The sequence below is a fragment of the Rhopilema esculentum genome, chromosome 13 (assembly GCF_057945365.1).
Source record: "Rhopilema esculentum isolate cy_ngs chromosome 13, ASM5794536v1, whole genome shotgun sequence".
NCBI classification, from domain to species: domain Eukaryota; kingdom Metazoa; phylum Cnidaria; class Scyphozoa; order Rhizostomeae; family Rhizostomatidae; genus Rhopilema; species Rhopilema esculentum.
Window position 1 is genome coordinate 2,744,015 of NC_142827.1, and position 450,986 is coordinate 3,195,000.

Sequence of the window (450,986 nt, forward strand, 5' to 3'; positions counted from 1 at the left end):
ACTGTAGCAGGCTGCTCAACTCTTCCCATTTATCTAAACTTAATTGTTAGTCCTTTATAACAGATAAATGGAGGGTTGAATGATCTAGAGATTGATAAGCCTAAATACACAGGAGGCATAAGATTAGCCCTGTTTATGTCAGATAAAATATTTAGCACTTTATTTTGCTTAAATATTGGCTAAAAATTGATAAATGTTAATGTAAAGTTGCTGGTTATATCATTAGCCATGTCATGTTGAATTTCTGTCAGAATTGTAGAAAATTTCTTCCTAAAGAACTCAGTTCTGAGTTCTTTTCTTTCTTACAAATAGTCCCTCTTTATTCAAAGACATCAAATTTTTCAAGCTTAAAAAACAACCAAGGAGTGTCTCTTTAATTTGCTTTTGATGAGATGTTAAAACAATGTATGTACATGCTTTCTTGTTTTCTATTCTTCCAAGCAATTTTTTACAGTTATTGGGAAGTTTTACTCGTGTTTTCTCTCATTTAGTCTACGGTACCATAATTTCAATCCTGAATACATTCATGACAGACTTAAACATCTTGGGAATTCTTTTGAACTTAGAATTCTTCTTGTTCTTGTTGATGTGGTAAGATATAATTTATATATACTTAGCATAGTGTTTATTAATTTTTGTATTAATTTTTTTGAAATTTATAAGCTATTTCTATTTACCAATTTGTTTCAAATTTGCTAATTTTTTCATTAACAATTTTTCTTGCAAATTTTAAAGGATGCTTTTAGTCATAGATAATAATTGATTTTTGTTAAAATGTCTAGCTTATAATTTATACAATTGACTAACTAATTTCATTGATAAGCATGTGTTAACTTAATGAATGAGAATTTTTTTTCACAAATTAATTACTCTGTTTTTGAATAAATTACCTGGCTGATTAGATTATTTTTTCTTTTCAGAAAGACCCACACTCTTCACTGAAAGAACTTTCAAAAATCTGTATACTTGCCAATTGTACCCTGATTTTATCTTGGAGGTGGGAAACATTTTAGTGAATATTTTTATTTTGTTTTTAAGTGGCCATGACATCAGTATAAATTCTGTCTTCTTTGTTAGTTGGTTGCTAATTATTACTTGAAACATCTTTCTCCTTTCAAGTGATTTTTTTTGGTTTATTTTCAAGTAATGAAGAAGCTGGCAGATACCTTGAGACATACAAAGTGTTTGAGAACAAACCAGCAGATGTTTTACAAGAACGGGTAGATGGTGATTATCAGTCAAAGGTATTGTAGTTTGTATATATTTTACAATGCCAAAAGCGTCTCAATAGTTTTTAAGGTTAAAAGTTATTAAATGTCAGCTTTTCAATATATTCTAAACTTCATGATGCTAGTGACACTTGCAACATTAGAAGAAAGTCATGATGCTCAAATGTTTTTACAACACCATTTCTTCTCCCCGTCCGATTGTTTCCTGTGTTACTTTGCAATCGTAGATGGGTATTCAGTGTACGCAGGTTTGTATTTAGGTAGGTTTTTATCATCGAAACTTATATAAGGTAGGTTTCTAGTAACCTTGTGAAAAATGCTTTAAAATCTTTTTGTTTCTTTGTAGATGATTGACTGTTTAACTTCAGTGAAGTCAGTCAATAAAACTGATGCAGTGACACTGATGGCAAACTTTGGGGTAATTCATGACATATATTATCAAACAATTACTAAACATCTATAACTTTTCCATAAGTATACTTTATTTTCAGCCAACACTTGATTTGCTTGATAGTTTAAGCTATGAAACAAAAACACATGGAATAATTTGTCTGTTTTATTCAAAGCCAATTTGCCCTTGTGTTTTGGCCTGCCTGGCCTCAAGTTTAGTGCTAGGCCCACCCAGTGAAGTTAGCCCTTTAGTATAACCAGTATGTTGCACTTAATTCAATAAAAGCTAGAAAGGACTTTACTCAGTTAAACTTCTAATTTGACAGTATTGTCAGTGGCTTAGATAAAGGGGGTTCAGAGGGGGTTTAGAGGGGGCAAAAGAACCCCCTGTAAAGCTATGTGGAAAATCTAACATGGTTATCAAAGTGTTAAGCCTTTTGAGTGGAAAGATTTAAAGCTGAAAAAATATAAGAATATCTGAATATATCAAAATATATCTTCTATTTCAATTATGTAATATCGTTATGTTATGTTCAAATTCGTGAAAAAATGTAAATGATTATTAGATTTTTGTCAGAACAGTTATCTGGTGATCGCATTAAGCGTGAAACTCAGAGTAGCAACTTAGATCCTTCCTGTTCTATACACCAAGTATACAACTCTGCCTATAATAGTAATTGTAATGACAGACCGGTTAACAGTCATTTTCATTAAAATAATTTATATGTAGATTTAATTAAAAACTTTTCGGTATATATCCCAGCTACTCTGATTGTTGTAGGCTCCTGTTTTATCATAGACACTAAAAAGCAGAACTTCTTTAAGTGTGTAAATGTAAACACTATGGTTAGAAGAGAAGCGATATTAAGAAGTAGAAGTTATAATGTTTGAGAATGGTATTTCTTTTCATTCTAGTCGTTACAGGGTATTGTTAACGCATCTAAAGAAGAAATATCCCTATGCCCGGGTTTTGGACCACAAAAGGTAAGCCAATGATCATTTCCCCATCTGCATATTTTATCATTACTTTGTTGTGCAGAACATGTTCTATACACAAAATTGTGCACAGGTTTGCCTTTATTTCATTGAGCATTGTAAGCAGACTGATTCGCCCCTTCCAATCCGTATTAGTGCAGTATTTCTAGACTTATTTGCTTTTCACACTTTTATATGTAGTATCTCTACCTATCAGAATCAATCTGCTGCTTTAATGGGAAAGAAGGATAGGCTCTTCATGTTTGCTTACAATTTCTTGTTTGCTTAAAATTACGTGTTTGCTTAAAATTAAAATTAAAAAGTTCCTTATAAAATTAATAAAACGTGTATATGTAGAGACGTAAGATATAAGAAGAGAGTTAAGAAGCAGTTAAAAAAACGTTAAAATGAACCAAGCCAAACAGTGGCGGAAATTATGGGAATTTGGGGGGGGGGGCTCGGGCTTATTTCGTCGGAAAATTCGGGCTTCTGTCGGATAATTGACAACCGTTTAACGTGTCGAAATTACTCCAAGAAATCGTTCTGAAAAGGAATTTTAAGCTAATCTAAGGGGCGTAATTGCCAAATTTTCTGCTCGCTTCGCTCGCAGGTGATCTGGGATTTCCTTTTTTGCCCCATAACCTCTCTCTATAACCTCTCTATAACCTGTGCCTTTTGCAAAATTTGAACATAGCATAGCTGATAAAATATTAGCCGGTACTAAATAATCAAACAAACAATATATGACCAAAATCAAAACTGCTTGTAAATTGTATACTTAATTTCAATTCCATAAAGATTAGCCGAAATTTCCATTGGATTCTTCCGAATAAAAGTTATTTTAAACGTATTTCCTACTGACGAAAACAAGATAAAATGCCTAAAATGAACCTACGACTTATCAAAAGTGTAATCGGTCGACCTCTTGTATCATCAATTGTCTTAGATGAGATATCGATCTTGATATTAAAAAGCACAAAATGGATTGTTTTTTTTGCTACTTAATTATGGTGTGGTCAGGAAAGATTTCTAAAGGGTCCCGTCAAAAATCACCTATTTTTATCAAATGTGCAGTTTCTTTAAAAATAGACATGATCCAAGATGTTATCTTTTCGGAAAATTGTAGGCCTGCCCCCCCCCCCCCAATGAAGGCCTGAATTTCCGCCACTGAAGCCAATGACCACATCTCAGCCAGTTTAGAACAAATGAAACTGATTTCGCACATGGACTGAATTTCAGAATCCAAAATAATTTATTTAATGACGTTATCTCCTTAAATGTAACTAAAGTAATATGAATTCTACAGTATATAATCGGAGTTATTATCATTACCGTATGTGACGGCTAATTTCTGCCCTAGTACGTTTATTAAAAGCAATTTTTCTTTGTTTTCAGGCCGAAAGATTGAACAAAGTTTTCCACGAGCCGTTCATCAAGAGTAATAACAGACTGAAGAAAACGGGAAAAGCCACTGAAAAAGGTTTTGAATTATCTCTAATTCTTTTGGTGGTGCATAAAGCAAGCCGTTCATAAATCACTACCGTAAATCTTTGAATTGCCCCCCTTCGAAAAAGCCCCTCCCCCTCGAATAAACCCCCACCCTAGAACTACACATTGTCAATAAGCCCCCCCTCGAATAAGCCCCCACTGCTGCTGTAAATTCTCGAAATGACCCCTTCATTTGATGATTTTTGCCATCTGAAGTTGCCTATGGCGTTTTATTGAATTACCACAAGAAATTCATACTTTTGGTAGTAATTTATTAAATGCTCATAGAGGAATTCCTACTATAATAAAGGAGGTCTTTTAGTAATGTCTTCTTAATGTGTACAATAATTTTATTTAAGCCCCCCTTCGTATAAGCTCTCCCTCGAATAAGCCCCCATCCAAAGATATCAAAAATAAATAAGCCCCCCAGGGGGCTAATTCGAGGATTTACGGTACTTGAGCTCGTACTCACTTGAGGTTTTCTCTGTGCAACTAATGCATTTGAGAATAAACTAACAATGTTGGTGGCAGCCTTTGATTTTCGATTTCACCATCGCCGATCCGGGTTGTAGCAAGCGAGGGGGTGTAGGGGGTGAGTCGACGCAAATTCTCCATGGGTTTGTCGGTAAATCTTCAGATGGAATAAAGTATCCTTGGTTTGTCGGTAAATTAATCTATCAGTTGGTGAAATAGCATCTAAACTTCTCTTCATCTATTTCTTCATCGGTAAATTTGCTACTCTTACCTTCCACCAGAGATAATGCCTCCACCCCCTCCCCCCGTAGTCTTGAAGGTCATGCTCATGCTACGCCATTGACTGTACGGTTGGCTACTGTTACTTTACTTCACTGTTTCCATTTCTGTAGGTTGAAGGATGGGCGCTTATTCAAGGATGGGTGCTTATTCGAGGGGGCCGCTCATTCAATAACTTCACCTCTAGGGTGGGCGCTTATTCGAGGGTGGCTCTTATTTGAGGGGGGCGCTTGTTCGAGGCATTACGGTACTTTACCCCCAAAAAGGTCGATTTCCTTTCATGGTTGAATCATAGTTACTTTTCTTGTCTTAAGATAAGGTCCTCCCAGTGAACTAGTTAAATCCTCAGTATCTGATTTCTCAAGTATTACTTCATTTGCGTGCGCGCTGCTATGGAGTTCGTGTTTCATAAAAGTTGAACTAGATTGGCAAAGATGTTTGGCGACCGTCAAGCATTTTTTATGACATGATCACGTGTTTGATCAATGTTGCCTATCTTGGCATAATTTACATTGAGAGGGACTTAATTCCATGCATAATTTATCTAAGGTTTGTTGAAGTTCTATGATTTAATTAAATAACTTAATTTCTTTGCCTGTTTGAAATCAACAAGCCAACTTCTGACCTCCTACCCATTCCCTCCTTGAAAATGAGGATTTTGTGGCTTTTTTACTTCTAGTCTTTTTTCTATACTTAAATTGAGATCCTTGATGAAAATGTTTTTATCAGCAGAAAAAACCAGTGAGTGACACTGAAGATAAAGAAACTCCTGCAGATGTCAGTTTAGTCTTCCTGATATGATAGGATGTACTGCGAAACCCAATATTCTGTCGGAATTGACGTTCAACTTGAGAGTGTATGCCTGGCCTATTTCCATAGAAGGATCATTACGGAGCGAAAGAACGGATTCAAGAAAAAACAATCAATGTTTTAGCATCGATTACGGTGGAGCTTCGTTAACGGAAATTTCATAGGCCCTATTTTCAGGATCAACAAATACTATGTTCAGAGCATGGAGTTTTACAAGAGAGATTTTTGGCTGGCAGAATTAACTGAAGCAGAAGTCCAATGCAAGCTTGGCTGGAGTTGACGTCTCCTAAAAGCTCTCCATTTCTGTAAATATCACATCGAAACTAGGACCTTAATTGAATATATTGTAAAAAGAGTATAGAAACATTCAAATGTCTCATTTTTACGCAAGAAGTGGTATGAATTCATGCATCGATGTATAATTGTTTATAATTTTTAGAAGTTAGAAGTAAAGAACAGAAGTTGTGAGTATTTTTAGAATGGCGTCATTCATGCTTCAAAGAAATTATGAGAAAGTTGAAGTTATTTGAAATTGAATCAGCAGAAGCTTTAATTTTCACATTAAGATGGTTTGAATTCTAGGATGACGGGATTACGGTTTGAAAAATTATGTAAAATCCGTATTGATTAGGTTTTATGTGAAGGATCGAATTAAATGGATCGGAATATGGAACGTTCGATCGAAGGAGGTCTCTTGATAAGTAGGGTTGTACAGAGCAGGGCTGCGAGAGGAGAGGAGAGGAGAGGTATGGGCCTTTTTTTCGTCCCGGAACAAGGAAAGACTGCATCTTTTAATCTGTATGGCTAAATGCAAAGGCCAGCTTTCATTTTGCCTGGGCCTATGAATATTTTTGTGTTATTACTGAACATAAGCACTTCCAAAAACTAAAAAGACGTACTTCTGTGACTGTTAAGAAAATAATACACATTGGATTTTTGTCCCTTGGATTTTTATTTTGCCAAAACCTGATGAGATGCAAAATAGAAGGGGTCGATGAGAAAGGATCGTGGGTATTAATTCGAGTGATTTGAAAAGCAGTCTCAAAACTGAAAAAAGAACACTAGCAGCGTTGATGATGATTAAATTGGTGCATTCCTGATCGTTTAGTTTTGAAAACCGATGGAATAGAGGTAAACATGAAACCCAAACCAGATACAATTAAAAGCAGGATCGGGTGGGAACTAAATTCAAAACGGTGTGACCTTATTTGAAAGAGGTTTTTGTAAACAAAGAACACTAGCGATGGCAATATGACGTCATAAATGCCTTCGAAACTTATCTCTGAGGAAATGTTAGAAAACACACAAATTTCGCAACATTATTTAGGACAGAAAAGGCAGGTAGAGGTTCTAAGGTTTCTTCTTGACAGTCAGACAGGTGAATGACAACTGTATAAAGAGAATTGAAGTTTGTCAATAGTTAATGAAGATGATATTGGTCAAAGCTGTATTGAGAAGTCATTATCAATCAAGTATCTGGTGTTTTTCTGTCAACGGAAGCGCTCATATTGCGAATCATGACGGTGTATCTTGGCATGCAGTGCAGTGCATCAGAATTTAGCACGTTTTCTCGGCAACAGTAACACCAGTCTGGCTGCTCGCTAGGAATGTAGTTTAACTCAGAAGAAAAACAAGCTACGTTTAAGTGCCTGGGCTATGTTTGGAATTTGAGACTTGGAGGCAAAAGTGTGATGATCGAATTTATATGTATACAAATATATTTGCCTAAGGACCTAGGCCAATTGTCGTACGCAATTTGAGAACTGTAGCAATTGTCAATTTTCGGCCTACCGCAAATTAAAGTCATAGCATATGGATAAAAGATCACTACGAAACAAAGAGGAGTAGCTTGTCAGGTTGTGATAAACTGGAAGTGCTCCAGATGATAAAATATCATGCGAGGAAATTTTCAGTACGTCTGCATGTTTCTGGTCAGGGATGAAAATCATGAACTTAAAGTTCCTTTGAAGCGATTGTCGCTCCGTTTGGAGCTCTCGAACGCCGTTTGAACAGTACTTTACACGATCACTTTGGCTTGATTTCCAGACATGTCTGCTTCGGGGAATCGCGCCAAACCACCAAATAGGCAATTTCATCCCAAGACGATGGCTGGGCCTAACGTCAGGGTTCTCAGACTAAATCTTCTCGGTCTTTGGGCAAAGGTAAGGACTTATGACTCCTTATTGACAACAGTTATATTATAAATGTTCATTTAGAGTTCTTACCACCCAGGAATTTTTTCCACAATCTAGCAAGACCTTGCGGAGGAAACACGCAGTGGCATGAGTTCCCTGCTTCCTGGTGCACAAAAGCACAGGCGCAGCGGGGCGATCGTCTTTCCCTCGCTCAGCTTGGTGATTGAGATTTTCTTTTCTTATTTTATTGTTTCTACGTTTAAATACCTCTTCTTATTTTCAGATCCTGATTTTATATTAATTAACCGCCCTCTTTTTTATAAGAACCAGTAAATTGAATTTCTGGCTGGCTGTTTTTAATTTTGTAGAAAACCTGAGACTAGATTGTTCTTAATTTGTTTTCAAATTATTAGGGTGTAATGAAAGAAATTGCTAATTTTTGCCTACTATTTGCCGACAAGTTTGAAAATTCACCAAAATGCCACCCAAATTTTTAAGAATTGAGCTGAGACATCCTACGTTCAAAATTAAATTTTACAGTAGCTCAGCCTCAGCTTGTTCTTAATTTGTTCTGAACTTTTGACCAATTTTGATAGCGCTCGAGTTCTTTTAAAAGTATTTTTATAAGAAACAAGAGTGTATCCCGGGCTGGAAAACTTGCATAAGCTCGCAGCTAGACTTCTTGTGCTCGCACCTCGCACCTCTAGTGACCCAAAATATCAAAAAATTCATAACCATATTATAGTGATGTTGCTCGCAGCTCGAATTCTTCCGCTCGCAGGTCTCAGCTCGCAACTGATAATGTGCCGTTGGTCGCATTGACGCGTCTGCAAAATCATACATGTTTTCCAACCTGGAGTGTATCGATGAAGAGTAGCTTGCCAACAGTTTGCTAGTTTTGACCCAAACAGTGGCATATTCGTCGTCTTTTGCAACAATTTGGTACAGCCCTTCAATGCCATTTGAATCGCGGTGTTCGCTTATCGGCTTTTAGTATTCCAAGTTTCGATATGTCTGAAATTGAAAGATATTTGGAGGTAATTTCGATTTGCCATCGATCGAAACATTTCGATATTTTTTCTTTCACATCACAGTCTACAGTTACGCTCGAAAGACGCCTAAACTTTACAATAAACCACTGAGACAGGGCCTAGGTATTAACCCCCTTTCTGCCCCCCTCCCCACTTTAGAATCGGTGACGCGGGTCCTGCACTGGGAAGAGTGTATTAAGGATAAAAATGTTTCTTTTCAAGCACGTCCCGTATTCTAATTCCTCCAGGTTCGAAGATTTCATCTTGGAAGTGATGGCATCTAACCTTTTGTATGACCCCCATCAATAACTTTTAGGTGATTAAGGGGTACCAAATGGTGACCATATTGATATACTAATAAATATTCTACTTAGAGCCGAGCACTGAAGTACCTAAAGCAGAGATTAGTGTGCGAGACCAGGCAACACGCTGTCATTGGGCTAGCAGAGGTTATAGCCCCTCCACTTTCTTACGATAATAGGTTAGAAAGCTTTTTTGAAAGCTTACTCTAACTATACTTTATCGCAACATTGGATAGTATACTCTTAAGAAGTAGCAGTTGTTCTTGACTGGGAACCCTTTTGTTCATTTTCTAGGTGTTTTTCTTGATGTTTCATTATCCCCAAGCTAATTTTTTCTGTTTTTATAGCTATTGAAAACTTCTCTGAATTAAATGTTCAGTACAAATCAGCAAGTATTATCTAAAAGGGTTGTTTTCCGGCGTTCTAGAGGGCGTGGCCTAAAATTTCTTCGATCATACCCTTTTCAGCCCTCCCACATTTAGACTGGTGCGCGGTCCCTGTGCGAGACATCAATCAAAAATGCTGTGTGCTTGTCTGCTTTTGTTGTCTTGCAGGGTGGATGGGAATCGACAGGGTGCAGAATAGCCTATAGGAATGCACAAGAACTTCACGAAGGGCCACTAATCTCACTAAAACCAAATAGTCCGTTATCCAAAACTGTTTTAGGAATCCTTTTATAATCCAAATCAAATCAGAAAAGCGTCGATAATCTGGATCATCCGCAGAAAATTCCAAATAATCCAAAATCGAAAGAATTTTAAACGGGGCCTATCTATCGAGTTTCGTAGGAGATTAACTAGGCCTCATAGCCCCAAGGCTTACAATGTGGTGTTAGCTGAGTGGAGTAACAAGGAAACTTCGTATATGCATTTTGATACATTTAGCACAGTGTCATATCTTATATTTAGAGATGTGCTGTCCAAGAGACCCCAAAGCTATCCAAGTTAAGTTTCCTTCAGCCAAATCGAAATAGGAGCCAAGAATCGATCTTAAATGTCAGAAAGAAACCCTTTTGCTGGTATGTGTGCGGTATGCTACAGAGGATAACAAGTTGTTTTCAAGAATAGCATTGCGTTAATCGGGTGCAACCTTTTTGACGTAGGATCACTGCCCTTGAGAATGCTTGAAAGATCCAAACCACCACAATAGGATGTAAGAACAAAGCAAATACCATTGTTGACATATCGAGGATATGATTAAATTGCGGCCTACTTGCCCTTCCTCAGAGAAACCAACCCTGTTGAATAGAGGAGGCAAAGAATGCAGAAACACGCATGCGCCTTTCCATCTCTCTATTTCACGGGTCTACGTTTGTATCTGTCACAAGTCATGGTTTTCGGGGCGTTCTCAGTATAAATTGTTTTGCTGGAGAACAGCCGTCACAAGAGAAAGTGTCTTTAGAATTTATTATTAATAAGGATTATTGTTCTGCTCCAGAGTGTTAAAAAGTTATGGCCTTGGGGACAGGAATTTTTACGTAGATCAAGGAACAATGCATTTTTGAAAGCCAGAGCTATTTAAGAAGGATTAGAAGGAGTTTTGATCATTTGTGCAAAAACAGAACTTATTTAAGTTCAAAATCCTTCTCATTTCCCTTAAGCCGGCTGTGCGCAACGAGTTTTGCCTGTCAACTTTCACAATTAAGAAATTTAGTCGTGTTTTCAGTTATTGTTTATTTTACAAACTTGAAGAAATAGATTATTCTAATAGAATGCAAATGCTTTCAGAATGTGACAGCTATTTTGGGGCAAATTGAAACGAAATGACGACTGTCTCAAGTTCACAAAGCACAAATAAATTGCATACTTCTGAAGATATAAATTCTAGTTTTCAATGGGATTTTAGTCCTCCTTCAAAAGCATGACATTTGACATGAAACTTTAAAACCTCCTCCAGACACCTTCATTTCGTGAGGCGGCGACAATATAGAGTTGCAAGACAGGTACTACTAAGGCCAACCATTGCATCTAAGTGAGAACATCTCGTTTATCTTTGAGAAGCGATAAATGTAGAAGACACATGTGGCAAAGATAGTGGGATGCATAAGCATCAGTGACGTTTATTTCTCTTGGCCTTATTATATCGTAGCCATAACGCCGTTTTATGCTGGTAGGTTGCAAGACAACTTTAGGAAAGATCATGACTCAGTGACTGAGAAAATGAGGAATCGTCACATAATGCTGTTATTTGGAAGGCGATAATTGGACTCCAGCTTGGAGTGAACATTATTCTATAGTAAGATGTCTGAGCGTGGCTCGTGCAAAGTTTTTGCTCCGAATATATTTAATCCAACCAAATGTCAAAACTGCTACAAGCCGAAAGAGGGCCACCCCTCTGGGCCCCCGCAACAATCCAGCGGGAAAATAAAGAGAGGAATATCGTTTCCAGCTAATCGAGACCAAGTAAGCCATTAGCTGTTCTGTGCATTTATATAAACTTTGATTATGGTATTTGTAGCTCTGGAAATTACCACGCCAAAAGTTCACCATACAATCCGGAGTCGGATTGTTAGGCCACTTTTAAGGATGTTATGTAAAACGGTTTGAAGTGTCCCAGTACAAAAGTTTGATCTTGTGAGCCGATTACAAATTGAAAAACAAAAGTCATGCTGAGCAATTATAGCACTATTTATACCATAGGATGCTGCATGCAACGGTTTTTTCGTTGGATTGTTGTTATTAACGGTAAACAGCTGTCCGTGCAAAACTCGAAGATCTCCTTCCTTTGATTTCCCATCTTTAGTATTCAGATTTCTAGCTTCGTAGATTTACTTCCGTCATGAAGAATATGGCCAAATGATCAAGCTGACTGAGCGCAGCTAGATACTGGGCGATTTATTTTTAAAAACACTGACTGCCTTTTTGAGACTGATGTTGCCCTAATTTAAATTGGAAGACAGCAACCGATGAAAAAAACTCAACCAGTTGCCAAATCAATTACGTTACAAAGCACAATAACTCCATTCTGCCTAAAAGTCTTAAATGCAGCTCTTAACGAGTTATGAGTAGTCTAATAAGGTATCAAGCTGGTGTGAAAATTAGTTTTTCAGCCAGTTGTCTGGTGGCTGTTTATTTGTATAGTTTATTTGTTTGTTTACTGGCATACTTCATTTTAGACTGAAGGTGTAAACAACTGTTTAGGTAAACGAAAAGACAAAAGGCAGAATGTTTTCCCAACCACTTTATTGTTTTTAGAATATTAAGGACCTTGCCAGCATATGCATATGTGCTATAAGGACTGCAGCCCCCCTAATCTGGCAAAGTTGATCACATTTCAGGCTCCATTTAGGCAGTTCCAAGCCCTCCTAAATGTTTAGCATCTGCTACACCTATAGTTCCAAGATATTGTTAAAATTCTTTAAAAATGGGAGTTCTGGAAAAGCACTCCCAGTTCCTTCAACCTTGAAATATACTGTTTAATATGTGTTAAATGTGCTTAAAAGATGTTCAATGAACTTTTGTAATAATACATTTTGGATTATGTATGATTGTGAAATGATGGTGTAGGGGCTTATTATGTTACTTTGAATAAAAATGATCTAGAGAATCATGTTCATTCTGTTTCACAGAAATTTGGAAAGAGTGATCCATCTGATTCAAATTGGTATTTCATTGTTTCTGGGAACAATTCTCAAAGCAGATATTTAGAATATGATCATTACTGCTTCTGTAATTACTGCTGGTGTCGCTATAATTTATGTCAATTTACAGGAATATGAATTAAAATGATGGTTTACATGTCTATCTTATATAATGATCAATGTCATACAGGCAGATCTTTTCCTGCTTTGGCGCTCAATAAAGCTTTATGCTTAATGCAGCCATTGGGCAACTGTTTATGAAGAGAAATCTGATGTTTGTAAAGAAAGGCTTTAAGCTGTAATTTCCATTGTAAGAGTCCAAGAGTCTATCTAACAACTAAGGAAATTTAGTTATTGAGTTTAGTAAATTAGAAATTTAGTTTTAAAAATGAAATGAACTGAAGTGAACTGAACTGAACTGAACTATTGTCAAAGATTGATTGCACCCCATTTTCTATAAATTTTATATTTCTATCAGTAAATTATGTAATGCATACTTTCAAAATCATTTTGTAATATTGCTTTTTTTGTAATATTATTAGAATATTAAGTAAATTTTTTGTTTTAAAAATTTTTCCTGCTGCATCTATTTTTGCCAGTTATGAGGTTTTAACCTTTTTATATCAGTTCATCAAAATCAACAAAAATTATAAAGTAATGTTATAAAATTTTGTTTCCTTTTTGTCCAAATTTCAAATATCAAATTTCAAGCTTAAAAATATGCATCCTTTGATTGAAGGCACTTCATTTTGTGTAAAAGAGAGAATCTGCAAAAACAAGAGCAAACAATTAGTAACTTTTTATATCCATAGCAAAATGAGCAGAGCCTCCTAAGCCAATACCTCACATCAAAGAAAGATCCTATTTTACTTATTTTACAAAATTCATTGAGAACAGGAAAATGGGCTTTAGGCCACTGGATGTTATAATTATTAATTATGTATGTATAGTGTGTTAGACAGCTTGTGGTCTGAAGACTAATGCAACTTTGTTGTTCAGTCTCTGTCTGGACACCATCATTATAAAGTTCTGGTCATATAAATTTGTATAATCTAAAGGATTAATTGTTATTTGATTTTAGTTTTCACTCTAAGAATTGACATAAACTGTTTCATATTGTCATAGAGTTACAATATCATCAATAGAAATTCTTTGTTAGTTCATTTACACTGCTAAGCAAAGTTACTAGTTGAACATTTGTTTTTGTCTACAAATTGTCTGCACTTGCATTTATGTCAAATTATTTCTTGAGTCAAACGAGTATAGTTCAGAAACACATAGAGCAATTCTTGGCACATCAGTAATATTTGTTTTTGTTTTTCTCCTGCAGAATACAACCACCATCAAGACTGTACTCAAAGAGGGTTCCTTATCTGTTGGAACATTGAATCCTGGCGGAAACACAGTTCAGGTATAATTCTTTGAAGTAAAAAGTTTAACCAGCAAATAATCAGATTGACCTGGGCTTTCTTTTAGTGTGGTGCTGCATACCAAGGAAGGTCCTCTTCAAGAAATTCCACAAACTATAATCAGATTGGTTGTAGCGACATAATGTTCTGATGAATGCTACTATTCCTTTTTTAAATTTTATAAAATAGGGAATTCCAGAATCAAACAGAGACTGAAACTCTTACAATTTTTTTTATACAACAAGTCATTAAAGTAAAGTTATCAACTGTTTATCTGTGCAACAGTTTGAGTGGGCATTTGATAGACTGAAACAAATACACTCAGTTATAGTAAAATATATAACATAACACAAATTTATACTCCTAGGCTTCCATTCCCAAAACTACTTGAGCTGGGGGAGGCTGTAGCATTTAGGATAATTGTGAAAACTAAGATAAAATATTACTAATTTCTCTAGAGCCCCCTCACCTCAAATTGCCTTGCAAATGTTTACTGAAATAACTTGTTCGGAAAAAGAATCTGACAATTCAACCAATCTTGCATTTTTCAAGTAATGTTACAGAGCTCAAAAAGCACCACAATGACTTGATGAGAATTGTGATTTTTGCAATTATGTCAAAAAATTTTATCATTAATTAGGGGCTACTAAAGCAATGGCTTAACAGAAAAAAGGAACAGAAAATGAGAGACAACAGAGCTTGCACTTATTTAAAACAAATATATAATTGACTTTGCAAGCAACTTTACCAGCATAAGATAACTAGGATCAACATACACTAAAACTTTGCAACTACAGTATCAATTTTGAAGTTGTGGCTCATGAAAGAAACCCAGGATTGATCCTTGACATTTCTAAATACTACAATGTATTCTTCATTCCTTATCAAATTGATTTTTCGCATCGGGTCATAAATCTGTCAATGAAAAGCATAAGTTGTTTTGAGAGATTACAAAATAAGGCAAGTTTCTGCATAGCTAGTCAGTTATACAGGTAGAGTTACTAAGCTCAAAGCACCACTTGAGCTTTAGCCCCACCCCCTTATATTTTCCAAAATGTACTTAAAGCCATCCAAAGATTGCCTTGGTCTTCTAGCATGTTTACCCCCCACAGAACGTTTAAGCCTCCTCAATCTGTAATATACTCCACAGCCTCATACAACTTATGACTCTAACAATGGCTGAGTGGTAGGACCCTTCCCTTTGGGTGAAATGATATAAGTCTAAAACTACAGGGCCTTGGCTATCTCACCTACTTTCACCTTCTCAGCAACAATGATCTGAAATTTTGAGCAATTTGCTTTAAGATTTTTAATGGGAGTCGCTGTATGCTTATTCAAGAATTCACTAGGTTTTCCAAGCCAGATGCTATGCAACTAACTACGACCCTTTTATTTTTGGTAGAAATAATGTAAACGATACGGAGAGAAAGTGCGGGAGGCAAAGTTTTAGTAGCAGATTTACTTTGAGTAGCCTTTTGATGTCACAGGATAGTGCAATTGCGTGAAGCTTAAATAGCTTTGATAAAATCCGAACAGTTTGACTGTGACAGAACCTGCAGCCTTTCGAATCGTCTCCAGTGTCACGCTAGGCAAGCCATTCAAAAATTTCAAGAGGAGAAACAGATGTTTCAATGAAGGATTATATTTTGATATAGAATTTTAGCAATCGGTTGATTCATTTTGCCCAGTTAAGACGAATGCTGTCGCAATGTTAATAGAGCATTATACAAGTACAGTACAGTGAAATCACCTCATATTACGACTATTGTACTTTTGTAGGAGCAGGAAAGTGTTCTTAATAGCAGGAGTTGGCAGTGGCGGCGCCAAGGGGTGGTATGGGGGGTAATTACCCCCCACTTGTCTACATATGGTCTACATATTTCTTCTAAAAATGGATTAAAAAACGCTGGGTGGGGGTAGATCAAATTTCCTAAGGAAAATTAACTTCGTACAAATCATGGAAACGAGGCAAAAGGGGCGTGGTCCCACTGGCCGCGCCCATTACCCTCCCACTCTGTAATAGCTGGCGCCGCCACTGGGAGTTGGCAATACCGAGGGTACTTGATACACGGAGGTCCCATACTTCTCGTTGGTAATAGCGAGAAGCTCAAATTAAGCGGGGCTCCTAATAGCGGGATTTCACTGTATTTGAATTTTTTTTTGTTTTTGATCAATACGCGTGGCTGCATGTTAGGTAGGGTGTTTAGGCCTCGTTTTGACCAGGTTCTACTCCTTTTCATTATGACAAATATGGCCGTCTGATAATTGAAATAGCTAGCCTAAAGGTATATACATTCTTCTCTATCTTCATTTTATACAGTTTCATAAGTTGTTGGTCACTATGTTCTTTTATTTTACGTTAATACCTTAAAATCGTAGTACCAATGGTGTTGTTTAGGGCAGACCTAAAAACTGTGATTGGCAAGTATCGGGGGAAGCTGCAAGACCAATAACCAATAAAAAAGAGAATTAGCTCATCCCTTTTGGCTCATTGTCAAATCCCCGCATTTGTTTCTGATCCATGCAAGCTCGCCGATATCTTTTTCTTTATTTTGTGTTAAGATAGTGATTGTTAAATTGCCCGAACTAGAACATTTATCTTCGCAAAATCTTTTTTGTCAGTGGACTCATGGGCGTGTCATCGCCTTACCTTTATATTGGATTAGTCGACCACGCGAAGAAATTTCGTGGATGCGGTTTAGAAATCCTTTTCCAGGTAGAAAGAATTCCATTTTCTGCGAAAAGCGGTCAGCGTATGTCGAAAATTTGCCAGCATGTTTTGATCCCTTTCAGGTCGATAGGTCTCAGTCCGCCGCAAATCATCTCGTTCGGGCGAATCTCATATATATATATATATATATATATATATATATATATGCATTGTAGATTGACGCGCCCTCGGATTGTCCTGGAACTGAGTTGCAATTGCTTTGGCAGTTTTTCCAGTACTGCACAGTACGTTGTCTATGGGGCACAGGTTTTGCATAAATAGGGAATGGTTTGCATATATTAGCAACATTTAGCCTTACAACTCTGGTCCCTGGCTTAAGGAACACACGATTGCTGATAGTCTCTTAACGGGTGCTGAAGTATCAATTGCCGCTTTTATTTGTTCTATGTTCAGTTATGTGTTATTTGAAAAAAATTCTAGAAGCATTCTGAGAAGAATTCTAGTGTGTGAATTTCCCCATCAATTTGGATACTGAAGTATCAGTTCTTAAGAATATACACGTTAGATAATATTGGGCGGTGACAAGCTTAAGATAACTGCGAAATTTGTATTATGGAGATTTTGTCAGCCGAATTATGACCTCGAATATCTATCTGTCCCTTTAAGACCGGCTTAAGAAAGATTATTTTTTAACATGACCTGATTTGTTTCTATCGACATCTTGTGCAGTTTTTGCCAGCATCTGTAAGATTTTCATGTCGTTAATCGAAGATCAGCCATCTAACTGTGCCCAGCGTATGACGTAATCATGTTGCTGTCAATATAATCACATGCAAGTGTCTGGAAGACTTGACGATTGTTTTTAAATTTTGTGAATGAATTTAATAGTTTCTTAAGAGCAGAAAACAGTATTTTCAAAAACATTTTTACATACTTTTGATTCCCTTCAACTTATGAAACCCGAAGTAAACAATCAAGCAAGCGTTCTCCAGAAGAGAAAACATCCTCCCTTTTAATGTTTAATCGTTTTTTCATTTTATCAATGCTGATAATGATTTAGCGAAAATGATTCCTTAAAATGATTTAGCGAAAAAGTTCCTTATTCGTAGACCTCAAATCATCAAATTGTAGTACCCAAAGTTCCTGAATAGTTCCTTAGTTTTTTTTGACTACAAAAAAAAGCCTTAACACTTAATAGAGAGGGGGGCAACTACTCAATGATGCACTTGACACACGAATAGCAAACAATCTATGCGAGTATTGGCTGAAAATGAGTGGAACCAGCTTTTTAGTTCTTGATGCTTGCAGTTGTAAAATATTTTACAAAATCGAGAAGTTCCTTAGTGATTTCGTTTTTAGTAGTATAAGTTCTTTAAATATTTCGACCTTCTACATGTAGGTTCCTTATAAAGTGGTTCTTTATAAAAAAAGCGTGTAGTAAAAGATTCAAATTTGGTTGTAACGGGTCTTGTACAGAGTCCAGAAAAATGGTCAACCTTCCTCCAGGCAAGAAAATCTTACTATAAAACCTTCCTCGTCTTTAATTGGTTTTTGGGCGTGGTCAGGAAATAATTGGTACTCAACTAGTCTCTTTGTTCTCAACCATAGATATTTTTGAGACAGATCAATTAATAACAAAAGGGTGTTTAAAGAGGTTTATAGATTTTATTTTGATCTTTTTGAATTTCTCTCTGACTGTATTTTTAAAACCAAAAGGCAATAGGATTTTTTCAACTGCTTTAAGTTTTTACACTTTTGGTCACCTTCCCAACTTTTTCGAGATTCTACAACCTTCCTCCGGCCAGTGGCCGTGGGGCCGTGACGTTTTCCTGACCCTGGTCTTGTGTTGGTTTAAAGAATCATCTAGGAGTCCTCTGAAATTAAAATAAATTAGAAACAGTACAAGGCTAAAGTGTAGTACAGCATAAAAAGAAGCACTTCAAATTTGGAGGCCGGTTCGTTTACTAGGCAAAGAAAATATGACCACAAGCGATGGTAAGAATATAAACAGGTCAGGTCACCTAAGCTCATGTTGCAATCAGCTCAAATTTACTTTAAATTCGCAATATTTTTATGGTATTGGACACCTTGCATTCAAAGCGAAATTTGCAGAACTTCAGCTTCCATGTTAGGGGCGTCACTCCCCCTTGAGTATATCTGCAATTTGAATTTAAGTGGATTTAAGTTTTTAGTCCGTCTTGGGTAAATTATGCACCCACATCAATAACAGTTGGTTTTATGGCGGGTGAAGTCATATCTTCTGCTTTGCCAATTGTTCCTGATACAGAAAAGCAAACCCAACTGTATCAATATTTATGTTTACGCTAATGCCATAACATGGGAAAATAAGCAACAAGTGTTTTTGACACGAAATATTGAGCCAGCGGTTCATAGAGTGAATGGTATGGTGGATGTTGTACCAATTAAAGGACACTTTAACTTTGTGTCAAAAGGTGCTACTCGGAAATCCTATCTTTTCTAATGATATGCTTTCAGTTGGTTAGTTACCTGAAATCAGTGGATCTTGCACACAATCAAAGTTTGGGGTTCAGAAAGGTTTTGGAGAGGCCGGGTTGGATATTCAAGTTAAAAGATAAAGCTTTCCAACCTCCCCCATCACACCATTAACAAGCCAAATCATTGACAGGGGGCATGAACCCCTTCCCATAGTGTCGTATGTTTGTAGCGTATGGATGCATTGGCACTTATGAGCAATGTTGACTCTTAATTTTCCCACGTAGATATTTTTCAACATAATGATCGCACCAGCAGCTACAAAACCAGAAATCAAGCACGTATATGCCATTTTATGTATGCAGAGTGTAGTCATCTAGATTAGAGAATGGAAAACTAACTTGCCGTCGCCTACCCAAGCTTTTTTATCCCCGGTTGTAAACCCAGATGTCTCTTTATCATCTTCTTTCAATTCATATACTAGTTAAAGACTTTCAGTTGGTCTTTGGCTCTACCATTAAAGCAAACAGCTTTCTTTTGAATCCAAATTCAATTTGTCATTGTTTATTCAAACAAACCCAGATATTTAGGATCACAATTACAAATAAGTGTTATGCTAACAGTCTTATTATTATAAAAATACTTTGTATGTACATAAATAAAAAGAGAGATAGCAATGCTTCGTCGGCGCATGACTATATTAAACCTGTTCTTAATAGAAAGTCTACGGTTTTGTCTCTGAATAACATTTCTAATTAGATAAAGCTCATCATTTCCGGCAGTGCCCTACCATACCACACAAATTGGTCAAATTAGAGTTGCCGTCCTTTCTCTATGTATCCACCAGTGACCTATGAGTGTGGGAATCAACTTTGTTTGCGGTTAGGAAAGGATAAGATTTGTTGCTTCCCTCCTGATCAGTCGCTAGCGATTCCTCATATTTAAATAAGATTGACCTCGTAATAAAGTTAAAAAAAATTTTCTGGAAGATTACTCCTGAAAGTGTTGAATGGATTATTCTATTATTTATCGTTCAAAGACCTTGGAATAAAGTGCATCAAAGTCTTGCTTTGGTCTGATTTTCCTCGAATTTAAATGTTTAACCAAGTTTTGAAGAGATCAAAGATGTCTGAACACACGAGATGATTTATCTTATTTTAGTCCCTAAATACCGCCCTCTTGTTAAAATTATTGAATATATACACTTATGCCTGTTTTTATGTTTTAGTAGTCTTCTTAGGTTCTCTGGTTAATGTATTTTCTGTCCTTTTTTGCAGACATGGGTGAAAAGATGGTATGTGTTGTATTCGTCTGGTGAATTAGAAGAGTTTCCTATTGAAGATGGAGAGGTATTTTGATATTCCAAATAATTAGCATAATTTGCATATCAAAAATATTCTCTGCAAGTGTTCCTGATAAATTCATTAAACATACATCATGTTAAACAGTGGGCCATAAATCGCTTCAGGCTTATGAGTGTGTTACACCCAATTCTGGACCCAGTCCTCGTTGCCACTTCGGCTACGCTGAAACATCGCCTGTGCAATTTATGGTTCTGTGGACATGCGTCGTTGCATATTCCATGAGCTCGTCCTTCTGTTCTGTAGCAGGGGGTTTTATAAAGACATTGATTGCAGGATACAATAATCGTGATTATTAGACGGGTGTCTGCACACCTGTATTTGCCATTGTAAATCAATCTACTGGAATAAAGGAATAAAACACAGCGCTCATTTCAGACATTACTAATAATGTATTTTTTAGCATCAATCTAGTCACATTTTTGAAAACTTTGTAGCAAATCCAGCCTTTTTGCACTTGTTGCCAGTTCTTGAAAATATTCTATCAGTTGAAACGCATTCTGATATTGTTGCTGTTTTAAGTAACAACTGCCTCTTATGGAATTTAGGTTGATCACGTTCCAATTTCTGCTTTTAATGTTGACAGACCACGAGGCCACCCAGTTCCCTCTAATTATAAAATGTTTTTGTTACCTGAAATTAAAGTTTGTGTTTTGATCTTCGATGTTTGAAGTAGAGCTTTGAAAGGATTATTGGAAAACTGTCCTTTTGCCGCGCAGTTTTAGAATTTAAATGCTATTACTTGATTAGAGCGAAGTGCGTCAGAAATATGAAAAAGTACATCGAAATAAGCTCCCTGTAAATGGTTTAATATAAGCTGAAAAGATTTATTGATAAAATCATGGTCAAAAACGAATTCTTGCTACCCTTAATCCCTTTCTGCCACTAACATCGGAATGTCTTATTTTCTTAGGTGATGCGAAACAAGTCCATCGGTGTCATCGTACTACAGGATTTCATTCGTATGCTTGATGGCCACAGTGAAATCGGCGAGGAGAATTCTGTTGGATTGAAGTCTCTTAAAGATGGGATTTACCTAAAAGCTGCGAACAAAGTCGATTTTGAAAACTGGTGGAAAGAGCTATCAACATTTGTACCCTCACCAATGAAGCGAGCCCAGAGTGAGTTAAGGCTGACTGCCATTTTGAATTTTTGTTTAGTTCTTAAAGGATTTGTCAGCCAGAGGCCAACTTATATATAGGGCCTTTTTGATTCAATCTCAGTGCTTATGTGAACTAAATGATTTGGCCTAGAAACGCCTTTATTGAAGAAATGACCCAGATAGAAACAGTTAGAGACAGCTAGACCCAGATAGAAAGGTATTTGACATGGGGAATTGACAATTAAAATGCATGAAATTTTAAGACCCGTTTTCTTCAAGCCAAGTTGTCAATCCATTGTTTTGAATGTCAATTAAATGTTAAATCTAAATGTCAGTAGGCCTCTACTTCTTAAAATTTACTTTCCGTGTAGCCAGTCGAAACTTCATTGTAAATGTTTTATCGGATTATTTGTACGTGCTGACTTTCGAGATTATTTAACCAAGGTCGTGAATGCAGAATATCAGAGCCATAGTAGCCCTGCTAATGAAAAGACCAACAGCCACACAAAAAAGTGAGCCCGGCCACACAAAAAAGTGAGCCCGGCCACACAAAAAAGTGAGCCCGGCCACACAAAAAAGTGAGCCCGGCCACACAAAAAAGTGAGCCCGGTCACACAAAAAAGTGAGCCCGGTCACACAAAAAAGTGAGCCCGGTCACACAAAAAAGTGAGCCCGGCCACACAAAAAAGTGAGCCCGGCCACACAAAAAAGTGAGCCCGGCCACTGACTCCCTAAGACATGCGTTGTTTTCATATTGACTCATGTCTACATATATTGCCCGTCACTCTAGCAGGCCTAGTCAAATGAAATCAAGCGACGCGCTGACATATAAATTTTTGTATTTATCATTTCTTTTTGGATAGCATGATTGGACTGTAGTTCTAGATGAAAGGGGAAAGAGAAGGGTACTAGTTTCGAAAGCCCCCACCCCTGTCAGTGATTGATACATCTTATTCTTTCTCATTTCTTTTCCCCGGGTATCTATAAGGGCTCTTGTCAGAGATATCTTCCTAATTCCAACCTCGTAGCCTTCGAGAAAAACCTAAAAGCGAGGAAAACCTTCCAAAAATTGACACTATGCCCCACACACAGCACCGCCTTTTTTAAGAGAGTTCCGTCAAGAGCGGAACTGTTTTGATAGATCAACCTCCCCACTAATACCAATGCGATGCTCTTTTCTTAATTTCGTTTTTTTATTTGCCTTTGTTTTATGTCTTAGTATCTTGTTACTGTATAAAACAGATTTCCAGAACTTGAAGAAAAGACCCGGAAATTGCGCAAAATTTTCTTTTAAAGACGTCTTGCCACAATTAGATTATCTCTACCCGTAACATGCAATATTTAATTAAAACGTGACTATTTTACTCAAATTGGGTTCATACGTCACCCTATTGAGTTCCACCGGCTTCCACATCTATTCGGATTAACATCATCTTTGACTCGGAAACGGGATATATTTGTCCTTTTTTCTAGCGATTATTTCATTATTTGTGATTCCTTCCGCTCCTTTAATAAGGAAAAATTTGTTATCACCTTGTACTGTTTAGCTGAAATCTAATTTTTTTAGAAAAGAAAAAATTTAAAAACGAAAGGACGGAAACAAATGCTTTTGAAACACGCGATTCGTGTAGTTTTTTAATAGTTCGTACTTTGATGAAAACATGTTATACTACGCTATTTTTTATAAGAAACTGACTATAAGAAACGAGTACTGGATGGTCAGAAAAAATTAAGAAACCTGAGTACTCGAAGCAAAAAAATTAAGAAATTATTAAATCGTGAAAAAACTGAGAACAACGAAATTTTGTAAAATCCAAGAACATGATTGCCCTATTGGCCTAGAACTCAAGACACAAGGGATACAAATATACTTCCCACATCTAAATACAGCATCAGAACAGAAGCGAATCTCTTGACGTGATAAAAAAGGTCACAAACATTTCATAACATCATTCATGACATCATAATTAAGAAACTCTTAAGAAGCAATAAGTATTGAAATTTCCAGAACATTAAGAAACTGAAGTATTCAACATCTACTGTTGTTTCTTACTAAAAAAATGAGACTTTGATGTTTGGGACTTTGATTAAGGACTCTTTTTACTAAAATGAATAGATTGATTGTTGTCATTCATTGTGGCAGGATTATTCGTGAAAATAAATGGATTTATTATTTTATTTTTCAAACAATTTACAAACATCACCGTGGTATTTTGAGAATGAAATTTTGAGTTCTGGAAGGCAAGAAACGATGCAGAAACCCGTAGAGTTTGTTGTTATTTATTACTGCTGAGAATAAGGACATTGTCAATAAGAATCGTTTCTCAGGTTAGAAATTTTATAAGAAGTGTTTTCCTGTGTATTTGTTTGAGGTTTATGAATCAATTGAATAACTGTTTCTAAGATTTAATGTTAGGTGAAGTGTATACCACTGGAAGACTAGGTCTGCGTCACAGCATTTTGGTCACTGTACACGGGATTTTTTAAAGGAATTGCCTATAATGAAAGTGGAACTCGAGTAGGCAAACTAAAGACATTGCTAGTACTGGAGCATTGCTAGGCATTGCTAGTACTGAGCATTGCTAGGCATAGCTAGTACTGGAGCATTGCTAGGCATTGCTAGAGATTTGAAGCATTCAAAACCGCAGAAACTAATTTGATTAAATCTGACAAGCTTTCTTACTCTTAATTTTTTAATTAAAAGATGAAGATTCTTAAAATTATTATTTTATATGTATGAACAACGCAAACAGCATTAATCGTAAATTGTTTTCAATTATTCATTTTTATTTGGTCTTCAGACTTTTTTACGGCTCTTTATTAACTCGTTCAAATTTTTATTTCAAAGAATAATTAAAAAGTTAAGGGGTTTGTAAGGAATTTTAAGTAATCAAATTTTGCCGTTAGTTAAGCCGAATTTTCAATACTGAGCCTCAGCCGAAAGTTGCTTATAGAAGTGTGTGTTTGACTGTTAAATTTTGTGTGCCTTGGTGTGGTTCTCTGAAGGCTCAATGTAGCAAATCTAGATAATCATAGTGAGCAGAACCAATATATTTATAAGGTATTTCCTTTTTTTAATGTGACCCTGACCAACCATTGTATTCTGTTTAAGTATTGTCAGCATTATTATTATGCCATTCTTTTCTGGACAATCAACTAACCATTTTACAATATGAATTTCAGGCGCCGGTGCAGCCAATAAGCCTCAACTGACAGGCACTAAACCATGGCTAAACAAGACGCTCTCAAGCCCCCTTAGTTCATCAGGAATAAAACCTGTAACTGCAAAATCACCATTATCAGCTACAACGGCTGATGCAGACAATACTCAGGTGAGTGGGTATTTACCAAATGCAAGTATTTTAGCCATATTCGTAGAACGGCAGTAGCTTCTAGCTTAGTTTGTATAGGCTGATAGCATTTCAAGTTAATAGCAACTAGTTTTCAAGTTTATTACATAACATTGAAGGATTTGAGTAAAGCCCGGGAGGGGGGGGGGGGTTACTCCCGCATGATGTAAGAAATCTCAAAAAGTGATAATAAACTCCAGTGAAATCGCGAATGAGTTCCGGAAGAAATTCTAAAGAATCTAACGAGAATTTCAAAATTCTAAAAAACTCAAAATAAGAAAATGATTAGTTGTTGTGGAGAAAAGAAGCCATGAAAAAGCCTTTTTGGAAGTTCTTTAGTAATGAGTCCTTAAGCTAAACAGTATCCACGTCAATGACAGCTGTTCGTAATTCTACCGCATTTGATAGGCCGGACTGTTTTGGTTGTCTTCTTCGGAAAACTTCTGTTTGTCGTGATTTTTGCAAATCTGTCTATGTTGTTAATTAAAGTTTTCTTGCCTAGCCACATGTTTTAGGTAATGAAAGCTAAAGATCGTTCTTGTGCAAGTCTGTGATTTCGTTGTTGAAGCCACATTGGGTGATTGGATGAAAAAAAAACTTTCTAGAGTTTGTCGAGAACAAGATTTTATACCAATGAAACGTTATATGAAAGACTTTAGTCTGCCTACATTTTGATTTAAACATTGAACAATTTTCGAACTCAGACCAAACGATCTTCAGTTCTGTTATTTGTAACTGGGTTCTTCAAAAAATTAATTTGAACTTGAAAATTTGCAATCGAAGGTTTGTTGTTGGTTAAATGGTATATTCGGTTTCTTTTTAGGTTGATGGATTAAACTCAAAAATCAGCAAACTGCAGCTGGAAGTGAATAAGATTCCAAAACTAGAAGAAGAAAGAAGAAAACTTGAGCTGGAAGTGAACTACTGGAAGGAATACGTCACAAATGCGAATTCAATGAAAAGGTCGGGAAGCAAAATGGACACCGAGAAAGCTCTCAACGAAGCACGAATACAGGTTATCGACTTGCAAGACAAGATGAACGAGTTTGAGAAGGAAAAACGCACTTTATCACTAAAAGTTAACGAACAAGAGAAAAAACTTCGCGAACAAACTACAAAGTTGGAAGAAGCAAATAATATGATTAATAAGTACATTGTTAATATTAGTGATCTGAAAATGCAACTCGTCCAAAGAAAAGATAGCAGAGGCGATAATAGAGACAAGACAGATGGTCCACCGGCCACGGATGTGAAGCCTTTAAGCTCCATTCCTGAGGAAAGGGGACTTGGTGCCTTGAGTCCGACAAGTGATACCTCTTCAGAAAGGGGGGAAACTAGTGACTTAGAAAACAAGTTTATTAATTTAAGGGAGAAAATGAAACGTATTGAGAAAGAACTGTTTTTCAAGTCAAAGGAGTTGGAAAAGGCGAACGAGAGTAGATCAAAAGTTGCCAAATATACAAGGACATTGTTACAAGAGTTAGAAGCTAAACTGAACGATACGCAACGAAAAATGTTGGAAGCTAGCGAAAGATTGAGCGATACTACAATGGAATTGGAGATGGAGCGAGAAAGGCGGCGTAGACTCGAATCGGAAATTGAGCAACAAAGCCTTAGTAGACACAGTAGCGTATCGTCTTCGTTAAGCGAGCAGAATAGCATTGATATTCCTGGCGAAACGGTGCCGCAGAACGACACTGAAGTAAGCAATCGTTATGTTGATTATTATCGATCCCGGTTTCGAGAGGCAGAGGGTACGCTTTTAGAGAAGGACAAAAAACTTAGTGAATCTCAAACCAAGTTTAGGGAACTCGAAGCTAAATATAGAAATGTCTTAAAACAATGTCGTTCGCTCGATGATATTCAAGTCAAACTTTCTGACGCTACCCACAAGTTGAGTGATAGACAATTGAAAATTCACGAACTGACTCGAGAGGTCGAAAAGTTACGTGGTTACGAGCGCGGTTACGATCGGAAGTCGAAAGAGCTGCAATTATCGACAGATAAAGTAAAGGATTTGGAAGAACAATTGAGCGATCTACGAAAGAGATTTACTGTGCAAGAAAAAGAATTAGAAGGGTTTAAAATAAGAGAAGTTGTAATGAAAGAGAGGCTAACAGCCTTTGAGGAAGAGAGCTCTGATGAGGAGGAGGAAGACGATGACGCTGGTGAGGATGATGCCGAGGCTAGACTTGAGAGGAGCATCGAGGCTAAAGCGAGAGTAGAAAAGACGATCGATCTCGAAGGTCAGGTGAGGTTATTAAGCAACGAAAATACTGAATTGACAGAGACATTGTACAACCTTGAGAGCAAGCTGAAGGCGTATGAAGAAGAGAATGCAGGGAGACCTGTTTTGGACGCCGGGGAAAAGCAAGGGGCTGAGACCCAGGAGTTGGAAAATAACGAACTTCGGGAGCGTGTAAAAGAGCTCGAAGCGAAGTTGATAAAAGAAGAAGATGGTTATTATTCGGCTATATCCGAAATGAAAGAAAAACATAAGAGTGAATTGAATACAATAAGAAGTAACACCAGGCAAGACATGACACAGTTTGCTAAGTTAAAAGAGGAGCACGAGCTTCTGAAAAACGAAATCAACACGAAAATGCTTGTCGAATCGAAAGATAGCGAGGAAAAAAGTAAACTGATCGAAAATGTCACGGAGTTAAAACAGCAGGTTGAGGATACAGGAAAGAGGCTCTCAGAGCAGGAAAGTAGACTCGTGTCTGGAGAAGAAAGGATTAGAAATTTAGAAGCAGAAAATAGAGACTTGATTTCGGAAATTGGAAATAAAAACATTCTTGTTGTCGAATTAACTGAGAAAACTAAGGACACTGAATCTGCACTCGTTTCAAAGAGTGATACAGCAGAACAGTTGCAAAAGTTACACCTTGAAAAGGATGACTTGTTAAAAAGCCTTGAAAAGGATAATGCAAAATTACGTGAAGATTTCGCTGCTATGGAAAATGCCATGTTGTTTGCGTCAGGAAAGAAGTACGAGGCTGAAGCACAGGGACGAGATGGCGAGATCAAGGAAGAGGGCTCGGAAATGCTGGATACAGGTATCGGATTGAGGGTAGAGTTGAATAACTTGAGGGACATGTTAATGAAATCACAAAGCTTAAAAATGGAGTACAAAAACCAACTTGAAGAGGCTGCAAGGAAATATCTGGAGAGTGAGCAAAGAGTTATAGAGCTAGCTGAAAACCTGGACTCGCGATCAGGTATTATCACCAAAGCTTTTTTGTTATAGACTCTTTGGTGTTTAGAACAGGACGGTGCTAAATCGCTACAGTTGCCTGATGATGCAAAAAGCATGCATCTCAGAATGGCGTCCTAGAGCCGCCCTGTTCTACGCAGCCAATCGTATACCTCTGCCTATACAATTGGTTTTTATTTGACTTGTCAACGTGGTTTCTTTAGAGGAATATTTCCTTAATCAAGGAGCATTGTAAATTTATTGAAAATGTTCACTTTTGTTGGTTACAGGGCCCGCGCCACGGGGGGTGAGGACAGGGGGCCATAGCATCGCCACTTTTTCGCTAAAATAGAAAATTAAAAGCAACCATTTAGATAAACCATTAGATAACATTAACAACAAATACATTGAATCAAAGTCCACAGGAAAAACAGCGTCAGCAAAATGTTTTTGGCAATTGGGGCTAAGGGGGGGGGGGGAGTGTGGTGGCGTAGTAAGAGGAAACTTTCTTTAGATTGCTGGCTCCTTCAGTTTAGGATCAGCTGGGCGGACCCTGCGTTACATGTATCAGTTAGGAATGATTTGTCTTTTTCATAATCAGCAATAACCAGATTGTGCAAAACTCTATAATGACGACATGTTTCGGATAATTGGCAGAGCCCGGTCGTCCTTCCATCTAGCAGTTTTGGAGTCAATCTACATAAAAACGAAAAAGCCGCCATTGTGTAGACAAAAGGAGTTCGTTTTCTCTCTTGGACTCCATTGGTAATTTTTCTTTAGGCTCGCGGCACTGATTGGTCAACTATACCGGTCTTGTGCTTGCGTTTTTCTGATTGGCCTATTTCGATCCACAACTGGGTATATATTTTTCCATCGTGTTTTTTCGGAACCTATTCTGACGTTTTATGCTCTGAGGAGTGTCAGACGAAAAAGCTTTAAGTATGTTGTAAAATGTTTGCTTTTTTCAAAGCCATTTTCAAATTCTGTACCGCAAAAAAATTGTTCAGAATACGATGTCAAAACACTTTTTTGGTATTTGCCTTTTAGTATTGTATCCAATATCGAGCAAAACTTGTGGTAGGTTTGTGAGTTGGTAATTATTTGATAGACAATACAACCGGATGCTCCCCAAATTATTGTTGACGTTGATTTGTTTGCACAACAGCAAATCACATTTATATTTCTTTATTATAAATATCAGCCTGAAATGCAAGGGTGCCTTGCCGAAAGTGTTTCGCTTAGAATTTCAGTAAACCGCAGAGCCATTTTAATGTATTGCCCTTTCATTTGAAACTTCAAAGATTTTATTTTCCTCTTGCTTTGGCATTTTTACGGCAGTTTGATAGACAAATTTCCAATCGATGCCTCTTGCAGACAACCAAAATCAGAGAATCTAATTTTAAGCCAGAGTCCAGAGGCCACATACAGCCCAACTTGATATCAAATGGTCAAAAGCAGTCAAATGATAGCGTAATTAACTTTTTTTCATGCAAAAGTACTGGTACCCCAGAAAATCACCTATCCTTTATGAACATCTAAAGATTTGCAAACAACTTTTTGTTGGTACAAAAATTAAAAATGGCTTTGAAAAATGCAAACTCCTTACACTTTTCGTCTGACACTTCAGCTTTTAAATTCTGTCAGAGAAAAATCCGAGGAAAAATCTTAGCTTTTTTCAAAGACATTTTTAAACTAAAGAATTATTGAGAGAAGCATAAACTGTTAGCTACAGTTTTCATTATTACCTGCGTGTATTATAACCCATCACAGTTTTTTCGCAAAGGAATTTCAATTAAATTCAAAGGTATTTAAAGGTGATAACTTTAAAAATCATTGTTTTGCACTTTTAGAATAGTTAACTTCTCAAGATCTAGCAGTAATTTCAACTCTCTTTTCCATATGTATGTATGTAATGATTCTCAAAACCTAAATAAGCTCTCCATACCTTGAAATACTCGTCCTCACCGTTTGCATCGCGTCTTCCGCCCCTCGCGAACAATTTAGAAATAGCGGTTTATTGGAAACTTTAATTTCATGTCTTTCAGGCATTTGTTTACATTCAGTTTCGTCCTATGGCCCGCATTGAATGCAAAACTAGGCCGGTTTTGGTTCGCTGGCTTTTTGATCTAGACTTTCTTGAATTTCTTAATAAACCTCAAAAGAAATCGTCAAATTATTGAGTTTTTTATTGCTGTAGGATTCTTGTACCATGATCTTTGATTTTGCTAAAAAGTCTTTATTGAATCACCTCCTTGCGTAGTTTAACTTCCTGCAAATTATCCTTCTTCTGCGGCGTTCACCGTTTTTCACTGGGTTTATTTTGGATCATAATAGGGAGTATTTTAGCATATTATTTTTTGAAGAAAAAAAGGAGGAGTATATCTCGCGGCTCAGCAACTTACGTGCTTTTACAAGCAAATATGCATTTTTCTTCAGGGTTAGAGAAAGGCCTAAAAGAGGAAGTGATGGCGATTCAAATAAAAATGGAAGCCATGCGAAAACAGCTGATCGAGTCACAAGATCTCCTACAATCGAAATCGATCGAACTTGAAAAGGAGCGAAGCAACATTTCACATCTGGTAGACGTGACAAGTGCATACATCAAGGAATTAGAGAATTCTTTGTCGGAGAGTCGTGAAAAGAACATGGAGCTTCAGAGTATAGTCGAAGAATCAAAGAACAACAACGGGCGAAGAATGCCCCCTGAAGGAATCGCAGAAAAGGACCGGTACGATAGTTTGTCAGATCAGTCGGATATTGAAGTTTCGACGAAGGAGAAGCAAATCGAACTCGAAAGAGACCGTTTACTTTCGGAAAATCAACACTTGAACGCAAGGATCTTAGAACTTGAATCAGAGATATCGTGTCTTAACAGGAAATTCGAAGACGAAACACGCGAAATAAAAGAATTTGATGCCAAGCAGCTACAGTTAGCCTACACAGAAAAAGGTTTTGACGAGAAAGATAGTTGTCCTTATGATCTGAGTCAAGAAGACCAAGCTCTCCCTGAGAGGTAAAATTTCGTTTTTGCATCTGTTCATTTCTTTCTCTTTTAAATGTCTTCTTTTGCGTGTACTTATTGCTTTCTAGGTTCTCCCCCTATTGTTTCATTGTTTCTGCCACAGCAAATTGGACTTTGCGATATAGTCACATATGAAAAGTTTTTCCAAAAAAGAATTTTCCTTTCGTTCCTATATAGAAACCTGAAATTGGAATTGCTCTACGATCACCCAATGCGTGTTTGCAATATCCTTGTTTTATTAAGCAAAATTTTACGTTGAGACTTGGTAAAGTGAACACGATAGGTTATCACAAATTTGACAAAACCTATTGCAAAATTTAAGATCGTTCTTTCAGAGTTGATCAATCAAGTGAAATTAGGAAAGTGAGTGATTTCGAGTGATTTTGAGTGATTCCGGGGTGATATTGAGTCGGCGACTGTTTCGGCTTGTATAAGCTTACTTTTGCCAAAAAACTTTTGGTACCACAAAATTTGAAAATAGCACAAAATTTTCTGCTTACCTTTGGACATTATCCTATGTTAATACTCTGACGAGCGTCGGACGAAAAGTACTTTAGTATGACGTGTTCCCGCCTTTCCGTGCTTACTTTTTCCCGCTCAAAGAGAAGTCCGGTTTTATCCCAAGCATTTTGGCTACTCAGTTAAAATATATTCTTCTGTGTGACTTAATACGGGGATAGCTCTTGTGTACAAGTTAATTTTTATTCGTATTGCCTATTTTTACAATTCTTTCTTAAGGATAAATAAATCTGTTTGACTTAAAAAGATTCATGATTGCTTGGCTTTTCTATCTATACGGTGGTACAAATAATCAGTCAAGGTGCTTATGACTGGAAATCATGCTGGCTTGAAATGTGATATATTTTCAAATGGAAGCAGCACAGTTTGCTTGCGATGATGGCCTTTGGAAATTCATTATCGTTTACAATAATGCTACTTGTATAGCGCTGTTTAGGCCCACAGTACAGTTTTTGTAGCCCTTGGGCGAAAGCTCTGAACGAGGTCCCTATTGAAGGTAACTAAGAAATGAGGAGTCTGGAACATACCACCCCCTTAGTTTGGCTAAAAATATTTCGCAGGATAGCGAGATAAATGATATTGTTCTAACTTTCATGCAGTCAAGCACGAGTAGTTTTCTGCCATTTTAGCCACATTCGCATTGCTTTTTTGCGAATACACCGCATTGTTGTTCAGTAGGCTCTCTCCAATTCATGTTTTTCGAGTTTTTTATATCTAGCAAGATTGCTGAGTTGTGAGAGTTTTTGGAGGTGGTCGCCTCCACCCCAGAAAGTCCAAATGTTAATTTAGTATTTGTTTACAGAAGTGATTCAATTTATCTGTTTTTTGTTTTGTTTTTGGAAAGCCCCCATCTAAGGTGGGTGGCCTGCACCTAGCTCCGCCTTTGGCGAATCACATGTAATCGCAGGGCCTTCGACGAAGTTGTCATGTCATGTTTCTCTCAGTTTTTGCCGTTTCACCAAGTTATTGTCAGTTCCTTCGAGAACCTCAACAGTTATGTGCTCGATGTTTTGATTGGTTTATTTCGATTCACAGTGGCGGATTTGAGGGGGGCAGCTAGGGGCAGTTGCCCCTCCCTCACCAAGTTGAAGTCTGGCGCCCCTTTTGTGCGCCCCTTTTGAAGAATAGAAGTCAGTTGACAAGGTTTTTTGAGACCTATCGGTTATTTTACTTCAAGGATAACCTCAAAGTTAACTTGTTTATTCCGAAAATCGATCATGTTTTGCTAGAAAAGTCATGCATTGGAAGACAACAAAGGCTATCCATAAAGTTGTGTTCTTTAATAACCGCCTTCATTCAAACATTGTTCAATTTCTTGCACTTAAAAGCTGTCCAATCTTCATGTCATAATCAAACCAAATAGAACCATAGAGCAAAAATATGATAGAATATTTGTCTATTGCGCCTAGGATCTTTGTTTCTCAGTCGATGTTGTAGATATTCTAGACCAGGGGTGTAGAGGGGCTGAGCCCCCCTTGTTAATGCATGAAATTGGCAAATTCCTACTTTTGCTTTTTTTTTGCAACATTTTATGCAAGAGCCCCCTTATTATTTTGATAACACTACACCACTGTTCTAGACCCATTGTCAAGGCGCATCTCTGCAATATCATAGCTGCAAAACTTTTTCTAACGCCCACCATAGTGACCACCTTCATCAAACCCTGAACGACCAATCTTAACTTTTGCAATAATACCGTACTATTGATTTTTGGGGTCTCCAATTGAAAATTAACCCAAAAGCACCATATTTCTGGGCCCTCAAAATTCGATTTCCCGGTAAGGAAAAAGCATTCAAGCCACTTTTGCAGAGTGCACTAGCAGAGATGGAGCCGCTATGGCGAAGAAGCGAACGTTTAGCTGGAAAATTTGTCTATTAAGAGAGCAATTTTCTTAAGAGCCCTTCAGTCATGCTCAGACTATATATCATTGTGTTGGCATAATTGTTGTGAATATTTCCTTAAAAAGTGAATAGAGAGCTTTCTGTCAGTAGTTGGGGTCGAAAAATTGTTGTTTTATATACAGAGTACTCGTGTCACCAATTTTTAACCGCAGGCCCGTCGGAATGTAAAGGTCTTACGCTGTATTGCGCAGACTTATGCGAGAGGATTTCATGTGAGAAACGAAGAAATGAGATCTTGTTCTTTGCTTACATTCTTGTTATCGTGCTAATCAGAAAGCCCCTATTTACAAAATCTCATGATATTTATACTACCGGCATACAATAGATTAATTAATGATTGACATAAAACTAAACGAGGTACAAATGAAACCGAGGTTATACAATATAAGAAATATCCTGTTACAGGAACCGGGGGGGGGGGCTGGAGCCCCTCCAATAATTGTCAAACTGTTGTATGTTTCCTTTATAACAGTGTACTGAATGAGAAGGAAAACAATGGGCAGCCCCACCAATATGAATTTCGTTCCGACGGCACTGAAGCGCCCCCACTACCAACTGTCCCTCCTTCAAATTTTCTCTTGAAGTTTTCGATCAACGTTCTGACGTTTTATACTCTGAAGTGTGTCAGATGAAAAGCTTTAGCATATCATGAAATGTTTGCTTTGTCAAGGCATTTTTAAGTCCTGCACCGCCAAAAACTGATTACAACTTGAAACACTCTTGGCTTACGATGCCCGGAGGCAAGGCGGAGGAGCCTCTCAAGTTGGCGCCCCGTTGTTTACATTCGGCAAGAAAAACTTCGTTAAACTCAGCGTGACTGTCCAATTTTAGCTGTTATTTTGATGCCAATATGCCAGTCAACACCCAGTAGTTAGGTGCTGTCTGGTCAATGTTTTGATTTCACAATTCGATTACTGTTAGGCCAGTGTTAATCTACCGCTCAACCTTTGTCCTGTTTAATATATTGTCAGGGCATTTGTATGTATTATTTGATGGAGAGAAGGATGTATGGCAAGATTGTTCCCGCAAAACTTCATATTACAGCTTTATCTTCTTTCGTAATTATGTATGCCTTTGGGAAGAGGTTTTTTGGCTGAAAGTATCACACGTTGTTCTTCTTTAACTAACTTCGTACAAACTGCTGATGTCGAAAGAAGATATTGACTTTAATTGACGGGAAGATCTTGATCTTCAGTTCCTTTTTGCCAATAAACATTACGAGAAAAGAGAGTCGTCTTTACAACTATTGCCTGTTACGATATAATAATGCTGCGACAGGGGAAGAGAATCGCAAGTGACTCCTCTTCGGAGCTTGATTTCATTTTTGCCAGGAGAAAGTATGGTTGTTGGACGCGAGAAACCCAAAGGTGAAGGACGTGGCATTTTACTTGCCAGTGAATTTCATTCATTTCTATTGTAAACGCTATAAATACAATTCGAATAAGCATTCTCAATCGTTCCAAAATTCGGCGCTAATGCAGTTTCGCACCTCTTGGACATTGATCCTTACCCAAACCCTATCCTTATGCATGGAACCACACGCTGAGAGGTGCGAAACTGCAATAGCCCCCAATATTGTCCTATGGCGGAAGTTCCACGCCATTTGACCGACTGCGATACATTGTACCCTGAAGCACAGTTTTCGTTCACACGCACACACACAAGTTTCAGGGAGTTTTACTTTCCTTTGACCAGATCTTGAAAATGTTTGATTCTACAAGCAATTGTAGATTTTTCAAGCGGTTATTTCTGTAGTAATTTGTAACGTTTTTGTATTTTCATCGTGCGTGTTCGACAACGTTATCCACTTGACTTTGCCTAACCTTGCTTTGATCGTGAAGTGAGTTGTGCTTTTTAAAAGAGTTATGAAAGATGCGATCTACTAAGGGATGAAAAACTGAGAAGGTGGAACCGTGACTCGTTATCGATGCAGAACGTGCAATGTGTGTTTTTCGAACAGCACCTTCCTTATCTGACTGTCACGCATCTTCTTGCCTCAAACGTTTAATTTAGTCCCCTATCTGTTTAAGCCCTCGTCTCCAATACGCCCCTTCTACTTTCCAAGCAAAACTTGAATTAAATACCCTCTTTATTACGCCCCCGCCGTTCAGTGTAAAACCTCCATCCAATTCGATCTCAGAAAACGTTGAAGCTGAAAAAGTTAATTAGTTTGATAAAGGTAAAGTTCTATCTTGGTTTGATTTAGCCAAAATTTACTGAAACCGAATTCCAACAGAGGATTTGCAAAAGCGAAGATCTCAGTCCAAATAAAGATCACAACAGAATTTTCTATGATCTCCAATATTTGCTTGTGAGTTGTACTTTATTGTTAATGAATCCCCCATTTATGCAAGCAAACCCTCTTTTTCAATTAAAGTTATATTTCAGCAAGGACGCGGGTAATCCCTGAAAGTCGCTGTTTAAATACACTAGTTTCTTAACCATTGAACATAGTAACCAATGATGTGATTTTGTTATAGGCCGGCTGGCGTTGGACGAAACAGGGAAAGCCAAAGTTCTGAAGACAGAGATAAAGAACAGGTTGATAGAGTGCAAGAACTCCAGACTGAACTTGAACAGGCAAGGGAAAGACACGATGAAGAGATAAAAATGAAGGAAGAGTCCCATGCCAAACTGATTGAAGAGCTTCGAGATGATATGGAGAAATCTTTAGCAGTGAGTAATTTTATTGTTATAGGAATAAACTGCGTCATACAAATTTTTGACATATTTGTCAGTTGTGGAACGTAATGCAACAATTAAACAATTGATAACAAGGCCTCCACAACAGAGGCACAAAAACAGTCTCTTCTCTGGAACTACCACATTTTTCAAAGAAACAGTTCTAAAAGCTTTGATGATCAAAATACCCCCAATTTCTATTGCTTGGCAAGCACTTTTTGGTTAAACACACCTTGTTCTCTGGCTCATAACAATTTAATAGGTCCTGGTTGATTTTCAAGGACCACTTTTGAATATATATACAGTTCGAATACTGATTTCCAACACTACCGGTCATTTCTTCCATAAATTTGCAAACATTGGTTTGCATTGCTTAAAAACACGTAGGTTCGTGTACTGGCTTGCTGGAATTCTCAATAGAAGCTATATTTCCGCTTAATATTTTCCTGGATTAGGAATTGAGACAGCAACAGATCACCTATTTCCCCTCAAAACAGTACGAAGAGTATTCGACGATCCGCTTTTCTGTGCTGCGAACCAGTGTGATAGGGAGTTTCAATTTGAAAATATGGAAATCTATTGCCGTAAAGGCCGGGTTACACGATCACTTTTTACCATCACTTTTTTCGATATTGGACCAACATGCTGAAAAGTGATCGTGTAACATACTGAAATTGTCCATTTTCGCTGCAGAATTTAATGCGCTTATCTGCTGTTAATCCTTAATCATTGGAAATTTTACTCTGAACGAAAGCAGAGTAAAATCGAGTTCATCACTTTTTTTCAAAGGGGCCGACAAATTCTTACGTCACATGATGTTTTGATGAGAAGGGAACGGCCTAGAGTTTCGAGAAAAGAAGAAAAATACGCGAATTGTGCTCAGAAACAAAATTATTAGGAGAAATCGAAAATGAATAATGATTTGGAGTAAATCGAGGAGCAGCCAATTACAGAAAAATAAATGCAGTTTAATAAAGTACACTCATTTTTTATAAGAAACCATCCTCGACTGGGAGTACCCCAGTTCCTTAAGGTTCACAAAATATGATGATCTTATGTCTCCATATAGCTAAACATTTTATAAAGGATTTGACCGTGATTACTGACTGAGGGTGACGAGTTTCTGATGATGAAAACATACCTGACCGTTGAACAGAGCCTTTAGACTCGGTGTCTTGAGGCTATATCGTTGCAGACGCCGCAACTAAGGATGCTTTCAAATTACCCCACCCTAAAAACAGTCTTCGATCCATGTTCCCACGTTTCATACTCTGAAGAGTGGCAGGCGAAAAGCTGTTGTAACATGTTTCAAAATGTTTGCTCTTTTCAAACAATTTTAAAGCTCTGTACCGCGCGAAAATTGTTTAACAAAATACATTTAGATTCTAGAGACAACTCAATGCAATCCTTGTTGCGATTCTTACACGAAGTATTTTCGCGAACACTTAATTAACAAAATATCAGTGAATCACCGCTCTGGTTATACTTTCTGTCCTTTTTTTCTCTTTGGTTGATTTATCTAGGCTTTGATGATGTGCTCCAGGAGCAGCCACTACAGATAATTTCGATACAGATAGCTTACAAAATATGACTGTTTTTGTTATTGTTGATACAGCCAAAGTTACATTTTTGTAAGGAAATTTATTTCTGAAGTTGAATATAAGCAGTTTCAGAATATATTCAGAAACTAAATCAATGCGCTTTCAAAGTTATCAGTGGTACATAGATTTCATGTACGTGTGTTTGTTTAGAACTTTTATTTCGTTATTTTGCATAGGATACTATCAAAGCAATCAACAGCTCGATGAACGGTCAAAATACGAATGGTCTGGACGAAAGGATTCTCGAATTGGAGAGAGAAAAAGAAGAATTGAGAGTTCGGTACGAAAACGAACTAGAAGCTGAAAAGGTAAGTGGATTTTACATCCCATTTTTGCCATGTTTATGGTTTGATATTTTTCTTCTCAGGTTATTACTTACTAAAATTGTGTATATACTTAATTTCAATACTGTATTCATCTGATTGTAAACTGTCTTGGTTGGTACGCAACCTTCAGACCCCCAAAAATCAGTATGGAGTTTTCTGGTTTGAAAGATTAAGATTAAGTCTCTTTGAAATCCTTTAATGGTCAGGAATGTGTCAAATTTTCAAGTAGTAGCTAAAGGCCGTACTTTTCCGAATTAAACCATCTAAATCACCCAGAAAAAGCTCTTACTTTCGAAGATGCATAGGTACAATAACAATGCTATAGCACAAATAAAACAGAGTTGTTTTCTGTCTGTTTTTTGTGTGGTATGACGTGAATCAGTGTGCATTGTTTTCTTTATGTCTATAGGAAGCGCATCAAGCCGAGATGGAGGAGACAATCCGGGATATGCTTACTGTCACCGAAGTGTTCAAATCAGGAAAGTACAATGAAAAGGAAGACCAAGAGGTCAGTATCTGATTCGGAGAAACTGCATGTATTCGAACTATTGCGTCCCCCGTCTTTGTAATAAAAACCTTGTGCGATGGCCTATAGTGTGCATGCATGTCCACATGACTACGTGGACGGGGGATTGCCCAGTCACTCAAAAGTTTTCAGCTGTTTGTATCCATAGCAATTTTGTTCTGAAATTTATCTTTATTACTACACTAGAATGACTATGCTACTCAAATAGCTGTGTTGTTAAGAGGAATGGTACAACAAACATTGCTTAATTGGTCATGAAATGACATTCCCCTGAGTTGACTTCAAGAGCATATTTTTGTATATGTTAGTTGGTATTTCCTTGGTTCATTGTAGGATGGACATGGACATACCAGCCAGAGAAGCAGTCGAAGAAGTTCGGTTGTATCAACTGACGGCCTGGAAGAAGAGAGAAGAGAATTTGAGAAGAAGATGGCCCAGAAGGAGAAAGAATACGAAAAAGCGGTGGAGAGCGTGAAGAAAGATATGTTGACGGTAATCGAAGCAATGCAGCACGGCGGTGCATCTGCTGCGATTTTGGAGTTAACCAACAGGAACCAAAACATTCAGAAGGAGTTAGATGCTGGCCTAGCAGAATTCGAAATCGAGCGAGAGGATTTGAAGATGAAAATCGAGAGGCTGGAATCGAATAATTTCTTTGGCTTAAGGAGGAATGAAGAAATGGGGACGAAAATATTTCAGATGCAAACGGAATTAGAAGAGATGGAAAGAAAGCATAGACTAGAGCTTGAAGTGTATAAGGATAAAGAAAATTCGGATGCGATATTGGAGCTCGTGAAGGTCAATGAAGATTTAGAAAAGAAAATAAAAGTCTTGGAGGTTGAATTACATGACATTACAGAGAAACATCTAGAAGAAATGGAGCTTCTTACTATGAAAGTTCAGGAAGAAAAGAGAGTGGCGATCTGTGAAATGACTGACACTGTTTTGAGTCTCGAAGGGGTTATTGACGAAATGAAAGATAGACATGACATTGATATCAAAGAGTTTGAAGAACGAAGTCGAGAGGAAAAACTTGATGCTGTAGAAGAGATTCAAAAAAGAATTGAAGAACTCGAGATATTGCTGTCGCAAACTTCTGATGAATATGAAGAAAGAATTGGTTCAATCACGGAGGAACATGATAGGGAGATGCAGGAACTGAGAGAAGAGCTGGAAGCAAAGGTAGAATATTATAAGACTATTGGTGGAGAAAGACAGAACGTAGGGAAGACTAATGGGCATGGCGGAGATAGTGAACTTGAAGAGAGATGCAAGGAGTTGGAGATGCAATATAGTGAGGCTGAGAAGGCCTGGCAGTTAAAAGTGAAGGAGATGAATGTTGAATTCGTGAAGGAAACAGAAGCAAAACAGCAGGATTTTAACAATCAGATCAACGAAATTCGGAGTGAGTATGAAGAAAAACTGAAATCTTGTATCAAAGAGAGTGCTAGGCGACACAGTGTCAGCAGTCGGAAAACAGAGTCACAAAAGAACAAGGAGTTGTCATCAAGAGTTGTGGAACTAGAATTAGCGCTTGAGGAGCAGCAAAAACAATACCTAGCGGAAACTGAAGACTATAAGCAGATAGTGAACAATTTCCAAGCTCTTGTTTCAGAATTACGGTCAGGGCAACCAGAGACTGTGGTAGAGAGCAGTGAGAAGGAAGTAGGATCAGAAACAGCTTCAATTTCGCAAGACGAATCAAAGATGGCTAGGGTACAAGCATTGGAAAATCAGATTCAAGGGTATGAGAAGCGAATTGACTATTATAGAAAAAAAGCAGAGAGAGACGAAGAGGATGAGAATTCCCGAGTCAGTGAACTTCAAGAGGAGGTCCATGGGCTGCGGGAGGAGATGAAAGAACTCACTGAGAGGCATGGATCCGAGTCTGCAAAAGTGCCAGGTATGTTGGTCTGTCTGTTTATTTGTCTATTTTTCGGCAATTGATTTGGCAATGTTGTGAACTTGTCTGCACTTAGGATCTTTGTAGACATGCCTGTAAAATGGTAGGGCTCGTTTTGCGGGCAGTTTTTTACCAAAAGAAAATTTTTGAATTTAGAGAAAAATGACCCATCATTTCTCTCCATTATTAACAATTTCTCAGGACAGTGTCTCAAGAAGGTGAAATTCTTAGGGCACATTGGAAATGGCTGCAGATTAGCATGTACCTGCACATAGAAGTCCTTGCCATCTGTGCCAAAACAGCATTCTCAAAAAATCTACTAATTTAGTGGCTCCCTGTAGAATAAATTTTTTTGAAATGCTGATTCAGATCTACGAGCTCCCATGTCTGATATTGCGATAATAACTAAACAAAATTGTTTGTTTTCTCTCTCTTCAGAAACTGAAACGAAACCGGTGCTGCGAAGGCGCTCCGAAACCTCGGATGCTGCAGAGAGAGTCGCCAGTGCTCGACAACAAAGGCAGAAGAGATGGTCGGATCTTCATTTGACTGACATGGTGTTCACGAACGATGGCGTGGAGCCCAAAAAGTCAACTAGAGAGAGAGAACCGTGGAAAAGATGGTCAGATCTACAGCTCAGGCAAGATCCAAAGTTGTTGTCCCAAATCAAGGTCAGCTTATATTTCTGTCTTATTTAAACTGTATGACGTAACATGTGGTCTCGGCAAGTACTTTGCAACTCATCCTTAAAAGTACCATGGTGTTTAACTGTTATGAGATTTGGCTGAATTTTCGTTGTATATGAACCTCGTTGTCTATAAAGACAATTTTTTGTATTTGTATTTGTTTCTACCTAGCTTTCGAGGTAGGTTTACGACACTGAGAAGCCTTGTGATAGGTGAAGGGGTTTAAGAAAACGGGTAAAGAAATAGGTATTCCATCCCTTTCGTGTGTTGGCCCGGAACAATTGTCTGTACGTATGAATTATATACTAGGATCACCTTTATCGTTAGTAGCTAAGTTTATATCTCTTCATTAATATTAATGTTTCTATTTGTCCAGCAGAAAGATGATGGGACAAAATCTGGATCGGTCGCCAATCGCAAAAAGTTGTGGGAAAACCCAGGCAGCGGTGAATCGAGAAAGCCCCAGCGCCCCCTGTCAAGTATCCGTCCTTAAGGTTAGTTTTTGTACCCCCTTTAGCTCACCGACATTAAAAAGAACTCTTATTATCTTATTCTGGCTAAAGAATCCTATTGATAGATCTTTCAGTCAGAGGGAAGCCAGTCCAAACGATCTAACATATTGTTTATGCACGATTTCAGGACACCTGGTATGTGTTTTTAATGTTTGGCAATCCTTGATCAAGATGGAACATTTGGCCTAACTTTTAATTGCTCTCCACTTGTTGGTTGGAATGTTAGTCGTTTGCACATATGCCTGACATTGCTGGATAATATCTTTTATGCTTACCTTGAGCTGCATGGCTCTGATGCCTCGCGGGCACAAATGTTGGTCTAAATCTCAGGTAAAGTGTCCGGTCATTCGCTCGCTAAATGTCACAAATCACCGAAAATGTCACACCAAAATTCAGGCTACATGTTAAGCTACACGTTGGATCGTTTGCATCGACCCTAAAACGAACATTATTGGTAATTTTTTGCTTAAATTCACCCTTCGATGAACTTTTTATGGAACAATTATGTGACTGGATTCTCTAATATTGGTCTTGGTATTCCAAATGAGTTTAAATTGCATTGATTAATTTTCTGTCCGCAGGAAGTCACCTTTGGTTCGACAAGGCGGTGTAGAAGATGCGAAATTGTCCAGTATCTGGATTTGGTTCCTTGGATTAGATGCGTTGAGGTGTCTTTTGTTTTTGGCAAAAAAGATAAACAGTCTCGTAGACTGAAGTGCAATGTATTTAGAAGGAGCTTGCCGTCTAACGGGCGGGCTGCTGTATGTTCTTTAAACGCTCGTGTTTAGTCATTCTGCCTAGAGAAAGCCTTGAGTTATCCTTCTGTGATCCTAAATACACTGAAAATTTAATTTGATATATCAAGATTGCATCTTTGCTTTATAGACTTTTAGACGCTCTCATTCGTTTGCTAACGTAGTGTTTTAAGACAATCATCTTTTCGAAGATATTTCACTGCCCTTAATTGCACCGCCCCCGGCAAAGCTCAATTCATCTTACAAGTTTCAGTACGATTTAAGGTTGTATCTAGTTTTCGTGGCATTATAACTTGTAAAATGAACATTTATACGATGATTCTCTAAGGCCTGTAGACCAGTTTTGTTGCCACACAGCAAGAATATACATAATCATTATCTGGATTTCCAACATCTAATCTAACAACTATTGAAATCTGTGTTTTAACCTAGAATATCCTATAAATGTTTGGAGTTAAGCAATCATTCTTAGTCACAGTTTCAGTGCAGTTGTCCATATTGTGTTTTTTGCCTTAGATCCCAAATCTTGCTTATTTAGTTGAGTTTTCATTCAACTAGGGAACCCAGGTTCCTTTTAATTTCCCGTAATGGATGCGTCACAATATTGACGCGGTGCTCCATTTCTGGATTCCCACATCCTTAAATTTTCAACCTTCAGTGCATCCAAACGTAAATCGGTTATATATTTATAGATACAAGTGCTTAACTTCCTGTATCACAAGGGAGAAACAGTATGCTATGCCCTCTATGGTACGAGCACCGAGATGCGTGTTACAACAACGTTGTTTTTATCTTCCGAACGTTCTTTTTTCCGCCATATAAACTCGAGAAAAAAGCAATCTTTATACCCAGTATTTAATAGAATGTTGTTAAGAAATATTTGCGAGCGATAAAGTTGTATCGTATCTTTTATTCCTGAAAGTTTTTCTTATAAGGATGGTGTTTGTTTCATAACAGCGAATTGAGTTAATTTATGTATTAGAAATTCCTTGCCATTTTTATCCGCAAATTATTGTGAGAATCTAGGATTATACGTCATTGGAAATATATGTTTGTTCTTGGTGTTGCTCTCTTTTGTTTTTACCACCATTGCTAGTTTCAAGGCTATGGTGTTAAGACATTGTTGTCAACTTAGCTATGTACCCCACAATTTTCTAGAGTTGGAACTGGAAAATGGAACAGATACAATGGAAATGTGTAATTTTTCACTGTTTTGATAAAAAATTGCTCACATTGGAAGGTTTAATTTATTCGACCATGCATCTTGTAAACTGCTTTATTTCAAGAAAAAAAACACTTAAGCTCAAAAGACTAGGAAAGCAGCTTTTTATTCCGTGATAGCTTGAAAATATTTTAGTTAGAAAACAACACTTGTTGCAGTTACATCGGCGTAATGCTATTCCGTGATGATAAACATGGTCAATTTAAAAGTTCCTTGCAATGTTGAGAAAATGTAAATGAATACCCATTTTTTAATCAACACATGTAAAGAGTGTGAGTGCTACAGAATTTCCAAACACAAGATTCGAGCGTCTATAGAAAAGTGAATGCGAGAGTAAAAAAATCTTGTGATTCCACCTTCTCCATGGGGCACATCTTGGTACCAGTTCTTTAGATGGGGCACGTGTTGGACCAGACAAGGAGGATTCCTTTTCCCTGTTTTCTTTTTTAAGGAGGATTCCTTTTCCCTGTTTTCTTATTTAAGGAGAATTCCTTTTTCCCTGTTTTCTTATTTAAATCTTGAGTTTATGTTCTCGCACGGTCTAAAACAGGCCCGTAGTAAAGGGGTGGACTGGGGGTGGCACTGTTAACCCTGGAGCAAGAGAATACCAACTGTCTGCCACCCCGAGAATTTTGTCTCTAAATTTTTAATGGGGCTTTTTCGTCGTTTTCATTGGATTGCCAAGGCAACTTCAGTAAAGCTATTACTGACGGAAGGAAAATTGCTTATTACTGGGGTCTCTTAAGATGAAGTATTTTAGATGGTGTCTAGCGCTCAATAAAACTTTCGCTGCTATGCAAAAACTTGAAAAAGAATTTTCTGAAACATCTGCCTGCAGCAGGTCTGGCGAGCTTGCCACCCGTACGCCCAAGGCCTGGCTACGGGTAAAATGATGCTTAGTGACTTGTCTAAAAAGATACCTTTACAGTTTGGCAGCAACAACCGGAACATCAACAACAACAGCTTGGTGCCTACGGGCGAAAACGTAGTGGACAGCGCGGGTACCTGTGGAGATGTTGAGGAGTTTGTAAAGAAAACAAGGACGCACTTTAGATTAAACAGTTAAAAAGGTTGGTAAGAAAACCCAACTTCATATTTGCCTGATATTCTCTATTTTATCTCGCCTTAGCTTAAGGTAATTTTTCCCCAAGACATTTTACCCGCTAGGACCCTACATCTGGAACGAACATGTAACAATGAATTTGCCATAATTTAGAGACACCTTCTCATAACACTAGAGAAAAATTTATTAAGTGGTCCTTTTCAATGTTTTCTTTATTCAGATCAACAGAGGCAGTGTTTCATCATGGCAGACCAATCTGTTTTCTTGCTCGCAATACTTTCAATCCTAGTAGCCACTTTTCTTGGAAGCTGCTTTGGCAAAGACGTTGCACCAGGCATATCCGATCGTAAGTTGCATTATTTGCACATTTTATATATATTGCGGCAAAAAGAAAAAACTAACTTGTTTTCACTGCTGATTACTTATAATCAAAGAAAAACACTTGTAACACAAACAATATGCTTCTCTCTACCTCTCACCATGATATAGCCAGGCAAAAAAAGTTCTAAATTAAATGCAAAAGTTTTCATATTTAGCCAAGATATATACAATTTTTTAAAAACATGTATCAAATTTTTAAATGAAGTTATGAAAATATATGCTATGATCAACTTTGTTTGTGTGTATGGAACATGCCAGTTGTAAGTTGCAATGCTGGGTTCCATGCTTAAAGGCATTGAGTCATGATAAAATGGATTGGGTATACCTAAGTGCCAAAATCCGCTGAGTCATGATTTTCATGACTGCGATGCTATTGGTTGACCTGGATCTGGTCACATGAACTCACCTCGTACTGATTGACAAAACAATTTTCATCAATAGCAAGTTGTCAACAACAGATGCAAATATCACATGAAACAGCAGCGATCACGCCAAAACCAAATGACCACCTATAGAGAAGGCCTATTTACCATGACTCAATGCCTTTAAAGTGACAGTTGTAAGTTGCAATGCTAGGTTCCACTTTTTCGGGCAAATGGGATCTGGGCACTCCTCTTGTGCACATTAGCTAGCGATGGCCCTGACTCTTTATTGTGTTTTTAATGACTGAAATATATAATTTTAAAGACATAATTGTGGATGGGCTCTGGGCCTTGCTTTTGTCCTTGCCTTGCTAGAAAATGACCTAATTTGACATTTTTTCCTTCAAGCACGGTCAGTTTTTGAGAACTAAAAAGTATGCCTTTTAAGGTTAGACGTAAAAAGGTTTTTTGAAGTGCCTAGAAGTATATCATCCATTTTAAGACATTGGGTATTTTTCTTTCTCAATAATACATTTACTCTTTTTTACATGTTATGTAGGTACTTATTTTAAGTCTTGACATGAAAACTAACCACTGACCTTTTCCCTGCTATACTTTTGAGAAACAATATCTTCATTTTAGACCTATACTGTGAAGGTTGCGTGGCAACAGTAACAGGTAAATATGATAATTCAAGAAACCTCATCCTTATTTCATCCAATCTTGAAAAACTGAATTCCTATATAATTCTGTCATTTATGTTATTTATACAAAAATAAGTGACTTTTCATGTTATTATTTTGTGTGATAATATTGCTTTGTATGTCATATATTGATCTAAAATTCTATAGGTTTTGTTTTTGGTAGGGTTAAAAAGCATTTATATACTATAGTTGAGAAACTTATGAAGATGACTGTTAATTGCTCTGCTATATAGTAATGAATGCATGCAGAACTTTGCATGCTTTGGTGTATAGAACAGGATGGTTTCAAAGTTGCATCTCTGATAAACAGTGAAGTCTTTCTGGTCATATCTGTTAAAATGTGTAAATTTAGTCAATTTATAATTTGCATCTTTAAGACCTTTTATAGCTTGCTGCCTTTATAAAGCATCAGGATTATCTGTAGCTACAGATTTAAATTGATTCCAAAACAGACCTATATTATTTGCTGCTAAAGAGTTTGCTACTTTAGTTAATGAAAACCCAGCTTTTAATGTTTATATCTCAAGGCATTTACAATGTCAAACACAGACAAAAATTTGACAGTTTATTTCATTTTAAACACAGAATTAGCCAAGATGACAAGCAAGAAGTCTTCAGACCCTAGAGATCTTATCATCACTGAAGCACTTGAGAATATATGCAAGCCTTATAACTTTGTGAACTATGATTTCTCACCCCCAAAGACAGTGAAAGCCTGCCAGCTACTTCTAGGTATGTGTATGTTTCAGGTCTTTTTGTAAAGAAACACCCTCAATTATCTTGCAAAGTCTTTGAGAATATATGTCAATACAGATAGAGTATACTATAAAAAGTCAAAGATTGAGCAGTTACCATTTTTTCGTCAGCTTACTCCTTTGCCTTTGATTTTGCAGATCTCTGTTTGCCTAGCACATTTCCTTGAATTTTGGTCTTTGAACTTTATGTTGTGTCTCCTGTATGAGAGATGCATCTCTGCAAATTTCATTTCTGTAAAAGGTTCATTCAGTTGACTTTGAAAAGGTCACCCCATTGTCAAAAAGGCCTAGTGTATTATAAATATTTGGTTATTGAAGGCATGGATGTGAAATTTGATTTAATAATGTAAACAATCCTTTAAATGTTTGTCTGACTGCTTCACCATAATTTTGAATGTGTTCTACTTAACTCTCTTCCCCTTTCTCAAATCACAATTTGCTGAAGTTAGGGTTATTTGATAAGAAAACTATATAACAAATGTATTTAGTCAGTGTATCCTCATAGCATATGAAAGGAAAAACGTTTTTGAGCTATCTTTGACAATGCTATTGATTTTACTAATTAGAATTTGTTTGATTTGCCAGAGAGACACGAAGAAGAAATAGAAACTGCACTTGCAAAGAAATCAAAGGATTTAGAAAAAGAAATATGCTTTGGTATCAGCAAAGCATGTGTGAATGTAGACAGGTCAAAGAAACCTTCAAACCATGGAGATGTTGATTTGACTATGAATGGAAAAGATGGCAAAGTGGAGAAAGTTTTTGATGTTGATCCCAAAACTGGTAAAGCAACAAAATCAAAAGAGGGTTCTGGTAAAGAACCAGAAACATTGTCAAAAAAGGATAGAAAAAGTAAAAAGGTGAAAAAAGAAGGAAAACTTAAAAATGACAAAAAGAATGATGCAGATGCTCTTGATTACTTTCAGCTTGATATGAATGATCCAAACTCTGTGAATAAAGTTATGGCACAGATTAAGCAGGCAACTCAGGAGCACACTAATAAGTTTTATATGGAACAAGAGCTGAAAGAGATGGAAAAAGAAGAAAAAGAAGAGCAACAGAGTAAAGATGAATTATGAGACAAAGAAATGATTTTTTAGATTGAAAGTAGTTTTTACCCTTTTTGAAAAGTTAACATTTTTCACCTAAAGCAAATAGCTCTGTATTACAGGTATTGGGGAAAATATATAATTTTTTCATCCATGCTTTTTTGTTTAAAAAAAAGTCAGTTTCACTCGTCTCAATAACAATTTTTTGCATTTAGTCAATTTTGACTTCTGATTCATAGTACATTTTAGTAAAGCATTGAAGGTGGGAATAGAAGCTTTCCTTAATTTTCCCTTATTTTGAGGAATTATTAGATCATATTTTTTGCCCTCAAGCAGGGATGATGGGCCCAACCCTGAACACAAATACTATTATTTTAAGGTACAATCTTTTCATTTAGCTTAGATTTGTCTTTTTTGAATAATTCAAATTGGTCTACATTGCCATTGTTTAATATAATCTTACTTCAAAATATATTCAAAGGTCACCCTTTCAAATTTCAAGATAAATTATGCTATAAATCTTTAGTTCTAATTCACTTCAGAGTATTACAATTAAAGTAAATTTTGAAATGTTTGGAAGTATTGATCATACTGACACAACTCAGAAAAGTCAGTAGGGCAAGTGGCAACAATCTTTTATATTTGCAATTATGCTGCATAGTGTTATATAAATAGGAAATAATACTTTGTTTTGGATTTATTGAAATTATTAATTCACTGCTTGTGTCCATAAATTTTTGAGTGATTCTAGAAAAATGAATTTTTGCATAAAATATATATTATCTTAGATTTTCATTGAAAGGATTTTATTAGTAAAAACAATTATAGTTGTCACAAGCTAGAATTTAATCCTCTAAACTAACTGTTTTTAAATTAGTACACTAATAGTTTTTAATGTTCTATTTGTATTCTATTAAACTTGAAAAACAATATTTTGACAAGTTTCTGCATGGCCGTATCAGCAAAGCCCTGAATTTTTCCATCATACACAACTTTCTCCATAAATGCTGCTCACAAACCTATTCAAATTGTACTAAAAATGTAGTATTCCCACAAGATATGCCACTTAAAGACCTATGCCATTACATAGGGTAACTAACCACAAATCTAGCAGGCCTTTTGGCATTTCAGCCAACGTCTGGAGGTATTGAGGCAAGGTAAAAAGGGGTGGCATAATTAGCAAAAGATGTAAGTGGAATTTCAGAATAACAAACTCGGTGCCTTTCATGACAGGGAAATTCAAATAATCTACCATGTCATGTTTCTCTAATTTGGCCCGAGTCTCACATATGCTAGAATGGTGAAAATATAAAGGATAGACCAGTGGCGGAAATTAATTTTTCAGGTGGAGGAATCCCCAAAAAAACAAGCAGTTTGCGGACAAATTACATAGTTTACTGGCAAAAGTGTGTTTTAACCGATAATTTAACACAACTTAGGGGGACGCTTGCCACCTCCCCCACCCCCGCAAGTTTCTTAATTACGCATCCAAATTTTGGCACTTAAAGCTTCTTAGTTGGTTTTTTTACATTCGAGACCTATAATTGCCTTTTGGAAGCTGAGCACATTTTGAATAATAGAAACGCCGATCGTCACGAAAAAACATGCAGATCAAAATCCAAAGTATGCTTTGTTTTCCAAAGGAAGTTCAACAAAAAGAAAATTTATAAAAACTATAGGCAAAAGGGTTAGTTGCAACAGTCCTTAGTAAAATCATCTCTACACCACAAACATCATTAAAATTTCTATAGTAGTCGAAGCTGTCTCTAAAAAGGATAGAACTCGGTACTCGTTATATTTTTTAAAAATGGAAATTTGATAGTTTCTTAATACTTTTGAGCATAATAGTAAAGATTCTTAAATTTTTTAACATTAACAGTTTTTTAAGACCTTAAAATACAAATTCAAGTTTTTCAGGGGCGTTGATTTCAAAATTCATGCCTTTTACAGTCCATCTAACTGCATTGCTAAGGGCGTAACCCAAAAAAGGTTTTTGCAGCCTTCGACGGTGGGGCCCCATGACAGTCCCAGCCCTGGGGCCCGGCCCGTCTCTCGACGGCCCTGGTTGCACTTTTGCATACTTTTTCTGCGTCATAGAAATATCTTCCTTCCGAGCAGTCTTTTTATCATACTGATGAAAAAATGACGGAGTTTCAATTTATAGATACAGAAAGGTTAGTGGCTTTAGATAAACATATATTTTATAACTAAAGTATTCAAAGTCAGCAACCATTGGTGTAGTGTGGCATTAAAGACTAAAGTTATCTTTCAATAACCAAGGCCCCCTAAACTTCAGGCACCCCTAACAAAAGTTTTTTCTATTTTTATTTTGCTTTGAAGCACGTACTTTGGATGCGATAAACGATTCCAAGAGGCCCCTAGGCCTAGACTGTGTGATATGTTAATCTAAATAAATTGAAAGTAATTTGATTACCATTTTTTGTTTAGTTTGTCGTTTTACTAATTCTTATAACTGGAGGCTCCGAACTGAAATACTCTTAAGTGCTCCCGCTGCCTCCGTTACGCCACTGTTGGTGTGGAAATAGTGGTGTAAACAGAGAAGTAAAATTTTTGAAATCATTAGCCTTGAGGACTTTCTTTTGTTGAAGGAATGTAAGTTCAGTGTGGTTTTAAAGGTATCATCGAAAAATAACAAAAGAAGATGGTATACATCAATACGTTGTGTCATGAAGTTACTTCGTTCAAATTTTGGAAACAGGCAGGGTCAAAGGCTAGTTAAATTGAACAAAATAAATCCCTGTTGAGAATGCCTGTTTACCCCCGCCCTTTGCTCACGAAAACAACTGGCTGATCACCTCGCACTACTGTCATCAGAGGTGGCGTCACGGTAAGGACTGGAGAAGGCAATTTCTAATTTGTATAAATCCGAGGAGAAAATCTGATGGAGGGGGGGGGGGGTAAGGGTGACGAAATTCGCTCATATTTGGTAATCGTTTCTCCACCTACTCTTTTGAAAAGTTTTTATGATCTTTCCAATAATTTTCCTCGATTCAAAGTTTTACAATTTAAGAAGCGTTATTGTAAAGGAGTTGACCGGTGGTCCCTTGTATTGTCTTGCGCTAAAATGTGCGTTTTTATCTTTAAAACGGGCGTGGTCGCATTTCCTGCTAGATCCCAGTCCTGTTTATTTTTCTGGAGCTGGTGCCACCATTGATTGACATCCAAAATGGGGGATCCTTGAAAAGGACACATGTTTGATAATAGATGATTCGCTTAGATGGTGAATAATGCACATGTACTAAACAACCGACACGCGTGGTTCGCCACCTTTCTCTCGGCCGCTGCATTGATCGATTCACTCTGACCATTCATTTTATCATATTTATACACAGAAACCCTATCAGCTACTAACAGGGGCGGATCCAGACAAAAATTTGACATTCTCAAAATCCATTATGACCGACCGACCACGCCCGTTTCCCGGAAACGCCCAAGAAATTGTTTTCTGTCTTTTATGGATGCAATGATTAAAATTATTGAAATTTTAAGAGGAGAAATAGAAACAAACAATAAGAAGTGGCAGACACCCAGGGGGGATGAAGGGAGGTAGTTGTTCCCCAACATTTTGGGAAGACAGAGGTCTTTTATTCTAAAAAGAATGGACAAATGTGATGTCATCTTATCAAAAAAATAGGCTTGCCCCCTCATATTATTGCCCAAAAAACAACAATGATGCAACATTAAAGAATTACTTAATAAGCATAGCAACACTAGTAATTGAAAATTGGGTAATGCAGGGAAAAATAACACAAAGACCAAGACAAAATGTGTGTGGCAAATTGTGCTTGGTTTTCTAATGGTTTAACATGTGGAATTTTATAGAAAGAAGTGTAGTTTTGTGGACATCCAAATGATTGATAAAAATTTAAGGGCACAAGACTCATCATAGAAGAGAATTATTAACAAAAGTTGACCAATGAAAGTACTAAAAATGCAGGCACTTTCAGAGTATACAAGCCATAGAAACTTGGACAAAGAAATGGGCAAAAACCTTTTCTAGCAACAAAAGTAGACTGCTAAGGCTAGTCAACTTCTTTCTGGATGCTAACTCTCTTAAACGCATCATATCTTTTGGCATATGATAATTGCACTGCTTTAGAGTAAAATATTTCTGCATCAAAGTCAAAGTCTGTATATCTGTTTCAGATTTGTTGTTCATCATTTGGAAATACATGGAAGAAAAATTACTTTGGGATGACTGTCTATTTAGTAGATCCATCAAATTTAAATTTGAATCTTCTGAGACCTGACACTTTATACTAAACTTCCCTTTACTTAGCTTTCAGATGCACTTTCTTTTGTCAAAGAAAATGAATATAATTTTTTGCCTTCATAATATTTCCTTCCACAGGAATGTTAACCAAAATTAGCTTTTTATCCAAACCATAATTCCATCAAAACTTAGTCTGGTAATAGGCTTGCTAAAATAAGCAAACAAATGCATTTCTCATCTTTTTTCTTGTTGAAAGACTACTCCACTACTCCAACTCCTGCCATACTAGATTACATCATACCAAATACTGCATTTTAACATGCATTAAAAACAGATTCTATCTGCCTTTACTGTGTGTACTAACTTAATGTAAAACATACTTTATTGGACAGCATTTCCAGTTCCTAGTACCACCTTGTTCAAATAAATATATCTCAAGATTTTGACTTCTGTGTTGCATTCTCAATAAACCTTGTTCGTTATTGGCTTGGTATCAATAAAACAGAAAAGGAGATGCATCTCCAAAACAAGAGTGCAGTGTATGACAATAGGCCCATGTAGCTCATATGATTAACCACATAAAATTTCCAAAGATGCAACATGTCAAATGGTTTCAAAATAGAACACAACAGCCCACCATAGCATAAAACTTTTCACCAAAGGCTGTGACAACAAATCCTATTCTGCTTGGTAACAATATCAGTAACAAGACTGTAAGAAAGTAATGACTTCTCTAACTGTTAAAATCTCTCTTAACTTTTTTACAGCTAGTTCTTTAAATTAAATTACAGCAAAAGTGAAAATCAACTTGCAAATAAATAACATGTTATTTAAAACAAATTAAATAGCTATTCAAACAAACTAAAATGTATCCATAAACATTATATTACAAAGATAGGCAACCATTTAATCATTGAATGAATATTCTAGTTCTAGTTAAATTCAAAACAGTGCAATTTTTGTTAATTCTACATTCAAATCACATTACACAAAAACAGAAAGACAATGGTAGGGTATCAGTGTTAAATTAAGTATTTTACCAGCATCCAGAGGGGCCAGTCTGCAAATAAAACAAACTTTTTGCAGAATTTACCACCTGAGTCTCTAGGCCCAGTAGCAGCAGCACAAAATGAACCCCTATATAAAATTTATCAGCAGTACCTCAAAGTCTGACCCTCTCTCGTTCAACAAGGTTCAGCCATCAAAATGAAAGAATTATTTTGCCACAATAAATGTCGAAGGTTGTGTGTTACGATCTGGTTCTGGCGCCTAGGCCCTCCCGGCAGACTTGTAAGTAACCATTCCCTAGTCAGCGAAAAAAAATACTCCTCGATGGTATCCAAAGCACAATCGGTCAATAACTGTTTCAATTCTTCCAATACATCCATACTTGCAATGGGTTCTTGTGAAATTATTCTCTAATCAAGCACAAACACATATCATTACCAAGCACTGCCACTGCCACAGCCACTGTAGTCTGGAGTGGAGTGTGGATTCTTGATCACGTGAAGTTGGTGTTCCCTGTCAAATTTGGCTACTTTGTGGACCAGCCCACTAACTTCTCAAGATTCTCAAACTGCGACGTAGGCAAGACCTCATAAAATATATGTTAAACATATGCCAGATATACCCTATTAAAAGTGAATGGGTTTAATACGTCATTCTGGCGAATTTTCCTCTCGTTAAAATCTTTCAGGTCGACCTCTTCTAAGGGACAAAAATGAATTGAAATTCTCTGCGTGCGCATGCAGAAACTGCGTGCAACTTTCTAAAAATGCGAAGGAACTTCTCAAAATGCATGGCAACAGTCGATAAACTTTCTAAAAATCATGCCTAGATACAGGACACGGCACAGCCTCTTACTACTCTCCTGGGTACTAGGTTCAATGAAGGAGAATTTGGTTTTTCATCGGAGAAGATATAAAAATGTTTCGCAAAGGCAAAACGGAGTAAAATGTAGCAAATACGGCGATTGTGTAGAAATAAATACCTAAAATACATAATAAAAAGATGTATGCTTATCTTGAATCTTAAATCTGAGCTCATTCATTACTTTTAGCATTTTATTTAGAATAATCAAACTGGGAAAATCTGACATTCTAAATTGAGAATGTTGAGAATGTCTCGATCCGCCCCTGGCTACTAAGTTAAAAAAGAAAATGTAAAGATTAATTAACATATAATGCTGGTCTTCCTAGGGATCGTGCTTCGGGAAAGAATGCTAATTTTGCAGGAATTCCTTTAATTTCGTTTTGAACGTGGTAATCATTCTTATTCTTATCAACAGATAGGAAAAATGTCTGCCGCTGGTCATAGTATCGCGGGCTTATGTGCACATTTACAGGTTCTTCAATACCTAACACGTGCCCAGTAAAATCTGGGAGGCGAAGATGAAACTGTCAGTGCCAGTAAACAGGAATAAAATAATACTCTGTGAACAATGTTAATGAAATTTACAAGGTGAGACGTAAATAGTTCCAGAATTATATCCACTAGCCATAACATTTTTGTCATACACAGTGCAAAACTAAATTGTGCGAAGATAGCGCAGCGTTCCAAGGCAAATGCAAACACAGTTGATTAAGAACTGAAACTACGATGAAATCTCAAAATCGGCACTTTGCAATGCTTAGATATTCAAATTAAGGCAATGTGAATTGGTCACGATGACAATGCTTGTATGCTTGTAAGTGGGAAAATATTCCCTTCAAGGCTACAAGTGATCTTTTACGGGGTCTGAAAAATTAAATTGTGCGAAGTTAGCACGGCGTTCTACAGCACTTTTAAACTCAACTGATTAGGAGCTGAAACTACGATGATATCTCAAAATCGGCACTTTGCAATGCTTAGATATTTAGATTAAGGCAATGTGAATTGGTCACGATGACAATGCGTGTATGCTTGTAAGTGGGAAAATATTCCCTTCAAGGCTACAAGTGATCTTTTACGGGGTCTGAAAAATTAAATTGTGCGAAGTTAGCACGGCGTTCTACAGCACTTTTAAACTCAACTGATTAGGAGCTGAAACTACGATGATATCTCAAAATCGGCTCTTTGCAATGCTTAGATATTCAAATTAAGGCAATGTGAATTGGTCACGATGACAATGCTTGTATGCTTGTAAGTGGGAAAATATTCCCTTCAAGGCTACAAGTGATCTTTTACGAGGATTGGAAAATTAAATTGTGCGAAGTTAGCACGGCGTTCTACAGCACTTTTAAACTCAACTGATTAGGAGCTGAAACTACGATGATATCTCAAAATCGGCACTTTTCAATGCTTAGATATTTAGATTAAGGCAATGTGAATTGGTCACGATGACAATGCGTGTATGCTTGTAAGTGGGAAAATATTCCCTTCAAGGCTACAAGTGATCTTTTACGGGGTCTGAAAAATTAAATTGTGCGAAGTTAGCACGGCGTTCTACAGCACTTTTAAACTCAACTGATTAGGAGCTGAAACTACGATGATATCTCAAAATCGGCTCTTTGCAATGCTTAGATATTCAAATTAAGGCAATGTGAATTGGTCACGATGACAATGCTTGTATGCTTGTAAGTGGGAAAATATTCCCTTCAAGGCTACAAGTGATCTTTTACGAGGATTGGAAAATTAAATTGTGCGAAGTTAGCACGGCGTTCTACAGCACTTTTAAACTCAACTGATTAGGAGCTGAAACTACGATGATATCTCAAAATCGGCACTTTGCAATGCTTAGATATTTAAATTAAGGCAATGTGAATTGGTCACGATGACAATGCGTGTATGCTTGTAAGTGGGAAAATATTCCCTTCAAGGCTACAAGTGATCTTTTACGGGGTCTGAAAAATTAAATTGTGCGAAGTTAGCACGGCGTTCTACAGCACTTTTAAACTCAACTGATTAGGAGCTGAAACTACGATGATATCTCAAAATCGGCACTTTGCAATGCTTAGATATTTAAATTAAGGCAATGTGAATTGGTCACGATGACAATGCTTGAATGCTTGTAAGTGGGAAAATATTCCCTTCAAGGCTACAAGTGATCTTTTACGGGGTCTGAAAAATTAAATTGTGCGAAGTTAGCACGGCGTTCTACAGCACTTTTAAACTCAACTGATTAGGAGCTGAAACTACGATGATATCTCAAAATCGGCTCTTTGCAATGCTTAGATATTTAAATTAAGGCAATGTGAATTGGTCACGATGACAATGCGTGTATGCTTGTGAGTGGGAAAATATTCCCTTCAAGGCTACAATTGATCTTTTACGGGGTCTGACAAATTAAATTGTGCGAAGTTAGCACGGCGTTCTACAGCACTTTTAAACTCATCGTGACCAATTCACATTGCCTTAATTTAAATATCTAAGCATTGCAAAGAGCCGATTTTGAGATATCATCGTAGTTTCAGCTCCTAATCAGTTGAGTTTAAAAGTGCTGTAGAACGCCGTGCTAACTTCGCACAATTTAATTTTTCAGCCCCCGTAAAAGATCAATTGTAGCCTTGAAGGGAATATTTTCCCACTTACAAGCATACAAGCATTGTCATCGTGACCAATTCACATTGCCTCAATTTAAATCAAGGCAATTTTAACTTTGAGGTAATCCTGGAAGTAATTTTATCGATAGGTCTCATAAAAATTGTCACCTGATTCTCATTCTTTAAAAGGGAAGGACGATTTCCAAAAAGGGCGGCAGACCTGCCCCTAGTTTCCCTCCTTCAATCCACCACTAGGTATAGTTTATTTGAATGATTATTATTTTATTATTGCAGGGACGCTTAACTTTGCAGATGGAAACCCCCTTGTTGCTTTAAATGTACGAAACCTTTAATGTGCCATTATCAATTTTACTGACTTTTATGAAAAATTGGCAACAGTTGAAAAACAGTCTTCTCCAATCAAATTCCCCCATTTTTTACAAGCTCTCGGTTGAGCTCGCGCTTTCAGTTTATCATTCATAATCCATGTGCAAAAAAACAAACGGAAGCGCTAAAGTGCATGGTCAGGCTGAATCAGGATTTGATGAAATAATTTTATCGTGTTTGTAAATTGCTGAAAGCTTAATGGTTGATATAAAAATATGTTGGACCCGAAAGATTTCAATGCAGACAAAGGAATGATGAAATTTTTTGAACTGGGAAAAGACTGGACAAAATGTGGCATTTGAATTAACGCTTTTGTTTTGTGAGTTTTGAGCTACATATATATTCAAGCTAGTGTCTTTTAGGAACTGTCTAAATGTTTGATGTTTTTAAATTAGCTGATAACAAGCAACGCGAGGAAACGTACGAACTTTTCGTTGCCTTAAACTATTAACAATTATCTAAAAATTATCTCGTTTGTTGTACTCTTCTACACTTCTTTTTCCTTTTTCCTTTGCTCAAAAGTAAACATAATAAAAATGTTCATGGTATCATTGTTGCGTATAGACGATTTCATAAGGGCGGCAACATTTCATTATGGCGGATTTTGCGATAAACAAAGTCCCTGCGCCAGTTTCTCTCGGTGCCCTGTGGTTACTTTGCGCATGGCAAGTACATTTTTCCTATCTGTTATTCTTATCTGTAATGAAATTTCCTTCCACGTCTGTGCACCACAATAGAAAAAACTTCTTTTGGAGAATTCTAGGTTTTGCCTTGGGATGTCTAGGTGAAGGAAATTTCTTGTTGAATAGCTAGATATTTGGGCCCTACTCTGGGCCCAAGTGCCCTACTCTCACCGACCGGGTAGAGGCTTCGAAAATGGATCATATGATAATGGTTAGATTACTGTCTTAAAATTTTTGCCATCCTATCAAGTCGCTCTTTACGTAATAAACTTTTCATTTCATTTGAAATATTGTCTGGCTGCTAGATCGAGCTTGTGACTAAAGTTGATTGAAAAAAGTGTGACGTGTTTGGTTAGGATACTGTCACTCAATGGTATCAAGTCGCTCCTTTTTCGGATGTGCTCAAATTAAATTGAAACAAATTAGCAAAAATTAGCAAAAAGCTGTTGGGTTTTTCTTCTTCGGATTTTTTGGGAAATATTTTGCAGGTTCAACCTAGCTTTTGGCATTCTTCCTTCTGCACCTGGCACAAAGATGGAAACATCATTTTATGGTAAACAATGATGTCAGTCGGTTCCATTCTCTTTTTGAAAGTCGTTACTACCCATGATGCCTTTGTTCGGGAATGCCATGTTCATAGCCTTTCCGAAGACACTGCAAAACTGTCAAGTTAGCAGTCGATACAACTTCAATTCCTCGTAGCTTCGAAGATTAAAAACACAGAAAGAATAACATCATGGCAGATAAAATTGATATGTCCTTAGATGATATCATCAAGAAAAACAAAGGTTCGCGTGGTCGTGGACGTGGAAGGGGACAGAGACGAGGAGGCAACAGAGGTGGAGGTGGCGGTGCCGGCGGTAGTGGAGGGCCTATGAGACGTGGCAGAAGTTCAGGCGGTAGAGGTCGAGGAACCCCCTACTCTCGAGTAAGTTAATAGATTTAAAACTAGGAAGGTATTTTTAAGTATTATATTAATCTTTTCAAAAGTTTTGAATTCACTGTTTCACGAAAGTCGCACCAGGAACGCTAGTCAAGCTTGGCCTTAGAGGAGGCCTAGTTTCAAGTCAGCCACAAAAACATTTGGTGTTGTTTAAGATTTGTTCTTATGTGCTTGATTTGCCTTATTCTTGTTTATTTCGTGATTTTAATAAGAGCTTCACTCTTCCTTTCACAGCCAAGAAATATGCCTGACAGATGGGAGCATGATATGTTTGAAAGTGGTGGTGGACAGGCAAAAAGAACTTCTTTTGGTAGTGGTGGACTTTCAACTGGCAGCAAGCTGCATATTTCAAATTTAGATTTTGGTGTAACAGAATCAGACATTCAGGTATTTTTTCATTATAATGATTAATTTTTCAGATTTATTCAAGTAATTTTATCTCAGTAAGAAAGCCATCATCAATCCAGCTTTCCCCTAACTTGTTCCTCAAATCCAATTTGCACAGTTTTTGATTTGAGAACAGTTTGTTCAATTTGTTATTTTGCTACCTGGTTTGTTTCTCTTCAAGCATCAGCAACAGGTTTCAAGCTTGGAGAAGTTTTAACAAATAAAATAGATATCTTCAATATACTGTTCATTTATCATTTTTTAATGGTTCAGCTTATGTTATGTACGAATCCATCCATCCAGTTGTTGGCAAATGGTTCCTACCTATATTTATACTAAGAAAATTGTTTTCTAGGAATTGTTTCAAGAGTTTGGAACCATAAAATCAGCAACATTGAATTATGATTCAGCTGGAAAATCACATGGTACAGCCGACATAGTCTATGTCAGGCGTGAAGATGCGCAAAAAGCATTTAAAACATACAATGGAGTTCCACTGGATGGTGTGTAAAGTTTTGTAACTACCCAAATATACATACATAAATGCTTTGGTGTATAGATCAGGACGGTTCTAAGTTGCTACTCCAAGTTTCATCATCAGGAACAGCTACCTGATAATTACATAGAACAAAAAACTTGGTGTAGCAACTGAGAACTATACTGTGCTATACATCAAGTACCCTCATTTTTTTAAAAGAAAGGTTGATGTCAAGTACTACACTTATGTCATGGATAATGTTATGAAATGTTTGTGACCTATTTTATCACGCCAAGAGATTTGCTTCTGTTCTAATGCTGTGTTTAGATGTGGGAAGTATATTTTCATCCCTTCTGTCTCAGGTTCTAATCCAACAGGGCAATCATGTTTTGAATTTTACAAAATTTTGTTATTCTCAGTTTTATCATGATTTGATAGTTCCTTAAATTTTTTGCTTCGAGTATATACCAAAGTTTCTTAATTTTTTCTGACCATCCAGTACTTTTTTCTGAAAGCAAATTTCTTATAATTAAAATAAGTGTAGCTTAAATATTAAGTAGACAAGTTTGATAGATTAACAGTTTTTGTTTCTTTGACTTTGCTTATATTGAATCTTTTTGTCTCATTTGTATGTTTGTTTAACAGTTTCGTTTCAGTAAAGGTTTATGCAACATAAAATTTATGCAACAAAACTGTTTTAATATGTTTATATATATGTATATTTATATATATTTTTGTTTCTAGTTGTTTCACTTGTTATTTGATTTTGCATTAAAGAAGTATATTTCATATTGTTATTGTATGTTGTTTTGATTCAGGACGACCAATGAAGATTGAGATGATAACAACAGCCTTGTCTGGTGCCAGTGCAGCCTCAAATAACCAAGGAAGGTAAATAAGTAATATCTTGCCATGAAAGAGCAAGACACAATATTAATCTTATTTTTGTACCAAACTTTTATTTGGTTTCAAAAGAGCTGCCTTGCAAACCAGTTCTGACAAGGATGAATTAGCCAAATTTGACAATTTGTGTCAGAAGGTATTCATTTGGTGGACTCCATTAGCTGCAGAACAGTGCTTGGAAAACCTTTTATTGGGTGTGAGGAATTTCACGCATGCTGCTTTTGGAAAACCGTTGTGACCTGTGTAACAACATGGTTTGGAAACGGCAGCAGTGAAGGTTTTTGTGTGAAATTATTCTTTTATCACCTTGATAGAGAGAACAGGGGTAAGGTGAATAAAGTTTTACATTGCTTTTACACAACCTCATGTTGTTTTGTTATGTTTATGTTGGATGAAAATGACAGCAAACAGTTGTTATAACTGTCTGTTTTTATTTTTATTTGACCATCACCAGCTCGTTTTGGATTTTGTTTTTTGTTGATTTAACAATGTCGGCTTTTTGTGCTCAGTAAAATTGGGGGATCAGGTTGCTTATTTCATTTGGTAACAGCTCCTTTATGTTCCTTTCGTCAAAAAGTGCTAAGGGTGATACATGTTGACAGTGTAAAATGGTTTGGCATAGTCTGAAAGATCTCTCATATGAGATAGATACATAGATAAATAATGGTCTGGAAGTTTGTTGCTAAAGGATGCTTTCAGTGCATGCAGATAAAACTCAGCCAGCTGTTTAAGAAGACTGCTCAGATTTTTGGCATTTGTCCTTCTGATTTATCAAGCTACAGAGAAAGAAGCGGATATCAAAGAGACAGAAGAGGTGGCAGCAGAGGTTTTGGTGGAGGCAGAGGATTCGGTAATCGTGGTGGCAATAGAGGTAGAGGAGGAAGAGGCAGTGGACGTGGTGGTAACAGGAGAGGACGTGGCGGTAAGCCAATTTCAAAAGATGATCTTGATGCAGAACTCGATGCATACAAAGTTAAGGTAGTTTTTCTCCTTACATGTTTCTTGTTTTTGCTGTGTCAGCAGGCTTTTCATAAATTTGAGAAATTGCCACCAAGAAATAAATTTTAACTTTCAACAATAAGTTAGACAAATTTCTTGTTAAAATTTGGAATTTCTATCTTGTTTAAAATAACTTTTTCTTAGCAAGAAAGCACCTGCATAATGACTAATGCGTAAATGCATACTACTGTAGACTAAATACCCCTAGGAGGTCCCCTTTGCAAAAAGGACAGTCAGTGTTGGTAATAGGCCTTTATCAGTCAAAGCATTCTTTGTTAATATTTATGACAATAAATTTTTTTAATAATAATAACTGATGTCCTTTCTTAATGCCACTTTTTGCACTCTATTGTATTTTATTTTTCAATTTAGCTTGCATTTGTTTTATGTAATTATATTTTGCGGCATTGAGTTATGTTAAGAGGAGGGGGCATTGAGGCATTGACTCAAATGTGCTGAGTCATGATTCTTGTTCTGCAAGGCTATTGGTTGGCCTGACACTGATCCCATGTAGTTGCCTCCTACTTGTTTCCAAACAGCTTCTGAAGTTGTCATCAATGAATGCCAATATCACATGAAACTACAGTGGCCGCACAAAACAAATGTCCCCCTACAGAGAAAGTCTTTTAACCATAACTGGATGCCTTAACTTTGGTCACCATAAATGTATTGTTACTTTTCAAGACACATTTAGGTATGTTTTTGATTGAAATATGTTTTTAATTTTTGGGTTTATTTTGGTAGGTTGAAGATGATGACATTGATATGGATTAAAGGACTGGTATTCAGTTGGTTTGAAAATGATGTTCAAAACTGATATATATTCAAAACATGGGCAAGGAGCCCAAGCAGGAACTATAATGTTTGCCACTGCAGTCTACAAGGCAGAATGAGTACAGCACATGCATTGAGTGAAACAGATGTGATGTTTACCAAAGGGACATTATTGATTTTATCTGTTTGTAGTTTTTACTTTAGGAGGAAGTATCATTCAGTTTCTAATTTAGATTGGGATTCACTCTTGGGGAAATTATTTGCTTAGCTTGCTTTGTTGAAAGGCTGCTTTTCTGTATAGGCACAGTTGTTGATCAAAACAATACCATCCTTCAGATTTCTCCTTGTTGAAATCTGATTTACCAATTGTCATGTGGAAGATTTTAGTTTAAATGCACACATAGCCCAACATTTCTATTTTGCAAAGCTTAAGTTAGCAAGCTTGGCAAGATAAAGGAAGGCACTGCTTGTGGGATTTGCTATTGACATGTATGATATCACTCATTCAAATTCCTGCCATATATGTAGTATTATTGTAAGCATTTGTTAAATTTAAACTGCTTTCATTAGCCAGTTATGTTTTGAAATTAGTATGTATGCTTTTCATTTTATGTATAAAGAAGTAATTGACCATTGACTACTTTTTCGTGTCTCCTGCTATACTTTTGGAGTTACAGGTTTACCTAGAAAAAACATCCATTACAAAATCATACAAGCTACTTGATATATTTTCTGTTTAGATTTTGAACCAAGGTACCTTTGTCTTCGATAGCTAGTGATCCGATTATTAGTCCACATTTTTTGAAACAAAGAAGTAGTGTGTCTCTATTGTAAAAAGTCCAAATTTATAGCATTTCTTCTAAAAAGATGGTAATTCAATAAGTTTTTTCATCAGTCTGTTGTCTAAAGAATTAGTTGCTAACTAGCATTGTCCATTCCTTCCCTTCTAAATTCAATTCTTGTTGCTTCAACCATATGCTCTCCCTCCCTGTTTAAACATTAAAAAACATCACAAGCATTGTTGCACTAGCCTGAATTCCAGACCCCAACTCTCAGGTTGCGTTGCACTGAACAAAATGGAATTATTCGAACACGTTAAAAATTACCTAAAATTTACCAAACCAGCAGGGGATTCTTTTGACTAATGTTTCATGAAATGTTGCATATTTATAGAATCTTGATATATTATTCCATTAGAGTATTATTTCAACAAAATAAGCATTTTATCTTACAAAAGGTACAATTTATTGATATTGGATTTGATACATGCAGTTCATAGAAAATCAATCATTGAGCTGAATCGTTCAGAACTACTCTGCTGCCTACTCTGCTATCAATAAAACGTAAACATTGCCAAAATGAGGGTTCCCTTTTGAACAATAACACCTCCCTCCCGTGTGCATGGTCTTTCAGGGGTTTACTTACGAGAAAATGACGGGGATGTGCCTGCCAGAAAAAGTTGCCAGAAAACTCCATCTTTGTGAGTGAGAGACACCATCGAAGTATCCACTTTTCTCCATGCTTAAAAACAAAAGTCCTGGTTTTTCACGACAGAATGGTATAATAAAAATTAAGAGACTAGAATCCTGAACAGGTTGAATTTAAAATCGATAAATTTTGGAGAAATCCAAACGTCTGAACAGCAGAGTCGATAGAACGATAGAAAGTGGGTGTGGCTTGGGTGTGTCATTGGAGCTTTTATTGTTTTTCGTGGACCTTCCTCCGGTCAGTGACCATGCAATAGTAATGTTTTCCTAACTCTGACCCTCACCTGGAATAAAATTTTGAAATCATGATAATTTAAGGAAGTTTTTTTTCGATGCCGAAAAAGAGAGATAAGCAATCCTGTCCCGGAATTTTCAGCCAAAACGCAACCCTGTTGGCAGGCGCTTCCCCGATAGCCCGCGATCTGTCCCGTGTTGATGACGGAGATGGCGAGAAGAAAAGGTGCAAAGATGACAAAGAATTGGACATTTCAAATGATCTTGAGTAGAGAGATGACGATATTTTAATAAAACTTCGATCAAATTGACCTTGCAAAATTTTTTTACTTTTGTGACATGCGATCTGGAAAAATATTTAAAAACTAATTAGTTCCATCTTTGAATGGGCGTCCACTCCCCTCCCCCCCCTCAAAAAAGTGTCTGAAAATGGCGTTACCTTGAAACTGCTCCTGTGAGCTGAGCATTAATAGAAGGGTTTATAAGATTAAAAAAGGTAGCGACGCGAGACTTTCCTTAAGAAATTTCATAGGTAGGGATTCAAGACCTACAAACTACAGAAATAAGTTTATTAGCATATGGGCAAATCCGGGTGCTCATGATGCTACACGCTAGCGCAAAATTTAACAGTTGAAAATTATAATTTTAAGTGGACTTTAGCGGGGAGCCCCGGCACGTTGTTATAAATTAATTACCAAACTTTTTTCTACTCTGCAAAAGTTTTTTAATTAGAAGGGACCCTTCCTGAATTGAGCACAACATTAAAATCGGAATCTTTCGGATAGCAAAGTTTCTGCAAAAAACTTTGGATAAAAAACTTTCGGACAAACTTTCTAGAATTTTTTATAAACATTTTACATGGTACCAAAATATATGCCATGTCAACTGTAGTCTTCCGTTAATCAATCATAGATAAATTAATTACATAGGTGTAATAAAGAAGCTGGAGAAATGATAGTCTTGCACGCCATGCGTGAAAAGGATGCGAACTTAGAAGCTTGTAGTAGCTACAAAAGGTTAATAACGTAGAAAACGTTTCACAATCCAATTTTGGAAGGCATTCAAGAAACAAAAAACCAGCAAAAACAGAAGGATATTTGGGTAACGATATCTAAATCAATTGTTATATAGGAAATATATGAATCAGGACCACAAGAAACCGCATGCATGCAATGCAAATGATATGCATCAATGCATCAAATGTGTTTTCGTGTGAATTTCTTTTTTCTAAGAATTTAAAACTTTCGAACAAAGACTGTCGGACAAACTGAGACCTAGGACAAATTAAGTTTTGGACGAATTTTTCTCCGAAATTTTAATCGTCCGAAACTTTTTGGGTTTAGTTTGATGCAAAATAGAATTCCCATACAATTTGGATTTCTGATTGTGGTACTTTCTTCCCTGGGACTGTTCAACTGCAACTCTTGTTTACCGTATTGTAAGACTACAGGTCATTTTTTTATCAGACGATAAGGACAAATCAGAACACAAACATAATAGAATACTTAAACATTTACATTAAAAAGGTTTACAATAAGCTACAGTGTATTATCTCGTTATCAGTATCTATCTGTTAATTTTCGCTAAGTTCGTCGTCATCCCTGATCTGTTCACGAGCTTGTGCTCGACCTGCTAAATCGTCGTCTCCTAGAAACTGAAGCCGACCTTGATCGTTGTCTTCCAACTCTTCTAACTGGGGATCTCGACCTTGAACTCTCTGTCGACACTGAGCCTCGCCTGCGACGGAAGTTGCCGCGTACTGGTGATCTTGAGCGTCTTCTTACTGGACTTCGTGACCGTCTTGGTGACCGTCGTCGGGCTCCGGGGCTAGGCGATCTTCGTCTTGGTGGCGTGCGAGACCGCCTGTTGAAGTTTCGTTGTGGCTGGCGAGGTCTAGGCGGAGACCGTCTACGATTTCTTGGGTTAAACCGGCCTGGGCTGGGTCGTCGGCGATCCTTCATTGGAAGGATCAGCTTTGTTTGCACTTCTTGTCCGTCAATCCAACCCCCGTCCATGTGTTTTACAGCCTTCTCAGCTTCCATTGGACCCTCATACTCTATGTACGCATAGTTACGAAGAACTAAATTGTTCCGATTTACAGGCATTTCCACATGGCGCACTTTGCCGTAAATAGAGAATATCTCCGTAATATGATCTTTATTTACGTTTCGCGTCAGGTTTCCGACATGGATTTTTGTAGCCACAGGGCTGGGACTGCGTTTTCGACGTCTTGGAGACGCAGATGCTGACTTTCCACGCTCCTTTGACCTTGATCTGCGTCTAGGAGGCGATTCAGAACTCGAATGATCGGAGGCTGAAACAAGCCTTTTCCTGGCTGGGGACTTGGCCTTTGCCGATTCATCGCTACCGCTATCAGGTGATGGTTTTCTGGCTTCCCTTTGATAGCTCTTAGGCAAGTCCTTACGTATTTCAGTGCTTTCTACAACCCTATCTTTATTCACTTTTTCCTCCAATACTGCCCGCTCCACCTTAATTTCCTTTTTCTCTGGTTCAGTCTCCTGTTTTACAGGGGGCGGTGAAGCCATTACAATGTCCTTTTGTTTATGGGAAACATGGGGTGATGCCTCCCTTTCAACAACTTTGCTCTTTGAATCCGGAACACTGTCAGCTTTTTCTCTTGACCGTCGCTGCGCAGCATCTTTCACTCTCTTTCCCTTTGAAATTTGCTTTTTACTTTTTCTGCCTGCAGAGGAAAAGATATACGCTCATCACAGCTTTTTTCACCATCAGCCTTGCGTTAAGTCTGATTTTTCTTACAATCAAAATGGGAACAAAAACCCTTGCCTACACAAAAACATTACTGCAGAACAGCAGTCCACTTGGTTAACTACATGCCTCTGAGGGGTTGAATTTAAATGGTTTGAGCTTACTGGGAATATTAATTAGCAGGAAATTGGTTTTGGGAAGAGAGGCTGGATTTATGTTACAACTTAAACTTTTTTGAGTTATTTTTTACTGAAGCAGAAGGTAAAAGTTACCCGACTGTGGAAAGTTTCTTGTTGCAATAGTTCAGTTGATAATGATGAAATTATATAGAATATGTTGGGATTTTTTCAAGACAGGGGGAGGAGGTTGTGATTGGAAAATCTTTTCAGAAATGACAATGATTTCTTAGAGTAAAACCCAAAATTTGCTTTCTATTTAACTTTGAAATAACCCAAAACACTGCTACAAAATGCAAGAAAAGTGTAACTTATATAGATATCACATGAAGCAAAAGGGGTTTGCTGCCAATTTCAGAGTGGATTCCATTGTGACAAAACCTTGCCTTTGGAAAGGAAGTTTGACAAGTATTTTGTCTATTGTATCAAGGTGTCCACCATTTTGTGAGGGGAGGGGTGTCCTTTGATGGTATTGAAAATACATGGTTTATCGAGGAGGCATGCAATGTTTTAGGCAGACAGAATTCCAGCATTTGTACTGACCAGTGAAAGTAGGCTTGCAATATACACTGATAAGAAAACCAGTGCCTGACTTTTCAACAGAAATGTAAGAAAAATTCTGGCTGGACAAATTCTATGCTGGCAGCCCTTGCTTAAGCTATGGATGAACAATTTTTTGCTGAATGAGCAATTTACTGTCAATATTTTTGAGTCAATGGTGACTTAGTCTTAGTCTTGAGTCAAATAGTCTAAACGGTTTAATAAATACACAGAGAAATTTTAACAAAAATTCAAATATATTGGGTGTAGGCTTGATCAAAAGCAAAACACTGAATTCTTGCTTCAAATTTTATTTAAGGTCATTAAAGTGAAAGGAAGCTATAACTTACAAATGAAAGCAGTAGTGGTAATATTGGACCCCTATTTATATTGTTTTTATTGATAAACATTTCAGAGAGACATTTTCAGATACCTATAAAATTAGAACCCCCTTTAATACTGCCAGTTTTGTTTCTCTTTCAAAAGAGTTGGTAGTCTCTCATTCAGAAGAACAGCAGCCAAATAAAAAGCACCCCATCTATTTCATTGGATCTTTTATACACAGAAATTTGAAAAGACATATAAATTACGCAAGATATATTTGAAAAATGTTGATGCTACAAAATAGAACAATATCTAAATTTTAGCTGTTCTTTTAGGAAGAAGTAAAGGGCAAACAAGATTGAATTGAAAACTGACTTTATTTGGGGTCAGGTTTTTAACAGGCTGTTCATCATAGATCAATTTTTCATCCTTGTTCAAAATGAGTTTTGAATAATTAAGGTTCTTATATAGTGCCAAATTTAAAATGCAAATCTTTTAATCATATAAGAAATTGCCACTAAAAGTCTTCAAAATGAGAAAAGCACATACAGTAGAGTCCCGTTATAACGTACTCGATTATTACGTACTTTCGGATATAATGTACTAGTGTGCTTGGTCCCGGCAAAAGGTGTGCTTGGTTTTAATCAATTTTTACTTACCCTTGTTACAACGTACTTAGGATATAAGATACTTAATACGCTGGTCCCTTAAAGTTCGTTATAACCGGATTATACTGTATTAATTCTAAGATAACTGCATGGAATATCTTACCTTTTCCCCCATCTGAGGAAGATGCACTACTTGAGCTACTTTCTGAGTCAGTGCTTCCTGAACTAGAGTCAGATGAATCTGATGAGTAGCTGGAAGAGCTTGCCGATGAGCTGTAGCTGCTTGACCCTGAACTGTCACTAGAACTTGAATGAATTAATAATAATGAAATAAGATACGGATGAAGCAAGTAATATGAAAGTAAAATTTTACTTTATATATATATAGAGAATCTTCATTTTACAAGTATAGAGTGGGAAGGGAAGGGAAGGGAAGGGAAGGGAAGGGAAGGGAAGGGAAGGGCAAAAATTATTTTCTAGTTATTAAGAGCAGCCACTGAGGAGACTTTTTAGGTTCAAGGCTCATCATTGACAGAATCGAGTTTATGTTTTTTGTTGAGTATCCATTAATATGAATCAAAGATATCATATGGATTGCTTTTTTATGAACATTAAAGTTTACCAGTTGATTGTATAATCCTTGATATCAAATGGCCAGAGCTGGAGACACTTTCAAATATAGAACAGGAGGGTTTTAAGTTGCATTACTGCGTATCAAGCTTGATGAGATCATAGGGTTGTTAAACTACTTTCTCTGCAGCTGCTATTACATTTAGTTATGTCTCTGGATGCAATGTCATTTCCAATTACTTCTAGGTGAACTAAGAGGCAATTATGGATACATTAAATAAATAATAAGCAGTTAGACCATTAGATAATATGAACCACTTTTAAATATTTACCTCTCAGAAGATGGACTTGCTTTTCTTCTTTGCTTCCTGTCTTTGTCTCTGACCTTATCGCTAGATCCTTTACTTCTTCTTTTTGGGCTTGGAGAATCCCTTGAAACTTTTCTGTTTCTGTCCTTTTTTCTTTGGACCTTCTCTCGCCCTCTTGTGTCCTTTTCCCTTGCCCTATCACAATTTAAATGATTCACTTAAATGCCTTATACCAACTCTAAAACAGTGGCGGACACTTAGGGGGCCACAGGCGCAACTGCCCTCAATACTTTAAAGGACAATGGTCTTTTGTTCTAAAACAACGGGAAATGTGACATCATCTTATTAAAACAATAGGCTTGCTCCCCAATATTTGACCAAGTGTCTGCCCCTGCTCGAAAATGATTTTCAAATATAGCCTTACCAGGCATGTTACTTAATTATATAAATTGAATGATTTTTCTGTATATATCCTAACACAGATTGGGAGCAACTTTAAAACTCCAAAATCTCTAATGAGAAGTTTGCAGAAAGTGCAGAAGTTATTCATTACAAGATGATATCTTATTGTAACCACCTTCATGCCTACTTCTTGCAGGTTTTTCAACAACATTTTCTGATTAATACCATCTTCCAAATCTTTAGCCATGCTAAGTTTTAAGTTTGCTTTCACAATTTTGTCAACTGTTGCAGAATTGAAACAGTCACAAGCACTGACATAAGATCTTTTATATTTTCCTGTATTTTAGAACATATCATAGAGTAATGATTCTTGTTTATTTTTCAAACGTCTTGAGGGTCAAAATTCAAATTTACAATTCAGTGTGCAGCTGGCAAATTTTGTTACCTGCACACAAGACTGCAGAATATGGCAAGCGCACACCCAAAATAGTTTTCTAAAATGTCCTTGCACATGAAAATAATGCAGTATATATATATACCAAATAACATGGAACAAATTAATGCGATCAGAGATTAAGCAAACAGTGAGATTGGTCAAGTACCACCTGACTGAAGAGTATGTTGATGACTCCAATATTAGGTTTAAAATGAGACGGTTTAAAATGATGACGAAGAAGTTGAATTTCAGGCAGAAACAATTGATAATGATAATATATACCATAAATCCTCAAATGAGCCCTTGGGGGCTTTTTTGCAAAAAAAGAATTTTTGGGTGGGGGCTTATTCGACAGGGGGGGGAGCTTATTTCAAAGTTTAGTATTTTCCTCAAACAACATAATTTTCTCAATGCAATAAATTGAAAAATTACAAAAAGGCCATTGTCCTGTGGGAGCTTTCTTGAAATAAGATATCATTCGTAATCATGCTTTCCTTGAATAAGCCCCATGGGGGCTTATTTGAGTGTAAGGGCTTATTCGAGCGTTGGGGCTTATTCCAGGATTTATGGTATAGAAAAGTTATTCAAATGTTCCTTATATAAAAGTACCTTAATTTTCTCTGTACCTTGATTAAAACTAGGACAGTGTCCTTGTTACCTAAGTTTTATCCGATCATGCCATTTTGGATGCTTTCTGTTATCCTCATTTTTCCATATATAAGAACATACTTAAGATATATATAATCGAAAATTTGGCTATTTTCAGGAGTTTTGAAACGTTGCATAAAAATTGAAGTGAAATAAAATTAACAGACGTTTACTTATTGCTAGACATTTAATAACAGCTGATAAATTTAAGCAGACATGAATGTGCCACATTATTTTTGTGTAATAAGTTATATGATCTTTACTAAAAATTTCTAAATGTGAGTAATTTCAGGCATGCAGTGAGATATTTTCAAAATAAACTTGTCTGAGCTAGATGCAAAGTTTCCAGCTTGTACACTTAATATTTTTTTTGGAAACTGCCTTACTCTGCAGCTTGGTCTGGTCTGGGCAAAAGGAATATGAAAAACTCTTTGTCTTGATAACTTGAAATATGTAAAATGGGAGTCCTGAGATCCCCTTTCTTTTTTTCTTACTGTATTATCGGCTCCTTACCCAACAACACTGCTATGAGGACTAGAAAGAGCCTTAAACCTGTCTTTCTGAGCAATGGAAAGACATTGAAATGTGCTGTTGGAGGTCTGTGGTGATAATAGAAGCAAAACGAAGCATATTTCAAAGTAACTAAATTTTACGCCCATTAGTTTGAGAGTATATCCTTTTGTTACCTTATACGAAAAATATATGTCAACTTAAAGAAAGTTAGGTAAAAGAAAACGAGAGGACATGCCCTAAAATGGGAAGCGAAACGAATGAGGATCCCTGCCAAAACGGGAGAGTTAGAATCCCCGCGCAAAGATACAAACGGGTTGGTAGGACTGTATTTGGAAGCAAAATAAAATTTTGAAAATTAGAAGACTTATCATTAAAAAGCAATTTCATCATATGGTGACACGATTGATACGATAGCCAAAGATTCTGTACTTACATTCTGCACCTCAACAGTCGTAAACTTAGGCCTATCCTTGCAACAACATAACTGTTGTTGTTGTTGCTGCTATTTGTTGCTGATGCGGTCACAGTGTGGTGCGGTGCTTCAAAAAGTTGTGACCTCTTCAAAAATTTATTTTAGAATTTCTAAATCTTGAATCATAGTCTGAAAGGGCAGCAAAAATCAGCAAGGAATTTTAAAGATTAGACAAAATTATGAAAAAAAACCCAATTGACAATGATTTAAAAGAAAAAGCCTTGCTCATTTGGCCATATCTCAGCCATCATTTCTAACGCGCAATTCACCAGATATTTTTCGCTATTCGTATTTATTATTATTTGTCGAGTTGAAATACTTAATAATTTCATTAGCCATTTTAAAACACAAACTTTCAACAAATTTTTGTTCTGATAACAGACAGCACTGGGGTTGATTCCGTTTTACCCCAATTTTTCGGAACTTTTGATTTTTTGGTTTCTTGGTAACCCGTAGAAAAATAATTGTCGTATGAAAGAAGAGCCATCGGGTTTCACAACCGTATCCTTAACTCACCTATTGCATGAAACAGTTTATGATTTGATAATAATAACGTGGTTCTGATAGGTCGTTCCTTACAGGGGGTTGCCAAAGGTGGGGTAAACTTCGAAGGTATATAAATAACAATAAAAATTAACCCATATCACTCCATTCCTGCCTAAGGTTGTCTGTGTATTCTCAAATGGCTCAAGGTTTTGAACCAGTTGGTCACGCTGTATTGTTGCTAACATACACCTTAGAAAGGCCATATTTGTTTGGAAAATCTATAACCCCCCCCCCCTCCATTAATTTTCTTTAGCTTAGCCTTTGATTCCTGTTCTAAAATTCATGTATCATTATCGTTGCTTTTCCTCTAGCCGGAGATTAGGCTTGGACGGACTGCTCCACCCCCGTCTCCTCCACCCCGAGAGTCTGATCTTTATATTTACATTACATTTACATTTTAATTTAATTAGGCACGGTAGCCCCGTCAGTCCATGAGAACTGCTTTTCAGGGGGCCGTGGCAAAAACTTTAAAAAGTAAGAAGATAGATACTACGAAATAGGAATGGTCGTTCATAGTTATTTTTTGATTAAGGTGCCTGTTTTGCGTCAGGTTCAAGTTGGTTCCAAAGCTAAGGTCCACGAAAAGAAATAGCTCTCTGCCCATTGTTTGTTTTTCGAAAGATCGGTATCGGTATTTCTCAGTTTTCTAACATTTCGAGTCGAATTTTTTTCGAACAGGTTGGAAAGGCCATTTAACTGCTTGTACCTTGTTGTAGCTGTTCCGCTTCTAATAATCATTATTAAAAGCGGAACAGCAATGTCACCTTTAGTTGGCCAACCCAAACTGCGAATCAGTGGCATAGCAGGCGCATCAATTAGCTGCCCGATTCTGCAGCTTTTAAAGATCTCAGGCTACTTTTCCTCAAATAAGCATTTCATTCTTTATAAGGACCATAGCCAGACAGGTCCTTTTATAATATCAAAAAAGTTTCAATATCCTTTACTAATCACACCTAGATGCTATTGTCATCTTCTTTTAATAAACAATTCCTCCCAGCCGAGTTCCCTTCAAAGTACTACTAAAACAAAGTCTCGTAGAGGAAAAGACAAGGACTTTGTGCCATGAGGGCAATGGGGCAGCGGCCCTGGGGGAATTTAGCAATTTCTTTATTTTACCATTGTTTTGTCCTATTCTTGGTACTTGCCCCCGTTGCCGTCTTTGAGTGCATGCCTCCCTGAGAAAATATCAAACACTACTTTAAGTTAGTATCAATTAAGTTGCCAAGTGAAAGTCTGAAATATTTAAACGATTTAGCGACAAAAGCAACATGGGAATGCAAACGTGCGGATTTTGATTTTTTCTTTACAAAACGTGAACTTCATTGGCCCTACCCTGTCTGAAACATTTCTAATTGCGTCACAGACCAAAACTGGAGAGGATAACGTTTCCTGCTACAATTCCTCTTTGCGGATAAAACGTCAACAGTACAATGCCTGCCAAAAGTCTTGGAACACTTGCTATAATTTAAGTTGTGCACGAGCTGCAACATCCTCTCCCCCCTTGTACAATGTTGTGCCACGGAAATATGAAAAATCCTACATGTACAAGTGATACATTTTTACATAGCTATGGTTTTCAGCTAGCGAATCAAAATTGTATAAGGGGAAAGGGGGGCAACACCCTCCTTATTGACATGGAAATAGAAGGGGACTCGCGAATTCACAGCAATCTCAGGGTGTTCCGAGGACTTTTGGCAGGCATTGTAGGTCAGTGCGACACAGAGCCTAGTTATTCTGTGACCAAAAAACTTGTTCTTTCATGCAAATGACAAAATTGATTCCATCGTGACTGTTGGTAATGAGCTTGGAAAAACATTTGTGAAACGTTTGGTTGCAAGAATCAAATAAAATTTCAAGAAAATGATAACTAATGCGTTCTTTTGAGTCTTCAAGAAACATCGATTTTTCAAGAAGAGCAGACAAATCGTTTGTGCGGATGATAATGTTACGGGCTTAGAAAAAATCAGTTTTGGAGTCTGTCTACATAGGCACGAAAAACCGCTATTGTGTAGACAAAAGGAGTTCATTGGTAACATTCTTTATAGACAAGCGGCACTGATTGGGGAACCTTAACAGTCATGTGCTCGCGTTTCTGACTGGCCTATTTCGATCCACAACTGGGTATATATCTTTCCTAGCGTAGGGTTTTCGATTTATGTTCTGACGTTTTAAACTCTGAAGAGTGCCAGACGAAAAGTACTCAAATATTTGCTTTTTTTAAATCCATTTTTAGGTTTTGTACCACCAAAAGATTGTTAGAACAAAATCAATGGAGCATGAGCATAATTCTTATTCAAACCAGTTTCGAATCTATATTTGGAGATTACAATGTTTTTTTAATAAAAAGTCAGCTAAATTCAAACAGAATGATTAGAGTAAAAGTTGCTAATTCTATGCTTCTGTATCAAGGCTGCTTTTTCCTCTTTTCGGCTTCTTGTCAAGCTTCTACATTTCTTAAATCAAAGGTAATGGACGGCGCCGAGACGAAAATATATAACGCCACGATTTCCTGTATTTTTCATACTCTTTACGGTTGTAATCCTGTACATCTTTGATACAAGAGATTGGGCCTGTTCCAAAATATCCTTTCTTGTTTACAATATCGCGACAGTAGTCCTTGTAGCATCTGTAACAAAAACAGGGAAATCTCTTCTTTTTCACTTCCATGCGAACATGCAATTTGTAGTAGAGTTTGTTGTAATCCAGCCTGATTGAACGGGTATCGTATCCTGTGTTATAACGCACCCTAGTCGCTTGATTGTCACGTGGTTTGGTACAGTCCCATCTTAAAATGCCATTTATGCTCAATTGGGCCTTAACAAGCCTGAAGAACCCCAATGCTTTGACATCACCTTTGGTTACCGAGTTTATTTTCACAACGCCTTCTCTTTCGTTAACATGTATCGGAATTACCATTGGTCCAAACCCCCATTTCAAGTACCACGGGGCTTTGGGCAACTTAAAGCCAATCTTAATGGTCCATGGGTTCTTGCAGAAACCGAACTTTAATCCAAGAGGCTTGCCACCAACTCTAAGCTTAGGATGGTTGCAGAATCCGGGAGATTCGTAGCATCGCGAATCCACCTTCTTGGTTGGTAGACAGCTGAGAAGGTTTAGATTTTTGTCGAGGACAGCCAGGACTTCGTTAACATGAGTTGGTACGGAGCCATACTGACTAGAAACCCTTGCTTTCACTCGCGCAAGGTAGCTGCTATCAAGAAATTCTGCAGAACTATGATCCAAACTGCATAAAATGAAAGCGACAAGCACAGTGCCAAAAGTGAGCCTCATGTTCGAATCGCTTCGTCCTCGTACTTTCAGCCCTAGCTCAGACTGTGTATTGCTTAGATATTTTTCTATTTATCTCTAAACCAAAAGCTTCCTACTTCCTATTTTGAAAATAATTCGAAATTCGACTTCGCGGTGATCCATATCAACCGCGTCATGTTGGCTTTGATCCATCGTCTTTACCTCAATTTTGTTAATAATCCTTAGTCCCACTGGCTAGACGCATGCAAGAACTGTTACTTTTCTGCAACTAAAATCTATTTGCTTTGGTCAAAGTGAATTTCCTAAGTTCCTGGACTCTCGACTCTGCTTCTGACAATTTTACCCCTCCTATTTTTAGATCCAGCTGCTCAAACTTTTTTTCAGAAAATTTCATACTTGCGTTGAAAAAGGAAAAAGCTGGTCTCGTTGACGTAGATAAACTTTTTATGAAATTTTGTGTAGCCAAAATACAGGTACAAATGGAAGTCGGACGATCAAACTTTCGGACAAAAAGTCGTCCGAAACTTATTTTTGTCTGAAAGGGTTGGTTCGAATTCTAAGAAAAAAGAGAACTCATTGAATAAAATTTTAATAGATATATTTTACGCAAAATATTATTGGGCATCTATGAAAATCAAATATGATCTGTGTTTTCCAGGACGATTTTCTTGTGATTCAAATAAATGTTTTCCTTTAAGATTTCGTTGCCCCAGATCTACACTAGGTGCCTGAGCCTCAGAGAGTGAATGAATGAAAAACGAGGAAAGGAATTGCGCAGTAGAATGGCAGATTTGCAATTCATTTCCCCATTCTTCATCAATTGACTCTCTGAGGATCTGGCACCAAGGGTACTATAGTACAAGGAATTCGCCGTTATCAACACCTGTTATAAACAATCATGTGGCTACAACATAGCGTCTTTTATCCTTTGTTATTAATCACTAATGAGTAGGAAAATGCTTTGTTTCGTTAATTACAGATTAATCCTTTACACTTTTTTTTAAAAAAAGTTTGTTTAGAAATATAATTGTGTGTCAGTTTAACCTTGTAATCATGGAGTGTGCATCATAAAGTACTTGAAGTTGATCTAGCATTTATATATGTCTTCTAACCTACATATGGGGTAAAACATTGCCCTATAATAACCAAGGTTTACAGCAGTTCTCCTACTGTGTTTTTGCAGACCTTTCGATTCTTGAATCCTTTTTAAAACATGATTGAAAACTTTCTGGTAGTTATTCCAAGCTACTAAGTTTGCATCGTTTTTCCATGGGGTGTGCTAGTTTCCACTTAGTTTTTCAATTGAACTCAAAGATAGCTTCTTGTAAGAAAGGTATGATTGGTTTACGTACGTTGACAGTTAATAAAAGCATATATTTTGGCATCATGGAAAAAATGTATATTCAAAATTCTCGAAAATGCGGCCGAAAGTTTTTCGTCCGAAGTTTTTTGCCAAAACTTTCCGTCGAAAACTTTCGATTTTAGTATATTAGGTAGACGGTCCAGAATCCTCTGGAGCATCATGTTGGTACATAATTTTGGAACACCTTCCCAAAGCTCAATTTGTGTGTTTGCCCCTGCTTGAGAAACAGAGCCAAAAGGGATTTATTTGTTAATACTCTTGTCGAAACTGTCTCATTTCTCACAGTGTTGCAAACCAGTGGTGTCGCCAGCTCGAAAAAACTGAGGTGGACAAAAACAAATTTTCTCGCCCACCCTCTCTAGACTCGTGGAAAATCCTCTTTTAGCATTTTTTATCTATTTTGAAATTTTTGGACAAGCAACTTGCTCAAGCAGCATGATGGCTTTTTTGACAGTGCGAAAATCGAAATCAAACTGATCAGCCCAGGCCCCCTCCCAAAGGTTATTCAACGGATTGCAAGAAATTAGAAAATCGACTTCGGGGAGAACTGGGGTGGATATGTCTGTCCCAGTCCACCCCGTGGCGACGCCACTGTTGCCAGCTGTTGGTTGTTTGGAGCTGCCATGTTGCACCAACATGTTTGGCCTTCATTGAGACTTCGTTGTTGATCACCACTATATTTAGACTAGCCACATAGCTACCTACAGCAAATCAGGCTTAACCGACCAATGTATGATAAGGACCGACCATTTAAAATTAAAATATTTTATTTCTTTTTGCTGATTAGTCATTACCAGATTGTGACTTCACCGTCTACGTCGCATATAACCTGTCTTTACTAATTCATCTATATCTGTTAAAAAAAATCATCTATGTCATAATTTTATGCCCTCATTCTAAAAACAGCCGGTATGAGATGCTATGAAAGAAAAAATGGATGTAAGGCTACCTTGTTTTGATAAGTTTCTCGTAGGTCACATGTCCTTCGACACATCTTAAGTTCAATAAATGCCACCCAAAAACTTTTAAGCAGGTTTGATAGCTCAAAATTGTAGGGGTTGTACCACTCGTACTTGTACGTCTTTTGCTACTCTGAACATGGCCCAACTACCATTTTACCTGCCAATTTTCTTAAAATTGAGTATGAAATCTGAAGAAAATTCTTTATCGAGCAAAGTAATCACAGTGAGTTTTGGGGTAAAACAATCTATCCTTACCATAATAAGCCCTAGATTTTATAACTTTTGTTTCATAATGTTTGGTATGCCCGTGCAAGCGCAGTATTATAGCTTGGCTGGTTTATAGAACTTTATTTGCACTCTTATTTGACCATCGGTCATGTCAGTTGTCAAAAATGTTGTCAAAAATGTCAAAAAACTCCAATTTTACTTCTGCTATTTTCACTGTAAAAGTGGAACATCCTCTTTTTCTGCACCCTCAGCAATATAATTAGCAATTAACTTTTGTTGAAATTTGAACCCATTTTTACTGTTGTTTTTCATTCAATCTTTGCATTTCTGCTGACAGAAACATTAACAGAAAAAGACAAAAATTAACCGTAACGATGACGTAATGCTCTGAAATTGAGGAGGGAAGTGTTGGGCTTGAAATTCCAAATCTTTTAAGCCAAATATCAGTAGACAAAAAAAATGAATTATGAAAATATGATTCATAAAGATAAAAGCGTAAAAAATTAAGTCAACATTATGTCGTATAACATGCTACAAGGCTGTTTTCCTTTTTTCGCTATTTAGTTCTGTAACGTGATTTATGGAATATGGGCACAGCGAAACGGAAAGCGACGGGAGCATTTTCGGTGACGCAGTCTTTCCTCTATTCTCCTTTGCTGCTTTCGATGGTAATCTTGTGCATCTTTGATACAAGAGGTTGGGCCTGTTCCAAAATGTCCTTTCTTGTTCACAATATCGCGACAGTAGTCCTTGTAGCATCTGTAACAAAAACAGGGAAATCTCTTCTTTTTCACTTCCATGCGAACATGCAATTTGTAGTAGAGTTTGTTGTAATCCACACCGGGTATGCCATCAACGTATCCTGAGTTGTAACGCACTCTAGTCGCTTGATTGTTACGTGGTTTGGTACAGTCCCATCTTAAAATGCCATTTATGCTTATTTGGGCCTTAACAAGCCTGAAGAACCCCAATGCTTTGACATCTCCTTTGGTTACCGAGTTTATTTTCACAACGCCTTCTCTTTCGTTAACGTGTATCGGAATTACCATTGGTCCAAACCCCCATTTCAAGTACCACGGGGCTTTGGGCAACTTAAAGCCAATCTTAATGGTCCACGGGTTCTTGCAGAAACCGAACTTTAATCCAAGAGGCTTGCCACCAACTCTGAGCTTAGGATGGTTGCAGAATCCGGGAGATTCGTAGCATCGCGAATCCACCTTTTTGGTTGGTAGACAGCTGAGAAGGTTTAGACTTTTGTCGAGGACAGCCAGGACTTCGATAACATGAGTTGGTACGGAGCCATACTGACTAGAAACCCTTGCTTTCACTTGCGCAAGGTAGCTGCTATCAAGAATGTCTGCCGAATTACGATCCAAAATGCATAAAACGAAAGCGACAAACGCAGTGCCAAAAGTGTGCCACATCTTCGAATTAATTCTATGTGTACCACTTTCTTCTGCTCTCTAACCAACTGTAAAACGACTGCAGGTTTTTTAATTTATATTTCTAAGTCATTCTTGATATTGCTAATCTGTTCAAATGTCACCATCCTGGAATAGAAAAACAACCGTCATTCTGGTTTGTAATCCATCCTCCTTACGTCATATGGAATCAAATTTCTCCCTCGTCTCGAGGAGCTAACTGTTGCACTTGCGTCATTAAGATTGCACTGTAACATGCGATGTTTTGATAGGATTTTCAACAAATTGTTTCTAATTTCAAGGCACTAATAAATTTGCATTGGGATAATTGTGTACGTATTCAACGTGAATGTTAATTTTTTCTAATGGCTGCGTGGAGATACATCGCTTTTTTTTCAACCAAATAACATGAAGGGTAGGGAGTGATAGAGTGTGCTTGGGGTGGCTAAGCCGGCTTTGATTGACAATAATTTTACAGATTAACTTCAACGATCAAAATGGAGAATCTTTCTCTCGGCTATAATTATTTTCTGCCCACTTCATAAAATGTTTCATACGGTCTGTTACGAAATTGGGTGGCATGGCTAACCACTGTATGGGGTTCATATAATGATTGAGTCGCTGGTTGATCTTGTGAAACCTAGTGTTGAATCGCCCATTAACGTTCAAAAGAAAATTGCTCACACAAAGGAAGCTATAGCCATAATAAGGTTTTTTTCATATTGCAAAGAAAGGAATTCACCCATGCTAACCTACAAAGAGAAGCACCACAAAGTTTCTGTGGAGGATAAGCCCCCTATGACAACTTCAAGATCAGCACAATGCACAACCAAGACGCATGGTTTCCGTATAACTACACTCACTTTTTTTATAAGAAACAAAGGTCGATGTTGAGTACTCCAGTTTCTTGATGTTCTGGAAATTTCAATACTCACTGTTTCTTAAGAGTTTCTTAATTATGATTTCATGAATGTTGTTATGAAATGTTCGTGGCCTTTTTTTCATGTCAAGAGATTCGCTTCCGTTCTGACGCTGTAGTTGGACGTGGAAAGTATATTTTTATCCCTTGTGTTTTAATTTCTAGGCCTTCAGGGCAATCTTGTTCTTGGATTTTACAAAATTTCGTTATTCTCAAATAGTTTCTTAATTTTTTTGCTTCGAGTACTGAAGTTTCTTGATTTTTTCTGACTGTCCAGTACTCGTTTCTCATAGCCAGTTTCTTATAAAAAATGAGCGTAGTTATACGAAAACCATGCGTCTTGGTTGTGCATTGTGCTGATCTTGAAGTTGTCCTAGGGGGCGTATCCTCCACAGAAACTTTGTGGTGCTTCTCTTTGTAGGTGAGCAAAGAGCAATTGATTGAAAATAGTATTAAGAAAGTAGTAGTATCAATAGTATTACTTGAAAATAAATTAACAACCAGTTTAACGAGTGGTCAGCAGGAGAGGGGGCCCGGGGTCAACCGCCCCTGTTGCCTTTTGATGGGAGGAGCACGGGGGCTAATGTGCCCTCTTCATAGAAGCTTTTGACGTCAGCCTTTTGTAAAAAATTAAAGAGTTTCATATGAAATCCTGACATTAGTGCCTTAGTTATGACGACATTTTTCAAAACTTTCTAAGAAATTTCTTATACCAAAATTTAACCGATTTTTAAGATACCTACAAAAGACTCCAGCAAAATGACAGTTACGAAAGAGTTGTTGATATCTGGGAATTATTTGTCAAATGCTCTTCTACTCAAGCCTGCCCCAGGGACCGCGCAACAGTTTAAAAGTGGAGGAGCTGAAATTGGTATGCTCGAAAATTATTTCAAGGAAACGCTCTCTAGAACACCGGAAATGCCCCGTTTAGAAAATACTTACTTATTCCTACTCCATTCTGTGAACAGTCTGGTTCATAGAAGATATCAATAACAATAAAAATACACGTTTTCTTTATAACAAAGTATTTAATAAGAAAGTTGTGCTCGGTTCAGGGCTTGATCTTTGAAACCTAAGAAAGTTGAAAAATCTAATGATAAATCTTTGTGTGACTTGCTTCTGTTTGGAGACTCTCATTATAATGTCATTGTTAATCGAATAATTCTTGAAGCAACAATATTGTTTATCAAAAATTCGAAAAGATTTTCAGGTTGAATTCAATCGCAAAGCAGCAGCAGCATTTTTCTTTTATTTTCCTTTTTTCCTTGTATTGTTTGTACCGGGCGTCTTGTATGGAACCACTTCCTTGCTCCACTAATAGCTTTGTCTAGATTAACAACAATAATGTGGACGGGGGGATGTGTTCCTTCTAAGACACCCGGTTAAGTTGTTGTTTGAACATGACATGACATGACATGAGAGCTCGATGACGTCATGTCTTTTCCGGCTACGGCAGACACACAATATTTATATGTAGTTAATTTTGAGTTGTTTTTATTTGTGATATAAAAAAGAAAAAAAAGTTAAAAAATTTAGATATTCAATGTTTCAAAGGAAGTTGTGGTGTAAAATGAAACATTTCAACAACACAGTAATTGGCAGAACAGGAAATTCATAATATGCGAAGAAGTGTCTTTATAGAAATTGTCTCCCTTCAGAAAGTTTCACTAAATAGAAAATAAACCACATGGATATGATATATTTTTGGTCATTTAGTTATTCAGTGAGATTTCTGAGATAAGACGTTGAGGGTTTTTGAGAAATATAGCATATTTATAGCATTATATCTTCTGTCACAATTTTCTTAAGTATAGTTAGGCCATTTTGTTAGATACCCCTTAGCCCATTCATTGTTAGGATTTTCTCTATGTTCCTTTTTGCATACCATTAGCTGTGGCATACCTCTCGTTCGCACGTCATATGTCTCGCGTCATAGCATTGTCTCATGTTGGCGACGCCCCTTTCCATTGTTTATGTTGCAGGTGCGGGATTTTCCCAGCATTGCTTAGGCCTAGTCATAGGTCACTCATTCTCGTCCCTATGTTGTTGCTTTACCATTTGCGTAGTTTTATATCATCTTTGCATACTTTTGATTTAGATGTGTTTACGTTGCATGGCATCATTTAACCTAGCCCTTCCTTTTCTTGTTATCGGTTAGTTACCATAATTATCGTGTATTGCTAATTTTAGATTCCATTCGTACATATATACAAGTTGTAGCTTAAGTAGAGTCAGTTGGATGGAGACAAGAGAAGCTATTTGAACGAAACTCTGTCACTCGTCGTAAGGCTTTAGGTTAGGTTAGGGCCTAGTATGCTTCGTATGTTTTATTTGTATTAAAGTGTCTGAGTTATAAACACAGCCTTTTTTTTGGTGTTTTACTCTCTGGGTTTGTGACACTTCTCCATCACTGCGCATACTTAGTAACGGAAAACTTTCCAATTTTACGCTAAGAAAGTGTTAAGAAAGGTTTAGTGCAGAAGTTAGGAAATAGCTAAGACAGTCTGAGGGCTGGGCTGAAAGAAACTTTCTTTTAAAAAAAGCATGTAGATGAAGTTAGCTTGAGGGTAACAAAGCTAGCCAAGTTAGAAAATATATCATATCATTAAATAAGATAAAACACCTAGAAAATGAACTAAAAAGGTTTCCAGTCAAGAAGAACTGCTACCATATAGGAGTAAACTATCCAAAGTTGCATTAAAGCAAGATGTAAAACTTTCAAAAAATTTCTAGCCTATCTTGCAAAAAGTAGGGGGGAGGGCTGTAGCCCCTGCTAGCGCAATGGCTGCGCTGTGCCTGGCCTGCCCCCTTGCCTCTTGGTCGTTCCGAGCTCGGAGTTCATTACTCAGCTGTTATTTGATATGATATCAATACATTATTGTGGGATTGTTTAGGAAATATGTATCGTGATGTTTTGTTGTATATAGTTGGAACATGTTTGTCTCTTTCTGTATTTCACATTCTCAACAGTAGAGTTAGAAAACCTAAAAACATTTCCTTGAGTTTGTGGTGTTTTAAACTTTTGTTAGAATGACCCCTTATAAAACCTTATCAAAGTGTTACTTCTTATGAAACATACACGAGACGAACTCTTTCGTGTGATGCGAATTTTTCTCTGCAAATGCGCGGCAGCAGCGACTAGACAATTATCTGGGGATTTGTAGCAAATAATTCGTTTTGAAAGAAGTAGAAACTATTCCTTCTTTTTTTGCTGCAAAACTTTGCGAATTGTAGAATAACCAATCAGAACAGCATTTGAAATCAGCTGACTTTGGTTTTGGTTCCTGATGGCCTACGTCATTCGGCATTATTTTTCTCAAACACTCTAACCCACACGACGTCAATGAAATTGGTTTGGTAATTATCCATTTCCTGTTCCACGCACACAATCCATGTAATTGGAATCATAGCAGGCTTTTTTTCAAAAATTTGAATTTTGTAGAAATTATCTAGTGTACCAACACCAGCACTATCTGCTGGTTCAGAGATTTAATGTTAAAGTGCCAAGAGAACACTAAAGGGAACACACCAGTTGTATCCAATCCTTCTTCATTGTACACCTCGGTACTGATTATCTATCTCTCTATCGCCTTTTACAGTCGCTTCTTACCTTACAATCGGACGTTTTATATACTTTTAATCTACACGAACTAAATATGTCTACCAATCAGCATTTAGAAAAACAGGATACAAATTTTACGTCAAAGATTTTTTATGAATATCTTTAAAATGCATTTACGGATTAATAAATGTCGTTAACAGACCCATTGCTAACAATGGGCCTTTGCGAGCGTGGCGACGATCCAAACAATAAAAATGCATTATGGGATGCTTGCGTAGCGCAATGGCTCATTGTTAGCAATGAGTCTTTAAGCTGTTTGTTTAGACCGATGAATAGCTTGAGTCAGCCCATGATTAGCCTGAGTCAGCCCAACACTTCGTTAGCCAAGTCTATTACGGATACCTACACAAACATTAATTACGCAAGCAACTCTATGAATTAACAAGAAGAAAAAACAAATCCCTACACGAAAAGCATGTGCTGCAGTGCTATATTAAATGTGCTGACATGAATGGAACATCCCAAAAAAATTCAAATTGACTTTAAATTTTCAGGTTTTCTAATAACAGGCTTCTTCGAACGGTCGCCATATTCTGTTTTATCATTTGCAATGAATTCGCGAAAAAATTTCTGTCATTGTAAATTGACCTTCGAATTTAAGAAAAAAGTTCGCAGCCAACAAAATCGTAGCGAACAAATTCGACTCGTGGAAATCAAGCTTTATGACTAAATTCTCCATCTCAGCTGCATTCGTCAAAAGTTTAGCTGCCCCCCCCCCCATAAGGCGCATCCATTCAGTCCTTTTTTTCTGTTTCTACTTTGTTTCCAGACTTTTTGGCTTCCTTTTGGAAAACTATCAGGTTTCAGAGCAGTTAGCTGAAAAAGTGCTGCTGACTCTGCTAACTAAAGTTGAATAAAAATTTACTAATTATATCTTAATGCAGAATTGAAATGCGAGATTTTCTGTCATACCGTTTTGTTAGAATTTACTGAAAGGAGATCACGTAGTTGCAGATCAGATGCTGATGTTTAAAATGTATTTAAGACTCGCAGAATGAATTATCCTGAAATAAAGTTTTATTCTACCTGTTGTATAGGATAGAAAATTTCAAGTGCTTTTGGTACAATCACATTGTCTTATTCTCTGTTTGAGGACATAAATAATTAAGAATGAAATTTGTAAGGACACTCAATTTCTATGTTAAAGGAAGAAAATCTTTTCCCTAGCCTAAAGTACAGAGACCTCCATCAAAACTTGTTTTAATTCAAGGATCAAAAGAGGAACCTGTAGTTTGTTAGAATTATTTAGCTTTTTGCCTTACAAACGACTCAAAAATGAATATTATGTATTGCGTATTCTATCTTGGGTGAAAGGTGTTGGTTTGCATGTTTACTAATATCGGTTTCGGTGACCATTTGAGTGTATTCTTGTCATCTGCAAATCCACTTATCTACGAATTAAACTTGAAATATGGTTCGATTTAAGTTTTAGTAAATTGTCCGACTTACAACCCACAAATAATGTAATTTTAGGCCTAACGTTTATTGGCGTTTACTGTACCGCTATGTTTGCGAGGTGTGACGCAATATTGTTGTTGTGAAGGAGCCACGCAGTAAACAGGAAGGTCCGCGTCTAGGCCATAACAAACGTGAGGAAGAGAAACTAAATTGGACGTACACTGGACGTCGAGAGAATTGCTTATATTTATGGTGCCTGGTGAACTATTCTGAAATAATCCAGACTACTTTTTTTTTGAAAAGCAGCTCGTGGTAATGGTAAAAGTTTAAAGGCGCTATGAAATAATGAATAAAGTACAAGACAAGAGTTTAGATTTCCTGACCACGAAACTAATGACTAGCGATATGAGGGAAATGTTCAGCCCTTCTATAAATAATATCTTCAATCTCATTGGTGAAACAATGTAAAGATGTCCATATGGAGCGAAACAATAAAAAAGGCGCAGGTGATAGGCAAAAGCCACCGTGGAAGAGATCAGGCCTTTCTATGGAATTCAAATCAAAAACTCTGGCCGCTTCCTTTACGAAATCAAGCGACGAAGATCTTGGTTACGAATTTGAAAGCTCACTCGAAGATGCAGTTGAAAGTCAGGCGGCTGTTTTGCAGTCGGAAAACAAAGATAGCAGTGCGGAGAATCTCGATGGTTTAGATGGCAAGAAGAACATGGACTGCTTGAAAAACACTTTGAAGGCTGGTGCGAAAGTCCCCGAAATATCATCGAAGACCAACTGGATGAAGGACAAAGTTAGTAATTTTTGGGGACGGAAAGGCAAGCAAGAGGAGGCAGAAAAGTCAGAAATTAAGAAAGCAGATGACGAAACAAAGCTTGTGGAAGACGATGCTGGAATGCACTTAGAAAATGATGCAAAATTGAATAGCGGTAAATCAAATGCTGAAGAGGTTGGTACTTGTTCTTCTAACATCAAAGAAATGCAAATAGTCGATGCACCAACTGTGGAAATAAAAGATGGGGGCAAGGATAAAAAGCAACCAAGAGCATCAGGCTGGATAAGAGACCAGGTATCCAGTTTGATATCAAAAGGGAAAACTTATGCAAGTAGTTCTGTAACCGCTGATGCATCTGCTAATGTAGATGATTCTGGAAGCAAGCCTCTAGAAAGGCAGAGTCCTAAGCCAAAAACTGGGTCATTATCACAGAATATTAGTGAGCACTATACTTTGAAACAGAAAACAGAAGGAGATGAAAATGTTGAGGAAGAATGCAGTGGCCAGGGTGCTGTAACTTTTGGATTTGAACCTAATGATGGTAATGTTAATGAAACATCTGATGTGGAAAAGGAAAAATTTGTTGACATTCATGAAAGCATAAATAAAAGTATTACTAGACAGATGATTGTTGCTTTTAGTAAAGATGAGTGTCAAAGTGCTCTGCCATCAGAAGACAGGCCAGCATCTCCACAAATGATACCCCAAAACACAAGTGGTTCAGCAAAAAAGAATTCAGCAAAGTCAAAATTAAAAGGATTTTTGACCCCAAGGCCTATAACAACAGACCTTACACATATCCCAATCTCTCAACACATCAAAGACGAAAAACATGGAAATAACAGTGCAGCCCAAACTCAGACCAAACGAAAGTTTAAATTTGCCAGCAAACTATCTTTTTCAGAGCTTCTGCATTCCCAGGAGCATGGTGCACAAGGGCCACGACAGAATGACCTGCAAAATGCAGATAGTCTTTCAACATCACCAGTGCTGAGCAGGTTTGAAAGCCCAGTATCAGATGATGATGATGAGGAGAATACTCAATTTTCTCTTCCAGAAAATGGTAGCCCAACCCACTCTACCAATAAGCAGCATGCTGGACTCTCTTTCTTCTGGTTATGGAGTCTTGCTGTCATTTTATATGCATTTTACATCATCCCATTGAACACATTCATAAGTGGTTTTGTTTTTGGGTCACTAATAATGTATCTTGTTGGTTGTCTGGTTATTTGGTTGTTTTGCCCATCAGGAAAGTCATTTGAGCAATACAAACAAGAGCTTAAGAAATATCTGAGAGAGCAAGACATTTCTTCTTCAGAAAAGAAGCCAATTCGAACTGTGGATCCTGATAATTTAAGAAAACCAAGGGATATCAAGGTAACATTTTCTTCCATATTTATTCATTTTCAATCTTCAAATTTCTTTATTTCCATAAATGAATTTTTACTCTCTGTTAGCATCTTATGACCTTAAAAAAATGATGAGAGATGGAAACACTTTCCGAAAATGAAATACCTTCAATTTCATTTTTAAGTTTTTTCAGTTAGAAGCCTATATTCAAAACTTGCAAGTTTTATAGACTTTTTGCAGCATTAAAATTTCTATATTAAATATACTAGCTTGTGTGTCGCACATTATAATGTGACAATATAATTTGAAATTAAGGTACAATTGTACATATGAGGAAAATAAGAGCAAATTTAAAAAATGATGTTTGTGGTCTGTTATCAATTCATTTGATAAAAGGCTAAGCTATACACATCATTTTAAAATTAGCTTTTTTTCCTTCTAGAAGTTACCTTAATTTCAAGTTATAATGAAAAGTTTTATGTTATGTTTTTTAGTTTTAGTTTGGTAGTTATTATCAAGTGTTCAAGTTTTTGCAAATATAACATTTTATGTCTTTTTGTTACTCTTTCCATTCATTAAGGACAGCTATGTATGGGAGAAAATATATTTTGCTGGTTAAGATATAAAAAGCTGAATAAATGCAGACTATTGAGCAGGTAAACAAGAAAGTGATGAATATAAACAAAATGAAATATATTAAAAACAGGATGTCTCCTTAATGAAAGCTTAAAGAAAACTAAGGTAGACGCAAATTTTTCTGAAAAGATTTTAATTCATTTGTTAATTACTTTTTTGTAATAATGATGACTTTTAATTAGATCATAAAATGTTCACACAAGCAAATATGCCACCAATTTAACAAACAAATCACCAGGTAGACAAACAAAATGTAAAAAAACATGTTTACAGACTCTTGCTTATGCTGCCACCTGCAACAAGGCAATTTATATGTCTGTGTAAACTCCACTGTTTTCCTGTGATGTGTTTTCGCGTTGTTGTGAATTCAAGAAATGAAATTAAACAAACCAAAGTGAAAGCTCTTTAGCTGTTTTTACTTCTGAGAGCATGAAGTGTACTGTCTGTAGGGAAAGGCATTAGAATTTCAGAGCTAATCTTTGCTGTCATCGATACTTTTTCAAAGCAAATTGGTTTTATTCACATCAGTCAGTCGTTGGTAGTCAGTAGTAACAAAGTAACGCCAAGATTTTACTTTATTTTTTCCTATCAGCATCTATATTCTTGTCAGTAGCATAGGGGGGGGGGGAAGAAGAATATTCTGAAATGTATTTTAAACTAATTTCAAGGGCATAGTCTTAAAATGCTCGAGTCACTCGCAGGAGACCCTCCTCTATGCTCGAGTAACTCGCAGGAGACCCTCCTCTATGCTCGAGTAACTCGCAGAAGATCCTCCTCTATATCTCTACAGAATGTTCAACACTTTCCCTTCGTTTTGGGATTTGTATAGAAGTCCTTCACATCCTTGAGACATTCCTGATAAAATAGAAACTATAATGCTAAAGCAATCCAATCCTTAAAAAACTGGATACTGAAATGCTTCTCGTGGATTTTGCTCCAAGGAGAACGGACTTGGTTTAAAACTTTTGAATACTGTTTTCTTTTTTTTAGATATTTGATAACAACTTTGGAAAATCACCTGTTACACGTAGTTCTTCCTCGCCTTACACAATTCAGGATATCGTTAGTGGAATGGTGAAGGAAATAGACAGTTGTAGAATATGGTCAGCCACAAAACGCCACATATGACATTGTTTAAAGGGAAATTGCCACGTAAAAATGCCATAGCTTTTCCAAACGCATTTCTAAGATGGGTGTTTTCCCAAATTCTAAGGGTCTGGTCAGCAAACATTTTCTCTTTTTTGCCCCATCGGTCTTCAAACCCTGGCTACGCCACTGCTTTTTATCATCTTCACCTTAAAGTTGAAAACCAAATTTTAAAAATGGGCGTTCCCACCATTTACCGGTGACCTGAAGGGTATGGCACCAAAGTTAGTGTCTAACACCTCCCAATCGTTGTTGCTTAAATCCGCCCCTGTATGTAAATGTGTATTTTTGGCCTCCTTTTTCCTTTTTAAGAGTCAAAATGTTTTAAAAACTGGAAGGCAACCAATTTTAGGCAAGTTGTTTCGACCTGTATATGGAAAAAGCAGGTGCTTGTTGCGCTGCATAGGAAAGAACCTTGTCAAAACATATGATAAATTCGCCAAACCGTATGTCTCCTTACAAAGCTCATAGCACTTTGTTATGAAACGTGGCAACCAGCTTTCCCAACTTAATAAGGCTTACCCACAATGTAAGGGAATCATGACATCTGGTCCTGATTATTCCTCAAAGTCATTGTTCTATCTAGCTTTTCAAGCAAATAAAATTGAATTTAGGGGTTCAAAAGGCTAGCAACCTGCAAACAGAACGTTTCTCTCCTTAGCTACAACTCTAGATTAATAAACCACAAGAAAATACATAGGGAAAATTTAGTTATCCTTTGGTGTGCAGAACACGACAGTTATAAATTTGTGCTGTCATTTTTTATGGACAGACAATTTAGCAGAACTGCATGTTAGATAATCCATATCAAACGGTCAAGATTGGCTCGAGCTTGTAATAAGTCATTACTGAAGGACAAGCTTTTTCCTGCCTTCTGTAGAACATTGATTTATGAAAGATGAAGATGTTGGTTTGCTTTTGGTTTTACTGTACTTAATCGTTGTAATAGATTACTGCAGGAGGATGCAAAATAAAAGACTCTCTTTATACTTTCGACTCAACTGTAACAGAACACATAAACAACTTACTTATAATTCAATTCAATCCAATAAGTGGCATGTCAGTACAGTAAATAAGTACATTATAACAATCGTCATTAGTAACATGGCAGGTAGCTTTGTGCAACAGACATGGTTACTTTCATCTTCAGTATAATTTTTATCACAATTGAGCTGCTTGGGAGTGGTTTTTAAGTCCTCCATTGCCGTGGAAATCTTCCCGTTAAATCCCAATCGTCATTTCAAATTCTGGTAGTGGCCAGTTAGTGCAATTTTTTCCTGTATAAGTTGAGATTTTCAGGTTTCAGGTGAAATTATATTGCTGTTTTTCTCAATTCTTAGGGATGGGTTCATTTTTTGCTGGACTACGACCCTCGAGTTTTCACCCTGGACATAACGAAAGACGTCTTTGCAGTTTTGAAAGGCGAGACTTTGTTTATCTTATTTTGCAAGCCGCAGGTCGAAAACAAACCAGTGACACCACAGAAGCTGAAGAAAGTTAAGCGCGGATTACGCACGCGCCGAAACAAAAAGCAAGAACTTGTGGAAAATCAACAGCCCGCGTTTGTGTTCGAAAAGGAGCACAAGATCTCGTTATCTAAGTGTCAGTTATCGTTGCAACCGCTAGATTTGCCAATGAGGCGGATCTGGAATCGAAAATATCCTATTAGAATCGATATTCCGCCCGGTGCAATGCACGTTAGAGACATCGACATTCCGTTCGAGGAGCTCACTTCAAATTTCGAAGAGTATTTTGATTGCTCTGCTGATGATTGGACAACAAGTACAACCGACGAACAGTTTCACGTATTCCCTAATACCGCGCGCGAGAAAGAGGATTGGTATTACCGTATGCAGCTATGCAATAAACCATTAAAACATCAAATAACGCTAAGCGACGTGAAGAAAGGGAACCTATCTAGTCGCCCGGCAGATTCTTATCCGCATTATATGGTAGAATGTATCCGCGAGAGTGAAAAGATTACAACACGTGTCGTAAACGGGAAAAGATTAGAGCCGCATTCTGCATGGCTGAATGTACTTTTAGGACGCGCATTTTGGGATGTATGGCACGAGCCATACTGGAAGCGGAAAGTCTGGGTCAAAATTCAAAGTCGTCTGAATAAACTGAACACGCCTCCGATCATAAAGGAAATATACGTGAAAGATTTGCACCTAGGCCATACGCTGCCTGTGATTCACAAAGGATCGCTGCCCGAGTTAGACGAGTACGGAGTGTGGACTGACCTACAGGTTACTTACCAAGGGGAGTTCACGCTAACCCTTGAGACACAGTTGAATGTTGATTATTACGTCGCTTTGCTTACCAAGATTGTGAAGCAACAAACCCAGGCTCAGGAAAGCGCGCATGCGGATGTTAAAATGAAGGTTACGCGCGAAAAGAATAGTGGGGAACTGACAGACAACGGTGTTGTTACTGAAGGGGATAGTACAGATTTCGACGGGGATTCAGTTTTGCAAGAGCAGCTACCAGAGATGATTTTAGAGGCAATTGATAATGTAGAAGTAGACGAAGTGGATCTTGGTGCGGCGCTTGCAGATGACCCGATGATTTCGGATCCAAGGACAAAAGCATTCTTAGAAAGCAAAACAGGAAAACGGGTCGCAGGCATTGTTGGTTGGCTGGCCAGATCAAAAATCGCGAAGAGGGTAGCTGAAACTGACTTTGCTAAAAAGGCTTACGAGAAAGCGTACGAGAAGTTCAGGAAAATGCCTATTATTCTAAAAGTTACTGTGCAGAGCCTGAAGGGGACACTGGCTGTTAATATTTCACCGCCACCCACAAATAGGTTATGGTGAGTAATTTTTTGCTAAGTATGGTAATGCAGTTCCATGCACCTAAAGTTATACTTTCAGAGAGGTCGGGGGCATGTGGGATCTCGAGGTACACGAGTAGAGTAGGAAGGAGCACTGGTAGGAGGGGGCACCGGTAGGAGGGGGCACCGGTAGGAGGGGCAATGATAGGAAAAGTGAAACTGCTTAGAAAAGGGGCATTTTCCGGCAGGTTGAAGGTGCATGGCCCTGGTACCCCAGGTTCCAAGGTCCCTGCCATAGTGTTGCGGATTTTACTTTCCAATGTCACTTTGTGAATCTTCAAAATATGTTTATATGTGGCGGGTTACTACAGAAAAAATTTCTTGTTAAACATGAAACAATTTGTGTATATTTGACAGTTCCTTTCAAAGAGAGGTGACATTGAACCCAAAGTCTTAATTTTTTCATTAATTTGAAGATATCGAATTTCTATTCCGCCCTAAACATTGTTCGTCTGTTTAAGTTTTTTTAGAATGAAAATACCAGAAGGTTTGCAAAACTAGCAAGAAGCGGTTTTGAACTATACTCAAAAAATCTCTTTCTTGAATGGACACGGGAACGAAACTGAAAATATCATTAGTTTAATAGAAGGGAAAGGAGGCGATTGTTTTTCAAGAAAAGGGACAGAATTTATGTGTAATCATCGTTTGATTTTGTTTGAATGTTCACAGTGGATAACGGATATTTTATTGCCAGGTTTCTGCCAACAGTGGCAATGTAAAGTTGCTTGAACGCGCCAGCAGGTAACAAATGCCGACTGAGTATAGCAAGGAAATAGAAATTGAGGGCCCTTACAGCCCGCGCTTTCCATTGCAGTAAGTTTGCAAGCAAAGGTAACGGGTAAGCTAAGATACACTGGCCATGCAATTCGAGACAAAAACTTTGCATTCGAAATATGTAAAAAAAACATATGATTAAGTATGTTAGATAGGTGGCCGGTCCCCAATAGTAGCGGCCTTAATTGTGGATCCGCGAAATTTGCAGCCTCAATTGTGCGTATTCTCATGCCCTTTAATTTCCTTTATTACTACCAGCTAAAAGTTTCCGTTGAAAATTTGCCTCCCAATTTAGTTCGAAATTAAACCACAGGAAATTAGAGCGACGAGTAGTCGAATCTTGAGCTTGAAATTTAATTTGTTCTAAATAATATAATCCTTTTGCTAAATATTTTTTGCTTTCTTTTAGATTTTGGCATGAATTTTTAAATATTTTTTTAAAACAGCCTTTATTTGATTAAGAAAGATGTAGATTCTCTGCAGGTGCGATTGCTTGCCTTACAGTTTGATCGTTTAAGTAAAAATTTATTTTACTAAAGGTATCCGCTGCATGATAAAAGAAATAACCTTGATTTGGCTGAAATTGTACAACACAAATTGTACAACTTTTCCCTTTTTGACAATGAACTAGAGCTAGAAATAGCGTTAGGGAAGACACTTGGTGTGCCAAGAATAGCAAGTTTCTTCCTCAGTACCCCGAAAATTCATTGTGGCTACCTGTAATGTTTTGAATAAATTAACATATTATGACGTAACGGTACTTAGAGTTAGTTGCAGAGCACGAGGCCATGGAGTCAAACGTATTAGATGTGCGCACATGATTAGGCCCTTTTTAACAACATAACACTACCAAGGACCCACGTACTGCTGGATAGTCAGTAAGCGTGTGTCCCAGTCGGGGGGTCGAACCTGGTTCAGAATCGCATTTTACGGCACTATTGTCAAGCCCTTTTACACTGTACCACTTTCCCCTTCTTTAACCTGATAATCTAAACTGCAATATTCAGCCGATCAACTCTCGAATCAGGAAAAAACGTCTCATCCCGCTTTTTTGTATTTTAAAAAAATATAAACACAGAACATCCTTATTCCATTTGTTATTGTTTATTATTTTCGAGTGTCGTGTACAAAAAAATCGAGAAAGTGTTACTAAGAACTGATTATTTCTGTTGTATTGTTTTGTTTTAAATTCTATTTTAACTTAAAGATTTAAGAAACTAGCATCCTATGTTTATACCTTCTGTTTCCAATTCAAAGGGACTGCTACACATCCACTCCTTGTATGATTATTTTGAAAATTCTCCATCATCCCCGTTTTTTCTTGACTTTTTGCCTCCGTTTATCAAAATTTAGTTCATTTTCCACCCACCTCATTTATCCTGAACCCCCTGTTCTGTTTCAGACCCTTCTGGTCTATTCCAAACTTAAGAACAGTATCTGTGCAGCCAAGTAATTTTTTGAGAACAATTTTGGTTGGATATCATGGTATGTGATGTGATTAGGTAATGCTTTGTTTTCTAGGTTTGGTTTCCGTGGCACCCCGGCTGTTCTACTTACTGCCCATCCAAAATTGGGAGACCGTCATGTGCGTTTAACATATTTAACAGACTGGATTGAGAGAAAGCTTAAAGATGAATTCAAGGTTTGTGTTTACAGTATCATATACTTTGCCTTGTCAACGAATTGGTTCAATAAATGTGCCATTCTTTCGCCAACATATATCAGCCAAGGCTCTATTGTTTCATGTAAAACGCTCTTTTGTGCAGATTTTCGTTTCAAAAATATATTGCACAGGTACAAGGATGCAAGGAATGCAAAAGATTAAATGCAATCAACAAGACTTTTGCTCGTACAAAATAGTGCGTAAACAGGCGCGCAACCAGAAATTTCAGAGGGCAGGGGTCCAAGACACAAAAAGGGCACTAATTAAATTTCATTAAAGGTCCACCGGGGCATTTGTTTAGGTACGGCGAAAATATGAACAGTTAGTAAATCTGTAAATATTGTACGCCAGACAAGGGAAACTGATCAATAGAGAAAAGTTGTGGTGTTCGGTTTATTTTGTGGTGAGGTGTGATTTATTTTTTCTTTTTAATTTTAACTATGCATATGACTTCTTTCTGTCTGCCGTACAGTGCCGCCGAGAAGTTTAGGAGGTCGGAGGGAGGGGGGAAATGGAAAAAACAATGCCTCTTGCGAGCGAAGCGAGCAAAAATTTTGCCACCACACCCTTGCAAATAGCTTAAATTCACTAATTCGTTTAAGATGTTTTACTTTTTAATTGTAATTTTGTTACTTTTAATAAATTCCATTTAAAAACGGAATTCATTGCTTTGTGAGGCTCCCTAGACCTCGAGGCCCTAGGGCAGTTTGCCCCTTTGTCCCCCTCTCGGCGACCCTGCTGTCATCTCCTTTTCCCAGCGCCAGCTCACTTTTGAATAGCAGCCCATCATCTTCCATATCCGAAGACATTTTGCTCTTTGAAATATTATTATTGAATTCTTTGCTTCGCACTACAGTGGGAGTAGGTTGAACAGTTCCACGAGCCTTGCCTTCAGCTGGTTTCTGTCTCCAAGTCTTGCTTTCAGCTGATTTGTAATACTGACAAGGAACGGAACAGCTGAACATCAACTTTTTGTGCCATCTTTACTGCTTTCTAATACCAGTCCGCGAATATTTCTCTGCATTCGCTCGTTTCATGCAAAGGTCTTCTATGACCCTGTCAACTATGTGACAGGCTTGAAAAATGTCTTGGTCGACCCAACAAGCTCTTACAAGCTCTTACCAGAGGTCGTTCAAAATCTTGTGCCGTTCAAAATCTTGTGCCTTTATTTTGGTTTTTGAGTCCCAGAACCATTCTTCTTCAAAGCCAGTGCGTGACGCATCATAAAACACGCTGTAGAGTTGGGGCTTGAAGATAGACTCTATTACTGCAATATGATGACGTTCGACCCAACAAGTACGTGAAAAATTGACTAAATAATTTATCTGTATTCCTGCGAGGTCCATTACATCTCCGTAGTGTGTCATTTACTGTATGACCAACCATTTTAGCGTAATAATCAAAATATTCAAGCAATTTTCCAAGAAAAAGGGCACTTTTCCCCTTTTAAACAATCTTTTGGTGGTACAAAACTTGTAAATAGCTTTGAAAAAAGCAAACATTTAGTAAACTAAAGCTTTTCGTCTGACACTCTTCAGAGTTTAAAACGTCAGAACATAGATCGAAAACTCTACGCTAAGAAATATATATACCCAGTTGTGGATCGAAATAGGCCAATCAGAAACACGAGCACATGACTGTAAAGGTTGACCAATCAGTGCCGCTTGCCTATTAGAATGTTACCAATGGAGTCCTAAGGTGAAAACGAACTCCTTTTGTCTACACAGTAGCGGTTTTTTCGTGCTTATGTAGATAGATTCTAAAACTGCTAGGTGGAACGACGATCGGGCTTTACCAATAATCCGAAACATGTCGCCATTATAGTTTTTTGCACAAACTGGGTTTTCTAGCAAATGCTGCCCGATAGCAGAATCGCAGGTCTTATTAGTAATTTTGGATTTGCAAGACCGAGGTGGCTGTTCTCTTTGGGGATGTGTTTTGTTTCTAATATTAGATGGAACGTGTTGTTTTATCCTATCCTCCAATCTTTGGGTGGTGCGTCCTACGTAGCCAGAATCACACTGGCACGTGAATTCATACACAACAGAACTTTTTTTTGTGGCAGGAACGCAGTCCTTTTGAATGGACGGAAGGGCCTTTTTTGTACTGTAAACAACACGTGGGTTAACCGCGAAGAAACAATTTGTTATGGCCTGTTTTATTTGGCTTTCAAAACGTAGGGAGCTGTTACCGATCCAGGGTAGTTTTAGATAGACCGGGCACTTTTGAGGACCAAATTTTACGTCAGCCGAGAAATTTCCTATCTTCTCCTTAATGTAAACTGAAATAACATGTTCTGGATAGCCGTTCTCCAGAAAAATCTTAGTTAGTTTTTCAAGTTCCGAGTCGAGTTTAGACTTGGAACAAATCATCAGTGCCCTATGTGTGAGCGTTTTGATGAGGCTGATTTTTCTTTGTTTTGGGCAAAACGAACTCCATCGAGTGTATAACCCCGAAAATGTGGGTTTACGGTATACACTGGTGAGAAATCCAGTGTCAGATTTTTCAACCAAAACATCAAGAAATGGCAAGGAGTTATTTTCTTCCTTTTCAAATGTAAAATGTAGGGCTGTGTGAAGACCATTAAGGCGTTTTAGGAAAATATCACACTCAGCCTCTGTTTTGAAAATAGTATATGTGTCATCCACATACCGAAAATAGACACCTGGCTTTTGGTCGCAGTCAAACAAACGCTCTTTTCCCCTTTTGAGAAAAAGGGCAGGGGTCTGGACCCCTAGGACCCCCCCCGTAGTTGCGCGCCTGGTAAAAGTCCCTATTATAAATCAAGTGTGACTGAATTTTGGAATTTGTCTATATGCTAGAATATTGTAGAAGAAAAAACTGTTTTTGTCATTGAACTTTACAAAAATGTTTCGAAATAAAAAACCCACCATTACTTCGCTATGTTTTTTCGATCAGTTCACATCTTTGTCATGACTTAGAGCAGCAATTAACTTAGTACAAGTTATGAAGGAAAATAGATTCATTTTCTGCTGGAATATTTTACCCGGATTTTTTTGTCATTTTTGGTCCTTAATTAGTATCATACACTGAAATGGGGGTAAGAGTGACAAATATTATGCACAAAAACATTTTCTTGTGCTTTCTTAGTGAAATTAGCCTTTGCATTTTATACAGATAGTTTTGAATCATAATGGTTTGTTGGTAGTAAAGACAAGCTGTATTGTCGTCTTATACTCTTCAGAGCATATACAACAATTTTAAGCTAGGAAGGATGTATACCAAGTTGTTGATCGAAATAAACCAATAGAAATCATGATGTGCCGTGCTCGTGTTTTCTGATTGGCTGATTTCGATCTATCATTGGGTATATAGACTTCCTAGCTTAGAATATTCCATCCTTATTATTACAAAAACATTTGTATGTTATAACTTTATATATTTATGTTTAGATGCATAGATCAGCATAAGATGTATGTAAATACTTTTACTGATGTCTATTTAATGTTTCTTTGTAACGAATAAATGTATTTGTGTTTACAGAAATTATTTGTGTTGCCAAGCATGCAGGACATTTCAGTAAAACTGATGTATTCACGCCTAGAAGAGCTTTACCCTGAAAGACCTTTATCATAAAGGTATTTAAACTGTGTTTTATAATTCCTAACTGGATGTTTTAAACATTGAATGCAATCTGCAAGTTTTCTGCAGAGCAGTATATCTATCTGTACTCCAAATATATAGTGGTTAGACTCCTTGCAAAGACAGCGTGTCTAATATGTACGTTTTGCAATTCGAATGATTGTTTAAAAGTTCGAGGTTTGACATGAACCCGAAAGTTGCTAGGTTTTCATAAATATACGTCATCAGCCTTCTTTCATAAGATAATTTTTAATCGGAGCTTTTTTTCGTTTAGCAAAGGTACACATAGCCTTTTCGAAGAAAAATTAGCTGTGGGGCAAGCCTTTGCTTACATAAGGGTAGGAAAATATCATATTGTTGAAAACTACGGAAATTTTATTGGAGCTGAAAGGGCAATCGCCCCTTGCAGCTAGATGGGAGTATATCAAGAATCATTACTGTAAAATAATAAGGCATTTTGAAAGCTTTAATCAGATGATATTATACTGTTATATGTTTTTTTTATTTTGATTTTTGACTTGAGTTTTTTTGATTAACATTTTGTTGTTAGCAAATGCTGTATGAATTGTTAATATTAAATTTTAATGTTTTGCGTCTTGTGAATATTACATTAATAGCTAAATTATGCAAATGTGTACCAATTACATCTATATTTTGTTACTTGTAACCTTAGGTTGCAGCTTGAACTATCATCCTCTTCGTGAAATTCCAAACCACATAAGGAAGATTCTAAATAAACACAAAAATATACATAGGTTCTTTCTAAATATCTTAGGACACTTGTATCTGGTTTCCTTTTTTCTGATTGTCCCAGGGAAATATTTTTGTGTCATTATTTGACCCGAAAATGAATTTTTTTTAGATATATTGAAAATCCTTGATTTGTTCAAGATTTCTTGCTCTAGAAAAATAAAGAGCAAAAGGCCACTCAAAGATTAGCTAAGAACACAGAGTTAAAGCAACTTTTCTCAGCTTTCTTGCCCCTTCCATCAATCGTTTAGAAAAGTTTATCTGAGAGGCGCAGATACTCAAACATTACGTGTCCCTTTCCCTGTCTGTTGTGTTTTTTTAAAAAGACGTGTTAGTTTAGCTCCATTTAAAGCTGCAATTGATAGCTTAAATATTCGCCTGCTGGTGGGCGGCTCCCAGTCAAGACCTAGCAACACCCCCAATCTAAAGATCTGGAGCAAGGAAAAGGGGCATTGAAAGAGATGGCGGCGGGGGTATTATGTAAATAGGTGCAAATCGCTTCACAAAATGGGGGACATGAAACGTTTTCTTTCAAATTTGTTTTTTTGTACTTTCATCCACAAAGTACCATTTTAGTTTAATAATGACGCACTAGAAAGAAATATCAGCCAAATATAGCACCATCTTTGGTGAAACAAAAGACTTATATTTTATAATAATTTGAGAATAACTCCGATACATTTAATGATTTAATGGTGACATTTTTGGTTTCAATGAACCTTAAACGTTATTTAAATGTTGATTTTCAGACGTGAATCTTACACAAAGATGTTTTCATGTTTGCATTCTTTTCAAAATGTTATATATAATTATAGTTTATACGTTGATTACCCAAACTAGAATTGATAATTTTCGTTGCAGTGTAAAATTGTTAGATGCCCTAATTAAATTATCAATATATTTTAGCAACTAATTTGCTTATCATGTGAAGGAAATGCCATAAATCTTTTTTACTGAACTAATTCTTCATGACACCACGACCAAGTTTAGGCAAAGTGACGTCATTCTCAGACCACAAGGGTAGACAGGGACTGAGGAGGGGATGGTGCATAGATCTTTCCCTTAGCAAATGAGGAAATGTTTGTTTTCCTTTCATCCCTAAAAAACCAAAGTTTTCTCAACTTAATTAACAAAACCCCTTAATGTGTACTCCTTTGGTAATGTTAATCGTGATACATGAATTCAATGTTTTCTGCATTATCCCATTTCTCATGTTTCAATGTTTTGCCATTCTTTAGTGTCGGAAAAGGAGGTTAAGAACCTCTTACATTAGTTGATTTCTTGTCGGTTCTTGATCTAACCTTAATCTCAAAATAGCCATGGAGGCCCAATATAAAGTTTTGTGATATCTCTCTTAAAGAAGCATGGTTTATGAAATGCTTTTTGCCATACTCACTCTCCTTTCTCTAAAGAGAGTCTACGGTGCAAGGCCCCGGCATTTCAAGGCTGCAGTTTGTTTTATCTGTAAGGAATTGTTTGCTAAGGCCAGGAAATGTCTTTATGCTATCTGTCCAGTTTATGCAAAGAAAAACTTCAGTTGTCGGCTCAGAAAATTGTTCATGGTTTTGGAGGGTAGAAAAAACATGTCTATTTATACCCTGGATACCAGGTTATAAGGGAGTCTCTCCTTTCCTTTCCTTTCTTTCTCTTTCTCTTTCGCAATTCCTTTGCCCTCATCTTCCTTTCTTCGACTCTCTGAGGCTCTAATCTTGAAACTTCGAAAGGATAAATAATAGAATCACCGGGGTGTCTATGTATTGAATAAACTACCTTTTGAAAGAATCTTCAAGAGTGTTTCCTCTTTAAAATTCCAAATCACCTAGTAGTGATTTTCTCCCTAAACAGCTTAGGCCATCTCAGACTCTACCTATCCTGTATAACTTGTTCGATGTGACCACACTGGATGTTGTCTTGTGAGCGAATACTGAAAGCTAGGCTACAATCTTGAGAACAGTTGTATCTTGAAACTACTGCAAAAAGTTGTATATTAACACACATACGTAAAAGGAATAACTCTAATTTGAGAAATATACCTGTCGAAGTCAAGCCGAATGGATTTGTGATCGTCTTTTAAATGCTTGCTTGCTGTACGATGCTCTATGATGTTATGGTTATTTCTAAAGACAACGAGGTGATTTCTTTCGCTTTATCTCGCGTTCGTCAAGCTATTTATCTCACATTTATGTCTCACATTTATCTCACAGTCCTCGAGAAGTCAACTCTTTGCGAATCACTTTTTTGGTAATTCATTGGTAAAGCCCTACAGCGTTTACGATCTATTTGTTAATGTTTGCAGTGGGGTGTCTTAATGTTTTTCACAGTTTGATTGACCAGTTGCGACGTGCAACCAGAATCCAGTCCACACACCAGGATAACATCAATGAATGTAGATTGTTATTTTTTACAGCACATTATGTGGTAGACCTAACACTTCTTACCCATTGGAATCACGGAGTTACGGGCTTTCTACTAACACAATGCAGCACCTCTTTGCTCTGCCTTTGGTAGCCCCCTTGCCACTTCTAATAAGTGCAACGTGCGTCAACTGTGTATTTACACCAGATTTTTTATCATTGTGCAACAAGAGGAGAGTCGAAGTACAACTTGGGAATGCACCATTCTTTTGCAGATGAAACAAGTGTGAAAAAATACCAGACCAGAATGTTCAATAAATCCGTAGGCTAAATAAAGAAATACGTGTTTTCTAACAGACCAGAACATAACACTCCTATTTTGCCAACTACTGATTAAGCCAGCGCGTGTCTACAGTATAATGTCCCAAAACTGTTATTCATATTTTTTTTAAGATTTAGAGAAGCCCTTACCACCGTGTTCCAGGCGAAGCGACCAAGTAGCGCCAAATTTTTGCTTGGCAGTGAAAGTTTTTTTGAGCGCCAGGCACAATCTTACGTGACTAATAAGAGATCCCAACAAACAATTTTCCTTCCTCCAGCATTAGCTTGGCCCAAATTTTCATGGCAATACAATACAAACAGCGAAAAACCCCATTAAAATAACGTAGAGACAAAATTCTTGGGGTGGCAATCAGCCGGTACTCTCTTGCTCCAGGGGGTGGCATTGCCACGCCTTAGCTACGGGCCTGACATCCAGATAGGAAGGAAGGAATAATGGTCAAAAGAAAGAAAGCACCACCAGGTAACAAGAAGGCACGGTAACTTTATGCCGAGGATCGACGTTCTAAATTTTGGATAATTCAAGGCTCAAGTGTTCTTAATGTTACCCTTATTTCGAAACTGTGTTTTCTACAACTATCAATTCTTCCTAAGATTATTAAACAACAATTTTGCATTACTATCCTAGTAGCACAGTTGATTAGCCGATAAAATATGTTCTGTTTTGCTAACATCAAGTAACTTTTCAAACACACATTGTTATTTCTTCTTCTAACTTTTCATGTTCATGTCGTAAGGTTTCAGTGTTCTTATTAAGTGTGTTTTTTTAAGAATGAATATATCCCCATACCATACACCCATCTTGAACAGTGAAAACTTCTAGATTTTTGCGAATATAAACGATGTTACCTGCTCATGACCTTGCTGCTAAATTAAAATAAAATTAATGTATTGTGGTGTTATTGTAGCATTGGCATAACGAATAGAGTTGAATTCACTTTAAAAAGTAAAGGAACCCCATTAATTTTACCCAAAGGGAACCTTGGTGAAATATGTGTTTAAGTTCCTATGCGTCTACCACACTAATTACCAGGGGCAGTAGGTTAGTCAATAAAGGTTGCTGTTATCATATTTGCCACTGTTATTGCCAGAATGCGTTCAACAGAACTCTTGGATTTTGATTGCTAAATGAGATTGCAGCAGTGGGCCATAGCTTTTAAAAGTCGCCAAGATCCCCACTATATTGCATTATAAAAAAGGTTGGCCTTGCAAAGAAATGGCTTGTAGGAAAAATGTGATCCAGATTCTCAAAATCGAAGTTTTTAAGACATTTCTTCGCCAGAATCTCCTTTTTGCATTGTAATGTCAATTGTGTTGTCTTTACGGTGTTGCATCTTTGGCACATCGAAAGCCAAGATTAGAAGCGCTGCTGTCTGGTGAATTATTGCTTCTTGCTGCGCATCTGTAGCGATAGCAGTAATCCTGTTTGAGAAAAAAAACCAAGGGTTAGCAACAAGTGATTGAAAGTAAAGGTTTGTTTTCTGAACCATTTTGTCCACCATTTTACCCCCAGGGATGACCATATATGAAATCATTTATTTAACCTCTGTGGATAGCATCGCCTCCATTTTCTTGGTTTTCCACGCTCAGCCCCCGTGCACAGGACGAAAGAGGCGCGAAAATAGTTGAAAATAGTTTTGGCTGGTTTTGGCTGGTTTTGGCTGGTTTTGGCTGGTTTTGGCTGGCTTTGGCTGGTTATGGGTTGTTTTGGCTCGCTATAGGTTGTTTTGGCTCGCTATGGGTTGTTTTGGCTCGTTATGGGTTGTTTTGGCTCGTTTTGGGTTGTTTTGGCTCGTTTTGGGTGATTCCATAGTTTAGTAAACGAATCGTAAGAGTGTTGTATGTAGCGAGATCAGATTATGAAGTGTCTTTTCACGCTGCATTCTTCAAAATAGATGTATAACAACTTCCTTGCTGAAGTTATATTTTTATTGTAATATAAAAATATGATTAAAACGTAGATTTACCTCATGGCACATAAATGATCCTCCCTTCTTTACTTTGTCTTTTCCAGATTCTGGCCCACTCTAAATGAAAAAAGATATTGTTGATATGCACTTCTGATATGTTTGTTAAGCTGGGATGTTAGTATCAAGAAGGCTTTATCAGACCAGCAATTTTATGAGAAAAATACACAAACTTACAGGGTTTTTCGTCTGCGAGACATCATGTCTTATTTGCCACCAATCAGAAACCCATTCCCAAACATTGCCTGCCATATTATACAGTCCATATCCATTTGGCTTATAGGAACTGACAGGAGCAGTACCTAGGTATCCATCTTCAAGAGTATTCTTGTCTGGAAATTTGCCTTGCCATATATTAAGTCTATGCTCATCACGAGGCAGTAATTTGTTTCCCCAGGGATAGAGTCTAAAGGAAGTATAACAATAATAAATTATGCATCATCAAATCAAAATTAAATGTTGATTTACTTCTATTTGTGGTTCAAAAACAATTTGAGGTTAGAAAAGTTACCACACTGAATTGTTATTCTTATCAATGTTATGCACTTAGGTGAAAAACAAGTCTCTGGAAAGAGAGGTCAAGCTTTCCAGTCTCAGTCGTTTTTCAACATTTTGAAAAAACGTCACAAGATCTGGGAATTTAAATGCTCAAGCTTTTCTTTACATGGTAATTAGATTATGAAATAAAACAACAAGCAAAGGATAAATATTAATGTCAAAGTCTTTTGGACACTGGGTTTATTTTGATATTTGTTTATGCCTTGTTTTATTCTCCTATTCAAAATAAACAATCAAAATCATTTAATAAACACACACCTTTCCTTCTTTCCTCCTCTGGCAGCAACTTCCCATTCAGCTTCAGTTGGCAACCTGGCACCTTTCCATTTACAAAATTCTACAGCATCATTCCAAGAAACATGGACAACAGGGTGATCCAGTCTAAGGAGGTTTGATCAAATTTTATTAAGCATAATTCATTTACACCTACTGGTGTACAAAATGATCCAATAGATATATTTGGGATTAAAAATACATTATAGAGTGCAAAGTTAGCTTTAGAAATATACATTATTTGCATCCTGAGTTAAGTTGTAAGTATACCGACCTTGAGATGGAATGACTCTCAATATGTAAACTGAATTTAACACATGCAATAGAAATCAGGAAATAGCAATTTATTTTGTTAGCTTTATCATTTATCTTTTAGAGAGGGCTGTGTACCTTTTAGAGAGGGTTGTGCTAGTGTGCTGTTTTCTGTTTAATGTCCTTGATCAATCAGTTAGCTTGACACATTTCCTTATATAAACACAAATTCTACTGAAATAGTTTATCATAATATATTCAGACCTTTCATTTATATCAGTTGCTGGCCCTTCTGGATGTCTCCATGAGGTTTTTTCTACAGGCAGCCACCAGGGTGCTCTGTAAACCTGAAAATTGTGAACAATAAAGAAAGGTGGAATGCAAAAAATAAAACCGTATTTCTGGATAATAAAAATGCATAATAAAGCAAAAAATAAAACTGTATTTCTTGATATTCTTTCTGATAGAGATAAGGAACCATTACTTTAAGAATGTATAGTTAAGTTCATTGTTTATGGCTAAAATGGTGACTTAAAGCATGGTTATAGTCACACCAAAAGTTGTTTGAAAACTGTGACATCAAGCAGAGTGTGACTGTAAACATTGGTATAATTTAATAGCTTTGCAAATTTGGGTCTAAATTATATGTGACTGTTAACGTATTTTTGACTTTAAGCTGTTTGACTGTAGGCAGAATTGAATGTTATCACCATCACTGTGCATATTCAAAGATTAGTGCTGTTAATATAAATAAAAGATATATTCATTGAAAGTGGACTAGACACTTTTCATGATGCATAGTTGAGGGGATATTTCTGTAGTAAAATATCTGATGTAACAAGTGAGCAATTGCTACAAAAATGAATTTAGAAGCAATATTGTACCAAGTACCTTTCTAACTTACAGCTCGTGAGATGTTGGTTTTAGTTTCATCACTTAAAAGAAATTCTGGGACAAAAGATTGACCAAACCTCTCTGCCTAAAAACCAAGAACGGATTCTTAACATTTGCTGTTGCAATGAACCAACAAGAAAAGCAGCTATAAAAAAAACTAATAAGTAGTAAGCACATTCACATTTTGGAAACAATCTAGAGGCCAAACCGGAGAATCTTTCTTTCATGGACAAGATCTTGTCACACTTTCAAAATTTACCTGTACATTGCCAGTAAAAGTATTCAAAATAATGAATTGCAATGGACTTTATCTACAGCAAACCTTTAAAGGGAATAAACCATGAAAATATAATAATAAATGGAAAATTCCTATGTAACTAAGACATGTGTTGGGCAAGGGGATTGTATTTCATCCAAAAATAACTCAGCATATTGAAACCTTTTCAATTTTTGATTGGTTTGGGCAGACCTGGCCGTTTGAGGCAGACAATCGCTCGCGCATGCCTATTCATAGCTTGCCTCAATGTCAGTTTGCACATTAACTGCCTGTCTTGGTCTTCCTTTCATTTCTCGACACCTCTTGAAGTAAAACTTAAATATTGATAGGAACTTGATCCCTTATGTTTTGACTTGGAAATAACGTTTAATCTCTCAGGAAGTCATCTACTCCTGTAAACTCATTAACTACTTAACAAGTCATGCGAAAAACAAATGAAGCATTTTTAAATGCCAAATGGACAAGAAAATCCTTTGAATGGTTTTATTTCAACCAGAATGCTATTTCGAAGGCCAATTGAATATTCCTAAAACATGAAACCCAAATCATTTCAACATAGCGAGTAACCAGAAAGGGTTGACTGTTGAGCTAAGAACTTTCAAAAATACGACAACGGGGCTGTTCTTGGAAGAAAAATTGAGGAGATGGATGGAAAGAAGATGGTGATGTTTGTTTGGTGCAAACTTTGCGCTAAATGTAAAGCTTCTATTTTCTTTAAAGAGCTTTGCAAAGGCAGTGCAAAGGCAGCTGTTGAAGCCTACATCAATGGAACAAATTTTGAATGTTGTTGATTTGCGATTATATGAAGCTAACGTTTTTTTCAGGAGAATCGCCATCTTGTTTGGTAAACTCAGCTGTAAAGAATGTTGTTTATTCATATACTTTTATTGACAATTTTCAAGAGACTAAACATTGCCCGCTTGACTTTACCAAGGAAAGCAATGTACTGTGCGCCTGCTAAAATGCTCACGGCCAGGCCTGTTTGGGTGCTTTAGATTGAAACACATGTTGAAAATAAAGAAATATTTAATATATATTTGTAATGCCATATGCTTTAACATTGGGCAATAGAACCTTTACAAACATAATATGCTGGGATAGAAATTATACAGGGTGTCCACCACAGATCTGTGGTGTCAGAGGGCCATGATTCTGTAATGGGGCATTATGTGGTGTGTTGGAAACATGCAAACTTTTCAGACTGGAAACTTTGCTAGTTGCCTGCAATAAATTGCCTGTGAACACCAATTTCCTATCCCCACTTTTGTATTTTGGAGTTGTAAAACACCTCAGATTTGACAACAGATGAGGAAACCTAACTGTCCTTCATAACCACTACCCATAAACATAGGAAAAATAACATTTCAAGATGGTCATGCTCATTATGTTGAATTTTGGGTAAGATCAAATGACTTGATTAAATTTTCTTTTAAAGCAGTAGTTGTTTACTGGTCCTATGCAACAAATTTTTGAACGCGCTTGATCCTAAGTGCATAGTTTGCAAGGCAAACTTTTGATTCTTTACTATGTATGTAAACTAGGAACACTGATTTCATTCACCTCTGTACTATAGTTTGCTTCTGTTACAAACTTTAAAAACTCTTTGTTGCTAACTTCATACTCGTTTATATAAAAATCAGCCAAAAATATTTCTCTAGCAGGACCCTCTCCATCCTGTGGAATAAATGGTTTATCTGTTCCAATGACGAAATCTCCACCTTTCACCAGAACAAATCTATTCAAAGTCTTAAAATCACTCCCAAAAGCATCAGGAGTATGCAATTTATCTTTAATCTCACAACTGCTATCCTTGTATTTTGCATTTTTCTTGCAACGATGATCAAACTGATCAGTGTCTTTTTCTTGATCGATTCGTCGAGTCTTTGGCCTAGATGGTGAACAGCATCCTGTCTTCAGGGAGCCTTCAGCTGCTATGTAATATAACTCAAAAATAGCTAATAGCAGCAATCCCTGCTGGATGTAATTTCTAGCCTTCATCCTCACCACATTTTTTGAAAAATAAATTTCTAAAACAATGAAAACCTGCAAAAATAAAAATAATGTTTTGACTTGGCCACGAGCCTCCTTTTGAGAGATTGTCCCTGAGTGAGAGGTGAGAGTTCAATTCTATTCATCGACATTGACTGTTCGAAGTAAACATGGCGGGAAAATTGCTGACAATTTGAAAGGTAACTCGATAAGAAGGTTTAAAGTTGTTACAGGTATAGAAAATTCATTATTGTTGGATTATTGGGCATTATGTAGATAGAATTTTAATAATTGTCGTAACTAAAAATGATATTTTGTATTGGATGTTGTATAGGACACCGAGAAGAAGAAGAGCAATTATCCAGCTAAATGCCCTAAACTGTTTACATTAAATTAATGTATAATCAATAAATAAGGCATAATCAATAAATAATCATAGCATGTTATTCAAATAATCTTTTTAATATTCCTGGTACCATTTATTTAAATTCATAGTTATTTTGAATTGATAGCGTTTTGTTTCTTTTGGTCCTAAAAAACAAGCCCTAAAGAATGCAAGAAAGATTAAGTGAAATAGAAGATAAAACAACAAAGTAACTCTGCTTAATAATAGGTCGCTCATTCTTATATGTAAAAATTTATTTCGGCGTCTAGGTAGTTTCCTCTTCTCATAGGCTGACGTAGAGTACTTTTATTAATTTTTATAAAATATATGTTAAGAATTAGAAAATGATCTGAACTGAACTGAGAAAAAAGGATATAATGAGTTTTTAAGGGTTTGTGCAAAGATGAAAGCATTTCTTTGCAACACACAAAATCTTATAGATCAACCACAATATCCCATGTCAGAAATGTATAACACTGAAAATCCAATCTATCTAGTGAAGTAAGCAAGCAGCATTATTTGTTTAAGAGTCTCTTTGTTTGACACATCTTGAGAATTATGGATTTTTTTGAGACTGATTCACAATTTTGTATATCAATTGTCAATTTCATTTTAGGAGCTACCATAGAAACATCATGTCATCATTACAAAGCAATCCATGGGCATCTGGTGCAAGTTATGTCTCAGTTGGTGGTCTTCAAAAAGCACTTAAGATTGCTCAGTCCCCAGGGTATCATGGCCTGCTGTTGGATACTGGAAGGTCTACTGGAAGGGTTGCCACTTCTTCCATTGAACAGATCCAACACCTGAAGGAAATTGCAAAGCTGGATGAAAAAGTGAATGAGGTATGGGAATAGAGCTATTCAATAAAATGATCGAATTTTCTTTATTTAATGTGTTGAGGTACCATACCATACAGACCTTCCTGGGAGTTAATTAGCATAAGTGTGGCATTTTGCACCCCTAAGCTTTTTTAGGCGTGTGATGGAGTGCTATTGGTGTTTTGTCTTATTTCTATAAATGTTTAATTACATAGTATATGGAGCCTTCAAAAAACCCCATTCTTAAGTCATTTCTTCAGTTTTCACACAACCTTAGCAATAAAATCTCTGGTGGCAAAATGATAAAGGAAAGGAAAGGATATTGCCAGAGATCTTTACTAAATTTGATGCTGAAAGTATTTTAGATGCAGTTACTGACAATCCCTCTTGTCACCAACCATGGTGGCAGTCTTCATGAAACCCTTGAAAAAGTTAAAATTTTGACCCCAACTTTCAATCGTGTCTCTTCAGAAGGTATATGAAAACAGTTTTGAAAACGGTACGATTTGAAAATGGCGCGATTCAAAAATGGCACAATTTGAAAATGGCGCGATTCAAAAATGGCACGATTTGAAAACGGCACAAAACGTTCAGTGCAAACGCTTGAAACAGAACAATTCTATTGTAAATTTCCCTCTCTTTGAATCCAAAGCACTATCTTTTTGTCTCCAAGTGTAATAATAATAATATGGTAATTATAATAATACCTTTTTTACTGTTAGTTTGACAATAGTGTGAACACTAATAAACACTAACATGAAGCAATTTAAGAGATTGCATTATGGATGTTATTGACTTTAAGCGTTACATGTGCATTGATTTTCGAAATAACAATCTTTTATAAGAACTTTTAATTGACTTCCATTTTTGGATGATTTTATTTCATTTGCAAGAGAATTCCAAATCTTTGGACCCAAAAACCCTTGAAAATTTCATGCCTTTGTCACAATCTGCCATTTTCCAAATGTTTCCGCTTTCATATGAAAACAATACAACATTGAATAATTTGTGGAAGAACCGGACAACCTCATCGGACAAATATGTCATATTGCACCAAGCCCTTCTGAGGAGGGTTGTTTAGCATTGCGTAGCTTCGTTTATTTTTAACCCAGCTGGCAGTAGCAACTGGTTCTGAAATCAGTGGCGTAAAAGAATAGTGTACAGAAAGCAAGCTTTCCAGCAAGGGGCCATTGGCAAAGGCTTTCAAAAAAACAGCAGCTCCTTAGAATGACGGATGCCTGACATTCTGATTTTTTGCACACACAACTTGCTTCAATTTTTTTCACATATTGATTATTGTTGTGGACTTAAATTTTATAGCCTTAAAATGTCATTGTTGCCCAATTTCAGGAATATGGCAAGCTCTTTTGTGACCCTTTTACTTTTCTTGCTGAAGACGCCAAATTTGGTTAGAAGAAATACAGCACAAATCTTGTCTAAACTGGAAGCCTTTTATTTGAAAATTCAACCTAATTTGCCATTCGAAAAAGGTATTTTAGAAACATGTGCATGCTAACACAGGTCTATGATAAAAAATTTGTTCTGTCCTGACTACTACTAGCCCTGATGCTATGGTCATTTGGTCTGTGTTTAATTGCGCGTGCGAGTGCGATCGCACACCTTTCCTGGGAAGGCCTGCCATACCATACCATGCCATACCAGGCCTGGCCGTTTGTATTTTTATAGGTGAGCTGTGAATTGCTCCCTTCATTTGCTGAGGCAAGCTAAATCAGTAACACATAGAATGTACTTTAAAGACAATCAACAGATGACTTAATAAGCCCCTTAATAGTATCTGTCGGTTGCCTTTAAATAGGAAGTATCTGTGGTTATCTGAATAGGAAAAGGGCAAATGAATGGGGAAATTTTAGGGGAGCGATTCTCCCTTCATGTTCTGTTTTTGGAGAGCAATTCATAGCTCGCCTCTGGTTGCGAGGGGAGCATGGAGGCGAGGGCGAGCTATCCCTCGCCTCAAACCGCCAGGCCTGCCATACCATGCCATATCATATCATACCATACTATATCGTTTCATGCCATCTTGTTCTGTACCATACCAAACAACACTGTAAATGTATTATTCCAAGTGTTTTGTATCATCTATAATTATATTCTATTAATATAAATATTATATTACAGCAGGTATTTCCAAATTGGCAAGGCCTTTTTTTATTCTTAAAAGGCAAAACATTACCAGGAAACAGAAAAGTAGAGAAAAATTCTGAAATATTTAAGAAGTTTTGCAGTGAGGTTTTCAGATTGACCTTGGAAATTTTGCAGTTTAAATTAACGGTATTAAATTTCTTGTAGCAATTTTTGGATATTATAACTGATTGCTTCTTTATTCTTTTATGTAGCTTCAACTTGATATACAGCACAAAGTTGCACTGCAAAATACGGCTGATCTGACAGATCCCAGCTCTTTAGGTAAATTGTATATTTTACAAAGATGCCTAGTTTAAGGCCCCTTTCTCTCAGTTTCTCTGATATTACCTTTGCTGATATCATTACAAATTTGATATCATCAATTATCAAATTTGATATCATCAATTTTCAAATATGTTAGTTTATTAAGCTATAATTTATAGCTTGTCATTTATTGTTTGTGGTCTTCCTTATTTGACACACAAGAAACAAGAGGATATTTTGTTTTAGACCAATCAGCAGGTTTGTTACAAAAACCAACCACATGCCTTCATTTCAAACTTGATTTTTAAATGTTTCACCAAATTACGGAAGTTTGTTTACAAAAGCCAATCACCAAATTACAGTTGTTGTGGAGCAAAACCTACCCCCATACTTTTGCCCCGGAAAAAATTGACATTATTTTACAAAGAAGATTTTTCTAATTTTGTTTCTGAGTAATTTTCTGGTAGAAATATCAGAGCCCTAAGCAAAGATGTTAACACAAGACCATTTTTAGAAATTATGCTTTCCTTACTCAAAAGTTTTATGTTATTTATTTCTCATGAGGAAACCTTACATATTTATCTCCTATGAGAAGATCATTTATGCATAAAGGCTTTTAGCTTTAACAGCATTTGTATTGTTTTCCACATTTTGCAGGTTTTTATTGAGCAAGCCACTGTCATCAAATACAACTAGATATAACTTTATTTCATAGATTCAATGTTGAAAATGCTAGAAGAACTTTGCAACCATTTACAAGCCATTATGGACAAGAAGCAGGTCTTGATTGGACGATTGCAAGAAGCACATGAAGATCATCTGACTGTCGATGCAAACTATCATGGGTAAGTCACTCTTAATAAGAGTTAAATTGCTGTGTTTTATGAAAGAAATGCTCTCTTCAAGGGTCAACTCCTTCATTGGAATATTACAGGTTTGTGTAAGTCATTTTGTGGTTATTATATCTCACAAAGCTCTCTTATCACAGGAAAGTAAAATCTTTATCAAGGGTTGCCATCCCCTCTCTATTTTACATATGGTGAAAACTCAATTTATGGTATGTCAGACTCGTATACTGCCTACTTTCATCCCATAACTTTAATGATTTTGAAATTTAAGGCGATTTTCAGGACCTCAGTGTATCATATTATTTCAGAAATATGCTGTCACAATTTATCACACAACTGCGAGGCTTGAGTTTCTTCCTTTGTTGGAGTTTGCTTCTGCTAGGTTTGACTGTATGAGAAATTCTGAAAAAGCCACCAGTCCGGTTTTCATTTTTTTTATTTTATTATTTAAAGTTAGTACAATCTCTAGCTATACTCAAGCTAATTAAAACCAACTAATTTAGTAAGTTTGTATAAGGACACTGTGAAGCTATGCTTATCGAGCAGTGTCCTGGTCCTTCCTCTCAATTTGGCCACACCTCGTGATTCCAACGCTTGGAATTACAGAGAATTGGTGACTCCCCTCACTCTGAGTGAAAGTTTCGTCAAGTCAGGGGCTCGTGCCACATACCCTTAGATCTTTAGTCAGCAACCCAAACCATTGAGCCACCCTCAGACATCAATCCGTTGATTGGAGGCATCTGTTATTGGTTGATCGCCTTTTTAAAGTGTCAGTTGTGTAATTAGAAAATAGTATCATTTAAGTCAAATAAGAGACAAGACTCAAATGGGAGGGGAAAACTGTTTTTCCTGGTTCTACTATTATTGAGCCTGTGACTCGAGTCACCCCCTTCGTCTTCGGTATAACTGGGACCTGGGCAGGTCACAGGGCGTTATTATCGTAACTCTAGCCAGTTGCGCGTTTTTATGCGTTTAGTTAATGGGCATGTGGTATACAAGCTGGTTATTTATAGCAGTATGGTAGAGATTTGCATTGGCTTAGGCAACATCTCCAAATGATATGTGCGCGTCTTTAAGACTGTACTAAATCGCAGTTTCGACACTATCAGCTTTCAATTGGCTGTCATATGTTTAGAAATCACGTTTACCCAAATTCACCAAAGTTGGTTTACAGACATTTATGCAAATTCACCAAAGTCGGATTAAAAAATCCTCATAATTTTTTCTCATCATAAAAGGATACTAGGTTAATTTGTAAAAAGCCTTAAAGCTGGGAGCTTGCCGGGATGAAAACATTCCAACAACCAATAGGAAGAATATATTCCATGACATGCGAGCCTTCTAGCAAACATATCCTTTAAACACTTCACAGACTGGTAAACTGAGCTCCAGTATATTGTTTAAATGCAATTTTTTTCGATTTGGAGAACAAAAATATCCCATTTCAAACACATAATCTTTTATTTGTCAGGGGAGCAATACTTACAACCGAGCATATTTTCTTCTGCTAGATTATGGATTTTGTTGTCAATGTACCAAAGTACATATAATTTTACCTAAAAGTTCTAAAAGGAGCCCATGAGCTCGATAAAATCCTGTCAATACTTTAAAAAATTTAACAACTGTTTAATTATATTATCAGTCAGTTTTTGCCCATAGACAGACAGCTACAATGCCTGCCAAATGTCTTGGTACACTAGGTCTCAGTTTTCAAGGGCAAATTCAGCCATCCCCCTTCCCCCTCTTTGAACAATGTTGGTTTACTACTAAGCAACGTTGGGGATTGGGAAAAGCGTTTTTCCTGCGACTTGTTTACCGATATTTCATAAATTATCAACATTAGGGAAATGGGAAAATGCCTGGCTCATTCGATTTGTCGGAAGTGAACGGGGGGTTTTTCACCGTGGACAGTTGTCACTGGGCTTGTTACATAGAAGTGTAATAAACGCCTCCTTTTCTCACACAAAATTAGAAATAAAAGCCTCCTTGTAATCAAGCTTTCCTTTAATACACGCCCCATACACTGAGCTTTAGGATTTTGCTTGCTTCCCATAGCAATGGACCTCTGATTTTGACTGTTACTGTTTACTAAGCATCGATTATTTTGTTATTTTGCTTCACTATTAAAGATGTTGGTTGATCTACGATTATAAGTCAAACAACTAGCAAGTTGTGTTTGACGTTCATTTCGAACCAAAAAAACCTGATAATATAGAGATCATACTAATTAGAAACTTCACAAAAAAAGTCACGATTTCAACGAGAAAACAAATATCATTTCATGATAATATGAACACCAGTTGCCCATCTAATAGATAGTTACCTTGAATGACATATCAAATTTTCAATTTTCAAAGAACTCCTCCAATAACTAAATTCCTCCATGCAGAAAACGCCGCATCGAATTTTTCAACAATAAAAAACAATTTTCTTCTTTTCTTCTTGATTAATTTTCTTCTTTAATTTAATGCAAAAATGTAAACAACCTGCACACAGCTTCAAAGATTGTGAATATTAAGCGAACAAGAGTTCAATCAATGGGATATTTTGAATTAAAGTAGCTCTGTTGTATTGCATACATTACGGCTGAGAAAGTCATACTTTGAGGCTAAAGCTAATCTTTAGCAAGGCATTCCATATTACTTTACTTGATTTCAGATTCAAATAAATAGTTTTGGGCCTGTTTGTTTCAAGTGACTAGTTTAATTCCTTGATTTCTGCGTGGGAAAGTTCATTGTACTGGAAATTCTGGCGCGTTGGAGACGCGGGTAGAAGAAAATCTGACTGGGACTGGAACAAGGTTTCCCCGCGCACTGTAAGGAATTCAGACGGGTTATATACATAAAAATATCTTATCTCCATCAGAATTAACATCGCAAAACATTCTCCATATATATACAGTGTCTTGAGTGAGGTATCAGTTAGTATCAGTTAGCCTGAGACCAGCAATGTAGAGAAATCCAAAAATGTCCTTTCTAGATTCATTCTGTATCTCTCTCAGGCTAACTGATACTGCTATTAATATAATTTAAACATGCGATCTATCTGTCAGTCAAACAGTCCGATGTCATGGCTCTGTTAATATACAGTCTGATTCATACTAAAAATAGACAGAGTCACTCTTGTAGAGCAGTTTTTTCATTTTTGAATTAAAATTTGAGTTTTTTTTTATAAAGTCAAATCTTTATCTTTCTCGTAGGAAACAGCGGGCTGTTTTTTTCTTAAATTCAATTACGTAGGCTGCTTCTTCTTTAGCTTGCTGATTGTTAATAAATCCTGCGGCGCTGTTTTTAATCTTCTGGTCAGTTTTAAAATCATGATTGCAAGTTTTTGCTGCTTAAAACAAATATGCAGTGTTTTAAGCCAGTATCTGATTGTCACAAATTAAACAAACACCTGCTGTGAGATCAACAATACTAGATTAAAAATGCTATTTTCATCTTCTCAGTCAATCTTTTGGAGCAATATTTGTCTTCTTGAATGATCATACAGTATTCTAAGCGAATGCATGATGCTCTTTTGTTTGTTTAAGGCCCGAGGAGATCATTTTGCTATAGTTTTAGTATCATTTTAATGTTGGTAAAATCATCATTTTGGGGAATTCAAACTGTAGAGCTAATCATGTAAATTCTTATCGTGTACGGCCTACTACAAGTTGAATCCGGTAGAATTAACACACAAACCTTCATAATCAAGAATCAACTAAATTGATGCTAGATGACGTCACTAGTGTCCAGTAACCATTAGAAATCATGTACGTACTTTTTAAGTTGAGAAAGCTGATTTCAGTTCAAAAGACGTCTGTTTGAAGCTTCAATTGGGCAGCTGGAATCCGATTCCTGGAATCAGGGCTGGATGTCTCATTGGCTCATCACCCTTAGTTTTGAGGAACTGCTCGAAAATCCTTTTTTATAGGTTTGGCTAGAATGATTCTCTTCGACGATTAGGCACCCATTTTTTGTTTGATGGTAATGTTTAATGGTGACTTGTCAGGTGTTCTCTTTTGCAAAACAATTATGAAAATTGGTGCCAATCCTGGACTGAAATTTCCTATAAAACTCAGTATATACAAATGTATTACTAGAAGGTTTAAACTTGGCATCTATTCGAGTGTCAATGAGTACAGATTAGTTGCGAGTCGCTTTATTTTTCAAAATTACTAGTGAAAGTTGCTTAACAGCAATCGACGGACGGATGCTTAAGTGGCTTTAGCGATCTATCAATCAACAATTGGCTAATCAATAAATGTTATATCATCATGCTGCTTATTGATTGGCCAATAATTGATTGCCAGGTGGCTGTAGCCATCTGCCTATCGCCTGTAATACCAAATTGCATCCAGGCGGGTCCTTAACCGCAACAGATACATTGATTTAAAAGGACATTTTAAATCCGTATTCATTTGCAGTAGCTATCTGTGCATGACTTGCTTAGCAACCCTTGCTCTTTCTGATTCTTATTCCTGTCATGGCAACAAATCAGGGCCTCCATGCATTCCAGTCACGTTTTGAATGTTTATTTTCTGTTCATATGCCAATTGGAATACCGATTTTGTTTATAAATCTTACAAGACAACTTGCTTGTGTCCCAATACAGAATTTAATATGTTCCTGGTGACTTTATTGGTGGTGAATTGGTCTAGAAACAATTATTGGCAAAGGTAAAATTTGAATCGAAAGTTTTTGATCGGTCCGTTAGATGTTTATTTGTCTAGCTATGCAATCGACCTGCAGGTGTATTTATTCCTGGGTGAACTTTGCAATAATATGATTAAGTCAGGTTTGTTCGTCAGCAACGGAAGACATGCTTGTGGATTTCCTTAGCAGCTTGGTTTCGCTTTGTTTCTTTTCACGGCAAGTTTGTATTAGCATTTCTTGGTCTTTACAGTTTTGCTGCCACAAATAAGATGCAAGTTAACAGTTTTAAGATGTCACGTCACCATCATTGGTAGAGTGAAATTTGTGACGTTTCTTTCTTCCATTTCAACTTGGACAGACTCTCAGGGTGTGAAGCCCTTGAAGATTCACCGTTCAATGCAACTTTTGTGTCAAACATTAATATGCAACTGCAAAGAATGATGCTCTCCAGAAAGCACTGACAGAGAAGAAAATTAAAATTCGGTTCTTCTTACTAAGCAGAATCCTTTGTCAGAACATATTATTTTCATTGCTTCGAGCTAGCACAGTGAAGAAATTTCATGGATGGAATGCTTTCTTCATTTTTAGATATTGCGAGTGAGAAAATATGATTTCTGTTCCTTGTAGCTTTCGTCTGCTGTTATCCATGCCTGTCAATTTTTTATTCGAGCTTTAAATGGCAAATTAGAAATCACAGATCCTGACTTCGTTTCGTCACTATTTAGAAATCAACATACGATTGGTTGGGGGATTTCCTAGTATGAATGTTTAGATACTGCGTAAAACATACCGTTATGATGGCCCGTCATTTCTGCTTCATGCTCTTTCTTTGAACACTTTTCTAAGACAATATTTTTTGTATGTAACTATTGCGTACATTGATTTATTGGAAATTAAAGTTCAATATTTGATGCAAACAACATTGATGGTTCTTGAAAGTCCAATTAGAAAGGCCAATAGCCTTTCTGGAAAAGCATTTGTAGCAATCTAATATTTGAACCGTATTGCAAATAGTGTCGAACCGATAAGAGCATTTGGAACAAGGCGATTGCTAGAAACTGGAGAAGAATTCAGGACGTTATTGGTCATAAAGGATGAGCAACTCAAGTACAAGTAAAATTTACTATTGTCCATCATTATGGCCACTGGATATGCCGTCGCCCCATTTGATCACTTGGTCATTTTTTATCGCCCTTTTGTCACCAATCACCATCGTCTCGAACGCAGCATTAATTTACGGATTGTACAAAATGGAGCAGCTAAACACGATCACAAACAAATTCATTCTCGTGATGAATATATCAGATCTTGGAACTGGAATATTTGTCCTGCCATCCATAGCTGCAATGGCAGCTTTAAAGGACAAGTACCGAAACTGTGTGTTTGAACTGGTTCTTCATTATGGCGCCTTTCTTCTCGCTTATTTCTCCTTTTTCATGTTGATGTGCGTATCTATGGATCGTTATCTTCACGTGACGAAGCTCAAAAAGTACAATAAGTTCATGAACGAATTTCGCATGAAGGTGATCGTTGTGTTTAGCTTCGTAACATCGGCAATAATTGCCTACATATCGATCGCGTTTCCTTCTTTCCCGCTGCAAGTCGCGTTGAATTTATCCGATCTCTTTGGTGTTCTGTTTATGTTCATATTGTATTCGATGGTGTTTCGCAGAATTGCCATTCATGCGGAGAAAATTAAGAAAATGCTGAGAGATGCCGGAGAAGATTCGGGTAACCGAGAAACAAGACGAGAAATCTCGGCAACGAAAACGATTCGTTTTGTCCTGGGTGCTTTGTTGGTTCTGTATCTACCGTACAACATTTGCTCCGCAATCTGGACGTATTACAAATACCAGGAGAAGAGGAATCCCCCATTAATCATGAATGTCCTAGAATATTGGGCTTATGTTATCGTGTTTAGTAATGCAGCAATAAATGCTATCCTATTCGGATATGGTAACAGCGTTGTGAGGAGATTCTTAATTGGACGCATTAGCAGGAGTCAAGTTGCTCCCAGTAGCGTCGTGAGTGACGTCACAAGACCTTCTGAAATTGCAAGCAAGGTATAGTACACCCCTGTCTTAGTGCCCCAGGATATTCTGCCCCGGCGACAAAATGACTGTCCCCGGTTTAGATCGCCTCAATCAAATTCCTCGGTCACAGATTTTGCAAAGCCCGGTACCTAAAGTGTTTCAAAAGTTCCCCGCAATCCAACTTATAGCTAATTATTTGACTGTAAGTCTGCAGAGAATTTTCCTTTAGATTGTCAGACGCAATGAACAAAGAGAAAGAAAGAACAAACGCATATTGGAGTAACTTATTTGTCACACGCGTTTGTTTTCAGCACTTTTTTCTATTCTGGCACCTTATCTTAAACAGAATTTTCTACAGAAGTCAATGATTTCAAGATTTCTTGTTATTACTATTTTAAAAATCAAGACCCTCCTTTGGTAAATTTGGACCATGTATCTAATTTCCCTACAGAAGAATCGTTGACTGAAATTCACAATGAGCTCTAGACCTTTTTTACATGCAAAAAAGAAATCCAAAGATGAGAAGAGGAGTAATTGACTATTAGTTTGCTGGTTACCTGGCTTTAGAGGTAACGCGAAAGCATTCTATTTCCAAGACTACGGAAAAATTGTATCAAGTGTTCCTAGCATTCCTAGACTTGGCGTTAAAAAGACAAGAAATTTATTGTTTCGAATCTCTCGAATTGGTTTAACCTCAGCTATCAAATCTATTTATCAAAATTTCTGTTTTTTCAAAATGAATAGAAAGGTTGATAAAGGGTCAGAAAACAAAGATTTTGGTTCGATGGATGAGGAGACGGCTCTACTGCTGAAAGTGGTGCTTGAAAATAGAGTAAGCAAAATCCAAAGAACATCTTATTTAGAAAAAAATAAAACAAAATATGAAGGCAGATACAATAGCCTTCGATCACTGTAAAAGACCAATAATTTTCTCCCTTCTGAAGTTTAATAATTGCCGCCAAAATTTCGTTATTGGAGTAGGCACACAAATCTGCGCATCTTTGATCCATTCGGATCCGATCCCGTGTAAACGCAAATATTTTCAGATCCGATCCCGATTAAACACCTCCTCAAAATGAGTTCGGATCCAAATGGATCCGATACTGTTTGGATCCGATCCCGTGTAAACAGTGCCAAAGAGTAACTTATATCTTTTTAATGTCAAAATCAGGTATAGTGAGTTTGAAGATACCCTTAATGTTAATAAGTCTTTCAGGCTCCCTTGGATTTTTCATCTTGAGGATTTCGTTTCCCCGTATCTTTTATGTTTTGACATATAATGTTGACATTGATCAGTGTAAATATCAGTATAAAAAGATTTTAGTGTTCCTCGAAGCGAAAAATCGGAAGTGTGGCTCCATAACTTGTGGCCTTTTCGGTATTTAACCATTACACCTCTCCTGTACGAATTTCAAAAAAGTTTGTCAATGTTTCCTTTGCTTCAGTTTAGAAATAATTATATTCATATGGCACAATAATGAATATCTAGTTTTTTAGAAATACCATGTGTCCAAACGTACTTGTAGTTTGGTAATCGTCAGGCAAAATAAGTGATAAGTTAATAAGTAAATAATATGCTGAAAGTATTGGTAGATGTGTCTATAAAGTATTAATATCATCATATAGTCTTCATGATATAAGCGATATTTTGATTTGTTATATCTCGAGACCATTGTGTTTAGCTATTTCTTGAACTAGACATATGATCTTTGAAACATAACTACGACATTTTACTGTTTACCGGCCATTCATAGAAGGACTGATGTCATGTAGGCTGAGCTGTACGCGCTTTTGTGCATAGGACAAGACCGTTGTTAGTTGCAACTCTAGGTATCTCGCTTATTGACATTATTTTGATAAATATGAGCACTGTGGTCAAAAAGAACAATATAAACACTATCAGATTAGTAGAAATATAATGTGTGCAAATACGCTTATAGATGGATAATCATGAAGCAAAAATATATTTTTAATTGATAACAATTATCCTAAAATATGTAACAATTATATGTGTACGTATCCAAGTAAAGTCCTAGCATAATGATCTAAACTGGAAATTACAAACGTTGTTTTTCTGCATTTTTTGGTCTGTTAATCACTGACTTGGTGTGGTGCTAAGAAATATTGTCTATGGTACATATATCTAAAAATTGAAAAAGACTACTGCTTGTCATATAGTGTTTGATGACAGACCTGTATTCCGGGTTTCCCGACCGATAATGTGTTCTGTAGACAAGGTGTTTGTACAGATTAGGCGATCACCTGTACCATGTAGGTATGCCCACTTTGAAAAGCAGCAGAAGAGAAAATATAGATATAGCAACATGGTGCTTTGTTTGGGGTTTGAAGAAAGTAGATGCTTCAGGAGCATAATGGAAGTTGTTTCAGAGGTTTCCTATAATAATTTATTAATAGGGGACGGAACAGGTGTATAGCAGTGTCAAAACCTGGTCATAGTTAGTTTACAGTGTCCGTTACGTAACTTTGATTGCTCTGGGACCAACAAGCTTAGCCTACAATGAGCTTAGTTAAATCACAGAACAGATAGATCTTTATTCTATGTTTACATAAAGTTAAGGCAGTGAAGTATACCGCTCTCATTCCAGCGTACTTTTGATAGAAAGTCGCCGTGAAGATGTCGAGGCTTTCAGTTTTCGAAGGGCTTCAATTTCTGAAGTACTTGAGCAAGTTGATAATCTCAATATCAAGAAAGCCTCACATATTAGCAGCATTCCAGCTGAGAAAATTAAACATAATGTTGACCTAGATGTCTCCCACCTGCTATTTCTTACCAATAAATGTGTGAAAGAAAATTGTTTTTCCGATGAACTAAAAGACGGTGATGTTAGAGCGCTTTTCAAGAAGATCGAGTTATTCAACAAAAGAACTGTAGTCAAATAACAATACTACCTTCAGTCTATAAAGTTTTTGAGAGTCTTTTGACAAATCAAATGCTACCTTTTGTTAAGAAGATTCACAAGTCTAGCCTTTGCGCCTGTCGTCAGGGTGCAAGTGCTGAGAATGGTTTGTCTAGATTTGATATGAGAGACAATCGTGGAAACTTGTAAGAGAACGTTAAAGAATAGAGGTTTTGTCAGGGTTGTCCTTGTGGACTTGTCCAACGCTTGAAACTGTCTCAACAATGAACTCTTTCTTTCCAAATTTTACGCATACGGCTTTAGCAAAAATGTCTTACAATTAGTTATCTAGCGGGTAGAAAGCAGCCAGTCCAAATCAATTGACCGCTTATTCAGCCCTTGGAAAGAAATGAAATTAGATGTCGCCCAAGGTTCAATCTTAGGGCCTCTTCTTTTTAGCATACCTTTCAATGATATATTCCGTAACTTTCTGTAATTTTTAACTCGCGATTTCATATCAAATCTGCTAAAGAAGGAGACAAAAGAGCATAAAACTTTCATCGGCTCTTTCATGAACTTTTTTATCAAATAAGCTGATAACTTTGAGATTCTTCTGATTTCCATTTTCTCTCAACCCGTGTTTTGCATTTAAAAGAAAACTACAACGTTCCTTCACGATACCTCGATCCAGCCAAAAAACTGTTCACAAACTGGGCTTTGTTTAATTTTTGCTTTGTTAGCGGTTCTATAATACGTGAGATTTGGTGGGTGTCAATCCAAATTTGGCATAGACTTCAAAAAACTGATGCCGCTTTTTGTTGATAGCTTTCCAGCAGTTTAAGTGAATGACGTCAAATCCCATGGTTTTGTTGTTGCTAGGTCGAAGACGTTCCTTCTGAAAATGTTGTATGAATATGCAGCACTGGTTTGGCCACGCCCACACCCAGCAATGTCCAAGAATGCCTACAAGACGACAAAGAGTGTTGGGATTTGTTGGAATAGATGTGTCATTGGCTAACCTTCCACTTTATTTTTTTATATATTCGGTATGAAAACTTACAATAACGAATCGCTTAAAACAGTACGTACGAACTACTAAACTACGTAACAAGGACGGAACCCAGGAGGAGCAATATAACATGACTGCCCCCTGGGATATGACATGTATCTAAATATAACCGATAATAAAACTGTAACACTATATATACGTATACTAGATTATGATAATACATACATAGTAAAATAAAAGATATACATATACGGTAAATACTTAAGCCCGTTTCACATTGGACGAGGTCTATACCTAATATAATGTAATTGAATCAGAAGATTGGTATAAAGTCAAGGTGGATAGTCATAAGCACTATAATAAACCTAGTGTCAAATGCGAAATGGAAGAAAGAAGAAGTAGGCATACGAAACTCTATGAAAAGGGACTTGGTGGCATGGTAACAGTGACATTATTCGAATCTACCAGTTGTGTGAATGTATTGGAGAGTCAACTCGATTATAGTACTGTTGAGGTCATTTGGGAAGTTTTTATCATCATATAACAAAAGTTGTATCAAAACCTCATTTGAAAGATCGGTATATCCTAATGATTGTAAAAATTCAAAGACTCTAGCGAGAAGATTTCGACGTTCAATTTCAAAGGCCGGGCAGAGCAACAAGAGAGCCTTCTTTAATTCAAATTTTCTGGAAAAGCAGGCGAAATTCTGTTCGGGAATACACGACTTCTGAAGAATTTGCCAATCAAGAATCTTCTCACAATACTGTTACCATATGCGAAAAGGATAGCGTTTATTGTTGCATTGCTTACAATGATAATGTAGGCACAATATTCTAGAACATTCATGATTAATGGGGGATTCCTCTTCTCCTGGTATTTGTAATACGTCCAAATTGCGGAGCTAATGTTGTACGGTAGATAGAGAACCAACAAAGCACCCAGGACAAAACGAATCGTTTTCGTTGCCGAGATTTCTCGTCTTGTTTCTCGGTTACTTAAATCTTCTTTGGCATCTCTGAACATTTTCTTGATCCTCTCGGCATGGACAGCAATTTTGCGGAACACCATTGAATACAGGATGAACACAAATAGAACGCAAGTAAGATTGGATAAATTCAACACGACTTGCAGCGGGAAAGAAGGGAACGCGATCGATATGTAGGCGATTATTGCCGATGTGATGAAGCTAAAGACAACGATCACCTTCATGCGAAATTCGTTCATGAACTTATTGTACTTTTTGAGTTTCGTCACGTGAAGATACCGATCCATAGATACGCACATCAACATGAAAAAGGAGAAATATGCGAGAAGAAAGACGCCATATTGAATAACCTGTTCAAAAGCACAGTTGCGGTACTTGTCTTTTAAAGTTATCATTGCAGTCATGGATGGCGTGATGAATATTCCAATGCCAAGATCTGAAATATTCATCAGCAGAATGAATTTGTTTGTGATCGTGTTAAGCTGCTCCATTTTGTACAGTCCGTAAATTAGTGCTGCATTTGAGATGATGATGATTGGTGACAAAAGGGCAGTAAAAAACGAAAAAGCGATCAAATGAGGCCATGGCATGTCCAGTGGCCATATTGACGGGCAATAGTAAATTTCTTCTGGATGTGAGTGATTCATCATTGCCAAGTTCTCTTATGCTCATCGTTTTGTAGGGTCAAACGCGTTGTGTCAGTTTTTCATCAAACGCGTTGTGTAATAACCACTTTGTTTCGAAATGTATCCGGAAGGGAGATTGACAATGCCGTTTTAGAGAGTACTGCCTGCAAATAAGTTGATAGTCTGTGTAAAGTATAAGGCGGTACTTAACATATGCTTGTGAAGAATATCATAGCGATAAATTGATGATGCGTATGTTTTCCCATAACAAGTTGTGTACGGGCCTTGTGAATTCATGAATAATTTTGAGCAAGTGAAGAATTAGGGAATGATTTTGAAGCGTTTATGGACAGGTGAAGCTATATAACGCAATCCTGATACTAGAATTCTGTTTATTTATTTATTTAAGCTTTTTATCGATGAAACGTTTATAATTCTGAGCCTATATTCAGTATAATATATGACGTTTAGTTTAAACAGCTGCTCGTGGTATCCGGAAGGAAATGTTCTAGTTTTCTTTCAAATGCAAGTGCGCAACGAACGAAACTTGATATCAAACGTTTACTTCTCTTTAGCTGCTTTTTAGCAGATTATATTTGTTTTGGCGAAAAAAGGTCCCTTCAAAGACCATGCAAAGCAAATTTATTTCTACAATTCTTGAATCGGGCTATATACTCTAACAGACCATTACAAAACTGTAATAGAAAACAGTTGAATCGAAACGTTTTAAACGCCGGGTGCTTCAGACGTTTATATTTTTTTTTCGGTAGGAGCGTCAGAAATTTTTAGCGTCCTAATCTTATGCACTTTAGACAAATCAGCAGACATTCAGCATATCGTGAGACATGAGACACTTATCGTGAGAGCCTTCTAATAAGTGAGCCGAAATTGTATCCTGTAAATGTCACTCTCGTATTAAAAGTATATTATAATTTTTCCGTAGCCTCAGTATTCTTAAGAAATCTTCGCTTTGAGCCTGGATCAAGGGAACATAGTTGAAGAAATTTCATGTCGTTAACGAGGAGAGAGTCGAGCCAAACAATTAATCAAGTATCACAATGTTCTTAACAAACATGCATCTTAAACAGCAATTATCAGCACACGCAATTGATATAGAGTCGTCCGAAATTACATAAAAAACGTTCCAAATCCTTGTCCAAAATTAGTTCCTCCGAAATTACTGGCTATTAATACCTTCTTCATCGCCAACCCAGCTACAACATTGTGGAGTAAATCAAATAATCATTTTCAGGGCTGATTCACGTTGCTAAATCTATGCTTTTTCTTCTGATGTTTTTCAAACAAACAGTCTCTTCAGTCTTCTTTCTATCGACGCTCTATCGCTGATCTCTCCTTTTTTATTGAATTTATCAAGATGTTGTTGCTCTCAGGAAACGGGAGACATGATCCGGGGTCCTCTGAGACATGTTACGAATAGCAGACATTCTTTCAGTTTTCACCCTTTCTAAGTCTCTTTGCCAAACTCACGGACTCTGTCTCACGCTCCTCCTTTCTCCCTTCTCCTGTCAACTTGCTCTCCTTTTCCTGCTACACAGACTCTCACATGCTGTCTCTATTCAAAACTAAAATCAACAGCTTGATCTTCCCTCCCCTGTTTCTAATCCCTCCCTACCTATTTCCCTTGCTAGGGTTTACTATAGGCTCCTGTGCCTTTCCATAACATTGCATTCAAACTAACAGCACCATTGTATAGCTTGGTTAGTGGGTATTGTACATGGTGGAGGTATTCACACTATCTGCATCAACCCTTTATGTTTAGAGCGTATTACTATTATCTGTAAAACTGTGCCAAGAAGAGTATAATAATAATTGCATCAAGCATTAAACTCAGAGTTGCAACTTAAACATCTTCCATATTAAACACCAAAGCTTGTACAACAACGCCTATACGGCATCGAACACTATATGACAGACTGACAAGTAGTCTTTTACAATTTTTAGAGATATGTACCATAGACGATATTTCTTAGCACAACATTAAGTCAGTTATAAAGAGACCGAAGAATGCAGAAAAACAACGTTTGTAATTTCCAGTCTAGATGATTATGCTAGGACTTTACTTGGATACGTACACATATAAGTGTTATATATTTTAGAATAATTGTTATCAATTAAAAATATATTTTTGCTTCATGATTATCAATCTATAAGCGTATTGCACACATTATATTTCTACAAATCTGACAGTGTTCATATTGTTCATTTTGACCACAGTGCTCATATTTATCAAAATGATGTCAATAAGCGAGATACCTGGAGTTGCAACTAACAACAATCTTGTTCTATGCACAAAAGCGCGTACAGCTCGGCCTACATGACATCAGTCCTTCTATGACTGGCCAGTAAACAGTAATTTTCATAAATGTCGCAGTTATGTTTTAAAGACGATATGTCCAGTTCAAGAAATAGCTAAACACAATGGTCTCGAGACATAACAAATGAAAATATCGTCGCTTATATATTAAAGACCATATGTTTATATTAAGACCTTACTGACATATCTACAAATACTATTGTAGTAACGGTTGTCTATAAACAATATATTTTTGCCTTATAGTTACCCATCTACATTTGAAGAACTGAGATTTCTATAGAACTAGATTTTCACCATTAAAGGTTACAATAGAATATGATTCTTGCTAAACTGAAACGAAATGAACATTATCACACTTTTGCAAAATGTGGACAGGATAAAAGAACTGGTTAAATTTCGAAATGCCCATGAATTATGTATCCACATTCCTAACTTTGCGCTTTGAGAGACATGCCAATCTCTTTATTAAAAACATATATAATTGATGTTCAATGTTTTGTCTAAACATTTGTTGTGACTTTATATGCTGGAGACGGGAAAAAGATTTCTTCAAATTGAAAATGCGAAAATTGAACAATTATTGAAGGGGGCCTAAAGAGTTGTCAACATTAAGGTTATCTAAAAACACATTTATTGACATTATTGTAAGATAATACTAAGGCTACAATCAGTGAACATTCTTCATGATAAGATTATTATCTTAGGTTTGTCTACATACAACCTAGGTTCTTTACAAAACCTTCTAAAACTGCATGAGCAACACAACAGCCTCAATCTACCAATTTGCTTGCAATTTTAGAAGGTCTTGTGACTCTATTCACGGCGCTGCTTGGAACAACTTGGCTCCTGGTAATCCGTGCAATCAAGAATCTTCTCACAACGCTGTTGCCATATGCGAATAGAATAGCATTTATTGCAGCATTAAAAAACACAATTATATAAGACCAATATTCTAGTGCGTTTATGGTTAATGGGGGATTTCTGTACTCCTGGAATTTGTAATACGTCCAGCTTGCGGAGGAAATGTTGTACGGTAGATACAGTACCAACAAAGCACCCAGGACAAAACGAATTGTTTTCGTTGCCGAGATTTCTCGTCTTGTTTCTCGGTTACCCGAATCTTCTCCGGCATCTCTCAGCAATTTCTTAATTTTCTCCGCATGAGTGGCAATTCTGCGAAACACCATCGAATACAAGATGAACATAAACAGAACACCAAACAGATCGGATAAATTCAACACAACTTGCAGTGGGAAAGAAGGAAACGCGATCGATATGTAGGCGATTATTGCCGCTATTACGAAGCTAAACACAACGATCACCTTCATGCGAAATTCGTTCATGAACACAGTGTAGTTTTTGAGTTTCGTCACGTGAAGATAACGATCCAAAGAAACGCATATCAACATGAAAAAGGAGAAATATGCGAGAAGAAAGGCGCAACATTGAAGAACCAGTTCAAAGGCACAGTTGCGATACGTGTCTTTCAATGCTGCCATTGCAGCAAGGGATGGTAGGATGAATATACCAGTTCCAAGATCTGATATACTCATCACGAGAATGAATTTGTTTGTGATCGTGTTTAACTGCTCCATTTTGTACAGTCCGTAAATTAGAGCTGTGTTCGAAACGATGATGATTGGTGACAAAAGGGCGATGAAAAACGACCAAGCGATCAATTGAGGCCATGGCATGTCTAATGGCCATATTGACCGGCAATAGTGAGTGATTCATTACTGGTTATTTTTTTCTGAGTTTTTTAAATTGAAACGCCAAATGTTACGAAGAACAATACCTTTCAGTGTCAGTTTTTCGCTCAACTGTTCTGTGTTGTTCTTTTAAGTCGCTACTAATCATTTCGAGCAAAGCAAAGTCGCTACTGATCATTTCGAGAATCCACCAGAAAATGAAGCACCACTACCATGTAGAGCAGAAGGCGGCAAGTTAATCCGCTAGCAGATGTTAATGAACATCTGCTAGCGGATTAACTTCCAATCTGAATTTTGCTTATGGTTATGTTTCTCCATTCAGCATTGCTGTTGTTTTTAAATTAGGTGAATTTATCTGTTGGCAATTCTAATGAACTGAGGATCAACAGCAAACTTTGCTTATTAGTGGTGTTAACCAAAAGGATGCGAAATACCTTTTTGCTCGTCGCTAGAATGACAAACGAAATGTAGTTGTAAATAGAAGAGGCCCGGTTGTGATTTAATTAAAAGCAACTGTGCATTGTACATCAAAAGACAAATTTTAACTTCAAGTGAATGGTTAGGATTGGTACTGCGATTCATTGAACTATGCAAGGATAACTTCAAAACTTTTTGCACAATCGATTTTATTGTTGGTGACTATTGTGATTAAGACACAAAAAGTGGTAGGAAAAAGGAAAGGATTCATTTTTTTTAAATTTAGAGTTTTTGTTCCTAATCGCTGTTTTCAACTACTAATCGTCCGCTCTATTCAAATATTACCCGTCAGGCATTGCTTCAATATTACCCACTGTCCATTTCGGTACCTGCTTCTAGACTATCTGAAAGTGCAGCACAACATAATGGAATACGCATTGCCAATACAGCGCCACTCGACGTATATTTCTATATTGATTTTATAGAAGAATGTCATATTATGCATTTGTCAACCTTTTGCGTTGATAAGTGGACCTTTATGAATTCCGTCATGTGTGTCTGCTCGAGGAGAGCGTTTTATTTTTACTCGAAAATTTTATTTTCTCCGCGTTATTTTTGGTGGAAATATTACTTGTATCTGCCACAGAGTAAAGTGATCTATTTTCGGTCTTTCTTAGTTTCTTTTTTGTTATATTTGTTCTAAAGATTTCAGAAACTTAGCGTTCTGGTGCTTTATGGTTAACTAATCCTAAATAAATTTAATATAATATAATTCTAAGGCGAAGATTTTTACAGAGCCTCCTTCTAGAGTGAAGAATTCTTGAAGCCTCGTTCCCTTCCCGGCATTCACTGTATTCTTTTGTTACATTCTTTTTTCTGCCTGTCATCAATTCTTATTATTTATTTTGTTCGGCTTCATGAAACAACCTCCAAACCCTATTTTCTACGTGCTCTTTATAATCATTTTCATATGGTATATCCCCACCACCCTTAGAATCGTCATTTTCCCTTCCATACATCACATTGTTTTTCCACCGATCCTTTGGTTATTTTCTCTGAGATCTCCGCTTTTTACCTTAAACAAACTGCAATTATTGAAACAAAAATGGATTAGGGGTACTTTTGACTATGTGGGCCGCTTCCTTAAAAAGTTGTGTACGGATCGTGCAAGTTAATGAAAAATTTCAAACAAGTGAAGAATTATAGAATAATTTTGAAGCGTTGATTGGACCGGTGAGCGTTTTATCAAAATCAAATATTTCATATAACAGTAAACTATGATTGGCTATTTCAAGAGAATTTTCTATTGGGGAAAGCTGGAGGCTTTAGGATACATTTGATATCCGATTTGGCTCAGTGCGCACTATGCATTTCAAAGAAAGCTAGGAGTTTTCTTCCTGATACCACAGTCAGCTGTTCAAACTTAATGTTACAGATTTATACTGAACATAGATACAGAAATGAATAGATTCTTATCCATAAAAAGCTTGAATAGATAAACAAACAAGATTCTACCTCCAAGAGGGCATATTTGATTTGTTTAAATAGCTCACCGCTCTAATGAAGCTTTTCACTATTTCTTCACTTGTTCAGACAAGGTCCGTACGCAACTTGTTACGGAAAAACCTATGTATCCTCAATCTATCGAGTTGACATTTTATCGCCAGGAGATGTTCATTACCGCCTTATACTTTACAGGGTGTTAGTATCTTATTTCTAGGTAGTACTATCTATAACGGTATTCTCTATATGCTCTGTCTGGTGCATTTCGACAAAAAGTGCTTATTACACAACAGAAGAGGACAGTCGGCCGACAAAACTGGTACAACGCGTTTAACTCTACAGAACGCAAGACATTAGAGATTTTCGCGATGATAAATCACTCACATCTAGAAGAACCTTACTATTGCCCGTCAATATGGCCGTTAGACATGCCGTCGCCCCATTTGATCACTTGGTCATTTTTTATCGCCCTTTTGTCACCAATCACCATCGTCTCGAACGCAGCATTAATTTACGGATTGTACAAAATGGAGCAGCTAAACACGATCACAAACAAATTCATTCTCGTGATGAATATATCAGATCTTGGAACTGGAATATTTGTCCTGCCATCCATAGCTGCAATGGCAGCTTTAAAGGACAAGTACCGAAACTGTGTGTTTGAACTGGTTCTTCATTATGGCGCCTTTCTTCTCGCTTATTTCTCCTTTTTCATGTTGATGTGCGTATCTATGGATCGTTATCTTCACGTGACGAAGCTCAAAAAGTACAATAAGTTTATGAACGAATTTCGCATGAAGGTGATCGTTGTGTTTAGCTTCGTAACATCGGCAATAATCGCCTACATATCGATCGCATTTCCTTCTTTCCCGCTGCAAGTCGCGTTGAATTTATCCGATCTTTTTGGTGTTCTGTTTATGTTCATATTGTATTCGATGGTGTTTCGCAGAATTGCCACTCATGCGGAAAAAATTAAGCGAATGCTGAGTGATGCCGGAGAAGATTCGGATAACCGAGAAACAAGACGAGAAATCTCGGCAACGAAAACGATTCGTTTTGTCCTGGGTGCTTTGTTGGTTCTGTATTTACCGTACAACATTTGCTCCGCAATCTGGGCGTATTACAAATACCAGGAGAAGCGGAATCCCCCATTAATCATGAATATCCTAGAATATTGGGCTTATGTTATCGTGTTTAGTAATGCAGCAATAAATGCTATCCTATTCGGATATGGTAACAGCGTTGTGAGGAGATTCTTAATTGGACGCATTAGCAGGAGTCAAGTTGCTCCCAGCAGCGTCGTGAGTGACGTCACAAGACCTTCTGAAATCGCAAGCAAGGTATAGTACACCCCTGTCTGAGTGCCCCAGGATATTCTGCCCCGGCGACAAAATAATTGTCCCCGGTTTAAATCGCCACGATCAAATTCCTCGGTCACAAGTTTTGCAAAGCCCGGTACCTAAAGTGTTTCAAAGGTTCCCCGCAATCCAACCTATAGCAAATTACTTGACTGTAAGTGTGCAGAGAATTTTCCTTTAGATTGTCAGACGCAATGAACAAAGAGAAAGAAAGAACAAACACAAATTGGAGGAACTTATTAGTCACACACGTTTGTTTTCAGCACTTTTTTCTATTCTGGCACCTTATCTTGAACAGAATTTTCTACAGAAGTCAATGATTTCAAGATTTCTTGTTATTACTATTTTAAAAATCAAGACCCTCCTTTGGTAAATATGAACCATGTATCTAATTTCCCTACAGAAGAATCGTTGACTGAAATTCACAATGAGCTCTAGACCTTTTTTACAAGCAAAAAAGAAATCCAAAGATGGGAAGAGGAGCAATTGACTATTAGTTTGCTGGTTACCTGGCTTTAGAAGTAACGCGAAAGCATTCTATTTCCAGGACTACGGAAAAATTCTATCAAGTGTTCCTAGCATTCCTAGACTTGGCGTTAAAAAGACAAGAAATTTATTGTTTCGAATCTCTCGAATTTGTTTAACCTCAGCTATCAAATCTATTTATCAAAGTTTCTGTTTTTTCAAAATGAATAGAGAGGTTGATAAAGGGTCAGAAAACAAAGATTTTGGTTCGATTGATGAGGAGACGGCTCTACTGCTGAAAGTGGTGCTTGAAAATAGAGTAAGCAAAATCCAAAGAACATCTTATTTAGAAAAAAATAAAACAAAATATGAAGGCAGATACAATAGCCTTCGATCACTGTAAAAGACCAATAATTTTCTCCCTTCTGAAGTTTAATAATTGCCGCCAAAATTTCGTTATTGGAGTAGGCACACAAATCTGCGCATCTTTGATCCATTCGGATCTGATCCCGTGTAAACGCAAATATTTCCAGATCCGATCCCGATTAAACACCTCCTCAAAATGAGTTCGGATCCAAATGGATCCGATACTGTTTGGATCCGATCCCGTGTAAACAGTGCCAAAGAGTAACTTATATCTTTTTAATGTCAAAATCAGGTATAGTGAGTTTGAAGATACCCTTAATGTTAATAAGTCTTTCAGGCTCCCTTGGATTTTTCATCTTGAGGATTTCGTTTCCCCGTATCTTTTATGTTTTGACATATAATGTTGACATTGATCAGTGTAAATATCAGTATAAAAAGATTTTCGTGTTCCTCGAAGCGAAAAATCGGGAGTGTGGCTCCATAACTTGTGGCCTTTTCGGTATTTAACCACTACACCTCTCCTGTACGATTTTCGAAAAAGTTTGTCAATGTTTTCTTTGCTTCAGTTTAGAAAGAATTATGTTCATATTGCACAATAATGAATGGGGATGGCTGTAGCCCCCTGTTCCCCTCTGGCGCCACCACTGCAATGTTCCCTTCTCGTCAGTTTAGAAAGAATCATATTTAGTGATGATATTGCACAATGATGAAAATCTAGTGTTTTAGAAATGCCCGGTGTCCAAACATACTTGTAGTTTGGTAATCGTCAGGAAAATAAGTGATAAGTTAATAAGTAAATAATATGCTGAAAGTATTGGTAGATGTGTCTATAAAGTATTAATATCATAATCTAGTCTTCATGATATAAGCGATATTTTGATTTGTTATATCTCGAGACCATCGTGTTTAGCTATTTCTTGAACTAGACATATGATCTTTGAAACATAACTGTGACATTTTACAAAAATTACTGTTTACCGGGCAGTCAAAGAGTGACTGATGTCATGTAGGCCGAGCTGTACGCGCTTTTGTGCATAGAACAAGACCGTTGTTAGTTGCAACTCTAGGTATCTCGCTTATTGACATTATTTTGATAAATATGAGCACTGTGGTCAAAATGAACAATATGAACACTATCAGATTTGTAGAAATATAATGTGTGCAAATACGCTTATAGATGGATAATCATAAGGCAAAAATATATTTTTAATTGATAACAATTATTCTAAAATATGTAACACATATGTGTACGTATCCAAGTAAAGTCCTAGCATAATCATCTAGACTGGAAATTAAAAACGTTGTTTTTCTTCATTTTGTGGTCTGTTAATCACTGACTTGGTGTGGTGCTAAGAAATATTGTCTATGGTACATATATCTAAAAATTGAAGAAGACTACTGCTTGTCATATAGTGTTTGATGACAGACCTGTATTCCGGGTTTCCCGACCGATAATGTGTTTTGCAGACAAGGTGTTTGTACAGATAAAGCGATCACCTGTACCATGTAGGTATACCCACTTTGAAAAGCAGCAGAAGAGAAAATATAGATATAGCAATATGGTGCTTTGTTTGGGGTTTGAAGAAAGTAGATGCTTAAAGAGCATAATGGAAGTTGTTTCAGAGGTTTCCTATAATAATTTATTAATGGGGGACGGAACAGACGTATAGCAGTGTCAAAACTTGATCATAGTTAGTTTACAGTGTCCGTTACGTAACTTTGATTGCTCTGGGACCAACAAGCTTAGCCTACAATGAGCTTAGTTAAATCACAGAACAGAGAGATCTTTATTCTATGTTTACATAAAGTTAAGGCAGTGAAGTATACCGCTCTCATTCCAGCGTACTTTTGATAGAAAGTCGCCGTGAAGATGTCAAGGCTTTCAGTTTCCGAAGGGCTTCAATTTCTGAAGTTCTTGAGCAAGTTGATAATCTCAATATTAAGAAAGCCTCACATATTAGCAGCATTCCAGCTGAGAAAATTAAACATAATGTTGACCTAGTCGTCTCTCACCTGCTATTTCTTATCAATAAAAGTGTAAAAAAAAATTATTTTTCCGATGAACTGAAAGACAACGATGTTAGAGCGCTTTTCAAGAAGATCGAGTTATTCAACAAAAGAACTATAGTCAAATAACAGTATTACCTTCAGTCTATAAAGGTTTTGAGAGTTTTTGAGACAAATCAAATGCTACCTTTTGTTAAGAAGATTCACAAGTCTAGCCTTTGCGCATGTCGTCAGGGTTCTAGTGCTGAGAATGGTTTATCTAGATTTGATATGAGAGACAATCGTGGAGACTTGTAAGAGAACGTTCAAGAATAGAGGTTTTCTCAGGGTAGTCCTTGTGGACTTGTCCAAGGCTTGAAACTGTCTCAACAATGAACTCTTGCTTTCCAAATTTAACGCATACGGCTTTAGCAAAAATGTCTTACAATTGGTGTACCGTTATCTAGCGGGTAGAAAGCAGCGAGTCAAAATCAATTGGCCGCTCATTCAGCCCTTGGAAAGAAATGAAATTAGATGTCGCACAAGGATCAATCTTAGGGCCTTTCCTTTTTAGCATAGCTATCAATGATATTTTCCGTTTGTTGAAGCAAGCTGAAATTTATAATATGGAAACGATGCAGTAATTTTTTTATTCTCATCAAGAGTTGCGGGAGCGGGAATTTGTTTAAAGCTAGAAAATGAAATCTTTTTTCATAGAATGTCATCAAATATGCAATCAAAGATAAATGTCATCAGAGCTTTTGAAATGTCACAGTTGAGCTTCTAACCACTTTTGCAATACGAAGGAGCAAAGTTTATTCAAGGATTTATTTTGTTTTTTGTATGACTTTTTTTTAATGTTTCTTAAAACTATCAATTCCCAATTACAGAATTGTATGAATAAATCTATATTTACAGTCGTTCAGCCGAATTTTTTACTCACGATTTCATATCAAATCTAAAGAAGGAGACAAAAGAGCATAAAACTTTCATCGGCTCTTTCAAGAACTTTTTTATCAAATAAGCTGATAACTTTGAGATTCTTCTGATTTCCATTTTCTCTCAACCCGTGTTTCGCATTTAAAAGAAAACTACAACGTTCCTTCACGATACCGCTGAAAACGTACGTTTTTTTAAAAATGATAAAAATAATGATACAAACTGTCGTCAATTTCGTATCGCGCACTTCTGAATTCTCGGCCAAATCTGTATATGTGCCAACCAAGTGCTAGTGAAAATGAATGATAGAATGTGCTGCTTTCTAATTTAAAGAAGATGATGTCGTTTTTCCGAGACTCTCTTTTCAGATTGAATTCTTGACGACACTCCAAATTTTGCCCACTCTCTGATTGTCCAGAATGGTAAGATTTGAATTGCTTTTTTCAAAGCCATTTTCAAGTTCTATACAGCCAAAAAACTGTTCACAAACTGGGCTTTGTTTAATTTGCTTTGTTAGCGGTTCTATAATACGTGAGATTTGGTGGGTGTCAATCCAAATTTGGCATAGACTTCAAAAAACTGATGCCGCTTTTTGTTGATAGCTTTCCAGCAGTTTAAGTGAATGACGTCAAATCCCATGGTTTTGTTGTTGCTAGGTCGAAGACGTTCCTTCTGAAAATGTTGTATGAATATGCAGCACTGGTTTGGCCACGCCCACACCCAGCAATGTCCAAGAATGCCTACAAGACGACAAAGAGTGTTGGGATTTGTTGGAATAGATGTGTCATTGGCTAACCTTCCACTTTATTTTTTTATATATTCGGTATGAAAACTTACAATAACGAATCGCTTAAAACAGTACGTACGAACTACTAAACTACGTAACAAGGACGGAACCCAGGAGGAGCAATATAACATGACTGCCCCCTGGGATATGACATGTATCTAAATATAACCGATAATAAAACTGTAACACTATATATACGTATACTAGATTATGATAATACATACATAGTAAAATAAAAGATATACATATACGGTAAATACTTAAGCCCGTTTCACATTGGACGAGGTCTATACCTAATATAATGTAATTGAATCAGAAGATTGGTATGGAGTCAAGGTGGATAGTCATAAGCACTATAATAAACCTAGTGTCAAATGCGAAATGGAAGAAAGAAGAAGTAGGCATACGAAACTCTATGAAAAGGGACTTGGTGGCATGGTAACAGTGACCTTATTCGAATCTACCAGTTGTGTGAATGTATTGGAGAGTCAACTCGATTATAGTACTGTTGAGGTCATTTGGGAAGTTTTTATCATCATATAACAAAAGTTGTATCAAAACCTCATTTGAAAGATCGGTATATCCTAATGATTGTAAAAATTCAAAGACTCTAGCGACAAGATTTCGACGTTCAATTTCAAAGGCCGGGCAGAGCAACAAGAGAGCCTTCTTTAATTCAAATTTTCTGGAAAAGCAGGTGAAATTCTGTTCGGGAATACACGACTTCTGAAGAATTTGCCAATCAAGAATCTTCTCACAATACTGTTACCATATGCGAAAAGGATAGCGTTTATTGTTGCATTGCTTAAAATGATAATGTAGGCCCAATATTCTAGGACATTCATGATTAATGGGGGATTCCTCTTCTCCTGGTATTTGTAATACGTCCAAATTGCGGAGCTAATGTTGTACGGTAGATACAGAACCAACAAAGCACCTAAGACAAAACGAATCGTTTTCGTTGCCGAGATTTCTCGCCTTATTGCTCGGTTACCCGAATCTTCTCTGGCATCTCTGAACATTTTCTTGATCCTCTCGGCATGAACAGCAATTTTGCGGAACACCATTGAATACAGGATGAACACAAATAGAACGCAAGTAAGATTGGATAAATTCAACACGACTTGCAGTGGGAAAGAAGGAATCGCGATCGACATGTAGGCGATTATTGCCGATGTGATGAAGCTAAACACAACGATCACCTTCATGCGAAACTCATTCATGAACGCATTATACTTTTTGAGCTTCATCACGTGAAGGTAACGATCCATAGATACGCACATCAACATGAAAAAGGAGAAATATGCGAGAAGAAAGACGCCATATTGAATAACCTGTTCAAAAGCACAGTTGCGGTACTTGTCTTTTAAAGTTATCATTGCAGTCATGGATGGCGTGATAAATATTCCAATGCAAAGATCTGAAATATTCATCAGGAGAATGAATTTGTTGGTGATCGTGTTAAGCTGCTCCATTTTGTACAGTCCGTAAATTAGTGCTGAATTTGAGATGATGATGATTGGTGACAAAAGGGCGGTAAAAAACGAAAAAGCGATCAAATGAGGCCATGGCATGTCCAGTGGCCATATTGACGGGCAATAGTAAATTTCTTCTGGATGTGAGTGATTCATCATTGCCAAGTTCTCTTATGCTCATCGTTTTGTAGGGTTAAACGCGTTGTGTCAGTTTTTCATCAATTATCCTTTTTTGTTGTGTAATAACCACTTTGTTTCGAAATGTATCCGGAAGGGAGATTGACAATGCCGTTTTAGAGAGTTCTGCCTGCAAATAAGTTGTTAGTTTGTGTAAAGTATAAGGCGGTACTTAACATATGCTTGTGAAAAATACCATAGCGATAAATTGATGATGCGTATGTTTTCCCATAACAATTTGTGTACGGACCTTGTGAATTCATGAATAATTTTGAGCAAGTGAAGAATTAGGGAATGATTTTGAAGCGTTTATGGACAGGTGAAGCTATATAACGCAATCAAATATGTCATCCTGATACTAGAATTTTGTTTATTTATTTATTTATTCAAGCTTTCTATCGATGAAACGTTTATAATTCTGAGCCTATATTCAGTATAATATATGACGTTTAGTTTAAACAGCTGCTCGTGGTATCCGGAAGGAAATGTTCTAGTTTTCTTTCAAATGCAAGTGCGCACTGAACGAAACTTGATATCAAACGTTTACTTCTCTTTAGCTGCTTTTTAGCAGATTATATTTGTTTTGGCGAAAAAAGGTCCCTTCAAAGAACATGCAAAGCAAATTTATTTCTACAATTCTTGAATCGGGCTATATACTCTAACAGACCATTACAAAACTGTAATAGAAAACAGTTGAATCGAAACGTTTTAAACGTCGGGTGCTTCGGACGTTCATATTTTTTTTCGGTGGGAGCGTCAGAAATTCTTAGCGTCCTAATCTTATGCACTTTAGACAAATCAGCAGACATTTAGCATATTATGAGACATGAGACACTTATCGTGAGAGCCATCTAATAAGTGAGCCGAAATTGTATCCTGTAAATGTCCCTCTCTTATTAAAAGAATATTATAATTTTTCCACAGCCTCGATATTCTTAAGAAATCTTCGCTTTGAGCCTGGATCAAGGGAACATAGTTGAAGAAATTTCATGTCGTTAACGAGGAGAGAGTCGAGCCAAAAAATTAATCAAGTATCACAATGTTCTTAACAAACATGCATCTTAAACAGCAATTATCAGCACACGCAATTGATATAGAGTCGTCCGAAATTACATAAAAAACATTCCAAATCCTTGTCCAAAATTCATTCCTCCGAAATTACTGGCTATTAATACCTTTTTCATCGCCAACCCAGCTACAACATTGTGGAGTAAATAAAATAATCATTTTCAGGGCTGATTCACGTTGCTAAAACTATGTTTTTTTTTCTGATGTTTTTCAAACTGATGTTCTTCTGATGTCTCTTCAGCCTTCTTTCTATCGACGCTCTATCGCTGATCCTCCTTTTTTATTGAATTTATCAAGATGTTGTTGCTCTCAGGAAACGGGAGACATGATCCGGGGTCCTCTGAGACATGTTACGAATAGCAGACATTCTTTCAGTTTTCACCCTTTCTAAGTCTCTTTGCCAAACTCACGGACTCTGTCTCACGCTCCTCCTTTCTCCCTTCTCCTGTCAGCTTGCTCTCCTTTTCCTGCTACACAGACTCTCACATGCTGTCTCTATTCAAAACTGAAATCAACAGCTTTATCTTCCCTCCCCTGTTTCTAATCCCTCCCTACCTATTTCCTTTGTTAGGGTTTACTATAGGCTCCTGTGCCTTTCCATAACATTGCATTCAAACTAACAGCACCATTGTATAGCTTGGTTAGTGGGTATTGTACATGGTGGAGGTATTCACACTATCTGCATCAACCCTTTATGTTTAGAGCGTATTACTATTATCTGTAAAACTGTGCCAAGAACAGTATAATAATAATTGCATCAAGCATTAAACTCAGAGTTGCAACTTAAACATCTTCCATTTTAAACACCAAAGCTTGTACAACAACGCCTATACGGCATCGAACACTATATGACAGACTGACAAGTAGTCTTTTTCAATTTTTAGAGATATGTACCATAGACGATATTTCTTACCACAACATTAAGTCAGTTATAAAGAGACCGAAGAATGCAGAAAAACAACGTTTGTAATTTCCAGTCTAGATGATTATGCTAGGACTTTACTTGGATACGTACACATATAAGTGTTATATATTTTAGAATAATTGTTATCAATTAAAAATATATTTTTGCTTCATGATTATCCATCTATAAGCGTTTTTGCACACATTATATTTCTACAAATCTGACAGTGTTCATATTGTTCATTTTGACCACAGTGCTCATATTTATCAAAATGGTGTCAATAAGCGAGATACTTGGAGTTGCAACTAACAACAGTCCTGTACTTTTCACAAAAGCGCGTACAGCTCGGCCTACATGACATCAGTCCTTCTATGACTGGCCGGTAAACAGTAATTTTCATAAATGTCGCAGTTATGTTTTAAAGACGATATATCCAGTTCAAGAAATAGCTAAACACAATGGTCTCGAGATATAACAAATGAAAATATAATCGCTTATATCTTGAATACTATATGATTATATTAGGACTTTACTGACATATCTAAAAATACTATTATAATAATGGTTGCCTATAAACAATATACTTTTGCCTTATAGTTACCCACCTACATTTGAAGAACTGAGATTTCTATAGAACTAGATTTTCACCATTAAAGGTTACAATAGAATATGATTCTTTCTAAACTGAAACGAAATGAACATTATCACACTTTTTCAAAATGTGGACAGGATAAAAGAACTGGTTAAATTTCGAAATGCCCATGAATTATGGATCCACATTTCTAACTTTGCGCTTTGAGAGACATGCCAATCTCTTTATTAAAAACATATATAATTGATGTTCAATGTTTTATCTAAACATTTGTTGTGATATTATATGCTGGACAGGGGAGAAAGATTTCTTCAAATTGAAAAAGCGAGAATTGAACGATTATTGAAGGGGACCTAAAGAGTTGTCAACATTAAGGTTATCTAAAAACAAATTTGTTGACATTATTGTAAGATAATACTAAGGCTACAATAAGTAAACATTCTTCATGATAAGATTATTTTCTTAGGTTTGTCTACATACAACCTAGGTTCTTTATAAAACCTTCTAAAACTGCATGAGCAACACACCAGCCTAAATCTACCAGCATCCTTTTATGTCTTCAACTATACCTTGCTTGCAATTTTAAAAGGTCTTGTGACTCTATTCACGGCGCTGCTTGGAACAACTTGGCTCCTGGTAATCCGTGCAATCAAGAATCTTCTGCATGAGCAAGACACCAGCCTCAATCTACCAACATCCTTTTATGTCTTCAACTATACCTTGCTTGCAATTTTAATAGGTCCTGTGACTCTATTCACGGCGCTGCTTGGAACAACTTGGCTCCTGGTAATCCGTGCAATCAAAAATCTTCTCACAACACCGTTGCCATATGCGAATAGAATAGCATTTATTGCAGCATTAAAAAATACAATTATATAAGACCAATATTCTAGTACGTTTATGGTTAATGGGGGATTTCTGTACTCCTGGAATTTGTAATACGTCCAGATTGCGGAGGAAATGTTGTACGGTAGATACAGTACCAACAAAGCACCCAGGACAAAACGAATCGTTTTCGTTGCCGAGATTTCTCGTCTTGTTTCTCGGTTACCCGAATCTTCTCCGGCATCTCTCAGCAATTTCTTAATTTTCTCCGCATGAGTGGCAATTCTGCGAAACACCATCGAATACAAGATGAACATAAACAGAACACCAAACAGATTGGATAAATTCAACACGACTTGCAGTGGGAAAGAAGGAAACGCGATCGATATGTAGGCGATTACAGCCGACGTTACGAAGCTAAACACAACGATCACCTTCATGCGAAATTCGTTCATGAACGCAGTGTAGTTTTTGAGTTTCGTCACGTGAAGATAACGATCCAAAGAAACGCATATCAACATGAAAAAGGAGAAATATGCAAGATGACAGGCGCAACATTGAAGAACCAGTTCAAAGGCACAGTTGCGATACGTGTCTTTCAATGCTGCCATTGCAGCAAGGGATGGTAGGATGAGTATACCAGTTCCAAGATCTGATATACTCATCACGAGAATGAATTTGTTTGTGATCGTGTTTAACTGCTCCATTTTGTACAGTCCGTAAATTAGAGCTGTGTTCGAAACGATGATGATTGGTGACAAAAGGGCGGTAAAAAACGACCAAGCGATCAAATGAGGCCATGGCATGTCTAATGGCCATATTGACGGGCAATAGTAAGTTTCTTCTGGATGTGAGTGATTCATTACTGGTTATTTTTTTCTGAGTTTTTTAAATTGAAACGCCAAATGTTACGAAGAACAATACCTTTCAGTGTCAGTTTTTCGCTCAACTGTTCTGTGTTGTTCTTTGAAGTCGCTACTAATCATTTCGAGGCAAAGCAAAGTCGCTACTGATCATTTCGAGAATCCACCAGAAAATGAAGCACCACTACCATGTAGAGCAGAAGGCGGCAAGTTAATCCGCTAGCAGATGTTAATGAACATCTGCTAGCGGATTAACTTCCAATCTGAATTTTGCTTATGGTTATGTTTCTCCATTCAGCATTGCTGTTGTTTTTAAATTAGGTGAATTTATCTGTTGGCAATTCTAATGAACTGAGGATCAACAGCAAACTTTGCTTATTAGTGGTGTTAACCAAAAGGATGCGAAATACCTTTTTGCTCGTCGCTAGAATGACAAACGAAATGTAGTTGTAAATAGAAGAGGCCCGGTTGTGTTTTAATTAAAAGCAACTGTGGATTGAACATCAAAAGACAAATTTTAACTTCAAGTGAATGGTTAGGATTGGTACTGCGATTCATTGAACTATGCAAGGATAACTTCAAAACTTTTTGCACAATCGATTTTATTGTTGGTGACTATTGTGATTAAGACACAAAAAGTGGTAGGAAAAAGGAAAGGATTCATTTTTTTTAAATTTAGAGTTTTTGTTCCTAATCGCTGTTTTCAACTACTAATCGTCCGCTCTATTCAAATATTACCCGTCAGGCATTGCTTCAATATTACCCACTGTCCATTTCGGTACCTGCTTCTAGACTATCTGAAAGTGCAGCACAACATATTGGAATACGCATTGCCAATACAGCGCCACTCGACGTATATTTCTGTATTGATTTTAAAGAAGAATGTCATATTATGCATTTGTCAACCTTTTGCGTTGATAAGTGGACCTTTATGAATTCCGTCATGTGTGTCTGCTCGAGGAGAGCGTTTTATTTTTACTCGAAAATTTTATTTTCTCCGCGTTATTTTTGGTGGAAATATTACTTGTATCTGCCACAGAGTATAGTGATACATTTTCGGTCTTTCTTAGTTTCTTTTTTGTTATATTTGTCCTAAAGATTTCAGAAACTTAGCGTTCTGGTGCTTTATGGTTAACTAATCCTTAATAAATTTCTAAGGCGAAGATTTTTACAGAGCCTCCTTCTAGAGTGAAGAATTCTTGAAGCCTCGTTCCCTTCCCGGCATTCTCTGTATTCTTTTGTTACATTCTTTTTTTCTGCCTGTCATCAATTCTTATTATTTATTTTGTTCGGCTTCATGAAACAACCTCCAAACCCTATTTTCTACGTGCTCTTTATAATCATTTTCATGTTGTATATCCCCACCACCCTTAGAATCGTCATTTTCCCTTCCATACATCACATTGTTTTTCCACCGATCCTTTGGTTATTTTCTCTGAGATCTCCGCTTTTTACCTTAAACAAACTGCAATTATTGAAACAAAAATGGATTAGGGGTACTTTTGACTATGTGGGCCGCTTCCTTAAAAAGTTGTGTACGGATCATGCAAGTTAATGAAAAATTTCGAACAAGTGAAGAATTATAGAATAATTTTGAAGCGTTGATTGGACCGGTGAGCGTTTTATCAAAATCAAATATTTCATATAACAGTAAACTATGATTGGCTATTTCAAGAGAATTTTCTATTGGGGAAAGCTGGAGGCTTTAGGATACATTTGATATCCGATTTGGCTCAGTGCGCACTATGCATTTCAAAGAAAGCTAGGAGTTTTCTTCCCTGATACCACAGGCAGCTGTTCAAACTAAATGTTACAGATTTATACTGAACATAGATTCAGAAATGAATAGATTCTTATCCATAAAAAGCCTGAATAGATAAACAAACAAGATTCTACCTCCAAGAGGGCATATTTGATTTGTTTAAATAGCTCACCGCTCTAATGAAGCTTTTCACTATTTCTTCACTTGTTCAGACAAGGTCCGTACGCAACTTGTTACGGAAAAACCTACGCATCCTCAATCTATCGAGTTGACATTTTATCGCCAGGAGATGTTTATTACCGCCTTAAATATTATAGGGTGCTAGTATCTTATTTTCAGGTAGTACTATCTATAACGGTATCCTCTATATCTGTCTGGTGCATTTCGACAGAAAGTGCTTATTACACAACAGAAGAGGACAGTCGGCCGAAAAACTGGCACAACGCGTTTAACTCTACAGAAAGCAAGACATTAGAGATTTTCGCGATGATAAATCATTCACATCCAGAAGAAATCTACTATTGCCCATCAATATGGCCATTAGACATGCCGTCGCCCCATTTGATCACTTGGTCATTTTTTACCGCCCTTTTGTCACCAATCACCATCGTCTCGAACGCAGCACTAATTTACGGACTTTACAAAATGGAGCAGCTAAACACGATCACAAACAAATTCATTCTCGTGATGAATATATCAGATCTTGGAACTGGAATATTTGTCCTGCCAACCATAGCTGTAATGGCAGCTTTAAAGGACAAGTACCGAAACTGTGCCTTTGAACTGGTTCTTCATTATGGCGCCTTTCTTCTCGCTTATTTCTCCTTTTTCATGTTGATGTGCGTATCTATGGATCGTTATCTTCACGTGACGAAGCTCAAAAAGTACAATAAGTTCATGAACGAATTTCGCATGAAGGTGATCGTTGTGTTTAGCTTCGTAACATCGGCAATAATTGCCTACATATCGATCGCGTTTCCTTCTTTCCCGCTGCAAGTCGCGTTGAATTTATCCGATCTTTTTGGAGTTCTGTTTATGTTCATATTGTATTCGATGGTGTTTCGCAGAATTGCCACTCATGCTGAGAAAATTAAGAGAATGCTGAGTGATGCCGGAGAAGATTCGGGTAACCGAGAAACAAGACGAGAAATCTCGGCAACGAAAACGATTCGTTTTGTCCTGGGTGCTTTGTTGGTTCTGTATCTACCGTACAACATTTGCTCCGCAATTTGGGCGTATTACAAATACCAGGAGAAGAGGAATCCCCCATTAATCATGAATGTCCTAGAGTATTGGGCTTATGTTATCGTGTTTAGTAATGCAGCAATAAATGCTATCCTATTCGGATATGGTAACAGCGTTGTGAGGAGATTCTTAATTGGACGCATTAGCAGGAGTCAAGTTGCTCCCAGCAGCGTCATGAGTGACGTCACAAAACCTCCTTAAATCGCAAGCAAGGTATAGTACACACCTGTCTGAGTGCCCCAGGATATTCTGCCCCGGCGACAAAATAATTGTCCCCGATTTAGGTCGCCACGATCAAATTCCTCGGTCACAAGTTTTGCAAAGCCCGGTACCTAAAGTGTTTCAAAGGTTCCCCGCAATCCAACCTATAGCAAATTATTTGACTGTAAGTGTGCAGAGAATTTTCCTTTAGATTGTCAGACGCAATGAACAAAGAGAAAGAAAGAACAAACACAAATTGGAGGAACTTATTTGTCACATGCGTTTGTTTTCAGCAGTTTTTTCTATTCTGGCACCTTATCTTGAACAGAATTTTCTACAGAAGGCAATGATTTCAAGATTTCTTGTTATTACTATTTTAAAAATCAAGACCCTCCTTTGGTAAATATAAACCATGTATCTAATTTCCCTACAGAAGAATCGTTGACTGAAATTGACAATGAGCTCCAGATCTTTTTTACATGCAAAAAAGAAATCCAAAGATGAGAAGAGGAGCAATTGACTATTAGTTTGCTGGTTACCTGGCTTTAGAGGTAACGCGAAAGCATTCTATTTCCAGGACTACGGAAAAATTGTATCAAGTTTTTTTAACTGCTGCACAATGCAAAAGTAAAGGAATTTTCAGTACGATTATGAGAATTTCTTCAGTAAAAATTGCTTGAAACAGTGGATTTTCCAGCGAACGAGAATCATCAAAATTTCAAAATTTCTTTTCTTCGTCGGCAATCATGGTGCCGCCTTGGGTAACTACATCAAGTGCTTGTCCCGATATTACATATCAGATCTACGGGGTTGGTAGGTCCGTTAGTCGGTTATCATTTTATTGGCTTGTCAAAGTTTCTATCTTTACGAAAAAGTGACAAGTGCGAGTTGGACATTTGGTAGGCTGCCCGCCCCGTACTTTGGCACGCATCGTCGTAATGTTTTTATCTTTGCTTTGCAAAAAATTAAGAAACTCTATTTTTTCAAACTTATCTATAAAACTTGTGAAATATAAAAGTACTGCTAAGGCGAATCTTTTCGTATAGCTGTACTCAAGCGTATCAAAGATTTTCACTTTGCCGAAGTTTGACATCAAAATGCGCAAACTTTGAAAACGATACATAAAAATGTTGTGCTAAAAGTGTTCTAGGTACCTTATTGTGTATTTTTTTCATATCTTACACGAAGGTTTTTCAAAATTGCAATATCCGAGATCCTGTCTGAATTCCGCATCTCTTAATAACAATTAAGCATGGTATAGCAAATTGCGAAACTTCTATTGAGGATTGGAGAAAGAGCTAGGCCTTTTGCAGACTAAACTAAACTAAATTTCGCAGTAAATAGCTCGCAAGGGGTGAATGCAAGTTCCTATCTTTTGTCCATGCACTTTTTTAGATGAAAAGTCCAGAAAAATTTGTGTGCTACTTTTTGAAATTTTCTATTCGCTGTTTGCCAATGTTTGAATAGTCGTGAATTGTATAATGTGCAGTCAGTGTCAATGGCAATATGCAGTCGCCCAGCTAAAGGAAGTTTTGATGCAGGCAAATTGCACATGCCATGTTTATGTTGTTTTATGTTCCCATTTGAAATGATACTGTCCTGTGACTTCGGGTCAAATTTAGAGCTCTCCGGTTTAAAATGTGACCACGGTCTTCGCCGCCAAAAAATGAAAGCCACCCCCGGAAAAATCTGACCTTGCTGGGGGCTCTTAGACAGGGGTGTTATTATTGAAGGCATTCAAGGAAGGGTTGACGTCAGTGGCTTTGAAGCTACTTTCTTGTCCATGCAATCTTAATGATTTTTTTGAGAATAATACTCAAACTGTATAAAAGTTTATTTCCACCTAAAGAAGCGTTAATGGCATCCGGTTTGAAGAGCTCTTTTTGCCCGATCAGTCGTAGCTATACGGTTTAATATTTCCTGTCTTGGATCAGATTTTTTCTTTAAACCGTTAAGGACAATAATTATTGAATGGAGAATGAAAGACAGACAACAAATTCTTGATCCAAATTGATTGCTGACCTTTGCTTCTTAATTTTTTTTCATGCTTCGTGAAAAACTGTCTAGTTATAATCGACTTCCATTGAAATATTTGCAAGTTACTTTAATAGATAACCGTAACTTAATTGTATTTAAACAAACCTAAGATTATTTTTTCTTAACACGATTTATGATTATCGATTGAAGCCTAAGGGCCTGTTTACACGGGATCGGATCCAAACCAAACGGATCCGTATCCAAAGTGTTACGGATGGGCTTTGCGTTTACACGGGACCTGGGGAATCCGATCCCATTTGGATCTGCTATCCATACCCATTTTGGATCGCTTTTGAAGAGGCCCGTTTGGTCCAGATTCAATAGCCTTCGATCTTTGTAAAAATCAAAAATTTTCTGCCTTCTGAGGTTTAATAATTGCCGCCAAAATGTCGTTATTGGAATAAGCACACAAATCTGCTCATCATTGATCCATTCGGATCCGATCCCGTATAAACGCAATATATTCGGATCCGATCCCTTGTAAACAGGGCCTAAGAGTAGCACATGTCTTTTTAATGGCAAAATCAGGTACAGTGAGTTTGAAGATACCCTTATGTTAATAAATCTTTCAGGCTCCCTTGGATTTTCATCATGAGGATTTTGTTTCTCCGTATCTTTTATGTTTTGACATGTAATGTTGACATAGCAGCTCTTAAGGCCGATTTCCACTAGGCGAATTTTTTCGCGCGAATCGAATTTTTGCCAATGTGAGCATGCGTGGTGTAATGTTCTCAGATTTCGCAGCAAAAAAATTCGATTCGCAGAAAGTAGATAACGGTCCTACTCTTTCTCTACGAAAATTTTTTCGATTCACGCGAAAGAATTCGCCTAGTGGAAATCGGCCTTCCGAGAGGGGATATTATTTTTTGTTGGGGACTCGCTTTTTTGACAAAATGTCCTTAAAAGAAAAAAGACACATCAAGAAAGTTTTTTTGTAGATCTTTTTCCGTGATCTTTCAACATTTTAAACGCTCTAAATTTTTCTGGGTAAGAAAAAAGACGTCATTTAATCATTAAACAGAATAGGGACCAATTTTACTTAAGTAGGTTAAGTATTTGACGATGCTTACAGATACTCGTGTCACAATAATCAAGAACAGGAAAGTTACTACCTGAGGCGGCACCATGGTTGCCGCAGAAGGTGAGGAGATTTTCGAATTTTGATGATTTCAACTCGCTGGAAAATGTCTCATTGGAACAATTTTTCTACCTTTACAATACAACCTTACTCTTAGAATTAATATCCACAAGCGCAACGCTATTCTCATTATTCGCGCACCCAAACCGGAACATTGTAATGTGGACTTGGTTCTCACTGGCTTCGGTTTGCCATTTAACATTTAAAATATTAACGTGCCAATGAGTGACGAGGATCAAATCGAAATTTAAATAAAAACAATCAAATATACCATCGACTATTATTGATTTTTATTTAATGCCACCGTCGTTTCCCAAAGTGTGGGTTACTAGATCTCCAAGTGGGGATGGCTGTAGCCCCCTGCCCCCCTCTGGTGCCACCCCACTGCAATGTTCCCTTCTCGTCAGTTTAGAAAGTATCATATTTCGTGATGATATTGCACAATGATGAAAATCTAGTTTTTTAGAAATGCCAGGTGTCCAAACGTACTTGTAGTTTGGTAATCGTCAGACAAAATAGGTGGTAAGTAAATAAGTAAATAATATTCTAAAAGTATTGGTTGTAATGTCGATAAATTATTAATATCATCATCTAGTCTTTAAGATATAAGCGATATTTTGATTTGTCATATCTCGAGACCATTGTGTTTAGCTCTTTCTTCAACTAGATATATGATCTTTGAAACATAACTGTGACATTTTACAAAATTTACTGTTTACCGGCCAGTCATAAAGTGACTGATATATCATGTAGGCCGAGCTGTACGCGCTTTTGTGCATAGGACAAGATTGTTGTTAGTTGCAACTCCAGGTATCTCGCTTATTGACATCATTTTGATAAATATGAGCACTGTGGTCAAAATGAACAATATGAACACTATCAGATTTGTAGAAATATAATGTGTGCAAATACGCTTATAGATGGATAATCATGAAGCAAACATATATTTTTAATTGATAACAATTATTCTAAAATATGTAACAATCACATGTGTACGTATCCAAGTAAAGTCCGAGCATAATCATCTAGACTGGAAATTACAAAGGTTGTTTTTCTGCATTTTTCGGTCTGTTTATCACTGACTTTGGGGTTTGAAGAAAGTAGATGCTTAAAGAGCATAATGGAAGTTGTTTCAGACGTTTCCTATAACAATTTATTAATGAGAGACGGAACAGGTGTATACCAGTGTCAAAACGTGGTCATAGTAAGTTTACAGTGTCCTTTACGTAGCTTTGATTGCTCTGGGACCAACAAGCTTAGCCCACATTAGGCTTAGTTAAATCACAGAACAGATTTCTTTATTCTATGGTTAAACTTTTGTTAATGACAAATGCTACCTTTTGTTGAGGAGTTTCTCTTGTCTAGCCTTTGCGCCTGTCGTCAGGATTCTAGTGTTGAGAATGGTTTGCCTAGATTTGATATGAGAGACAATCGTGGAAAATTGTAAGAGAAAGTTAAAGAATAGAGGTTTTCTCAGGCTAGTTCTTGTGGACTTGTCCAACGCTTGAAACTGTCTCAACAATGAACTCTTGCTTTCCAGTTTTAACGCATACTGCTTTAGCAAAAATGTCTTACTAATGGTGTACAGTTATCTAGCGGGTAGAAAGCAGCGAGTCAAAATCAATTGACCGCTCATTCAGCCTTTTGGTAAGAAATGAAATTAGATGTCGCCCAAGGATCAATCTTAGGGCCTCTCCTTTTTAGCATACCTATCAATGATATTTTCCGTTTGTTGATGCAAGCTGAAATTTATAATATGGAAACGATGCAGCAATTTTTTTATTCACATCAAGAGTTGCGGGAGCGGGAATTTGTTTAAAGCTAGAAAATGAAATTCTTTTTTACATAGAATGTCATCAAACATGCAATCAAAGATAATTGTCATCAGAGCTTTTGAAATGTCATAGTTGAGCTACTAGCCACTTTTACAATACGAAGGAGCACAATTTATTCAAGGATTTATTTTGTTTTTTGTATGACTTTTTTGTAATGTTTCTTAAAACTATAAATTCCCAATTACAGAATTGTATGAATTAATCTATTTACAGTCGTTCAGCGGAATTTTTTACTCACGATTTTCTATCAAATCTGTTAAAGAAGGAGACAAAAGAGCATAAAACTTTCATCGGGTCTTCTAAGAACTTTTTTATCAAAAAAGCTGATAGCTCTAAGATTCTTCTGATTTCCATTTTCTCTCAACCCGTGTTTCGCATTTAAAAGAAAACTACAACGTTCCTTCACGATACCGCGGAAAACGGACACTCCAAAGTTTGCCCACTCTCTGATTGTCCAGAATGGTAATATCTGAATCGACTTAAAGGCTCTTGTGCAACCGGCATGCTTTGCGACTACACTATCAAAAACAGCCTAATGTCGTACTGCATGAAAATTCAAAAACACAATCAATTTCTAAAGACAGCTGCCGCTAAGCATGCCGGTTGCGCAAGAGCCTTTAAGGAAAGCCAACAAATGACCAAATATTGTAAAATGAAACCACTAATGAAAGTCATATCTGTGCAATGGCCACCTCAGTGTTACGGTCACCTCTTTTGCAACATTCACCTCTGTGCAACAGTCACTTCTGTTACTACGGTCACCCGTGTGCAACGGTCACTTGTGTGCAACGGTCACCTCTGTGCAACGGTCACCTCTGTGCAACGGTCACCTCTGTGCAACGGTCACCTCAGTGTTACGGTCACCTCTGTGCAGCAGTCACCTCTGTGCAACGGTCACCTGTGTGCAACGGTCACCTGTGTGCAACGGTCACCTCTGTGCAACTATCACCTCAGTGTTACGGTCACCTCTGTGCAGCAGTCACCTCTGTGCAAAAGTCACCTCTGTGCAACGGTCACCTCTTTTGTAACGGTCACCTTTGTGCAACGGTCACCACTGTGCAACGGTCACCTGTGTGCAATGGTCACATGTGTGCAACAGTCACCTCTGTGCAACGGTCACCTCAGTGTTACGGTCACCTCTGTGCAGCAGTCACCTCTGTGCAACAGTCACCTCTGTGCAACGGTCACCTCTTTTGCAACGGTCACCTCTGTGCAACGGTCACCACTGTGCAACGGTCACCTGTGTGCAACGGTCACATGTGTGCAACAGTCACCACTGTGCAACAGTTGTCTCTGTGACGGTCACCTCCATATCTGCGGCCAGTGGAGAAAGTCCCTGCATAATTTTGTGCTTTGAGAGAAACTTGACAATCTTTTTATCAAAAGTTAATCAGACTGGTTTTAAATGTTTGGAATCACCAGTTGTGCCTTTATACGCTGATCAAGTCAACAATACATGTCAAACAATAAGAGAGACGGGAAAGCAATATATTTATCGAAGAAGGTGTGAAAGAATTATCAACATTTGGACTATCTAAAAATGCACAATGCAAACTTTTCGGCTTTATGTTAGATGTTATATAGGATACAATCAGTAATGTTAAGTCTATATAAAATTTAGTAAAGGCTAGCCGCTAAAGTAACTCGTGGAGATTTCCATTTTGCAGATGGAAGTCGATTGCAACTAGACAGTTTTTCATGAATGATGCGAAAAAATTAAGAAGCATGGGTCAGCAATCAACTTGCATCAAGAATCTGTTTTCTGTTGTCCATTGTTCCTTCAATATCTATTTGTCCCTAAAAGTTTTAAAGAGAAAACCTGGTTCAAGACGGACAAGATTGAAGGGGAAATTCAATTTAAGGCTGTTTGAGTATTGTTGTAATAAAAAAGTGTTCACACTGCATGGACAAGAGACTAGCTTTAAAGCCAGTGACATCAACCTCTCCTTGAATACCTTCAACTAGACCTCGTGTTTTTTGACGTCTCTCACGGGCTGCTTGGAGCAACTTGACTTCTGGTAATGCGTTCAATCAAGAATCTTCTCAGAACGCTGTTACCATATGCGAAAAGGAGAGCGTTTATTGCTGCATTACATAACAAGATGACATAAGACCAATATTCTAGAAGGTTAATGATTAATGGAGGATTCCTCTTCTCCTGATATTTGTAAAACGTCCAGATTGCGGAGCATATGTTGTACGGTAGACACAGAACCAACAAGGCGCCCAGGACATAACGAATCGTTTTCGTTGCCGAGATTTCTCTCCTTGTTCCTCGACTGCTGGCATCTTCTTCGGCATCTCTCAGCATTTTCTTCATTCGCTCAGCATTAGTTGCAATTCTGCGAAGCACTATCGAATACAGGATGAACACAAATAGAATGCCAATAAGATTGGATAAATTCGAGGCAATTTGCAGTGAGAAAGAAGGAAACGCCATCGATATGTAGGCAATTACTGCCGACATTACGAAGTTAAACACAACGATCACCTTCATGCGAAATTCGTTCATGAATGCATTGTACTTTTTGAGCTTCGTCACATGAAGATAACGATCCATAGATACGCATATCAACATGAAAAATGAGAAATAAGCCAGAAGAAAGGTGCTATATTGAAGAACCAGTTCAAAGACACAGTTGCGGTACTTGACTTTCAAAGCTGCCATTACAGCTATGGATGGCAGGATGAATATTCCAGTTCCAAGGTCTGATATATTTAAAACAAGAATTAGCTTGTTTGTGATCGTGTTAAGCTGCCTCATTTTGTACAGTCCGTAAATTAGAGCTGCGTTCGAGATGATGGTGATTGGTGACAAAAGGGCGGTAAAAAATGACACAGTGATCAAATGAGGCCATGGCATGTCCAGTGGCCATAATGACGGACAATAGTAAGTTTCTTTTGAGGATGAATGGTTCATTACTGCTTTTTTCTTGAATAGCTGAGTTCTTTAAAGTCAAACGTCAAAATTTGATAACAGCAATACCTGGCAGTGTCAGCTTTTCGCGCAGCTGTGCAGTGTTGTTCTATCAAAAGCACTATCTTTCGCAGCGTACATGGCAAAGCAAAGTCGCTACTAATCATTTCGATGCAAAGCAAAGTCGCTACTAATCATTTCGAGAATGGCACCACTACCATGTAGAACATAAGATGTTAATGAACATCTGCTAGGAGATTAACTTCGAATCTGAATTTGGCAGATTGTTATGTTTTTCAATGCAGCATTACTGTTGTTATTCAAATTAAGTGAATTTAGCCGTTGGCAATTCGAATGAACTGAGGATCAACAGCAAACTTTGCTTATTAATTGTGCTAACCAAAAGGATGCGAAATGCCTTTTTGCTTGTCGCTGATATGACAAACGAAATGTAATTGTAAATAGAAGAGGACCGGTTGTGTTTTAATTAAAAGCAACTGTGGATTGAACATCAAAAGACAAACTTTAATTTCACGTGAATGATTAATATTGGTACTGCGATTCTTTGAACTATGCAAGGATAACTTCAAAACTTTGTGCACAATCGACTTTATTGTTGGTGACTATTGTGATTTAGATTCTGAAGCCAATAGAAGAATAAGACACAAAAAGTAGTATGAAAAAGGAAAGGATTCATTTTTTTTAAATTAAGAGTTTTTGTTCCTCATTGCTGTTTTCAACTACTAATCGTCCGCTCTATTCAACTATTACCCGTCAGGCATTGCTTCAATATTACCCACTGTCCATTTCAGGACCTGCTTTTGAACGATCTGAAATTGCAACATGACATTATGGAATACGTAATGTCAATTATGTAGCACTTCATTGGATGATTATATTGTGATTTTATAGAAGAATTTAACTTAGTTCATAAGCGACTTTATTTATGAAAAACGTTGTAACGTCATCAAAAATCTACTTTAGGATTAAGAATTCTGACTCCATAGCCTGAAAGAAAACCATGAAATACCTCTAAATATGCAAAGTCTATTGCATTTGCATCTGATTCGGCATACTTGGAGGTATTTTGTGGATCTTTCAGGATGACGGTTCAGTGTTTTAAAATTCTATAAATACACTTTTGTGACGTCATCACTCTAACATTCTATTTATTTCTTTTCTAATAAAGAGGTTTTCGCAACAGATTCAACTCTTGTTATCAATCTTCTGCAATAAAATGAAGGAACAAGATAAAACTTTTTCGAAATGAGGGTTGGATGGAGGTAGGATTTCAATGCTGAAAAGGTTACGAGTTAAATAGCAAAACTTAAGGTTTTGTGTTTTGAGATAGAAACGACGATACTTTACTAAGTGTTATTCATACTGGTGTTAAATGTTTGTGATCATGAGTTATACCCTTTTCAGCTGGTACCTTTTTACGCTGATCAATTTCAACAATACATGTCCATAAGTGAAACATGAAACATAAATGAGACTTTGTCGAAAATTGATATCTTAAAGTTGAAAAATCAAAGCTTGATCAATTACTAAGGAAAGCGTAAAAGTAATATCAACATTTTGGCTATGAATAAATTCATAATGAGAATTACTTAGGCTTCCATCGGTAATCACGTATCATTGGAGGCGAATTATTATCTTAGGTTTACGTACAAACAGTATTCTCTCCAATTAACGAACACTCTAAACGGCGGACATCTGTAATTAGCGGTCAAATTTTTTTCTCCGATCGTTTTTAGGTCAAATTCTCATGAAAAACCTTCTTAAAAACGGACACTGAATAAGCGGACACTCTAAAAAACAGAATATATTTTTTGCACAAAATTGTGAAATTTGTTTTTTTCATTCTAATTAGCGGACAGTACAAAAAAGGTTAGGAGCCAGCGGACAAAAAACTAAGGCGAATGAATATTTGTTCAAATACTTATTTCAAACACTTTAACACTGGACAATCTAGTTGGCTTTTTACAGTTTCGAGCTTCATTACAGCCCAGTTTACTTACTTTTCTTGTCTATGAAAGTGGTGAATTACTCGAATCTCCAGATCATAGCCACCTCCACAGTTCAACCTCTTTCCAATAACTTCAGCTGTAATGTAAGTGTTTTGGCACTTTCAAGAATAATAAACATATTTTTGAAATGTTTTGTGGCACGTGTCCAACAATGCTTTCTTTTCGCAAAGAATCAGTTCTAATGATTGCTATTGCATTTTCATCCACCCCATTAGTTGACCGATGCCTGCATTGTAACATTTCCGCCACCAACGGATTCTTGATTTTCATATAGGCATCTGATAAACCCTTTAAATACAAAACTTGGGTCTTTTTTCAAATTTGGGACTTACATTGCAAAACATTCGAAAAGGCGGACACTTCCAATTAGCAGACACCTTGCTTTGCCCCGACGGTGTACGCTAATCGAAGAGAATACTGAATATACAGGCATACAATTTTCTACATACAACTAAGGTAATCGTATTGAGTAACTGCTAAAGTAACTTGGGAGGTTTTTCGCTTGTGTAGATGGAAGCTCATTGGAAGGAAACAATTTTTCTTTACGTATGCGATAACGATTATGAGGCAAACATCAGAAATCGACATGAATAAAGATTCCATTGTCCCTTTCCTTTTTCTTTGTTGTCCGTTGTCCGAGAAAATCTTGTTCAAAACATTTGAAATTGCATTGTTCTGTGACATTTAATCAGCAAACAGACCTCTTTCAACCGGATACCAAGTAAAGGTCTCATTGCTGCTTTTTGGGAAAATTAAATTTATCCAGTTTGAATATTGCTCTTACCAAACGTTAATGGCACTGCATAGCCAAGAAACCAGCCTAGAATGACTGACGTCAACCCCTCGTTAAATGCCTTCAACTATCCTTGCATGCAGTTTTGGAAGGTTTTGTGACGTCACTCATGACGCTGCTTGGATCAACTTTATTTCTGGTTATGCGTCCAATTAAAAATCTTCTCACAACGCTGTTGCCATATGCGAATAGGATAGCATTTATTGCAGCATTGCTTAAGAGGATAATGTAGGCCCAATATTCTAGTACGTTAATGATTAATGGGGGATTCTTCTTCAAGTTGTATTTGTAATACGTCCAAATTGCAGAGCAAATATTGTACGGTAGATAAAGAACTAGCAAAGCACCTAAGACAAAGCGAATCGTTTTTGTTGCCGAGATTTCTCGTCTTGATTCTCGGTTACCAGAATTTTCTCCGGCCTCTCTCAGCATTTTCTTGACTTTCTCAGCATTGAATGCAATTCTGCGAAACACCATCGAATACAAGATGAACACAAACAGAACATAAAACAAATTGCATAAATTCAACGTGATTTGCAGCAGGAAGGAAGGAATCGCGATCGATAGATAAGCATTTAATGCTGATGTTAAGAAGCTAAACACAACGATCACCTTCATGCGAAACTCATTCATGAACGCATTATACTTTTTGAGCTTCATCACGTGAAGGTAACGATCCATAGATACGCACATCAACATGAAAAAGGAGAAATATGCGAGAAGAAAGACGCCATATTGAATAACCTGTTCAAAAGCACAGTTGCGGTACTTGTCTTTTAAAGTAATCATTGCAGTCATGGATGGCGTGATGAATATTCCAATGCAAAGATCTGAAATATTCATCAGGAGAATGAATTTGTTTGTGATCGTATTAAGCTGCCTCATTTTGTACAGTCCGTAAATTAGTGCTGCGTTTGAGACGATGGTGATTGGTGACAAAAGGGCGGTAAAAAACGACCAAGCGATCAAATGGGGCGACGGCATGTCTAATGGCCATAATGACGGGCAATAGTAAGGTTCTTCTGGACATGAATGATTCATTACTACTAATTGAAGTTCTTTAAAGTTAAACGCCGAATATTACGAATAGCAATACCTTGCAGTGTCAATTTTTCGCGCAGCTGAGCTGTGTTGTTCCAAGATAAGCACTATCTTTCAAAATGTTCCTGCCAAAGCGGAGTCGCTGCTCATTAAACGGAATATCCACCAGTAAAAGAAGAACCACTGCCATGTAGAGCATAGAGCGCTAATCAAACATCTGCTGGCGGAATAGCTTTGAATCTAATGTTGATGATGGTTATATCAGTGATGAAATGCAGCATGACATTGTTATTCCAATCAGGTGAATTTATCCCTTTGCAATACGAATTATAAGTGAGGATTCAATAGCAAAACTTTGCTAAATAATTGTGTCAACCAAAAGGATGGGAAATACTTTTTTCTTGTCACTTTAAAGGAAAAAACAAATTTCAATTTTAAGTAAAAGTACCGACTTAGTTTTAATTAAAAGCAAGTCTCGATTGAACATTAAAAGGCAAATTTTAACTCGAAAGTGAATGATTAATATTTGAACTGCGAATCAATTAACTATGCAAAGCTAACTTTTTCACTTATTTTACAATGGATGTATTTGTGAAAACCGTTGTGACGTCATATTGCGAAATCTATTTTTAGAATTAAGAATTCTGACTTGATAGCCTGAAAAAAATTCCATGAAATACCTCTAAATATGCAAAGTCTCTTGCATCTGTTGTCGTCTTGCAAAATTTTCTGAGATTCAATTAGTGAAAGACATGGGATTTGCTAATGGTACCTCTGTTTTCTCTTGGTTGATAGATGTTAGAATCAGTGCCAAATTACAGTGATTTGACGGGGAAAGATCCTGTGCTTATGTGGCAATATCTCATCGGAATCGCGATGAATTCAACTGATTTTGCATATTTGGTGGTATTTCGTGTTTCCTTCAGGATAACGGGTCCGAAATCTAAAGTTCTAAAATAGACTTTTGTGACGTCATCATTCCGCCATTCTCTTTCTTTTCGACTGAAATGGTTTGGTGCTTAATCGCTGTATGCAACTTTAGTTATCGATCTTTCTGCAATAAAATGAAGGAACAAGATAAAACTGTTGTGAAACAAGGACAGGATGGAGGTAGCGTTTAAATGCCAAAAAAGCAACGCGTTAGGTAGCAAAACTCAAGATTTTGTGTTGAAAAATAGACACGACTATACTTTATTAAGAGTTAATCAGAATGGTGTTAAATGTTTGTGATCATGAGCAGTGGCGTAGCGTCCGGGTATTCAAGGTATTCAGTGAATACCCTGAGATTTCTCAGAAAAAATATTAATACGACGTATAATTGTAATAACTAAAAAATGTTTTGGGGCTATTGATTCTGATTGAATTCGTTACCTTCGATATTCTACATTTTGTACAAGTACAAAATATCACGAAATTCATGGAAACAATAACGCTGCGAAGCATAGAGAAGCTGGGAGATCTTTGAAGCTAATTTTGAAGATTGAGCTACTTCATGTTGTATGGAGATCGGTCATGAATACGCAGTGAATACCCTAGACGGTACTTTAACCAATCAAAATGCTCCTTTCCATGAATAATATTTGCCATTAATCAGCTAAAACAATGGTTCTGTACGCTGAGAAATATGCAGCGTACAGCCTCAAAGTTGGTTCAAAATAGTCTCGTTATGAGATCGATATAAACAGTTAATGGACGTCGGAGCGGTTGGAGTGATGGAGCTGCACCGAAAACAGTAAACATGACTTAATTAAAAAACTATTGCAATGTCCGTATTACTGTTTCATAATCATTCTCTCATTTGACCACAGCAAAGTGGAAAGGAAAGGTAGGCTGCTACATAATGGGATGTTTCTGTTTGTATTATGTGATAGAATTAAAGTAAATGCAGATAGGCCTGGATAATATCCTTATAGTTGCCTGGTGTATTCAGTTATCTTGTTGGCCTATTTTATTTGCATTATTCGAGCGCATTCATTTGCATTATTGTGCAGTCTCATCTCATTACCTTCGATTCTTTCAAATATTAACTTGTATTGAAAATGCCATAAAGAAAAAGTCTATACTGCATACCACAAAATCATTTATAACTCATGTAATGCCCTATGTGAATAATTTTGAAGCTTTCGAAAGCCCTTTTGTATTAAGGTATTAAGAGTAGGTGTTTACAGTTACTTCCTCTTTACATACTTCCTCAGTGCAAATGTTAGAGGATTCAACAACAACTATAGGGACATATTTCGACCAGTAAAATTTTACTGGCTTTCAATGATATGTTTTGATTTGAATTACTTTTGATGAAATGGTTAGTGGTAATTTGATGCAATGAATGAGTTCGAAGAGTATATTTGAAGGGTCCTTTAGCAAAGTATCGTTTTTATCATAGCAATGCCCTGACAGTGCAGTACTTGCCAACCGAACCAAAAAGAAAATAGATAAAATGTCGATAGCTAGTCCTTTTAATCTTCCTTTTATCCCCCTATTTTCATCAAGCCCCATCGAGCCACACCCTGCCCCACCCTTTTGTTAAATAGAGAATACCCAGTTGAAAAAGTCACGCTACGCCACTGATCATGAGTTGTGCCTTTTTACGCTGATCAATGTCAACAAGACATGTCAAAAACATAAATGAGACTTTATCGGAAATTGATACGGTATTATCTCCAATTAACGGACACTCTAAAAGGCGGACATCTCTTATTAGCGGGCAAATTTTTCCCCGATCGTTCCAATTAGCGGACAGTATAAAAAAGGTAGGAGCCAGCAAGCAAAAAACTAAGACGAATGAATTTTTGTTCAAATATTTATTTCAAACACTTTGACACTTGACAATCTGGTTAGCTTTTTACAGCTTCGAGCTTCATTACAGCCCAGTTTACTAACTTTTCTTGTCCATGAAAGTGGTAAATTACTGGAATCTCCAGACCATAGCCACCTCCACGATTCAACTTCTTTCCAATAACTTAACTTTATTTCATTTAACCTAGCCAATAACTTAACCAATAACTTTATTTTTTTTCATTTTTGAACAATTTTAGTTTGTAGTAGGTTGAATTAGCTTTAATTTTGCAGCTATTTTTATATGCCTACTTTAAATAAATAGATAATAATAATAATAATAATATTAATAATTTCAGCTGTAATGTAAGTGTTTGGTTCTACCCGATAGCCACTAATTACCCAGATTACGCCCAGAGGTGGCGCTAGAAATTTTAAGACAAGGGGGCTAAACTGACTAAAATGGGCAGTTTTTGTATGTTATTTTGTCAAATTTGCTCCGACAGTAACCTAAAATTTCCACCGATGGGAGGCTAGATGCTTCCTTGCCGTCATTATGCTCACCATCAAACATGTTTAGCGCCCCATCTCCCTCCAATTTTTCTATTTCGCTTTTTTTATGTTTGGAAATGGTTCATCTGAGAATTCCCTAGTTTAAGTTTTTGTTGTTGAATTAAATGAGCCTTTCTAAATTTTGTGGTTTCATATCAGCTATTTCTACGGGCAAGACGACTTCTAAACAACCGCATTTATTCGGAGACCTGTCCAATTTTGCATCTACGACTTGACCGCTGACTGTTCCCCGATGCTTCGAAAATACTCAACAAATTCTGACATGACTTGAGCTATATTCCCCACAACATCTGGGAAATGTTAATCCATCCTGTCAAACATCTATGCCTTTCAATACGGATTTATATTCAGGCCTCTAAGTTTCCTTTTCAATGAACTTGCTTGATTCATCCTCGTCGTCGGCGCGCCTAGAAACCGCTAACTAACTACTACGCGTCACGTACCATGTACATCGCGTCACCTACCAACCTGGCTGTAGATGTTTCGGCGTATAGTTCCTCTGCACGTCATGCAGCCGATGGGCGCGACCCTTATTGTCAGTGACCGTTGTTAGCCCCAGCATTTTCACTGGTACTATTATGATATTTCCACTGGTTCAAGAAAGGATACTCTGGTTCAAGAAAGGATGATTTGTTTAATTTGCTTTGCTAGCGGTTCTAAAATGCGTGAAATTTGGTGGGTGTGCATATAAATTTGGCACAGACTTGAAGAAACTGATGCCGTTTTTCGACGACCAGCAGCTTAAGTAAATGAAGTCAAGGCCAAAGGTTTTGTTGGTAAATCGTCTAGTAATGTCTAAAAATGTAATTTCTCCAGGACGACAAACAGTGCTGGGATTTGTTGGAATAGATGTTGCATTGGCTAACCTTCCACTTTATTTTCCTCTTCCTCAATTCCGATCTGCTATGGAAAAGCAGGTGATGTTCTGTTCGGGACAACACGACTTCTGAAGAATTTGCCAATCAAGAATCTTCTCACAATGCTGTTACCATATGCAAAAAGGATAGCGTTTATTGTTGCATTACTTAGCAGGAAAACGTAGGTCCAATATTCTATCACATTCATGATTAATGGGGGATTCCTCTTCTCCTGGTATTTGTAATACGTCCAAATTGCGGAGCTAATGTTGTACGGTAGATACAGAACCAACAAAGCACCTAAGACAAAACGGATTGTTCTCGTTGCCGAGATTTCATGTCCTGCTTCTCGGTAACCATGATTTTCTCCGGCATCTTTCAGCATTTTCTTAATTCTCTCAACATTAATTGCAATTTTGCGAAGCATTTTCGAATACCAGATGAACACAAATAGAATGAAAGTAATATTGGATAAATTCAGCGCAATTTGCAGAGGGAAAGATGGAAACGCCATTGATATGTAGGCGATTACAGCCGACGTTACGAAGCTAAACACAACGATCACCTTCATGCGAAATTCATTCATAAACTTATTGTACTTTTTGAGCTTTGTCACGTGAAGATGACGATCCAAACTTACGCAAATCAACATGAAAAAGGAGAAATAAACAAGAAGAAAGGCCCCATAATGAAAAACCAGTTCAAACACACAGTTGCGGTACTTGTCTTTTAAAGTTATCATTGCAGTAATGGATGGCATGATGAATATTCCAATGCCAAGATCTGATATATTCATCAGGAGAATGAATTTGTTTGTGATCGTGTTAAGCTGCTCCATTTTGTACAGTCCATAAATTAGAGCTGTGTTCGAGATGATGGTGATTGGTGACAGCAGGGCGGTAAAAAACGACCAAGCGATCAAATGAGGCCATGGCATGTCCAGTGGCCATATTGACGGGCAGTAGTAATTTTCTTCTGAAGATGAGTGGTTCATCTTTACGTAGTTCTCTTTTGTCCTGCGTTCTGCAGAGCTAAATACGTTGCGCCGGTTTTTTTCGCTTAACTGCTCTGTGGTGTCGTGTTATAAGCGCTTTCTTTAGAAATGCATCATACAGAGCATTTTCGTTGTAGATAAGATGCTTGTGCCATTTCAAAGTCGGCCATGAACATCTGCTAGTGAGAAAATATCAACTCGATAAAATTATGATGTGTTTGTCTTTTTTTAATGAAATGTGTACGGACCTTTTAACTTTAAGAATAATTTCGAACAGGTGAGGAATTAGAGAATCATTTCGAAACATTCATTGGATAGGTGAGCTTTTTAACGGAATCAAATGTGCAATTTTGACAGTAGAAACCTGTTTTTTTATTTATTCAAGATTTTTATGGATAAGAACCTATTCATTTCTTTATCTATGTTCAGTATAAATCTATATCATTCAGTGTAAACAGCTGCCTGTTGTATTGTGAAGAAAGTTTTAGTTTCTTTTGAAATGCAAAGCGCTCACTGAGCAAAATTTGATAACAAATGTATTCTAAAACGTTTGTACTCTAACAGACCATTACAAATCTGACATGCAAAACAGTTGCATCGAAAAGTTTTTAGCCTGCGCGCAGCCTCAGACACTTCGAGATAGAAGTGTCTGAGGCTGCGCGTAGGCTAAAAGTTTTAGATGGTAGAAGTGTCTGAAATTAATGCTGTCAAAATATTTTTTTTCTTTAGAAGAATCACACAAACATTTGGCATATAAAGTATTTTAAGAGCCAGTTGATTCAGTATCAGATCATTCTTTTAGCAATCACAGAACTCTGCCATACTTTCATCGTGGTGAACATTTGATGACAATTACTAATTACATGCCTGCCATAAAGGTACTTGATGCCGTATAGGTGTATAAATGTGTATGATATTTGGTGCATAAAACAGAACGGTTTTCCTTTCTTCTTATTGTAGTTGGAGAAGCAACTAAGAACCATCTTGTATATACAGCAATCAGCGTGAAATCAAAGTCTCTATCTTTATTCTGCTCATTTATCATTCAGCTCTGTTTCTTCCACTTTGTACTATTCTTGAAATAATGTTGATTGTTGGAAAAACCTTTTTAATGACGGTCCTAGTCCCCTTTGAGAAAATGGAAATTCCAGAAGTGGACCGTTTCGAATAATTGTGACTTTTCATGGTAAATCAAGCGAAGTATAGACTTAAGTAAGCCTATATTTTCATTATTGCCATCCAAACTACAACATTGTCTAGGAAACCATATAAAAGTTTTACTGTCCAGCCGCTTCACATTCCTAAGTCTATGCTTTCTCTTCTGATGTTTTTCAAACAGTCTCTTCAGCCTCGTTCCTATGAACGCCCTGTCGCTGATCTCTCAATTTTTTATAGATTTTACCACGGACGTTGCTCTCTGGTCCCCTGAGAAATATATGCAATACCAGACATTTTCCCAGTGCTCACCCTTTTTAAGTCTCTTGCCAAACTCATGTATTCTGTCCCACAACTCTTCCTTCCTCCCTTGATCTGTAAACTTTGGAACGCTCAACCCTCTTCCTGCTCCCAAGACTTTTACAACCTGTCTTTGCTCATAAATAAAATCAACAACCTTTATGATTCCGTCCTATCTTCCAAATCCCTCTCTCTATTTGCCTTGTTAGCTATAGGCTCCTGTACCTTTCCCTAACATTACCAACTAAAACAAACAGGAGCATTTGATAGCGTAGTATCGTGCATGGTACAGGTAATCAGGTAATCAGTTGCACGAGCATCGCATAAAGAAGAAACTCGAAATTGCAACTTAAAAATCTTCTACAGTCATGTGCTCATGTTTCTGATTGGCCTATTTCGAGCCACAACTGGGTATATATATTTCCTAGCGTAGAGTTTTCGGTCTATGTTCTGATGTTTTAAACTCTGAAGAGTGTCAGACGAAAAGCTTTAGTTTACTAAATGTTTGCTTTTTTCAAAGCCATTTAAAAATCTTCTGTTTAATACACCAACGCGTGTACAACTCTGCCTATGCGACATCAAACACTATACTACAATCTGACAAGCAGTAGTCTTTATTAATTTTTAGAAATATGTACCATAGACGATATTTCTTTCCACAACACTATGTCAGTGATAAACAGACCGAAAAATGCAGAATAAACAGACTTTACATGCATGTAGCTGTTACATACATTAGAATATTCGTTACCCATAAAAATATATTTTTGCCTTATAATTACCCATCTATAAGCATTTTTGCAGACTTGAAATTTCTACAAAACTAAATTTTTACCACAGTGCATATATTTCCACCAAAAATAGATCTTTCAGCAAAGGAAAATGATACAACTGTTTCGAAAATAAGACGGGAGAAAAATAGTAGTTAAATACGGATAACATAGGACTTTGTGCCTGTTAGATAACATAGGACTTTGTGCCATGAGAGTGACGTGATGGTGTTTTTATTAAGAGTTAGTCAGACTAGCATGAAATGTATGTAATCACCAGTTGTGCCTCCAAAAGCTGATCAATGTTAACATTGCATGTCAATATCATGGGAAAACAGCCGGGAAAATAATTCAGAAAACAGCCGGGAAAATAAAATCTTCAAGCTGAAAAATTGAAAATTGATCATTTTTTGAAGAAAGGTTAAAATAATTATCAACATTTATGTAATCTTTAGATTTAAAACGAGTATTACTTTGGCTACAATCGGTAATCTTAGGTTTTCGTACATATATACAGGTCTACAATTTTCCACATACAATTAAAGGTACTCGTGTTAAGTAACTGCTAAAGTAACTTGGAAGGTTTTCTGCTGGTGTAGATGAAAGATCATTGGAAGGATACAATTTTTGTTCGTATGCGAAAACGATTAAGTGGCTAAGTTTCGCAATGGACATGAATAAAGATTCAATTGTCCCTAGTTACCTGGATGGTCCCTAGTTATCTGAATTCTTTTCCAGGGCAAATGTCAATAAACTGTATGGCTAGTTTGCTCTGTCAGAGTTATTCTGCCAATCCTGCCTATCAATTTTATCTGGTAGCTTTCTTTGTGATAGATGTATCAGAACCTGCTCTATAAACTTCACAAATACTTTTGAAAATCTACATCCCTTTGAAACATCAACATCACTTTAGAAAATTCCAGCTGTTATTAAACTTTTCTGATGTCTCTAAACATATACTATTGTATTTGGAGCATGGAAGAACATTGCCCCCAAATATCCCTTTTGTTGCAAGAGCAAGATAGGTACCCCCCCCCTTTTGCCCGCCCCTTTTGGCTGTCAAGGAATGGCAGTACTAGCCGAAATTTGTGAGCTACCAAAATGTGTCTTAAATATGGTTTACAGTTATCTAGCGTGTAGAAAGCAACGGGTTAAAATCAATTGCTCATAAAGCTCGCGGAAAGAAGTGAAATCAGGTGTCACCCAAGGGTCAGTCAGCGATAAAAAAATGAGAATTCTAAAAAAAGTTTGAGAGAATCTATTTTAAAGCTAGAAAATGATACTGTTGAACAAAGAAAAAGGGTTGCACAAACCTGCATAGAATTGAACGCGGAGAAATGCCATCTCCTTGTATTTGGCAAGAAGGATACTGAAATCTCAATAAAGATCGAAAAAAATTGTCGGGAGCTGTATCTGACCAATAAGTAAATTTTTAACACCATGTAAATATGGTGTAAACGGAAGCGTAATACAAGCTACGTGCTCTTGCAAGGGTCTCAATTTATATTCCCGAAGAAAAAACAAAGAATGTCATGGGAGCTATTGAAATGTTAAAGTTTAGCTACTGTCCGTTAATATAGATGTTTCATGATCGACGAGTTAGCACAAAGATTTACTCCATTCATGAATAAGCACTACGAACAGCGGCTGTTTAGGAAATGTTAGGACACCGTAGTCTTATATGTCTCTCCTTGCAGCACTTGAACTTTTTACCACTAACATCTTTTTGAGATATATTCAGTCCAAGATGGCCCTTAATCTAATTTTACAATCTTGTTATACAACATAACATAACTACGCTTAATTATGTTTATTTGCAGCGTTTAAACAGCAATATAACAGAACATAACATTAAGTTTTACAGATACATATCATAGACGATCATTCTTAGCACAACACTATGACACTGCCAAACGAATGCAAAAAATTGCAATATATCAACCTTTGTTTCTTCACGTCTACATGAATTTGTGATGTATTCTGTGCTGAAGCTGATTGGAGTGAAATAAAGTTTCTTGACGTTATCAACACTCGAAAAAATTAAAAGGCAAGGATCAGCAATCGACAAAAATTTAGAATCTGTTGTCCGTTTCCTTTTCTTCGTTGTTGCTATTATTTTTCCATCCCCTTGTAAGGAGAAAATCCTGTCAACGACTGAAAAATTGAACCATTTTTTTGTAGCTACCATTGATCAGCCAGTAAAACCTCTCTATGCCTTATGCAGCGTAGGAGCCTTCACACTGCTTTTGTGAAAAGTTCATATGTGCACCGATTGATTATTGCTCTCACCAAAAATTATTTACATTACATGGACAAGACACTAGTCTAGAGCAGATGACGTCAACCTCTCCTTGAATGGCTTTAACTAGACCTTGCTTGCAATTTTAGAGGTCTTTGTGACGTCGCTCACTGCGCTCTTTGGAGCAATTTGATTTCTGGAAACGCGTCCAATCAAAAATCTTCTCACAACGCTGTTGCCATAAGCGAATAGGATAGCATTTACTGAAGCATTAAAAAACACAATTATATAAGACCAATATTCTAGTGCGTTTATGGTTAATGGGGGATTCCTCTTCTCCTGGAATTTGTAATGCGTCCAGATTGCGGAAGAAATGTTATACGGTAGATTCAGAAGCAACAAGGCGCCCAGGACAAAACGAATCATTTTTGTTGCCGAGATTCCTCTCCTTGTTCCTCGACTGCCCAAAACTTCTTCGGCATCTCTCAGCATGTTTTTAACTCTCTCAGCATTAATTGAAATTCTTCGAAACACCACCGAATACAAGATGAACATAAACAGAACACCAAAAAGATCAGACATATTCAACACGACTTGCAGCGGGAAAGAAGGAAACGCGATCGATATGTAGGCGATTATTGCCGATGTTACGAAGCTAAACACAACGATCACCTTCATGCGAGACTCGTTCATGAACACATTATACTTTTTGAGCTTCGTCACATGAAGATAACGATCCATAGATACGCACATCAACATGAAAAAGGAGAAATATGCGAGAAGACAGGCGCAATATTGAAGAACCTGTTCAAATGTACAGTTGCGATACTTGTCTTTCAAAGCTACCATTGCAGCAATGGATGGCATGATGAATATTCCAATGCAAAGATCTGAAATATTCATCACGAGAATGAATTTGTTTGTGATCGTGTTTAGCTGCTCCATTTTGTGCAGTCCGTAAATTAGTGCCGCGTTCGAGACGATGATGATTGGTGACAAAAGGGCGGTAAAAAAGGACCAAGTGATCAATTGGGGCCACGGCATGTCTAATGGCCATAATGACGGGCAAAAGTATGGTTTTCCTGGGCAAGAGCGGTTCATCTTTTCTTGTTTTTTTTAAGTCATGCGCCATTAATTCTGAATGCCAAATTTTACGAATGGCAATTTTCTTGTAGCGTCACTGTGTTCGCTTCATGTCGCTTTTGTGTCCGTAAAAGAGCAGTTTGTTTCTAAATGTGCGCTGCTCTGAAAATTCTCGCTAAAGATCATACGGAAAATCCACCTGAAAAGTTAACGATGATAAAACAAACACTAAGTTTTTTGTAAATAAAGCAGAGGCGTTGATGGAATGGTTCAAATCTAGTTAGAAGAAAGTGTGTATTGAGCATTAAAAGACTATCGTCAACTTTAATAGAATTGATTGATATTAATCCCTCTAGTTAACAAACTGTACAAGATAAACATTTAATCTTAACGAAAAATCGACTTTGTGTTTGAAGTTTTTTTAGATTATGGCACGAATACAAAACAGAGAAACAAAAATGTTGCCAATACTGTACCACTTCAAGGGGATAATTTCATTCAGTTCATCCAAAAGATATTTGTCATCTGGACCCTTTGCCTGTTATAAATTTCAAAAGACTATCATGCTTGTTTTCCGGAGGAGAGTGCGATTCTAATGCATGGGATTTTTCTTAAATAATTCCCAAGGCAAGGAAATTCACCTCCTCTCGAGTACGTTCTGTCTTGAACGATCCCCGAGCTTGCTTCTTCAGTCAGGTATACCTTCTTTTTCCCTTTCAAGTACCTGTCTACTAAAAGCCGCATTGTAGCCTGGCTGTTGCAAATTGTTGGTATCTCAGTTCAATTTGCTAATCCATTTTTAGACTGAACGTTACTTATTTTTCTTTTGACAGAGAATTTGTCGAATGTTTTCCGCTGATGGCCAAGCAACTATCAATTTTATCACAGAAGATCGAAAGCATCATTTGGACGAATAGGTTTTCCCTCAAAGAAAGTCATTTGGTATGTTTCTTGTTGTTTTTTTAATTAAAAATCGTTATATAATGGATATTTACAATCAATATGTGCTCTTAGTTCCACATTCGATTGGCAGGAGAAAAAGGTTTATGGGACAAGCAACAACTTAGATTGCTTCTTTAATGAGGTTGTTACAGGATATGCCAGTCCCATCCACTGTTTTCACACGGAGTAGGGTTGTTCTGAGCTGACATCATGTTGGTTTTTCTGCTAAGTTACTTTGCTGTTACTTTTCAGTACTGATGGGGCATGTGATCTGGCATTAGGCGTGATCCTAAGTTAGGACTCCCAATTCACTTTGAAGACGCTATTCACAGCTTGGTCATCAGATCTAGAATAAGCAACTTTTCTACTGTGTTTACACTTCATGATGGTCAGAGGGCTCTTCAACAAATATTTTTCAAGTAGGCTATTTGTTGCAGATAAATTATGATATGATCCAAATCCATTTTGTAATTAGCCTGAATTGCCTTGATCTATGAAATGTGACAGCTGCAGAAACCGAATGTTTATCCATCATGTTAAGGCCTAGCTTCCATCCCAGTCCAGTAATGTCGTAGCATTTTTGGACAGGGGCCCAGGCTAGCTAAGGCCCTTAGTCCCTTAGTTTGCACTTAGGTATTTAGTTGTATAGCATTTTTTAGGGGGGTGGGGGTTGTAGATTAATCTTACTAATTGCTATCAGTTACATGTTTGCTTTGCAATAAATGCTTCCTATTGATAGTAGTCTGCTAAATGCATCTATTGAGTGATGGTTCCAAAGAGAGAAATTTGGAAGGGATTTGTGAAAACAATTAAAAAATATAAATTAATAAATATGTACTGGGTAGGACTGGGTTAAATTTTGCCTCAAATAAGGAAATTTTTTTTAAGTAGATGAAATGTTAAGGATGCAATGATGTGTCGGTCTCAAAATTTTGTGGTGGTTGTTCCAAAGAGATTGGGGATATTTGGAAGGCATCTGTTAAAACAGGAAATTTTTTTATTGATAAATATGGACTGGGTAGGACTTATTATTAATACCTACATCACTGGGTAGGTATTAACAAATATGTACTGGGTAAGTATGTACTCAAAATTTTCAAAACTCCTCGCCTCCCTTCTAGAATATTTGGGGTTTTAAGTACATCTAGTACCGTGCTTCCGAAATCATCCACAGCTTGTTTCACTGTTGCCTGCAAATGCCAGCTGATTTACTGTCATTGCCAGCAAATTTTACTTGATATAACTACAGGATTTCTTGCCCCAGTTACTAGTCTTATTTTTCTGGTTTTCAAACACTGGTGTTTCATCTAGGACACAACGTGACAAAATATCAGACTTTTGATTAACAGCTTTAAAGTGTCATTCAGCAGAAAGTAAAATTCTACATTCAGTAAAAAATTCAATAAATTTCAAGATAATTATTTTCACGTAGAGCATTCACCTACGTTCTTTGTTAAATTTTGTCGCTCTGCTGCACGAGTTTGGTTGGTAAAGATGTATTTGAATCGGAATGGTCCCTCAAAGACTACTTCTGTCTCTTCTGCTTGTTATATCTTATGGTAAAATACGTAGCGTTTTCTTTTGATGCGTTGTAGTATTATTGGAACGTGTTTCAGGCGTCTTTAGGCTTGTATAGCTCCAGTGCTTGTGGATCTCACGTTCTCTATGTTACCTGCTGTTTCTAGAAGTATACCAGTCTGTATGATGGTAGAACAGTGAAACTGCTGGCCCCCTTTAGGCCCTATTTCGAAATAAAGAAATTTGCATCCGATCATTTTTTCGACGTTTTGAGGCACATTGAGGACGGCATTGAGTCCAAAGGAAGGCCGATACATAACTAGAAAAGGGTATATAGTGTTGGATGATTTTACCGTTGTGCTTGGACCTTTCTTAATTTGCTGACAAAGCGTAACTATACCACCAGTGATTTTACCCAAATTCCATTTCCTAGAGACCTTTTATCCGAAAGATAGAAGAAAGTTTTTGAGGAAGGCAAATAAGGAAAAGTTTCTTTCGAAGGAAGGTTGCGACAATTTCTGAACTCTGTTTTTAGGTCGCCTTCAGAAGCAACATTGATGTTTTGAGATTTTGACTCAGCATTCATTAACACTTGTTCTCGCTCTAGACCCGTCTGTGACACTGAATTCCTTGAACTGTATTCTTTGAACGCCATAATTGGTGATGATCTTGGTCATACCCAATCTTTTCTAAGTAAATGCAACCATTTCTTCTGAAAAGTCTTTTTTAGCCATCTCTTGTTTTCGAGCAGCAGATTTTCTTAAGGGTAATCAATCCCCATTTTCAGAACACAACTATCAGGACGTTGTCGTCGAGGTTGGCTGAATTACAGAGTTTCTATCAGGCCCTGGAGGAAAGTAGAAAACTGATGCAGTCAAGAATTCGGCAGCAAGAAAAAGAAAACGAAACAGGCCTGAGAATGAAGTATCCCTAAGAAGAAATCTACCTCATTTTTTAACATTAACGGTTCCATTCATTTTTTCATTCATTTTAGGAAAAGTTTTCTCTTTGAAAAGAGGAAGTGATTAGTCCTATGCATAGGAAGTATGTTGTTGCATGGCACTTCTATTCCGTTCTAGTTTCATCTTTTTATCGCGTTCCATCCTTTGAGTTCTGATTGCCTCTGCTAACAAGCGTAAAGCGTGTTCAAACGCACTGTAATACCTTCAAACTCACATCATTTTATAGACAAATATCGCCAAGATGTATTTGATCTGGACTATTTCCCTCGGATGTAGGATAGGTGATAATAAAATATGCTAATATTAACAATCTACATCCCTATTTTCCTTATTTCTTCCACAAAATATTTGGCATTTTCAAATTGATTTAGGTTGCTCCTTGATGTTGAACAATTTTTTTTTCTTATCTTCATTTCTCCTTTAAAATTAACTTCATATGACATTAACAAGGCGTCGCGTAAACATGAAGTCGCTTTCTTGCCTATTATCGCATCAGAATGTTCGTCTGCGATAAGTGGGAGAACGCTTCATACCCCTATTGGCTTGATCTGCTGCTACCTTTGGTGACAATCCACTTTCTTTGATAATTTTTTTAGTCATTTTTGAAGACAACGGACAAATAACAACGGCACCAAAATCATTGTCATCATTAAAATCTTCTATAAATCTTTAAATCATTCTATAAATTATTACCATGGCCAATAGAACAAGTAAATAGCACACAATATTTTAAAACAACCCAAAACAACAACGAATGGTCCCAAACAAATGACAAATACTTTCAAAACAAAAATATTGACAACAAGTTAACAATCTTTTGGTGGTAGAAAGTTTAAAATGGTTTTGAAGAAAGTATACATTTTGAAACAAACTAGGACTCGATTGGTGATATTTTCAATAGGCAAGCGACACTGATAGCTGCTGCGTTCGAGGTAACGATGAATGGTGACAAAAGAGCGGTAGAAAAGGACACAATGATCAAATGAGGCCAGACATGCAAAGCAAAAGCACCTTGGGATCATATTGGACTCCAAATTGTCCTTTTCTAGTCACATCAGAGCTGCCATCTCAAAAACCAGGCACGGAATTGGAATTTGGAGGTTTCTTTCCTAATATCTACCACAACATACCCTCAACGAAATGTACAAATTGTATGTTCGACCATTTCTAGATTATGGCGACGTCATATGTTACATCCCACATGATATTTGCAAATTTAGCCATGATGTTGTATTACGTAATCTAATGGAAAAACTTGAAGCTATCCAATTCTCCGCTGCACTAGCATTAACGGGGGCCTGGAAGGGTACGTCCCGTGAAAAGTTGTATGACAAACTTGGTTGGGAATCATTGAGCTTTAGACGATGGAGCAGACGCCTCATCCTTTTTTAAAAAAAGTAAACGATCGGACTTCAGATTACACAAGATGCCACATTTCTCATCTACAAGAGACCAGCTATGATCTTTGCAGACGCGCTACAATTGGGCAAATACGTGCAAGGACGCTAGGTTTCAAATCAAGCTTCTACCCAAACTGCTTGTTTTTTTTCATCCGAATAAAAGTTACAAGGACATACGAAGGTTACAAGACGATGCCGCAGGGAGCATGGAAATATATATAGCAACCCTGTGACCATAACATTTAATATAACACCTCAACACTAATTTATATATCTAAATATTAAAGATTACACAATACAAATAACAATTACATAAAGTAGCAAAAAACAGGTAAAACACAAGTGAGGAGGTTTTTAACAACAACTTATCGAAATCACTCTGAGGCACGAATGAAGAGATCTCAAAATCATTCGTTTACAATGTTCAAGAAACAAACTTGTCAAGCGTTTGATTAGCTCGAGTAGTACGTGGATTATAGCCTTGACAGACGAGAACAGCCCAGCAAATACCTGAAGGATGTGAGTGTTTGGATAAAAAGAAAAATGTGCTATGATCTGGACAACCATAGTGAGTGGCAAGACGAGAATGGAGATCAAAACCACAGTGTAGCGAAATATGTACAACTTAAAGACTGACAGAAGCATGAGTAATTTTGAGATAGACAGAAAATTCGGTAAGGGTCTGACTTTAATGGATAAACGGAACGATGATATTGCTGCTGGCCAATGATTCGTATTAACCGGCATCACGGAATATTAAAGCAAACTGCTTATTGGAAGGAGAAAGGCTCGACCCTGAAATCAGACTATCCAGCTCTGTGAATATTTTCAAGAAAAAGCAACTGTCAATTATCCGCCCAACCCCAAAACCGTTTTTATGACCACCCCCAAAGAAACTATCGTATTTATGGCCCAAAAGGCTTACCCATCCTAACACAGCTACGGGTTGGACTACACAGCTAAATTTTCATAAATTCAAACATAATTTTAGGGATACTTTGATTCCTTTATGCTAAACAAATGATGGTGTTGAGGACACGGAGCACTACTTTCTGCTCTGCCATACTTATAATGTAAATAGACATGATCTTTTCAAGAGTGTCCATGCTATATTGTTGCTTCATGGTTTGTTAAATCTTTCAAATAATAAAGAAACATAAAGAGTTACTAAAAGTCATCCTTTATGGCCATGAACAGTTACCATTTGATCTAAATGCAAAAATCCTCACGGCAACATTGAAGTATATCCATGCCTCCATACGGTTTGAATAATGCAGGAACAAAATTTTTTAAATATCCTCGCGATTTATTTGATATTGTGATTTACGTATATTTTATAGTACTAGGAGGTAGCCATGATATATTGCTCCTTCTGGCCGTTCTTCTAACTTAATAAAGTAGTTTCCGCTCTGTATAGTTTTAGGTAATTTTGTTTGTAACTTTTTATATCGAATAAAAAGATGAGGCCATGGCATGTCTAGTGGCTATCATGACGAGCAATATTAATTTTCTTCTGTTGAGGAGTTGTTCATCATTGCGTATATCCCTTAAGTCCTGCGTTCTGTAGAGTTAAATGTGTTGTGCCAGTCTTTTCACTCAGCTGTGTTGTGTTGCTCTGCAATAACCGCTGTCTTTCGAAATGTACCAGGTAGAGCATTTCTGTTATAAATATTACGAGGAGAGAAAAAAAGTCATTACCATGTAAAGTAAATGTTGGCAATGAACACATTCCAGTTGAATAACATGAAATCGGAAAATCGACGATGTTTTTTTGTTTTAATATAATATTAATGTTAATGTTATATAAATTAGAGCTGGTCCTTTTTCAATGGGAAGGTAGTTTTGATTTAACAGCGTAATTACCTGATTAAATGTGCCAATAAAAGGAAGCGAAATGCCATGTTCGTATTGCTTTTAAAAGAAAACCAAATTTTATTGTAAAGATAGAACAAGGGTAGATGGATTGATTCAGTTTTTATTCAAAAAATGTTTTGATTGAACATGAATAAGCAAACTTTAGCTTCAGGATTATTGATTGATAAAGGTTCCACGAATAAATGAACTATGCAAGATAGACGTTTAACCTTACCAGACAACCGTTGTGATTTTCATGTCAATAGAAGACAAAAACACAAAAAGTAGTAGGAAAAAGGAAGAAGGGATTCAATCGCTTTTTTCTAATGAAAAGCTCTTGTTCTTAAAGGCAGTCCCCCCCGTGATTAGCTTATTCTAACTTGAAAGCCTCGTCCTGAAAGGGAGTCATCCTCTGCCATTTTAGAAGATGAGTAAATTAAATATGACCAGAGTTGATTTCACGAGAGGCTTTTCATCTTTAACTAATTCGCCTGAGATTGCTTATATTTCTTAGTCCTTATGGTATCTTGTGCCACGCTTCCTCGCGTTTTCTTTTATCTGCTCTACTAGTTTATGGACAATGCGGGGAGTCTTTCGGCCTCCTGTGAATTTGATTTGTATAACCAGGGTAAGATGTGTGTTTCGTGGCGCTTCATTCCCTTGGTTAATCTAGGGGGAATCAATGTTTTGGCATAGCGAGTTCCTCGTTTTGCTCGGTGAAGCCACAATACAAATAGGCTGTTTTATTCTATACGTCACATCTCAATGAGAGCTAGCTATCAGATGAGTCTAATGGTGTTCCTCTACTGATTAAGCAGGTATGTTTTTGAGCTATTTTAGATAATGTTTGGGTTTCTGGCAATTTCACCTGGTACTGGTACGAATTGGTAGCGTTGAAGGCTCGCTCGTAGAAAATTTGTTGTCACCTAGTGCTCTAGCTTTCTCAGTAGACTTCCTCGCTCATGATGCAATTGAAGCTAATTCTTCCTTTAGTTTTACAATCTTTTCACCATCAAAATTTCTTGGGTGGAAATTATTTAAGGCCTTGTTAGCAAAACTGTTTTTATATCGCCAACACCGATAGAGAAGGTTTAATTCCTTGAGTTTTCATGACTCGGACCGTGTTTTTTTGCCCTTTAGTAGCCGTTATTCTATCAATTGTTTCTCGCTAAAATGTAAACAGCAGCAATGTAAACAACTTTTGTTTATTGGTGTTGTTCATGCTTGGAAATTCAAATTTTTTCAACCAAAACAAAGTTTTAAATTAACAGTAAATTCAAGTTATAGCATCTTTGATAGATTTTAGGGTTGGTTTTGTCGGCAATAATTGTCCGTTCTGTGCTATTCACTCGTTGCCTTGTTGCAACCAGATAAAGTCGTTAGCCATTTTCCGCTTTCTACTAGTCTTTTATCAAGGAATGGTGATGAATCATTTATGATATTAGTTGTAGATTTAAGCCAGGTAAATGACGACTTAAGCTCTTAATTAAACAAAGATGCTAGATAAGTTTTCCAAGCAAAAACCGCTATTGTGTTGACAGAAGGAGTTCGTTTTCACATTGGGACTCCCTTGTTGACATCCTCAATAGGCAGGCGAAACTGATTGGGCGGCCTTAACAGTCACGTGCTTGCGTTTCTGATTGGCTTATTTCGATCCACAACTGAGAATATGTATTTCCTAGCGTAGAGTTGTCGATTTATGTGCTGGCGTTTTATACTTTGAAGAGTGTCAGACAAAAAGCTTTAATATACTCAAATGTTTGCTTTTTTGAAAGCCATTTTTAAGTATGAGCAAATTTGTTGCTCACGTTGAGCAATTTTAAAGGAATGTTTTGCTCATGTTTAACAGCATGTGTGAATATGCTGCTTAGGTTGAAGTCTAGGAGTAAACATCCGGGAAAAACGTTGCATACAAAGTCTCTCAATTTGCCGGAACTGTTACCAAACCCAAAATTTTTTATTAAACAGAGTCTTTTTAATCTTATTCAATCTGTTTTTAATCTATAGGATAGAATAAGGGACAAATGAGCCTTAATTAATCATTCCTAAAACAAGTTGAGTATCAAAATTTCATATAGTTACTTTATCTCAGAAAATCATTACATTACACTAGTGGTAATAAGCACTTTTACAGGATGTCGTTCTGTTAATGATTAGCAAAGAATGATAAGCCCCTCAACGGGACAAGTATCTAAACCAAAATGGCCCGATTTTTCCCCAAATGATTCTTTTCTCCAAGACCACTTTTAAGATTCCAAGACAACTTCTAGTTGATTCCAATACCACTCTAAACTAGACACTAAAGGGAATTAGCTACCAAGTAAATCTTAGCTGAAATAGCTTAAGACCACAAAACTGGAACAAATAACTACATTTTTGGCGAATTTGCGCCAACAAATAAACCGGGATGGGCTTTAGGCAGCTTCTAATCTAAAATGATTTCGGACGAAATTTTTGTTGTGGGATTGTGCAAATGCTATAAGTGAGATGTTGTCAAACAAATTAATTATATTCCTGTGAATCAGTTGAATTTTGTTTTTAATGAATTGCTGTAGATAAGGAGCATGTTTGCAATATGCAGGTAGAAAGCTTGTTGTTCTATCGAATAAATAGGGATGCGAGGAGAAAAAATTCTAAATCATCATACAAATTAATTTAGCTTGCCTACTGGGTATTGTACACGATACAGGGAATGACAGTATCTGTACCAGCATGTTAACTTCAGAACGTATTAAACTCATTTTCTTCATGACAAACAAAGGTCGATGTTGAGTACTCCAGTTTCTAAATGTGCTGGAAATTTGAATACTCATTGTTCCTTAAGAGTTTCTTAATCATGATTTTCTGAAATCTATATTGGGGGTTCTGAAATCTATATTAGTTAATGTTAGCAACTATTACAGAAGATTGGGGACTTTGAATCTATTTTTAATTTTTCCAAAGACAGAACCAAGACAGTAACAAGAAGTAACTATCTAATCCAACTAAAGCAAAGCTACATCAATCCCCTTAATGTCTTTAAAAGAAATATAATCGTCCGAGTTGTCTTTGTCGTAGTATACCGGAAACTCTTGCAATTCTCTGTTGTACCATGATATTGTCCCAACAAAGAAACCATTTTCAAAAAAACTTTCAATTTTCTGCCAAGAAGCCCACGAGTGTAGTCACGGCCAGCTTCACAATCGACCTTTTCTGTCTCGTTGTCAAGTTACACGTTTTGTGTCCCATTGTTCAAGTTCTTTGTGATTTCTTCGTTCTTGACGCTGGTACCTCTGCTGGTTCGGCCATTGGCAGAGGAGGTGTAAACAAAATAATTTTAAAGGCCTTGTGGATTTATTTTATCGTTAGCTGATCCATCAACCGTTATGAAACATACGGTTTTCTCGAAGCATCTGTACCTACTTTTGTCACAATCTCTAGCAGAAAACTTTTCTGTCGCATTTCCAACCCAGTGCGGAAACAATATTCGTCTCTTTTTGCATCAAGAGAATCTTCAGAGTTGCCTAACGACAAATCTAGATTATCTTCCCGTCAACGGATTCGCTTCGATTCTGATGCTGTATTCATGTGGGAAGTATATTTTTATGACTTGTGTCTTAAGTTTGAGGCTAACTTGGCAATAATACTTTTGGATTTTACAAAAGTTTGTTGTTCTCAGTTTTATCACAATTTAAGAGCCTCATAATTTCTTTGCTTCGAGTACTGAGGTTTTTTATTCTTTTCTGACTGTCCAGTACTTGTTTGTTATAGCCAGTTTTTTTTATAAAAAATGAGTTTATCTGTACACCATTGCCTAGAACCGTTGCACGAGCATTGCATAAAGCTTGAAACTCAAAGTCTTTACTAATCTTTAGATATATGTACCATAGACGATATTTTCTAGCACAACACTATGAAAGTGATAAATTGACAAAAAATGCAATTAATTGACGTTTCTGTCTCAATGATAATATTAGGACATTAATTGCATATCCTGGGTAATGACATTAAACTACATCCTGTGGTAAGGCTATGGTTCGGGAGCTCCAGATTTTTGGGGATAATGGAGTTACCTCTTAATTACCACTACTCTCAGGTCCACCCTGACCCGGGGTGGTAGCACCTGCAAAGGTCCCAGATATGGATCCAATATCGTTCCTGGGGTATGAACTTAAACTACATCCGTGCGCCACCGACAGAGCAGGGTGGAGATGCTTTAGCAGAGATTTGGTCTTGCTAAATAAATGATGAAGTATCGTGCACCATGACTGCTGGCAGAAATATGGTACAACCAGATGAATGGCGGCAATCAAACTCTAGTTAGTTGAGAACTGCAATCTGTAGAAAGCAACGGCAAACTACTACAGTATCCTGCCAAGAAAATGTTATGAAAATGCCAGTCTCAAGTAAAATAGCTAGAGTGCCTGAAGATGTGCCCCTCAGGTCGGATGGCACTCAACTTGCTACTGAGGAAGGGTGCAGCTCTGGATTGAGTAATTCTAGCAATAATGAAGCTGTTGTACTAAACCCATTAGGGCGTATGATAGCTGACACTGCAGAGGATGAAAAACCTCAGCAGTTCCACAACAACAAAAACCACACAATTGCGACCTGGAATGTTAGAACGATGAATCAGGGAAAGTTGGAAGTTGTAACAAATGAAATGGACAGAATAAACTTAGACATACTCGGAATAAGTGAAATGAAATGGACAGGGTGTGGGGATATTAGAAAAGGTGATCACACAGTGTACTACTCAGGACACCAACAATACAAGAAAAATGGAGTTGCCATTATTGTCAATAAAAATATAAGCAAATCAGTGCTAGGATATAACATGGTTAATGACAGAATAATTGCATTAAGACTTCAAGGACATCCTTTCAACACCAGCATAATACAAATATATGCACCAACCACAGATGCCGATGCTGATGTAATAGAACAGTTTTACACAGAGCTACAGGAAGTGCTAGATAATATACCAAAGAAAGATATGTGGTTTTTAATTGGAGACTGGAATGCAAAAGTGGGAAATATTGAAGAAAAAGGAGTCAGTGGAAGATTTGGACTAGGGGAGCAAAATGCTGCAGGAGAACGATTAATAGAATTCTGCATTGAAAACGAATTGTTCATAGCCAACACTATGTTTTTCCAACACATACACACAATGGAAACAATACACACAATGCTTGTACAACAGGGATGCAGACATATCCAATGATTTCACAGAAGAAGAATTTACAGAAGAACCGGAACCAACTCTAGCAGAAATAGAACATGCCATTAAAGAACTTGCGTGTAATAAAGCTCCAGGTATTGACAACATCCCCATTGAACTGGTAAAAAATACTGGCAAAGAAACACTCAACATCATATGCAAGCTGTGTCAGCTAATCTGGAAAACCACTGAATGGCCAGTAGATTGGAAAAGATCTGTCTTCTTGTCGCTGCCAAAGAAAGGCGATATTAGAGAATGTTCAAATAATCGAACAATATCCTTAATTGTTCACATGAGCAGAATACTTCTGAAAATAATCCAGAAAAGACTAACACCCTATATTGACAGAGAAATATCAATTGAGCAAGCTGGATTTATTAAAGGAAGGGGAACTAGAGACCAAATTGCAAACATCAGATGGATATTGGAAAAGGTACGCGAAGTAAAGAAAGAAATATATTTTTGTTTTATTGATTACAGCCAAGCATTTGACTGTGTGGACCATAACACTATGTGGTTTGTGATGAGAAAGATGAGAATTCCAGAACATCTAATAATCTTGATTAAGAATCTTTACCATAAACAAGAAGCGCATGTACGAACAATGTATGGGCCAACAGATTGGTTTGAAATCAGCAAAGGAGTGAGACAAGGCTGTATTCTATCTCCATACCTATTTAATATATATGGTGAAATTATTATGAGAAATGCAGGACTATATGAAAACAACATCGGAATAAAAGTAAATGGTAGACTCATTAATAACTTAAGGTATGCAGATGACACGACCCTGATTGCCGAAACCAAAGAAGATCTGGAAGAACTTATCAGAAATGTTAAGAAAGCAAGCAAGGAAAAAGGGCTACTACTAAATTTAAAAAAAACAAAAGTAATGACGACGGCAGAAATTACCAACTTTGAAGTAGATGGGGAATCCATCGAGGTAGTACAGGAATTCAATGTTCTTGGCTGTACATTAACCAGAACCTCTGATCACACAAAAGAAATTAGAAGGAGGCTAATGCTGGGTAGGAAGGCTATGACCAATTTGACAACGATAATGAAAGACAAAAACATCACACTAAATACCAAGATAAGAATAATCGAAGCATTAGTATTCCCTGTTGTTACATATGGAAGTGAGACATGAGTAATAAGAAAAGCAGAAATGAAAAAGATTGAAGCCTTTGAACTTTGGGTATGGAGAAGACTCCTAAGGGTGCCGTGGACATCTAGAAGAACGAATGAATGGGTACTAGGCCAAATAAAAACAGAAAGATCATTATTCAACACCATCAGAAAGAGGCAATTAACCTATTATGGCAACATAAATAGAGCAGACAACAGTTTAGAAAAACTCATAATACAAGGAAAAATTGAAGGGAAAAGAGGAAGAGGAAGACCTGCAACAAAGTGGTTTGACAACATTAAGACGATGACAACAAGAAATGTTTATCAGCTCAACAAAGACACTAAAAATAGAGCTGAATGGAGACGTCAGGTTCATAATATCACCAGGGGTCGAACGACCTGAAGGACAACTACTACTAATTGCATATCTACCCATATAGTTGTTACCTAAATAAGAATAAATGTTATCAATAAACAATATAATTTTGTCTTTTCATTACCCTATCAGCGTAATTGGACAACTGAAATTTCTACAAAACTAAATTTTCACCACAATGCATATATTTCCACAAAAAATAGATATTTTTACAAAAAAACAAAGGAAAATGATAAAACTATTTCAAAATGAGTGCGGAATAAAGATAGTGGTTAAATACGGAAAAGGCCACGAGTTAGGTAGGAAAGTTTAATAGTTTGTGCTTTTAGAGTGACGTTGTCGTGTTTTTATTACGAGTTAGTCGGACTGAGGCTTAATGTTTGTAATCACCGGCCGTGCTTTTATACACTGAATAATGTCAACATTACATGTCAATAACATGGGAAAACAGCCGGGAAAATTATATCTTAAAGCTGACTAAATTGAAAATTGATCAATTATTGAAGAAAGCTTAAAACGATTATTAACATTTAGATTATCCAGAAGTTCACACTAAATATTTTATGACGTTATGTTAAATATTACTTAGGTTACAATCGATGAAAGGTGAGTCAAGTTGCTAAAATTACTTGTAAAGATTTGTAGATTGAAGCTGATTGCAACCAGACAATTTTCCTTGACGTATGCGAAATCAATTGAGAGGCAAAGATCACCAATCTATTGACTGGAATAAAGATTCTGTTGTCCTTTTTCTCTTGTTCTTTTCATAATCCTCGGTTGTCAGATGCCAGTAGTTCACCACGGTTTTAAAGAGGAGGGCAGTAGTTCAGCAACTTTTGTTTAGCAAAGAAGACCTAATTTAAACCGGGCCCCAGGTAACGGTCTCATTGCTGCTTTTGGGGGCAATTCGAATTTATCCATTTTGAACATTGCTCTCACAAATTTTATTGACAGTGCATGGGCAAGACACCAGCCTAAAACCACCGACCTCCTTTTATGCCTTCAGCTAGAACTTGTTTGCAATTTTAGAAGCCTTTGTGAGGTTGCTTACTGCGCTCGTTGGAGCAACTTGACTCCTGGTAAAGCGTCCAATTGTAAATCTTCTCACAACGCTGTTACCATATGCAAATAGGATAGCGTTTATTGAAGCATTACATAAAATAATAATACAAGACCAATATTCTAGTACGTTTATGGTTGACGGGGGATTCCTTTTCTCCTGGAATTTGTAATACGACCAGATCACGGAGCAAATGTTGTATGGTAAAAACAGAGCCAGCAAGGCGCCCAGGACAAAACGAATCGTTTTTGTAGCCGAGAACTCTCCCCTTGTTCCTCGACTACCCGAATCTTCTCCGGCATCTCTGAGCATTTTCTTCATTCTCTCAGCATTAGTTGCAATTCTGCGAAGCACTATCGAATACAGGATGAACACAAATAGAATGCAAATAAGATTGACTAAATTCGAGGCAATTTGAAGCGGGAAGGAAGGGATCGCGATAGATAGGTAGGCCGATATTGCTGATGTTGCGAAGCTAAACACAACGATCACCTTCATACGAAACTCGTTCATGAACAAATTGTACTTTTTGAGTTTTGTCATGTGAAGATAACGATCCATAGAAACAAACATCAACATGAAAAAGGAGAAATAAGCAAAAAGAACTGTGCTATATTGAAGAACGAGTTCAAACACACAGCTGCGGTACTTGTCTTTCAAAGATGCCATTACAGCTATGGATGGCAAGATGAATATTCCAGTTCCAAGACCTGATATATTTAAAACAATAATTAGCTTGTTTGTGATCGTGTTAAGCTGCTTCATTTTGTACAATCCGTAAATTAGAGCTGCGTTCGAAAAAATGGTGATAGGCGACAAAAGGGCGATAAAAAACGACCCTGTGATCAAATGGGGCCTAGGCATATCCAGTGGCCAAAATGACGGACAATAGTAAATTTCTTCTGATGATGACTGGTTCATTACTTGTTATTTCTTCAAGCTCCGTGTTCTTTAGAAACAAAAGCCAAATATGGCGAATAGCAATACCTGGCAGTGTCAGTTTTTTTGCTCAACTGCGCTGTGTTGTTGTACGATGAGCACTATCTTTCGAAATGTACCTGGCAAAAGAATGTCGCTACAAATCATCGAGAATCCACCAAAAAATTAAGAACCACTACCGTGTAGAGCATTAAGCGGTAATTAACATCTGGTAGCGGATTAACTTCAAATCTAAATTTTGCTGATGGTTATGTTTTAATAGAACATCACTATTGTCATTAAAATTAGATGAATTTATCCATTGGCAATGTGAATGTAGTCTGGATTCAACAGCAAACTTTGCTTATTAATGATGTCAACCAAAATGATGCGAAATACATTTTTTCTCGTCGCTGATATAACAAAAAGAAGTTTTATTGTTAAGTAAAGGAGAACTGGTTCTTTTTTAATTAAAAGCAAATGTCGGTTGAACATCAAAAGACAAACTTTTACTTCAAGTTAATGATTAATATTGGTATTGTGAATCATCGAACTATGTAAGGATAACTTCAAAACTTGATGCACACTCGACTTTATTAATGAAGATAACAATGATTTCGATTCTCAATACAATAGAAGAAAAAGACACAATTGGTTACAGGGAAAAGGATGAAGGGATTCAATTGCATTCTTCTCTAGTCAAGAGTTCTTGTTCTTTATCGCTATATTCAACTATCATCCGTCAGGCATTGCTTCAAAATTACTCACCGTCTATTTCAGTAACTCCTTTTAGCCTATATGAATATGCCGCATGACAATTTGAAATGCGAAATGCCAATAATATACCACTTTATTAGATCGAAGAATTCAAATTAGTGCAAAATCGACTTTACTTATGAAAAACATTTTGAAGTCATCAAAAATCTACTTTAGGATTAAGAATTCTGACTCCATAGCCTAAAAGAACACCATGAAATACCTCTAAATATAGAAAATCTAATGTATCTGTACAAAATTTCTTGAGATATGGTCAGTGAAAGATTTGATTGATTTGATTGAGTGATTGATTGATTGATTGATTGGTTGATTGATTGATTGATTGATTGATTGATTGGTTGATTGATTGATTGATTGATTGATTGATTGATTGATTGAGAGAAGGTTGATTTGACAGGGAAAGATCCTGTGAATTTGTGGCAATTTCTCAGAAGATTCACAGCAGATTTAGCTAATTTTGTGTACTTAGAATTATTTCATGTTTCTTTCAGAGTAAGATGCCAAAATTCTAAAATTCTAAAACTAGACTTCTGTGACGTCATCACTCCGCCATTCTAATTCTTCCTTTTCAAATGAAGAGGTTTTTGCAACAGATTCAACTTTAGTTATTAATCTTCTTCAAAAAATGAATGAACAAGATAAATCTATTTCGAAACGAGGACAGGATGGAGGTAGCAGTTAAGTTCTGAAAAGGTAAAGAGAAAATAGCAAAACTTAAGATTTGTGTTTTAATATATAAACGACGATACTTTACTAAGTGTTATTCGGAATGGTGCTAAATGTTTGTAATCACGAGTTGTACCTTTTTACGCTGGTGCCTTTTTACGCTGATCAATGTCAGCAGTACGTGTTCAAAACATATGTGAGACTTTATCGAAAATTGATATCTTCAAGCTGAAAAATCGAAAATTCATCTTTTTTAACTTGTGCAAGTGTACTGGATTGAGCGAAGTAAAATTGTTCCGCAACACAAAGAATAGGATTGTTTGGAGAGCCATGATCGCCAACGTCCGGATCGGATTAAGTACCCACAGGAGAAAAAGACTGAAGAAAGCGTAAAACAATTATCAATAACCATGTTATCTAGAAATTTACAATGTGTACATTAATCCCAAAAAAGTTGGGATGGTAAACTTTTTGAACAAACAAATAAACGGCCCTAAAATTTTACCGCCCAAAAATATTCCAGCCAATAAACAATATTAAATCTTCGATAAATATATTTCCCTAAGACTTAGATATGATTATAGTGAAGATTCTTTAAAAAGAGGATGCGAGACTGCAAAACCAACATAGTTAGGGTTGAAATGAAAATAGCCAGAAAGGGAAGAATATTTTTTTTGTTAGCTATCACTTAAACATGCAAGATAGGTGAAGTTTGCTGTCATCAAATTCGAATATAGCAGGATTTTCTTCGTCATTTAACTTGCTTGATTCATCCTTGCCGTCAGTATACGTACCATCAAACATGTTTAGCGCCCCATCTTCCTCCAATTTTTCTATTTCGCTTTTTTCTATGTTCGGAAATGGTTCATCTGAGAATTTCCTAGTTTAACTGTTTGGACTTTTATAGTTTTTGTTGTTGAGATAGATGCGCCGTTCTAAATTTTGTGGTTTCATATCAGCTATTTCTACGGTCAAGACGACTTCTAAACAACCGTTAAAAATCTGAGACCTGTCCAATTTTGCATCTACCTCTTGACCGTTGACTGTTCCCCGATGCTCCAAAAACACTCAACAAAATCTGACATGACTTGAGCTATATTCCCCACGACATCTGGGAAATGTTAATTCATCCTGTCAAACATCTATGCCTTTCAATACGGATTTATATTCAGGCCTCTAAGTTTCCTTTTCAATGAACTTGCTTGATTCATTCTCGTCGTCGGCGAGCCTAGAAACCGCTAACTAAGTACAACGCGTCACGTACCAGGCGCATTGCGTCAACTACCAACCCGGCAGCAGATGTTTCAGCGACCCTCATCGTCAGTGACCAGTTGTTAGCCCCAGTATTTCTACTAATACTGTTTTGATATTTCCACTGGTTCAAGGACGGGCCCTCTGGTTCAAGAAACCGGAATTTAAAATGGCTTTGAAAAAAACAAACATTTTACGTCATATTAGCTAAAAGCTTTTTTGTCTGACACTCCTCAGAGCCATCTTACCCAGTTGTGGATCGAAACAGGCCAATCGAAAAAAACGCAAGCACAATACAGGTATTTGCTTTGGTAGCGGTTCTAAAATGCGTGAGATCTGATTGTTGTGAATCAAAATTTGGCATAGACTTTGAATAACTGATGCCCCTTTTTGTTAAACTGATAACTTTCCAGAAGCTTATGTGAATGACGTCCCGTGGCTCATCCAACAATGTCCAAGAATGCCTACAGGACGACAAACAGTGTTGGGATTTGTTGGAATAGATGTTGCATTGGCCAACCTTCCACTTTATTTGCGCCTTCTTTAATTCAAATTTGCTGGAAAAGCAGGTGTTTTGTTCAAAGTTTTGTTCGGGACAACACGACTTCTGAAGAATTTGCCGATCAAGAATCTTCTCACAACGCTGTTACCATATGCGAATAGGATAGCGTTTATTGTCGCATTACTAAACAGGAAAATGGAGGCCCAAGATTCTAGTACGTTCATGATTAATGGGGGATTCCTCTTCAACTGGTATTTGTAATACGTCCAAATTGCAGAGCAAATATTGTACGGTAGATAAAGAACTAGCAAAGCACCTAAGACAAAGCGAATCGTTTTTGTTGCCGAGATTTCTCGTCTTGTTTCTCGGTTACCCGAATCTTCTCCGGCATCTCTAAGCATTCTCTTGATTTTCTCAGCATTCAATGCAATTCTGCGAAGCACTGTCGAATACAAGATAAACATAAACAGAACATAAAACAAATTGCATAAATTCAACATGATTTGCAGCGGGAAGGAAGGAATCGCGATCGATAGATAAGCATTTATTGCTGATGTTAAGAAGCTAAACACAACGATAACCTTCATACGAAACTCGTTCATGAACGCATTGTACTTTTTGAGCTTCATCACGTGAAGGTAACGATCCACAGAAATACACACCAACATGAATATGGAGAAATATACGAGAAAAAAGATGCCATATTGAATAACCTGTTCAAAAGTACAGTTGCGGTACTTGTCTTTTAAAGTAATCATTGCAGTAATTGATGGCATGATGAATATTCCAATGCCAAGATCTGAAATATTCATCAGGAGAATGAATTTGTTTGTGATCGTGTTAAGCTGCTTCATTTTGTACAGTCCGTAAATTAGAGCTGTGTTCGAGATGATGGTGATTGGTGACAAAAGGGCGATGAAAAATGACCCTGCCATCAATTGAGGCGATGGCATGTCCAATGGCATTAATGACGGGCAGAAGTAATTTTCTTCTGTAGATGAGTTGTTCATCATTGGGTATCTCTTTTACGTCCTTCGTTCTGTAGAGCTAAACGCGTTGTGCCAGTCTTTCGCTAAACTGTGCCGTGTTGCTGTGTAATAAGCACCATCTTTCGGAATGCACCATACAGAGTATTTTCGTTGTAGATAAAATGTATGAACCGTTTCAAAGTCGGTCATGAACATATGCTAGTGAGAAGACATCAGCTCAATAATTTGATGATTTGTATGTCTTTCTTTTATGAAATACACCTTACGTGTACGAATCTTTTAAATAATGAATAATTTCGAGCAAGCGAGGAATTAGATAATCATTTCGACACGTTCATTGAACAGGTGAGCTTTTTAACAAAATCAAATAAGCACTCTTGACAGTAGAATCCTGTTTATTTATTTATTTAAGCTTTTTATGGATAAGAAACCATTTATTTCTGAATCTATGTTCAGCATAAATTTTTAGCATTTTGCTTAAACAGCTGCTCGTGGTATCCGTAAGGAAAGTTCTTTTTTTAAATGAAAAGTGCGCACTAAGCAAAATTTAATACTGTCATAAAGTGAACCTTCATTATTATTATTATTATGAGTAATATGCTGAACCTTGCTTTGGTTGCCCTGTGCAACAATTGTTTTGTTATGCTTTGTTATATGAATAAGGGTGTTATGGAATTTTAAGGGAGTTGTGTTTTGGGATTCGAATATGAAAGTAAACGAAGTGTCTTCTATATGAATTGGCCTACGGAATTAAGAGAATATAACATTGGCGACGAGGATAAAACCATAATAACATAGCATATGTTATGAAGGATGGCTTTCAGTCTAAATCTACACCCACTTCCTGAATTTGATCCAGATATTGAAGTTGGTGCTAGTCTTTCTACGAGATGGCGACAATGGCTTCGTGATTTCGACACATATATTCTTGCCAGTGGTATAAGAGATCTTGGACGCAAACGAGCCATTTTACTTCATCAAGCAGGTTCCCGAGTTCGCGAAATTTTCAGCCAGATTCCTGATACAGGCGCTGCCGCTGATTATAAACTGGCTCGTGATAAACTCACTGCATATTTCGAGCCTCAAACAAACCGTCGGTATGAAGTGTACAAGTTTCGCCAAACTCGCCAGGAACAAGGGGAGACCTTAGATCATTTTCACACACGGCTCCGACATCTTTCTGTCAATTGTACCTTTACGGATACCGACTTCGAAATCGAGGAACAAATAATTGTTGGAGGCATTTCTAACAAAATTAGAAGAAAAGCGTTACGTGACCCAGACTATTCGCTAAAAGATATGTTACTTGATGGCAGAAGGGATGAAATGAGCGAATTCCAAGCGAAGGAAATTGAGTCAAAAGAAGACATGCAACAATACACTCATCGGTTTACGGCTTCAAACAAGGCAGGTAAACAAAAATTGACTGTACCCCCGAAATGTGGAAGCTGTGGTGGTGCACGACACCCAAAGGATCAATGCCCAGCGTATGGCAAAACATGCCATAAATGTGCAAAATCGAATCATTTTGCAGCTGTATGTCGGAGTGCAGCTCAGGACAAGAGACCGAAATCCGGTAGGCCAAACAAACCTCAACGTTTCTCAGTCAAGCCATTGAATTATTCGACACAGTCTAGCGACGATGAATACGTTTACACAATACAACAGAAATCCACAGGGTGTCCTACAACAACAATTTCTATTGCGGGAAAGCCAATATCAATAATGATTGATACCGGCGCCTCCATCAACGTGTTGGACAACACAGCCTTTCAACAATTAGAGGGAATTGAATTACGTCCAACCAAGGTCAAGGCATTTGCCTTCAGTTCAAAACAGCCCGTCTGTTTCAAAGGAAAATTTGAAGCTCTTGTCGAAACAAAGCAAAAATATTGTGTCTCAACATTCTACGTTGTGAGCAGCAAAGATTCAGGATGTCTGCTATCCATGGCTACCGCACAGGAGTTAGGACTTATCAGCTTGAATCTAAGTGCAATTAAGCCCGTTGATGTAACAGATGAGAAACTTTCAACTTTGCTGGATAAATATCGTGATGTATTCAAAGGTTTAGGAAAACTCAGAGACACTGAAGTGCAGCTCAACATTAATCAAGAGGTTATACCAAAGGCTCAACCCCCAAGGAGAATCCCATTTCACATTCGTCAGAAAGTACAGGACGCTGTGAAGGAGCTTCAAAGACAGGATATCATAGAGCCAGTACCTGAAAATCAGCCAACACCATGGGTCTCACCCATCGTTGCTGTTCCGAAGAAAGATGGTTCAGTGCGAATTTGTGTGGACATGAGGATGGCTAACCAAGCCATAGACAGGGTTAGATATCCTATACCCACAGTGAATGATATAAGCCTAGAGCTTAATGGTTCGAAGTACTTCACAAAGCTGGACCTTTCACAAGCGTATCACCAACTACCTCTTGCAGAGGAATCGAGGTATATCACAACATTTTCCACACATTGCGGTTTATATCGTTACAAAAGATTAGCATATGGAATTAATGCTAGCGCTGAAATCTTCCAACACTCGCTTCAGCAAAATCTTCAGGGCATCAAGGGTGTGCAGAACATAGCAGATGACATAATTATTTTCGGTGTCAACAAGGAAGAGCATGACATCGCCCTTGAGAAATGTTTGCGACGTCTACAAGAAAAGGGATTCACGTTAAATGCGAACAAATGCAAATTCTTGCAACCCACATTAGACTTCTTTGGACAGATATTCTCCGAAAAAGGGACTCGCCCAGATCCAAAAAGAATTCAGGATTTGCAAAACGCTTCAATTCCCAAAAATGCAAGTGAAGTGAGAAGTTTGTTGGGAATGGCTAATTATAGCTCCAAATACATCCCAAATTATTCAACAATTACAGCTCCATTGAGAGATCTTATCAAGAAGAACTCGATCTTTTCGTGGAAAAAGGAACATCACAATGCGTTTGAACAGGTAAAACGAGCGCTTACCTCTTCACCAGTTATGGGATACTTTGATATAAACAAATTTACTAGTCTGACAGTTGATGCCAGTCCTGTAGGCATTTCAGCCATCTTATCGCAAAGCTCAAAAGAAAAAAAGGACCATCAAGTAATTGCATATGCTAGTAGGTCCTTAACAGATGTGGAAAGTCGTTATTCCCAGACGGAAAAGGAAGCTTTGAGCATAGTATGGGGCATTGAACATTTCCATTTGTTTTTATATGGTCAACCTTTCACACTTGTCACAGACCATAAGCCTCTAGAGATCATATACGGATCGCCAAGCTCTAAGACATCAGCCAGGATAGAAAGATGGGTTTTACGCTTGCAGCCATATCAGTTTACAATTAAATATAAACCTGGCAAAGAGAACGCTGCGGACTACCTATCTCGCCATCCATCTGCTAAAACATCAAAAGAAACAGAGTTCACTGAGGAATACATAAAGTTCGTAACTTCTAATGCAGTTCCTAAGACAATGAGTCTGCATGAGATTGGTAAAGAAACCAATAGCGACAAAGAACTCCAGAAACTTCGCGCCGCTATTCGCTCAGGTGCGTGGGAATCGGTCGATTTGTCATATCGAGCAATCAAAGAAGAACTTTCGATCGGTGCTCAGAATATTATTCTTAGAGGCTCAAGAATAGTCATTCCTCTATCTTTACGCCAAAAGGCAATTGACATCGCGCATGAAAGTCATCAGGGACTGTCCAAAACAAAAGCTATGATCAGAGAGAAAGTGTGGTTCCCAAAAATAGATGACTTAGTTAAAGCAACGATTGATTCTTGCCTTGCTTGTCAAGCAACAGGTAAAGAAAACAGACCAGAGCCATTGCAATTGAGTGAATTACCAACAAAACCATGGGAGAAACTACACATAGACTATTATGGACCACTGCCAACAGGTGACTATCTGGTAGTCATTATTGATCGTTACTCGCGTTTCCCAGAAGTAGAAGTTGTTTCCTCTACAAAAGCTTCAACACTTATACCTAAACTAGATCGTATCTTTGCTGTGCATGGAATTCCCGACAAGATACAGACGGATAATGGCCCTCCTTTCAATGGAGATGAATTCAAGCGTTATTTACACATATTGGGAATAAAACATGACCGAAGTACTCCAAAATGGCCACAAGCAAACGGAGAGGTCGAACGTTTCAACCAGCCGCTAGGCAAAGTTATTCAAGCAGCGATCGTGGAAGGAAAACCGTGGAAGCAAGAATTACAAAGGTTTCTTCTACAATATCGCACAACACCGCACTCTACTACGAAAGTTCCACCGTGCGAACTTTTGTTCAACAGACAAATTCGTGGAAAGTTCCCAATACTGAAACGGAAAAGTATTATAAACAAGCACAAGATCGCTCGAGAAAATGAAGAGAAGTCACAGAAATATCAGAAGATGTATATTGACAAGAAGAGACACGCGAAAGAAAGTGATATAGCAATAGGAGATACGGTACTCGTGAAACAACAGTATAAGAACAAGTTCTCATCAAGATTTGATAAAGCCCCATACAAAGTTATCCAACGTAAAGGGACGATGATTACCGCAGAGAACAAAACAAGACGTATCACAAGAAATGTGTCACATTTCAAGAAATTCCCTGCTAGAGTAGATCAGCATGAAGAGTTCGACAGTGATATAGAACAAGAGTTGAACAAAGAAGGAAATCAAGCAGAACGCGAACACAGACTTGGAAATAACGCACGCCGTCAATCAACAAGAGTAAGGAGTCAACCGGTGAGATATGGTGATCCGATACCATCAAGATTTATTCGCTGATTTTTAAAAAGGGGAAGTGATGTCATAAAGTGAACCTTCATTATTATTATTATTATGAGTAATATGCTGAACCTTGCTTTGGTTGCCCTGTGCAACAATTGTTTTGTTATGCTTTGTTATATGAATAAGGGTGTTATGGAATTTTAAGGGAGTTGTGTTTTGGGATTCGAATATGAAAGTAAACGAAGTGTCTTCTATATGAATTGGCCTACGGAATTAAGAGAATATAACAAATACCAAATGTATTCTTGAAATAATGTTGATGCAATCGTGGGATGTTTGGAAGAACTTTTTTAATTACGGTCTTAGTCCCCTTGAGAAAACAGAAATTTCTGAAGTGAACCGCTTCGGACAATTGTGACTTGTTATTTCAAATCGAGTGAAGTACAGACGTAAGTTAATACCTTAATGATTGCAGACAAAACATCAACATTGTCCAGTAAACTATATAAAAGATTCACTATCCAGCCGAACAAACAGTCTCTTCATCCTCTTTTCTATCGACGTTCTGTTGCTGTTCTCTTTTTTTTTATAGACTTTACCACGGATGTATGCAATGCGATGCATTTTGACAGTGCTTACCCTTTCCATGTCCCATTGCCAAACTCACAATCTATATCCCACAACTCATCGTTCTTCCTACATCCCTTTACAGCTTGGCTAGTGGCTATTAAATATGGAGTTGGTAATGACATTTCCTGTACCAGCATGTTACATATGGAACGTATCACCTGTACATCTTTGCCTAGAACAGTTGCATGATCATCACATCAAGCATTAAACTCGGAATTGCAACTGAAGCATCTTCTGTTCTATACACCAAAGCGTGTACAACAATTTTAACAGATATGTGTCATTGACGATATTTCTTAGCACAACACCAAGTCAATGATAAACAGACCGATAAATGCAGAAAAACAACGTTTGTAATTTCCAGTCCAGATGATTATGCTAGGACTTTACTTGGATACGTAAACATGTGATTGTTACATATGTTAGAATAATTGTTACGAATAAGCAATTTATTTTTGCCTTATGATTATCATCTATAAGCATATTTGCACACATTATATTTCTACTAATCTGATAGTGTTCATATCGTTCTTTTTGACCACAGTGTTCATATTTATCAAAATGATGTCAATAAGCGAGATACCTAGAGTTGCAACTAACAACAATCTTGTTCTATGCACAAAAGCGCGTACAGCTCGGCCTACATGACATCAGTCACTCTTTGACTGGCCGGTAAACAGTAATTTTTGTAAAATGTCACAGTTATGTTTTAAAGACGATATATCCAGTTCAAGAAATAGCTAAACACAATGGTCTCGAGATATAACAAATGAAAACATCACCGCTTGTATCTTGAAGACTATATGATTATATTAAGACTTTATTGATATATCTACAAATACTATTAAAATAACGGTTGTCTATAAACAATATACTTTTGCCTTATAGTTACCCATCTACATTTGAAGAACTGAGATTTCTATAGAACTAGATTTTCACCATTAAAGGTTACAATAGAATATGATTCTTTCTAAACTGAAACGAAATGAACATTATCACACTTTTTCAAAATGTGGACAGGATAAAGAACTGGTTAAATTTCGAAATGCCCATGAATTATGGATCCACATTCCTAACTTTGCGCTTTGAGAGACATGCCAATCTCTTTATTAAAAACATATATAATTGATGTTCAATGTTTTGTCTAAACATTTGTTGTGACTTTATATGCTGGAGACGGGAAAAAGATTTCTTCAAACTGAAAATGCGAAAATTGAATGATTATTGAAGGGGGCCTAAAGAGTTGTGAACATTAAGGTTATCTAAAAACACATTTATTGACATTATTGTAAGATAATACTAAGGCTACAATCAGTAAACATTCTTTATGATAATATTATTATCTTAGGTTTGTCTACATACAACCTAGGTTCTTTATAAAACCTTCTAAAACTGCATGAGCAACACACCAGCCTCAATCTACCAACATCCTTTTATGTCTTCAACTATACCTTGCTTGCAATTTTAGAAGGTCTTGTGACTCTATTCACGGCGCTGCTTGGAACAACTTGGCTCTTGGTAATCCGTGCAATCAAGAATCTTCTGCATGCGCAAGACACCAGCCTCAATCTACCAACATCCTTTTATGCTTTCAACTATACCTTGCTTTCAATTTTAGAAGGTCTTGTGACTCTATTCACGACGCTGCTTGGAACAACTTGGCTCTTGGTAATCCGTGCAATCAAGAATCTTCTGCATGAGCAACACACCAGCCTCAATCTACCAACATCCTTTTATGTCTTCAACTATACCTTGCTTGCAATTTTAGAAGGTCTTGTGACTCTATTCACGACGCTGCTTGGAACAACTTGGCTCTTGGTAATCCGTGCAATCAAGAATCTTCTGCATGAGCAAGACACCAGCCTCAATCTACCAACATCCTTTTATGTCTTCAACTATACCTTGCTTGCAATTTTAAAAGGTCTTGTGACTCTATTCACGGCGCTGCTTGGAACAACTTGGCTCTTGGTAATCCGTGCAATCAAGAATCTTCTCACAACGCTGTTGCCATATGCGAATAGAATAGCATTTATTGCAGCATTAAAATACACAATTATATAAGACCAATATTCTAGTGCGTTTATGGTTAATGGGGGATTCCTCTTCTCCTGGAATTTGTAATACGTCCAGATTGCGGAGCAAATGTTGTACGGTAGATATAGAACCAACAAAGCACCCAGGACAAAACGAATCGTTTTCGTTGCCGAGATTTCTCGTCCTGATTCTCGGTTACCCGAATCTTCTCCGGCATCTCTCAGCAATTTCTTAATTTTCTCCGCATGAGTGGCAATTCTGCGAAACACCATCGAATACAAGATGAACATAAACAGAACACCAAACAGATTGGATAAATTCAACACGACTTGCAGTGGGAAAGAAGGAAACGCGATCGATATGTAGGCGATTACAGCCGACGTTACGAAGCTAAACACAACGATCACCTTCATGCGAAATTCGTTCATGAACACAGTGTAGTTTTTGAGTTTCGTCACGTGAAGATAACGATCCAAAGAAACGCATATCAACATGAAAAAGGAGAAATATGCAAGATGACAGGCGCAACATTGAAGAACCAGTTCAAAGGCACAGTTGCGATACGTGTCTTTCAATGCTGCCATTGCAGCAAGGGATGGTAGGATGAATATACCAGTTCCAAGATCTGATATACTCATCACGAGAATGAATTTGTTTGTGATCGTGTTTAACTGCTCCATTTTGTACAGTCCGTAAATTAGAGCTGTGTTCGAAACGATGATGATTGGTGACAAAAGGGCGGTAAAAAACGACCAAGCGATCAAATGAGGCCATGGCATATCTAATGGCCATATTGACGGGCAATAGTAAGTTTCTTCTGGATGTGAGTGATTCATTACTGGTTATTTTTTTCTGAGTTTTTTAAATTGAAACGCCAAATGTTACGAAGAACAATACCTTTCAGTGTCAGTTTTTCGCTCAACTGTTCTGTGTTGTTCTTTGAAGTCGCTACTAATCATTTCGAGGCAAAGCAAAGTCGCTACTGATCATTTCGAGAATCCACCAGAAAATGAAGCACCACTACCATGTAGAGCAGAAGGCGGCAAGTTAATCCGCTAGCAGATGTTAATGAACATCTGCTAGCGGATTAACTTCCAATCTGAATTTTGCTTATGGTTATGTTTCTCCATTCAGCATTGCTGTTGTTTTTAAATTAGGTGAATTTATCTGTTGGCAATTCTAATGAACTGAGGATCAACAGCAAACTTTGCTTATTAGTGGTGTTAACCAAAAGGATGCGAAATACCTTTTTGCTCGTCGCTAGAATGACAAACGAAATGTAGTTGTAAATAGAAGAGGCCCGGTTGTGTTTTAATTAAAAGCAACTGTGGATTGAACATCAAAAGACAAATTTTAACTTCAAGTGAATGGTTAGGATTGGTACTGCGATTCATTGAACTATGCAAGGATAACTTCAAAACTTTTTGCACAATCGATTTTATTGTTGGTGACTATTGTGATTAAGACACAAAAAGTGGTAGGAAAAAGGAAAGGATTCATTTTTTTTAAATTTAGAGTTTTTGTTCCTAATCGCTGTTTTCAACTACTAATCGTCCGCTCTATTCAAATATTACCCGTCAGGCATTGCTTCAATATTACCCACTGTCCATTTCGGTACCTGCTTCTAGACTATCTGAAAGTGCAGCACAACATATTGGAATACGCATTGCCAATACAGCGCCACTCGACGTATATTTCTATATTGATTTTATAGAAGAATGTCATATTATGCATTTGTCAACCTTTTGCGTTGATAAGTGGACCTTTATGAATTCCGTCATGTGTGTCTGCTCGAGGAGAGCGTTTTATTTTTACTCGAAAATTTTATTTTCTCCGCGTTATTTTTGGTGGAAATATTACTTGTATCTGCCACAGAGTATAGTGATACATTTTCGGTCTTTCTTAGTTTCTTTTTTGTTATATTTGTTCTAAAGATTTCAGAAACTTAGCGTTCTGGTGCTTTATGGTTAACTAATCCTAAATAAATTTCTAAGGCGAAGATTTTTACAGAGCCTCCTTCTAGAGTGAAGAATTCTTGAAGCCTCGTTCCCTTCCCGGCATTCACTGTATTCTTTTGTTACATTCTTTTTTCTGCCTGTCATCAATTCTTATTATTTATTTTGTTCGGCTTCATGAAACAACCTCCAAACCCTATTTTCTACGTGCTCTTTATAATCATTTTCATGTTGTATATCCCCACCACCCTTAGAATCGTCATTTCCCCTTCCATACATCACATTGTTTTTCCACCGATCCTTTGGTTATTTTCTCTGAGATCTCCGCTTTTTACCTTAAACAAACTGCAATTATTGAAACAAAAATGGATTAGGGGTACTTTTGACTATGTGGGCCGCTTCCTTAAAAAGTTGTGTACGGATCATGCAAGTTAATGAAAAATTTCAAACAAGTGAAGAATTATAGAATAATTTTGAAGCGTTGATTGGACCGGTGAGCGTTTTATCAAAATCAAATATTTCATATAACAGTAAACTATGATTGGCTATTTCAAGAGAATTTTCTATTGGGGAAAGCTGGAGGCTTTAGGATACATTTGATATCCGATTTGGCTCAGTGCGCACTATGCATTTCAAAGAAAGCTAGGAGTTTTCTTCCCTGATACCACAGGCAGCTATTCAAACTAAATGTTACAGATTTATACTGAACATAGATTCAGAAATGAATAGATTCTTATCCATAAAAAGCTTGAATAGATAAACAAACAAGATTCTACCTCCAAGAGGGCATATTTGATTTGTTTAAATAGCTCACCGCTCTAATGAAGCTTTTCACTATTTCTTCACTTGTTCAGACAAGGTCCGTACGCAACTTGTTACGGAAAAACCTACGCATCCTCAATCTATCGAGTTGACATTTTATCGCCAGGAGATGTTTATTACCGCCTTGTATATTATAGGGAGCTAGTATCTTATTTTCAGGTAGTGCTATCTATAACGGTATCCTCTGTATCTGTCTGGTGCATTTCGACAGAAAGTGCTTATTACAAAACAACACAGGACAGTTGGCCGAAAAACTGGCACAACGCGTTTAACTCTACAGAACGCAAGACATTAGAGATTTTCGCGATGATAAATCACTCACATCCAGAAGAAATCTACTATTGCCCGTCAATATGGCCGTTAGACATGCCGTCGCCCCATTTGATCACTTGGTCATTTTTTACCGCCCTTTTGTCGCCAATCACCATCGTCTCGAACGCAGCACTAATTTATGGACTGTACAAAATGGAGCAGCTAAACACGATCACAAACAAATTCATTCTCGTGATGAATTTATCAGATCTTGGAACTGGAATATTTGTTCTGCCATCCATAGCTGCAATGGCAGCTTTAAAGGACAAGTACCGAAACTGTGTGTTTGAACTGGTTCTTCATTATGGCGCCTTTCTTCTCGCTTATTTCTCCTTTTTCATGTTGATGTGCGTATCTATGGATCGTTATCTTCACGTGACGAAGCTCAAAAAGTACAATAAGTTCATGAACGAATTTTGCATGAAGGTGATCGTTTTGTTTAGCTTCGTAACCTCGGCAATAATCGCTTACATATCGATCGCGTTTCCTTCTTTCCCGCTGCAAGTCGCGTTGAATTTATCCGATCTTTTTGGTGTTCTGTTTATGTTCATATTGTATTCGATGGTGTTTCGCAGAATTGCCACTCATGCGGAGAAAATTAAGAGAATGCTGAGTGATGCCGGAGAAGATTCGGGTAACCGAGAAACAAGACGAGAAATCTCGGCAACGAAAACGATTCGTTTTGTCCTGGGTGCTTTGTTGGTTCTGTATCTACCGTACAACATTTGCTCCGCAATCTGGGCGTATTACAAATACCAGGAGAAGAGGAATCCCCCATTAATCATGAATGTCCTAGAATATTGGGCTTATGTTATCGTGTTTAGTAATGCAGCAATAAATGCTATCCTATTCGGATATGGTAACAGCGTTGTGAGGAGATTCTTAATTGGACGCATTAGCAGGAGTCAAGTTGCTCCTAGCAGCGTTGTGAGTGACGTCACAAGACCTTCTGAAATTGCAAGCAAGGTATAGTACACCCCTGTCTTAGTGCCCCAGCATATATTGCCCCGGGGACAAAATGACTGTCCCCGGTTTAGATCGCCTCAATCAAATTCCTCGGTCACAGGTTTTGCAAAGCCCGGTACCTAAAGTGTTTCAAAAGTTCCCCGCAATCCAACCTATAGCAAATTATTAGACTGTAGATGTGCAGAGAATTTTCCTTTAGATTTTCAGATTTTCAGACGCAATGAACAAAAAGAATGAAAGAACAAACGCATATTGGAGGAACTTATTAGTCACATGCGTTTGTTTTCAGCACTTTTTTCTATTCTGGCACCTTATCTTAAACAGAATTTTCTACAGAAGTAAATGATTTCAAGATTTCTTGTTATTACTATTTTAAAAATCAAGACCCTCCTTTGGTAAATTTAAACCATGTATCTAATTTCCCTACAGAAGAATCGTTGACTGAAATTCACAATGACCTCTAGACCTTTTTTACATGCAAAAAAGAAATCCCAAGGTGAGAAGAGGAGCAATTGACTATTAGTTTGCTGGTTACCTGGCTTTAGAGGTAACGCGAAAGCATCCTACTTCCAAGACTACGGAAAATTTGTATCAAATTTTTTCAACTGCTGCACAATGCAAAAGTAAAGGAATTTTCAGTACGATTATGAGAATTGCTTTAGTGAAAATTTCCTAAGACAATGCATTTTCTAGCAAACGAGAATCATCAAATTTTCAAAATTTCCTTTCCTTCGGCGGCAATCATGGTGCCGCCTTGGGTAACTACATCAAGTGCTTGTCCCGATATTACATATCAGATCTTTGGGGTTGCTAGGTCCGTTAGTCGGTTATCATTTTATTGGCTTGTCAAAGTTTCTATCTTTACGAAAAAGTGACAAGTGCGAGTTGGACATTTGGTAGGCTGCCCGCCCTGTATATTGGCACGCATCGCCGTAATGTTTTTATCTTTGCTTTGCAAAAAATTAAGGAAACTCTATTTTTTCAAACTTATCTATAAAACTTGTGAAATATAAAAGTACTGCTACGGCGAATCTTTTTGTATAGCTGCACTCAAGCGTACCAAAGATTTTCACTTTGCCGGAGTTTGACCCGAAAATGCGCAAAGTTTAAATACGATACATCAAAATGTTGTGCTAAAAGTGTTCTAGATACCTTATTGTGTTTTTTTCATATCTTACACGAAGGTTTTTCAAAATTGCAAAAACCGAGATCCTGTCTGAATTCCGCGTCTCTTAATAACAATTAAGCATGGTATAGCAAATTGCGAAACTTCTATTGAGGATTGAAGAAAGAGCTAGAGCTTTTGCAGACTAAACTAAACTAAATTTCGCAGTAAATAGCGCGCAAGGGGTGAATGCAAGTTCCTCTCTTTTGTCCATCCACTTTTTTAGATGAAAGGTCCAGAAAAATTTGTATTCTATTTTTTGAAACTTTCTATTTGCTGTTTGCCAATGTTTGAATAGTCGTGAATTGTATAATGTGCAGTCAGTGTCAATGCCAATATGCAGTCGCCCAGCTAAAGGAAGTTTTGATGCAGGCAAATTGCACATGCCACGTTTATGTTGTTTTATGTTCCCATTTGAAATGATACTGTTCTGTGATCTCGGTTCAAATTTAGATCTTTCCGGTTTAAACGGTTTTCCCCGCCTTATAGTGATCGCTACCTCCGGAAAAATCTGACCTTACTGGGGGCTCTTAGACGGGGGTGTTATTATTGAAGGCATTCAAGGAAGGGTTGACGTCAGTGGCTTTGAAGCTATTTTCTTGTGCATGCAATGTTAATGATTTTTATTGATAATAATACTCAAACTGTTTAAAAGTTTCTTTCCACCAAAAGAAGCGTTAATGCTGCTAACTGGCATCCGGTTTGAAGAGCTCTTTTTGGCCGATCAGTCGTAGCTATACGGTTTAATATTTCCTGTCTTGGACCAGATTTTGTCTTTAAACCGTTAAGGACAAATAATTATTGAATGGAGAATGATAGACAGACAACAAATTCTTGATCCAAATTGATTGCTGACCTATGCTTCTTAAATTTTTTTCATACTTTCATGCGTCTAATTATAATTGACTTCCATGGAAATTTTTGCAAGTTAATTTAACAGACAACCGTAACTTAATTGTATTTAGACAAACCTAAGATTATTTTTTCTTAACACGATTTATGACTACCGATTGAAGCCTAAGGGCCTGTTTACACGAGATCGGATCCAATCCAAACGGATCCGTATCCAAAGTGTTACGGATGGGCTTTGCGTTTACACGGGACCTGGGGAATCCGATCCCATTTGGATCTGCTATCCATACCCATTTTGGATCGCTTTTGAAGATGTTCCCGTTTGGTCCAGATACAGCAGCCTTCGATCTCTGTAAAAATCAATAATTTTCTCCCTTCTGAGGCTTAATGATTGCCGCCAAAATGTAATTATTGGAATAAGCACATATTCCCATTATTGGAATAAGCAATATATTCGGATCCGATCCCTTGTAAACAGGGCCTAAGAGTAGCACATGTCTTTTTAATGGCAAAATCAGGTATAGTGAGTTTGAAGATACCCTTAATGTTAAGACTCCCTTGGATTTTTCATCTTGAGGATTTCGTTTCCCCGTATCTTTTATGCTTGGACATGTAATGTTAACATAGCAGCTCTTTAAGGCCGATTTCCACTAGGCGAATTCTTTCGCGCGAATCGAATTTTTGCCAATATGAGCATGCGTGGTGTAATGTTCTCAGATTTCGCAGCGAAAAAATTCGATTCGCAGAAAGTAGATAACGGTCCTACTCTATCGCTACGAAAATTTTTTCGATTCGTGCGAAAGAGTTCGCCTAGTGGAAATCGGCCTTCCGAGCGGGGATATTATTTTTTGTGGGAGACTTGCTTTTTTGACAAAATGTCCCTAAAAGAAAAAAGACACATCAAGAAAGTTTTTTTTTAGATCTTTTTCCGTGATCTTTCAATATTCTAAACGCTCTAAATTTTTCTGGGTAAGAAAAAAGACGTCATTTAATCATTAAACAGAATAGGGACCAATTTTACTTAAGTAGGTTAAGTCTTTGATGATGCTTGCAGATGCTCGTGTCACAATAAACAAGTACAGGAAAGTTACTACCTGAGGCGGCACCATGGTTGCCGCAGAAGGTGAGGAGATTTTCGAATTTTGATGATTTCAACTCGCTGGAAAATGTCTCATTGGAGCAATTTTTCTACCTTTACAATACAACCTTACTCTTAGAATTAATATCCACAAGCAGAACGCTATTCTCATTATTCGCGCAGCCAACCCCGAAACATTGTAATGTGGACTTGGTTCTCACTGGCTTCGGTTTGCCATTTAACATTTAAATTTTTAACGTGCCAATGAGTGACAAGGATCAAATCGAAATTGGAATAAAAACAATCAAATATACCATGGACTATCATTGATGTTTATTTAATGCCACCGACGTTTCCCAAAGTGCGGGTTACTAGATCTCCAAGAGGGATGGCTGTAGCCCCCTGCCCCCCTCTTGCGCCACCACTGCAACGATCCTTTCTCGTCAGTTTAGAAAGAATCATATTTCGTGATGATATTGCACAATGATGAAAATCTAGTTTTTTAGAAATGCCATGTGTCCAAACGTACTTGTAGTTTGGTAATCGTCAGGCAAAATAAGTGATAAGTTAATAAGTAAATAATATGCTAAAAGTATTGGTAGATATGTCTAGTCTTCAAGATATAGGCGACGATATTTTGATTTGTTATATCTGTTATATTTTGTTATATTTTGATTGGAGACCATCGTGTTTAGCTGTTTCTTCAACTAGACATATGGTCTTTGAAACATAACTGTGACATTTTACAAAAATTACTGTTTACCGGCCAGTAATAGAGTGACTGATGTCATGTAGGCCGAGCTGTACGCGCTTTTGTGCATAGAACAAGATTGTTGTTAGTTGCAACTCCAGGTATCTCGCTTATTGACATCATTTTGATAAATATGAGCACTGTGGTCAAAATGAACAATATGAACACTATCAGATTTGTAGAAATATAATATGTGCAAATACGCTTATAGATGATAATCATAAGGCAAAAATATATATTATTTATTGATAACAATCATTCTAAAATATGTAACACTTATATGTGTACGTATCCAAGTAAAGTCCTAGCATAATCATCTAGACTGAAAATTACAAACGTTGTTTTTCTGCATTTTTCGGTCTGTTTATCACTGACTTTGGGGTTTGAAAAAAGTAGATGCTTAAAGAGCATAATGGAAGTTGTTTCAGACGTTTCCTATAACAATTTATTAATGAGAGACGGAACAGGTGTATAGCAGTGTCAAAACTTGGTCATAGTAAATTTACAGTGTCCGTTACGTAGCTTTGATTGCTCTGGGACCAACAAACTTAGCCCACATTAGGCTTAGTTAAATCACAGAACAGAGGTCTTTATTCTATGGTTAAACTTTTGTTAATGACAAATGCTACCTTTTGTTAAGGAGTTTCTCTGGCCTAGCCTTTGCGCCTGTCGTCAGGGTTATAGAGTTGAGAATGGTTTGTCTAGATTTGATATGAGAGACAATCGTTGAAACTTGTAAGTGAACATTAAAGAATAGAGGTTTTCTCAGGCTAGTTCTTGTGGACTTGTCCAACGCTTGAAACTGTCTCAACAATGAACTCTTGCTTTCCAAATTTAACGCATACGGCTTTATCAAAAATGTCTTACAATTGGTGTACCGTTATCTAGCGGGTAGAAAGCAGCGAGTCAAAATCAATTGACCGCTCATTCAGCCTTTTGGAAAGAAATGAAATTAGATGTCGCCCAAGGATCAATCTTAGGGCCTCCCCTTTTTAGCATACCTATCAATGATATTTTCCGTTTGTTGAAGCAAGCTGAAATTTATAATATGGAAACGATGCAGCAATTTTTTTATTCTCATCAAGAGTTGCGGGAGCGGGAATTTGTTTAAAGCTAGAAATTAAATCTTTGTTCATAGAATGTCATCAAATATGCAATCAAAGATAAATGTCATCACCACCGCGAGCTTTTAAAATGTCACAGTTGAGCTTCTAACCACTTTTGCAATACAAAGGAGCAAAGTTTATTCAAGGATTAATTTTGTTTTTTGTATGACTTTTTTGTAATGTTTCTTAAAACTATTAATTCCCAATTACAGAATTGTATGAATAAAACTATATTTACGGTCGTTCAGCCGAATTTTTTACTCACGATTTCATATCAAATCTAAAGAAGGAGACAAAAGAGCATAAAACTTTCATCGGCTCTTCCAAGAACTTTTTTATCAAATAAGCTGATAACTTTAAGATTCTTCTGATTTCCATTTTCTCTCAACCCGTGTTTCGCATTTAAAAGAAAACTACAACGTTCCTTCACGATACCGCGGAAAACGGACACTCCAAATTTTGCCCACTCTCTGATTGTCCAGAATGGTAATATCTGAATCGACTGAAAGGCTCTGGTGCAACCGACAGGCTTTGCGACTATACTTTCAAAAGCAGCCTAATGTCGTACTGCATGAAAATTCAAAAACACAATCAATTTCTAAAGACAGCTGCCGCTAAGCATGCCGGTTGCGCAAGAGCCTTTAAGGAAAGCCAACAAATGACCAAATATTGTAAAATGAAACCACTAATAAAAGTCATATCTGTGCAATGGCCACCTCAGTGTTACAGTCACCTCTTTTGCAACAGTCACTTCTGTTACTACGGTCACCCGTGTGCAACGGTCACCTGTGTGCAACGGTCACCTCTGTGCAACGGTCACCCGTGTGCAACGGTCACCTGTGTGCAACGGTCACTTGTGTGCAACGGTCACCTGTGTGCAACGGTCACCTGTGTGCAACGGTCACCTGTGTGCAACGGTCACCTCTGTGCAACGGTCACCTCAGTGTTACGGTCACCTCTGTGCAGCAGTCACCTCTGTGCAACAGTCACCTCTGTGCAACGGTCACCTCTTTTCCAACGGTCACCTCTGTGCAACGGTCACCACTGTGCAACGGTCACCTGTGTGCAACGGTCACATGTGTGCAACGGTCACCTCTGTGCAACGGTCACCTCCATATCTGCGGCCAGTGGAGAAAGTCGCTGCATAATTTTGTGCTTTGAGAGAAACTTGACAATCTTTTTATCAAAAGTTAATCAGACTGGTTTTAAATGTTTGGAATCACCAGTTGTGCCTTTATACGCTGATCAAGTCAACATTACACGTCAAAAAAATAAGAGAGACGGGAAAGCAATATCTTTATCGAAGAAAGTGTGAAAGGATTATCAACATTAGGATTATCTAAAAATGCACAATGCAAACTTTTCGGCTTTATGTTAGATGTTTCTTAGGCTACATTAAGTAATGTTAAGTCATTATCAGATAAATTACTATCTAAATTTTGTCTACATAAAATTTAGTAAAGGCTATCCGCTAAAGTAACTCGTGGAGATTTCCATTTTGCAGACGGAAGTCGATTGCAACTAGACAGTTTTTCATGAATGATGTGAAAAAATTAAGAAGCATGGGTCAGCAATCAACTTGCATCAAGAATCTGTTTTCTGTTGTCCATTGTTACTTCAATATCTATTTGTCCCTAAAAGTTTTAAAGAGAAAACCTGGTTCAAGACGGACAAGATTGAAGGGGAAATTCACTTTTATGCTGTTTGAGTATTGTTGTAATAAAAAAGTGTTCACACTGCATGGACAAGAGACTAGCTTTAAAACCAATGACATCAACCTCTCCTTGAATACCTTCAACTAGACCTCGTGTTTTTTGACGTCACTCACGGGCTGCTTGGAGCAACTTGACTTCTGGTAATGCGTTCAATCAAGAATCTTCTCAGAACGCTGTTACCATATGCGAAAAGGAGAGTGTTTATTGCTGCATTACATAACAAGATGACATAAGACCAATATTCTAGAAGGTTAATGATTAATGGAGGATTCCTCTTCTCCTGATATTTGTAAAACGTCCAGATTGCGGAGCATATGTTGTACGGTAGACAAAGAACCAACAAGGCGCCTAGGACATAACGAATCGTTTTCGTTGCCGAGATTTCTCTCCTTGTTCCTCGAATGCCCAAATCTTCTTCGGCATCTCTCAGCATTTTCCTCATTCGCTCAGCATTAGTTGCAATTCTGTGAAGCACTATCGAATACAAATAGAACACAAATATAATGCAAATAAGATTGGATAAATTCGAGGCAATTTGCAATGGGAAAGAAGGAAACGCCATCGATATGTAGGCGATTACTGCCGACATTACGAAGTTAAACACAACGATCACCTTCATGCGAAATTCGTTCATGAATGCATTGTACTTTTTGAGCTTCGTCACATGAAGATAACGATCCATAGATACGCACATCAACATGAAAAATGAGAAATAAGCCAGAAGAAAGGTGCTATATTGAAGAACCAGTTCAAAGGCACAGTTGCGGTACTTGTCTTTCAAAGCTGCCATTACAGCTATGGATGGCAGGATGAATATTCCAGTTCCAAGGTCTGATATGTTTAAAACAAGAATTAGCTTGTTTGTGATCGTGTTAAGCTGCCTCATTTTGTACAGTCCGTAAATTAGTGCTGCGTTCGAGATGATGGTGATTGGTGACAAAAGGGCGGTAAAAAATGACACAGTGATCAAATGAGGCCATGGCATGTCCAGTGGCCATAATGACGGACAATAGTAAGTTTCTTTTGAGGATGAATGGTTCATTACTGCTTTTTTCTTGAATAGCTGAGTTCTTTAAAGTCAAACGTCAAAATTTGATAACAGCAATACCTGGCAGTGTCAGCTTTTCGCGCAGCTGTGCAGTGTTGTTCTATCAAAAGCACTATCTTTTGCAGCGTACATGGCAAAGCAAAGTCGCTACTAATCATTTCGAGGCAAAGCAAAGTCGCTACTAATCATTTCGAGGCAAAGCAAAGTCGCTACTAATCATTTCGAGAATGGCACCACTACCATGTAGAACATAAGATGTTAATGAACATCTGCTAGCGGATTAACTTCCAATCTGAATTTTGCTGATGGTTATGTTTCTCCATTCAGCATTGCTGTTGTTTTTAAATTAGGTGAATTTATCTGTTGGCAATTCGAATGAACTGAGGATCAACAGCAAACTTTGCTTATTAATGGTGCTAACCAAAAGGATGCGAAATGCCTTTTTGCTTGTCGCTGATATGACAAACGAAATGTAATTGTAAATAGAAGAGGACCGGTTGTGTTTTAATTAAAAGCAACTGTGGATTGAACATCAAAAGACAAACTTTAATTTCACGTGAATGATTAATATTGGTACTGCGATTCATTGAACTATGCAAGGATAACTTCAAAACTTTGTGCACAATCGACTTTATTGTTGGTGACTATTGTGATTTAGATTCTGAAGCCAAAAGAAGAATAAGACACAAAAAGTAATAGGAAAAAGGAAAGGATTCATTTTTTCAAATTAAGTTTTTGTCCCTTATCGCTGCTATTAACTGTTAACCGTCCGCTCTATTCAACTATTACCCGTCAGGCATTGCTTCAATATTACCCACTGTCCATTTCAGGACCTGCTTTGAACGGTCTGAAATTGCAACATGACATTATGGAATACGTAATGTCAATTATGTAGCACTTCATTGGATGATTATATGGTGATTTTATAGAAGAATTTAACTTAGTGCACAAGCGACTTTATTTATGAAAAACGTTGTAACGTCATCAAAAATCTACTTTAGGATTAAGAATTCTGATTCCATAGCCTGAAAGAGCACCATGAAATACCTCTAAATATGAAAAATCTATTGCATTTGCATCTGATTCGGCATACTTGGAGGTATTTTGTGGATCTTTCAGGATAACGGTTCAGTGTTTTAAAATTCTATAAATACACTTTTGTGACGTCATCACTCTAACATTCTATTTATTTCTTTTCTAATAAAGAGGTTTTCGCAACAGATTCAACTGTTGTTATCAATCTTCTGCAATAAAATGAAGGAACAAGATAAAACTTTTTCGAAATGAGGGTTGGATGGAGGTAGGATTTTAATGCTGAAAAGGTTACGAGTTAAATAGCAAAACTTAAGGTTTTGTGTTTTGAGATAGAAACGACGATACTTTACTAAGTGTTATTCATACTGGTGTTAAATGTTTGTTATCATGAGTTATACACTTTTCAGCTGGTACCTTTTTACGCTGATCAATTTCAACAATATATGTCCATAAGTGAAACATGAAACATAAATGAGACTTTGTCGAAAATTGATATCTTAAAGTTGAAAAATCAAAGCTTGATCAATTACTAAGGAAAGCGTAAAAGTAATATCAACATTTTGGCTATGAATAAATTCATAATGAGAATTACTTAGGATTCCATCGGTAATCACGTATCATTGGAGGCCACTTATTATCTTAGTTTTACGTACAAACAGTATTCTCTCCAATTAACGAACACTCTAAACGGCGGACATCTGTAATTAGCGGTCAAATTTTTTTCTCCGATCGTTTTTGGGTCAAATTCTCATGAAAAACCTTCTTAAAAACGGACACTGAATAAGCGGACACTCTAAAAAACAGAATATATTTTTTGCACAAAATTGTGAAATTTGTTTTTTTCATTCCAATTAGCAGACAGTACAAAAAAGGTTAGTAACCAGCGAACAAAAAACTAAGACGAATGAATATTTGTTCAAATATTTATTTCAAACACTTTGACACTGGACAATCTAGTTGGCTTTTTACAGTTTCGAGCTTCATTACAGCCCAGTTTACTTACTTTTCTTGTCTATGAAAGTGGTGAATTACTCGAATCTCCAGATCATAGCCACCTCCACAATTCGACCTCTATCCAATAACTTCAGCTATAATATAAGTGTTTTGGCACTTTCAAGAATAATATACATATTTTTGAAATGTTTTGTGGCACGTGTCCAACAATGCTTTCTTTTCGCAAAGAATCAGTTCTAAAGATTGCTATTGCATTTTCGTCCACCCCATTAGTTGACCGATGCCTGCATTGTAACATTTCCGCCACCAACGGACTCTTGATATTCATATAGGCATCTGATAAACCCTTTAAATACAAAACTTGGGTTCATTTTCAAATTTGGGACTTACATTGCAAAACATTCGAAAAGGCGGACACTTCCAATTAGCAGACACCTTGCTTTGCCCCGACGGTGTACGCTAATCGAAGAGAATACTGAATATACAGGCATACAATTTTCTACATACAACTAAGGTAATCGTATTGAGTAACTGCTAAAGTAACTTGGGAGGTTTTTCGCTGGTGTAGATGGAAGCTCATTGGAAGGAAACAATTTTTCTTTACGTATGCGATAACGATTATGAGGCAAACATCAGAAATCGACATGAATAAAGATTCCATTGTCCCTTTCCTTTTTCTTTGTTGTCCGTTGTCCGAGAAAATCTTGTTCAAAACATTAGAAATTGCATTTTTCTGTGACATTTAATCAGCAAACAGACCTCTTTCGACCGGATACCAAGTAAAGGTCTCATTGCTGCTTTTTGGGAAAATTAAATTTATCCAGTTTGAATATTGCTCTTACCAAACGTTAATGGCACTGCATAGAGAAGAAACCAACCTAGAATGACTGACGTCAACCCCTCCTTAAATGCCTTCAACTATCCTTGCATGCTGTTTTGGAAGGTTTTGTGACGTCACTCATGACGCTGCTTGGATCAACTTGATTTCTGGTTATGCGTCCAATTAAAAATCTTCTCACAACGCTGTTGCCATATGCGAATAGGATAGCATTTATTGCAGCATTGCTTAAGAGGATAATGTAGGCCCAAGATTCTAGTACGTTAATGATTAATGGGGGATTCCTCTTCAAGTTGTATTTGTAATACGTCCAAATTGCAGAGCAAATATTGTACGGTAGATAAAGAACTAGCAAAGCACCTAAGACAAAGCGAATCGTTTTTGTTGCCGAGATTTCTCGTCTTGCTTCTCGGTTACCAGAATTTTCTCCGGCCTCTCTCAGCATTTTCTTGATTTTCTCAGCATTCAATGCAATTCTGCGAAACACCATCAAATACAAGATGAACACAAACAGAACATAAAACAAATTGCATAAATTCAACGTGATTTGCAGCGGGAAGGAAGGAATCGCGATCGATAGATAAGCATTTAATGCTGATGTTAAGAAGCTAAACACAACGATCACCTTCATGCGAAACTCATTCATGAACGCATTATACTTTTTGAGCTTCATCACGTGAAGGTAACGATCCATAGATACGCACATCAACATGAAAAAGGAGAAATAGGCGAGAAGATAGACGCCATATTGAATAACCTGTTCAAAAGCACAGTTGCGGTACTTGTCTTTTAAAATTATCATTGCAGCAATGGATGGAATGATGAATATTCCAATGCCAAGATCTGAAATATTCATCAGGAGAATGAATTTGTTTGTGATTGTGTTAAGCTGCCTCATTTTGTACAGGCCGTAAATTAGTGCTGCATTTGAGACGATGGTGATTGGTGACAGAAGAGCGGCAAAAAACGACCAAGTGATCAAATGGGGCGACGGCATGTCTAATGGCCATAATGACGGGCAATAGTAAGGTTCTGCTGGACATGAATGATTCATTACTACTAATTGAAGTTCTTTAAAGTTAAACGCCAAATATTACGAATAGCAATACCTTGCAGTGTCAGTTTTTCACACAGCTGAGCTGTGTTGTTCCAAGATAAGCACTATCTTTCAAAATGTTCCTGACAAAGCAGAGTCGCTGCTCATTAAACGGAAAATCCACCAGTAAAAGAAGACCCACTGCCATGTAGAGCATAGAGCGCTAATCAAACATCTGCTGGCGGAATAGCTTTGAATCTAATGTTGATGATGGTTATATCAGTGATGAAATGCAGCATGACATTGTTATTCCAATCAGGTGAATTTATCCCTTAGCAATACGAATTATTAGTGAGGATTCAATAGCAAATCTTTGCTAATTAATTGTGTCAACCAAAACGATGGGAAATACTTTTTTCTTGTCACTTTAAAGGGAAAAACAAATTTCAATGTTAAATAAAAGCACCGACTTAGTTTTAATTAAAAGCAAGTCCTGATTGAACATTAAAAGGCGAATTTTAACTTAAAAATGAATGATTAATATTTGAACTGCGAATCAATTAACTATGCAAAGTTAACTTTTTCACTTATTTGACAATGGATGTATTTGTAAAAACTGTTGTGACGTCATCAAAAATCTATTTTCAGAATTAAGAATTCTGACTTCATAGCCTGTAAAAAAATTTCATGAAATACCTCTAAATATGTAGTCATAGTTAAAATCAGTGCCAAATTACAGTGATTTGACGGGGAAAGATCCTGTGCTTATGTGGCAATATCTCATCGGAATCGCAATGAATTCAACTGATTTTGCATATTTGGAGGTATGTCGTGTTTCTTTCAGGATAACGGGTCCGAAATCTAAAGTTCTGAAATAGACTTTTGTGACGTCATCATTCCGCCATTCTCTTTCTTTTCGACTGAAATGGTTTGGTGCTTAATCGCTGTATTCAACTTTAGTTATCGATCTTTCTGCAATAAAATGAAGGAACAAGATAAAACTGTTGTGAAACAAGGACAGGATGGAGGTAGCGTTTAAATACCAAAAAAGCAACGCGTTAGGTAGCAAAACTCAAGATTTTGTGTTGGAAAATAGACACGACTATACTTTATTAAGAGTTAATCAGAATGGTGTTAAATGTTTGCGATCATGAGTTGTGCCTTTTTACGCTGATCAATGTCAACAATACATATCAAAAACATAAGTGAGACTTTGGGAATTGATACGGTATTATCTCCAATTAACGGATACTCTAAAAGGCGGACATCTCTTATAAGCGGGCAAATTTTTCCCCGATCGTTCCAATTAGCGGACAGTATAAAAAAGGTAGGAGCCAGCAAGCAAAAAAATAAGACGAATGAATTTTTGTTCAAATATTTATTTCAAACACTTTGACACTTGACAATCTGGTTAGCTTTTTACAGCTTCGAGCTTCATTACAGCCCAGTTTACTAACTTTTCTTGTCCATGAAAGTGGTAAATTACTGCAATCTCCAGACCATAGCCACCTCCACGATTCAACTTCTTTCCAATAACTTAACTTTATTTCACTTAACCTAACCAATAACTTAACCAATAACCTTATTTTTTTTCATTTTTCAACAATTTTAGTTTTTAGTAGGTTGAATTAGCTTTAATTTTGCAGCTATTTTTATATGCCTACTTTAAATAAATAGATAATAATAATAATAATAATAATAATAGTAATAATTTCAGCTGTAATGTAAGTGTTTGGTTCTACCCGATAGCCACTAATTACCCAGATTACGCCCAGAGGTGGCGCCAGAAATCTTCAGACAAGGGGGCTAAACTGACTAAAATGAGCAGTTTTTGTATGTTATTTTGTCAAATTTGCTCCGACAGTAACCTAAAATTTCCACCGATGGGAGGCTAGATGCTTCCTTGCCGTCATTATGCTCACCATCAAACATGTTTAGCGCCCCATCTTCCTCCAAGTTTTCTATTTCGCTTTTTTTATGTTTGGAAATGGTTCATCTGAGAATTCCCTAGTTTAAGTTTTTGTTGTTGAATTAAATGAGCCTTTCTAAATTTTGTGGTTTCATATCAGCTATTTCTACGGGCAAGACGACTTCTAAACAACCGCATTAATTCGGAGACCTGTCCAATTTTGCATCTACAACTTGACCGCTGACTGTTGCCCGATGCTCCAAAAATACTCAACAAATTCTGACATGACTTGAGCTATATTCCCCACAACATCTGGGAAATGTTAATCCATCCTGTCAAATATCTATGCCTTTCAATACGGATTTATATTCAGGCCTCTAAGTTTCCTTTTCAATGAACTTGCTTGATTCATCCTCGTCGTCGGCGCGCCTAGAAACCGCTAACTAACTACTACGCGTCACGTACCATGTACATCGCGTCACCTACCAACCCGGCTGTAGATGTTTCGGCGTATAGTTCCTCTGCACGTCATGCAGCTGATGGGCGCGACCCTTATTGTCAGTGACCGTTGTTAGCCCCAGCATTTTCACTGGTACTGTTATGATATTTCCACTGGTTCAAGAAAGAATACTCTGGTTCAAGAAAAGATGTTTTGTTTAATTTGCTTTGCTAGCGGTTCTAAAATGCGTGAGATTTGGTGGGTGTGCATCTAGATTTGGCACAGACTTGAAGAAACTGATGCCGTTTTTCGACGACCAGCAGCTTAAGTAAATGAAGTCAAGGCCAAAGGTTTTGTTGGTCAATCGTCCAGTAATGTCTAAAATTGCCTCCAGGACGACAAACAGTGCTGGGATTTGTTGGAATAGATGTTGCATTGGCTAATCTTCCACTTTATTTACGTCTTCCTCAATTCCGATCTGCTATGGAAAAGCAGGTGATGTTCTGTTCGGGACAACACGACTTCTGAGGAATTTGCCAATCAAGAATCTTCTCACAAGGCTGTTACCATATGCAAAAAGGATAGCGTTTATTGTTGCATTACTTAGCAGGAAAACGTAGGTCCAATATTCTATCACATTCATGATTAATGAGGGATTCCTCTTCTCCTGGTATTTGTAATACGTCCAAATTGCAGAGCTAAAGTTGTACGGTAGATACAGAACCAACAAAGCACCTAAGACAAAACGGATTGTTCTCGTTGCCGAGATTTCATGTCCTGCTTCTCGGTAACCATGATTTTCTCCGGCATCTTTCAGCATTTTCTTAATTCTCTCAACATTAATTGCAATTTTGCGAAGCATTTTCGAATACCAGATGAACACAAATAGAATGAAAGTAAGATTGGATAAATTCAGCGCAAATTGCAGAGGGAAAGATGGAAACGCCATTGATATGTAGGCGATTACAGCCGACGTTACGAAGCTAAACACAACGATCACCTTCATGCGAAATTCGTTCATAAACTTATTGTACTTTTTGAGCTTCGTCACGTGAAGATGACGATCCAAACTTACGCAAATCAACATGAAAAAGGAGAAATAAACAAGATGAAAGGCCCCATATTGAATAACCTGTTCAAAAATACAGTTGCGGTACTTGTCTTTTAAAGTTATCATTGCAGTAATGGATGGCATGATGAATATTCCAATGCCAAGATCTGAAATATTCATTAGGAGAATGAATTTGTTTGTGATCGTGTTAAGCTGCTCCATTTTGTACAGTCCGTAAATTAGTGCTGCGTTCGAAACAATGATGATTGGTGACAAAAGGGCGGTAAAAAAGGACCAAGCGATCTAATAAGTCCATGGCATATCTAATGGCCATATTGACGGGCAATAGTAATTTTCTTCTGAAGATGAGTGGTTCATCTTTACGTAGTTCTCTTTTACCCTGCGTTCTGTAGAGCCAAACACGTTGCGCCGGTTTTTTTCGCTTAACTGCTCTGTGGTGTCGTGTTATAAGCGCTTTCTTTAGAAATGCATCATACAGAGCATTTTCGTTGTTAATAAGATGCTTGTGCCATTTCAAAGTCGGCCATGAACATCTGCTAGTGAGAAAATATCAACTCGATAAATTGATGATGTGTTTGTCTTCTTTTAATGAAATGTGTACGGACCTTTTAACTTTAAGAATAATTTCGAACGGGTGAGGAATTAGAGAATCATTTCGAAACATTCATTGGACAGGTGAGATTTTTTAACGGAATCAAATGTGCAATTTTGACAGTAGAATCCTGTTTTTTTATTTATTCAAGATTTTTATGGATAAGAACCTATTTATTTCTTTATCTATGTTCAGTTTAAATCTATATCATTCAGTGTAAACAGCTGCCTGTTGTATTGTGAAGAAAGTTTCAGTTTCTTTTGAAACGCAAAGCGCTCACTGAGCAAAATTTGTACTCTAACAGACCATTACAAAACTGACATGCAAAACAGTTGCATCGAAACGTTTTAGACGGTAGAAGCGTCTGAAATTATTGCTGTCAAAATATGTTTTGTCTTTAGAAGAATCACACAAACATTTGGCATATAAAGTAGTTTAAGAGCTAGTTGATTCAGTATCAGATCATTCTTTTAGCAATCACAGAACTCTGCCATACGTTCATCGTAGTGAACATTTGATGACAATTACTAATCACCGTCCTGCCATAAAGGTATTTGATGCCGTAAAGGTGTATAAATGTGTATGATATTTGGTGCATAAAACAGAACGGTTTTCCTTTCTTCTCATTGTAGTTGGAGAAGCAACTAAAAAACAATTTGTATATACAGCAATCAGCGTGAAGTCAAAGTCTCTATCTTTACTCTGCTCATTTATCATTCAGCTCTATTTCTTCCACTTTTACAATTCTTGAATTAATGTTGATTGTTGGATAAACTTTTTTAATGACGGTCCTAGTCCCCTTTGAGAAAATAGAAATTCCAGAAGTGGACCGTTTCGAATAATTGTTACTTTTCATGGTAAATCAAGCGAAGTATAGACTTAAGTAAGCTTATATTTTCATTATTGCCATCCAAACTACAACATTGTCTAGGAAACCATATAAAAGTTTTACTGTCCAGCCGCTTCACATTCCTAAGTCTATGCTTTCTCTTCTGATGTTTTTCAAACAGTCTCTTCAGCCTCGTTCCTATGAAAGCCCTGTCGCTGATCTCTCAATTTTTATAGATTTTACCACGGACGTTGCTCTCTGGTCCCCTGAGAAATGTATGCAATACCAGACATTTTCCCAGTGCTCGCCCTTTTTAAGTCTCTTGCCAAACTCATGTATTCTGTCCCACAACTCTTCCTTCCTCCCTTGATCTTGTAAACTTTGGAACGCTCAACCCTCTTCCTGCTCCCAAGACTTTTACAACCCGTCTTTGCTCAAAAATAAAATCAACAACCTTTATGGTTCCGTCCTATCTTCCAAATCCCTCTCTCTATTTGCCTTGTTAGCTATAGGCTCCTGTACCTTTCCCTAACATTACCAACTAAAACAAACAGCAGCATTTGATAGCGTAGTATCGTGCATGGTACAGGTAATCAGTTGCACGAGCATCGCATAAAGAAGAAACTCGAAATTGCAACTTAAAAATCTTCTACAGTCATGTGCTCATGTTTCTGATTGGCCTATTTCGATCCACAAATGGGTATATATATTTCCTAGCGTAGAGTTTTCGGTCTATGTTCTGATGTTTTAAACTCTGAAGAGTGTCAGACGAAAAGCTTTAGTTTACTAAATGTTTGCTTTTTTCAAAGCCATTTAAAAATCTTCTGTTCAATACACCGACGCGTGTACAACTCTGCCTATGCGACATCAAACACTATAATATAATCCGACAAGCAGTAGTCTTTATTAATTTTTAGAAATATGTACAATAGACGATATTTCTTACCACAACATTATGTCAGTGACAAACAGACAGAAAAATGCAGAATATCAACGTTTGTGTCTAGATTATAATGCTAAGACTTTATATGCATATAGCTGTTACATACATTAAAATATTCGTTAGCCATAAAAATATATTTTTGCCTTATAATTACCCATCTATAAGCATTTTTGCAGACTTGAAATTTCTACAAAACTAAATTTTTACCACAGTGCATATATTTCCACCAAAAATAGATCTTTCAGCAAAGGAAAATGATGTTTCGAAAATAAGACGGGAGAAAAATAGTAGTTAAATACGGATAACATAGGACTTTGTGCCTGTTAGATAACATAGGACTTTGTGCCATGAAAGTGACGTGAAGGTGTTTTTATTAAGAGTTAGTCAGACTAGCATGAAATGTATGTAATCACCAGTTGTGCCTCCAAAAGCTGATCAATGTTAACATTACATGTCAATATCATGGGAAAACAGCCGGGAAAATAATTCAGAAAACAGCCGGGAAAATAAAATCTTCAAGCTGAAAAATTGAAAATTGATCATTTTTTGAAGAAAGCGTAAAAGAATTATCAACATTTATGTAATCTTTAAATTTAAAACGAGTATTACTTAGGCTACAATCGGTAATCTTAGGTTTTCATACATATATACAGGTCTACAATTTTCTACATACAATTAAAGGTACTCGTGTTAAGTAACTGCTAAAGTAACTTGGAAGGTTTTCTGCTGGTGTAGATGAAAGATCATTGGAAGGATACAATTTTTGTTCGTATGCGAAAACGATTAAGAGGCTAAGTTTCGCAATGGACATGAATAAAGATTCAATTGTCCCTAGTTACCTGGATGGTCCCTAGTTATCTGAATTCTTTTCCAGGGCAAATGTCAATAAACTGTATGGCTAGTTTGCTCTGTCAGAGTTATCCTGCCAATCCTGCCTAGCAATTTTATTTGGTAGCTTTCTTTGTGATACATGTATCAGAACCTGCTCTATAAACTTCACAAATACTTTTGAAAATCTACATCCCTTTGAAACATCAACATCACTTTAGAAAATTCCAGCTGTTATTAAACTTTTCTGATGTCTCTAAACATATACTATCGTATTTGGAGCATGGAAGAACATTGCCCCCAAATATCCCTTTTGTTGCAAGAGCAAGATAGGTACCCCCCCCCTTTTGCCCGCCCCTTTTGGCTGTCAAGGAATGGCAATACTAGCCGAAATTCGTGAGCTACCAAAAATAAATCGTTTTAAAAAACAACTTTAGACGTATGTAAGAGCTAAACTCTAAAACATTGCTACCTTTTGTTAAGAAGTTTTTTCTTGCCTAGCCTTTCGCCTATCGACAGGGTTACAATGCTCAGAATGCTTTTTCAGATTTGATTTGATCATATTTTATAGAAAGAATATGATATGACAGATAATTACGGAGACTTGTAAGAAAACTTTAGATAATGGAGGTTTTGTCGGACGAGTCCTTATGGACTTGTGTAAGGACTTACCGCGTCCATGAACTTTTGCTTGGAAAATTAAACGCATACAGATTTAGCAAAAATGTCTTAAATATGGTTTACAGTTATCTAGCGCGTAGAAAGCAACGGGTTAAAATCAATTGCTCATTAAGCTCGCGGAAAGAGGTGAAATCAGGTGTCACCCAAGGGTCAGTCATAGGGCCTCCTCTTTTTGTTAATTTACCAATGATATTTTCCTTTTGATGTATGAGACTGAAATTTGTAAATATGTAGACGATATAAAAATGAGAATTCTAATAAAAGTTTGAGAGAATCTATTTTAAAGCTAGAAAATGATACTGTTGAACAAAGAAATAGGCTTGCACAAACCTGCATAGAATTGAACGCGGAGAAATGCCATCTCCTTGTATTTGGCAAGAAGGATACTGAAATCTCAATAAAGATCGAAAAAAATTGTCGGGAGCTGTAACTGACCAATAAGTAAATTTTTAACAACATGTAAATATGGTGTAAACGGAAGCGTAATATAAGCGACGTGCTCTTGCAAGGGTCTCAATTTATATTCCCGAAGAAAAAACCATGAATGTCATGGGAGCTATTGAAATGTTAAAGTTTAGCTACTGTCCGTTAATATAGATGTTTCATGATCGACGAGTTAGCACAAAGATTTACTCCATTCATGAATAAGCACTACGAACAGCGGCTGTTTAGTAAATGTTAGGACACCGTAGTCTTATATGTCTCTACTTGCAGCACTTGAACATTTTACTACTAACATTTTTTTGAGATATATTCAGTCCAAGATGGCCCTTAATTTAATTTTACAATCTTGTTATACAATATAACGTAATTACGCTTTAATATGTTTATTTGCAGCGTTAAAACAGCAATGTAACAGAACATAAAATTAAGTTTTACAGATTCATATCATAGACGATGATTTTTAGCACTATACTATGACACTGCGAAACGAATGCAAAAAATTGCAAAATATCAACCTTTGTTTCTTTCAGTCTACATGAATTTGTGATGTATTCTGTGCTGAAGCTGATTGGAGTGAAATAAAGTTTCTTGACGTTATCAACACTCGAAATAATTAAAAGGCAAGGATCAGCAATCGACAAAAATTTAGAATCTGTTGTCCGTTTCCTTTTCTTCGTTGTTGCTATTATTTTTCCATCACCGTGTAAGGAGAAAATCCTGTCAACGACTGAAAAATTGAACCATTTTTTATAGCTACCATTGATCAGCCAGTAAAACCTCTCTATGCCTTATGCAGCGTAGGAGCCTTCACACTGCTTTTGTGAAAAGTTCATATGTGCACCGATTGATTATTGCTCTCACCAAAAATAATTACATTGCATGGACAAGACACTAGTCTAGAGCAGATGACGTCAACCTCTCCTTGAATGGCTTCAACTAGACCTTGCTCGCAATTTTAGAGGTCTTTGTGACGTCGCTTACTGCGCTCTTTGGATCAATTTGACTTCTGAAAGTGCATCCAATTAAAAATCTTCTCACAACGCTGTTGCCATAAGCGAATAGGATAGCATTTACTGAAGCATTAAAAAACACAATTATATAAGACCAATATTCTAGTGCGTTTATGGTTGATGGGGGATTCCTCTTCTCCTGGAATTTGTAATACGTCCAGATTGCGGAGAAAATGTTGTACGGTAGATACAGAACCAACAAGGCGCCCAGGACAAAACGAATGGTTTTCGTTGCCGAGATTTCTCGTCTCGTTTCTCGGTTACCCGAATTTTCTCCGGCATCTCTCAGCATTTTCTTAATTTTCTCCGCATGAGTGGCAATTCTGCGAAACACCATCGAATACAATATGAACATAAACAGAATACCAAACAGATCGGATAAATTCAACGCGACTTGCAGTGGGAAAGAAGGGAACGCGATCGATATGTAGGCGATTGTTGCCGATGTTACGAAGCTAAACACAACGATCACCTTCATGCGGAATTCGTTCATGAACTTATTGTACTTTTTGAGCTTCGTCACGTGAAGATACCGATCCATAGATACGCACATAAACATGAAAAAGGAGAAATATGCGAGAAGAAAGGCGCAATATTGAATAACCAGTTCAACAACACAGTTGCGGTACATGCCTTTCAAAGCTGCCTTTGCAGCAATGGATGGCAGGATGAATATTCCAAATCCAAGATCTGATATATTCATCACGAGAATGAATTTGTTTGTGATCGTGTTTAGCTGCTCCATTTTGTACAGTCCGTAAATTAATGCTGCGTTCGAGACGATGGTGATTGGTGACAAAAAGGCGGTAAAAAACGACACAGTGATCAAATGGGGCCTAGGCATGTCTAATGGCCATATTGACGGGCAATAGTAAGTTTCTTCTTGGTGTGAGTGATTCATTACTGGTTATTTCTTTCTGAGTTTTTTAAATTCAAACGCCAAATATTACGAAGAACAATACCTTTCAGTGTCAGTTTTTCGCTCAACTGTTCTGTGTTGTTCTTTGATGAGCACTATTTTTCGAAATGTATATGGCAAAGCGAAGTCGCTACTTATCATTTCGAGGCAAAGCAAAGTCGCTACTTATCATTTCGAGAATTCACCAGAAAATGAGGCACCACTACCATGTAGAGCATAAGATGGTAATGAACATCTGCTAGGAGATTAATTTCCAATCTGAATTTTGCTTATGGCTATATTTTTCGATGCAACTGTTGTTATTCAAATTAAGTGAATTTATCCGTTGGCAATTCGAGTGAATTTAGGATCAACAGCAAACTTTGCTTATTAATGGTGTCAACCAAAAGGATGCGAAATACCTTTTTGCTTGTCGCTGATATGACAAACGAAATGAAATTGTAAATAGAAGAGGCCCGGATTGTGTTTTAATTAAAAGCAACTGTGGATTGAACATCAAAAGACAAACTTTAACTTCAAGTGAATGGCTAGGATTGGTACTGCGATTCATTGAACTATGCAAGGATAACTTCAAAACTTTGTGCACAATCGACTTTGTTCTTGAAGACTTTTGTGATTTAGATTCTAAAGCCAATAGAAGACTAAGACACAAAAAGTAGTAGGAAAAAGGAAAGGATTCATTTATTCAAATTAAGTTTTTGTCCCTTATCGCTGTTTTCAACTATTAACCGTCCGCTCTATTCAACTATTACCCGTCAGGCATTGCTTCAAAATTACCCACTGTCCATTTCAGTACCTGCTTCTAGACTTTCTGAAAGTGCAGCACAACATATTGGAATACGCAATGCCAATACAGCGCCACTCGACGTATATTTCTATATTGATTTTATAGAAGAATGTCATATTATTCATTTGTCAACCTTTTGCGTTGATAAGTGTATCTTTATGAGTTCTGCTATGTGTGTCTGCTCGAGGAGAGCGTTTTATATTTACTCGAAAATTTTATTTTCTCCGCGTTATTTTTTGTGGAAATATTACTTGTGTATGCTACAGAGTATAGTGATGCATTTTCGGTCTTTCTTAGTTTCTTTTTTGTTATATTTGTTCTAAAGATTTCAGAAACTTAGCGTTCTGGTGCTTTATGGTTAACTAATCCTAAATAAATCTCTAAGGCGAAGATTTTTACAGAGCCTCCTTCTAGAGTGAAGAATTCTTGAAGCCTCGTTCCCTTCCCGGCATTCACTGTATTCTTTTGTTACATTCTTTTTTTCTGCCTGTCATCAATTCTTATTATTTATTTTGTTCGGCTTCATGAAACAACCTCCAAACCCTATTTTCTACGTGCTCTTTATAATCATTTTCATATGGTATATCCCCACCACCCTTAGAATCGTCATTTCCCCTTCCATACATCACATTGTTTTTCCACCGATCCTTTGGTTATTTTCTCTGAGATCTCCGCTTTTTACCTTAAACAAACTGCAATTATTGAAACAAAAATGGATTAGGGGTACTTTTGACTATGTGGGCCGCTTCCTTAAAAAGTTGTGTACGGATCATGCAAGTTAATGAAAAATTTCGAACAAGTGAAGAATTATAGAATAATTTTGAAGCGTTGATTGGACCGGTGAGCGTTTTATCAAAATCAAATATTTCATATAACAGTAAACTATGATTGGCTATTTCAAGAGAATTTTCTATTGGGGAAAGCTGGAGGCTTTAGGATACATTTGATATCCGATTTGGCTCAGTGCGCACTATGCATTTCAAAGAAAGCTAGGAGTTTTCTTCCCTGATACCACAGGCAGCTGTTCAAACTAAATGTTGCAGATTTATACTGAACATAGATTCAGAAGTGAATAGATTCTTATCCATAAAAAGCTTGAATAGATAAACAAACTGGCCATTATGGCCATTAGACATGCCGTCGCCCCATTTGATCACTTGGTCGTTTTTCATCGCCCTTTTGTCACCAATCACCATCGTCTCAAACGCAGCATTAATTTACGGACTTTACAAAATGGAGCAGCTAAACACGATCACAAACAAATTCATTCTCGTGATGAATATATCAGATCTTGGAACTGGAATATTTGTCCTGCCATCCATAGCTGTAATGGCAGCTTTAAAGGACAAGTACCGAAACTGTGCCTTTGAACTGGTTCTTCATTATGGCGCCTTTCTTCTCGCTTATTTCTCCTTTTTCATGTTGATGTGCGTATCTATGGATCGTTATCTTCACGTGACGAAGCTCAAAAAGTACAATAAGTTCATGAACGAATTTTGCATGAAGGTGATCGTTGTGTTTAGCTTCGTAACATCGGCAATAATTGCCTACATATCGATCGCGTTTCCTTCTTTCCCGCTGCAAGTCGCGTTGAATTTATCCGATCTGTTTGGTGTTCTGTTTATGTTCATATTGTATTCGATGGTGTTTCGCAGAATTGCCACTCATGCTGAGAAAATAAAGAGAATGCTGAGTGATGCCGGAGAAGATTCGGGTAACCGAGAAACAAGACGAGAAATCTCGGCAACGAAAACGATTCGTTTTGTCCTGGGTGCTTTGTTGGTTCTGTATCTACCGTACAATATTTGCTCCGCAATTTGGGCGTATTACAAATACCAGGAGAAGAGGAATCCCCCATTAATCATGAATGTCCTAGAGTATTGGGCTTATGTTATCGTGTTTAGTAATGCAGCAATAAATGCTATCCTATTCGGATATGGTAACAGCGTTGTGAGGAGATTCTTAATTGGACGCATTAGCCGGAGTCAAGTTGCTCCCAGCAGCGTCCTGAGTGACGTCACAAGACCTTCTGAAATTGCAAGCAAGGTATAGTACACCCCTGTCTGAATGCCCTAGCATATTCTGCCCCGGCGACAAAATAACTATCCCCGGTTTAGATCGCCACGATCAAATTCCTCGGTCACAAGTTTTGCAAAGCCCGGTACCTAAAGTGTTTCAAAGGTTCCCCGCAATCCAACCTATAGCAAATTATTTGACTGTAAGTCTGTATAGAATTTTCCTTTAGATTGTCAGACGCTATGAACAAAGAGAAAGAAAGAGCAAACGCACATTGGAGGAACTTATTTGTCACACGCGTTTGTTTTAAACACTTTTTTCTATTCTGGCACCTTATCTTGAACAGAATTTTCTACAGAAGTAAATGATTTCAAGATTTCTTGTTATTACTTTTTTAAAAATCAAGACCCTCCTTTGGTAAATTTAAACCATGTATCTAATTTCCCTACAGAAGAATCGTTGACTGAAATTCACAATGAGCTCTAGACCTTTTTTACATGCAAAAAAGAAATCCAAAGGTGAGAAGAGGAGCAATTGACTATTAGTTTGCTGGTTACCTGGCTTTAGAGGTAACGCGAAAGCATTCTATTTCCAGGACTACGGAAAAATTGTATCAAGTTTTTTTAACTGCTGCACAATGCAAAAGTAAAGGAATTTTCAGTACGATTATGAGAATTTCTTTAGTAAAAATTGCTTGAGACAGTGGATTTTCCAGCGAACGAGAATTATCAAAATTTCAAAATTTCTTTCCTTCGGCGGCAATCATGGTGCCGCCTTGGGTAACTACATCAAGTGCTTGTCCGATATTACATATCAGATCTTTGGGGTTGGTAGAACCGTTAGTCGGTTATCATTTTATTGGCTTGTCAAAGTTTCTATCCTTACGAAAAAAGTGGTATGTATTGGCTTTGCGTTCACACAGGACTTGGCGGATCCGTTAGGGAACGCTTTTGAAGATCGTTCCGTTTGGATCCGTTCCCAGAAATGTCTCGTGTAAATGTGTTCCAAGCGGATCTGTACCCAAAGTGTTACAGATGGGCCTTGCGTTTACACGGGACCTGGTGAATCTGATCCGATTTGGATCTGCTATCCATACCCATTTTGGATCGCTTTTGAAGATGGTCCCGTTTGGTCCAGATACAACAGCCTTCGATCTCTGTAAAAATCAATAATTTTCTCCTTTCTGAGGCTTAATAATTGCCGCCAAAATGTCATTATTGGAATAAGCACATAAATATGCGCATCTTTGATCCATTCGGATCCCATCCCGTATAAACGCAATATATTCGGATCCGATTCCTTGTAAACAGGGCCTAAGAGTAGCACATGTCTTTTTAATGGCAAAATCAGGTACAGTGAGTTTGAAGATACCCTTAATGTTAATAAGTCTTTCAGACTCCCTTGGATTTTTCATCTTGAGGGTTTCGTTTCCCCGTATTTGTTATGCTTTGACATGTAATGTTAACATAGCAGCGCTTTATTGCCGATTTCCACTAGGCGAATTCTTTCGCGCGAATCGAATTTTTGCCAATATGAGCATGCGTGGTGTAATGTTCTCAGATTTCGCAGCGAAAAAATTCGATTCGCAGAAAGTAGATAACGGTCCTACTCTATCGCTACGAAAAATTTTTCGATTCGCGCGAAAGAATTCGCCTAGTGGAAATCGGCCTTCCGAGCGGGGATATTATTTTTTGTGGGGGACTCGCTTTTTTGACAAAATGTCCCTAAAAGAAAAAAGACACATCAAGAAAGTTTTTTGTAGATCAAGAACAGGAAAGTTGCTACCTAAGGCGGCACCATGGTTGCCGCAGAAGGTGAGGAGATTTTCGAATTTTGATGATTTCAACTCGCTGGAAAATGTCTCATTGGAGCAATTTTTCTACCTTTACAATACAACCTTACTCTTAGAATTAATATCCACAAGCAGAACGCTTTTCTCATTATTCGCGCACCCAACCCCGAAACATTGTAATGTGGACTTGGTTCTCACTGGCTTCGGTTTGCCATTTAACATTTAAAATATTAACGTGCTAATGAGTGACGAGGATCAAATCGAAATTTAAATAAAAACAATCAAATATACCATCGACTATTATTGATTTTTATTTAATGCCACCGACGTTTCCCAAAGTGTGGGTTACTAGATCTCCAAGTGGGGATGGCTGTAGCCCCCTGCCCCCCTCAGGCGCCACCACTGCAATGTTCCCTTCTCGTCAGTTTAGAAAGAATCATATTTAGTGATGATATTGCACAATGATGAAAATCTAGTGTTTTAGAAATGCCAGTTTTCCAAACGTACTTGTAGTCAGGCAAAATTTATTTCGGTATTTAACCACTACACCTCTCCTGTACGAATTTCGAAAAAGTTTGTCAATGTTTCCTTTGCTTCAGTTTAGAAAGAATTATATTCATATTGCACAATAATGAATATCTAGTTTTTTAGAAATGCCAGGTGTCCAAACATACTTGTAGTTTGGTAATCGTCAGGCAAAATAAGTGATAAGTTAATAAGTAAATAATATTCTAAAAGTATTGGTAGATATGACGATAAAGTGTAAATATCATCATCTAGTCTTCAAGATATAGGCGACGACATTTTGATTTGTTATATATCGAGGCCATTGTGTTCAGCTATTTCTTCAACTAGACATATGATCTTTGAAACATAACTGTGACATTTTACAAAAATTACTGTTTACCGGCCAGTCATAGAAGGACTGATGTCATGTAGGCTGAGCTGTACGCGCTTTTGTGCATAGGCCAAGATTGTTGTTAGTTGCAACTCCAGGTATCTCGCTTATTGACATTATTTTGATAAATATGAGCACTGTGGTCAAAATGAACAATATGAACACTGTCAGATTTGTAGAAATATAATGTGTGCAAATACGCTTATAGATGGATAATCATGAAGCAAAAATATATTTTTAATTGATAACAATTATTCTAAAATATATAACACTTATATGTGTACGTATCCAAGTAAAGTCCTAGCATAATCATCTAGACTGGAAATTACAAACGTTGTTTTTCTGCATTTTTCGGTCTGTTTATCACTGACTTTGGGGTTTGAAGAAAGTAGATGCTTAAAGAGCATAATGGAAGTTGTTTCAGACGTTTCCTATAACAATTTATTGATGAGAGACGGAACAGGCGTATAGCAGTGTCAAAACGCGGTCATAGTAAGTTTACAGTGTCCGTTACGTAGCTTTGATTGCTCTGGGACCAACAAGCTTAGCCCATATTAGGTTTAGTTAAATCACAGAACAGAGATCTATATTCTATGGTTAAACTTTTGTTAATGACAAATGCTACCTTTTGTTAAGGAGTTTCTTTGGCCTAGCCTTTGCGCCTGTCATCAGGGTTCTAGTGTTGAGAATGGTTTGTCTAGACTTGATATGAGAGATAATCGTGAAGACTTGTAAGACAACGTTAAAGAATAGAGGTTTTCTCAGGCTAGTTCTTGTGCACTTGTCCAACGCTTGAAACTGTCTCAACAAGGAACTCTTGCTTTCCAAATTTACGGCTTTATCAAAAATGTCTTACAATTGGTGTACCGTTATCTAGCGGGTAGAAAGCAGCGAGTCAAAATCAATTGACCGCTCATTCAGCCTTTTGGAAAGAAATGAAATTAGATGTCGCCCAAGCATCAATCTTAGGGCCTCTCCTTTTTAGCATACCTTTCAATGATATTTTCCGTTTGTTGAAGCAAGCTGAAATTTATAATATGGAAACGATGCAGTAATTTTTTTATTCTCATCAAGAGTTGCGGGAGCGGGAATTTGTTTAAAGCTAGAAAATGAAATCTTTTTTTCTTAGAATGTCATCAAATATGCAATCAAAGATAAATGTCATCAGAGCTTTTGAAATGTCACAGTTGAGCTACTAACCACTTTTGCAATACGAAGGAGCAAAGTTTATTCAAGGATTTATTTGTTTCTTATATGTTTCTTAAAACTATTAATTCCCAATTACAGAATTGTATGAATAAAACTATATTTACGGTCGTTCAGCCGAATTTTTTACTCACGATTTCATATCAAATCTAAAGAAGGAGACAAAAGAGCATAAAACTTTTATCGGCTCTTTCAAGAACTTTTTTTTCAAATAGGCTGAAAGCTTTAAGATTCTTCCGATTTCCATTTCCTCTCAACCCGTGTTTCGCATTTAAAAGAAAACTACAACGTTCCTTCACGATACCGCGGAAAACGGACACTCCAAATTTTGCCCACTCTCTGATTGTCCAGAATGGTAATATCTGAATCGACTTTAAGGCTCTGGTGCAACCGGCATGCTTTGCAACTACACTATCAAAATCAGCCTAATGTCGTACTGCATGAAAATTAAAAAACACAATCAATTTCTAAAGACAGCTGCCGCTAAGCATGCCGGTTGCGCAAGAGCCTTTAAGGAAAGCCAACAAATGACCAAATATTGTTAAATGAAACCACTAATAAAAGTCATATCTGTGCAATGGCCACCTCAGTGTTACGGTCACCTCTTTTGCAACATTCACCTCTGTGCAACAGTCACTTCTGTTACTACGGTCACCCGTGTGCAACGGTCACCTGTGTGCAACGGCCACCTGTGTGCAACGGTCACCTCTGTGCAACGGTCACCTCAGTGTTACGGTCACCTCTGTGCAGCAGTCACCTCTGTGCAACAGTCACTTCTGTTACTACGGTCACCCGTGTGCAACGGTCACCTGTGTGCAACGGTCACCTGTGTGCAACGGTCACCTCTTTTGCAACGGTCACCTCTGTTCAACGGTCACCACCGTGCAACAGTCACCTGTGTGCAAAGGTCACATGTGTGCAACGGTCACCACTGTGCAACGGTCACCTGTGTGCAACGGTCACCTGTGTGCAACGGTCACCTGTGTGCAACGGTCAACTGTGTGCAACGGTCACCTCTGTGGAACGGTCACCTCTGTGCAACGGTCACCTCAGTGTTATGGTCACCTCTGTGCAGCAGTCACCTTTGTGCAACATTCACCTCTGTGCAACAGTCACTTCTGTTACTACGGTCACCCGTGTGCAGCAGTCACCTCTGTGCAACAGTCACCTCTGTGCAACGGTCACCCGTGTGCAACGGTCACCTGTGTGCAACGGTCACCTGTGTGCAACGGTCACCTCTGTGCAACGGTCACCTCTGTGCAACGGTCACCTCAGTGTTACGGTCACCTCTGTGCAACAGTCACCTCTGTGCAACGGTCACCTCTTTTGCAACGGTCACCTCTGTGCAACAGTCACCTCTGTGCAACGGTCACCTCTTTTGCAACGGTCACCTCTGTGCAACGGTCACCACTGTGCAACAGTCACCTGTGTGCAACGGTCACATGTGTGCAACAGTCACCTCTGTGCAACAGTCACCTCTGTGCAACGGTCACCCGTGGGCAACGGTCACCTGTGTGCAACGGTCACCTGTGTGCAACGGTCACCTCTGTGCAACGGTCACCTCTGTGCAACGGTCACCTCAGTGTTACGGTCACCTCTGTGCAACAGTCACCTCTGTGCAACGGTCACCTCTTTTGCAACGGTCACCTCTGTGCAACGGTCACGTCAGTGTTACGGTCACCTCAGTGTTACGGTCACCTCTGTGCAGCAGTCACCTCTGTGCAACAGTCACCTCTGTGCAACGGTCACCTTTTTTGCAACGGTCACCTCTTTTGCAACGGTCACCTCTTTTGCAACGGTCACCTGTGTGCAACGGTCACATGTGTGCAACAGTCACCACTGTGCAACAGTTGTCTCTGTGACGGTCACCTCCATATCTGCGGCCAGTGGAGAAAGTCGCTGCATAATTTTGTGCTTTGAGAGAAACTTGACAATCTTTTTATCAAAAGTTCATCAGACTGGTTTTAAATGTTTGGAATCACCAGTTGTGCCTTTATACGCTGATCAAGTCAACAATACATGTCAAACAGTACGAGGGACGGGAAAGCAATATCTTTATCGAAGAAGGTGTGAAAAATTATCAACATTTGGACCATCTAAAAATGCACAATGCAAACTTTTCGGCTTTATGTTAGATGTTATATAGGCTACAATCAGTAATGTTAAGTCTATATAAATTTTAGTAAAGGCTATCCGCTAAAAAACTCGTGGAGATTTCCATTTTGCAGATGGAAGTCGATTGCAACTAGACAGTTTTTCATGAATGATGTGAAAAAATTAAGAAGCATGGGTCAGCAATCAACTTGCATCAAGAATCTGTTTTCTGTTGTCCATTGTTCCTTCAATATCTATTTTTCCCTAAAAGTTTAAAGAGAAAACCTGGTTCAAGACGGACAAGATTGAAATTCACTTTTATGCTGTTTGAGTATTGTTGTAATAAAAAAATGTTCACACTGCATGGACAAGAGACTAGCTTTAAAACCAGTGACATCAACCTCTCCTTGAATACCTTCAACTAGACCTCGTGTTTTTTGACGTCACTCACGGGCTGCTTGGAGCAACTTGACTTCTGGTAATGCGTTCAATCAAGAATCTTCTCACAACACCGTTGCCATATGCGAATAGGATAGCATTTATTGCAGCATTGCTTAAGAGGATAATGTAGGCCCAAGATTCTAGTACGTTCATGATTAATGGGGGATTCCTCTTCAAGTTGTATTTGTAATACGTCCAAATTGCAGAGCAAATATTGTACGGTAGATAAAGAACTAGCAAAGCACCTAAGACAAAGCGAATCGTTTTTGTTGCCGAGATTTCTCGTCTTGCTTCTCGGTTACCAGAATTTTCTCCGGCCTCTCTCAGCATTTTCTTGATTTTCTCAGCATTCAATGCAATTCTGCGAAACACCATCGAATACAAGATGAACACAAACAGAACATAAAACAAATTGCATAAATTCAACGTGATTTGCAGCGGGAAGGAAGGAATCACGATCGATAGATAAGCATTTAATGCTGATGTTAAGAAGCTAAACACAACGATCACCTTCATGCGAAACTCATTCATGAACGCATTATACTTTTTGAGCTTCATCACGTGAAGGTAACGATCCATAGATACGCACATCAACATGAAAAAGGAGAAATAACCGAGAAAAAAGGCGCAATATTGAATAACCAGTTCAACGATACAGTTGCGTTACATGCCTCTCAAAGCAACATTAGCAGCAATGGATGGCATGATGAATATTCCAATGCCAAGATCTGATATATTCATCAGGAGAATGAATTTGTTTGTCATCGTGTTAAGCTGCTCCATTTTGTACAGTCCATAAATTAGTGCTGCGTTTGAGACGATGATGATTGGTGACAAAACGGCGGTAAAAAATGACCCAGTGATCAAATAGGGCCACGGCATGTCTAATGGCCATATTGACGGGCAATAGTAAGTTTCTTTTGGATGTGAGTGATTCATTACTGGTTATTTCTTTCTGAGTTTTTGAAATTGAAACGCCAAATATTACGAAGAACAATTCCTTTCAGTGTCGTCTTTTCGCACTATTTTTTGAACTGTACATGGCAAAGCAAAGTCGCTACTTATCATTTCGAGAATCCACCAGAAAATGAGGCACCACTACCATGTAGAGCATAAGATGGTAATGAACATCTGCTAGGAGATTAATTTCGAATCTGAATTTTGCAGATTGTTATGTTTTTCAATGCAGCATTACTGTTGTTATTCAAATTAGGTGAATTTATCCGTTGGCAATTCGAATGAAGTGAGGATCAACAGCAAACTTTGCTTATTAATGGTGTCAACCAAAAGGATGCGAAATACCTTTTTATCGTTCCTCGTAGAACAAATTGAAGTTCAAGTGTAAATAGAGGAGGAATTTTTCCAGATGAGAAGCAACTGCTGATTGATCATAGAAAGAAAAACTTTAACTTCAAATGAATGAATTCTGCGAATCAGTGAACTATGCTAGGATAACTTCAAAACTTTGTGTACAATCGACTTTGTTGTTGAAGACTATTGTGATTTAGATTCTGAAGCCAATAGAAGACTAAGACACAAAAAGTAATAGGAAAAAGGAAAGGATTCATTTTTTCAAATTAAGTTTTTGTCCCTTATCGCTGCTATTAACTATTAACCGTCCACTCTATTCAACTATTACCCGTCAGGCATTGCTTCAAAATTACCCACTGTCCATTTCAGTACCTGCTTCTAGACTATCTGAAAGTGCAGCACAACATATTGGAATACGCATTGCCAATACAGCGCCACTCGACGTATATTTCTATATTGATTTTATAGAGAATGTCATATTATGCATTTGTCAACCTTTTGCGTTGATAAGTGTATCTTTATGAGTTCTGCTATGTGTGTCTGCTCGAGGAGAGCGTTTTATATTTACTCGAAAATTTTATTTTCTCCGCGTTATTTTTTGTGGAAATATTACTTGTGTATGCTACAGAGTATAGTGATGCATTTTCGGTCTTTCTTAGTTTCTTTTTTGTTATATTTGTTCTAAAGATTTCAGAAACTTAGCGTTCTGGTGCTTTATGGTTAACTAATCCTAAATAAATCTCTAAGGCGAAGATTTTTACAGAGCCTCCTTCTAGAGTGAAGAATTCTTGAAGCCTCGTTCCCTTCCCGGCATTCACTGTATTCTTTTGTTACATTCTTTTTTTCTGCCTGTCATCAATTCTTATTATTTATTTTGTTCGGCTTCATGAAACAACCTCCAAACCCTATTTTCTACGTGCTCTTTATAATCATTTTCATATGGTATATCCCCACCACCCTTAGAATCGTCATTTTCCCTTCCATACATCACATTGTTTTTCCACCGATCCTTTGGTTATTTTCTCTAAGATCTCCGCCTTTTACCTTAAACAAACTGCAATTATTGAAACAAAAATGGATTAGGGGTACTTTTGACTATGTGGGCCGCTTCCTTAAAAAGTTGTGTACGGATCATGCAAGTTAATGAAAAATTTCAAACAAGTGAAGAATTATAGAATAATTTTGAAGCGTTGATTGGACCGGTGAGCGTTTTATCAAAATCAAATATTTCATATAACAGTAAACTATGATTGGCTATTTCAAGAGAATTTTCTATTGGGGAAAGCTGGAGGCTTTAGGATACATTTGATATCCGATTTGGCTCAGTGCGCACTATGCATTTCAAAGAAAGCTAGGACTTTTCTTCCCTGATACCACAGGCAGCTGTTCAAACTAAATGTTACAGATTTATACTGAACATAGATTCAGAAATGAATAGATTCTTATCCATAAAAAGCTTGAATAGATAAACAAACAAGATTCTACCTTCAAGAGGGCATATTTGATTTGTTTAAATAGCTCACCGCTCTAATGAAGCTTTTCACTATTTCTTCACTTGTTCAGACAAGGTCCGTACGCAACTTGTCACGGAAAAACCTACGCATCCTCAACTATCGAGTTGACATTTTATCGCCAGGAGATGTTTATTACCGCCTTATATATTATAGGGTGCTAGTATCTTATTTCCAGGTAGTATTATCTATAACGGTATCCTCTATATGCTCTGTCTGGTGCATTTCGACAGAAAGTGCTTATTACACAACAGAAGAGGACAGTCGGCCGAAAAACTGGCACAACGCGTTTAACTCTACAGAACGCAAGACATTAGAGATTTTCGCGATGATAAATCACTCACATCCAGAAGAAATCTACTATTGCCCGTCAATATGGCCATTAGACATGCCGTTGCCCCATTTGATCACTTGGTCATTTTTTACCGCCCTTTTGTCACCAATTACCATCGTCTCGAACGCAGCACTAATTTACGGACTTTACAAAATGGAGCAGCTAAACACGACCACAAACAAATTCATTCTCGTGATGAATATATCGGATCTTGGAACTGGAATATTTGTCCTGCCATCCATAGCTGTAATGGCAGCTTTAAAGGACAAGTACCGAAACTGTGCCTTTGAACTGGTTCTTCATTATGGCGCCTTTCTTCTCGCTTATTTCTCCTTTTTCATGTTGATGTGCGTATCTATGGATCGTTATCTTCACGTGACGAAGCTCAAAAAGTACAATAAGTTCATGAACGAATTTCGCATGAAGGTGATCGTTGTGTTTAGCTTCGTAACATCGGCAATAGTCGCCTACATATCGATCGCGTTTCCTTCTTTCCCGCTGCAAGTCGCGTTGAATTTATCCGATCTTTTTGGAGTTCTGTTTATGTTCATATTGTATTCGATGGTGTTTCACAGAATTGCCACTCATGCTGAGAAAATTAAGAGAATGCTGAGTGATGCCGGAGAAGATTCGGGTAACCGAGAAACAAGACGAGAAATCTCGGCAACGAAAACGATTCGTTTTGTCCTGGGTGCTTTGTTGGTTCTGTATTTACCGTACAACATTTGCTCCGCAATCTGGGCGTATTACAAATACCAGGAGAAGCGGAATCCCCCATTAATCATGAATGTCCTAGAGTATTGGGCTTATGTTATCGTGTTTAGTAATGCAGCAATAAATGCTATCCTATTCGGATATGGTAACAGCGTTGTGAGGAGATTCTTAATTGGACTCATTAGCAGGAGTCAAGTTGCTCCCAGCATCGTCGTGAGTGACGTCACAAAACCTCCTGAAATTGCAAGCAAGGTATAGTACACCCCTGTCTGAGTGCCCCAGGATATTCTGCCCCGGCGACAAAATAATTGTCCCCGGTATAGATCGCCAGGATCAAATTCCTCGGTCACAAATTTTGCAAACCCCGGTACCTAAAGTGTTTCAAAGGCTCCCCGCAATCCAAACTATAGCAAATTATTTGACTGTAAGTGTGCAGAGAATTTTCCTTTAGATTGTCAGACGCAATGAACAAAGAGAAAGAAAGAACAAACACAAATTGGAGGAACTTATTTGTCACACACGTTTGTTTTCAGCACTTTTTTCTATTCTGGCACCTTATCTTGAACAGAATTTTCTACTGTTTTTACTTTTCTATAGTTATTACTTTGTTTTCTACAGTGTTTTTATCTGCTGAACAATCTGTTCGCAAAAGTAAAGGATATTTCAGTACGATTATGAGAATTGCTTTAGTTAAAATTGCTTAAGACAGTGCATTTTCCAGCGAACGAGAATTATCAAAATTTCAAAATTTCCTTTCCTTCGGCGGCAATCATGGTGCCGCCTCGGGTAACTACATCAAGTGCTTGTCCCGATATTCCATATCAGATCTTTTGGGTTACTAGAACCGTTAATCGGTTATCATTTTATTGGAAAAGTTTCCATCCTTACGAAAAAGTGACAAGTGCGAGTTGGACATTTGGTAGGCTGCCCGCCCTGTATATTGGCACGCATCGCCGTAATGTTTTTATCTTTGCTTTGCAAAAAATTAAGAAAACTCTATTTTTTCAAACTTATCCATAAAACTTTTGAAATATAAAAGTACTGCTACGGCGAATCTTTTTGTATAGCTGTACTCAAGCGTACCAAAGATTTTCACTTTGCCGGAGTTTGACCCGAAAATGTGCAAAGTTCGAAAACGACACATCAAAATGTTGTGCTAAAAGTGTTCTAGGTACCTTACTGTGTATTTTTTTCATATCTTACACGGAGGTTTTTCAAAATTGCAAAAACCGAGATCCTGTCTGAATTCCGCATCTCTTAATAACAATTAAGCATGGTATAGCAAATTGCGAAACTTCTATTGAGGATTGGAGAAAGAGCTAGGGATTTTGCAGACTAAACTAAACTAAATTTCGCAGTAAATAGCTCGCAAGGGGTGAATGCAAGTTCCTGTCTTTTGTCCATGCACTTTTTTAGATGAAAGATCCAGAAAAACTTGTGTGCTATTTTTTGAAACTTTCTATTTGCTATTTGCCAATGTTTGAATAGTCGTGAATTGTATAATGTGCAGTCAGTGTCAATGCCAATATGCAGTCGCCCAGCTAAAGGAAGTTTTGATGCAGGCAAATTGCACATGCCACGTTTATGTTGTTTTATGTTCCCATTTGAAATGATACTGTCCTGTGACCTCGGTTCAAATTTAGATCTTTCCGGTTTAAAATGTGACCACGGTTTTCCCCGCCAAGAAGTGAACGCCACCCCCAGAAAAATCTGACCTTACTGGGGGCTCTTAGACGGGGGTGTTATTATTGAAGGCATTCAAGGAAGGGTTGACGTCAGTGGCTTTGAAGCTATTTTCTTGTCCATGCAATGTTAATGATTTTTATTGAGAATAATACTCAAACTGTTTAAAAGTTTATTTCCACCAAAAGAAGCGTTGATGCTGCTATCTGGCATCCGGTTTGAAGAGCTCTTTTTGGCCGATCAGTCGTAGCTATACGGTTTAATATTTCCTGTCTTGGAGCAGATTTTGTCTTTAAACCGTTAAGGACAAATAATTATTGAATGGAGAATGAAAAACAGACAACAAGTTCTTGATCCAAATTGATTGCTGACTCATGCTTCTTAAATTTTTTTCATGCTTCATGAAAAACTGTCTAGTTATAATCGACTTCCATGGAAATTTTTGCAAGTTACTTTAACAGATAACCGTAACTTAATTGTATTTAGACAAACCTAAGATTATTTTTTCTTAACACGATTTATGATTACCGATTGAAGCCCAAGGGCCTGTTTACACGTGATCGGATCATGTAGGCCGAGCTGTACGCGCTTTTGTGCATAGAACAAGATTGTTGTTAGTTGCAACTCCAGGTATCTCGCTTATTGACATCATTTTGATAAATATGAGCACTGTGGTCAAAATGAACAATATAAACACTATCAGATTTGTAGAAATATAATGTGTGCAAATACGCTTATAGATGGATAATCATGAAGCAAAAATATATTTTTAATTGATAACAATTATTCTAAAATATATAACAATTATATGTGTACGTATCCAAGTAAAGTCCTAGCATAATCATCTAGACTGGAAATTACAAACGTTGTTTTTCTGCATTTTTCGGTCTGTTTATCACTGACTTTGGGGTTTGAAGAAAGTAGATGCTTAAAGAGCATAATGGAAGTTGTTTCAGACGTTTCCTATAACAATTTATTAATGAGAGACGGAACAGGCGTATAGCAGTGTCAAAACGTGGTCATAGTAAGTTTACAGTGTCCGTTACGTAGCTTTGATTGCTCTGGGACCAACAAGCTTAGCCCATATTAGGCTTAGTTAAATCACAGAACAGAGATCTATATTCTATGATTAAACTTTTGTTAATGACAAATGCTACCTTTTGTTAAGGAGTTTCTCTGGCCTAGCCTTTGCGCCTGTCGTCAGGGTTATAGAGTTGAGAATGGTTTGTCTAGATTTGATATGAGAGACAATCGTGAAGACTTGTAAGAGAACGTTAAAGAATAAAGGTTTTCTCAGGCTAGTTCTTGTGGACTTGTCCAACGCTTGAAACTGTCTCAACAATGAACTCTTGCTTTCCAAATTTTACCCATACGGCTTTAGCAAAAATTTCTTACATATGGTGTACCGTTATCTAGCGGGTAGAAAGCAGCGACTCCAAATCAAAAGGCTCATTCAGCCTTTTGGTAAGAAATGAGATTAGCTGTCGCCCAAGGTTCAATCTTAGGGCCTCTTCTTTTTAGCATACCTTTCGATGATATATTCCGTAACTTTCCGTAATTTTTAACTCGCGATTTCATATCAAATCTGCTAAAGAAGGAGACAAAAGAGCAACAAACTATCATCGGCTCTTTCAATAAATTTTATATCAAATAAGCTGATAACTTTAAGATTCTTCTGATTTCCATTTCCTCTCAACCCGTGTTTCGCATTTAAAAGAAAACTACAACGTTCCTTTACGATACCGCGGAAAACGGACACTCCAAATTTTGCTCACTCTCTGATTGTCCAGAATGGTAATATCTGAATCGACTTAAAGGCTCTGGTGCAACCGACATGCTTTGCGACTATACTTTCAAAAGCAGCCTAATGTCGTACTGCATGAAAATTCAAAAACACAATCAATTTCTAAAGACAGCTGCCGCTAAGCATGCCGGTTGCGCAAGGGCCTTTAAGGAAAGCCAACAAATCACCAAATATTGTAAAATGAAACCACTAATAAATATCATATTTGTGCAATGGCCACCTCAGTGTTACGGTCACCTCTTTTGCAACATTCACCTCTGTGCAACAGTCACTTCTGTTACTACGGTCACCTGTGTGCAACGGTCACCTGTGTGCAACGGTCACCTCTGTGCAACGGTCACCTCAGTGTTACGGTCACCTCTGTGCAGCAGTCACCTCTGTGCAACAGTCACCTGTGTGCAACGGTCACCTCCATATCTGCGGCCAGTGGAGAAAGTCCCTGCATAATTTTGTGCTTTGAGAGAAACTTGACAATCTTTTTATCAAAAGTTAATCAGACTGGTTTTAAATGTTTGGAATCACCAGTTGTGCCTTTATACGCTGATCAAGTCAACATTACATGTCAAAAAAATAAGAGAGACGGGAAAGCAATATCTTTATCGAAGAAAGTGTGAAAGGATTATCAACATTAGGATTATCTAAAAATGCACAATGCAAACTTTTCGGCTTTATGTTAGATGTTTCTTAGGCTACATTAAGTAATGTTAAGTCATTATCAGATAAATTACTATCTAAATTTTGTCTACATAAAATTTAGTAAAGGCTATCCGCTAAAGTAACTCGTGGAGATTTCCATTTTGCAGACGGAAGTCGATTGCAACTAGACAGTTTTTCATGAATGATGTGAAAAAATTAAGAAGCATGGGTCAGCAATCAACTTGCATCAAGAATCTGTTTTCTGTTGTCCATTGTTCCTTCAATATCTATTTGTCCCTAAAAGTTTTAAAGAGAAAGTCTGGTTCAAGACGGACAAGATTGAAGGGGAAATTCACTTTTATGCTGTTTGAGTATTGTTGTAATAAAAAAATGTTCACACTGCATGGACAAGAGACTAGCTTTAAAACCAGTGACATCAACCTCTCCTTGAATACCTTCAACTAGACCTCGTGTTTTTTGACGTCACTCACGGGCTGCTTGGAGCAACTTGACTTCTGGTAATGCGTTCAATCAAGAATCTTCTCACAACACCGTTGCCATATGCGAATAGGATAGCATTTATTGCAGCATTGCTTAAGAGGATAATGTAGGCCCAAGATTCTAGTACGTTCATGATTAATGGGGGATTCCTCTTCAAGTTGTATTTGTAATACGTCCAAATTGCAGAGCAAATATTGTACGGTAGATAAAGAACTAGCAAAGCACCTAAGACAAAGCGAATCGTTTTTGTTGCCGAGATTTCTCGTCTTGCTTCTCGGTTACCAGAATTTTCTCCGGCCTCTCTCAGCATTTTCTTGATTTTCTCAGCATTCAATGCAATTCTGCGAAACACCATCGAATACAAGATGAACACAAACAGAACATAAAACAAATTGCATAAATTCAACGTGATTTGCAGCGGGAAGGAAGGAATCACGATCGATAGATAAGCATTTAATGCTGATGTTAAGAAGCTAAACACAACGATCACCTTCATGCGAAACTCATTCATGAACGCATTATACTTTTTGAGCTTCATCACGTGAAGGTAACGATCCATAGATACGCACATCAACATGAAAAAGGAGAAATAACCGAGAAAAAAGGCGCAATATTGAATAACCAGTTCAACGATACAGTTGCGTTACATGCCTCTCAAAGCAACATTAGCAGCAATGGATGGCATGATGAATATTCCAATGCCAAGATCTGAAATATTCATCAGGAGAATGAATTTGTTTGTGATCGTGTTAAGCTGCCTCATTTTGTACAGTCCGTAAATTAGTGCTGCGTTTGAGACGATGGTGATTGGTGACAAAAGAGCGGCAAAAAACGACCAAGTGATCAAATGGGGCGACGGCATATCCAGTGGCCATAATGATGGACAATAGTTAGGTTCTTCTGGACATTAATGATTCATTACTACTAATTAAAGTTCTTTAAAGTTAAACGCCAAATATTACGAATAGCAATACCTTGCAGTGTCAGTTTTTCACACAGCTGAGCCGTGTTGTTCCAAGATAAGCACTATGTTTGAAAATGTTCCTGCCAAAGCAGAGTTGCTGCTCATTAAACCGAAAATCCACCAGTAAAAGAAGACCCACTGCCATGTAGAGCATAGAGCGCTAATCAAACATCTGCTGGCGGAATAGCTTTGAATCTAATGTCGATGATGGTTATATCAGTGATGAAATGCAGCATGACATTGTTATTCCAATCAGGTGAATTTATCCCTTAGCAATACGAATTATAAGTGAGGATTCAATAGCAAAACTTTGCTAAATAATTGTGTCAACCAAAAGGATGGGAAATACTTTTTTCTTGTCACTTTAAAGGGAAAAACAAATTTTCAATGTTAAATAAAAGCACCGACTTAGTTTTAATTAAAAGCAAGTCCTGATTATTAGGCGAATTTTAAAAGGCAAATTTTAACTTGAAATTGATTAATGATTAATATTTGAAATGCAAATCAATTAACTATGCAAAGCTAACTTTTTCACTTATTTGACAATGGATGTATTTGTGAAAACTGTTGTGACGTCATCAAAAATCTATTTTCAGAATTAAGAATTCTGACTTCATAGCCTGTAAAAAAATTTCATGAAATACCTCTAAATATGTAGTCATAGTTAAAATCAGTGCCAAATTACAGTGATTTGACGGGGAAAGATCCTGTGCTTATGTGGCAATATCTCATCGGAATCGCAATTAATTCAACTGATTTTGCATATTTGGAGGTATGTCGTGTTTCTTTCAGGATAACGGGTCCGAAATCTAAAGTTCTGAAATAGACTTTTGTGACGTCATCATTCCGCCATTCTCTTTCTTTTCGACTGAAATGGTTTGGTGCTTAATCGCTGTATTCAACTTTAGTTATCGATCTTTCTGCAATAAAATGAAGGAACAAGATAAAACTGTTGTCAAACAAGGACAGGATGGAGGTAGCGTTTAAATGCCAAAAAAGCAACGCGTTAGGTAGCAAAACTCAAGATTTTGTGTTGGAAAATAGACACGACTATACTTTATTAAGAGTTAATCAGAATGGTGTTAAATGTTTGCGATCATGAGTTGTGCCTTTTTACGCTGATCAATGTCAACAATACATATCAAAAACATAAGTGAGACTTTGGGAATTGATACGGTATTATCTCCAATTAACGGACACTCTAAAAGGCGGACATCTCTTATTAGCGGGCAAATTTTTCCCCGATCGTTCCAATTAGCGGACAGTATAAAAAAAGTAGGAGCCAGCAAGCAAAAAACTAAGACGAATGAATTTTTGTTCAAATATTTATTTCAAACACTTTGACACTTGACAATCTGGTTAGCTTTTTACAGCTTCGAGCTTCATTACAGCCCAGTTTACTAACTTTTCTTGTCCATGAAAGTGGTAAATTACTGCAATCTCCAGACCATAGCCACCTCCACGATTCAACTTCTTTCCAATAACTTAACTTTATTTCACTTAACCTAACCAATAACTTAACCAATAACTTTATTTTTTTTCATTTTTCAACAATTTTAGTTTTTAGTAGGTTGAATTAGCTTTAATTTTGCAGCTATTTTTATATGCCTACTTTAAATAAATAGATAATAATAATAATAATAATAATAATAGTAATAATTTCAGCTGTAATGTAAGTGTTTGGTTCTACCCGATAGCCACTAATTACCCAGATTACGCCCAGAGGTGGCGCCAGAAATCTTCAGACAAGGGGGCTAAACTGACTAAAATGAGCAGTTTTTGTATGTTATTTTGTCAAATTTGCTCCGACAGTAACCTAAAATTTCCACCGATGGGAGGCTAGATGCTTCCTTGCCGTCATTATGCTCACCATCAAACATGTTTAGCGCCCCATCTTCCTCCAAGTTTTCTATTTCGCTTTTTTTATGTTTGGAAATGGTTCATCTGAGAATTCCCTAGTTTAAGTTTTTGTTGTTGAATTAAATGAGCCTTTCTAAATTTTGTGGTTTCATATCAGCTATTTCTACGGGCAAGACGACTTCTAAACAACCGCATTAATTCGGAGACCTGTCCAATTTTGCATCTACAACTTGACCGCTGACTGTTGCCCGATGCTCCAAAAATACTCAACAAATTCTGACATGACTTGAGCTATATTCCCCACAACATCTGGGAAATGTTAATCCATCCTGTCAAATATCTATGCCTTTCAATACGGATTTATATTCAGGCCTCTAAGTTTCCTTTTCAATGAACTTGCTTGATTCATCCTCGTCGTCGGCGCGCCTAGAAACCGCTAAATAACTACTACGCGTCACGTACCATGTACATCGCGTCACCTACCAACCCGGCTGTAGATGTTTCGGCGTATAGTTCCTCTGCACGTCATGCAGCTGATGGGCGCGACTCTTATTGTCAGTGACCGTTGTTAGCCCCAGCATTTTCACTGGTACTGTTATGATATTTCCACTGGTTCAAGAAAGAATACTCTGGTTCAAGAAAAGATGCTTTGTTTAATTTGCTTTGCTAGCGGTTCTAAAATGCGCGAGATTTGGTGGGTGTGCATCTAGATTTGGCACAGACTTGAAGAAACTGATGCCGTTTTTCGACGACCAGCAGCTTAAGTAAATGAAGTCAAGGCCAAAGGTTTTGTTGGTCAATCGTCCAGTAATGTCTAAAATTGCCTCCAGGACGACAAACAGTGCTGGGATTTGTTGGAATAGATGTTGCATTGGCTAATCTTCCACTTTATTTACGTCTTCCTCAATTCCGATCTGCTATGGAAAAGCAGGTGATGTTCTGTTCAGGACAACACGACTTCGAAAGAATTTGCCAATCAAGAATCTTCTCACAAGGCTGTTACCATATGCAAAAAGGATAGCGTTTATTGCTGCATTACTTAGCAGGAAAACGTAGGTCCAATATTCTATCACATTCATGATTAATGAGGGATTCCTCTTCTCCTGGTATTTGTAATACGTCCAAATTGCAGAGCTAAAGTTGTACGGTAGATACAGAACCAACAAAGCACCTAAGACCAAACGGATTGTTTTCGTTGCCGAGATTTCATGTCCTGCTTCTCGGTAACCATGATTTTCTCCGGCATCTTTCAGCATTTTCTTAATTCTCTCAACATTAATTGCAATTTTGCGAAGCATTTTCGAATACCAGATGAACACAAATAGAATGAAAGTAAGATTGGATAAATTCAGCGCAATTTGCAGAGGGAAAGATGGAAACGCCATTGATATGTAGGCGATTACAGCCGACGTTACGAAGCTAAACACAACGATCACCTTCATGCGAAATTCGTTCATAAACTTATTGTACTTTTTGAGCTTTGTCACGTGAAGATGACGATCCAAACTTACGCAAATCAACATGAAAAAGGAGAAATAAACAAGAAGAAAGGCCCCATAATGAAAAACCAGTTCAAACACACAGTTGTGGTACTTGTCTTTTGAAATTATCATTGCAGTAATGGATGGCATGATGAATATTCCAATGCCAAGATCTGATATATTCATCAGGAGAATGAATTTGTTTGTGATCGTGTTAAGCTGCTCCATTTTGTACAGTCCATAAATTAGAGCTGTGTTCGAGATGATGGTGATTGGTGACAGCAGGGCGGTAAAAAACGACCAAGCGATCAAATGAGGCCATGGCATGTCCAGTGGCCATATTGACGGGCAATAGTAATTTTCTTCTGAAGATGAGTGGTTCATCTTTACGTAGTTCTCTTTTGTCCTGCGTTCTGCAGAGCTAAACACGTTGCGCCGGTTTTTTTCGCTTAACTGCTCTGTAATGTCGTGTTATAAGCGCTTTCTTTAGAAATGCATCATACAGAGCATTCTCGTTGTTAATAAGATGCTTGTGCCATTTCAATGTCTGCCATGAACATCTGCTAGTGAGAAAATATCAACTCGATAAAATGATGATGGTTTGTCTTTTTTTAATGAAATGTGTACGGACCTTTTAACTTTAAGAATAATTTCGAACAGGTGAGGAATTAGAGAATCATTTCGAAACATTCATTGGATAGGTGAGCTTTTTAACGGAATCAAATGTGCAATTTTGACAGTAGAAACCTGTTTTTTTATTTATTCAAGATTTTTATGGATAAGAACCTATTCATTTCTTTATCTATGTTCAGTTTAAATCTATATCATTCAGTGTAAACAGCTGCCTGTTGTATTGTGAAGAAAGTTTTAGTTTCTTTTGAAATGCAAAGCGCTCACTGAGCAAAATTTGATAACAAATGTATTCTAAAACGTTTGTACTCTAACAGACCATTACAAATCTGACATGCAAAACAGTTGCATCGAAAAGTTTTTAGCCTGCGCGCAGCCTCAGACACTTCAAGATAGAAGTGTCTGAGGCTGCGCGCAGGCTAAAAGTTTTAGACGGTAGAAGTGTCTGAAATTAATGCTGTCAAAATATTTTTTGTCTTTAGAAGAATCACACAAACATTTGGCATATAAAGTATTTTAAGAGCCAGTTGATTCAGTATCAGATCATTCTTTTAGCAATCACAGAACTCTGCCATACTTTCATCGTGGTGAACATTTGATGACAATTACTAATTACATGCCTGCCATAAAGGTACTTGATGCCGTATAGGTGTATAAATGTGTATGATATTTGGTGCATAAAACAGAACGGTTTTCCTTTCTTCTTATTGTAGTTGGAGAAGCAACTAAGAACCATCTTGTATATACAGCAATCAGCGTGAAATCAAAGTCTCTATCTTTATTCTGCTCATTTATCATTCAGCTCTATTTCTTCCACTTTGTACTATTTTTGAAATAATGTTGATTGTTGGAAAAACTTTTTTAATGACGGTCCTAGTCCCCTTTGAGAAAATGGAAATTCCTGAAGTGGACCGTTTCGAATAATTGTGACTTTTCATGGTGAATCAAGCGAAGTATAGACTTAAGTTAGCTTATATTTTCATTATTGCCATCCAAACTACAACATTGTCTAGGAAACCATATAAAAGTTTTACTGTCCAGCCGCTTCACATTCCTAAGTCTATGCTTTCTATTCTGATGTTTTTCAAACAGTCTCTTCAGCCTCGTTCCTATGAACGCCCTGTCGCTGATCTCTCTATTTTTTATAGATTTTACCACGGACGTTGCTCTCTGGTCCCCTGAGAAATGTATGCAATACCAGACATTTTCCCAGTGCTCACCCTTTTTAAGTCTCTTGCCAAACTCATGTATTCTGTCCCACAACTCTTCCTTCCTCCCTTGATCTTGTAAACTTTGGAACGCTCAACCCTCTTCCTGCTCCCAAGACTTTTACAACCTGTCTTTGCTCATAAATAAAATCAACAACCTTTATGATTCCGTCCTATCTTCCAAATCCCTCTCTCTATTTGCCTTGTTAGCTATAGGCTCCTGTACCTTTCCCTAACATTACCAACTAAAACAAACAGCAGCATTTGATAGCGTAGTATCGTGCATGGTACAGGTAATCAGGTAATCAGTTGCACGAGCATCGCATAAAGAAGAAACTCGAAATTGCAACTTAAAAATCTTCTACAGTCATGTGCTCATGTTTCTGATTGGCCTATTTCGATCCACAACTGGGTATATATATTTCCTAGCGTAGAGTTTTCGGTCTATGTTCTGATGTTTTAAACTCTGAAGAGTGTCAGACGAAAAGCTTTAGTTTACTAAATGTTTGCTTTTTTCAAAGCCATTTAAAAATCTTCTGTTCAATACACCAACGCGTGTACAACTCTGCCCATGCGACATCAAACACTATAATATAATCCGACAAGCAGTAGTCTTTATTAATTTTTAGAAATATGTACCATAGACGATATTTCTTACCACAACATTATTTCAGTGACAAACAGACCGAAAAATGCAGAATATCAACGTTTGTGTCAAGATTATAATGCTAAGACTTTATATGCATATAGCTGTTACATACATTAAAATATTCGTTACCCATAAAAATATATTTTTGCCTTATAATTACCCATCTATAAGAATTTTTGCACACTTGAAATTTCTACAAAACTAAATTTTCACCACAGTGCATATATTTCCACCAAAAAAAGATCTTTCAGCAAAGGAAAATGATACAACTGTTTCGAAAATAAAACGGAAGAAAAATAGTAGTTAAACACGGATAACATAGGACTTTGTGCCTGTTAGATAACATAGGACTTTGTGCCATGAGAGTGACGTGAAGGTGTTTTTATTAAGAGTTAGTCAGATTAGCATGAAATGTATGTAATCACCAGTTGTGCCTCCAAAAGCTGATCAATGTCAACATTACATGTCAATATCATGGGAAAACAGCCGGGAAAATAAAATCTTCAAGCTGAAAAATTGAAAATTGATCATTTTTTGAAGAAAGCGTAAAAAAATTATCAACATTTATGTAATCTTTAAATTTAAAACGAGTATTACTTAGGCTACAATCGGTAATCTTAGGTTTTCATACATATATACAGGTCTACAATTTTCTACATACAATAAAGGTACTCGTGTTAAGTAACTGCTAAAGTAACTTGGAAGGTTTATACATAAACATAAACATATACTATCGTATTTGGAGCATGGAAGAACATTGCCCCCAAATATCCCTTTTGTTGCAAGAGCAAGATAGGTACCCCCCCCCCCCCTTTTGCCCGCCCCTTTTGGCTGTCAAGGAATGGCAATACTAGCCGAAATTCGTGAGCTACCAAAAATAAATCGTTTTAAAAAACAACTTTAGACGTATGTAAGAGCTAAACTCTAAAACATTGCTACCTTTTGTTAAGAAGTTTTTTCTTGCCTAGCCTTTCGCCTATCGACAGGGTTACAATGCTCAGAATGCTTTTTCAGATTTGATTTGATCATATTTTATAGAAAGAATATGATATGACAGATAATTACGGAGACTTGTAAGAAAACTTTAGATAATGGAGGTTTTGTCGGACGAGTCCTTATGGACTTGTGTAAGGACTTACCGCGTCCATGAACTCTTGCTTGGAAAATTAAACGCATACAGATTTAGCAAAAATGTCTTAAATATGGTTTACAGTTATCTAGCGTGTAGAAAGCAACGGGTTAAAATCAATTGCTCATTAAGCCCGCGGAAAGAAGTGAAATCTGGTGTCACCCAAGGGTCAGTCATAGGGCCTCTTCTTTTTGTTAATTTACCAATGATATTTTCCTTTTGATGTATGAGACTGAAATTTGTAAATATGTAGACGATATAAAAATGAGAATTCTAATAAAAGTTTGAGAGAATCTATTTTAAAGCTAGAAAATGATACTGTTGAACAAAGAAATAGGTTTGCACAAACCTGCATAGAATTGAACGCGGAGAAATGCCATCTCCTTGTATTTGGCAAAAAGGATACTGAAATCTCAAAAAAGATCGAAAAAAATTGTCGGGAGCTATAACTGACCAATAAGTAAATGTTTAACAACATGTGAATATGGTGAACACGGAAGCGTGATACAAGCTACGTGCTCTTGCAAAGGTCTCAATTTATATTCCCGAAGAAAAAACCATGAATGTCATGGGAGCTATTGAAATGTTAAAGTTTAGCTACTGTCCGTTAATATAGATGTTTCATGATCGACGAGTTAGCACAAAGATTTACTCAATTCATGAATAAGCACTACGAACAGCGGCTGTTTAGGAAATGTTAGGACACAGTAGTCTTATATGTCTCTCCTTGCAGCACTTGAACTTTTTACCACTAACATTTTTTTGAGATATATTCAGTCCAAGATGGCCCTTGATCTAATTTTACAATCTTGTTATACAACATAACATAACTACGCATAATTATGTTTATTTGCAGCGTTTAAACAGCAATATAACAGAACATAACATTAAGTTTTACAGATACATATCATAGACGATCATTCTTAGCACAACACTATGACACTGCCAAACGAATGCAAAAAATTGCAAAATATCAACCTTTGTTTCTTTCAGTCTACATGAATTTGTGATGTATTCTGTGCTGAAGCTGATTGGAGTGAAATAAAGTTTCTTGACGTTATCAACACTCGAAAAAATTAAAAGGCAAGAATCAGCAATCGACAAAAATTTAGAATCTGTTGTCCGTTTCCTTTTCTTCGTTGTTGCTATTATTTTTCCATCCCCTTGTAAGGAGAAAATCCTGTCAACGATTGAAAAATTGAACCATTTTTTATAGCTACCATTGATCAGCCAGTAAAACCTCTCTATGCCTTATGCAGCGTAGGAGCCTTCACACTGCTTTTGTGAAAAGTTCATATGTGCACCGATTGATTATTGCTCTCACCAAAAAATAATTACATTGCATGGACAAGACACTAGTCTAGAGCAGATGACGTCAACCTCTCCTTGAATGGCTTTAACTAGACCTTGCTTGCAATTTTAGAGGTCTTTGTGACGTCGCTCACTGCGCTCCTTGGAGCAATTTGATTTCTGGAAACGCGTCCAATTAAAAATCTTCTCACAACGCTGTTGCCATAAGCGAATAGGATAGCATTTACTGAAGCATTAAAAAACACAATTATATAAGACCAATATTCTAGTGCGTTTATGGTTAATGGGGGATTCCTCTTCTCCTGGAATTTGTAATGCGTCCAGATTGCGGAAGAAATGTTGTACGGTAGATTCAGAAGCAACAAGGCGCCCAGGACAAAACGAATCATTTTTGTTGCCGAGATTCCTCTCCTTGTTCCTCGACTGCCCAAATCTTCTTCGGCATCTCTCAGCATGTTTTTATCTCTCTCAGCATTAATTGAAATTCTTCGAAACACCACCGAATACAAGATGAACATAAACAGAACACCAAAAAGATCAGACATATTCAACACGACTTGCAGCGGGAAAGAAGGGAAAGTGATCGATATGTAGACGATTATTGCCGATGTTACGAAGCTAAACACAACGATCACCTTCATGCGAGACTCGTTCATGAACACATTGTACTTTTTGAGCTTCATAACGTGAAGATAACGATCCATAGATACGCACATCAACATGAAAAAGGAGAAATATGCGAGAAGACAGGCGCAATATTGAAGAACCTGTTCAAATGCACAGTTGCGATACTTGTCTTTCAAAGCTACCATTGCAGCAATGGATGGCATGAAGAATATACCAATGCAAAGATCTGATATATTCATCAGGAGAATAAATTTGTTTGTGATCGTGTTTAGCTGCTCCATTTTGTGCAGTCCGTAAATTAGTGCCGCGTTCGAGACGATGATGATTGGTGACAAAAGGGCGGTAAAAAAGGACCAAGTGATCAATTGGGGCCACGGCACGTCTAATGGCCATAATGACGGGCAAAAGTATGGTTTTCCTGGGCACGAGCGGTTCATCTTTTCTTTTTTTTTAAGTCATGCGCCATTAATTCTGAATGCCAAATTCTACGAATGGCAATTTCCTTGTAGCGTCATTGTGTTCGCTTCATGTCGCTTTTGTGTCCGTAAAAGAGCAGTTTGTTTCTAAATGTGCGCTGCTCTGAAAATTCTCGCTAAAGATCATACGGAAAATCCACCTGAAAAGTTAAAGCCAGTACCACGAAGAGCATAAGACGGTAATGATTATCATGTAACGGAATATCCTTAAGTTGATGATGGTTATTTCAAACTTTTTTTGAATTTATACGTTTGCAATAGGAAGAATCTCGTGTGGATTAAACAGTACACTATGCTAATTAACGGCGACGACAAAAGGAAACGAAATACTGTTTTCTTAACGATGATAAAACAAACACTAAGTTTTTTGTAAATAAAGCAGAGGCGTTGATGGAATGGTTCAAATCTAGTTAGAAGAAAGTGTGTATTGAGCATTAAAAGACTATCGTCAACTTTAATAGAATTGATTGATATTAATCCCTCTAGTTAACAAACTGTACAAGATAAACATTTAATCTTAACGAAAAATCGACTTTGTGTTTGAAGTTTTTTTAGATTATGGCACGAATACAAAACAGAGAAACAAAAATGTTGCCAATACTGTACCACTTCAAGGGATAATTTCATTCAGTTCATCCAAAAGATATTTGTCATCTGGACCCTTTGCCTGTTATAAATTTCAAAAGACTATCATGCTTGTTTTCCGGAGGAGAGTGCGATTCTAATGCATGGGATTTTTCTTAAATAATTCCCAAGGCAAGGAAATTCACCTCCTTTCGAGTACGTTCTGTCTTGAACGATCCCCGAGCTTGCTTCTTCAGTCAGGTATACCTTCTTTTTCCCTTTCAAGTACCTGTCTACTAAAAGCCGCATTGTAGCCTGACTGTTGCAAATTGTTGGTATCTCAGTTCAATTTGCTAATCCATTTTTAGACTGAACGTTACTTATTTTTCTTTTGACAGAGAATTTGTCGAATGTTTTCCGCTGATGGCCAAGCAACTATCAATTTTATCACAGAAGATCGAAAGCATCATTTGGACGAATAGATTTTCCCTCAAAGAAAGTCATTTGGTATGTTTCTTGTTGTTTTTTTAATTAAAAATCGTTGTATAATGGATATTTACAATCAATATGTGCTCTTAGTTCCACATTCGATTGGCAGGAGAAAAAGGTTTATGGGACAAGCAACAACTTAGATTGCTTCTTTAATGAGGTTGTTACAGGATATGCCAGTCCCATCCACTGTTTTCACACGGAGTAGGGTTGTTCTGAGCTGTCATCATGTTGGTTTTTCTGCTAAGTTACTTTGCTGTTACTTTTCAGTACTTATGGATCATGTGATCTGGCATTAGGCGTGATCCTAAGTTAGGACTTCCAATTCACTTTGAAGACGCTATTCACAGCTTGGTCATCAGATCTAGAATAAGCAACTTTTCTACTGTGTTTACACTTCATGATGGTCAGAGGGCTCTCCAAGAAATATTTTTCAAGTAGGCTATTTGTTGCAGATAAATTATGATATGATCCAAATCCATTTTGTAATTAGCCTGAATTGCCTTGATCTATGAAATGTGATAGCTGCAGAAACCGAATATTTATCCATCATGTTAAGGCCTAGCTTCCATCCCAGTCCAGTCATGTCGTAGCATTTGTGGACAAGGGCACAGGCTAGCTAAGGCCCTTAGTCCCTTAGTTTGCACTTAGGTATTTAGTTGTATAGCATTTTTTAGGGGGGTGGGGGTTGTAGATTAATCTTACTAATTGCTATCAGTTACATGTTTGCTTTGCAATAAATGCTTCCTATTGATAGTAGTCTGCTAAATGCATCTATTGAGTGATGGTTCCAAAGAGAGAAATTTGGAAGGGATTTGTGAAAACAATTAAAAAATATAAATTAATAAATATGTACTGGGTAGGTCTGTTTTAAATTTTGCCTCAAATAAGGAAATTTTTTTAAGTAGATGAAATGTTAAGGATGCAATGATGTGTCGGTCTCAAAATTTTGTGGTGGTTGTTCCAAAGAGATTGGGGATATTTGGAAGGCATCTGTTAAAACAGGAAATTTTTTTATTAATAAATATGGACTGGGTAGGACTCATTATTAATACCTACATCACTGGGTAGGTATTAATAAATATGTATTGGGTAAGTATGTACTCAAAATTTTCAAAACTCCTCGCCTCCCTTCTAGAATATTTGGGGTTTTAAGTACATCTAGTACCGTGCTTCCGAAATCATCCACAGCTTGTTTCACTGTTGCCTGCGAATGCCAGCTGATTTACTGTCATTGCCAGCAAATTTTACTTGATATAACTACAGGATTTCTTGCCCCAGTTACTAGTCTTATTTTTCTGGTTTTCAAACACTGGTGTTTCATCTAGGACACAACGTGACAAAATATCAGACTTTTGATTAAAAGCTTTAAAGTGTCATTCAGCAGAAAGTAAAATTCTACATTCAGTAAAAAATTCAATACATTTCAAGTTAATTATTTTCACGTAGAGCATTCACCTACGTTCTTTGTTAAATTTTGTCGCTCTGCTGCACGAGTTTGGTTGGTAAAGATGTATTTGAATCGGAGTGGTCCCTCAAAGATTACTTCTGTCTCTTCTGCTTGTTATATCTTATGGTAAAATACGTGCTATTTCTTTTGATGCGTTGTAGTTTTATTGGAACGTGTTTCAGGCGTCTTTAGGCTTGTATAGCTCCAGTGCTTGTGGACCTCACGTTCTCTATGTTACCTGCTGTTTCTAGAAGTATACCAGTCTGTACGATGGTAGAAACTGCTGGCCCCCTTTAGGCCCTATTTCGAAACAGAGAAGTTTGCATCTGATCATTTTTTCGACGTTTTGAGGCACATTCAGGACGGCATTGAGTCCAAAGGAAGGCCGATACATAACTAGAAAAGGGTATATAGTGTTGGATGATTTTACCGTTGTGCTTGGACCTTTCTTAATTTGCTGACAAAGCGTAACTATACCACCAGTGATTTTACCCAAATTCCATTTCCTAGAGACCTTTTATCCGAAAGATAGAAGAAAGTTTTTGAGGAAGGCAAATAAGGAAAAGTTTCTTTCGAAGGAAGGTTGCGACAATTTCTGAACTCTGTTTTTAGGTCGCCTTCAGAAGCAACATTAATGTTTTGAGATTTTCACTCAGCATTCATTAACTCTTGTTCTCGCTCTAGACCCGTCTGTGACACTGAATTCTTTGAACTGTATTCTTTGAACGCCATAATTGGTGATGATCTTGGTCATACCCAATCTTTTTTAAGTAAATGCAACCATTTTTTCTGAAAAGTCTTTCTTAGCAATCTCTTGCTTTCGGGCAGCAGATTTTCTCATGGGTAATTAAATCCCATTTTCAGAACACAACAATCAGGACGTTGTCGTCGAGGTTGGCTGAATTACAGAGTTTCTATCAGGCCCTGGAGGAAAGTAGAAAACTGATGCAGTCAAGAATTCGGCAGCAAGAAAAAGAAAACGAAAAAGGCCTGAGAATGAAGTATCCCTAAGAAGAAATCTACCTCATTTTTTAACATTAACGGTTCCATTCATTTTTTCATTCATTTTAGGAAAAGTTTTCTCTTTGAAAAGAGGAAGTGATTAGTCCTATGCATAGGAAGTATGTTGTTGCATGGCACTTCTATTCCGTTCTAGTTTCATCTTTTTATCGCGTTCCATCCTTTGAGTTCTGATTGCCTCTGCTAACAAGCGTAAAGCGTGTTCAAACGCACTGTAATACCTTCAAACTCACATCATTTTATAGACAAATATCGCCAAGATGTATTTGATCTGGACTATTTCCCTCGGATGTAGGATAGGTGATAATAAAATATGCTAATATTAACAATCTACATCCCTCTTTTCCTCATTTTCTTCCACATAATATTTGGCATTTTTGAATGGATTTATGTAGCTCCTTGATGTTGGAAAATCTTTTTTTTCTTATCTTCATTTCTCCTTCAAAATTAACTTCATATGACGTTAACAAGGCGTCGCGTAAACATGAAGTCGCTTTCTTGCCTATTATCGCATCAGAATGTTCCTCTGCGATAAGTGGGAGAACGCTTCATACCCCTATTGGCTTGATCTGCTGCTACCTTTGGTGACAATCCACTTTCTTTGATAATGTTTTTAGTCATTTTTGAAGACGACGGACAAATAACAACGGCACCACAATCATTGTCATCATTAAAATCTTCTATAAATCTTTAAATCATTCTATAAATTATTACCATGGCCAATAGAACAAGTAAATAGCACACAATATTTTAGAACAACCCAAAACAACAACAAATGGTCCCAAACAAATGACAAATACTTTCAAAACAAAAATATTGACAAAAAGTTAACAATCTTTTGGTGGTAGAAAGTTTAAAAATGGTTTTGAAGAAGGTATACATTTTGAAACAAACTAGGACTCGATTGGTGTCATTTCAATAGGCAAGCGACACTGATTGCTGCTGCGTTCGAGGTAATGATGACTGGTGACAAAAGGGCGGTAGAAAAGCACACAATGATCAAATGAGGCCAGACATGCAAAGCAAAAGCACCTTGGGATCATATTGGACTCCAAATGGTCCTTTTCTAGTCACATCAGAGCTGCCATCTCAAAAACCAGGCACGGAATTGGAATTTGGAGGTTTCTTTCCTAATATCTACCACAACATACCCTCAACGAAATGTACAAATTGTATGTTCGACCGTTTCTAGATTATGGCGACGTCATATGTTACATCCCACATGATATTTGCGAATTTAGCCACGATGTTGTATTACGTAATCTAATGGAAAACTTGAAGCTGTCCAATTCTCCGCTGCACTAGCAATAACGGGGGCCTGGAAGGGTTCGTTTCGTGAGAAGTTGTATGACGAACTTGGTTGGGAATCACTGAGCTTTCAACGATGGAGCAGACGCCTCATCCTTTTTTAAAGAAGGTAAACGATTGGACTTCAGATTACACAAGATGCCACATTTCTCATCTACAAGAGACCAGCTATGATCTTCGCAGACGCGCTGCAATTGGGCAAGTACGTGCAAGGACGCTAGGTTTCAAATCAAGCTTCTACCCAAACTTCTTATTTTTTTCATCCGAATAAAAGTTACATGGAAATACTAAGGTTACAAGACGATGCCGCAGGGAGCATGGAAATATAACATTTAATATAACAACTCAACACTAATTTATATATCTAAATATTAAAGAAAACATAATACAAATAACAGTTACATAAAGTAGCAAAAAACACGTAAAACACAAGTGAGGAGGTTTTTAACAACAACTTATCGAAGTCACTCTGAGGCACGAATGAAGTGATCTCAAAATCATTCGTTTACAAGGTTCAAGAAACAAACTTGGCAAGCGTTTGATTAGCTCGAGTAGTACGTGGAATATAGCCTTGATAGACGAGAACAGCCCAGCAAATACGTGAAGAAAGTGAGTTTTTGGATGTAACGAAAAATGTGCTATGATCTGGACAACCATAGTGAGTAGCAAGACGAGAATGGAGATCAAAACCACAGTGTAGCGAAATATGTACAACTTAAAGACTGAGAGAAGCATGAGTAATTTTGAGATAGACAGAAAATTCGGTAAGGGTCTGACTTTAATGGATAAACGGAACGATGATATTGCTGCTGGCCAATGATTCGTATTAACCGGCATCACGGAATATTAAAGCAAACTGTTTATTGGAAGGGGAAAGGCTCGACCCTGAAATCAGACTATCCAGCTCTGTGAATATTTTCAAGAAAAAATAACTGTCAATTATCTGCCCAACCCCAAAGGCGTATTTATGACCACCTCAAAGCAACTATCGTATTTATGGCCCAAAAGGCTTACCCATCCTAACACAGCTACGAGTTGGACTTAGTAAGCTAAATTTTCAAAAATTCAAACATAGTTTAGGGATACTTTGATTCCTTTATGCCAAACAAATGATGCTGTTGAGGACACGGAGCACTACTTTCTGCTCTGCCATACTTATGACGTAAATAGACGTGATCATTTCAACAGTGTCCATGCAATATTGTTGCTTCATGGTTTGTTAAATCTTTCAAGTAACAAAGAAACATAAAGAGTTACTAAAAGTCATCCTTTATGGCCATGAACAGTTACCATTTGATCTAAATGCAAAAATCCTCACAGCAACATTGAAGTATCCATGCCTCTATACGGTTTGAATAATGCAGGAACAAAAATTTTTAAATATCCTCGCGATTTATTTGATATTGTGATTTACGTATATTTTATAGTACTAGGAGGTAGCCATGATATATTGCTCCTTCTGGCCGTTCTTCTAACTTAATAAAGTAGTTTCCGCTCTGTATAGTTTTAGGTAATTTTGTTTGTAACTTTTTATATCGAATAAAAAGATGAGGCCATGGCATGTCTAGTGGCTATCATGACGAGCAATAATAATTTTCTTCTGTTGAGGAGTTGTTCATCATTGCGTATATCCCTTAAGTCCTGCGTTCTGTAGAGTTAAATGTGTTGTGCCAGTCTTTTCACTCAGCTGTGTTGTGTTGCTCTGCAATAACCGCTGTCTTTCGAAATGAACCAGGTAGAGCATTTCTGTTATAAATATTACAAGGAGAAAACAAATGTCATTACCATGTAAAGTAAATGTTGGCAATGAACACATTCCAGTTGAATAACATGGAATCGGAAAATCGACGATGCTTTTTTGTTTTAATATAATATTAATGTTAATGTTATATAAATTAGAACTGGTCCTTTTTCAATGAGAAGGTAGTTTTGATTTAACAGTGTACTTACCTGATAAAATGTGCCAATAAAAGGAAGCGAAATGCCATGTTCGTATTGCTTTTAAAAGAAAACCAAATTTCATTGTAAAGATTGAACAGGGGTAGATGGATTGATTCAGTTTTTATTCAAAAAATGTTTTGATTGAACATGAATAGGCAAACTTTAGCTTCAGGATTATTGATTGATAAAGGTTCCGCGAATAAATGAACTATGCAAGATAGACGTTTAGACTTACCAGAAAATCGACTTTTTTGAAGACTTATTTAGATTCTCAAGCCAATAGAAGACAAAAACACAAAAGGTAGTAGCAAAAAGGAAGAAGGGATTCAATCGCTTTTTTTCTAATGAAAAGCTCTTGTTCTTAAAGGCAGTCCCCCCCGTGATTAGCTTATTCTAACTTGAAAGCCTCGTCCTGAAAGGGAGTCATCCTCTGCCATTTTAGAAGATGAGTAAATGAAATATGACCAGAGTTGATTTCACGAGAGGCTTTTCAGCTTTAACTAATTCGCCTGAGATTGCTTATATTTCTTAGTCCTTATGGTATCTTGTGCCACGCTTCCTCGCGTTTTCTTTTATCTGCTCTACTAGTTTATGGACAATGCGGGGAGTCTTTCGGCCTCCTCTGAATTTGATTTGTATAACCAGGGCAAGATGTGTGTTTCGTGGCGCTTCATTCCCTTGGTTAATCTAGGGGGAATCAATGTTTTGGCATAGCGAGGTCCTCGTTTTGCTTGGTGAAGCCACAATACAAATTGGCTGTTTTATTCTATACGTCACATCTCAATGAGAGCTAGCTATCAGATGAGTCTAATCTTGTTCCTCTACTGATTAAGCAGGTATGTTTTTGAGCTATTTTAGATAATGTTTGGGGTTCTGGCAATTTCACCTGGTACTGGTATGAATTGGTAGCGTTGAAGGCTCGGTCGTAGAAAATTTGTTGTCACCTCGTGCTCTAGCTTTCTCAGTAGACTTCCTCGCTCATGATGCAATTGAAGCTAATTCTTCCTTTAGTTTTACAATCTTTTCACCATCAAAATTTCTTGGGTGGAAATTATTTAAGGCCTCGTTAGCAAAACTGTTTTTATATCGCCAACACCGATAGAGAAGGTTTAATTCCTTGAGTTTTCATGACTCGGACCGTGTTTTTTGCCCTTTAGTAGCCGTTATTCTATCAATTGTTTCTCGCTAAAATGTAAACAGCAGCAATGTAAACAAGTTTTGTTTGTAGTGGTGTTTATGCTTGGAAATTCAAATTTTTTCAACCTAAACAAAGTTTTAAATTAACAGTAAATTCAAGTTATAGCATCTTTGATAGATTTTAGGGTTGGTTTTGTCGGCAATAATTGTCCGTTCTGTGCTATTCATTCGTTGCCTTGTTGCAACCAGATAAAGTCGTTAGCCATTTTCCGCTTTCTACTTGTCTTTTATCAAGGAATGGTGATGAATCATTTATGGTATTAGTTGTAGATTTAAGCCAGGTAAATGACGACTTAAGCTCTTAATTAAACAAGGATGCTAGATTAGTTTTCCAAGCAAGGTATTCCAATGTAGCACGAAAAAACCGCTATTGTGTTGACATAAGGAGTTCGTTTTCACATTGGGACTCCAGTGTTGACATTCTCAATAGGCAGGCGAAACTGATTGGGCAGCCTTAACAGTCACGTGCTTGCGTTTCTGATTGGCCTATTTCGATCCACAACTGAGAATATGTATTTCCTAGCGTAGAGTTTTCGATTTATGTGCTGACGTTTTATACTTTGAAGAGTCTCAGACCAAAAGCTTTAGTATACTCAAATATTTGCTTTTTTGAAAGCCATTTTTAAGTATGAGCAAATTTGTTGCTCATGTTGAGCAATTGTAAAGGAATGTTTTGCTCATGTTTAACAGCATGAGTGAATGTGCTGCTTAGGTTGAAGTCTAGGAGTAAACGTCCGGGAAAAAACCCGGAACTGTTACCAAACCCAAATTTTTTTATTAAACAGAGCCTTTTTAATCTTATTCCAGGGGCGGATCCAGTGGGGTGCGAAGGGGGCTCGAGCACCCCTCAGATTTGAGAAAAAACTTTTTGGGGATTAAAGCTTATTCTACCGCAATTTTGTTTATTATTATTTAAACCATTTAAATAATACCGGGAAGTATGCACATCTCCTGAAATTGTTATTTCCGCTTCAATTGTCTCACAACTGTTCAACATTGTTATTTCAGTCCATGCATTGAAGTGTTATGAAACTCCCCCTGGTTGTCCTGTATAGCATTCTACAGACTCGGAAAGCATTGTCTCCTCTTATATCCAGCCACTTAAGGAACCCGTGGCCTGTAAATTATACGAGTTTCTGCACCCGTGGAAGTGAATCTAGCCAATCACGGTGCCAGGTCGAGGGGTTCTAAACTTTGGCGCGAGAACCCATGGATTTCAAAAATCCAAAACATCAAAGAATACCGACAAACCAGGGGGAGTTTCTTCGCTTCAATCTACAGTCAAATGTATAAGTGGTTTTATGACCAGGGGGAGTTGAGCTTGAACAGGGGGAGTTGAGGTTGACCAGGGGGAGTTGAATTATGATACAGCACGCGACGAATGCTTAGGCGCAAATTTGCAATATGTTTTCGTGGATCTTTTGACGATCTTTACCTGATGCTCGATGCTGTAACGGCAGAACTTGTAAACGCTGTGGTTTATATAACAGAACGGTTTCAAGTTTCAACTCCGTGTTTCATGTCTTATTCATAGACCATGAGGTATGATTTATATTCAGAGGATAAAGCTTGCCCGAGCCCTTGTTATTCTTTTTTTAATCATTCAAGAACTACATAAAAAACATCTCAAAAACTTGCCCTTACTATTATTGACCAAAAGGGGTTTCCTTTTTATACCTACTTATATTCCTGCGAATCCTTTTTTCTCTAAGAATTTCAAATACATAAAAATACTCAAAACGCCAGGCCCATAGCGAAACGTTCAGGGCCTTCGGTTTGGCGATGCATGCTGTGTTTGAATCCCTGTGTTCAACTTTTGCACTGCACATCAAGGGCTTCATTCCACCAGCCACGTTATTATTTTGGTCAAGCTGATCAAGTTCTAATAAATGGCTGCAAAGAGTCAAAAATTAAATTTTGCTTTGAAAATCTGTGGGCTCGGGCCTTTTGCCACTGCGGGCCATCATATCATATTTGACTACAGTTTCTATACTTTTGTACCCTAAGTGAATATAAGAGGGGCGAGCTGCAAATTGCGTTAAATTGGCATAAAAGCTGAAACCAAAAATTACTATATAAATCAAGGCATCCAGGCTTTTTAGTTTATGGAAGGCTTTCATTTCATTATGGCTTATTAGCAGGGGTACGGAGTTTGTGCATAGCAACACCCTGGGTTACCAAGCCTTACGTTTTAGAACCCCTCAGAATAATTTCTAGATCCGCCCCTGTATTCAATCTGTTTTTAATCTATAAGGTAGAATAAGGGACAAAGCAGCCTTAATTAATCATTCCTAAAACAAGTTGAGTTATCAAAATTTCATATAGTTACTTTATCTCAGAAAATCATTACATTACACCAGTGGTAATAAGCACTTTCACAGGACGTCGTTCTGTTAATGATTAGCAAAGAATGATAAGCCCCTCAACGGGACAAGTATCTAAACCAAAATGGCCCGATTTTTCCCCAAATGATTCTTTTCTCCAAGACCACTTTTAAGATTCCAAGACAACTTCTAGTTGATTCCAATACCACTCTAAACTAGACACTAAAGGGAATTAGCTACCAAGTAAATCTTAGCTGAAATAGCTTAAGGCCACAAAACTGGAACAAATAATTACATTTTTGGCGAATTTGCGCCAAAAAATAAAGCGGGATGGGCTTTAGGCAGCTTATAATCTAAAATGATTTCGGACGAAATTTTTGCTGCGAGATTGTGTAAATGCTGTAAGTGAGATGTTGTCAAACAAATTAATTATATTCCTGTGAATCAGTTGAATTTTGTTTTTTAATGGATTGCTGTAGATAAGGAGCATGTTTGCAATATGCAGGTAGAAAGCTTGTTTTTCTATCGAATAAATAGAGATGCGAGGAGAAAAAATTCTAAATCCTGATACAAATTAATTTAACTTGCCTACTGGATATTGTACATGGTACAGAGAATGACAGTATCTGTACCAGCATGTTAACTTAAGAACGTATTAAACTCATTTTCTTCATAACAAACAAAGGTCGATGTTGAGTACTCCAGTTTCTAAACGTGCTAGAAATTTGAATACTCATTGTTCCTTAAGAGTTTCTTAATCATGATTTTCTGAAATCTATATTGGGGGTTCCTTATATTAATTTTTCATGTTAGGAAGAAATATTAGTTAATGTTAGCAACTATTACAGAAGATAGGGGACTTTGAATCTACTTTTAATTTTTCCAAAGACAGAACCAAGACAGTAACAAGAAGTAACTATCTAATCTAACTAAAGTAAAGCTACATCAATCCCCTTAATGTCTTTAAAAGATATATAATTGTCCGAGTTGTCTTTGTCGTAGTATACCGGAAACTCTTGCAATTGTCTGTTGTACCATGATATTGTCCCGACAAAGAAACCATTTTCAAAAAAACTTTCAATTTTCTGCCAAGAAGCCCACGAGTGTAGTCACGGCCAGCTTCACAATCGTCCTTTTCTGTCTCGTTGTCAAGTTACACGTTTTGTGTCCCATTGTTCAAGTTCTTTGTGATTTCTTCGTTCTTGACGCTGGTACCTCTGCTGGTCCGGCCATTGGCAGAGGAGGTGTAAACAAAATAATTTTAAAGACCTTGTGGATTTATTTTATCGTCAGCTGATCCATCAACAGTTATGAAACAAACGGTTTTCTCGAGGCATCTGTACCTACTTTTGTCACAATCTCTAGCAGAAAACTTTTCTGTCGCATTTCCAACCCAGTGCGGAAACAATATTCGTCTCTTTTTGCATCAAGAGAATCTTCAGAGTTGCCTAACAACAAATCTAGATTATCTTCCCGTCAACGGATTCGCTTCGATTCTGATGCTGTATTCATATGTGGGAAGTATATTTTTATGACTTGTGTCTTAAGTTTGAGGTGAACATCTGGTAGCTGATTAACTTCAAATCTAAATTTTGCTGATGATTATGTTTTAATAGAACATCACTATTGTCATTAAAATTAGATGAATTTATCCGTTGGCAATGTGAATGTAGTCTGGATTCAACAGCAAACTTTGCTTATTAATGATGTCAACCAAAATGATGCGAAATATTTTTTTTCTCGTCGCTGATATAACAAAAGAAGTTTTATTGTTATGTAAAGGAGAACTGGTTCTTTTTTAATTAAAAGCAAATGTCGGTTGAACATCAAAAGACAAACTTTTACTTCAAGTTAATGATTAATATTGGTATTGTGAATCATCGAACTATGTAAGGATAACTTCAAAACTTAATGCACACTCGACTTTATTAATGAAAATAACAATGATTTCGATTCTCAATACAATAGAAGAAAAAGACACAAATGGTTACAGGGAAAAGGATGAAGGGATTCAATTGCATTCTATTTCTAGTCAAGAGTTTTTTTCTTTATCGCTATATTAAACTATCATCCGTCAGGCATTGCTTCAAAATTACTCACCGTCCATTTCAGTACCTCCTTTTAGCCTATATCAAATGCGAAATGCCAATAATATACCACTTTATTAGATCGAAGAATTCAAATTAGTGCAAAGTCGACTTTACTTATGAAAAACATTTTGAAGTCATCAAAAATCTACTTTAGGATTAAGAATTCTGACTCGATAGCCTAAAAGAACACCATGAAATACCTCTAAATATAGAAAATCTTTTGTATCTGTACAAAATGTCTTGAGATATGGTCAGTGAAAGATTTGATTGATTTGATAGAGTGATTGATTGATTGATTGATTGATTGATTGGTTGATTGATTGATTAATTGAGAGAAGGTTGATTTGACAGGGAAAGATCCTGTGAATTTGTGGCAATTTCTCAGAAGATTCACAGCAGATTTAGCTAATTTTGTGTACTTAGAATTATTTCATGTTTCTTTCAGAGCAAGATGCCAGAATTCTAGAATTCTAAAACTAGACTTCTGTGACGTCATCACTCCGCCATTCTATTTCTTCCTTTTCTAATGAAGAGGTTTTCGCAACAGATTCAACTTTAGTTATTAATCTTCTTCAAAAAAATGAATGAACAAGATAAATCTATTTCGAAACGAGGACAGTATGGAGGTAGCAGTTAAGTTCTGAAAGGTAAAGAGAAAATAGCAAAACTTAAGATCTTGTGTTTTAATATAGAAACGACGATACTTTACTAAGTGTTATTCGGAATGGTGCTAAATGTTTGTAATCACGAGTTGTACCTTTTTACGCTGGTGCCTTTTTACGCTGATCAATGTCAACAGTACGTGTTCAAAACATGTGTGAGACTTTATTGAAAATTGACATCTTCAAGCTGAAAAATCGAAAATTCATCTTTTTTAACATGTGCAAGTGTACTGGATTGTACGAAGTAAAATTGTTCCGCAACACAAAGAATAGGATTGTGTGGGAGCCATGATCGCCAACGTCCGGATCGGATAAGTACCCACAGGAGAAAAAGACTGAAGAAAGCGTAAAACAATTATCAATAACCATGTTATCTAGAAATTTACAATGTGTACATTAATCCCAAAAAAATTCGGATGATAAACTTTTTGAACAAACAAATAAACGGTCCTAAAATTTTTTTCCGTCCAAAAATATTCCAGCCAATAAACAATATTAAATCTTCGATAAATATATTTCCCTAAGACTTAGATATGATTTATAGTGAAGATTATTTAAAAAGAGGATGTGAGACTGCGAAACCAACATAGGTAGGGTCGAAATGAAAATAGCCAGGAAGTGAAGAATATTTTTTTTGTTAGCTATCACTTAAACATGCAAGATAGGTGAAGTTTGCTGTCATCAAATTCGAATATAGCAGGATTTTCTTCGTCATTTAACTTGCTTGATTCATCCTTGCCGTCAGTATACGTACCATCAAACATGTTTAGCACCACATCTTCCTCCAATTTTTCTATTTCGCTTTTTTCTATGTTTGGAAATGGGTCATCTGAGAATTTCGTAGTTTAACTGTTTGGACTTTTATAGCCTTTTTTTGTTCAAATAAATGAGCCGTTCTAAATTTTGTGGTTACATATTAGCTATTTCTACGGGCAAGACGACTTCTGAACAACCGCTTTAAATCTGAGACCTGTCCAATTTTGCATCTACAACTTGACCGCTGACTGTTCCCCGATGCTCCAAAAATACTCAACAAATTCTGACATGAATTGAGCTATATTCCCCACAACATCTGGGAAATGTTAATCCATCCTGTCAAACATCTATGCCTTTCCATACGGATTTATATTCAGGCCTCTAAGTTTCCTTTTCAATGAACTTGCTTGATTCATCCTCGTCATCGGCGAGCCTAGAAACCGCTAACCAAGTTCAACGCGTCATGTACCAGGCGCATTGCGTCAACTACTATCCCGGCTATAGATGTTTCAGCGACCCTCGTCGTTAGTGACCAGTTGTTAGCCTCAGCATTTCTACTGGTACTGTTTTGATATTTCCACTGGTTCAAGGACGGGCCCTCTGGTTCAAGAAACCGGACTTTAAAATGGCTTTAAAATGGACTTTAAAAGATTCACTATCCAGCCGAACAAACCGTCTCTTCATCCTCTTTTCTATCGACGTTCTGTTGCTGATCTCTCTTTTTTTTATAGACTTTACCACGGACGTTGCTCTCTGTTTCCCTACGAAATGTATGCAATGCGATGCATTTTGACAGTGCTTACCCTTTCCATGTCCCATTGCCAAACTCACGATCTATATCCCACAACTCATTGTTCTTCCTACATCCCTTTATAGCTTGGCTAGTGGCTATTAAATATGGAGTTGGTAATGACATTTCCTGTACCAGCATGTTACATATGGAACGTATCCCCTGTACATCTTTGCCTAGAACAGTTGCATGATCATCACATCAAGCATTAAACTCGGAATTGCAACTGAAGCATCTTCTGTTCTATACACCAAAGCGTGTACAACAATGCCTATACGGCATCAAACACTATATGACAGACTGACAAGTAGTAGTCTTTATTAATTTTAACACATATGTGCCATTGACGATATTTCTTAGCACAACACCAAGTCAATGTTAAACAGACCGATAAATGCAGAAAAACAACGTTTGTAATTTCCAGTCTAGATGATTATGCTCGGACTTTACTTGGATACGTACACATGTGATTGTTACATATTTTAGAATAATTGTTATCAATTAAAAATATATTTTTGCCTTATGATTATCCATCTATAATCGTGTCTGCACACATTATATTTCTACAAATCTGATAGTGTTCATATTGTTCATTTTGACCACAGTGCTCATGTTTATCAAAATGATGTCAATAAGCGAGATACCTGGAGTTGCAACTAACAACAATCTTGTCCTATGCACAATAGCGCGTACAGCTCGGCCTACATGACATCAGTCCTTCTATGACTGGCCGGTAAACAGTAATTTTTGTAAAATGTCGCAGTTATGTTTCAAAGACGATTTATCCAGATCAAGAAATAGCTAAACACAATGGTCTCGAGATATGACAAATGAAAATATCGTCGCTTGTATCTTGAAGACTATATGATTATATTAAGACTTTACTGACATATCTACAAATACTATTGTAGTAACGGCTGCCTATAAACCATATATATTTTTGCCTTATAGTCACCCACCTACATTTGAAGAACTGAGATTTCTGTAGAACTAGATTTTCACCATTAAAGGTTACAATAGAATATGATTCTTTCTAAACTGAAACGAAATGAACATTATCACACTTTTTCAAAATGTGGACATGATAAAAGAACTGGTTAAATTTCGAAATGCCCATGAATTATGGATCCACATTTCTAACTTTGCGCTTTGAGAGACATGCCAATCTCTTTATTAAAAACATATATAATTGATGTTCAATGTTTTGTCTAAACATTTGTTGTGACTTTATATGCTGGAGACGGGAAAAAGATTTCTTCAAACTGAAAATGCGAAAATTGAATGATTATTGAAGGGGGCCTAAAGAGTTGTCAACATTAAGGTTATCTAAAAACACATTTATTGACATTATTGTAAGATAATACTAAGGCTACAATAAGTAAACATTCTTCATGATAAGATTATTTTCTTAGGTTTGTCTACATACAACCTAGGTTCTTTATGAAACCTTCTAAAACTGCATGAGCAAGACTCCAGCCTCAATCTACCAACATCCTTTTATGCCTTCAACTATACCTTGCTTGCAATTTTAGAAGGTCTTGTGACTCTATTCACGGCGCTGCTTGGAACAACTTGGCTCCTGGTAATCCGCGCAATCAAGAATCTTCTCACAACGCTGTTGCCATATGCGAATAGAATAGCATTTATTGCAGCATTAAAATACACAATTATATAAGACCAATATTCTAGTGCGTTTATGGTTAATGGGGGATTCCTCTTCTCCTGGAATTTGTAATACGTCCAGATTGCGGAGCAAATGTTGTACGGTAGATATAGAACCAACAAAGCACCCAGGACAAAACGAATCGTTTTCGTTGCCGAGATTTCTCGTCTTGTTTCTCGGTTACCCGAATCTTCTCTGGCATCTCTCAGCAATTTCTTAATTTTCTCCGCATGAGTGGCAATTCTGCGAAACACCATCGAATACAAGATGAACATAAACAGAACACCAAACAGATTGGATAAATTCAACACGACTTGCAGTGGGAAAGAAGGAAACGCGATCGATATGTAGGCGATTACAGCCGACGTTACGAAGCTAAACACAACGATCACCTTCATGCGAAATTCGTTCATGAACGCAGTGTAGTTTTTGAGTTTCGTCACGTGAAGATAACGATCCAAAGAAACGCATATCAACATGAAAAAGGAGAAATATGCAAGATGACAGGCGCAACATTGAAGAACCAGTTCAAAGGCACAGTTGCGATACGTGTCTTTCAATGCTGCCATTGCAGCAAGGGATGGTAGGATGAATATACCAGTTCCAAGATCTGATATACTCATCACGAGAATGAATTTGTTTGTGATCGTGTTTAACTGCTCCATTTTCTACAGTCCGTAAATTAGAGCTGTGTTCGAAACGATGATGATTGGTGACAAAAGGGCGGTAAAAAACGACCAAGCGATCAAATGAGGCCATGGCATGTCTAATGGCCATATTGACGGGCAATAGTAAGTTTCTTCTGGATGTGAGTGATTCATTACTGGTTATTTTTTTCTGAGTTTTTTAAATTGAAACGCCAAATGTTACGAAGAACAATACCTTTCAGTGTCAGTTTTTCGCTCAACTGTTCTGTGTTGTTCTTTGAAGTCGCTACTAATCATTTCGAGGCAAAGCAAAGTCGCTACTGATCATTTCGAGAATCCACCAGAAAATGAAGCACCACTACCATGTAGAGCAGAAGGCGGCAAGTTAATCCGCTAGCAGATGTTAATGAACATCTGCTAGCGGATTAACTTCCAATCTGAATTTTGCTTATGGTTATGTTTCTCCATTCAGCATTGCTGTTGTTTTTAAATTAGGTGAATTTATCTGTTGGCAATTCTAATGAACTGAGGATCAACAGCAAACTTTGCTTATTAGTGGTGTTAACCAAAAGGATGCGAAATACCTTTTTGCTCGTCGCTAGAATGACAAACGAAATGTAGTTGTAAATAGAAGAGGCCCGGTTGTGTTTTAATTAAAAGCAACTGTGGATTGAACATCAAAAGACAAATTTTAACTTCAAGTGAATGGTTAGGATTGGTACTGCGATTCATTGAACTATGCAAGGATAACTTCAAAACTTTTTGCACAATCGATTTTATTGTTGGTGACTATTGTGATTAAGACACAAAAAGTGGTAGGAAAAAGGAAAGGATTCATTTTTTTTAAATTTAGAGTTTTTGTTCCTAATCGCTGTTTTCAACTACTAATCGTCCGCTCTATTCAAATATTACCCGTCAGGCATTGCTTCAATATTACCCACTGTCCATTTCGGTACCTGCTTCTAGACTATCTGAAAGTGCAGCACAACATATTGGAATACGCATTGCCAATACAGCGCCACTCGACGTATATTTCTATATTGATTTTAAAGAAGAATGTCATATTATGCATTTGTCAACCTTTTGCGTTGATAAGTGGACCTTTATGAATTCCGTCATGTGTGTCTGCTCGAGGAGAGCGTTTTATTTTTACTCGAAAATTTTATTTTCTCCGCGTTATTTTTGGTGGAAATATTACTTGTATCTGCCACAGAGTATAGTGATACATTTTCGGTCTTTCTTAGTTTTTTTTTTGTTATATTTGTTCTAAAGATTTCAGAAACTTAGCGTTCTGGTGCTTTATGGTTAACTAATCCTAAATAAATTTCTAAGGCGAAGATTTTTACAGAGCCTCCTTCTAGAGTGAAGAATTCTTGAAGCCTCGTTCCCTTCCCGGCATTCTCTGTATTCTTTTGTTACATTCTTTTTTTCTGCCTGTCATCAATTCTTATTATTTATTTTGTTCGGCTTCATGAAACAACCTCCAAACCCTATTTTCTACGTGCTCTTTATAATCATTTTCATGTTGTATATCCCCACCACCCTTAGAATCGTCATTTTCCCTTCCATACATCACATTGTTTTTCCACCGATCCTTTGGTTATTTTCTCTGAGATTTCCGCTTTTTACCTTAAACAAACTGCAATTATTGAAACAAAAATGGATTAGGGGTACTTTTGACTATGTGGGCCGCTTCCTTAAAAAGTTGTGTACGGATCATGCAAGTTAATGAAAAATTTCGAACAAGTGAAGAATTATAGAATAATTTTGAAGCGTTGATTGGACCGGTGAGCGTTTTATCAAAATCAAATATTTCATATAACAGTAAACTATGATTGGCTATTTCAAGAGAATTTTCTATTGGGGAAAGCTGGAGGCTTTAGGATACATTTGATATCCGATTTGGCTCAGTGCGCACTATGCATTTCAAAGAAAGCTAGGAGTTTTCTTCCTGATACCACAGTCAGCTGTTCAAACTAAATGTTACAGATTTATACCGAGCATAGATACAGAAATGAATAGGTTCTTATCCATAAAAAGCTTGAATAGATAAACAAACAAGATTCTACCTCCAAGAGGGCATATTTGATTTGTTTAAATAGCTCACCGCTCTAATGAAGCTTTTCACTTTTTCTTCACTTGTTCAGACAAGGTCCGTCAGACAAGGTCCGTACGCAACTTGTTACGGAAAAACTTACGCATCATCAATATATCGAGTTGACATTTTATCGCCAGGAGATGTTCATTACCGCCTTATACTTTACAGGGTGTTAGTATCTTATATCCAGGTAATGCTATCTATAACGGTATCCTCTATATCTGTCTGATGCATTTCGACAGAAAGTGCTTATTACACAACAGAAGGAACAGTCGGCCGAAAAACTGGCACAACGCGTTTAACTCTACAGAACGCGAGACATTAGAGATTTTCGCGATGATAAATCACTCACATCCAGAAGAAATCTACTATTGCCCGTCAATATGGCCATTAGACATGCCGTCGACCCATTTGATCACTTGGTCATTTTTTACCGCCCTTTTGTCACCAATTACCATCGTCTCGAACGCAGCACTAATTTACGGACTTTACAAAATGGAGCAGCTAAACACGATCACAAACAAATTCATTCTCGTGATGAATATATCAGATCTTGGAACTGGAATATTTGTCCTGCCATCCATAGCTGTAATGGCAGCTTTAAAGGACAAGTACCGAAACTGTGCCTTTGAACTGGTTCTTCATTATGGCGCCTTTCTTCTCGCTTATTTCTCCTTTTTCATGTTGATGTGCGTATCTATGGATCGTTATCTTCACGTGACGAAGCTCAAAAAGTACAATAAGTTCATGAACGAATTTCGCATGAAGGTGATCGTTGTGTTTAGCTTCGTAACATCGGCAATAATCGCCTACATATCGATCGCGTTTCCTTCTTTCCCGCTGCAAGTCGCGTTGAATTTATCCGATCTTTTTGGAGTTCTGTTTATGTTCATATTGTATTCGATGGTGTTTCGCAGAATTGCCACTCATGCTGAGAAAATTAAGAGAATGCTGAGTGATGCCGGAGAAGATTCGGGTAACCGAGAAACAAGACGAGAAATCTCGGCAACGAAAACGATTCGTTTTGTCCTGGGTGCTTTGTTGGTTCTGTATCTACCGTACAACATTTGCTCCGCAATTTGGGCGTATTACAAATACCAGGAGAAAAGGAATCCCCCATTAATCATGGATGTCCTAGAGTATTGGGCTTATGTTATCGTGTTTAGTAATGCAGCAATAAATGCTATCCTATTCGGATATGGTAACAGCGTTGTGAGGAGATTCTTAATTGGACGCATTAGCAGGAGTCAAGTTGCTCCCAGCAGCGTCGTGAGTGACGTCACAAGACCTTCTGAAATCGCAAGCAAGGTATAGTACACCCCTGTCTGAGTGCCCCAGGATATTCTACCCCGGCGACAAAATAATTGTCCCCGGTTTAGGTCGCCACGATCAAATTCCTCGGTCACAAGTTTTGCAAAGCCCGGTACCTAAAGTGTTTCAAAAGTTCCCCGCAATCCAACTTATAGCAAATTATTTGACTGTAAGTCTGCAGAGAATTTTCCTTTCGATTGTCAGACGCAATGAACAAAGAGAAAGAAAGAACAAAAACAAATTGGAGGAACTTATTTGTCACACGCGTTTGTTTTCAGCACTTTTTTCTATTCTGGCACCTTATCTTGAACAGAATTTTCTACAGAAGGCAATGATTTCAAGATTTCTTGTTATTACTATTTTAAAAATCAAGACCCTCCTTTGGTAAATATAAACCATGTATCTAATTTCCCTACAGAAGAATCGTTGACTGAAAATGACAATGAGCTCCAGATTTATTTTTACATGCAAAAAAGAAATCCAAAGATGAGAAGAGGAGTAATTGACTCTTAGTTTACTGGTTACCTGGCTTTAGAGGTAACGCAAAAGCATTCCATTTCCAAGACTACGGAAGTATTGTATCAAGTGTTTTTAACTGCTGCACAATCTCTTCGCAAAAGTAAAGGAATTTTCAGTAAAAATTGCTTGAGACAGTGCATTTTCCAGAGAACGAGAATTATCAAATTTTCAAAATTTCCTTTCCTTCGGCGGCAATCATGGTGCCGCCTCGGGTAACTACATCAAGTGCTTGTCCCGATATTACATATCAGATCTACGGGGTTGGTAGAACCGTTAGTCGGTTATCATTTTATTGGCTTGTCAAAGTTTCTATCCTTACGAAAAAAGTGGTATGTATTGGCTTTGCGTTCACACGGGACTTGGCGGATCCGTTAGGGAACGCTTTTGAAGATCGTTCCGTTTGGATCCGTTCCCAGAAATGTCTCGTGTAAATGTGTTCCAAACGGATCTGTACCCAAAGTGTTACAGATGGGCCTTGCGTTTACACGGGACCTGGTGAATCTGATCCGATTTGGATCTGCTATCCATACCCTTTTTGGATCGCTTTTGAAGATGGTCCCGTTTGGTCCAGATACAACAGCCTTCGATCTCTGTAAAAATCAATAATTTTCTCCCTTCTGAGGCTTAATAATTGCCGGCAAAATGTCATTATTAGAATAAGCACATAAATATGCTTTGATCCATTCGGATCCCATCCCGTATAAACGCAATATATTCGGATCCGATCCCTTGTAAACAGGGCCTAAGAGTAGCACATGTCTTTTTAATAGCAAAATCAGGTACAGTGAGTTTGAAGATACCGTTAATGTTAATAAGTCTTTCAGACTCCCTTGGATTTTTCATCTTGAGGGTTTCGTTTCCCCGTATTTTTTATGCTTTGACATGTAATGTTAACATAGCAGCTCTTTAAGGCCGATTTCCACTAGGCGAATTCTTTCGCGCGAATCGAATTTTTGCCAATATGAGCATGCGTGGTGTAATGTTCTCAGATTTCACAGCGAAAAAATTCGATTCGCAGAAAGTAGATAACGGTCCTACTCTTTCGCTACGAAAATTTTTTCGATTCACGCGAAAGAATTCGCCTAGTGGAAATCGGCCTTCCGAGCGGGGATATTATTTTTTGTGGGGGACTCCCTTTTTTAAATAATGTCCCTAAAAGAAAAAAGACACATCAAAAAAGTTTTTTTTGTAGATCTTTTTCCGTGATCTTTCGACATTTTAAACGCTCTAAATTTTTCTGGGTAAGAAAAAAGACGTCATTTAATCATTAAACAGAATAGGGACCAATTTTACTTAAGAAGGTTAAGTATTTGATGATGCTTGCAGATACTCGTGTCACAATAAACAAGTACAGGAAAGTTATTACCTGAGGCGGCACCATGGTTGCCGCAGAAGGTGAGGAGATTTTCGAATTTTGATGATTTCAACTCGCTGGAAAATGTCTCATTGGAGCAATTTTTCTACCTTTACAATACAACCTTACTCTTAGAATTAATATCCACAAGCAAAACGCTATTCTCATTATTCGCGCACCCAACCCCAAAACATTGTAATGTGGACTTGGTTCTCACTGGCTTCGGTTTGCCATTTAACATTTAACATATTAACGTGCCAATGAGTGACAAGGATCAAATCGAAATTGGAATAAAAACAATCAAATATACTATGGACTATCATTGATGTTTATTTAATGCCACCGACGTTTCCCAAAGTGCGGGTTACTAGATCTCCAAGAGGGATGGCTGTAGCCCCCTGCCCCCCTCAGGCGCCACCACTGCAATGTTCCCTTCTCGTCAGTTTAGAAAGAATCATATTTAGTGATGATATTGCACAATGATGAAAATCTAGTGTTTTAGAAATGCCAGGTGTCCAAACGTACTTGTAGTCAGGCAAAAGTTATTTCGGTATTTAACCACTACACCTCTCCTGTACGAATTTCGAAAAAGTTTGTCAATGTTTCCTTTGCTTCAGTTTAGAAAGAATTATATTCATATTGCACAATAATGAATATCTAGTTTTTTAGAAATGCCAGGTGTCCAAACATACTTGTAGTTTGGTAATCGTCAGGCAAAATAAGTGATAAGTTAATAAGTAAATAATATTCTAAAAGTATTGGTAGATATGACGATAAAGTATAAATATCATCATCTAGTCTTCAAGATATAGGCGACGACATTTTGATTTGTTATATATCGAGGCCATTGTGTTCAGCTATTTCTTCAACTAGACATATGGTCTTTGAAACATAACTGCGACAATTTACAAAAATTACTGTTTACCGGCCAGACATAGAAGGACTGATGTCATGTAGGCCGAGCTGTACGCGCTATTGTGCATAGGACAAGATTGTTGTTAGTTGCAACTCCAGGTATCTCGCTTATTGACATCATTTTGATAAATATGAGCACTGTGGTCAAAATGAACAATATGAACACTATCAGATTTGTAGAAATATATTGTGTGCAAATACGCTTATAGATGGATAATCATAAGGCAAAAATATATTGTTTATTGATAACAATTATTCTAAAATATGTAACAATTATATGTGTACTTATCCAAGTAAAGTCCTAGCATAATCATCTAGACTGGAAATTACAAACGTTGTTTTTCTGCATTTTTCTGACTTGGTGTTGTGCTAAGAAATATTGTCTATGGTACATATCTCTAAAAATTGAAAAAGACTACTTGTCATATAGTGTTTGATGACAGACCTGTATTCCGGGTTTCCCGACCGATAATGTGTTTTGCAGTGTTGAGAATGGTTTGTCTAGATTTGATATGAGAGACAATCGTGGAAACTTGTAAGAGAACGTTAAAGAATAGAGGTTTTCTCAGGCTAGTTCTTGTGGACTTGTCCAACGCTTGAAACTGTCTCAACAATGAGCGCTTGAAACTGTCTTACAATTGGTGTACTGTTATCTAGCGGGTAGAAAGCAGCGAGTCAAAATCAATTGGCCGCTCATTCAGCCTTTTGGAAAGAAATGAAATTAGCTGTCGCCCAAGGATCAATCTTAGGGCCTTTCCTTTTTAGCATACCTATCAATGATATTTTCCGTTTGTTGAAGCAAGCTGAGATTTATAATATGGAAACGATGCAGTAATTTTTTTATTCTCATCAAGAGTTGCGGGAACGGGAATTTGTTTAAAGCTAGAAAATGAAATTCTTTTTTTCATAGAATGTCATCAAATATGCAATCAAAGTTAAATGTCATCAGAGCTTTTGAAATGTCACAGTTGAGCTACTAACCACTTTTGCAATACGAAGGAGCACAATTTATTCAAGGATTTATTTTGTTTTTGTATGACTTTTTTGTAATGTTTCTCAAAACTATTAATTCCCAAATACAGAATTGTATGAATAAATCTATATTTACAGTCGTTCAGCCGAATTTTTTACTCACGATTTTATATCAAATCTGCTAAAGAAGGAGACAAAAGAGCATAAAACTTTCATCGGCTCTTTCAAGAACTTTTTTTCAAATAGGCTGAAAGCTTTAAGATTCTTCCGATTTCCATTTCCTCTCAACCCGTGTTTCGCATTTAAAAGAAAACTACAACGTTCCTTCACGATACCGCGGAAAACGGACACTCCAAATTTTGCCCACTCTCTGATTGTCCAGAATGGTAATATCTGAATCGACTTGAAGGCTCTGGTGCAACCGGCATGCTTTGCGACTACACTATCAAAATCAACCTAATGTCGTACTGCATGAAAATTAAAAAACACAATCAATTTCTAAAGACAGCTGCCGCTAAGCATGCCGGTTGCGCAAGAGCCTTTAAGGAAAGCCAACAAATGACCAAATATTGTTAAATGAAACCACTAATAAAAGTCATATCTGTGCAATGGCCACCTCAGTATTACGGTCACCGCTTTTGCAACATTCACCTCTGTGCAACAGTCACTTCTGTTACTACGGTCACCCGTGTGCAACGGTCACCTGTGTGCAACGGTCACCTGTGTGCAACGGTCACCTCTGTGCAACGGTCACCTCAGTGTTATGGTCACCTCTGTGCAGCAGTCACCTTTGTGCAACAGTCACCTCTGTGCAACGGTCACCTCTTTTGCAACGGTCACCTCTGTGCAACGGTCACCTGTGTGCAACGGTCACCTCTGTGCAACGGTCACCTCTGTGCAACGGTCACCTCAGTGTTATGGTCACCTCTGTGCAACGGTCACCTCTTTCGCAACGGTCACCTCTTCTGCAACGGTCACCTCTGTGCAACGGTCACCTCTGTGCAACGGTCACCTGTGTGCAACGGTCACCTCTTTTGCAACGGTCACCTCTGTGCAACGGTCACCACTGTGCAACGGTCACCTGTGTGCAACGGTCACATGTGTGCAACGGTCACTTGTGTGCAACAGTTGTCTCTGTGACGGTCACCTCCATATCTGCGGCCAGTGGAGAAAGTCGCTGCATAATTTTGTGCTTTGAGAGAAACTTGACAATCTTTTTATCAAAAGTTAATCAGACTGGTTTTAAATGTTTGGAATCACCAGTTGTGCCTTTATACGCTGATCAAGTCAACAATACATGTCAAACAATAAGAGAGACTGGAAAGCAATATCTTTATCGAAGAAGGTGTGAAAGAATTATCAACATTTGGACTATCTAAAAATGCACAATGCAAACTTTTCGGCTTTATGTTAGATGTTATATAGGCTACAATCAGTAATGTTAAGTCTATATAAAATTTAGTAAAGGCTATCCGCTAAAAAACTCGTGGAGATTTCCATTTTGCAGATGGAAGTCGATTGCAACTAGACAGTTTTTCATGAATGATGTGAAAAAATTAAGAATCATGGGTCAGCAATCAACTTGCATCAAGAATCTGTTTTCTGTTGTCCATTGTTCCTTCAATATCTATTTGTCCCTAAAAGTTTTAAAGAAAAAACCTGGTTCAAGACGGACAAGATTGAAGGGGAAATTCACTTTTATGATGTTTGAGTATTGTTGTAATAAAAAAGTGTTCACACTGCATAGACAAGAGACTAGCTTTAAAACCAATGACATCAACCTCTCCTTGAATACCTTCAATTAGACCTCGTGTTTTTTGACGTCACTCACGGGCTGCTTGGAGCAACTTGACTTCTGGTAATGCGTTCAATCAAGAATCTTCTCAGAACGCTGTTACCATATGCAAAAAGGAGAGCGTTTATTGCTGCATTACATAACAAGATGACATAAGACCAATATTCTAGAAGGTTAATGATTAATGGAGGATTCCTCTTCTCCTGATATTTGTAAAACGTCCAGATTGCGGAGCATATGTTGTACGGTAGACAAAGAACCAACAAGGCGCCCAGGACATAACGAATCGTTTTCGTTGCCGAGATTTCTCTCCTTGTTCCTCGAATGCCCAAATCTTCTTCGGCATCTCTCAGCATTTTCCTCATTCGCTCAGCATTAGTTGCAATTCTGTGAAGCACTATCGAATACAAATAGAACACAAATACAATGCAAATAAGATTGGATAAATTCGAGGCAATTTGCAGTGGGAACGAAGGATTACCCACTGTCCATTTCAGGACCTGCTTTGAACGGTCTGAAATTGCAACATGACATTATGGAATACGTAATGTCAAATATGTAGCACTTCATTGGATGATTATATGGTGATTTTATCGAAGAATTTAACTTAGTGCACAAGCGACTTTATTTATGAAAAACGTTGTAACGTCATCAAAAATCTACTTTAGGATTAAGAAATTCTGACTTAAGAATAGCCTGAAAGAGCACCATGAAATACCTCTAAATATGCAAAATCTATTGCATTTGCATCTGATTTTGCATACTTGGAGGTATTTTGTGGATCTTTCAGGATATCGGTTCAGTGTTTTAAAATTCTATAAATACACTTTTGTGACGTCATCACTCTAACATTCTATTTATTTCTTTTCTAATAAAGAGGTTTTCGCAACAGATTCAACTCTTGTTATCAATCTTCTGCAATAAAATGAAGGAACAAGATAAAACTTTTTCGAAATGAGGGTTGGATGGAGGTAGGATTTCAATGCTGAAAAGGTTACGAGTTAAATAGCAAAACTTAAGGTTTTGTGTTTTGAGATAGAAACGACGATACTTTACTAAGTGTTATTCATACTGGTGTTAAATGTTTGTGATCATGAGTTATACCCTTTTCAGCTGGTACCTTTTTACGCTGATCAATTTCAACAATACATGTCCATAAGTGAAACATGAAACATAAATGAGACTTTGTCGAAAATTGATATCTTAAAGTTGAAAAATCAAAGCTTGATCAATTACTAAGGAAAGCGTAAAAGATATCAACATTTTGGCTATGAATAAATTCATAATGAGAATTACTTAGGCTTCCATCGGTAATCACGTATCATTGGAGGCGAATTATTATCTTAGGTTTACGTACAAACAGTATTCTCTCCAATTAAAGAACACTCTAAAGAACGGACATCTGTGATTAGCGGTCAAATTTTTTTCTCCGATCGCTTTTTGGTCAAATTCTCATGAAAAACCTTCTTAAAAACGGACACTGAATAAGCGGACACTCTAAAAAACAGAATATATTTTTTGCAAAATATTGTCAAATTGGTTTTTTTTTCCAATTAGCGGACAGTACAAAAAAGGTTAGGAGCCAGCAAGCAAAAAACTAAGACGAATGAATATTTGTTCAACTATTTATTTCAAACACTTTGACACTGGACAATCTAGTTGGCTTTTTACAGTTTCGAGCTTCATTACAGCCCAGTTTACTTACTTTTCTTGTCTATGAAAGTGGTGAATTACTCGAATCTCCAGATCATAGCCACCTCCAAAGTTCAACCTCTTTCCAATTAATTCAGCTGTAATGTAAGTGTTTTGGCACTTAATAATAATAATAATAATACATATCAATAATAATAAACATATTTTTGAAATGTTTTGTGGCACGTGTCCAACAATGCTTTCTTTTCGCAAAGAATCAGTTCTAATGATTGCTATTGCATTTCCATCCACCCCGTTAGTTGACCGATGCCTGCATTGTAACATTTTCGCAACCAACGGGCTCTTGATATTCATATAGGCATCTGATTACACCTTTTAAATAGAAAACTCGGGTCTATTTTCAAATTTGGGACTAACATTGCAAAACATTCGAAAAGGCGGACACTTCCAATTAGTGGACACCTTGCTTTGCCCCGACGGTGTACGCTAATCGAAGAGAATACTGAATATACAGGCATACAATTTTCTACATACAACTAAGGTAATCGTATTGAGTAGCTGCTAAAGTAAGTTGGGAGGTTTTTCGCTGGTGTAGATGGAAGCTCATTGGAAGGAAACAATTTTTCTTTACGTATGCGATAACGATAATGAGGCAAACATCAGAAATCGACATGAATAAAGATTCCATTGTCCCTTTCCTTATTCTTTGTTGTCCGTTGTCCGAGAAAATCTTGTTCAAAACATTTGAAATTGCATTGTTCTGTGACATTTAATCAGCAAACACAACTCTTTCAACCGGATACCAAGTAAAGGTCTCATTGCTGCTTTTTGGGGAAATTAAAATTTATCCAGTTTGAATATTGCTCTTAACAAAAGTCAATGACACTGCATAGTCAAGAAACCAACCTAGAATGATTGACGTCAACCCCTCCTTAAATGCCTTCAACTATCCTTGCATGCAGTTTTGGAAGGTTTTGTGACGTCACTCATGACGCTGGTTGGATCAACTTTATTTCTGGTTATGCGTCCAATTAAAAATCTTCTCACAACGCTGTTGCCATATGCGAATAGGATAGCATTTATTGCAGCATTGCTTAAGAGGATAATGTAGGCCCAAGATTCTAGTACGTTCATGATTAATAGGGGATTCCTCTTCAAGTTGTATTTGTAATACGTCCAAATTGCAGAGCAAATGTTGTACGGGAGATACAGAACTAGCAAAGCACCTAAGACAAAGCGAATCGTTTTTGTTGCCGAGATTTCTCGTCTTGCTTCTCGGTTACCAGAATTTTCTCCGGCCTCTCTCAGCATTTTCTTGATTTTCTCAGCATTCAATGCAATTCTGCGAAACACCATCGAATACAAGATGAACGCAAACAGAAGATAAAACAAATTGCATAAATTCAACGTGATTTGCAGCGGGAAGGAAGGAATCGCGATCGATAGATAAGCATTTAATGCTGATGTTAAGAAGCTAAACACAACGATCACCTTCATGCGAAACTCATTCATGAACGCATTATACTTTTTGAGCTTCATCACGTGAAGGTAACGATCCATAGATACGCACATCAACATGAAAAAGGAGAAATATGCGAGAAGAAAGACGCCATATTGAATAACCTGTTCAAAAGCACAGTTGCGGTACTTGTCTTTTAAAGTTATCATTGCAGCAATGGATGGCATGATGAATATTCCAATGCCAAGATCTGAAATATTCATCAGGAGAATGAATTTGTTTGTGATCGTGTTAAGCTGCCTCATTTTGTACAGTCCGTAAATTAGAGCCGTGTTCGATATGATGGTGATTGGTGACAAAAGGGCGGTAAAAAACGACCAAGTGATCAAATGGGGCGACGGCATGTCTAATGGCCATAATGACGGGCAATAGTAAGGTTCTTCTGAAGATGAGTGGTTCATTACTACTAATTAAAGTTCTTTAAAGTTAAACGCCAAATATTACGAATAGCAATACCTTGCAGTGTCAGTTTTTCACACAGCTGAGCTGTGTTGTTCCAAGATAAGCACTATCTTTCAAAATGTTCCTGAAAAAGCGGAGTCGCTGCTCATTGAACCGAAAATCCACCAGTAAAAGAAGAACCACTGCCATGTAGAGCATAGAGCGCTAATCAAACATCTGCTGGCGGAATAACTTTGAATCTAATGTCGATGATGGTTATATCAGTGATGAAATGCAGCATGACATTGTTATTCCAATCAGGTGAATTTATCCCTTAGCAATACGAATTATAAGTGAGGATTCAATAGCAAAACTTTGCTAATTAATTGTGTCAACCAAAAGGATGGGAAATACTTTTTTCTTGTCACTTTAAAGGGAAAAACAAATTTCAATGTTAAATAAAAGCACCGACTTAGTTTAAATTAAAAGCAAGTCCTGATTGAACATTAAATGGCAAATTTTAACTTAAAAATGAATGATTAATATTTGAACTGCGAATCAATTAACTATGCAAAGCTAACTTTTTCACTTATTTTACAATGGATGTATTTGTGAAAACCGTTGTGACGTCATCAAAAATCTATTTTTAGAATTATAAATTCTGACTTCATAGCCTTAAAAAAATTCCATGAAATACCTCTAAATATGCAAAGTATCTTGCATCTGTTCAAAATTTCCTGCGATACGGTTAGTGAAAGACATGGGATTTGCTAATGATTACTCTGTTTTCTCTTGGTTGATAGATGTTAAAATCAGTGCCAAATTACAGTGATTTGACGGGGAAAGATCCTGTGCTTATGTGGCAATATCTCATCGGAATCGCGATGAATTCAACTGATTTTGCATATTTGGTGGTATTTCGTGTTTCCTTCAGGATAACGGGTCCGAAATCTAAAGTTCTAAAATAGACTTTTGTGACGTCATCATTCCGCCATTCTCTTTCTTTTCGACTGAAATGGTTTGGTGCTTAATCGCTGTATTCAACTTTAGTTATCGATCTTTCTGCAATAAAATGAAGGAACAAGATAAAACTGTTGTGAAACAAGGACAGGATGGAGGTAGCGTTTAAATGCCAAAAAAAGCAACGCGTTAGGTAGCAAAACTCAAGATTTTGTGTTGGAAAATAGACACGACTATAATTTATTAAGAGTTAATCAGAATGGTGTTAAATGTTTGTGATCATGAGTTGTGCCTTTTTACGCTGATCAATGTCAAGAAGACATGTCAAAAACATAAGTGAGACTTTATCGGAAATTGATACGGTATTATCTCCAATTAACGGACACTCTAAAAGGCGGACATCTCTTATTAGCGGGCAAATTTTTCCCCGATCGTTTTCTGGTAAAAGTCTCGTAAAGATTTTCTAAAAAGCGGACACTTAATTAGCGGACACCCTAACTAACGGACAATATTTTTTGCACAAAATAGTCAATTTGGCTTTTTATCTTTCCAATTAGCAGACAGTACAAAAAAGTTAGGAGGCAGCAAGCAAAAAACTAAGACGAATGAATTTTTGTTCAAATATTTATTTCAAACACTTTGACACTTGACAGTCTGGTAAGCTTTTTACAGCTTCGAGCTTCATTACAGCCCAGTTTACTAACTTTTCTTGTCCATGAAAGTGGTAAATTACTGGAATCTCCAGACCATAGCCACCTCCACGATTCAACCTTTTTCCAATAACTTAACTTTATTTCGCTTAACCTAACCAATAACTTAAGCATTAACTTTATTTCTTTTCATTTTTGAACAATTTTAGTTTGTAGTAGGTTGAATTAGCTTTAATTTTGCAGCTATTTTTAATAATAAGCAGTTTTTGTGGGTGTGCATCTAAATTTGGCACAGACTTAAAAATACTGATGCCGTTTTTCGTCGACCAGCATCTTAAGTGAATGAAGTCAAGGCCAAAGGATTTGTTGGTAAATCGTCTAGTAATTTCTAAAAATGCCTACAGGACGACAAACAGTGCTGGGATTTGTTGGAATAGATGTTGCATTGCCTAACCTTCCACTTTATTTACGTCTTCTTCAATTTCGATCTGCTATGGAAAAGCAGGTGATGTTCTGTTCGGGACAACACGACTTCGGAAGAATTTGCCAATCAAGAATCTTCTCACAATGCTGTTACCATATGCGAAAAGGATAGCGTTTATTGCTGCATTACTAAACACGATAACATAAGCCCAATATTCTAGGACATTCGTGATTAATGGGGGATTCCTCTTCTCCTGGTATTTGTAATACGTCCAGATTGAAGACCAAATGTTGTACGGTAGATACAAAACCAACAAAGCACCCAGGACAAAACGGATCGTTCTTGTTGCCGAGATTTCACGTCTTGCTTCTCGGTACCCATGATTTTCTCCGGCATCTGTCAGCATTTTTTTTATTCTCTCAACATTAATTGCAATTTTGCGAAGCACTTTCGAATACCAGATGAACACAAATAGAATGAAAGTAAGATTGGATAAACTCAGCGCAATTTGCAGCGGGAAGGAAGGAATCGCGATCGACATGTAGGCGATTATTGCCGATGTTACGAAGCTAAACACAACGATCACCTTCATGCGAAACTCGTTCATGAACAAATTGTACTTTTTGAGTTTCGTCACGTGAAGATAACGATCCAAAGAAACCCACATCAACATGAAAAAGGAGAAATATGCGAGAAGACAGAGCCCATATTGAGTAACCTGTTCAAAAGCACAGTTGCGGTACTTGTCTTTTAAAGTTATCATTGCAGCAATGGATGGCATGATGAATATTCCAATGCAAAGATCTGAAAAATTCATCAGGAGAATGAATTTGTTTGTGATCGCGTTAAGCTGCCTCATTTTGTACAGTCCGTAAATTAGTGCTGCATTTGAGATGATGGTGATTGGTGACAACAGGGCGGCAAAAAACGACCAAGCGATCAAAGGAGGCCATGGCATGTCCAGTGGCCATAATGACGGGCAATAGTAATTTTCTTCTGAAGATGAGTGGTTCATCATTGCGTAGTTCTCTTTTGTCCTGTGTCTTTAGAGCTAAACGCGTTGCGCCGGTTTTTTTCGCTTAACTGTTCTGTGGTGTCGTATTATAAGCCCTTTCTTTAGAAATGTACCATACATTTTCGTTTTAGATAAGATGCTTGAGCCATTTCAAAGTCGGCCATGAACATCTGCTAGTGAAAAAATAGCAACTCGATAAAATGATGATGTGTATGTCTTTTTTAATGAAATGTGTACGGACCTTTTAACTTTAAGAATAATTTCGAACAGGTGAGGAATTAGAGAATCATTTCGAAACATTCATTGGATAGGTGAGCTTTTTAACGGAATCAAATGTGCAATTTTGACAGTAGAATCCTGATTTTTTATTTATTCAAGATTTTTATGGATAAGAACCTATTTATTTCTTTATCTATGTTCAGTATAAATCTATATCATTCAGTGTAAACAGCTGCCTGTTGTATTGTGAAGAAAGATTTAGTTTCTTTTGAAACGCAAAGCGCTCACTGAGCAAAATTTGATAACAAATATATCCTAAAACGTTTGTACTCTAACAGACCATTACAAAACTTACATGCAAAACAGTTGCATCGAAAAGTTTTAGACGGTAGAAGTGTCTGAAATTATTGCTGTGAAAATATTTTTTGTCTTTAGAAGAATCACACAAACATTTGGCATATAAATTATTTTAAGAGCTAGTTGATTCAGTATCAGATCATTCTTTTAGCAATCACAGAACTCTGCCATACTTTCATCGTAGTGAACATTTGATGACAATTACTAATCACCGGCCCGCCATAAAAGTACTTGATGCCGTATAGGTGTATAAATGTGTATGATATTTGGGGCATAAAACAGAACGGTTTTCCTTTCTTCTCATTGTAGTTGGAGAAGCAACTAAGAGCCATCTTGTATATACAGCAATCAGCGTGAAGTCAAAGTCTCTATCTTTATTCTGCTCATTTATCATTCAGCTCTATTTCTTCCACTTTGTACTATTCTTGAAATAATGTTGATTGTTGGAAAAACTTTTTTACTGACGGTCTTAGTCCCCTTTGAGAACATGGAAAACGATTAAGAGGCTAAGTTTCGCAATGGAGATGAATAAAGATTCAATTGTCCCTAGTTACCTGGATGGTCTCAGGCTATTCCAAAAAACTGATTCCATGTAAAACTGATCCAAATATTCGAATATAAGGTTAACTGAGACTAATACGAATATAAATACTTGAAAAACATATATGAATAAGTAAGTTTAATATATAATCTTGAGTATAATAAAATCCAGTCCAAAAAAAGAGTCTTTATCCGTGTTCCAAATGACTGCTATACAAGCATACTCCGCGCACTATTCAAGTGTCGGTTCCCTCGTCGTCTCCTATAGTCAAGTGACCTCTTATCTCCCTTAGCTCAAACATCCAAGTCCCTCAAACATTATCAATACCAACGGTATACGTCATATTTTAAGTCACGTGATACGTAACACCCTGCATAATAAAAATAACACCCTTTCCTAATTCTCTGTTGTCCTAAGTCCGAGAAAATCCTGTCCAAGTCATATAAAATTGCATTTTTTAGCGACATTTGGTCAGTAAACAGACCAGACCTCTTTCAACCGGAAACCAAGTAACGGTCTCATCGCTGCTTTTTGGGGAAATTAAAATTTATCCAGTTTGAATATTGCTCTTAACAAAAGTCAATGACACTGCATAGTCAAGAAACCAACCTAGAATGACTGACGTCAACCCCTCCTTAAATGCCTTCAACTATACCTTGCATGCAGTTTTGGAAGGTTTTGTGACGTCACTCATGACGCTGGTTGGATCAACTTTATTTCTGGTTATGCGTCCAATTAAAAATCTTCTCACAACGCTGTTGCCATATGCTAAGCATCACCTTTTTTGGTAAGATGCCCAAACTCGGATTTGTCGAATAAGAGCTGTCATTACTGCTGTATTCTTTAAGAGCTGAGTTCTTTAAAGTCAAACGCCAGATATTACAGAAAGCAATGCCTTGCAGTGTCAATTTTTCGCGCAACTGTGCTGTGTTGTTCTTTGATGAGCACTATCTTTCGAAATGTATATGACAAAGCCAATTCGCTACTCATCATACCGAAAATTCACCAGAAAATGAGGAACCACTACCATGTAGAGCATAATGCGGTAATGAAAATTTGCTAGCGGATTAACCTCGAATCAAATTTCAATGGTGGTTATGTTTTTTATTACAACATTAATGCTGTTATTAAAATTAGGTGAAATTATCTGTTGACAAAACGAATGTAGTAAGGATTGAACAGCAAACGTTTCTTATTTACGGTGTCAACCAAAAGGATGCGAAATACCTTTTTGCTCGTCGCTGATATAACAAAAAGGAGTTCAATTGTTAAGTAGAAGAAAACCGGTTCTGTTTAATTAAATGCAACTGTTTATTGAACATCAAAAGACAAACTTTTACTTCAAGTGAATGATTAATATTGGTATTGTGAATCATTGAATTTTGAAAGGATAACTTCAAAACTTAGTGCATAATCGACTTTACTTATGAAAACCATTGTGATTTAGATTCTCAGACAAATAGTAGACAAAAGCACAATAGGTTGTAGAGAAAAGGAAGAAGGTAAAAAGGGATTCGATTGCTTTTTTTCTAAACAAGAGCTCTTTTGTTTGATCGCTGTATTGAACTAATACCCGTCATGCATTGCTTCCAAATCACCGACTGTCCATGTCAGTACCTGATATTAGACTATCTGAAAGTGCAGCACGACATATTGAATGACGTCATGCCAATACAGCACCACTCAACGTATAATTTTATGTTTATTTCATCGCAGGATGTCATATGTTGTCATGTTTTAAACCAAACCTTGCAAACCGTTGATAAGTGTATCTTTATGAATGCTGTCATGCGTGTCTGTCCAAGCAGAGCGTGCTCTCATGTATTTTCTAAAAAATTTAATTTTACTCGACAAACTTATTTCGTTCCTAATTTTTTTCTGGTGGAAATAATAAATAATAATAATAAATGTATCAGCTACTGAGTAAAGTAATACATTCTCGGCCTTCTTAGTTTTATATTCGTTGAATTTGTTCTAAAGATTTCAAAAACTGACCGTCTTGGTGCTTTACTGTTTATTATTCCTAAATAAATTTCTAGGGCGGTGATTTTTACAGAACCGCCTTCTATAATGTAGATAAATTGAAGCTGTGCTTCTTTAAGAAACTGAATCATGGAGCCTCGTTCTCTTCCCGGTTCTTCACTATATTCTTTTGTTACATTCCTTTTTTCTCCCTGTCGTCAATTCTCATTATTTCTTTTGTTTGGCTTTATAAAAGAGCCCCCAACCTCCATTGTCTACGTGCTCCTTATGATCACTTTCATATCCCCATCACCCTTAGAATCGTCATTTTCCCTTCCATACATCGCATTGTTTCCCATCGGATCCTTTTGTTATTTCTTCAGAGAACTCGGCTTTTCACTTAACAAAAAATTGCAGTTATTAAAACAAAGAAATTGGTAGGGATAATTTTGGCTCTAGAAGCAATTGCCTTAAAAAAAATTTAATCTGACCTTTGAAGTTCATGAATAATTTCGAACAAGTGAAGAGCTAGAGAATAATTTTGAAGCGTTGATTGGACCGGTGAGCGTTTTATCAAAATCAAATATTTCATATAACAGTAAACTATGATTGGCTATTTCAAGAGAATTTTCTATTGGGGAAAGCTGGAGGCTTTAGGATACATTTGATATCCGATTTGGCTCAGTGCGCACTATGCATTTCAGAGAAAGCTAGGACTTTTCTACCTGATACCACAGGCAGCTGTTTAAACTAAATGTAACAGATTTGTACTGAACATAGATACAAAAATAAATAGGTTCTTGTCCATAACAATTTTGAATAAATGATTTTGATTTGGTTAAAACAATCACCTGTCCAATGAACGTTTCAAAGTTTCCACTATTTATTTACTTGCTCATACAAGGTCAGAACACAACTTTTTACGGGGAAACCTAAGCATCATCAATCTATCGAGTTGATATCTATCATTAGCAGATGTTCATTTCTGCCTTACACTATATAGGGTGCTAGTATTTTATTTCCAGGTACTACTATCTTTAACAGTATCCTCTATTTGCTCTGTCGTGGCAATTTCGACAGAAAGTGCTTATTACACAACAACACAGGACAGTTGGGCAAAAAAACTGGCATAACGCGTTTAACTATACAGAACGCAAGTCATTAGAGAACTTCGCGAAGGATGAATCACTCACATCTAGAAGAAATTTACTATTGCCCATCAATATGGCCATTAGACATGCCGTGGCCCCATTTGATCACTTGGTCGTTTTTCATCGCCCTTTTGTCACCAATCACCATCGTCTCGAATGCAGCACTAATTTACGGACTTTACAAAATGGAGCAGCTAAACACGATCACAAACAAATTCATTCTCGTGATGAATATATCAGATCTTGGAACAGGTATATTCATCCTACCATCCCTTGCTGCAATGGCAGCATTGAAAGACACGTATCGCAACTGTGCCTTTGAACTGGTTCTTCATTATGGCGCCTTTCTTCTCGCTTATTTCTCCTTTTTCATGTTGATGTGCGTATCTATGGACCGTTATCTTCACGTGACAAAACTCAAAAAGTACAATTTGTTCATGAACGAGTTTCGCATGAAGGTGATCGTTGCGTTCAGCTTAGTAACGTCGGCAGTAATCGCCTACATAGCGATCGCGTTTCCTTCTTTCCCGCTGCAAATTGCGTTGAATTTATCCGATCTTTTTGCTGTTCTGTTTATGTTTATCTTGTATTCGACAGTGCTTCGCAGAATTTCCATTCATGCCGAGAAAATCAAGAGAATGCTGAGAGATGCCGGAGAAGATTCGGGTAACCGAGAAACAAGACGAGAAATCTCGGCAACGAAAACGATTCGTTTTGTTCTGGGTGCTTTGTTGGTTTTGTATCTACCGTACAACATTTGGTCTGCAATCTGGACGTATTACAAATACCAGGAGAAGAGGAATCCCTCTTTAATCCTGAATGTTCTAGAATATTGGGTTTGTATTATCGTGTTCAGTAATGCAACAATAAACGCGCTCCTTTTCGGATATGGTAACAGCGTTGTGAGAAGATTTTTAATTGGACGCATTACCAGAAATCAAGTTGCTCAAATCAGCTTGTGAGTGACGTCACAAAACTTTCTGAAATCGCAAGCAAGGTCTAGTTGAAGGTATTCAAGGAGAGGTTGACGTCAGTGGTTTTGAAGCTATTTTCTTGTCCAAGCAGATTTAATAAATTTTTATGAGAACAATGTTCGAACTCTATAGAAGCTTATTTCCCCCGCAAGCAGCGTTAATGCTGCCAACTGGCATCCGGTTTGAAGAGCTCGTTTTGGCCGATCAGTCGTAGCTATACGTGTCAATCTTTGACCGGATTTTCTCTTTTAACTGTGATTGAAAAATAATTTTTGATTCAAGCCAATTGCTGACCAATGATTCTTAATTTTTTGCTGGTTTTTGGCATCTGGTTCGAAGAGTAGGCCGATGAGTCGTAGCTAAAAATGTTAAATTTGTCTAGATTTTCTCTTGAGACCGTGACCGACAAAAAACTCTTGAACCAACAATGGGCTACGGACAACAGATCTCTATTGATTCTCTATTGATTTCTGACCCATGCTTCCTATTTTTGCATGCTTCATGAAAAACTGTCTATTTATATTCGACCTCGTAGAAAACTTCACAAGTTACTTTAGCAGTTAGCCTTAGCTTAATTGTATTTAGATTAACCTAAGTTTTTTTCCTTCTGATGACGTATGATTACCGATTGAAGCCTAAGAATAACTGATATTTTATAATCGCAAAGAAGGTGAGTTTGAAGATACCCTTAGTGTTGATAAGTCTTTCAGGATCCCTTCAATTTTTCAGTTTGAGAATATCGTTTTCCCGTATCTTTTATGTTTTGACATGTAATATTGACATTTATCAGCGTAAACATTGAGTATAAAGAGATTTTCGTGTTTTTCAAAGCGCAAAATAGGGAGTGTGGCTCCATAACTCGTGGCCTTTTCGGCATTTAAATGCTACCCCTCTCCTGTACGAATTTCGAAGAAGTTTGTTCATGCCATTTTTGCTTCATTGTAGAAAGAATCATATTTAGTGATAATATTTGCACTGTGATGAAAATCTAGTTATTTAGAAATGCCGGGTATCGAAATTTACTTAGAGCTTGGTAGTTGTAAGGCAATATACATTGTTAATAAGCAATTGACATTCTAATGGTATTTGTAGATATGCCAATAAAGTCCTAATATAATCATCTAGTCTTCAAGAAAGGAACGAAGATATTTCGAATGTGTTGTATCTCGATATCACTGTGTTGAGCCATTACTTGAACTAGGGAATATCGTCTTTAAGACAAAGCTGTACCATTTTATAAACATTTTTGGTTAATGGTCAGTTATATGGTGACCGAAGCATGTAGGCCGAGCTGTACACGTTTTAGTGTATAGAACAGGACGCTTCTTAGTTGCAACTCCGGGTTTCCCGACCGATAATACACTGAGTGGGCAAAAGTATTGCACAGACGGAAACAGAAATGACGGCACTGCAGCAAACATTTTCAACAAACCAAAGTTCAAGTGGCCAAAGCAAGTTTCATAAAAGTTAAAAGATGACTTTTTAACTGGAATATGTTTGAAAATTTATCAAGGTTTGATGCTGGAAATAGTAAATGGAATAATATTCTCGATTTTTGCCTATTTCTAAACAATATCGACAGTTGCAAAAACACAAAAATTGAATCATGATGATTGAAGTGCCTGTGAAATATGTGCTATCAAAAAGCTTATCTTTGCACCAATTGGCAATATTTGCAATATTAAAATTAACTCGGGGGTACTGACTTTATGATTGGGTGTCTAGAACTGCTCATTTTCCTCACTTTTGTTGGAGAATATGCTAAATGTTTTGCTCAGAAATTTTTGGAGCCGCAATTGGCCTAATTGCAACGGCCGCTTCGTGAGATGTTGCAGCAAAATTCAGTCAATAAAATGTGTTACAAATCGTCAAGTCAATTTTTTCCAACCGATTGCGATGTTGTAATGAGAACAAATAATGCTGAAAATAGCATAAAAAGCATTTTATCCTCTCATTAAATAAAAATAACAGGTTCACTCGAGTGCCTCAATGGCTGTAAATGAGTGGACATAATAAAATAGCTTAAAGAATGCCACTTTCCACCAAATGCAAGGCCATTAATGATCAACTTGGTACTCCAACATCTAAATGTGATCTTGCAAATGTTTTTCTGAACTTATCATGTCGCGATCAACAGTACCTGTTACAAAACTTTCTGACCAACTTCTAGCAATTCTCACAAAGGTTTCAAAGCTGCAAGACTGTCCGATAAAAAGTTATTTTTCTTTACTTTTTAAAAAGTAACTTTTTTCATATTTAAATCAAAACTGTTGCCAAGAGTTTGAAAATTGATTTGATTGGTTATTAACTTTAAAAAGACGCCTAATGGCTTCACAGAACGGTTTTCTTTTCGATCACCATGTTGTTTACAACGCGATCGCCATTACTCATTTGTCAAGCCTGTGGAATACTTTTTCTCACTAAGTGTATGTTTTGCAGACAAGGTGTTTGTCCATGCCAAGCGATTAACTGTACCAGGTAGGTATGACCGCTTTGAAAAGCACCAGAAGAGAAACTATAGATATAGCAATATGAGTCGGCTTAATATGGAAATGGTGCTTTGATCTTTTATTGGTCAGTGCTGAAGTTTGCTTGGCGATGAAGAAAGTAAATGATTAAGGAGCGTAATGGAAGTTGTTTCAGACATTTCCTATAAAAAATGATTAATGGGAACAGGTGTATAACAGTATCAAAACTTGATGATAGTAAGTTTACGGTGTTTTTTACGTAGCTTTGATAGCTGTGGAATCAATAAGCTTAGCCTACAATAAGCATAGTTAAATCAGAACAGAGATCTTTATTCTGTGGTTAATGAACCTAAGTCAGCGATGAAAAAAAGCTTTCACCCTAGCTTACATTTGATAGAAAGCCACCGTGAAGATGTCGATGCTTTCAGTTCCAGATGTGCCTCAATTGTTCACGTTTTTGAGCATAATCTCAATACCAAGAAAGCCACACATAGTAACAGTATCCCAGCTAAGATAATCAAAGATAACGTTTGCATAGTTGTCTCTCTCCAGCTGACCTCTTCAACAAAAGTGTGAAAGAATAATTTTTTCCGAAAAGACAGCAATGTCAGTGCGCCTTTCAAGAAAATTGACTCATTCCAAAAATAAGAACTATAGACCGATCACTGTATTACTTTCAGTCTGTAAAGTTTTTGAGATTCTTTTGACAAATCAAATGCTACTTTTTGTTATGAAGTTTCCCTGGCCTAGCCTTTGCGTCTATCGACAGGATTGCAATGCTCAGAATGCTTTGTCTTGATTTGATATGATCATAGTCTATAGAAAAAAATATGATATGACAGATAATCACGGAGACTTGTAAGAGAACGCGAGAAGATAGAAGTTTTGTCATGGTATTCCTTATGGACTTGTCTAAGGTCTTCAATTATCTCTTCCATGAACTCTTGCTTGCTAAATTGAATGCATACGGCTTTAGCAAAAATGTCTGACAAATAGTGTACAGTTATCTAGTGGGTAGAAAGGAACGAGTCCAAGTCAATCGGCCGCTCATTCAGATCTTGATAAGAAATGAAATAAGGTGTCACCCAAGGATCAGTCATAGGCCCTCTTCTTTTAAGTTTATTTATCAATGATATTTTCCTTTAATGAATGGGACTGAAATCTGTAATTATGTAGACGATATGACAATGAACCTTCTCATCAAGAGTTGATAGAATATATTTAAAAGCTAGAAAATGATACTAATGAACTAAGCAATAGGTTTACACCAACCTGTATAGAATTGAACGCGGAGAAATGCCATCTCCTTGTATTTGGCAAGAAGGGTACTGAAATCTCAATAAAATCGAAAAAATTTGTCAGGAGCTGTAACTGACCAATAGGTAAATTTTTAACAACATGTAAATATGGTGTAAACGGAAGCGTAATATAAGCGACGTGCTCTTGCAAGGGTCTCAATTTATACTCCCGAAGAAGAAACCATGAATATCATGGGAGCTATTGAAACGTTAAAGTTTAGCTACTGTCCGTTAATATAGATGTTTCATGATCGACGAGTTAGCACAAAGATTTACTCAATTCATGAATAAGCACTACGAACAGCGGCTGTTTAGGAAATGTTAGGACACCGTAGTCTTATATGTCTCTCCTTGCAGCACTTGAACTTTTTACCACTAACATTTTTTTGAGATATATTCAGTCCAAGATGGCCCTTAATCCAATTTTACAATCTTGTTATACAACATAACATAACTACGCTTAATTATGTTTATTTGCAGCGTTTAAACAGCAATATAACAGAACATAACATTAAGTTTTACAGATACATATCATAGACGATGATTTTTAGCACTATACTATGACACTGCGAAACGAATGCAAAAAATTGCAAAATATCAACCTTTGTTTCTTTCAGTCTACATGAATTTGTGATGTATTCTGTGCTGAAGCTGATTGGAGTGAAATAAAGTTTCTTGACGTTATCAACACTCGAAAAAATTAAAAGGCAAGGATCAGCAATCGACAAAAATTGAGAATCTGTTGTCCGTTTCATTTTTTTCGCTGTTGCTATTATCTTTCCATCATCGTGTAAGGAGAAATCACCATGTATTTTTCCATCACCGTCAGCATCAAAAATATATGAGAGAATCATGGAATCACAAATTACTCCCTTCGCTCATGGTTTTCTATCACCACTGCTATGTGGTTTCAGAAGGAATTATAGCACCCAACATACATTACTCAGACTCATCGAAAATTGCAAAAAAGCTCTAGATACCAAACAAACAGCCAGTGCACTATTGATGGATCTGTCAAAAGCATTTGACTGTCTGAATCATGACCTAATGATTGCTAAACTCAATGCTAATGGTTTTAGTAGAAGCGCCTTGAATTTCACATTTTCGTACCTTAGCCAGAGAAAACAAAGAGTCAAAATAAACGGCTCTTTCAGTGAATGGAAAACCACGAGTGTAGGTGTGCCACAAGGATCAGTTTTGGGACCTCTCTTGTTCAATATATTCATAAATGACATGTTTATGTTTATATCAAATAGCCAAATATGCAATTATGCTGATGATACAACGCTATATGTCATCCACCAAGACATTAAGCAGGCTACTAAAATACTAGAACAAGACGTAGTTATTCTTAGAGAATGGTTTCAATATGATTATATGAAAATAAATGGGGACATATGCCACCTTATAAATTTTAGTAAAGGCAGCAATGACACATCTCTGAAAATAGATAAAACGATAATAAAACCAAGTAAAGAACAAAAACTTCTTGGAATAAGTATTGATAATAATTTGTCGTTCAAAGGACACGTACAATCGATATGCAAAAAGGCCAGCCAAAAGCTACATGATTTATCCTGAATCTCCAACTACATGGATGATAGAAAAGTAAAATAGACCATGCACGTCTTCATTTTATCACAATTTAGCTACTGCCCATTAATTTGGATGTTTTGTGATCGACAGATGAACAACAGAATAAACAGAATTCATGAGAAGTCTTTGCGTCTTGCCAATGATGACTTTGAATCAAGCTTTCAAACTCTTCTTGAAAAAGACAACTCGACATCTATCCATGATAAAAATCTGCAATTGCTTCTTACAGAAATATATAAAACTTTACATAATCTTAACCCAAGTTTCATGAAAGAAATCTTTACTGAAAGAAATACATGCTATAATCTTAGAAACATATCCCGAATATCGCTATCAAAACCAAAATCAAATTGTTATGGTATAGAACGTACAACCTTTATGGGATCCAAGCTCTGGCAAGAGCTTACAAATGACATTAAAACATCTTCTAGCCTCGCAATATTTAAAAAAAGATTAAAACTTGGAAAGATACAAAATGCAACTGCAAACTATGCAAACCTTACGTTGCGCAGATTGGATTCTTGAAATAGTAATCGAATAAATGTATATTATTATCTAATGAGTCATCCTTTTAATTTTGTACATTTCCTATATTATTTTATCCATTCACTGTTATTAATTTAAGATTTGTAAATGTAGTATAAATAGTAGGCTTTAATTGGCTGTTATATTAGCTAAAAAAAGTTTGCTTCGCCTACTGTAAAAAATTTTATAATAATGATAATAATAATAAAATCCTGTCAACGACTGAAAAATTGAACCATTTTTTATAGCTACAATTGATCAGCCAGTAAAACCTCTCTATAGCTTATGCAGCGTAGCAGCTTTCACACTGCTTTTGTGAAAAATTCATATGTGCACCGATTGATTATTGCTCTCACCAAAAAATAATTACATTGCATGGACAAGAGACTATCTTAGAGCAGATAACGTCCACCTCTCCTTGAATGGCTTTAACTAGACCTTGCTTGCAATTTTAGAGGTCTTTGTGACGTCGCTTACTGCGCTTCGTGGAGCAATTTGACTTCTGGAAATGCATCCAATTAAAAATCTTCTCACAACGCTGTTGCCATATGCAAATAGGATAGCATTTATTGCAGCATTAAAAAAAACAATTATATAAGACCAATATTCTAGTGTGTTTATGGTTGATGGGGGATTCCTCTTCTCCTGGAATTTGTAATACGTCCAGATTGCGGAAGAAATGTTGTACGGTAGATACAGAACCAACAAGGCGCCCAGGACAAAACGAATCGTTTTCGTTGCCGAGATTTCCCGTCTTGTTTCTCGGTTACCCGAATCTTTTCCGGCATCTCTTAGCATGTTTTTAACTCTCTCAGCATTAATTGAAATTCTGCGAAACACCACCGAATACAAGATGAACATAAACAGAACACCAAAAAAATCGGATAAATTCACCGCGACTTGCAGCGGGAAAGAAGGAAACGCGATCGATATGTAGGCGATAATTGCCGATGTTACGAAGCTAAACACAACGATCACCTTCATGCGTAACTCGTTCATGAACAAATTGTACTTTTTGAGCTTCGTCACATGAAGATAACGATCCATAGATACGCACATCAACATGAAAAAGGAGAAATATGCGAAAAGAATGGCGGCACATTGAATAACCTTTTCAAAAACACAGTTGCGGAACTTGTTTTTTAAAGCTGCCATTACAGCTATGGATGGCAGGATAAATATTCCCGTTCCAAGATCTGAAATATTCATCACGAGAATGAATTTGTTTGTGATCGTGTTTAGCTGCTCCATTTTGTAAAGTCCGTAAATTAGTGCTGCGTTCGAGATGATGGTGATTGGTGACAAAAGGGCGATAAAAAAGGACCAAGTGATCAAATGGGGCCACGGCATGTCTAATGGCCATATTGACGGGCAAAAGTATGGTTCTTCTGGGCACGAGCGGTTCATCTTTTCTTGTTTGTTTTAAGTCATGCGCCATTTATTCTGAATGCCAAATTTTACGAATGGCAATTTCCTTGTAGCGTCACTGTGTTCGCTTCATGTAGCTTTTGTGTCCGTAAAAGAGCAGTTTGTTTCTAAATGTGCGCTGCTCTGAAAATTCTCGCTAAAGATCATACGGAAAATCTACCTGAAAAGTTAAAGCCAGTACCACGAAGAGCATAAGACGGTAATGATTATCATGTAACGGAATATCCTTAAGTTGATGATGGTTATTTCAAACTTTTTTTGAATTTATTCGTTTGCAATAGGAAGAATCTCGTGTGGATTAAACAGTACACTATGCTAATTAACGGCGACGACAAAAGGAAACGAAATACTGTTTTCTTAACGATGATAAAACAAACACTAAGTTTTTTGTAAATAAAGCAGAGGCGTTGATTAAATGGTTCAAATCTAGTTAGAAGAAAGTGTGTATTGAGCATTAAAAGACTATCGTCAACTTTAATAGAATTGATTGATATTAATCCCTCTAGTTAACAAACTGTACAAGATAAACATTTAATCTTAACGAAAAATCGACTTTGTGTTTGAAGTTTTTTAGATTATGGCACGAATACAAAACAGAGAAACAAAAATGTTGCCAATACTGTACCACTTCAAGGGATAATTTCATTCAGTTCATCCAAAAGATATTTGTCATCTGGACCCTTTGCCTGTTATAAATTTCAAAAGACTGTCATGCTTGTTTTCCCCAATAGAGTGCGATTCTAATGCATTGGATTTTTCTTAAATAATTCCCAAGGCAAGGAAATTCACCTCCTCTCGAGTACGTTCTGTCTTGAACGATCCCTGAGCTTGCTTCTTCAGTCAGGTATACCTTCTTTTTCCCCTTCAAGTACCTGTCTACTAAAAGCCGCATTGTAGCCTGACTGTTGCAAATTGTTGGTATCTCAGTTCAATTTGCTAATCCATTTTTAGACTGAACGTTACTTATTTTTCTTTTGACAGAGAATTTGTCGAATGTTTTCCGCTGATGGCCAAGCAACTATCAATTTTATCACAGAAGATCGAAAGCATCATTTGGACGAATAGGTTTTCCCTCAAAGAAAGTCATTTGGTATGTTTCTTGTTGTTTTTTTAATTAAAAATCGTTATATAATGGATATTTACAATCAATATGTGCTCTTAGTTCCACATTCGATTGGCAGGAGAAAAAGGTTTATGGGACAAGCAACAACTTAGATTGCTTCTTCAATGACGTTGTTACAGGATATTTCCATATCCCATCCACTGTTTTCACACGGAGTAGGGTTGTTCAGAGCTGACATCATGTTGGTTTTTCTGCTAAGTTACTTTGCTGTTACTTTTCAGTACTTATTGATCATGTGATCTGGCATTAGGCGTGATCCTAAGTTAGGACTCCCAATTCACTTTGAAGACGCTATTCACAGCTTGGTCATCAGATCTAGAATAAGCAACTTTTCCACTGTGTTTACACTTCATGATGGCCAGAGGGCTCTCCAAGAAATATTTTTCAAGTAGGCTTTTTGTTGCAGATAAATTATGATATGATCCAAATCCATTTTGTAATTAGCCTGAATTGCCTTGATCTATGAAATGTGATAGCTGCAGAAACCGAATATTTATCCATCATGTTAAGGCCTAGCTACCATCCCAGTCCAGTCATGTCGTAGCATTTGTGGACAGGGGCACAGGCTAGCTAAGGCCCTTAGTCCCTTAGTTTGCACTTAGGTATTTAGTTGTATAGCATTTTTTAGGGGGGTGGGGGTTGTAGATTAATCTTACTAATTGCTATCAGTTACATGTTTGCTTTGCAATAAATGCTTCCTATTGATAGTAGTCTGCTAAATGCATCTATTGAGTGATGGTTCCAAAGAGAGAAATTTGGAAGGGATTTGTGAAAACAATCAGAAAATATAAATTAATAAATATGTACTGGGTAGGACTGGGTTAAATTTTGCCTCAAATAAGGAAATTTTTTTAAGTAGATGAAATGTTAAGGATGCAATGATGTGTCGGTCTCAAAATTTTGTGATGGTTGTTCCAAAGAGATTGGGGATATTTGGAAGGCATCTGTTAAAACAGGAAATTTTTTTATTGATAAATATGGACTGGGTAGGACTTATTATTAATACCTACATCACTGGGTAGGTATTAATAAATATGTATTGGGTAAGTATGTACTCAAAATTTTCAAAACTCCTCGCCTCCCTTCTAGAATATTTGGGGTTTTAAGTACATCTAGTACCGTGTTTCCGAAATCATCCACAGCTTGTTTCACTGTTGCCTGCAAATGCCAGCTGATTTACTGTCATTGCCAGCAAATTTTACTTGATATAACTACAGGATTTCTTGCCCCAGTTACTAGGCTTATTTTTCTGGTTTTCAAACACTGGTGTTTCATCTAGGACACAACGTGACCAAATATCAGACTTTTGATTAAAAGCTTTAAAGTGTCATTCAGCAGAAAGTAAAATTCTACATTCAGTAAAAAATTCAATAAATTTCAAGTTAATTATTTTCACGTAGAGCATTCACCTACGTTCTTTGTTAAATTTTGTCGCTCTGCTGCACGAGTTTGGTTGGTAAAGATGTATTTGAATCGGAGTGGTCCCTCAAAGATTACTTCTGTCTCTTCTGCTTCTTATATCTTATGTTAAAATACGTGCTATTTCTTTTGATGCGTTGTAGTATTATTGGAACGTGTTTCAGGCGTCTTTTTTGGCTTGTATAGCTCCAGTGAGGAGCATTTTTGAGGAACATTTCTGGCTCGGTTTTGAGATCGCTTTCAGAAGCAGCATTGATCACATTAATGTTTTGAGATTTTGACTCAGCACTCATTAACTCTTGTTCTCGCTCTAGACCCGTCTGTGACACTGAATTCTTTGAACTGTATTCTTTGAACGCCATAATTGGTGATGATCTTGGTCGTCCCAATCTTTTTTAAGTAAATGCAACCATTTTTTCTGAAAAGTCTTTCTTAGCCATCTCTTGTTTTCGAGCAGCAGATTTTCTTAAGGGTAATCAAATCCCATTTTCAGAACACAACTATCAGGACGTTGTCGTTGAGGTTGGCTGAGTTACAGAGTTTCTATCAGGCCCTGGAGGAAAGTAGAAAACTGATGCAGTCAAGAATTCGGCAGCAAGAAAAAGAAAACGAAACAAGCCTGAGAATGAAGTATCCCTAAGAACAAATCTATCTCATGTTTTAACATTAACGGTTCCATTCATTTTTTCATTCATTTTAAGAAAAGATTTATCTTTGAAAAGAGGAAGTGATTAGTCCTATGCATAGGAAGTATGTTGTTGCATGGCACTCCTATTTCCTTCTCGTTTCATCTTTTTATCATGTTACATCCTTTGAGTTCTGATTGCAAATTATTGCCTCTGCTAACAAGGGTAAAGCGTGTTCAAACGCACTGTAATATCTTCAAATTCACATTATTTTATAGACAAATATCGCCAAGATGTATTTGATCTGGACTATTTCCCTGGGATATAGGATAGGTGATAATAAAATATGTTAATTTCAACTATCTACATCCCTATTTTCCTCCTTTCTTCCACAAAATATTTGGCATTTTAAATTGATTTAGATAGCTCCTTGATGTTGAACAATTTTTTTTTCTTATCTTCATTTCTCCTTTAAAATTGACTCCATAGAACGTTAACAAGGCGTTGCGTAAACATGAAGTCGCTTTCTTGCCTATTATCGCATCAGAATGTTCGTCTGCGATAAGTGAGAGAACGCTTCATACCCCTATTTGCTCGATCTGCTGCTACCTTTGGTGACAATCCATTTTTTTTGATAATGTTTTTAGTCATTTTTGAAGACAACGGAGAAATAACAACGGCACCACAATCATTGTCATCATTAAAATCTTCTATAAATCTTTAAATCATTCTATAAATTATTACCATGGCCAATAGAACAAGTAAATAGCACACAATATTTTAGAACAACCCAAAACAACAACGAATGGTCCCAAACAAATGACAAATACTTTCAAAACAAAAATATTGACAAAAAGTTGACAATCTTTTGGTAGTAGAAAGTTTAAAAATGGTTTTGAAGAAAGTATACATTTTGAAACAAACTAGGACTCGATTGGTGATATTTTCAATAGGCAAGCGACACTGATTGCTGCTGCGTTTGAGGTAACGATGAATGGTGACAAAAGGGCGGTAGAAAAGTACACAATGATCAAATGAAGCCAGACATGCAAAGCAAAAGCACCTTAGGATCATATTGGACTCCAAATTGTCCTTTTCTAGTAACATCAGAGCTGCCATCTCAAAAGCCAGGCACGGAATTGGAATTTGGAGGTTTCTTTCCTAATATCTACCACAACATACCCTCAACGAAATGTACAAATTGTATGTTCGACCGTTTCTAGATTATGGCGACGTCATATGTTACATCCCACATGATATTTGCGAATTTAGTCATGATGTTGTATTACGTAATCTAATGGAAAAATCTTGAAGCTGTCCAATTCTCCGCTGCACTAGCGATAACGGGGGCCTGGAAGGGTACGTCCCATGAGAAGTTGTATGACGAACTTGGTTGGGAATCACTGAGCTTTCAACGATGGAGCAGACGCCTCATCCTTTTTTAAAAAAAGTAAACGATCGGACTTCAGATTACACAAGATGCCACATTTCTCATCCACAAGAGGCCAGCTATGATCTTTGCAGACGCGCTACAATTGGGCAAATACGTGCAAGAACGCTAGGTTTCAAATCAAGCTTCTACCCAAACTTCTTATTTTTTTTCATCCGAATAAAAGTTACAAGGAAATACTAAGGCTACAAGACGATGCCGCAGGGAGCATGGAAATATATAGCAACCCTGTGACCATAACATTTAAAATAACAACTCAACACTAATTTATATATCTAAATATTAAAGATTACACAATACAAATAACAATTACATAAAGTAGCAAAAAACACGTAAAACACAAGTGAGGAGGTTTTTAACAACAACTTATCGAAGTCACTCTGAGGCACGAATGAAGTGATCTCAAAATCATTCGTTTACAAGGTTCAAGAAACAAACTTGGCAAGCGTTTGATTAGCTCGAGTAGTACATAGAATATAGCCTTGACAGACGAGTACAGCCCAGCAAAAACGTGAAGAAAGTGAGTTTTTGGATGTAACGAAAAATGTGCTATGATCTGGACAACCATAGTGAGTGGCAAGACGAGAATGGAGATCAAAACCACAGTGTAGCGAAATATGTACAACTTAGAGATTGACAGAAACTTCAGTACTCTGAGGCACTCGACAGAGGCACTCGACAGAGGCACTCGACAGAGGCACTCGACAGAGGCACTCGACAGAGGCACTCGACAGAGGCACTCGACAGAGGCACTCGACAGAGGCACTCGACAGAGGCACTCGACAGAGGCACTCGACAGAGGCACTCGACAGAGGCACTCGACAGAGGCACTCGACACAACTACGGGTTGGACTTAGTAAGCTAAATTTTCATAAATTTAAACATTGTTTTAGGGATACTTTGATTCCTTTATGCCAAACAAATGATGGTATTGAGGACACGGAGCACTACTTTCTGCTCTGCCATACTTATGATGTAGATAGACGTAGCTCTGTATAGTTTAAGGTAATTTTGTTTGTAACTTTTAATATCGAATAAAAAGATGAGGCAATGGCATGTCTAGTGGCTATCATGACGAGCAATATCAATTTTCTTCTAGAGAGGAGTTGTTCAGCATTGCGTATATCCCTTAAGTCCTGCGTTCTGTAGAGTTAAATGTGTTATGCCAGTCTTTTCGCTCAGCTGTGTTGTGTTGCTCTGCAATAACCGCTGTCTTTCGAAATGTACCAGGTAGAGCATTTCTGTTATAAATATTACGAGGAGAAAACAAATGTCATTACCATGTAAAGTAAATTTTAGCAATGAACACATTCCAGTTGAATAACATGAAATCGGAAAATCGACGATGTTTTTTTGTTTTAATATAATATTAATGTTAATGTTATATAAATTAGAGCTGGTCCTTTTTCAATGGGAAGGTAGTTTTGATTTAACAGCGTAATTACCTGATTAAATGTGCCAATAAAAGGAAGCGAAATGCCATGTTCGTATTGCTTTTAAAAGAAAACCAAATTTTATTGTAAAGATAGAACAAGGGTAGATGGATTGATTCAGTTTTTATTCAAAAAATGTTTTGATTGAACATGAATAAGCAAACTTTAGCTTCAGGATTATTGATTGATAAAGGTTCCACGAATAAATGAACTATGCAAGATAGACGTTTAACCTTACCAGACAACCGTTGTGATTTTCATGTCAATAGAAGACAAAAACACAAAAAGTAGTAGGAAAAAGGAAGAAGGGATTCAATCGCTTTTTTCTAATGAAAAGCTCTTGTTCTTAAAGGCAGTCCCCCCCGTGATTAGCTTATTCTAACTTGAAAGCCTCGTCCTGAAAGGGAGTCATCCTCTGCCATTTTAGAAGATGAGTAAATGAAATATGACCAGAGTTGATTTCACGAGAGGCTTTTCATCTTTAACTAATTCGCCTGAGATTGCTTATATTTCTTAGTCCTTATGGTATCTTGAGCCACGCTTCCTCGCGTTTTCTTTTATCTGCTCTACTAGTTTATGGACAATGCGGGGAGTCTTTCGGCCTCCTGTGAATTTGATTTGTATAACCAGGGTAAGATGTGTGTTTCGTGGCGCTTCATTCCCTTGGTTAATCTAGGGGGAATCAATGTTTTGGCATAGCGAGTTCCTCGTTTTGCTCGGTGAAGCCACAATACAAATAGGCTGTTTTATTCTATACGTCACATCTCAATGAGAGCTAGCTATCAGATGAGTCTAATGGTGTTCCTCTACTGATTAAGCAGGTATGTTTTTGAGCTATTTTAGATAATGTTTGGGGTTCTGGCAATTTCACCTGGTACTGGTACGAATTGGTAGCGTTGAAGGCTCGCTCGTAGAAAATTTGTTGTCACCTCGTGCTCTAGCTTTCTCAGTAAACTTCCTCGCTCATGATGCAATTGAAGCTAATTCTTCCTTTAGTTTTACAATCTTTTCACCATCAAAATTTCTTGGGTGGAAATTATTTAAGGCCTCGTTAGCAAAACTGTTTTTATATCGCCAATACCGATAGAGAAGGTTTAATTCCTTGAGTTTTCATGACTCGGACCGTGTTTTTTGCCCTTTAGTAGCGTTATTCTTTCAATTGTTTCTCGCTAAAATGTAAACAGCAGCAATGTAAACAAGCTCTGTTTAAAGTGGTGTTCATGCTTGGAATTCAAACTTTTTCAACCTAAACAAAGTTTTAAATTAACAGTAAATTCAAGTTATAGCATCTATGATAGATTTTAGGATTGGTTTTGTCGGCAATAATTGTCCGTTCTGTGCTATTCACTCGTTGCCTTGTTGCAACCAGATAAAGTCGTTAGCCATTTTCCGCTTTCTACTAGTCTTTTATCAAGGAATGGTGATGAATCATTTATGGTATTAGTTGTAGATTTAAGCCAGGAAAATGACGACTTAAGCTCTTAATTAAACAAGGATGCTAGATTAGTTTTCCAAGCAAGGTATTTCAATGTAGCACGAAAAAACCGCTATTGTGTTGACAGAAGGAGTTCGTTTTCACATTGGGACTCCATTGTTGACATTCTCAATAGGCAGGCGAAACTGATTGGGCAGCCTTAACAGTCACGTGCTTGCGTTTCTGATTGGCCTATTTCGATTCACAACTGAGAATATGTATTTCCTAGCGTAGAGTTTTCGATTTGTGTGCTGACGTTTTATACTTTGAAGAGTTTCAGACAAAAAGCTTTAGTATACTCAAATGTTTGCTTTTTTGAAAGCCATTTTTAAGTATGAGCAAATTTGTTGCTCACGTTGAGCAATTGTAAAGGAATGTTTTGCTCATGTTTAACAGCATGAGTGAATGTGCTGCTCAGATTGAAGTCCAGGAGTAAACATCCGGGAAAAAACGTTGCATACAAAGTCTCTCAAATTGCCGGAACTGTTACCAAAGCCACAATTTTTTATTAAACAGAGCCTTTTTAATCTTATTCAATCTGTTTTTAATCTATAAGGTAGAATAAGGGACAAAGCAGCCTTAATTAATCATTCCTAAAACAAGTTAAGTTATTAAAATTTCATATAGTTACTATCTCAGAAAATCTTTGCATGACACCAGTGGTAATAAGCACTTTTACAGGACGTCGTTCTGTTAATGATTAGCAAAGCCCCTCAACGGGAAAAGTATCTAAACCAAAAGGGCCCGATTTTTCCCCAAATGATTCTTTTCTCCAAGACCACTTTTAAGATTCCAAGACAACTTCTAGTTGATTCCAATACCACTCTAAACTAGACACTAAAGGGAATTAGCTACCAAGTAAATCTTAGCTGAAATAGCTTAAGACCACAAAACTGGAACAAATAACTACATTTTTGGCGAATTTGCGCCAACAAATAAACCGGGATGGGCTTTAGGCAGCTTCTAATCTAAAATGATTTCGGACGAAATTTTTGTTGTGGGATTGTGTAAATGCTATAAGTGAGATGTTGTCAAACAAATTAATTATATTCCTGTGAATCAGTTGAATTTTGTTTTTAATGAATTGCTGTAGGTAAGGAGCATGTTTGCAATATGCAGGTAGAAAGCTTGTTTTTCTATCGAATAAATAGGGATGCGAGGAGAAAAAATTCTAAATCATCATACAAATTAATTTAGCTTGCCTACTGGGTATTGTACACGATATAGGGAATGACAGTATCTGTACCAGCATGTTAACTTCAGAACGTATTAAACTCATTTTCTTCATGACAAACAAAGGTCGATGTTGAGTACTCCAGTTTCTAAATGTGCTGGAAATTTGAATACTCATTGTTCCTTAAGAGTTTCTTAATCATGATTTTCTGAAATCTATATTGGGGGTTCTGAAATCTATATTAGTTAATGTTAGCAACTATTACAGAAGATAGGGGACTTTGAATCTACTTTTAATTTTTCCAAAGACAGAACCAAGACAGTAACAAGAAGTAACTATCTAATCTAACTAAAGTAAAGCTACATCAATCCCCTTAATGTCTTTAAAAGAAATATAATTGTCCAAGTTGTCTTTGTCGTAGTATACCGGAAACTCTTGCAATTGTCTGTTGTACCATGATATTGTCCCGAGAAAGAAACCATTTTCAAAAAAACTTTCAATTTTCTGCCAAGAAGCCCACGAGTGTAGTCACGGCCAGCTTCACAATCGACCTTTTCTGTCTCGTTGTCAAGTTACACGTTTTGTGTCCTATTGTTCAAGTTCTTTGTGATTTCTTCGTTCTTGACGCTGGTACCTCTGCTGGTTCGGCCATTGGCAGAGGAGGTGTAAACAAAATAATTTTAAAGGCCTTGTGGATTTATTTTATCGTCAGCTGATCCATCAACAGTTATGAAACATACGGTTTTCTCGAAGCATCTGTACCTACTTTTGTCACAATCTCTAGCAGAAAACTTTTCTGTCGCATTTCCAACCCAGTGCGGAAACAATATTCGTCTCTTTTTGCATCAAGAGAATCTTCAGAGTTGCCTAACAACAAATCTAGATTATCTTCCCGTCAACGGATTCGCTTCGATTCTGATGCTGTATTCATATGTGGGAAGAATATTTTTATGACTTGTGTCTTAAGTTTGAGGCTAACTTGGCAATAATACTTTTGGATTTTACAAAATTTTGTTGTTCTCAGTTTTATCACGATTTAAGAGCCTCATAATTTCTTTGCTTCGAGTACTGAGGTTTTTTATTCTTTTCTGACTGTCCAGTACTTGTTTGTTATAGCCAGTTTTTTTATAAAAAATGAGTTTATCTATACACCATTGCCTAGAACCGTTGCACGAGCATTGCATAAAGCTTGAAACTCAAAGTCTTTACTAATCTTTAGATATATGTACCATAGACGATATTTTCTAGCACAACACTATAAAAGTGATAAATTGACAAAAAATGCAATAAATTGACGTTTCTGTCTCAATGATAATATTAGGACATTAATTGCATATCTACCCATATAGCTGTTACCTAAATAAGAATAAATGTTACCAATAAACAATATATTTTTGTCTTTTTATTACCCATCTATTAGCGTAATTGGACAACTGAAATTTCTACAAAACTAAATTTTCACCAAAGTGCATATATTTCCACAAAAAATAGATATTTTTACAAAAAAAAACAAAGGAAAATGATAAAACTATTTCAAAATGAGTGTGGAATAAAGATAGTGGTTAAATACGGAAAAGGCCACGAGTTAGGTAGAAAAGTTTAAGATTTTTTGCTTTTAGAGTGACGTTGTCGTGTTTTTATTAAGCGTTAGTCGGACTGACGCTCAATGTTTGTAATCACCGGCCGTGCTTTTATACGCTGAATAATGTCAACATTACATGTCAATAACATGGGAAAACAGCTGGGAAAAAAATATCTTAAAGCTGAAAAATTGAAAATTGATCAATTATTGAAGAAAGCTTAAAACGATTATTAACATTTAGATTATCTAGAAGTTCACACTAAATATTTTATGACGTTATGTTAAATATTACTTAGGTTACAATCGATGAAAGGTAAGTTATGTTGCTAACGTTACTTGTAAAGATTTGTAGATTGAAGCTGATTGCAACGAGACAATTTTCCTTGACGTATGCGAAATCAATTGAGAGGCAAAGATCACCAATTGACTGGAATAGAGATTCTGTTGTCCGTTTTCCCTTTTCTCTTGTCTTTTTCATAATCCTCTGTTGTCTGATGCCAGTAGTTCACCACGGTTATAAAGAGGAGGGCAGTAGTTCAGAAACAGTAGTTTGAACATTGCACTCACAAATTTTATTGACAGTGCATCGGCAAGACACAAGCCTAAAACCACCGACCTCCTAATATGCCTTCAGGTAGAACTTGCTTGCAATTTTAGAAGCCTTTGTGACATTGCTTACTGCGCTCCTTGGAGCAACTTGACTCCTGGTAAAGCGTCCAATTGTAAATCTTCTCACAACGCTGTCACGATATGCGAATAGGATAGCGTTTATTGAAGCATTACATAAGATAATAATATAAGACCAATATTCTAGTACGTTTATGGTTAAAGGGGGATTCCTTTTCTCCTGGAATTTGTAATACGACCAGATCGGGGAGCAAATGTTGTATGGTAAAAACAGAGCTGGCAAGGCGCCCAGGACAAAACGAATCGTTTTTGTAGCCGAGAACTCTCCCCTTGTTCCTCGACTAACCGAATCTTCTCCGGCATCTCTCAGCATGTCCTTCATTCGTTCAGCATTAGTTGAATTCTGCGAAGCACTATCGAATACGGGATGAACACAAAAAGAATGCCAATAAGATTGGATAAATTCGAGGCAATTTGAAGCGGGAAGGAAGGGATCGCAATAGATAGGTAGGCCGATATTGCAGATGTTGCGAAGCTAAACACAACGATCACCTTCATACGAAACTCGTTCATGAACGCATTGTACTTTTTGAGCTTCGTCACGTGAAGATAACGATCCATAGATATGCACATCATCATGAAAAAGGAGAAATAAGCAAAAATAACTGTGCTATATTGAAGAACGAGCTCAAACACACAGCTGCGGTACTTGTCTTTCAAAGATGCCATTACAGCTATGGATGGCAAGATGAATATTCCAGTTCCAAGGTCTGATATATTTAAAACAAGAATTAGCTTGTTTGTGATCGTGTTAAGCTGCTTCATTCTGTACAATCCGTAAATTAGAGCTGCGTTCGAAATAATGGTGATAGGCGACAAAAGGGCGATAAAAACGACCCTGTAATCAAATGGGGCCACGGCATATCCAGTGGCCAAAATGACGGACAATAGTCATTTTCTTCTGATGATGACTGGTTCATTACTTGTTATTTCTTCAAGCTCCGTGTTCTTTAGAAACAAAAGCCAAATATGGCAAATAGCAATACCTGGCAGTGTCAGTTTTTTGCTCAACTGCGCTGTGTTGTTGTACGATGAGCACTATCTTTCGAAATGTACCTGGCAGAAGAATGTCGCTACAAATCATCAAGAATCCACCAAAAAATTAAGCATTAAGCGGTAATGAACATCTGCTAGCGGATTAGCTTTGAATCTAAATTTTGCTGATGGTTATGTTTTAATAGAACATCACTATTGTCATTAAAATTAGATGAATTTATCCGTTGGCAATGTGAATGTAGTCTGGATTCAACAGCAAACTTTGCTTATTAATAATGTCAACCAAAATGATGCGAAATATATTTTTTCTCGTCGCTGATATAACAAAAAGAAGTTTTATTGTTAAGTAAAGGAGAACTGGTTCTTTTTTAATTAAAAGCAAATGTCGGTTGAACATCAAAAGACAAACTTTTACTTCAAGTGAATGATTAATATTGGTATTGTGAATCATCGAACTATGTAAGAAAAAAACTTCAAAACTTAATGCACACTCGACTTTATTAATGAAGATAACAATGATTTCGATTCTCAATACAATAGAAGAAAAAGACACAATTGGTTACAGGGAAAAGGATGAAGGGATTCAATTGCCTTCTTTTCTAGTCAAGAGTTTTTGTTCTTTATCGCTATATTCAACTATCATCCGTCAGGCATTGCTTCAAAATTACTCACCGTCCATTTCAGTACCTCCTTTTAGCCTATATCAATATGCCGTATGACAATTTGAAATGCGAAATGCCAATAATATACCACTTTATTAGATCGAAGAATTCAAACTAGTGCAAAATCGACTTTACTTATGAAAAACATTTTGAAGTCATCAAAAATCTACTTTAGGATTAAGAATTCTGACTCCATAGCCTAAAAGAACACCATGAAATACCTCTAATTATGGAAAATCTTTTGTATCTTTACAAAATGTCTTGAGATATGGTCAGTGAAAGAGTTAATTGATTGATTGATTGATTGATTGATAGATAGAAAGATAGATTGACTGATTGATTGATTGATTGACTGATTGATTGATTGATTGATTGATTGATTGGTTGATTGATTGATTAATTGATTAATTGATTGATTGATTGATTGATTGATTGATTGATTGATTGATTGATTGATTGATTGATTGATTGATTGATTGATTGATTGATTGATTGATTGATTGATTGATTGATTGATTGATTGATTGATTGATTGATTGATTGATTGATTGATTGATTGATTGATTGATTGATTGATTGATTGATTGATTGAGAGAAGGTTGATTTGACAGGGAAAGATCCTGTGAATTTGTGGCAATTTCTCAGAAGATTCACAGCAGATTTAGCTAATTTTGTGTACTTAGAATTATTTCATGTTTCTTTCAGAGTAAGATGCCAGAATTCTAAAATTCTAAAACTAGACTTCTGTGACGTCACCACTCCGCCATTCTATTTCTTCCTTTTCTAATGAAGAGGTTCTCGCAACAGATTCAACTTTAGTTATAAATCTTCTTCAAAAAAATGTATGAACAAGATAAGTCTATTTCGAAACGAGGACAGTATGGAGGTAGCAGTTAAGTTCTGAAAAGGTAAAGAGAAAATAGCAAAACTTAAGATTTGTGTTTTAATATATAAACGACGATACTTTACCAAGTGTTATTCGGAATGGTGCTAAATGTTTGTAATCACGAGTTGTACCTTTTTACGCTGGTGCCTTTTTACGCTGTTCAATGTCAACAGTACGTGTTCAAAACATATGTGAGACTTTATCGAAAATTGACATCTTCAAGCTGAAAAATCGAAAATTCATCTTTTTTAACATGTGCAAGTGTACTGGATTGTACAAAGTAAAATTGTTCCGCAACACAAATAATAGGATTGTGTGGGAGCCATGATCGCCAACGTCCGGATCGGACCGGATCGGATAAGTACCCACAGGAGAAAAAGACTGAAGAAAGCGTAAAACAATTATCAATAACCATGTTATCTAGAAATTTACAATGTGTACATTAATCCCAAAAAAATTCGGATTGAACAAACAAATAAACGGTCCTTAAATTTTTTTCCGTCCAAAAATATTCCAGCCAATAAACAATATTAAATCTTCGATAAATATATTTCCCCAAGACTTAGTTATGATTTATAGTGAAGATTGTTTAAAAAGAGGATGTGAGACTGCGAAACCAACATAGGTAGGGTCGAAATGAAAATAGCCAGGAAGTGAAGAATATTTTTTTTGTTAGCTATCACTTAAACATGCAAGATAGGTGAAGTTTGCTGTCATCAAATTCGAATACAGCAGGATTTTCCTCGTCATTTAACTTGCTTGATTAATCCTTGTCGTTAGTATGCTCACCATCAAACATGTTTAGCGCCCCATCTCCCTCCAATTTTTCTATTTCGCTTTTTTTATGTTTGGAAATGGTTCATCTGAGAATTCCCTAGTTTAACTTTTTGACTTTTATAGCTTTTTTTGTTCAAATAAATGAGCCGTTCTAAATTTTGTGGTTACATATTAGCTATTTCTACGGGCAAGACGACTTCTGAACAACCGCGTTAAATCTGAGACCTGTCCAATTTTGCATCTACAACTTGACCGCTGACTGTTCCCCGATGCTCCAAAAATACTCAACAAAATGTGACATGACTTAAGCTATGTTCCCCACAACATCTGGGAAATGTTAATCCATCCTGTCAAACATGTAATCCAATACGGATTTATATTCAGGCCTCTAAAGTTTCCTTTTCAATGAACTTGCTTGATTCATCCTCGTCATCGGCGAGCCTAGAAACCGCTAACCAAGTTCAACGCGTCATGTACCAGGCGCATTGCGTCAACTACTATCCCGGCTGTAGATGTTTCAGCGACCCTCGTCGTTAGTGACCAGTTGTTAGCCTCAGCATTTCTACTGGTACTGTTTTGATATTTCCACTGGTTCAAGGACGGGCCCTCTGGTTCAAGAAACCGGACTTTAAAATGGCTTTAAAATGGACTTTAAAAGATTCACTATCCAGCCGAACAAACAGTCTCTTCATCCTCTTTTCTATCGACGTTCTGTTGCTGATCTCTCTTTTTTTTATAGACTTTACCACGGACGTTGCTCTCTGTTTCCCTACGAAATGTATGCAATGCGATGCATTTTGACAGTGCTTACCCTTTCCATGTCCCATTGCCAAACTCACGATCTATATCCCACAACTCATCGTTCTTCCTACATCCCTTTATAGCTTGGCTAGTGGCTATCAAATATGGAGTTGGTAATGACATTTCCTGTACCAGCATGTTACATATGGAACGTATCCCCTGTACATCTTTGCCTAGAACAGTTGCATGATCATCACATCAAGCATTAAACTCGGAATTGCAACTGGAGCATCTTCTGTTCTATACACCAAAGCGTGTACAACAATGCCTATACGGTATCAAACACTATATGACAGACTGACAAGTAGTAGTCTTTATTAATTTTAACAGATATGTGCCATTGACGATATTTCTTAGCACAACACCAAGTCAATGATAAACAGACCGATAAATGCAGAAAAACAACGTTTGTAATTTCCAGTCTAGATGATTATGCTAGGACTTTACTTGGATACGTACACATATATATGTTATATATTTTAGAATAATTGTTATCAATTAAAAATATATTTTTGCCTTATGATTATCCATCTATAAGCGTATTTGCACATATTATATTTCTACAAATCTGATAGTGTTCATATTGTTCATTTTGACCACAGTGCTCATATTTATCAAAATGATGTCAAGAAGCGAGATACCTGGAGTTGCAACTAACAACAATCCTGTACTTCTCACAAAAGCGCGTACAGCTCGGCCTACATGACATCAGTCACTCTATGACTGGCCGGTAAACAGTAATTTTTGTAAAATGTCACAGTTATGTTTTAAAGACGATATATCCAGTTCAAGAAATAGCTAAACACAATGGTCTCGAGATATAACAAATGAAAACATCACCGCTTGTATCTTGAAGACTATATGATTATATTAAGACTTTATTGACATATCTACAAATACTATTAAAATAACGGTTGTCTATAAACAATATACTTTTGCCTTATAGTTACCCATCTACTTTTGAAGAACTGAGATTTCTATAGAACTAGATTTTCACTATTAAAGGTTACAATAGAATATGATTCTTTCTAAACTGAAACGAAATGAACATTATCACACTTTTGCAAAATGTGGACAGGATAAAAGAACTGGTTAAATTTCGAAATGGCCATGAATTATGGATCCACATTCCTAACTTTGCGCTTTGAGAGACATGCCAATCTCTTTATTAAAAACATATATAATTGATGTTCAATGTTTTGTCTAAACATTTGTTGTGACTTTATATGCTGGAGACGGGAAAAAGATTTCTTCAAAGTGAAAATGCGAAAATTGAATGATTGTTGAAGGGGGCCTAAAGAGTTGTCAACATTAAGGTTATCTAAAAACACATTTATTGACATTATTGTAAGATAATACTAAGGCTACAATCAGTAAACATTCTTCATGATAATATTATTATCTTAGGTTTGTCTACATACAACCTAGGTTCTTTATAAAACCTTCTAAAACTGCATGAGCAAGACACCAGCCTCAATCTACCAACATCCTTTTATGCTTTCAACTATACCTTGCTTTCAATTTTAGAAGGTCTTGTGACTCTATTCACGACGCCGCTTGGAACAACTTGGCTCCTGGTAATCCGTGCAATCAAGAATCTTCTCACAACGCTGTTGCCATATGCGAATAGAATAGCATTTATTGCAGCATTAAAATACACAATTATATAAGACCAATATTCTAGTGCGTTTATGGTTAATGGGGGATTCCTCTTCTCCAGGAATTTGTAATACGTCCAGATTGCGGAGCAAATGTTGTACGGTAGATATAGAACCAACAAAGCACCCAGGACAATACGAATCGTTTTCGTCGCCGAGATTTCTCGTCTTGTTTCTCGGTTACCTGAATCTTCTCCGGCATCTCTCAGCATTTTCTTAATTTTCTCCGCATGAGTGGCAATTCTGCGAAACACCATCGAATACAAGATGAACATAAACAGAACACCAAACAGATTGGATAAATTCAACACGACTTGCAGAGGAAAAGAAGGAAACGCGATCGATATGTAGGCGATTACAGCCGACGTTACGAAGCTAAACACAACGATCAACTTCATGCGGAACTCGTTCATGAACGCAGTGTAGTTTTTGAGTTTCGTCACGTGAAGATAACGATCCAAAGAAACGCATATCAACATGAAAAAGGAGAAATATGCAAGAAGAAAGGCGCAATATTGAAGAACCAGTTCAACAACACAGTTGCGGTACATGCCATTCAAAGCTGCCTTTGCAGTAATGGATGGCATGATGAATATTCCAATGCCAAGATCTGAAATATTCATCAGGAGAATGAATTTGTTTGTGATCGTGTTTAGCTGCTCCATTTTGTACAGTCCGTAAATTAGAGCTGTGTTCGAAACGATGATGATTGGTGACAAAAGGGCGGTAAAAAACGACCAAGTGATCAAATGAGGCCATGGCATGTCTAATGGCCATATTGACGGGCAATAGTAAGTTTCTTCTGGATGTGAGGGATTCATTACTGGTTATTTCTTTCTGAGTTTTTTAAATTGAAACGCCAAATATTACGAAGAACAATACCTTTCAGTGTCAGTTTTTCGCTCAACTGTTCTGTGTTGTTCTTTGATGAGCACTATCTTTCGAAATGTACATGGCAAAGCAAAGTCGCTACTAATCATTTCGAGGCAAAGCGAAGTCGCTACTAATCATTTCGAGGCAAAGCAAAGTCACTACTTATCATTTCGAGAATCCACCAGAAAATGAAGCACCACTACCATGTAGAGCAGAAGGCGGCAAGTTAATCCGCTAGCAGATGTTAATGAACATCTGCTAGCGGATTAACTTCCAATCTGAATTTTGCTGATGGTTATGTTTCTCCATTCAGCATTACTGTTGTTATTTAAATTAGGTGAATTTATCCGTTGGCAATTCGAATGAACTGAGGATCAACAGCAAACTTTGCTTATTAATGGTGTTAACCAAAAGGATGCGAAATACCTTTTTGCTCGTCGCTGATATGACAAACGAAATGTAATTGTAAATAGGAGAGGCCCGGTTGTGTTTTAATTAAAAGCAACTGTGGATTGAACATCAAAAGACAAATTTTAACTTCAAGTGAATGGTTAGGATTGGTACTGCGATTCATTGAACTATGCAAGGATAACTTCAAAACTTTGTGCACAATCGATTTTATTGTTGGTGACTATTGTGATTTAGATTCTGAAGCCAAAAGAAGAATAAGACACAAAAAGTAGTAGGAAAAAGGAAAGGATTCATTTTTTTTAAATTTAGAGTTTTTGTTCCTAATCGCTGTTTTCAACTACTAATCGTCCGCTCTATTCAAATATTACCCGTCAGGCATTGCTTCAATATTACCCACTGTCCATTTCAGTACCTGCTTCTAGACTATCTGAAAGTGCAGCACAACATATTGGAATACGCATTGCCAATACAGCGCCACTCGACGTATATTTCTATATTGATTTTATAGAAGAATGTCATATTATGCATTTGTCAACCTTTTGCGTTGATAAGTGGACCTTTATGAATTCCGTCATGTGTGTCTGCTCGAGGAGAGCGTTTTATATTTACTCGAAAATTTTATTTTCTCCGCGTTATTTTTTGTGGAAATATTACTTGTGTATGCTACAGAGTATAGTGATACATTTTCGGTCTTTCTTAGTTTCTTTTTTGTTATATTTGTTCTAAAGATTTCAGAAACTTAGCGTTCTGGTGCTTTATGGTTAACTAATCCTAAATAAATTTCTAAGGCGAAGATTTTTACAGAGCCTCCTTCTAGAGTGAAGAATTCTTGAAGCCTCGTTCCCTTCCCGGCATTCACTGTATTCTTTTGTTACATTCTTTTTTTCTGCCTGTCATCAATTCTTATTATTTATTTTGTTCGGCTTCATGAAACAACCTCCAAACCCTATTTTCTACGTGCTCTTTATAATCATTTTCATATGGTATATCCCCACCACCCTTAGAATCGTCATTTCCCCTTCCATACATCACATTGTTTTTCCACCGATCCTTTGGTTATTTTCTCTGAGATCTCCGCTTTTTACCTTAAACAAACTGCAATTATTGAAACAAAAATGGATTAGGGGTACTTTTGACTATGTGGGCCGCTTCCTTAAAAAGTCGTGTACGGATCATGCAAGTTAATGAAAAATTTCAAACAAGTGAAGAATTATAGAATAATTTTGAAGCGTTGATTGGACCGGTGAGCGTTTTATCAAAATCAAATATTTCATATAACAGTAAACTATGATTGGCTATTTCAAGAGAATTTTCTATTGGGGAAAGCTGGAGGCTTTAGGATACATTTGATATCCGATTTGGCTCAGTGCGCACTATGCATTTCAAAGAAAGCTAGGAGTTTTCTTCCTGATACCACAGTCAGCTGTTCAAACTAAATGTTACAGATTTATACTGAACATAGATACAGAAATGAATAGATTCTTATCCATAAAAAGCTTGAATAGATAAACAAACAAGATTCTACCTCCAAGAGGGCATATTTGATTTGTTTAAATAGCTCACCGCTCTAATGAAGCTTTTCACTATTTCTTCACTTGTTCAGACAAGGTCCGTCAGACAAGGTCCGTACGCAACTTGTTACGGAAAAACCTACGCATCCTCAATATATCGAGTTGACATTTTATCGCGAGGAGATGTTTATTACCGCCTTATACTTTACAGGGTGTTAGTATCTTATTTCCAAGTAGTACTATCTATAACGGTATCCTCTATATCTGTCTGGTGCATTTCGACAGAAAGTGCTTATTACACAACAGAAGGGGACAGTCGGCCGAAAAACTGGCACAACGCGTTTAACTCTACAGAACGCAAGACATTAGAGATTTTCGCGATGATAAATCATTCACATCCAGAAGAAATCTACTATTGCCCATCAATATGGCCATTAGACATGCCGTCGCCCCATTTGATCACTTGGTCATTTTTTACCGCCCTTTTGTCACCAATCACCATTGTCTCGAACGCGGCACTAATTTACGGACTTTACAAAATGGAGCAGCTAAACACGATCACAAACAAATTCATTCTCGTGATGAATATATCAGATCTTGGAACTGGAATATTTGTCCTGCCATCCATAGCTGTAATGGCAGCTTTAAAGGAGAAGTACCGAAACTGTGCCTTTGAACTGGTTCTTCATTATGGCGCCTTTCTTCTCGCTTATTTCTCCTTTTTTATGTTGATGTGCGTATCTATGGATCGTTATCTTCACGTGACGAAGCTCAAAAAGTACAATAAGTTCATGAACGAATTTCGCATGAAGGTGATCGTTGTGTTTAGCTTCGTAACATCGGCAATAATCGCCTACATATCGATCGCGTTTCCTTCTTTCCCGCTGCAAGTCGCGTTGAATTTATCCGATCTTTTTGGAGTTCTGTTTATGTTCATATTGTATTCGATGGTGTTTCGCAGAATTGCCACTCATGCTGAGAAAATTAAGAGAATGCTGAGTGATGCCGGAGAAGATTCGGGTAACCGAGAAACAAGACGAGAAATCTCGGCAACGAAAACGATTCGTTTTGTCCTGGGTGCTTTGTTGGTTCTGTATCTACCGTACAACATTTGCTCCGCAATTTGGGCGTATTACAAATACCAGGAGAAAAGGAATCCCCCATTAATCATGAATGTCCTAGAGTATTGGGCTTATGTTATCGTGTTTAGTAATGCAGCAATAAATGCTATCCTATTCGGATATGGTAACAGCGTTGTGAGGAGATTCTTAATTGGACGCATTAGCAGGAGTCAAGTTGCTCCCAGCAGCGTCGTGAGTGACGTCACAAGACCTCCTGAAATCGCAAGCAAGGTATAGTACACCCCTGTCTGAGTGCCCCAGGATATTCTGCCCCGGCGACAAAATAATTGTCCCCGGTTTAGATCGCCTCAATCAAATTCCTCGGTCATAGGTTTTGCAAAGCCCGGTACCTAAAGTGTTTGAAAGCTTCCCCGCAATCCAACTGATAGCAAATTATTTGACTGTAAGTCTGCAGAGAATTTTCCTTTAGAATGTCAGACGCAATGATCAAAGAGAAAGAAAAGAACAAACGCATATTGGAGGAACCTATTAGTCACACGTGTTTGTTTTCAGCACTTTTTTCTATTCTGGCACCTTATCTTAAACAGAATTTTCTACAAAAGTCAATAATTTCAAGATTTCTTGTTATTACTTTGTTTTCTACAGTGTTTTTAACTGCTGCACAATCTGTTCGCAAAAGTAAATGATATTTCAGTACGATTATGAGAATTGCTTTAGTTAAAATTGCTTAAGACAGTGCATTTTCCAGCGAACGAGAATTATCAAAATTTCAAAATTTCCTTTCCTTCGGCGGCAATCATGGTGCCGCCTTGGGTAACTACATCAAGTGCTTGTCCCGATATTCCATATCAGATCTTTGGGGTTAGTAGAACCGTTAATCGGTTATCATTTTATTGGCAAAATTTCCATCCTTACGAAAAAAGGGCAAGTGCGAGTTGGACATTTGGTAGGCTGCCCGCCCTGAATTTTGGCACGCATCGCCGTAATGTTTTTATCTTTGCTTTGCAAAAAAATAAGAAACTCTATTTTTTTAAAACTTATCCATAAAACTTGTGAAATATAAAAGTACTGCTAAGGCGAATCTTTTTGTATTGCTGTACTCAAGCGTACCAAAGATTTTCACTTTGCCGAAGTTTGACCCCAAAATGCGCAAAGTTCGAAAACGACACATCAAAATGTTGTGCTAAATGTGTTCTAGGTACCTTATTGTGTATTTTTTTCATATCTTACACGGAGGTTTTTCAAAATTGCAAAAACCGAGATCCTGTCTGAATTCTGCATTTATTAATAACAATTAGGCATGGTATAGCAAATTGCGAAACTTCTAGTGAGGATTGAAGAAAGAGCTAGGGCTTTTGCAGACTGAACTAAACTAAATTTCGCAGTAAAAAGCTCGCAAGGGGTGAATGCAAGTTCCCATCTTTTGTCCATGCACTTTTTTAGATGAAAGATCCAGAAAAATTTGTTTGCTACTTTTTGAAACTTTCTATTCGCTGTTTATCAATGTTTGAATAGTCGTGAATTGTATAATGTGCAGTCAGTGTCAATGCCAATATGCAGTCGCCCAGCTAAAGGAAGTTTTGATGCAGGCAAATTGCACATGCCACGTTTATGTTGTTTTATGTTCCCATTTGAAATTATACTGTCCTGTGACCTCGGGTCAAATTTAGGGCTCTCCGGTTTAAAATGTGACCACGGTTTTCCCCGCAAAAAAGTGAACACCACCCCCGGAAAAATCTGACCTTAATGGGGGCTCTTAGACGGGGGTGTTATTATTGAAGGCATTCAAGGAAGGGTTGACGTCAGTGGCTTTGAAGCTATTTTCTTGTCCATGCAATGTTAATGATTTTTATTGAGAATAATACTCAAACTGTTTAAAAGTTTATTTCCACCAAAAGAAGCGTTAATGCTGCTAACTGGCATCCGGTTTGAAGAGCTCTTTTTGGCCGATCAGTCGTAGCTATACGGTTTAATATTTCCTGTCTTGGACCAGATTTTGTCTTTAAACCGTTAAGGACAAATAATTATTGAATGGAGAATGAAAAACAGACAACAAATTCTTGATCCAAATTGATTGCTGACCTATGCTTCTTAAATTTTTTTTCATGCTTCATGAAAAACTGTCTAGTTATAATCGACTTCCATGGAAATTTTTGCAAGTTACTTTAACAGATAACCGTAACTTAATTGTATTTAGACAAACATAAGACTATTTTTTCTTAACACGATTTATGATTACCGATTGAAGCCTAAGGGCCTGTTTACACGAGATCGGATCCGAACCCAAAGTAATACGTATTGGCTCTGCGTTAACACGGGACCTGGTGGATCCGGTAGGGAACGCTGTTGAAGATGGTTCCGTTTGGATCTAGGCCTAGCCTTTGCGCCTGTCGTCAGGGTTATAGAGTTGAGAATGGTTTGTCTAGATTTGATATGAGAGACAATCGTGGAAAATTGTAAGAGAACGTTAAAGAATAAAGGTTTTCTCAGGCTAGTTCTTGTGGACTTGTCCAACGCTTGAAACTGTCTCAACAATGAACTCTTGCTTTCCAAATTTACGGCTTTATCAAAAATGTCTTACAATTGGTGTACCGTTATCTAGCGGGTAGAAAGCAGTGAGTCAAAATCAATTGACCGCTCATTCAGCCTTTTGGAAAGAAATGAAATTAGATGTCGCCCAAGGATCAATCTTAGGACCTCTCCTTTTTAGCATACCTTTCAATGATATTTTCCGTTTGTTGAGGCAAGCTGAAATTCATAATATGGAAACGATGCAGCAATTTTTTTATTCACATCAAGAGTTGCGGGAGCGGGAATTTGTTTAAAGCTAGAAAATGAAATCTTTTTTTCTTAGAATGTCATCAAATATGCAATCAAAGATAAATGTCATCAGAGCTTTTGAAATGTCACAGTTGAGCTACTAACCACTTTTGCAATACGAAGGAGCAAAGTTTATTCAAGGATTTATTTTGTTTTTTGTATGACTTTTTTGTAATGTTTCTTAAAACTATTAATTCCCAATTACAGAATTGTATGAATAAATCTATATTTACGGTCATTCAGCCGAATTTTTTACTCACGATTTTATATCAAATCTGCTAAAGAAGGAGACAAAAGGGCATAAAACTTTCATCGGCTCTTTCAAGAACTCTTTTATCAAATAAGCTGATAACTTTAAGATTCTTCTGATTTCCATTTCCTCTCAACCCGTGTTTCGCATTTAAAAGAAAACTACAACGTTCCTTTACGATACCGCGGAAAACGGACACTCCAAATTTTGCTCACTCTCTGATTGTCCAGAATGGTAATATCTGAATTGACTTAAAGGCTCTGGTGCAATCGACATGCTTTGCGACTATACTTTCAAAAGCAGCCTAATGTCGTACTGCATGAAAATTCAAAAACACAATCAATTTCTAAAGACAGCTGCCGCTAAGCATGCCGGTTGCGCAAGGGCCTTTAAGGAAAGCCAACAAGTGACCAAATATTGTAAAATGAAACCACTAATAAAAGTCATATCTGTGCAATGGCCACCTCAGTGTTACGGTCACCTCTTTTGCAACGGTCACCTCTGTTCAACGGTCACCACTGTGCAACGGTCACCTCTTTTGCAACGGTCACCTCTGTGCAACGGTCACCACTGTGCAACAGTCACATGCGTGCAAAGGTCACATGTGTGCAACGGTCACCTGTGTGCAACGGTCACCTCTGTGCAACGGTCACCTCTGTGCAACGGTCACCTCAGTGTTACGGTCACCTCTGTTCAACGGTCACCACTGTGCAACAGTCACCTGTGTGCAACAGTCACATGTGTGCAACAGTCACCACTGTGCAACAGTTGTCTCTGTGATGGTCACCTCCATATCTGCGGCCAGTGGAGAAAGTCGCTGCATAATTTTGTGCTTTGAGAGAAACTTGACAATCTTTTTATCAAAAGTTAATCAGACTGGTTTTAAATGTTTGGAATCACCAGTTGTGCCTTTATACGCTGATCAAGTCAACATTACATGTCAATCAATAAGAGAGACGGGAAAGCAATATCTTTATCGAAGAAGGTGTGAAAGAATTATCAACATTTGGAATATCTAAAAATGCACAATGCAAACTTTTCAGCTTTATGTTAGATGTTACTTAGGCTACAATCAGTAATGTTAAGTCATTATCAGATAAATTACTATCTAAATTTTGTCTATATTAAATTTAGTAAAGGCTATCCGCTAAAAAACTCTTGGAGATTTCCATTTTGCAGATGGAAGTCGATTGCAACTAGACAGTTTTTCATGAATGATGTGAAAAAATTAAGAATCATGGGTCAGCAATCAACTTGCATCAAGAGTCTGTTGTCTGTTGTTCCCTCAATATCTATTTGTCCCTAAAAGTTTTAAAGAGAAAACCTGGTTCAAGACGGACAAGATTGAGGGGGAAATTCACTTTTATGCTGTTTGAGTATTGTTGTAATAAAAGAGTGTTCACACTGCATGGACAAGAAACTAGCTTTAAAACCAGTGACATCAACCTCTCCTTGAATACCTTCAACTAGACCTCGTGTTTTTTGACGTCAGTCACGGGCTGCTTGGAGCAACTTGACTTCTGGTAATGCGTTCAATCAAGAATCTTCTCAGAACGCTGTTACCATATGCGAAAAGGAGAGCGTTTATTGCTGCATTACATAACAAGATGACATAAGACCAATATTCTAGAAGATTAATGATTAATGGAGGATTCCTCTTCTCCTGATATTTGTAAAACGTCCAGATTGCGGAGCATATGTTGTACGGTAGACACAGAACCAACAAGGCGCCCAGGACATAACGAATCGTTTTTGTTGCCGAGATTTCTCTCCTTCTTCCTCGACTGCTGGAATCTTCTTCGGCATCCCTCAGCATTTTCTTCATTCGCTCAGCATTAGTTGCAATTCTGCGAAGCACTATCGAATACAGGATGAACACAAATAGAATGCCAATAAGATTGGATAAATTCGAGGCAATTTGCAGTGGGAAAGAAGGAAACGCCATCGATATGTAGGCAATTACTGTCGACATTACGAAGTTAAACACAACGATCACCTTCATGCGAAATTCGTTCATGAATGCATTGTACTTTTTGAGCTTCGTCACATGAAGATAACGATCCATAGATACGCACATCAACATGAAAAATGAGAAATAAGCCAGAAGAAAGGTGCTATATTGAAGAACCAGTTCAAAGACACAGTTGCGGTACTTGTCTTTCAAAGCTGCCATTACAGCTATGGATGGCAGGATGAATATTCCAGTTCCAAGGTCTGATATATTTAAAACAAAAATTAGCTTGTTTGTGATCGTGTTAAGCTGCCTCATTTTGTAGAGTCCGTAAATTAATGCTGCGTTCGAGACGATGGTGATTGGTGACAAAAGGGCGGTAAAAAATGACACAGTGATCAAATGGGGCCTAGGCATGTCTAATGGCCATATTGACCGGCAATAGTAAGTTTCTTCTGGGTGTGAGTGATTCATTTCTGCGTTTTTCTTTAAGAGCTGAGTTCCTTAAATTGAAACGCCAAATATTACGAAGAACAATACCTGGCAGTGTCAGTTTTTCGCTTAACCGTTCTGTATTGTTCTATGATAAGCACCATCTATCAACGTCGCTACCAATCCTACCGAAAACCCACCAGAAAATGAAGCACCGCCACCATGTAGAGCAGAAGGCGGCAATGAACATCTGCTAGCGGATTAACTTCCAATCTGAATTTTGCTGATGGTTATGTTTTTCCATTCAGCATTACTGTTGTTATTTAAATTAGGTGAATTTATCCGTTGGCAATTCGAATGAACTGAGGATCAACTGCAAACTTTGCTGATTAATGGTGTTAACCAAAAGGATGCGAAATACCTTTTTGCTCGTCGCTGATATGACAAACGAAATGTAATTGTAAATAGAAGAGGACCGGTTGTGTTTTAATTAAAAGCAACTGTGTATTGAATATCAAAAGACAAACTTTAAAGACATCTGACGCAGGTAAAAGTGGCTTACAGCCACTTGACCACGAGCGGTTGACCAATCAAATTGCGCACAGAGAAAACATGTGAACAGTTTCCTGCTTTATGCATTTTTGGATTCGCTGTACTTATACATGTCAAATGCTTTTATCTTCAAGTCAATGATTAATATTGGTACTGTGATGTGAACCATTGAACTTTGAAAAGATGACTTCAAATCTTAGTAAACAATCGGCTTTAATTGTGAAGACAATGGTGATTTAGATTCTCAAACAAATAGTAAACAAAGGCACAATAGTTTGTAGGGAAAAGGAATAAGGCAAGAAAGAATTCAATTGCTTTCTTTTCTAATCAAGAGTTCTTGTTTTTGATCTCTCACTGTTACCCGTTAGGCATTGCTTCAAAATTACCCACTGTCCATTTCAGGACCTGCTTTGAACGGTCTGAAATTGCAACATGACATTATGGAATACGTAACGTCAATAATGTAGCACTTCATTGGATGATTATATTGTGATTTTATAGAAGAATTTAACTTAGTGCACAAGCGACTTTATTTATGAAAAACGTTGTGACGTCATCGAAAATATACTTTAGGATTAAGAATTCTGATTCCATAGCCTGAAAGAGCACCATGAAATACCTCTAAATATGCAAAATCTATTGCATTTGCATCTGATTTTGCATACTTGGAGGTATTTTGTGGATCTTTCAGGATATCGGTTCAGTGTTTTAAAATTCTATAAATACACTTTTGTGACGTCATCACTCTAACATTCTATTTATTTCTTTTCTAATAAAGAGGTTTTCGCAACAGATTCAACTCTTGTTATCAATCTTCTGCAATAAAATGAAGCAACAAGATAAAACTTAGTCGAAATGAGGGTTGGATAGAGGTAGGATTTTAATGCTGAAAAGGTTACGAGTTAAATAGCAAAACTTAAAGTTTTGTGTTTTGAGATAGAAACGACGATTCTTTACTAAGTGTTATTCATACTGGTGTTAAATGTTCGTGATCATGAGTTATACCCTTTTCAGCTGGTACCTTTTTACGCTGATCAATTTCAACAATACATGTCCATAAGTGAAACATGAAACATAAATGAGACTTTGTCGAAAATTGATATCTTAAAGTTGAAAAATCAAAGATTGATCAATTACTAAGGAAAGCGTAAAAGTAATATCAACATTTTGGCTATGAATAAATTCATAATGAGAATTACTTAGGCTTCCATCGGTAATCACGTATCATTGGAGGCGAATTATTATCTTAGGTTTACGTACAAACAGTATTCTCTCCAATTAACGAACACTCTAAACGGCGGACATCTGTAATTAGCGGTCAAAATTTTTTCTCCGATCGTTTTTGGGTCAAATTCTCATGAAAAACCTTCTTAAAAACGGACACTGAATAAGCGGACACTCTAAAAAACAGAATATATTTTTTGCACAAAATTGTGAAATTTGTTTTTTTCATCCCAATTAGCAGACAGTACAAAAAAGGTTAGTAACCAGCGAACAAAAAACTAAGACGAATGAATATTTGTTCAAATATTTATTTCAAACACTTTGACACTGGACAATCTAGTTGGCTTTTTACAGTTTTGAGCTTCATTACAGCCCAGTTTACTTACTTTTCTTGTCTATGAAAGTGGTGAATTACTCGAATCTCCAGATCATAGCCACCTCCACAGTTCAACCTCTTTCTAATAACTTCAGCTGTAATGTAAGTGTTTTGGCACTTTCAAGCATAATAAAAATATTTTTGAAATGTTTTGTGGCACGTGTCCAACAATGCTTTCTTTTCGCAAAGAATCAGTTCTAATGATTGCTATTGCATTTTCATCCACCCCATTAGTTGACCGATGCCTGCATTGTAACATTTCCGCCACCAACGGACTCTTGATTTTCATACAGGCATCTGATAAACCCTTTAAATACAAAACTTGGGTCTATTTTCAAATTTGGACTTATATTGCAAAACATTCGAAAAGGCGGACACTTCCAATTAGTGGACACCTTGCTTTGCCCCGACGGTGTACGCTTATCGAAGAGAATACTGAATATACAGGCATACAATTTTCTACATACAACTAAGGTAATCGTATTGAGTATCTACTAAAGTAACTTGGGAGGTTTTTCGCTGGTGTAGATGGAAGCTCATTGGAAGGAAACAATTTTTCTTTACGCAAAGATATCGATTTTGATGCAAACATCAGAAATCGACATGAATAAAGATTCCATTGTCCCTTGCCTTTTCCTTTGTTGTCCGTTGTCCGAGAAAATCTTGTTCAAAACATTAGAAATTGCATTTTTCTGTGACATTTAATCAGCAAACAGACCTCTTTCAACCGGATACCAAGTAAAGGTCTCATCGCTGCTTTTTGGGGAAATTAAAATTTATCCAGTTTGAATATTGCTCTTAACAAAAGTCAATGACACTGCATAGTCAAGAAACCAACCTAGAATGATTGACGTCAACCCCTTCTTAAATGCCTTCAACTATCCTTGCATGCAGTTTTGGAAGGTTTTGTGACGTCACTCATGACGCTGGTTGGATCAACTTTATTTCTGGTTATGCGTCCAATTAAAAATCTTCTCACAACGCTGTTGCCATATGCGAATAGGATAGCATTTATTGCAGCATTGCTTAAGAGGATAATGTAGGCCCAAGATTCTAGTACGTTCATGATTAATAGGGGATTCCTCTTCAAGTTGTATTTGTAATACGTCCAAATTGCAGAGCAAATGTTGTACGGGAGATACAGAACTAGCAAAGCACCTAAGACAAAGCGAATCGTTTTTGTTGCCGAGATTTCTCGTCTTGCTTCTCGGTTACCAGAATTTTCTCCGGCCTCTCTCAGCATTTTCTTGATTTTCTCAGCATTCAATGCAATTCTGCGAAACACCATCGAATACAAGATGAACGCAAACAGAAGATAAAACAAATTGCATAAATTCAACGTGATTTGCAGCGGGAAGGAAGGAATCGCGATCGATAGATAAGCATTTAATGCTGATGTTAAGAAGCTAAACACAAAGATCACCTTCATGCGAAACTCATTCATGAACGCATTATACTTTTTGAGCTTCATCACGTGAAGGTAACGATCCATAGATACGCACATCAACATGAAAAAGGAGAAATATGCGAGAAGAAAGACGCCATATTGAATAACCTGTTCAAAAGCACAGTTGCGGTACTTGTCTTTTAAAGTTATCATTGCAGCAATGGATGGCATGATGAATATTCCAATGCCAAGATCTGAAATATTCATCAGGAGAATGAATTTGTTTGTGATCGTGTTAAGCTGCCTCATTTTGTACAGTCCGTAAATTAGAGCCGTGTTCGATATGATGGTGATTGGTGACAAAAGGGCGGTAAAAAACGACCAAGTGATCAAATGGGGCGACGGCATGTCTAATGGCCATAATGACGGGCAATAGTAAGGTTCTTCTGAAGATGAGTGGTTCATTACTACTAATTAAAGTTCTTTAAAGTTAAACGCCAAATATTACGAATAGCAATACCTTGCAGTGTCAGTTTTTCACACAGCTGAGCTGTGTTGTTCCAAGATAAGCACTATCTTTCAAAATGTTCCTGAAAAAGCGGAGTCGCTGCTCATTGAACCGAAAATCCACCAGTAAAAGAAGAACCACTGCCATGTAGAGCATAGAGCGCTAATCAAACATCTGCTGGCGGAATAACTTTGAATCTAATGTCGATGATGGTTATATCAGTGATGAAATGCAGCATGACATTGTTATTCCAATCAGGTGAATTTATCCCTTAGCAATACGAATTATAAGTGAGGATTCAATAGCAAAACTTTGCTAATTAATTGTGTCAACCAAAAGGATGGGAAATACTTTTTTCTTGTCACTTTAAAGGGAAAAACAAATTTTAATGTTAAATAAAAGCACCGACTTAGTTTTAATTAAAAGCAAGTCCTGATTGAACATTAAATGGCAAATTTTAACTTAAAAATGAATGATTAATATTTGAACTGCGAATCAATTAACTATGCAAAGCTAACTTTTTCACTTATTTTACAATGGATGTATTTGTGAAAACCGTTGTGACGTCATCAAAAATCTATTTTTAGAATTATAAATTCTGACTTCATAGCCTTAAAAAAATTCCATGAAATACCTCTAAATATGCAAAGTCTCTTGCATCTGTTCAAAATTTCCTGCGATACGGTTAGTGAAAGACATGGGATTTGCTAATGATTACTCTGTTTTCTCTTGGTTGATAGATGTTAGAATCAGTGCCAAATTACAGTGATTTGACGGGGAAAGATCCTGTGCTTATGTGGCAATATCTCATCGGAATCGCGATGAATTCAACTGATTTTGCATATTTGGTGGTATTTCGTGTTTCCTTCAGGATAACGGGTCCGAAATCTAAAGTTCTAAAATAGACTTTTGTGACGTCATCATTCCGCCATTCTCTTTCTTTTCGACTGAAATGGTTTGGTGCTTAATCGCTGTATTCAACTTTAGTTATCGATCTTTCTGCAATAAAATGAAGGAACAAGATAAAACTGTTGTGAAACAAGGACAGGATGGAGGTAGCGTTTAAATGCCAAAAAAAGCAACGCGTTAGGTAGCAAAACTCAAGATTTTGTGTTGGAAAATAGACACGACTATAATTTATTAAGAGTTAATCAGAATGGTGTTAAATGTTTGTGATCATGAGTTGTGCCTTTTTACGCTGATCAATGTCAACAAGACATTTCAAAAACATAAGTGAGACTTTATCGGAAATTGATACGGTATTATCCCCGATCGTTCCAATTAGCGGACAGTATAAAAAAGGTAGGAGCCAGCAAGCAAAAAACTAAGACGAATGAATTTTTATTCAAATATTTATTTCAAACACTTTGACACTTGACAATCTGGTTAGCTTTTTACAGCTTTGAGCTTCATTACAGCCCAGTTTACTAACTTTTCTTGTCCATGAAAGTTGTAAATTACTGCAATCTCCAGACCATAGCCACCTCCACGATTCAACTTCTTTCCAATAACTTAACTTTATTTCACTTAACCTAACCAATAACTTAACCAATAACTTTATTTTTTTTCATTTTTGAACACTTTTAGTTTGTAGTAGGTTGAATTAGCTTTAATTTTGCAGCTATTTTTATATGCCTACTTTAAATAAATAGATAATAATAATAATAATAATAGTAATAATTTCAGCTGTAATGTAAGTGTTTGGTTCTACCCGATAGCCACTAATTACCCAGATTACGCCCAGAGGTGGCGCCAGAAACTTTAAGACAAGGGGGCTAAACTGACTAAAATGAGCAGTTTTTGTATGTTATTTTGTCAAATTTGCTCCGACAGTAACCTAAAATTTCCACCGATGGGAGGCTAGATGCTTCCTTGCCGTCATTATGCTCACCATCAAACATGTTTAGGGCCCCATCTTCCTCCAATTTTTCTATTTCGCTTTTTTTATGTTTGGAAATGGTTCATCTGAGAATTCCCTAGTTTAAGTTTTTGTTGTTGAATTAAATGAGCCTTTCTAAATTTTGTGGTTTCATATCAGCTATTTCTACGGGCAAGACGACTTCTAAACAACCGCATTAATTCGGAGACCTGTCCAATTTTGCATCTACAACTTGACAGCTGACTGTTCCCCGATGCTCCAAAAATACTCAACAAATTCTGACATGACTTGAGCTATATTCCCCACAACATCTCACAACGTGGGATTTTCGTCATATTTTGCCGTTTTCTTCATGGAATTAATACAAAGGTTAATTTCATCTTTGAGGGGTATTATTATACACCTTTTGGGTGATTTTGGGGGCAAACCTCCCCCTGACAAGTCAGAAAATTGCGAAGAAACAGCCACGGTCTACACAACGGTCTACAAGCGTTCATTTCCGAGGGTGTGAGTTGCCTTGCGGGGCCTTGTCCTTCACATCGACGGGCGCTACATTCGATGAAATAAGATATTTTGTTGTGGCAAATGTCACGCAAACAAATACAGCAATCAATTAACGATGAAATAATCTGCCTTGCGCTTTATGAAGACAAAAGTAGCAGGTAGAGTCTAACTTACAAGGCCATTTTGGCAATACAGTAACAGTAGGGAAGAGGGCTTTCTTTGTAGCGCTTCTGGGCCAAGCATTTAGGAGCGTAGGAAGGCGAGTGGATGTCAGTTGTATTTCAGTTCCCTTATCAACCAACCAGGGGTGGCGCTAGAGACAAACCTTTAAGGTGCCGAAGTTTATATTCTCCGTAACTGCCGACGCTGGGTGTGTCAAATTGCCGACAGAAAAAAAATTCGGTTTGCCCCATATAGCAGGCAAGGCCGTCGCGATGCAAGCCTCGTTTGGGGGGGGGGGGGGGTTGTAGAATGCAAATTTACCTGATTAAAAAACTATTGCCTGAAACTTTTTAGCTGGTGTCACAAACCTCTGCAATACATTTTGTCAATCTAACTCTGTATGATAATAACCAACTTTCCTAATAGTCTTGTCAAATCTCTATATCGGGACGGGCAAAATATATAGTTACTACCTGAGGCGGCACCATGGTTGCCGCCGAAGGGGGAGGAAATTTTCGAATCGTGATGCTTCTAGTTCCCTTGAAAATGCACTCTTTTAAGCAGATTTCACTAAAGCAATCCTCCTAATCCTATTGAAAATTATTGTCTTTTTGCAAAACTTTTTTACAGCAGATAAAACAACAATTTCGCCGTGGTCTTGAAAAATACCAGGTTGTCAGTTACTTTAAAATTTAGATTCCTCTCTCCATCTTAGCATGCCTTATGAATGTTAAGAAAAATCTGGAGCTCATAGTGTTTGCAGTTGACGCTTCTACTGAGAAACTTTAGGAGAAGTGGACACGAGGCACAATTTTACCTAAGATTGCTTGATCCTTTATTGATTTTATGACAGGAAGGTCTCTGAAATACCTAAAGCGTTTCTTCCACCGAGCGGACTTTACCTGAAATTTCCTATTGAGATACTATTGGGGTGGGTGTGACAACCCCCCAGTCGCGATGCCCCTGAGCAGCACCTCCAATGAAGGGGCACCGATATAGAGCATTTTTCCAAAAGCAAGCAAGCATATAGAGCAAGCAATAGAGCATTTTTCCAAAATCGTTTGTTGTGGGTGCTAAATTCTCCCTTTCAAAATTCCCCCTCCCCGCCCCCACTTTCCAACCTGTGTCGGAGTCCACGAGATTTTATCGGCAATTTGTGCCTTGTAAGAAACTTAATGCGCAAATATTGCCTATTGTTGAATATTTCTTCCTATCTTTGTTGGAAGAAGTTAATCGACGGTTTTCTCTAAACCATTTGTTTGTCGCGAGCTATGCGGTGAACAATGCTATTGAAAAATAGTTGATGAAAAAGGACAAGAAGTGCTTTTTGAAAAATTTATTACGCAAAATGTGCTCATGATCGAAATGTTTTCATTGGCAATAATAATTTCTTGAAACGAAAAGAGAATCCCTTAAGAAGAAAATTCATTAAAGACTTTATTTATGACAGCGTGATTTTGCTGTTGTTAGGGTAAATTTCCTTGAAACGGTCCAAAACATGATCCAAATCAAGCATCTCTGCACGTTTCGCATGAATTTTAAGCAGCAACAGGGATTTCAACCTAGAGGAGCACGATGGTATTGTGGGTCATGCGAAGGAGCACCATGAAATTAAGTCACGGCTTTCACGGAAGCGACAGGATATAATGCCACTATGATAGTAAAATTGCCGAAGAAAAGCCATTGAGAAAACCATAAACCAGCCAGTGCAGTTTTCTCCTCGATTATTTATGTCATTCAAACATCATGTAAACCGGGTGACATCCATCAAGTGCCGACGGTATTGAGAAAGCAAAAATTGATTGGCTGCCAATGGGGGGGGGCTATCAAAAATCTAGGGGGGGCTAAAGCCCCCCCTTGCCCCCCCCCCATGCCGCCACTCCTGCAACCAACATGGAATAGTAGATCAATCAGTTGGGAACTCTGATGTGGGAAACACGGGGTTCCTTTCTACAATTTAGGTAAACACTCTGAAATTTGTCATTTGGGCACCGAATTGCACAACAAGGGCCTATATGAATGACAACTTGTAAATCGGTTATTAAAGGAGAGCAGCTACCCGACATAATTCTCAAATAAGACCTTATCTATAATTAGAAACATGAAACAGAGGAATCGATGTCACTTTTATAAAATTGCATCCTTTCCATTTTTAGGTTATTTTCTAGCTGCCACTCATATTTGTCTCCTTCATCTATCCCATTATTTCTTAGACAGCCATCTGGCTACGAGCCTTTGAAAAGATTCAAAATACAATTTTGATCCTATTTATTGGAAATCGATTTTGATTTCAGTAATTTTTACCTTAATTGAAATATGGCATTTAGTTTTATGGGGGTAGCTTACCCCCACCCCCGAAAAAAGACAATACCCCCATATCTCCTTATCAGCAGAAATGGCAGAAATGGAATCAGCACCATCAAAAACCTATAGGAGGATATTGGTTTTGGTGGAATAACTAATAAGCTTCAAAATGAAATTCAGACAATGCCTGCCAAAAGTACTTGGAACACCCACCAATTTACGCTGCATTTGATATCTTTCATTCCTTTCATGAAAAAAAATTTCTACTTCCGCCCCATTCCCCCTCAAACAATGTTGATGATTTAGAGAAATATCATAAAAGAAGCGCAAAAGAAAGTGCTTCCTAAAATCCTAATCCTAACTTTGATAGTAAACCAACATTGCTCCGTGGGGGAGAGGGGGATGATTGGTTTTGACCTTGGAAATTGATGTCAGTGTTCCAAGACTTTTGGCAGGCATTGTATATTCCCCACAACATCTGGGAAATGTTAATCTATCCTGTCAAACATCTATGCCTTTCAATACGGATTTATATTCAGGCCTCTAAGTTTCCTTTTCAATGAACTTGCTTGATTCATCCTTGTCGTCGGCGCGCCTAGAAACCGCTAACTAACTACTACGCGTCACGTACCATGTACATCGCGTCACCTACCAACCTGGCTGTAGATGTTTCGGCGTATAGTTCCTCTGCACGTCATGCAGCCGATGGGCGCGACTCTTATTGTCAGTGACCGTTGTTAGACCCAGCATTTTCACTGGTACTATTATGATATTTCCACTGGTTCAAGAAAGGATGCTTTGTTTAATTTGCTTTGCTAGCGGTTCTAAAATGCGTGAGATTTGGTGGGTGTGCATCTAAATTTGGCACAGACTTGAAGAAACTGATGGCGTTTTTCGACGACCAGCAGCTTAAGTAAATGAAGTCAAGGCCAAAGGTTTTGTTGGTCAATCGTCCAGTATTGTCTAAAAATGCCTCCAGGACGACAAACAGTGCTGGGATTTGTTGGAATAGATGTTGCATTGGCTAACCTTCCTCTTTATTTACGTCTTCTTCAATTCCGATCTGCTATGGAAAAGCAGGCGATGTTCTGTTCGGGACAACACGACTTCTGAAGAATTTGCCAATCAAGAATCTTCTCACAATGCTGTTACCATATGCGAAAAGGATAGCGTTTATTGCTGCATTACTAAACACGATAATACAAACCCAATATTCCAGGACATTCATGATTAATGGGGGATTCCTCTTCTCCTGGTATTTGTAATACGTCCAGATTGAAGACCAAATGTTGTACGGGAGAAACAGAACCAACAAAGCACCTAAGACAAAACGAATCGTTTTCGTTGCCGAGATTTCACGTCTTGCTCCTCGGTACCCATGATTTTCTCCGGCATCTGTCAGCATTTTTTTAATTCTCTCAACATTAATTGCAATTTTGCGAAGCACTTTCGAATACCAGATGAACACAAATAGAAAGAAAGTAAGATTGAATAAACTCAGCGCAATTTGCAGCGGGAAGGAAGGAATCGCGATCGACATGTAGGCTATTATTGCCGATGTTACGAAGCTAAACACAACGATCACCTTCATGCGAAACTCGTTCATGAACAAATTGTACTTTTTGAGTTTCGTCACGTGAAGATAACGATCCAAAGAAACCCACATCAACATGAAAAAGGAGAAATATGCGAGAAGACAGAGCCCATATTGAGTAACCTGTTCAAAAGCACAGTTGCGGTACTTGTCTTTTAAAATTATCATTGCAGTAATGGATGGCATGATGAATATTCCAATGCAAAGATCTGATATATTCATCAGGAGAATGAATTTGTTTGTGATCGTGTTAAGCTGCCTCATTTTGTACAGTCCGTAAATTAGTGCTGCATTTGAGATGATGGTGATTGGTGACAACAGGGCGGCAAAAAACGACCAAGCGATCAAATGAGGCCATGGCATGTCCAGTGGCCATAATGACGGGCAATAGTAATTTTCTTCTGAAGATGAGTGGTTCATCATTGCGTAGTTCTCTTTTGTCCTGTGTCTTTAGAGCTAAACACGTTGCGCCGGTTTTTTTCGCTTAACTGTTCTGTGGTGTCGTATTATAAGCCCTTTCTTTAGAAATGTACCATACATTTTCGTTTTAGATAAGATGCTTGAGCCATTTCAAAGTCGGCCATGAACATCTGCTAGTGAAAAAATAGAAACTTGATATATTGATGATGTGTATGTCTTTTTTTAATGAAATGTGTACGGACCTTTTAAATTAAAGAATAATTTCGAACAGGTGAGGAATTAGAGAATCATTTCGAAATATTCATTGGACAGGTGAGCTTTTTAACGGAATCAAATGTGCATTTTTGACAGTAGAATCCTGTTTTTTATTTATTCAAGATTTTTATGAATAAGAACCTATTTATTTCTTTATCTATGTTCAGTATAAATCTATATCATTCAGTGTAAACAGCTGCCTGTTGTATTGTGAAGAAAGTTCTAGTTTCTTTTGAAACGTAAAGCGCTCACTGAGCAAAATTTGATAACAAATGTATTCTAAAACGTTTGTACTCTAACAGACCATTACAAAGCTGACATGCAAAACAGTTGCATCGAAACGTTTTAGACGGTAGAAGCGTCTGAAATATTATTGCTGTCAAAATATTCTTTGTCTTTAGAAGAATCACACAAACATTTGGCATATAAAGTATTTTAAGAGCTAGTTGATTCAGTATCAGATCATTCTTTTAGCAATCACAGAACTCTGCCATACTTTCATCGTAGTGAACATTTGATGACAATTACTAATCACCGGCCCGCCATAAAAGTACTTGATGCCGTATAGGTGTATAAATGTGTATGATATTTGGGGCATAAAACAGAACGGTTTTCCTTTCTTCTCATTGTAGTTGGAGAAGCAACTAAGAGCCATCTTGTATATACAGCAATCAGCGTGAAGTCAAAGTCTCTATCTTTATTCTGCTCATTTATCATTCAGCTCTATTTCTTCCACTTTGTACTATTCTTGAAATAATGTTGATTGTTGGAAAAACTTTTTTACTGACGGTCTTAGTCCCCTTTGAGAACATGGAAAACGATTAAGAGGCTAAGTTTCGCAATGGAGATGAATAAAGATTCAATTGTCCCTAGTTACCTGGATGGTCTCAGGCTATTCCAAGAAACTGATTTCATGTGAAACTGATCCAAATATTCGAATATAAGGTTAACTGAGACTAATACGAATATAAATACTTGAAAAACATATATGAATAAGTAAGTTTAATATATAATCTTGAGTATAATAAAATCCAGTCCAAAAAAAGGGTCTTTATCCGTGTTCCAAATGACTGCTATACAAGCATACTCCGCGCACTATTCAAGTGTCGGTTCCCTCGTCGTCTCCTATAGTCAAGTGACCTCTTATCTCCCTTAGCTCAAACATCCAAGTCCCTCAAACATTATCAATACCAACGGTATACGTCATATTTTAAGTCACGTGATACGTAACACCCTGCATAATAAAAATAACACCCTTTCCTAATTCTCTGTTGTCCTAAGTCCGAGAAAATCCTGTCCAAGTCATATAAAATTGCATTTTTTAGCGACATTTGGTCAGTAAACAGACCTCTTTCAACCGGAAACCAAGTAACGGTCTCATCGCTGCTTTTTGGGGAAATTAAAATTTATCCAGTTTGAATATTGCTCTTAACAAAAGTCAATGACACTGCATAGTCAAGAAACCAACCTAGAATGACTGACGTCAACCCCTCCTTAAATGCCTTCAACTATACCTTGCATGCAGTTTTGGAAGGTTTTGTGACGTCACTCATGACGCTGGTTGGATCAACTTGATTTCTGGTTATGCGTCCAATTAAAAATCTTCTCACAACGCTGTTGCCATATGCTAAGCATCACCTTTTTTGGTAAAATGCCCAAACTCGGATTTGTAGAATAAGAGCTGTCATTACTTCTTTATTCTTTAAGAGCTGAGTTCTTTAAAGTCAAACGCCAGATATTACAGGAAGCAATGCCTTGCAGTGTCAATTTTTCGCGCAACTGTGGTGTGTTGTTCTTTGATGAGCACTATCTTTCGAAATGTACATGAGGACAAAGCCAATTCGCTACTCATCATACCGGAAATTCACCACAAAATGAAGAGCCACTACCATGTAGAGCATAATGCGGTAATGAAAATTTGCTAGCGGATTAACCTCGAATCTAAATTTCAATGGTGATTATGTTTTTTATTACAACATTAATGCTGTTATTAAAATTAGGTGAAATGATCTGTTGACAAAACGAATGTAGTAAGGATTAAACAGCAAACGTTTCTTATTTACGGTGTCAACCAAAAGGATGCGAATTACCTTTTTGCTCGTCGCTGATATAACAAAAAGGAGTTTAATTGTTAAGTAGAAGAAAACCGGTTCTGTTTTAATTAAATGCAACTGTTTATTGAACATCAAAAGACAAACTTTTACTTCAAGTGAATGATCAATATTGGTATTGTGAATCATTGAATTTTGAAAGGATAACTTCAGAACTTAGTGCACAATCGACTTTACTTATGAAAACCATTGTGATTTAGATTCTCAAACAAATAGTAGACAAAAGCACAATCGGTTGTAGGGAAAAGGAAGAAGGCAAGAAGGGATTCGATTGCTTTTTTTCTAAACAAGAGCTCTTCTACTTGATCGCTGTATTGAACTAATACCCGTCATGCATTGCTTCCAAATCACCGACTGTCCATGTCAGTACTTGATATTAGACTATCTGAAAGTGCAGCACGACATATTGAATGACGTCATGCCAATACAGCACCACTCAACGTATAATTTTGTGTTTATTTCATCGCAGGATGTCATATGTTGTCATGTTTTAAACCAAACCTTGCAAACCGTTGATAAGTGTATCTTTATGAATGCTGTCATGCGTGTCTGTCCAAGCAGAGCGTGCTCTCATGAATTTTCTAAAAAAATTTAATTTTACTCGACAAACTTATTTCGTTCCTAATTTTTTTCTGGTGGAAATAATAAATAATAATAATAAATGTATCAGCTACTGAGTAAAGTAATACATTCTCGGCCTTCTTAGTTTTATATTCGTTGAATTTGTTCTAAAGATTTCAAAAACTGACCGTCTTGGTGCTTTACGGTTTATTATTCCTAAATAAATTTCTAGGGCGGTGATTTTTACAGATCCGCCTTCTATAATGTAGATAAATTGAAGCTGTGTTTCTTTAAGAAACTGAATCATGGAGCCTCGTTCTCTTCCCGGCTCTTCACTATATTCTTTTGTTACATTCCTTTTTCCCCCTGTCGTCAATTCTCATTATTTCTTTTGTTTGGCTTCATAAAACAGCCCCCAACCTCCATTGTCTACGTGCTCCTTATGATCACTTTCATATCCCCACCACCCTTAGAATCGTTATTTTCCCTTCCATACATCGCATTGTTTCCCATCGGATCCATTTGTTATTTCTTCAGAGAACTCGGCTTTTCACTTAACAAAAAATTGCAGTTATTAAAACAAAGAAATGAGTAGGGATAATTTTGGCTCTAGAAGCAATTGCCTTAAAAAAATTTGATCTGACCTTTGAAGTTAATGAATAATTTCGAACAAGTGAAGAGTTAGAGAATAATTTTGAAGTGTTGATTGGACCGGTGAGCGTTCAATCAAAATCAAATATTTCATATAACTTTGATTGGCTATTTCAAACAGATTTGGCTCAGTGTGCACTATGCATTTCAAAGAAAGCTAGGACTTTTCTACCTGATACCACAGGCAGCTGTTTCAACTAAATGTTACAGATTTGTACTGAACATAGATTCAAAAATAAAGAGGTTCTTGTCCATAAAAATTTTGAATAAATAAATTTGATTTGGTTAAAACAATCACCTGTCCAATAAACGTTTCAAAATTTTCACTATTTATTTACTTGCTCATACAAGGTCCGAACACAACTTTTTACGGAGAAACCTAAGCATCATCAATCTATCGAGTTGATATCTATCATTAGCAGATGTTCATTACTGCCTTACACTATATAGGGTGCTAGTATCTTATTTCCAGGTAATACTATCTTTAACAGTATCCTCTATATGCTCTGTCGTGGCCATTTCGACAGAAAGTGCTTATTACACAACAACACAGGACAGTTGGGCAAAAAAACTGGCATAACGCGTTTAACTCTACAGGACGCAAGTCATTAGAGAGCTTCGCAAGGATGAATCACTCACATCTAGAAGAAATTTACTATTGCCCATCAATATGGCCATTAGACATGCCGTGGCCCCATTTGATCACTTGGTCCTTTTTTATCGCCCTTTTGTCACCAATCACCATCATCTCAAACGCAGCACTAATTTACGGATTGTACAAAATGGAGCTGCTAAACACGATCACAAACAAATTCATTCTCGTGATGAATATATCAGACCTTGGAACTGGTATATTCATCCTACCATCCCTTGCTGCAATGGTAGCATTGAAAGACACGTATCGCAACTGTGCCTTTGAACTGGTTCTTCATTATGGCGCCTTTCTTCTCGCTTATTTCTCCTTTTTCATGTTGATGTGCGTATCTATGGGTCGTTATCTTCACGTGACAAAACTCAAAAAGTACAATTTGTTCATGAACGAGTTTCGCATGAAGGTGATCGTTGCGTTCAGCTTAGTAACGTCGGCGGTAATCGCCTACATAGCGATCACGTTTCCTTCTTTCCCGCTGCAAATCGTGTTGAATTTATCCGATCTTTTTGCTGTTCTGTTTATGTTTATCTTGTATTCGACAGTGCAGAATTTCCATTGATGCCGAGAAAATCAAGAGAATGCTGAGAGATGCCGGAGAAGATTCGGGTAACCGAGAAACAAGACGAGAAATCTCGGCAACGAAAACGATTCGTTTTGTTCTGGGTGCTTTGTTGGTTCTGTTTCTCCCGTACAACATTTGGTCTGCAATCTGGACGTATTACAAATACCAGGAGAAGAGGAATCCCTCTTTAATCCTGAATGTTCTAGAATATTGGGTTTGTATTATCGTGTTCAGAAATGCAACAATAAACGCTCTCCTATTCGGATATGGTAACAGCGTTGTGAGAAGATTTTTAATTGGGTGCATTACTAGAAATCAAGTTGCTCAAAGCAGCTTGTGAGTGACGTCACAAAACTTTCTGAAATCGCAAGCAAGGTCTAGTTGAAGGTATTCAAGGAGAGGTTGACGTCAGTGGTTTTGAAGCTATTTTCTTGTCCAAGCAGATTTAATAAATTTTGATGAGAACAATGCTCGAACTCTATAGAAGCTTATTTCCCCCGCAAGCAGCGTTAATGCTGCTAACTGGCATCCGGTTTGAAGAGCTCGTTTTGCCCGATCAGTGGTAGCTATACGTGTCAATCTTTTCTATCTTTCACCGGATTTTCTCTTTAACCGTGACGGAAAAATAATTTTTGATTCAAGCTGATCGCTGACCAATGATTCTTAATTTTTTGCTGGTTTTTGGCATCTGGTTCGAAGGGTAGGCCGATGAGTCGTAGCTAAAAAAGTTAAATTTGTCTAGATTTTCTCTTGAAACCGAGACCGACAAATAATTATTGAACGAACAATGGGCAACGGACAACAGATTATTGATTCCCTATTGATTTCTGACCCATGTTTCCTATTTTTTGCATGCTTCATGAAAAACTGTCTTTTTATATTCGACCTCGTAGAAAACTTCACAAGTTACTTTAGCAGTTAGCCTTAGCTTAATTGTATTTAGATTAACCTAAGTTTTTTTCCTTCTGATGACGTATGATTACCGATTGAAGCCTCAGAGCTACTGATATTTTTATAATGGCAAAAAGGTGAGTTCGAAGATACCCTTAATGTTGATAAGTCTTTCAGGCTCCCTTGGATTTTTGATCTTGAGGATTTCGTTTTCCCGTATCTTTTATGTTTTGACATGTAATATTGACATTTATCAGCGTAAACATTGAGTATAAAGAGATTTTCGTGTTTTTCAAAGCGCAAAATAGGGCGCGTGGCTCCATAACTCGTTGCCTTTTCGGCATTTAAATGCTACCCCTCTCCTGTACGAATTTCGAAGAAGTTTGTTCATGCCATTTTTGCTTCATTGTAGAAAGAATCATATTTAGTGATAATATTTGCACTGTGATGAATACTATGGGTTAACGTGAGATAATTCTGAGCTAAATTGAAAATTAACTCATGGTCTAAATTCAAGTTAACATGAGATAGTGTGAAATAGCGTGAGATAACGCGAGCTATCTCAAAATTAACCCATGTACCGGTTCGGTTTCCACTTGAGATAGAATTAAGTATTGAAATTTCAGAAATCACATTTTATTTGAGTCTTGCAGCTATGGCGGGCGTCTTACAAGAACAACTTATTTTACTTCTGCTTTTGAGAATACTTAGAAGGAAAATATTTTTTGCTAGAAGTGCCGTTCGCGATCTGCGCCAAGGTTTTCGGTACGGAGAGTCTACCAAAAAAAGATATGCGTTTGGTGAATACGACCACTTGCAACAGGATCTTAGAAATGAGAGAATGTTTCTTATATTTCACAATTAATTTTTTTTAGTAAAGAAAACTGTTTTCAACATCTAAAGTAATACTCAGTGCAAGTGCGTTGCGTAAGAACCTCAGTGCAAATTAAAGCACATTCCCCTCCCACGCATCGGCTTCTTTTGATAAGATGTTATCTCAAGTTAACTCATGAGCTTGAAATCAAAAAATTTTGTTTCCAAGCTCATGAGATAACGTGAGTTAACACGAGTTAATTTTCATGAGATAATTTTTAATGACCGTTTCCACTATGAGATAATTTTTAAACCATGTCAGATCACAAAATTATCTCAAATTAACTCACGTTAACTCATAGTGGAAACCAAGCTTAAAAGACTATCGTCAACTTTTATAAAATTGATTGATATTAATTCCTCTAGTTAACAAACTGTACAAGATAAACATTTAATCTTAACGAAAAATCGACTTTGTGTTTGAAGTTTTTTTAGATTATGGCACGAATACAAAACAGAGAAACAAAAATGTTCCGCAAAGGAAGAAGAAGGTCAAATAACCATTATTCTTTTTTAAGAATTCTTGCAATTAACCAACGTATTCGACAAAATACTATCAGGCATTGCATACAAATTACACTGGCTGCTTTTTGACTATCTTAAAGTGCAACGCATCGTATTTGAAAACTTACGACTAATACTGTACCACTTCACGGGATAATTTCATTCAGCTCATCCAAAAGATATTTGTTTGTCATTTGGACCCTTTGCCTCTTATAAATTTCAAAAGACTATCATGCTTGTTTTCCGGAGGAGAGTGCGATTTCGTGCCTTTTCGAGAATTATTCTGGCTCCGTATTGTGTTCCTTTGAAGCAAATAATGCTAGTTTCTGCCAGGGGCAGGCACTTGGCTAAATATTGGGGGAGGGGGCAAGTCTATTTTTATGATAAGATGACGTCATATTTCCAATTGTTTTAGAACAAAAAGCCATTGGCCTTCAAATAATGTGAGGGGGACCCCAATGTATTTGCCACTGGTTCTTGCTAATCGTCTAATGGATTTTTGTTACTTTAAAATAAGTTGTACATAGGCGTTTCTTAGTTTTTATTTGTTAAGATTATTCTAAAGATTTCAAAGACTTGGCTTCTTGGTGCTTTATCGCGATTCTAATGCGTAGGATTTTTCTTAAATTCCCCAAGGTGAGGAAATTCACCTCCTCTCGAGTACGTTTTGTCTTGAACGATCCCTGAGCTACCTTCTTCAGTCAGGTATACCTAGATCTATATGCAAACGTTTTTCTTCTTTTTCCCCTTCAAGTACCTGTCTACTAAAAGCCGCATTGCAGCCTGACTGTTGAAAATTGTTGGTATCTCAGTTCAATTTGCTAATTCATTTTTAGACTGAACGTTACTTACTTTTCTTTTGACAGAGAATTTGTCGAATGTTTTCCGTTGATGGCCAAGCAACTATCAATTTTATCACAGAAGATCGAAAGCATCATTTGGACGAATAGGTTTTCCCTCAAAGAAAGTCATTTGGTATGTTTCTTGTTGTTTTTTTAATTAAAAATCATTATATAACGGATATTTACAATCAATATGAGCTCTTAGTTCCACACTCCACTTGGCAGGAGAAAAAGAAGCTTTTGGCACAAGCAACAACTTAGGTTGCTTCTTCAATGACGTTGTTACAGCATATGTCAGTCCCATCCATTGTTTCCACACGGAGTAGGGTTGTTCTGAGCTGACATCATGTTGGTTTTTCTGCTGAAATACTTTGCTGTTACTTTTCAGTACTGATGGGGCACGTGATCTGGCATTAGGCGTGATCCTAAGTTAGGACTCATTAGGTCTTCGCAGACGCTATTCACAGCTAATTTATCCTACCGCATGACTACGCATGACTCCATATCCCTCTATATTGAGTGAGAAAATTTAACCCTATGTCTTATGACATGCGCAATTAAATTATTTCCATACCTTCAACTGTTGAACGAGCCACCTGATATCTTTTATAAAGGTACCTTATAGCTGCAGATCTAGATTAAGCAACTTTTCTACTGTGTTTGCACTTCATGATGTAGGGTGTTTGTTGCAGATTAATTATATGTGATCCAAATCCTTTTTGTAATTAGCCTGAATTGCCTTGATCTATATAATGGGACAGCTGTAAAAACCGAGTTTGCATCCTTCGTGCTAAGGCCTAACCTGCGCCCCAGTCCAGTAATGTCGTAGCATTTGTGAACTGGGGCACAGGCTAGCTAAGGCCCTTAGTTTGCCCTTAGGTATTTAGTTGAATGCATCTTTTAAATTTCATATACTTTCAAAAAAAATTTTTATTACAGGCAAAATTTAACCCAGTCCTGCCCAGTACATATTTATTAATAAATAACTTTCATGTTTTAACAAATCCCTTCCAAATATCCCCAATCTCTTTGGAACCACCATTCAATAGATGCATTTAGCAGACTACTATCAACAGGAAGCATTTATTGCAAAGCAAACATGTAACTGATAGCAATTAGTAAGATTAATCTACTAATTGGTCTCAAAATTTTTTCAAAGCCCTAGCCTCTCTTTTAGAATATTTGGGGTTTTAAGTACATCTACTACCGTGTTTTCCAAAATCGTCCACAAAAAAACAAAAATCTACGGCATGTTTTGCAGCTTGTTTCACTGTTGCCTGCAAATGCCAGCTGATTTACTGTCATTGCCAGCAAATGTTACTTGATATAACTTCAGGATTTCTTGCCCCAGCTACTAGTTTTTTTGTCTTGTTTTCAAACACTGGTGTTTCATCTAGTACACAACGTGATAAAATATCAGACTTTTGAATAATAGTTTTAAAGGTCATTTAGCAGTAAGTGAAATTCTACATTCAGTAAAAAATTGAATAAATTTCAAGTTAATTATTTTTACGTAGAGCATTCACCTACGTTCTTTGTTAAATTTTGTCGCTCTGCTGCACGAGTTTAGTTGGTAAAGATGTATTTGAATCGAAGTGGTCCCTCAAAGACTACTTCTGTCTCTTCTGCTTGTTATATCTTATGGTAAAATACGTGCTATTTCTTTTGATGCGTTGTCGTATTATTGGAACGTGTTTCAGGCGTCTTTAGGCTCGTATAGCTCCAGTGCTTGTGGATCTCACGTTCTCTATGTTACCTGCTGTTTCTTGAAGTATACCAGTCTGTATGATGGTAGAAACTGCTGGCCCCCTTTAGGCCCTATTTCGAAACAGAGAAGTTTGCATCCGATCATTTTTCCGACGTTTTGAGGCACATTCAGGACGGCATTGAGTCCAAAGGAAGGCCGATACATAACTAGAAAAGGGTATATAGAGTTGGATGTTTTTACCGTTGTGCTTGGACCTTTCTTAATTTCCTGACAAAGCGTAACTATACCACCAGTGATTTTATCCAAATTCCATTTCCTAGAGACCTTTTATCCGAAAGATAGAAGAAAGTTTTTGAGGAAGGCAAATAAGGAAGAGTTTCTTTCGAAGGAAGGTTGCGGCAATTTCTGAACTCTGTTTTTAGGTCGCCTTCAGAAGCAACATTGATCACATTGATGTTTTGAGATTTTGATTCAGCATTCATTAACTCTTGTTCTCGCTCCAGACCCGTCTGTGACACTGAATTCTTTGAAATGTATTCTTTGAACGCCATAATTGGTGATGATCTTGGTCGTCCCAATCTTTTTTAAGTAAATGCAACCATTTTTTCTGACAAGTTTTCTTAGCAATCTCGAGCAGCAGATTTTCTCATGGGTAATTTAATCCCATTTTCAGAACACAACTATCAGGACGTTGTCGTTGAGGTTGGCTGAGTTACAGAGTTTCTATCAGGCCCTGGAGGAAAGTAGAAAACTGATGCAGTCAAGAATTCGGCAGCAAGAAAAAGAAAACGAAACAAGCCTGAGAATGAAGTATCCCTAAGAAGAAATCTACCTCATTTTTTAACATTAACGGTTCCATTCATTTTTCCATTCATTTTAGGAAAAGTTTTCTCTTTGAAAAGAGGAAGTGATTAGTCCTATGCATAGGAAGTATGTTGTTGCATGGCGCACCTATTTTCTTCTCGTTTCATCTTTTTATCGCGTTCCATCCTTTGAGTTCTGATTGCCTCTGCTAACAAGCGTAAAGCGTGTTCAAACGCACTGTAATACCTTCAAACTCACATCATTTTATAGACAAATATCGCCAAGATGTATTTGATCTGGACTATTTCCCTGGGATGTAGGATAGGTGATAATAAAATATGCTAATATTAACAATCTACATCCCTCTTTTCCTTATTTCTTCCACAAAATATTTGGCATTTTTAAATTGATTTATGTAGCTCCTTGATGTTGAAAAATCTTTTTTTTTCTTATCTTCATTTCTCCTTTAAAATTAACTTCATATGACATTAATAAGGCGTTGCGTAAACATGAAGTCGCTTTCTTGCCTATTATCGCATCAGAATGTTCGTCTGCGATAAGTGGGAGAACACTTCATACCCCTATTGGCTTGATCTGCTGCTACCTTTGGTGACAATCCACTTTCTTTGATAATGTTTTTAGTCATTTTTGAAGACAACAGACAAATAACAACGGCACCAAAATCATTGTCATCATTAAAATCTTCTATAAATCTTTAGATCATTCTATAAATTATTACCATGGCCAATAGAACAAGTAAATAGCACACAATATTTTAAAACAACCCAAAACAACAACGAATGGTCCCAAACAAATGACAAATACTTTCAAAACAAAAATATTGACAAAAAGTTAACAATCTTTTGGTGGTAGAAAGTTTAAAAATGGTTTTGAAGAAAGTATACATTTGGAAACAAACTAGGACTCGATTGGTGATATTTTTAATAGGCAAGCGACACTGATTGCTGCTGCGTTCGAGGTAACGATGAATGGTGACAAAAGGGCGGTAGAAAAGGACACAATGATCAAATGAGGCCAGACATGCAAAGCAAAAGCACCTTGGGATCATATTGGACTCCAAATTGTCCTTTTCTAGTCACATCAGAGCTGCCATCTCAAAAGCCAGGCACGGAATTGGAATTTGGAGGTTTCTTTCCTAATATCTACCACAACATACCCTCAACGAAATGTACAAATTGTATGTTCGACCGTTTCTAGATTATGGCGACGTCATATGTTACATCCCACATGATATTTGCGAATTTAGCCACGATGTTGTATTACGTAATCTAATGGAAAAACTTGAAGCTGTCCAATTCTCCGCTGCACTAGCAATAACGGGTGCCTGGAAGAGTGCGTCCCGTGAAAAGTTGTATAACGAACTTGGTTGGGAATCATTGAGCTTTGGACGATGGAGCAGACGCCTCATCCTTTTTTAAAAAAAGTAAACGATCGGACTTCAGATTACACAAGATGCCACATTTCTCATCTACAAGAGGCCAGCTATGATCTTTGCAGACGCGCTACAATTGGGCAAATACGTGCAAGGACGCTAGGTTTCAAATCAAGCTTCTACCCAAACTGCTTGTTTTTTTTCATCCGAATAAAAGTTACAAGGAAATACGAAGGTTACAAGACGATGCCGCAGGGAGCATTGAAATATATAGCAACCCTGTGACCATAACATTTAAAATAACAACTCAACACTAATTTATATATCTAAATATTGAAGATTACACAATAAAAATAAAAATTACATAAAGTAGCAAAAAACACGTCAAACACAAGTGAGGAGGTTTTTAACAACAACTTATCGAAATCACTCTGAGGCATGAATGAAGAGATCTCAAAATCATTCGTTTACAATGTTCAAGAAACAAACTTGTCAAGCGTTTGATTATCTCGAGTAGTACGTGGATTATAGCCTTGACAGACGAGAACAGCCCAGCAAATACCTGAAGGATGTGAGTGTTTGGATAAGAAGAAAAATGTGCTATGATCTGGACAACCATAGTGAGTGGCAAGACGAGAATGGAGATCAAAACCACAGTGTAGCGAAATATGTACAACTTAAAGACTGAGAGAAGCATGAGTAATTTTGAGATAGACAGAAAATTCGGTAAGGGTCTGACTTTAATGGATAAACGGAAGGATGATATTGCTGCTGGCCAATGATTCGTATTAACAGGCATCACGGAATATTTAAGCAAACTGCTTATTGGAAGGGGAAAGGCTCGACCCTGAAATCAGACTATCCAGCTCTGTGAATATTTTCATAAAAAATAACTGTCAATTATCCACCCAACCCCGAAGCCGTTTTTATGACCACCCCCAAAGCAACTATCGTATTTATGGCCCAAAAGGCTCATCCATCCTAACACAGCTACAGGTTGGACTTAGTAAGCTAAATTTTCATGAATTCAAACATAATTTTAGGGATACTTTGATTCCTTTATGCCAAACAAATGATGGCGTTGAGGACACGGAGCACTACTTTCTGCTCTGCCATACTTATGATGTAAATAGACGTGATCTTTTCAACAGTGTCCATGCAATATTGTTGCCTCATGGTTTGTTAAATCTTTCAAATAATAAAGAAACATAAAGAGTTACTAAAAGTCATCCTTTATGGCCATGAACAGTTACCATTTGATCTAAATGCAAAAATCCTCACAGCAACATTGAAGTATCCATGCCTCCATACGGTTTGAATAATGCAGGAACAAAAATTTTTAAATATCCTCGCGATTTATTTGATATTGTGATTTACGTATATTTTATAGTACTAGGAGGTAGCCATGATATATTGCTCCTTCTGGCCGTTCTTCTAACTTAATAAAGTAGTTTCCGCTCTGTATAGTTTTAGGTAATTTTGTTTGTAACTTTTTATATCGAATAAAAAGATGAGGCCATGGCATGTCTAGTGGCTATCATGACGAGCAATATTAATTTTCTTCTGTTGAGGAGTTGTTCATCATTGCGTATATCCCTTAAGTCTTGCGTTCTGTAGAGTTAAATGTGTTGTGCCAGTCTTTTCACTCAGCTGTGTTGTGTTGCTCTGCAATAACCGCTGTATTTCGAAATGAACCAGGTAGAGCATTTCTGTTATAAATATTACGAGGAGAAAACAAATGTCATTACCATGTAAAGTAAATGTTGGCCATGAACACATTCCAGTTGAATAACATGAAATCGGAAAATCGACGATGCTTTTTTGTTTTAATATAATATTAATGTTAATGTTATATAAATTAGAACTGGTCCTTTTTCAATGAGAAGGTAGTTTTGATTTAACAGTGTACTTACCTGATAAAATGTGCCAATAAAAGGAAGCGAAATGCCATGTTCGTATTGCTTTTAAAAGAAAACCAAATTTCATTGTAAAGATAGAACAAGGGTAGATGGATTGATTCAGTTTTTATTCAAAAAATGTTTTGACTGAACATGAATAAGCAAACTTTAGCTTCAGGATTATTGATTGATAAAGGTTCCGCGAATAAATGAACTATGCAAGATAGACGTTTAGACTTACCAGACAATCGACTTTTTTTGAAGACTAATTTAGATTCTCAAGCCAATAGAAGACAAAAACACAAAAAGTAGTAGGAAAAAGGAAGAAGGGATTCAATCGCTTTTTTCTAATGAAAAGCTCTTGTTCTTAACGGCAGTCCCCCCCGTGATTAGCTTATTCTAACTTGAAATCCTCGTCCTGAAAGAGAGTCATCCTCTGCCATTTTAGAAGATGAGTAAATGAAATATGACCAGAGTTGATTTCACGAGAGGCTTTTCAGCTTTAACTAATTCGCCTGAGATTGCTTATATTTCTTAGTCCTTATGGTATCTTGTGCCACGCTTCCTCGCGTTTTCTTTTATCTGCTCTACTAGTTTATGGACAATGTCTTTCGCCAATGTCTTTCGGCCTCCTGTGAATTTGATTTGTATAACCAGGGTAAGATGTGTGTTTCGTGGCACTTCATTCCCTTGGTTAATCTAGGGGGAATCAATGTTTTGGCATAGCGAGTTCCTCGTTTTGCTCGGTGAAGCCACAATACAAATAGGCTGTTTTATTCTATACGTCACATCTCAATGAGAGCTAGCAATTAGATGAGTCTAATGGTGTTCCTCTACTGATTAAGCAGGTATGTTTTTGTGCTATTTTAGATAATGTTTGGGGTTCTGGCAATTTCACCTGGTACTGGTACGAATTGGTAGCGTTGAAGGCTCGCTCGTAGAAAATTTGTTGTCACCTCGTGCTCTAGCTTTCTCAGTAGACTTCCTCGCTCATGATGCACTTGAAGCTAATTCTTCCTTTAGTTTTACAATCTTTTCACCATCAAAATTTCTTGGGTGGAAATTATTTAAGGCCTCGTTAGCAAAACTGTTTTTATATCGCCAACACCGATAGAGAAGGTTTAATTCCTTGAGTTTTCATGACTCGGACCGTGTTTTTTGCCCTTTAGTAGCCGTTATTCTTTCAATTGTTTCTCGCTAAAATGTAAACAGCAGCAATGTAAACAACTTTTGTTTATTGGTGTTGTTCATGCTTGGAAATTCAAATTTTTTCAACCTAAACAAAGTTATAGCATCTTTGATAGATTCTAGGGTTGGTTTTGTCGGCAATGATTGTCCGTTCTGTGCTATTCACTCGTTGCCTTGTTGCAACCAGATAAAGTCGTTAGCCATTTTCCGCTTTCTACTAGTCTTTTATCAAGGAATGGTGATGAATCATTTATGGTATTAGTTGTAGATTTAAGCCAGGTAAATGACGACTTAAGCTCTTAATTAAACAAAGATGCTAGATTAGTTTTCCAAGCAAGGTATTCCAATGTAGCACGAAAAAACCGCTATTGTGTTGACATAAGGAGTTCGTTTTCACATTGGGACTCCAGTGTTGACATTCTCAATAGGCAGGCGAAACTGATTGGGCAGCCTTAACAGTCACGTGCTTGCGTTTCTGATTGGCCTATTTCGATCCACAACTAAGTATATATATTTCCTAGCGTAGAGTTTTCGATTTATGTGCTGACGTTTTATACTTTGAAGAGTTTCAGACAAAAAGCTTTAGTATACTCAAATATTTGCTTTTTTGAAAGCCATTTTTAGGTATGAGCAAATTTGTTGCTCATGTTGAGCAATTGTAAAGGAATGTTTTGCTCATGTTTAACAGCATGGGTGAATGTGCTGCTTAGCACAATCGACCTTTTCTGTCTCGTTGTCAAGTTACACGTTTTGTGTCCCATTGTTCAAGTCCTTTGACGCTGGTACCTCTGCTGGTCCGGCCATTGGCAGAGGAGGTGTAAACAAAATAATTTTAAAGACCTTGTGGATATATTTTATCGTCAGCTGATCCATCAACAGTTATGAAACATACGGTTTTCTCGAAGCATCTGTACCTACTTTTGTCACAATCTCTAGCAGAAAACTTTTCTGTCGCATTTCCAACCCAGTGCGGAAACAATATTCGTCTCTTTTTGCATCAAGAGAATCTTCAGAGTTGCCTAACAACAAATCTAGATTATCTTCCCGTCAATTATCTTCAAGTTTGAGGCTAACTTGGCAATGATACTTTTGGATTTTATAAAATTTTGTTGTTCTTAGTTTTATCACGATTTAAGAGCCTCGTAATTTCTTTGCTTCGAGTACTGAGGTTTTTTATTCTTTTCTGACTGTCCAGTACTTGTTTGTTATAGCCAGTTTTTTTATAAAAAATGAGTTTATCTATACACCATTGCCTAGAACCGTTGCACGAGCATTGCATAAAGCTTGAAACTCAAAGTCTTTACTAATCTTTAGATATATGTACCATAGACGATATTTTCTAGCACAACACTATAAAAGTGATAAATTGACAAAAAATGCAATAAATTGACGTTTCTGTCTCAATGATAATATTAGGACATTAATTGCATATCTACCCATATAGTTGTTACCTAAATAAGAATAAATGTTACCAATAAACAATATATTTTCGTCTTTTCATAACCCATCCACCAGCGTAATTGGACAACTGAAATTTCTACAAAACTAAATTTTCACCACAGTGCATATATTAGTCGGACTGACGTTCAATGTTATTAACCACCGGCCGTGCTTTTATACGCTGAATAATGTCAACATTACATGTCAATAACATGGGAAAACAGCCGGGAAAATAATATCTTAAAGCTGAAAAATTGAAAATTGATCAATTATCGAAGAAAGCTTAAAATTATTATTAACATTTAGATTATCCAGAAGTTCACACTAAATATTTCATGACGTTATGTTAAATATTACTTAGGTTACAATCGATGAAAGGTAAGTCGTGTTGCTAAAGTTACTTGTAAAGATTTGTAGATTGAAGCTGATTGCAACGAGACAATTTTCCTTGACGTATGCGAAATCAATTGAGAGGCAAAGATCACCAATTGACTGGAATAGAGATTCTGTTGTCCGTTTTCCCTTTTCTCTTGTCTTTTTCATAATCCTCTGTTGTCAGATGCCAGTAGTTCACCACGGTTATAAAGAGGAGGGCAGTAGTTCAGAAACAGTAGTTTGAACATTGCACTCACAAATTTTATTGACAGTGCATCGGCAAGACACCAGCCTAAAACCACCGACCTCCTTATATGCCTTCAGCTAGAGCTTGCTTGCAATTTTAGAAGCCTTTGTGCCGTTGCTTACCGCGCTCCTTGGAGCAACTTGACTCCTGGTAAAGCGTCCAATTGTAAATCTTCTCACAACGCTGTCACCATATGCGAATAGGATAGCGTTTATTGAAGCATTACATAAGATAATAATATAATTGAAAGATTTGATTGATTTGATTGAGTGATTGATTGATTGATTGATTGATTGGTTGATTGATTGATTGATTGGTTGATTGATTGATTGATTGAGAGAAGGTTGATTTGACAGGGAAAGATCCTGTGAATTTGTGGCAATTTCTCAGAAGATTCACAGCAGATTTAGCTAATTTTGTGTACTTAGAATTATTTCATGTTTCTTTCAGAGTAAAATGTCAGAATTCTAAAATTCTAAAACTAGACTTCTGTGACGTCATCACTCCGCCATTCTATTTTTTCCTTTTCTAATGAAGAGGTTTTCGCAACAGATTCAACTTTAGTTATTAATCTTCTTCAAAAAAATGTATGAACAAGATAAATCTATTTCGAAACGAGGACAGTATGGAGGTAGCAGTTAAGTTCTGAAAAGGTAAAGAGAAAATAGCAAAACTTAAGATTTGTGTTTTAATATAGAAACGACGATACTTTACTAAGTGTTAATCGGAATGGTGCTAAATGTTTGTAATCACGAGTTGTACCTTTTTACGCTGGTGCCTCTTTACGCTGATCAATGTCAACAGTACGTGTTCAAAACATATGTGAGACTTTATCGAAAATTGACATCTTCAAGCTGAAAAATTGGAAATTCATCTTTTTTAACTTGTGCAAGTGTACTGGATTAAGCGAAGTAAAATTGTTCCGCAACACAAAGAATAGGATTGTGTGGAGAGCCATGATCGCCAACGTCCGGATCGGACCGGATCGGATAAGTACCCACAGAAGAAAAAGACTGAAGAAAGCGTAAAACAATTATCAATAACCATGTTATCTACATATGCGTACATTAATCCCAAAAAAATTCGGATGGTAAACTTTTCGAACAAACAAATACACGGTCCTAAAATTTTACCGTCCGAAAATATTCCAGCCAATAAACAATATTAAATCTTCGAGAAATATATTTCCCTAAGACTTAGATATGATTTATAGTGGAGATTCTTTAAAAAGAGGATGTGAGACTGCGAAACCAACATAGGTAGGGTCGAAATGAAAATAGCCAGGTAGTGAAGAATATACTCAGTCTTATTAGCTATCATCTGAAATTTCAAGATAGGTAAATTTTGCAGGGTTCAAAATTGAATACAGCCCGAGTCTCCTCATTATTTAACTTGCTTGGTTCATCCTCGTCGTCAGTGTGCTCACCATCAATCATGTTTAGCGTCCTAGCTTCCTCCAATTTTTCTATTTCACTTTTTCTTGACTTTGAAATTTGTTCATCTGAGAATTTCCTAGTTTAATTTTTTTGACTTTTGTAGTTTTCTATTCAAATGAATGAGCCGTTCAAAATTTCTTGGTTTCATATAAGCTATTCCTAGGCCATAGTTGAATCGGTCAAGTCCGTACGTCACTTGATGTACGTCAAGGATTGTTTGATTTTACACCAGGACAAGTTACTAAGAATTGGTCGAAGTTGTAGATGCTTCAGCTACTTTCATCGTTAGTGACCAGTTGTTAGCCCCAGTATTTCTACTGGCACTATTATTATATTTCCACTGGTTCAAGGACGGGCCCTCTGGTTCAAGAAACCGGACTTTAAAATGGCTTCGAAAAAAGCAACCATTTTACATCATATTGGCTAAAAGCTTTTTTGTCTGACACTCCTTAGAGCATAAAACGTCAGGATAGGGGTCTGACAGAACACGATGAAAAATATATACCCCAGTTGTGGATCGAAACAGACTAATCAGATAAAATGACCGCTATAGTTGACCAATCAGTTTTGCCTGCCTAAAGAAAAAACTGCACGCCGAATTTTAGAAACTTAAAACGATCTTTCTGGATAACGGCTATCCAGAAGATGTCATTTTATCTTATACTACGTAGAAGATCGCAAGTTTTTCGGCTGTTCAAAAATTTTGTCCGCAAAATTGCCCAGTTTATTTGAAACTACCATGGATAGGTAACACTCCCTTGCGGATCGAGAGTCAGATTAGGCCAGCCATCACATGTTTCTTTGCTGTCAATTCTCGTATACAACACTAGGAGTGCCCTTCCATCCATTCAAAAGGAATGCGTTCCTACCAACCAAATAAGTACCGTTGTTTATGAATTTACGTGTCAGTGTGATTCTGGCTACGTAGGACGCACAACCAAAAGATTGGGGGAAAGGAAAACAACATGTTCCTTCCAACATAAGAAAAAAACTGCCTCCCAAAAAGAACAGCCTCCTCGATCTTTTACGTCTAGAAACACTGTTAAAACAAGCGATTCTGCCATCGGTCAACATGTTTTAGACAACCCAGATTGTGCTAAACTCTATAATGACGACATGTTTTGGACAATTGGCAGATCCAGCAGCTTATGTGAATGACGTCAAGTCCCATGGTTCATCCAGCAATGTCCAAGAATGCCTACAGAACGACAACAGTGCTGGGAATTGTTGGAATAGATGTTGCATTGGCTAGCCTTCCACTTTATTTACGTCTTCTTCAATTCCGATCTGCTATGGAAAAGCAGGTGATGTTCTGTTCGGAACACCACGACTTCTGAAGAATTTGCCAATCAAGAATCTTCTCACAATGCTGTTACCATATGCGAAAAGGATAGCGTTTATTGTTGCATTACTTAACAGGATAATGTAGGTCCAATATTGTATCACATTCATGATTAATGGAGGATTCCTCTTCTCCTGGTATTTGTAATACGTCCAAATTGCGGAGCTAAAGTTGTACGGTAGATACAAAACCAACAAAGCACCTAAGACAAAACGGATCGTTCTCGTTGCCGAGATTTCACGTCTTGCTTCTCGGTAACCATGATTTTCTCCGGCATCTCTCAGCATTCTCTTAATTCTCTCAACATTAATTGCAATTTTGCGAAGAACTTTCGAATACCAGATGAACACAAATAGAATGAAAGTAAGATTGGATAAATTCAGCGCAATTTGCAGAGGGAAAGAAGGGAACGCGATCGATATGCAGGCGATTACTGCCGATGTTACGAAGCTAAACACAACGATCACTTTCATGCGAAACTCGTTCATGAACGCATTGTACTTTTTGAGTTTCGTCACATGAAGATAACGATCCATAGATACGCACATCAACATGAAAAAGGAGAAATATGTGAGAAGAAAGACGCCATATTGAATAACCTGTTCAAAAATACAGTTGCGGTACTTGTCCTTTAAAGCTGCCTTTGCAGCAATGGATGGCAGGATAAATATTCCAGTTCCAAGGTCTGATATATTCATCAAGAGGATAAATTTGTTTGTGATCGTGTTAAGCTGCCTCATTTTGTACAGTCCGTAAATTAGAGCTGTGTTCGAGATGATGGTGATTGGTGACAAAAGGGCGGTAAAAAACGACCAAGTGATCAAATGAGGCCATGGCATGTCCAATGGGCAAAATGACGGGCAATAGTAAGTTTCTACGGGATGTGAGTGATTCATTTCTGCGTTCTTGAAGAGCTGATTTCTTTAAATTCAGACGCCAAATATTACGAAGAGCAATACCTTTCAGTGTCAGTTTTTCGCTCAACTGTTCTGTGTTGTTCTATGATAAGCACTATCTTTCGAACTGTACATGGCAAAGCAAAGTCGCTACTAATCATTTCGAGAATCCACCAGAAAACGAGGCACCACTACCATGTAGAGCAGAAGGCGGCAATTAACATCTGCTAGCGGATTAACTTCCAATCTGAGTTTTGCTGATGGTTATGTTTTTCCATTCAGCATTACTGTTGTTATTCAAATTAGGTGAATTTATCCGTTGGCAATTGGAATGAACTGAGGATCAACAGCAAACTTTGCTTATTAATGATGTTAACCAAAAGGATGCGAAATACCTTTTTGCTCGTCGCTAGAATGACAAACGAAATGTAGTTGTAAATAGAAGAGGCCCGGTTGTGTTTTAATTAAAAGCAACTGTGGATTGAACATCAAAAGACAAATTTTAACTTCAAGTGAATGGTTAGGATTGGTACTGCGATTCATTGAACTATGCAAGCATAACTTCAAAACTTTTTGCACAATCGATTTTATTGTTGGTGACTATTGTGATTAAGACACAAAAAGTGGTAGGAAAAAGGAAAGGAGTCATTTTTTTAAATTTAGAGTTTTTGTTCCTAATCGCTGTTTTCAACTACTAATCGTCCGCTCTATTCAAATATTACCCGTCAGGCATTGCTTCAATATTACCCACTGTCCATTTCGGTACCTGCTTCTAGACTATCTGAAAGTGCAGCACAACATATTGGAATACGCATTGCCAATACAGCGCCACTCGACGTATATTTCTATATTGATTTTATAGAAGAATGTCATATTATGCATTTGTCAACCTTTTGCGTTGATAAGTGGACCTTTATGAATTCCGTCATGTGTGTCTGCTCGAGGAGAGCGTTTTATTTTTACTCGAAAATTTTATTTTCTCCGCGTTATTTTTGGTGGAAATATTACTTGTATCTGCCACAGAGTATAGTGATACATTTTCGGTCTTTCTTAGTTTCTTTTTTGTTATATTTGTTCTAAAGATTTCAGAAACTTAGCGTTCTGGTGCTTTATGGTTAACTAATCCTAAATAAATTTCTAAGGCGAAGATTTTTACAGAGCCTCCTTCTAGAGTGAAGAATTCTTGAAGCCTCGTTCCCTTCCCGGCATTCACTGTATTCTTTTGTTACATTCTTTTTTTCTGCCTGTCATCAATTCTTATTATTTATTTTGTTCGGCTTCATGAAACAACCTCCAAACCCTATTTTCTACGTGCTCTTTATAATCATTTTCATGTTGTATATCCCCACCACCCTTAGAATCGTCATTTTCGCTTCCATACATCACATTGTTTTTCCACCGATCCTTTGGTTATTTTCTCTGAGATCTCCGCTTTTTACCTTAAACAAACTGCAATTATTGAAACAAAAATGGATTAGGGGTACTTTTGACTATGTGGGCCGCTTCCTTAAAAAGTTGTGTACGGATCATGCAAGTTAATGAAAAATTTCAAACAAGTGAAGAATTATAGAATAATTTTGAAGCGTTGATTGGACCGGTGAGCGTTTTATCAAAATCAAATATTTCATATAACAGTAAACTATGATTGGCTATTTCAAGAGAATTTTCTATTGGGGAAAGCTGGAGGCTTTAGGATACATTTGATATCCGATTTGGCTCAGTGCGCACTATGCATTTCAAAGAAAGCTAGGAGTTTTCTACCTGATACCACAGGCAGCTGTTCAAACTAAATGTTACAGATTTATACTGAACAAAGATTCAGAAATGAATAGATTCTTATCCATAAAAAGCTTGAATAGATAAACAAACAAGATTCTACCTCCAAGAGGGCATATTTTATTTGTTTAAATAGCTCACCGCTCTAATGAAGCTTTTCACTATTTCTTCACTTGTCCAGACAAGGTCCGTCAGACAAGGTCCGTACGCAACTTGTTACGGAAAAACCTACGCATCCTCAATCTATCGAGTTGACATTTTATCGCCATGAGATGTTCATTACCGCCTTATACTTTACAAGGTGTTAGTATCTTATTTCCAGGTAGTACTATCTATAACGGTATCCTCTATATCTGTCTGGTGCATTTCGACAGAAAGTGCTTATTACACAACAGAAGAGGACAGTCGGCCGAAAAACTGGCATAACGCGTTTAACTCTACAGAACACAAGACATTGGAGATTTTCGCGATGATAAATCACTCACATCCAGAAGAAATTTACTATTGCCCGTCAATATGGCCGTTAGACATGCCGTCGCCCCATTTGATCACTTGGTCATTTTTTACCGCCCTTTTGTCGCCAATCACCATCGTCTCGAACGCAGCACAAATTTATGGACTGTACAAAATGGAGCAGCTAAACACGATCACAAACAAATTCATTCTCGTGATGAATATATCAGATCTTGGAACTGGAATATTTGTTCTGCCTGTTTAATTTGGTATCCCCCTTTTGCAACGGTCACCTCTGTGCAACGGTCACCACTGTGCAACGGTCACCTGTGTGCTGTAGCCCCCTGCCCCCCTCAGGCGCCACCACTGCAATGTTCCCTTCTCGTCAGTTTAGAAAGAATCATATTTAGTGATGATATTGCACAATGATGAAAATCTAGTGTTTTAGAAATGCCAGTTTTCCAAACGTACTTGTAGTCAGTCAAAATTTATTTCGGTATTTAACCACTACACCTCTCCTGTACGAATTTCGAAAAAGTTTGTCAATGTTTCCTTTGCTTCAGTTTAGAAAGAATTATATTCATATTGCACAATAATGAATATCTAGTTTTTTAGAAATGCCAGGTGTCCAAACATACTTGTAGTTTGGTAATCGTCAGGAAAATAAGTGATAAGTTAATAAGTAAATAATATGCTGAAAGTATTGGTAGATATGTCGTTAAAGTATTAATATCATCATATAGTCTTCATGATATAAGCGATATTTTGATTTGTTATATCTCGAGGCCATTGTGTTTAGCTATTTCTTGATGTGGATATATCGTCTTTGAAACATAACTACGACATTTTACAAAAATTACTGTTTACCGGCCAGTCATAGAAGGACTGATGTCATGTAGGCCGAGCTGTACGCGCTATTGTGCATAGGACAAGATTGTTGTTAGTTGCAACTCCAGGTATCTCGCTTATTGACATCATTTTGATAAATATGAGCACTGTGGTCAAAATGAACAATATGAACACTATCAGATTTGTAGAAATATAATGTGTGCAAATACGCTTATAGATGGATAATCATGAAGCAAAAATATATTTTTAATTGATAACAATTATTCTAAAATTTATAACATATATATGTGTACGTATCCAAGTAAAGTCCTAGCATAATCATCTAGACTGGAAATTACAAACGTTGTTTTTCTGCATTTTTCGGTCTGTTTATCACTGACTTTGGGGTTTGAAGAAAGTAGATGCTTAAAGAGCATAATGGAAGTTGTTTCAGACGTTTCCTATAACAATTTATTGATGAGAGACGGAACAGGTGTATAGCAGTGTCAAAACTTGGTCATAGTAAGTTTACAGTGTCCGTTACGTAGCTCTGATTGCTCTGGGACCAACAAGCTTAGCCCACATTAGGCTTAGTTAAATCACAGAACAGAGATCTTTATTCTATGGTTAAACCTTTGTTAATGACAAATGCTACCTTTTGTTAAGGAGTTTCTCTGGCCTAGCCTTTGCGCCTGTCGTCAGGGTTCTAGTGTTGAGAATGGTTTGTCTAGACTTGATATGAGAGATAATCGTGAAGACTTGTAAGAGAACGTTAAAGAATAGAGGTTTTCTCAGGCTAGTTCTTGTGCACTTGTCCAACGCTTGAAACTGTCTCAACAATGAACTCTTGCTTTCCAAATTTACGGCTTTATCAAAAATGTCTTACAATTGGTGTACCGTTATCTAGCGGGTAGAAAGCAGCGAGTCAAAATCAATTGACCGCTCATTCAGCCTTTTGGAAAGAAATGAAATTAGATGTCGCCCAAGGATCAATCTTAGGGCCTCTCCTTTTTAGCATACCTTTCAATGATATTTTCCGTTTGTTGAGGCAAGCTGAAATTTATAATATGGAAACGATGCAGCAATTTTTTTATTCACATCAAGAGTTGCGGGAGCGGGAATTTGTTTAAAGCTAGAAAATGAAATCTTTTTTTAAATTGTCATCAAAAATGCAATCAAAGATAAATGTCATCAGAGCTTTTGAAATGTCACAGTTGAGCTTCTAACCACTTTTGCAATACGAAGGAGCAAAGTTTATTCAGGGATTTATTTTTTTTTTTGTAATGTTTCTTAAAACTATTAATTCCCAATTACAGAATTGTATGAATAAATCTATATTTACGGTCATTCAGCCGAATTTTTTACTCACGATTTTATATCAAATCTGCTAAAGAAGGAGACAAAAGGGCATAAAACTTTCATCGGCTCTTTCAAGAACATTTTTGTCAAATAGGCTGAAAGCTTTAAGATTCTTCTGATTTCCATTTCCTCTCAACCCGTGTTTCGCATTTAAAAGAAAACGTTCCTTCACGATACCGCGGAAAACGGACACTCCAAAGTTTGCACACTCTCTGATTGTCCAGAATGGTAATATCTGAATCGACTTAAAGGCTCTGGTGCAACCGGCATGCTTTGCGACTACACTATCAAAAGCAGCCTAATGTCGTACTGCATGAAAATTAAAAAACACAATCAATTTCTAAAGACAGCTGCCGCTAAGCATGCCGGTTGCGCAAGAGCCTTTAAGGAAAGCCAACAAATGACCAAATATTGTAAAATTAAACCACTAATAAAAGTCATATCTGTGCAATGGCCACCTCAGTGTTACGGTCACCTCTTTTACAACATTCACCTCTGTGCAACAGTCACTTCTGTTACTACGGTCACCCGTGTGCAACGGTCACCTGTGTGCAACGGTCACCTCTGTGCAACGGTCACCTCAGTTATGGTCACCTCTGTGCAGCAGTCACCTCTGTGCAACAGTCACCTCTGTGCAACGGTCACCCGTCTGCAACGGTCACCTGTGTGCAACGGTCACCTGTGTGCAACGGTCACCTGTGTGCAACGGTCACCTGTGTGCAACGGTCACCTCTGTGCAACGGTCACCTCAGTGTTACGGTCACCTCAGTGTTACGGTCACCTCAGTGTTACGGTCACCTATGTGCAGCAGTCACCTTTGTGCAACAGTCACCTCTGTGCAACGGTCACCTCTTTTGCAACGGTCACCTCTGTGCAACGGTCACCACTGTGCAACAGTCACCTGTGTGCAACGGTCACCTCTGTGCAACAGTCACCTCAGTGTTACGGTCACCTCTTTTGCAACGATCACCTCTGTGCAACGGTCACCTCTGTGCAACGGTCACCTCTGTGCAGCAGTCACCTCTGTGCAGCAGTCACCTCTGTGCAACAGTCACCTCAGTGTTACGGTCACCTCTTTTGCAACGGTCACCTCTGTGCAACGGTCACCACTGTGCAACGGTCACCTGTGTGCAACGGTCACCTCAGTGTTACGGTCACCTCTGTGCAACAGTCACCTCTGTGCAACGGTCACCTCTTTTGCAACGGTCACCTCTGTGCAACGGTCACCACTGTGCAACGGTCACCTCTGTGCAACGGTCATCACTGTGCAACGGTCACCTGTGTGCAACAGTCACCACTGTGCAACGGTCACCTGTGTGCAACGGTCACCTGTGTGCAACAGTCACCACTCTGCAACAGTTGTCTCTGTGATGGTCACCTCCATATCTGCGGCCAGTGGAGAAAGTCGCTGCATAATTTTGTGCTTTGAGAGAAACTTGACAATCTTTTTATCAAAAGTTAATCAGACTGGTTTTAAATGTTTGGAATCACCAGTTCTGCCTTTATACGCCGATCAAGTCAACAATACACGTCAAACAATAAGAGAGACGGGAAAGCAATATCTTTATCGAAGAAGGTGTGAAAGAATTATCAACATTTGGACTATCTAAAAATGCACAATGCAAACTTTTCGGCTTTATGTTAGATGTTATATAGGATACAATCAGTAATGATAAGTCTATATAAAATTTAGTAAAGGCTATCCGCTAAAAAACTCGTGGAGATTTCCATTTTGCAGATGGAAGTCGATTGCAACTAGACAGTTTTTCATGAATGATGTGAAAAAATTAAGAATCATGGGTCAACAATCAACTTGCATCAAGAATCTGTTTTCTGTTGTCCATTGTTCCTTCAATATCTATTTGTCCCTAAAAGTTTTAAAGAGAAAACCTGGTTCAAGACGGACAAGATTGAAGGGGAAATTCACTTTTATGCTGTTTGAGTATTGTTGTAATAAAAAAGTGTTCACACTGCATGGACAAGAGAATAGCTTTAAAGCCAGTGACACCAACCTCTCCTTGAATACCTTCAACTAGACCTCGTGTTTTTTGACGTCACTCACGGGCTGCTTGGAGCAACTTGACTTCTGGTAATGCGTTCAATCAAGAATCTTCTCAGAACGCTGTTACCATATGCGAAAAGGAGAGCGTTTATTGCTGCATTACATAACAAGATGACATAAGACCAATATTCTAGAAGGTTAATGATTAATGGAGGATTCCTCTTCTCCTGATATTTGTAAAACGTCCAGATTGCGGAGCATATGCTGTACGGTAGACACAGAACCAACAAGGCGCCCAGGACAATACGAATCGTTTTCGTTGCCGAGATTTCTCTCCTTGTTCCTCGACTGCTGGCATCTTCTTCGGCATCTCCCAGCATTTTCTTCATTCGCTCAGCATTAGTTGCAATTCTGCGAAGCACTATCGAATACAGGATGAACACAAATAGAATGCCAATAAGATTGGATAAATTCGAGGCAATTTGCAGTGGGAAAGAAGGAAACGCCATCGATATGTAGGCGATTACTGCCGACATTACGAAGTTAAACACAACAATCACCTTCATGCGAAATTCGTTCATGAATGCATTGTACTTTTTGAGCTTCGTCACATGAAGATAACGATCCATAGATACGCACATCAACATGAAAAATGAGAAATAAGCCAGAAGAAAGGTGCTATATTGAAGAACCAGTTCAAAGGCACAGTTGCGGTACTTGTCTTTCAAAGCTGCCATTACAGCTATGGATGGCAGGATGAATATTCCAGTTCCAAGGTCTGATATGTTTAAAACAAGAATTAGCTTGTTTGTGATCGTGTTAAGCTGCCTCATTTTGTACAGTCCGTAAATTAGTGCTGCGTTCGAGATGATGGTGATTGGTGACAAAAGGGCGGTAAAAAATGACACAGTGATCAAATGAGGCCATGGCATGTCCAGTGGCCATAATGACGGACAATAGTAAGTTTCTTTTGAGGATGAATGGTTCATTACTGCTTTTTTCTTGAATAGCTGAGTTCTTTAAAGTCAAACGTCAAAATTTGATAACAGCAATACCTGGCAGTGTCAGCTTTTCGCGCAGCTGTGCAGTGTTGTTCTATCAAAAGCACTATCTTTCGCAGCGTACATGGCAAAGCAAAGTCGCTACTAATCATTTCGAGGCAAAGCAATGTCGCTACTTATCATTTCGAGAATGGCACCACTACCATGTAGAACATAAGATGTTAATGAACATCTGCTAGGAGATTAACTTCGAATCTGAATTTGGCAGATTGTTATGTTTTTCAATGCAGCATTACTGTTGTTATTCAAATTAAGTGAATTTAGCCGTTGGCAATTCGAATGAACTGAGGATCAACAGCAAACTTTGCTTATTAATGGTGCTAACCAAAAGGATGCGAAATGCCTTTTTGCTTGTCGCTGATATGACAAACGAAATGTAATTGTAAATAGAAGAGGACCGGTTGTGTTTTAATTAAAAGCAACTGTGGATTGAACATCAAAAGACAAACTCTAACTTCAAGTGAATGGTTGGGATTGGTACTGCGATTCATTGAACTATGCAAGGATAACTTCAAAACTTTGTGCACAATCGACTTTATTGTTGGTGACTATTGTGATTTAGATTCTGAAGCCAAAAGAAGAATAAGACACAAAAAGTAGTAGGAAAAAGGAAAGGATTCATTTTTTTTAAATTAAGAGTTTTTGTTCCTTATCGCTGTTTTCAACTACTAATCGTCCGCTCTATTCAACTATTACCCGTCAGGCATTGCTTCAATATTACCCACTGTCCATTTCAGGACCTGCTTTGAACGGTCTGAAATTGCAACATGACATTATGGAATACGTAATGTCAATTATGTAGCACTTAATTGGATGATTATATTGTGATTTTATAGAAGAATTTAACTTAGTTCATAAGCGACTTTATTTATGGAAAACGTTGTAACGTCATCAAAAATCTACTTTAGGATTAAGAATTCTGACTCCATAGCCTGAAAGAGCACCATGAAATACCTCTAAATATGCAAAATCTAAATTTTGCATACTTAGAGGTATTTTGTGGATCTTTCAGGATAACGGTTCAGTGTTTTAAAATTCTATAAATACACTTTTGTGACGTCATCACTCTAACATTCTATTTATTTCTTTTCTAATAAAGAGGTTTTCGCAACAGATTCAACTCTTGTTATCAATCTTCTGCAATAAAATGAAGGAACAAGATAAAACTTTTTCGAAATGAGGGTTGGATGGAGGTAGGATTTTAATGCTGAAAAGGTTACGAGTTAAATAGCAAAACTTAAGGTTTTGTGTTTTGAGATAGAAACGACGATACTTTACTAAGTGTTATTCATACTGGTGTTAAATGTTTGTGATCATGAGTTATACCCTTTTCAGCTGGTACCTTTTTACGCTGATCAATTTCAACAATACATGTCCATAAGTGAAACATGAAACATAAATGAGACTTTGTCGAAAATTGATATCTTAAAGGTGAAAAATCAAAGCTTGATCAATTACTAAGGACAGCGTAAAAGTAATATCAACATTTTGGCTATGAATAAATTCATAATGAGAATTACTTTTGCTACAATCGATAATCACGTATCATTGGAGGCGACTTATTATCTTAGTTTTACGTACAAACAGTATTCTCTCCAATTCACGAACGCTCTAAACGGCGGACATCTGTAATTAGCGGTCAAATTTTTTTCTCCGATCGTTTTTGGGTCAAATTCTCATGAAAAACCTTCTTAAAAACGGACACTGAATAAGCGGACACTTTAAAAAACAGAATATATTTTTTGCACAAAATTGTGAAATTTGTTTTTTTCATTCCAATTAGCGGACAGTACAAAAAAGGTTAGTAACCAGCGAGCAAAAAACTAAGACGAATGAATATTTGTTCAAATATTTATTTCAAACACTTTGACACTGGACAATCTAGTTGGCTTTTTACAGTTTCGAGCTTCATTACAGCCCAGTTTACTTACTTTTCTTGTCTATGAAAGTGGTGAATTACTCGAATCTCCAGATCATAGCCACCTCCGCAGTTCAACCTCTTTCCAATAACTTCAGCTGTAATGTAAGTGTTTTGGCACTTTCAAGAATAATAAACATATTTTTGAAATGTTTTGTGGCACGTGTCCAACAATGCTTTCTTTTCGCAAAGAATCAGTTCTAATGATTGCTATTGCATTTCCATCCACCCCGTTAGTTGACCGATGCCTGCATTGTAACATTTCCGCAACCAACGGGCTCTTGATATTCATATAGGCATCTGATTACACCTTTTAAATAGAAAACTCGGGTCTATTTTCAAATTTGGGACTTACATTGCAAAACATTCGAAAAGGCGGACACTTCCAATTAGCGGACACCTTGCTTTGCCCCGACGGTGTACGCTAATCGAAGAGAATACTGAATATACAGGCATACAATTTTCTACATACAACTAAGGTAATCGTATTGAGTAGCTGCTAAAGTAAGTTGGGAGGTTTTTCGCTGGTGTAGATGGAAGCTCATTGGAAGGAAACAATTTTTCTTTACGTATGCGATAACGATTATGAGGCAAACATCAGAAATCGACATGAATAAAGATTCCATTGTCCCTTTCCTTATTCTTTGTTGTCCGTTGTCCGAGAAAATCTTGTTCAAAACATTAGAAATTGCATTGTTCTGTGACATTTAATCAGCAAACAGACCTCTTTCAACCGGATACCAAGTAAAGGTCTCATTGCTGCTTTTTGGGAAAATTAAATTTATCCAGTTTGAATATTGCTCTTACCAAAAGTTAATGGCACTGCATAGACAAGAAACCAACCTAGAATGATTGACGTCAACCCCTCCTTAAATGCCTTCAACTATCCTTGCATGCTGTTTTGGAAGGTTTTGTGACGTCACTCATGACGCTGGTTGGATCAACTTTATTTCTGGTTATGCGTCCAATTAAAAATCTTCTCACAACGCTGTTGCCATATGCGAATAGGATAGCATTTATTGCAGCATTGCTTAAGAGGATAATGTAGGCCCAAGATTCTAGTACGTTCATGATTAATAGGGGATTCCTCTTCAAGTTGTATTTGTAATACGTCCAAATTGCAGAGCAAATGTTGTACGGGAGATACAGAACTAGCAAAGCACCTAAGACAAAGCGAATCGTTTTTGTTGCCGAGATTTCTCGTCTTGCTTCTCGGTTACCAGAATTTTCTCCGGCCTCTCTCAGCATTTTCTTGATTTTCTCAGCATTCAATGCAATTCTGCGAAACACCATCGAATACAAGATGAACGCAAACAGAACATAAAACAAATTGCATAAATTCAACGTGATTTGCAGCGGGAAGGAAGGAATCGCGATCGATAGATAAGCATTTAATGCTGATGTTAAGAAGCTAAACACAACGATCACCTTCATGCGAAACTCATTCATGAACGCATTATACTTTTTGAGCTTCATCACGTGAAGGTAACGATCCATAGATACGCACATCAACATGAAAAAGGAGAAATATGCGAGAAGAAAGACGCCATATTGAATAACCTGTTCAAAAGCACAGTTGCGGTACTTGTCTTTTAAAGTTATCATTGCAGCAATGGATGGCATGATGAATATTCCAATGCCAAGATCTGAAATATTCATCAGGAGAATGAATTTGTTTGTGATCGTGTTAAGCTGCCTCATTTTGTACAGTCCGTAAATTAGAGCCGCGTTCGAGATGATGGTGATTGGTGACAAAAGGGCGGTAAAAAACGACCAAGTGATCAAATGGGGCGACGGCATGTCTAATGGCCATAATGACGGGCAATAGTAAGGTTCTTCTGAAGATGAGTGGTTCATTACTACTAATTAAAGTTCTTTAAAGTTAAACGCCAAATATTACGAATAGCAATACCTTGCAGTGTCAGTTTTTCGTGCAGCTGAGCTGTGTTGTTCCAAGATAAGCACTATCTTTCAAAATGTTCCTGACAAAGCAGAGTCGCTGCTCATTAAACGGAAAATCCACCAGTAAAAGAAGAACCACTGCCATGTAGAGCATAGAGCGCCAATCAAACATCTGCTGGCGGAATAGCTTTGAATCTAATGTCGATGATGGTTATATCAGTGATGAAATGCAGCATGACATTGTTATTCCAATCAGGTGAATTTATCCCTTAGCAATACGAATTATAAGTGAGGATTCAATAGCAAAACTTTGCTAATTAATTGTGTCAACCAAAACGATGGGAAATACTTTTTTCTTGTCACTTTAAAGGGAAAAACAAATTTCAATTTTAAGTAAAAGTACCGACTTAGTTTTAATTAAAAGCAAGTCTTGATTGAACATTAAATGGCAAATTTGTACTTAAAAATGAATGATTAATATTTGAACTGCGAATCAATTAACTATGCAAAGTTAACTTTTTCACTTATTTGACAATGGATGTATTTGTGAAAACCGTTGTGACGTCATCAAAAATCTATTTTCAGAATTAAGAATTCTGACTTCATAGCCTGAAAAAAATTCCATGAAATACCTCTAAATATGCAAAGTTGCCAAATAATAATGCAGTCATAGTTAGAATCAGTGCCAAATGACAGTGATTTGACGGGGAAAGATCCTGTGCTTATGTGGCAATATCTCATCGGAATCGCAATGAATTCAACTGATTTTGCATATTTGGAGGTATGTCGTGTTTCTTTCAGGATAATGGTTCCGAAATCTAAAGTTCTAAAGTAGACTTTTGTGACGTCATCATTCCGCCATTCTCTTTCTTTTCGACTGAAATGGTTTGGTGCTTAATCGCTGTATTCAACTTTAGTTGTCGATCTTTCTGCAATAAGGTAAAACTGTTGCGGAACAAGGACAGGATGGAGGTAGCGTTTAAATGCCAAAAAAGCAACGCGTTAGGTAGCAAAACTCAAGATTTTGTGTTGAAAAATAGACACGACTATAATTTATTAAGAGTTAATCAGAATGGTGTTAAATGTTTGCGATCATGAGTTGTGCCTTTTTACGCTGATCAATGTCAACAAGACATGTCAAAAACATAAGTGAGACTTTATCGGAAATTGATACGGTATTATCTCCAATTAACGGACACTCTAAAAGGCGGAAATCTCTTATTAGCGGGCAAATTTTTCCCCGATCGTTTTCTGGTAAAAGTCTCGTAAAGATTTTCTAAAAAGCGGACACTTAATTAGCGGACACTCTAACTAACGGACAATATTTTTTGCACAAAATAGTCAATTTGGCTTTTTATCTTTCCAATTAGCGGACAGTACAAAAAAGTTAGGAGGCAGCAAGCAAAAAACTAAGACGAATGAATTTTTGTTCAAATATTTATTTCAAACACTTTGACACTTGACAATCTGGTTAGCTTTTTACAGCTTTGAGCTTCATTACAGCCCAGTTTACTAACTTTTCTTGTTCATGAAAGTGGTAAATTACTGGAATCTCCAGACCATAGCCACCTCCACGATTCAACCTCTTTCCAATAACTTAACTTTATTTCACTTAACCTAACCAATAACTTAACCAATAACTTTATTTTTTTTCATTTTTGAACAATTTTAGTTTGTAGTAGGTTGAATTAGCTTTAATTTTGCAGCTATTTTTATATGCCTACTTTAAATAAATAGATAATAATGATAATAATAATAGTAATAATTTCAGCTGTAATGTAAGTGTTTGGTTCTACCCGATAGCCACTAATTACCCAGATTACGCCCAGAGGTGGCGCCAGAAATTTTAAGACAAGGGGGCTAAACTGACTAAAATGAGCAGTTTTTGTATGTTATTTTGTCAAATTTGCTCCGACAGTAACCTAAAATTTCCACCGATGGGAGGCTAGATGCTTCCTTGCCGTCATTATGCTCACCATCAAACATGTTTAGCGCCCCATCTTCCTCCAATTTTTCTATTTCGCTTTTTTTATTTTTGGAAATGGTTCATCTGAGAATTCCCTAGTTTAAGTTTTTGTTGTTGAATTAAATGAGCCTTTCTAAATTTTGTGGTTTCATATCAGCTATTTCTACGGGCAAGACGACTTCTAAACAACCGCATTAATTCGGAGACCTGTCCAATTTTGCATCTACAACTTGACCGCTGACTGTTCCCCGATGCTCCAAAAATACTCAACAAATTCTGACATGAATTGAGCTATATTCCCCCCACAACATCTGGGAAATGTTAATCCATCCTGTCAAACATCTATGCCTTTCAATACGGATTTATATTCAGGCCTCTAAGTTTCCTTTTCAATGAACTTGCTTGATTCATCCTCGTCGTCGGCGCGCCTAGAAACCGCTAACTAACTACTACGCGTCACGTACCAAGTACATCGCGTCACCTACCAACCCGGCTGTAGATGTTTCGGCGTATAGTTCCTCTGCACGTCATGCAGCCGATGGGCGCGACTCTTATTGTCAGTGACCGTTGTTAGCCCCAGCATTTTCACTGGTACTATTATGATATTTCCACTGGTTCAAGAAAGGATACTCTGGTTCAAGAAAGGATGCTTTGTTTAATTTGCTTTGTTAGCGGTTCTAAAATGCGTGAGATTTGGTGGGTGTGCATCTAAATTTGGCACAGACTTGAAGAAACTGATGCCGTTTTTCGACGACCAGCAGCTTAAGTAAATGAAGTCAAGGCCAAAGGTTTTGTTGGTCAATCGTCCAGTAATGTCTAAAATTGCCTCCAGGACGACAAACAGTGCTGGGATTTGTTGGAGTAGATGTTGCATTGGCTAACCTTCCACTTTATTTACGTCTTCTTCAATTCCGACCTGCTATGGAAAAGCAGGCGATGTTCAGTTCGGGACAACACGACTTCTGAAGAATTTGCCAATCAAGAATTTTCTCACAATGCTGTTACCATATCCAAATAGGATAGCATTTATTGCTGCATTACTAAACACGATAACATAAGCCCAATATTCTAGGATATTCATGATTAATGGGGGATTCCGCTTCTCCTGGTATTTGTAATACGTCCAGATTGCGGAGCAAATGTTGTACGGTAGATATAGAACCAACAAAGCACCCAGGACAAAACGAATCGTTTTCGTTGCTGAGATTTCTCGTCTTGTTTCTCGGTTACCCGAATCTTCTCCGACATCACTCAGCATTCTCTTAATTTTCCCCCCCCATGAGTGGCAATTCTGCGAAACACCATCGAATACAATATGAACATAAACAGAACTCCAAAAAGATCGGATAAATTCAACGCGACTTGCAGCGGGAAAGAAGGGAACGCGATCGATATGTAGGCGATTATTGCCGATGTGATGAAGCTAAACACAACGATCACCTTCATGCGAAATTCGTTCATGAACTTATTGTACTTTTTGAGTTTCGTCACGTGAAGATAACGATTCATAGATACGCACATCAACATGAAAAAGGAGAAATATGCGAGAAGAAAGGTGCAATATTGAATAACCAGTTCAACGATACAGTTGCGGTACATGCCTTTGAAAGCTACCATTGCGGCAATGGATCGTAGGATGAATATTCCCATTCCAAGATCTGATATATTCATCACGAGAATGAATTTGTTTGTGATCGTGTTTAACTGCTCCATTTTGTAAAGTCCGTAAATTAGTCCTGCATTCGAGACGATGATGATTGGTGACAAAAGGACGGCAAAAAACGACACAGTGATCAAATGGGACCTAGGCATGTCTAATGCCCATATTGACGGGCAATAGTAATTTTCTTCTGAAAATGAGTGGTTCATCTTTACGTAGTTCTCTTTTGTCCTGCGTTCTGCAGAGCTAAATACGTTGCGCCGGTTTTTTTCGCTTTACTGCTCTGTGGTGTCGTGTTATAAGCGCTTTCTTTAGAAATGCATCATACAGAGCATTTTCGTTGCTAATAAGATTCTTGTGCCACTTCAATGTCGGCCATGAACATCTGCTAGTGAGAAAATATCAACTCGATAAAATGATGATGTGTTTGTCTTTTTTTAATGAAATGTGTACGGACCTTTTAACTTTAAGAATAATTTCGAACAGGTGAGGAATTAGGGAATCATTTCGAAACATTCATTGGATAGGTGAGCTTTTTAACCAAATCAAATGTGCAATTTTGACAGTAGAAACCTGTTTTTTTTATTTATTCAAGATTTTTATGGATAAGAACCTATTTATTTCTTTATCTATGTTCAGTATAAAGCTATATCATTCAGTGTAAACAGCTGCCTGTTGTATTGTGAAGAAAGTTTTAGTTTCTTTTGAAATGCAAAGCGCTCACTGAGCAAAATTTGATAACAAATGTATTCTAAAACGTTTGTACTCTAACAGACCATTACAGAGCTGACATGCAAAACAGTTGCATCGAAACGTTTTAGACGGTAGAAGTGTCTGAAATTATTGCTGTCAAAATATTTTTTGTCTTTAGAAGAATCACACAAACATTTGGCATATAAAGTATTTTAAGAGCTAGTTGGTTCAGTATCAGATCATTCTTTTAGCAATCACAGAACTCTGCCATACGTTCATCGTAGTGAACATTTGATGACAATTACTAATCACCGTCCTGCCATAAAGGTACTTGATGCCGTATAGGTGTATAAATGTGTACGATATTTGGTGCATAAAACAGAACGGTTTTCCTTTCTTCTCATTGTAGTTGGAGAAGCAACTAAGAACCATCTTGTATATACAGCAATCAGCGTGAAGTCAAAGTCTCTATCTTTACTCTGCTCATTTATCATTCAGCTCTATTTCTTCCACATTTACAATTCTTGAATTAATGTTGATTGTTGGATAAACTTTTTTAATGACGGTCCTAGTCCCCTTTGAGAAAATGGAAATTCCTGAAGTGGACCGTTTCGAATAATTGTGACTTTTCATGGTAAATCAAGCGAAGTATAGACTTAAGTAAGCTTATATTTTCATTATTGCCATCCAAACTACAACATTGTCTAGGAAACCATATAAAAGTTTTACTGTCCAGCCGCTTCACATTCCTAAGTCTATGCTTTCTCTTCTGATGTTTTTCAAACAGTCTCTTCAGCCTCGTTCCTATGAACGCCCTGTCGCTGATCACTCAATTTTTTATAGATTTTACCACGGACGTTGCTCTCTGGTCCCCTGAGAAATGTATGCAATACCAGACATTTTCCCAGTGCTCACCCTTTTTAAGTCTCTTGCCAAACTCATGTATTCTGTCCCACAACTCTTCCTTCCTCCCTTGATCTTGTAAACTTTGGAACGCTCAACCCTCTTCCTGCTCCCAAGACTTTTACAACCTGTCTTTGCTCAAAAATAAAATCAACAACCTTTATGATTCCGTCCTATCTTCCAAATCCTTCTTTCTATTTGCCTAGTTAGCTATAGGCTCCTGTACCTTTCCCTAACATTACCAACTAAAACAAACAGCAGCATTTGATAGCGTAGTATCGTGCATGGTACAGGTAATCAGGTAATCAGTTGCACAAGCATCGCATAAAGAAGAAACTCGAAATTGCAACTTAAAAATCTTCTACAGTCATGTGCTCATGTTTCTGATTGGCCTATTTCGATCCACAACTGGGTATATATATTTCCTAGCGTAGAGTTTTCGGTCTATGTTCTGATGTTTTAAATTCTGAAGAGTGTCAGACGAAAAGCTTTAGTTTACTAAATGTTTGCTTTTTTCAAAGCCATTTAAAAATCTTCTGTTCAATACACCGACGCATGTACAACTCTGCCCATGCGACATCAAACACTATACTACAATCTGACAAGCAGTAGTCTTTATTAATTTTTAGAAATATGTACCATAGACGATATTTCTTACCACAACATTATTTCAGTGACAAACAGAACGAAAAATGCAGAATATCAACGTTTGTGTCAAGACTTTATATGCATATAGCTGTTACATACATTAAAATATTCGTTAGCCATAATATATTCTTGCTTTATAATTACCCATCTATAAACATATTTGCAAAGCTGAAATTTCTACAAAACTAAATTTTCACCACAGTGCATATATTTCCACCAAAAATAGATCTTACAGCAAAGGAAAATGATACAACTGTTTCGAAAATAAGACGGGAGAAAAATAGCAGTTAAATACGGATAACATAGGACTTTGTGCCTGTTAGATAACATAGGACTTTGTGTCATGAGAGTGACGTGAAGGTGTTTTATTAAGAGTTAGTCAGACTAGCATGAAATGTATGTAATCACCAGTTGTGCCTCCAAAAGCTGATCAATGTCAACATTACATGTCAATATCATGGGAAAACAGCCGGGAAAATAAAATCTTCAAGCTGAAAAATTGAAAATTGATCATTTTTTGAAGAAAGGTTAAAAGAATTATCAACATTTATGTAATCTTTAAATTTAAAACGAGTATTACTTAGGCTACAATCGGTAATCTTAGGTTTTCATACATATATACAGGTCTACAATTTTCTACATACAATTAAAGGTACTCGTGTTCAGTAACTGCTAAAGTAACTTGGAAGGTTTTCTGCTGGTGTAGATGGAAGATCATTGGAAGGATACAATTTTTGTTCGTATGCGAAAACGATTAAGAGGCTAAGTTTCGCAATGGACATGAATAAAGATTCAATTGTCCCTAGTTACCTGGATGGTCCCAAGTTATCTGAATTCTTTTCCAGGGCAAATGTCAATAAACTGTATGGCTAGTTTGCTCTGTCAGAGTTATTCTGCCAATCCTGCCTAGCAATTTTATTTGGTAGCTTTCTTTGTGATAGATGTATCAGAACCTGCTCTATAAACTTCACAAATACTTTTGAAAATCTACATCCCTTTCAAACATCAACATCACTTTGGAAAATTCAGCTGTTATTAAACTTTTCTAATGTCTCTAAACATATACTATCGTATTTGGAGCATGGAAGAACATTGCCCCCAAATATCCCTTTTGTTGCAAGAGCAAGATAGGTGCCCCCCCCTTTTGCCCGCCCCTTTTGGCTGTAAAGGAATGGCAATACTAGCCGAAATTCGTAAGCTACCAAAAATAAATCGTTTTAAAAAACAACTTTAGACGTATGTAAGAGCTAAACTCTAAAACATTGCTACCTTTTGCTAAGAAGTTTTTTCTTGCCTAGCCTTTCGCCTATCGACAGGGTTACAATGCTCAGATTGCTTTTTCAGATTTGATTTGATCATATTTTATAGAAAGAATATGATATGACAGATAGTTACGGAGACTTGTAAGAAAACTTTAGATAATGGAGGTTTTGTCGGACGAGTCCTTATGGACTTGTGTAAGGACTTACCGCGTCCATGAACTCTTGCTTGGAAAATTAAACGCATACAGATTTAGCAAAAATGTCTTAAATATGGTTTACAGTTATCTAGCGTGTAGAAAGCAACGGGTTAAAATCAATTGCTCATTAAGCTCGCGGAAAGAGGTGAAATCAGGGGTCAGTCATAGGGCCTCTTCTTTTTGTTAATTTACCAATGATATTTTCCTTTTGATGTATGAGACTGAAATTTGTAAATATGTAGACGATATAAAAATGAGAATTCTAAAAAAAGTTTGAGAGAATCTATTTTAAAGCTAGAAAATGATACTGTTGAACAAAGAAATAGGTTTGCACAAACCTGCATAGAATTGAACGCGGAGAAATGCCATCTCCTTGTATTTGGCAAGAAGGATACTGAAATCTCAATAAAGATCAAAAAAAATTGTCGGGAGCTGTAACTGACCAATAAGTAAATTTTTAACAACATGTAAATATGGTGTAAACGGAAGCGTAATACAAGCTACGTGCTCTTGCAAGGGTCTCAATTTATATTCCCGAAGAAAAAACCATGAATGTCATGGGAGCTATTGAAATGTTAAAGTTTAGCTACTGTCCGTTAATATAGATGTTTCATGATCGTCGAGTTAGCACAAAGATTTACTCCATTCATGAATAAGCACTACGAGCAGCGGCTGTTTAGGAAATGTTAGGACACCGTAGTCTTATATGTCTCTTCTTGCAGCACTTGAACATTTTACTACTAACATTTTTTTGAGATATATTCAGTCCAAGATGGCCCTTAATTTAATTTTACAATCTTGTTATACAACATAACATAACTACGCTTAATTATGTTTATTTGCAGCGTTTAAACAGCAATATAACAGAACATAACATTAAGTTTTACAGATACATATCATAGACGATGATTCTTAGCACAACACTATGACACTGCCAAACGAATGCAAAAAATTGCAAAATATCAACCTTTGTTTCTTTCAGTCTATATGAATTTGTGATGTATTCTGTGCTGAAGCTGAGTGGAGTGAAATAAAGTTTCTTGACGTTATCAACACTCGAAAAAATTAAAAGGCAAGGATCATCAATCGACAAAAATTGAGAATCTGTTGTCCGTTTCCTTTTGTTTGTTGTTGCTATTATTTTTCCATCACCGTGTAAGGAGAAAATCCTGTCAACGACTGAAAAATTGAACCATTTTTATAGCTACCATTGATCAGCCAGTAAAACCTCTCTATGCCTTATGTAGCGTAGGAGCCTTCACAACGCTTTTGTGAAAAGTTCATATGTGCACCGATTGATTATTGCTCTCATCAAAAAATAATTACATTGCATGGACAAGACACTAGTCTAGAGCAGATGACGTCAACCTCTCCTTGAATGGCTTCAACTAGAACTTGCTTGCAATTTTAGAGGTCTTTGTGACGTCGCTTACTGCGCTCATTGGAGCCATTTGACTTCTGAAAATGCATCCAATTAAAAATCTTCTCACAACGCTGTTGCCATAAGCGAATAGGATAGCATTTACTGAAGCATTAAAAAACACAATTATATAAGACCAATATTCTAGTGCGTTTATGGTTGATGGGGGATTCCTCTTCTCCTGGAATTTGTAATACGTCCAGATTGCGGAGAAAATGTTGTACGGTAGATACAGAACCAACAAGGCGCCCAGGACAAAACGAATGGTTTTCGTTGCCGAGATTTCTCGTCTCGTTTCTCGGTTACCCGAATTTTCTCCGGCATCTCTCAGCATTTTCTTAATTTTCTCCGCATGAGTGGCAATTCTGCGAAACACCATCGAATACAATATGAACATAAACAGAATACCAAACAGATCGGATAAATTCAACACGACTTGCAGTGGGAAAGAAGGAAACGCGATCGATATGTAGGCGATTATTGCCGATGTGATGAAGCTAAACACAACGATCACCTTCATGCGAAATTCGTTCATGAACTTATTGTACTTTTTGAGTTTCGTCACGTGAAGATACCGATCCATAGATACGCACATAAACATGAAAAAGGAGAAATATGCGAGAAGAAAGGCGCAATATTGAACAACCAGTTCAAAGGCACAGTTGCGATACGTGTCTTTCAATGCTGCCATTGCAGCAAGGGATGGTAGGATGAATATACCTGTTCCAAGATCTGATATATTCATCACGAGAATGAATTTGTTTGTGATCGTGTTTAGCTGCTCCATTTTGTACAGTCCATAAATTAGTGCTGCATTCGAGACGATGGTGATTGGTGACAAAAGGGCGATAAAAAACGACCAAGTGATCAAATGGGGCGACGGCATGTCTAATGGCCATATTGACGGGCAAAAGTATGGTTCTCCTGGGCACGAGCGGTTCATCTTTTCTTTTTTTTAAGTCATGCGCCATTAATTCTGAATGCCAAATTTTACGAATGGCAATTTCCTTGTAGCGTCACTGTGTTCGCTTCATGTCGCTTTTGTGTCCGTAAAAGAGCAGTTTGTTTCTAAATGTGCGCTGCTCTGAAAATTCTCGCTAAAGATCATACGGAAAATCCACCTGAAAAGTTAAAGCCAGTACCACGAAGAGCATAAGACGGTAATGATTATCATGTAACGAAATATCCTTAAGTTGATGATGGTTATTTCAAACTTTTTTTGAATTTATTCGTTTGCAATAGGAAGAATCTCGTGTGGATTAAACAGTACACTATGCTAATTAACGGCGACGACAAAAGAAAACGAAATACTGTTTTCTTAACGATGATAAAACAAACACTAAGTTTTTTGTAAATAAAGCAGAGGCGTTGATGGAATGGTTCAAATCTAGTTAGAAGAAAGTGTGTATTGAGCATTAAAAGACTATCGTCAACTTTAATAAAATTGATTGATATTAATCCCTCTAGTTAACAAACTGTACAAGATAAACATTTAATCTTAACGAAAAATCGACTTTGTGTTTGAGATGTTTTTAGATTATGGCACGAATACAAAACAGAGAAACAAAAATGTTGCCAATACTGTACCACTTCAAGGGATAATTTCATTCAGTTCATCCAAAAGATATTTGTCATCTGGACCCTTTGCCTGTTATAAATTTCAAAAGACTATCATGCTTGTTTTCCGGAGGAGAGTGCGATTCTAATGCATGGGATTTTTCTTAAATAATTTATTCCCAAGGCAAGGAAATTCACCTCCTCTCGAGTACGTTCTGTCTCGAACGATCCCTGAGCTTGCTTCTTCAGTCAGGTATACCTTCTTTTTCCCCTTCAAGTACCTGTCTACTAAAAGCCGCATTGTAGCCTGACTGTTGCAAATTGTTGGTATCTCAGTTCAATTTGCTAATCCATTTTTAGACTGAACGTTACTTATTTTTCTTTTGACAGAGAATTTGTCGAATGTTTTCCGCTGATGGCCAAGCAACTATCAATTTTATCACAGAAGATCGAAAGCATCATTTGGACGAATAGGTTTTCCCTCAAAGAAAGTCATTTGGTATGTTTCTTGTTGTTTTTTTAATTAAAAATCGTTATATAATGGATATTTACAATCAATATGTGCTCTTAGTTCCACATTCGATTGGCAGGAGAAAAAGGTTTATGGGACAAGCAACAACTTAGATTGCTTCTTTAATGAGGTTGTTACAGGATATGCCAGTCCCATCCACTGTTTTCACACGGAGTAGGGTTGTTCTGAGCTGACATCATGTTGGTTTTTCTGCTGAGTTACTTTGCTGTTACTTTTCAGTACTGATGGGGCATGTGATCTGGCATTAGGCGTGATCCTAAGTTAGGACTCCAATTCACTTTGAAGACGCTATTCAGATCTAGAATAAGCAACTTTTCTACTGTGTTTACACTTCATGATGGTCAGAGGGCTCTCCAAGAAATATTTTTCAAGTAGGCTATTTGTTGCAGATAAATTATGATATGATCCAAATTCATTTTTTAATTAGCCTGAATTGCCTTGATCTATGAAATGTGATAGCTGCAGAAACCGAATATTTATCCATCATTTTAAGGCCTAGCTTCCATCCCAGTCCAGTCATGTCGTAGCATTTGTGGATAGGGGCACAGGCTAGCTAAGGCCCTTAGTCCCTTAGTTTGCACTTAGGTATTTAGTTGTATAGCATTTTTAGGGGGGTTGGGGTTGTAGATTAATCTTACTAATTGCTATCAGTTACATGTTTGCTTTACAATAAATGCTTCCTATTGATAGTAGTCTGCTAAATGCATCTATTGAGTGATGGTTCCAAAGAGAGAAATTTGGAAGGGATTTGTGAAAACAATTAAAAAATGTAAATTAATAAATATGTACTGGGTAGGACTGTTTTAAATTTTGCCACAAATAAGGAAATTTTTTTTAAGTAGATGAAATGTTAAGGATGCAATGATGTGTCGGTCTCAAAATTTTGTGGTGGTTGTTCCAAAGAGATTGGGGATATTTGGAAGGCATCTGTTAAAACAGGAAATTTTTTTATTAATAGATATGGACTGGGTAGGACTTATTTTTTATACCTACATCACTGGGTAGGTATTTATTAATATGTACTGGGTAAATATGTACTCAAAATTTTCAAAACTTCTCGCCCCCCTTCTAGACTATTTGGGGTTTTAAGTACATCTAGTACCGTGTTTTCCAAAATTGTCCACAAAAAAACAAAAATCTACGGCATTTTCTGCAGCTTGTTTCACTGTGGCCTGCAAATGCCAGCTGATTTACTGTCATTGCCAGCAAATTTTACTTGATATAACTACAGGATTTCTTGCCCCAGTTACTAGTCTTATTTTTCTGTTTTTCAAACACTGGTGTTTCATCTAGGACACAACGTGACAAAATATCAGACTTTCGATTAAAAGCTTTAAAGTGTCATTCAGCAGAAAGTAAAATTCTACATTCAGTAAAAAATTCAATAAATTTCAAGTTAACTATTTTCACGTAGAGCATTCACCTACGTTCTTTGTTAAATTTTGTCGCTCTGCTGCACGAGTTTGGTTGGTAAAGATGTATCTGAATCGGAGTGGTCCCTCAAAGATTACTTCTGTCTCTTCTGCTTGTTATATCTTATGGTAAAATACGTGCTATTTCTTTTGATGCGTTATAGTATTATTGGAACGTGTTTCAGGCGTCTTTAGGCTTGTATAGCTCCAGTGCTTGTGGACCTCACGTTCTCTATGTTACCTGCTGTTTCTAGAAGTATACCAGTCTGTACGATGGTAGAAACTGCTGGCCCCCTTTAGGCTCTATTTCGAAACAGAGAAGTTTGCATCCGATCATTTTTTCGACGTTTTGAGGCACATTCAGGACGGAGTCTAAAGGAAGGCCGATACATAACTAGACAAGGGTACATAGAGTTGGGTGATTTTACCATTGTGCTTGGACCTTTCTTAATTTCTTGACAAAGCGTAACTATACCACCAGTAATTTAACACAAATTCAATTTCCTAAAGACCTTTTATTCGAAAGATAGAAGAACATTTTTGAGGAACATTTCTGGCTCTGTTTTGAGATCGCTTTCAGAAGCAACAGTGATCACATTAATGTTTTGAGATTTTGATTCAGCATTCATTAACTCTTGTTCTCGCTCTAGACCCGTCTGTGACACTGAATTCCTTGAACTGTATTCTTTGAACGCCATAATTGGTGATGATCTTGGTCGTCCCAATCTTTTTTAAGTAAATGCAACCATTTTTTCTGAAAAGTCTTTCTTAGCCATCTCTTGTTTTCGAACAGCAGATTTTCTTAAGGGTAATCAAATCCCATTTTCAGAACACAACTATCAGGACGTTGTCGTTGAGGTTGGCTGAATTACAGAGTTTCTATCAGGCCCTGGAGGAAAGTAGAAAACTGATGCAGTCAAGAATTCGGCAGCAAGAGAAAGAAAACGAAACAAGCCTGAGGATGAAGTATCCCTAAGAACAAATCTACCTCGTGTTTCAACATTAACGGTTCCATTCATTTTTTCATTCATTTTAAGAAAAGATTTCTCTTTGAAAAGAGGAAGTGATTAGTCCTATACATAGGAAGTATGTTGTTGCATGGCACTCCTATTTCCTTCTAGTTTCATCTTTTTATCGCGTTCCATCCTTTGAGTTCTGATTGCCTCTGCTAACAAGCGTAAAGCGTGTTCAAACGCACTGTAATACCTTCAAACTCACATCATTTTATAGACAAATATCGCCAAGATGTATTTGATCTGGACTGTTCCCCTGGGATGTAGGATAGGTGATAATATAATATGTTAAAATCAACTAGCTACATCCCTATTTTCCTCATTTCTTCCACAGAATATTTTGCATTTTTAAATTGATTTATGTAGCTCCTTGATGTTGGAAAATCTTTTTTTCTTATCTTCATATCTCCTTTAAAATTGACTTCATATGACATTAACAAGGCGTCGCGTAAACATGAAGTCGCTTTCTTGCCTATTATCGCATCAGAATGTTCGTCTGCGATAAGTGGGAGAACGATTCATACCCCTATTGGATCGATCTGCTGCTACCTTTGGTGACAATCCACTTTCTTTGATAATGTTTTTAGTTATTTTTGAAGACAACGGACAAATAACAACGGCACCACAATCATTGTAATCATTAAAATCCTCGATAAATCTTTAAATCATTCTATAAATTATTACCATGGCCAATAGAACAAGTAAATAGCACACAATATTTTAGAACAACCCAAAACAACAACAAATGGTCCCAAACAAATGACAAATACTTTCATAACAAAAATATTGACAAAAAGTTAACAATCTTTTGGTAGTAGAAAGTTTAAAATGGTTTTGAAGAAAGTATACATTTTGAAACAAACTAGGACTCGATTGGTGTCATTTCAATAGGCAAGCGACACAGATTGCTGCTGCGTTCGAGGTAATGATGACTGGTGACAAAAGGGCGGTAGAAAAGGACACAATGATCAAATGAGGCCAGACATGCAAAGCAAAAGCACCTTGGGATCATATTGGACTCCAAATTGTCCTTTTCTAGTCACATCAGAGCTGCCATCTCAAAAACCAGGCACGGAATTGGAATTTGGAGGTTTCTTTCCTAATATCTACCACAACATACCCTCAACGAAATGTACAAATTGTATGTTCGACCGTTTCTAGATTATGGCGACGTCATATGTTACATCCCACATGATATTTGCGAATTTAGCCACGATGTTGTATTACGTAATCTAATGGAAAAACTTGAAGCTGTCCAATTCTCCGCTGCACTAGCAATAACGGGGGCCTGGAAGGGTTCGTTTCGTGAGAAGTTGTATGACGAACTTGGTTGGGAATCACTGAGCTTTCAACGATGGAGCAGACGCCTCATCCTTTTTTAAAGAAGGTAAACGATTGGACTTCAGATTACACAAGATGCCACATTTCTCATCTACAAGAGACCAGCTATGATCTTCGCAGACGCGCTGCAATTGGGCAAGTACGTGCAAGGATGCTAGGTTTCAAATCAAGCTTCTACCCAAACTTCTTATTTTTTTCATCCGAATAAAAGTTACATGGAAATACTAAGGTTACAAGACGATGCCGCAGGGAGCATGGAAATATAAAATTTAATATAACAACTCAACACTAATTTATATATCTAAATATTAAAGAAAACATAATACAAATAACAGTTACATAAAGTAGCAAAAAACACGTAAAACACAAGTGAGGAGGTTTTTAACAACAACTTATCGAAGTCACTCTGAGGCACGAATGAAGTGATCTCAAAATCATTCGTTTACAAGGTTCAAGAAACAAACTTGGCAAGCGTTTGATTAGCTCGAGTAGTACGTGGAATATAGCCTTGACAGACGAGTACAGCCCAGCAAAAACGTGAAGAAAGTGAGTTTTTGGATGTAACGAAAAATGTGCTATGATCTGGACAACCATAGTGAGTGGCAAGACGAGAATGGAGATCAAAACCACAGTGTAGCGAAATATGTACAACTTAAAGACTGAGAGAAGCATGAGTAATTTTGAGATAGACAGAAAATTCGGTAAGGGTCTGACTTTAATGGATAAACGGAACGATGATATTGCTGCTGGCCAATGATTCGTATTAACCGGCATCACGGAATATTAAAGCAAACTGCTTATTGGAAGGGGAAAGGCTCGACCCTGAAATCAGACTATCCAGCTCTGTGAATATTTTCAAGAAAAAATAACTGTCAATTATCTGCCCAACCCCAAAGGCGTATTTATGACCACCTCAAAGCAACTATCGTATTTATGGCCCAAAAGGCTTACCCATCCTAACACAGCTACGGGTTGGACTTAGTAAGCTAAATTTTCAAAAATTCAAACATAGTTTAGGGATACTTTGATTCCTTTATGCCAAACAAATGATGCTGTTGAGGACACGGAGCACTACTTTATGCTCTGCCATACTTGTGATGTAAATAGACGTGATCTTCTCGACAGTGTCCATGCAATATTGTTGCCTCATGGTCTGTTAAATCTTTCAAATAATAAAGAAACATAAAGAGTTACTAAAAGTCATCCTTTATGGCCATGAACAGTTACCATTTGATTTAAATGCAAAAATCCTCACGGCAACATTGAAGTATATCCATGCCTCCAAACGGTTTGAATAATGCAGGAACAAACATCTTTAAATATTCTCGCGATTTATTTCAATTTATTTCCTTAGTGGTTTCTTTAATTATAAAATCTTTTTTGATATTGTGATTTAGGTATATGTCTAGTGCTAGGAGGTAGTCATGATATATTGCCCCTCCTGGCTGTTCTTCTAACTTAATAAAGTAGTTTCCGCTATGTATAGTTTTAGGTAATTTTGTTTGTAACTTTTTATATCGAATAAAAAGATGAGGCCATGGCATGTCTAGTGGCTATCATGACGAGCAATATTAATTTTCTTCTGTTGAGGAGTTGTTCATCATTGCGTATATCCCTTAAGTCATGCGTTCTGTAGAGTTAAATGTGTTGTGCCAGTCTTTTCGCTCAGCTGTGTTGTGTTGCTCTGCAATAACCGCTGTCTTTCGAAATGTGCCAGGTAGAGCATTTCTGTTATAAATATTACGAGGAGAAAACAAATGTCATTACCATGTAAAGTAAATGTTGGCAATGAACACATTCCAGTTGAATAACATGAAATCGGAAAATCGACGATGCTTTTTTGTTTGTTTTAATAGAATGTTTATGTTAATGTTATATAAATTAGAACTGGTCCTTTTTCAATGAGAAGGTAGTTTTGATTTAACAGTGTACTTACCTGATAAAATGTGCCAATAAAAGGAAGCGAAATGCCATGTTCGTATTGCTTTTAAAAAAAAGCAAATTTCATTGTAAAGATTGAACAGGGGTAGATGGATTGATTCGGTTTTTATTCAAAAAATGTTTTGATTGAACATGAATAAGCAAACTTTAGCTTCAGGATTATTGATTGATAAAGGTTCCGCGAATAAATGAGCTATGCAAGATAGACGTTTAGACTTACCAGACAATCGACTTTTTTTGAAGACTTATTTAGATTCTCAAGCCAATAGAAGACAAAAACACAAAAAGTAGTAGGAAAAAGGAAAAAGGGATTCAATCGCTTTTTTCTAATGAAAAGCTCTTGTTCTTAAAGGCAGTCCCCCCGTGATTAGCTTATTCTAACTTGAAAGCCTCGTCCTGAAAGAGAGTCATCCTCTGCCATTTTAAAAGATGAGTAAATGAAATATAACCAGAGTTGATTTCACGAGAGGCTTTTCAGCTTTAACTAATTCGCCTGAGATTGCTTAATTTCTTAGTCCTTATGGTATCTTGTGCCACGCTTCCTCGCGTTTTCTTTTATCTGCTCTACTAGTTTATGGACAATGCGGGGAGTCTTTCGGCCTCCTGTGAATTTGATTTGTATAACCAGGGTAAGATGTGTGTTTCGTGGCGCTTCATTCCCTTGGCTAATCTAGGGGAATCAATGTTTTGGCATAGCGAGGTCTTCGTTTTGCTTGGTGAAGCCACAATACAAATAGGCTGTTTTATACTGTACGTCACATCTCAATGAGAGCTAGCTATCAGATGAGTCTAATGGTGTTCCTCTACTGATTAAGCAGGTATGTTTTTTGAGCTATTTTAGATAATGTTTGGGGTTCTGGCAATTTCACCTGGTACTGGTACGAATTGGTAGCGTTGAAGGCTTGCTCGTAGAAAATTTGTTGTCACCTCGTGCTCTAGCTTTCTCAGTAGACGTCCTCGCTCATGATGCAATTGAAGCTAATTCTTCCTTTAGTTTTACAATCTTTTCACCATCAAAATTTCTTGGGTGGAAATTATTTAAGGCCTCGTTAGCAAAACTGTTTTTATATCGCCAACACCGATAGAGAAGGTTTAATTCCTTGAGTTTTCATGACTCGGACCGTGTTTTTTGCCCTTTAGTAGCCGTTATTCTATCAATTGTTTCTCGCTAAAATGTAAAGAGCAGCAATGTAAACAACTTTTGTTTATTGGTGGTGTGCATGCTTGGAAATTCAAATTTTTTCAACCTAAACAAAGTTTTAAACTTACAGTAAATTCAAGTTATAGCATCTTTGATAGATTTTAGGGTTGGTTTTGTCGGCAATAATTGTCCGTTCTGTGCTATTCACTCGTTGCCTTGTTGCAACCAGATAAAGTCGTTAGCCATTTTCCGCTTTCTACTAGTCTTTTATCAAGGAATGGTGATGAATCATTTATGGTATTAGTTGTAGATTTAAGCCAGGTAAATGACGACTTAAGCTCCTAATTAAACAAAGATGCTAGATTAGTTTTCCAAGCAAGGTATTCCAATGTAGCACGAAAAAACCGCTATTGTGTTGACAGAAGGAGTTCGTTTTCACATTGGGACTCCATTGTTGACATTCTCAATAGGCAGGCGAAACTGATTGGGCAGCCTTAACAGTCACGTGCTTGCGTTTCTGATTGGCCTATTTCGATCCACAACGGATAATATGTATTTACTAGCGTAGAGTTTTCGATTTATTTGCTGACGTTTCATACTTTGAAGAGTGTCCGACAAAAAGCTTTAGTATACTCAAATGTTTGCTTTTTTGAAAGCCATTTTTACGTATGAGCAAATTTGTTGCTCACGTTGCTCATGTTGCACGTTGTTCATTTTGCTCATGTTTAGCAAGCATGAGAGAATGTGCTGCTCAGATTGAAGTCCAGGAGTAAACATCCGGGAAAAAACGTTGCATACAAAGTCTCTCAATTTGCCGGAACTGTTACCAAACCCAATTTTTTTTATTAAACAGAGTCTTTTTAATCTTATTCAATCTGTTTTTAATCTATAAGATAGAATAAGGGACAAAGGAGCCTTAATTAATCATTCCTAAAACAAGCTGAGTATCAAAATTTCATATAGTTACTTTATCTCAGAAAATCATTACATTACACCAGTGGTAATAAGCACTTTCACAGGACGTCGTTCTGTTAATGATTAGCAAAGAATGATAAGCCCCTCAACGGGACAAGTATCTAAACCAAAATGGCCCGATTTTTCCCCAAATGATTCTTTTCTCCAAGACCACTTTTAAGATTCCAAGACAACTTCTAGTTGATTCCAATACCACTCTAAACTAGACACTAAAGGGAATTAGCTACCAAGTAAATCTTAGCTGAAATAGCTTAAGGCCACAAATCTGGAACAAATAATTACATTTTTTGGCGAATTTGCGCCAAAAAATAAACCGGGATGGGCTTTAGACAGCTTAAAACCTAAAATGATTTTGGAAGAAATTTTTGTTGTGGGATTGTGTCAATGATGTAAGTGAGATGTTGTCAAACAAATTAATTATATTCCTGTGAATCAGTTGAATTTTGTTTTTTAATGGATTGCTGTAGATAAGGAGCATGTTTGCAATATGCAGGTAGAAAGCCTGGTGTTCCATCGAATAAATAGAGATGCGAGGAGAAAAAATTCTAAATCATCATACAAATTAATTTAGCTTGCCTACTGGGTATTGTACATGGTACAGGGAATGACAGTATCTGTACCAGCATGTTAACTTCAGAACGAATTAAACTCATTTTCTTCATAACAAACAAAGTTCGATGTTGAGTACTCCAGTTTCTAAACGTGCTGGAAATTTGAATACTCATTGTTCCTTAAGAGTTTCTTAATCATGATTTTCTGAAATCTATATTGGGGGTTCCTTATATTAATTTTTCATGTTAGGAAGAATTATTAGTTAATGTTAGCAACTATTACAGAAGATAGGGGACTTTGAATCTATTTTTAATTTTTCCAAAGACAGAACCAAGACAGTAACAAAAAGTAACTATCTAATCTAACTAAAGTAAAGCTACATCAATCCCCTTAATGTCTTTAAAAGAAATATAATCGTCCGAGTTGTCTTTGTCGTAGTATACCGGAAACTCTTGCAATTCTCTGTTGTACCATGATATTGTCCCAACAAAGAAACCATTTTCATAAAAAACTTTCAATTTTCTGCCAAGAAGCCCATGAGTGTAGTCACGGCCAGCTTCACAATCGACCTTTTCTGTCTCGTTGTCAAGCTACTCGTTTTGTGTCCCGTTGTTCAAAGTTCTGTGTGATTTCTTCGTTCTTGACTTCTTTAGACTTGTTAGTGCTGGAAACTCACACGCTGGTACCTCTGCTGGCCGGGCATTGGCAGAGGAGGTGTAAAAAAATAATTTTAAAGACCTTGTGGATTTATTTTATCGTCAGCTGATCCATCAACCGTTATGAAACATCCGGTTTTTTCGAAGCATCTGTACCTACCTTTATCAAAATCTTCAGCAGAAAACTTTTCTGTCGCATTTCCAACCCAATGCGCAAACAATATTCGTCTCTTTTTGCATCAAGAGAATCTTCAGAGTTGCCTAACAACAAATCTAGATTATCTTCCCGTCAAGAGATTCGCTTCCGTTCTGATGCTGTATTCATATGTGGAAAGTATATTTTTAACAATTGTTTCTTAAGTTTGAGGCTAACTTGGCAATAATACTTTTGGATTTTACAAAATTTTGTTGTTCTCAGTTTTATCACGATTTAAGAACTCCTTATTTTTTTTGCTTCGAGTACTGAGGATTTTTATTCTTTTCTGACTGTCCAGTACTTGTTTGTTATAACCAGTTTTTTTTATAAAAAAATGAGTTTATCTGTACACCATTGCCTAGAACCGTTGCACGAGCATTGCATAAAGCATGAAACTCAAAGTCTTTACTAATCTTTAGATATATGTACCATAGACGATATTTTCTAGCACAACACTATGAACGTGATAAATTGACAAAAAATGCAATAAATTGACGTTTCTGTCTCAATGATAATATAAGGACATTAATTGCATATCTACCCATATAGTTGTTACCTAAATAAGAATAAATGTTACCAATAAACAATATATTTTCGTCTTTTCATAATCCATCCACCAGCGTAATTGGACAACTGAAATTTCTACAAAACTAAATTTTCACCACAGTGCATATATTTCCACCAAAAAATAGATATTTTTACAAAAAAAACAAAGGAAAATGATAAAACTATTTCAAAATGAGTGCGGAATAAAGATAGTGGTTAAATACGGAAAAGGCCACGAGTTAGGTAGAAAAGTTTCAGATTTTGTGCTTTTAGAGTGACGTTGTCGTGTTTTTATTAAGAGTTAGTCGGACTGACGTTCAATGTTTGTAATCACCGGCCGTGCTTTTATACGCTGAATAATGTCAACATTACATGTCAATAACATGGGAAAACAGCTGGGAAAATAACATCTTAAAGCTGAAAAATTGAAAATTGATCAATTATTGAAGAAAGCTTAAAATGATTATCAACATTTAGATTATCTATAAGTTCACCCTAATTATTTTATGACGCTATGTTAAATATTACTTAGGTTACAATCGATGAAAGGTGAGTCAAGTTGCTAAAGTTACTTGTAAAGATTTGTAGATTGAAGCTGATTGCAACGAGACAATTTTCCTTGACGTATGAGAAATCAATTGAGAGGCAAAGATCACCAATCTATTGACTGGAATAAAGATTCCTTTTTCTCTTGTTCTTTTCATAATCCTCTGTTGTCAGATGCCAGTAATTCACCACAGTTTTAAAGAGGAGGGCAGTAGTTCAGCAACTTTTGTTCAGCAAAGAAGACCTAATTTAAACCGGGCCCCAGGTAACGGTCTCATTGCTGCTTTTTGGGGCAATTCAAATTTATCCATTTTGAACATTGCTCTCACAAATTTTATTGACAGTGGATGGGCAAGACACCAGCCTTAAACCACTGACCTCCTTATATGCCTTCAGCTAGAACTTGCTTGCAATTTTAGAAGCCTTTGTGACGTTGCTTACTGCGCTCGTTGGAGCAACTTGACTCCTGGTAAAGCGTCCAATTGTAAATCTTCTCACAACGCTGTTACCATATGCGAATAGAATAGCGTTTATTGAAGCATTACATAAGATAATAATATAAGACCAATATTCTAGTACGTTTATAGTTAACGGGGGATTCCTTTTCTACTGGAATTTGTAATACGACCAGATCGCGGAGCAAATGTTGTATGGTAAAAACAGAACTAACAAAGCACCCAGGACAAAACGAATCGTTTTCGTTGCCGAGAACTCTCCCCTTGTTCCTCGACTACCCGAATCTTCTCCGGCATCTCTAAGCATTCTCTTCATTCGCTCAGCATTAGTGGCAATTCTGCGAAGCACTATCGAATACAGGATGAACACAAATAGAATGCAAATAAGATTGAATAAATTCGAGGCAATTTGAAGCGGGAAGGAAGGGATCGCGATAGATAGGTAGGCCGATATTGCTGATGTTGCGAAGCTAAACACAACGATCACCTTCATACGAAACTCGTTCATGAACGCATTGTACTTTTTGAGTTTCATCACGTGAAGATAACGATCCATAGATACGCACATCAACATGAAAAAGGAGAAATATACGAGAAAAAAGATGCCATATTGAATAACCTGTTCAAAAGTACAGTTGCGGTACTTGTCTTTTAAAGTAATCATTGCAGTAATGGATGGCATGATGAATATTCCAATGCAAAGATCTGAAATATTCATCAGGAGAATGAATTTGTTTGTGATCGTGTTAAGCTGCTTCATTTTGTACAGTCCGTAAATTAGAGCTGTGTTCGAGATGATGGTGATTGGTGACAAAAGGGCGATGAAAAATGACCCAGCCATCAATTGAGGCGATGGCATGTCCAATGGCATTAATGACGGGCAGAAGTACTTTTTTTCTGTAGATGAGTTGTTCATCATTGGGTATCTCTTTTACGTCCTTCGTTCTGTAGAGCTAAACGCGTTGTGCCAGTCTTTCGCTAAACTGTGCCGTGTTGCTGTGTAATAAGCACCATCTTTCGGAATGCACCATACAGAGTATTTTCGTTGTAGATAAAATGTATGAACCGTTTCAAAGTCGGTCATGAACATATGCTAGTGAGAAGACATCAGCTCAATAATTTGATGATTTGTATGTCTTTCTTTTATGAAATACACCTTACGTGTACGAATCTTTTAAATAATGAATAATTTCGAGCAAGCGAGGAATTATATAATCATTTCGACACGTTCATTGAACAGGTGAGCTTTTTTACAAAATCAAATGTGAACTCTTGACAGTAGAATCTTGTTTATTTATTTATTCAAGCTTTTTATGGATAAGAAGCTATTTATTTCTGAATCTATGTTCAGCATAAATTTTTAGCATTTTGCTTAAACAGCTGCTCGTGGTATCCGTAAGGAAAGTTTTTTTTTTTAAATGAAAAGTGCGCACTGAGCAAAATTTAATACCAAATGTATTCTTGAAATAATGTTGATGCAATCGTGGGATGTTTGGAAGAACTTTTTTAATTACGGTCTTAGTCCCCTTGAGAAAACAGAAATTTCTGAAGTGAACCGCTTCGGACAATTGTGACTTGTTATTTCAAATCGAGTGAAGTACAGACGTAAGTTAATACCTTAATGATTGCAGACAAAACATCAACATTGTCCAGTTAACTATATAAAAGATTCACTATCCAGCCGAACAAACAGTCTCTTCATCCTCTTTTCTATCGACGTTCTGTTGCTGTTCTCTCTTTTTTTTATAGACTTTACCACGGATGTATGCAATGCGATGCATTTTGACAGTGCTTACCCTTTCCATGTCCCATTGCCAAACTCACAATCTATATCCCACAACTCATCGTTCTTCCTACATCCCTTTACAGCTTGGCTAGTGGCTATTAAATATGGAGTTGGTAATGACATTTCCTGTACCAGCATGTTACATATGGAACGTATCACCTGTACATCTTTGCCTAGAACAGTTGCATGATCATCACATCAAGCATTAAACTCGGAATTGCAACTGAAGCATCTTCTGTTCTATACACCAAAGCGTGTACAACAATTTTAACAGATATGTGTCATTGACGATATTTCTTAGCACAACACCAAGTCAATGATAAACAGACCGATAAATGCAGAAAAACAACGTTTGTAATTTCCAGTCCAGATGATTATGCTAGGACTTTACTTGGATACGTAAACATGTGATTTTTACATATGTTAGAATAATTGTTACGAATAAGCAATTTATTTTTGCCTTATGATTATCATCTATAAGCATATTTGCACACATTATATTTCTACTAATCTGATAGTGTTCATATCGTTCTTTTTGACCACAGTGTTCATATTTATCAAGATGATGTCAATAAGCGAGATACCTAGAGTTGCAACTAACAACAATCTTGTTCTATGCACAAAAGCGCGTACAGCTCGGCCTACATGACATCAGTCACTCTATGACTGGCCGGTAAACAGTAATTTTTGTAAAATGTCACAGTTATGTTTTAAAGACGATATATCCAGTTCAAAAAATAGCTAAACACAATGGTCTCGAGATATAACAAATGAAAACATCACCGCTTGTATCTTGAAGACTATATGATTATATTAAGACTTTATTGACATATCTACAAATACTATTAAAATAACGGTTGTCTATAAACAATATACTTTTGCCTTATAGTTACCCATCTACATTTGAAGAACTGAGATTTCTATAGAACTAGATTTTCACCATTAAAGGTTACAATAGAATATGATTCTTTCTAAACTGAAACGAAATGAACATTATCACACTTTTTCAAAATGTGGACAGGATAAAGAACTGGTTAAATTTCGAAATGCCCATGAATTATGGATCCACATTCCTAACTTTGCGCTTTGAGAGACATGCCAATCTCTTTATTAAAAACATATATAATTGATGTTCAATGTTTTATCTAAACATTTGTTGTGATATTATATGCTGGACAGGGGAGAAAGATTTCTTCAAACTGAAAAAGCGAGAATTGAACGATTATTGAAGGGGGCCTAAAGAGTTGTCAACATTAAGGTTATCTAAAAACACATTTATTGGCATTATTGTAAGATAATACTAAGGCAACAATCAGTAAACATTCTTTATGATAAGATTATTTTCTTAGGTTTGTCTACATACAACCTAGGTTCTTTACAAAACCTTCTAAAACTGCATGAGCAACACACCAGCCTCAATCTACCAACATCCTTTTATGTCTTCAACTATACCTTGCTTGCAATTTTAGAAGGTCTTGTGACTCTATTCACGGCGCTGCTTGGAACAACTTGGCTCTTGGTAATCCGCGCAATCAAGAATCTTCTGCATGAGCAAGACACCAGCCTCAATCTACCAACATCCTTTTATGTCTTCAACTATACCTTGCTTGCAATTTTAGAAGGTCTTGTGACTCTATTCACGGCGCTGCTTGGAACAACTTGGCTCTTGGTAATCCGTGCAATCAAGAATCTTCTGCATGAGCAAGACACCAGCCTCAATCTACCAACATCCTTTTATGTCTTCAACTATACCTTGCTTGCAATTTTAGAAGGTCTTGTGACTCTATTCACGGCGCTGCTTGGAACAACTTGGCTCCTGGTAATCCGCGCAATCAAGAATCTTCTCACAACGCCGTTGCCATATGCGAATAGGATAGCATTTATTGCAGCATTAAAAAACACAATTATATAAGACCAATATTCTAGTACGTTTATGGTTAATGGAGGATTCCTCTTCTCCTGGAATTTGTAATACGTCCAGATTGCGGAGCAAATGTTGTACGGTAGATATAGAACCAACAAAGCACCCAGGACAAAACGAATCGTTTTCGTTGCCGAGATTTCTCGTCTTGTTTCTCGGTTACCCGAATCTTCTCCGGCATCTCTCGGCATTTTCTTAATTTTCTCCGCATGAATGGCAATTCTGCGAAACACCATCGAATACAATATGAACATAAACAGAACACCAAAGAGATCGGATAAATTCAACGCGACTTGCAGCGGGAAAGAAGGAAACGCGATCGATATGTAGGCGATTATTGCCGATGTTACGAAGCTAAACACAACGATCACCTTCATGCGAAATTCGTTCATGAACTTATTGTACTTTTTGAGCTTCGTCACGTGAAGATAACGATCCATAGATACGCACATCAACATGAAAAAGGAGAAATAAGCGAGAAGAAAGGCGCCATATTGAAGAACCAGTTCAACAACACAGTTGCGGTACATGCCATTCAAAGCTGCCTTTGCAGTAATGGATGGCATGATGAATATTCCAATGCCAAGATCTGAAATATTCATCAGGAGAATGAATTTGTTTGTGATCGTGTTTAGCTGCTCCATTTTGTACAGTCCGTAAATTAGAGCTGTGTTCGAAACGATGATGATTGGTGACAAAAGGGCGGTAAAAAATGACCAAGTGATCAAATGGGGCGACGGCATGTCTAATGGCCATATTGACGGGCAATAGTAAGTTTCTTCTGGATGTGAGTGATTCATTACTGGTTATTTCTTTCTGAGTTTTTTAAATTGAAACGCCAAATATTACGAAGAACAATACCTTTCAGTGTTTTTCGCTCAACTGTTCTGTGTTGTTCTTTGATGAGCACTATCTTTCGAAATGTACATGGCAAAGCAAAGTCGCTACTAATCATTTCGAGGCAAAGCGAAGTCGCTACTTATCATTTCAAGGCAAAGCAAAGTCGCTACTTATCATTTCGAGAATCCACCAGAAAATGAAGCACCACTACCATGTAGAGCAGAAGGCGGCAATGAACATCTGCTAGCGGATTAACTTCCAATCTGAATTTTGCTGATGGTTATGTTTCTCCATTCAGCATTACTGTTGTTATTTAAATTAGGTGAATTTATCCGTTGGCAATTCGAATGAACTGAGGATCAACAGCAAACTTTGCTTATTAATGGTGTTAACCAAAAGGATGCGAAATACCTTTTTGCTCGTCGCTGATATGACAAACGAAATGTAATTGTAAATAGAAGAGGCCCGGTTGTGTTTTAATTAAAAGCAACTGTGGATTGAACATCAAAAGACAAATTTTAACTTCAAGTGAATGGTTAGGATTGGTACTGCGATTCATTGAACTATGCAAGGATAACTTCAAAACTTTTTGCACAATCGATTTTATTGTTGGTGACTATTGTGATTAAGACACAAAAAGTGGTAGGAAAAAGGAAAGGATTCATTTTTTTTAAAAATTAAGAGTTTTTGTTCCTAATCGCTGTTTTCAACTACTAATCGTCCGCTCTATTCAAATATTACCCGTCAGGCATTGCTTCAATATTACCCACTGTCCATTTCAGTACCTGCTTCTAGACTAGTGCAGCACAACATATTGGAATACGAATTGCCAATACAGCGCCACTCGACGTATATTTCTATATTGATTTTATAGAAGAATGTCATATTATGCATTTGTCAACCTTTTGCGTTGATAAGTGGACCTTTATGAATTCCGTCATGTGTGTCTGCTCGAGGAGAGCGTTTTATATTTACTCGAAAATTTTATTTTCTCCGCGTTATTTTTTGTGGAAATATTACTTGTGTATGCTACAGAGTATAGTGATGCATTTTCGGTCTTTCTTAGTTTCTTTTTTGTTATATTTGTTCTAAAGATTTCAGAAACTTAGCGTTCTGGTGCTTTATGGTTAACTAATCCTAAATAAATTTCTAAGGCGAAGATTTTTACAGAGCCTCCTTCTAGAGTGAAGAATTCTTGAAGCCTCGTTCCCTTCCCGGCATTCACTGTATTCTTTTGTTACATTCTTTTTTTCTGCCTGTCATCAATTCTTATTATTTATTTTGTTCGGCTTCATGAAACAACCTCCAAACCCTATTTTCTACGTGCTCTTTATAATCATTTTCATATGGTATATCCCCACCACCCTTAGAATCGTCATTTCCCCTTCCATACATCACATTGTTTTTCCACCGATCCTTTGGTTATTTTCTCTGAGATCTCCGCCTTTTACCTTAAACAAACTGCAATTATTGAAACAAAAATGGATTAGAGGTACTTTTGACTATGTGGGCCGCTTCCTTAAAAAGTTGTGTACGGATCATGCAAGTTAATGAAAAATTTCAAACAAGTGAAGAATTATAGAATAATTTTGAAGCGTTGATTGGACCGGTGAGCGTTTTATCAAAATCAAATATTTCATATAACAGTAAACTATGATTGGCTATTTCAAGAGAATTTTCTATTGGGGAAAGCTGGAGGCTTTAGGATACATTTGATATCCGATTTGGCTCAGTGCGCATTATGCATTTCAAAGAAAGCTAGGAATTTTCTTCCTGATACCACAGTCAGCTGTTCAAACTAAATGTTACAGATTTATACTGAACATAGATTCAGAAATGAATAGATTCTTATCCATAAAAAGCCTGAATAGATAAACAAACAAGATTCTACCTCCAAGAGGGCATATTTGATTTGTTTAAATAGCTCACCGCTCTAATGAAGCTTTTCACTATTTCTTCACTTGTTCAGACAAGGTCCGTACGCAACTTGTTACGGAAAAATCTACGCATCCTCAATCTATCGAGTTGACATTTTATCGCCAGGAGATGTTCATTACCGCCTTATACTTTACAGGGTGTTAGTATCTTATTTCCAGGTAGTACTATCTATAACGGTATCCTCTATATCTGTCTGGTGCATTTCGACAAAAAGTGCTTATTACACAAGAGAAGAGGACAGTCGGCCGACAAAACTGGTACAACGCGTTTAACTCTACAGAACGCAAGACATTAGAGATTTTCGCGATGATAAATCACTCACATCCAGAAGAAATCTACTATTGCCCGTCAATATGGCCGTTAGACATGCCGTCGCCCCATTTGATCACTTGGTCATTTTTTACCGCCCTTTTGTCACCAATCACCATCGTCTCGAACGCAGCACTAATTTACGGACTTTACAAAATGGAGCAGCTAAACACGATCACAAACAAATTCATTCTCGTGATGAATATATCAGATCTTGGAACTAGAATCTTTGTTCTGCCATCAATAGCTGCAATGGCAGCTTTAAAGGACAAGTACCGAAACTGTGCCTTTGAACTGGTTCTTCATTATGGCGCCTTTCTTCTCGCTTATTTCTCCTTTTTCATGTTGATGTGCGTATCTATGGATCGTTATCTTCACGTGACGAAGCTCAAAAAGTACAATAAGTTTATGAACGAATTTCGCATGAAGGTGATCGTTGTGTTTAGCTTCGTAACATCGGCAATAATCGCCTACATATCGATCGCATTTCCTTCTTTCCCGCTGCAAGTCGCGTTGAATTTATCCGATCTTTTTGGTGTTCTGTTTATGTTCATATTGTATTCGATGGTGTTTCGCAGAATTGCCACTCATGCGGAAAAAATTAAGCAAATGCTGAGTGATGCCGGAGAAGATTCGGGTAACCGAGAAACAAGACGAGAAATCTCGGCAACGAAAACGATTCGTTTTGTCCTGGGTGCTTTGTTGGTTCTGTATCTACCGTACAACAATTGCTCCGCAATCTGGGCGTATCACAAATACCAGGAGAAGAGGAATCCCCCATTAATCATGAATGTCCTAGAATATTGGGCTTATGTTATCGTGTTTAGTAATGCAGCAATAAATGCTATCCTATTCGGATATGGTAACAGCGTTGTGAGGAGATTCTTAATTGGACGCATTAGCAGGAGTCAAGTTGCTCCTAGCAGCGTTGTGAGTGACGTCACAAGACCTCCTGAAATCGCAAGCAAGGTATAGTACACCCCTGTCTTAGTGCCCCAGCATATATTGCCCCGGCGACAAAATGACTGTCCCCGGTTTAGATCGCCTCAATCAAATTCCTCGGTCATAGGTTTTGCAAAGCCCGGTACCTAAAGTGTTTCAAAGGTTCCCCGCAATCCAACTGATAGCAAATTATTTGACTGTTAGTCTGCAGAGAATTTTCCTTTAGAATGTCAGACGCAATGATCAAAGAGAAAGAAATAACAAACGCATATTGGAGGAACCTATTAGTCACACGCGTTTGTTTTCAGCACTTTTTTCTATTCTGGCACCTTATCTTAAACAGAATTTCAACAGAAGTCAATGATTTCAAGATTTCTTGTTATTACTATTGTAAAAATCAAGACCCTCCTTTGGTAAATTTGAATCATGTATCTAATTTCCCTACAGAAGAATCGTTGACTGAAATTGACAATGAGCTCCAGATCTTTTTTACATGCAAAAAAGAGATCCGCGAAAGCATTCTATTTCCAAGACTACGGTAAAATTGTATCAAGTGTTCCTAGCATTCCTAGACTTGGCGTTAAAAGACAAGAAATTTATTGATTCGAATCTCTCGAATTAGTTTAACCTCAGCTATCAAATCTATTTATCAAAATTTCTGTTTTTTCAAAATGAATAGAGAGGTTGATAAAGGGTCAAAAAACAAAGATTTTGGTTGGATTGATGTGGAGACGGCTCTACTGCTGAAAGTGGTGCTTGAAAATAGAGTAAGCAAAATCCAAAGAACATCTTATTTAGAAAAAAATAAAACAAAACATGAAGGCAGATACAATAGCCTTCGATCACTGTAAAAGACCAATAATTTTCTCTCTTCTGAAGTTAAATAATTTCGTAATTGGAGTAGGCACACAAATATGCGCATCTTTGATCCATTCGGATCCGATCCCGTGTAAACGCAAATATTTTCAGATCCGATCCTGATTAAACACCTCCTCAAAATGAGTTCGGATCCAAATGAATCCGATACTGTTTGGATCCGATCCCTTGTAAACAGGACCTGAGAGTAGCACATGTCTTTTTAATGGCAAAATCAGGTATAGTGAGTTTGAAGATACCCTTAATGTTAATTAGTCTTTCAGGCTCCCTTGGATTTTTCATCTTGAGGATTTCGTTTCCCCGTATCTTTTATGTTTTGACATATAATGTTGACATTGATCAGTGTAAATATCAGTATAAAAAGATTTTCGTGTTCCTCGAAGCGAAAAATCGGGAGTGTGGCTCCATAACTTGTGGCCTTTTCGGTATTTAACCACTACACCTCTCCTGTACGAATTTCGAAAAAGTTTGGCAATGTTTTCTTTGCTTCAGTTTAGAAAGAATTATATTCATATTGTAGCCCCCTGTTCCCCTCTGGCGCCACCACTGCAATGTTCCCTTCTCGTCAGTTTAGAAAGAATCATATTTAGTGATGATATTGCACAATGATGAAAATCTTGTTTTTTAGAAATGCCATGTGTCCAAACGTACTTGTAGTTTGGTAATCGTCAGGCAAAATAAGTGATAAGTTAATAAGTAAATAATATGCTAAAAGTATTGGTAGATGTGTCTATAAAGTATTAATATAATCATATAGTCTTCATGATATAAGCGATATTTTGATTTGTTATATCTCGAGACCAATGTGTTTAGCTATTTCTTGAACTAGACATATGATCTTTGAAACATAACTGTGACATTTTACAAAAATTACTGTTTACCGGCCAGTCATAGAAGGACTGATGTCATGTAGGCTGAGCTGTACGCGCTTTTGTGCATAGGCCAAGATTGTTGTTAGTTGCAACTCCAGGTATCTCGCTTATTGACATTATTTTGATAAATATGAGCACTGTGGTCAAAAAGAACAATATGAACACTATCAGATTTGTAGAAATATAATGTGTGCAAATACGCTTATAGATGGATAATCATAAGGCAAAAATATATTTTTAATTGATAACAATTATTCTAAAATATGTAACACATATGTGTACGTATCCAAGTAAAGTCCTAGCATAATCATCTAGACTGGAAATTAAAAACGTTGTTTTTCTTCATTTTGTGGTCTGTTAATCACTGACTTGGTGTGGTGCTAAGAAATATTGTCTATGGTACATATCTCTAAAAATTGAAAAAGACTACTGCTTGTCATATAGTGTTTGATGACAGACCTGTATTCCGGGTTTCCCGACCGATAATGTGTTTTGCAGACAAGGTGTTTGTACAGATTAAGCGATCACCTGTACCATGTAGGTATACCCACTTTGAAAAGCAGCAGAAGAAAAAAATATAGATATAGCAACATGGTGCTTTGTTTGGGGTTTGAAGAAAGTAGATGCTTCAGGAGCATAATGGAAGTTGTTTCAGAGGTTTCCTATAATCATTTATTAATGGGGGACGGAACAGGCGTATAGCAGTGTCAAAACTTGGTCATAGTAAGTTTACGGTGTCCGTTACGTAACTTTGATTGCTCTGGGACCAACAAGCTTAGCCTACAATGAGCTTAGTTAAATCACAGAACAGAGAGATCTTTATTCTATGTTTACATAAAGTTAAGGCAGTGAAGTATACCGCTCTCATTCCAGCGTACTTTTGATAGAAAGTCGCCGTGAAGATGTCGAGGCTTTCAGTTTTCGAAGGGCTTCAATTTTTGAAGTTCTTGAGCAAGTTGATAATCTCAATATTAAGAAAGCCTCACATATTAGCAGCATTCCAGCTGAGATAATTAAACATAATGTTGACCTAGTCGTCTCCTACCTGCTATTTCTTATCAATAAATGTGTGAAAGAAATTGTTTTTCCGATGAACTAAAAGACGGTGATGTTAGAGCGCTTTTCAAGAAGATCGAGTTATTCAACAAAAGAACTATAGTCAAATAACAGTATTACCTTTAGTCTATAAAGTTTTTGAGAGTATTTTGACAAATCAAATGCTACCTTTTGTTAAGAAGATTCACAAGTCTAGCCTTTAGGCCTGTCGTCAGGGTTCTAGTGCTGAGAATGGTTTGTCTAGATTTGATATGAGAGACAATCGTGGAAACTTGTAAGAGAACGTTAAAGAATAGAGGTTTTCTCAGGCTAGTTCTTGTGGACTTGTCCAAGGCTTGAAACTGTCTCAAAAATGAACTCTTTCTTTCCAAATTTTACGCATACGGCTTTAGCAAAAATGTCTTACAGATTGTGTACAGTTATCTAGCGGGTAGAAAGCAGCCAGTCCAAATCAATTGACCGCTTATTCAGCCCTTGGAATGAAATGAAATTAGATGTCGCCCAAGGTTCAATCTTAGGGCCTCTTCTTTTTAGCATACCTTTCAATGATATATTCCGTAACTTTCTGTAATTTTTAACTCGCGATTTCATATCAAATCTGCTAAAGAAGGAGACAAAAGAGCATAAAACTTTCATCGGCTCTTTTATGAACTTTTTTATCAAATAAGCTGATAACTTTGAGATTCTTCTGATTTCCATTTTCTCTCAACCCGTGTTTCGCATTTAAAAGAAAACTACAACGTTCCTTCACGATACCTCTGAAAACGTACGTTTTTTTAAAATGATAAAAATAATGATACAAACTGTCGTCAATTTCGTATCGCGCACTTCTGAATTCTCGGCCAAATCTGTATATGTGCCAACCAAGTGCTAGTGAAAATGAATGATAGAATGTGCTGCTTTCTAATTTAAAGAAGATGATGTCGTTTTTCCGAGACTCTCTTTTCAGATTGAATTCTTGACGACACTCCAAATTTTGCCCACTCTCTGATTGTCCAGAATGGTAAGATTTGAATTGCTTTTTTCAAAGCCATTTTCAAGTTCTATACAGTTTATTTTTTTATATATTCGGTATGAAAACTTACAATAACGAATCGCTTAAAACAGTACGTACGAACTACTAAACTACGTAACAAGGACGGAACCCAGGAGGAGCAATATAACATGACTGCCCCCTGGGATATGACATGTATCTAAATATAACCGATAATAAAACTGTAACACTATATATACGTATACTAGATTATGATAATACATACATAGTAAAATAAAAGATATACATATACGGTAAATACTTAAGCCCGTTTCACATTGGACGAGGTCTATACCTAATATAATGTAATTGAATCAGAAGATTGGTATGGAGTCAAGGTGGATAGTCATAAGCACCATAATAAACCTAGTGTCAAATGCGAAATGGAAGAAAGAAGAAGTAGGCATACGAAACTCTATGAAAAGGGACTTGGTGGCATGGTAACAGTGACCTTATTCGAATCTACCAGTTGTGTGAATGTATTGGAGAGTCAACTCGATTATAGTACTGTTGAGGTCATTTGGGAAGTTTTTATCATCATATAACAAAAGTTGTATCAAAACCTCATTTGAAAGATCGGTATATCCTAATGATTGTAAAAATTCAAAGACTCTAGCGAGAAGATTTCGACGTTCAATTTCAAAGGCCGGGCAGAGCAACAAGAGAGCCTTCTTTAATTCAAATTTTCTGGAAAAGCAGGTGAAATTCTGTTCGGGAATACACGACTTCTGAAGAATTTGCCAATCAAGAATCTTCTCACAATACTGTTACCATATGCGAAAAGGATAGCGTTTATTGTTGCATTGCTTACAATGATAATGTAGGCACAATATTCTAGAACATTCATGATTAATGGGGGATTCCTCTTCTCCTGGTATTTGTAATACGTCCAAATTGCGGAGCTAATGTTGTACGGTAGATAGAGAACCAACAAAGCACCCAGGACAAAACGAATCGTTTTCGTTGCCGAGATTTCTCGTCTTGTTTCTCGGTTACTTAAATCTTCTCTGGCATCTCTGAACATTTTCTTGATCCTCTCGGCATGGACAGCAATTTTGCGGAACACCATTGAATACAGGATGAACACAAATAGAACGCAAGTAAGATTGGATAAATTCAACACGACTTGCAGCGGGAAAGAAGGGAACGCGATCGATATGTAGGCGATTATTGCCGATGTGATGAAGCTAAAGACAACGATCACCTTCATGCGAAATTCGTTCATGAACTTATTGTACTTTTTGAGTTTCGTCACGTGAAGATACCGATCCATAGATACGCACATCAAAATGAAAAAGGAGAAATATGCGAGAAGAAAGACGCCATATTGAATAACCTGTTCAAAAGCACAGTTGCGGTACTTGTCTTTTAAAGTTATCATTGCAGTCATGGATGGCGTGATGAATATTCCAATGCCAAGATCTGATATATTCATCAGGAGAATGAATTTGTTTGTGATCGTGTTAAGCTGCTCCATTTTGTACAGTCCGTAAATTAGTGCTGAATTTGAGATGATGATGATTGGTGACAAAAGGGCGGTAAAAAACGAAAAAGCGATCAAATGAGGCCATGGCATGTCCAGTGGCCATATTGACGGGCAATAGTAAATTTCTTCTGGATGTGAGTGATTCATCATTTCCAAGTTCTCTTATGCTCATCGTTTTGTAGGGTCAAACGCGTTGTGTCAGTTTTTCATCAAACGCGTTGTGTAATAACCACTTTGTTTCGAAATGTATCCGGAAGGGAGATTGACAATGCCGTTTTAGAGAGTACTGCCTGCAAATAAGTTGATAGTCTGTGTAAAGTATAAGGCGGTACTTAACATATGCTTGTGAAAAATATCATAGCGATAAATTGATGATGCGTATGTTTTCCCATAACAAGTTGTGTACGGGCCTTGTGAATTCATGAATAATTTTGAGCAAGTGAAGAATTAGGGAATGATTTTGAAGCGTTTATGGACAGGTGAAGCTATATAACGCAATCAAATATGTCATCCTGATACTAGAATTCTGTTTATTTATTTATTTAAGCTTTTTATCGATGAAACGTTTATAATTCTGAGCCTATATTCAGTATAATATATGACGTTTAGTTTAAACAGCTGCTCGTGGTATCCGGAAGGAAATGTTCTAGTTTTCTTTCAAATGCGAGTGCCCACTGAACGAAACTTGATATCAAACGTTTACTTCCCTTTAGCTGCTTTTTAGCAGATTATATTTGTTTTGGCGAAAAAAGGTCTCTTCAAAGAACATGCAAAGCAAATTTATTTCTAGAATTCTTGAATCGGGCTATATACTCTAACAGACCATTACAAAACTGTAATAGAAAACAGTTGAATCGAAACGTTTTAAACGACGGGTACTTCAGACGTTTATATTTTTTTTCGGTGGGAGCGTCAGAAATTTTTAGCGTCCTAATCTTATGCACTTTAGACAAATCAGCAGACATTCAGCATATCGTGAGACATGAGACACTTATCGTGAGAGCCATCTATTAAGTGAGCCGAAATTGTTTCCTGTAAATATCACTCTCTTATTAAAAGAATATTATAATTTTTCCGTAGCCTCAATATTCTTAAGAAATCTTCGCTTTGAGCCTGGATCAAGGGAACATAGTTAAAGAAATTTCATGTCGTTAACGAGGAGAGAGTCGAGCAAACAATTAATCAAGTATCACAATGTTTTTAACAAACATGCATCTTGAACAGCAATTATCAGCACACGCAATTGATATAGAGTCGTCCGAAATTACATAAAAAACGTTCCAAATCCTTGTCCAAAATTCATTCCTCCGAAATTACTGGCTATTAATACCTTCTTCATCGCCAACCCAGCTACAACATTGTGGAGTAAATAAAATAATCATTTTCAGGGCTGATTCACGTTGCTAAAACTATGCTTTTTTTTCTGATGTTTTTCAAACTGATTTTCTTCTGATGTCTCTTCAGCCTTCTTTCTATCGACGCTCTATCGCTGATCTCTCCTTTTTTATTGAATTTATCAAGATGTTGTTGCTCTCAGGAAACGGGAGACATGATCCGGGGTCCTCTGAGACATGTTACGAATAGCAGGCATTCTTTCAGTTTTCACCCTTTCTAAGTCTCTTTGCCAAACTCACGGACTCTGTCTCACGCTGCTCCTTTCTCCCCAAATCCTGTCAACTTGCTCTACCCCTTTCCTGCTACACAGACTCTCACATGCTGTCTCTATTCAAAACTAAAATCAACAGCTTGATCTTCCCTCCCCTGTTTCTAATCTCTCCCTACCTATTTCCCTTCTTAGGGTTTACTATAGGCTCCTGTGCCTTTCCATAACATTGCATTTAAACTAACAGCACCATTGTATAGCTTGGTTAGTGGGTATTGTACATGGTGGAGGTATTCACACTATCTGCATCAACCCTTTATGTTTAGAGCGTATTACTATTATCTGTAAAACTTTGCCAAGAACAGTATAATAATAATTGCATCAAGCATTAAACCCCGAGTTGCAACTTAAACATCTTCCATATTAAACACCAAAGCTTGTACAACAACGCCTATACGGCATCGAACACTATATGACAGACTGACAAGTAGTCTTTTACAATTTTTAGAGATATGTACCATAGACGATATTTCTTAGCACAACATTAAGTCAGTTATAAAGAGACCGAAGAATGCAGAAAAACAACGTTTGTAATTTCCAGTCTAGATGATTATGCTAGGACTTTACTTGGATACGTACACATATATTTTATATATTTGTTAAATATTTTTAGTGTTAGTGTTATATATTTTAGAATAATTGTTATCAATTAAAAATATATTTTTGCTTCATGATTATCCATCTATAAGCGTATTTGCACACATTATATTTCTACAAATCTGACAGTGTTCATATTGTTCATTTTGACCACAGTGCTCATATTTATCAAAATAATGTCAATAAGCGAGATACCTGGAGTTGCAACTAACAACAATCTTGTTCTGTGCACAAAAGCGCGTACAGCTCGGCCTACATGACATCAGTCCTTCTATGACTGGCCGGTAAACAGTAATTTTCATAAATGTCGCAGTTATGTTTTAAAGACGATATATCCAGTTCAAGAAATAGCTAAACACAATGGTCTCGAGACATAACAAATGAAAATATCGTCGCTTATATATTAAAGACCATATGTTTATATTAAGACTTTACTGACATATCTACAAATACTATTGTAGTAACGGTTGTCTATAAACACTATATTTTTGCCTTATAGTTACCCACCTACATTTGAAGAACTGAGATTTCTATAGAACTAGATTTTCACCATTAAAGGTTACAATAGAATATGATTCTTTCTAAACTGAAACGAAATGAACATTATCACACTTTTGCAAAATGTGGACAGGATAAAAGAACTGGTTAAATTTCGAAATGCCCATGAATTATGGATCCACATTCCTAACTTTGCGCTTTGAGAGACATGCCAATCTCTTTATTAAAAACATATATAATTGATGTTCAATGTTTTGTCTAAACATTTGTTGTGACTTTATATGCTGGAGACGGGAAAAAGATTTCTTCAAACTGAAAAAGCGAGAATTGAACAATTATTGAAGGGGGCCTAAAGAGTTGTCAACATTAAGGTTATCTAAAAACACATTTATTGACATTATTGTAAGATAATACTAAGGCTACAATCAGTAAACAATCTTCATGATAAGATTATTTTCTTAGGTTTGTCTACATACAACCTAGGTTCTTTACAAAACCTTCTAAAACTGCATGAGCAAGACACCAGCCTCAATCTACCAACATCCTTTTATGCTTTCAACTATACCTTGCTTGCAATTTTAGAAGGTCTTGTGAATCTATTCACGGCGCTGCTTGGAACAACTTGGCTCCTGGTAATCCGCGCAATCAAGAATCTTCTGCATGAGCAACACACCAGCCTCAATCTACCAACATCCTTTTATGCTTTCAACTATACCTTGTTTGCAATTTTAAAAGGTCTTGTGACTCTATTCACGGCGCTGCTTGGAACAACTTGGCTCCTGGTAATCCGCGCAATCAAGAATCTTCTGCATGAGCAACACACCAGCCTCAATCTACCAACATCCTTTTATGCTTTCAACTATACCTTGCTTGCAATTTTAGAAGGTCTTGTGACTCTATTCACGAAGCTGCTTGGAACAACTTGGCTCCTGGTAATCCGTGCAATCAAGAATCTTCTGCATGAGCAACACACCAGCCTCAATCTACCAACATCCTTTTATGCTTTCAACTATACCTTGCTTGCAATTTTAGAAGGTCTTGTGACTCTATTCACGACGCCGCTTGGAACAACTTGGCTCTTGGTAATCCGCGCAATCAAGAATCTTCTGCATGAGCAACACACCAGCCTCAATCTACCAACATCCTTTTATGCTTTCAACTATACCTTGCTTGCAATTTTAGAAGGTCTTGTGACTCTATTCACGAAGCTGCTTGGAACAACTTGGCTCCTGGTAATCCGTGCAATCAAGAATCTTCTGCATGAGCAACACACCAGCCTCAATCTACCAACATCTTTTTATGCTTTCAACTATACCTTGTTTGCAATTTTAGAAGGTCTTGTGACTCTATTCACGGCGCTGCTTGGAACAACTTGGCTCCTGGTAATCCGTGCAATCAAGAATCTTCTCACAACGCTGTTGCCATATGCGAATAGAATAGCATTTATTGCAGCATTAAAATACACAATTATATAAGACCAATATTCTAGTGCGTTTATGGTTAATGGGGGATTCCTCTTCTCCTGGAATTTGTAATACGTCCAGATTGCGGAGCAAATGTTGTACGGTAGATATAGAACCAACAAAGCACCCAGGACAAAACGAATCGTTTTCGTTGCCGAGATTTCTCGTCTTGTTTCTCGGTTACCTGAATCTTCTCCGGCATCTCTCAGCATTTTCTTAATTTTCTCCGCATGAGTGGCAATTCTGCGAAACACCATCGAATACAAGATGAGCATAAACAGAACACCAAACAGATTGGATAAATTCAACGCGACTTGCAGAGGAAAAGAAGGAAACGCGATCGATATGTAGGCGATTACAGCCGACGTTACGAAGCTAAACACAACGATCACCTTCATGCGAAATTCGTTCATGAACGCAGTGTAGTTTTTGAGTTTCGTCACGTGAAGATAACGATCCAAAGAAACGCATATCAACATGAAAAAGGAGAAATATGCAAGATGACAGGCGCAACATTGAAGAACCAGTTCAAAGGCACAGTTGCGATACGTGTCTTTCAATGCTGCCATTGCAGCAAGGGATGGCAGGATGAATATACCAGTTCCAAGATCTGATATACTCATCACGAGAATGAATTTGTTTGTGATCGTGTTAAGCTGCTCCATTTTGTACAGTCCGTAAATTAGAGCTGTGTTCGAAACGATGATGATTGGTGACAAAAGGGCGGTAAAAAACGACCAAGCGATCAAATGAGGCCATGGCATGTCTAATGGCCATATTGACGGGCAATAGTAAGTTTCTTCTGGATGTGAGTGATTCATTACTGGTTATTTTTTTCTGAGTTTTTTAAATTGAAACGCCAAATGTTACGAAGAACAATACCTTTCAGTGTCAGTTTTTCGCTCAACTGTTCTGTGTTGTTCTTTGAAGTCGCTACTAATCATTTCGAGGCAAAGCAAAGTCGCTACTGATCATTTCGAGAATCCACCAGAAAATGAAGCACCACTACCATGTAGAGCAGAAGGCGGCAAGTTAATCCGCTAGCAGATGTTAATGAACATCTGCTAGCGGATTAACTTCCAATCTGAATTTTGCTTATGGTTATGTTTCTCCATTCAGCATTGCTGTTGTTTTTAAATTAGGTGAATTTATCTGTTGGCAATTCTAATGAACTGAGGATCAACAGCAAACTTTGCTTATTAGTGGTGTTAACCAAAAGGATGCGAAATACCTTTTTGCTCGTCGCTAGAATGACAAACGAAATGTAGTTGTAAATAGAAGAGGCCCGGTTGTGTTTTAATTAAAAGCAACTGTGGATTGAACATCAAAAGACAAATTTTAACTTCAAGTGAATGGTTAGGATTGGTACTGCGATTCATTGAACTATGCAAGGATAACTTGAAAACTTTTTGCACAATCGATTTTATTGTTGGTGACTATTGTGATTAAGACACAAAAAGTGGTAGGAAAAAGGAAAGGATTCATTTTTTTTAAATTTAGAGTTTTTGTTCCTAATCGCTGTTTTCAACTACTAATCGTCCGCTCTATTCAAATATTACCCGTCAGGCATTGCTTCAATATTACCCACTGTCCATTTCGGTACCTGCTTCTAGACTATCTGAAAGTGCAGCACAACATATTGGAATACGCATTGCCAATACAGCGCCACTCGACGTATATTTCTATATTGATTTTATAGAAGAATGTCATATTATGCATTTGTCAACCTTTTGCGTTGATAAGTGGACCTTTATGAATTCCGTAATGTGTGTCTGCTCGAGGAGAGCGTTTTATTTTTACTCGAAAATTTTATTTTCTCCGCGTTATTTTTGGTGGAAATATTACTTGTATCTGCCACAGAGTATAGTGATACATTTTCGGTCTTTCTTAGTTTCTTTTTTGTTATCTTTGTTCTAAAGATTTCAGAAACTTAGCGTTCTGGTGCTTTATGGTTAACTAATCCTAAATAAATTTCTAAGGGCGAAGATTTTTACAGAGCCTCCTTCTAGAGTGAAGAATTCTTGAAGCCTCGTTCCCTTCCCGGCATTCACTGTATTCTTTTGTTACATTCTTTTTTCTGCCTGTCATCAATTCTTATTATTTATTTTGTTCGGCTTCATGAAACAACCTCCAAACCCTATTTTCTACGTGCTCTTTATAATCATTTTCATGTTGTATATCCCCACCACCCTTAGAATCGTCATTTTCCCTTCCATACATCACATTGTTTTTCCACCGATCCTTTGGTTATTTTCTCTGAGATCTCCGCTTTTTACCTTAAACAAACTGCATTTATTGAAACAAAAATGGATTAGGGGTACTTTTGACTATGTGGGCCGCTTCCTTAAAAAGTTGTGTACGGATCATGCAAGTTAATGAAAAATTTCAAACAAGTGAAGAATTATAGAATAATTTTGAAGCGTTGATTGGACCGGTGAGCGTTTTATCAAAATCAAATATTTCATATAACAGTAAACTATGATTGGCTATTTCAAGAGAATTTTCTATTGGGGAAAGCTGGAGGCTTTAGGATACATTTGATATCCGATTTGGCTCAGTGCGCACTATGCATTTCAAAGAAAGCTAGGACTTTTCTTCCTGATACCACAGTCAGCTGTTCAAACTTAATGTTACAGATTTATACTGAACATAGATACAGAAATGAATAGATTCTTATCCATAAAAAGCTTGAATAGATAAACAAACAAGATTCTACCTCCAAGAGGGCATATTTGATTTGTTTAAATAGCTCACCGCTCTAATGAAGCTTTTCACTATTTCTTCACTTGTCCAGACAAGGTCCGTACGCAACTTGTTACGGAAAAACCTACGCATCCTCAACTATCGAGTTGACATTTTATCGCGAGGAGATGTTTATTACCGCCTTATATATTATAGGGTGCTAGTATCTTATTTCTAGGTAGTATTATCTATAACGGTATCCTCTATATCTGTCTGGTGCATTTCGACAGAAAGTGCTTATTACAAAACAACACAGGACAGTTGGCCGAAAAACTGGCACAACGCGTTTAACTCTACAGAACGCAAGACATTAGAGATTTTCGCGATGATAAATCACTCACATCCAGAAGAAATCTACTATTGCCCGTCAATATGGCCGTTAGACATGCCGTCGCCCCATTTGATCACTTGGTCGTTTTTTACCGCCCTTTTGTCGCCAATCACCATCGTCTCGAACGCAGCACTAATTTATTGACTGTACAAAATGGAGCAGCTAAACACGATCACAAACAAATTCATTCTCGTGATGAATATATCAGATCTTGGAACTGGAATATTTGTCCTGCCATCCATAGCTGTAATGGCAGCTTTAAAGGACAAGTACCGAAACTGTGCCTTTGAACTGGTTCTTCATTATGGCGCCTTTCTTCTCGCTTATTTCTCCTTTTTCATGTTGATGTGCGTATCTATGGATCGTTATCTTCACGTGACGAAGCTCAAAAAGTACAATAAGTTCATGAACGAATTTCGCATGAAGGTGATCGTTTTGTTTAGCTTCGTAACATCGGCAATAATTGCCTACATATCGATCGCGTTCCCTTCTTTCCCGCTGCAAGTCGCGTTGAATTTATCCGATCTTTTTGGTGTTCTGTTTATGTTCATATTGTATTCGATGGTGTTTCGCAGAATTGCCACTCATGCGGAGAAAATTAAGAGAATGCTGAGTGATGCCGGAGAAGATTCGGGTAACCGAGAAACAAGACGAGAAATCTCGGCAACGAAAACGATTCGTTTTGTCCTGGGTGCTTTGTTGGTTCTGTATCTACCGTACAACATTTGCTCCGCAATCTGGGCGTATTACAAATACCAGGAGAAGCGGAATCCCCCATTAATCATGAATGTCCTAGAATATTTGGCTTATGTTATCGTGTTTAGCAATGCAGCAATAAATGCTATCCTATTCGGATATGGTAACAGCGTTGTGAGGAGATTCTTAATTGGACGCATTAGCAGGAGTCAAGTTGCTCCCAGCAGCGTCATGAGTGACGTCACAAAACCTCCTGAAATCGCAAGCAAGGTATAGTACACCCCTGTCTGAGTGCCCCAGGATATTCTGCCCCGGCGACAAAATAATTGTCCCCGGTTTAGGTCGCCACGATCAAATTCCTCGGTCACAAGTTTTGCAAAGCCCGGTACCTAAAGTGTTTCAAAAGTTCCTCGCAATCCAACTTATAGCAAATTATTTGACTGTAAGTCTGCAGAGAATTTTCCTTTCGATTGTCAGACGCAATGAACAAAGAGAAAGAAAGAACAAACACAAATTGGAGGAACTTATTTGTCACATGCGTTTGTTTTCAGCACTTTTTTCTATTCTGGCACCTTATCTTGAACAGAATTTTCTACAGAAGGCAATGATTTCAAGATTTCTTGTTATTACTATTTTAAAAATCAAGACCCTCCTTTGGTAAATATAAACCATGTATCTAATTTCCCTACAGAAGAATCGTTGACTGAAATTGACAATGAGCTCCAGATCTTTTTTACATGCAAAAAAGAAATCCAAAGATGAGAAGAGGAGCAATTGACTATTAGTTTGCTGGTTACCTGGCTTTAGAGGTAACGCGAAAGCATTCTATTTCCAGGACTACGGAAAAATTGTATCAAGTTTTTTTAACTGCTGCACAATGCAAAAGTAAAGGAATTTTCAGTACGATTATGAGAATTTCTTTAGTAAAAATTGCTTGAGACAGTGGATTTTCCAGCGAACGAGAATCATCAAAATTTCAAAATCTCTTTTCTTCGTCGGCAATCATGGTGCCGCCTTGGGTAACTACATCAAGTGCTTGTCCCGATATTACATATCAGATCTACGGGGTTGGTAGGTCCGTTAGTCGGTTATCATTTTATTGGCTTGTCAAAGTTTCTATCTTTACGAAAAAGTGACAAGTGCGAGTTGGACATTTGGTAGGCTGCCCGCCCCGTACTTTGGCACGCATCGTCGTAATGTCTTTATCTTTGCTTTGCAAAAAATTAAGAAACTCTATTTTTTCAAACTTATCTATAAAACTTGTGAAATATAAAGGTACTGCTAAGGCGAATCTTTTCGTATAGCTGTACTCAAGCGTATCAAAGATTTTCACTTTGCCGAAGTTTGACATCAAAATGCGCAAACTTTGAAAACGATACATAAAAATGTTGTGCTAAAAGTGTTCTAGGTACCTTATTGTGTATTTTTTTCATATCTTACACGAAGGTTTTTCAAAATTGCAAAAACCGAGATCCTGTCTAAATTCCGCATCTCTTAATAACAATTAAGCATGGTAAAGGAAATTGTGAAACTTCTATTGAGGATTGAAGAAAGAGCTAGAGCTTTTGCAGACTAAACTAAACTAAATTTCGCAGTAAATAGCCTGCTTGGCCTATAAAAAACAATGCGCGCAAGGGGTGAATGCAAGTTCCTATCTTTTGTCCATGCACTTTTTTAGATGAAAAGTCCAGAAAAATTTGTGTGCTACTTTTTGAAATTTTCTATTCGCCGTTTGCCAATGTTTGAATAGTCGTGAATTGTATAATGTGCAGTCAGTGTCAATGCCAATATGCAGTCGCCAAGCTAAAGGAAGTTTTGATGCAGGCAAATTGCACATGCCACGTTTATGTTGTTTTATGTTCCCATTTGAAATTATACTGTCCTGTGACCTCGGGTCAAATTTAGGGCTCTCCGGTTTAAAATGTGACCACGGTTTTCCCCGCAAAAAAGTGAACACCACCCCCGGAAAAATCTGACCTTAATGGGGGCTCTTAGACGGGGGTGTTATTATTGAAGGCATTCAAGGAAAGGTTGACGTCAGTGGCTTTGAAGCTACTTTCTTGTCCATGCAATCTTAATGATTTTTTTTGAGAATAATACTCAAACTGTATAAAAGTATATTTCCACCTAAAGAAGCGTTAATGGCATCCGGTTTGAAGAGCTCTTTTTGGCCGATCAGTCGTAGCTATACGGTTTAATATTTCCTGTCTTGGACCAGATTTTGTCTTTAAACCGTTAAGGACAAATAATTATTGAATGGAGAATGAAAAACAGACAACAAATTCTTGATCCAAATTGATTGCTGACCTATGCTTCTTAAATTTTTTTTCATGCTTCATGAAAAACTGTCTAGTTATAATCGACATCCATGGAAATTTTTGCAAGTTACTTTAACAGATAACCGTAACTTAATTGTATTTAGACAAACATAAGACTATTTTTTCTTAACACGATTTATGATTACCGATTGAAGCCTAAGGGCCTGTTTACACGAGATCGGATCCGAACCCAAAGTATTACGTATTGGCTCTGCGCTAACACGGGACCTGGCGGATCCGGTAGGGAACGCTGTTGAAGATGGTTCCGTTTGGATCGGATCCCAAAGTGGTAATGATGCGTTTTGCGTTTACACGGGACTTGGCCAATCCGAACCCATTTGGATCTACTATCCATACCCATTTTGGATCGCTTTTAAAGAGGCCCGTTTGGTCCAGATACAGTAGCCTTCCATCTCAAGTGAGTTTGATGATACCCTTAATTAATCAAAGAAATTATATTTAGATTTATATTAGAATTAACATTTAGAAAGAATCATATTTAGTGATGATATTGCACAATGATGAAAATCTAGTGTTTTAGAAATGCCAGTTGTCCAAACGTACTTGTAGTCAGGCAAAATTTATTTCGGTATTTAACCACTACACCTCTCCTGTACGAATTTCGAAAAAGTTTGTCAATGTTTCCTTTGCTTCAGTTTGGAAAGAATTATATTCATATTGCACAATAATGAATATCTAGTTTTTTAGAAATGCCAGGTGTCCAAACATACTTGTAGTTTGGTAATCGTCAGGAAAATAAGTGATAAGTTAATAAGTAAATAATATGCTGAAAGTATTGGTAGATATGTCGTTAAAGTATTAATATCATCATATAGTCTTCATGATATAAGCGATATTTTGATTTGTTATATCTCGAGACCATTGTGTTTAGCTATTTCTTGATGTGGATATATCGTCTTTGAAACATAACTGCGACATTTATGAAGATTACTGTTTACCGGCCAGTCACAGAAGGACTGAAGTCACACAAGCTTGTTGTTAGTTGCAACTCCAGGTATCTCGCTTCTTGACATCATTTTGATAAATATGAGCAGTATGGTCAAAATGAACAATATGAACACTATCAGATTTGTAGAAATATAATGTGTGCAAATACGCTTATAGATGGATAATCATGAAGCAAAAATATATTTTTAATTGATAACAATTATTCTAAAATATATAACATATATATGTGTACGTATCCAAGTAAAGTCCTAGCATAATCATCTAGACTGAAAATTACAAACGTTGTTTTTCTGCATTTTTCGGTCTGTTTATCACTGACTTTGGGGTTTGAAGAAAGTAGATGCTTAAAGAGCATAATGGAAGTTGTTTCAGACGTTTCCTATAACAATTTATTGATGAGAGACGGAACAGGTGTATAGCAGTGTCAAAACTTGGTCATAGTAAGTTTACAGTGTCCGTTACGTAGCTTTGATTGCTCTGGGACCAACAAGCTTAGCCCACATTAGGCTTAGTTAAATCACAGAACAGAGATCTTTATTCTATGGTTAAACCTTTGTTAATGACAAATGCTACCTTTTGTTAAGGAGTTTCTCTGGCCTAGCCTTTGCGCCTGTCGTCAGGGTTATAGAGTTGAGAATGGTTTGTCTAGATTTGATATGAGAGACAATCGTGGAAAATTGTAAGAGAACGTTAAAGAATAAAGGTTTTCTCAGGCTAGTTCTTGTGGACTTGTCCAACGCTTGAAACTGTCTCAACAATGAACTCTTGCTTTCCAAATTTACGGCTTTATCAAAAATGTCTTACAATTGGTGTACCGTTATCTAGCGGGTAGAAAGCAGTGAGTCAAAATCAATTGACCGCTCATTCAGCCTTTTGGAAAGAAATGAAATTAGATGTCGCCCAAGGATCAATCTTAGGACCTCTCCTTTTTAGCATACCTTTCAATGATATTTTCCGTTTGTTGAGGCAAGCTGAAATTTATAATATGGAAACGATGCAGCAATTTTTTTATTCACATCAAGAGTTGCGGGAGCGGGAATTTGTTTAAAGCTAGAAAATGAAATCTTTTTTTCTTAGAATATCATCAAATATGCAATCAAAGATAAATGTCATCAGAGCTTTTGAAATGTCACAGTTGAGCTACTAACCACTTTTGCAATACGAAGGAGCAAAGTTTATTCAAGGATTTATTTTGTTTTTTGTATGACTTTTTTGTAATGTTTCTTAAAACTATTAATTCCCAATTACAGAATTGTATGAATAAATCTATATTTACGGTCATTCAGCCGAATTTTTTACTCACGATTTTATATCAAATCTGCTAAAGAAGGAGACAAAAGGGCATAAAACTTTCATCGGCTCTTTCAAGAACATTTTTGCCAAATAGGCTGAAAGCTTTAAGATTCTTCTGATTTCCATTTCCTCTCAACCCGTGTTTCGCATTTAAAAGAAAACTACAACGTTCCTTCACGATACCGCGGAAAACGGACACTCCAAAGTTTGCACACTCTCTGATTGTCCAGAATGGTAATATCTGAATCGACTTAAAGGCTCTGGTGCAACCGGCATGCTTTGCGACTACACTATCAAAAGCAGCCTAATGTCGTACTGCATGAAAATTAAAAAACACAATCAATTTCTAAAGACAGCTGCCGCTAAGCATGCCGGTTGCGCAAGAGCCTTTAAGGAAAGCCAACAAATGACCAAATATTGTAAAATGAAACCACTAATAAAAGTCATATCTGTGCAATGGCCACCTCAGTGTTACAGTCACCTCTTTTGCAACATTCACCTCTGTGCAACTGTCACTTCTGTTACTACGGTCACCCGTGTGCAACGGTCACCTGTGTGCAACGGTCACCTGTGTGCAACGGTCACCTCTGTGCAACGGTCACCACTGTGCAACGGTCACCTGTGTGCAACGGTCACATGTGTGCAACAGTCACCTCTGTGCAACGGTCACCCGTGTGCAACGGTCACCCGTGTGCAACGGTCACCTGTGTGCAACGGTCACCTGTGTGCAACGGTCACCACTGTGCAACGGTCACCTGTGTGCAACGGTCACATGTGTGCAACATTCACGTCTGTGCAACTGTCACTTCTGTTACTACGGTCACCCGTGTGCAACGGTCACCTGTGTGCAACGGTCACATGTGTGCAACGGTCACCACTGTGCAACAGTTGTCTCTGTGATGGTCACCTCCATATCTGCGGCCAGTGGAGAAAGTCCCTGCATAATTTTGTGCTTTGAGAGAAACTTGACAATCTTTTTATCAAAAGTTAATCAGACTGGTTTTAAATGTTTGGAATCACCAGTTCTGCCTTTATACGCTGATCAAGTCAACAATACATGTCAAACAATAAGAGAGACGGGAAAGCAATATCTTTATCGAAGAAGGTGTGAAAAATTATCAACATTTGGACTATCTAAAAATGCACAATGCAAACTTTACGGCTTTATGTTAGATGTTATATAGGCTACAATCAGTAATGTTAAGTCATTATCAGAAAAAAAACTATCTAAATTTTAAAATGGCTTTGAAAAAAGCAAACATTTTACAACATACTTAAAGCTTTTTCGTCTGACACTCCTCAGAGCATAAAACGTCAGAATAGGTTCCGAAAAACATGTTTGAAAAATATATACCCAGTTGTGGATCGAAATAGGCCAATCAGAAAAACGCAAGCACAAGACCGGTATAGTTGACCAATCAGTGCCGCGAGCCTAAAGAAAAATTACCAATGGAGTCCAAGAGAGAAAACGAACTCCTTTTGTCTACACAATGGCGGCTTTTTCGTTTTTATGTAGATTGACTCCAAAACTGCTAGATGGAAGGACGACCGGGCTCTGCCAATTATCCGAAACATGTCGTCATTATAGAGTTTAGCACAATCTGGGTTGTCCAAAAGATGTTGACCAATGGCAGAATCACTTGTTTTAACAGTGTTTCTCGACCTACAAGATCGAGGAGGCTGTTCTCTTTGAGGGGCAGTTTTGTTTCGTATGTTGGAAGGAACATGCTGTTTTATCCTATCCCCCAATCTTTGGGTTGTGCGCCCTACGTAGCCAGAATCACACTGGCACGTAAATTCATAAATGACGGAACTTTTTTGGTTGGTAGGGACGCAATCCTTTTGAATGGATGGAAGGGCTCTCCTAGTGCTGTAAACAATCCGAGGATTGACAGCAAAGAAACAATTGGTTATGGCTTGCCTAATCTGACTCTCGAATCGCAAGGAAGTGTTACCAATCCATGGTAGTTTCAAATAAACTGGGCACTTTTGCGGACCAAACTTTTGAACAGCCGAAAAACTTGCGATCTTCTCCTTAGTATAAGATAAAATGACGTCTTCAGGATAGCCGTTGTCCAAGAAGATCGTTTTGAGTTTTTCCAGTTCAGCGTGCAGTTTAGATTTCGAGCAGATCATAAGTGCCCTATGTACTAATGTTTTGACAAGGTTGACTTTGCGTTGTTTTGGGCAAAATGAATTCCAGCGTATGTACTGACCGGTAAAAGTAGGCTTGCGATATACACTGGTAAGAAATCCAGTGTTAGACTTTTCGACCAAAACATCTAAAAATGGTAAGGAATCATTTTCTTCCTTTTCAAACGTAAACTGGAGGGCTGGGTGTAGGCTATTTAGGTGTTTTAGAAAAATATCACACTCAGCCTCTGTTTTGAAAATGGTATATGTGTCATCCACATACCGAAAATAGACACCTGGCTTTTGGTCGTAGTCGAACAAACGCTCTTCATGAAAGCCAACAAAGATATTGGCCAAGGCAGGTCCCAGAGGGCTACCCATAGCGACACCATCCTTTTGTTGGTACATTTCATTGTTAAAACTGAATTCAACTGAACGTGTTGCAGTTTCCATCAGTTCAATGAATACTTCCTCTGGGAATGGTGGGCTATTAAGCTCGCTCCGGTACAAAGCGTCGGCACATATTTTGATGGTCTCACTCAAAGGAACATTTGTGAAAAGACTACTAATGTCAAAAGAACACATGAAAGATGTTTCGTTTTCGATGTTCAAGTTTTGCATGAACTCAGCGAACGTAAAAGAATCCTTGATGCAATGTTTTGAATATTTTTGAAGAACAGGGTCCAAAACTTCAGAAAGCCACTTAGCCAGTTCGTGTTGTGCTGAGCCAATCATAGACAAGATAGGTCTAAGTGGGACGTTCGGCTTGTGTATTTTAGGGAGGCCATACATTTGTGGTCGTTGAGAGCCCGTGGGTCTTATCCTATCATAAATTTCTGTAGCCAACATTTTTGAGTTGACCAGTTCCAACAAACGTTTTTGGAGTTTCCGCTCTAGTTTGGCCGTTTTGTCATGTGTTTCGACATCACCCAATTTAGCAAATTTTTCTTTGTCGTGGAGAATTACCTCCATTTTATTGATGTAGTCCTTTTTGTTTAAAATGACCACTCCAGACCCTTTATCAGGTTTTGTAATAAAGATGTCATTGTTAGCCCGTAGAGATTTTAGTGCTTGGAAATGTTCTCTATGCAAAAGAAAATCTGAGTGGTCCTGATTCTGCCATTGGTCAACATCTTTTGGACAACCCAGATTGTGCTAAACTCTATAATGACGACATGTTTCGGATAATTGGCAGAGCCCGGTCGTCCTTCCATCTAGCAGTTTTGGAGTCAATCTACATAAAAACGAAAAAGCCGCCATTGTGTAGACAAAAGGAGTTCGTTTTCTCTCTTGGACTCCATTGGTAATTTTTCTTTAGGCTCGCGGCACTGATTGGTCAACTATACCGGTCTTGTGCTTGCGTTTTTCTGATTGGCCTATTTCGATCCACAACTGGGTATATATTTTTCAAACATGTTTTTCGGAACCTATTCTGACGTTTTATGCTCTGAGGAGTGTCAGACGAAAAAGCTTTAAGTATGTTGTAAAATGTTTGCTTTTTTCAAAGCCATTTTCAAATTCTGTACCGCAAAAAAACTGTTCACATCTATCTAAATTTTGTCTATATAAAATTTAGTAAAGGCTATCCGCTAAAGTAACTCGTGGAGATTTCCATTTTGCAGATGGAAGTCGATTGCAACTAGACAGTTTTTCTTGAATGATGTGAAAAAATCAAGAAGCATCGGTCAGCAATCAACTTGCATCAAGAATTTGTTTTCTGTTGTCCATTGTTCCTTCAATATCTATTTGTTCCTAAAAGTTTTAAAGAGAAAACCTGGTTCAAGACGGACAAGATTGAAGGGGAAATTCAATTTAAGGCTGTTTGAGTATTGTTGTAATAAAAAAGTGTTCACACTGCATGGACAAGAGACTAGCTTTAAAGCCAGTGACATCAACCTCTCCTTGAATACCTTCAACTAGACCTCGTGTTTTTTGACGTCACTCACGGGCTGCTTGGAGCAACTTGACTTCTGGTAATGCGTTCAATCAAGAATCTTCTCAGAACGCTGTTACCATATGCGAAAAGGAGAGCGTTTATTGCTGCATTACATAACAAGATGACATAAGACCAATATTCTAGAAGGTTAATGATTAATGGAGGATTCCTCTTCTCCTGATATTTGTAAAACGTCCAGATTGCGGAGCATAAGTTGTACGGTAGACACAGAACCAACAAGGCGCACAGGACATAACGAATCGTTTTCGTTGCCGAGATTTCTCTCCTTGTTCCTCGACTGCTGGCATCTTCTTCGGCATCTCTCAGCATTTTCTTCATTCGCTCAGCATTAGTTGCAATTCTGCGAAGCACTATCGAATACAGGATGAACACAAATAGAATGCAAATAAGATTGGATAAATTCAACACGATTTGCAGTGGGAAAGAAGGAAACGCCATCGATATGTAGGCAATTACTGCCGACATTACGAAGTTAAACACAACGATCACCTTCATGCGAAATTCGTTCATGAATGCATTGTACTTTTTGAGCTTCGTCACATGAAGATAACGATCCAAAGAAACGCATATCAACATGAAAAAGGAGAAATAAGCCAGAAGAAAGGTGCTATATTGAAGAACCAGTTCAAAGACACAGTTGCGGTACTTGACTTTCAAAGCTGCCATTACTGCTATGGATGGCAGGATGAATATTCCAGTTCCAAGGTCTGATATATTTAAAACAAGAATTAGCTTGTTTGTGATCGTGTTAAGCTGCCTCATTTTGTACAGTCCGTAAATTAGAGCTGCGTTCGAGATGATGGTGATTGGTGACAAAAGGGCGGTAAAAAACGACCAAGTGATCAAATGAGGCCATTGCATGTCCAGTGGCCATAATGACGGACAATAGTAAGTTTCTTTTGAGGATGAATGGTTCATTACTGCTTTTTTCTTGAATAGCTGAGTTCTTTAAAGTCAAACGTCAAAATTTGATAACAGCAATACCTGGCAGTGTCAGCTTTTCGCGCAGCTGTTCTGTGTTGTTCTATGCTAAGCATTATCTTTCGCAGCGTACATGGCAAAGCAAAGTCGCTAGTAATCATTTCGAGAATTCACCAGAAAATGAGGCACCACTACCATGTAGAACATAAGATGTTAATGAACATCTGCTAGGAGATTAACTTCGAATCTGAATTTGGCAGATTGTTATGTTTTTCAATGCAGCATTACTGTTGTTTTTCAAATTAAGTGAATTTAGCCGTTGGCAATTCGAATGAACTGAGGATCAACAGCAAACTTTGCTTATTAATGGTGTTAACCAAAAGGATGCGAAATGCCTTTTTGCTTGTCGCTGATATGACAAACGAAATGTAATTGTAAATAGAAGAGGACCGGTTGTGTTTTAATTAAAAGCAACTGTGGATTGAACATCAAAAGACAAACTCTAACTTCAAGTGAATGGTTAGGATTGGTACTGCGATTCATTGAACTATGCAAGGATAACTTCAAAACTTTGTGTACAATCGACTTTATTGTTGGTGACTATTGTGATTTAGATTCTAAAGCCAATAGAAGAATAAGACACAAAAAGTAGTAGGAAAAAGGAAAGGATTCATTTTTTTTAAATTAAGAGTTTTTGTTCCTCATTGCTGTTTTCAACTACTAATCGTCCGCTCTATTCAACTATTACCCGTCAGGCATTGCTTCAATATTACCCACTGTCCATTTTAGGACCTGCTTTTGAACGATCTGAAATTGCAACATGACATTATGGAATACGTAATGTCAATTATGTAGCACTTCATTGGATGATTATATGGTGATTTTATAGAAGAATTTAACTTAGTGCACAAGCGACTTTATTTATGAAAAACGTTGTAACGTCATCAAAAATCTACTTTTGGATTAAGAATTCTGACTCCATAGCTTGAAAGAGCAAAATAAAATACCTCTAAATATGCAAAGTCTATTGCATTTGCATCTGATTTTGCATACTTGGAGGTATTTTGTGGATCTTTCAGGATAACGGTTCAGTGTTTTAAAATTCTATAAATACACTTTTGTGACGTCATCACTCTAACATTCTATTTATTTATTTTCTAAAGAGGAGGTTTTCGCAACAGATTCAACTCTTGTTATCAATCTTCTGCAATAAAATGAAGGAACAAGATAAAACTTTTTCGAAATGAGGGTTGGATGGAGGGAGGATTTCAATGCTGAAAAGGTTACGAGTTAAATAGCAAAACTTAAGGTTTTGTGTTTTGAGATAGAAACGACGATACTTTACTAAGTGTTATTCATACTGGTGTTAAATGTTTGTGATCATGAGTTATACCCTTTTCAGCTGGTACCTTTTTACGCTGATCAATTTCAACAATACATGTTCATAAGTGAAACATGAAACATGAATGAGACTTTGTCGAAAATTGATATCTTAAAGTTGAAAAATCAAAGCTTGATCAATTACTAAGGAAAGCGTAAAAGTAATATCAACATTTTGGCTATGAATAAATTCATAATGAGAATTACTTAGGCTACAATCGATAATCACGTATCATTGGAGGCCACTTATTATCTTAGTTTTACGTACAAACAGTATTCTCTCCAATTAACGAACACTCTAAACGGCGGACATCTGTAATTAGCGGTCAAATTTTTTTCTCCGATCGTTTTTGGGTCAAATTCTCATGAAAAACCTTCTTAAAAACGGACACTGAATAAGCGGACACTTTAAAAAACAGAATATATTTTTTGCACAAAATTGTGAAATTTGTTTTTTTCATTCCAATAAGCGGACAGTACAAAAAAGGTTAGTAACCAGCGAGCAAAAAACTAAGACGAATGAATATTTGTTCAAATATTTATTTCAAACACTTTGACACTGGACAATCTAGTTGGCTTTTTACAGTTTCGAGCTTCATTACAGCCCAGTTTACTTACTTTTCTTGTCTATGAAAGTGGTGAATTACTCGAATCTCCAGATCATAGCCACCTCCACAGTTCAACCTCTTTCCAATAACTTCAGCTGTAATGTAAGTGTTTTGGCACTTTCAAGAATAATAAACATCTTTTTGAAATGTTTTGTGGCACGTGTCCAACAATGCTTTCTTTTCGCAAAGAATCAGTTCTAATGATTGCTATTGCATTTCCATCCACCCCGTTAGTTGACCGATGCCTGCATTGTAACATTTCCGCAACCAACGGGCTCTTGATATTCATATAGGCATCTGATTACACCTTTTGAATAGAAAACTCGGGTCTATTTTCAAATTTGGGACTTACATTGCAAAACATTCGAAAAGGCGGACACTTCCAATTAGCAGACACCTTGCTTTGCCCCGACGGTGTACGCTAATCGAAGAGAATACTGAATATACAGGCATACAATTTTCTACATACAACTAAGGTAATCGTATTGAGTAACTGCTAAAGTAACTTGGGAGGTTTTTCGCTGGTGTAGATGGAAGCTCATTGGAAGGAAACAATTTTTCTTTACGTATGCGATAACGATTATGCGATAACATCAGAAATCGATATGAATAAAGATTCCATTGTCCCTTTCCTTTTTCTTTGTTGTCCGTTGTCCGAGAAAATCTTGTTAAAAACATTTGAAATTGCATTTTCCTGTGGCATTTAATCAGCAAACAGACCTCTTTCGACCGGATACCAAGTAAAGGTCTCATTGCTGCTTTTTGGGAAAATTAAATTTATCCAGTTTGAATATTGCTCTTACCAAACGTTAATGGCACTACATAGACAAGAAACCAGCCTAGAATGACTGACGTCAACCCCTCCTTAAATGCCTTCAACTATCCTTGCATGCAGTTTTGGAAGGTTTTGTGACGTCACTCATGACGCTGCTTGGATCAACTTTATTTCTGGTTATGCGTCCAATTAAAAATCTTCTCACAACGCTGTTGCCATATGCGAATAGGATAGCATTTATTGCAGCATTGCTTAAGAGGATAATGTAGGCCCAATATTCTAGTACGTTAATGATTAATGGGGGATTCCTCTTCAAGTTGTATTTGTAATACGTCCAAATTGCAGAGCAAATATTGTACGGTAGATAAAGAACTAGCAAAGCACCTAAGACAAAGCGAATCGTTTTTGTTGCCGAGATTTCTCGTCTTGATTCTCGGTTACCAGAATTTTCTCCGGCCTCTCTCAGCATTTTCTTGACTTTCTCAGCATTGAATGCAATTCTGCGAAACACCATCGAATACAAGATGAACACAAACAGAACATAAAACAAATTGCATAAATTCAACGTGATTTGCAGCAGGAAGGAAGGAATCGCGATCGATAGATAAGCATTTAATGCTGATGTTAAGAAGCTAAACACAACGATCACCTTCATGCGAAACTCATTCATGAACGCATTATACTTTTTGAGCTTCATCACGTGAAGGTAACGATCCATAGATACGCACATCAACATGAAAAAGGAGAAATATGCGAGAAGAAAGACGCCATATTGAATAACCTGTTCAAAAGCACAGTTGCGGTACTTGTCTTTTAAAGTTATCATTGCAGTCATGGATGGCGTGATGAATATTCCAATGCCAAGATCTGAAATATTCATCAGGAGAATGAATTTGTTTGTGATCGTATTAAGCTGCCTCATTTTGTACAGTCCGTAAATTAGTGCTGCGTTTGAGACGATGGTGATTGGTGACAAAAGGGCGATAAAAAACGACCAAGTGATCAAATGGGGCGACGGCATGTCTAATGGCCATAATGACGGGCAAAAGTAAGGTTCTTCTGGACATGAATGATTCATTACTACTAATTGAAGTTCTTTAAAGTTAAACGCCAAATATTACGAATAGCAATACCTTGCCGTGTCAGTTTTTCACACAGCTGAGCCGTGTTGTTCCAAGATAAGCACTATCTTTCAAAATGTTCCTGCCAAAGCAGAGTCGCTGCTCATTAAACCGAAAATCCACCAGTAAAAGAAGAACCACTGCCATGTAGAGCATAGAGCGCCAATCAAACATCTGCTGGCGGAATAGCTTTGAATCTAATGTCGATGATGGTTATATCAGTGATGAAATGCAGCATGACATTGTTATTCCAATCAGGTGAATTTATCCCTTAGCAATACGAATTATTAGTGAGGATTCAATAGCAAAACTTTGCTAAATAATTGTGTCAACCAAAAGGATGGGAAATACTTTTTTCTTGTCACTTTAAAGGAAAAAACAAATTTCAATTTTAAGCAAAAGCACCGACTTAGTTTTAATTAAAAGCAAGTCTTGATTGAACATTAAAAGGCAAATTTTAACTTAAAAATGAATGATTAATATTTGAACTGCGAATCAATTAACTATGCAAAGCTAGCTTTTTCACTTATTTGACAATGGATGTATTTGTGAAAACCGTTGTGACGTCATCAAAAATCTATTTTTAGAATTTTAAACTCTGACTTCATAGCCTGAAAAAAATTCCATGAAATACCTCTAAATATGTAGTCATAGTTAAAATCAGTGCCAAATTACAGTGATTTGACGGGGAAAGATCCTGTGCTTATGTGGCAATATCTCATCGGAATCGCAATTAATTCAACTGATTTTGCATATTTGGAGGTATGTCGTGTTTCTTTCAGGATAACGGGTCCGAAATCTTAAGTTCTAAAATAGACTTTTGTGACGTCATCATTCCGCCATTCTCTTTCTTTTCGACTGAAATGGTTTGGTGCTTAATCGCTGTATTCAACTTTAGTTGTCGATCTTTCTGCAATAAAATGAAGGAACAAGATAAAACTGTTGCGGAACAAGGACAGGATGGAGGTAGTGTTTAAATGCCAAAAAAGCAACGCGTTAGGTAGCAAAACCCAAGATTTTGTGTTGGAAAATAGACACGACTATACTTTATTAAGAGTTAATCAGAATGGTGTTAAATGTTTGTGATCATGAGTTGTGCCTTTTTACGCTGATCAATGTCAAGAAGACATGTCAAAAACATAAGTGAGACTTTATCGGAAATTGATACGGTATTATCTCCAATTAACGGACACTCTAAAAGGCGGACATCTCTTATTAGCGGGCAAATTTTTCCCCGATCGTTTTTTGGTAAAAGTCTCGTAAAGACTTTCTAAAAAGCGGACACTTAATTAGCGGACACTCTAACTAACGGACAATATTTTTTGCACAAAATAGTCAATTTGGCTTTTTATCTTTTTAATTAGCGGACAGTACAAAAAAGTTCGGAGCCAGCAAGCAAAAAACTAAGGCGAATGAATTTTTGTTCAAATATTTATTTCAAACACTTTGACACTTGACAATCTGGTTAGCTTTTTACAGCTTCGAGCTTCATTACAGCCCAGTTTACTAACTTTTCTTGTCCATGAAAGTGGTAAATTACTGCAATCTCCAGACCATAGCCACCTCCACGATTCAACTTCTTTCCAATAACTTAACTTTATTTCACTTAACCTAACCAATAACTTAACCAATGACTTTATTTTTTTTTCATTTTTGAACAATTTTAGTTTGTAGTAGGTTGAATTAGCTTTAATTTTGCAGCTATTTTTATATGCCTACTTTAAATAAATAGATAATAATAATAATAATAATAATAGTAATAATTTCAGCTGTAATGTAAGTGTTTGGTTCTACCCGATAGCCACTAATTACCCAGATTACGCCCAGAGGTGGCGCCAGAAATTTTAAGACAAGGGGGCTAAACTGACTAAAATGAGCAGTTTTTGTATGTTATTTTGTCAAATTTGCTCCGACAGTAACCTAAAATTTCCACCGATGGGAGGCTAGATGCTTCCTTGCCGTCATTATGCTCACCATCAAACATGTTTAGCGCCCCATCTTCCTCCAATTTTTCTATTTCGCTTTTTTTATGTTTGGAAATGGTTCATCTGAGAATTCCCTAGTTTAAGTTTTGTTGTTGAATTAAATGAGCCTTTCTAAATTTTGTGGTTTCATATCAGCTATTTCTACGGGCAAGACGACTTCTAAACAACCGCATTAATTCGGAGACCTGTCCAATTTTGCATCTACAACTTGACCGCTGACTGTTCCCCGATGCTCCAAAAATACTCAACAAATTCTGACATGACTTGAGCTATATTCCCCACAACATCTGGGAAATGTTAATCCATCCTGTCAAACATCTATGCCTTTCAATACGGATTTATATTCAGGCCTCTAAGTTTCCTTTTCAACGAACTTGCTTGATTCATCCTCTTCGTCTGTGAGCCAAGTAACCGCTAACTAACTACAACGCGTCACGTACCATGTACATCGCGTCACCTACCAACCCGGCTGTAGATGTTTCGGCGTATAGTTCTTCTGCACGTCATGCAGCCGATGGGCGCGACTCTTATTGTCAGTGACCGTTGTTAGACCCAGCATTTTCACTGGTACTATTATGATATTTCCACTGGTTCAAGAAAAGTTACTCTGGTTCAAGAAAGGATGCTTTGTTTAATTTGCTTTGTTAGCGGTTCTAAAATGCGTGAGATTTGGTGGGTGTGCATCTAAATTTGGCACAGACTTGAAGAAACTGATGCCGTTTTTCGACGACCAGCAGCTTAAGTAAATGAAGTCAAGGCCAAAGGTTTTGTTGGTCAATCGTCCAGTAATGTCTAAAATTGCCTCCAGGACGACAAACAGTGCTGGGATTTGTTGGAAAAGATGTTGCATTGGCTAACCTTCCACTTTATTTACGTCTTCCTCAATTCCGATCTGCTATGGAAAAGCAGGCGATGTTCTGTTCGGGACAACACGACTTCTGAAGAATTTGCCAATCAAGAATCTTCTCACAATGCTGTTACCATATCCGAATAGGATAGCATTTATTGCTGCATTACTAAACACGATAACATAAGCCCAATATTCTAGGATATTCATGATTAATGGGAGATTCCGCTTCTCCTGGTATTTGTAATACGTCCAGATTGCGGAGCAAATGTTATACGGTAGATATAGAACCAACAAAGCACCCAGGACAAAACGAATCGTTTTCGTTGCTGAGATTTCTCGTCTTGTTTCTCGGTTACCCGAATCTTCTCCGACATCACTCAGCATTCTCTTAATTTTCTCCGCATGAGTGGCAATTCTGCGAAACACCATCGAATACAATATGAACATAAACAGAACTCCAAAAAGATCGGATAAATTCAACGCGACTTGCAGCGGGAAAGAAGGGAACGGGATCGATATGTAGGCGATTATTGCCGATGTTACGAAGCTAAACACAACGATCACCTTCATGCGAAATTCGTTCATGAACTTATTGTACTTTTTGAGTTTCGTCACGTGAAGATACCGATCCATAGATACGCACATCAACATGAAAAAGGAGAAATATGCGAGAAGAAAGGCGCAATATTGAATAACCAGTTCAACGATACAGTTGCGGTACTTGTCTTTTAAAATTATCATTGCAGCAATGGATGGCATGATGAATATTCCAATGCAAAGATCTGAAATATTCATCAGGAGAATGAATTTGTTTGTGATCGCGTTAAGCTGCTTCATTTTGTACAGTCCATAAATTAGAGCTGTGTTCGAGATGATGGTGATTGGTGTTATATTCTCTTAATTCCGTAGGCCAATTCATATAGAAGACACTTCGTTTACTTTCATATTCGAATCCCAAAACACAACTCAACTAAAATTCCATAACACCCTTATTAATATAACAAAGCATAACAAAACAATTGTTGCACAGGGCAACCAAAGCAAGGTTCAGCATATTACTCATAATAATAATAATAATGAAGGTTCACTTTATGACATCACTTCCCCTTTTTAAAAATCAGCGAATAAATCTTGATGGTATCGGATCACCATATCTCACCGGTTGACTCCTTACTCTTGTTGATTGACGGCGTGCGTTATTTCCAAGTCTGTGTTCGCGTTCTGCTTGATTTCCTTCTTTGTTCAACTCTTGTTCTATATCACTGTCGAACTCTTCATGCTGATCTACTCTAGCAGGGAATTTCTTGAAATGTGACACATTTCTTGTGATACGTCTTGTTTTGTTCTCTGCGGTAATCATCGTCCCTTTACGTTGGATAACTTTGTATGGGGCTTTATCAAATCTTGATGAGAACTTGTTCTTATACTGTTGTTTCACGAGTACCGTATCTCCTATTGCTATATCACTTTCTTTCGCGTGTCTCTTCTTGTCAATATACATCTTCTGATATTTCTGTGACTTCTCTTCATTTTCTCGAGCGATCTTGTGCTTGTTTATAATACTTTTCCGTTTCAGTATTGGGAACTTTCCACGAATTTGTCTGTTGAACAAAAGTTCGCACGGTGGAACTTTCGTAGTAGAGTGCGGTGTTGTGCGATATTGTAGAAGAAACCTTTGTAATTCTTGCTTCCACGGTTTTCCTTCCACGATCGCTGCTTGAATAACTTTGCCTAGCGGCTGGTTGAAACGTTCGACCTCTCCGTTTGCTTGTGGCCATTTTGGAGTACTTCGGTCATGTTTTATTCCCAATATTTGTAAATAACGCTTGAATTCATCTCCATTGAAAGGAGGGCCATTATCCGTCTGTATCTTGTCGGGAATTCCATGCACAGCAAAGATACGATCTAGTTTAGGTATAAGTGTTGAAGCTTTTGTAGAGGAAACAACTTCTACTTCTGGGAAACGCGAGTAACGATCAATAATGACTACCAGATAGTCACCTGTTGGCAGTGGTCCATAATAGTCTATGTGTAGTTTCTCCCATGGTTTTGTTGGTAATTCACTCAATTGCAATGGCTCTGGTCTGTTTTCTTTACCTGTTGCTTGACAAGCAAGGCAAGAATCAATCGTTGCTTTAACTAAGTCATCTATTTTTGGGAACCACACTTTCTCTCTGATCATAGCTTTTGTTTTGGACAGTCCCTGATGACTTTCATGCGCGATGTCAATTGCCTTTTGGCGTAAAGATAGAGGAATGACTATTCTTGAGCCTCTAAGAATAATATTCTGAGCACCGATCGAAAGTTCTTCTTTGATTGCTCGATATGACAAATCGACCGATTCCCACGCACCTGAGCGAATAGCGGCGCGAAGTTTCTGGAGTTCTTTGTCGCTATTGGTTTCTTTACCAATCTCATGCAGACTCATTGTCTTAGGAACTGCATTAGAAGTTACGAACTTTATGTATTCCTCAGTGAACTCTGTTTCTTTTGATGTTTTAGCAGATGGATGGCGAGATAGGTAGTCCGCAGCGTTCTCTTTGCCAGGTTTATATTTAATTGTAAACTGATATGGCTGCAAGCGTAAAACCCATCTTTCTATCCTGGCTGATGTCTTAGAGCTTGGCGATCCGTATATGATCTCTAGAGGCTTATGGTCTGTGACAAGTGTGAAAGGTTGACCATATAAAAACAAATGGAAATGTTCAATGCCCCATACTATGCTCAAAGCTTCCTTTTCCGTCTGGGAATAACGACTTTCCATATCTGTTAAGGACCTACTAGCATATGCAATTACTTGATGGTCCTTTTTTTCTTTTGAGCTTTGCGATAAGATGGCTGAAATGCCTACAGGACTGGCATCAACTGTCAGGCTAGTAGATTTGTTTATATCAAAGTATCCCATAACTGGTGAAGAGGTAAGCGCTCGTTTTACCTGTTCAAACGCATTGTGATGTTCCTTTTTCCACGAAAAGATCGAGTTCTTCTTGATAAGATCTCTCAATGGAGCTGTAATTGTTGAATAATTTGGGATGTATTTGGAGCTATAATTAGCCATTCCCAACAAACTTCTCACTTCACTTGCATTTTTGGGAATTGAAGCGTTTTGCAAATCCTGAATTCTTTTTGGATCTGGGCGAGTCCCTTTTTCGGAGAATATCTGTCCAAAGAAGTCTAATGTGGGTTGCAAGAATTTGCATTTGTTCGCATTTAACGTGAATCCCTTTTCTTGTAGACGTCGCAAACATTTCTCAAGGGCGATGTCATGCTCTTCCTTGTTGACACCGAAAATAATTATGTCATCTGCTATGTTCTGCACACCCTTGATGCCCTGAAGATTTTGCTGAAGCGAGTGTTGGAAGATTTCAGCGCTAGCATTAATTCCATATGCTAATCTTTTGTAACGATATAAACCGCAATGTGTGGAAAATGTTGTGATATACCTCGATTCCTCTGCAAGAGGTAGTTGGTGATACGCTTGTGAAAGGTCCAGCTTTGTGAAGTACTTCGAACCATTAAGCTCTAGGCTTATATCATTCACTGTGGGTATAGGATATCTAACCCTGTCTATGGCTTGGTTAGCCATCCTCATGTCCACACAAATTCGCACTGAACCATCTTTCTTCGGAACAGCAACGATGGGTGAGACCCATGGTGTTGGCTGATTTTCAGGTACTGGCTCTATGATATCCTGTCTTTGAAGCTCCTTCACAGCGTCCTGTACTTTCTGACGAATGTGAAATGGGATTCTCCTTGGGGGTTGAGCCTTTGGTATAACCTCTTGATTAATGTTGAGCTGCACTTCAGTGTCTCTGAGTTTTCCTAAACCTTTGAATACATCACGATATTTATCCAGCAAAGTTGAAAGTTTCTCATCTGTTACATCAACGGGCTTAATTGCACTTAGATTCACGCTGATAAGTCCTAACTCCTGTGCGGTAGCCATGGATAGCAGACATCCTGAATCTTTGCTGCTCACAACGTAGAATGTTGAGACACAATATTTTTGCTTTGTTTCGACAAGAGCTTCAAATTTTCCTTTGAAACAGACGGGCTGTTTTGAACTGAAGGCAAATGCCTTGACCTTGGTTGGACGTAATTCAATTCCCTCTAATTGTTGAAAGGCTGTGTTGTCCAACACGTTGATGGAGGCGCCGGTATCAATCATTATTGATATTGGCTTTCCCGCAATAGAAATTGTTGTTGTAGGACACCCTGTGGATTTCTGTTGTATTGTGTAAACGTATTCATCGTCGCTAGACTGTGTCGAATAATTCAATGGCTTGACTGAGAAACGTTGAGGTTTGTTTGGCCTACCGGATTTCGGTCTCTTGTCCTGAGCTGCACTCCGACATACAGCTGCAAAATGATTCGATTTTGCACATTTATGGCATGTTTTGCCATACGCTGGGCATTGATCCTTTGGGTGTCGTGCACCACCACAGCTTCCACATTTCGGGGGTACAGTCAATTTTTGTTTACCTGCCTTGTTTGAAGCCGTAAACCGATGAGTGTATTGTTGCATGTCTTCTTTTGACTCAATTTCCTTCGCTTGGAATTCGCTCATTTCATCCCTTCTGCCATCAAGTAACATATCTTTTAGCGAATAGTCTGGGTCACGTAACGCTTTTCTTCTAATTTTGTTAGAAATGCCTCCAACAATTATTTGTTCCTCGATTTCGAAGTCGGTATCCGTAAAGGTACAATTGACAGAAAGATGTCGGAGCCGTGTGTGAAAATGATCTAAGGTCTCCCCTTGTTCCTGGCGAGTTTGGCGAAACTTGTACACTTCATACCGACGGTTTGTTTGAGGCTCGAAATATGCAGTGAGTTTATCACGAGCCAGTTCATAATCAGCGGCAGCGCCTGTATCAGGAATCTGGCTGAAAATTTCGCGAACTCGGGAACCTGCTTGATGAAGTAAAATGGCTCGTTTGCGTCCAAGATCTCTTATACCACTGGCAAGAATATATGTGTCGAAATCACGAAGCCATTGTCGCCATCTCGTAGAAAGACTAGCACCAACTTCAATATCTGGATCAAATTCAGGAAGTGGGTGTAGATTTAGACTGAAAGCCATCCTTCATAACATATGCTATGTTATTACGGTTTTATCCTCGTCGCCAATGTTATATTCTCTTAATTCCGTAGGCCAATTCATATAGAAGACACTTCGTTTACTTTCATATTCGAATCCCAAAACACAACTCAACTAAAATTCCATAACACCCTTATTAATATAACAAAGCATAACAAAACAATTGTTGCACAGGGCAACCAAAGCAAGGTTCAGCATATTACTCATAATAATAATAATAATGAAGGTTCACTTTATGACAATTGGTGACAACAAGGCGGCAAAAAACGACCAAGCGATCAAATGAGGCCATGGCATGTCCAGTGGCCATAATGACGGGCAATAGTAATTTTCTTCTGAAGATGAGTGGTTCATCATTGCGTAGTTCTCTTTTGTCCTGTGTCTTTAGAGCTAAACACGTTGCGCCGGTTTTTTTCGCTTAACTGTTCTGTGGTGTCGTATTATAAGCCCTTTCTTTAGAAATGTACCATACATTTTCGTTTTAGATAAGATGCTTGAGCCATTTCAAAGTCGGCCATGAACATCTGCTAGTGAAAAAATAGCAACTTGATATATTGATGATGTGTATGTCTTTTTTAATGAAATGTGTACGGACCTTTTAACTTTAAGAATAATTTCGAACAGGTGAGGAATTAGAGAATCATTTCAAAACATTCATTGGATAGGTGAGCTTTTTAACGGAATCAAATGTGCAATTTTGACAGTAGAAACCTTATTTTTTTATTTATTCAAGATTTTTATGGATAAGAACCTATTTATTTCTTTATCTATGTTCAGTTTAAATCTATATCATTCAGTGTAAACAGCTGCCTGTTGTATTGTGAAGAAAGTTCTAGTTTCTTTTGAAACGCAAAGCGCTCACTGAGAAAAATTTGATAACAAATGTATCCTAAAACGTTTGTACTCTAACAGACCATTACAAATCTGACATGCAAAACAGTTGCATCGAAACGTTTTAGACGGTAGAAGCGTCTGAAATTATTGCTGTCAAAATATTTTTTGTCTTTAGAAGAATCACACAAACATTTGGCATATAAAGTATTTTAAGAGCTAGTTGATTCAGTATCAGATCATTCTTTTAGCAATCACAGAACTCTGCCATACGTTCATCGTAGTGAACATTTGATGACAATTACTAATCACCGTCCTGCCATAAAGGTACTTGATGCCGTATAGGTGTATAAATGTGTATGATATTTGGCGCATAAAACAGAACGGTTTTCCTTTCTTCTCATTGTAGTTGGAGAAGCAACTAAGAACCATCTTGTATATACAGCAATCAGCGTGAAGTCAAAGTCTCTATCTTTACTCTGCTCATTTATCATTCAGCTCTATTTCTTCCACTTTTACAATTCTTGAATTAATGTTGATTGTTGGATAAACTTTTTTAATGACGGTCCTAGTCCCCTTTGAGAAAATGGAAATTCCTGAAGTGGACCGTCTCGAATAATTGTGACTTTTCATGGTAAATCAAGCGAAGTATAGACTTAAGTTAGCTTATATTTTCATTATTGCCATCCAAACTACAACATTGTCTAGGAAACCATATAAAAGTTTTACTGTCCAGCCGCTTCACATTCCTAAGTCTATGCTTTCTCTTCTGATGTTTTTCAAACAGTCTCTTCAGCCTCGTTCCTATGAACGCCCTGTCGCTGATCTCTCAATTTTTTATAGATTTTACCACGGACGTTGCTCTCTGGTCCCCTGAGAAATGTATGCAATAACAGACATTTTCCCAGTGCTCACCCTTTTTAAGTCTCTTGCCAAACTCGTGTATTCTGTCCCACAACTCTTCCTTCCTCCCTTGATCTTGTAAACTTTGGAACGCTCAACCCTCTTCCTGCTCCCAAGACTTTTACAACCTGTCTTTGCTCAAAAATAAAATCAACAACCTTAATGATTCCGTCCTATCTTCCAAATCCCTCTCTCTATTTGCCTTGTTAGCTACAGGCTCCTGTACCTTTCCCTAACATTACCAACTAAAACAAACAGCAGCATTTGATAGCGTAGTATCGTGCATGGTACAGGTAATCAGGTAATCAGATGCACGAGCATCGCATAAAGAAGAAACTCGAAATTGCAACTTAAAAATCTTCTACAGTCATGTGCTCATGTTTCTGATTGGCCTATTTCGATCCACAACTGGGTATATATATTTCCTAGCGTAGAGTTTTCGGTCTATGTTCTGATGTTTTAAACTCTGAAGAGTGTCAGACGAAAAGCTTTAGTTTACTAAATGTTTGTTTTTTTCAACTCCAATTAAAAATCTTCTGTTCAACAAACCAACGCGTGTACAACTCTGCCTATGCGACATCAAACACTATACTACAATCTGACAAGCAGTAGTCTTTATTAATTTTTAGAAATATGTACCATAGACGATATTTCTTTCCACAACACTATGTCAGTGATAAACAGACCGAAAAATGCAGAATATCAACGTTTGTGTCTAGATTATAATGCTAGGACTTGTGTAGATGGAAACTCATAGGAACGATACAATTTTTGTTCGCATGCGGAAACGATTAAAAGGCTAAGTTTCGCAATGGACATGAATAAAGATTCAAATGTCCCAAGTTACCTGGATGGTCTCAGGCTATTCCAAAAAACTGATTCCATGTAAAACTGCTCCAAATATTCGAATATAAGGTTAACTGGGACTAATACGAATATAAGTACTTGAAAATCATATATGAATAAGTAAGTTGAATATATAATCTTGAGTATAATAAAATCCAGTCCAAAAAAGGTCTTTTTCCGTGTCCCAAATAACTGGCTGCTATACAAGCATACTCCGCGCACTATTCAAGTGTCGGTTCCCTCGTCGTCTCCTATAGTCAAGTGACCTCTTATCTCCCTTAGCTCAAACATCCAAGTCCCTCAAACATTATCAATACCAACGTTAAACGTCATATTATAAGTCACGTGATACGTATCAAATTTAACTGTGGTAATAACGGCTAATAATAATAAATATTCTTAACACCCTTTACTAATTCTCTGGTGTCCGTTGTCCGAGAAAATTCTGTCCAACTCATATTAAAATCGTTGTTTGGCGACATTTGATCAGCAAACAGACCTCTTTCAACCGGAAACCAAGTAACGGTCTCATCGCTGCTTTTTGGGGAAATTAAAATTTATCCAGTTTGAAATTGCTCTTAACAAAAGTCAATGACACTGCATAGTCAAGAAACCAACCTAGAATGACTGACGTCAACCCCTCCTTAAATGCCTTCAACTATCCTTGCATGCAGTTTTGGAAGGTTTTGTGACGTCACTCATGACGCTGCTTGGATCAACTTTATTTCTGGTTATGCGTCCAATTAAAAATCTTCTCACAACGCTGTTGCCATATGCTAAGCATCACCTTTTTTGGTAAGATGCCCAAACTCGGATTTGTCAAATAAGAGCTGTCATTACTGCTTTATTCTTTAAGAGCTGAGTTCTTTAAAGTCAAACGCCAGATATTACAGAAAGCAATGCCTTGCAGTGTCAATTTTTCGCGCAACTGTGCTGTGTTGTTCTTTGATGAGCACTATCTTTCGAAATGTACATGAGGACAAAGCCAATTCGCTACTCATCATACCGAAAATTCACCAGAAAATGAAGAGCCACTACCATGTAGAGCATAATGCGGTAATGAAAATTTGCTAGCGGATTAACCTCGAATCTAAATTTCAATGGTGGTTATGTTTTTTATTACAACATTAATGCTGTTATCAAAATTAAGTGAAATGATCTGTTGACAAAACGAATGTAGTTAGGATTAAACAGCAAACGTTTCTTATTTACGGTGTCAACCAAAAGGATGTGAAATACCTTTTTGCTCGTCGCTGATATAACAAAAAGGAGTTCAATTGTTAAGTAGAAGAAAACCGGTTCTGTTTAATTAAATGCAACTATTTTTTGAACATCAAAAGACAAACTTTTACTTCAAGTGAATGATTAATATTGGCATTGTGAATCATTGAATTTTGAAAGGATAACTTCAAAACTTATTGTACAATCGACTTTACTTATGAAAACCATTGTGATTTCGATTCTCAAACAAATAGTAGACAAAAGCACAATAGGTTGTAGAGAAAAGGAAGAAGGCAAGAAGGGATTCGATTGCTTTTTTTCTAAACAAGAGCTCTTCTACTTGATCGCTGTATTGAACTAATACCCGTCATGCATTGCTTCCAAATCACCGACTGTCCATGTCAGTACCTGATATTAGACTATCTGAAAGTGCAGCACGACATATTGAATGACGTCATGCCAATACAGCACCACTCAACGTATAATTTTATGTTTATTTCATTGCAGGATGTCATATGTTGTCTTTGCAAACCTTTCCTTGCAAACCAAACTTTGGAAACCGTTGATAAGTGTATATTTATGAATGCTGTCATGCGTGTCTGTCCAAGAATAGCGTGCTCTCATGAATTTTCTAAAAAATTTAATTTTACTCGACAAACTTATTTCGTTCCTAATTTTTTTCTGGTGGAAATAATAAAAAAAAATAATAAATGTATCAGCTACTGAGTAAAGTAATACATTCTCGTCCTTCTTAGTTTTATATTCGTTGAATTTGTTCTAAAGATTTCAAAAACTGACCGTCTTGGTGCTTTACGGTTTATTATTCCTAAATAAATTTCTAGGGCGGTGATTTTTACAGATCCGCCTTCTATAATGTAGATAAATTGAAGCTGTGTTTCTTTAAGAAACTGAATCATGGAGCCTTCCCGGTTCTTCACTATATTCTTTTGTTACATTCCTTTTTCTCCCTGTCGTCAATTCTCATTATTTCTTTTGTTTGGCTTCATAAAAGAGCCCCCAACCTCCATTGTCTACGTGCTCCTTATGATCACTTTCATATCCCCATCACCCTTAGAATCGTCATTTTCCCTTCCATACATCGCATTGTTTCCCATCGGATCCATTTGTTATTTCTTCAGAGAACTCGGCTTTTCACTTAACAAAAAATTGCAGTTATTAAAACAAAGAAATGAGTAGGGATAATTTTGGCTCTAGAAGCAATTGCCTTAAAAAAATTTGATCTGACCTTTGAAGTTAATGAATAATTTCGAACAAGTGAAGAGTTAGAGAATAATTTTGAAGCGTTGATTGGACCGGTGAGCGTTTAATCAAAATCAAATATTTCATATAACTTTGATTGGCTATTTCAAACAGATTTGGCTCAGTGTGCACTATGCATTTCAAAGAAAGCTAGGACTTTTCTACCTGATACCACAGGCAGCTGTTTCAACTAAATGTTACAGATTTGTACTGAACATAGATTCAAAAATAAAAAGGTTCTTGTCCATAAAAATTTTGAATAAATAAATTTGATTTGGTTAAAACAATCACCTGTCCAATAAACGTTTCAAAATTTTCACTATTTATTTACTTGCTCATACAAGGTCCGAACACAACTTTTTACGGAGAAACCTAAGCATCATCAATCTATCGAGTTGATATCTATCATTAGCAGATGTTTATTACTGCCTTACACTATATAGGGTGCTAGTATCTTATTTCCAGGTAATACTATCTTTAACAGTATCCTCTATATGCTCTGTCGTGGCCATTTCGACAGAAAGTGCTTATTACACAACAACACAGGACAGTTGGGCAAAAAAACTGGCATAACGCGTTTAACTCTACAGGACGCAAGTCATTAGAGAGCTTCGCAAGGATGAATCACTCACATCCAGAAGAAATCTACTATTGCCCATCAATATGGCCATTAGACATGCCGTGGCCCCATTTGATCACTTGGTCGTTTTTCATCGCCCTTTTGTCACCAATCACCATCGTCTCGAATGCAGCACTAATTTACGGATTGTACAAAATGGAGCAGCTAAACACGATCACAAACAAATTCATTCTCGTGATGAATATATCAAATCTTGGAACTGGTATATTCATCCTACCATCCCTTGCTGCAATGGTAGCATTGAAAGACACGTATCGCAACTGTGCCTTTGAACTGGTTCTTCATTATGGCGCCTTTCTTCTCGCTTATTTCTCCTTTTTCATGTTGATGTGCGTATCTATGGATCGTTATCTTCACGTGACAAAACTCAAAAAGTACAATTTGTTCATGAACGAGTTTCGCATGAAGGTGATCGTTGCGTTCAGCTTAGTAACGTCGGCGGTAATCGCCTACATAGCGATCACGTTTCCTTCTTTCCCGCTGCAAATCGTGTTGAATTTATCCGATCTTTTTGCTGTTCTGTTTATGTTTATCTTGTATTCGACAGTGCTTTGCAGAATTTCCATTGATGCCGAGAAAATCAAGAGAATGCTGAGAGATGCCGGAGAAGATTCGGGTAACCGAGAAACAAGACGAGAAATCTCGGCAACGAAAACGATTCGTTTTGTTCTGGGTGCTTTGTTGGTTCTGTTTCTCCCGTACAACATTTGGTCTGCAATCTGGACGTATTACAAATACCAGGAGAAGAGGAATCCCTCTTTAATCCTGAATGTTCTAGAATATTGGGTTTGTATTATCGTGTTCAGTAATGCAACAATAAACGCGCTCCTTTTCGGATATGGTAACAGCGTTGTGAGAAGATTTTTAATTGGACGCATTACCAGAAATCAAGTTGCTCAAAGCAGCTTGTGAGTGACGTCACAAAACTTTCTGAAATCGCAAGCAAGGTCTAGTTGAAGGTATTCAAGGAGAGGTTGACGTCAGTGGTTTTGAAGCTATTTTCTTGTCCAAGCAGATTTAATAAATTTTTATGAGAACAATGTTCGAACTCTATAGAAGCTTATTTCCCCCGCAAGCAGCGTTAATGCTGCCAACTGGCATCCGGTTTGAAGAGCTCGTTTTGGCCGATCAGTCGTAGCTATACGTGTCAATCTTTGACCGGATTTTCTCTTTTAACTGTGATTGAAAAATAATTTTTGATTCAAGCCAATTGCTGACCAATGATTCTTAATTTTTTGCTGGTTTTTGGCATCTGGTTCGAAGAGTAGGCCGATGAGTCGTAGCTAAAAATGTTAAATTTGTCTAGATTTTCTCTTGAGACCGTGACCGACAAAAAACTCTTGAACCAACAATGGGCTACGGACAACAGATCTCTATTGATTCTCTATTGATTTCTGACCCATGCTTCCTATTTTTGCATGCTTCATGAAAAACTGTCTATTTATATTCGACCTCCGTAGAAAACTTCACAAGTTACTTTAGCAGTTAGCCTTAGCTTAATTGTATTTAGATTAACCTAAGATTTTTTGTTTCTTCTGATGATGTATGATTACCGATTGAAGCCTAAGAATAACTGATATTTTATAATCGCAAAGAAGGTGAGTTTGAAGATACCCTTAGTGTTGATAAGTCTTTCAGGATCCCTTCAATTTTTCAGTTTGAGAATATTGTTTTCCCGTATCTTTTATGTTTTGACATGTAATATTGACATTTATCAGCGTAAACATTGGGTATAAAGAGATTTTCGTGTCTTTCAAAGCGCAAAATAGGGAGCATGGCTCCATAACTCGTGGCCTTTTCGGCATTTAAATGCTACCCCTCTCCTGTACGAATTTCGAAGAAGTTTGTTCATGCCATTTTTGCTTCATTGTAGAAAGAATCATATTTAGTGATAATATTTGCACTGTGATGAAAATCTAGTTATTTAGAAATGCCGGGTATCGAAATGTACTTAGAGCTTGGTAGTTGTAAGGCAATATACATTGTTAATAAACAATTGACATTCTAATGGTATTTGTAGATATGCCAATAAAGTCCTAATATAATCATCTAGTCTTCAAGAAAGGAACGAAGATATTTCGAATGTGTTGTATCTCGATATCATTGTGTTGAGCCATTACTTGAACTAGGAAATATCGTCTTTAAGACAAAGCTGTACCATTTTATAAACATTTTTGGTTAATGGTCAGTTATATGGTGACCGAAGCATGTAGGCCGAGCTGTACACGTTTTAGTGTATAGAACAGGACGCTTCTTAGTTGCAACTCCGGGTTTCCCGACCGATAATACACTGAGTGGGCAAAAGTATTGCACAGACGGAAACAGAAATGACGGCACTGCAGCAAACATTTTCAGCAAACCAAAGTTCAAGTGGCCAAAGAAAGTTTCACAAAAGTTAAAAGATGACTTTCTAACTGGAATATGTTTGAAAATTTATCAAGGTTTGATGCTGGAAATAGTAAATGGAAGAATATTCTCGATTTTTGCCTATTTCTAAACAATATCGACAGTTGCAAAAACACAAAAATTGAACCATGATGATTGAAGTGCCTGTGAAATATGTGCTATCAAAAAGCTTATCTTTGCACCAATTGGCAATATTTGCAATATTAAAATTAACTCAGGGGTACTTACTTTATGATTGAGTCTCTAGAACTGCTCATTTTCCTCACTTTTTTTGGAGAATATGCTAAATGTTTTGCTCAGAAATCTTTGGAGCCGCAATTGGCCTAATTGCAACGGCCGCTTCGTGAGATGTTGCAGCAAAATTCAGTCAATAAAATGTGTTACAAATCGTCAAGTCAATTTTTTCCAACCGATTGCGATGTTGTAATGAGAACAAATAATGCTGAAAATAGCATAAAAAAGCATTTTATCCTCTCATTAAATAAAAATAACAGGTTCACTCGAGTGCCTCAATGGCTGTAAATGAGTGGACATAATAAAATAGCTTAAAGAATGCCACTTTCCACCAAATGCAAGGCCATTAATGATCAACTTGGTACTCCAACATCTAAATGTGATCTTGCAAATGTTTTTCTGAACTTATCATGTCGCGATCAACAGTACCTGTTACAAAACTTTCTGACCAACTTCTAGCAATTCTCACAAAGGTTTCAAAGCTGCGAGACTGGCCGATAAAAAGTTACATTTTTTTACTTTTTAAAAAGTAACTTTTTTCATATTTAAATCAAAACTGTTGCCAACAGTTTGAAAATTGATTCGATTGGTTATTAACTTTAAAAAGACGCCTAATGGCTTCACAGAACGGTTTTCTTTTCGATCACCATGTTGTTTACAACGCGATCGCCATTACTCATTTGTCAAGCCTGTGGAATACTTTTTCTCACTAAGTGTATGTTTTGCAGACAAGGTGTTTGTCCATGCCAAGCGATTAACTGTACCAGGTAGGTATGACCGCTTTGAAAAGCACCAGAAGAGAAACTATAGATATAGTAATATGAGTCGGCTTAATATGGAAATGGTGCTTTGATCTTTTATTGGTCAGTGCTGAAGTTTGCTTGGCGATGAAGAAAGTAAATGATTAAGGAGCGTAATGGAAGTTGTTTCAGACATTTCCTATAAAAATGATTAATGGGAACAGGTGTATAACAGTATCAAAACTTGGTGATAGTAAGTTTACGGTGTTTTTTACGTAGCTTTGATAGCTGTGGAATCAATAAGCTTAGCCTACAATGAGCATAGTTAAATCAGAACAGAGATCTTTATTCTGTGGTTAATGAACCTAAGTCAGCGATGAAAAAAAGCTTTCACCCTAGCTTACATTTGATAGAAAGCCACCGTGAAGATGTCGATGCTTTCAGTTCCAGATGTGCCTCAATTGTTCACGTTCTTGAGCATAATCTCCATACCAAGAAAGCCACACATAGTAGCAGTATTCCAGCTAAGATAATCAAAGATAACGTTTGCATAGTTGTCTCTCACCTGCTGACCTCTTCAACAAAAGAGTGAAAGAATTTTTTTTTCCGGAAAGACAGCAATGTCAGTGCGCCTTTCAAGAAAATTGACTCATTCCAAAAATAAGAACTATAGACCGATCACTGTATTACTTTCAGTCTCTAAAGTTTTTGAGATTCTTTTGACAAATCAAATGCTACTTTTTGTTATGAAGTTTCCCTGGCCTAGCCTTTGCGTCTATCGACAGGATTGCAATGCTCAGAATGCTTTGTCTTGATTTGATATGATCATAGTCTATAGAAAAAAATATGATATGACAGATAATCACGGAGACTTGTAAGAGAACGCGAGAAGATAGAAGTTTTGTCATGGTATTCCTTATGGACTTGTCTAACGCCTTCAATTATCTCTTCCATGAACTCTTGCTTGCTAAATTGAATGCATACGGCTTTAGCAAAAATGTCTGACAAATAGTGTACAGTTATCTAGTGGGTAGAAAGCAACGAGTCCAAGTCAATCGGCCGCTCATTCAGATCTTGGAAAGAAATGAAATAAGGTGTCACCCAAGGATCAGTCATAGGCCCTCTTCTTTTAAGTTTATTTATCAATGATATTTTCCTTTTAATGAATGGGACTGAAATCTGTAATTATGTAGACGATATGACAATGAATCTTCTCATCAAGAGTTGATAGAATATATTTAAAAGCTAGAAAATGATACTAATGAACTAAGCAATAGGTTTACACCAACCTGTATAGAATTGAACGCGGAGAAATGCCATCTCCTTGTATTTGGCAAGAAGGGTACTGAAATCTCAATAAAATCGAAAAAATTTGTCAGGAGCTGTAACTGACCAATAGGTAAATTTTTAACAACATGTAAATATGGTGTAAACGGAAACGTAATATAAGCGACGCGCTCTTGCAAGGGTCTCAATTTATATTCCCGAAGAAGAAACCATGAATATCATGGGAGCTATTGAAATGTTAAAGTTTAGCTACTGTCCGTTAATATAGATGTTTCATGATCGACGAGTTAGCACAAAGATTTACTCAATTCATGAATAAGCACTACGAACAGCGGCTGTTTAGGAAATGTTAGGACACCGTAGTCTTATATGTCTCTCCTTGCAGCACTTGAACTTTTTACCACTAACATTTTTTGAGATATATTCAGTCCAAGATGGCCCTTAATCTAATTTTACAATCTTGTTATACAACATAACATAACTACGCTTAATTATGTTTATTTGCAGCGTTTAAACAGCAATATAACAGAACATAACATTAAGTTTTACAGATACATATCATAGACGATGATTTTTAGCACTATACTATGACACTGCGAAACGAATGCAAAAAATTGCAAAATATCAACCTTTGTTTCTTTCAGTCTACATGAATTTGTGATGTATTCTGTGCTGAAGCTGATTGGAGTGAAATAAAGTTTCTTGACGTTATCAACACTCGAAAAAATTAAAAGTCTTACAATCGACAAAAATTGAGAATCTGTTGTCCGTTTCATTTTTTTCGCTGTTGCTATTATCTTTCCATCATCGTGTAAGGAGAAATCACCATGTATTTTTCCATCACCGTCAGCATCAAAAATATATGAGAGAATCATGGAATCACAAATTACTCCCTTCGCTCATGGTTTTCTATCACCACTGCTATGTGGTTTCAGAAGGAATTATAGCACCCAACATACATTACTCAGACTCATCGAAAATTGCAAAAAAGCTCTAGATACTAAACAAACAGCCAGTGCACTATTGATGGATCTGTCAAAAGCATTTGACTGTCTGAATCATGACCTAATGATTGCTAAACTCAATACTAATGGTTTTAGTAGAAGCGCCTTGAATTTCACATTTTCGTACCTTAGCCAGAGAAAACAAAGAGTCAAAATAAACGGCTCTTTCAGTGAATGGAAAACCACGAGTGTAGGTGTGCCACAAGGATCAGTTTTGGGACCTCTCTTGTTCAATATATTCATAAATGACATGTTTATGTTTATATCAAATAGCCAAATATGCAATTATGCTGATGATACAACGCTATATGTCATCCACCAAGACATTAAGCAGGCTACTAAAATACTAGAACAAGACGTAGTTATTCTTAGAGAATGGTTTGAATATGATTATATGAATGGGGACATATGCCACCTTATAAATTTTAGTAAAGGCAGCAATGACACATCTCTGAAAATAGATAAAACGATAATAAAACCAAGTAAAGAACAAAAACTTCTTGGAATAAGTATTGATAATAATTTGTCGTTCAAAGGACACGTACAATCGATATGCAAAAAGGCCAGCCAAAAGCTACATGATTTATCCTGAATCTCCAACTACATGGATGATAGAAAAGTAAAATAGACCAGGCACGTCTTCATTTTATCACAATTTAGCTACTGCCCATTAATTTTTTGTGTTTTGTGATCGACAGATGAACAACAGAATAAACAGAATTCATGAGAAGTCTTTGCGTCTTGCCTATGATGACTTTGAATCAAGCTTTCAAACTCTTCTTGAAAAAGACAACTCGACATCTATCCATGATAAAAATCTGCAATTGCTTCTTACAGAAATATATAAAACTTTACATAATCTTAACCCAAGTTTCATGAAAGAAATCTTTACTGAAAGAAATACATGCTATAATCTTAGAAACATATCCCGAATATCGCTATCAAAACCAAAATCAAATTGTTATGGTATAGAAAGTACAACCTTTATGGGATCCAAGCTCTGGCAAGAGCTTACAAATGACATTAAAACATCTTCTAGCCTCGCAATATTTAAGAAAAAGATTAAAACTTGGAAAGATACAAAATGCAACTGCAGACTATGCAAACCTTACGTTGCGCAGATTGGATTCTTGAAATAGTAATCGAATAAATGTATATTATTATCTAATGAGTCATCCTTTTAATTTTGTACATTTCCTATATTATTTTATCCATTCACTGTAATTAATTTAAGATTTGTAAATGTAGTGTAAATAGTAGGCTTTAATTGGCTGTTATATTAGCTAAAAAAAGTTTGCTTCGCCTACTGTAAACAATTTTATAATAATGATAATAATAATAAAATCCTGTCAACGACTGAAAAATCGAACCATTTTTTATAGCTACAATTGATCAGCCAGTAAAACCTCTCTATAGCTTATGCAGCGTAGGAGCCTTCACACTGCTTTTGTGAAAAATTCATATGTGCACCGATTGATTTTTGCTCTCACCAAAAATTATTTACATTACATGGACAAGAGACTATCTTAGAGCAGATAACGTCCACCTCTCCTTGAATGGCTTCAACTAGACCTTGCTCGCAATTTTAGAGGTCTTTGTGACGTCGCTTACTGCGCTTCGTGGAGCAATTTGACTTCTGGAAATGCATCCAATTAAAAATCTTCTCACAACGCTGTTGCCATATGCGAATAGGATAGCATTTATTGCAGCATTAAAAAAAACAATTATATAAGACCAATATTCTAGTGTGTTTATTGTTGATGGGGGATTCCTCTTCTCCTGGAATTTGTAATACGTCCAGATTGCGGAAGAAATGTTGTACGGTAGATACAGAACCAACAAGGCGCCCAGGACAAAACGAATCGTTTTCGTTGCCGAGATTTCCCGTCTTGTTTCTCGGTTACCCGAATCTTTTCCGGCATCTCTTAGCATGTTTTTAACTCTCTCAGCATTAATTGAAATTCTGCGAAACACCACCGAATACAAGATGAACATAAACAGAACACCAAAAAAATCGGATAAATTCACCGCGACTTGCAGCGGGAAAGAAGGAAACGCGATCGATATGTAGGCGATAATTGCCGATGTTACGAAGCTAAACACAACGATCACCTTCATGCGTAACTCGTTCATGAACAAATTGTACTTTTTGAGCTTCGTCACATGAAGATAACGATCCATAGATACGCACATCAACATGAAAAAGGAGAAATATGCGAGAAGAATGGCGGCACATTGAATAACCTTTTCAAAAACACAGTTGCGGAACTTGTTTTTTAAAGCTGCCATTACAGCTATGGATGGCAGGATAAATATTCCCGTTCCAAGATCTGAAATATTCATCACGAGAATGAATTTTTTTGTGATCGTGTTTAGCTGCTCCATTTTGTAAAGTCCGTAAATTAGTGCTGCGTTCGAGATGATGGTGATTGGTGACAAAAGGGCGATAAAAAAGGACCAAGTGATCAAATGGGGCCACGGCATGTCTAATGGCCATATTGACGGGCAAAAGTATGGTTCTTCTGGGCACGAGCGGTTCATCTTTTCTTGTTTGTTTTAAGTCATGCGCCATTTATTCTGAATGCCAAATTTTACGAATGGCAATTTCCTTGTAGCGTCACTGTGTTCGCTTCATGTAGCTTTTGTGTCCGTAAAAGAGCAGTTTGTTTCTAAATGTGCGCTGCTCTGAAAATTCTCGCTAAAGATCATACGGAAAATCTACCTAAAAAGTTAAAGCCAGTACCACGAAGAGCATAAGACGGTAATGATTATCATGTAACGGAATATCCTTAAGTTGATGATGGTTATTTCAAACTTTTTTTGAATTTATTCGTTTGCAATAGGAAGAATCTCGTGTGGATTAAACAGTACACTATGCTAATTAACGGCGACGACAAAAGGAAACGAAATACTGTTTTCTTAACGATGATAAAACAAACACTAAGTTTTTTGTAAATAAAGCAGAGGCGTTGATGGAATGGTTCAAATCTAGTTAGAAGAAAGTGTGTATTGAGCATTAAAAGACTACCGTCAACTTTAATAGAATTGATTGATATTAATCCCTCTAGTTAACAAACTATACAAGATAAACATTTAATCTTAACGAAAAATCGACTTTGTGTTTGAAGTTTTTTTAGATTATGGCACGAATACAAAACAGAGAAACAAAAATGTTGCCAATATTGTACCACTTCAAGGGATAATTTCATTCAGTTTATCCAAAAGATATTTGTCATCTGGACCCTTTGCCTGTTATAAATTTCAAAAGACTATCATGCTTGTTTTCCGGAGGAGAGTGCGATTCTAATGCATGGGATTTATTTAAATAATTCCCAAGGCAAGGAAATTCACCTCCTCTCGAGTACGTTCTGTCTTGAACGATCCCTGAGCTTGCTTCTTCAGTCAGGTATACCTTCTTTTTCCCCTTCAAGTACCTGTCTACTAAAAGCTGCATTGTAGCCTGACTGTTACAAATTGTTGGTATCTCAGTTCAATTTGCTAATCCATTTTTAGACTGAACGTTACTTATTTTTCTTTTGACAGAGAATTTGTCGAATGTTTTCCGCTGATGGCCAAGCAACTATCAATTTTATCACAGAAGATCGAAAGCATCATTTGGACGAATAGATTTTCCCTCAAAGAAAGTCATTTGGTATGTTTCTTGTTGTTTTTTTAATTAAAAATCGTTATATAATGGATATTTACAATCAATATGTGCTCTTAGTTCCACATTCGATTGGCAGGAGAAAAAGGTTTATGGGACAAGCAACAACTTAGATTGCTTCTTCAATGAGGTTGTTACAGGATATGCCAGTCCCATCCACTGTTTTCACACGGAGTAGGGTTGTTCTGAGCTGACATCAAGTTGGTTTTTCTGCTAAGTTACTTTGCTGTTACTTGTCAGTACTGATGGGGCATGTGATCTGGCATTAGGCTTGATCCTAAGTTAGGACTCCCAATTCACTTTGAAGACGCTATTCACAGCTTGGTCATCAGATCTAGAATAAGCAACTTTTCTACTGTGTTTACACTTCATGATGGTCAGAGGGCTCTCCAAGAAATATTTTTCAAGTAGGCTATTTGTTGCAGATAAATTATGATATGATCTAAATCCATTTTGTAATTAGCCTGAATTGCCTTGATCTATGAAATGTGATAGCTGCAGAAACCGAATATTTATCCATCATGTTAAGGCCTAGCTTCCATCCCAGTCCAGTCATGTCGTAGCATTTGTGGACAGAGCACAGGCTAGCTAAGGCCCTTAGTCCCTTAGTTTGCACTTAGGTATTTAGTTGTATAGCATTTTTAGGGGGGTGGGGGTTGTAGATTAATCTTACTAATTGCTATCAGTTACATGTTTGCTTTGCAATAAATGTCTCCTATTGATAGTAGTTTGCTAAATGCATCTATTGAGTGATGGTTCCAAAGAGAGAAATTTGGAAGGGATTTGTGAAAACAATTAAAAAATATAAATTAATAAATATGTACTGGGTAGGACTGGGTTAAATTTTGCCTCAATATAAGGAAATTTTGTTTATGTAGATGAAATGTTAAGGATGCAATGATGTGTCGGTCTCAAAATTTTGTGGTGGTTGTTCCAAAGAGATTGGGGATATTTGGAAGGCATCTGTTAAAACAGGAAATTTTTTATTGATAAATTTGGACTGGGTAGGACTTATTATTAATACCTACATCACTGGGTAGGTATTAATAAATATGTATTGGGTAAGTATGTGCTCAAAATTTTCAAAACTCCTCGCCTCCCTTCTAGAATATTTGGGGTTTTAAGTACATCTAGTACCGTGCTTCCGAAATCATCCACAGCTTGTTTCACTGTTGCCTGCAAATGCCAGCTGATTTACTGTCATTGCCAGCAAATTTTACTTGATATAACTTCAGGATTTCTTGCCCCAGTTACTAGTCTTATTTTTCTGGTTTTCAAACACTGGTGTTTCATCTAGGACACAACGTGACAAAATATCAGACTTTTGATTAATAGTTTTAAAGTGTCATTCAGCAGAAAGTAAAATTCTACATTCAGTAAAAAATTCAATAAATTTCAAGTTAATTATTTTCACGTAGAGCATTCACCTACGTTCTTTGTTAAATTTTGTCGCTCTGCTGCACGAGTTTGGTTGGTAAAGATGTATTTGAATCGGAGTGGTCCCTCAAAGATTACTTCTGTCTCTTCTGCTTGTTATATCTTATGGTAAAATACGTGCTTTTTCTTTTGATGCGTTATAGTATTATTGGAACGTGTTTCAGGCGTCTTTAGGCTTGTATAGCTCCAGTGCTTGTGGACCTCACGTTCTCTATGTTACCTGCTGTTTCTAGAAGAATACCAGTCTGTATGATGGTAGAAACTGCTGGCCCCCTTTAGGCCCTATTTCGAAACAGAGAAGTTTGCATCCGATCATTTTTCCGACGTTTTGAGGCACATTCAGGGCGGCATTGAGTCCAAAGGAAGGCCGATACATAACTAGACAAGGGTATATAGAGTTGAATGAATTTACCCTTGTGCTTGGACCTTTCTTAATTTTCTGACAAAGCGTAACTATACCACCAGTAATTTAACACAAATTCCATTTCCTAAGGACCTTCTATCCGAAAGATAGAAGAACATTTTTGAGGAACATTTCTGGCTTTGGTCTTCAAACACTTTGGTTTTCTGACAAGTTTTTCTTAGCAATCTCGAGCAGCAGATTTTCTAATGGGTAATTAAATCTCATTTTCAGAACACAATTATCAGGACGTTGTCGTCGAGGTTGGCTGAGTTACAGAGTTTCTATCAGGCCCTGGAGGAAAGTAGAAAACTGATGCAGTCAAGAATTCGGCAGCAAGAAAAAGAAAACGAAACAAGCCTGAGAATGAAGTATCCCTAAGAACAAATCTACCTCATGTTTTAACATTAACGGTTCCATTCATTTCTTCATTCATTTTAAGAAAAGATTTCTCTTTGAAAAGAGGAAGTGATTAGTCCTATGCATAGGAAGTATGTTGTTGCATGGCACTCCTATTTTCTTCTCGTTTAATCTTTTTATCATGTTACATCCTTTGAGCTCTGATTGCAAATTATTGCCCCTGCTAACAAGGGTAAAGCGTGTTCAAACGCACTGTAATATCTTCAAAATCACATTATTTTATAGACAAATATCGCCAAGATGTATTTGATCTGGACTATCTCCCTGGGATGTGGGATAGGTGATAATAAAATATGTTAATATCAACTATCTACATCCCTATTTTCCTCATTTCTTCCACAAAATATTTGGCATTTTTAAATTGATTTAGGTAGCTCCTTGATGTTGAAAAATCTTTTTTTTTTATCTTCATTTCTCCTTTAAAATTAACTTCATATGACGTTAACAAGGCGTCGCGTAAACATGAAGTCGCTTTCTTGCCTATTATCGCATCAGAATGTTCGTCTGCGATAAGTGGGAGAACGCTTTATACCCCTATTGGCTTGATCTGCTGCTACCAGAGTTAACAAACAAAGATGGTTCTTTTTGCCAACATGGTTGTCTTACCCAGGCCTGGTCCATGGCCTGCATTTTAGAGGTTTTGTTTGACTTAGAAGCGATTCTAGAGAACTTTGGTGACAATCCACTTTCTTTGATAATGTTTTTAGTCATTTTTGAAGACAACGGACAAATAACAACGGCACCACAATCATTGTCATCATTAAAATCTTCTATAAATCTTTAAATCATTCTATAAATTATTACCATGGCCAATAGAACAAGTAAATAGCACACAATATTTTAGAACAACCCAAAACAACAACGAATGGTCCCAAACAAATGACAAATACTTTCAAAACAAAAATATTGACAAAAAGTTAACAATCTTTTGGTGGTAGAAAGTTTAAAAATGGTTTTGAAGAAAGTATACATTTTGAAACAAACTAGGACTCGATTGGTGTCATTTCAATAGGCAAGCGACACTGATTGCTGCTGCGTTCGAGGTAATGATAACTGGTGACAAAAGGGCGGTAGAAAAGGACACAATGATCAAATGAGGCCAGACATGCAAAGCAAAAGCACCTTGGGATCATATTAGACTCCAAATTGTCCTTTTCTAGTCACATCAGAGCTGCCATCTCAAAAACCAGGCACGGAATTGGAATTTGGAGGTTTCTTTCCTAATATCTACCACAACATACCCTCAACGAAATGTACAAATTGTATGTTCGACCGTTTCTAGATTATGGCGACGTCATATGTTACATCCCACATGATATTTGCGAATTTAGCCATGATGTTGTATTACGTAATCTAATGGAAAAACTTGAAGCTGTCCAATTCACCGCTGCACTAGCAATAACGGGGGCCTGGAAGGGTGCGTCTCGTGAGAAGTTGTATGACGAACTTGGTTGGGAATCACCGAGCTTTCAATGATGGAGCAGACGCCTCATCCTTTTTTAAAGTAGGTAAATGATTGGACTTCAGATTACACAAGATGCCACATTTCTCATCTACAAGAGACCAGCTATGATCTTCGCAGACGCGCTACAATTGGGCAAATACGTGCAAGGACGCTAGGTTTCAAATCAAGCTTCTACCCAAACTGCTTGTTTTTTTTCATCCGAATAAAAGTTACAAGGAAATACGAAGGTTACAAGACGATGCCGCAGGGAGCATTGAAATATATAGCAACCCTGTGACCATAACATTTAAAATAACAACTCAACACTAATTTATATATCTAAATATTGAAGATTACACAATAAAAATAACAATTACATAAAGTAGCAAAAAACACGTCAAACACAAGTGAGGAGGTTTTTAGCAACAACTTATCGAAGTCACTCTGAGGCACGAATGAAGAGATCTCAAAATCATTCGTTTACAATGTTCAAGAAACAAACTTGGCCAGCCCAGCAAATACGCGAAGAAAGTTTTTGGATGTAACGAAAAATGTGCTATGATCTGGACAACCAAAGTGAGTGGCAAGACGAGAATGGAGATCAAAACCACAGTGTAGCGAAATATGTACAACTTAGAGATTGACAGAAACTTCGGTACTCTGAGGCACTCGACAGAGGCACTCTGAGGCAGTGACGGCAAAGCCGTTTTTATGACCACCCCCAAAGCAACTATCGTATTTATGGCCCAAAAGGCTTACCCACCCTAACACAGCTTCGGGTTGGACTTAGTAAGCTAAATTTTCAAAAATTCAAACATAATTTAGGGATACTTTGATTCCTTTATGCCAAACAAATGATGGTGTTGAGGACACGGAGCACTACTTTATGTTCTGCCATACTTGTGATGTAAATAGACGTGATCTTCTCGACAGTGTCCATGCAATATTTTTGCCTCATGGTTTGTTAAATCTTTCAAGTAATAAAGAAACATAAAGAGTTACTAAAAGTTATCCTTTATGGCCATGAACAGTTACCATTTGATCTAAATGCAAAAATCCTCACAGCAACATTGAAGTATCCATGCCTCCATACGGTTTGAATAATGCAGGAACAAAAATTTTTAAATATCCTCGCGATTTATTTGATATTGTGATTTACGTATATTTTATAGTACTAGGAGGTAGCCATGATATATTGCTCCTTCTGGCCGTTCTTCTAACTTAATAAAGTAGTTTCCGCTCTGTATAGTTTTAGGTAATTTTGTTTGTAACTTTTTATATCGAATAAAAAGATGAGGCCATGGCATGTCTAGTGGCTATCATGACGAGCAATATTAATTTTCTTCTGTTGAGGAGTTGTTCATCATTGCGTATATCCCTTAAGTCCTGCGTTCTGTAGAGTTAAATGTGTTGTGCCAGTCTTTTCACTCAGCTGTGTTGTGTTGCTCTGCAATAACCGCTGTCTTTCGAAATGAACCAGGTAGAGCATTTCTGCTATAAATATTACAAGGAGAAAACAAATGTCATTACCATGTAAAGTAAATGTTGGCCATGAACACATTCCAGTTGGATAACATGAAATCGGAAAATCGACGATGCTTTTTTGTTTTAATATAATATTAATGTTAATGTTATATAAATTAGAACTGGTCCTTTTTCAATGAGAAGGTAGTTTTGATTTAACAGTGTACTTACCTGATAAAATGTGCCAATAAAAGGGAGCGAAATGCCATGTTCGTATTGCTTTTAAAAGAAAACCAAATTTCATTGTAAAGATAGAACAAGGGTAGATGGATTGATTCAGTTTTTATTCAAAAAATGTTTTGATTGAACATGAATAAGCAAACTTTAGCTTCAGGATTATTGATTGATAAAGGTTCCACGAATAAATGAACTATGCAAGATAGACGTTTAGACTTACCAGACAATCTACTTTTTTTTAAGACTTATTTAGACTCTCAAGCCAATAGAAGACAAAAACACAAAAAGTAGTAGGAAAAAGGAAGAAGAGATTCAATCGCTTTTTTCTAATGAAAAGCTCTTGTTCTTAAAGGCAGTCCCCCCCCCCGTGATTAGCTTATTCTATCTTGAAAGCCTCGTCCTGAAAGAGATTCATCCTCTGCCATTTTAGAAGATGAGTAAATGAAATATGACCAGAGTTGATTTCACGAGAGGCTTTTCAGCTTTAACTAATTCGCCTGAGATTGCTTATATTTCTTAGTCCTTATGGTATCTTGTGCCACGTTTCCTCGCGTTTTCTTTTATCTGCTCTACTAGTTTATGGACAATGCGGGGAGTCTTTCGGCCTCCTCTGAATTTGATTTGTATAACCAGGGTAAGATGTGTGTTTCGTGGCGCTTCATTCCCTTGGTTAATCTAGGGGGAATCAATGTTTTGGCATAGCGAGTTCCTCGTTTTGCTCGGTGAAGCCACAATACAAATAGGCTGTTTTATTCTATACGTCACATCTCAATGAGAGCTAGCTATCAGATGAGTCTAATGGTGTTCCTCTACTGATAAAGCAGGTATGTTTTTGTGCTATTTTAGATAATGTTTGGGGTTCTGGCAATTTCACCTGGTACTGGTACGAATTGGTAGCGTTGAAGGCGCGGTCGTAGAAAATTTGTTGTCACCTCGTGCCCTAGCTTTCTCAGTAAACTTCCTCGCTCATGATGCACTTGAAGCTAATTCTTCCTTTAGTTTTACAATCTTTTCACCATCAAAATTTCTTGGGTGGAAATTATTTAAGGTCAATATCGCCAACACCGATAGAGAAGGTTTAATTCCTTGAGTTTTCATGACTCGGACCGTGTTTTTTGCCCTTTAGTAGCCGTTATTCTTTCAATTGTTTCTCGCTAAAATGTAAACAGCAGCAATGTAAACAAGCTCTGTTTAAAGTGGTGTTCATGCTTGGAAATTCAAATTTTTTCAACCTAAACAAAGTTTTAAATTAACAGTAAATTCAAGTCATAGCATCTATGATAGATTTTAGGGTTGGTTCTGTCGGCAATAATTGTCCGTTCTGTGCTATTCACTCGTTGCCTTGTTGCAACCAGATAAAGTCGTTAGCCATTTTCCGCTTTCTACTAGTCTTTTATCAAGGAATGGTGATGAATCATTTATGGTATTAGTTGTAGATTTAAGCCAGGAAAATGACGACTTAAGCTCTTAATTAAACAAGGATGCTAGATTAGTTTTCCAAGCAAGGTATTTCAATGTAGCACGAAAAAACCGCTATTGTGTTGACAGAAGGAGTTCGTTTTCACATTGGGACTCCATTGTTGACATTCTCAATAGGCAGGCGAAACTGATTGGGCAGCCTTAACAGTCACGTGCTTGCGTTTCTGATTGGCCTATTTCGATCTACAACTGAGAATATGTATTTCCTAGCGTAGAGTTTTCGATTTATGTGCTGACGTTTTATACTTTGAAGAGTGTCAGACAAAAAGCTTTAGTATATTCAAATGTTTGCTTTTTTGAAAGCCATTTTTAAGTATGAGCAAATTTGTTGCTCACGTTGAACAATTGTAAAGGAATGTTTTGCTCATTTTCAGCAACCATGAGTGAATGTGCTGCTTAGGTTGAAGTCTAGGAGTAAACATCCGGGAAAAACGTTGCATACAAAGACTCTCAATTTGCCGGAACTGTTACCAAACCCAAAAATTTATATTTAACAGAGTCTTTTTAATCTCATTCAATCTGTTTTTAATCTGTAAGTTAGAATAAGGGACAAAGGAGCCTTAATTAATCATTCCTAAAACAAGTTGAGTATCAAAATTTCATATAGTTACTTTATCTCAGAAAATCCTTACATTACACCAGTGGTTATAAGCACTTTTACAGGACGTCGTTCTGTTAATGATTAGCAAAGAATGATAAGCCCCTCAACGGGACAAGTATCTAAACCAAAAGGGCCCGATTTTTCCCCAAATACTTCTTTTCTCCAAGACCACTTTTAAGATTCCAAGACAACTTCTAGTTGATTCCAATACCACTCTAAACTAGACACTAAAGGGAATTAGCTACCAAGTAAATCTTAGCAGAAATAGCTTAAGGCCACAAAACTGAAACAAATAATTACATTTTTGGCGAATTTGCGCCAAGAAATAAAGCGGGATGGGCTTTAAGCAGCTTATAATCTAAAATGATTTCGGACGAAATTTTTGTTGTGAGATTGTGTAAATGCTGTAAGTGAGATGTTGTCAAACAAATCAATTTATTCCTGTGAATCAGTTGAATTTTGTTTTTAATCGATTGCTGTAGATAAGGATCATGTTTGCAAAATGCAGGTAGAAAGCTTGGTGTTCCATCGAATAAATAGAGATGCGAAGAGAAAAAATTTTAAATCATCATACAAATTAATTTAGCTTGCCTATTAGGTATTGTACATGGTACAGGGAATGACAGTATCTGTACCAGCATGTTAACTTCAGAACGTATTAAACTCATTTTCTTCATAACAAACAAAGATCGATGTTGAGTACTCCAGTTTCTTAGTGTTCTGGAAATTTTAATACTCATTGTTCCTTAAGAGTTTCTTAAACATGATTTCCTGAAATCTATATTGGGGGTTCCTTATATTAATTGTTCATGTTAGGAAGAAATTTTAGTTAATGTTAGCAACTATTACAGAAGATAGGGGACTTTGAATCTTTTTTTAATTTTTCCAAGGACAGAACCAAGACAGTAACAAGAAGTAATTATCTAATCTAACTGAAGTAAAGCTACATCAATCCCCTTAATGTCTTTAAAAGAAATATAATCGTCCGAGTTGTCTTTGTCGTAGTATACCGGAAACTCTTGAAATTTTCTGTTGTACCATGATATTGTCCCAACAAAGAAACCATTTTCATAAAAAACTTTCAATTTTCTGCCAAGAAGCCCATGAGTGTAGTCACGGCCAGCTTCACAATCGACCTTTTCTGTCTCGTTGTCAAGCTACTGGTTTTGTGTCCCGTTGTTCAAATTCCTGGTTTATTTTTCGTTCTTGACTTCTTTAGACTTGTTAGTGCTTGAAACTCACACGCTGGTACCTCTGCTGGCCCGGGCATTGGCAGAGGAGGTGTAAAAAAATAATTTTAAAGACCTTGTGGATTTATTTTATCGTCAGCTGATCCATCAACCGCTATGCAACATCCGGTTTTCTCGAAGCATCTGTACCTACTTTTGTCACAATCTTCAGCAGAAAACTTTTCTGTCGCATTTCTAGCCCAGTGCGTAAACAATATTCGTCTCTTTTTGCATCAAGAGAATCTTCAGAGTTGCCTCACAACAAATCTAGATTATCTTCCCGTCAAGAGATTCGCTTCCTTTCTGATGCTGTATTCATATGTGGAAAGTATATTTTTAACAATTGTTTCTCAAGTTTGAGGCTAACTTGGCAATAATACTTTTGAATTTTACAAAATGTTGTTGTTCTCAGTTTTATCACGATTTAAGAGCCTCTTAATTTCTTTGCTTCGAGTACTGAGGTTTTTTATTCTTTTCTGACTGTCCAGTACTTGTTTGTTATAACCAGTTTTTTTTTATAAAAAGATGAGTTTATCTGTACACCATTGCCTAGAACCGTTGCACGAGCATTGCATAAAGCTTGAAACTCAAAGTCTTTACTAATCTTTAGATATATGTACCATAGACGATATTTTCTAGCACAACACTATGAAAGTGATAAATTGACAAAAAATGCAGTAAATTGACGTTTCTGTCTCATATCTACCCATATAGTTGTTACCTAAATAAAAATAAATAGATATTTTTACAATTAAACAAAGGAAAATGATAAAACAATT

The 450,986-nt window shown here is 37.1% G+C and overlaps 9 protein-coding genes and 4 long non-coding RNA genes across 23 annotated transcripts in view; 9 read left to right on the forward strand and 4 right to left on the reverse strand.

Moving 5' to 3' along the window:
* Positions 1 to 6,624: 6,624 nt before the first annotated feature.
* Positions 6,625 to 44,654, forward strand: LOC135692193 (uncharacterized). Of its 3 annotated transcripts, none has more exons than XM_065210263.2 (14): positions 6,625 to 7,807; positions 14,024 to 14,104; positions 20,505 to 20,576; positions 21,502 to 21,709; positions 24,874 to 25,022; positions 25,864 to 28,261; positions 30,673 to 31,249; positions 36,160 to 36,355; positions 38,139 to 38,270; positions 38,698 to 38,796; positions 39,148 to 40,717; positions 41,156 to 41,388; positions 41,780 to 41,897; positions 42,497 to 44,654. In XM_065210263.2, the coding sequence occupies exons 1-13, from the start codon at positions 7,694 to 7,696 to the stop codon at positions 41,894 to 41,896; spliced, it is 5,946 nt and encodes a 1,981-aa protein (XP_065066335.2). In that variant the 5' UTR covers positions 6,625 to 7,693; the 3' UTR covers position 41,897; positions 42,497 to 44,654. The 3 variants fall into 3 exon arrangements, with proteins under 3 accessions (XP_065066335.2, XP_065066333.2, XP_065066334.2); XM_065210261.2 differs by lacking the exon at positions 6,625 to 7,807 and adding an exon at positions 9,277 to 11,515; XM_065210262.2 differs by lacking the exon at positions 6,625 to 7,807 and adding an exon at positions 9,283 to 11,515 and having other exon boundaries at positions 41,783 to 41,897; positions 42,497 to 44,647.
* Positions 44,655 to 44,811: 157 nt separating this feature from the next.
* On the forward strand, positions 44,812 to 48,407 carry LOC135692197 (uncharacterized). 3 transcript variants are annotated; one of them, XM_065210268.2, is made up of 5 exons: positions 44,813 to 44,962; positions 45,176 to 45,301; positions 46,341 to 46,376; positions 46,988 to 47,134; positions 47,743 to 48,407. In XM_065210268.2, exons 2-5 carry the CDS (start codon positions 45,199 to 45,201, stop codon positions 48,234 to 48,236), a joined length of 780 nt encoding a protein of 259 aa, XP_065066340.2. In that variant the 5' UTR covers positions 44,813 to 44,962; positions 45,176 to 45,198; the 3' UTR covers positions 48,237 to 48,407. The 3 variants fall into 3 exon arrangements, with proteins under 3 accessions (XP_065066342.2, XP_065066340.2, XP_065066341.2); XM_065210269.2 differs by having other exon boundaries at positions 44,851 to 44,966; XM_065210270.2 differs by lacking the exon at positions 46,341 to 46,376 and having other exon boundaries at positions 44,812 to 44,962.
* A 10,124-nt stretch (positions 48,408 to 58,531) lies between these two features.
* LOC135692196 (THO complex subunit 4) lies at positions 58,532 to 62,495 on the forward strand. Of its 2 annotated transcripts, none has more exons than XM_065210266.2 (6): positions 58,532 to 58,898; positions 59,148 to 59,300; positions 59,656 to 59,803; positions 60,597 to 60,669; positions 61,458 to 61,603; positions 62,425 to 62,495. In XM_065210266.2, exons 1-6 carry the CDS (start codon positions 58,707 to 58,709, stop codon positions 62,427 to 62,429), a joined length of 717 nt encoding a protein of 238 aa, XP_065066338.2. In that variant the 5' UTR covers positions 58,532 to 58,706; the 3' UTR covers positions 62,430 to 62,495. The 2 variants fall into 2 exon arrangements, with proteins under 2 accessions (XP_065066338.2, XP_065066337.2); XM_065210265.2 differs by having other exon boundaries at positions 58,537 to 58,898; positions 61,458 to 61,659.
* A 3,156-nt stretch (positions 62,496 to 65,651) lies between these two features.
* On the reverse strand, positions 65,652 to 71,965 carry LOC135692195 (uncharacterized). The gene is made up of 4 exons (XM_065210264.2): positions 71,861 to 71,965; positions 69,453 to 69,623; positions 68,714 to 68,856; positions 65,652 to 66,879 (listed from the first exon to the last, which is right to left on the reverse strand). Coding segments are annotated over exons 1-4 (1,410 nt in total). The 5' UTR covers positions 71,863 to 71,965; the 3' UTR covers positions 65,652 to 65,785.
* Positions 71,966 to 78,630: 6,665 nt separating this feature from the next.
* LOC148958596 (uncharacterized) lies at positions 78,631 to 79,809 on the reverse strand. Its single transcript, XM_089112149.1, has one exon. The coding sequence runs from the start codon at positions 79,690 to 79,692 to the stop codon at positions 78,847 to 78,849; it is 846 nt and encodes a 281-aa protein (XP_088968275.1). The 5' UTR covers positions 79,693 to 79,809; the 3' UTR covers positions 78,631 to 78,846.
* Positions 79,810 to 85,469: 5,660 nt separating this feature from the next.
* LOC135691584 (testis-expressed protein 2) lies at positions 85,470 to 108,129 on the forward strand. Its single transcript, XM_065209471.2, has 4 exons — positions 85,470 to 87,792; positions 90,888 to 92,362; positions 94,679 to 94,799; positions 98,325 to 108,129. Exons 1-4 carry the CDS (start codon positions 86,107 to 86,109, stop codon positions 98,415 to 98,417), a joined length of 3,375 nt encoding a protein of 1,124 aa, XP_065065543.2. The 5' UTR covers positions 85,470 to 86,106; the 3' UTR covers positions 98,418 to 108,129.
* Positions 103,088 to 108,085, reverse strand: LOC135691585 (formylglycine-generating enzyme). The gene is made up of 7 exons (XM_065209472.2): positions 107,648 to 108,085; positions 105,821 to 105,895; positions 105,181 to 105,263; positions 104,650 to 104,772; positions 104,011 to 104,239; positions 103,834 to 103,893; positions 103,088 to 103,288 (listed from the first exon to the last, which is right to left on the reverse strand). Exons 1-7 carry the CDS (start codon positions 108,083 to 108,085, stop codon positions 103,187 to 103,189), a joined length of 1,110 nt encoding a protein of 369 aa, XP_065065544.2. The 3' UTR covers positions 103,088 to 103,186.
* Positions 108,130 to 108,156: 27 nt separating the features above from the next.
* Positions 108,157 to 341,395, forward strand: LOC135692037 (uncharacterized). 4 transcript variants are annotated; one of them, XM_089112153.1, is made up of 7 exons: positions 108,209 to 108,309; positions 109,078 to 109,306; positions 111,637 to 111,706; positions 112,404 to 112,533; positions 169,032 to 169,140; positions 249,452 to 249,560; positions 251,857 to 252,429. In XM_089112153.1, the coding sequence occupies exons 2-6, from the start codon at positions 109,097 to 109,099 to the stop codon at positions 249,533 to 249,535; spliced, it is 603 nt and encodes a 200-aa protein (XP_088968279.1). In that variant the 5' UTR covers positions 108,209 to 108,309; positions 109,078 to 109,096; the 3' UTR covers positions 249,536 to 249,560; positions 251,857 to 252,429. The 4 variants fall into 4 exon arrangements, with proteins under 4 accessions (XP_088968277.1, XP_088968278.1, XP_088968279.1 ...); XM_089112151.1 differs by lacking the exons at positions 249,452 to 249,560; positions 251,857 to 252,429 and adding an exon at positions 171,446 to 171,969 and having other exon boundaries at positions 108,157 to 108,276; XM_089112152.1 differs by lacking the exons at positions 169,032 to 169,140; positions 249,452 to 249,560; positions 251,857 to 252,429 and adding exons at positions 338,390 to 338,498; positions 340,747 to 341,395 and having other exon boundaries at positions 108,205 to 108,309.
* LOC148958597 (uncharacterized) lies at positions 122,801 to 395,398 on the reverse strand. Its single transcript, XR_016144530.1, has 3 exons — positions 395,348 to 395,398; positions 135,986 to 136,502; positions 122,801 to 123,027 (listed from the first exon to the last, which is right to left on the reverse strand). It is a non-coding gene; the product is annotated as an uncharacterized LOC148958597 (long non-coding RNA).
* Positions 256,067 to 297,081, forward strand: LOC148958598 (uncharacterized). Of its 3 annotated transcripts, none has more exons than XR_016144523.1 (3): positions 256,067 to 256,097; positions 294,457 to 294,565; positions 296,511 to 297,074. XR_016144523.1 is itself a non-coding variant. In XM_089112154.1 (3 exons), exons 1-3 carry the CDS (start codon positions 288,520 to 288,522, stop codon positions 296,655 to 296,657), a joined length of 375 nt encoding a protein of 124 aa, XP_088968280.1. In that variant the 5' UTR covers positions 288,508 to 288,519; the 3' UTR covers positions 296,658 to 297,081. The 3 variants fall into 3 exon arrangements, 1 of the variants encoding a protein (XP_088968280.1); XM_089112154.1 differs by lacking the exon at positions 256,067 to 256,097 and adding an exon at positions 288,508 to 288,638 and having other exon boundaries at positions 296,511 to 297,081; XR_016144524.1 differs by lacking the exon at positions 256,067 to 256,097 and adding an exon at positions 293,569 to 293,674.
* Positions 343,063 to 376,252, forward strand: LOC148958599 (uncharacterized). The gene is made up of 3 exons (XR_016144528.1): positions 343,063 to 345,016; positions 373,088 to 373,196; positions 375,471 to 376,252. It is a non-coding gene; the product is annotated as an uncharacterized LOC148958599 (long non-coding RNA).
* On the forward strand, positions 377,925 to 444,227 carry LOC148958600 (uncharacterized). Its single transcript, XR_016144529.1, has 3 exons — positions 377,925 to 379,754; positions 441,376 to 441,484; positions 443,568 to 444,227. It is a non-coding gene; the product is annotated as an uncharacterized LOC148958600 (long non-coding RNA).
* A 3,003-nt stretch (positions 444,228 to 447,230) lies between these two features.
* Positions 447,231 to 450,986, forward strand: part of LOC135691730 (uncharacterized) — an 89,630-nt gene continuing 85,874 nt past the window's right edge. Inside the window, exon 1 of the long non-coding RNA XR_016144526.1 lies at positions 447,231 to 447,722. This is a non-coding gene — a long non-coding RNA (uncharacterized LOC135691730). The remainder of the gene's footprint in view (positions 447,723 to 450,986) is intronic.

What these genes read in the sequence shown, in the direction of transcription:
- LOC135692196 (XM_065210265.2), top strand. Translation starts at nt 58,707, where the DNA reads ATGGCAGATAAAATTGATATGTCCTTAGATGATATCATCAAGAAAAAC. An exon ending in CAATGGAGTTCCACTGGATG is followed by an intron (nt 59,804 to 60,596) that starts GTGTGTAAAGTT and finishes GTTTTGATTCAG; the next exon opens with GACGACCAATGAAGATTGAG. An exon ending in GCCTCAAATAACCAAGGAAG is followed by an intron (nt 60,670 to 61,457) that starts GTAAATAAGTAA and finishes TGATTTATCAAG; the next exon opens with CTACAGAGAAAGAAGCGGAT.
- LOC135692195 (XM_065210264.2), bottom strand. An exon ending in GCAAGTCCATCTTCTGAGAG is followed by an intron (nt 68,857 to 69,452) that starts GTAAATATTTAA and finishes AATTCATTCAAG; the next exon opens with TTCTAGTGACAGTTCAGGGT. An exon ending in TTCCTCAGATGGGGGAAAAG is followed by an intron (nt 66,880 to 68,713) that starts GTAAGATATTCC and finishes TTTCCTCTGCAG; the next exon opens with GCAGAAAAAGTAAAAAGCAA.
- LOC135691584 (XM_065209471.2), top strand. Translation starts at nt 86,107, where the DNA reads ATGGAGCGAAACAATAAAAAAGGCGCAGGTGATAGGCAAAAGCCACCG. An exon ending in CCACCCACAAATAGGTTATG is followed by an intron (nt 92,363 to 94,678) that starts GTGAGTAATTTT and finishes TTTGTTTTCTAG; the next exon opens with GTTTGGTTTCCGTGGCACCC. An exon ending in AGCTTAAAGATGAATTCAAG is followed by an intron (nt 94,800 to 98,324) that starts GTTTGTGTTTAC and finishes TTGTGTTTACAG; the next exon opens with AAATTATTTGTGTTGCCAAG.
- LOC135691585 (XM_065209472.2), bottom strand. Translation starts at nt 108,085, where the DNA reads ATGAAGGCTAGAAATTACATCCAGCAGGGATTGCTGCTATTAGCTATT. An exon ending in AAACCAACATCTCACGAGCT is followed by an intron (nt 105,264 to 105,820) that starts GTAAGTTAGAAA and finishes CACAATTTTCAG; the next exon opens with GTTTACAGAGCACCCTGGTG. An exon ending in GATCATTTATGTGCCATGAG is followed by an intron (nt 103,289 to 103,833) that starts GTAAATCTACGT and finishes TTTCTCAAACAG; the next exon opens with GATTACTGCTATCGCTACAG.
- LOC135692197 (XM_065210268.2), top strand. Translation starts at nt 45,199, where the DNA reads ATGGCAGACCAATCTGTTTTCTTGCTCGCAATACTTTCAATCCTAGTA. An exon ending in TGCACCAGGCATATCCGATC is followed by an intron (nt 45,302 to 46,340) that starts GTAAGTTGCATT and finishes TCTTCATTTTAG; the next exon opens with ACCTATACTGTGAAGGTTGC. An exon ending in TTGCGTGGCAACAGTAACAG is followed by an intron (nt 46,377 to 46,987) that starts GTAAATATGATA and finishes TTTTAAACACAG; the next exon opens with AATTAGCCAAGATGACAAGC.
- LOC148958598 (XM_089112154.1), top strand. Translation starts at nt 288,520, where the DNA reads ATGTTGTTTACAACGCGATCGCCATTACTCATTTGTCAAGCCTGTGGA. An exon ending in CAAGCGATTAACTGTACCAG is followed by an intron (nt 288,639 to 294,456) that starts GTAGGTATGACC and finishes TTCTTTTGACAG; the next exon opens with AGAATTTGTCGAATGTTTTC. An exon ending in CCCTCAAAGAAAGTCATTTG is followed by an intron (nt 294,566 to 296,510) that starts GTATGTTTCTTG and finishes TCCCATTTTCAG; the next exon opens with AACACAACTATCAGGACGTT.
- LOC135692193 (XM_065210261.2), top strand. Translation starts at nt 11,354, where the DNA reads ATGTCTGAGCGTGGCTCGTGCAAAGTTTTTGCTCCGAATATATTTAAT. An exon ending in CTGATGCAGACAATACTCAG is followed by an intron (nt 25,023 to 25,863) that starts GTGAGTGGGTAT and finishes GTTTCTTTTTAG; the next exon opens with GTTGATGGATTAAACTCAAA. An exon ending in ATGAAAAGGAAGACCAAGAG is followed by an intron (nt 38,797 to 39,147) that starts GTCAGTATCTGA and finishes GGTTCATTGTAG; the next exon opens with GATGGACATGGACATACCAG.
- LOC135692037 (XM_089112151.1), top strand. Translation starts at nt 109,097, where the DNA reads ATGTCATCATTACAAAGCAATCCATGGGCATCTGGTGCAAGTTATGTC. An exon ending in GACAGATCCCAGCTCTTTAG is followed by an intron (nt 111,707 to 112,403) that starts GTAAATTGTATA and finishes TTTATTTCATAG; the next exon opens with ATTCAATGTTGAAAATGCTA. An exon ending in CCCTCAAAGAAAGTCATTTG is followed by an intron (nt 169,141 to 171,445) that starts GTATGTTTCTTG and finishes CCCCATTTTCAG; the next exon opens with AACACAACTATCAGGACGTT.
- LOC148958596 (XM_089112149.1), bottom strand. Translation starts at nt 79,692, where the DNA reads ATGTGGCACACTTTTGGCACTGCGTTTGTCGCTTTCGTTTTATGCATT.